The sequence below is a fragment of the Mauremys reevesii genome, linkage group 4 (genome assembly GCF_016161935.1).
Source record: "Mauremys reevesii isolate NIE-2019 linkage group 4, ASM1616193v1, whole genome shotgun sequence".
NCBI classification, from domain to species: Eukaryota; Metazoa; Chordata; order Testudines; family Geoemydidae; genus Mauremys; species Mauremys reevesii.
In genome coordinates, this window is record NC_052626.1 from 49,042,291 (window position 1) to 49,619,006 (window position 576,716).

The following is a 576,716-nucleotide window of genomic DNA, read 5'->3' on the forward strand; positions in this document are numbered from 1 at the left end:
AAGATATGGGAAGAAGAAGTGATTCCGGCAGACTGGAAAGAGGGATACCTCATCAAAATCCCTAAGAAAGGAGATCTTAGTAACTGTGCCAACTACAGAGGAATCACACTTCTGTCGGTGCCTGGGAAGGTCTTCAATCGAGTCCTCTTAGAGAGAATGAAGGATGTAGTCGATCCACAGCTACGAGATGAGCAGGCAGGCTTCCGGCAGAATAGATCATGCACGGACCAGATAGCAATGCTCCGCATCATAGTCGAGCAGTCTATGGAGTGGAACTCCTCATTGTATATCAACTTTGTTGACTATGAGAAAGCGTTCGATAGCGTGGATCGAGAGACACTCTGGAAGCTCCTTCGGCATTACGGCATCCCAGCAAAGGTGGTCAACTTGATTAAGAACTCATATGACGGCATATACTGTAGAGTGATCCATGGAGGGCAGCTCACAAACAGCTTCCAGGTACGAACCGGAGTCAGACAAGGATGTTTGTTGTCACCATTTCTCTTTCTCCTCGTCATTGATTGGATTATGAAGACATCCACTTACGAGCGTAGGAACGGAATTCAGTGGACGTTGTGGACCCAGCTTGATGACCTGGATTTTGCCGACGACCTTGCTCTCCTTTCACACAGCAAACAGCAGATGCAAGAGAAGATCAACGTAGTGGCAGCCACGTCATCACAGGTCGGCCTCAACATCCACAAGGACAAGACCAAGATCCTCAAGATTAACTCCATCAGCAATGACCCAGTCACACTGAATGGAAGCCCCCTGGAAGAAGTGCAGTCCTTTACCTACCTAGGCAGCATTATCGATCAGCAGGGTGGCACAGATGCAGACATCAAAGCAAGGATTGGTAAGGCAAGAGCAGCCTTCCTACAACTCATGAACATCTGGAGCTCCAGAGAGCTATCTTTGGCAATAAAGATTCGACTGTTCAGTTCCAATGTGAAACCAGTCCTACTGTATGGAGCTGAAACCTGGAGGACAACTAAAACAACCACTAGGAAGATCCAGACCTTCATTAATAGCTGCCTTAGAAGGATTCTTCAGATCCGCTGGCCAGACACCATCAGTAACATCCACCTCTTGGAGAGGACTCGTCAACCTCCAGCAGAGGAAGAAATTAGAAGAAGAAGGTGGGGCTGGATAGGACACACATTACGCAAGCAGCCAACCAACATCACCAGACAGGCATTGCGGTGGAACCCCCAAGGCAAGCAGAAAAGAGGCCTTCCAAGAAACACCTGGCGACGCAACCTTCAGGCTGATTGCACAAAAATGGGCTATACCTGGAACCAGTTAGAGCAAATGGCCCAGCATAGAGGACTCTGGAGATCTGTTGTTGGTGGCCCATATCCCGACTGGGGTGACGGGCATGAATGAATGAATGAATGTTAAGCGTTTTCCAGTCCTTTAATAATTCTTGTGCCTGTTCTCTGAATACTCTCCAATTTTTCAAAAAATATAAATAGCATAAACTAGTTTAGCCAACATATTATTAATAGTAAACATTTATATTGCAGTGATACCTAAAGGCCACCATCAGGTAATATATAATAAGCAGAACTAATTTAAAACTGGAATTTCCATGCCATGGAAAATTCCAATATTTTGATATTTGTTTTCATCCTGAGTCGGGAAAAAAAAGTTGAAATGATGTGATCCAGACCATAACAAAGAAAGGAGGAATGTGGTATTTGGAACCATTGATTCAACTATTAATGTCAAAATGAAATGTTTTGGTTTGGATTGCCAAACTAAAACAAAACCTTTCAATTCAGCATGTCTTAGTGTTTTGTCTTTCTCTGTGGCTGAGTTGCCATGGTGCATCATGGGAGACGTAGTCTCACCAAGATGCATAGTCTATAAGGGAGAATGGAGGCAGTAGGAACCTGGAACTACAACTCCCATGAGGGACAGTAGCAGGTCAGGTAGATACAAAGATTAGTATTAATGTAACCTGAAATGATGTTTCATGTCAAATAATTGACAGGAAATATTTTAATTTGAGTTGACCGCTAAACATTTTTGTGTTGATTTTTCCCAATGGAAAATAATGCCAAAATCTATCTTTTCCTTTGGACATTTTGCTTTCAATTACAGAAAATGTTTTGCTCAAAATGTTTTGACCTGCCCTAATAATAAATGACAGTCACTTCCCCCAAAGAGCTTACAGTCCTTCTTCCTCTTCCCACTTCTGAAGGACAAAAAATAAAAATGAAACAAAATACAACAACCCTGTCTGGGATGATTCGGAACTCATAAAACTAGACAGCTGACAATGTGTACTGAGAATTCTTACAGATTTCCTGGGACAGCTAACTCAAAGGAAGGATAATCCTGGGAAAAACTGGACAGGTGCCAACCCTACCTAAATGCCTGTTATAGAGAGGATATAGTTAAACTCTGTGCAACTTTTCTCTCTCTTGCTTCTGTATGGGGATGTCTACTAATAGGAAAGGGAGGGACATAGCACTTTCCTCTTTTTGAAACTTGCAGTAGTGAGATAAGCAACTCTATATATCTGAGAAGAATGAGAGTCCCAATAAGAAGTGTATCTTTACTGTTTAAAATTATACAATAGAAGAATGTAACTGGGGTAGGAGTGTTTTCTTTAAGGACCCAGCTCTTGGAGTCAGGTGAATGAGAATCTCAGCTTTCATTAAAAGAAAAACAAGTTTTTAGCTCTCAGGGCTGTGGAGAAAAGCTGAAGCCAGCGTAAGCTAAAGGCTCTGTAACCAGGAGGTGAATGAAGAAAGCCCAAATGGCATTCCTTTAAAAATATCTCATGAGTTTTAAGTCATCTCATGAATTTTGAAGGGTTGGTAAGAGCATGAAGGGAGAACGGAAGAGTTCAAAAAATAATTAGATATGTTCATGGAGGATAGGGCCAACAGTGGCCATTAGCCGAGATGGTCAGAGATGCAACCCCATACTCTGGGTGTCCCTAAGCCTCTGACTGCCAGAAGTTTGGAGTGGCCAATAGCGATGGCTCACTTGATAATTGCCGTTTTGTTCATTCCCTCTGAAGCACCTGGCACCAGCCACTGTTGGCAGACAGGATACTGGGCTAGAGGGCTCACAGGCTGTTCCTACAAGGGCGATGAGGGAGGGCAGGGATTAGGGGAAATGTGACGGGGAGAAGAGGACTCTGGTAGCCGGCGGGAGCCTGCCTGCCTGCCTGCCTGCCCGCCCGCGGTGGGGGGGGTCGGGGGCTGTATTGCTGCGGTGCGAACCAAACGGGCCAGCTCGGCTGGGGGTGGGCGGGCCAGCCGCCCTCTCAGGGCTTTGCCGCCGCAGCGCCCCCTGTGTGCGCGGCCTGCCCTGCTCTGGGGCGCAGCGTGACTCCGAGGCTGAGCGGCTCGGGCTCCTCCTCCTGTGTCTGTGGCGCGGGCGGTTTCCCCTCCCCCTCAGTCCCGTGCCGGGCGGATCACGATGGATGCCGCTCGCTGCCTCCCGCTCCCGGGCTCGGGTCGCCACCGCCTCGCTGCCTTCCTGCGGGACTAAGGTGGGAGGGGGCGGCTCCGGCGGGGCGCGTCCGGGGCGCTGGGGTAAGTGTTTGTGCGGGGAGCGGCGCTTCCTCTGCCAACCCCGAGGAGACGGAGCTCCGAGGGGCCTTTCCTGAGCCGCCAGGCCGGGTCACCCTGCGAGGCCTCCGGCTTCCTGGGAACTCGAGTGCCGCTGTCTGGCCTGGCGAGGTCGGTGCCGCCAGGGCCCGGGCAACCTAGCGAGGAGCTTCGCCCCGCGTCGGGACCGCGGGGAGGCGACGCGCTGCGTCAGGGAGCCCCGGAGAGTGCGGGGGCGGCAAGTCCCAGACAGACCGTCTCCTGGCCGGGGCGGAGGGAGCGGCAGGCCCCAAAGAGCCCCTCGCCGCCGGGATCGTGGCGGTGGTGGGGGGACGCGAGGCCGGTTGTCTTCAGACTAGAGATTTCCCTTCCCCCGAGAACGTGTGTGGGGCGCAGGGCCCCAGAGACCGCTAGGCGGTCGGGACATGAGTTTCGCTGTGACCTGGCCCCTTCCCTGTTCTGCGTCTGTGCTGGGGGAGCCTGTGTGTGTGTCGCTCTGCTGAATGTTTATTTTGGGGTGTTTAAAGCTGTCTGGGGCAAAGGAGTAGCAGGTGCCTCTATAGGGCACGTCCCAATGATGCCGAGTGTGACACTGGTATCTTACAGGATCCTCAGATTAGGGGTCAGCTCCCTCCTTTTCTGCTGATTCTGTTGCCTTTTTTCCCCTTTCCTTTTCCAGTTGGAGTTAATTATTTTGGTGTCTTACACCAGTAGTGTCCGCAACAGGACCCTACTTGTTCTGACTGGCATTACTTTATTTAGTCCTGGAAGAGAGGTTGCCAAATATATGATCCTTCCGGGGTCCACAAATATTGTTAATCTTTTTTCTTTACTTTTTAATAATGTTTTAATGACTTTCATTACAGAAGTATCCAGTCTAAAGAGACCGAGGTAATAAAAGTAAAACAAATTTCATGAGCAATCATTTTGATTATTTAACATTTGTTCTTTAATCAGAATCCTAAATTACAAAAAGACTGTTTTTGTCTCAAACCTTTGTTACATCTTTGGCTTTTAAGCCTGCAGGAAGTAGTATTGCTGATTCAGTGTACATCTGTCTCTGTGCTGGGAGACAGTATGTTCAGAGACCACTTTCTGAATTCCTTTTGTGAGTTCCCTCTTCCATGCCCTCGATGAGGTTATCGTTTAACCACTAACTGATGATGAGTAAACCAAGAAATCAGACCTTGTCCTATGGAAGTTAAAACCCTTATTTGTGACTCCCTTCCCCACCTCCCAGATTCTAGAGAATGTACAGGGGAATACTTTTTCAGCATTTCACCTTTGCCACCAAGTTTAATAATGTAATTTCATTTTTGCAAAATAGGGATTTTAATAGCTATGTTTTAGGTTTTATGGCAAGTTTCATATGGGTAGGTTCCTTCAAAGCCTTTGTTGCAGCTCAGGTATGCAAATTGTATTTGTGTTGATCTTCAAGGACAAAGTGTATAAAGTAGATGTGACTTCTTGTTGATCTAGTGCAAGGTGGTACATAAGCATATACTGTAGGTCAAAAACATCTCTTAAGATACTGATAAAGGAACCTTCTTGATCCTGAGCTTGCATGTGCTGTGTCTTACTAGACCAACAAATAATGCCATTTACCATAGATGTACATTAAAAAATTCAGACTTTCAGGTGTACATTTGTAAAGGTTGAATTATTCGCCTTAAAAAAAACTCCAAAACATTTAAAATGCATATGTTTTAGAAATATTATTTTCTCTTTTTCCCATTCTCTTCATTTACAATAGAATTCTACTTCTTATCCATTATGTAAGAAATTTTAATTCTCTATAATCAAATAGAACTTAAGGCCAGAAGGGATCACTAGGTCATCTAGTCCAGTGATTCTCAAGCAGGGGTATGCGTACCCTGGGGGATATGCAGAGGTTATCTAAGGGGTACATCAGCTCATCTAGATATTTGCCTACTTTTACAACAGGCTACATAAAAAGCACTAGCGAAGTCAGTACAAACTAAAATTTCATGCAGACAACTTGTGTATACTGCTGTAGATACTATACACTGAATGTAAGTACAATATTTATATACAAATTGATTTATTTTATAATAATATGGTGAACATGAGAAAGTAAGCAATTTTTCAGTAATAGTGTGCTGTGACATTTGTATTTTTATGTCTGATTTTGTAAGCAAGTAGTTTATCAGTGAGGTAAAATTTGGGGGTATGAAACACAAATCAGCCTCCTGAAAGGGATACAGTAGTTTGGAAAGGTTGAGAGTCACTGATATAGACTGACCTCCAGTATATCAGAGGCCACCAACACCATCCAACACTTGCCGACTAAACCCAATAACTGAAATAAGACCAAAATATAACTAGACTAGTTGTTCTCAAACTGTGGGTTGGTACCCCAGAGTGGGTTGCAACCCCATTTTAATAGGGTCACCAGGGCTGGCTTTGGCTTCTCTGCCTGGGATAGTGGGGCTCAGGCTTCGGTTCCCCCTTCTGGGGTTGTGTAGTAATTTTTGTTGTCGGAAGGTGGTCGCGGTGCAATGACGTTTGAGAACCCCTGGACTAGACTATTACATGCCACAGGCAGAGAGAATAGGAGAGACTCAGGTACACCAATGCTTGAGGTCCCTGCCATTAAGTGAGAGATTTCTAGATGATCCCCAGCAAATTATGTAAACCCCACACTGCAAGGGAAGGCAAAACCTCCACAAGGTTGCTGCCAGTCAGACCTGGGGGAAAGTTCCTTTCTGACCCCCACATATGGCGATGAGTTAGACCCTGAGCATGTGAGCAATAACCAACCTGCTTGTTTGGTGCTACCTCATAGCACCAGCCCACCCTGTCCAGTGTCCCATCTCCAGTTGTGGCCATCTCTGATGCTTCAGAGAAAGGAGACAACCGAATTAAAAAAAAAAAAAAAAAGCGCAGAATATGCTGTTGGGTGAGGAGTCCCTTCTTGACCCCTGCAGCATGAGGTTACAGGAACATAAGGCATAAAATGAAGGGACCCTCAGGACTGCTGACCTGGGCCCCCACTCCATCACAAGTAATCCCGCTGCACAACTGTATTCATAAATTTGTCCGGCTCTCTCTTAAAACCAGTTAAGTTGTTTGCCCCCAGAAATCCTATTTGGGAGGCTGTTCCAAAACCTCACTCCTCTGATGTTTAGAAATCTTCTAATCGCTAGCCTGAATTTTTTCATAGCTAGTTTATACTCATTTGTTCTTGTGTCTTCATTGTCCTTTAGCATAAATATCTCTCCACTCTCTGTAGTATTTACCCTCCTGAAGTATTTATAGAGAGCAATCATATTTCCTATCACCCTTCATTTTGGTAGGTCAAACAAGCCACACTCTTCCAGCCTTCTCTTATAAAATAGGCCCTCCATTCCCCTCATCTTCCTAATAGCTCTTCTCTGCACCTGTTTCAGTTTAAATTACTCTTTCTTGAACATGTTTGACCAAAATTGTACAAGGTATTTCAAATGTGGTTTTATCATTGTACAGTGGCAATAATACTTCTCTATCTGTACTGGAAATGCCTTGCCTGATGCGTCCTATGATCACATTTGCCTTTTTTGTAGTTGCATCACATTGATGGCTCACAGTTATCCTGTGATCAACCCGTAGTCCCGTCTCTTTTCTTTGTCACTTCCAACTGATGAGCCCCTCCCCCCCCATCTTATAGCAGGAATTCTCATTAGACCCTAAGTGCATGATCTTGCACATTGTACTATTGAATTTCATCCCAGTTCTGTTAGTCCAGTCTTCAAGGTCATCTAGATCTTCATATAATATTCCAGTCCTCCTGTGTATCACTCCCAACTTTATATCATCAGCAATTTTTAGTAGCACGCACATACTTTTTGTACCAAGGTCATTAATGAAAAATATTAAATAACATTGGTCCAAAACCAATCCTTGAGGAACTCCACTAGCAACCTCCCTCTGGTCTGATAGTTCACCTTTTAGCACAACCTTTTGCCTTCTCCCCTTTAGCCAGTTCTTTAACCACTTTACAATTCTTGTACTAATCCCCACCTTCCCTAATTTCAATAATAATTTCCCGTGCGGTACTGTGTTAAATGCTTTACTGAAGTCCAAGTTTATAAGATTTACTGCATTTTCCTTATCTAAAAAATAAGTTATTCCCTCAAAGAAGGAAATCAGGTCACATTGCATTACATCCCCCTTTCTGTTTACCTTCATGAATTTAATTATTCTTTCCTTCACAATGTGTTCTAAAGCAGGGGTCTCAAACATGCGGCGGCCTGCGGGGCTCTTGCTTGTGGCCCGCCAAGCTCCCCGTGGCCCCTGCTGCCCCTCTGCCTACCCGCGGGATTGCCCCCTGTGGCGTTGCAAGACCTGTGCTGCTGTCTGAAGCAGCTGGCAGCATGCCCCTTCAGGCCAGGGAGGGAGGGGAAAGGAGGCTCCTGCATTGCCTCTGTCCTGGCACCACCCCCCCCCCCCCCCCGCAGCTCCCGTTGGCCGGGAACAGGGAACCGTGGCCAATGGGAGCTTCGTGGGAGGTACCTAGAGGAGCGGCAAGAGCAACGCATGCACAGAACCCCGAGCCCCTCCCCCAGGGGCTGCAGGGATACGGTTCCAGCTGCTTCCTGGAATGGAGCAGCGCGGGGCCGGGTGCCAGGGTAGGCAGGCAGGCAGGGAGCCTGCCCTGGCCCCGGTGCGTGCCGCTGCCACCCCAGAGCCGCTCTAGGTAAGCGGCACCAGGCTGGAGCCTGCACCCCAACTCCCTGCCCTGAGCCCCCTGCCGCATCCCGCACCCCTCCTGCACTCCCTGCTCTGAGCCACCTGCTGCACCCCTCACCCTCTTGCACCCCACCCACCTACGACCTGCCCTGAGCCCCCTGTCGCACCCTGCACATCACCTGCACCCCTTGGGGGCAGTGTTGGGGTGGGGACTTCGGGGAAGGGGTTGGATTGGGGCAGGGAAGGGGTGGAAAGAGGTGGGGCAGGGGCGAGGCCTAATGGAAGAGGTGGAGTGGGGGTGGAGCCAGAGGCAGCGAGGGGGGGGTGTCAGTGATGCGGCCCTTGGTTCAATGCACTAGTCCTCATGTGGCCCTCGTGGTCATTTGAGTTTGAGACCCCTGTTCTAAAGCCTTGAATACTACTAAGGTCAGACTAATGGGTTTATAGTTATCTTGATCGCTTTTTTCCCCTTTCTTAAATATAGGTCAGATGTTAGCTATTCTCCAGTCGTACGGTACACCAAAGAATAGATAGTTTTTATTACGAATTGTTGATACTAGACTAGTAATCTCATGTGCTAGTTCTTTCAGTATTCTGGGATACATGTTATCTGGTCCCCCTGATCTGAGCATATTAAGTTCTTGAAGTTTTTCTTCCACCTCAGTTGTGGCGATTTCCATTTTAGTCCACCATCCTGCCTTCATGCTCACGTTCCAAATTATCATCCTTATTGAAAAGCGAGGCCAAGTATTCGTTTAGTTTTTGGGCCATTTCTAGATTATCATTAATCGTTTTCTCATCCACACTGCATAGTGGCCCAACCTCATCCTTCCTTATTCTCTCTCTCTATATATATATCTAAAAATACTTTTTAAAATTTCCTTGACAAGAGCAAATTCAGCTTGACTTTTAGCAATTCTACATGCATCCGACCAAGTGGGTATTCATCCATGAAAGCTCATGCTCCAATACGTCTGTTAGTCTATAAGGTGCCATAGCACTCTTTGCTGCTTTTACAGATCCAGACTAACACGGCTACCGCTCTGATACTCAGCAATTCTTGTGTTATTCCTACATTTTCTAACTTCCAAGATGTAGCTTTCTTTGCTGATCAGTCATTTTTCCATTCCCTATATGCTTTCTGTTTACTCTTGTAAATCTTCTCGAGGTGATTATTCATTCATTTGGTTCTGGAGCCTTTCTGTACAAGTTTTTCCCCAGTACTTGGGATGCAAATGGTAGACAGTTTTTGTATCCAGGCAGACAGCACACACTTCTGTTCTCTGGATCTGGCCTATCAATTCTTCTTTGTATGGAGGCCCCAGTTACATAGACCTGTCTCTTCCTGATGTTCATCTCACTTATGTTCTCTCCCTCAGCCTTCTGTACATTATCCTCATATTTTCCATGTGCTCTGATCCCTGGCTGTCTCCAGATTCATAAAAACTCTATAAAGGTTTCCTTCTGAGTCTTAAGTTGCAGATCTGTCTCAGTAAATTTCATTTTATGCCTGTCTGAATGGGTAGATACCTGTAAAATCTCTTGAAATTTCTAAAAAATATTTGAGCAAAGAGATGCTTTAGCATTGGGGAAGTTGTATTTGTGTTTTGAAAGGTGACTTCAGCTAAGCCATTCTTCAGAAAATATGCATCTGAAAAATAAGCTTATAAGAAAATGTATGTTAAGGTCTGAAAAATTGTTCCCCTCCAAGCTTTCAGCTGTGAGTTTTCACTAAAAATAGTAGTAGAATTTAAAGCTTGCTTAACTGTGCCTGGGAAAGAAGGCTCTTGTTTTAAGTTAAGTAGAGCAACCTAATTAGGTTACACTCAGGTAGGTTTTAAAAAAACCCAACACCTTGTCATAATCTGTTGTGAGATCTTAAATGATAAAGAAGTTAAAGATCCAATAGATGGCTGAAAACATGTTACAGAAGAAACAAATGGAAAAGGTTAATAAGACAGATCCTGATGAGTTGTTTCTTCTTTCCAGGTGAAGACTGCAAAAATCCACATCTGACTGGAGGGAAAGTTTCGTTGTACTCAGGCTATCCTGGCTTGAACACTTTAAGGATTTTTTGGTACTTTTTAATTCAAGCCAAGGCGGCTTTTTAAAACCATGGCAGATGTGGACCCAGACACGTTGCTTGAATGGCTACAGATGGGGCAGGGGGATGAAAGGGATATGCAACTAATAGCTTTGGAACAGTTATGCATGCTGCTTTTGATGTCAGACAATGTGGATCGTTGTTTTGAAACGTAAGTACATTTCTGTTCTTCATTTGCAGGGGCTTTCTGTCCTCCATTTTCAGGCTGTGGCAGTGTTTAACAACGTTTACTTACTAAGTAGGTATATGTAAAGTTTGACACGCAGAACTAGAAGCTTCCACAGTCTTGAAAAATGTTATTGCAGAAAAAAAATTATATTGCTTTGCCCATGCAATGCTCACTTCCAGAGTATTTTGAGTACCTACTAATTTTGCAATGAATCAAAAGTATGGCAACTGCACAGTTGACAGGAAATACTTATTTGTGCACAGTTTAATTTTTTTTAAAGCTTGTTTGGTGTTGAAAAACTATATTCTTGTTTGCCCCTAGTAGAGAGCATTACATTATCTGTTTTTTTAGATAGAAAACAGCCTTTTTACACTAAAATTTGAATTATTCTGTTTTATATTGAAACGCCCACTCTGAGATTGTTTTCCTCATGTGATATACAGTAGCTCTTATTTTGAACTCTGCAAGCTAAAAAAAATCATCATAACTAATGCTGGCACTTAATATTTGAGCGTTGATGATCCATAGTAATGTACATCAAATACATTAGTTTCTGTAATTGCTAAATAATAGGTCTAGACAGGGTGGATTTCGATACAAAAGCATGAATAAAATTTGATCCTTTAAAATGTATTAGTACCTAATGCAGTTCTTTCCATTCTCCTTTTTGTTGGAGCCCTCTTTGCAGTGTTTTGGTGGATAGTCCATCCTCTTGTCTGTCATTGCTTCTCGGGTTTCCTTGTCTCTCTGTCATGTATTAGTACAATTTCTGATTTTCTTTTCTGCTCTTCCACCTCTGCTCCCTCCCCCCTCCATTTTCTTCCTCCTCTTTTCCATCTAATCACTAGAAGAAGACTTTGGGGTTGCTAGAGGGTTCCCTAGTGCAGTGGTTCTCAACCAGGAGTCCGGGGCCCCCTGGGGGGCTGTGAGCAGGTTTTGGGGGTCCTCCAAGCAGGGCCAGTGTTAGACTTCCTGAGGTTCAGAGCAGACAGCCAGAGCCCCACTGCATGGGGCTAAAGCCTGGGGCCGTGAGCTCTGCCATCTGGGGCTAAAGAAAAAGCATGAGCAATTTAGTTTTGTGGGGGCCCCAGGCAACTACCTTGCTTGCTACCCCCTAATGCCAGTCCTAGCTTTTATAAGTAGAAAACCAGTTGTGGCACAGGTGGGCCATGGAGTTTTTATAGCAAAATGTGGGGATGGGGGGTAATGTGTCTCAGAAAGAAAAGAGTTGAGAACCTCTGCCCTAGTGGATCTCTTGGGTAGAAGTATATGCAGTTGTGTCTGAACTGAGTGCTGAGGGAACATTTTTGTATGCGTGGCAGGGACCTTCAGGATTTTGCAGCCGTATGTGTGAACAGCTGTAGTAGGAGCAGTCATGGAGGGTTGTATGGCTTTTAAAGAGCCTATATTCCATGGTGACTTGAAAATCAGAAATGGATATAAAAATGTATTCTTTACTGTGTTTTTACAGAATATTTTAGTGATTAAAAATGAGTCTGTGGCCTGAAGAGTTTACAATCTAGAGATATAATTAAGAATGGATATTTGTCACTGGGGCGTTCATTTACTGCTTCTTTCCTCTGACTGTGAATCTCTACTTGGGCATGGGTCCTGCCACCTCAGGCTGAGAAACACTAATTTACTGGCTTCTTAACTTGACTTCATTGACATAGCTTTGAGCACACAGTTGAAAAATAACTGTTCTAATGTATATTTTAGGTGGGTTGTCCACTTAAATTCATACTGCATTGAACAAAAGTTGAAATGTAATCTCAAGCTTTTATAGAAAGATCTTCATTTCTATGTTTATTCAAAAATAGGCCTGAAATATAAACTTGTGAAATGTAAAGCTTATGGGGTGTTACTTATTTTATTTATAGCAGATTTTTATCTTTAAATAATTCAACTTCTAATACAAAGCTTTTGGTACCTGTATATCTTGTGTTCCTCTTTGTAAAAGCATATCTGATGAACACTGTGCTGTTTATAATGTTGTGGGTTTTTTAAACCATTATGATTTATGGTTCCTAAAATGAGATACCTGAGTTTCAGGAGAGGGAATTAAACTACTTTAATTATTTTTTTAATAGACTAGATTTCAAGTTGATTTTGTTGATTTGTATGATCCTCTGTTTACAAAATGGATTGTGTCTTAAAATTGGTTGTAATTTATAGGTCAGTGCCGGCCAGGCTGTCCACATGTTGATAGCATAACTAATAGTTCTTGATAATATTTCTTGAGTTGCTTTTCAATAATATTTTAAAAGAAATGATGCCTTACCTAAATAGGGGATCATTGGGTGGCACATGTGTGTTACAAAACATAATTTTCAGTAATTAATCTTGAAAATAGTTTCAGGGCATGGCCCAATTTGTAATGTAGACAGCTCTCTGGCCTCCAGAAAAATGTCACTGCAAACTTAAAAGCATGGTTGTTTGTGGTATGGCAAATCTGTGAGATGCCAAAGCAGATGTTATGCTTTATGACCTTTGATCTGTGAAGAAATGTGATAGTTTATTTCAGGAACCAGTAAAGAGTGGATTTTATTGGAAAGGATTGCTTTGAAAAATTCTTCTTTCACTAAATTGAGAGTTGAATGAGATCAAATCTTGTATATTTTTGGAATACAAAGTGTGTACTAAAATTAGTGGGAGATTAACAATGTGAATTGCTGATGCTGAGCACGCCTGTGAACACGACAGTGAAATCAGTCTCTGAAGTTAGAGAAAATTATGACCAAGTCAGAAAGATGGGGAACAGGCATACAAAAATGCTTGCTCAATATCATGATATAGGTGGAAACTGAGCTTTATTGGGGCAGATTCCAGGGTGTAAGGCTAATGACAAATTGTGGTGCCAAGTAGTTAAAGTTTTAATGGCTGTGTAACCCAAGATATTGGCATTTTACAGATGATGAAATTTTCTTCAGTGGTTAATAACACTAATGTTAATGAGTCACTATTTTGTTCATCTTCTAGTGACAATGACTCCGAGAGAGACTGATTGTTAGTCACCCAGCAGCTAGAATGGCTAGAATTTCAATCAGGAACAAAAACATCTGTAGCTCAAGTTGCTAAAACTTGGTGCGATATGATTGAGTAGAAACATAGTTCAGTTTCAGACAGTTGAATTTGAGGAATATAATTGTTAAAGCTAGTCAAATACCTCTGTAGCCCAAGGGAACATTCCCTGAGCTGGGAAAGAGAAGACCAAGAGTTGAAATGTAACCTCCTGTAATTGTGGTTTATATTCCCATGCATCGCACCACCCTTATTATTGACAAAGGCGTCAAATCCCAATCCTACAAGGTAGTTAGGTATAGGTTGCCACTCCATTTTACAAATGATTTTTTTTTTTTTTTAAAGAATTTACAGAAAGGCACTGCAGGAATAGAAGCTGGATTTCTAACATGGCAGCTCCAGTCAGTTCTAGTTAGCTACATTGTCTTTCAGATTTATTATGTTTAGGCATGGGAAAATGTGATTTTTTTTTAAATAATGTCAGCATATAATCGTGATATTTATTGTAAATCTTTTGATGGTATTTTTTAAATACTCATTTGATGATAGTCTCAGGTCACTGTTAAGGTTTTATGCTAGCGTGCAAATTTGATTAAGTAGGGGTGGGTATAGGCATTGCCTTTTGATACCTGTTGTAGATGTAAGTGAAATCCTTATAGATTGTTGGATTGGGTTATCAGCAGTGTTGTAGGTAATGTTAGAATGGCAACAAATGCAGGACTTATATTTCCCTGCTTTTAAGGTTTTGAGTTGGATGTGTGTTGTGACCTTAACTGTCACTAAGCAAACCTTTCTGTGCTTTAACTACTAAGGGTGTGTCTAGACTTACAGTGCCACTGTAGGTGCATAGTGAAGATGCTACCTACACTGACAGGAGAGCTTCTCCTGTTGGTGTAAGTACTCCACCTCTCAGAGAATTGGTAAATATGTCAATTGGAGAAACCCTCAAACTTTACTATAAAAAACACTTAGAGAACACTGCTAATTAAATTGTGGATAACATAAAGATTGGTATAGTGGTAGATACTGATGAGGACAGGGCAGTCAAACAAAATACATTTTACTACAGCCAAATGCAAAGTTATATACTTAGGAACAAGAAATGCAGGTCATACCTAAAGGATGGAAAGACTTTACTTTGCAGAACAGTGATTTTGAAAAGCATTTAGGGCAGCGGTGGGCAACCTGCGGCCCACGGGCGTTTGGTCAACATCAACAAAATGTCTCGCAGCCCACAATCAGATTACCCTGATGGGCCACATGCCGCCCTCAGGTTGCCCACCACTGAATTAGGGTTCACAGTTGTCAAGCAACTGACCGTGAACTCCCAGTATGATGCTGTGGTATAACAGGCTGCTGTGATTGTTGGGATGTATGAACAGGAGAGTAGGACTAAGGAGGTGTTTTTAGCCTCTGTGTATGGCATTGCTAAAATAGATACTGGAATTCTGCATCCAGGTATGGTGTCCAAATTAAAAAAAAAGGATTTTGAAAAATTGGAGAATGTGCAGAAAAGAGCCACAGAATGATGTGGTGGTTGGAGAGAATGCCTTATCGTGAGAGGCTTAGAGAGTCCATTCAGTATCAAAAAGAAGATTGAGAGGCTACTGGATTACAGTGCATATGTACCTTTTGTGGGGAGAAAATTTCTGGTATTAAAAGGCATAACCATGACTGGAAGATAAAACCGACAAATTCAAAGTAGAAATTAGGCACAAATGTTTAACAGTGAGGATGATTAATTACTAGAACAAATTATTGAGGGAAATGGTGGCGTCTCCATCTCCTGATGTCTTCAGATCAATAATTGGTTGTCTTTATGGAAGACATGCTTGGTTAAACGCAAATGATCAGACTCGATACAGGAATAACTGAGTGCCATGTGGTGGTCTGTGATGTACAGGAGGTCAGATTTGGTGATTAAATGGTGTCTTCTGGCTTTAAACTCTACTGATCTATGAATATTACAGTTTCCAGAGCACTGTGCAAAGCTAATTAATGTGCATAACACTGAAGAAGATGAGAAATAATATCCCCATTTTATAGATTGGGAATTGGACAGAGAAGTTAAGTGACTTGTTAGTGTTTGTTTCTATGCTAATGAGTGATTGTGTTAGCAGCTGATGCATTGTGTTCACTTTAGTTTTAGCCTTAGGGCCTGTCTACACTGGCAATTTACTGCTCTGTAACTTTCTCACTCAGGGATGTGAAAAAACACACCCCTGAGCGTAGCAAGTTTCAGCACTGTAAAGTGCCAGTGTAGACAGTGCACCAGCGCTGGGAGCCATGCCCCTTGTGAAGGTGGGGTTTTTTTTAGAGTGCTGGGAGAGCACCTGCTGGAATAGCTACAGGGTGTGTTGTTTCCTGTATGGCTGCTGATTGGACAGAGTGCTGAGAACAGATGTAATTTGAGGCTCTTATTCAGTTATGATTCCAGCTGGTAGCTACAGGGTGAGATCTTCCTACCTGGGGTGGAACAGGATTTGTGAGGGCAGGTTTAAAGTTTCTGCTCCATGACAATGCAATGAATTTAAAACCCTGAAATAGAGTTATCTGTTACAGATTAATCATTTAATCTCAGAATTTGAAGATGTTGATTGATTGACTTTTCAGTTTGTTCATTGTCCAGAATATCCTAAAAGACTGAATTTTGTTGATTTATGTTGAGATACAATGTGGTACACCCACAATTAGCCTGATGCTGTTCCTTTGTTGTTTTGTTAGGTATTGTAACTCCTATCCCTTTCTTTGGACTACCACAAATGTATAATAATATGTTTTCTTTGCAATGTTGTTTGATTTTTTTTTAAAAAAGCCAGAATTATAGGACACCCATGCAGAATATGTAGATAATGATTAGAGGGCTGACTGTATCTGGGACTCTTTAAACTAGAAAGCTGTTTCGTCATTCCTACTTAAAAGTAGTATGTATCTGGATACAGAGTCAGATGTCATTACAGATTTTGGTAAAATTAATTTGATTATCCTTATATGTCAAAACAGCAAAGAAAACTGTCACAGAATGAGATTATCAGCAATATAAATGGTATATTGAACAGTGCACACTTCTTATAATGTATAGAGTCTCTGAATCCTTTATTTCAGTGATAGTTTTATCATCTTAATGAGCTGTTTATGTTAAATGTTATTTCCAAGAATTTATATTTCAAATTCTCTAAAGGTGCCATCTGTGCAGGATTTTCATTTCTGGGGTCTTAGCTCCTCAGAGAGCAGGATGACTCTCTGAGTCACAATGTCTTCAGAGCAAAATGCAAAACCCACTTCTTTGACATATCCTTCTGCACCACATCTAAAAGAAAAATTAAACATATAAAGAGCTTGCTGTTGAGAGGGATGATAATATATAATAGAAAAACAACGAGAAGTCCTTCTTGCAAACTTTGAGACTAACACATTTATTTGGGCATAAGCTTTCGTGGGATATAACCCGCTTCAGCAGAATCATGGAGTAGAAAATACATGAAGCAGGTATAAATGTACAGCACATGAAAAGATGGGAGTTGCCTTACCAAGTGGCGGGGGTCAGTCCTAACAAGGCCAATTGAATCAACGTGGATGTGGCCCATTCCCAGCAGTTGACAAGAAGGTGTGAGTATCAACAGAGGGGAAATCTTTTTTTTTTTTTTAAGTGACCCAGCCACTGTCAGTCTTTATTCAGGCCTAATTTCATAGAATCATAGAATCTCAGGGTTGGAAGGGACCTCAGGAGGTCATCTAGTCCAACCCCCTGCTCAAAGCAGAACCAACCCCCAACTAAATCATCTAGCCAGGGCTTCGTCAAACCTGACCGTAAAAACCTCTAAGGAAGGAGATCCCACCACCTCCCTAGGTAACCCATTCCAGTGCTTCACCACCCTCCTAGTGAAAAAGTTTTTCCTAATATCCAACCTAAACCTCCTCCAGTGCAACTTGAGACCATTACTCCTTGTTCTGTCATCTGCTACAGTCTAGATCCATCCTCTTTGGAAAAGCCACATACATGCAAAGGGGTAACAGGAATGTTTTAATGAAACAGAAACATCAATTTGATGGTGTCCAGTTTGCAAATTAATTCCAGTTCTGCAGTTTCTCATTGAAGTCTGTGTCTGAAGTTTTTTTTAATTGAAGAATGGTGACTTTTAAGTCTGTTATTGAGTGTCCAGGGAGATTGAAGTGCTCTCCTACTGGTTTTTGAATGTTACAATTCTTGATGTCTGATTTGTGTCCATTTATTCTTTTGCATAGAGATTGTCCAGTTTGGCCACTGTACATGGCAGAGGGGCATTGCTGGCACATGATGGCATATATCACATTGGTAAATGTGCAGGTGAACAAGCCTTTGATAGTGTGGCTGATGTGATTAGGTCCTGTGATGGTGTCCCTGGAATAGATATGTGGACAGAGTTGGCAACGGGCTTTGTTGCAAAGATAGGTTCCTGGGTTAGTGTTTCTGTTGTGTGGTGTGTAGTTGCTGGTGAGTATTTGCTTCAGGTTTGGGGGCTGTCTCCCAAGGTCTGAGAGAATGAGGGATAGGTTTTAGATCCTTGATGATGCGTGGGAGAGTTTTTAGTTGGGGGCTGTAGGTGATGGCTAGTGGCGTTCTGTTACTTTCTTTGTTGGGCCTATCCTGTAGTAGATGACTTCTGGGTACCCTTCTGGCTCTGTCAGTCTGTTTCTTCACTTCCCCAGGTAGGTATTGTAGTTTTAAGAACGCTTGATTGCTATCCTGTAGATTTTTGTCTCTGTCTGAGGGATTGGAGCAAATGTGGTTGTACCTTAGGGCTTGGCTGTAAATTAAGCCTGAATAAAGACTGGGAGTGGCTGGGTCACTACAAAAAATAATTTTCCCTCTGATACTCACACCTTCTTGTCAACTGTTGGGAATGGGCCACTTCCACCCTAACTGAATTGACCTCGTTAGTTCTGACCCCACACTTGGTAAGGCAGCTCCCATCTTTTCATGTGCTGTATATTTATACCTGCTTACTGTATTTTCCACTCCATGCATCTGATGAAGTGGGTTATATCCCACGAAAGCTTATGCCCAAATAAATTTGTACTAACAAGTTCTAGCAATTTACTGAAGTTTTATCATTTGAGTCCTAAGCCAGGGCACAGCAAAAAGTCAGTGACCTGGACACACAGGAAAGAGCCTTGCAATAGGCAAGGAGGCATCAAAGGATTGATGTGCTGTGACACCCTCCTGTTTTACAAATCAGGGCTTGTTGAAGAAGGGGGAAATTAACACAGGTTTAATTTTTAAAATGTATTAGAAATATTTATTCATTTTGTAACATTTTAAAAAACAATGCATCTATAGGTGGCTATCCTGTGCTGTGGGCACTTACTCCATAAATTAAAAATTACAACATAAATGTAGCCAAAGTTCTGTCCATAAATATATCCACCTCAATATTCAACCTTAACAAAGGCGTGGAGGAATAATTCTCTTTTCCCATCACCAGTTTTGTCATAGGTCCGTCCAGTGGAGGCATGCTGTTTTGCATGAGCCCATTCCTTATTTATTAATAATAATATTAAACAGTTTTATAAATTAAATAAAAATAGTTGAAATAATTCTCCATTTTAATAAGGTGTTTAGTTTAAAAGGATTTCAGGTACATAATTAAAACTGGACAAGCATCTTAAATTGTATTATACAGTTTTTAAAAACCAACATTTGCATTCTGAAATCAATGTAGAGCAGTACAACCGTACATTAAAAATCTACTTCCAGTGCTCTCTCCTATTAACAAGTACTGGTTTGAAAGACACTGACACCAAATTTAAATTTTAGTATTGTGGGTGGCTGTAGTTTATCAAATTGTCTTCTAATTCATTCTTTTTAAGTCACTTTAACTTTTTTTTAATATAAAAATTATTAAACAAATCATATGGTTGGTGTTGGGTATCTGAAATGTTTTGAAAATCTTGAGATACTTTAAACTTTATTTGATAACCTATTTTAAAGTGAAACAGAAATACCATAGAACTTTTCTTACAAAAGAGGCTGAATGCATATATCACACTTCCAGTTGTCCTTTGCAGTTGAGTGTTTTAAGTGTGTAACATGATTACTGTTAAGAAACTGAACTTTATTTCCACTTGTCATATGCCCTGGGCCAAGGCTCTGAAGCCAAATATTCCTGTTACATGACAAGTGTCTATATGTACTGAATCCAGTGGTTACTTTTACTTTGAGTAATATGGCTTCTTCATAGAAGTGATTGCTGTAAACCATTTTAGGAACACATTTTTTTTTTATAGCATTTAGCACAGTGGGGTCCCAGAGGATGCTACCAGATTGTAAATAATGGTGAAAATAATTACCAGTGAATTATTTTTTTACTACTTTAGTATCTTTTTACACTTGCATTACTCAGAAGTTATTGAGCTGATTTCATTTGGGACTAAGGGCTTGTCTACATGGGGAAAGATACCAGTTGGATTACACTGCTATAGTTGCGTTGGTGTAACTTACTGTCAATACTCTCAGATATTCCAGGAATAAGTATTCACATATGGAATTATACTGGGGTAAATATAGTAGTATAGTTATATTGGCAAATTTCCCTGTTTAGATAAGCCGTTAGAAGAAGTTCTCCCTGATGTGACATAATGTATACTGACAAATACATCAGGATGTTGGCAACTCAAGTCCCTCAAAGAACTAATATTTGTCTCAGATGTTCAAATTGCTAATTCAGGTTGCTAATTATACTTTTTATAGTGTTGCAGTTGTTTCTTTTCTTGGCATTTTACCAACATGTTTTTAATTTTCAGAAAATGTTTTTCAGGTTGCTTTAACTTCCCACAGAGAGAATTGATATTATATGGAGTTTGTGGGCAGTGATCTTTATTTTCTAATAAATCCATATTATTAATGAAGTAGTCTCAGACATAAATAATAGCAATATTAGCATACATTATAGATATTGTAATTAGACAGATTTTAAATCAATTTATCTAATATAGGGGACAGAGACTGCCCTACTAAATAGGGAGACAAGATTTCCCTATTAATACCAATTACAGATTAGAGTAGGCATTAAGGACAAATGTTGATTTAGAATAAATTTGATTTCAAAGACTCTTATAATGTATTAATCATAAACCAGTGCTCCAATAAGGCCTTTGGAATGTGATAACAGAAGAATCACAAGACAGTTTTCAGCAAAAGTGCTGAGCCCACTAGAGAAACAGTGAGTCATGTGTGGACACCCATAATGAAAGATGTACAGTAAATAGTCATAACTGCAGCACTAACCTATTGTCTACTCAACACCCTAAAGCTGACTCCTTGGGGTGTGTTTTTATTTTATTTTTTTTAAGGACTCTCTCAAGACCCTTTTAAGAATTGCCTGACCTCTGTACTTAAATTATTAAGTTATTCTAATAAATATTTTCAGGTATTAACTAAAATCCAGAAGGAAATATTTTGATTACATTTTTAAAGAACATTTTCTTGATGGTTTAAAAAAAAATCATTTTGAAGTGTAAATCATTGTTTGACCTGTATTTACCTGAACTTTAAGGACAGAATTAAAATAGCAAAGTTACTACAGTATACTGAAACAGAAACTTATTGTGCTATTTTAATTTCATTGTTCCTTTCATCTGAAATTCTGCAGTCTCTCTGGTTCCAGCTTTGAGTCCTCCCTCAACTCGAAGCATAGTATATTGTAACAAAACATGTACTTGTTCTGCAATCATATGTTCTCTCTGAAATTCCTGATTCCTTTCAGTAAACATTTGTCACAAACAAAAATATCGGGGTAAAACCAGTTCTGATGCTGGAATGATGATTATTTGTCAGAAACTAGAAAGAATGTAGTTTGCTTTTTCTTGGCATTGGCTAGGCCTGTGGTGATGCAAGGTTTTTGTCTTTCAAATGAAGTACGCTATTGTAGTAGTAGTAGAGGGAAGTACCATATATACTCGATCATAAGCTGGTTCATTTATAAGCTGTTCCCCCCCCCCCCCCCCAGATGCATAGGTAAAAATGGGAAATTTTTATAACCTGTTCATAAGCCGACCCTATAATTCAGGGGTCAGCAAACTTTGGCTCCCGGGCCATCAGGATATGCCGTTGGTGGGCCGAGATGGTTCGTTTACCTCGAGTGTCTGCAGGCACAGAGGTAAATCTAAGTAAACAAAGTGTCCCGGCGCGCCAGCTGCTTACCCTGATGGGCCAGGACAGCAACTGTTGGGGAAATATTTTGGCGGGGATAAGCTGGGAGTCAGGGGAGTAACCCCTGTGACCCCACTCCACATGACCCCACCCCTAGCCCAGGACCCCCACACTCTCCCCATCCCATCCCTTCCAACCTTATCTGGGGAGGGCCAGGGGAGGATGTCTCTGACCTGGCTGGAGATGCTTCGGCAGTCTGGGCAGCATGGCCGAAGCATGTTCCAGCAGGACTGGAGAGAGCTTGAAGGCAGGAGGAGCAGCAGAGGGAATTGCCTGCTATCTCTAAGCTGAAGCCAAGGGCCAGAATGGGCTGAGGGCAAGGGAACAGTGGAGGAGCTTTACCCACTAGTGTCTCCAGGGCCAGAAAGCAGGACCCAGAGGAACTGTGAGGGGTCCAAGAGGAGTGAAGGATGCTCCTTTGGCAAAGATGCTCCCTTGGCAAAGAGGCTGTGGGGTTCCCACTGGTCGGAGTTGGGTTGCATTCCATTTGGAAGAGCTGGAGTGGCTGTCCTGGTACAACGACAGGAGAGGATTGATAGAGTCTGGGTGTGGTCAAAGGCGCTATGTGTGGTATGTGGGGCAACAATGGACGAGATGTCTTGAGTTTTAATGACTGCACTGAACTGGGGTGAGAAATGGACTGTTTGGGACCTCTGTTATAGACTTTGGACTATGTTGTCGTAATAAAACAGCCGGAAGGATGGGTAGTACTGAGACCAGAAAGCCTGAAGTAAAATTATTGGCTCACTTTAAAGGAGAAACTCCTCTGGCCTGTAAAAGCTTCATCTTCACTAGGGGGCTTTGCCAGTATAGCATTGTTACAATTCAGGGCAACTGCATCTGTATTTCCCCTTGTCCAGCAAGGACACCCTTTCTAGGCTCCCGGCTTCTCAGCCATTCATCTTTCTTGAATGGAGATTTGTCTCTCTATCCGTCTTGACCAGGGTATTTTCAGACTGCACAGCACTCTGTCTACCCTGTGAATTCGCCCGGATAGTCAGACTGCCTAAGCAGGCCTGCTTCACTTGTCTCCTCTTAAGATGGTAAACAATGTAATTGCCATAGCTAAGTCACCACACAGTTCTTTCAAAGCAAGCACATTTATTCTTAAGGTAAAAGCATTAAGATAAACCTATTAAAACAATAAAAGAACCTACCAGTATGCTAAGAAGCTTACCAGAGATTACCTCAACTCCAGCATGGACTCTGGTTGGTGAACAGTCCTTCAAACCCCACCCAGGAGTTTTTCTGTAGTCACATATTCATAAAAGCTGTTAGCTCAGTACAAGCGCACTCATGAATGAGAGTCTCTCCTTTATCCAATTTAGGATTTGAGGAGATTGAATAGGTAATAAGCCAGGCAGTGGGTTTCTCATCAAGGCACAGCTTTGAAAGGATGGATCTAAAGGAGGGGAATTTGTATTCCCCTCCTTCCAAGTGTATCCTAGGAATCGCACTTAATGTTGTTTGTCTAGCATGCTGTTTCAAAGAGTCCTTTGATGCTCATAAAATATCCCAGGGTTTATATTAGCCACGTCTCCTCCGTCAAATTACACACTATTCCACAATAATACATAAACATTTGCAGTCTTAATACAAAGGAATCCTAAAGTACATACACTTAATTCAATAAGGGTTTAATTTAATTCAGTAAGGTTTGTCCAGGATATTGCAGAACCTTGTCATATCTGTCACAAACTCTGCTGGCAAAGCTTTTGTTTAAACTAGCCCTGAGCTACTAGTCATAGGGAAAGGGTTAGGAGGAGGAGGAGCCAACCCTGGGATAGTGTTCCTCTCCAGTATTCAGCCACTGTCACTGGACACTCACAGAAATTACCAAATCCGTTGTCTCCAAAGAGACAGTGTACACAGCAACCTGTTGGCTCAGCTGAGGATTCACGCTTTAAAATATTGCACTGGAAGAACTTATAGTGAAACCAAGAATAAGTTTATTATGATCAGAGATTTAAGTGATAAGCAAATGTAATAGAAACAGAAAATAGTTACAAATAAAACAAAAAATAGCATGCTTTTAAGAGAGTTAATGGAAGCTTAGCAGTCTCTGTGTCTTATATATACAAAATATGCTAAGTTTTAAGAAAACGTGTTTGTTAGCTTTAAAAGTTCATAGTTAATTGAAAACATTTTAATCTACTTATATCAACTCAGACTTAGTGATTTAGAACTTTAGGGGGATCTTTGAACCACTTTAACTATGAATTGGTCTTCTACTACCTTTGTCCAGGGGTGCTTCATGCTTAACAGAATTTAGTGAGTGTGTGTTCTCTATATATTCTGTATATGTTTATATAAAAATTGTAGACTAAATTTTGATGATCTCTCTTTTTAAAAGATAATGAAAAAATTAACTTCTAAAATTATGGGTACTGCATTAAAATATATAATGAATGCTGATGCTCAAAAATGAGTGGACTAGATATTTGTAGAATAGAGCAAATATGTACAATGAGTGGATAATCAATTTACAAATTGAAATGTACTAGAACAGGGAATGCATAGATTGTTCAGTACATTTCATGTTACAAGTATAAACATATTTTGTGCAGATTTGCAATCTAGGCTATACATTTCATTTACAGTAGGTACTTTATCTGCATGGGTGGAGTGGGGAGAGGAGTGATTTCTGAAGCTCTTTGCATTATGTTCCCTCTTCCTTAGTTTTTCTCTTCAGTTTGTACTGCTCTCTTTTTAATAGTTTGGAGTGTTTGAGGTGTTCAGTTGTTTGTTTAGCTTACGGTCTGATTCAGTTTGGTGAAACAATACTGGCAAAGACACAACTAATGAGTGTTAAACACAGGCAAGGAAGAGAAAGCAGAGAGAACTAAAAAATTGAGGCAGGTGGAGGAAATTGTGAAAAGGGCATTAGAGAACTTTCAAACAGGGTAGATTGATTTAAATCAAAGTGATTTAAAAATTGTTTGTAATCATATTTTGCATTTGTACTTTCTATTTATTTTCTAAAAGAGAGGTTAATTTTCGTCAGTTGGTAACCATTACCAATAGCCACTACACTAAAGTTAGTGTATCTTTTTGCTAACCTGGACAATACACTATATCTATACATATTTATTTAAGCAGTTCTATAGCTTAACTTACTTTTTTTCCCGAGTTTTTAATTTTTACATTTTTTTATTGTTAGAATATGGTGAATGTGATGCATTTCTTATTTACAAGATTATTTTTTACTTGTGATTTGTGTCAAGCTCTATTTGGATTGAAATTCAAATAGAATTAATCATCAAAATAGGATTCTAATATTTTTATGAAATTGCCTACCCGACTGCTTCATTGGTATTGGCATTGTCTTTCCTTTTGATGTCCATTCTTCTATCCTCTGTTGCTCCTTTCTCCATTGCTGTATCCTCTCTTTCATGATTTTCCTCCCATTCAGTGTTAGAATCAAGCACGGAGATTACATGTGTTTCCCAACCATCTTCTCTGAATTTCTAGTTTAAAGCTCTTTTAATCGGTTATGCTAACCTCCGTCCCAGGTGTCTATTTTCCTCCCTACTCAGGTGGAGTCCATCCCATGAGCACAGTCCTCTCTCTGTGAATGCCTTCCAATGGTCCAACATTCCAAAGCCCTCCTTATGGCACCACTGCCTGAGGCATCTGTTGATCATCATAATCTTGTCTCGCCTTCACTTCCCCTCCTCTAGGGACAGGTAGAATCCCACTGAAGATCACCTTAGCCTCCATTTCTTTAAGCATCTTTCCAAGCCTGGCATAGTCTCCCTTGATGCATTCCAGTAAGAATCTAGCTGTATCAATTTGTTCCCCTGTGAAGGACAATCAGTGGATTCTTTCCAGCTCCCATTAGGATCCTCTTCAGCCTCAGGTCCACATCCCATATCTTAGCTCCCAGCAGAACACCATTCTATTCTCTGGATCAGCTCTGGTGACAGGCATGTTCTTCTTAGTAGGGAATCCCCAGTCATGTAGACCTGCATCTTCCTGGTGTTGGTGCCATTCTCCAGGCATCCTCCTTCTGTTCTTTCTGACTGCAAGTCCTTTTGTCTTTCTCTCAATTGCAATCTTCTGAGCTCATCCTGTATACTCGTAGGGTTCCAGACTCTGGCTGTCTCCATTAACTTGTCTCTTCTGATAGGTCTAGCAGCTTTTCGCCTTGGCCCTCACATCTTTTTACTGCCTGCTGCTTTACTGGTTTCTGATAGCAAAATGGATGAGAATCCGCTGCAGAATTTTGGCATGTAATATTTAGAGTGGCAGGGGAAAAGAGTACCAAAAATATAACACTTTGCTTACCTTTTTCATTCTGCTTTAAAAAGGGAATGATAAAACATTAAAATAAATAAAAAGAGGTAATTGTGGCTAATTTTGTAAACTAAAAACTATGTCTGTAGTTATAGAATCATAGAAATGTAGGGCTGAAAGGGACCTCCAAGCAGACATCTAGCCCAGCCTACTGTGCTCAGTCAGTACCAGGTATATCTAGATCGTCCTTGACAGGTGCTTGTCCAATCTGTTCTTAAAAAAACTCGGATGATGATGATTCCATAACCTCCCTTGGAAGCCTGTTCCAGTACTTAACTACCCTTATAGTTAGAAAGTTTTTCCTAATATCTAACCTAAATATCCTTTGTTGCAGATTGAGTATTACTTCTGGTTCTACTTTCAGTGGCTATGGAGAACAATTGATCACAGTCCTCTTTATGACAGCCATTAATATATTTGAAGACTGTTATCAGATCCCCCCTCAGTCGTCTTTTCTCAAGACTAAACATGCCCAGTTTTTTAATATTTCTTAGATCAGGTTTTCTAAATGTTTTGTCATTTTTGTTGTTCTCCTCTGAACTCTCTCCAGTTTATCCACATCATTCCTAAAGTGTGGCGCCCAGAAGTGGGCACAGTACTTCAGCTGAGTAGAGTGGGTCATTTACTTCCTGTATCTTAATACAACACTCCTATTAATACACCCCAGAATGATATTCACCTTTTTTTGCAACTGCATCACATTGTTGACTCTCATTAGTGATCCTCTATAACCCCCAGGCCCTTTGGAGGGGTACTACTGCCTAGGCAGTTTTTCCCCATTTTGTAGCTACACATTTGGTTTTTCCTTCATAAGTGTAGTACTTTGCACTTGTCTTTGTTGAATTTTGTTCTTGTTGATTTCAGTCAGACCATTTCTCTAATTTGTCAGGGTCATTTTGAATTCTAATCCTGCCCTCCAAAGTGAAAATGAGGTAGGACCAGATTCTAAAATTGGGAAAGAACAAGTCAAAAATTACTTAGACAAGTTAGGTGTCTTCAAATCACCAGGGCTTGATGAAATACATCCTAGAATAATCCAAGAGCTGACTGAGGAGATATCTGAGCCACTAGCAATTATCTTTGAAAAGTCCTAGAAGATGGGAGACATTCCAGAAGACTGGAATAGGGCAAATATAGCGCCCATCTATAAAAAGGGAAATCAGGACAACCCGGGGAATTACAGACCAGTCATCTTAACTTTCGTACCTGGAAAGATAATGTCGCAAATAATTAATCAACCAATTTGCAAACACCTAGAAGATAATAAGGTGATAAATAACAGCATGGATTTGTCAAGAGCAAATCATGTCAAACCAACCTGATAGCTTTCTTTGACAGCATAACAAGCCTTGTAGATGGGGGGGGAAGCAGTAGATGTGGTATATCTTGATGTTAGTTAGCTTTTGATACTATCTTGCATGATCTTCTCATAAACAAACTAGGGAAATACAACCTAGATGGAGCTACTATAAGGTGGGTGCATAACTGGTTGGAAAATCATTCCCAGAGATTAGTTATCAGTGGTTCACAGTCATGCTGGAAGGACATAATGAGTGGGGTCCTGCAGGGATCGGTTCTGGGTCCAGTTCTGTTCAATATCTTCATCAGTGATTTAGATAATGGCAGAGAGAGTATGCTTATAAAGTTTGAGGATGATACCAAGCTGGGAGGGGTTGCAAGTGCTTTGGAGGATAGGATTAAAATGCAAAATAGTCTGGAGAAAGTGGAGAAATGGTCTGAGGTACATAGGATGAAATTCAATAAGGACAAATGCAAAGTACTCCACTTAGGAAGGAACAATCAGTTGCACACATACAAATGGGAAATGACTGCCTAGGAAGGAGTACTGTGGAAAGGGATCTGATGGTCACAAGCTAAATATGAGTCAACAGTGTAACGTTGTTGCAAAAAAACCCAAATATCATCTTGCCATGTATTAGCAGGACTATTGTAAGCAAGACATGAGAAGTAATTTTTCTGCTCTACTCCGTGCTGACTAGGCCTCAACTGGAGTATTATCTGCAGTTCTGGGTGCCATATTTCAGGAAAGATGTGGACAAATTGGAGAAAGTCCAGAGAAGAGCAACAAAAATGACTAAAGGTTTAGAAAACATGACCTATGAGGGAAGCGTGAAAAAATTGGGTTTGTTTAGTCTGGAGAAGAGAAAACTGAGATGGGACATAAGTTTTCAAGTACATAAAAGGTTGTTACAAGGAGGAGGGAGGAAAAATTGTTATTCTTAACCTCTGAGGATAGGACAAGAAGCAATGGGCTTAAATTGTAGCAAGGGCGGTTTAGGTTGGACATTTAGGAAAAACTTCCTAACTGTCAGTGGTTAAGCACTGGAATAAATTGCATAGGGAGGTTGTGGCATCTCCATCATTGGGGATTTTTAAGAGCAGGTTGGACAAACACCTGTCAGAGATGGTCTAGATAATACTTAGTCCTGCCTTGAGTGCAGGGAACTGGACTAGATGACCTCTCGAGGTCCCTTCCAGTTCTCTGGAAGCATTTTCATAGAATCAATCACCCTCCACTCCATTATCCAGGTCATTAATGAAAATATTGAATAATACTGGAACCAGTACAGACCCGCTTTGGAACTCCACTAAATACGTCCTCTCAGTTTGACAGCAAATCATTGGTAACGACTCTCTGAAAACAGTTACTCGGTTGTGGTCCCACCTTATAGTAATTTGATCTAGACCACATTTCCCTGGTTTGCTTATGAGAACGTCACATGGGAGTGGGGGAGGGATAGCTCAGTGTTTTGAGCATTGGCCTGCTAAATCCAGAGTTCAGTCCTTGAGGGGGCCATTTAGGGATCTGGGGCAAAAAAAAAGAAAAAAAAAAAGGATTTAGTTGGGGATTGGTCCTGCTTTGAGCAGGGGGTTGGACTAGATGACGACCTGAGGTCCCTTCTAACCCTGATATTCTGTGATTCTATGACCGTGTCAAAAGCCTTACTCAAATCAAGATATATCATGTCTACAGTCTCCCCCCTATCCACTAGGCTGGTAACCCTATCAAAAAAAGAAATCAGATTGGTTTGGCATGATTTGTTAATTCCATGTTCGCTATTACTTATAACCCTATTATTTTCTAGGTGTTGACAAATTGATTGTTTAATAATTTGTTCCAGTATCTTTCCAAGTGTTGAAGTTAGGCTGGCTGGTGGGTGGGTTCCTGGGTTCTCTTTGTTCCCTCTTTGAAAGATAGGTCATTTGTTTGCCTTTCTCCAGTCCTCTGGGACTTTACTGGCGCTCCAGGAATTGTCAGAGATAATAGTTAATGGTTCCAAGATTGCTTTAGCTAGTTCCTTATGTCCTGTAGGGTGAATTTCATCAGGCCCTGCTGACTTTAATAGATCTAACTTACCTAAATATTCTTTAACCTGTTCTTTCCCTGTTGTGGTTTGTGTTCCTTCTCCTTTGTTGTTAGTATGAATTATGTTGTGTCTGGTCACAATTTCATTTTTAGTGAAGATGAAGCAAAATAGGCATTGAACACCTCAGAGGCCTTAATGTCATCTAGTATTAGCTCTCCTTCCCCACTAAGTAGAGAACTTACCTTTTCCTTCATCTTTCTCTTGTCTTGCTCCTAATGTACTTATAGAACCTCGTTTTATTGCCTTTTATGTCCCTTGCTAAATGAGTGCCACAGGACTCATTTTGTGCCTTAGCCTTTCTGATTTTTGTCCCATCATGCTTATGCTATTCTTTTGTACTTTTCCTTGGCAATTTGTCCACGTTCCCACGTTTTGTAGGATTCCCTTTTGATTTTCAGGTAATTGAAGAGTTCCTGATGGAGCCATTGTACTCCATGTATATTATTAGTAGATGCCACTGCAATAAGCTTAGTTGGATAAGTGAGTTAGTTTTGTTAAAAAACTTATCTGGAAGAAATACCCGTGTGTGATGATGATAACCTGTTAATTTGAAACTGTATGAAATATCGTAACATTGAGGAATTTGTACAGTAATTGATACGTAATTACCTCTTCCTACAGGTGCCCTCCTCGTACTTTCTTACCAGCACTCTGCAAGATTTTCCTTGATGAAAGTGCGCCAGACAATGTGTTAGAGGTAACAGCTCGTGCCATAACTTATTACCTGGATGTATCAGCAGAATGCACCCGTAGGATTGTGGGAGTAGATGGAGCTATCAAAGCACTTTGTAATCGTTTAGTTGTTGTTGAACTTAACAACAGAACCAGCAGAGACTTGGCTGAGCAGTGTGTAAAGGTAAGTGTTCTTAATAGATTTCTGCTTTCATAGAAAGCAGAATATTTAAATATTTTTGAAAAATCTGTTTATAATATGAATTTAAAAACAGGAATAACTTATTGTATTCACTCTGATAAAATTGCTTGCTTGTACATTTATTGTCTTCACTGTCGATTTGTTATGCCAACATTCCTGAAATTATTGTTCAGAAAAAACTCAAAGAATATAAAATGTGAAATCAGGAGAAACTTCAGGAATTAATTGCATATTTTTTTTAATATAAATAGAAAGTTGATTTTTAATTTCATAGAACTGTAGAGCATTTTCAAAATTCCACAAAAAAAGGGGTTGGGGGAGTTGCCTCTGATCAGAATAAGACAAGAAAATTAAGCTTCCGTTTGAAACTTCTTGGTTTTATATTTTGTACATACACCTCTACCCTGATATAACGCTGTCCTCGGGAGCCAAAAAATCTTACCGCGTTATAGCTGAAACTGCCTTATATCGAATTTGCTTTGATCTGCTGGAGTGCGCAGCTCCCCCCCCCCCCGATAACTGCTTTACCGTGTTATATCCGAATTCGTGTTATATCGGGTCGCGTTATATGGGGGTAGAGCTGTAATTATGTGTGGATTTCTGCTGCTTGTCCAGTTACCCTAGGTATGATCTTAAAATGGCCTTGCAAAATGGTCAAGAAATTTGACCAATCCAAACAAATATATTAGACTATTCTTACCATATAACTACTGCCCCTATAACTGCACATGAAATCCCTACACCCCACCTATACACATCTTTTCCTTGGAGTTGCAAACTCACATGTTCGCCCAATGCCCCACTCCTCCCCAACAGTGGACTATCTCTTTCATGACCGGAAGAAGAGCTCTGTGTAGTTTAAAAGCTTGTCTTTTTTTCACCAACAGAAGTTGGTCTAGTAAAAGGGATCATCTCACCCATCTTCTGTCTAATATCCTTGGACCAACACAGCTACAGCACTGCAAACAGTGATCACTCCGGTTGTTCTCAAACCACTTTACCATTCACTCACTCTTGAACTGCCCCAAGTTGTCACTTGTTCATCTCCCCATCCACTTAATCACCATTCATCCCCTAACATACGTTCTCTCCCCTTCCCACTAGATCTATTCACTCTCAGCAGTTTCTCATCAGAGTCTGTTTGGGCCTGCAGCTGCCCCTGAGTTCGTCTAGAGCAGAGGTCGGCAACCTTTCAGAAGTGATGTGCCGAGTCTTCATTTATTCACTCTAAGGTTTCGCGTGCCAGTAATGCATGTTAACGTTTTTAGAAGGTCTCTTTCTATAAGTCTATAATATATAACTAAACTATTGTTAAAGCAGCAAAGAGTCCTGTGGCACCTTATAGACTAACAGACGTATTGGATTATGAGTATCCGATGAAGTGGGTATTCACCCACAAAAGCTCATGCTCCAATACATCTGTTAGTCTATAAGGTGCCACAGGACTCTTAGTCTGGATCTGTAAAAGCAGCAAACATGGCTACCCCTCTGATACTAAACTATTGTTGTATGTAAAGTAAATAAGGTTTTTAATATGTTTTTAAGAAGCTTCATTTAAAATCAAATTAAATGCAGAGCCCCCTGGCTCGGTGGCCAGGACCCAGGCAGTGTGAGTGGCACTGAAAATCAGCTCGCGTGCCGCAGGTTGCCTACCCCTGGTCTAGAGTCGTTTCCTAATGTGAGGCAACTCTTCTCCTGGCTGGTCCACATGGAGTGCCCCCCATATGGATTCTGCTGTATTTACTCCATTGCTTAGAGAGGGAGCACTGGAACTACTGGAAACTTTGGATGCTGTTGATGGAGGAACTGAATTTATTTTGGTTTGCCCCCTCAGTCAGCTGAGGAGATGAGGAGGGAACAGTTGGATAACTAGTAGTATGTACTTCATTACAATTCAATTTCATTATATTACAGGTGTTAGAACTAATCTGTACCCGTGAATCAGGAGCTGTGTTTGAGGCCGGTGGGTTGAACTGTGTGCTGACATTTATTCGTGATAGCGGGCACCTAGTTCATAAAGATACTTTACATTCTGCTATGGCAGTAGTATCCAGACTTTGTGGCAAAATGGAACCTCAGGATTCTTCATTAGAAATCTGTGTGGAATCCCTGTCTAGTTTATTAAAACATGAAGACCATCAGGTATGCAATTTTTAATGATTGTTTATGTAGCGCAAGAGTTGCATCATTATATTTTTAGTTTGCTATTAAAGTAAAGTACAGGTTAGATGTTGATTATATTTTGCAGTATTCTACTTCAGCTGCCACTATAGGCTAGTGAATGGATGAGATGTAGACATATGTTGTTGTTGGTAGGTTGAATTTGTTACAAATCAGCAATTTAATTATGCTTAACAAATCATCAGTTGGAATTTTTTGTACAGTTTTTCCATAAGGAAGGAAAAATTTGAGACTATGAATCATTGTGATAGTTCTAATTTTTTCAGTTGCAAGCAAGAGAACAAAAATATTGCTTGATGCTGTCTGGCTATATGTAGCCCTAAGCTTTTATGGAAACAAACCCTTACAAGATCTCAGAAAACTTTCATGACTCTCTTCAAAGAATTTTCTTAAATAACAATTGCTCTGAAATTTTTTCAGCTCAGTTGTTGTGACACTGTATGTTACGTTTTCTTGTCTAACCTGAAAGGAAAAAGACCCATCATAAATAATGGAAAATTATGTTAAATATTTTTTCTGTCAGTTTATGTAATCTAAATTGGTGCTGCCCAGTGAGAAATAAATGAACTTGTTGAATACAGTGTGTGTGGGCGGTGGGGACAGCGGCAGTTGGAGTTTTATTAACAGCTAATATGAAAGTTTGAGTAGTCCTTTTAAGGTAACTCTAGGAGATGGGAACGTATCATCTTCTAACAGTAGATGAAAGGACCTCTTGCTCTGCATCAGATTGGGTGGTCACCTAGCAAATACTTAGGCACTTAATGCAGCCAACCTTCTATAGAGTTTGAGCCTTCCTCTGTTCAAGCCTCCATCATCCCCAAACTGTTGAGTTTCAAGCACATCAAGACTGGGAAGCCTGGAATACCATGCACATGTGGTCTAAATTGTAAGGCTAATTTTTTTAAGTCCTTTTGTAAGAATTACCTTTCAGAAGCATCTCATACCCTAATGGCACACATAATAGTTTATTTCCCAACTACGAATCCATAAGTAAATCTGTGTCAATATCCTTGAGAATTGCAAGAGACCTGAGGAATCATAAAAATATCTGTGTATCTCCTAAATTTCCCTAGGGAAATTTATATCCTTATCCTTGTTGATACACTTCTGGTTCAAGTCACTTATATCATGGGAACAGTTGTTCTCTCACACATGTCAAGGCAGGAGTTAAGACCAGAATAATTTGGCTTTGGGGACAGTTCATTCTAAATCTGTTCTCTTAAATCACCAGCACTGTGCTGATGATGAGGTCTGATCATCCATGTTTCAGTTTCAAGTCACAGACAGGGAGCACAAACGGATCCCACTACCATACTCCTTATGCTTTCAACAATGACTCGGATCATGTTGTGCTAGAATCCCACTTGCAGTCTGTCTGTTGCTTTTTTTTTTTTTTGCATGTTTCTGAGCCCCAAACTGTTTTTTCTTCCAGTGATTCACATAGCACTCAAGCAGTCTGGATCAGTCTAAGAAGGCTAGATGAATGACTGAATAGTCTATGGGAGAGATGATACTCATCTAGATTAGATATATTCCTGGAAATATTCAGAACAACACATGCTCATAGCCGTACCTAATATGTGAAATAGGCTGTTCCAGCCAAGGGGATGTCCACAATGCAGAACTAATGTGTACTATTCCAGAGGTTGTCATTCTCAGAGTAGTGACCTGCTGAGGCTAGCCATGGTCCCTCAGAAGTAACACATTGCATTTCAGTATTCAAATGTGTAAAAGGTGGGAAACTATCAACATTTAAGGTAAAATTTAAGGAGAAACCTTTAGTTTCTTTGATAAACTACCAGTTTTTTTTTTACTAGTGCTGTACTCATACAGCTACTTCAAAAGTTTTTCTCTTTTTCATATATGTAAATGATGAACTGCGTTTTTGTTTTTCAGTAACTTTGTCAAACTACACTTTCTAGTGGGAGGTATAGGTAAAATCGCAGCTTTCAGTGTTTCAATATCTCCATTGTGGAGCTGTTAAAACAATTATAGGTACTATTAAAAACTGCTCTAAAATTTATTTTTATAATTTAGGATAGCTAAGATATTGTACTTATAATGCTGATGCTTTTCTTTAAAGCAGAAGTTCTCAGACTTCACTGCACTGCGATCCCCTTCTGACAACAAAAATTACTACATGCCCCAAGGAGTGGGGACCGAAGCCTGAGCTTCCCAGCCCGGGTTGGGGGGCCCAAAGCCCAAGCCCCACCACCCCAGGAGGGGTGGCCAAAGCCAAAACCCAAGGTCTTCAGCACTGGGTAGGGGGCATGTAACCTGAGCCCTGCTGCCCTGGGCTGAAGCCCATAGGCTTTGGCTTCATCCCCAGGCAGTGGGGCTCCAGCTTCAGCTCCCAGCAAGTCTAACACTAATCCTGGCGACCCCATTAAGACGGGGTCCCAACCCACTTTGAGTTTCCGACCCATAGTTTGAGAACCCCTGCTTTAAAGCACTGTTGCTTTATGTTTATACGGTGAGTCTCTATTCTCCTTAAGGGACAAATCTTGAGCATCTTATATACATCTTCCACAGGTTTCAGATGGAGCGCTTAGATGTTTTGCTTCATTAGCTGACAGATTTACACGTCGTGGAGTTGATCCAGCCCCATTAGCCAAACATGGACTAACTGAGGAGTTGTTATCACGCATGGCAGCAGCTGGTGGTATAGCATCAGGACCATCTTCAGCTTGCAAACCGGGTCGGAGCAGCACTGGAGCACCATCTACAGCTGCAGACTCTAAATTAAGTAATCAGGTGTCAACTATTGTGAGTCTGTTGTCAACCCTCTGTAGAGGCTCTCCAGTAGTAACACACGTAAGAATCATTTAAATGCTACAGTTCGTCACTTTTTCCAATATTTTTCTTTAAAATTTAAAAATTATTTCTTAATATACTTTAAAAACCTCTATTCATGATAAAATTTTTGTGTGTTTTTTTTGTAAAGGAAAAAAGAAACATTTCATATGGAAATAAAACCATGTATTTTCTAAAGTCCTATATATTTTTTTATTGTTCAGACTTTTAATTATTTCCAGGATCTCCTAAGATCTGAACTTCCAGATTCTATAGAAAGTGCATTACAGGGTGATGAAAGATGTGTACTGGATACCATGCGTTTAGTAGATCTTCTTTTGGTGCTACTGTTTGAAGGGCGAAAGGCCCTGCCAAAGTCTAATGCTGGATCTACAGGCAGAATCCCAGGGTTGCGTAGACTGGATAGTTCTGGGGAACGTTCTCATCGGCAGCTGATAGACTGCATCCGCAGTAAAGATACTGATGCACTAATAGATGCTATTGACACAGGAGGTAGGCAAAAATATTTTTTGAAGTTTGCATATTTAATTAATTCAAAGTCTAACTTTTAAAGTGAATTAAATAATGTCAGAGTAGTTAATATCTTAAAGCTCTTATCAACAGTGTGAATTAACTTACATTGCTTAATACAGGCTACTTCTTTCTGTTAACAATCCTTACTTTGGGCTAGATTCACAAAAGGACTTAAGTGCCTAACTGCTGCCTTGGGTGCTTAGATCTCAGAACCAGACCCCACTTGGATTCACAAAGCTGTCCCTGAATCCTGGGGGTGCCTAAACTTGTTCAGTACCGGAATATTTGCAGTAAAAGTTGCTGCCTCTGAGCATGCACACAACAGCCCCGTGCCAGGGGTTTGGATGTGTAAGCCACAGAGTAATTCACAAACTGGGTAAAGATAGATTTCAGACTGGTAGCCGTGTTAGTCTGTATCAGCAAAAAGAATGAGGAGTACTTGTGCATTCTTCCACCTACCTCGCTGGCGGGGCCTGATCAGTAAGCATAGTCAGAGCTTGCCTACCAAATTGGGCCCCTAGAGACGAACTTACACAAAATGGGAGGATAGAGGAGCAGCTTCTTGCAAAAATGGCATAAGCGCCTAGCACCAAGAAGGGGTTTGCAGCTGAGAAATCCAAGCAAAGGGAAGCATCTTCCTGGAGTCCAGACTTCAATTCTTGTCTTTGAGGCGGTGGCGTTTAGCATGTGCTCTGGGGCTTGACTCTTCCCATTGGTTTGCTGAGGTGAGCAGCCACCTACTGTGCTGGCTTTTGTGAAGTACCTATTTCTCCCCATTTATTTTATAGGGAGAGTAGCTGTGGAACTCAGTCTTTGTGAATCCTAGTGCTTTTCTAGACTCCTAAAAGTGTGGTGATGCTGAGAATCTAGCCACTTGTTCTTTATCCTTGATTCACAACTAAGACTTTCAGAATATTTTTAGGAATCTGAGAATGTTTAAAGTTTGTTTAAAGACCAAAGAATAGTATATTGTTACTTTTATTTATCAGAAATTAATTGTGTTGAATGTATTGTACTGTGACTTTAATTAGTTATCTTGTACCTAATACTTTCAGCTTTTGAAGTAAATTTTATGGATGATGTAGGACAAACTCTTTTAAACTGGGCATCAGCTTTTGGAACTCAGGAAATGGTAAGTTAAATGCATTCACTGAAATTAAGTAATACAAATTATTTAATTCTCTGTGCAAAGAGATGTATAAATAAGGAAACTAGCTTCTGTTTTTTTATATTTTACAGGTGGAATTTCTCTGTGAAAGGGGTGCTGATGTTAACAGAGGTCAGAGGTCGTCATCATTACATTATGCAGCATGTTTTGGAAGGCCGCAAGTGGCAAAGGTGTGAATTCAAACTTCTGTACTGTTTTTGAAGCAGAAATCATCTGTTGTGCATATACTTTTTAAAGTTTCCTACAAAAACACTGTTTGTACAATAGAACCTCCGAGTTAGGAGCACCAGAGTTACAAACTGACCAGTCAACCTCACACCTCATTTGGAACCAGAAGTACGCAATCAGGCAGCAACAGAGACACTCTTCTTCCCCCCCCCACTCCCCCCCCCCAAAAAGGGGGGGAAAAGTACAGTACGGTGTTAAACGTAAACTACTATTAAAGAAAGGAAAGCAGCATTTTTCTTCTGCATAGTAAAGTTTCAAAGCTGTATTAAGTCAATGTTCAGTTGTAAACTTTTGAAAGAACAACCATAATGTTTTGTTCAGAGTTATAAATGTTTCAGAGTTATGGACAACCTCCATTCCTGAGGTGTTCGTAACTCTGAGGTTCTACTGTATTGGAAAGCTAGCTTCTGGTGCTGCTAGGTTAGTGAAACAAGTACAGACAACGGTAAGTATCACATACACACAATGTGCTTCTATTGTAGATAGGTTCATGCGAAGCCCAGGAATGAGCAGGTTGATAATAGGGTTCGTTATTTAGAAAAGGAATTTTATTAGTTTTCTCTCAAAATTTGTTTGCCTGTAGACTCTCCTGAGACATGGTGCGAACCCTGATTTGAGAGATGAAGATGGGAAAACTCCTTTAGACAAAGCTCGTGAAAGGGGGCACAGTGAAGTGGTGGCTATTCTTCAGTCTCCAGGTTAGTGTGAATTATTATTTCCTGACTCTTCTCTTCCAGTGGTATTGCTTGCATTTTTCTTCCCTCTGTTTTCTCCTCGTAGAGGCATAGTGGAGTAAAATAGTAACTGTTTGGACATAAGCATCCAATATAGAACTCGTTCTGTGAGTTTTCCCATTGAAGTTTAGTAGTGCTTTCAGTATGTGGCCCTTAATTTGCCATTTCAGTTTTATTTGTTGGAAAAAGATTGTCAGTAAATGTTTGTTCCAAAAAAATTACATTTTGCAGGTGACTGGATGTGTCCAGTTAATAAAGGAGATGAAAAGAAAAAGAAAGATGCAAACAAAGATGAAGAAGAATGTAATGAACCCAAAGGGGATCCAGAGATGGCACCTATATACTTGAAAAGACTATTGCCTGTATTTGCACAAACATTTCAACAAACTATGCTACCTTCCATAAGGTAACAGTTATTCATACCAATCAGTATCCATACATTTATAGTATGTCAGTTATACAAACATTTGTGATTTAACTCAATAGAAAATGTCAGTAGGGTATTGTTTCTTCAATAATTAGCTAAATCATCTGAAAATTTGGTATTTGCAAGTGGCTAATCTTTTTTTAAAATGTGGAGACTTGGGGCAGGGAAAAGTGCTGCTGCACTCATCCTGGTACTTACTATTCTAAGGATAAAGCACATGTAACCTCAATAGTTTGATGTGAAATTTAATGAAAAGCAATGTGATTGAACAGAAATTTTGCATGTATGTTCCATGATTTTTGCTTGGGGCTTATAAATATTTTTTTTTCTCTGTAGAGAGAGGTAGGATTTACAGGTGTCTTGGAAGAAGTGTATTTTAGCAAGAGGCTTGGAGGAGAAAGGAGGGTGAGATGTGACAGGCTAAGGGAGAATGCTCTGGCTTTGGGATGCTGCATGGGAGAAGTCACAAAGAGTGTTATGTATCAGAGGGGTAGCCGTGTTAGTCTGCATCTGTAAAAGCAGCAAAGAGTCTTGTGGCACCTTATAGACTAACAGATGTTTGGAAGCATGAGCCAGACAAATTCAAATTAAAATAAAAAAGACAATTTAACACTGAGTGTGATTAACCATTGGAACAAATTACTGAGGGATGTGGCAGATTCTGTCTTTTGATGACTTCAAATCAAGCCTAAAAGGCTTTCTGGAAGATGCACATTAGTCAAACACACATTATGCTTTAGTTAAACACAGTTATTGGGTTCCATACATGGGTAACCAAGTGCAATTTAATGACCTATTATATACAGAAGATCAAACTAGATGATCTAATGGTCCCTTCTTGCCTTAAGCCTTTGTCTTTCTAATAGTAAATGGATGAGGAAAGAGGAGTTGAGTTTTCGATGTATTGAGGTTGTTGGGATTTGGCTATCCAGGAAGGAGACAGAGAAGCAAATCCAGTGTGGTTTCGCCAGGAGTAGAGAAAGACGTTAGACATCTCCAGAGAGGTAGTGGTTGAGTAAGGTTGCACGGAGATAAGGTGTGGAGGAAGAGGAGGACTTCAGATTTCTGCACTTCTTGATTCTATATACATATAGGTTAAAAGAATTAAAACTGAGCTAACAGTCCAATATTTCAGTCCCAGTTATCAGATATAAATTTTAGAGATAATATAATAAGTAGAATACAAAAACCTTTGGAGCTCGTTTTTTGAGACAGTTTTTATCACTTGTTGTATGATTGTTTAGCTTTGCAAGGAATAATTTTTTATTTTAATTTTTAAAGGAAAGCAAGTCTTGCCCTCATTAGAAAAATGATTCATTTTTGTTCTGAAGCATTGTTAAAAGAAGTTTGTGATTCTGATGCTGGTCACAACCTGCCCACAGTATTGGTTGAGATCACTGCTACTGTCCTTGATCAAGAGGTAAGCTTATTCTTTTTATTATTCATGATATAACACTGTAGTTGAGAAACAAAAAATTGCCCCCTTTTAACTTTTTTTGTACTGCTTTTACAATGTATTGAATCTGTATGTGAAATAAAGATCAGTTTTTTGTGATTACTTGATATTAGGCCATTATCTTGTCTTTGACCAGATGTTTTTTAATTTTGATAAATCAGCAGGCTGTGATGTGAACAGTTTAAGTTGTGGACTAACAATGCTTAATATTTGAAATGGCTTGCAGTAAACACCCCTCTCCTTTCTTCTTTCCCTCCTACGCCAATTTCTTGCAGGATGATGATGATGGCCACTTGCTAGCCTTGCAAATCATAAGGGATTTGGTAGATAAAGGTGGTGACCTTTTTCTAGACCAGCTTGCTAGGCTGGGTGTAATTAGTAAAGTGTCAACTTTGGCAGGACCATCTTCTGATGATGAGAATGAAGAGGAGTCCAAACCTGAGAAAGTAAGCACAGCGTTATCTAGCTTTGTCTGTTCTACAAAGCCGTCTTTTGTCTCTACATCTTTGCAACTTCATGAAAATGTGAAAAAATACATAAATAAAACCAATAATAGTACTCGAATATGTTCTGTTAAATTGACTCCATTGTTTTGTTCGGTAATGTAATATGCATCTGAACAGGAAATCAAGCTCTCTCCCAGTGTTCCCATCTGTAAAATGGAGATAATACCTCTTTGAATTGTTGTAGGGATTAATTAGCTGATATTCATCAAGTGCTTTGAAAAAATTACTGAAATATAACCGATAAGTAGGATTTATGAATCTATTTTCAACTGTAGTTTAAAAATAGTCGTATCTAAATAGCTAACATTTCTAAACCTTGCAATAATGGTCTTAAACATAACTAAGAAAATACTCCCTTAAAATACAGAAAATTTGAGAATGTGTATTTAATGTACAGTACTTAATGTATCAATTCCCAACTACCATGTAACTGACCACTCGCTATATCCATCACCCATTCAACTTTAACTTTTACTCATCAAATCACCTTTGGTGATTTTCCTCTAGGTGATGTAATGCTATACCACTGGAGAACAAGTTGCAAAAAATGCAATGTTGCCTAAACTGAAAGCTTTTTTTGTTTTTTTGCTTTGGTAGAAAAAGCACAATGGTAGATCTGTACGTACAGACCTCTGAAGGAAATGAACAACACATCTGGAATACTTAAATAGGTTTAACTACAAGAGAAACGTAGAAGTTCAAAAATTAAATAAGTTGAAATAGTAGACAATAAAACATTATCTTGTTAAAGCAGGATGGAAACTGTTTTGTAGTCTCTTATGTTAAGTTTCCTCCTTGTCAGTGCACCCACACAATACCATTGTTGTACCAAGATGGCTGCTCCACCAGGTAGGTGTTTTAGTGGGTAATTTGTGGAGAGAACTGCTGCTTATTCAGATTATCTCATTAAACATCCCTTAACGAAAACTTTTAAAAAGTATTTTACAGTTTATGTTTATATTTTTGAATGTTTAGTTTCTAATGTCTAACTTTTTGTATTTTTACAGCAAGTATATTTAAATTACCTCTTTCCTGAATTACTTTATTTTATCCAACTTTACAGGAAGATGAACCCCAAGAGGATGCTAAAGAACTGCAGCAGGGTAAACCATATCACTGGAGAGAGTGGTCCATCATTAGGGGAAGGGACTGCTTGTATATCTGGAGTGATGCAGCAGCCCTGGAACTGTCTAATGGTAGTAATGGATGGTTCAGATTTATCTTGGATGGAAAACTGGCAACAATGTATTCAAGTGGGAGTCCTGAAGGAGGATCAGATAGTTCAGGTATAATTTCTTCTCAATTTCACAATAAATGAAATCTTGGGTTATTTATATTGTTTAATTTGATCTATTCTGTTTTACAGAAATTGGCTTACTAAACAGTAAAGCTTTTAAACAGACAGAAGATGGTCAGTTAATTGTGATGCTTCTGTTAAATAGTATGTGACTATAAATTGACTTTCTTGGTGATTATGTTCAGAAAACATCTCGCCAGTAAATGTGTATTAACTTCATTTTGTTTTGATTTTTTTCATGCAAACATAATTTTATCATCCCAATCATTAAAGGCACGTTGTAGTGGCCATCCCAGGAAAACAGGTTGAAATGTTAATTTACTGTTTGCTTTTAGCTGGCAGAGTGAAATTGCCTGTGTTGGAAGACAAAGGAAAGTTTCTCATCAAGGTTGGGAAACATGTCACAGTGTCTCAACTGTTAAGGGGATTAGGTGACAGACCTGGAGCTATAAGTATTCTGCAACATATTTTTTATACTCTGTACAGAATGTGCAACTTCTATTAATTAAGCGTGTTGATTGCTGCTTTTATCCAGGAAGCAGAAGCAATCTTCTTTGTTTCATCTTTTCACTAGTGCAACAGTTCATACATTTGTAAATCATCAGCTGTATTGTGGTTTTACACAACTTAATTTGTGAAATTTAGTAACGGGGTGTTGTGGTTCAGGATTGAAACAGGGTGTAATGGCTTTATGAGCCTAGTAGTTTGAAACTTCAGAGAAGAGAAGGTTGGAGTTCCACTGTTGAAAGCTAATGGAAATTCCAAGAAAAAAAATCTGAACTTAAGTTAGTATCTATTGTTAAAAGGGAGAAACCCTTAAACTTTGTCATTTCTTCATATGTTAGTCTGGAATGTCAAAGTTAAGATTATATTTGAAAAATAAAAGTATAGAAAAATGTAATCACTGAAGCAAATTTAGCTCTGCTTTCTCCTCTCCAAAAGATGGTCCAAATTTTAGCTTTTATGAGACAGGCATGTTGATGAAGGACATCTAATAAAGATAGTGTCTGATTCCATTATCAAAACCATAATCATGTAACTTTTTAGACCAAGTTTCCCATGCCTTCCCATTTCCCTTTATGAAGAGAAAACTATACTGATGTGGGAGCAAAGGGAGAGACATGTAAAGTAGATTTGTTTGGGGAGTACTTTCTAGGTTTCTAGATGCACTTTCCATCCTTCAGTGTGCTTTCTTCCTCCTGCAGCCCATTATATCAATGTGACTAGGGTCATATGGAGTTTAATAAACCTGTTTCTAGGTTTAATAAACCTGTTTCTAGGTTATATGGAAACCACTTTTAGTAACTATTTTTGTTAAACCCATTTATAAAATATTGTAGTGAAATCCACCAATTCTTGCCAAGATGAAAAGATTAAAAGACATTTTTAACTTCTTAGCTCAACTGGTAATGGGTAGTTATGAAAATGCCCTAGAAGATAATTAACTTTCTGAAATCCTTATAGCTCCCAGATTCCAGGTCTGATTTGTTTCAAATGTGTCTGGGGAAAAAACGGGGGGATTAGCATAGCTACAGCATTGTAGCTGGGCTGCTGTAGTGCCCGTAGTGCAAATTTAGTGCTTCTCTATATGGGGACCCAGAAATATGATATTAAATCAGGGACATTTCTTGGTTTAAGATCATATCTGTGAAACTTCAGTGAGATTGTATTTGTTTTGGTGAAGTTGGGGTGAGGGCAGATAAAAATCAGGCTTGTAATATAAGGTTAATTTCAACCTTATCTAGTGAAGCATGTTAAAATAGGCCTAGTAATATTTGCAGTCAAATATTTTAGCCTGATCTACACTTAAAATGTAGGTTGACATAGCTATTGTTCTCAAGGGTGTGAAAAAATCCACACACCCTGTGCACCATAGCTATATCAACCTAAACCCCAGTGTGTTGCTCTAGCACCCTGTGGTGTAGACATGGCCTTAGTTGCAGATGTGGGGCTTCTCTGCATGGGGACCCTGAGGAATGTTAAGCTGAATTAACTAAAGATGTGACGTTAAAGCACACTAACCATTAAAAATTGCCATTTTACTGTTGTATAAATGTATATACATTTTACTGTGTAGTACAAAACAAATTTATATGCATAAAATGATTTAAGCATGCAGTCTTTAGAGGTGTAAAAATATTTTCGCTACTGCCTGGCATTATTGGAATCTTTTTTTGTCATTTTACCTGCATTCTTACAATTAAGTAAATTAATTAGTGAAACATTTCTAAATTTATCTAGTTAAATCATAATTAAACATTTACCATATAGTAAACCATATTGACAAGTGTTGTGATAATATGGAAGTAGACATATATAAGATTGCCCTGACTCGCTTTAAATTTCAAAATTCAAATTTAAATTATTGTGATTTTTGCACTGAAGTTTTGATTTGTCTCCTAAAAATTCAAACCAACCAAAATTAAACAAACGTGAAGGGGGTAAAGAAGGACTTTTCTAAGATGTCCACTGTATACTTATACACTCTATACAGAGTTTGTATCTTTGTGTTGTTCACACTACTCAGTTCTATTGCTCAACAGCAATCCTTTGTAATTCAACATCTTTTCACCCACTCACAAAAATAATAATAAAAATAATAAATTACATACGGTGCATCCTGGGGTTAATCGACATTGAATTAGAACTGCACATTGTGCATTGCAATTATGGATAGAGAATAGAAACCAAGGATGCTATTCTGCCACTCTTGATCACTTTGGAGAGGTATCTTACTAGATCAACCTCACAGAACCAAGTTAGGGCTTTTCTACACAGGAACATCCAGGAAAGTTAAGCCAAATTAACTAACGGTGTGAAGTTAAAGCATATTAAACCCCTGCATGAATGCTCTCATTCAGAAGTAAAGTGGCCTTGGTTCATTTTTCCTTAATCCAAGGACGTTTAATCCAAGAATGTTAATTCCTTAATCCAAGAATGTTTAGTTTGTGGTAAGCTAGGGTGTAAATCTACCCTACGTACCCTGCCAGGCACTAAATGTCCACGTGGATCCTGTTGGTGCACACTAACATTTCCTTTGTCTGCTTTAATCTATCTCGTGTGTAGATCCAAGCACACGAAGGAACTGTTCGTGTGGACCCTGCTGATACACACTAACACTTGTGTGTGGCAGGTTAGTGTGAAGTATGTTTATATCCAAGTTGCCTACAAACTAAATGTTCATGTAGACAATTCTTTAAGTGTGAACTAAGGCCATTCTACTTCTGAATGAGAGCATTCTTGCAGGGGTTTAATATTGCTTAACTTCACACCTTTATAGAAAAAAACATATAATGACAACTATATGAGATAATTGTTAGGCAGCCTAGGTTGAGACTACCTTAAACTCTTCTCAGATATACTGGATACTGTTCTGTTCCTCCTCTATTAAAATATTATCTCATATACATAATTGATTTTGTCAGTCCCTTGAATGATGCCATAAGACTGCTTTATTGTTTAAACTATTAATATTGGTCAAAATCAAATGATCATTTAGGAGATGAAAAACTTGTCTATAGTTTTTTAGTTTCCATATGTTGAGAAAAATATTATAAATAAAACGGTCAGAGTAAGATGTTCCCCTCTATATGGAGCAAAGGACCTGAAAAGTAGTCAGCAGATTGGGAGTAGTGGCATCTCCTTGGCATGGTCTCCTGAATCTGCAGCAGCCCACTTGTGTTAACTGTTGCTTCTTACTGCAGTCTCCTTCCCAACCCCCTTTTGAACTTCAACGTTGCAAATGCTGTTTCCATTTTAGTGTGTTTTTCTGTTGGAGGGTTGATTTGGGCTCCTATTTCTCTTGTTTGGGCTCCTAGAGAACTTCACAGTAACAGTAATGAGGTAAATTACTTACTAGATTTTTACAAGATTAAACTTTAATTTAACTTCACTTTGTGTTACACTTCCTAACAAACATTATATGTCTTTTCTGTCACCCAAGAAAAGTTATATTGTGCAGTTCTTGTGTAGTCATGTAATTAAATCCTATTATAATGTATAGATACAGAGGGCTGGAGTTCAAAATCTTTTTGAAAGAGCCTTAATCTAAAATTAAATTTTGCACTGAGTATACTTAAAGTCAAATTTTGTTCCTGAAAAAAACATGCTTGAAATATATTAAGTTTTAACGTCAAGCACTGGAAAATTGTCTGTGGGTGTGTTTTTGTTTTTTTTTAAATAGAAAGTAGAAGTGAATTCTTAGAGAAGTTACAAAGAGCTCGAAGCCAGGTAAAGCCATCCACCACAAGTCAGCCAATTTTATCAGCACCTGGGCCCACTAAACTTACTGTGGGAAATTGGTCACTCACCTGTTTGAAGGAAGGAGAAATTGCTATCCACAATTCAGATGGTCAGCAAGCTACAATATTAAAAGAAGATCTACCAGGCTTTGTTTTTGAGTCCAACAGAGGAACTAAACATTCATTTACTGCTGAAACCTCTTTGGGTAAGTATGTAGGTGTGTGTAATAAACAGATATGGGCAGGGAAGTGTGTGTGTGTGTGTGTGTGTGTGTGTTTTAAGTATTGTGAAATTTTTAAGAATTTTTAAAATTGGTTTACAGGATCAGAGTTTGTGACTGGCTGGACTGGCAAAAGAGGTAGAAAACTGAAATCCAAGTTAGAGAAAACAAAGCAAAAGGTTTGTGAATGTGTTTGATTTTTGTGCTTCTAATCAAATTTGTGGCTTGCTATAGTCTTAATTTTTCTTAGGTTATGAAGAGATGCATTGCTATAACTGAGGTTTTTAACAACCAAATTAGTATTAATTGAACTATGAGCAATTTTTTTTAAGATTTGAGAGAAATTGAGCCATGTTGGTTTAAAAAAAAATGTAATTTCTCTCAATCAACAGTAATTTTATGGCTCTCATCCACTGTTTCTGACAAGCCTGATCTTCTCACTGAGATAAATCTCATCCACTAAAATATTACTCCCTGTTTTGTGTACATTTATTAATTGCTATAGACGAAGATGTCACCTCTCCCTGTTCACACCTATGCAGAGTGACACAAACAGAGAAAGTTATAAGACCTGTGTACTTGTTTCCTACAAAAATTACTTTTCAAACCTGCCTGTTCCTGCTCCCATTTAAATAAATGAAAGTATTGTCATTGATTTGATTGGGAACAAATTCAGTCAGAGAATAACTAATTTTTCCCATCTCAGACTTCTCTGAAAATTGGCAAAATGCCAGTTTTAGGCAAGGTCAGCAAATTAAACAAACCCTGAATTGTTGGCGCTTTGTTTTACAGATATTATACCGTTAAAGGATTGTGCAAATGGCTGTATATTTGCATTTTATTCTTAATTGTGCTCTAGAAACTAAACTTTCTCCTTCTTAAAACAAGCCTCTAACTCAGATGGTTATGACTGAAACTTGCAGAACATGAATCAAATATGCTTGGTACCTATGGTGATGCAGTGTTATCTGCCTGAGTCTACAGATAGCATGCAACAATAGCCCAGTAGAAAAGTTTCTTCTACCTACACTTCAATTTGGTGGTAACTCAGGGCTAGATGAAGTGACAGTTATTGGGATGGGGTGCCCTAGGACAGTTATTGGGAAGGGTGGCAGTGGTGAGAACAAGAAATATAAATTAACTCAATTAAAATTCCTGCTCCAAAATGGCAAGTCACTTCTTTCCCTCCTCAAAATGAGGGGAGAAATAAGACATGCATCTCTTCCCAAGTACCAAAAACTTCATCTGGGCAGGAAAACCAAAACTGAAACCACATCCCAAAAGTCCAGTCTTCTTTCTGAACCTCAAAGCCTCCAGCTTTTCCACAACATTTTTTGTAATGCAGTCAAACATTGTAAATACAAAAATATGTATCACATGGAAAATGTAAATCTGGAGGAAATGTAAAATTGAATTTAATATAAAAATAAACATTAAATACTGTTCTATTGTTCCGGTTGGATGAGGAGCAGTGAAAAGAAGAGGTCTTGGAGTAGGAAGGGAGGAAGTGTTGCAGAAATCCAGAATCTGTACCAAGTAATTGCTGCACAGAACACAAGTCATTATTATGAGGGAAAAAATATTAGAAAAACTCAGAAAAGCAAAATACGTAATTTCCTGAATATTCACTAAATGAATGCCTTCTCCTACTGGCCTCAGGCTTTTTAGAAAAACTTCTTCCTTTGTGTAAGATCACACAGGAAAATTTTTTGGGGAGTTGGTTTAGTATTGGTGAAGTGGGATGGAGTGTTAGGAAAAAGTGGGTTTATGATAGAAAGTTAGTTTTGACCTTCACTATGAAGAGATTAACATGTCTAGAATATGAGTTTAGACATAGGCACAGATAAGGAATTCGTATAGGTTCTGTAACCTTTGTGTATGGTGCCTTCAGTTACAAATTTAGCTTGTTTGTAAGCATGGCACGTGTGCTTGAGATTTAGCAACACACACTAAGGTTTTCAACGTACAAATATGCAGTTTGCCAAGGCGCTGTGATTACCTTTACTCTAGTTTTCTGGTTGTGTGATCAGTTTATATTCCTTCCCACTCATCTAAATACTGTTGTCATGGACATCTTTAGCAAAGAAAACCCAGATGCTAGAATTTTGAAGAAACTAGAAACTTGAAGAAAGGTCTAGTAATCTCACATGTATATTCTGGTGTTTTGCTAAAGAAAATTTATAATACAGTTGTCACAGTTGCTCTCAAACCTGTTATCTCCTCCTCCTCCTGATGTGAATAAAGATGATGATAAAATATTAAAGTACAGTTGTTGTTATATTTGTACCATCTCTAAACATCAAGATAATCTATTCTATTGTGGATGTTGAACCATTATAATTTGCCAAGCTCAGAAAAATCTTGCCACGTGCTCTGTAGCTATTCTGTATGCTCCACTATCCATCACTCCTTTTTCTGTCTTCATCTCCTCATGGAGCGTCTCCTGACTGAAGTGGAGTACCTCAGTGGTGACAACAGCACCTTCTAGGAGGAGCATCTGTGGAACAGGCTATGGTGCCATGTGTAGAAGGGATTTTTTTGTCTAGCCTGCCACTATTCTCCCCCTTGCCATCAAGGTATCTTATGGGGAGAGTAGGGGCTCCTACCCCTCTCCTGGCATTATAAATTCACTTTCTACAAAGATTTTCATTCTGGCAGTGCCATCTGTTGTGGTGGTGTGTTTATTTGATTGTTATGCCAGAGTATCTCTAGGAATCTCATTTGTGTTGGAGAGTATGGAAGCTTTGATTGGGGAGAGAAAATGGACTATAGAGAGGGGGAGATTGTGCTAGATATGAATTGCTGAGCAACAGTTATGGAGAAGAGCTACTTAAACTGGAGATGAGCAGTAGCAATCCAGTTTCAATTTTTAGAAAGGAAGTTTAGGCAAGACCAAAATTACCATCCTATCTCAGTTTCGTATGCTGTTACTTATGAGACATCCATACACCTCAGGAGGCTAATTGTGCATACTAAAATATAAAAAGAATATTTTAATCCTGATCCTTAGAATAATTTTTGGCAGGTACGAACTATGGCAAGAGATTTATATGATGATCATTTTAAAGCTGTTGAAAGCATGCCTCGAGGAGTAGTTGTAACATTGAGGAACATAGCAACCCAGTTAGAATCTTCTTGGGAACTTCATACAAACAGACAGGTAAATACAGGCTTTTATATCTTAATGTATCTGTCATGAAACAAGGAAAAGTTGCAATAAGTTTAGACATGAAATATTCATGTTTACAATTTGTATATATATTGTCAAAAACTGCACATGTAGTAGTACTTGGAATAATTCTTTAGTTAAATTATACTAACTTGTCTTATGTTATGCTTCTCTTTGTCTCCAGTGCATTGAGGGAGAAAATACTTGGAGAGATTTAATGAAGACTGCTTTAGAAAACTTAATTGTGCTGTTGAAGGATGAAAACACTATCTCACCATATGAAATGTGCAGTAGTGGCTTAGTGCAGGCACTTCTTACTGTTTTAAATAATGTAAGTTTATTAAAAAGTTGGAGGTGTTGAAAAAAGAGTACAATTTACTTTAAAAATGGAACAATTTAAAATAAAGGGATAGATCCTCCTCTGGTGTAAATAAGCGTAGCTTCTCATTGACTTAAACAGAGCTATGCAGACTTAAACCGGCTGAAGAGTGAGAGTGTGCGTGTGTGTACACACACATACACTTCAGCCAGTTTAAGTCTGCATAGCTCCATATATATATTATATTTATATATATATATATATAAAACACAGAAGCAGAAGTTTGTGTGTTACCAAAAGATAAAATCAAGTTTTTTCAGATTTGCTTAATCTTTCTTTCTGTACTGATAGCGGTCAGTAAGTGTGAACAAGTTCATTTTTCCGTGTAAAGAAGCAATATATTTATTACTTTGCACTATTTTACATATTTTAATATTTTTCTTTTTTGTTAGAATGTGGATTTAGATGTGAAACAAGATTGTAGCCAACTAGTAGAGAGAATAAATGTGTTCAAAACAGCATTCAGTGAAAATGAAGATGATGAAAGGTAAAAACACAAAATAATTTGTATTTGTGAAGCAGTAACACAAAATAAGACCTCCATTTGCTATGGGGTTTTTCATTTTAGTTTTGGTCTTCCAGTGGTGAAATGGAAAACTAGTCTTAAGTGCCATTTAAAGTACTAATTGACTGACCAGTTTGCTCTATTTATGCTAATTCATAAGGGCATAAAGTAACTTCACATTAATCAGTCATATGTGGACATTTTCATTGTACAGTGGCATAGTAGACTGTTTAACAGTTGTGGAATTGGTGACTATAGACTGACATAAACATGTTGGAGTGTTGTTTTACTTAAATAGCCATTAGATAAATTAATTTCCAGAGGGTATTCACAAAATAAATACGTTGTCATTAATGTGTGGTGCCTTTTATACATAGTTATTTGAAAATATGTATATTCTTAATTTCTCATATTTATTTTCTTGATTTGTCATTTTTTGTGGCTCTGTGGTACAGTTTGATGGTATCTGGTTTCTCCCCACTGTTATATATCAGATCTGTTTTATAGCGCAGAGCTTCACTATTCTCCTGTCCCACTGTTTCCTGTATTCCTCTTTTTTTCCATGGCCTTTCCTTTTTAGTTACAGTATTTCATTATCTTAGTACCCTTTCACCTGGTGCTTAGTCTGGTTGGATGTTAATTGCCAAAATGCGTAAAGAGTACCTGACATGATTCAATTGATAACGTATCTTGCCTGCAGCCATCAGTTCATATTTGATTCTGATATGATTCCACAGTAAAAGTGAGAAACCCATAACTTAGAAAAATTGCATTTTTCATTTTTTCTGTGATGCTTGCATCAATTTCTAAGTCCCCTGGTGCAGAATGTCATCAGGAAGTTTTGTATTGAAGCAAGCCTCAACTTAAAGGTATGTCTACACAGCAAAGAAAAACTCATGGCTGGTCCATGCTAGCTGACTCGGGCTCAGACTGTGGGGCTGTTTTCTTGTTGTGTAGACTTCTGGGTTTGGGCTGGAGCCCTCCCATTCTACAGAGCTCCAGCCTGAGCTCTGAAATCTACACAGCAATGAATCAGCCAGCATGAACCAGCCATGGGTTTTTCTTTGCTGTGTAGCTATACCCTAAGGGAATTAAGTAGGCCTAACAATATTGAGTAGCTGAAGGAAGGAGGAAGTAGGGAGGACAGAGAAAAACAAGGGAGTTGGAAGACATGGGAAGAATGTTGAGTTGTAGGCTGAAAACAACTTCCACTGCTAAAGGGTCGCCAAACGTCCCTTGAGGTATAGAAGATAGGGTACCTAAAAAAGGAAGAAAGACCATTACACCTGTATCTTTAAATGTTTGTTAAAGATATTTTTAATTGAAATAATTAAACATTTTGGTAAATACAGGCATGCCATACGTTTGTCAAGTTATCTTCTTAAACTGTCTGATTTCACCTTTCTTCTAAACTTTAAAACAAAACATTGCTATCCCCTGAGATTTATTCAAAAACACTTTCTTGAATTTTCAATGTGAGGTAATTTTTGTAATGTCTAACTGCTTCCCTTCACAGTCGTCCAGCAGTTGCATTAATTCGGAAATTGATAGCAGTGTTAGAATCTATTGAACGCCTACCTCTCTACTTGTATGATACACCAGGATCTACATATAATTTGCAGGTAACACTGTATTGCTATAGTAATGTATAATGTTGAGTTTCATATTAATTTTAGGAAAAAATCTCAGTCAGTCTACATGAGGTGTATTCCTGTCAAGTTGTAAAGAATTGGAGAATTTGTTTTAACCTTAAAAAACCCTGACCTTCTTCTTTAATGTTCTGCTACTTGCTGTACTGCTCAGGTTTTTCTTACAGAAAGTGAGTGTACAGGTAAATTCTGACTGAAAAAAGAGGGGATTTGTCAACTGTTCCTTGTGTCCAGTGATATTCCTCATCCTGTATGGGAATAAGCTGTACCGGTACAACCATTTTACCTTGATATAACTGCATCCACTCTAGCAGGTTGTACTGTACATACTTTTGTATGTAGACAAGCCCTAAGAAAAGAACAGCATAGGGAAACATCCTAGTTTATGTACTGTGATTTTTTTCATTATTACTAGTTCTTGGTGCTGGGGGACTTTGTAATAAAGGACTACTACTTCAGCTGTTGGTCATCTGTACCATAGTTATTGACAATGTAAAATCTTCAGAGCTGGAGCTGTCTTACTGTATATACTCGATCATAAGCCAGTTCATTTATAAGCCGACCCCTCCCCCCCCAAGATGGATAAGTAAAAATAGAAAATTTTTATAACCAGTTCATAAGCTGACCCTATAATTCAGGGGTCAGCGAACTTTGGCTCCTGGGCCATCAGGATAAGCCGTTGGTGGGCCAAGATGGTTTGTTTACCTTGAAGCGTCCGCAGGCATGGAGGTAAACCTAAGTAAACAAAGTGTCCCGGTGCGCCAGCTGCTTACCCTGACAGGCTGGGACAGCAACTGCTGGGGAATTTTTTTTCTGGGAGGGAGAAGCTGGGGGTCAGGGGAGTAACCCCTGTAACCACCCCCCAAATGACCCCACCCCTAGCCCGGGACCCCCATACTCTCCCCATCCCATCCCTTCCCACCTTATCTGGAGAGGGCCAGGAGATGATGTCTCTGGCCTGGCTGGAGATGCTCCGGCAGTCTGGGCAGCACTGCTGCAGCCTGCTCCGGCGGGCCAGACTGGGTGGTGCGGCCACAGCATGTTCCAGCAGGCTGGGCCAGGCGGCGCGGCCACAGCCTGCTCTGGGGGGTGGGACGGGGCAGCGTGGCCACAGCCTGCCAGCCCCGGAGCTGCAGCTGCTTCGGAGGCTGGGGGAGAGCATCGTGGCCAGAAGCAGAGAGACTCTGGCCTTGCCTCTTTCCTTTTGTCTATGCTGGCTGTGCTGCCTCTGTTGGAGGGAGGGGCTGTGTCTCACCTCTCCCTCTCTATACCCGTTCATAAGCCGACTCCCTTCTCTGGTGCTTCCCTTTTTTACTAAAAAAAATTCGGCTTATGAATGAGTATATACGGTACTTTGCTTGCACTGAAACAACCAACCTGTGCAATAATGTACAATAAGGTCATTTGTAATATTTGTTATTATTTGTAATGGTGCTGGGGGCTGCATAAACATAGAGCAATAAGATAGTACCTGTCCCAAAGAGTTTATAATGTAAGACAAGAAACAACAGAAGAACACACATGGGGGAGTACGAGGAAACAGTGGAACAGTGTTGATCAGCATGATGGGCAGTGGTATCAACATACTGGTTGCCTAATTTTTGTCAAGTTTATTGTAGACGTCGTTCAAAGAGTTTGAAAGAGGATAATGGGGTCGTTTTGTAGATGTTTAAAGGGAGCTCTTTTCAAGAAGGGCAACGCGGGAGAAAGCACCAAGGTTCTTGTTTAAAAATTTAACAAGTGGGTGATAAAGTCGGACATTATTGGTTGATTGGAGACAGCTACTGTGAAGGGTTGCTGTGGTGGGAAAAAGAAACATAAATTAACTCAAATTAAACTCCTGCTTTTCCCCCTCAAAATATGGCTAGAAAGAGGAGATGCATCCCTTCTCCAGTACCAAAAGTTTCAACTGGGCATGACAATCAAAATTAAAACCATATTCCACAACTCCTTGGGGGTGCCAAAAGCCCAAACTTCCATCCTGTCTCAAAACCTCTAGCATTTCCCCAGCCATTTCTGTAATGCAGTCAATTTTGTCAGTACAGATATCTGTACCAGATGGAAAATTAAAATTCGGCTGAATAAGAGATGATGGATAGGCCAGGCAATGAAAATGATCCTTGCCAGCAGCATTCTGAATGAATATAAGCAGGGCAAGATTGCATGTGTCAAGGGCAGAGAAAAGGATGTTACAATAATTGAGATATGAGATTATAATAGCCTCAATGAGCCTTTTAGCTGTGTGGATTGATTGCAGAGACTGTATTTTTAGACATATTATTCAGAAATAAACTTTAAGATATAGATATGAGGACCTGGAGAGAGATCAGAATTGAAGATGATGCCCAGGTGATGTGGACATTAACTCTATTTTGCCTGTCACTCAGTCCCAACGATCAGTGTAGAAGGAAGAGCTGAGGGGAAGATTCAGAGCTCTGTTATAGCTATGTTGAGCTAGAGCTGATGGCTAGACATCTGTGAGGTGTCAGAGACTGGCTGAGATTTTAGTTTGGACAGAAGGAGATGGGTCTGGAGTAAAAGCCCAGAGTGCAACCCCCACAGAAAGTTGGAGGGGGGATGAGGAGAATCCTCCAAGAACATGCTTGAAGGTGCTAATAGAGAAGTAGGAGGAGAACCAGGAGAGGACAGTAATGAAAGCCAGAGGATGACAAGATTTCAAGAAGGGTATGATGGACTGTGTTGAATGAGGCTGAACTTCAACTAGGAAAGAGGTCATTAGAGACTTCGGTGAGAGCGATTTCAGTGGAGTGCAAGTGGCAAAAGCTAGCTTGGAGAGGATCTAGGATGGAACTGGAGGACCGGAGAGAAATTGTAGACAGCACATTTGTCAGTTTAGAGATGAAAAGGATGAGTTGTTGTTTGGAGAGGCAAGTGGCAACAAAGGTGGATTTTAAGTGATTTTTTTTCCCCCTCCTTACATATACTTTAAAATTGTTTTATTTCTCATATACCCAGTTTATTATCTCATCAGACCAATGTGGAGAAGCGTTGCCATTGCTTGTCCATAAGTTAAAAGTAACTGACATTGTTTAAGTTTGGCTTATTTTAAGCATCTGTAAAAAGGGGGAAAAAATTCAAAGTTTATTCCTCCTTAGTAAGGTAATGTTTGATGGATAAACTTTCTAAAGCCAGCATGCTGCACAGCAATTGTTCGATTTCTTGTACTGACTCTCCATCCTACTTTCCATAAATTTGATGCTGACAAATTAATTCCTGGTATTAATATAAGAATGCAAGAATTTTTAGGAATAGAAGGGGCTCTCTGTCTTGCAGTAACTTTTGAAAAGTAGGTATTTAATCCTGCGGTACTGCTTTTCAGCTTTACCAATAATTTTTCTCAACTGCAATTTCTGTTCCTGCCATCTTCTGTTTATTAAAAATATTCTCTAAACCTAGGTTCTCTTCAGCTTAATTTTGTGGTTAAGTCATCCTCCTATGATTATGAATCTAAACTCTTTCCATGAGAATATTTAGAATGTCACAAACTTAGCATTTGTAACCAGAGGAAAAAAGAGGAAAAAATTCAAGTACAATGATGACTTGCCTGAGAGAGCTTGCAGACTACAATGTCTTAAGCTACATAGAATCAGTTATAATATCGTGACTGTTTCAGATGGAATCAGTGTCCACTACATATATCTACAAAAAACTGATCCACTCTTTAACTAAAGAACCAGTAGAATGTGAAAGTTGTTAACCTTGGTTTCTTTTGTAATATTCTGTAGCTGTGGGATTGAGGAAAACTGTGAGGGGAAAGATGGTCTTGTGGCTAAACCCTGATCAGGGAGAGAGACCAGTGAAACATGACTTCTGTTTCTGACTTTGCTACAGACTTCCTATTATAACATCTGGGTGCTGCAATTTCCCCATCTGTTTACCCATTTCTGCCAAACAGGTGTTGAGTCTTAACTCATTCAGACTTGAAAGTAGTTATTAAGATCATGGAAGGCACTATGAAGTGCAAAGTATTATTGCTACTGTTAATTATAATACTATTTAAATTACCAAAAAGTAAATAGACATTACTGTAAATGATTTTGCTTGAATCAGTAAAACTTTTTATTATGATGAAATGTGTCAACTTTCATAAAACTGACAAAAAGTATGATCAGAAGAAGAGGCCTTGTTTAATGTTTTGGTACACTTGAGTTTAGATATTAACAAGAAGATTGAGGTTTCGTTTGGAACGTGCTTCTGGGGAGACTTCTTTGATAGATCGAACTGGCAGAATGTTGAAAATGGAGCCTTTGGCGACAGTTGAATCCTTAGAACAATACCTCCTGAAAATGGTGAGCAACATCCCACACAGATGAATTTGCAAAGTGTAGAGGCATTCTTTCTTGATATCATTTCAGTTTTCTTTTCATTCTTTAGGTAGCAAAGCAGTGGTATGACTTTGACAGGGCTTCATTTGTTTTTGTACGAAAACTACGTGAAGGCCAAACATTTGTATTCAGGCACCAGCATGACTTTGATGAAAACGGAATTATTTACTGGATTGGGACAAATGCAAAGTAAGATTCTTCAGAATTATTTAAATCAAATGTGATATGCCATAATCTCCAGGAGCAAAACTGAAGGAAGTATTGTAGTAAAATGGAATATACTATCATTTCAAAAAGAACAATATCTCCTTTTTAGTATTCCTGGATAGAATTAAATTTGTGTGTGTTGTACCTGAAGAATAAAAGAGCATTGTGAATCTTTGAAGTTGTCTTGGGAATTTTCTATTTCTATCTTTATCTAAGACAAATAGTTTTCATTTAGAATTCCTCATAATAATATGAAAGTTTTGGATTGTCTCTTAGTTATTTAATATCTCTGGGGTTCTGACTATTTTATAATTTAATCTTAATTAAAAATTATTCTCAGCAGTCTGTCAAACTTTACTGATCTGTTCTTTTAAAGTAAATGATAAATGAGTAATACAATTCTCTTTTCAATGTAGAACTGCATATGAGTGGGTAAATCCAGCAGCCTATGGGTTAGTAGTGGTTACATCTTCAGAAGGAAGAAATCTGCCTTATGGACGTTTGGAAGACATCTTAAGCCGTGAGAGTTCAGCTCTGAATTGTCATACTAACGATGATAAGAATGCTTGGTTTGCCATAGATCTTGGTCTTTGGGTAATACCATCGGCTTATACGCTACGCCATGCTCGTGGTTATGGAAGATCTGCACTCAGAAATTGGGTTTTCCAGGTATCCAAGGATGGACAGAACTGGACTACTTTGTATACCCATGTTGATGACTGTAGTCTCAACGAACCAGGGTATGTTGAAAATATTCTATCTGCCTTTACAAAGTTGAACTGTCAATTAAAAACATGCGTTGCTGTTTCCTAGCTTTTAGATGTAGGCTTTTGCATCTCTAATTTTAAACCCTTCTTTGGTTCTTTTAAGTGCATTTCTAGTCCACAAACTTAATTTTGCATTTTAATTTTCACTGATGCATTATGGACTTAAATGTTCATAAATATTGAAAATCTATACTGTTGCATTTTCCACAGGGTTGCTTGTTTGTTATGATCTTGTTAATGGATATGAATAATGAAGAGATGCACTGTTGCTAAAAAGTGTCTTCCCATTATCACTCTGCACTATGAAATGTAGAATGTAACAAATGTTTGATCTCAATATAGTAGTAAGAACAGATTGTTGCCTAATTGTTTCTAATGTTTGGCATAGGCAGTGGAAATATGTTAGAGCAAATTTTGTTTACTGTTCCATTTGAAGTCTAACACAGCATTCCTCTTATTCCGGAATAAGTTGGTCATATAAGCTTAACATGCATTGTAGCAACATAAGATGGTTTAGAGTAGTTTTCCCCAAATTGTGGGCCATTATCCACTGAGCACTTGCTGCTGGTTCGTAGCAAGTTGGCTGATCATTTGATGCTGGCCTTCCCCTTTGTTTCTGACTTGCCTTACATTATAGTAAATGCAGCTAAAACAAGCTACTAATTTACTCAATATTATTTTTTTCCTGTAAGCAATTGCTGTGGTAGCTACAGGAATATTATGTAATTGTGACTGGGAGGCTTAAATGCTTCGTGCAGTCAAGAGTGGGGCGGAGAAGTGTTCTATGAGACTCTTAATATGTGGTTCACGTGATGGAAAAATTGAACTCCAGGTTTAGAAGATGGCTTTGGTTTTCTTGTGGAGAAAGCAGGTAACACTTGTGAATTCACACCAGCGCTCATACAAATTTTGTAACCCATGAAGCTTCTTATTTTCATATTTTTCATGTTCTTGTCAGTTTTCGTGCATTAGTAAATTAGCATTAGTAAAAGTAACCCTCTCTTCTTTCCCCCCCAATTAATATGAAGTTCTACAGCAACCTGGCCTGTAGATCCACCAAAGGATGAGAAGCAAGGATGGAGACATATAAGAATAAAACAGATGGGAAAGAATGCCAGTGGGCAAACACACTACCTCTCCCTGTCTGGTTTTGAACTTTATGGTACTGTGAATGGAGTGTGTGAAGATCAATTAGGTAAGGAAAAGAATACATGTAGCCAATGTGCTTTCCCACAAAGTGATAGTGAATGCATGGCATGAAGATAAGTGAATATGGGGAAAGTGATAAATTGAACTTTGTCATGGACCTTTTTTAAAAAATAAGCTCAAAATAAGTTTGCATGCAATTTAGCTTTATCTTTTAAACATACTTTTACAATCTTGTCTAGGTTTTTCTTTAATCTACATTTCAATTACGGTGTGTAGGAAAAGCAGCTAAGGAGGCAGAAGCTAATCTGCGGAGGCAGAGGCGACTAGTTCGCTCTCAAGTTTTGAAGTACATGGTTCCTGGTGCTCGTGTAATCAGAGGAATTGACTGGAAGTGGCGAGATCAGGATGGCAGTCCACAGGGTGAAGGCACTGTTACGGGAGAATTGCACAATGGTGAGGAAGTGCTTATTGAATTTACAAAGGGTTTTAGATTAATAGTTTCATGTTCTATTGCATTGTGATTAGGAAATCATACTTTTGTTTTCTTTGCTACACTTCGAAAGGCTAATGCAAACCTAGAATGCATCAGGCAAAGTATTTCCAGTAGAGATAGGGAAGTGTTATTACTATTATACAAGGCACTGGTGAGATCTCATCTGGATACTGTGTGCCATGCTGGTCTCCCATTTTAAGAAAGGTGAATTCCAACTGGAACAGGTGTAGAGAAGGGCAACTAGGATGATCAGAGGAATGGAGAACCCCAGAGGCTTGGTTTGTTTAATCTAATCAAAGGAAGGCTATGGGGAGATAAGATTGCTCTCTGTTAATACATCAGTGAGATAAACACCAGGCAGGGAGAGGAGTTATTTAAGTTAAGGGCCAGTGTTGACATAACAAATTGATATAAATGATCATCAACAAGTTTAGGCTTGAAATTAGACAAAGGTTTTTGACCATCAGTGGAGTAAAGTTCTGTAACAGCCTCCTGAAGGGAGCAGTGAGAGCAAAAATCCTAACTGGTTTCAGGAATAAGCTTGAAAAGTTTGTTGGAGGGGACGGTATGATATTGCCTACAGTGGCATGTGACCCATCTGGGATTGCTAGTAGCAAATATTTCTCTAGTGTCTGAAGATGGAACACTAGATGGGGAGGCTTCTGAGTTACGACAGTGAATTCTTTCCCTGCGTATCTGGCTGGTGGGTCTGACCAACATACCCAGGATCTAACTGATCACCATAATTAGGGTTTGGAAGGAATTTTCTCCCGAGTTTCATTGGCAGACCCTTAGGGGCTTTTTGCTTTCCTTTGCAGCATGGGACACAGGTCACTTGCTGATTTAAGCTAGAGTAAATGGTGGATTCTCTGTAACGTGAAATCTTTAAACAATGATTTGAGCCAGAGGTTACAGATCTATTACAGGAGGGTGTGTGGGTGAGGTTCTGAGGCCTGCAATGTGCAGGAGGTTAGACTAAATGATCACAATGGTCCTTTCTGGCCTTAAAGTCTGAGAGTCTATGAGAAAATGTTAGGTTTGTAGGGCACAGATGATTAATACTTTAGAGGAGGTAGATTAAATGTTATGATTGTCTTTTCACTGTTGCAGTTCAGTTGTGAAATTCTACATTTTTCTTTTTAAAGCATGAAAATAGCTTGTTCCAGTACATGTAACAAGTACAGTAGAAATTGAGTTGGTTTGGAAATGGTGAATATGAAATGAATATATCTTTAGCATTTTGCTTCATCAAATACACCAATTGTTGTTGGAGTTATCTGTGTGATAAACACTTTATAGCATGTAAAATTGTCGATTAGTACAAGATGATGAACTATGCTTCATATCTGCATTATCTCAAGATACCTTTCTGCATCTCTTCTAGCTTAGCATTTGCAACATTTTTCTTGGCTTGCTTGCTTGCTTATTTATTTATTTAATATTCTATACCTTTCCTATCTTGCTAGCTTCACTGGGATCAGGTGACTGTTTGCTTAATATAAAAGCAATTAACTTAATGTTAAGGGGCTGATGTAAGCCTACAAAAGCCATGGAAGTCAGAGCTCAGGACGATATAGAGAGCAATCAAAGAGGCTCCAGAACAGTGATGATTATACTGTCGGCTTCCTTGCTGTTTTTCCCTTCAAGTATGCAATATCACCTAATTTCTGAGGCCTCCTGAATATATGATCACTCTTTCCTTAGCTCTTTATTTTTTCTGTGTGCAGTTGTTAGCCCTTTAATATTATTTAAAGACATAATATTGTTTGGATTTTTTTAAACTTCAGTGTAGCGTGTAGGGAACTTTTCCTTGGTCAGTACACTACTCTTAACAGATGCAGCCGCGTCCACAGCCATATTCTTATTTGCAATACCTTTCTAAGTATGATTGGTGAGTAGTATTTTTATCATGCAAATCTCCTGGTAAATAAATGGTTTATCTCCTTTTAAATAATGAAGTTTTAGCAAAATAAGTGAAACTACTGCTCAGCCTTCTCATGTGGTTATGTCAGATTACATAAAACATACCAGCAAATTCTTTATCCATACTATAGTCTTCCTATGCATTGTTGGAATATTGCAAGAAACATTCCAGTGACTTTAGTGGGACTACTCATTTCTGAATTTTAAGCAGATATTGAAGTGCTTTGTTGGACTGGGGCAAGATTCCTAATGCATAGAAAGTGACCTCATTTATATATATATATGAAAAAATTTCATGTGAGCTTTTAAAAGAAGATAATCTAAAAATAATAGTGTAGGAAAGGTACTACTAACTAGGGAAAGCATATTTGGTTGTGCTTTTCCAAAGCATTGTCTCCTGAACCCCATAAGGAAATTCATATTTGTTTACCATGATAAGGGACTCCCTATCTTTTGTGTAGAGTTTGGCAAGAAAAGCATTTGAAATCCTGAGGTTTTTGATGGAGGAAAAGGAAAAACTCAAATTTTGTGTCTCCTTTCGCATGGCAATTTTCAGTTTGAGATGGCTTGAAACAGTTCATATAAAATCTCTTAAATGTTTATCAGTGCATAGTAAAAACAAAAATACTTCATAAACTGTAACACTGCTAAAGGGGATACCTATTTTTCAATGTGAAGATTGTGGCCATTTAAAAACACTCCTTTTCTCCAAAATGCAAGAGTGTGTTGGCCTAGTTTGAGAATTGCCTGTGAAGTTGTATTTTGTTCTAAAAAATTATGCCTTTTGGGTAGAACTTTGCACACACCAAAAAAGCATCTGATGATGCCAAAAGTACATTTTAATGTTTAACTTAAAAATAGCTCATATCTGTTTTTTTTATTTGAGAAAATAAAATCTGCCTCTGGGCCTGACAGTTTTTAGGTCTCATTTCTTCCTGATGTCTCATAAAATGACATAAAAATTTGGGATTTTTTTTTTTTTTAGAATTTAATGGAAAGTGCTGATCAGTTGAAACTGTCCTACCAAGTTTCATTATAACAACATATAGTAAAGCTTAAATTAAAAAAAAACAAAAACAAATACCCTTTATGAAACATTAAGATTGCGATAAACATTTAGACAAGCAAGAAATTAAAACATGAGAGTAACATTTTACCCTTTATACATGATGTGAGCAGTAGTAACAATAGTCTGAATTAAGGGTTTAGATGTTAAATTTACCTTTTGAACTTTCTTGCATTACTCTTTTATCACAGTGGTGTTAGAAACATCTTCTAATAAAAGAATAGAAAACTTGCATCCCTTGTTAGAGCTATTTTCATCTCAAGTAATCAACTAGTCATTCTATTAAATTATTATTCTTTTGCAATTATAGAGTCCAAACCTCCCACCCTTACTCAAGCAAGTAGTCCTTACCTATATAATCGAGTGGAAGTCGGTGAGGCTATTCTGTGAGTAAGGAATGCAGGATTGGGCCCACATTTAATTACTGAACTGAAAAACTGAGTTTCAGTAAAACTTTGTATTTTGAATTAGAATACAAAAATGAAAAAAGTCCCAGTTTAATCAATTTCATTTTTAAAATATGCATTCTATAACTTAACACGTAATTTCAACTAAGCAACATATATAAAAGTGTTGTAATTATACAGTTTTGCAGAAATAAGTGAAGACATGAGAAATGTTAATACATAATTATGATTTTTGCTGACTTAACTTTCTTAATTTTTAAGGAATGAAATTCCTAAATTTAGGGGAAACTATTTGCATCCTTTGTTATAGTAAACATTTTATCTTACAAATACTTCAAGCCCACTTATATGAAACTCTCATCCATCTTTAATTAAACTAAAGATTTTTTTTTTTTAAAGAAGAAATGTCTGTTTAATAGGCATCTAGTATGCCAAATTCCAGCCTGGAGCAAACATTTTTTGGCTGGATTCTTAGACCCTGAAAATAGTGATTAATCAAGGCATGTGAATGCCAACTTAACTTAGTAAAACTATCAAATTATTTAAATTCCAAAACTTTTTTCATTTTAATTGGCACTGAAGGCTATTTACTAATTTTAGTAACTCTAAGATACAGCCCTGATGCAAAGCTGATCTCATATTGTGGAGCTACTGTCTTACACGCTCCTGTCTGCTTTCTGCTGGGTCTCATAAACTCCTGTCCCTTTCCAGGCTGGATTGATGTCACCTGGGATGCTGGTGGCTCTAACTCTTACCGTATGGGCACAGAAGGAAAGTTTGACCTCAAGCTTGCACCAGGGTACGACCCTGATTCAGCGGCATCACCCAAACCTGTTTCATCCACTGTTTCAGGCACAACGCAGTCATGGAGCAGCTTGGTGAAAAACAACTGTCCAGACAAGACGACTGCTGCTGCAGGCTCCTCAAGTAGAAAAGGAAGCAGCAGTTCTGTGTGTAGCGTGGCCAGTAGCAGCGACATCAGCTTGGGTTCGACCAAAATGGAGCGGAGATCAGAGAGTGTAATGGAACAGAATATAGTTTCAGGCACTGACGTCCACGAGCCAATTGTTGTTCTGTCTTCTGCTGATAACATGCCTCAAGCTGAAGTAGGGTCATCATCCAGTGCAAGCACCAGCACCTTAACAGCGGACATGGGAAATGAAAATGCAGAAAGGAAGTTAGGTCCTGACAATTCCATACGTACTCCTGGGGAGTCTAGTGCCATATCCATGGGAATTGTTAGTGTGAGCTCTCCTGATGTTAGTTCAGTATCTGAATTGACCAATAAAGAAGCAGCTTCCCAACGACCCCTTAGCTCTTCAGCAAGTAACAGACTTTCAGTGAGTTCTTTGTTGGCTGCTGGTGCTCCAATGAGCTCCAGTGCAAGTGTTCCTAATTTATCTTCACGTGAAACTTCTAGCTTGGAGTCCTTTGTACGAAGAGTGGCAAACATAGCACGTACCAATGCCACTAACAACATGAATTTAAGCCGAAGTAGCAGTGATAACAACACTAATACTTTGGGAAGGAATGTCATGAGCACTGCAAGTAAGTAAGATATATTTTTGTCAGAAAATGAGATCAAATGCTTCATGTAAGAGGGATGTGGAAGGATGTGTCTGCCCTTGGCTTCCTTTTGGACTTTAAATGTGGTCCATTCTGAAAGCTTGATATGGAATTTAACTACATCAGCCCCCATTTTCTGTGTTCTTGTATAACTCATGAAGAGTTCATTGTATTTGGGAAATGGCATATTGCTGTTTCTTCACTAATTTGTAACTGTTTTGATGTCAACTGTCCTTGCTCCCTCTGGAGCATTCCCCAAACAAGAAAAGAAGTTTATTCTTGTAACACATTTTTGAAAACTTCAACAAAGTTAGAGATGCTGGAAAACTAACAGCAGCTGATTTATGAGGCTGGCTCTTTAATCTGTTCCATATTGCATAAATTTACACACATGCAGAGGTCTGATCTGCCCTGAGGGAGAAAAGTATATATGTAATTACCAGTATTACTAGGGGATTTTCCTGCGCATTGTGAATTGATTCTGTAGACTTGAACGTAAAGAACACAATAAAGGAAAAAATTGTGTATAGTAGAAAAAGATTTTAAAATTTCCATGAATTTAATTTCCCACTTAATATTAAGGCCAACTGCAATCCACTTTACATAATTCATTATGATGTGTATAGTTTGTGTATAATTAAGGCTTTGATCCAACAAATCTTAGGCATATGCCTAACTTTAAGCATGTGTGTAGTTCCATTGTTTTCAATGGTACTGTATGTGTTTTAAGGCAAGATATGTGCTACAGTCCTTTGCTGGATTTAAGGTATAATAAGGGAAGTATATAAAATCCTGCTATTTGTTATGAGTTAGTTCATTCTTCTGAATTTTAGAATGGCCTTGTCTCTCACTTGGTGTATCACAGAACTTGTAGATGTTTGTTTTGTAAATTTGGCCAATTATAGTATTCAAATTAGGGGAAGGCATTGATTAGCAGCCTTTTATCAAATTGACCAAGTTCAGAGAAATGAAGTCATCCTAACCAGAAAGCAAGAATTCAGTTTCATATTAAAATTGCCATACCTTTTGTGTTCCTTTTCCTTGTATTCTTTTTCTCCAAATAGGTGAATGACCAGCCACAGTAAAAGGGATTGCTCCTTTTGTGTGTGTGCATGTGTGTTGATCTTTTTTCTTTGAATGATTATGTATAGAAAACTTTTCAGTTTGTTTTGCTATACATTCTTATGTTCATAAAGTGAGATCAGGAAAAATAATTTAACACTTTGGGGCAGGCATAAAGATAAAGGGGAATAGAGGGAGGAGTAGAGGAAGGAAGAGGTTACTGGCTTTTTGTTTCATAGAGCCAGGAGAACAGTGCCAGCAATGCCGAAGTTAATTTGTGTTGGAGGTGGGAGGGAAAGGCTTTGATCGAAGACAGTAGTATGTGTTTTAATAGCACACTTAATTAGCTTCCTAGAATTTGGAAGCAGGTTAAGACATTTTGCAAAGTGCAAATAAACCCAGTCCTTAACTTGCCAATTGCTTATTTCAAAATTAAATCTTTCAAAAAAAAAATTCTCTCCTTTTAGGAATTATTTTGAATTTTATAAAAGGAGCAAATTGCATCTCTACTAGATGCCTTAAAGAGGCACCAAGGACTAAATTCAGTAAGGGAACCGAACTTAGTGTGATGTATATGTAACACACACACCTCCTAGGTGTGGTGTTCTGTCCCATCTAGTGGCACCGAGACCACTTAGAGAGAGGTTAATGAGTCTGTTCTACAGCCTTAGCTAAGAGCTATATGGCTTTTAAGCTCAGGCTCATGCACTAAGCTCCAGAGGTCCCAGGTTCGATCCCGTCCGCCGCCGACCAGGGTCTGTCAGTGTTACAAGTGGGGGCTTGTTTGGGATATTTATCTGGGAAGACTCTGAAGCTCGGGACGCGCTAGGGTTACACATAGCTAAGTGGAAGGCCTGGAATTCAGATAAATTCTGCATATAGGCTTGTCCAGAAACCATCTGTCTGAAATTACAGATGATTGGGTCTGGGGATCTAGCTATAATGGTTGTAATTTAAAAATATCAGCATTTACCAGTAGTTACTATGCAGTGGTATCTGAGCTAACGAGTTTCTTTACGCTTATATGGTAACTGTGTAATAACAGCTGGCATGTGCTGACTTTGACTTCTACTGTACCTACTCCTTTAGCAATAGCAAGTTGCTACTAGAGTCTGTGGTTATGTATGAGAAGATATTCACACTATTATAATCCCCATTTTCAGGCTCTTAAAACTTGGGCCTGAAATTTCTCATGCTTGTCTTTAACCCAAAAGTTTATGGGTTGTTTTTTTGAACAGGTTTCTTTAGGAGGCAAAATTAGCTACTTAATGGAAACCTCAAAATTCAAATCTTGTTTGTGAAATTAGTTTCAGGTACTGCCTGGGCCCTACCAATTTTTGTGGTTTTCCTATTTGCATTTTCCTAGTCTTAATTTTTAGCCTGTTGTATAAGACTCGTATCAACAAAGGTAAAATGACTGACTACAGAATGAAACAGAAGCAGTAACATTTATTATACGCAGCTCTGTCAAATGCACTGAGTAAACAAACTGAATTTTTTTCTAAACTCTTTCTAATGTGATTAAATTGCTTGTCCCCCTTTTGGAAGCAATTTCCAAAATTGCTTTTTTAATAATTAAAAAGCTTATTTTTAAAACTTCAAACTTTGTATTTCACATGTTTTATAGAAATAATGTTTGAAAATGACATAGCATGCAACAAGCTATATTTTTATTATGGCCGGAGCGTGCGAACATGCACAATCTTTACTTCAGGCATGTGAGAAATCCCATTGAAGTCAACGGGACAATTCATGTGCTTAAAGTTAAACATGTGTGAAATATTTGCAGGATTGAGGCTTAAGTGTTTAATTTCTTACAGATATACTGTACAGCACTGCACATATAATCATGGTCACCATGTAAATATCCAGAATTCTGCACATTGAATTACAGTAAACATAGCTGCACATATGTCAGTTATCATTAAAGTCCTACTTCCTTCGTGATATTGTGGATCCTGCAATATTGGGCTACCACTACAATTTTTATTGTAATTAGCTTATTTTGCATAGTCCACAAATTTGCATAGATTTTGAGTATGCATTTAGTACTGCACTAACAGTAAAATGTAAAAGGCTAAAGTGAATGGACTTGATTTCTACAGCAGTTGCATTAAGACTTTATATAAATCTTCCGAAGTTTATATTGTACTGGTCACCTTTTTTTTGGGTAATGAGTGTACTATTGTTGCAGCATAATGTCTCATTATTATGTTAAAAAAAAAATGGCCAGGCACAACATAATACTTGAGTGTTTTAAAAAAAAATTGCTGGAAGGATATAAACAAATAGGGCTTCTCTAGCTTTTCCAAATTATCACTATTAATAAAGGTCCATTATTACTTTTCTGCGATTTTCCATGTCTTGGCTGCAACTCAGCCACAATTATTTGAAGATCATCCAGCGATTCAAGTAGGGCCTTAATTATCATACATTTAAAGTAAAACACAGTTCGTGTATTTTATGAGTATGCTGTCACAGTTCACTTTTTTCTTGTTTTTACTCTTTTTAAAAAGGTAAAGAAATATTACATTCAGAAATTGATTTTAAGATAAAATCATGGCTGAGATTTCTAACACAAGTATGGAAATTAAGTTACATTTTTAATAGCACCTGTGACTGAAGCACATTGCCCATATTAATGAATAAACACACTACATAGAAATAAACAAAGTACTACATATGTGAGAGAATGTCAGGTTAGGGTTTCTGTAGGATTTTTAAAATGCACAAAAATCAGAAGCTGCAAAATTATATCGTTCTAATGTTGCCAACTGTCTTTTTGCAGTTAGAATATTTTCTCTGTATATCTATTAAATTGTATTGACATTAGTTAGAGAAGCAATCAAATCAGATTAAACTGGGTTTTAAAAAAGATACTGAAGATTTCCAGGGAATTGTATACAGTGGGATGTATTTAATAAAATTTTGCTTAGTTTACATGGAGGTTGTCCAAACTGGATATGTGGTCTATTTAACACCCCAAACAGTTGCTTTACACCTCGGTGTTTAGGACCCCTCTTCTTATAGGCCTCATAGACAGGTTACCCATGGTGACTTTCAAGCCAAAAAAAACACGTTTTTTGTTTTTTTTTTTCAAACACAGGACTCATGCATGTAAATTGTGCTCTTCGAATCATTTATTTTATCTTACCATATCTTTATAGCTTCTCCTCTTATGGGTGCCCAAAGTTTTCCTAATCTGACTACAACTGGTACCACATCAACAGTGACCATGTCTACATCCAGTGTTACTAGCAGCAGCAATGTAGCTACAGCAACTACAGTTTTATCTGTTGGTCAGTCACTTAGTAACACTCTAACTACTAGCCTAACATCAACATCTAGTGAGAGCGATACAGGTCAGGAGGCAGAATATTCTTTATATGGTAAGTTTCATTTTTAAATGAACATAGCGGAACTCCCATTAATGATTTTCCTTTTCTTCCTTACCTTTTTAATCGTTTTTTGTTTAGTATTTTATTTACTGAACAGTGTTTGAGAGTTGAGCTGTTCACCTGTCATTAGTTATGCAAGGCTGTACTCATTCAAAAGAATTTTGATGTAATGGCAGTTTCTCTATACTTTTGTTTTTTTTTTATAGTCTAAATCTCTCTCCTGCACTCTTACTGATTTTTTTTATTTTTATTTTTATGTAGGCATTTAAATATTATATTTGATTTTTTTTTTTTTTTTTTTAAATTGGACCAATGAGTTTAATGCCTAAAACAGGGGTCGGCAACCTTTCAGAAGTGCTGTGCCGAGTCTTAATTTATTCATTCTAATTCAAGGTTTTGCGTGCTAGTAATACATTTTAACAGTTTTAGCAGGTCTCTTTCTATAAGTCTATAATATATAACTAAACTATTGTATATAAAGTAAAGAAGGTTTTTAAAATGTTTCAGAAACTTCATTTCAAATTAAATTAAAATGCAGAGCCCCCCGGACCGGTGGCCAGGACCCGGGCAGTGTGAGTGCCACTGAAAATCAGCTTGCGGGATGCCTATGGCACGCGTGCCATAGGTTGCCTACCCCTGGTCTAAAACATTCAGTAAATAGGTGTATTTTAAAATCAAACATTCTTCTTTGTGTGTTGTATAAGTATATTGCTCCAGATTTTTAAAGGTATTTAGACGTTGCTGTACTTAGCATTGCAGTTCCTAACTGATTTGAGACCCTAAATATCATTTTCAAAAGGGTCTGAATCCCTTTTGAAGATGAGATTTAGGATCCTAAACCAGTTAGCTGTTGCAATGCTGTGCTCGACAGTGCCTAAATACCTTTCAAAAATCCAGGCCATGGCCTTTTATCTCAAAGACAACACATTTTATTTTATGAAAGAGTAGTGTGTGTGGTTCCAGGAATCCCAATACCAGAAGAATGTCAACAAATTGAAGGGAATGATTAAGAGGATGGAATGATCTTATTTATGAGGAAAGATACAAAAGAACTTAAACGCACAATACACATTGGCTTAGCTAAATGATAACTATGGGATAGGATAAACAGTTAAAGGGTGTAAATACTAAAATGGAAAAGGGGGAATCTAAGGCCTGGTCTACACTGGCCGGGGGGGGGGTTTGAACTAAGGTACGCAACTTCAGCTACGCAAATAGCGTAGCTGAAGTCGAACTACCTTAGTTCGAGCTACTTACCCGTCCTCACGGTGCGGGATCGACGTCCGCGGCTCCCTCGTCGACTCCGCCACTGCCGTTCGCGGTGGTGGAGTTCCGGAGTCGATGGGAGCGCGTTCAGAGTTCGATATATCACGTCTAGATGAGACGCGATATATCGAACTCAGAGAAGTCGATTGCTACCCGCCGATCCGGGCGGGTAGTATGGACGTACCCTAAGGTGAATGATACATAGGAGTTAAAGGGATGAAATTGAGCCAAGGCTGGATATCAGGAAACACTTAGTAGCATAGAGATTTATTAAACTGGGGAATAGCCTCCTAAGGGAAGTCATGAGAGCTCCATTACATAAGTCATTTAAAACTAAAATGAACAAAGCACTTAAAGAATGTAGAGAAAAGTTCTGTCTTGGGCCCTCATCTAATGTCCATTCACTTCAACGGATTAGGCCCATTTGGAGGGGATTGGTCAAGATGTCTGAATATGCCTTTTCCATTTCTAATTTCTTTGATTCTGTGATACTAAATGGAACCAGTGTCACTCAAATATCTACATGTTGACAAAAACTTTTGTTCTGGCTTGGTGGCTGGGCTTAACGTACACCGTATTCAGGAGAGACTGATGTGGTAGTTGTCTTAGAATTCCTGCTGGAGTCTTGGGAATGGCGCAGAGATTGCTTGGATAGATTAACCTATTTGTTGTTCTCTGGTAGAACCTCCGTAGCAGAGGTGTGGAAGTATGAAGAAAGAATCAGAAAATATATATGCAGTAAAAAACCCTCGTTAGTAGACACTAGGGGAGTATGGGTGAGCTGTATGCCCATACCAAGGCTTTTGTTGCATAATTCTTAACACCATTTTTAAAGATAAAATGTATAATATCAAAAGTCTGTTATATTATGTCATTTGTAAGGCTCCGTGTCTTACACGGAGGTTGCGGAAGTCATGGATTCTGTGACTTCTGCAGCAGCTCCCAGCTAACATTTAGTCGGGTATTTATAGTACAAGTCATGGACAGGTCATGGGCCGTGGATTTTTTGTTTATTGCCTGTGATCTGTCTGTGACTTTTACTAAAAATACCCATGATTAAATTGTAGCCGTAGTCATGTATTATGGTTTGGAACACACACTTAATGTTAGTAAAAAGTACACCATCAATTTGAAATTAGTTCTAAAAATGAGTTAAAAGTAGTTGAAGGTCGTAACCACCCCCAAATACCACTATCCATCTTTCTAGTTTTACAGTCCACATATTTACACAAATATGAAAGACCCAAACAGAAGGGGAAACTGACTGTGTGTGTATAAAATGCTATGAAATACATAATGTAAACTGAAGAGGTAAAGGTTTTTTCCCCCATCGTTATCAGTTCTGTGATTTTTTAGGTGTTACTTCTAACAAGCACATATACTGTGTTACTTCTAACAAGCACATTAGAAGCACATATACTGCTAAACATTTTTACTGTATCCTTTGAACAGACTCCTGTTTCTTTGCCAAGTGTGCTATCTTAGGTGCTTTACCTTTTTTTTTTCTTTTCCACACACATTGCCAGAGTATCTTGGACTAGGTTTTAGCCCTGTCTTCCTTAATAGTTATTTTGTTTAAATTAGATCTGTTTTCATTCTTTCTCCTCTACTTTTAGTTTTCAAAATTATTTCAGTTTTTTTAAAAATGGGTTTGTGTCCCTTTTTATTTTATATATAGATTTTCTTGATAGCTGCCGGGCAAGTACTCTATTAGCAGAGTTAGAGGATGATGAGGATCTGCCTGAGCCAGATGAGGAAGATGATGAAAATGAAGATGACAATCAAGAAGATCAGGAATATGAAGAAGTTATGGTATAGTATATACCTACCATACAAAAATACTTTTCAGTTAAATAAAGTATGCATATTAAAGGATATATAAAAAACCCATAGATATGCTGGCAGTGTGGAGACCTAGAACTGGCTTTTCTATCCTTAGAGCTTATTTAGAGTTGTAATAAATACACAAGAGTACCCGTCCCATGTTTTGAGTCAACTTGACAAATTCTTAAAACAATTCATCATAAATAGATGTTGACAGTTACTCGTTACTAGAACTATGCCATCATTAACATAAATATACCAAATTAATAAATCTCACCAATTAAACCACTGTACTACCTCCACAATCTGACCCTTGTTCTGTTGGTCAGCAATTAAAAATAGGGCTTGCAGTGTGCCCTGAACGCTAATAAGCCTGGACTGTTACAGACCATGATCAGGGAATGAAAGTTAAAAGGTGCAGGGCCTAGATAGTGAGTGCCCTTCCACCAGCCCCTTCTTTTTTTGTACCAAAGGAGCTCAGGTGCTTCCATGGCAGTATCTCATAAGGAGAAAAAGAAATTTTTAACACTGGCAGATCGCCTTTTCAGACCTTTATAGGCTAAAACCAGCATCTTAGAATCAGACCAGAAACCAGTGAACAGCCAGTTCAGATCATAGACCACCAGTATAATGTGCTCATGAAATGACACACAACGTAACAAATAGTCTGCTAAATTCTGAGTACCCGCTGCAGTTTCTGGGTGGATTTAAGACACAGCCCCATGTAGAGAGCATTGTAGTAGTGTAATCTCCAGGTGACAAAGAAAAATGATGATAGTTGCATCCAAAGTTTACAGTTCACTGTCAACATCAAAAGCAGTGGGTACAACCTTCTGGCTGTGTGCAAGTAAAAAAAGCTGATCTGCCATAGCTGCTACCTTCTCTCCTGTTATCAGTTGGGAGTCTAATCAGACTCCCGGACAGAGAACCTGGTCCACAAATGATGGTAACACAACTTCAGTAACAAGAGCCAGTGTTATTCTGGCCAGGACTTCTACTTGCTTCCCCTAGGGGAAGCGATTCTCAACCAGGGATATGCGTACCCCTGGGGATATGCAGAAGTCTTCCAAAGGGTACATCAACTCCTCTAGATATTTGCCTGGTTTTACAACAAGGCACCAGTGAAGTCAGTACCAACTAAAATTTCATAGCGGCAATGACTTGTTTATACTGCTCTATATACTATACACTGAAATGTAACTACAGTATTTATATTTCAATTGATTTATAATTATATGGTAAAAATGAGAAAGTAAGCAGTTTTTCAATAATAGTGTGCTGTGTATTTTTGTCTGATTTTGTAAGCAAATAGTTGAGAGGTGAAACTTGAGGGTATCCAAGACAAATCAGACTCCTGAAAGGGGTACAGTCGTCTGGCAAGGTTGACCAGCATCACTTCAGACTTAAGATTTAATTTCAGTAGCTTTGTTAAAAAAAAAAAAAAATGCAATATATTTAAAAATCCTTTAAAAAAACACACACACAGGTCTTGCCTGACCCATTGTGATTGATTCCATGCTCTAGTTTGGTTCCTTGATAGCTGTGATGTCACAGTATGTATGTGCTTGGACCTCAGAAAAGGAGGTGGCCAGAATGGATGTTGCAGGAGCTAAAATGGGAAACATAAGACTTCTGGTGGTAATGGTTCTGAATTTCCTGTTAGTTTGCCTATGGAGTAATTCATCACATCTTCTCAGATGTGTTGAACCCCTAAAATCACCTTGACATCATTGGGATTCATGTGTGCTCACACTTTTGTAAATCTGGCCATTTAGATGCTAGATTTAGAAACCTAATTTTAGGAATCCAAGTTTGACAGCTTTGGCCTTACTATTTTATCTTTCAAGGTTTCCTTAAACATTTCAGATATTTCCATGGGAATTTGTGAACAACCTCTTGTGGCTAATTCAACGTGCAAATTGAAGTATTTTTAAATCCTAATTTTTGTTAGTGAATAAGAGATCCTGGTAAGGTTGTGCTTTCAGTGAAAATTTTGAAACTGTTTCTAAATATAGATCACTAAATGCTTTCCAGTTAATTATTTTTAAGGCTAAAATTTAGTCATGGGTATTTTTAGTAAAAGTCATGGGCAATAAACAAATATTCACCACCCATGAACTGTCCATGAGTTTTACTATAAATGCCCCTGACTTAATCTTAGCTGCTTCTTGGGCCCCAGGACACTGCTGCTGTTCTGAGGCCACCCACTGGGATATGGCTGGCCCTAGGGCTGCTGAAGGTGTGGAAGTCATGGAGGTCACGTATCCATGATTTGTGTGACTTCTGTGACAGAATCTCAGCCTTAATTATTTTCCCTGTTGTCTTGTATTGATGAATAAAATTGTTGGGAGTGGAAGGGAGTGCATTTGTAGCTACAGACAGAGTCAATTTATGAATAGTATCAGAGGGGTAGCTGTGTTAGTCTGGCTCTGTAAAAAGCGACAGAGTCCTGTGGCACCTTGTAGACTGACAGACGTATTGGAGCATAAGCTTTCGTGGGTGAATACCCACTTTGTCTGACATCTGATGAAGTGAGTATTCACCCACGAAAGCTTATGCTCCAATACGTTTGTTGGTCTATAAGGTGCCACAGGACTTTTTGTCAATTTGTGAATAGTATTCCCAATGTGTATTTAATAGTAGTATTTCCAAAATGTAGATCTCAAAGCACTTTACAAAAATGGGTAAGTATAGTTAACTCCCATTTTTCACTTGAAAAAAATGGAGGTTTTGACCTTGCTGAAGGTAACTTAAGAAGTTAGATCTTGGGAATAGACCCCCAGTACCTCCTTTCTAGTTTTCTTTTAGTTTTACCTTTTATATAACTCTGCCTTATTTTGTAACTAGTCCTTTTTGTTTAACTGTTGATCAAATGGTTTCTGTGTGGAATCTTGTTTCAACAGGAAGAAGAGGAGTATGAAACTAAAGGTGGACGCAGAAGAACGTGGGATGATGACTATGTATTGAAACGTCAGTTTTCTGCTTTGGTTCCCGCTTTTGACCCAAGACCTGGCCGTACTAATGTCCAACAGACAACTGATCTAGAAATCCCTCCACCAGGTATGTTGGAAGAACACTGAGGCTACATCTACACTGCAGTTAGACACCCACGGCTGGCCCATGCCAGCTGGCTCGGGCTGCAGGACTGTTGAATTGCAGTGTAGACTTCAGAGCTCTGGCAGCTGCCCACCTTGCAGGATCCCAGAGCCTGGGTCGCAGCCTGAGCCTGAAGTCTACTCTGCAATGAAATAGTCCCACAGTCCAAGCCTCGTGAGTCTCCATCAGCTGGCATGGGCCAGCCGCTGGTGTCAAATTTGCCCTGAGAGTGCTTGTTCACACTGTAAAAGCAAGTTACTGTAGGTTTTTTTCTTTCTATCTGTAGTGCCCAATAACTGGAAGAGAGTTGTGGCTTCAGCCTGCAAGGGGTGTACAATAAATAGCTATCCTTAGTACAAAAAAATTGAAAGGACCCAGTATAAAGGGATGATATTAAGGCTTGAAGGAGAAATTTAAGTGCATCTGGTAATTTAAAGGGAAGGATGTTGTCAGGTTCCTTGCAATCCTCTGCTACTATGGGAGAACCTGATAGTGAAATTGAATGAAAGAAATAAAGTAAACTATTCTGCTTTCATTGTCAAAGCTGATAAATTCAAAAAGTAAACAAACAAGTAAATCTAGATTTCAGGGATTCCTTTAGCTGTTAGATACATCATGCTGTTTTTAATATAATTTTATCCTGACACAGTTCGTTTCGGATATAGACATTTAATATTAAATCAGTAAATGTTCTTATAAGGGCATATTATTATTAATGTTAAGTAGTATGTGTGGAGAGTACTTATATTTCATGAATTTCTTGTTAATTGTTTCTTAAATGATTTTACAAATACAGGTACACCCCACTCAGAACTCCTGGAAGAAGTTGAATGTATGCCATCACCTCGTTTAGCTCTTACCTTGAAAGTTACAGGTCTTGGTACAACTCGGGAAGTAGAGTTACCCCTAACAAATTTCCGATCTACAATCTTTTACTATGTACAGAAATTACTGCAGCTTTCCTGTAATGGCAATGTGAAATCTGATAAACTTAGACGTATTTGGGAGCCAACATACACGTAAGAGATTATAAATATATCAGTGCATCTGCAGTGGTTTTATTTGAGGATGACTGACTAAGAAATTGCTGTAAAAATGCATGTTAAGATTTGTGACTGCTTTTTTTCTCAAAAGAAGCAAAGAAACTGATACCATATGCAACTAATAACTTGAGGGTGAGAAGAGGGATTTTGCAGCAATGTAGAGTGGATCTGAAGAGGGTTGCTTCTGCCTGCTGCTCTTCTAAAAATGCAGTGTTGAAGGAGGTGCTGGGAAATAATCAGCGCCCATAATAAAACAGGACTGTGATGGCCTCCTGGGGATGTGATTCACTCCCTGGCCATACCCTGCAATATAGACTTTATGTAAAAGATGTAAACCTTCCTTACATTCTGTTGCTTGTATTATAATTTTTTATCTAAGTTATTTTATTGCAGATTCATTGTGGTTTTTGTAGTGCTTTGTAGAGTTTGGCATGGCTGATTTTGTATCTCTAATCTCAGTAATGAAATTAGTGTTCATTACAGTAGGGAGGTTTTCCATTCCATGAACTGTGAAACATGATACACTATTAATGTATTTTGGTTTTCTTCTGAGTCCCTATCCCATTTATCTTTTCAGTAGTAGTGTATGTTTACTCATCCTTACCTTGTATCCAAGGAACTGACAGGTTTTTCTCTAAGAAGCCATTTTCAGTATTGTTCCCTGAGGATATGTCTGTGCTTCAATTAGGAGGTATGTTTGTAGCAGGTGTAGACGTACCTGAGCTACCTTTGATCTAGTTAGCCTGATCTACTTTAGAAACCTTCCGTCATGTGCTTCAGGGTATATCTACACTGAATTCAGGAAGTGTGATTGCAAAATAGGTAGACATATCCGAGCTACCTATTGATATAGCTAGATCAAAGCTAGCTCCAGTAACAATAGCAGTGAAACCGTGGCAACAGAAGAGGCTGCATGTACTAGCCCCATCACCCCGCAGGACTCTAGTACAGATGTGAGCAGCTGCCAGGGCTTCACTGCTATTGCTACTTGAGCTCATTTTGATCTAGCTACATCAAGATAGCTCAGATATGTCTACATATGTTTCAGTCACACCTCCCGATTGTAGTGTAGACATACCCTGAGCATGAGTTTAAGTGTTCTGCTGAGTTGGGACATCTCACACTTGCTACCTGGAAGAACTGCTGCTACTGCTCTTTCGCAACTTCCAACAAAACGATAAAGTATAACTGCAGAATGTAGAGGCTGTACTAAGGATTCTGAGTGAATCAATATAGCATTATTTAAATATCTTCTGCTATTCTGAAAAGCTATTTAAAAACATTAACACTAATGTTTTCATGTTTAGAATCATGTACAGAGAAATGAAGGATTCTGATAAAGAGAAAGAGAGTGGAAAAATGGTAAGACTCATTTTGGTACTTCTGCTAATCCCTACATTGTGTGGCTGTTTAAACTATAACAAAACAAATCATTGCAGTTTGTGAAACGCAACATTTTTTTTAAAAGCACTAACATAGTTCTTGAATATTTAGAAGATATGAGTGAAAATTTTTGTAAATGCATGTTCCTAAAGAAATTGTGTATAATGCATGTGAAATCTATAGGACTTTACAATCAGGAAAGACCAACATTTGGTGGTTCCTGTTGTAGGGTTGCTGGTCAATAGAGCATGTGGAACAGTACCTTGGCACTGATGAATTACCAAAGAATGACTTGATAACCTACCTGCAGAAGAATGCAGACTCAGCTTTCCTGCGCCACTGGAAATTAACCGGCACTAATAAAAGTATTAGGAAAAACAGAAATTGTTCTCAGCTCATAGCTGCATACAAGGTATATGTCCGCATCCAAACATTTTTTTTTGGTTGGGAATGGCTGTGTGCTTCGTTTTGCAGCTTTGAAGGTTCTTGAGGAGGAGGGGTGTGAGATGTGACTACAAAATTGCTGTATGGTTCATGTGCCAATATCAAGTTTAGTCTTTGCTGGCTCCATTTCTTTTATATGCCTTTTTGTCAAGAGCATTAATATTAAAAAGCGCTCAAATCATAGTCTGGACCATAGTACTGTTTGTACTTTTAAAAGTTTTAATACTCTAAAAGGCTAAACACAGTAAGCCATTCTTGTTTGTAAAGTGATTAATTTACTTTGATACACAGTTGTAAAAATACTAGTCTCTATATTTTCATTCTAATAACCCTTTTTACAGGATTTTTGTGAGCATGGATCCAAGTCTGGGTTGAGCCAAGGAGCCAATTCCACTCTTCAGAACTCTGACATTCTTAGTTTGGCAAGAGAACAACCTCAGGCCAAAGCTGGTAGTGGGCAGAATTCCTGTGGTGTGGAAGATGTGTTACAGTTACTCCGTATTCTGTATATAGTTGCAAGTGACCCTTACTCAACACGAACTTCTCAAGAAGGTTTGTAAGTAGCCTAACGTGGTTTACTCAGCACTTTACAAAAACAAAATAAACAAGTTCTGTTCATATTTTCAGAAGGAGATGAGCAGCTTCAGTTTAATTTTCCACCAGATGAATTCACAAGCAAAAAAATCACTACAAAAATTCTGCAACAGATTGAGGTAAACATAATATAAATGCTATAATTTTAAGACTGTTTATATTCTTGATTGCTTTGGTTGTATGAAATTTAATTGCTGATTTGATCATTTAGACTTCTGGATTCTTTTGGCCTTATTTGTCACATAGGTAAACTTATTTCCCTATTTTTTAAATAATTACTTTTTTTTTAAAGCAATACAGTCTAACCAATCCAGATATAAAATATGATGGAAAAAGAGGAATCTAATAATATTAAAGATTGCACAAATGTTGTGCCCTCCAGCCCATGAAAAATAAATCAGCTGAGCCTACTAAAATGGAAAAATCAGTCAATTTATTAAAAAAAAACAAACACCAAGTACTTGTGGCTCCCTAGAGACTAACAAATTTATTTGGGAATAAGCTTTTGTGGGCTAAAACCCACTTAATCAGATGCATGCAGTGGAAAATACAGCGCGCGCACGCACACACACACACACACACACACACAAAAATGGGGATTGCCATACCAACTCTAAGGACACTAATCAATTAAGGTGGGCTATTGTCAGCAGGAGAAAAAAAACTTTTGTAGTGATAATCAGGATGGCCCATTTCAAACAATTGACAAGAAGGTGTAAGTTACAGTAGGGGAAAAACTAGCATGTAGAAATAGATATTTGTGTGACATTTTGATGGAGTGCCATTGCATAGGTATAACTCCTTTGAGGACAATAGCATTGCATTGGTGTAACTGAGGAAAGGATCTGGCCTTCAGTATCTGTATTACTGATATTGAGAGCTAAAAAGAACTTGATATTTAGATCAGACTGAGCTTGCAAGACTGGCACTTAGAAAATCCATCTTTTTATATGTAAACTGATCAAATTTGATATGAAGTTGCTGATGCACAATAAAAATGAAACTTGAAGATATGCTATTTTTAAAAAAACAGGAGTACTTGTGGCACCTTAGAGACTAACAAATTTATTTCAGCATGAGCTTTCGTGAGCTAAAGCTCACTTCTTCGGATGCATAGAATGGAACACACAGACAGGAGATATTTATACATACAGAGAACATGAAAAGGTGGAAGTATGCATACCAACAGGCAGAGTCTAATCAATTGAGATGAGCTATCGTTAGCAGGAGGGAAAAAAACTTTTTGAAGTGATAATTAAGATGGCCCATAGAAGGTGTGAGGAGAACTTAACATAGGGAAATAGATTCAATTGGTGTAATGACCCAACCATTCCCAGTCTTTGTTTAAACCACAGTTAATTGTATCTAGTTTGCATATTAATTCAAGTTCAGCAGTCTCTCTTTGGAGTCTGTTTTTGAAGTTTTGTTGTTGCAAAATTGCCACCTTCAAGTCTGTCACTGAGTGGTTAGAAAGGTTGAAGTGTTCTCCCACTGGTTTTTGAATGTTATGATTCCTGATGTCAGATTTGTGTCCATTTATTCTTTTGCGTAGAGACTGTCCGGTTTGGCCAATGTACATGGCAGAGGGGCATTGCTGGCACATGATGGCATATATCACGTTGGTAGATGTGCAGGTGCTGATGGTGTGTCTGATATGATTAGGTCCTGTGATGGTGTCACTTGAATGGATATGAGGACAGAGATGGCATCGGGCTTTATTGCAAAGATAGGTTCATCGGTTAGTGATTATGTTGTATGTTGCTGGTGAGTATTTGCTTCAGGTTGGGAGGCTGTCTATGGACTGGCCTGTCTCCCAAGATCTGTGAGAGTGAGGGATCATCTTTAAGGATAGGTTGTAAATCTTTGATGCGCTGGAGAGGTTTTAGTTGGGGGCTGTAGGTGATGGCTAGTGGTGTTCTGTTATTTTCTTTTTTAGGCCTGTCCTGTAGTAGGTGGCTTCTGGGTACTCTTCTGGCTCTGTCAATCTGTTTTTTCACTTCAGCAGGTGGGTATTGTAGGTTTAAGAATGCTTGATAGAGATCTTGTAGGTGTTTATCTCTGTCCGAGGGATTGGAGCAAATACGGTTGTATCTTAGAGCTTGGCTGTAGACAATGGATCGTGTGGTGTGTCCGGGATGGAAGCTGGAGGCATGTAAGTAAGTATAGCGGTCAGTGGGTTTGGTATTTATGTGACCATCGTTTATTAGCACAGTAGTGTCTAGGAAATGGACCGCTTGTGTGGATTGGTCTAGGCTGAGGTTGATGGTGGGATGGAAATTGTTAAAATCTCGGTGGAATTCCTCGAGGGCTTCTTTTCCATGAGTCCAGATGATGAAGATGTCATCAATGTAGCGCAAGTAGAGTAGGGGTGTTATGTTCTAAGTCAGCCATAAAGATGTTGGCATACTGAGGGGTACCATAGCAGTGCCACTGACTTGAAGATATATATTGTCCCCAAATGTGAAATAGTTGTGGGTGAGGACAAAGTCACAAAGTTCAGCCACCAGGTTAGCCGTGATATTATCGGGGATACTGTTCCTGATGGCTTGTAGTCCATCTTCGTGTGGAATGTTAGTGTAGAGGGCTTCCACATCCATAGTGGCCAGAATGGTGTTTTCTGGAAGATCTCTGATGGATTGTAGTTTCCTCAGGAAGTCAGTGGTGTCTCGAAGATAGCTGGGAGTGCTGGTGGCATACGGCCTGAGGAGAGAGTCCACATAGCCAGACAATCCTGCTGTTAAAGTACCAATGCTTGAGATGATGGGGCGTCCAGGATTTCCAGGTTTATGGATCTTGGGTAGCAAATAGAATACACCTGGTCGGGGTTCCAGGCATGTGTCTGTATAGATCTGTTCCTGTGCTTTCTCAGGGAGTTTTTTGAGCAGATGGTGTAGTTTCTTTTGGTAATCATCAGTGGGATCAGAGGGTAATGGCTTGTAGAATGTGGAGTTAGAGAGTTGCCTGGCAGCCTCTTGTTCATATTCCGACCTATTCATGATGACGACAGCACCTCCTTTGTCAGCCTGTTTGATTATGATGTTAGAGTTGTTCTTGAGGCTGTTGATGGCATTGTGTTCAGCACGGCTTAGGTTATGGGGCAAGTGATGTTTAAAGTGGAACCACATTTTATATCTAATAATTCTGACATTCCTGATTCTTAAAAATTCTTCAGTTCCTTCACTCATTTTTTGTGTGCCTCCTTTAAGGTCAATCAAAATTGCTTCAATTTTTTTTCCAGATAGCTAGATAATGGCCTCAAGTTCTATAAATGAGTTGCCTGAAGTCTTCAGATTTTTCTTTCAATTTTTTCGTGGTCCTGTGTAGGACATCCAGGTGCTTACATTATCTTTGCTCTGCTTAATCATTCCTGCAGTATTAATGAGCAGATCAGGAGAGACTGTATTCTCAGGGGAAAAAAACGTTGGTCCTTGGTACTTCTCTCCCATCCCTTGTCCCAGTGGTTCATTATGTTTCTCAGTGGCTGGCTTGCCTTTAGGCACCTTACATCCCACTCAGACAGAGTCCTTGAAATTTCATCAGCCTTTTCATTCACTGATTTTAAAAAATGATTTTTACCCCAGCAGGTGTAAAAAGTCGGTTCAGAGTAAACCTTGTTCTCTGTGCATCTGTCGATCATGTTGTTTGGCAACCTGACCCGGTATTTTAAACAATTATTTCTATGTTAAATTACAGGAACCATTGGCACTAGCAAGTGGCGCTTTGCCAGATTGGTGTGAACAGTTAACTAGCAAGTGTCCATTCTTAATACCATTTGAAACTAGACAGCTGTATTTCACATGCACAGCATTTGGAGCATCAAGGTAAGAGACGTGATCATATCAGAATGAATGTATTCTGAGATGTCTTGATTGTTTGTTTAGGTTTTACAGTGAACTGTAAAACCTTTCTTTGACTTCCCTTAGCATGAAAAATTGTAGGAGTGTTTTTCTTTCCCTGCCCCCTATCCGCGCCACCTCCCCCCACCCCCCACACTTCTCTCCCCCTGATAGCCCCCCCGGGGACTCCTGCCCCATCCCTTGACTGCCCCCCCAGGAGCCCTGCCCCATCCAACCCACCCCTGACTGCCCCTGCTACCCCATCCAACCCCTCTTCTCATTCCTGACTGCCCCCAGAACCTGTGCCCCTGACTGCTCCCTGCTGCCCCATCCCCTCCCGTCTCCTTCCTGACTGCCCTCCTGGAACCCCTGCCCCATCCAACCGCCCCTTCTCCCTGACCACCCCCAGAACCCTTGCACTGACTGCCTTCTGCCGCCCCATCCAACCTCCCCTCCTTCCTGACACCCCCCCCAACCCCCGGACTCCTGTCCCCATTCAACCCCCCTGTTCCTCGGCCTCTGACCACCCCGATCCCTATCCACACCCCCGCCCCCTGACCAGCACCCCGAACTCCCATGCCCTCTATCAACCACCCCCTTACCGTGCTGCCTGGAGCACCGGTGGCTGGCAGCACTACAGCTGTGCCGCCCAGAGCACCAGGATAGGCAGCCGCGCCACCCAATTGGAGCCAGCCGCCTCACTGCGCAGCACAGAGCACCGGGTCAGGCCATGGCTCTGCAGCAGCGCTGCCTGGCAAGAGCTCGCAGCCCTGCCGCCCAGAGCATTGCGCTGGCGGCACTGTGAGCTGAGGCTGCGGGGGAGGGGGAACAGCAGGGGAGGGGCCAGGAGCTAGCCTCCAAGGCCAGAAGCTCAAAGGCTGGGCTGGAGGGTCCTGTGGGCAGATGTGGCCCCCGGGCCATAGTTTACCCACCTCTGGTATAGACATTTAAGACACACTTGTGAGTTTAGTTTTCTGTAATGAAAAGGAGAACGAAACAGAGACTCATTTTTAATACTGTAGAACTTTAATACTCCTAAAACATTGTTACATATGTGACACCTACAAACTACGTGATGGTGCAGCATAATATAAAGGTTTTATTGACATTAGTTTGGGATGATCTAGATAACTCAGCCAAAGTTGCATCAATGAAAATTGATACCCATATACCATGCCAGCATATTACCCTCTTCTCCTAGCATTTCCTGTACTGAGCACAAGAAAGAGGAGAAGGAGAATTTGGTCCCTTATATCAGTTTCTGTTTATATATAAACCAAATATTTTTGTTCTGTAACATGTTGACATTAATCGTTCAGAGAAGTAGAGGCTTGACATTTTCTCTGCATAATGAAAATAGTTCCTTTTTTTCTAGCTCCGCATTGCCATGAAATCTCAGAGTTTAAAATCTTGGCATTTTTATGGACTGGTATATAGCAGTGATATGCAAACTGAGGCTTGCAAGCCGCAAGTGGCTTTTTTAATGTGTCTCCTGCAGCTCTTTGCAGCACATGATATTTAAACACTGTGATTTAATATTAACCAGTCATGCTGTTTTTACTATATTATTAACCAACTGTAGTTGGTCAGTCATTTTGCTGTGAGAATAATGCCTATATTTATCTATAAAATATAAAAATAGTAAATGAAACAATGAATTCACACTACTGTGGCTCTTTTGGGTAATGCTGATCACTAATTTGGCTCATGAATCACTGAGGTCTGTATCACTGCTATATAGAAAAGCTGAATCATGAACATCCTAGGGCTTGGGCGGTATAATTAGAAGGGAGAAGGAGGAAACAGTTCTCTCTTCAGGTGATGTTTGAAGTTGCTCAGGGATTTGGAATATTGAAATAACTCCTTGTTAGATAGATAAGTAGGTTTGTGATAAATTGCACTGGTTTAAGAAACTTAAACTGCACAAGCATGTGAAACACATCACATGGCTGTTATCTCCGCATTTATGTGCATGTGTTTATAATGCATATAATACAAAATAAATGTTTTACAGTGTTCTTTACATATAAAAGGCATCCTCCAGAGCATATTCTTGCAATTTATTTTTAATACTTTGTATATCTTTCAACTTACAGAGGCTCTCAAAGCACTTAAAAAAAATTAAACCTCTCAGTAGCCCTGCGGGATATATAGATTTATATAAAAATATATTAAGTGACTTGCCTACAGTTGAAGTGCAGCCAAGTGTGTAGATTAGGGAGTAGTTTGTTGTTGATGATGATGACAGAGTATCAGAGAATTAAAAACAATGCCTTTGGCTAGGTGGTGGTGGTAATAATTGCAGGTGTTCTTGTTTAACTGGTAAGGGCTTAAAAAACTTGAGAGAGACCTTCCCTGTGAAATTCTAATAGTTCAAGGAAATTATGACTAAAATTACTTGTTTTTTTTTTTTGTATCCTTTACACTGTTATGTTTTTACTTTTTCTTCTGTTAACTACATGTGTGAATGACAGTGTTTCAACCTTACTTGTGCATTTTCTGGCTTGTCTGTTACAGAATTGGGTTATGTAACATAAAATACTCATCTTTATGACCAGTATAATGTATTCCTATTTCACAGACATAATGTGAGTTTTAATTTAATAAGTGTCTGCTTTGAGAACTTCAGATATAAAGCACTACTGTAAGTGCAAAGCATTATTTCCTTTTATTCACTCCCACTGCAGTTAGTAGAAGTTATGCACTCAGGTCAGTGTTGTGTTGTGTTTTGCTATATTGTTCATTTAACACCAGAAGTTGAGAGTGATGCATTATATTAATGCAAAATGAATTATTTGAATTTATAAAACAACAAGAAGTGTGTATCTAAACATTCTAGGTGCCTCTGAAAATGTTTAGAAATGCAACAAATCAATACAGCACATAGTGTTTAGGGCTTAACAGCATGTCTTGCACATCCGCTTATCTCAGGGTTCCCATGAAAGAAATATGTTATTTCTTAAAATTTTAAGTTACTACCTATATTTTTTTCGGTTACCAGAGCAATCGTATGGCTACAGAACAGACGTGAGGCCACTGTTGAACGGACAAGGACCACAAGTACAGTGCGACGGGATGATCCAGGAGAATTCAGAGTTGGACGCCTAAAACATGAGAGAGTGAAAGTTCCGCGAGGTGAATCTCTGATGGAATGGGCTGAAAATATCATGCAGATTCATGCAGACCGAAAGTCTGTTCTAGAGGTAAAACATGTCTCCCTAGCAGAGTAGTTTTAAAACACTTTTATGGAAGGCTGCTATGAGTGATATAGTTAGCTGACGAACATTGAGTCTTTTCTTTTTCTACTATTTCTTTTAATTCTTAACTTTCATTGTGTATTTCAGGTGGAGTTTTTAGGAGAAGAAGGAACAGGCCTGGGGCCTACATTGGAGTTCTATGCACTGGTGGCAGCAGAATTCCAGAGGACAGAACTGGGAACTTGGCTTTGTGATGACGATTTTCCAGATGATGAATCACGTCAGGTATGGATCATTTTTACTTGTGGTTGTTCAGAGAAAAACAAATATTATATGGTAATAAAAGTAGCTCGCTGGTACTCTCAACAATTGTTGAAAGTCTTGAATCCATGTATTTTAGGGAAGCCTGGTAGTACCACATATTATCAAGGCTGCCTGACACTTCACATGATGACATAGTACCACATATTATCAAGGCTGCCTGACACTTCACATGATGACAGTACTCTGGTTTTTTTTTTTTTTGGGGGGGGGGGGGGGTTGTTGCTAATAACTATGCCAAACTTTAACCATATAGGCTGAAATTTTCTATGCCAGGGGTCTACCTTGGATTGAATTTTTTTGGAAGATTTCAGCTAAAATGGCTCTGCTGTTTCAGAGAACAAGATTAAGGAAAAATACATTTGTTTTGTCCATGTTAAGAAATTCTCAGCATTGTTGATGAAAAGCTCTAGCCCTTCCATTCTGGCATTTTCTAACTATTGAATGCTTGACTTTCATACTTTATCTTTTAATGTAGGGTGTGTGTGTGTGTGTGTGTGTGTGTGTGTGTGTGAGATGATCTGAGCTGAGCGAACATAGGATTCAGGTTGCTCTTCTACTTTTACTACACCTCTACCCCGATATAACGCGACCCGATATAACATGAATTTGGATATAACGCAGTAAAGCAGCGCTCCAGGAGGGCAGGGCTGTGCACTCCGGCAGATCAAAGCAAGTTCGATATAACACGGTTTCACCTATAATGAAGTAAGATTATTTTTTTTTGGCTCCTGAGGACAGAGTTATATCGGGGTAGAGGTGTATGTTTGGATTACTGCATATTAACAAATACCACAACAACAATATTGAGTGTTTAAATCTACATTTGAACTAAAATGAAAACTGCAATTGTATTGGACTTGGAAGTGTTTTACATTTGAATAGACCACTTATACAATTTGTTAAACTGAAGGATGTTTATAAATGTTTTTCTTCTGAGAAGGTAAACAATAGACTAATATGAACACAGTGTCTATATTTAAACTCATCTTGCACAAAGCTACCATTTCCCCCTTTTTTCCTTAAATCCAGGTTGATATTGGAGGTGGATTAAAACCCCCTGGATACTATGTACAGAGATCATGTGGACTTTTCACAGCACCATTCCCACAGGATAGTGATGAACTTGAAAGAATAACCAAACTCTTTCATTTCCTTGGAATTTTCTTGGCTAAATGCATTCAGGACAACAGACTGGTGGATTTGCCTATTTCTAAACCTTTCTTTAAACTCATGTGTATGGGTGACATTAAAAGTAATATGAGTAAATTGATCTATGAGTCACGGGGTGATAGAGACTTGCACTGCACTGAAAGCCAGTCGGAGGCTTCTACAGAGGAGGGACATGATTCACTGTCAGTAGGAAGTTTTGAAGAAGACTCCAAGTCAGAATTTATCCTTGATCCACCGAAACCTAAACCCCCTGCTTGGTTTAACGGAATTTTAACATGGGAGGACTTTGAATTAGTAAATCCACATAGAGCCAGATTTTTAAAAGATATTAAAGACCTTGCAGTTAAAAGACGTCAAATTTTAAGTAACAAAGGTCTTTCAGAAGACGAAAAGAACACAAAACTACAGGAATTAATGCTGAAGAACCCATCAGGTTCCGGGCCTCCGCTTAGCATAGAGGATTTAGGGTAAGAGATTTCATTTTTATATTTATACATACATTTATTCATACAGTTCGGCTTAGTGGAAATACTAATATCCATATGTACATTCATAAAATAAAAATTTCAGTTTCATTTCTGAAGACTACAGTGATATATTTATTTAAAAGTAGTGGTGCTATCCCAAGTTTTCTGGCAAAACCCAGGTTGGTTAATTACGTTCTGTATCCTTAAAATTCTTGCATAGTGGCAGCTTGAAAATGTTTTTTCATTCCCATATTAAGTAATTGCTGGGCACCATGCATTGTTTGCCATGTGGACCCTCAGAGTAGTCTGCATTTCATTGTTGGATGAAATCATAACTTTGTTCTGATACAGTTTGTGAAGCCCTTTACTTAAAAAATAAAACAGTAAATATTCTATTTCATCTCAAGCATATTTATGATGTATTTTAGAAACATCCTTTACATGGCATTAACTGGTAATACCGTTGTTGTTTTGTTGTTGTTTAAAAACTTTAAACCCAGTATATGCTGTTTGTTTGTTTTTTTTCTTTTGGAACCCAGACTCCATTGGGTTTACACTGATTCTCTATGATTACAAATTAGTGTGGCATCTGTGTGTGTGAAAGCAGAGTCCACAACAGTGACAAACAAGAGTCTGGAGATCTGTAGAATTCGTCTGTATTATCAGTCCATTAAGGTTCCAGTCCTGCCACAGGCATGACACTGCACTGTCACATATTCCCATTGACTTCAGAGATGTTGCATGAGTACAAAGGGGTCCATCCATGCTGAGCCTGTTGCAGGATCAAGACCTAAATGTCTAGTAACTTCAGTGGCTTCATGCTACTGCTGATATTATCCCTGGAAATATTGAGAATGTTTGTTCCTGTTGGTATGACTTTAAACTAAAAGATGACCTACTAAAAATGGTTTCTAAATGTAATTATAAAGATACTTTATGTTTAACTATTTGAAACGTTAGACACTTGTCAAAGTGGACTATATGTGTAAATACACAAATCCATTGGAAAACAATCTATTTTTATTATGTAGTCTATTGCATTGCTTTCTAATATGGTGTCAGCATTCACATTCTTATATAAAATGATCCACAAGCTGTTTTCATGGTAGTAAGATGAGATGCTATCCTTTTTTAGATAACAAATCTAATATTTGCTGCAAAAGCAGTCACTGATTTGAATAATCTATTAAAACCTGTCCTTATTTTGCAGTCTGAATTTCCAGTTCTGCCCGTCATCCAGAGTATATGGTTTTACAGCGGTGGATCTCAAGCCAAATGGTGAAGATGAGGTTAGAAAACAAACCCCCTTACGGGATTTTAACAGTATGCCATCTCAGCAATCATGTTTAATGCAACATTGACTCTTTTTTTTATATCGTGTATATTTTCTTTATAGATGGTAACTATTGATAATGCAGAGGAGTATGTGGAGTTAATGTTTGACTTCTGCATGCAGACTGGCATACAGAAACAGATGGATGCATTTAGAGGTAACTCAACCATAGCAGATTATGTGCACATTTAGCTGGACACATTGGCACTCAGGATCTCCTGATTTAATGTAGTGATATAGAATGTCACACAAAACCACGGTTTTAAAAACAAACTGCATATGGTAGAAAAATAATTATGGTTCCTAACCACTACTAACATTAATATGTGTAGAAAATGGAAATACTGACACATTTTAAACTCACTGACATTTAGTATTGTGGTGCATGCTATTGCTAGCAAATAGTTATATACACACAAATCCTAATTCTAAACCAAGCACTAACTGGTTTAAAAGAATAGATGATTTACTCAATTTAACCCAAACACTCGTTTTTAAAAAAAATAAAAATGCGAGTTAAAGCATAGCAAACAGTTGATGCAGACAGGCTGACTATAGTGTTGACCAGTAAAGCTCCTGCCATTACTAACATTTGCTTTAAGTGTAGTAATCCTGTTTCTTCGTTTGACTTAGCTAAAGAACCATAGTTTAAAAATATTCTAGTTTAATGATTAAAATGTTTAAAAGCTGAAATTATTTTGGATGCATTCTTGTGACTATATTTTTTTACTTGTATCTTTATAAATTAAGATGGTTTCAATCGAGTCTTCCCAATGGAGAAGCTGAGTTCCTTCAGCTATGAGGAAGTTCAGATGATTCTTTGTGGAAATCAGTCACCATCTTGGGCAGCTGAGGATATCATCAACTACACAGAACCTAAACTTGGCTACACACGAGATAGGTGCCTATTAGTCTAACCTTGTTTTTAACATTACTTAAGAAATATATGTAATGATAACATCCATATATTCCTTACGTGAAGATTCTAAATTGGAGGGACTGCTGATAAGCATGAAGACCATGTGGAACAAATGCGTGGCAGTGGATGTAATCTTTGTATTTCTCCAATAGATAGTCTTAATTCTGGATGAGGAGTTTGAGGAGGGGGTGGTGGTACTGGTGAAAAAACAGAAAAATGAGATTGACAAACAAAGGACTAGGTTAATAGAACCCCGATGTTAACTTCTTGCCACAGAAACTTATAGAGATAACATTAATTTGGTTTTATTTTTACTTACATGGTGTTTAAATTGTAATTCATTTGGGGATTGTCCTGGAATCAATTTTTATTTCTATTAAGGAAGGCTGCTAGAAAGAACCCATACAGTTTTGTGAGCTCCCACAGCTGGTTTTGCAGCAGTAGGATACAAATTAATTTTTCTTAGGTGTATTGGTGTTATAGTAATGAAGATGCTGTGTAGCTGGGGTCTTCTGTGTATCCATTCTGTTAGCAAGTATGAGGACCTTGCTAGCATATGCTGGCTGATGCACCGCTAATGCATTGTCAGGATGCAGTTCATTAACTCTGTCTGTAGGGAAATCATGGAGGAGAAATTTTAGGCTGAGGCTTATGTTTTAATAGTTGTTTGAGTTACCAATTAAGTGAAAACACAGGAAGTGGGTATGTTTGAACACCGAAGGTTGAATTCTCAGTTACACAAATTCCCCTTAGCACCACTCTTGTGGCGTGAAATGATTTTAAAGGGCCCTTCGTGTAACTGAGACGAGGCACAGTATGTGTGGATTCTGTTAAGAGCAGGCTTGGAACTCTACCTAACTACCAGTTCACACACTAGGAATAAATGGAGATCTGTTAATTCCATCTCCAGTAGTAACATGGGGAATTGGTATGTCCCCCTGTAGGTTTTGCCATGTAACATCTGGCAAAGAAATTTTTTAAAATACCATTTTCATCTTTTTCTTTCTTATAAATGCTTTCTTCTTAATTCAGTACAGGTCTGTTGCATCTTACATGCATTTAACATGCGCGATTTCAGCTTTACGCGGTTGGCAAAAAAAAAAGGGAGAAAAATAACCATTTTAATACTGTACCTGTAGTGCGGGTGATTCCGCCTGCCATTCAGCTCAATGTAATTTTGACTATACGCGGTTTTTGCTTTACGCACTCACCGCGGAACGGAACCCTCGTGTAAGATGAGACTCGCCTGTAATGAACTGGCAAGAATATTTTAAACAAACAGTTGCCCTTTAAGTTTGTCTAAAGACATTGTTTTTAATGTCTCAAGTTACAAAATTCTCTTTCCTTCATCACAAACATTTTGTTGATGTTCATATATTTTTAATTTTTTTTTTTAGTCCTGGATTCCTTCGATTTGTGAGAGTTTTGTGTGGTATGTCTTCGGATGAAAGAAAAGCATTTCTCCAGTTCACTACTGGCTGTTCAACACTCCCACCAGGAGGACTGGCTAACCTACACCCCAGGCTCACTGTTGTGCGCAAGGTATAGGCTCTTCAGGGTATCTCTTAACTTAAGCTGTTTGCTTACAAAAAATCTACATCTGCCACATAAATAAATGTTAATCTTATATTTCCTCATCAACACTCACTATTTTCTGTTAGCCTTTCAGTGCCAAACTCCACTCCAGCTCTTCTGTGGCTTTGTACTCTCATATATATTCTCATAAAAAGGAACTCAGGAAAGGTGTATGTAAACTAAGTACACTTCAATCTCTCCTGGCCTTTTTCTGGTTGATACACCCACCCTCTGGCATCTCACTGTTTTATGTAGGAAGTAGAGCTGGGTGGGAAGCAGTTTTCCTGTCTTGTGAAAATTTTCAGAGATTTCAAAATTTTTCCCTCTTTACATTGGGGAAAAACTGAAACCTTTTGAAATTTTTCATCAGAATTGAGAGAGCGACTGAGCATGCGCACCATCCCAGAATATCCAGTAGCCCAGTGGGTGAGGAAATCACCCGATATGTGGGACACTCAGGTTCAAGTCGTTGCTCTTGCCGGATTTAAAGTAGGAACTTGAACCTGGATTTCCCACATCACAGATGTGTACTCTAATCACTGGGCTATTTGGTATTCTGGGGTGGGTTCCTCTCTCTCTCTGGGTTTGACTACACATTTCTGGACCAGGGAAACCTTTCTGAAGAGAAGTATCAGAGGGGTAGCCGTGTTAGTCTGGATCTGTAAAAGCAGCGAAGAGTCCTGTGGCACCTTATAGACTAACAGATGAAGTGGGTATTCACCCACAAAAGCTCATGCTCCAAAACGTCTGTTAGTCTATAAGGTGCCACAGGACTCTTTGCTGCTTTTTCTGAAGAGAGTTACGCTGAAACTGATACATTTCTGCAAAAAGTTTCCAAATTGCCACAATTGAATTTGCCAAAAAGAACAACAGAAATCTGAAAAAATTCCCAGCCAACTCTAGGATGAAGTAGATTGTAAATTCAACAGAGGAGAAAGGACCTGTGTATTTTTATCATATATGTATAATACAATAAACTATAGCAATACATAAATAATATTCATCCTTCCCTATTCTCAGGTTGATGCTACAGATGCAAGTTATCCATCTGTGAATACCTGTGTGCATTACCTTAAATTGCCTGAATATTCCTCTGAGGAGATTATGAGGGAGCGTCTGCTAGCTGCTACTATGGAAAAAGGCTTTCATCTCAATTGAATTGCTCTGTGCAACATGGGACATGAGAAACTGTTTATGATATTAGTGAAGCCTCTTGTGTTTGTGTGCAGAAAATATGATCTCCACGCTGTGCTCTGATGAGACTTACCTTTTTTCCACCTGTGAGGCTTTAGGAACACGTGGAAAAAGTTTGTTAGCTGCTAATGACAAAACAAATCCCTGTAACTACACAGCCAGCAAGTAAATGGCACAGAACACTGTGTGATGCTTCAAGGGCTTGCACGACTGGAAATTAAGGTGGTTCTCTTTGACTGTTCCAAAGAGCAGATCTTCAGATTTTCAGTGTTCACGGATATAAATTTCTAAGTGTATTTGTGTAAAGTTTGTCATTTAATACCTTGTACACTACAGTTGCCATCACTGATCCCTGTGTTGCTGGCTTTAAACTAACTGGTCAAAAACTTGCTTCCTTAAATCTTAGAGTTAATGGGCATCACAAGCTTTTTCTTTCTTTCTTTTTTAATGGTGCCTGCACTATTGGAATATTCTAGTGTTTTTTCTTTTTCTTTTGGGGGGGTGGGGGGGGCTTGTTTGTTTTTTGCATATAATCATGCACAATTTTTTTTTCCTTTCAACTGGGAATATATTTTGATTTCTTAAATACCCTGCTATAAAGATCAAATCCTTAAGTGTGTTTGTGCAGCTCAACAATAAAGCTATTAAGAAAAACAAAACACTGGTTTCTGGTGCAAGGCACACTTAAAGCAAGTTTTACTTTTGGTTGTACTTTCCTTGTATATTATAAACATTTATTTAACTTGTTGCAGTTTGAAATTTAAAAAAATTTCCAATGTGTATGCTCAACAATAATCATTAAAATGTTTGCAGCTTACAAAATTGTCTCTATTTCTCTCATACTCCTCAAATATGAGTACATAGACTAGATACCTTTATTTTGATTTGGTCAAATGTAAGTGTTCTGAAAGCTTTACTTTTGAAGAAATTTGGTTTATTTTTCTAAGTTTAAGAAAAATAGAAATTGGGGCATAAGAGCAAATAAGTGACCTGTTCATTAGCTTGTCTGTTGGCTAAGCCAGGGCGTTCAGAGTTTTGCAGTGTAGCTTTCTGAGAACTAGCTTGGCAGATAGCTGTAGTACTGCAGAGTGTCTTTGGTATTTTTCAGACATGATATGAATGATTCTAAGTTTGCATATTGCATCACAGTGAATGACTGTACCCCACAACATTTGATTAAAGCTTTTTGAGGGAGCAATGGCTGTCTTGATAGAACCATGTATTGTAATTTTTTGTGGTGGTCAGTGACTGCTTATAAAGATGAAGTAAATAAGATGTTACTACACTTTTACCAGAAGTGTCTTGAAACAATCAAAAGCTTATAAGAAAAATGCGTATTTCTCAGTCCCCTCCATGTAGCAGTCTTCAGCATGGGGTGTTTCCCATCTCCAGGTCAACTGCAGACAGACCAGATCTGTGCTCTGAGCCTGGGCTTGGGACTGCCTCTCAAAAAGAACTCCCCAGAATTCTAGGCTTCCAACCAGCACACATGCAGACACTAGGGCTCCCTTTTGGAAGAGCTTTCACAGGATTTTTAAGAGGGGTTGTTTTTTTTAACTGTTTCCTCTTTGGTTTAGAGGGCTTCTTCCTCAAAACTAAGGAGAAGTCCTTGTGGCACCATAGAGACTAACAAATGTATTACCAAGTGTGAGGTCACTCTAATGAGACATTCATTTAACAGCAGGCTACCAAGGGAGGAAAAATAACTTTTGAAGTGGTAATGAGAGTGGCCCATTTCAGAAGGTGTGAGTAACAGTAGGGGGAAATTAGTATTGGGGAAATTAGGTTTAGGTTTTGTAATGACCCAACCACTCCCAGTCTTTATTCAGGCCTAATGTGATGGTGTCCAGTTTGCAAATTAATTCCAGGTCTGTAGTCAGGTCCAGAAAGACAATTTTTTTAAGGTTTCAGAGTAGCAGCCGTGTTAGTCTGTATCCGCAAAAAGAACAGGAGTACTTGTGGCACCTTAGAGACTAACAAATTTATTTGAGCATAAGCTTTCGTGGGCTACAGCCCACTTCATCGGATGCATCCGAAGAAGTGGGCTGTAGCCCACGAAAGCTTATGCTCAAATAAATTTGTTAGTCTCTAAGGGCTAGTCTACACTTACCTGCGGGTCGACGCGGTGAGTTCGACTTCTCGGAGTTCGAACTATCGCATCTAATCTAGACGCGATAGTTCGAACTCCCCGCGCGCTTCGGTCGACTCCGGTACTCCACCACTGCAAACGGCGGTGGCGGAGTCGACCTTGGAGCCACGGACTTCGATCCCGCGGCGTCTGGACGGGTGAGTACTTCAAACTAGGGTACTTCGAATTCAGCTACGCTATTCACGTAGCTGAACTTGCGTACCCTAGTTCGACCCCCGCCCTTAGTGTAGACCTGCCCTAAGGTGCCACAAGTATTCCAGTTTTTTTAAGGAAGGTTTGAAGAACAACCCCTCTCCTTCCCCCGCCTTTCCTCTCAGAAATGGCAGACAGACAGCAGACCACAGGAACCCAGCTCCCAGTCGGCGTGTGGGCAAGTTCCATGCCAAGATGGTTGAGCAGGCCCCACTGGCGTATTGAGGCAGTTCAGCAGGCCTCCTGGAAGCTCCTTTCACCAAGTCCAGGGCAAAAATCAGTGGCATTGGAGACAGGAGTAAGTAAGGAGTAAGGGTCAGACTGCTTGACAGGGGAAGGGTGATAGAATGAAAATTCTATGCAGCTGATTGTACTTTTACCATAACCAAATGGATGTCTGGTGTAAGAACCAATGGGACCTATCTTAAATATGATAGTCTAAAAGGGAATGAAGATCGATAGTTTTAAATATGGAGGTTTTCACCTCTCAGTACCAGTCTGAACCTAGTTTATAGTAGCAGGTGATTAGAAAATGAAAATAATTACCAATTGACAGTTCTTTAGCGACTTTTGTGAAAGATGACAGACAGTTGTCCATGTCACAGTATTTCACTTAAAGACCAGTCATTGAGTTCTCTTCTACTGCTCCTAAAGATGTTTAGATTAGTTTGGGTACATTTGGTTGGTATTAGGAAACTTACAAATCTGAGGTACCTCTTCTGTAGATTTTACTCAAGACTTGGACAAGCAGTGAATATACTGTGAAAAACATCTAATGGTATGCTGAGGGTTGGGGGGTGAAAAGCTGTGGTGATTGTGATCCCATTATTAACAACTTTGTGGGCTCCCCCAGCCGGCAGTTGTGAAAGAATACTGATATTGCAAACAAGGAACTGATGGGTAAGTGGAAAAAATACCATAGTGAAAAGGAGAACCTTTATTTTCAAGTTTATAAGCAAAATACTAAAACATTACACTAAGAAAATTAAACTACTAAAGTAGCAACTTCCTTTTGAGTATGATAAAGAACAATTAACCTTTGATTTATCATTCTGATTCTTTTATTAACAGAATTAAGTGTCCAAATCGTTTAGTTACAACTTCTGTAGTATTCAGTAACCTTTATTACAGCCATCACTATAGTATTTGAGTGAACACAAACTTGATGCTCTGTTCTATACAAAATCATACAAGATAAACCTGTCCTTGTGAAGACTGGACCTAGCAGAAGATTGGTCATATCGGTACAGAAGTTAAAGAGCTTAAGATACATGCTTATGGAAACAACTTGGAATTATACTAATATTTTCTAACTCATCTTCTCCATCCCTATAGCCCCCCCCCCTTTTTTTTTTTTTTTTGGAATGAATGAGGTGAGGCCAGGTCCATACCTAAAATTTAAGTTGACCTAGCTACATCACTCAGGGCTGTGAAAAATATCATACCCTGTGCAATATAGTTAAGTCTAAACTCCACTGTAGACACAACTAGGACCTGCCTCTCAAGTAGGTGGATTTACTACTGCAGCTGAAAAACCCTTTCTTTTGCTGTAGTAAACATCTACAGTACAACAGCGTAGCTACAGCTGTGCTGCTGTAGCACTTGTAATATAATAGACACAGACATACAAGGCTTCATGAATATTTTTCCCCTAACAGAATTACAAATACTAAAACAAAATGGTTACTTTTTAGAAAGACAAGTGCTGTGTCAACTGATATTTGCCTCTTTGAAAAAGTTCCTGTTAGATCCTCCCCCTCCCAATTTTTACCTTTACGTTGGCATGGCATATTTTTTTCTAGAATTGGAGGAGAAAGGAAGAGGGAATATGCATTAGATTTCTTTGCTTCAATATGTTCCAGCCAGTTGAAAATACTGCAAGATTTCACCTTAGGAAGTCTCAGAAAATAGCTGTAGGGATGTTTTGGGGTTTTCAGAATGCTTTGTAAAATACATTCCTCAGTAGGCTTGTTTCTTTTTAGCTTTCTGCCATTTTGTCAAGAACAAATAGAGGTGCAAGAATTCTATTCTTGTTGGTTTCCACGATGCAGCCATTTAACACCATTTCATCCAAAATTATGTGCACTCTATCCAAGTTGAACATTATCTAGGAACATTTCAAGTTAAGTAATTTTTATTTACCAGTATTAAACTACTAAAGTAGCAACTTCCTTTTGAGTATGATAAAGAACATTCTGATTCTTTTATTAACAGAATTAAGTGTCCAAATCGTTTAGTTACAACTTCTGTAGTATTCAGTAACCTTTATTACAGCCATCACTATAGTATTTGAGTGAACACAAACTTGATGCTCTGTTCTATACAAAATCATACAAGATAAACCTGTCCTTGTGAAGACTGGACCTAGCAGAAGATTGGTCATATCGGTACAGAAGTTAAAGAGCTTAAGATACATGCTTATGGAAACAACTTGGAATTATACTAATATTTTCTAACTCATCTTCTCCATCCCTATAGCCCCCCCCCCTTTTTTTTTTTTTTTTGGAATGAATGAGGTGAGGCCTGGTCCATACCTAAAATTTAAGTTGACCTAGCTACATCACTCAGGGCTGTGAAAAATATCATACCCTGTGCAATATAGTTAAGTCTAAACTCCACTGTAGACACAACTAGGACCTGCCTCTCAAGTAGGTGGATTTACTACTGCAGCTGAAAAACCCTTTCTTTTGCTGTAGTAAACATCTACAGTACAACAGCGTAGCTACAGCTGTGCTGCTGTAGCACTTGTAATATAATGCATAGACACAGACATACAAGGCTTCATGAATATTTTTCCCCTAACAGAATTACAAATACTAAAACAAAATGGTTACTTTTTAGAAAGACAAGTGCTGTGTCAACTGATATTTGCCTCTTTGAAAAAGTTCCTGTTAGATCCTCCCCCTCCCAATTTTTACCTTTACGTTGGCATGGCATATTTTTTTCTAGAATTGGAGGAGAAAGGAAGAGGGAATATGCATTAGATTTCTTTGCTTCAATATGTTCCAGCCAGTTGAAAATACTGCAAGATTTCACCTTAGGAAGTCTCAGAAAATAGCTGTAGGGATGTTTTGGGGTTTTCAGAATGCTTTGTAAAATACATTCCTCAGTAGGCTTGTTTCTTTTTAGCTTTCTGCCATTTTGTCAAGAACAAATAGAGGTGCAAGAATTCTATTCTTGTTGGTTTCCACGATGCAGCCATTTAACACCATTTCATCCAAAATTATGTGCACTCTATCCAAGTTGAACATTATCTAGGAACATTTCAAGTTAAGTAATTTTTATTTACCAGTATTGAACAGTGTGAAGACTCATTCAGAAGGAAATCTTACCTGCCTTTGTCTTAAGCATTTCATGTTCTCTTCTCTGATTAAAACTTACAAGTGTGGGTATTTGTAAATTTGCACTTTGAGATTAGGTTAAATTTATTTTAGTAGCACTAATATCCATGTCAGACGTAATGTTTTTCACCTTTTTATTGTGTTGGTCACATATCAGAGCATCAGTGGGAACGGATAACTGCAGTTGGCTCTCTGTATTAGAGATGAGGCAATGACAGCATAACGTAATTTGAACAATTAATATCTGGACAAAGTTTTTAGTATAGGCTTGTCTGAGTTCACTGCCAGTTGATGGCTTTTATAGAAAGAATGGTTTCTGCTTACCACAGATATAAAATGCAATCAGTAAGATACCACAAGCTTGAATGTGACTATGAATAATGCTAAGGATATGTCTACATTGCACCTGGGAGAGTGCCTCCCAGCTAGTGTAGACAGACCCACTAGCTGTTCTTGAGTTAGCATAGAAGTTGCAGTGTGGATGTTGCAGTATGGGTGGCAGCCCCGGCTAGCCATCTGAATACATAACATCCATGTGGCTAGTTTGTGTGCTAGTAGAACTAGGGCAGGAGGGCTGCCCGGGCTGGGAGGCATGCTCTCAGGTGCAGTGGAGACAGACCCTAAAAGCACATCTATGTACACTGCATTTCTGTTAAACAAGATAATTCTTAGTCTGTTCATGGTTGACTGATACCAGCATTTTCAAGGCTGACCATTTTGTATTTTTTTCCCCTCTCCCTAACATCACTTATTTGGTGTAATGGAAAAATCAAGTTTCAAACTTGTCTAATTTTATAAGTTGATACGCTATTAGTCTATTGTAATTTACACAGAGGGATAGCTAAGAGTGATTTCATTAATATACACTCCTTTGTTAAGGAATAGAATTTAAGGTTTCATTTTTTAAATGATTTTAAAAATACTTTGTCTCTTCAAGATTTGCCTAGTGAAATAAGGCAGCTGAAAGGCAAAAATCTGAAGCTATAAAAATGTGTGTCCTTTTGTGCTATATGAAACTCCTCCATTAACGTATCTTAACTGCTTTGGTCTTGGCAAATAAATGACAAGTTTTATACCAGCAAAAATATGTTCTATATACACTAGTATTCATTGAACAAATGTGATGTGGGAAAAGTGGGGCTAAGTAAAACATGTCCTGCTTTTCCTATTTATCTCTAGTCTATTAAATAGAAATTGACATAAAAAATGACTAGGTATCATGGCTGTCTCCCTGATTCAGTACAATCTACAGGGGAAGAAGTTAAACCTCTCTTCTGCCTTGTCCCCACCTGTTGCTGCTCTTCAGTCTTTCCCTCTGCTCAACAGATCAATCATAGTTTCAGCTTCACTCCTTGTAGTTCTTGGCTGTAGGTTGGGGATTCTGTTTATTGCAGTGGAGCCAGAAAGAAACTTCACGTTCCAACATGAAAACACATCTTTCAACAGTTTGGGGATGGTGGGGTTTGTTTGTTTTGCACCTTCACTACTGCCTTCTGGAACTTGCTTGCCACGAATGTTATTTGATAGTGTGGCATGAGATCAGAAAGACAGATGGTCAGATTTGGTTCTATTACTCTGCATTCACACTAGTGGAACTCCACTGTCAGAGTACTCGTTCAGGCCCAAGTTTTCAAAGCTGTTTAGGGTATGTCTATACTAGAAATGCTACAGCAGTACAGCTGCAGTGCTTCAGCGTAGACACTCTACAGTGATTGGAGGAATCCTGCTGCCGCTGTAGTTAATTCACCTCCCCTAGAGGCAGTAGTGAGGGCGATGGAAGAGTTTTTCTGTCTACCTGGCACTGCTTCCACTGGGCATTAGATTGGCATAGTGATGTGTCTCAGGGGTGTGGATTTTTCACACCCGCACAGCGATGTGGCTATGCCTATGTCCAGTGTGGACCAGCAGGGCGTGGATCAGTACCAGTTCCAGGCCGGGGAAGCTAATGATCCAAGTAAACAAAATTTGGTGATGAATCCTGTTCATGTGCCACCTGAGGCACCTTGCACATACGCTATGCAATATAGACCAGCCCTAAGTAACTTAGGTCTTGCAGTGTGAGTGGAGCAATGCTTACACACCTTTGAAATCTGGGCCTCTGCATTTAATTTAGCCTATGCAGCTTGCAGGCTACAGGCGCTGTAGCTGGCTCTCCATATTATACTTTGCAAACACACCTCGCTATCTTGCAAGGAATATTTTAGTGTGGAAACAGTTACAACATGAGTACAATAATTTGAGAATTTATGGAAAATAGAATTAGCCATTAAGTTCCCATTAAGCATCACTACAGTGATGCAGTGCTGTACGTGCAGGAAGGAGGGCCTGTTAAATTCAGATATTAATCTACAGAGCTTCCATGAATAGTCCTAAAATGCCACTACAAGCTTTTTTAATTTTAGCTTTGTACCAAAGCCAGCTCATTGTCTGATAGAATTCTCATGGGAAAAGCCCATCCAATCTTTCTAAAATAGCAAGACACACACACACATCCTAAAATTTAACGGGGAAAAATATCCCAAGTGAAACCAGGTACAGGAAGGAGAACTCTCACTCTCTAGACCAGTTTCCCTGGATTACCCTCCCTGAAAAAAATACACAGAATGAGATCAGTGATTAATTTCTGAAAGTGTTTGTATATCACCTGAGAAAGATTACCCATCTGTTTCCCAAACCCCAGGTGCCTTGTAGGAGGTTCACTCACAGATAGCATTAAAGAATGATGCCACTTAAGTTTCAGGGGCATTTCAGCTTGTTTCAAAATTAATGGTATTGACTTTCCCTTTTAAGTTATCATTTTTAAAAGCCTAAAACATACTTAATGGCTAGAGGCACATTTTTGTTACAGGGAGTGAAGTGGTGTCACATCTTTCCACCTGTAACATGCTAGCCCCTCCCTGCGAGGCCACATTCCACAGCTACTCAGCCCTCATTCCAGCAGCAGCTATCTCACCTGTAGCCTGAATTTGGCTAGCAGTTACCATTCCAGAGAGATTGCACACCTTGATTCTGGTAAGTCTCCAAGCTTCCTTTGCAATTCTATTCCCACCTCCTTTTCCCATGCTGCTCTTGGCAAACATTCAGCTTTAGACAATGAGCAATCTTGGCTCATTTCTCCTTTCCTGCAACTCTCACGATGCCTGTCCTCTGCTGTTACATCCTTCTATACACACACAGACATTTCATTCTGATTGTACTCAGGCCACTGTGGGGACATCTGTCCATCATCTTCCTAGCTCTTCTACACCAGCAGCCCCACTCCTGCTTGGCAAGAAACCCACACCATGGGGTGTAAATCATCCAACCTGTGGATGAATCCTGTGTAGAGAGCAGAATGTAAATCTACCAGATCAACTAGTGGGGGGAAAGGCTGGGCAAGGTGTGTACTTTGACATCTAAATCCAGCTTAGGCTTTACTAAAGGGCCTAAGTGAGGTTCCTGCTCTCTTGCACATAAAGAAGGTCTGTGTAAAAGCCTTGTATTAGTAAGACTGAAGCTATGCATTCAAAGACTTAAAAACCTGGGGGGGGGGGAGGGGAAATTTTGTTAATTTGAACACACAAAGTGCTCTTATTTCAATGGAAGTTAGGAGCCTAAATACCTTTGGGGATCTGGGCCACAATGTGCTGATCTGAAACATTCATAATAAATGATAGGTTGGTATATATGCTGAGCTCCACGTACCTTAGCCTGCAGGGGTGGCGAGTTGTATGGGCCTGTGGTTCCTGGCCTCCAGCAAATTCAGGGCCCTGGGGGCCCGGCTCCACCAATGTTTGGGGCAGGGTCTCTCCCCCAGCCTCACCTGTCACCCCCGCACGTGTCCCCCAGCCCCACCTGCTGTTACTGCTCACCCTCCCCACACCCCGAGCATCCCTGCCTGCCCTGGGAAGCGGATGGCTGCCCCCTGCAGCTCCACGCTGCGCTCCCTCACTGGCCACTGCCAGGAACAAGGGAGTGTGCTGGGGGCAGGCTGAGGAAGCTGCTGTGCCTGTTGGGGGAGGAGGTGCATGGCAGCCCCCCCCTGCCTGCAGCAGGTGACTCTGAGGGGGGCGGGCCTGGCTGGACCTCACTTGGCTGGACCTGCTGAGCACCAGCTTGGGTGAGTGTCGTGCTGGGGAAGGCTCCCCCGGAGCTCACTGCTGCCAGCAGGGAGAGGGCTGGGGGGAGTTCTCCTCTCTGGCCCAGCCACTGTGCTAAAGGTGGTTTTTGATGGGGAGGGAGACTCCTGCTCCTCAGCTTTTCTTGACAAATGGCTGACCTGACCTAAGCATCTAACTCCAGGAGAGGGTTCCTGGATCTGAATTCCAAGTGGAGGGAGGTGCCTCCTCCCAGCCCATACTTCCGTACCTAGGCCCAGCTCCACGGGCTCCTAACTTACACTGATTTCAAAGGAAGTTAGGTACCGAATCACCTTTGTGAATCTGGCCTCTAATTCCTTTTGAGTGGCCCCACCACACCGCATTTCCTATTGGCTAGCTTAGGTATCTCCCTGCTCAATGTGTTGGCTTTTGTGGATCCCATTCTTAGGTGCCTAACTCCCCAGGCATTGTGCAAGGAGTCTGGTCACCTAACCCAGGATTGCAAATTCCACTAGGTGCCAAGGTACCTAAATGTTAGACATTGAAGTGCCCAAGTCGTCCTTGTGAAGCCCATCCCTACAATCCTCTAACATCTCACTACTTTATCATTACTAATTATCACTCTTATTAAGTAACTTCTGGACTATCTACTGGCATGGAAATTTCAGTCACTGAAAGCAACTTATGCTTCCTGAACATCTCCGCCTCAGGAGGCTATATTAAAATCTGCTATTAAGTAGGAGACTGACTGTACTTGTAAATTCCAGAACATTTGTCTCATCCTGATGTTGGAGCACTAATTGTTGGCTCCTCCTCTGATAATACATTCTGGATGGAGGGTTGAAAACTGACTGATCACAGTCAAGGTGAAAGTCTGCTGGGAGAGCCTTTAGCTCAGGGGTTGGCAACCTTTCAGAAGTGGTGTGCCGAGTCTTCATTTATTCACTCTAATTTAAGGTTTTGCGTTCCAGTAATAAATTTTAACATTTTTAGAAGGTCTCTTTCTATAAGTCTATAATATATAACCAAACTATTGTTGTACATAAAGTAAATAAGGTTTTTAAAATGTTTAAGAAGTTTCATTTAAAATGAAATTAAAGTGCAGAGCCCCCTGGACTGGTGGCCAGGACCCGAGCAGTGTGAGTGCCACTGAAAATCAGCTCACGTGCGGCCTTCGGCACGTGTGCCATAGGTTGTCTACCCCTGCTTTAGCTGGTTCAATACATCATGGTCCTGGAGAGGGCTTCTCTCTTACTGTGATAATTATTTGAAATTAATCCTATTAGGTTTCCATTTTATCCAATTCTTTTACAGTGTAAATTAAAGTATATACTTAAAAACATTGAGCCTAAACTATTCATTGAACCAACACTGTAACTTTATAATTTTCCTCCTGACTACTTAAAATTGCCCAAACTTAAAGTTTGAAACTGCTACTTTAGTGGACATTAGAGTGTCTGACGGATTCACTTGGGAAATTCCCTATATCAATGTTTTTCAGTTGTCCCAGAAATAAATAGTAGGCTAACCACAATGGGACTCGATGATTTTCTTAACTCAGGAAATTGGTCTCCAGACTCTTGGTTCTCTGGGGATCCAGAAAGAAACCTGAACATAAACACCTGTTTTTTTCATAGGCTTATATCTGGTTCAGAATAAACCTTGTTTTGTCAATTTAAACTGTAGAAACCCAACTTTTCTTAATTTTAACAACTCCTACACATAACGGCATCTAGTCTACATGAAACTGTTGTGACAACACTTTCAACTGTCACTTTCTTAATCCTTGTAGTGACTCATCACAGCCAGAAAGTGGCTCCTACACCATCTGAACTGCAGCTGTTTAAGAGCTTAATAAAATCCGACCCACTTAAGCTCTGGTTCTGTGCATAAAAAATCAGGGCTATTAACACACTAAACAGAAACATTTCATTATCAATGGTATTAACACTGTTGTCCATTTAAATGGTCCATCAGCACATCTGGTAGAAGTTGTTTTAAATCGTATTTATAATATAGTTCTGGAAATGTCATGATCTTTGCTTCATGTGGATTCTTACGTGCAGAACAACTAATCCCCAGACTAAAAGTAGAAACTTGTCTCAACCATTATCTAGCCTCTTTACATATAAAAGCTGCTCTCAAAACAAATGGCTACTCAGAACTGAATAAAATAAAGTGGTTGTCTAAAATATCACCCTTTAATTGACTAGAGCCATCAGTTTTCATTGTTGCTATGTGCAGTATGTTTAAAGCTGTGATCTTGCAACCACTTACTTACACAAAACTTTACACATAAGTAATCCCATGGAAATCAGTAATTGGGTTACTTGTGCTTAAAGTTAAGCAGGCACACACACAAATGTTTTCAGGAACGTGGCCTTGGGGAATATATTAAAACATTAATTTGATGAAAAGTGCAGGTAAAAATATGACTAAATATATGTTCATACAGCCTCTTACTTGTCTTATTTTAAATTTGGTAGGAAAAGCTTGGATCCAGCCCTTTGCTTTTAATGAAAGTTACACTGACTTTTCCTGTTAAATTTACATTATTACAAATGATAACACTTTTGGGGCAGTAAACAACTTAAATCTTAGCATTAACTTGGAAGGTGGTTCTTCTTTCACATAGTTTTTTTGGGCTAGGGTAAAGCATATATTGCTCCTTGTAGGAGAAACAGCAGAATTTTTCCATCCATTCCCGTACAGTAGTTGATTGGTTAACAGGCGGGAGGGTAGATTTGTGTGACACATACAGGCTTTTAATTGGGACCAGGAATTAAGTTTTCTCTTGCAATATATTATCTCTACAGAGACTTGAAAACTGGAGTTATTGCTTGTGTTCAGACTGGAGGATAGTGGTTTCCAGTGGATTGTTGCACATCTTGGTTTAGCTGGGATTGCTGGAACATCTTAGTTGGGTGCTCTGAACAGTATTAGTATTTAATTGTGGTTTTGCTAATTTATTGGGAATTTTTTTTCACTTAGTTGGGTTTTCTTGGCCCTTGACCCCTTTTTTCAAAGATTTAGAGTGCTTTGGGAGCAGTTGGGGCTAAAAAGCAGCAGGGTAAATGAGTATAGACAGGTTGTTGAATCTGACTGCGATACAAAATGCATGCTTCCATCAAGGTTGATTTCCCTGGATGAAGGTTACATCTAAGGAACTGTAACTTGCCTCATTTCAGATTGGGGTAGTCTTTTGTAGGTTGTGGGGCTTCTGCAATATTTAAGAATAATCACAAGTGCTAAATTGGATTACTTAATTCTTTGCCCCAAATTTAAGTTGTTAAAACTGCAGCAAGAGATGTACGATGCAAATAAAGTCCACATCTGTATGTTTCTTGGGGCCTGATGAGTGGCAGCAGCAGTCTTACCTTAGTGTGCTATTGTTCCTGTTATATAAAATGGGCAGGCTGACAGCGTTAACATTGCGGATGGAAACTTCACGTTGCTTTTCCTGATTTTTTTTTTAATTTGGTTTTAAATGTGTAACCTTAATGTACCTTTAATGTATGCTTTACATTTTAATATGATCATTTATCAGGATTTTCCAGCATTTACTAATAATGTGCTTTTGCAATATACGGTAATGGAGCTGGAGCAACTGGTGCCTTAAGGCAGCCCCTGGTGTTCTACACTGCAGATTGGTGCTGCCCTCATCTTTCATATGTAGCTATTATACCAATATATAGATTGCTTGGAGTTAGGGACTCAGTCGAACAATGTCATCAATGGAAGGTGCGGGTACTTAGCACCTCACAGAAGGGAGAGCTCGTGGTGAATTATATATTTGGAATATGTGGTAATCACCATTCTGATTATTTTTCTTTGCAATTTTAAAATATTTGTTGGATCATGTTATCTTCAGTTCTTATCACCTTGTTTTCAACATTAAGTAGACACGATCACTTTTAAAACCAAATTCATGTGGATTTGGATACACCAGTGTTGCCATTGCCACAGAGGCAGGAAATCATCACAGGCTCAAGCCAGATGCCCAGTGTACTAACACATGATATCTTGCATATGCGTTTGCTGCTACAGCCATCCACATTGTATTTCTTCATCAGGTATTCTGAATTAAACTGGAGTCACTCAGGCTATTTGGCAACAGAAATGATTGATTCCCAAGCCATGACTGTTATTTCACATGCTACAAATGGCATTTTGATGGAATAGTTTGCACAGCAATAATACCTAAGGCACTTGTAGTCCAAATGTTATACTGTTCTCTGTCTATTTATCTGCTATTCAAACTGCTATCAAAAATAAATGCAAATCTGAATGGTTCACATCATCACCACCACCAGTTATATAGGCACATGTTCACACTTCACTCAGCATACTGACGAATTGGCTTTTAGTTTTTTCTATACCTTCTAGCCCACAAGAGGTTCTTCCTTTTTTTCTAAATGAGACAGGAATTTTTTAGCTTGTAAGGAGAATGTTTGTTTTAAAATAAAACTGCTCTCCCTCCAAAAAGAGTGTACGGGTGTACTACAAAATTAAAGATAAGAGGCCTAATACATAAGTGGAGACACACCAGGCATGAATTTGGCCCAATAGTTGTACTAGCAAGATTTGAGAACCTTTTCTTAAGTCAATATTATCAAATTATATGCTCCATAAACCCCCATTCAAATTTCCAGGCAAATCTATTAGGGTGGTTTACAATTGGAAATTTGAACCATTGCTGAAAATGATTCTCTCATGGGATGTCTCTGACAAAGAGGTGAAATGGGTTTAAGAGCTAGCAGAGGCTCTCAGCACACTGAAACAGTATTGAAAATCATCTTCAGTCTACACCAGAGTTCCCCTAAAGTGTGTAACCACCTACCCTGTTGTCAAGTAATGCATGCAGCAGGTTGCCAGGTGTGCATCTCTCAGCTACTAACTGTGCCAACAGAGAGTGTGTGTGTGTGTAAATCTGATTAATCTTATCCATGCATTAGTTAGAATATTCCTCATAGTGTGAAAATCCTGACAAAAGGCAATTAGGATTCACAGGAATGTCACCACCCTAAATGATTTAAAGTTTAAATTTGGATAAATACATATACAAAATACAGCCATACTGGGGCATAAGTAGCCATTTGTATGTACAATTACCCAAATTGTATGTTTAGTCCCCAACTCAGCAAAGCATTTACGCACATAATTAAGTCCATCCCTCTTCAACAAAGCACTTAAATAAAAAGCACAGTTTAAGTACATACAAAAATGTAAGTGCACAATTGTCCGTGGATCTCAAGACTCCCATTATGAAAACAGGACCCCATAAGGCAGATATTCCATCCACCACTCTTTGGTTTCAATTTGGGGGAACTCTCCTGGTGTTAATTTATGTTTCATGAATACACCACAGACAGTGTACTTTTTCTTTTTTTTTTTTAACACTACTAGATGGACCAGAGAGTTCCAGTGAAGTCTGTTCCCTAGCTTATGTGTAGATGTACATGCTTTTAAAAAGTTATGGGAAAAAACTATATATGATGCCTTTTGCTGCTTCAGTAAAGAAGTGTAAGAACAAATAGATGAAAAATAACAAAAATGTTTCTATGTTTTAGCTATATATTACTCCTTGAATAAGGCATCGAAGTAACATGATTCTGAGTATTTGAGTGTAGGGTGGTTAAGTGTGTACAAAGACAATGTCATTTCAATCATTGCTGCTGTCATGATGATACCCAAGATTCCCCATCAAGGGCATATTCTTGTTCCCATTGATGGCAACAGCAAAACTTCCACTGACTTCCACAGAAGCAGGATCATAGTCCATGTTTAATCCTGTAATAGTGGGAACCTTTTTCTACTGTGGCTGAAGGCACTACTGTGATGTTAACTTTCTTTGTTATTGGCAAGGTATTTAAATTTACAAAAAATAGCAAAACAAAAAAGCAAACCAAAAAATAACCCATCTCACTTCTCAGTATCCAAACATGATTATACAGTTGTTCTTTGGAACTAAGCCCTCCATCTCATTTAACAAGTTACCTTCAGAAAAAAATTGCTCCACGCCAGCATTGTCTTTCTATTGGTACTGAGATTTTAAATAGAAGGTTCTTCATTAGCAGCTGCTGCTGCCAGACCCCAGGAGTGTGCTACTTACTCTAGCTGCAATATTCATTTGTTAAATCATAACATGGCACTGCTTTATCTTGAATGTCTGCCAAGTAGTACTATAAGGCAGTAAGAACAGGAATACAGAAAATGACAAATGGATTGGCGGTCATACTGGAAAGGATACATCTAATTCACTCTGGAAGAAAAAAAGATAGGTGAGTATTAGTTTTAGTCAGATGATAATGTGAATTGTTTCACCTCATGGTCATTAAGCATTACATACCACTTCTCCTTTGGAGGAAAGAGGAAAGGCCTGTCAGAGCACAGATATAAACTTCCAGGACAGCTTGATTTTCTCTGGTGGTTTGTGCAGGTCCATGCTCAGTTATATCATGCTCATTAATGCAGGATCTGAGTGCTTGTGATGTGTTAGCCTCCATGATAAGTTAAGATTCTTCAGAATTTATTTTTTATTGAAAAATTAAACTTCAAAGAATTATGGTTGCCAAGCAATAAAACTTTCTGAACATATGACACTATGCAGTGCTGTCTTACTGAGTCTTAAGAGAGACAGCGTGAGACAATAACTGAGCATAGGGATGTGGATGCAGCTGTGCTCCTGAGTCCCAGCAAAATGCTCTGTTCCAAACAGTGGAGCTCTACTGTGTCATCTGTTCCCTCCTTGTTTTCTCAGTGATTAAAATTCTACCATAGAAGGGTGGAACTTCCCAGAAGGGAGATGAAGTTGCCACTGGGCTTCCTTATCCCCGATTCAGGGTCCAATATTCTACCCTTTATTTTTATGCAAAAGTCTACTGACATAGTGAAAGGGTTGCTGTGGATTGAGGATATCATATGGCAGAAACTCATAGCTCTGGTTTATGGACCCTAAAGAAAACCATAATTCAGTCCTCTCCACTGAACGAGTTCAGCATCCCCATTAAAAAAGTTTTTGTATATCACAAAAATCAAACTTCGGGTGACTGATCAATTCAGTTTTATACTTAGGATTTTTTTTTTAAAAAAAGGTCACGGTGCACCAAGAGGCACAGATTCCAAACAGTGTGCCTGGTTATATTTGTGTAGCTACCATCAAAATCAAGGGGAGTCCCCGAGTCAAATCCCATAGGTAGCTTTGAAAACCTGCTCCTGATTCTGTGAATGTTTTCTCTGGTACAGCAGCATAAGGTCTGATAGCTAAATTTAAGAATGGAAATTCCATGAGATAAAAATAGCACATGCAAGAATGTTTAAAACTTGCAAACCTAAAAATATAAAGATGACAAACTGTCTTGCTCTAGAGGGACATATGTTCTTTTCTTTCTCTCTGCTTTTTTTTGCATTGTTTTTCTCTTTGTGTTGTCATCATCACAACTTAGTGCTGCTAGAATTATGTAAACAACGAGGAGTCTGGTGGCACCTTAAAGACTAACAAATTTATTTGGGCATAAGCTTTCGTGGGTAAAAAATCCACTTCTTCAGATCTAGAATTGGGTTTTTTACCCATGAAAGCTTATGGAAGAAGTGGGTTTTTTACCCATAAAAGCTTATGCCCAAATAAATCTGTTAGTCTTTAAGGTGCTACCGGACTCCTCGTTGATTTTATGGATACAGACTAACACGGCCACCCTTCTGATACTGGAATTATGTAAATACTCAACATTAATTTAATACAGTACAAATTTATTCCCTTGGCTCTGTGGTCTCCACCAGAACCTCTATCTGGAATTACAGGCCTCTTATTCAGTGGCATGCTATTTATTCTATGTGTTATATGCTATTAAAAATAGAACTGTGGTATGTGATTTCTCTAACCCACCCCTCTTTTTAGTTCTCCAAGTTTTAAAGCCCAACTGCTTTGAGTAATGCAGGTTCTGTAGCATGATGCAATCAGTAAATTGCTAATAATTGTCAGCTTTTAGCCTATATACACGTACAAGAAATGGATGTGCAGCATCTGTTAAAGTTGGTAGATTCACAAGGTACTAGAATATATTTGTGCTAAGGCAGACAGACTTTTACTATGTTAATACTGCCTCTACTTTCATTCACAGCTGAAAACATTAAAACTTAGGAAAAGGCTGGCAGCAGACTTCGATCAATTAAACAAAGAAAATGCTAGTAAATTCTGCTACACATGAGAAATCAAATTCCATTCCTGATATGAGTGCTAATGTTGTGACTGCAATTGTAGCAATGAGTTTCCAACCTCAATGCATTACAGAACTGGGGCACACTGTAGTGGCCAATCTTCTGTTAGCCTGAGCATGGTTAGTTGGATGGGAATTTTACTCCTAACACCATTTGACCCGTACTGTAAAGGTGATAACCTTGCCTGAATCTATCTTCTGTGTCAACAAATTCACACATGGAGTAGCTTTAAGATCAGCTCTGCTGGCCTAGGTCTGCTGTAGAAAATGTTAGCATTATTATTTGGAAATCAAAGTTATAAACCTGATCTTTAGTATGTACAGTTATCGATGGCACACCATGGAGTTGATGGACTCAAGGAGGATCTGCACCCACCCTCTTTTGCCAGAGGAAGGATACCCTAAAAGTTATGTCTACAATAAAAAAAAATAAAAATAAAAAAATAACCTGTGTTAGCTAACAGGTTAAAATAGCAGTGAAGACATGCCAACTCAGCTTTTAACTCTATTTAGCAGCTCAAGTTCAAATCTATATGGCAGCCTGAGGCTGAACGTGAGCTTCAAAGCTGAGTTTCCATGTCTTTACTACCCTAAACTAATCCACGTTAAGAACATTTTTTCCAGTGTAGCCACACCCTTACACAGAGCCTTTGAGCCACTCATGCTGGGGAAAGGGTAGGATATCCAACCAAATTAAAAAACCATGCTGAAACTGTTAGAAACAAATTTAGATAAAGATATATTTTAACATGATTTGTCCATCCTGTTTGGACAGGACCAAATAGTGTCAGAACCATGTAAAACAACATGTGTTTTAGTCTATGATCACACTGGGTGGCCAGACTGGAACCACATCAGAACTTGATTCCCAAACTCTGAGGTATCTATACAATACCTTTTCTCTTAAAAATTCCCACTGCTGCCTTGTTACTAATGGTAGCAATAGTGGGAGTGCCAGTATAGATTGGCAGTTGGTGTTTCAATCAGTGCTTTGTCCAACCCTGCTCTGACTGGGACGGTACATTAGTGCTTTCTCCACTTCTAGCCACTATTGGAGCTTATCTGCGGGTGGCAATGGTGGGAAATTTTAAGAAAAATAAATCTAATATAGAAAAGACCAGTTTAAAAGCTAGTGTAGATGAGGCTATTCAGAGTGGGATACATGTAGGTTCCTGAAGGACCATTTGGTGGATAAACATACAAAAAGACTGTTTCCTAGCACAAATATTTTTGCATTCAATGTCTAATAGTTGATAAGCCATATATACTTATATTATTGTATGTTACAAAGTAAAGAACTTTGAAAAACTTCCTGATACTCTCTTGTTACAGTTGTCACAGTCACACCAAAACTCTCCACATTTTACATGTTTATAAACAAAGATTCCCAACCCGTCTTTCATTTATGTTGTCTCTGAACAATCTGTTCACAAAGGCTTTCAAAGAAAGGAAATGTTTTGCAATGGATTCTATGTCTCACTCACCACTCTGCTGAAATATCTGTCCAAAACCTCCACAAAATTATGAATTAGTTCATATACAGCCATCTCATTCTGAAATATAAATTTAAAGCAAGTGAAACATTAAATCAATGGATAGAAGATACGCTACTCGTTCATATTTTATTTCAACGTGAGATGCATGCTTCTTTGAAATCAATTAGAAAATTAGTGAGTAGCACAAATAAGTATGCAAGCTTAGGCTCTCTTAGTATTACCTGTAGAAATGTACATAGACTATTATTATGTACTATATCAAAGCCGAACAACTCTACGGCTGACCTAGAAAGCGGCATTACAACAATGAGCAGCCACTATCCTCCTTGGCACGTGGCCATGACTATATTACAACCTTTTGTATTCATTTTAAAGACCTAGTGCTGCTGAAACAGTATGAACACTAACATACAGTGGGCTCAGGCATTGTCAGCATAACGTCATGAAATACCAAAGTGTAGACTCTGACATAAAAAACAATGCTAAATGCTCAAATTTGGTGTATATTAGCAATGACACCATTGCTAACACTGGTGGAACTGGAAAATGGATACTAAACTTAGCAGTGTAGACAAGACTTCCCAGCAAAAGATCTAAGCAAGCTCTTTCTCCTTGCTATTCCACTTAACAGTAAAGTATAAGTATTTCCGTTACTTCCACTGTGCACAATCATATTGGTCTTCTCTGCACTGGGAAACTTTTCCTAAAGTTTACTATTGTTGTTCACACTGATTCAGCTCAACCAGTGGGAGGCCCGTTTACAAAAAAGAACCATGAGCTGCTGGTGTTTTAAGCGCTAGGACATATTGGCCTGCACTGAGCCGGGTTAGGTGACATATCACCGGGAGTTCTGTCTATACTAATGCTACCTTGGGGGAAAATTTTAGAAAAATAATCCTTGTGTAGACACACTCATTGTGAGAGTTTACAGGCCTGGCTACCAGAACTTCCTTGAGACCAGATTCCAGGTCTTGAATTGTCCAAAATGGCTCACAGGTGGCAAATGACCCCTGCCTCCAAAAAACAAACAAAAAACAAAAAAAACCAACCCCACAAACCTCCCCATCAAAAAACCCTATTGTGGCCAATGCAGTTTTTACTCAAGGAGCCAAATCCTGAAATTTTGCTGAGTTTTTTTTTTCCTTGTGTAAGAATTTAGTACAAAATTGAGTAGGTACTTTCAGATCTGGCTATAATCTTATAACTTGTTTTTTTTTTTGTTTAAGATGAATTGAAAGAAAAATACCAAGTTACAGGAATTAGGGCCAGATTGGGAAGTATCCTCCTTGGTTTTACTGACTGTGGTTCCAGTTTGGGAAATCAAAGTTATTCAGGCCAGCACTTAAACATGTGCTTAAGTCTCACTGAAAATTAAAGGTAAGCATGTGCTTAAGTGTTGCCCTCAACACAAATGGACTTAAGCACATGCTTTAATTGTTTTCCTGAATCAGAGCCTAAAATAATAGTCAATTTCAATCACAGCACTTCTTTTTCTCACCAAGAACACTACATCTGCCTAGCCTATCAGAATGGCAGCTGATTGCTTCTCTGGACCCAGTTGTCATGGCCAGTGACATCTAGTACAATAAGCAGTTGGGACAGCACCTTAGACCAGGCATTGGGCTTGGCTGTAATGATGCTGATATCTGTTGAAAAACCCCAACTCCATCCATCAAGTATCAGTTTGCAAGATATTAGTATCACACTCATTAGGAAACTCCATGTGACAGCAGTTCAGACTGCTGTAGTAGTAAGAAGTCCAAAGAGATTATTTCTTTCTTTTCCTCCACACCACTTTATATTTGATAGAAATAAGGGTGCTTTCAGAATGACACCTTGAAATTCTGTAATAGAAATTGTGAAACTGCTTGGGGAAAGAAGATGGAAAAGGAGGCTGTAGTGAGGAGGTGTGGCCTCCTCAGAGGAGGATGCGGAGGGAATGTCACAAGCTGCCTGGTAGGTGGAGCCAGGAGGACCATGCCTCGCACATTGGAAGCGGAGAGGAGGGACAGGAAGAGGAAGTATAAAAGGCCAGCCCAGCAGCTCAACTGGGGAGGAGCTGCTGAGGGAAACAGATGTCTTCTCTGCTGTGGGAGCTGGGATGCTGAGGAGAATCAGAGCTTCCCCGACGGTCTGCATGAGCTTCCCGAGACCCCTGCCATTGAGGAGCTGCTACCACTACCCATGGTGGTATATCCCAGGGAAATGGAGGACGACCCCTGGATGTATGTACACCTGAGGGGGAGAGTAGGAAGCAGCCCAGGGAAACTAGACGACAGTCTGGTTAAGAGATGGCCTGATACAAGGTCATTGTGTTGCAGGTGGATCCCCGCTGACCCAATGGTGGACCACTCTGCCACTATTAGAGCCTTGGGCTGGGATGTGGTGGAGTTGGGTGGGCCTGTATCCCCTCTGCCACCTCCTTAAGCCAGGAGGCCTGTGCTCCTTGGACACCCTTGCTGGAGCCTCTTACATGGTGGTTGGGGCTCCCGCTCTGCCTGACTGCAGGCCAGAGCCCTGACTGTTTACTGTCCCGCCCTGCTTGAAGGCTGGGCGTATGAACAACTACAGCTCTGCCTGACTCCAGGCCAGAGCCCTTACTGTTTACTGCCCCACCCTACTTGAGGGCTAGCTTATAACTTAGTACTGTTCCAGCCTGACCGCTGGCCAGAGCCCAGACTGTTTGTAGACCCTTCCCGCTTGAAGGCCAGGGCCCACTAAGTACCGCTAATTCCCTCTAGCAGACCAGACTGCAAGGAGGCATGGCCTCCCTCAGAGGCAGACGCGGCGGGACAGCCATAACCACCTACAGAGGCATATTCAAAGATTAATTTAAATCCACATTTCTTACATTTTTCACAGATTAAATGTAATCTCTTACCTCTGTTTCATTGATTCCAACCACTATGAAAAGGGCTGCATATTGTCGGTACACCAGCTTAAAATCCTTATATTCAATGAAAGAGCACTGGATAAAAATGCAAATGGTTAAACATTAACTGCCACATTAGATATAATTTGTTACAATACACAATTTTCTTATTAAATATTCTGTGGTGTACACACATAGGGCCCCATCTCTCATTTACAGAAGTTTCATGAGTGTAACTGGTTCACTTTAATGAAGTCACTCCTGACTTACAGTGGAGTAAAGGAGAGAATCATAGAATATCAGGGTTGGAAGGGACCTCAGGAGGTCATCTAGTCCAACCCCCTGCTCAAAGCAGGACCAATTCCCAACTAAATCATACCAGCCAGGGCTTTGTCAAGCCTGACCTTAAAAACCTCTAAGGAAGGAGATTCCACCACCTCCCTAGGTAACCCATTCCCGTGCTTCACCACCCTCCTAGTGAAAAAGTTTTTCCTAATATCCAACCTAAACCTCCCCCACTGCAACTTGAGACCATTACTCCTTGTTCTGTCATCAGTTACCACTGAGAACAGTCTAGATCCATCCTCTTTGGAATCCCCTTTCAGGTAGTTGAAAGCAGCTATCAAATCCCCCCTCATTCTTCTCTTCTGCAGACTAAACAATCCCAGTTCCCTCAGCCTCTCCTCATAAGTCATGTGCTCCAGCCCCCTAATCATTTTTGTTGCCCTCCACTGGATTCTTTCCAATTTTCCAAGAAGAATCAAGTCCACAAAGTATGAAGGGTTTCTCAGTCTTCACCCCACAATCTCCCTCCAAAGGTAAAGGAAATTAATAAAATATTAAGTTATTAGATAGGGCTTTAGACATCTGTGGATCTCAAAGCACTTTATATCAAGGAGAGTTTTATTCACACTTTACAGATGAAAAACCTGAGGCACACAGAGGTAAAATGATTTGCTCAAGATTACACAGCGGATCAGTTGGGCATCCCTCTTCTCTTCCCTTATCTCTCCAAACAAACATTTTAGAAGACAACAGGGAGAAAAACTTTGAAAGGTAGAAAATTATATCTGTGATATTGATAGATAGAGGATATTAGGGCAATGGGTTTCTATTTCTTGCTTTCTATCTTTAGACTTGTGGGGGAAAATAGAAAACAAACATCTATTTCAGAATCTATATTGTTATGGCATGAGTCACCAGATGGTGCTGTTACACAGTGTCACAAGATCCTTTTTCTTCAAATGTGAGCACTGTTAAATCTTTAAAAAAATGCTGTATTGTTGTTAGTTTTCTGAATATTTTTGAGGAGCTGTTGCAAACAGCAGCAGAGTTTTCTCTCAACCTTAATCTCTCTAATTAGAGTATATTATTGAGGCAAAATTCCTTCCTGGGAACTGGGCAATGGTGTCTTTCCTGAGATTCTGGAAAGGGGGGATTGACTGTATACTGTCTGGTCACTTCTGTTCTAGGGCTTGTGTGCAGAGTGTAAAATAAACAAGTTGCAGTAAAAATATACCCACATTCCATGTAATTGATTTATCCCCCAATGAGAAACTGACCTGCAAGAACCTGACATTTGTGCAGTATTGTCAAATCTTGCCATTTTATTGAGTATTGAAATATTCGGTGTTTTTCTTAAAGCCCCAACTCCTGGAGCCATGTAATTACATGAGTATCCCAGCTTTCATTAAAAAAATTAAAATATATGTTTATAATCCTTGTGGCTGCAGACGGAAGTCTGAAAATGTGAAACTCAAATGCTCAAAAACCAGAAGGGAAATAAGTCCCAAAGTCTGTCTTCAAAATCATGAGATTTTAAAAAACAATCTTACCATTTTAAAGGGTCTGACTCATGATTTTTGAATCTTTAGGGCTGGCATTACTGCATCCACTACTGCTTGGCAGAGCTGTGATAATTTCTTTCTATTATATAAAGGTCAATGTGCTAGGTCTGGTGAAAATATCTAGGCAAGGGAGAAAAATATATTCCTCTTCTCCTTTGCCCTGGAATTTTCAGCCTCCCTAGGAAGAGGTGGAATCCTCTGTAAGAAAACCAGGTTTCTAACCTGAAAAACACTTGTCTATGCAGTATACAATAACCACTTACTTTTAGTCTCAGCATAGATACAAATAGAATAATGACATACAATGGATATGTATGGCTCTTCTGTTGTTAATTATTTACACAACTTTTTTTTTGTCAGAAGTTAGACAACTCCTAACACAGGAGAAATAAATAACTCTCTTTTACTGTCTTAGAACTAATACACATGCCATCTTGTTCACTTTGGCACCAGCTGGTTGTCCCTTATTTTCAATATTGTATATTATACCTAAAAACATGTGAGATGTTGCTTCTGGGCAATAGAACATCAGTGGGAAAGGAAAATTCACAAACCCCAAATAGCCATATTCTGTCATCTTATGCACATTGAATAGTACTGTTCTATGCAATTAGTCCCATTAAAATCAACAATAACATTCTCCCAGACCATCAGGCATAATAACTTTGCTCCTTCAACTCACCTTCTCTTATAAGTTGAGGAAAGAGAAGAGCACCCTAAAGTCAACAAGATCAAATAGGGAAGTGAATTCCAGAGCTGAGTTCCAGTCTCTGGAAAGGTACTGCCTGCAGCCCATTCCCAGTTTAACTAGGGGTGCTAGTAGGTCAAAGAACTTCAGCTGGTCTCATTTACAGCAATATCATATGATGAGAGACATGGACTGTGAGGTAACCAGGACTAAATGAGTGAAATCTGAGCTCTGTTGAAGTCAATGGCAAAACTCCCATTGCTTTAATAGGGCCAGGATTCCATCCAGGCTATTTAGTGCTTTACACATCAGAACCAACACCTTGACTTGCACCCAAAAACAATAGAGAGCCCGTGCAGGCTGCAGAGAACATGTGCAAGGATCTCCTTGAGAGAAGCACCACTGAGCTGAGCAGGCAGACAGATTCTACATTAGTTGAAGTCTCTGAATGTTCTTCACATGCAGTAGAATATAAAATGTATAGGAATAATCCAATACAGAGCTAACAAAGGTACAAGTACCTGTGTCATTATCATGTATTAGTAATATTGGCTCAACATGAGTTGATGAGCCCTCTAAACTTCATTTCAAGTATCATATCTTTGTACAGCATGTCTAGAATTTGCCAATATGTTTGTAAAAAGAGGGACTTTTGTATCTGGTAAAATGGAAGATATTAAAAAAAAAATCCTCAAAACTCATTCAAGTTCTATAAGAAAACAATTGTATTTTTACTCATCAACTCTGGAGTTGGATAACTTGGAAACCATATACCAAATCAGGACAGAATTCCTTAATAGTAATTCATCTAGAATATGGCACAAAGCCACACCATTATTTTAGCCATCTGACCTTGAGGAAGGCTGCATGGACAAAATATCGGCAATTTCAGGAATACAGAGCAATGTTAGCATTAAAGAGAAGTGCAAGTTTTGTTTCTATTAGTTAGAAACAGCACACATATATCAATTTCTATAGCATGTTTGGGGAAAAAAATGGGTTTTCTTGAAAGAAGCTGATTCTTACACTACATTTAGAATAAACCAACTATAGAGAAAAAGAAAATAGATTTACATATGAACTTTCATGTCAAGAAGTACCCTGGCAGCAAAACCCAACACAAAACATTCTAATATTTCTTGAATGTAGTTCACTGTGTAATATTCTTTTCTTGGTTCTATTTCAAATAAAATGGCTAGATCAGAAGAAAAAAAAACATACTTGCTCTCTTGAACGGGAAAGGCAATTTTTGATTACTTCAGCTTCCAGCATTGTCCGCTTATGAATTTCCACATGTTCATAATACCTGGAGAGTCTCGTTTGACCTTGTTTGTTCACCATGAGAAAAAACTTTATCATTTTTCTGTTCGGCTCAGAAATAGTCTCTTTGTTACTGGAAGCAGGTAAGCGGGAACTGTATTTCTGAAGAAAACAACAACAAAAAAAGATACATGGAAGTTATGAAGCACTTTTGAAGAAGCATGTAGTTGGTGTTGAATTTTGTGTTCACTGGGTCTGATGTCAGTGTACAACTGATGTAAGCAAGAAGAAAATCAAGCCCGTTGTCTTTCCTAATACTGTTGGTGTTTTTAATTTGAACTCACTCTTGTATGAAAGTGCTGACCAAGTAGAAGCCCAACCAAGATTCTTCTAATGTGCAATAACACCAAAGATAGCAATCTAGATATTTTCAGATTCTTGCTGTAAGGGCAAGTATCATTTTACTAGTAAAGAAGAGACTTCTAATGGGATAACATAACTTAGGCCTAGTCTACACTAAGTGGGGGGGTGTCGAACTAAGGTACGCGACTTCAGCTACGCGAATAGCGTAGCTGAAGTCGAAGTACCTTAGTTCGGGCTACTCACCAGTCCAGACGCCACGGGAACGAAGGTTGACTCCACCACTGCTGTTCGCGGTGGTGGAGTTCCGGAGTTGACCGGAGCGCGTGGGAAGTTCGAACTATCACGTCTTGATTAGACGCGATAGTTCGAAATCCAAGAAGTCGAACTCTCCGCGTCGACCCGTGTGAGAGTTAGTATGTTAATATCTGTATTAAACCTGTGAGCATTGTGTAGAATTAGTCTGGTGTAGAATTAGTCTGAGTTTAGTATTCATGCAGTTAACCGATATGCTGTGCCTTCTCTCCAACCAAATTTCCTTGTAAACGCTTAGTAAACATTACTTACTTCAGGGTATTCTCTCTTAAAAGCATTAACCATATACATAGGTGCTATCCTTTTTGTTCACAACACACTGGCAGAAAGCCGCATATGAATGTTAAAGGATTTTAATTCCACTAGAAACTGTAAATGTAGGGCAGCATTTTCCTCCCCAGTGTTTATAATGGGTTTCAAGGGTCGAATTCTGGCTAGTAATTGTGCCTATGTGTTTGCAGGAACAACCTTGGGTCACAGGAAAGGACAGAACAGATTGTTCTCCTGATCCTGGACTTCTCTAAACGTACAAAAATGTTACTCTATGATTGTAGATATCGAGTAGGGGGGCCTAGGTGACAGGGGTGTAGCCATCTTTCACCTCATTGGCCTTGTCATCTGGTAGTGCAGTGCAGTGCAATGTTTGCAGTGCTTCCCAAACGTTTTACCAGAACAACCTACCAACTGCATTTTCTCTGTTTTTATGATTTGCCATTACATATATGCACCAGTCTGCCCCAACTATCACAACCCTAATCCTGCCCTGGCCCTGGTGGGGGTGGTTGGAGAGCAAGTCTGCCCTGCACTTACCCCACAGTGAGGGCTCCTGTCCTGCATGGCTGGGCCCCGCTCCCTGCTCTAAGCATTGTGACCTGGTGCATGGGGTTGAAGTCCCATTCAGGTCAGGTCTGGCCACCCCTCCATCATGACAGAGGGGCAGCTGAACCAAACCTAAGTAAGTGGCATCGAGACATGGTGCTGAGCCCCTGTGCGCCAGTTCACAATGCTGGAACGGGGAGCTGGGCCCAGACCTGTGGGACAGCAGCCACCACTGCAGGGTGACCTTGCTTTAACAACCCTACTCCATCCTCTTTGCCCTCCCCTGCAAGGGCCTCAACTCTGCAGTGGGCCAGGAGGAGTGTATGTTTGCAAAGGCCAGGGCCCAGAGATGGATTAATCTGGTCCTGGCCATTGCAATCCATCTAGAACCTTCCTGTTACCCGCTGCTGGGTTGGAACCCACGCTACCATAGTGGTTCCCAAATGGTATCTTTTAAAGTGTGCACACATGAAGATTACTCTTGTGGATTAATCCGCAGGGATGTTTGTGCAGTTGGCCAGAACACGTTCACATATTTACCTTACTTTTTAGTTTCAATATACATCTGTTTAAGTGGAAGTTTAGTGCTAGAAATTGGCCCCATATACACAGTGCAAATGTCTAAAGCATATTCTGCTCTCATTCCCCCAGCACAACTTCAGTTTTTTCATGCAAATGTGAGTGCAAAATATACAACAGAGACCCATTTTAGCAATAATAGTTAATTTCACATTAGGAGTTCTGTGAACTGCAGTGGACAATTTTCCCTTGGAAACATGGCTACTTGCACATTTTTCTGCTAGCATCCTAACCAATATGGGTACTTTGAATCAGCAATTCACACAGTCAGTATCCTACCAATATATAAGATTAATGCAGTGTATGCTAGCTCAGAGACACAAAGTAGGCCTGCTCACTCTTTCTTAACTTGGTGACCTAATATCTAGCAGTTTCAGTGGAACTATTGTTAATGAGGGGTGACCAAAGCACAGAATATGATAACGTGATATATGACTGTGCGTTCTTTAATACAGTGTCAGCTTCCTGGGACTAGGGGTCCTAGTACACAATTGTCTATCTTGATCTGAGCATTAGGACCTACTAAGACCCGTATTTTCCAGTCTGTATCAATGTACTAAAGATAAAGGCAGTATCTTTAGATAATATAAAGTGACTCCTAGGGTACGTTTACAGTGGAGCTGGAAGTTGCCTCCCAGCCTAGGTACACAGACTTGCACTAGCTCCACTTGAGCTAGCATGCTAAAAATAGCAGGGCTAGCCACTAGAGTCCAAGTCTGTCCGACCCCCTGGGTCTGAGCTCGGGTGATTAGCCCGAGCCACTTCTCTTTCAGCAACATCCATGCTATTTTTAGCATGCTAGCTCTACTCGAGCTAGCATGAGTCTGTCTTCATGGGCTGGGAGGCACACTCCCAGCTGTAGTATAGATATACCGTTAGGCTCCTGATGAGATGTCTGTGGATCTTAGACGGCCAAAGTTTGGGTTAACAAACTTGGGTTAAATAAATGTTAACACAAAATGCCACTGAAATGCAGTTTGGAGCATAGTATATATTCTACACACAATACCTAATGAAAAATTCTATTAAAAGAGGGTTGAATATATATGCAAAAGCTGCCTTTTAAACGGCCATCTTATATATTTCAAAGAAAATACAAAAAGCTTTTCCAAGTTGCAGACTAATAGCCTGCAAAATATAATTTTTAAAAATGAACGGGTTTTAAGTTAGAACTTTTTTTTTTAAATACCAGAAACCAGCCGCAGTAATGTTTTCCATCTGTCTTTCTCTAGCTGTTTGGACTTACTGGCCTGTATGCTCCTGTGGTTTGTGTGTTAAAAGTGTAGCAACTTGCTGCAAAAGCAGTCTCGAAATTCTAACCAACAAGTCATGCTGCCTACCTGGTGCTTTACTAAGCTGTAACATCAAAAAATGGTTCCATAAGAACTGCAAATTTCAGCAAGCAGGTGTGGCCTAAGGAAATGTGAGAGAAGCCAGGGCAAAACCCCAATACAATATATACTATCCTGGAAAAACAATGTACATTAATACAGAAAGTTGAAAGGGAAGCAATTCAGAAAATAGAATAAATCAGAACAACATGCTGTCAGCAAACATTCACACAATACAACCTTTTCAACAGATACCGTATATACTCGTTCGTTAGCCCGTTCGTTTACAAGCTGACCCCCCCCAATATGGATAGGTAAAAATAGCAAAAACTGTATGACCCTTTCATAAGCTGACCCTATATTTCAGGGGTTGGCAAACTTTAGCTCCCGGTCTGTCAGAGTAAGCCGCTAGTGGGCCTGGACATTTTGTTTACCTGAAGCGTTAGCAGGCACAGAGCCCCTCAGCTTGCAGTTGCTGCAGTTTGCCATTCCCAGCCAATAAGCGCTGCAGGATGCAGCGCGGCCTGAGGGACGTGCTGGCCACTCCTTTCCACAGTTCCCATTAGCTGGGAACGGCGAACCGTGGCCACTGGGAGCTCAGGGGCTCCCTGCCTGCGAACACTCCAGGTAAACAAAACGACAATGTATTAGATATTCAATTCAATAATTCCATAGAGTTTAAAATCATCAAATTTTGGTGTAGACCCATTGATAAGCTGACCCCCGCTCTTTGATGCTTCACTTTTTTTACCAAAAATTTTTGGCTTATGAACGTTTATATACAGTATTTCAGCATACTTTGACCATTTGCAAATGCTGAAGATGAGCGGGTGCTATCTCAGACTGCAAAGAACTTAGGAACAATTAGCTGAATACTTCCATTCATTTTAGCCACTCCTGCAGATGCTGCCATATGTGTAATAGTGCAGGGCTCTCCATTTTCTTGAATATTTCATCCCCATTTTCTGCATCTCTTCAGTAGATGTTTCTGGCAATAAACATTTTTTTTCTTCATGACTAGGTAGCATTTTATGTATTAACCTATACAGCTATTTTTGTAGTATATTTTTGTGAATCTCAGCCCTTTCTGAACCTTTTTACTACAGAGGGGAGCATAAAGCCCACAGAAATTAAACATGGAACTAGGTTCTTAGATTGAGTTCTCTAGCGCAAAGACCGTCTATGTTGCTTGCACAATGGGACTTTGATTGGGTTCTTTAGGTGCTCCGCTAGAAATAATAATAATCTTGTTCATGCTGCTACCAATGCAAGATTGTTCCCAATAATATACAGTTTTTCTTTTTGTCCAGTCCTGTTTTAAGTTTTAAGTGCCAGTACTCACAGCCTTACTTACATTTGAACACTATTCCACAGTCTAATAGAACTAATAATACACACAGTATATCCAATATAATTAAGTTGATTGTTACTACCAGCTTTTTGATCACATATTTTAAAAACGGGCTTCTTGATTAAACATTTGCTTGTCAAATTCGAGCCAAGAGGGGAGTATCAACACATATAGGTTCCAGGCCTCTGAAAGAGATAGGCTGAGATTCTGTGCTATGCCTCCCACTCCTGATGTCAGGAATTGCAAGGGGCCTACAGAGGACCATGTAGTGAGGCGGAGTGGCCTCCCGCTGAGCTGGAGTGGGGAGGAGTCACTCTGTGATCCCTGGTGGGTGAAGCCAGGCCAGACTTGCCCCTCCCGCCAGAAGCCAATGGGTGGGACAGGAAGTATAAAAGGCAGAGTCTCTAACCTCTAACCCAGTTCAGTCTGAGCCAGGGAAAGGAGCAGATGTCTCCAGGCTGCTGCAGCTGAACCCGTGCCACACCACGCCCTGCCCCTGGAGGAGACTGACCCAAGTGAAGAGCTGCCAAGTCTACTGCTTGCCACATATCCCAAGTAGATGGAGGATGCCTGTAGAGTGCAGGTACCCAGCAAGGGGATTGTAGGAAGTAGCCCAGGGAAACTATGTCAGCATGTTTTGGTTGGCTCCCTGCTGACCCACTGCTGGAACACTCTGCCGCTGTTAGGACCCTTGGTGTAGCAGCCTCCCCACCTTAGGCCAACAAGCCTGTGTCTCTTGGCCGCCCTGCGTGAGGGCCTGAGCTTTAAAACTGTTTGTTGGTCCTGCCCTGCCTAAGAGCCCAATCCCTGATGGTGGTGGCGCTCCAGAGGGTAATGAGGCAGAGTGGTCTCCCACTGAGCTGGAGGGGGAGGGACCATCACTAACTCACTACAGGCCACTTACATCTGACCTCCATGTTGCCTGCACCAGGAGGGAGAAACTCTACCCTAGATGGCTAAGGGGTTTTACAAGTCCTGTTTGCCATTGCAGAGACATGCTCTGTAGCCAGACAATATCTTCCACAGTGTATAACTGAAATGATGATTGAGCCACACCTACAACACTGTTGCCGTGTGTCTATTATTTTTCAGATTACACCAGAAATTCCCTGGAATACAGTATTTGAAGTTACCCACAGAAACATCAGTTATTCTGATGAGGCCTCAGCAGGAACCTCTGTCAGTCTTGGAGACAATACTGACTACAAGTTTAGGTACTGGTTCTGCAACCATTACTCACTCTGGGTAGTGCTCACTCGTGAATAATCCCATTTACATCTATGACTACATGCGTAGTGCTACTCATTGTGAGTAATGATTGCAAAACTGGGTCATGATTTCAGTATTTTGATATTATCTGAGACCATGTGACAATCACCATCCTTATCCTTGTTAATCCAAAATAAAAATGGAAAATGGCTATAGTTCACAGAAAAGGACAATGTTATTGGTACTGTGAATCTACCAATATATATATAGTACTTTATATAGTTCCCATCATCATAGTATCTAGCTACCCCTCAAACATTAATTAGTTCATCACATCCCTGTGTAAAGTATTAACTCCTTTTTATAGACCAGGAGCTGAATCCAGACAGATTAAGTAATTTGCCCAAAATCACAGGATTCTGTAGTAAAGTTTGGAATTGAAGCCTGCTTCCCAGCTCACTGCCTTGACCACAAGGCTGTGTGTGGACATTTAAATATAATGCAAGCAATATTCTGCATGTGAAATAATGACAGGCCGAAAAGGGAGATTGGAATTTTTTATGATGATTAAATTGTTCTCAGTGAAGGAATAGGTGGTTTTGGCACTGATGGATGGGTGTATCTTTATGTCCTTGGTCTTCTCACTCACTGTTAGGAAAGAAAGTCTCTATCTAGGCAGTTCAGCACAGTTTAGCACATAAAGAGATTAGTCACAATAATAGCTAAAACATATTAAATGAATTTAAAGCAAACAGTATTAAACATGTGTACACCACATATGCAATAACTCTGAGGATACAGACTTTACCTATGATGATATATGTAACCTAATTATTTCTTGACAGCAAAGCCACTTATAAGTATTAAGGTCACCTATATCTCAGGAAGGTAATTTCATTATCCTCAGTGTAGTCTGAGTAATTGCTTAGACATTGCAGTTTAGGTTTTGATATGAAATTTATCTTCACTAGTTAGTTTGGGGGATGACGTCATAAAATCTGGAGTGAGAAGTCATCCCCTAAGAAGTGAAGATTAATGACCTATTTACAGCTAAGTAAATATATATGCAATATTTATAACCTCAGAAGTATGCATTTGCCAATCACAAGGTTGATATACAAAGTAATGAAATAAATAGTTGAAGGAGTTGAAAGGATTTAAAAATATTTATTTCAATGTTGCCCATCATCAGACAAAACATTTTAATTATTATAAGATGCACTAAGGGCATTTCTAATCTTTAAAATAGCACCATGTGACCTAAATAATTTTTTTAATAGATACTGGAAAAATCATGTAACAAAAACCACAGAAGTCAGGAAATCAGACTTGTGCACATGCACAAATGCAATGTACATTCAACAAATCAACTGGTCAACACAGCACAAATGACCTATTTCAGAAAAGTATCAGGGCAGAGTTACATCACTCCAAAAAAACAAAAGACAACAACAAATGTTTAATGACTAAATTCTTGAGCAAGAGCTGTATAAATATTGTCCTTGGATAAAAATATCACCTTAATTGAGAAATAATACCTGAGACCACAGGCTTCACAATCTCACTACCTTTAATATTCCCTGAGCAATACATAGCCATAGCTTCCCAAATCAGATAAGTTTTCACTGGAGTACGGGGGAGAAGGGGAATATACAGGAGCATGTCATTTCACTCCACCCCAATTGACAAGGCTGTGAGTTCCACCACTTAAACTTGTGGATGTCCCCCAGATATTGCAAATTTCAAGGGATTCATGTGGTGGCCTCCTGCCTTGCACTAAAGAGTCTTGTTGCACCTTATAGACTAACAGACGTTTTGGAGCATGAGCTTTCGTGGGTGAATACCCATGCATCCGATGAAGTGGGTATTCACCCACGAAAGCTCATGCTCCAAAACGTCTGTTAGTCTATAAGGTGCCACAAGACTCTTTGCTGCTTTCACAGATCCAGACTAACACGACTACCCCTCTGATACCTGCCTTGCACTGTCTCCCACATTTCCTTATCTCTCCTGGACAGCATGGCTCTTACAGTAGCTATGCTGCAAAGCTCTCCCCTAATTGGCAGTGGAATACCCTGAATGAAAAAGAAGTCAACAGTGTAGAGGAAGCAGTGTAAATTACTGCAGGATTTCATTGGTGGTGATGACAAACTGGTGAAAAACTGCCAATCTTTCCATCTCTTCTAAACACTGCAGAGCCTGTTTATGTTGGGGTGTTTATGTTGTTGACCCACCCTGTTAGAATCCTAAATAAAGAAGCTGAAGTTCAGTGCTAAATGACTGTGACAGATACAGCTTTTCAACTGCACCTGGCCTTGTAGGAATGATCATTTTGGGCAAAAGGAATTAGTACAGAGGAAGGCCTAGATGGATACTCTAGGGACATTCAAGCCAGGGGAGGAAGCTTAGGTTAAAGTTTGTTTTTTGTTTTCTGAGTTACCAACAAAGCAATATAAAACACGCATGTGCAGATATAGATATATAAAGTATGGATCCTATTGCAGGCAGACCTTAGTCTTAAAGGTGCCTTCATTAATCTGACCTCTTATATAGATAATCCTTGTGTCAAGAGGCAGATCTTAAAGATACTGTATCTTTATATGGATAAAAAAATTTTTATGTCTTGGATTATTTTACACGTGAAATGTTTTGGATCATATATTTTTTACTTCTTACCAATTTTCTAATGTAGAATCATACTGATAGAATAAAAGTTAATCATAGCTTTAGTAAAAATACAACCTTAGAAGAATTTGAACCTATTCTTTTTAAATTCTGAAGCAGACTATCCACTTCACTACATGGTAATTGACTAACATCTGTAGGAATGTACAAGTACACCTCTATCCCTATATAACGCTGTCCTTGGGAGCCAAAAAATCTTACCGCATTATAGGTGAAACTGTGTTATATTGAACTTGTTTGATTTGCTGGAGTGCGCAGCTCTGGCCCCCGAGTGCTGCTTTACCGCGTTATATCCGAATTTGTGTTATATCGGGTCGCGTTATATCGGGGTAGAGGTGTATTATTTTGGTTACCAAAGAACTCACTTTTTCTATCAGCCTCGAAGCTGGTATCCAAAATGATGCCCACAAGTTTTGCACATGTAGATAATGTGCACATACAGATACTTCTGCACAGACAAACTAGAGTTAACACTCTACCTGATTTACTTGTACAAATGCAGGGCTTTGTAGAGAAAACATACAAGCATACTTTAGGAATCTGGTTTTAAAAATTATGCCAAAGTTGAGTATCGATACCAAGTAGTTTAATTTAAAAATGCTTCTTTAAACAAAACTGACAAGTTCCCTCATGAAAACTAAAAACCACATGCATGCAAAATTTTGGGAAAAAATCAAATTTTAATTCACTGTTTTGCTTCTATGAAACACAAATTAGAAAAAGATTATTTCTTTTTAGCTACAAATATATATGCAGTATCTGGTTAAATGAGTTGTGCATCTATACGATGTTACAGTGATCTGTGAAATGGTGTACGTAAAAAAATAAACAAAAAAAATTCCATCTCTGTATTTTTGGGGCAAAATCCCCAATTCTCTCTCCCATCCTGGACCTATCCCCAAGCTACTCATGTAGGCGACTGCATTTCTTACCATGTGATTCTTATCTATTCATTTATATATATATATATAGATAGATAGATAGATAGATATGTTCTTTGTATGCATTCTTATTATGACTAATGCTGTTTTTATTACTTGGCTTAAGTTAATTCTATGACTCAGTAATAAGATAATTTTATATATGGGGAATTAGCTCAAGAGATGAGTAGTGATATGCAGAGCTTTCCATTTCTACATCACTAGTTCAAATCTAGCTCATTTCAATAATAAAGAAGATATAACCACCTGAGATCTGTTCGATGGCCAGAAGTGAGTTGGCAGTCTCAGTTCAGTTTCCACTGGACAACTGTTTACATCACGAAGACCACCACTGCAACTGGTACTTTAATTCATATATTACAGACTTATAGAAAGAGACCTTCTAAAACATTGAAATGTATTACTGGCACGCGAAACCTTAAATTAGAGTGAATAAATGAAGACTTGGCACTCCACTTCTGAAAGGTTGCTGAGCCCTAGTCTAGATCAGTGGTTCTCAAAGCCGGTCCGCCGCTTGTTCAGGGAAAGCCCCAGCCGGCTGATTTGTTTACCTGCCACGTCCGCAGGTTCGGCCGATCGTGGCTCCCACTGGCCACGGTTTGATGCTCCAGGCCAATGGGAAGGGCGGACAGTACATCCCTTGGCCCGCACCGCTTCCCACAGCCCCCTACTAATCTAGGGAAATCAGGGAAGAAGCAAGGAGCAAAAAGTTTATCCTAGCTTCTTAACTACCAAGGAGCATTGCATGTCTATTGAAACAACACTGAAACCACACGATCTCAAAATTATGTACTGACATTGCCACAGAGTTAATCTTATTTTTAAGAGCAATAATCTTTCCCAGTCTTCCCTAGATACTGATAACGAGATCTCACTGTCTTCCACTCGTTTCAGTTTTAAACATGGAGATTAATTCTTTAAAATTACCTTGTTAATATATATATATATTTTTATATTAGGCCCTTCACATGTAGTACCACAGAATACTTTATGATGAGATGCAGAAAGATATCACAGATAGCACAGTTTGATACAGGGATTTGAAAGGGGAAAACATCACATAAAGATGAAGTTGAGTAAGAAAAAAAGGCTGACTTGGCTAAATATGTGTTCTTGCAGATTAATAACTACAGTCAGTGGAGAATTGAAGAATCTGCTAATATGGAAAGGGGAGCTGGGTTTAGCACAGGCTAAAGCAACCATTAAGGTTTTAAGGTGAAGCTTTAAGAGGAATCAGATTTCAGAGTAGCAGCCGTGTTAGTCTGTATCCGCAAAAAAACCAGGAGTACTTGTGGCACCTTAAAGACTAACAAATTTATTTAAGCATGAGCTTTCGTGAGCTACAGCTCACTTCTTCGGATGCATAGAATGGAACACACAGACAGGGGATATTTATATACACAGAGAACATGAAAAACTGTGTGTATAAATATCCCCTGTCTGTGTGTTCCATTCTATGCATCCGAAGAAGTGAGCTGTAGCTCACGAAAGCTCATGCTTAAATAAATTTGTTAGTCTTTAAGGTGCCACAAGTACTCCTGTTTTCTTTAAGAGGAAGTGACTCAATGGCTGAGGAGGGCATTCCAGAAAGGAATTAGCAAAACAACTGAAACTTTAACATCTAACTAGGAAGAGTCAACAAGGGTGAGACAGAGGAGGTCAATACTGGAGGACCAGAGGAGGCAGGCAGGAAAGCAGACAGATTTGAGCAACTGATCCAATTCCAGATCATCTACTGATGGAAAATGTTAAAGAAAGTAGTGTTTACGTAGAGAGGGTGGGAGGAACACCCTGCCTTGCTTAATTATGGGTGACACTCAATGAGTTGTCAAGTAGGATGGGATAGTTAAAATCCCTTTAGGTTTATGTAATCAACATAATTGTTGAATTTCAGCGCAATAAGGCTGTGACAGTTTGGCCTTATAAAGCTCTGAATGTTGCTATTTTACTGGTGAAACTGAACTAGTTGTAGCAAATAGGTACATTTTTCAAGATTTCCTTACTGTGAAGAGGAGTTCTGAATGAACTAGATCATAAATCAAAAATAACTGCCTCATTGAATCACATTGCAGACATGCTTCATCATTAAGTTAGTTTAAAAAGTTACCTTAAAACTAATTCAAAATCAGTTTGTCCCTTCATGAATGATATGTGGCAGGTGTGTAAAATTTTCATATTAGTTTCATTGTCAGTTTAAAAAGCACAGTCAAAAGAAATAATCTCCTTCCTTACAAGACAAATAGCAGATTATATTGTTAAAAGAGAAATAATTGCAAAATTATTGAAAAGTAAATCAGTTTTTTTAATTTCTGCTAAGAACGAAATACAATACACACTTTCACTTCTGTCACTAGTCAGTTTCAAGTACACTTCAGTTTGAGTTCTCATATACTAGCAGAATGCTGCAATGTGTGTTTCAAATTTAGCAGGGTATGTTTTTGTTTACCTCGCTGTCCCGTCTCCCCAACCACCCGTTTCCATTGCTATTAAAATCACATTTCTAGTGCCCTTTTGTTTTGTAAAAGTTCATTTCCAGACAGCCTATATTTTGGGCCATGTTTGCATTTGTATTATTCCTTATAAGAAAGAGGGCCAATAAAGCTATGTAGCTGCTCTTTGCTACAGCTGTGTCTGGTCCAGTTTTATGTGGTGTTGTTGTAAGCCCTGGTGGTCCCTGGGATATTAGAGAGACAAATAATATCTTTTATTGGACCCACTTCTGTTGGTGAAAGAGACAAGCTTGAATGGTCCCTTGAAATATGTGTTAATTACTTATGCTAAACAATAGGTTCCATCCTGTATTTAACCGTGACTAGGGTGATCAGAAAGCAAGTGTGAAAAATTGGGGGGGGGGCCAATAGGTGCCTCTATAGCACAAAGTTCTGAATATCGAGACTGTCTCTAAAATCAGGACCTTTGGTCACCCTAGCTATGTCACTGAGTAAGTGTCCCAGAGCTGAAGAAGAGCTCTGTGTAAGCCGGAAAACCTGTCTCCCTCACCAACAGATGTTGGTCCAATAAAAGATATTACCTCACCCACTTTGTCTCTCTAACCCTCCCGTTTTAACTAGTCCAAGTGGAGGAGCTCCCACTGTTTCCCTTGGCTACAGGGGGACTCCGGTACTGTCACAAACTTCTTCCCTGCACTCGCACTACATTTCACCCGCCTCCGTTTCGTTCTTTTGCTCTCCGTTTCAGTGTGACACGAGCCTGACTTCTCGTGTTCCTTCGCCCCCGCTGGGTGACAGGACAGGAAGGTGAGGCGGAACGGCAAAGCCAGAGCCTCCCCTACCCCCAGGGAAACGGGCCCGCCTGGAGGCCCCACCACAGGCTGTCAGCATCGGAAGAACGCGACAGCAATGTGAGGAATCTGCGGCTGGCGGAGCCTGCGAGCCGAGAGACCGTTTTAACCCCACACACCGCAGGGGCGCCCCGTGCCCACGTGGGCGGCAGGAAGACCCCAGCCCCCGCCCCGCCAGAGGCTGCTGGCACGTCTTTTAAACAAACCCCACCCCGGCCACGCCTGGGCAGAGCGGCTCGCGGCCTCCCCCACGGGCTGGTGGGAGCAGGGGACCCCTGACGCTGAACCAGGCCGGACGAAGCAGCACCACCAGCTACTGTCCTAGCCCGACTGGGCACCAGCAGCCCCTGTTATTACTATGTCACTTACTCAGTGCCAGGAGCGGCGCTGCCCCGGCCCCCTGCTCTCGGGGTGGGTCCGGGGGAACAGACAGACACCCCCAGCTGCAGCCCCGCCCCGCTCCCCCCCCATCTCCGGTGCGCATGCGCGCGTCAGCGGGCTCGGCTGGGAGGAAGGTTGTTTCCCGGCGCGCCCCGCGCGGCTCCCTGCTCCTCCCCCCCTTCGCAGTGGGTGGGTGTGAGATGGATCGGAGGCTGTAATGGCGGCCGGCGGGGGCTCGGCGCTGCTCTGACACCCGGACACTGCTCGGCGCAGCCTCCCCCTCCTCCCCGGGCCCGTCCCGCCCCCTCCTCCTCCCCCCAGCCAGCGCCGCTCCCCCACGCCCCTGCCCCAGGCCCGCAGCGGGACGACGAGGAGGAGGAGGGCTCCCCGCAGACAATGGACGAGCACCCCGGAGTCGGAGGCGGGATGGCGGCCGCTCCGAGACCGCAGCAGCAGCCGCCGCCGCCGCTGCAGCCAGGGGGGAATATGAACGTGCAGCCTGGCCCGGGCTGCGTGGGGGCCGGAGGCGGGCAGCAGCCTCAGGTCTCGGCGGCCGCGGCGGGTCAGGACGCGGGGGACCGCGCGGAGCTGTCCCGGCCCCAGCACTACACCATCCCGGGGATCCTGCACTACATCCAGCACGAGTGGGCCCGCTTCGAGATGGAGAGGGCGCACTGGGAGGTGGAGCGCGCCGAGCTCCAGGTAGGCTCCACAGGGGGACCGGCTCCAGCTGCGCGGGGGGCTGGGCTGCAGGGGCGGGGAGCGAGTGGGCCGAGCTCTAGGTGCGGGAGAGGTGGGGGCTGGCCCATGGAGCTCGCCAGTCCCCGAGGCCGCCTGCGCGGGATGGTACCTGTCCGAGGTGTGCCCGGCGAGGCGACGTCCCTTGTCGGTGAGGCGGGTGGAGGCGCAGCCCCTCACGGCCCGAGCTGAGCTCCCTTCCCCGGGGCAGCCATTTTAGTTTCTAGTATGGCGCCCGCCAGGGCTCCTGGTTCCGGAGCCAACCGTGCTCTACAGGCCTCCTCCCGCCCTCAGCTTGCCGGTCCCGGTGGAGACCGGGCGCTGCCTCCCCGCAGGCACACTGGCGCTCCCGGGGAGAGGAAGACGCGCTCTGACAGCTGCAATAACCTTCCCAACACAGTGCCTCGGGGGCTGCCAGGGCCTGCCCCTCGGGCCGGCTGTCTCCACAGCTCTGGCTGCGGGTCACCGGGAGTGAGAGCCCCCAGGCCTGCAAGAGCTCAGCCCTCCCCCAAACCCCTGGGCGTAAGGTGCTGCGGATCCTACCTCCCCGGAAAGGGGAAGACTCGGGCCAGGGCCTAAGTAAGGGAGCTTCCCAGTGACTGAGGCATGGGATAAGTCTGGTCTCCCCAGCCCTTGGAGACGCTATCAACCAAACAGCTGAGGTCAGTCCGCACTATCCCCGCCTTAAAAGGTGTAGTTGTAGATGTGTGTTTATCATGAGTAAAAGAAGATTGAACAAATCTTTCAAAGTGGTTTCCTGTGTGGTGTTTGATTGTCATTCCAGTAGAGTTTGTTGTAAATCTTTCCTGTTTTGAGTAACTTAAGTAATAGGTACAGTTTTATTCCTCCATACAGATGTAACTAAGTACCTATGTTATCAAATATTCAGAATGAGGTTGTGCGCTATAATTGGGACACATATATAAATGAATACATGTATAGCTGAATAATCAGTCATTTTATATAAGAAAATTTTGAGGGGGTTAGCAAGCATACAGACCCAGGGGATCCAGTGGATAGAGTGTACTTAGATTTTCAGAAAGCCGTTGACAAGGTCCCTCACCAAAGGCTCTTATGCAGAGTAAGCTGCCACAGGATAAGAGGGAAGGTGCTCTTGTGGATTGGTAACTGGTTAAAAGATAGGAAGTAAAGGGTAGGTATAAATGGTCAGTTCTCAGAATGGAGAGAGGTAAATAGTGGTGTCCTCCAGGGGTCTGTTCTGGGACCAGTCCTATTCAACATATTCGTAACCCCTTTTTCCAGATCATTTAACAGTAAGGTGGCAAAATTTGCAGATGATACAAAATTACTAAAGATGGTTAAGGCCCAGGCAGACTGCAAAGAGCTACAAAAGGATCTCTCAAAACTGGGTGACTGGGCAACAAAATGGCAGATGAAGTTTAATGTTGATAAATCCAAAGTAATGCCCATTGGAAAGCATAATCCCAACTATACATATAAAATTATGGTCAAAATTAGCCATTACCATTCAAGAAAGATCTTGGGGTCATTGTGGATAGTTCTCTGAAACATCCACTCAATGTGCAGTGGCAGTCAAGAAAGCTAACAGAATGCTGGGAATAATTAAGAGAGAGAGAGATAATAGGACAGAAAATATCATGTTGCCTCTCTATAAATCCTTGGTATGCCCACATCTTGAATACTGTGTGCAGATGTGGTCGCCCCATCTCAAAAAAGATATATTGGAATTGGAAAAGGTTCAGAAAAGGGCAACAAAAATTATTAGGGGTATGGAGCGGCTTCCTTATGAGGAGAGATTAATAAGGATGGGACTTTACAGCTTGGAAAAGAGATGGCTAAGGGGAGAGATGATTGAGGTCTGTAAAATCATGAATGGTGTAGAGAAAGTAGATGAGGAAGTGTTGTTTTTTTACTACTCATAACACAAAAACTAGGGGGTCACCAACTGAAATTAATAGGCAGCAGGTTTAAAACAAATAAAAGGAAGTATTTCTTCACACAGTGCACAGCCAACCTATGGAACTCTTTGCCAGAGATGTTGTGAAGGCCAAGACGATAACAGGGTTCAAAAAAGAACTAGATAAATTCATGGAGGATAGGTCCATCAATGGCTATTAGCCAGGATGGGCAGGAATAGTGTCCCTAGCCTCTGTTTGCCAGAAGCTAGGAATGAGTGACAGGGGATGGATCACTTGATGATTGCCTGTTCTGTTCATTCCCTCTGGGGCACCTGGCACTGGCCACTGTCGGAAGAAAGGATACTTTCTATGGTCTGACTGAGTAGGTCTGTTTTTATAATACAGAGAATGGTGTGGCAAACTTTTATAGGCCCACAAAAATATATCTTACAAATCTAATTATATGCTGTAACAATAGTGTGAGTGCATTCACTGTTTTGGAACACTGTGCCATAAAGTATTACCATAAAAAACCCTTCACAATACTATAAATCACAACAGAAATTTCCTACTTTTGGTTATATAAAGTGTTTAATCATCAAAAGAGACCAGGATATCTGAGCTTGGGCAGTTTGTCATATCACCAGACTTCTCAGTACTGATGTAAAGAGAACACCATATATTTTGTACTGTTTTGGTTGTACTACTGTCCAATTGAAAATGTTCCACTATTTATATCACTTACTGTCATCTTACTGTATTCAGCTTTTGTGATCTAGTTGCTTCTAAAATCAGTTAGGAAGCACTGACTTTCATTTCCTGAGATAAGAATATCTAGGGTCAGTTGCATGGCATTTTCAGTAGAAGGCACTTGCCTATACATCTGGTTTCCTCTGGTGTTTTATCACTGCTCATATTTTAATAGAATAGTTGTTTGCAGTACTTAAGCAACTAAAATTGTTTCAAAACATTTGACATCTGTAAAGGTATATTGTGTTACTATAGCTTGACATCACACCATACTGTAAATATAAAACCCGTCTAAATTCTTTAAAGCTATATCAGACTGAAAATACAGTTTTGATGTTGACTTGTGTTTGGTCTCTAGATGTCATGTTGATGAGCACTACAGGAATCTTTGTATATCCTCGGTTTCAGGCTAATTTTGTAACTCAAGTTGTGAAGCCATAAGCAGTGAGAACAGCCCTCATTTAGCAACCCTAACACTGCAAACGCTCATGCATGTAAGTGGTCATGTAGAAGCCAATGAGAGTACTCCACATACATAAAACTCAGTAACTCTTTAGAGAATTGAGGTCTGATTATGTAGATGTTGAACACTTATTTCAATAACATGAAATACATGTATATAACTGTAATATGAAACTATAGCATAAGAATTGGATTTCTTAGATGCAAGTCACTTTTGTGTGTGATTTTTTTCTTTGCAACATTACAGTACATTTTAAAATGTTTTTTGGTTTAGTGGTTCTTTCCCACTTCAATTAACTTTAGTGATACTTTGTAAATGGCACTTTATAAAAGTAAATGAAAACCAAATGACTTCATAAGATTGGCACATACTACCTGTGTAGCTGGTTGAATTTACTGTAATTTTGTGTCTTTTTGGGGAATCCAGGAACTTTCTCACCAGCAAAATGAAATTAACGTGCTTTTTGTTTCATGTTCTGTTGTATAAATAGAGGCAAAGGGATGATCTTTCCCATCTGCTGAGGGTGCTCTGCAAGTGACAGATAACTGGGACACACAGAGAGGAGACTAACAGTATTACCCCACTCTTTTTTGTTAATCTAATATGAAGATATAAAACTTCTGGCTCACTTGGTCTGCATGGATATTGGATAAGTGTTCTCTAGAATAAAAGTTTTCATTTAAAAAATTGTTTTCCTTTCTTATATTTCATACAATAACTGACTGGTGTTTGGTCACAACTCTTTGGAGGTGAAGCAATGTTGTACTGTCTTAGGCCATGCCTAAACTACAAAATTAAGTCAAACTTGCGTCAGCATACAGCTGCTGCAGTAATTACATTGCTTGTGTGTGGCTGTGCTTTGCTCCTTGTGTTGGCAGTGTGTGATCTGACCAGGAGCACTTGTACTGATTATGCTGTCAGCGTGAGGCATTGTGGAATGGCTTCTGAAAGCTAGAAACAGTTGATCATAAGCAATACAGTGTCTTCACTGAGACTGCATCGATCTAACTACATCAATGTTGACTGCGCCTCTCGTGGAGGTGGAGTTAAGTCGGGCAGTTGTGTTGGTGGGAGCGAAACTTTAATGTAGACCCTTCCATAATTAGGTCAATGTAAGCTGCCTTGCGTCAACCTAACTCTAATGTAGATCAGGCTTTAGCGTCAAACAGCACTGAGGGGACTGAGCCACCTCATTAATTTCAATGAAGAAATAATGCTGGAGCTTACTAATGGATAATGTTTTAAATGCTGTAATTTCAGATAATTTAGGTGTGCATTTATACATCTAATTTGTGCATGGAAGTACTGCAATTGTTGGATGCTTGCCTGCATAAATGTTAAAGTAAATGGAAAAAATGGAGTTCATCCTAAAAGTATCCTGAATACCTCAGTAGCTTCATTAACTATGTTAGTAGTTGCTATATAAGGGCCATATTCTATTTTCAATCCATGTGCAAATGTCCCAGTGTTATCAATTGTATACTCCCCTCAACCCACAGCAGGTGTCCAACTCCAGCTGTAACTATAGACCGTAATTAAAAATGTAATTCTACCCTTTCCAGAGAATGAATTCAATATCGATGGATATTAGGTTGGGACAAAGTTCAGTCTCTTGCACTATACTCAGTCCCCTTTGGCTAACTAGTGTTGATGAACTACAGATGGCGTTACATCCAGCCCTTGACCAGAGGATGTAAGATGTCTAAGATGAGAAATCTGTGCTTCTGGGAATATGTCTGTCCCCCCCCTTTCACTTAAAGAAACAATGGTTCTTATTTATTTTTTTAACTGTGGTAGATATTGGAGAGAGAGAAAAGATGAAGATACAATTAAAGAAGTGAGGGTCAGGGAGGGAAGAGAGACAAAGCTGTGTCATAGGGAAGAGGGATGAAAAAAAAAGTACAATCCAAGGCTGCAGTCATGCAATCTGATCCACATGGGCACCTGTTGAAATCAGTGGGGCTCCATATGAACACAAGAGTTTGCAAGCTGATCTGCTTACATAGAATTGGGGGTCTAATGGTTAGTCAATTTGACTTTAGAAAGAAAAAAAGCAATAAAACTAAAAATTCCTCTTGGGCTTTTAATTTTCAAATAAGATCTTTTCAATTACATAAGAAAAAATACAACTAATTATAGCCTGTACTTATGATAGTTTTATAAAGCATAAGGAATGAATGAGAAATATTTTATACACTGCTCTTATTTATCAGAATGTATACAGTTCAGTGCTCCAGAATGATAACCATTGTTCTGGTTAATGTGTTTTATTTTTCTGACATGACTTTTGCAGTACCAAGTTCAGTTGATACGTTAGTTGCAAAATGTCCATTTACAAATCCAGATACATTATAACAAAATGTTTTCAGAAATAACCTTTATTATTTTTCAACTGTGTAGCATGCAAGTTTGGTTGCTAAGTTGTTTAAAAGGAAAACTGAATTTTGCTTGTATATAATCAGTTATAGGTGCACCTTTTTTAACAAAAAAGCATCCATTACTGAAAGGGTTATAAAATTATGACTGCTGAGAACTTAATAAAGAGTGCATTGTGAAATTTTAATGTGCTAACAATGGGATGTATATATTTTTAAAACTGACAGGACACATCTTTCAAACCAAGCTAAAAGAGATTAACATTTTAAATAATTGCTAATTTGTGTGTGTGTATTTTTTATATATATAAATAAAATAAAATAAAATCTCTGTGGGTAATCTATTCTGGATGTATGTGTGTAAAATTTTATGAAGAATTGGATGACTTAGTTTCAGAGTGCAGATACCCAATATTGCAACAGCATGTTTCAACACTTGCAAAGTGTGGCAATAATTACTTGCTGTAATATGTTGTTGCACACACCTGTCTCTGGTCTGTTACAAAGTTGAACAAGGAGATATCAGAAAAGCTGGTACCTTTTATGGGCAGAGAAAAATCTTGTAGGGAAGACATCTTCACTTACTGTGTTTAATATCTGTTTTATACCTTTTGGCAAGTGAATAACTTCACTGTTTTGAGACAACATGGGAAGTAGTGAGGAATGTAGAAGGTGCAGTATCACTGACTGTAGGGGTTCAGCTGGGGCTCCCATCCCCTGAGGGGCAGCTGGGAACCAGGCCGCCTCACTACTTAGGTCCAGTGAATTGGGGGAATTAGCCTGGCTGGGCGGCAAACAGTCACCAGCTCAGGCCCTCAGGTAGGGGCTGGCGAACAGTTTAATATTAGCAAGGCCCCAGCCCTGGATCAGGGTGGGGCAGCAAACAGTCAGTGTTTCAGGCCCTTAGGCAGGGGCTGAGCAAACAGTTCAATAATAGGCCCAGGTCCTAACTCCGAAGGACCAGGGAGAGGGGGAGACTGCCACCCTCACTTTGGGTGGTAGTGGGGACGCAAGCCCTCCCACTCCATTGCATCCCAGCCCGGGGCCCTAGCAGTGGTAGATGACCCGCTGCTGTGTCAGTGGGGATCCTGACCGCAACACACAGACATTGGCTCTGGGTGTGCTGCAGCCTGACTAGGGTCTGCTGCCCCTGGGCTACCTCCCCCTCCATAGGTACCTGCATCTGGATGGAGTCTTCCAATGAGTCAAGCACCATGGGTTCCTCTGGGTATCCAGTGAGCGGTAAGCTTGGCAGCTCCTCTGGGTAGCTTGCCAGTGACAGCTTCTCCAGGGTCTGGTCGGCGTCGGGCCAGTCCTCCGGTCAGCCGCAAGCTGCAGGAGTCTCCCAACCGGGAGCTAGGCCACAGGCATCTGGCTTCTCCGAGGGCCACACCTCTAGTGAGCTCTGGGGTTGGGCTTTTGTACTTCCTGTCCTGTGCCCTGACCTCTGGGGGGGGGGGGTGCAAGCTCAACTGGCTCCGCCCACTTTGGCATCTGGAGGGGCTCAGCCCCCTCCGAGGTGGCTGGGTTCCAGGCTGCCTCACTACACTGACCAATAAAATAACACTTAAATGCTTTAAGCTTTTAAAATACAATTAAATGTAGCTACTGTTTCTGTTTATACAGCAGAACTAAACTGTCTGTTTTGTGTACTGTGGGATTTATTTTAACTTCTTTTATGGGGTGAATTCTCACACAGTACTTGTAATAATTGTAAGTAGTAACACAATTATGAGATGCACACAGTATATTAAAGCTAAGCTTTGTATATTTGATGTATTTTATAGGATTGCTGTTTGAGATGGTATATAGCTGACATTGCTTATGTTGCTAACTAATTTACTTGATTGTGTAGCTAGCATTAATGTCTCTTAACACTTAACGGGGGGAGGGATAGCTCAGTGGTTTGAGCATTGGCCTGCTAAACCCAGGGTTGTGAGTTCTCCTTGAGGAGGCCACTTAGGGATCTGGGGCAAAAATTGGTCCTGCTAGTGAAGGCAGGGGGCTGGACTTGATGACCTTTCAAGGTCCCTTCCAGTTCTAGGAGATTGGTATATCTCTTCTAAAATCTGGAACATAACATTTATAATATTTAATTCTGTGATTAGAAAAGGAGAGAGAGAAAATTTAAACAGCAGCAAACCTAGGCTGAAGCAAGTTTGCATAAAGATCATGTATTTTTGTCATTGTTTGAAAATACTGCGTTCCCCGGCATTTGGGAGTAATACAGTCATTCTCAATGCTTAACTTATCCACACTAACCATTACATATTACATTATAGTTGAAATGCCAAAGCACAACCCATATGTAGTAATGTTTTACCAAATTTGAAATTCCAGGTAAAAAGGCATTGTTCTTAAAAAGATTGAAATCTCCTTAAGGAATCATTATTTTCTATATAACTAGTACTACACATAGCCACTACTATGTTTTTGGTATAAGAGTTACAGGAAAAGACAAGCTTTTATTTAATATTAGTATTAGTTTTCCCCAAATCTATGGGGGAGACGAGTGCAAGTTATGCGGGCATGCACAGTTTGGAATACCCAATTGAGAGTTTGTTTATTTTTGGGTAGTCGTAGTCAGTGAAGCCCCTGTCATCATGGATTTTGAAGAAGTTCTGTTATCAGCAAAGCAAGAGGTCAGTGGCTTCTGTCAGAAAAAACTTTGGGAACACTGGTGACATAGTATTTACCAGAGGAGGTTTTTAACCATGTAAAATTATGGAAAAACTAGTTAATCCCTTTTTACAGCATTTTCTGTTTTAAAAAAACCTGTTTCATTAATGCGTACCATATTACACTTAGTTATAGTTACATATTCAAGTTGTGGTTACATAAAGCAGTAGATTATTTTAGGGTTGTACAAACAGAAACTTAAATCTGTGGTGGGGGTCATACTAATATGTAATTATAATACTGAACATGGGAATGTGTATATTTTGGTTCAGTATTTTCTCAAGGAAGTTATACATATGACTCATTTCAGTTTTCAATATTATATAACAAACTTTTTTTTTGTTTTTTTTTTTTTAAAACACAAATCATTCAATTATATGAAAATGATAGTAATGCAGAATTGTAGGCTACTAGGCCAGGTCCATTTGGCCATGCAGCATTCTGGCAGAAGACCAGCTTTGATGTAGTGGATAGACTGAGCCTATACCTCAGTTTTGAATGGATGTATCCAAAGTTTGAAAAGAATCCTTCTATGCTTGTTGAACTTGCTGGACACCGATGCAGTTATTTCCCCCAGTTTCCTGGTTTGAACCAGTTTTAAGCCAGTATTTACCACCACCCTGTCCTAATCTAGTTCTGTCAGGGAAATTGCCAACCCTCTCTGGGAACCTGCTTGATAAGGACTAGAATGACTCATTTCCTGTGTGTGTCTGGGCAAATCCTGTCTCACTAATGGCAGCATTATCAGGACACTCAGGTGAAATTCATGGAGTTTCCACCACTACTTGTAGGAGTAACCTGTGTGAAGAATTTAGCCATCAGTGAGGAGTCATTAATTGTAGATCTTTCACAGGAATTTGTCATTAGAGACAAGTACAAAAATGTGAAGTGTGAAACTTGAGACATTTGAAGATAATTACAATAAGCAGGCTTTAGATGGTGTTTCTGCAGCTTACATAAATGTACTATTAATATTCTGTGATTGATTCTTTTGTTACTAAGTATAGTTTTTTAGAATGGCAATAAGGTTTTGACATTGTGGAGCCCTGCCCTTAACCTTCTTTCTTCACTGCTTTACCAGCTTATTTAGTTCTTTGAATTATTTTTAGTAGTTCTTTAACAATGATCACTTTAAAAACATGAATTTCTTACCATGTATAGTCTGAGGTATGGACTCATTTAATGGTAATTGGATAACTAAGAACTTGTCTACACAAGGAAATTGACAGGCATAGCTATTCTAGTGTAGCTCCCTTGTGAATATTGTTCCAGAATAAAGTTAAAGTGGTGTAATTATTCTAGAATAAAATCATTTATTACAGAATAGTGTCCACATGGGGAATTATTCTAGAATAGCTAAATTATACTTGAACAGTTATATCAGAATAGCTGTGCCAGTCAGTCCCCCTGTATATAAAAAAAGGCCTAAGAAAGAATGTGTGTGTTAGGCAAAGATTTGGGTGTGTCCCTTCCTGTGCAAATTTCTCTGGTTGCTAAGAAAATCATGTACAGTAGTAATACATACCTCTCTCTCACCCTTTGCTTCCACCATGTATCCACCCGCCCCTCAGTCTCGCTATGCCAGTACTCAGTCACTTCACAATTATGCTTTCCTTGTCATGTATTTGAGGGTATGTCTATACTGCAGTGTAAACCCAGGGTTGATGGGACTCAAGTCAACTGACCCATGTTAGGGAACCTTTGGCTTGACTCTTTACAGAGTTAAAAATGTAGATACTTTTCTAACCTGTGCTCGAACCTAGGGCTCTGGCATCGATGTTGCAGTGCACAGACCCAAAACAAAGTAACCATATCCCAGAATCCCTAGTGCTTTCCTTCAAAAGCTGACCGCTCTAGCTCTAAGACTATGTTGCACTATGGGAAAACTTTATTGCCCACCCTTCCCATTACCAAGAAGCAGATCAGAAGAGAATGGGTTAACCCTGACCTGAGCTGCTGCTGTTTGCAAAATGGGGGTGGCTTCCATTTTCAGTATAGTGGATTGGAGATTGTTGGGGTAGAGAGAACTAAAGAAATTATCCCATGGAATTGTGGGATACTTCTGGCTGACTCCTGGGACCTGAGTCAAGCATGGCTGCATCTACATTGCAAAGCAATAGGGCATGGATCCTGGATTAACTCTAGCTTGGACCTTCCAGCCCTGCAGGGTACTGGGACTCTGGGTCCAAGCCCTGCATTAACACAATTAACATTAACAAGTGGGGTTAGGCTTGAGCCCAGCTTCAAGAATGGGCTTACATTGCAGTGTAGACTTACTCTTTGAGTCCTGCTTAGGCTTCGGATTCCTCTCACTGGGCATCTTGAGAGAATTCTTTCACCCTCTCCTTGTAGACTATAGTGGAGATAAAAAACAGATTGCATCTTCTTCTCTGTGTGAGTGGGGAGTTCTTCATCTTCTTTGTCTCTTCGCAGGCTGTGGGAGATGGGTTATTCTCTGTTATTCTTTCCCAAACCAAGGAAGAGCGAGGTAAGGAAATACTGCAGGCTTCAAGTATGCAGCACTCAGGCCAACACCATCATTTTTCTCTTTGTGGGTCCTTCCATTGGAAGTATTAAATGCACAGGTTGAAAGCAGTACCTGTGCTGGAAGAGTGTTGTTTTAGTGTCTTTGGCTGCTTGTCCTATAGTGCAGGCAGGGGCTTAAACTGTTCAAGAGCTTTTGTTCCAAATGTGTTACTGACTTATGCCCTAGCATAATGTTCCCACCTTGCCTTCACCTATGTACCTTTATTGATGCTACGAAAGATGTATACCAGACATTATTATTATTATTATTAAGGCCTCATCTTGAAAGATGTTAATCTATTTTCAGGATTAGTTCAAATGTTGCCAGTGTGGATTCTAGTAGACTACAGTAGAGCAGTGAAAAGTACTCACCCGTAGCAAGTCATGAGGCCCTGGGAAGAGAAAACCGAGAAAATTCTGCTGCTGCCTTGAAGCATATAGGGAGAATATCTTATATTGATGGGTAGGTTTATCACCATCTGTGTCATCTTCCCAACTTCTGCACAGTTAGGAGTGGGGGTAGCGGGTGGGCTGGCAAAAGTAGGGCTTGATTAGTTTTCTTGCACTCTAATGATCCCCGAGTACCTCTGATAACTGAAATGACTTAGAGCAACATTGAGACTGTTCTCTTATGCCGGGGGAATGGGCCAAGATTGGGAAGTGCAAAGACGATCTTTCCACCCCAGTTTGCTTTATGAACTCCTCTGTTAAAACATTGTGTACAGTATAGCCTCTCTTTAACTGGTTTGCTGTTTTTTTAATTAGCTTTATTTCTGTAAAGGACTTGATTCTACTGCCATTAGTGATTGGCAGTGTTACCATTGACTTGAATGGGATCTTAATGCTATACATTAAATATGTATTCTTATTTTAGCATATGTATACATATGTTTAGCTTTAATTCACATTCAAGTTGGCCTTATTTCCTTGTAACAGCTATTCCTTGGGAGTAATATGATATGTTTGTGTGTATACTGAACTGCTTTCTGTGAACATGGTCTAGAGTCCTGATGCAAGATTCTATCACCCTCTTGTTAAACTTTCAAACAAGCTTCTTTATGCCCTCTCCTAAGCTTCTTCTCACATTTAGGAAGAGTTCCCCTTAAATATCCACAAAAGTACTTGATTATCTTCACTTTCTTTTTCTGTAATTGCTCACAAAAAACTCTTAGGCCACTGGTGGTATGATATCACAGCCTATCAGATTGACTAATATTGTCTCATTGTTTCCTTATACTCTTGTGTCTGTCTGCTGTCTATCTGTTGTTTCATTTTGTACTTGGATTGTAAGCTCTTTGGGGCAAGGACTGTCTTTTTGTTCTGTTCTGTATTTGAACAGTGCCTAGCACATTAGGGTTCTGGTCCATAACTAGGGCTCCTATGTGCTATGGTAATACCAGTATAATGATAGAAGCATAGGACTGGAAGGGACCTCGAGAGGTCGTTTAGTACAGTCCTCTGCACTCAGGGCACTACTAGACCATTCCTGACAGGTGTTTGTCTAACCCAGCGGTTCTCAAACTGTAGGTGGGACCCCAAAGTCAGGGCCAGTGTTAGACTTGCTGGAGTCTGGGACTGAAGCCTGAGCCCTGCCACCTGGAGCTGAAGTTGAAGCCTTAGGGCTTCAGCCTGGGGTGGCAGGGGCACAGTCTCAGGATTGGGCTCCGACCTCCCCACACCTTTGTCCTGCCCCCTGCCTAGGGTCATGTAGTGATTTTTTGTTGTCAAAAGGGGTTGTGGTACATTGAAGTTTGAGAACCGCTGGTCTAACCTATTAAAAACCTCCAGTGACAGAGATTCCACACCCTCCCTAGCCAATTTGTTGCAGTGCTTAACCACCCTGACAGGTTAGGAAGTTTTTCTAATGTCCAACCTAAACCTCCCTTGCTGCAATTTAAGCCCACTGCTTCTTGTCCTATCCTCAGAAGTTATCGAGAACAATTTTTTCTGCCCCACTCCCTTCTAACAATGTTTTATGTACTTGAAAACTGTCAAGTGTCGCCTCAGTCTTCTCTTCTCCAAACTAAACAAATGCAATTTTTCAGTCTTTCCTCATAGGCCATGTTTTCTAGACGTTTAATCATTTTTGTTGCTTTCCTCTGAACTTTCTCCAGTTTGTCCACGTCTTTCCTGAAATGTGGCGCCCAGAACTGGACACATACTCCAGTTGAGGCCTAATCAGCGCGGAGTAGAGTGGAAGAATTACTTCTCATGTCTTGTTTATAACACTCCTGCTAATACATCCCAGAATATATATTTTTTAAACAGTGTTACACCATTGGCTCATATTTACCTTGTGATCCACTGTACCCCTCAGATCCCTTTCTGTAATATGCCTTCCTAGGCAGCTATTTCCCATTTTGTATATGCACAATTGATTGATCCTTCATGAGTGCAGTACTTTGCATTTGTCCTTATAGAATTTCATCCTGTTTACTTCAGACCATTTCTCCAGTTTGTCCAGATCATTTTGAATTTTAATCTTATCCTCCAAGGCACCTGCAACCCCTCCCAGCTTGGTATTGTCCACAAATCTTATAAGTATATTCTCTCTGCCATTATCTAAATCATTGATGAAGATTTTGAACAGAACCGGATCCAGGACCGATACCTGCAGGACCCCACTCAGTATGCCCTGCCAGCTTGACTGTGAACCACTGATAACTATTCTCTGGGAATGGTTTTCCAACCAGTTATACACCCACCTTGTAGTAGCTCCATCTAGATTGTATTTCTCTAGTTTGTTTAGAGACGGTTATGTGAGGCAGTATCAAAAACCTTACTAAAGTCAAGTTATACAACATCTACTGCTTCCCTCACATCTGCAATGCTTGTTACCCTGTTAAAAAAAGCTATTGGGTTGGTTTGTCATGCTGACTGTTAGTTATCACCCTATTATCTTCTCGGTCAGCAGTTCTCAAACTGTGGGTTGGAACCCCAAAGTGAGTTGCAACCCTATTTTAATGGGGTCTCCAGGGCTGGCATTAGACTTGCTGGGGCCCAGGGCTAAAGCTGAAACCCGAGGGCTTCAGCCCTGGGTGGCAGGGCTCAGGCTTTGGTATCAGCCCTGGATGGTGGGGCTCAGGTTACAGGCCTCCCACGCGGGGCTGAAGCCCTGGAGCTTTGGCTTTCTCTGTGCCTGGGCTATACCTGGAACCAGCTAGAGCGAATGGCCCAGGATAGAAGACTATGGAGATCTGTGGTTGGCGGCCCATACCCCGGTTGGGGTGACGGGCATGAATGATGAATGATGATGTGCCCCCCTGGGACGGCAGGGCTCAGGCTTCGGTCCCCCCCCTTCTGTGGCCATGTAGTAATTTTTATTGTCAAGAGGGGGTTGCAGTGCAGTGAAGTTTGAGAACCCCTGTTCTAGGTTGGCAAATTGATGGCTTGATTATTTGCTCTATTATCTTTCCACGTACTGAAATTAAGATGACTGGTTTGTAATTCTTTGGATTGTCCTTATTCCCCTTTTTATAGATCAGCACTATATTTTCCCTCTTCAAATCCTATGGAATCTCTCCAGTCTTGCATGAGTTTTCGAAGATAATTGCTAATGGTTCAGATATCTCCTCATTACACCCTAGAATACTCAAGGAGCTATTTCATCAAGCCCTGGTGACTTGAAGACCATCTCATTTTGTCTAAGTAAATTTTTAACTTTTCCCCTCAGATCCTACCTTGTGTTCACTGTATTCACTATGTTAGACATCCAATCTCTTCTAACCTTTTTGGTGAAAACTGAAACAAAAGAGTCAATGTAGCACTTCTGCCATTTCCACCTTTTCTGTTACTGTTTCCCCCCCCCCCTCATTTAGTAACAGGCCTACCCTGTCCTTCTTGCTTCTAATGTATTTGTTGAATGTTTTATTGTTACCCTTTATGTTTCTAGCTAGTTTAATCTTGTTTTGTACCTTGGCCTTTCTAATTTTGTCCCTCTATGCTTGTGGTGTTTGTTTATATTCATCCTTTTTAAGTTGATCTAGTTTCCACTTTTTGTAGGACACTTTTGAGTTTCAGATCATTGCTTTTGTGCCTTTAACAATGTGTGTCTACAAAAACTGCTAACTCTCGAACTGTTTTTCTCCTTAATCTTGCTTCCCAGTGGATCTTACCTACAACCTACCTGAGTTTGCTAAAGTCTGCCGTCTTAAATTCCATTATCTTTATTCTGCTGTGTTCCCTCCTGTTATTCCTTACAATCATGAACTCTACCATATCATGGTCACTTTCATCCAAGCTGCCTTTCACTTTCAAATGCTCAACCAGTTCCTCCCTATTTGTCAAATCAAATCTAGAACAGCCTCTACCTCTTCACCTTCTGAAATAAAAAAATATCTCCAGTGCATTCCAAGAACTTGTTGGATAATCTGTGTCCTGCCATATTATTTTCCCAACAGATGTCTGGGTACTTGAAGTACTCCATCACTATCAAGTCCTATGCTTTGGATGATTTTGTTAGTTTAAAACAAGCCTTATCCACCTCTTCTTCCTGGTTGCATGCCCTATAGTAGACGCTTAACATGACACCACCAGTAGTGTAGCTGGTGGGATTCAGTGGGCCGGCAGGCCTGAGTGGAAGCCACGCCTGCCGGCCCGCGCTGCCCGCCATATGGCCGGAGGAGCCGCGGGGCGGCAGGCCGGCGCGGAAGCGCAGGAGGGAAGGTGAGCGGGGAGGGGTCCGGTCTGGGGGCATGGCCAGAGGGGGGGAGCCAAGGGGGCGTGGCCAGAGGGGGGCACCTTTTTTCATGTTTTGTGCTCCCCCTAAGCCAAAAACCTGGCTACGCCACTGGACACCACCCTTGTTTTTTCCCCTTTTTTTCTTACCAAGAGACTTTAAACAAGGCCATCTCTTATACATCTTTGATAAACAAGGCAACATCTCTTCCCTTTTTTCCCTGCCTGCCCTTTCTGAACAAGCTGTCCTCTTCTATACTAATATTCCAGTCATGTATATGTAATGTATATGTATAATGTATAATGGAAAAGTCATGTATAGTGTAATGTAATATAATGTATTCCCAGCTTTTGTACTGACAGGATTTACGACTTTGGACAAGTCACTTCACCTCTCTGAGCCTCTGTTTCCCCTTTCATGCTTTATCTGTCTTGTGTCTTTAAACTGTACCCTTTTTATGTCAGGGATTGTCTCTCTTATTATGTGTGTTTATAGTATTTCCCACACTGTGGCTTTGATCTCAGTTGTAACCTCTCAGTGCTACTGTAAAACAAATAATAAAATGATAGCTAGTTAGTGTCAGAATTAATTAAAAATCAAATGTGTCCTATCATATTTTACTTGTAGAACATATTTATTGAAGTTCTAACCTATGTATCTTGAATTTTTAATTTTATTGTACCTTGTGCCTGAGGTATTGTAGTGCCACTGGCACTACAAATATTTGTAATCTCATCAAAAGCAGTTGTTTCTGGTACTAGGTCAGTATGTAATTAACCTTATGATATGTGCTTGAGAGATTTTTGGGAAACTGTTATAACTTTTTATGTACAAAATTAACTCTGTTCTATAAACCTTTGGAAGATTTGAGTAGCCAATTGTAGAAATTTTCAGTTAAAATTTTGAATGATTTTGGTATTACCTTTTGTAGTATAAATAAAAATAGACATGAACAGCTTTAAAAACTGAATAAATAGCTTTCACTAATACAGCAAAGTGCATGGTCGTATATCTAGGAACAAAAAGTGCTGCAAGCCACAGAATGGAGAACTGTATTCTGGAAAGCATTGTCTCTGAAAAGGATTTAGAAGTCATAGTGGATAAGCAAGTCAACATGAGCTCCCAGTGCAGTGCTGTGGCAAAAAAGGACTATTGTAATCCTTTGGATCTACAAAAGGGCAGTAGTAAGTGGGAATAAAGAGATGATTTTTATCTCTGTATATGGCATTGGTGAGTCAGTACTGGAATACTGCAACCAGTTCTTGTTGGAGTCTGTTTTTGAAGGGACTCTTACAGACCTTGGGAGACAGGCCAGTCCTCGCTTATGGACAATCCCCTAACCTGAAGCAAATACTCACCAGCAACCACACAACAAAAACAATAACCCAGGAGAACCTATCCTTGCAACAAACTCTGTTGCCAACTCTGTCCATATATCTATTTAAGGGACACCATCATAGGACCTAATCACATCAGCCACACCATCAGGGGCTCATTCAGCTGCACACCTACCAATGTGATATATGTCATCATGTGCCAGCAATGCCCCTCTGCCATGTACATTGGCCAAACCGGACAATCTCTATGCAAGAGAATAAATGGACACAAATCAGACATCAAGAATTATAACATTCAAAAACCAGTCGGAGAACACTTAAACCTCCTTGGACACTCAATTACAGACCTAATAGTGGCAATTCTTCAACAAAAATCTTCAAAAACAGACTCCAACAAGAAACTGCAGAACTGGAATTAATTTGCAAACTGGACACCATCAAATTAGGCCTAAATAAAGACTGGGAGTGGGTGGGTCATTACACAAACTAAAAATTGTTTCCCCATGCTAATTTTCCCCGCTGCTGTTGCACCTTCTTGTCAACTGTTTGAAATGGGCTAACCTGATTACCACTACAAACGTTTTTTTCCCCTCCTGCTGATAATAGTTCTCTTTAATTGATTTGTCTTGTTAGAGTTGGTATAGTAACCCCCATCTTTTCATGGTGTGTGTGTGTGTATATATATATATATATCTATCTTCCTACTGTATTTTCCACTGCATGCATCTGATGAAGTGGGTTTTAGCCCACGAAAGCTTATGCTCAATAAATTTGTTAGTCTCTAAGGTGCCACAAGTACTCCTCGTTCTTTTTGCTGATACAGACTAACATGGCTACCACTCTGAAATAAATGCATCAGTTTCTCAACTATGATTATTTAGCTCCCATAATGCTTTTTATTTGTAGATCTCAAGATGCTTAACAAAAGAGTGTAAAGGATTAGTGTCCTCATTTTACAGATGGAGACAGAGAGGCCAGTTATTTGTTTCAAGTCACACAGCAGGTCTATGTCAGAGCTGGGAATAGAATCTGTCTCCTAACTCCAGTCCTATGCCCTAGTCTGAGGGAGCTATGGCCTTTTTTGAGGAAGGATGCTTGGCTCTGAAACACATCTTATATTTAAAGAGAACTGAGCCTGTACAGACAATATGCAATTGTTAACAGAACATTTGTATATCTATGATAAGTCTTATCAGAAGCAAGGTTTGCCTACATTGTAGTGCCGGTCAGTGGCCTATATTCATGGCAGAACTGTAATATCAAGATCATAGAAGATTAGGGTTGGAAGAGACCTCAGGAGGTCATCTAGTCCAACCCACTGCTCAAACCAGGACCAACCCCAACTAAATCATCCCAGTCAGGGCTTTGTCAAGCTGGGCCTTAAAAACCTCTAAGGATGGTGATTCCACCACCTCCCTAGGTAACTCATTCCAGTGCTTCACCACCCTCCTAGTGAAACAGTTTTTCTTAATATCCAACGTAGCCCTCCCCCACTGCAACTTGAGACCATTGTTCCTTGTTCTGTCATCTGCCACCACTGAGAACAGCCTATCTCCATCCTCTTTGGAACCCCCCTTAAGGTAGACTAAATAAGCCCAGTTCCTCAGCCTCTCCTCATAAGTCATGTGCCCCAGCCCTCTAATCATTTTTGTTGCCCTCCGCTGGAATCTCTGCAATTTGTCCAAATCCTTTCTGTAGTGCGGGGCCCAAAACTGGACACAATACTCCAGATGTGGCCTCACCAGTGCCGAATAGAGGGTAGCTCTTACTAATGCAGCTCAGTATGCCGTTAGCCTTCTTGTCAACAAGGGCACACTGTGGACTCATATCCAGCTTCTCATCCACTGTAATCCCCAGGTCCTTTTCTGCAGAACTGCTGCTTAGCCAGTCGGTCCCCAGCCTGTAGTGTTGCATGGGATTCTTCCATCCTAAGTGGACTCTGCACTTGTCATCTCATCAGATTTCTTTTGGCCCAATCCTCCAATTTGTCTAGGACACTCTGGATCCTATCCCTCCAGTGTATCTAACTTCCCCCCCCCCACCTTATTGTCATCCGCGAACTTGCTGAGGGTGCAACCCATCCCATCATCCAGATAATTAATAAAGGTGTTGAACAGAACAGGCCCCAGAACCGACCCTTGGGGCACTCCGCTTGATACCGGCTGCCAACTAGAAATCGAGCCGTTGATCTAGCTCAGTGATCTAGCCAGCTTTCTATCCGCCTTTGTAGTCCATTCATCCAATCCATACTACTTTAATTTGCTGGCAAGAATACTGTGGGAGACCATATCAAAGCTTTGCTAAAGTCAAGGTATATCACATCCACCACTTTCCACATATCCACAGAGCCAGTTATTTCATCATAGAAAGCAATCAGGTTGGTCAGGTATGACTTGTCCTTGGTGAATCTATGTTGACTGTTCCTGATTACCTTCCTCTTCTCCAAGTGCTTCAAAATGGATTCCTTGAGGACCTGCTCCATGATTTTTTCTAGGGACTGAGGTGAGGGTGACGGGTCTGTAGTTCCCTGGATTCTCCTTCCCTTTTTTTAAAGATGGGCACTATATTTGCCCTTTTCCAATCGTCTGGGACCTTCCCCAGTCACCACGAGTTTTCAAAGATAATGGTCAATAGCTCTGCAATTGGATCAGCCAACTCCCTCAGCACCCTCAGATGCATTAGATCCGGCCCCCATGGACTTGTGCATGTCCAGCTTTTCTAAAAGGTCCTTAATCTGTTCTTTCACCACTGAGAGCTGCTCACCTCCTCCCCATGCTTGCTGTCCAGTGCAGCAGTCTGGGAACTGACGTCGTCTGTTAAGGCTGAGGTTAAAAAAAAAATTGAGTACTTCAGCTTTTTCCACATCATCTGTCACTAGGTTGCCTCCCCCATTCAATAAGGGTCCCACACTTTCCCTGACCACCTTGTTGCTAACTTACATGTAGAAACCGTTCTCGTTACTCTTCATATCCCTTGCTAGCTGCAACTCCAATTGTGCTTTGGCCTTCCTGATTACACCGCTGCATGGTCGAGCAATATTTTTATACTTCTCCCTACTCATCCGTCCAAGTTTCCACTTCCTGTAAGCTTCCTTTTTGTTTTTAAGCTCACTGAAGATTTCTCTGTTAAGCAAAGCTGGTCACCAGCCATATTTACTATCATTTATAAACATAATTTAACAGTGAGTGAGAGAGTAATAAGATGTCTGGAGTTACTTTTTAAGTAAGACCTTTAATTGGCCAAGCAAAGCCATGTCTTCCGCTGAACTCAGTGCCATCTGTTTGTCATCCAATATATTTTGGATCCCAAATCTGACCAATTCCAAAATGTCAAGGAATGTTCTCTGCATTAGTAGGCAGTACCCTATTGCTTTTGGTGAGAATCAGAAAACTGGAAGATGGAAATAACACACACAGTTTCTTGCTGCTGGTTAGCAGACCCAACAGCTTCAGCCACCTCTGTAATTGGCCACCGATCACAGAACTGGTTAATGGCAGTCATATTATCATACAAGTACACCCCTCTCAGATCTGCCCATCTTCCAAATACAATTTAAAACAGACCGGATTGATTTTTAAATCAAATCAATTTAAATCACCAGTTCTAATCATGATTTAAATCAGCAAGAAGGAAATCTAAATTCAAATAATAGATTTTAATTGTTTTACATTTGTCCTTTTTAGGTATTTTCCTAAAGAAAGGTTGTTTCTTATTGGTTGGTAACCTTTAAACCATGTTGATTAGCAACTAAATATAACCTTTAGGCTAAATTTGGGATTTTTTTGCTAACAGGAGTGCACACTATATTTATTCACATTTATTTAAGCAATTGATTTTCTAGTACTCTTTGTCCTTCAAGATTTAAGAACTAGTAGATCTCATTAACTCACATCTAGTTTCTAATAATAGATTCACCGGTTCATAGGTTTAACTTTCCTTTAAAATGTGAGCAGTAAACATGTAAGTGCTGCTTATTGTTTATATTTAATGTATATGATTTTAATAATTATAAGTTTAGTCCTTAACATAGGTTATCAACTTTAAATTTAATTTTAAATACATGGTTTTAAAAAAATACTTAATTTAAATAAAATCTAAAGGTTTTTTTAAATTTTACGTAAAATCATTGACTTTTATCTACTGTTTAGAATTTTGACACCCCAAATGACTTATTTTCTCAGCCAGATATAAAATAAATAAGGAGGATGAGGGTCTTGAGAATGAGGGCATGTGGTGGGGGGAATTTTGGGCATATGGAGACCTGCTATGGTGATGGGGGGAATGTGACAGTGGAAGGGATCATGGGGGAGATACAGAGCCCCTGGCATGTGGCAGAGGAGGAAATAGGGAGTGGACACAGAGCATCATGCATGGGGGGAAGAATGGGGCCCACAGAGCCGTTATGAGGAAGGGGGATGGGGGGCACTGCAGGGAGTCCTTAAAATAGAAAGGGATAGGAGAGTGCTTATGTTGGGCAATGAAGGAATGCAAGGAACCATGGTATGTGCAGTGAGCTTGGTCTACTGAAGTAATGAAGTGCGCAGCCCTCTAGCATAACTTAATTGTATTTCTTTAGAAAGATTTTGGTGGTCCTCCTGACTCGCCCTAACTTGAACCATAACTTGAAAAAACTTACCTGACACATTTGCGTGAAAGATTGATATAAAAATGGGAGGAGATACCTGGGTGGGTAGGGTCCAAGAGCAGCACCTTAATGAAAGATCCAGTGTGCCCCCTCCCTGGCTAGTTAGGGAAATGGATGGGGTGAGAGTGCACTGGGCAATTCCTATCAAAGTGCAATTTCTGGACCCTGCATCCTTCATAGTGTCCATTCTTCCCTTAACTTCACCTCCACTCCTCCAAACTACACTTCGGTTGCTATAAATTATGATCTTCTTGTCTCCTTCTGCATTCAATCTCTTTTCCCTTTCTCCTCCTTTCCTCCAAACAGCCTGGTTGCTTGAAAAGAATGATCTAGTCAGTTTCATTTCAGTACAGTCCTGACAATGACTGGTTAGGACAGGGGTAGGCAACCTATGGCACACGGGCCAAAGGCGGCACGCAAACTGATTTTCAGTGGCACTCACACTGCCCAGGTCCTGGCCACCAGTCTGAGGGGCTCTGCATTTTAATTTAATTTTAAATGAAGCTTCTTAAACATTTTAAAAACCTTATTTACTTTACATACAACAACAGTTTAGTTATATATTATAGACTTAGAAAGAGCCCGTCTAAAAACATTAAAATGTATTACTGGCACGCAAAACTTTAAATTAGAGTGAATAAATGAAGACTCAGCACACCACTTCTGAAAGGTTGCCGACCCCTGGGTTAGGAGCTAGTGTGAAAGTCTGGGAGATTTAATCCTTCACTACTGGAGAGTGGAGAGAGTCGGGTAAATGAGTCTCTTCCCGTGCCCCAGTAGTTGAACATGAAGTCTCTGTCTTTGCTGCTGCCTTCTGAGTAACTAATTGAAACCTAAAATCTTTATCCCAAGACAAAAGCTGCATTAAAATGGAGGTAAGCCAGAGAGTACTTTTCAGAATTTAAGGTAAAATACATTGAGGCTGTTGTAATTATCCAAAAATGGAGGATTATAAACCCAAGAAATTCAGAGCTGAGGCTAAATGTAAAAAATCCAGACATCTGAGAGAGAAGAAATTATAGGTGAGATATGAATGTTTGTAGTCACAAATTAAACTGTTTTTTTTTTTTGAGAGAGAGAGAGGAGATTTTTCTTGCCATGTTGCCTCATGGCAGAGATTGGGTGATTTATCTGAATTTCCATATGTTACCTTGTTTTTCTGTTAAATTTAATCTCAACTCTGAGTTTCTGGAGTTATGTTGATTTCAGTGTGTCTCATTTGAGAATTTCCTTGGTTTAAACAAGAAAATTAGAGAATGTTGCCATATGGCATTCCTAATCACTTTAAGATATAAAGTATTAACTTTGTTGTTTTTTTTATTTGATTTTTTTATGGCCAGCTTCTCCTGTAGCCCCTGGCTACTTTGGAGTGGCTCAAGTCAGCCAGAACATACTGGCCAATTAATCTGATTTTTACAGCAGCTTTGTTTCATGAGATTTGCATAAAGCAACTGGAGTATACTCCAGTTGTTACTCTTTCCTGAGCCCTGTACATTTCCCTGCACATACACACATCCAATCCTTTCTCCTTTCCTTCTCCCCTCTCTGAGAAATTGTGGTGCAATGAGTAGTTTTTGAAAAGAAATGTTTAGGATTAATGGTCATTTTTGGCCATTATTTTTCATAACTAAAAATACCCGGGACTAATACGTAGCCTTATTTATAAACAATACAGCAATACTGAAGAAGGACAGCCATGGAGTGAATGGTGATAGCCAACTATCGCACTGTACAACAGTGGAGAGAGTGAAATTTTGGAGAAGAAAGTTGGGCAAGACCTCATTTGCAAAATGTCCCTGAATCTTTAATATCCATCCAGAGTAGTCAAAATCCTGTTTCTGAATTTGCATCTGAAAATTTCCCCATAGTAAACTGCATGGAATTTAATTTATTTACCTTTAGAAAGGTGAAGGATTTAATCAACCCTGCAAACATTTGAAGTCCACTATTGTGCTTGGTGCTGTACATGCAGACATTTTCTGCCGCAAGAAGCTTATGCTCTAAATTAGATATATATGTCAACCTGTGGTTGTAGAAGGTTGAAGCTGAGGCATCAGTCACCAAGCTATTCTTTAATGGGTTTTAAATTCCTGTATTCTTTCTTTGGGAATAGGAAGAAGAAGAATAATGTTTTTACACTGGTAAAGTATACTTGCAATAAATACCTCTTGTAAGTGTTAAATACTGCAGTAAAATGGGGGAGGAAGGTATTCAATAATATTCAAAAGCACTTTTTTGCTTCATGTTCAGGCATCACAGATGTATTTTAATTCTGAATATAAGACAAATTCTAGAGCAGATTGTGCTGCTAATGTTGCAATACAATGTTGTGGATAAAGAATCAATATTTACCACCATTTTGCTATCTGAGGGCATGCTACAAATTCCCTTTTGGGGTAAAGAGACACACATTCATGTATGCTCTTTAAGATGGAGCTTTTGTAATACAGCTGCTTGACTACATTCCATCTCTTCCCAAAACATTATAAGCCTTCTCTTCCACCAGAAGTCCGGAGTAGATTTAAAAACAAAACATACCAACAAACCCCACCATCACCACTGTGCTGCTTGTATCCTGGTGAGGTATAGGTGTATTTGGATTTCTAGAATATGTAACTGGTATTTGAGTTTTAATTGTTTCAGTTGTATTCACTTTTAAGCCTTTAAAAATTCAATTAATCATGTTGGTTATGATTTTTATTTTTGTTACAATCCAGTATACTCTAATGAAGCAGAAAACTTTTGGGGGTGTACAGGAAACAGGTACTCCAACATCATGAAGTGTATTGTTAAAGAATTTGTTTGCCGTTGTCTGCCTTCCAGGTTTCGCTGCTTAATTCAGTTTTCACACTAAACTTTTCCTTAATATTTCTAGCTGGACTTGGAATTTTTGGCAAACTGATTCAAACATTATGCACAAATTACACTGTAAGACCATTGTTAGGGTCTCACTGTCAAGACTCAAAAGTTAGGAAATGCCTGAAGTAAGGTTGCCTATGCAACTTTAACTTGGTCCTTTTGTGCATGTGCATATGTACTGTATTATGATAGTCTTTACATGATCACTCACTAAGTATATATTTCTGCATAGGATCCCTGTCTTTCAGTGCACAGATAGGATTTGCTCTGGGCATGAATCAAGGTTTTGTAGCGAAAGAGTCTTGTTTGTAGGACTCCTGATTAATTTGTTGTATAAGGTGGCACGTGTGGTGAATGAGGCATGTGTTTATAGGAAGAGAAAGGACAGTCTCATGGCTAAGGCATTTAAATGCTGTTCTGAGGAACTGGATTCTGTCCCTCTCTGTGCCACAGAGTCCCTGTGTGATGCTAGATAAGATGCTTAAACCAAATTTTTCACAGGTAGTCACTAACTTGTGTGTTCCTTTATTATTTGGGTACCCAATTTGCAAAGATGCTGAACACACTTTTCTTCAGCTGAAGTCAGTAGGAGCTTGCTTAAAACATATAAACTACTATATAATGCTAATTACTCTGAAAAATGAAGTCTTAGGTGTGTCAAACTGAGTATGCAAAACAGATGGATATTTTTTACCTAATCTCTCTTAGTTCCCCATCTGTAAATGTGGGGTTCTGATATCCCCATATCTCACAGGGGCATTGTGAAGATAAATAAATTAATGTTTCTGACACACTCATACTATAGTGATGGGTACCATAGAAAAGCCCATGCACAAGCAAACTCAGTTCTGCCATTTCCTAACTTTTGAGTACTTGACATTTATAATCTTAATAATGTTGTTTTAATATACTTTTGCCCCATGCCTTCAAATCTCCAGTTCCAGTCCTATCTCTTCCCCACCCGTGGCTCCTTGCCCCAGTCCCACTTGCTGCTCCTGAGGCTTCTCATTCCAATTTCTTTGCCCAGCTGGTTCCAATCTCCCCACAGGGTTTTAGTCCGAGTCTCCTTGCCCAACCAGTCTCATACTTGTCCCCATTTCCCCCTTACACCCCCCCGCCGCCCAATCAGTCTCCCTTCAGTCCCAGTGTCACCAGGCTCCTTGTTCCAATCTGCTCCTTCCCACTCCAGTTCAGTTCTCATCTTCTCTGTGGGGGGTCATTGGGAGCACAAGAGAGACGGGCTCCCTGTGCTCATTTGATTGCCTGGCCCAGAGCAGCAGGTAGCAGTAATTACAGGGAAACTCCAAGTGAGCTCCTGTAGGCTAGTCCTCCTCTGGAGCATGCTCAGTTGCTGTGTGGGGATGGCATATGCACAGTCTCATCAAATACAGGAGCTGTGAGGGAATGACATATGCATAGTCTCATCAGTGTTAGTAGCTGAGAGTATGTTCCTGCCCCTCAGTGTGGACTGAATCTTTGGAGATTTTAGCTGCAAAAGTCTGAGTATGTGTGAACTAAGGTTTTTCAAAATCTTGTAATTTAACCAAATTTGGATAAATTTTCACAGAAAAGGCACGTCTCTGACACAAAGACCACCCTCTCCCAAATTTGAAGTCCTTGTTCCAAAGCCTGGGGGCAATGGAACTTAGCAATGGAAAGGTGATAAGATTATTTTTATATATATATAACCTTGCAAAACAATGTATTTTTCTGTAGCCTTGTTCTCCGAAATGGATGGACTTTTTTTTTTTTAAATCAGCCTGAGGCAAATACCTGACATGTAAAATTTGCCAAATTTAAACTGTTTGGACTGAAAGCGAGAAGCAGTTGAAAAAAGGATCTTACAATGAGAAGTGTCAGGCAGCCTCAGTAATAAGTGCTGCTAACAGTCTTGCTTGTAACTCCTCCCCCCGCCCCCCCTTTCAAGATTAAGGAAAATTTGCTTCTCAAGGTCTTTTTTTTTTTTTTCCTTTCAAAGTGAATCTTATCAGGACTAGTTGCAACAATTCAGTTCTAATATTTGAAGTTTTCATTGTACATGGTGCTGTATGAAACTTAAAGCAATACTTCTCAAAAGACTTGAACATTTGCTACAGTTCTTGCTTAAGCAACCAAAATGTCTCATTCTTTGTCCAGAAAACTTTTCTGATTGAGTTATGTTCTTGTGCATAAAAACTTTGTGAATCTTTGGAATCTTTGTGAATATTCTAAGTTTGTACAGAAGTTCTTTTGTAAATTTTATGTCCATGTAATGCTGCTAAATTCCTACAGTAACTGCTCTGATGAAAGTGTAACAAAAGAACTGTGTAGGGGGAACTTTAAATTTAGTCTATTTAATTGCAATGACAGATCTCTACAGTTTAACAAAAGCCATATGATTTAGATTCTGGATCTTGAAAATAATGTAACAAATGCCACTCATAACATATCTCTTAAAGCATGGTAATAAACAGTAATGGAATTATACTTTGCAGGCACACTTTATAGTGATCTGTTTATAGTTATTTGCAGATCCAAAGTATCTGGGGATTATAAACTATTCAAAAATATTTGGGCATCAATTATATATTTGGTTTCAGTGCTTCTTAACTGAATTAATATTTAGTGTCCATACTAAAAAAAAAACTAGTAAACAGACATAATAAATTTCCTCATGTAAGCTGTGACATGATATGAAGTAGCTCAATTATAAGCACTCAAAATGCTTTGGTTATTGGTTAATAATTCTAGGATGTCATTGCACCAATGACTGTCATGATTCATTGATGGACTGTGTTATTTTGGGTAAGTTAGTCAAGTCTCTACACACCATCTGATACATTAGGAAAACAGGTGAAAGCAAGGGACAGAAATAGAAAGCTTGTTGACTAGAATAGTTGGCAAATTAGCTCTTGTGCTGAGTAATACTGTATGGGTGTGAGAGTACGTGGGTGACTTCAATCCAGCTTTGTAAAGTAATCCTAAAAGGCAAATAATTTAATTACTGGGTGAAATTCTATGGCCTCTTATGCAGAAGATCAGACTAGATTATCATAAATAGTCCTTTCTAACCTTAAAATCTATTCTAACAAAAAAACAAAAACCCCACCCACACTCTCCACCTGTGTTAAAACATTAAGGTTGCAAAATCCAGCATTTAAAAGTAAGGAAATGCCGGAATTAAGGTTGCCCATACAACCTTAACTTGGTCCCCTTGTGTGTATGCTTTAGATGGTAAGTGATCATGAAATTAGGGACTATTTTTTCCAGAGGATCCCTGCCTCTTTTTGCGAATTAAGTTATTCAGTATTTCCTCTTTATCCTCCATATTCAGTGTACGATACCAGACCCTACTTAATGCACACTATCCATACCTTGCACTGAATGCAAAATTATTAATTTCCTCATGAGCATTTCTGTGGTTTTCTCACCACAGTGTCTGAATGGTTCACAAATATTTTAATGAATTTATCTTCACAAATCACCTGTAAAATTATATAATGGTGGTATTCCCATTTTACAGAGAGGGATCTGCTTGTGAGCAGATGTAACACACAATGTCTTTGTTCTTTCTTCACACACATTAGTAAGAATATAAATATTTAAAAAATCAAACCCAAAATTCTGTCTCAGGCTAACAGGCCCATATACTAACAGGCAGATTCCATGCCATGAGCAGTCTGATAAAGCAAGTCACTCACTAACCCCAAACAGTCCAGATCTTTCTGTACTTAAGTAACATGCACCAAGCTCCATCTCCATTGTCTGCAACCCTGGATCAAGTCAGTATATATGCCAGAGAGTCACAGCATAGTGACAATCTCCAACAGTGTCAGGGCTTCACTCACATGGTGGATAAACATGTATGTGTTTTGAGTCCCTTTTTCTAATTCCCACACCTGACATGATGATGATTACAGATGCATCTATTATAGGCTTGGAAGCCCACATGAGCATCCACCCAGCACAAGGTATGTGGACACCTTGGGAGTCAGGGCACATATTAGTCTCCTGGAACTAAGACTAGTCAGACAGGTCTGCAATGCATTCTTCCCACTCACGTGATCCCATCACGGCCAGATAATGCCAGACAACACAATGACTGTCTTCTATCTAAACAAACAATGAGGGGGCAAAATTCCTCCCACTGTACAGATAGGTAGTCAATTTATGGAACTGGTGAATCTAAAACCTCATCAATTTCTGCAGGGTACATCCCAGGCACTCAGAACATGCTGGTGGACAGCCTCAGTCCACCTGGGAAAACATCTTTATGGACAGATGGGTTTTAGATATTACTCATTTTTTATTTGTCATACAATTTCAGGCTATCCACCCTTACCATTCCTCTTCCCTCTCCTTTTTCAGGGACCCCTTTCACTAATTGCTTCTACAAGAGGAATTTCAATTCTTGTTAGAACTTGGAGCTATAGAAGAGGTTTCCTTTCAATTAAAAAGAAAAGGTTTCTATTCTCGTGTTTTCCTTCTACCACAAAATGGAGACGGTCCGGTCATTCTAGATTTGGGACAATTCAAGACTTCAGAATGGTGACTCTTGTTGCTATACTTTTGAAAACTCTGCTGGATTGGTTTGCAACTGTGGATCTGCTTAATCCATATTTTCATATCTCCATCCATCCTGCTCCAAAAAAATTTCTAAGATTTGTGGTAGAAATGGACCATTACCAGTACATAATATTCAGCTCCAGGTGTCTGGCTATAGTGAGTTGGTATCAAAACTGGACAATCGTTCATCTGGACTTAGCATCCCTGTATCTGATAGCCTGGATGTTAGCTGCTTGAATGCGGCTGAGAAAATATGTTCTCAAGAAGTTCAGGACATTTTAATAAATAGTAGAAAACTTTCCATGGGAACTACTTACAACTCTAATTGGAAAAGATTTGATGCTTTTGATCGGATTATTTCCCTTTTCTAGGCTGATTTTTCCTTTCATTTTAGATTACCTTCTGTCTTTAAAATCCTCTGGATTATCAGTTAGTTCTATTAAAGTGAATCTAGCTTCAGTATCTGCCTGTCATCCTAAGATTAATGGTTTTAATATATTTTTCTTATTCTATTTAAAAAATTTCTTAAGGGTCTATTTCAAGCATTTCCCCTATAAAGGATCCATCTGCTCTATGGTATCTGAATATTGTGTTGTCAAGTTTAATGAAAACCCTGTTTGAGCCATTTGCTACCTGTCTGTTAAGTCTTGTATCCATGAAAACAATGTTTTGAGTAATGATTATTTCTGCTCATGGAATGGGTGGAATTAATGCTTTGATACCAGGTCCTCCCTGTAAGATTTTTTCATGGGGGATAAGGTTTCATTAAGATCTCATCTGAGTTTCCTGCCTAAATTGTGTCTGAGTTTCATGTTAATCTTACCTTAGACGTTAGTTCCTCCTATGTTGCTGACACATCAGGCAGTCCAGTTCCAGTGGTGTTTGCTTTTCCTAATCTTGTATGAATATCTTTATCACAGCCACCTTCAAATATCATCACCCTCCCCACATAGCAGAACTCTTCTACCCGTTAGATTTCTTTTCCATCCATGTACATCTTTGTATCTGTTGTTCAGTTTCCTATCTTCATAATCTTGGTTTTCTCTGCATTTACTTCCAGTCCATTTTTTACAGCTCCCCGTTCCTACCTCTAATGTAAGGGCAGTCATTCCATTTGATGTCATACTTAGTAAAGCAGTGTCATTGGCAAAGTCAAGATCATGTATCTCATCTCTGCTAATCCATTTTACACCATTCATGATGCCTTTTGTTTCCCGCTTCATCACCAAATCTATTGCTAATGCAAAGAGAATTGATGATAATTTACACCCTAATCTAACTCCTGTCACACACTTGAGCCACTTAGCCAGGCCTGTATCCTATCTTACTGCGCATCCACTTCTTCACATAAACTCCTTACTATGTTGATCAGCTTGTCTGGCACCCCATAGCTTCTAGCAATATTCCACAGGGTCTTTCAGTAGGCAGTATTGAAGGCTGCAGAGTCAGAAGAAGCAGCACAGAAGGGTGGCATCAAGCAGCTCTAAAGAATAGTGAAAGACTTCTCAGGAAGAACCAGACCATCACAGGTGATGCTGATCAGGGACATTCATGGACAGATGTTGAAAATGCATGAAGAACAAGTCAGATGATGGAAAGAACATTTCCATTCCGTATTAAACTGTCCAGAGCCAACGATCATTCACAGGTTTGAGAGAAATGCCAGTGCTAAATTAGAAATAGAAGAGGGACCAAGAACACCCGATGAAATTAAAGCAGCCATCAGAAAGCCTGACACTGGAGACAGCTCCTAATGTTTGACAGAATTCAAACTGGTATGAAAGGTGAAATTCTGAATGAGCAGCTAACAAAACTCTGTAATGAAATATAGGTGAAGGAACAACTGCCCAAGACTGGAAATGATCGTGGGATTGCAAAAAATAAAAATAAAAATAAAAGGGTGATCTTAATGAACAAACTGGAGAGATATTGTACTGCTATCAGTCTCAGACAAAGTATTGGCTACTGTTATGCTGAGTAGAATGAAGAAAGCAGTGAATGAAATATTACAAGAACAGGCTGGGTTCCATCCAGATAGATCATGTGGCGACGAGATAGTCACTCTTTGACAGATCATCAAAAACTATTGCTTGGCAAAAATGCCTCTTAATTATGTTAATGAGCCGATTAATTAACCAATATTTTGTTCAAAATCTTATGCTAATATAGAGGACTCTACGCTCTTTATATGTAGACAGAGCATTAGTTTTCTATCTGAAGAGGACTAAATATTTTAGGATTTCTTCCAAATCATTTTGTGACACATGCTGACAGAGTTAAAGGTTAAACCAATTTCTTCTCACACACTTTTGAACCGGATTTTATGATGTACTATTGTGCTGTCACTTTTCTGGTCGGGATCCTTTGTTAGTAGTTAAGGCACATTGTACAAGAGCACAAGCTGCTTCTGTAGCTGCTTTTAATAATATCTCCTCTTCTGAAATTTGTAAGGCAGCCACATGATCTTCTATTCATACTTTAAGGAAACATTATGCAGTTGGCCAGGTATTTGTAGGAGATGCAGCCTTTGGTAGAGCAGTACTTGAACTCTTACATGAATACAGATCTAACACCCACCTCCATCTGTTAACTGTTTTCTGTCTCCAAGAGTGGAAGACATATTATGACATTCTATACCTTGGGGGAGTGTACTGTAACCCCCATATTCCTCATTTTCATATACTTGTGATCTTACCTTACAAGGCATGCTTTATATGTATCAGGGGAAAGGTTATGATCTGCTGGAAGTCTTTTCTCTATACATATATGTGTATCATTAATGCACATGAAGTTGAGAATTGTGTTGTATGGTGGTCACAAAAGCATGTTGTAAGTGGGGGAATCAGCCAGATATTAGCTCCCCAGAGGCAACAGCAAGGAAAGTAGCCAGTGCCCAGGTGGGGTGTCAAACAACCCATCAACAGCCATTGTCCAGCAAGGGAGCTACAATGCAATCACTCACTTGCATGAGGCCACACCAGGGGAATTGCTCAACCTTGCTTGGAGAGACTCAGCAGTGCTCTCCAGACATGCCTGGACTTGTGCTCCCCAAGCGCATGGACTGAGAGTATAAAACAGACAGAATGGACACATACTGGGCCCTTCCCCTGCCCCACCTATGCTGCAAGCAACCAAGACACTGAGAAGAAAAGACTCCAACACAGGAGATTATATACAGGTTTGTTCCTTAAACCTGGGCCAAAGGACTGCAATATCCAGTGGGGTGAGAAAAATGGCTTAATCTAGTTGCCCAGTCTAATAGGGTTGAGAGTTTAGACTGCCTTCTTATATTTTCTTTTCTGGTAACCACTCTGACTTGTTACGCATTGACTTATAATCACTTAACATCTATCTTCATAGTTAATAAATCTGTCTATTTTACCTGAAGTAGTGCATTTGCTTTGAAGCGTGTCAGAGACGCCCCTTGGGATAACAAGCCTGGTACATACAGGGGCGGCTCTAGGGATTTTGCCGCCCCAGACACGGCTGGCAGGCTGCCTCCATTTGGCTGCTGAAGCCGCGGGACCAGCGGACCCTCCGCAGACAAGCCACTGGAGGCAGCCTGCCTGCCGCCCTCGCAGCGCCGGCAGAGCGCCTCCCGTGGCTTGCCGCCCCAAGCACGCGCTTGGCGCGCTGGGGCCTGGAGCCGCCCCTGGGTACATTCCATTTCTTTGTTAAATTGACAAACTCATATAAGCTTGCAGCGTCCAGCGGGCATAACTGGACACTGCAAGACGGAGGTTCCTAGGGTTGTGTCTGTGACCGGATATATTGGCTAGTGTCATTTGCTTGCAAGTAGCTGGGAGCAGCTTACATGCCAGAGGCTGTGTGTGAACAGCCCAGGAGTGGAGGTTCTCACAGCAAAGTAGGGTAAGGCTGGCTCCCAGAGTCGAGGATTGGAGTGGCCTAGCAGATCACCGGTCTAGATAGCACCAGAGGGGAACAGTCACACATATAAACAGTTCAAATGAAGAAAAAGTGGTTACTTGTTCTTTGAGATGTGCTGTCTGTGTATTCAACAACCTGGCCTGTTTCCCCTCTATTTGAAGTCCTTAGAAGATTTCAACTGGGGAAGGAACTAAGTGTTTGGTCTGCCTTGCCCCTGTATGCCTTTGGTTGGGTAGCATTAAAACATTCAGTGAAGCAAATATTTGTCACTAATGCTTTCAGCTACAAGAATTGAAACTAAATATTACCAAAACAAACTCTTGTCATTCAGTGAACTAGATTGTGTTTATCTGTACTGCAGGTGACTGAAACAAAACAAATCTACTCTTTTTGTGTTTTCAGGCTCGGATAGCTTTTCTACAAGGAGAAAGAAAAGGTCAGGAAAACTTGAAGAAAGATTTAGTAAGAAGAATAAAAATGTTAGAATATGCATTAAAACAAGAAAGGTATGTATGCATGTTCATTCAACATTTATCTGTGCTGAAAGATACTTTACAAAATAGAGGGTAATTTCTTTACATTTAAACACTTGGTCCAAGGTACGGGAACACTTCAGAGAACTTGAGTAAATTAAAGGAACTCTTCGTTTTTTTGCTATCAGTTTGGTCTAATCTGACATTTAGTCTGAGAGAGATTCTGCAATTCATAAATATCCTACTGAAAAAATCCCTAAAACTAAAGGCCAGTTTTTTCTTAAACTGGCTGTTTCTCTGGCTTACAGAAATAGAATTTTGTACTTCTGCTGCTGCCACAATAGCAGTCAAATAAGTTTTCAAAGTTGAATATTATGATGTATGAAGAAATGTTGGTATAATATCCTGTGTAAGTAGATATTAAACACAAAGAGCATCGTCCATTTCACCTTTCATAACTCAGAAAATAATTGCATGACAGAAAAAACCAAAACTGGAATCCACCACTGTTTTTCGGACTTCTAAAGACAGAATTAACTAAAAATTAACTGTGCTTCTCCTGCTCCGTTATACAGACGAGACTCAAATCATAAAGAAAAGTAGTATTTTCTTTTTTAATCATTTTTAATTCTATATTTGTTTCACAATGTGAAATGTGCATGTTACATTTCAAAAAGCAGCATTCCTTAAGCATTAATGTTGCACTCTGAGGTGTTGTTGCCAAATGAGGCATATGAAGGTTACATAGAGAATACCTAACATAACATCAGAGGGGTAGCCGTGTTAGTCTGGATCTGTAAAAGCAGCAAAGAGTCTTGTGGCACCTTATAGACTAACAGACATTTTGGAGCACGAGCTTTCGTGGGTGAATACCCACTTTGTCGGATGCATGTAGTGGAAATTTCCAGGGGCAGGTATATATAAGCAAGCAAGAAGCAGGCTGGAGATAACGAGGTTAGTTCAGTCAGGGAAGATGAGGCCCTCTTCTAGCAGCTGAGGTGTGAAAACCAAGAGAGGAGAAACTGGTTTTGTAGTTGGCAAGCCATTCACAGTCTTTGTTTAATCCTGAGCTGATGGTGTCAAATTTTCAGATGAACTGAATCAGCTCAGCAGTTTCTCTCTGAAGTCTGGTCCTGCAGTTTTTTTGCTGGAGGATGGCCACCTTAAGATCTGCTATTGTGTGGCCAGGGGGGTTGAAGTGTTCTCCTACAGGTTTTTGTATATTGCCATTCCTAATATCTGATTTGTCCATTTATCCTTTTCTGTAGAGACTGTCTAGTTTGGCCGATGTACATAGCAGAGGGGCATTGCTGGCATATGATGGCATATATTACATTGGTGGATGTGCAGGTGAATGAACCGGTGATGGTGTGGCTGATCTGGTTAGGTCCTGTGATGGTGCAGTGTGCAGTTACTGGTGAGAATATGCGTAGTTTGTAACGCTACATTGATGACATCTTCATCATCTGGACCCATGAGAAGGAGACTCTGGAAAAATTCCACCATGATTTCAACAGCTTCCACCCCACCTGCTATGTACATCGGCCAAACTGGAAAAGGATAAATGATCACAAATCAGATATTAGGAATGGCAATATACAAAAACCTGTAGGAGAACACTTCAACCTCCCTGGCCACACAATAGCAGATCTTAAGGTGGCCATCCTCCAGCAAAAAAACTGCAGGACCAGACTTCAGAGAGAAACTGCTGAGCTGATTCAGTTCATCTGAAAATTTGACACCATCAGCTCAGGATTAAACAAAGACTGTGAATGGCTTGCCAACTACAAAACCAGTTTCTCCTCTCTTGGTTTTCAAACCTGAGCTGCTAGAAGAGGGCCTCATCCTTCCTGACTGAACTAACCTGGTTATCTCCAGCCTGCTTCTTGCTTGCTTATATATACCAGCCCCTGGAAATTTTCACTACATGCATCCGACAAAGTGGGTATTCACCCACGAAAGCTCATGCTCCAAAACGTCTGTTAGTCTATAAGGTGCCACAAGACTCTTTGCTGCTTCTAACATAACATGTTTCTCACCTATTAAACTAGTACTGACACCTTAAGAATGTCACATAAAGATGGTTTTGCATTTAGTGAATGTACATTATTGCTGCCCTTTCAAACCTAAACAATTTTCTATTGTATATTTTGGTTGAATGCAAAATATAGTACCTGTTTCAAAGATATTTAGGAATTTAGGTGGTGATATGACAATATTTTTAATGGTAGAGTCAAATTTAGTCCTCAGTTTGCATCTCTTACAAAGTAGGGAAGTTCCACTCAGTGTTACTTTAAGTATGCATTGAAGTATGCCACCTCCTTCCCCCAACTTAAAAATAAATACATAAATAAATACTCCAACCTATTGTGTAGATCTTCAGTAACCCCAAACTATATTTGGCAACTGCAGTCTACTCGGATATATTTATCCACGCACGTCCTTGACATCTTTAGGCTAGTCGCCCAAGAATAATTCTGTCTGCATATCCTCTTCTTTCTTCACTATAGTGACTTGTATTCTAGATGAGTATTGATATGGTGAAGCAATTAAAAAAAACTATTTTAAACTCTCCTTCAGTAGTCCCTTTCTATTAAAAATTGTTTTTGGTAGCATGGTCTGTTGGTCACTATAAAAGGGTATAACTTAATTAAAAAGTAGTTGAAAGCTGTTATTGAGACTATTAGTAGAATTTTCAAAAGCACCTAGATCCCATTTTCAAAAGTGACATAAGCCCCTTTGTCACATAAGTGCTTTTGAAAATTCTTTTCAAACCCCTAAAAGAATTATTCTTCACAGGGAAAGTCTGCAGATCCATTACAATGGGTCTTACATCTGCTTGCAGCTCCTTGGAGGTGTAAACCAGATCTGTCAGTCAAAACATGCTGGGAATGGCCACACCCCTGAAGGGCTGAGCCAGTCAGTTTAAACTGCCTCCTGCAGCTGCAGGAAGGCTTTATCAGACCTTCTGCTCAGAAGAAGAAAAAATAAAGCAACAAAAAAGGAATAATTTTTGTTGTTCTTAGTGGGTTTATTGCCTTCTAAGCATTACTGGGCTTCTGTTTTTCTGACCATACCCCAAGGCTAGACGCTGGCAATACCTTTCTGTACTGAGATAGCTGGCTACAGCAGCTTCCAGTGCATTGTCTGGGCCAGCCTCTCTAGCACAAATAGCGCACAGGCAACTAGAGGAATAGAGAAGTCAACAGAAAAGGGCACAAAAATGCCACGACTAACTGAACCTACAAGTGCATTTTGTTACAAGGGAATGTCCTGTAACAGCAGTATTCCTGCTCAGTTTTTCTAATCTCCCACTATTTCCAACCTATGCTTTAGTGGACAATGCTTCTTGTCCATTCTGAGCAGATAGAGCTGTTGTTTCAGGCTGTCTGCAGACTGAAGAAGACATCATTGCATCAGTGTACGTTTCACTTATGTGTGGAACATTAGCTTTGCAGCCATGAGTTTCCAGATTTTTATTTATTTATTTATTTATTTTTAAATGAAGGCCAAGGCGTTGCAGAATCTTAATATGCAAGGCAGGCCACATAAATGTATTAGGCAGATTGAGTGTTTAACGACTGTGATCTAAACTACATTTTAGAGTTGTTTTATTGGCTTCTGATGAGAGAATATTGGTTTAATTTCTTGACTGCATATTCAAAATCAGTTTGCATATTAAAAACAAATCTTATCTAACACAAAGGACAGACTAATCACATCTTACAGTGTTTTCATTAAAATATAATTTAAGTGATTACTTTCTCTGATCATTGTCCACTGAAATATCTTATGTGTAGGTAGTAGATAAAATTGTATCTGTGTTATACGTTGAAAGTATAGCTCTAAGATCAAAATTATAAATTCTTTCTTAAAATATTTATTCTTTCAAACTTGTTACATGACATTTGCTTTTGTTTTTATAAATTTATTGGAATGCAGTTAAGCCAAAATACTTGCTGTACTTTCAGAAATTATTCAGTAAAATACACAATATTTTAATAGTGTGCTTTCTTTATGAAATGTGAAATAATTTACAAGAAATCTAAAATCTTATCACTTCATTTTATTTGAAAAAGTAAGTCCAGAGCTTAAATACATTTTTAAAATTCTAAAGGTGCAACATGTGTTATTTCTGAAGTCTAGGCTTAATTTTTCATGTTAGAGTCCAGTGTAAAAAAAACTTTCAAAACATACTGAGCAGGGGTGGCTCCAGGCACCAGTGCAGCAAGCGTGTGCCTGGGGCGGCAAGCCGCAAGAGGGGCGGCATGCCAGTTATTGTGAGGATGGCCGTCAGGCTGCCTTTGGCGGCATGGCTGCGGGAGGTCCGCCAGTCCTGTGGTTTCGGCAGTAATTCGGCGGCAGGTATGCTGAAGGCACAGGACTGGCGGACCTTCTGCAGGGATGCCGCTGAATCCATGTTATCAGTGGACCTCCCGCAGGGATGCCGCCGAAAGCTGCCTGACTGCCGTATTTGGGGCGGCAAAATACATAGAGACCCTTATACTGAGTCACTTTAATAAACAACTTTAAAATAGCTGAAATTCCAGCTAATTCATTTTTTTTAATATTTCAGAAGTTTCTACAAATACTTTTTAAAGATAAACTGAAAGGCTTTGTTACTTTTAGGATTTAAGTTGAGGTGCTTAGGGTTCTGTGTTTTACTGCAGATAAATGTAGGCAGAGCCGGTAGTGCTACTTATAACTAAGGTTGCCTGACACTTTCCCTTACAAGATCCAGTTTTCAATTGCATATAACTTTGCCTAACTTTAACCATTTGGGCTGAAATTTTCCACACCCGGTGTCTGACTTTATTGGAAAGTTTCAACTAAAATGGTTCTTCAGTTTCAGAAAATCAAGTTGGGGGAAATACTGTTTTGCTTATGTTAAAAAAAATTCTTACAACTGCTTCATTGAAAACCTCTAGTATCTCTATGTTTTGGAGAATGGACTTGAAATTTGGCATGGGGTAAAGGGCAGTTGCACTGGTGTCAGGAGTGGGCCTTTGCCATCCCTGTGACAACTTGGTCAATTTAGACAAATTATAAGCCTCTGCAGGGCTTGTCTACTACACAGGGAGGTTATCAGATTAAGGTAGGATGTGAATTTAAAGCAGAATAGCTATTCTGGAATAACTCCATGTATAGACAAACCCTGAAAAATTACAATTGACACGTGCTCGGTAGAGACTTTGTCAGCTAAGTTACCAAAAATGGTGTCTGCACTGGGCATGCTCAAGCCCAGGGCAGCAGTGTCTGAGCAGGATTTTCCCTGAGACTTTAGTGAGAGCTTTTTTCAGTGAAGTGCATGAGGCAGAAGCCAGATTGGAAAGGCTATAGAATGGAATTGGAGGGAAGGAACTTCCAGGCAGGATTGAAGGTGGCACATCTAATGTTTAGGAGATGATGGAGAGTTGGAGATGAGATTGGAGAGTAATGCATGCTTGTATTTGTTGGGATTTTGTGGTTCCCAAATTAGTCAGATGCCAGGCAGAATCAAGGGTCTTCGATTCAGTTCAATTCAGTTCAACAAGGCTTTATTCAGTGTGCACAGAGGGAGAGCCCTTGGTAAAAAAATCAGCCAGAGTCCCTCCAGCAAGGAGCCTCTCCCATTGTTATTTTATAGCACATGGCAGTTACTTAAGTTACATAATACAAACCTCTAACCAGTCATATTTAACCTTTCCATATGTGGATTTGTTCATCACATGCTTATACTTCTCCACTCCATATTGTTGAGCTCACCTCCCCACCCCCTGGCCTTCTCTAGAATGTTCCTAGGGTGGTGAGCCACAGCATGCTTCTTTATGCATAAGTACCTTGTAAATCATATTTCATGTAAAATGAACACAAGCATACTCTTCATATTGCAATGGGAAGTTTAGAGAGTAAAAAGTTAAGGAGAAAGGTAAAAAGAAGGGATAATAATGGAGCCAAGAAAGATTAGATGTGTTGAGGTCACTTGGCCATGTGAAGAGATTAGAGTTGGAGAACAGGTGTGAAACTTCATGTGTCAGTGTTGGGAGGAAAGGAGGAGAGAATGATAGGAAGGGGAAGGAGATGGTCATGTCAGATCTTGTAGATTTTTCTATTTGAAGATCTCGGCAGGATACTATGAAGAGAGGGAAGTAGAGGTGGGGAACCGGGAATGGGGGTGGTTGAGGAGTGTCAAAGTTTGGTGGAGACCACATGTGTGAAATTCATTCAGGGTAGTAAGAACAGGAGTACTTGTGGCAACTTAGAGACTAACAAATGTATTTGAGCATAAGCTTTAGTGGGCTGAGTCTCTAAGGTGCCACAAGTACTCCTGTTCTTTTTGCGGATACAGACTAACACGGCTGCTACTCTGAAACCATTCAGGGTACAATTCTTTAGCTAGGAGAATGACTGACAGAATTAAAGGAGCAAATGATCTTTTTTCATATAATTGGACACAGAGTGGATTGATTTAAATATAAAGCGATTTAAATTATTTATTTAAATAATCAATTTTAAATTAATCTTGTTTTGCATATGTACCTTTTAATAATTTTCCTAAAGAAAACTTGATTTTTATTGGGTGCTAACAATTAAAACATGTTGATTTGCAGCAAAATATAGACTTCACACTAAATTTGGTGGTACTTTTTGGTAAACAGGAAGATACTATATGCTATACTATATACATATTTAGTTATATAGCTTAACTTATATTTATTCAGATTCTAATGTTTTACTTTTTTATTGTATTAGAAAATGATGATTGCACTACTTGTTTGTTAATGATTAATATTTTTATTTGTCAAGCTCTATTTTAATGAAAATTGCAATTCAATTAAAATGCCCAAAAACATTTTAAATGGTTTTTTATTAGTTAAATAAATATGCCATAAATGTGCTGACTGCATAAGAAGAAAGCTTACCAAAACATGTTTTGGATTTTAAACAACTGATTTGTGAAACAAAGGAAATATTATATGTGATTAGTGGATTGAACTGATTGTTCTGGTCACCATGTCCTTTAAGATTTTAGCACTAGTAGATTTCAGTCACACATAGTTTTTATTCAAAGATTGGAAGAGGAGAACAAGCTGTCTTGCTTTTTCAATTCTTAATCTAGTTCATTCAAAGTTAAGAAATTGTCATTGAACTGAACTAATTGAATAAACTGAAGTGAAGATAATACTCTTTCTGTAACTTTAGAAGAGGCTACTGCTCTTGAAACCTGGTTTAGCACATCAACAAGCTCTGGTTCCAGATGCTTAGGCCTGGTCTACACTAGGCGTTTAAACCGGTTTTAGGAGCGTAAAACCGATTTAACGCCACACCCGTCCACACTGAGAGGCCCTTTATATCGGTATAAAGGGCTCTTTAAACCGGTTTCTGTACTCCTCCCTAACGAGAGGAGTAGCGCTAGTATCAGAATTACCATATCGGATTAGGGTTAGTGTGGCCGCAGATCGACGGTATTGGCCTCCGGGCAGTATCCCACAGTGCACCACTGACCGCTCTGGACAGCAATCTGAACTCGGATGCAGTGGCCAGGTAGACAGGAAAAGCCCCGCGAACTTTTGAATATTTCCTGTTTGCCTAGCGTGGAGCTCAGATCAGCACGTGTGGCGATGCAGTTAAAAATCAAAATAAAGAAAGAGCTCCCGCATGGACCATGCGGATGTGATCGCTGTAAAGGCAGGCAAATCTGTTCTATCAGCGCTCCGTTACTGAAGACGAAATTCAAAATCATTTTTAAAAAATCTCCAGACAGACGCCATAGCAGGGGCTCAGCGCACTACTGCATGACAAACATAACGGAAAGCCAAAGAATCAAATGGACGCTCATGGACTGGAGGACTCAAGCTATCCCACAGTTCCTGCAGTCTCCGAAAAGTATTTGCATTCTTGGCTGAGCTCCAAATGCTTCTAGGGTCAAACACAGTGTCCACGGTGGGTCAGGGCATAGCTCGGCAATTTATGCACCCCCCCCCCACCCCCAGAAGTGAAAGGGAAAACAATCCTCTCTTGACTCTTTAACATGTCACCCTATCTTTATTGAATGCTGCAGATAGACCCGATGCTGCAGCACTCAACACCAACATCCTTGCTCCCCCCCGCCATGGGTGGCTGATGGTGCAATATGACTGGTATCCGTCCTCGTCATCAGCCTATTGGTACATGGGGCAGTGCAAACGGACGGGGAACCATGCAGACTAGCATCTGTGATGTCTATCAATGGTGCCTGGCCCTAATTTGTCCTGGTAGATGGTGCATTATGGCTGATCACCAGCGTCGTCCTCGCAACAGGGGGCTGAGCTCGGTCAGCCCCACCCTTCATGTGTAAAAAAAGATTAAATTGCCCCTGGACTAGCAGAGGGATGCTGGGCTCCTCTCCTCCACACTCCTTACTGTCCTGTCTGGACTATCATAGCAGCTGGAGGCTGCCCTCCACTCATTTCTCACTAACAAGTCAGTGTGTCTTATTCCTGCATTCTTTATTACTTCATCACACAAGTGGGGGACAATGCTACAGTAGCCCAGGAAGGCTGGGGGAAGAACGGAATCAACAGGTGGGGTTGTTGCAGGAGCACCCCCTGTGAATAGCATACAGCTCATAATTTCTGCAGGATCTGACACAGAGCAGCTGTGCTCTCTGATACAGTGGTTCTCTAGTACACTTGCCCATATTCTAGGCAGGACTGATTCTATTTTTAGATACCAAAAAGGAGGGATTGACTCTGGGAATCATTCCCAATTTTGGCTTTTGCGCCCCTGGCTAAGAGCAGCCGGGGTACTTATGACAGCAGCAAATGGTGCAGTGCAAAAGGACTGGTAGCCATGATCATCTTTTTACCAATTTATGGATTGGTAGATGGTGCAGTATGGCTGGTAACCATCTCTGCTGTCATGCAAAAGCAAAAGCATGCTTCTGTGTAGCGCTGCTGAATCGCCTCTGTGAGCGGCATCTAGTACACATACAGTGACAGTCACAAAAGGCAAAACAGGCTCCATGATTGCCATGCTATGGCATCTGCCAGGGCAATCCAGGGAAAAAAGGCGCGAAATGCTTGTCTGCCATTGCTTTCCAAGAGGAAGGAGTGACTGACGACATTTACCCAGAACCACCCGCGACAATGATTTTTGCCCCATCAGGCACTGGGATCTCAATCCGGAAATTCCAAGGGGCGGGGGAGGCTGCGGGAACTATGGGATAGCTACGGAATAGCTATCCACAGTGCAACGCTCCAGAAGTCGATGCTAGCCTCGGACCGTGGATGCACACCACCGATTTAATGTGTTTAGTGTGGCCGCGCGCACTCGATTTTATACAATCTGTTTTACAAAACCGGTTTATGCAAATTCGGAATAGTCCCGTAGTGTAGACGTACCCTTAGTCAGTGACATCCACCAGTTCAGTGGTTTGACTTTCTTTAATGCTTAGTCAGGAAATGTTCTATTTTATATTATGATTTTTGTTTAATTTAAATTATTTTAATAGATTATAGTAAATTCTGGCCCTAATATGCGTTTTCATCATTTAAAATTTAATTTTAAATAGGTTATTTTTAAAAAGAAAAATGTATTAAATTTAAATTTTTAAAGTTTCAATTTTTTAAAATAAATCCTTGTCTTTATCCATCCTGACTAGATTGAACAGCCTGAAAAGCTTTTTACCTACTGACATAAAATAAAATCCTTCAAAAATAACACACAAGTTCCCAAGTTCAATTTCTTTACTAATAAAAATTTGGGGTATATGTGTTTATGAGAAATGAGCACACTTTCATGTTTTTTAAAATGTTTGACTCAATGGTTCAATGACTTTTCAGTAATTATCCAAATTAAAGTATTGAAATATACATTCTGTATCTTAACATGTTTGTTTCATTGTAATAAGAGGTGTTTGAATTTAAGAAATTTCTTTTTTATATACCAATTATGCTTAATTTTCAGGGCAAAATATCATAAATTAAAATATGGCACAGAACTGAACCAAGGTGACTTGAAAATGCCAACTTTTGAATCAGGTAAGTTTTTTGTAAATTTCACGCTTTTCATTCTTTTGCTATCTGCTTTTTTTTAGATTTGCTATTTATGCAACTCTTAATAGTCTCCATAATGTGCGCAGTCATTAATAACGAAAGTTCTTCTTCGATTGCTTGCTCATGAGGATTCCATTCTAGGTATGCGCTGCTCACATGCGCAGTCATCGGAGATTTTTGCCTTAGCGATATCCGTAGGGGTGGCAGTGGTGCCCCCTTGAGTGCAGCGCTCCTGCATCGATATATCAAGTGCCACCAACCCTACGCCGTCTCAGTTTGTTCTTACCACCTGTGGTGGTTACTTGACGTGCCTTCCCTTGCATTGCAAGGGCTAGCGGTTTTTGTCTATTGTCTTCGAGACTTAGGGCCTTGTAAATAGTTCTGTTCATAATAGTTAACCGTTAAGGTCCTAGCAAGGACTTCGCCACAGGCAGGGCATGCCCCAGTCTGCCTGTAAGTGACCCCTATAGCAGCTGCCTCAGGTGCTTAGGGAAGTCACACGTTAGAGACAAGTGCTGAATTTGTAAGAACTTCCGGCCCCGCACACAAAAAGAGTGGGATATTTGGCTTCAGGCTCTCCTCATGGAGTTCCCCCTGCACCTGGCAGTATTCCCCGTTGCCAGTGCCCAAAAAGAAGTCTAAAACCCTGGCACTGAGCAAAAAGGGCCATGGGCCATTGGGCAGAGGACTTGCTTCAGGATGTCTGGCCACTCCAGAACCATGCACTTGCACCCCTCCAACTGGGGCTCTTAGTCCTGTGGAAGGTCCACCGCTTACTGCACAGACACATTTGCAGGCTCCTCCGACGCCAAGAGAACATTGGCCTCCACCCGCACCGCTGATGCAGCATGTGCCGTAGGAACCGGCAATGGCTCCCCACATTCGCAAGTCAGATGCGAAGACCCCTCAGGGGGCAGTTGAGTGCCGCCAATTCCCCAAGATGAAGCAGTGCTTTCCACTTCCACACTGCAAGTTTCCAGAGCCTGGACGCCCTGGGGCACATCCTTGGTCACTGGTGCCACATTCCCGGTTGCCTAGAGCAAGATGCCAGTCGCCGTACTACCTACGTTGCTCACCCTCCTACAGATAGTCTTCTAGGCGCAGGTCCCGGTCGCCTGCATCATGAGAGTGCTCCCCGTCGCATCTCTGGTCCCCTTGATACCAGCACTGATCACCTTGCTCCAGCACCAGTCCCTAACAGCAGTGGCCAGCAATCAGACCCAGGCATTGACGGCCCCACCATGGTCACCGGAAGGGGATTTCTCAGGCACGGAAGCGCAGTTCAGCCCCTCATCAAGTATGCACCACCGTGAATGAGCACCCAAGGCTGCGTCAATGTTGCTGAACCTGTGACTGGCGCAGTGGGCTTATTGGGGTGCATGCGGAATGACAGTTCTGGCAATGTCTCCTACTCACCTCTCATCGTCCGCCACCTTGGAGCAGCAGCTGGTGGCACCAACGGCACCGGGCTCAGTGCACAAGGCATGCCCGATCAGAGTAGAGGAAAGGCAGGGGAAGATGGCCTGGAACCTCCCCACAATGGTGCAATAATCATCCTCGTCCCCATTCTGGATCTGTGATGCCTCAACAAGTCTCTCAAAAAGTTGAAATTTCGTATGGTCTCCCTGGATCCAGGAGACTAGTAAGCTGCCTCGACTTGAAGGATTCCTATTTCCACATCTCCATATTCCAAAGTTACAGCTAGGTAACCATTTTTTAATTCTTTGAGAACAGATGTTTGGTTCCAGGGAGCTGTGTTACTGAATATACTGGTGTTTGGCAAGTGGTTTATTTGAGCCTTTATTACTTTGGTTCTCTTTCAGAAAGATTCAAATGTTGAGAGAGGTTTTAGTAGATGAATAAAGAGGCAGTGGTTTAACTTTATTTTTGTTGTTGTTGTTGTCTTTTATCTTATTTCTACCGTCAGCCCTTGAGGGATCTTAGTGTCTATTGGGGTATTACACTCTCTTACTTACTTGGCTCAAATAAGTTTATTTTGCCAACTAGGGAGAAAATTGAACAATGGAATAAACATTATATATGTAGAAAATTCTACGTTTTTGTTCCCTGTGACTGTATAATAAAAAGTTGTGTTTACTTTATCCTGGAAAAGTTATAATTTTTTTACATATTTTTAAAAAATGGACAGAGGTTTTGTCAGATCAAGAGGAAATGCCCTGATGCAAATCTATGTGCCCATATTGGCATATGGAGTGAAGTAGACTTCACAATGTAGGCAATATGTTGCTTATAACTAATATTTCCACAAATTCTGTCTCTTATAGATCTGAAACTAGAGGAAGATTTTCCCCTTGATTAAATTTCACTGTTTAAGAAGTAAGGATGACCTTTATTGCATGGCTGGCCCCTCCTTGAAATTCAATTCTTTGGGACGCTATGTTATAAATAAAGTTTGGCCTTCCTCTTTGCTACTAACTGGAAATGCAGTTATACCCCCAAGTCATCTAGGCAATGAATCTCTGTCAGGTTAGACAGTATCTCTCTCTCTTCCACTCCCCCCCCCCTTTTTTTTTTTTTTGTATGGGTACATCTTCAGGCACTTCTTCCTTGCTTGAAAGTATAAAATATTGTTCAGGTTGGTGTTCGTTTTTTAACATTTCTCTAAAAGACATACAAGTCTGACTTCTGAATTCTGTCTAGATCAGTATTCCTCCTAGTTCTTTACTCCACGATTTATAGGCTGATATAATAGAACACCTGTTAAAGTGGAATGGGCTCAAGGTGTCAGTTGCTGCTAGAGAGTAAAAGTGGTGGAATTCCTTAATATTGTATTCTTGACATATTAGTTTAGGTTTCCCCACATACAAGTTAATGGAACTTTATTTAAACAGTATTAGTAAAAAATAGTGATTTCTTATTTTTTATTAAAGTTAAAAAAAATTTACAACTATCTTCCTTTAAGAAAAATCAAGTTTCTGCTAACCAGTTTTGTTATACTAAATTAATGGGCATTAAATATATTTGAATAGAGAATCAGAATGAATCTTTTTCTTAAGTGCTCTGCGTAGAGCTATTTAGAATCCCCTACGGAATAAGGGAGTTAATTAGCCAGAGCAGGTCAGCTGCTGTAATGTAAACAAAAAATGAAATAGTTGGCATTACTTTGAATAGCCTTTAAGGGATGCTATCTGAATAATGGCAATTCGTCAACTTTGTACCAGAAAGTTTGTTGTAAGCTAAGTGGTATGTACAAAGTCCTAATATGTGCAACAATGTGAGACTTTTTGATATTGGTTAAATCAAGTTCAGCACTTCCAAGAACTTTTATAACTGGTGAATGTTGATCTGCTGATCATCACTGAGGTTGTGGAATGTGGATTTGTAAAGGACACCATCTGAATCTAGCATTAGGCTGATTAAGGAGATGACCACACCACCAGTCTCTGAAAAATTGTGTGGGGTCTAAAAATGTTTAAGTGAAATCTTCACTTCCCTCTGTGGTCTTTAAAATTGGCAGAGTAAAATGAGCAACACTAATGCGTATCTCCTTGCATTTCAGAAGAAACCAAAGACACAGAGGTTCCTCCAGTACCTCAAAATAGTCAACTGACCTGGAAGCAAGGCAGGCAGTTATTAAGACAGTAAGTAATATAGTTAAGTATCTGTATTTGTAATCAGTTTTTCTTCTGGAGTTTTAGAAATTATTTACATGTTTGCACTTTGCCTTGGAAATTCATGTAGTCAAGATGGATAAATATTGGTTCTGTATGCAAGACTATATAGACTGCATTTTTCTTTGAAGCAGTACTAGCAGAGAGAATCTTTGGCTGTGTCATTGCTTTAAACCCTGGGAAATGAAATGAGAAGTAAACCACAGGTAGAATACATGGATTTTGGGTGGAGGGGGTCCTTTCAGTAAATTATATGGTAAACTCAGTTAGCTTCCCATCTCCTCTTTAGTATTATCAATTTAATTTTTTTATTTTATTTTTCAGCAACAAACCCTAGATCCTTTCTCTTTCTCATAAATGTCTTTTTCTCTTCTTTCTCTTTTCACAACCAACCTAGGTATCTTCAGGAAGTAGGTTACACGGACACAATATTGGATGTACGGTCCCAGAGGGTAAGGTCTTTACTTGGGCTCTCCAGTTCAGAACCAAATGGCTCAGTGGAGACGAAGAACTTAGAACAGATCCTTAATGGAGGTGAATCTCCTTCATCTAAGCAAAAGGGACAGGAAATCAAAAGGTAGGCAAAGAGATGTAAAATTGTGATATGCTTGATAGTTGGCTAACATACCCTACTTATATTATTAATATGCTATTTCACTTATTAGATTCAGACAGCTGTGTTATGCAAGCACTGAGAAACCAGTTAGGCTCATATAAGCTTCAGATCCTACATCTTTGTTTTTTTGTTTGTTTTTTTTCTGGTCAGTGGTATATTAGTCAGTTATATCATCCAAATATTGCAGCTATGTGAGTGCACAAGAGCCTGAAAGTAAACTGATTAACATAAAAGGAGTCTATAAGCATAAATGACTATTACTAATCATATTTTTCAGATATATCAGCTTGTACTGTGAAAATAAATAGTGCATTATGTGAAAATTAGATTTTTGTTTCCGCTTTAATAATTTAAGTTGGTGTTATTAACATAAATAATTGTTTTTAAATTCTGCCATACATCTTGAGTGGTGCTTTTCAATTTTGAGTCATCCCATAGATTTAGATGGACAAAGTTTTCCTGGAATTTTTTTATTGACTTTTTAAAAACTTTTAAAAGTTAGATGATAGAATTATATTTGACTTAATCCCCTAAATCCCTTCACTGTAAGTCAGCTAGTAAATTTGACCACTGTAGGCTTTTTGTTTTGTTTTTTGTTTTTTTTTTGTAGGAACTCTGGTGATGTTCTTGAAACATTTAATTTCTTAGAAAATGCAGATGATAGTGATGAAGAAGAAGAGAATGACATGATAGAAGATATTGCAGAAGGAAAAGAAAAGCATCGGATAAATAAAAAACACAAAGTAAAGAGCTTTTACTGTTGCCTTTTGGTCATGTACCTCTAACATATTGAAAGCAGTGCTTTTAAAATATAGCCTGGTGGAAGCCCATGTTTCAAATAGACATGAATAAATTACCCTGCTTTATCTGTATGATATGTAAGTGAACATGTGGTATCAGCACGTTTTGGTGTAGCTCCTTATAATACACCTCTACCCCGATATAACGCAACCCGATATAACACGAATTTGAATATAACGCGGTAATGCAGTGCTCGGGGGGGGGGTAAGGGGGGTCGGGGCTGCGCACTCCGGCGGATCAAAGCAAGTTCGATATAACACAGTTTCACCTATAACGCAGTAAGATTTTTTGGCTCCCAAAGACAGTGTTATATCGGGGTAGAGGTGTAGTGTTTGTTCATCTTCAAAATGTTTTAAACATGAGGTAATTAGTGCTCATAACATCCTTGTGAGTAGGTGTGAGTACAATAACTAAGATTGCTACCAAAGTCTTATTCTGTTTTTGGTTTGCTGACAGCACTTAGAGATGGAATAATTTTGTATTTCATTCCTCCTCGCATACCTAGCTTTTTAGAGCTTTCTCTCTTTTTGCCATTTTTAAAATTTTATGTTAATAACTGGCTTGGCGACCTTGTAGTGGTGGTCTCTGTGTAGATCCAAGTATATTTCCTATTCTCAGTCTCACTATCTCAGCCAACTAGGAGTAATGCAAAGGCAGTATACTCTGTCCTGTTAGGGATGGTTATTTAATTTAGCAAGAACTCTCATCTGATCATGGAGCTGCAGTGATGAGCTCCCTAGAATCTCATCTGCTTCTCAGTTTGGTGGTGATTTGTTTGTTTTGTGGGGCCTGTATAATGGAGGGTGCTGTGTAAGAAAGGGTGTATCCTGAAGAAGTTCTGGAAAAGCAGGGATTATTTGCAAGGAGAAGAAACTAAATGCTTTAAGGTGGGCTGGGGAGAACATTCCATCGGAGATACAGGTTTTATGCCAGCCTCGCAGATAGAGGGTTTTTTTTTCTCCCATCCCTAATGTTCTTGTGAAGTTGCTCCTCCTGTATAGGACTTTGCTGTTTCTTCCTGAAACTTCCACTAGTCATTTAGTTAGTGTTGGATTAGTTTACGTGATTGTATGGTCATTGTGATGGAGAGCTTGATGTTCTTGTTTTGGTCACTGAAGCACTTTTCATCACGATGGCCCTCTGGCTGCATTGTATCTTGCTTTTTCTTTAATAGCTGGAGATCAGAGCTTTGACTTGAGGTGAGCCTCCTACCCTGCCTTGTCAGGAGCTTGGTTTTTCTTTAAATTCTGGAGGAGCTGAAATAACACTATGACTAGTTGTACACACTTTGCTTTCTGCACTTCATACTTCAAAATGTTCTTTCCTTGCAAACAAAAAAAAAAGTCCTCTTTAAAATGACCTGTGCCATTCTTAACTCATATTGTAGATGAGTTTCTTCTTACTGGCAGAAAACGTGTCTGCTTGTGTGATAGATGTAATCTTCTTAAAACACAGAATATATATTTTGTTATCCACTTGCAGATTGGTAATGAAGGTTTAGCTGCAGACCTTACAGATGACCCTGATACTGAAGAAGCTCTGAAAGAATTTGATTTTTTAGTAACAGCAGAAGATGGAGAAGGAGCTGGAGAAGCAAGAAGTTCAGGGGATGGGACAGAATGGGGTAAGAAGCTAATACTAACAGATGGTTAGCACTATTTGAACACTTGTTCATAACAATAGACTTACGAGCTATAATATGTGCTGTTTAAGACAGAATGGATGTGTGGATGCTTGTGGTGATTAGATGCTGGCAAAGTAGGAGATAACTAAGAAGTTGGGTATTACAAATTTTATCCTCACACACTGTAGTGCTAACAATTAGACGGTGGTTAATTTATTTCAAATTCACCTTTGTTTTGCTGTTGAGGAGAGGGTTTTTTTTCCCCATCTTCCATATTTTTTGCTGCTCCTGGTCTATATTCCTGACCACCCATAAATCCTTCTTTTGGATTTTGGGATCAACTTTTTGCCAAATCTAGATTTTAGATTTGGTTATGGTCTGGAGCTTTAATTTGTGTTGAGGCCTGTGTTAAATTAATTTCTGTTATATGGACTAGAAGAATTATTACATAATTGCTTGCTCAGATTTTCAGAAGCTGACTGCTAATATATTCTTTATGAATAAAATCAGAAAATTGGTCATCTTTATACTGCTAGTTCAGATTTTCTTTAGATAATGAAGTAAGATTGCTAAACAGTTCCATGTGATATAAAAAGCACTAAATGGCTCTCTAATGATGTTTGAAACTTGTGTGTGCATTTTTTTTTTTAAAGAAATGGGGAGTAAGGAAGAGGGGGGTTAATCGGGGCTCCAAATATCCATCAGTTATTGCCTAATTGAATGCGCTATCTGTAGTTTTTAGTTGGTAAAAACTACCTCACACTTGAACACAATTGACAATCTTTGCTCAGGTAAGGTCCAGGACTAAAGTAACAGTGTTAGAGGTAGGGTTTGCAGAATTATCGTATATAATATAGGGACTGTTTGGGAAAGTTTACACAATACTTGTCTAATGTACCATTTTTTTAGTATGTTCTTTTCTTTTCATGAACGCTAAAATTCACTGCATTTTTAAAAGAACAAAACGCAACAATTAACTTACCAGATTTATTTCCTTAACTTCCTTAGTGTTAGATTTAGAATTTTATTTAATCTAGTTGGTCTAAGTGCTTTACTTGGTGGGCATTCTGAATTGTTGCTGCTTGAGGAGACAAGCTATCTAAACACTTCATTATTTTAAGTAGGAAAAAATAAAATGTCTTTATATGAAGTAATCTTAAAACTGTTGAATTTCTGTAGTCAGTCTAGGTATTGAACTGATATTCCAGTTTAATGATCTGAGGTTTTACATCAATACATAATTATACATGAATACACAATACATTTAAGAAAAAAACATGGAGCAAGTTGTACATTTGAATTATTTTATACCAAGATAAAACAAATCCTTTATTGCAGCACAAAGCTAAAGACCAAACATCAAGTGCACATTGTCGGTATTCTGTGTAATTCCTTGGAATGTAGCTTTTTAACTTTCTGACGTGATATACCTTAGTCTCAAATTATTGGATTATGTTGTACATTATGGAACTTTTGCTACGCCTTTGTACTACAGCTTTTTTATCCAAGATATTTTATTAGTGTTGTGACTGGTGCACTGTTTCTGTCGTTAACTGGTGCTGTATTTTAAAGATATTCTAATTTGGTACTCCATTTTTGTAGTGTTTTTGCCCATAACATTATATAAGGATTACAACTTTAGTCTTCCCTTTAATCCAAAAACATGTATCTGCTGTCCCCTCAAACTGATGTAGGCAAATTATTGCTACCTCAGACAATTTTCTCTTTAATATGTATCTTTTGAATTGTGAATGCAAACTTTCTCCTTTGCTGGATTTGATTCCAATTGCACATTACACCAGTTTTATACCAATATAACTCCATTGACTTAAATGCAGTTCCTTTTTATTTAATTGAGGATTGATTAAATCCTGAGCTTTTGGGATTGAATAAACATACATTTTCTTTTATAGTCTTAAAATATTCAAGATTGCAACTTAGTTTTATTTTGCACAAAGGTTAAAGGTCATAAAGGTTAAATTCCTCATGGTGTATCAGAATTGGATACAATATTCCAAATGTGGTCCCACTTTAGTACGGTCTATGACTATAAACTATCATGAACAGTCTTATAAATACCTTGCATAACCTTATTAGACTTTTTTTTAAGCTAATAGTCCCTGAAGTCTCCCCAATCTCCAGAGTGATTCTGCTGGGAGTCCATAGTGATTGAGGAATTCCAAGGGTCTTTTTTTCCTCCCAAATATTAGCATTATGTAAAACAATGCCATCTCTTCCTTTACTTGTCTTGTCTATTTCTTCTAAAACAGTCTACTTCAGCACCAATCTGAGGCAGATTTCAGTTTTGCCTGTTTAAATCATTCTTTTCCTTTGCACAAATGCTTCTGCCTATTTTTCCTTTAAGCGTCTTACATTTGCATATAGAATAGGCTAATTTATACATTATGTTTATAGGTTATATTCTGCATATGGGTCAAATTATGAAGTTTAACTTGACTTTTACAGAAGCTCAGTTCCATTTGTTTCTCTTGTATCCCTCTTCATCCTAGTTTTTATGCAACCTTAATATTTTTGCTGTTTATTTTACTTTTATCCTCATTCTCCTTGCTGCTTTAATTTGTTATCCTCATAGCTTCCTTTATTCTTTTTGTTTCATTAGTTGGACATGTACAAATCCAGTTGTTTGTATGCCCTATGTATGTAAATTAATTTCTAGTGAATAAAACTTATTTCTTTATCAGATTTTTAACTTGTTTCCTGTCTTCAGACCTACGACCGGGTCATGCTTTGCTGTCACTCCAGTTTGGAGTGGACATCTTAACTAACTTTCTTAGTTACTTTTAATTATTATTATAATTCTCAGTATAGATTAACTCCAAAGATCCATAACTTTTAACATGTGATCAACAAGTTGGCAGCTATATTCAAGTTAAATCTTTCTCAAAGGAGACTACTGAAAACCAACCACTGGCTTCATCTCCCTGTAGCAGTTTTTCATGAACATACTTGTATATTTGCAAACATTGTTTCTTTGTATTTATGTGTTTAGTGTTATAGTTATCGCATATTGGGGTTTGCAGCCACCTTTCGTGCAACACATTTTGCTAACAGCTGACCTTCAAAACCATGAAAGATGAGAAAATTCAAACTATATTAAACAAAGAAGAAAGGGATGGAGAATGTCAGATTAAAATATTTCCACAGATTTCCTGTAAGGAAAATAAGATTATAATAAAAATCTACCAAATATTTGTTTTGTCCAGTCAGAGAGAAATGGAGAAAGTAGATGTGCAAAACACATGTATAAGATTCTTAAGCGGCATATCACTGTAATATTGAAATACCACTGGTATATGCATGAATATATCCCATCCCTGCGAGTTAAGGAGCTATTCTCTGTTTATAGAAGGTAAACTCAGGCTCAGAGATTAAATTTGCCACATGAGGAAATCTGGACAGAGGCACGAACAGAACCCACATTTTATGAGTCCAAGTTTGGTATCTTAACCAAGAGACTACCCTTTCTGGTCAAATCAGGACTGACTAATGAACTAGTTACTTTAACTGTCAATATTTTCTGCACTATTTCAGTGCTAGCCTGTAATATTTTGCTTACAAAAAACAGTGCAGGGAATTGGTTGTATTTAGAATGATTTCCAATTTACTGGCCTTCTGTTTTAAAAATTATTTTGTAAAATCCTAAATGTCAAGTTCCCAAATGTCGTCCCTGAATTGTATGTAACTTGAAGACTTTAATGTTGAAGAAACCTTTAAAATTTGTGACGTAAGTTATTTATTAAAGATACTTTTTTTAAGCAAGTACTCTGCCCTACCTCTACTGTGTACTGGGTTTCTACTAATTGTAATTTAAGATCAGAATGAGTATGTCAAACTGTCTTCACTTTTGTGAATGTTCTTTATTAACCTTCATATAAAATGTTGTATGTGAAAATGTGTCTCTCTTTCTGGTAACATTTATGCATCATGCCCTTTAATTGGTAAAGCCCTATCTTCTGCATGTAGGATTAGCGTGTGAGAGGATGCATGTTGAGTTTTTTTCATGAACAAAATGACACTGATATACTCAGCTTGCACTTTCATGAGTTGTACAGCATGAAATATATTTATTTGCTTATTTAAAGCTGGCTGAATAATTCCTAACACTGGCTTTCTAAAGATGCAGTAATCTTAAGTACAGCTCTACCCCAATATAATGCAACCCGACATAACACGAATTTGGATATAACGCAGTAAAGCAGTGCTCCAAGGGGGCAGGGCTGCGTGCTCCGGCGGATCAAAGCAAGTTTCGTATAATGCTGTTTCACCTATAACGTAAGATTTTTTTGGCTCCCAAGGACAGCATTCTATCGGGGTAGAGGTTTACGTTAGATACCTTTTTGTTTATTTAGTAGCATCTATCCATTATTCAACACAAACAGCTATTTAAAGTAAAAACTCAAATTGTTTTCTCATTGGTAACAAAAATTAGCATAAAATAATATTCAGACATAATTATAGTAAATAGTTTAGTGAAAACTGTATAGAATGGGATCAATACTTTGTAAACTGTAACTGATAAAACTGAGACTGCACCTTTAAAATATTTTCAAGTATAACCTAAGAACTTTTTATTGATGATTATGTTGAGCTATAACAGTCAATCACCAACAGCTTGCATTGCCAACTGCTGATTTTTTTTCTTTTAATAATATGCTGCATGTAGACAAAGATGACCTGTCCCCAACTGCTGAGGTTTGGGATGTAGACCAGGGACTAATAAGTAAACTGAAGGAACAGTACAAGAAGGAACGAAAGGGGAAGAAAGGGGTAAAGAGTAAGTGCAGATTCTGAATCTTGAAATGCAATTCTTTTTCTCCATTTGGAAGACTTTTTTTTTTTCTTCTTCTGCAAATTCTGTTTTTGTTTTTGCATTAAGTATTGTTTTCCTTGATGGGGGCAACCAACTTTAACTTTCTATCTGCTAAATCTGATCATACAAGAAATATCTTGTGCCACTTGTGAGAACAGAAATGTGAAAACACTTATAAACAAAAATCTAGGGTTAAATAGGAAAAGAGAAATAACTACCTTGAAATCTAAGTACAGGGATAGATTTTGAACAGTATTGGTTCTGGGAATGCTGTCTCTCCTTTTCCTGAACTTTAACAAAGTAGGCTAAATTTCTCCATTTGTAAAAGAAAAAGATTCTTGAACTGACTTCTTTCTTGAACCTTGCTTTGAATCACAATTCAGTTACATTGTTGGGCCTATATTTGTGTCTGTCTGCTAGAAGGCAGAATGAGAATGAAAAATATGCCTTTCATGTAAGGGAAAGCAAACATTTTTGTGGATTACTCTACAATATATTTTTGCCTTGATGTTGACATTCATTCTGCCATGCAGTTAACATCCTCTGACATTCTAAGGAAAAATACTGCCATTAGGAAGGAAGAAAGGTTTACATTCTGTCAGATTAAATGACTGCTGAATAAGGCTTCCACTTAAAAATATGTAAAGTATTTAGAACTCCAGATTTTAATATTATGAATTATAAAATGAGATACATAATGCTACAGTATATAGAATTCAATTTGTTATGTAAAGCTTATATAGACAAAGAGCAACATCAGTATTTGAGTTGCATTGGTATAATTTTGGAGTAACTCCATTGAGTGCAATGTTTTTACACTATTTTAATTCAGAGCTATATTTGGTCCAAAGTAATTTTACATGCGAGTTCAAAATCTTTTGTGAAACACTGTAAGCTCTGTGTAAGTGCTAAATATATACTTAAATTAGACTGTACATTATTTTTTAACATATGTTCATAATCTATAGATTACAAAGCCAGAGGGACCAATGTCTGGTGTGCTGTATAACACAGATCATAGAACTCCCCCCCCCCCCCCAAATAATTCCTAGAGCGTATCTTTTAGACAAACATCCAATCTTGATTTAAAACACGTCAGTGATGGAGAATCCACCATGACCTCTGGTAAATTGTTCCAATGGCTGATTACTCTCACTATTAAAAATGTATGCCTTATTTCCAGTCTGAATTTATCTAGCTTCAACTTCTTGCCATTGGATTGTATTGTAACTTTCTCTGGTAATTTGAAGAGCCCATTATTAAATATTTGTTCCCCATTTGGGTACTTAGACTGTAATCAAGTCACCTTCTCTTTGTTAAGATAAATAGTTTGAGCTAATAGATTTTAAATATAAAGGAAGGATTTTTTTATTTAAATGTTAAATTACTTTAAATTTTCAAATACTTAATGCTATTCTGCTTTGTGTGTGAGCTCTAATGTCACTTAATTATAATTTAGTTTGTGCATGTTTGTTTTTAAAGTTTTGCATGACTTGTTTATGTAATAAGGTGTAATTTAGTTAAGGTCAGAGGTTACTTAACTTTTTTTTTATAGTTAAGTATACCTAACTGCGGCCAAACTAAAAGTACAAAACAGATGTGCACAAATGTGCACCTGCATTTAGCATGTAAACAACTAGTTAGACAATTACCAGCCTTGCATGAACTATTTTGGAAATAGGTTTACAAATTTATTTTTGAGTGTTAGTGGAGGTATACCTTTGAAAATTTGTCCCTACTAATTTGGTTTCCTATTTAACTTTCAGAACTCTTTTCCCCCCCCCCCCTTCAGGCTGTGTACAACCCATAGTGACAATAAAATTCATAAACACACTGGTATCTTTCGGTTTCTGAAAAGAATGAACTGATGTGATGTAGTTACCTTTTCTTAAATTTGGATTATATATAAAATGATTGAATGGTAGGCTTTGAATGCTGTTGAATTTGTACTTGGATTAAAGTTTTGCTTTAAATGCACGAGCGTACCCTCCACCCCCACCCCAATCAGATTCTGCTTTCTCATGCTCATGAAGTGAGTTGCTCAGAGAAACAGTGAGAATAGAGGATTACACATTTTGCTGTGGGGATATATTAACTGTTATGGAACATGGCAGGGGCTGCAGCTTTTCAAAGCCCCAAGACGGTCTGCTGGGAAGACACGGGGTCCACCTAACCATGAAGGGGAAGAGCAGTGTATTGAGGAGGACTTTAAATTAGTTTCAAAGGGGACAGGTTACAAAAGCCCACAGGTAAGTATGAAAAAGAAGTGACCTTACCCGAGGTCACTTACCCGAGGACTGTTGGGGTGTGACATGGAAAATTACAACAGCGTCATGGGAGCAACAAGAGGGGAAACTGCTCAACACCTTAGCTGTCTATACACAAATTCAAGGAGTCTGGAGAATGAACAGAAAGAATGGGAAGTATTAGTACTTAAACTAAATTATTACTTTACTGGCATCACAGAGACTAGGTGGGATAAGTCTCATTACTGGAATATTAGTACGGAGGGAGAAGAATAGCTTGTTCAGGAAGGGCAGGCAGAGTTAAAAGGGATGAGGTGTTGTCTTATACATCAAGAATATGTACACTTGTTTTGAGGTCCAGAAGGAGGTGGGAGGAAGACCAGCTGAGAGTCTGTGGGTAAAGATAAAAGGGTTAAAAATGGGGATGATGACATGGTAGAGGTCTATTCTAGTTCACCAAACCAGGAAGAGGAGGTGGATGAGGCATTTCTAGAACAAATAGCAGAAATATCCAAAACATGCGACCTGGTAGTAATGGTGGACTTTAACTATCTAGACATCTCTTGGAAAAATAACATAGCAAAATACAAAATTTCGAGTAAATTCTAAGACTTTACTGGGGATAACTTTGTTCCAGAAAAGTGGAGAAAGTAACCAGGGGGACAGCCATTTTAGACTTGATTCTGACCAATCGGGAGGAATTGTGTAGCAAATCTGAAAGTGGGAGGCAATTTTGGTGAACGTGATCGTGAAATGATAGATTTCATGATTCTAAGGAAAGGAAGGAGTGAAAGCAGCAGATAATGGACTTCAAAAAAGCATATTTAAACAAACACTGCTCACTATCAGCACCTGAACTGATCCATATGATTCAGCTCAGGATCAGCACCTTGTTTAATATCAGAACACTTAAATATCTTTATACTGAAAAACAAGGGTTGGTTTTTTAAAAATTCAAGATTTAAGTGATAGAGAGTAAGGATATTGGAAACAAAAGGTTACATACACCTCTATCCCAATATAACACAAATTCGGATATAATGCGGTAAAGCAGTGCTCCGGGGGGAGGGGGGGTGCTGCGCACTCTGGTGCATCAAAGCAAGTTTGATATAACGCGGTTTCACCTATAACGTGGTAAGATTTTTTGGCTCCCAAGGACAGCGTTATATCGAGGTAGAGGTGTATTAAACAAAATCATGCCTCCTAGAGACTAAGGTTAACCTCCTGTCCAAAGAATTTACTTACCCAGAGTCCTTTTCAGTATTTCCAACCAAGGTTAGCTGAGATCCCATTTTCATGAGTGTAAACACACTGTCCGTTTACTTCCTAGATACAGGATGTTGGAGTGTCATCTTTGCCTTCTACTTATATTTCCCAAAGTTCATTGTCATTGTCAGAGACAGGATATTCACCTGTGACTCATTTTTTCCTGTGTGCTGTTTTCCTGTTAACTAGAAGAGTAGGAGAAGCCTTTTCTTGTAAGTTATTACCTCCATAGGGGTTGGAGACAGATTTCAAGTTATATGAAAGCTGGGGGGGGGGTTAAATTGTCACATATCCTGTGCCCTTGACCGGAGGTATTTACTAATGATAACTTCTACATCTCAGCTGAAAAGTAGATAAAGGGCCATATTCTTCTCACTGAATCTGTGCTTTTCATCTTTTTTTTGTTCACTTTTTTTTGGGGAGGGGGGGAGTGGTGGAAGGTGACGAGACCTTAGTTTAGTTTGGAGTAAATTGGTGGATGCTCATTCCCTTATTTTAAAACCACCCAAATCAGAAATCCTGCTTTTCATACATTTAAAGGAAGGTACTAAATTCCTGGTAACAATTCCTTTCACAAAGCAAGTTAATGAGTTGTAGGCTTTGGTTACCTATTACCATTTTCCTAAAATTCAGGTGATCTTATTTTCGTATTAATCATTCATTGCCTTAATAAGCTGTTTTATTTTTTTCATTGTCACCTTTTTCAAGGTGAAGCAGTATTTTTTTTAAAGGTTGAACATATTTAGATATGACACTTTCAACTCTTAGTTTGTAGTTTTATTGAGTGAAGGTGTATCAAATTATTTCACACTCTTCATTAGTTTGAGACTATACTGTCCAGTCTTGTTTGCATGTGAACCTTGTGCATGTGAGTACTGGACTGATCTTAACCAATGTTTGCTTGCTTACATTCAGAGAAGCCTGACCAAGTCACTTCCATTCTTAAACAACCTTTGTGTGTCAGGTTTCATAGGCTTGTTGGAGTACAATTTAGAACAACCTACAAATGTTCTTGTGCTTTTATGTACCACCTTCCATCTGGGCAGCTCCAAGTGCTTTGCAAATATTAAACAATTTAGAGTCCCAACACCCCTCTGAGTTGGGTAATTTCTACTGTCACAGTTTTGAGGTTAACTGCACCTCTGCCCCTTCAATTGTCTCATCCAAGGTCCCCCATTAGGCGTAAGGCCTCCAACCATCACCTCTCTGAGTGTGGACCTGTGACCAGACATTTAGGCTTGCAGTGCCCCTGAAATTCACTGTGTTTATTCCAGGAGGTCTGACTTGAGTCCCGCTCCTGCAATTCTCTGTATCAAGGGAAAAAGACAGCATGTACCAGTAACCAGTGAGCTTTCACAAAGCACAGTATGCTTATTTTAGGACAATAGTATTATAGAAAATCCTAAAACAATAAAAAATCTGCATGCATGCTAAGCTTACAAGGTTCTGTCTTCCACGTGGAGACATTGGCAGGTTCCAGTCCTTCAGATTTTCTAATAGGGCTTTGCCCTCTGTAACACTATCATGTCTTAGATCAAAATGAGGGTCTGAGTTAGTTCACACTGCCTCTTTATGCCAAAAACCCTTACTTTGTCTTCTGGGCCTGTTGATCCCAGTCTGAACCAGTATATGAAATCTCCCCGGTGGGGGGGGGGGGTAGTTATCTGGAGTTTTTTACTTGTCCTGGGATTTGCAGTAATTACCCCCTATTTTAATTCCTGGAATAAGTTTGGTAACCCTTCCCATGAAGCTGAATACAATCCTAACTTACAAAAATATATAACATTTATACAAACAAACATTTGTGAATAATCCCCATGCCTATGGCATCTGGTTTGCCTTGATATAGTAGTCTTTTGAAGTTTCCACACTTCCAATGTCTCACATTTGTCTCAATTACTTTCACTTACAAATGAGGAAAAAGTTAAAGGGATTTACCATTCTATTGTCCAAGACAAGATAGAGCACTGGGTCAGGTAAGGCTGTTTTTCTGTTGTCTTAACTAAGAATATCTTGTCCATCACCATAAGCATTACTGCATGCAAGTCAATAAGAACATGAAATTGTGCAAATGAGTTAAGGAAGAAGAACATTTAAGCTAGTTTGTGAGTAGCATTGTGTTAGGCGGGTAACACTGGCACAAAGTTCCCCTTTTCCTGTTTGTTTTTAGGTTGTCGTCTTGAACAGAATTACTTGAAACTGAAGGGGGCACAAGCAGTACCATACTTAAGTTTTGAAACGTGTCAATGCTTGTGCCCCATCTACAATCTGCTGAGGAAAGGATTGCTCCTAGGTTTGTACACGTGAAAGTGCAGTAGATAAAAAATAAATAAAATTAAAAAAAAATTGGCATTGTCTGGGCTATTAACTGAAGCAGCTCTGTTTACTTATAACTAACCTAGCTTTCCTGTTACCCCTTTTGCTGTCATTAACTACGTCTTTCAGGTTATAGAAAAATACTGTATTTCATTGTTAAATCGGTTACCTTGTCTCCAGCAGAATTAAACCTAACTTAATTTAACAGTGGGTATTCTGTTTTTGTCTAATTGATTTTTTTTTCTATCAAAGTAAAAGCCTAAAATGTGAGGGTATAGATAAAGTGCTATTGGAAGCACTGGTTTTGGCAAATTTCGTCTTTACCTGCATGTACTACTGAAAGCAGGAGAGTGTTTATCATCTGTGACCACACCAAGATATAATTTTTGGTTCTATAGAAAATTAAGGCTATGTCTACACTATAAAGTTACGTCGACAATTGTCCACCACTGTAATTAAACCTCTTTTGTTCATCCACACACTGCCCTTTGTTACTGTGCAGTGCATCCATGGTTGGTGCTCTTGCATCGATAGAGAGAGCAGTGCACCATGGTTAGCTATCCCACTGTGCAACTTGCCACTATCTGCTGCTTGGTGATCTGGGAAGAGATCACAGTGTATTTCTAAATAGTGTTACAGTGATATGTGAGTGCCAGACTTCACATCCAGTTGAGAATATGCATCTATGCAGGGAGAAATAAATAATATCTTTTGATAAGAGACAAACGCTTCTGAATATGTTGACTAGTTTTAAGCCTAGACAACTTTTTATCTGAAATGTTCTGCTTGTAGAACCTTTAAAGTTACTAGTTTTCTTTTTGTCTGACATTTTATGGTAGAGGTCCATTTTTCCTTATATCATTGTATCTCTTTTCAAATAGGCGAACATAAAATGAAACTTGAAAAATTGTGCTTTTGCAAATTATTTTCTGCCTTTTTTCTTTACTTGTATATTTGATGTGAATGTAGCAGGTTGGGCTTTTTTGTTTGTTTGTTTGTTGTTGTTTTTAAACCATCCTTAATGCAGAACTGTACTATGTAAGGTCATACATATTTATCAGCACTATATCTTCTACAGATTGAAATGCCAGTGACAATTTCAAATCAGACTTTTTAAAATTAGAAACTTAATTGTAGACATATGTAAGTCTATTTTGAATGTGGCCCTGACTAATCATGATTGGGCTTATTAAAAATTTTGCACAAAGCATCATTTAAAATGATATTTTAAAAATGAACAAACAGGGAAAGTTAATTGTTTGTTGCACCCCCGTTACAAGTCATCTTTACTTCTTCTTTCCTTTGTAAGGTAACTTTCTGTTTATACTTGAGATTTTCTGTGTTAATTCATGTAGTGTAGTTAAAACTGTTTAATACTGCAAACATTTAGTTCATATGTATTTTGTTTAAAGGTTACTTTCTATAACTGTTACATATTTGGTTTTTCATAGGGACTTGAGGTGCTGGGTTCTTTCTTTTCCACAGCAGAATATAAAGCTGTACTACAAATGAACAAGACAGTTCTAAGCAATTTTTTTTGACTTGGTGGATAAAAACCACTTACATATAATTTTCAGATTCAGTGTTTAACTGGTTTTCAAAATTTCCAAAAGAACACAATATAACAGTTAAAGCATCATAACCAAAAATAATAACCAATGTCTTTATTCTTTAAGGAGGTTCCATTAGTAATCTTTCTTGTTTAATTAGGAAACTGGATTTATTGACTGCTGTCAAGTCAAGCGGTAGCAATCAAATGAACCTTTGCTGCTGACATTAATTTACAGGGGTCAACAGGACAAAACTTCACGACATGATAGCTGATCTGGGCGATGATGAGCTACCCCACATCCCTTCAGGAATCATTAATCAATCTAGGTCACCCTCTTCTAGAATGACTGATGAAGGTTCAAGAGCAGAGGAAGGTACAAAAAAATTCAGCTACTTATTGTATTTTAGAAGGTTTTAATTTAAACACACGGTATCACTTATCCCTCAAACACTTAATGCAGTTACAGTTGTCAATAGTAGGACATCAACACTGCTTACAAGTCTGTTCACACAAGTTTGGTTTTTTTTGCATGGCTACCACTTGAAGCTTTTGTGTCTCAGAGAAATCAAAATCAGAACTTTACATGTCAAGTGTGTTTTTTATTCAATTTTATGTGAAACTGCCTTGGTTCTGACTTTGTCAACTCTTAAGTCCCTTCTTGCAGAATCCCTTTTTAAAGTAATCTTATCTGGATGTTACATTATAAAACTTAGTTTAAAAAGTTTTGTATTGAAAGGTGAAATAAAAATAGTTACTGAAAAGTAGTGATGTAATTACAAAGGATGAATTTGGCTCTCTACCTTCAAATTATTATTAATGCTTATATAGGTAGAGTACATTTTTAATTAGCTACTTTTGATCTATCCTATCCTTAACCAGCCATTAGCTCCAGATGCAGTTGAACTATCACTTTCATCCCACCTCCGGCAAGAAAGGCAGCTTCTAGCTCTAGTGTTGTCATAACTGCCTCAAAAGTGGTGAGGGATAGCTCAGTGGTTTGAGCATTGGCCTGCTAAAAACCCAGGGTTGTGAGTTCAATCCTTGAGGGGGCCACTTAGGGATCTGGGGCAAAAATTGGTCCTGCTAGTGAAGGCAGGGGGCTGGACTCGATGACCTTTCAAGGTCCCTTCCAGTTCTAGGAGATTGGTATATCTCCAATTATTACCTTTATTACCTTTTTATCAGTCTGTCACTTTGTGTCAGTCAAGCACAGCTTCCAGTGTGTCTATATTTTTCAGTGTCATTAAGAAATTTTTATTTCACAGTAATCTGTTAAAAATAAAATTGGACATAGTTTTAGGTCTTGTCTACACACACAAGTTACACTAGTGCAAGACTTACGTGTATAGCGCACCGGAAAAACTGTTTTGGTGGGTTGCAGTCACACTGTGCCTATGCATATTGCAACAGTTGTGGCCACATCGCAGCACGCTGTATTGCTAAAAGCGTGGAGTGCTCTGGCAGGGGATTCCTGTCTCTATATCGCCTGCAGCCTCACTCCCTTATGAGAGATTTTTGCTATGTATACCTGTAGGGATTTCTGAACTCCCGCAATTCCCTCAAATCTGCCTGTAGGTCACCTCTCCTGCAGTGTAGTCATACTACATGTTCCAAACCTAGATGAGGCACAGAGGAATGCAGCACTCCTCTCTGTCAAATTGAGGCGTTCATAGCTGTAGCAAGATGAATTACAAAACTCAGAGTAATGTTTGGCAAGAAAGAGCAAATCAGAATTTATGAGGAAGGAGATTTCTTTGGGGCCATAGTTCCCATTGTTTGGGGTGCCATCTATTGCATCTTTATCCAGAAACTCCACAGTATTCTAGAGAGAGGATTACATATGCCTAATCTCAACTCTGAACCCTGGAATCATCATCATAAAGCAAGGCATGTTTCTTGCTTGGATTTTTATTCTTGTGTTTTAGGAGTCATTGATTCATTCTAAAATACAGGACTGTAATCTGGTTAAAATATTGGACCATAAAAACCAATACATCCATTTCCATGCCTTTTCAAAATATTTTGTTGCATAGTTCACATGAATCTGAGTGGACGGGTGGAGGTGGGTGAGTGGTCTTCTCAGGGAAACGTTATACCACCACATGCTTTGGATGATTAAAAATTGTCTGAACTCAGTATGTACACAAATCATTCTGAAAGAAGGTGTCTCTAGAACTTTGCCATTTCACACTATTTGCCATTTTGTTATGTGAGCATATTTTCCAGCCCGTCAATTTGTTTTGCTGTTCTTCATATACTTCTGTCGGTGAGAGCTGTAGTGTGAACATAACAGTAATCCCATGTGTCTTATTTTTTTCCTTACCTTCCTGTGACTTTTTTTTAAAACAGAGTTTTAAAATTTAAACTGTCTCTCAACTAGTTGTTTATTAGTGGTCCTTTGACAATATTGAACAAATATTTCATAATCCATGTCTACACCAGATGGTATGAAGTCAGTAGTAGTAGATAGGTTAGTCATCTCGTTTGTAGAAGCTCCAGAACAAAATGCAAATCTTCATTGCACTCCTTCTGTCCATGTTCTTCTGCTTTAATAAATTGAATGAGAATGGCATATTTCATTATCATGAATAAAAAAGAAATGAGCCATAAATGTTCAATTGTATCTGAACAGCATAATACTGCCCAGTGATTTTATTTCATCTAACTTTTTCAAGTAGTTTTGATTTAGGACGTCCACTATAATCCTCCTTACCAGGCCATAGTAGCTCAACTGTTGAGTTGCAGTAAGCCATAATATGTCTCTGGTTACACAAATGGCCTGTGTAATCTGCTGCAGTACAATGTAATGTCACATTGGAAACCAGAATTCTGAAAGAAAGGGAGTGATTGGTACTTTCATTTGCAAGCCATGCCAATAACCAGAACGCTATTCAGGCTCACAGAAGTTTCATGGTACTTTTGGTGTGTGAGCTCTGACACAGAGGCTTGGACGTAATTGTGCACAGGTGGGTTTTTTCACCGTGCTTCACAAGATGAAATATAAACAATTATCCTGTTTTAAAATATTTCCAACCACATTTCAACTATTTTAATATTTTTATTTCAAAACAGCTAGTTACATTGATGCAAACTGAAACTTGTCATAGACTAATACACTTGGAAAAACCATAAAATGTAACACATACATTTGTCAGTCTTCCACTAAAAACCACACTGAACCAGCTACATCTTCTAATAATCCTGCACTTAAATTTCTGAAAACAGGTTAGTCCATTGGTATAGTCCTGCGGTTCTCCATTGTGGTCTTACTCAAAGCATGATTGCTATCTAAGCCTTCTCTTAGGGTACATGAGTAGCTGTGCGGATTTTTTTTTTTTTACGGTTGCTTTTTTAGGTAAATAGTAACACTGTAACATTGGCAGATAATGCTTATTTGTATACAGTACATAATGTTGGTTGCTACTGTGATAATTCTAAATAACTTCTGGATGATAAATGTTTGATTAAAGAATAGACTAAGGAGGAAGTTTTTTTGTGATTGGACTAGTCAGTTATAAGCACATCTGATTATGTATTTATAGTGCAATATTTAATCTGTAGGGTATTGTCTGGATTTTATTTGTTTATGCATAATGTTAACAAGTTTGAGTGCAAGGATGGCTGGTGCATCCTTTTACTCAGTCTCTGCCATAATAAATATTATACTAGATCATAACTTGTAATTGGTATGAATACGATAGACAATGACTTCACCAGAACACAATTGTATTTAAATTGGAGGATAATAATAACTATACAGTTCTATACTGCATGAGCAAATAACTCTGGTAACCTTAATTCCTAAAAATCCTTAATCTTTAAACAGTAGTTCATCAATTTTACTCATATATTTTTTTCTTTGGAATATTTCAGGTAGGTCCATTGCAATGAAAAAAAAGTTTTTGCTATTCAAAGTTTGTTCACCTGTTTTGATGATAGTTGTAAATACATGTGTGTTTCATTTTTATTACTTCATTGCCATTTATTTTTATTGAAACTTTTGACTGTATTTTAAAAAACACTTTTCATAATTATTAAGAATGTTACTTAAATAAAAAAGCCCCAAATTTAAAATGATAAATTTAGAACAGAGTTTCAGGTTAGAACTAAAATTTTGCTTTTGGAAAATTAGTTTCCAACTTCTAAACGTTCACCTTTTTTGAAGTTTCAAATACAGATGAGTCTGAGTATAGTTGCTGTAGATTCAGGGGTGGGAGTTCTGAATTTCTCTTGATAGTGAGAGGTACACTGTCCCAAAGATTGCTCTGAGATGCATTGTACATTTGGGAAGCAGGATATCTCCTACAATTCCCAGGTGCGGAGAGGATATGTTCCTCTTACTACAACCTCTTATGGGGTGCAGCTTACTACTTGAATTGTAACTGAACAGTTCTATTCATGATGCCATGACTTTGCCCCAAGAGGAATAGTAATGGAGCAGACACTAGACTCTGAGGGACTGGAATTTTTGAATTCTTCTTATGCAGGCTCAGCAATGGGAGAAAGGCTCTTCAGGGCTTTTACTTGCCCTTTTCCTTTCCCCTCCTATATTCCTTGCCCCTTTGTAGGGGGCAGGCAGAACATGGACTTCAGTGAACAATCCTAATTCTTTAAATTTCTTTTAGTGAAGATTTTGCGGGTTTTGTTTCTCCGTAGAACTTTTGTCATGTCATTTTAATGCACATTTCATGGATCTCTTCCTTCTGTTCTTTACTGCTCTATCCTAGTACTTCTGGAACATCAATATTGGGAAATTCAGAGTTGATATAATTAGGGTGGGTGACTAAACTAAGAATAAAGTTTAATCTTGTAAGGAAACTCATACATCCATACACACTGAAAATAATGTAGGACATTTTACTTATCGGAAGTATGACTCTTTGGGAAAATAAATCTGATTGTGTTAGGATGCAATTACTTGACCCTTTGCGTATGTGAGGTTTCTACTAAAATATTGGCAAAAATGAATACTACTAAGGGACATTGTCAGTAGTTTTGGCGCAAAATTAACAGAAGAAATGGCTTGCTCTCGCGCACACATACAATTTTATCTGAGAAGTTTAAATCAGGAATATATTTTCCCTTATCAGGTATCCTATTTTTGTTCTTTGGAAAGTAATACCAAAAAATAAAACAACCCCCCACCCACACCTCTTTCAGTAAAGCAGATTTTTTTCTAGAAGCTGTGTGTGTAAATCCTTATTCAAATACCTTGCAAACAAATTGATTTTTTGGTGGGGGTGCAGCAGGGAGTCATAGATGATACCGAATAGTAAAGAATGTGAATGAATGCTGGAGAAGATGATTCAAGCCTGAATTGAAAATTAACATTTGTTCAAAAGCTGCATTGTTTAGTACTAATTGATAATCAACAAGAAAAATGTGTAAAGCTTCAAATGTTTTAAGGAACATGCAGCTAGCTAACATGAATATCAGTTGTCTATTTTTAAACTTTATCCAAACGTTGTTGATGCAGTCAAATGCAGAACTCAGTAATTACAAATGTTGTAGGTTCTTGTGTTTTAAAACCCTGTCTGTATATGTGTGGTGGAGGGTATGTCCTTCATGGGGACTTATGAGTGCTAAAAATACTTGCTCATGGAGGTAAATGTTTATTGCCTTAGCTTCAAATTTAGAGAATTATTTTCATATGTATGTATATGCTCATGTTTTCTTTTCCACTAGGAGGAAGAGGTTTTACCATGATTTATATCTAGTTGTTAACAGTTCAGCTCTTATACACTGCAGTGCCTTTAAGTGATGACTGATGCAGTTTTTTCATATTGTAAATTTGAGGTTTTTTCTCAAAACTTAAACTGTTTTGTTCTTTGTAGCGGAGCCAATAACGTTTTCATCTGGAGGAGGCAAGTCATTTATTATGGGTTCTGATGATGTTTTGTTAAGTGTACTGGGCCTTGGAGACCTTGCAGACTTGACAGTAACAAATGATGCAGATTATAGTTATGATGTAAGTGAAATTTTATTTTAAAATTCCTTATACAGTTGAATATAATCAATGATAGTCAATTTTTCAGAATATTTCAAACTTATAGAACAGCTTATTTTAGAGGCAAAAGCTACATTTTTGTAGAAAAACCTCATAAACTAGCAAAACAGCTTGTGAAATCAAAATAAAATATGATTATTTTTTAATGAATCTGTAATTCATATTTTAATTTTTTTACTTAACATATTTTCCAAACAAGTTTTTAGGTGAATTATTTTAAACAAAAATTGGAATTGCCCCAGAAACTGAACACTAAAAAGTTAGAGCTAAAACCATATATCGTTAGTAACTTAAATTTCTAGATGTTTGCTATTTTTATGTATAAAATGTGTGTATATATAATAGTATGTAATAGCTTTTTTTGTAGTGTGAATTTTAGATTTACATGTGTGGAATATTCTTTCATTTTATCGTACTGCAGAGTGTCCTACATTTTTTTTCCACTGTGCACAAAATTACTGCCCATGGTAACATTTTTAATATGGAGTTTGTATTGGCTAGTAATGTTGATGTTGGGTTGGGGTGGGGGATTGTTTGTGTGCGTCCATCTGTCCAGGCAAGTCTTTACATGTTGAGGTATATTTTAAATAGTGTTTCATTGTGTTTTAGACAAATAAGACATTTTCATGCTTTAGTTATTTCTATAACTTTTTCTGGATTCTAGAGTCTGTTTGCATTTTTGAATGTTAAGATGTATGTAAATATTTCTCTTGGGAAAATACTGTCATTGGTTTTCTTAAACACATTTCATTTTATGCACATTTATGAAATGAAAACTGTGTTTATAATATACCCTAGGGTCTTACAGTTCCATAAGTGTTAGAAGCGTACATCTGTTTAAAAAAAAAATAGTTTTTCTACAGTATTACTCAAAATGGTATGAACCTGAATTCTATCAAATATTTCAATATATTCTACCACATTTCAGGATTTAGTGATGGATATCTTCCTAAAATGACAAACATTAATTGCTCACACTTCTAATATTGGACTATAAAAGACTAATTATAGTATCCTGTTCTACAAAAAATAAAAAGGTATTAAGTAGTTTTGGAAAAAATGGTTTTTACAAACACATTACAGGAGTTTCTTGGCTTTAGCGGTTACTACATTAGATAATATACAATTTTTGTTACCTTTAAAGACCTGACTTATTTATGAAATAGTTTTAATTCAGCATTAACACTGAGAAATCAGGCACTAAAAAGTTAGAAAAAACAAGTTTTAAATGGAGAGATGAAGTTGAAATCCGAGATATAAATTTTATGCTTAGGCCTTAATATATTATGTTTTTGTATTACTGTAAATTTATCAAATGCAGTATAATACAGATAATATGAAGCAACCTGGAGTTTTTATGTAGTAGCTTACAGTAAGCTACAACACACTCAATTGTCACATTTGGTTTTAATTTTGTAATGTTTCAGTGAAATCTATAAAACAAGTTTTGAGGAAAAGTAGTTCAGTAACTTTAAAGCTTTGAACATTCTGAAGTTTCAGGCCCAGAGATTGAGAAAAAACAATAATCTTAACCTACTAGATTTGATTACTTAAAATTGAATGGAAAAGTTACAATTTACTGACTTTAGTTTTTCATTACTTTTAAACTTATTCGTCATAGTTCTTCAAACTTTGTTTATCCTTAGCTATGGGAAGATTTTAGCACTGAACTATGTTAATAAAAATGAGTGCTTTCATCCCAAGGTCCCATTTTAGGATCTCAGTGTTTTGATTAAGCCTCAGCTCAGACTTTAGGGTGTTTTACATATTACTCCCATTTACAGATGGGAAATTGGAGGCATAGAAAGATTAAGTAATGTACCTAAATTCACACAGTTCTTGTTGTGATCCCAAATTCTTCTTGGAGGAGACATCCATATGCATGCTCTTCTAGGTGGTATTCGCCCCATGTGTCCAAGCTCGGAATTGTTTGAATTGCCTTATCCTTTGGGCCATAAATGTGTGTTGCTTGTCCTTGGTCTCTCATCAGAGGATATAACAGCAAAGTAGCCACAACAGTCTCCTCTTCTTTGAGTAGTGTCCCTGTGAGTGCTCCATTGCAGTTACTTCAGGAGCACATGCACCTTTGATTGGAGATTTTCAGTGGCAGCACCTGTTCAGCCCATACTTTTGCTTCAGCCATTCTCAGGCCTCGAACGAGGATTTATGAAGCTGTGCAGGCGAACTGCTCTCAGTTCCTTCTCAACCACCATATGGTTTGAGACGGTACATCTAGCACAGTAGTTCTCAAACTTTTGTACTGGTGACCCCTTTCACATAGCAAACCTCTGAGTGTGACACATCTCCTCCCTTGTAAATTAACACTTTTTTATATATTTAACACCATTATAAATGTTGGATGCAAAGTGGGGTTTGGGTGGAGGCTGACAGCTCGTCTCACACACCCCCGTAATAACCTCATGACCCTCTGAGGGGTACTGACCCCCAGTTTGAGAACCCCTGGTCTAGTAGGTGTTCACTTCAAGCTTCACCGTTAGCTTAGCTTTACAGTTTTAGTATTAGTTTCATTTACTTAGTTCTAAAACTATTTACTTTCCCTCCCCATTTAACACTCTTCCCCTCCCCATTTGAGGCATTCTGCTCAGGGGTCTTTGTTGCCATGGTATGTCAGGATCCACGGGGTTCAACTACTGCTTCTCTTGCTTGGAATCTTCCCTGGTTAGCTATGGACATTCTCAGAGCCCCTGCTGTTTGGGAGACACCCACATACCCACCAAGTGTAAGAGCTGGTCATCTTTTAAAAGCAGATCTAGAAAAAACAGGGCGATAAAATGTAGGCTCCTCGTGGTGGAACAAGCCCTGATACTAGCTTCCGATCCAGGCTCAGAACCACTTCCCCCCCTCCTCCAGTACACTGGTTTTTAAGTATGACCAGAGCCGTTGTCCTCCATACCCCACTCACCAGCATCTTCACAGGATGAAAGCACGGAAGGTACTAACAAGGCTGCAAAGATAAGTTCTACATCTCCTAATAGAGACCCGCCTGTCAATTCAGAGATTGATAGGTTTGGACAACATCCAGAGCTTGCCTCCTAGTTGACAGGTTTATGACTCTAACAAGCCTCATATCCAGAGTTAAAATAAGCCCTTGCACAGGAAAGTTGTCCTGCAACACTGAATTGGTGGTTAGACCCCAGAAAAGTTCAAAGAGGGCAGTGCTGTTTAACTTTCTTCTGATGGAGATATTTCTCATGGGTTCATGAGGCACATGTTGGGGAGCCCACCTGAGCCACCTCCAGATACAAAGGACTTGACTCTTCAGCTAAATGTATTGGAAGTAAGAGGAATCAGGCCAGCTTGTATAGTATTCTACAAAATCCACCATGGAGATGTTAATCACCTTTCAAGATACCCTCTTTACTATGCAGGATCAGGCCATGATTGTCCAGCTCTTTTCTTTCTTTGGATTCTGTTTTTCTTTGAGGGACTGATAGATTTTTTACATACTCTACATATTATCTAAAAGAATTGAACAAAATTATAATTCATTATATTGTACAACTGCAGTGTATAAAATGGATTTGAAGTTTTGAAATGGAAAAATATCTCGTATTCTTTTGAACTTTTCTCCTTTTAATTTTATTTCCCTAAAAGTAGTTTGGTTTTTATTAAAATTCTATTTATTGTAGTATTTTCTGACCGAAATTACAGCTACATTTTCTCATAGAATAGATCTTAAGATCAGAAGGGATGGTTATGATAATCTAATCTGATCTCCTGCATAACATAGGCAATAGATCATCCAGTCTGACAACAATTATATACAGCAAATGTCAGCGATATTTAAAGCTTTCTTGGAGTAGGAGAATCTCACTGAAGAGGAAAAGAGAAAACTAAGAAAATAAATCATTTTTCAGATTTTAAAATGAAGACTCTAGTAACAGTAGATTTGAGTAGTATTTTAAAAGTGTATTTCCCACAGGACATCAAAAATGCTGTGTTAGACTTAAAAAAAAAAAAATCAATCTAACCGAGTCCTTTTCAGGATTTTTAGAAAAGATGCTTTTACCGCTTGCTACTGTTGTCATAGTCAATAAGTATTCTTGTCTCTTAACTGGTATGGCTTTTTGCAAGATACAAAACTGATGCATAAATTACTAAACTCAATATTAAACAGTAATAATTTTTGAATTTTAGTCTGTGTGGGCCTAGAAAGATTGGGAATAATATTAATCCTGTATTCGTTATATAGACTTTTTTCTATTTAGAGCTGATGCAAAAGCTACAATTACAACAGAAGAAAAACTTGCTTTTGCAGGTTTAGATGGTACTGAGATTTGATTTGGTATCCTGAATACCTTTCTGGAAAGCTGGATCATAAAAGCTAAAAAGGAGATATTAAATAATTTCCCCCCAGATATTATATGAAATACCAATATATTTACGTTGGTTAGTTTCTACACAAATATTGTTTGTCTCTTTAGTTCTGTAGCCTATAAACATGAAGAATTGTGATGGATACTGGTTCACTGGAAAACTTTCCAGTGGCATTTTATATTTTGTTTCTCACTTGTTAGTAAATTTTAAAAAAACATGCCAGAAATTAGAAACCATTTGGCAAATAGGCTTTCTTTACTAAATTTCTGTGCCTTTTTTGCAGACTCCTTGGTTTTGTCTCAGTGTTATTGATATAGCTCTCAAAATTCTGTTTGGTGTTGCAGAGCTAGCAATGGATGCTTAATTTTTTGTATCTCCAGCAAAATGGTACTTACTTAAATCCATGTCCTAAACACTTCAGTCTTCAAACACTAACATACAGTATATAATTTTATATACAAGATCAGTAAAGTTACTACATGGATTTTTTTGTATGTTTTTGTTTTTAGCTGCCAGCCAATAAAGATGCCTTTCGGAAGACATGGAATCCTAAGTATACGCTACGCAGCCATTTTGATGGAGTGCGAACATTAGCTTTTCATCCTGTAGAGCCTGTGCTGGTTACAGCCTCTGAGGACCATACTTTAAAACTTTGGAACTTACAGAAAACAGTTCCTGCCAAAAAGCAAGTATATGGTGGTTTTCTTTTTTTTAAGCTTGTTGTATATGTTGTTGTCTGAGTTGTCTCTCTAAAATCTTTTTTTCATTATATTCAGTTTCATAACATTTTAACAGATAGTTTAGTATAATCACCTTTCTGTTTTTGTTTTTTTTCAGGAGTGCCTCTTTAGATGTAGAACCTATCTACACGTTTAGGGCCCACATGTAAGTGTTTGCCAGTTAATACTTCAGAAGCAGCCATTGCCACTCATTACGGATTCAGTAAAATGTTTAGACTGAAAGATCACAATTTTATTAACATTATTTATACATGGTGCCAAAAATGCGCATAATTGTTTATAAATCGAGTAAAAACTGTCTCTGTCCTGAGGAATGCACTGTCAAGATAAAAGAATGACGACGACAACAGGAGATAACAAATGTAGAAGGCTTAAGGGGAAGGGACAGAGGATGTGGAAGAAGACACTGAAATTGTGCTGTAATGAAGACTGCTGGGTTTTTTTATACAATATGTAAAGTCTGCTTTAAGTGGATTTTGAGAAGAAGCATAGGAGGTGAGGGTGGAGGTTTAGTAGATGGATTTAGGAAGGAAGCTTCACATATAGGGAGTTGCATGAAAAAGGTTACAGAGGGCAGGCATGGGTTGAGTGAAGAGAGTGGATGGGAAGAAGAACAAAATGAGATCAAGCGTAGATGTTGGAAGGATCTAAATTGCGCAGGTCCTTGAAAGTGAGAATGACAAATCCAAATTCAGTGCAAAAGGCAACAATGGGTTTACAAAAGGGATCTCAGGTGAGTTAGTTTGGACATAGGTATCAGTTGTTTTCACGACAGAGTTTTGAATAAGATAGCTGTTGGGAGTGAAGCAAATGTCCAGTTGGGGGAGAGTTGAATTAATAAAGATGGATTATGATCAAAGCCTGATCAAGACTTCAGCCAGAAGATCTGCGATGCCAAACCAGACCTTCTTTCCCATGCGTCTTGAGTTTACCTATTTTTGTGTTTGGATGGGTGTCTCATCTGAGATGCATCATGAAACCTATTCCCACTTCCCATATCGCAATCGAAGTTTTGGGAAGAGGGGCTAGTGCAAACTGGTTTACCCCAAAAGGGACTCTTGTCCATCAAGTTGTGACAGTAAACTCACTAGAACAAAATAAGCCAGTGCAAGCTGTCAGCTGCTTTGTAAAGCAGCTGATCCAGCATTTATAAAAAACATGCTGTCAGATCACTGAATTGTTGCACAGCTACTTGAGACCCAGTCAACTAACCCTGGCTTCTGACTCAGCAGAATAAACTAGAGGAAGGCAAAACAAAATAACTCAGCATGGTGTTGATGCACTGAGGGGAAATTCCTTTCTCTTGGGTATGGCAGTCAAGAATAACCAGTCCTACATCCAGCAACTACAAGCTTCAAAGTAATGCTCTGAGGGGAAGATGTGGAAAACTTTCTGCTTCTGAAAATGGCATATGCTTCTTTCCCATCCAGAAATACTTATGGATTGTCCTTCCCTCTGACAGAATAATTTAGGTGGTAAAATAAATCTCCAGTCCCATGCTAGCCCACAAAGGAGGCAAGCCTGTGGCCCCAGGACCTGCCCCTGTGCTAGGTCAGACAAGTACAGTTGTTCTTGTGAGAATTGCAAGGGTCAGAACTGCTTAGGCACATTCTAATCTTGGGGGAAACTCTGTGCCAAAAAATAAAATTTTTTGCATATTATATTTGTCAAAATAATGCAATATAAACATGCCGGTTTCAATTATTTTGGTAATTTATTTAAACTACAATACACTGGATGGAGAATTGGAGCATTGGAGAAAATCCCCAAACCCCCTTTGTCTAAAGTAGCTAGCTAGGTTTGACCCTTGATTTCTAGTTATTAGTCAACAAATATATGCAGCCATATGCTCAGTGTTACATCATAGGCAACTGAAGAGTAAATGAGGGTTGGGGAATCAAAATCACAATTTATATTGGCTACTGACCATCTCCAGAAAGGTCAGTAGTAAACATGGAGCACGTTTTGATAGGAACATTTTTCAGTCCAAAAATTTAGCCCAGTTCTAATCACTGAAGCTTCATAAGCATTTATAAAACCATACTGTCATTTACAGTAAGGCTCCTTTATACAACTTTGGCAATGTAAAGGACCCTTAAAATTTTTACACCTGTTCTATGCTCCACAATCTCCTTTGGAATTCACTAAGAATGGGAACAGTATGTTAACAACAAAGAGAACAACTAAGCAGGCAGGCTGCTACATTATGCTCTACCTGAGTGGACAGAGCCTGCCTCATTCCTACCTCCAAACATCCTGAAGCCCCAGCCCTCCATGATGTGCATGCTGCAATAGCAAGCCAAAGGGACAATCTCTCTCATTCACTCACTTCCATGCCTGCTCAGCCCGCCCATGTCCTCCAGTGATGATTGACATCTCCTCTGGCTATAATGGCTGGCAGGGAGGAGCAAGTGACTGCTCTTTCAGCTTCCCTTTGCTTCCCCGTAGAAGTCATTCTTCTGCGGGGAAACAAAGAAATCTGCAGATGACATGAATTCTGCTCCTGCACAGAGGCACAGAATTGCCCCAGGAGGAACATTCTGAGGAACTCAGCAGATGAGATCTTGCGAATCTCTATAATATATCTCAGCAGTTCTCAAACTGTAGGTCGGGACCCCAAAGCAGGTCGCAATCCCATTTTAATGGGGTTGCCAGGGCTGGCGTTAGACTTGCTGGGGTCCAGAGCCAAAGCCCCACGGCTTCGGCTCAGGCTTCGGTCCCCCCATCTGGGGTCGCGTAGTAATTTTTGTTGTAAGAAGGGGCTCGTGGTTTAGTGAAGTTTGGGAACCCCTGAATATCTGTACAGAAAGGTAGATGGCATACTGTTATGGATAGTTGTCATTGTTTCCAGTGTATTACCTGTTCTGTGTTTTTTGTTTTGGTTTGGTTTTTTAAAGGAGAAAAAAATTGGGGGTATTTCTAGATAGCTTGTGGATTTTTTGATTTTTATTATTTTATGACAGTCAGTTACTCTTCAAAAGTGGTGTAATGGATGTAGACTTCTTTCTTTTTCAATGTTGTTTATCCCCAGTCTCTCCTATCTCAAAACAGTAAATGCAGTAAACCTATTGCACTATTATAAAGGTTATTGCCTAAACTGATGGACAAGATAATCCAAAATTAAAAGTGAAACTACATTTGTGTCTGGGTCCTGCAGCATTTCTGTGTCTGAAATAATCTAGAGACTTTGTGTAGGGCTTCAGATTTGTTATAGCATTTTTTTTTTAATCAAAAGTCACAGAAAAGTCATGATGTATGATTTTTTTGTAGTAGAAATCATGGGTTTAGGAGGAAATGGTGTGTGAAATCATGGACACACTTTTTGAAAATGGGGGGGGACCATGTAGGAGGGTCGCATTCTGTCCCCGGGGGGAGGGAGCATGTTACAGAGCAAGTCCACCTCGCACTCATCCCACAGTGGTGGCTCCTGTCCTGTGGGGCTGGCCCAGCTCCCTGCTCCTGTCTTCATTTCTTGCCACAGTGTGCAGGCAGGGCCCTGCCGCCTTTCCCCCCTTTCCTGGCCCTGGAAGGATTGTAATAGATGAAGTTGATTCTTCCCCCAATATTATGGGAGACAGGTGGGGACTGTGCCAAGAAATGAAGTGAAGCTTCCCAGTGTCCCTGGTCTGTGTGGTGATGGCAGCCAACATTTTCCCTCATAGGATCACAGAATTGAAGGGCTGGAAGGCACCTGTGAAAGTAATATAGTCCAGCCCCCTGAGCTGAGGCAGCACCAAGTAAACCTAGATCATCCTTGATAGGTGTTTGTCCAGCCTGTTCTTGAAAACCTCCAATGATGGGGATTCCAATCTCCTTTAGAAGCCTATTCCAGAACTTAACTACCTTTATTATTTGAAAGTGTTTTCTAATATCTAACCTAAATCTCCTTTGCTGCAGATTACATCCATTACTAGTTGTCCTGCCTTCAATGGATATGGAGCACAATTTATCACCATCTTCTTTATAACAGACTTTAACATATTTGAAGACTGTTATCAAGTCCCTCCTCAGTCTTCTTTTCTCACGACTTAAACATGCCCAGTTTTTTTTTAACTTTTTCTCATCGGTCAGGTTTTCTAAACCTTTTATCATTTGTTACTCTCCCCTGGACTCTCACCAGTTTGTCCACATCTTTCCTAAAGTGTAGTTCCCAAAACTGGACACAGTATGCCAGCCGAGGGCTCACCACTGCCAAGTAGAGGGGGGGAACAGTTATCTCCTGTGTCTCATGAATGACGCACCTGTTAAAGCACCCCAAAATAATATTAGCCTTTTTTTGCAACTGCATCACATTGTTGTTGACAGTTTGTGATTCTCTGTAACCCCCAGATTATTTTCAGAAGTACTACCAACTAGCCAGTTATTCCCTGTTTTGTAGTATGCATTTCAACCAGTTGTGCCACCTACCTTATAGTAATTTAATCTAGACCACATTTCCTTAGTTTGCTTATTAGAATGTCATTTGGAATGGTGTCGAAAGTCTCACTTAAATTAAGATCTGTCACATCTACTGTTCCCCTTTCTGCCAGGGCAGTAACCCTGTCAGAGAAGGAAATTAGGTTGGTTTAGCATGGTTTATTCTTGACAAATCCATCCTGGCTATTTCTTATAAGCTCCTTTGAGAGCTTGCAAATTGATTGTTTAATTTGTTCCAGTATTTTACCAGGTATTGAAGTTAGGCTGACTGGTCAGTAATTCCCTGGGTCCTCTTTGTTTCTCTTTTTAAAAGATTGGTATTATGCTTGCCCTTCTGCAATCCTCTGGGAGCTCACCTACCTTCCACAAGTTCTTGAAGATAATTGCTAACAATTCCAAGATTGCATTAGCCTAGTTCCTTAAGTACCAGAGGATGAATTTCATCTGACCCTGTCGACTTGTATACATCTAACTTATCTAAATAATCTTTAACCTGTTTCCCTCTTTCGGCTTTCATTCCTTCCCCTTTGTTGTTGTTAATTGAGTATCTGGTCACCCTTAACCTTTTTAATGAAGGCTGAAGCAAAATAGACATTAACATTGCAGCTTTCTTGATGTCATCAGTTATTAGCTCTCTTCACCAGCTTCAACCACTCTATTTCCCTAGAATTTTATGTAATACATTAAATCTTAATAGAAATATTTGTAGGTAAGATTATTTCTGTGGAGTGTGAGGTTTTTATGCCATTGGTTTCAAGCACCATTAATAAAGTTGCAAAGGAAACATCTTAATAGAATCATTTTACTATTTCATTAGAAATTAAACTTTGCAGATGAATGCAATGGTTTTCAGTTGTCTTGTGTTTTATAAACACATGCTTTTACAATTTTCATTTCTGCTCTGTACTTTAGCCAGTAGTAAAAATTTTTTTTTCTTTTAACAGTGGACCTGTATTGTCATTGGCAATTAGTTCTAACGGAGAACAGTGTTTTAGTGGTGGCATTGATGCAACCATCCAGTGGTGGAATATGCCTAGCCCTAATGTGGATCCTTATGATACATATGGTAAGTGTCTTCTGGGAATGAAAGATTGTCAGCATATAGACTTTGATGAGACTTTTAATACTATTATTGTTTGATTCTAAAGTGGTTCTGAAAGCTCATGAAGAGCTTTTATTAAAAAACAAGTCACAGGTTATCTGAATTACTACAAACAAATCTTTATTAATGTGCTTTTGGGTATGTCTGTATTGCAGTCACAGGGTGTGATTGCAGCTCAAGTAAACATAGCTAGATTACAACTGGCTCAGGTATCTTGGGTACTGGAGCAGGGAAGCTGTAGTGGCTCACACTTCTGTGTGGGCTAGCCTGACAAGTAATTCCCCTGGGTTCTGAGTGGGCTTGTGTAGCCTGTGCTGACGCGCACACTGCTGTAGCTTCACTGTTCTGGTACCCAAGTTAAGTAGATTAAAGCTAGCTCAGGTATGTCTACTTGAGCTGCACTTGTACTGTGATTACAGTATAGATATATCATTTGTGTTGTGTATTCTGAAGGTGGGATATGTGCATGTTGTACATCAAATGTATAAGTATGACAAAGTATTTTATCTCATTCTCTGATAACTTTTAGTTCCCCAGATAAAGAGGCTTATACCCTTTCTTCCAGTACAGATATTGTAGCTTATTTTTGTTCTAAAGCTATTGATGGGCTTTCTGAGGCCTTGGCTACACTGGAGAGTTGCAGCGCTGGTAGTGGCTTTACAGCGCTGCAACTTACTCCCCGTCCACACTGGCAAGGCACATACAGCGCTGTATCTCCCTGGCTACAGCGCTGGCTGTACTCCACTTCGGCCTGGGGAATAACGACTGCCGTGCTGGTGCTGCAGTGCTGGAGTGCCAGTGTAAACAGTGATTACGCTGTAACTGACCTCTGGAATTTTCCCATAATGCTTTTAACTAAAGAACTCTCTTTGTTTTGTTGTGATGCCTCTTTGTTATGTTGTGAACTCGGGGCTCCCGGAGCTGCTTATCTAAAAAACAAACACAGCTACTGTTAGCTGTGAATGAGGCAGGCAGGGGGATGAATGTCCACAGCTAGTGTTTGTTTGAGGAGAGAAACAGCATGGTGGGGGGTGAGGGGGGGGGAAGGGAGTCCGTCGGAGCAGCTGCTTATCTGGTCTGAAGGCTATTTGCATTCAAGAGTGAATGAGCGGTGGGGGAAGTGGTCGGAATTTGCAAGGCAGGGAGCTGACACAGTGTCGGCTCCAAAAATCCACTCTCTCCCTCCCCCCCACGCTCCCTGTCACACTCCACCCCACCCCCCTCTTTTGAAAAGCACGTTGCAGTCACTTGAACGCTGGGATAGCTGCCCATAATGCACCACTCCCAACACGGCTGCAAATGTGGCCACACTGCAGCGCTGGTAGCTGTCAGTGTGGCCACACTGCAGCGCTTTCCCTACACTGCTGTACAAAGACAGCTTTAACTCCCAGCGCTGTACAGCTGCAAGTGTAGCCAAACCCTTTGTGAGACAAGTGCTTAATATATGTGCCTTAGTTTTCCACCTGTAAAATCAGGGTAATTCTTGCTCACTTTTTGTGTAGTGATTTGAGATCCTTGGATAGAAAGTGGTATAGAAACACAGAACTTTTAAAACTGTTTTCTAAGTTCTACTGAACTGTCATGAAAATTATCAAGTGTACATAAAGATATATTTACCTTTCTTTCTTCCTTCCAGTCACAGGAAATGTGCCTTTAATTTTTTTGGTTTTGTTTCTTTTGTGGTGGTGGTGTTAAAAGCTTTTTATCATCTTACACATGATCTGTGTAGATTTTACACACTGAAAACAGTACCACTATCTTGAACTAATTAATATCTTCAATATCTGATATTTAAAATCACTCCTATTCCAAAGTCACTCTTAAGATAATTTTAAATGCTTGTTCATCAAAATGGTATGTATTTTAATGTCCAACTTAATATCTTTATGAACACTGGATAATTTTAATGACAGTTCAGTAGAACTTAGAAAACAGTTTTAAAAGTTCTGTGTTTCTATAGCACTTTCTATCCAAGGATCTCAGCAGGGGGGATGCCTCATTCTCTGATAACTATCTCTGCTGGTGCCTGGTCAGGGAGACCCGCAGGCAGCTGTGGGGAGCCCAGCAGAGTCGTGGACCCTCCACCTACCCTCGGCCAGGCAGGTAGCTTTGGGGGTGGGGACAAGGCTGGGGCTGCTCTAACCCCCCCCCCCCCCCCGCACCGCGGGCAGATGGAAGGTCCACCGCGGCTCCCCAGCTGCGCTCCATGCTGGCCTGAGTGGAGGTAGACCTGTGGACCTGCCCGGGGACTGCTCCAAATCCCTGCTCAGAGCTGTCTGCCCATCTCTTACCATGGCCGGGCTGCAGCTCCAAGCCGGGTCAGGGGGAGACGCGCTGGGAGCTGTGGGGAGCCGCAGCGGACCCTCCACCTACCCTGGGTGGAGGGCCTGAGCAGCCCCTGCCCAGGGCAGGTGAAGGGATCCAAGTTCTACAGCTACAAGATCAATACCAATTTCTTCAGCTTCCTCATCCATGGTACCATCAGATGTATTGGAATCACCTCTACAGGCGCATGCTGACATTCCATTGTTGGTACTGTGTATGCGTGAATCATTGGTATCTATTGAACATCTGACTGCAAGATCTGGCACTCCCTTAATGAAGACTCCTCAAGCCTAACTGGCGTAGGGTCAGAAAAAAACTGGGTCCATCTGTGAGCAGCCCCATATTTAGGATGGAAGCATTGTTTTGGGAACCCTGAGTGAATTTTTCTTAAGGCTTGTCAGAAGAATGCCAGCTGGAGAGGCAGGTTTTGTTAGATATTTCTAGCTTCTTTCTGAATTACATTTTTCATTAAAAGAACGAGGAGTCCTTGTGGTACCACCAAGGGAGGAAAAATAACTTCCCCCCACTGTTACTCATACCTTCTTGTCAACTGTCTGAAATGGGCTACTCTCATTACCACTTCAAAAGTTATTTTTCTTCCCTTGGTATCTTGCTGTTAATTGAATTGTCTTGTTAGACTGACCTCACACTTGGTAAGACAACCCCCATCCTTTCATGTATTTATACCTGCTCCTGTATTTTCCACTCCATGCATCTGATGAAGTGGGTTCTAGCCTATGAAAGCTTATGTCCAAATAAATTTGTTAGTCTATAAAGTGCCACAAGGACTACTTGTTTTTGCTGATACAGACTAACACAGCTACCACTCTGGAACCTTTCATTAAAAGATTACTGTATCCATGCCACTCACTTTGTTCCTTCCCTCCCTGTCCTTTTCTGCTCCCTCATAAATAAATAATGCCATAGGGCAGGTCATGCCCAAATCTGATATGAAGGAAGTTTAAAAGTATATTGGAGAAGGAGGGGAAGAGGAAGAAAGGATATATTTTCCTGGAGCCACTCACCCCAAAGCAGAAAGGAAGCCTCCAAGAGCTCTTTCATGTCATTTTTTTGGTGAGGAGGTTGGCACTGGGGATAAATACCCTTCTACACGAGAAGCCTAGAGCTGTCAGGTTTGTGAAAAGGGAGAGCCTGGTAAAAGAAGCTGCTAGAGCTCGGGTCTTTTCTTCTCCCTCTCTCCCAGCTACAAACAAGGCCCATTTCAGCTTCTCTGCTCCCTATAACTGGACATCCCTTTGAAACATCACAGGAGCAGAGAAGAGCATCAGGCTGTGTCTGGCCAGCCCCTTCTGTTGTCTTAAAGAAAAATTGCCTTACTTATATCCATTTAATTCCATTTTACTCATTTGTCATGGCGAACAGCTGAGGTGCCTTCAGCCATGGAAATTAATTTATATTATACTATTGATTAAAGATGGAAGTGCCTGCAATCCAGATCAATGAGTAACTGCTACCTAACTTATCATCTGGTTGGCTCTATGGAACTATTATTAAAATAGTATGGTAACTATGGAACTATTATTAAAATAGTAATTCTTTCTGTACATCAGAGTTACATAAGAACATAAGAATGGCCGTACTGGGTCAGACCAAAGGTCCATCTAGCCCAGTATCTGTCTACCGTCAGTGGCCAATGCCAGGTGCCCCAGAGGGAGTGAACCTAACAGGCAATGATCAAATGATCTCTCTCCTGCCATCCATCTCCATCCTCTGATGAACAGAGGCTAGGGACACCATTCTTACCCATCCTAGCTAATAGCCATTTATGGACTTAGCCACCATGAATTTATCCAGTCCCCTTTTAAACATTGTTATAGTCCTAGCCTTCACAACCTCCTCAGGTAAGGAGTTCCACAAGTTGACTGTGCGCTGCGTGAAGAAGAACTTCCTTTTATTTGTTTTAAACCTGCTGCCTATTAATTTCATTTGGTGACCCCTAGTTCTTGTATTATGGGAATAAGTAAATAACTTTTCCTTATCCACTTTCTCAACATCACTCATGATTTTATATACCTCTATCATATCCCCCCTTAGTCTTCTCTTTTCCAAGCTGAAGAGTCCTAGCCTCTTTAATCTTTCCTCGTATGGGACCCTCTCCAAACCCCTAATCATTTTAGTTGCCCTTTTCTGAACCTTTTCTAGTGCTAGAATATCTTTTTTGAGGTGAGGAGACCACATCTGTACACAGTATTCGAGATGTGGGCGTACCATGGATTTATATAAGGGCAATAATATATTCTCAGTCTTATTTTCTATCCCCTTTTTAACGATTCCTAACATCCTGTTTGCTTTTTTGACCGCCTCTGCACACTGCGTGGACATCTTCAGAGAACTATCCACGATGACGCCAAGATCTTTTTCCTGACTCATTGTAGCTAAATTAGCCCCCATCATGTTGTATGTATAGTTGAGGTTATTTTTTCCAATGTGCATTACTTTACATTTATCCACATTAAATTTCATTTGCCATTTTGTTGCCCAATCACTTAGTTTTGTGAGATCTTTTTGAAGTTCTTCACAATCTGCTTTGGTCTTAACTATCTTGAGTAGTTTAGTATCATCTGCAAACTTTGCCACCTCACTGTTTACCCCTTTCTCCAGATCATTTATGAATAAATTGAATAGGATTGGTCCTAGGACTGACCCTTGGGGAACACCACTAGTTACACCTCTCCATTCTGAGAATTTGCCATTAATTCCTACCCTTTGTTCCCTGTCCTTTAACCAGTTCTCAATCCATGAAAGGACCTTCCCCTTTATCCCATGACAACTTAATTTACGTAAGAGCCTTTGGTGAGGGACCTTGTCAAAGGCTTTCTGGAAATCTAAGTACACTGTCCACCGGATCCCCCTTGTCCACATGTTTGTTGACCCCTTCAAAGAACTCTAATAGATTAGTAAGACATGATTTCCCTTTACAGAAACCATGTTGACTGTTGCTCAACAGTTTATGTTTTTCTATGTGTCTGACAATTTTAACTATTGTTTCAACTAATTTGCCCGGTACCGACATTATACTTACCGGTCTGTAATTGCCGGGATCACCCCTAGAGCCCTTTTTAAATATTGGCGTTACATTAGCTAACTTCCAGTCATTGGGTACCGAAGCCGATTTAAAGGACAGGTTACAAACCTTAGTTAATAGTTCCGCAACTTTACATTTGAGTTCTTTCAGAACTCTTGGGTGAATGCCATTTGGTCCCGGTGACTTGTTAATGTTGAGTTTATCAATTAATTCCAAAACCTCCTCTAGTGACACTTCAATCTGTGACAGTTCCTCAGATTTGTCACCTTCAAAAGCCAGCTCAAGTTTGGGAATCTCCCTAACATCCTCAGCCGTGACGACTGAAGCAAAGAATCCATTTAGTTTGTCCGCAATGACTTTATCGTCTTTAAGCGCTCCTTTTGTATTTTGATCGTCAAGGGGCCCCACTGGTTGTTTAGCAGGCTTCCTGCTTCTGATGTACTTAAAAAACATTTTGTTATTACCTTTAGAGTTTTTGGCTAGCCGTTCTTCAAACTCCTCTTTGGCTTTTCTTATTACACTCTTGCACTTAAGTTGGCAGTGTTTGTGCTCCTTTCTATTTGCCTCACTAGGATTTGACTTTCACCTTTTAAAGGAAGTCTTTTTATCTCACTGCTTCTTTTACATGGTTAAGCCACGGTGGCTCTTTTTTAGTTCTTTTACTGTGTTTCTTAATTTGGGGTATACATTGAAGTTGGGCCTCTATTATGGTGTCTTTAAAAAGGGCCCATGCAACTTGCAGGGATTTCACTTTAGTCACTGTACCTTTTAACTTTTGTCTAACTAACCCCCTCATTTTTGTATAGTTCCCCCTTTTGAAATTAAATGCCACAGTGTTGGGCAGTTGAGGTGTTCTTCCCACCACAGGGATGTTGAATGCTATTGTATTATGGCCACTATTTCCAAGCGGTCTTGCTATAGTTACCTCTTGGACCAGAACCTGCGCTCCACTCAGGATTAAATCTAGAGTTGCCTCTCCCCTTGTGGGTTCCCGTACTAGCTGCTCCATGAAGCAGTCATTTAAAGTATTGAGAAATTTTATCTCTGCATTTCGTCCTGAAGTGAAATGTTCCCTGTCAATATGGGGATAATTGAAATCCCCCACTATTATTGGGTTCTTAATTTTGATAGCCTCTCTAATTTCCCTTAGCATTTCATCATCACAATTACTGTCCTGGTTAGGTGGTCGATAATAGATCCCTAATGTTATATTTTTACTAGAGCATGAAATTTCTATCCATAGAGATTCTATGGAACATGTGGATTCGCTTAAGATTTTTACTTCATTTGAATCTACACTTTCTTTCACATATAGTGCCATTCCTTCCCCTGCACGACCTGTTCTGTCCTTCCGATATATTTTGTACCCCGGAATGATTGTGTCCCATTGATTGCTCTCAGTCCACCAGGTTTCTGTGGTGCCTATTATATCGATATCCTCCTTTATCACAAGGCACTCTAGTTCACCCATCTTATTATTTAGACTTCTGGCATTTCAGAAGGTGAATCATATATTATTATTATAGGTGTTATGAAAATGATGATTATTAATTTGCTTCCAGTAAAGCATATTATTGCGTGAAAACATTTACATTGATTTATCTAAAATATTCTTTGTACTAGCCCATTTTATTTTATAGAACATAGAGATTGAAATTAGGTTTCCAACCTCATCTACTGACTGACAACTAAATTAACACACACAATGTGTAAAATTACAAGTGTCTGCTTTGGAGACACTTTGTGGTTTTTGAGTTTACCTTAGGAATTATTTTGTACCTAGGTAAAAAGTTTTTTAGTATTTCTCATCTTCAGTAAAAAGCTTTAACTTATAACTTTGGAATTTTTTTTCCTTTCCAGAGCCAAACGTTCTAGCTGGCACATTAATTGCTCATACAGATGCAGTCTGGGGTCTTGCTTATAGTGGTATAAAGAATCATTTACTATCTTGCTCAGCAGATGGCACTATTAGATTATGGAATCCACCAGAAAAATTGCCCTGCATTTGCACTTACAATGGAGAAAAGGGTGAGTATGATGTTTGCGTTTTTTTAAAAAGGCATTTTTGTTTAAAAATTTGTGTGATGGGAAGGAGATAAGTTTGTTTCCTCAGTTTGCCCAAACCAAGTATCAACTTGCAGTATTTCTAGGACTAAAGGAAAACTTCCGGAGCTCCAAGGAAATGCAGCTGTGATGAACCTCTTAAGTGAAGCCTTCACTCCTTTCTACAGCCATTCATCCTTCCTCTTCAGATGCTAGCTCTTTAAGTGGAATGAGTTCTGCACAAATCTTAGCTGGTTTTGGCAATCTTACTTTTTAAAATTGCTGATTATTATTATTGCTGATAATTAAGGTAGCTGCTTTATGTCTTTTTACAGCATTTTGTAAAAACTCTAAAAGGAGTTTCTTTGGTAATTACTGTGAAAGAAAAATAGGAAAGATCATTTAAACCTTTTTAAGCCTATAAGATATCTTAAGGGTTTTATTTCTCCATCTAATCTTTTTTTTTCTTTTCTCCTTAGAACACGGAATACCTACATCGGTTGATTTTATAGGTTGTGATCCTGCTCATATGGTCACATCTTTTAGCACTGGCAGCACAGTCATTTATGATTTAGAAACATCCCAATCACTGGTAATACTCTCATCACAGATAGACTCTGGTAAGTTAATATGAATTAATTTTGTGTCTCATGCAGCTTAGATGTGTGCTCTTTCAAAAGCTTCAGTGTATGGTGAGCTACAAGAGCTTTATTCCTCTTTTTCTGTATTGCACAAATTCACATTTTAATTCTATTCTGACTTTTTCTTATTCTTTGATTGTCATGTGGAGATGTCAAATCATAGAAATAGGGGAGTAAATGAGGAAAAGTAACTTCCTTGGCAAAGGGAAATGTTTTCATCTTTGTGTTTTAAAAAAAAAAAGTTTGAGAGAATCTGGAATGATCTGAAGGATAAGGATGACGATAATTCAGAAAGGGTTACAGAGATGCTGAAAGTGACAGAACCTTGCCAAAAACCAAAAAATTTAACTAGTTTTTCAAGAACCATTTCCCTGAACTAAATATGAAGGAACAGAATTCTAACTACATAGGCATATGCATGAATATGTTAAGTGCAGGCATTATGGTTCTAACGCAAAAGAGAAAGTGTAGAATCAGTATGTCTTAATTGCTGACTCTCTCTGTCTTCTGGACCGGGAGGTTGAACACCAGGATCAGATCCAGTGCTGAGTGCAGTATAACATCAGTGTTGCCCTGTTGTAGGTGCCGGCATTTAAACCCCTTCTCAGTAAAATAAAGTTGAAAATCTAGTATTGTAGGAGGGCAACGTACTGCTTCATATGTAACAGCTCAGTTTGTCTAGTCTTTACCCCGATAGTATTTAATGGCTAGTATTAAGCACCCTGAGACAGCTAGATTATGAAAGAAACTATAGAGAATCATAGTCTATGTTATATTGGCCTTGATACTAAGATAGACGCCCATGTAAAGGGAGGAACATATCTCTTTGGTTAAGGATAAAAACTTAAATAGCTAAACATCGAAAGGGAAACCCAAAACTCCAGCGAAGTATCCTTTCACAAGGCAAATGATACACCAAGATATAGGAGAGACTATTTTAAAGACATTGTATGTATCATTAAGTAATTTAAGTAGAAATAAGACATTTGTGTAGTGCATAGGAAAAGAGAATCTAGTTAGTAGGTGAGGAGTCAGCTTATCTTTTTTGTGACACCCCTCCCCGCCTCCCATTACTACTACCATGAAATACAAACCTAATCTGTTCACCCTCTCTCTAAAGTATCTTTCATACATATAGCCCAATCACACAATTTTTATCTTCATAACACACTGATTAGAGTACATGTGGATTAGTCCCTGCCCTGTAAAGCCAGAGCACGTCACATGTATTTCTCTTCCATTACATATTTTATTCTAAAATGTCTCAATTTTCCTGACACTTGAAGTTCCATCCAATACGCTATTAATTCACTGGTTATTTTAAAATATGGTGTTTTCTTGGGCAATATTATTACTTGCTGACTGCATTTTTACTATTTATCCATCAAATATTTTACCTATAACTTTCTATCTTTTCAGGATTGCAGTCAAATAATCATATTAACAGGGTAGTAAGTCATCCTACACTTCCTGTAACAATTACAGCTCATGAAGATAGACACATCAAGTTTTTTGACAATAAAACGGGTAAGGATACTAAAAACCTAGTGCATTAAGCTGAGTAATGTTTAAAATAAATCTGGGTGGATATGGGAGGATCCTGCCACACAACTTGTTGCAGATCATAGCATAAATTTGTTGTTCCACTGTTACATGTTAGTATAAAAGAGACATTCCCCTTACAGTAGGAAAATATATAACTTTTCCAATATTATCTTCATAACCTTAATCAGATAACCCTGCCTATACTTACTTTGATATAAGTGAAATATCACATTTTGCATTTTAGTCATATCTTGTTGTAAATCCATAACTGACTGAAAATCATCTGAGGCCTTGTTAAAGGATTAGTTCTCAATTCAAAATATCTGGATAATCATCCATAAGGCTAAGATTTAGTCATGGGTATTTTTAATAAAAGTCATGGACAGGTCTCGGGCAATAAATAAAAAAATTCACGGCCCGTGACCTGTCCATGACTTATACTATAAATACCCCTGACTAGATAATAGGTGCTCTAAGGGGCCCCAGGGCATTGCTGCTGCTCAGGTGGTGGAGGTTGGGGAAGGCTCTGGGGCGGAGCATGGCCCAGAGCGCCACGGCTGCTCGGGAATGGAGGGAAGCCTGGGGTCTTTTTTTTCCATACACAAGCCAGTTAGCTTCCAGATTAGCCACTCCTGTGTCCTGGTCAGTCCCCTTACATTTCTCTCTTGGGGCTTCTGACCTTGCTTCAGCTTACAACAGAGCGAGGCAGCTCTCCTTGCAGATAGGCCTGAACAACATGACCCAAGATTCCCATGGGCTTGTCAGCAATTCTGTAATTGTGTGAAAGAACAGTTAGTCTCTCTCAGTTATTTACATGGGACCTATCATTTTATCCAGTGACTGCCTGTACTAAGTCATCAGGGGAAGGCTGTTTTTTCTTTGTTCTGGGGGGATATGATGAATTCCCTTTCTGTACTAGCTTCCCAGTTAGTGCTCTATTTTCTTTCACTGAATCTTGGCAGCTGCTTCTAAAAGCCAGTCTTTCTTGGCCAAAAATTTCCCTTGTTAAATATTATCACAAATCCAAATGTCAATAAAGTAACTTCTCCTTTCATAAACCAGTAGATATCAGCCTAGATCTACCCAAACTCTTTACAAGTATGGCTGAAATGCAGTAGAGAGCCCAGGATCGTGTTAGGAAGCTACATCTGAGGTAGTGAGAGAATATTTTCCCTTTGACCCTGATAGGCTTTGAGTACCATGGATAATAGGTCCTCTCCATCATTGCTAAGTACTACCGTATCGAGTGCTTCCTCATTCCCCTGGCCTTATTCTTTCCCGGACCCTGCCTCTTCCCAAAAATTAAACATGTCCTCTGTTTCTCTCCTGTTAAAGATCAAGGTCATTACCTACAGACCTGTTGGAACAAGAAGTAATTTATTGTGGCCAAGGAGTTGTGATTGGGGCTGCTAGAGGCCCATTTTAGACTTAAAATGGCGTATCTGTTTTACAAGCTGTAAGCTCTAGAAAAGGGGATGAGATGAGAGAATGGATAGAAAAATGTAGACACAGCAACTGTGCTAGGGTATGTCACAAGTTGTTCCTATACTACAACAAAAAGATTGAAAATCACTGTCTCCCCCACATGCTCAGTGTCTAACTGTTCGCCATATTTGGGGTCAGGAAGGAGTTGTTCCCTGGGTCAGATTGGTAGAGACTGTGGGGTTTTTTTTGCCTTTCTCTCCAGTTTGGGGCATGGGTCACTTACTTGTTTGAACTAGACTAAATGGTGGATACTCTAACTTAAAATCTCCTCATCAAGATTTGAGAACTTTAGTAACTCAGCCAGAGGTTACAGGCCTATCGTAGGAGTGAGTGGGTGAAGTTCTGTGGCCTGTGATGTACAGGAGGTCAGACTACTAGATGATCATGATGGTCTCTTCTGACATTAGTCTAATGAGTCTGAGTTTATTAGAGTACTAGCTTTCTGTTCTTTAGAGCAGGGGTCCCCAACCCCCGGGCCGCGGACCGGTACCGGTCCGCGGCCTGTTAGGAACCGGGCCGCGAACCGACCCCTAGCACATCAAGCGGCATGTCTCCGGCGGGGCCCCTGAGCCCCGCCTCCTCAGAGCCGTGTGGTGAGGGGGTGGGGCTGCGAGCTCCGGGCTGAGCTCAGCTGCCTCCGCTCGGCGTGGAGCTCCCAGCCCCGCCCCCTCACCACGCGGCTCTGAGCGGGATGGACCTCAGGCCCCGGCGGAGACACGCTTCAGCTGTCGGGCGAGGTGCTGAGGCTCCAGGTGAGGAGGGAGCCGGGGGTAAGAGGCTGGGATCAGGGGGGTTGGCTAAGGGGCAGGGAGTCCTGGGGACAGTCAGGGCACAGAGAGGGGGCAGAGGTTGGGGGGGCGGTCAGGGGCAGGGAATGGGGTTGGATTGTGGGTGTTTGGGGGTCTGTCAGGACTCAGCGGGTGGGGTATAGGGGTTGGGGCAGTCAGGGGACAGGGAGTGGTGGTGGGGGTCTCTGGGGTATGGTGAGGGGACAAGGAGCAGGATGGGTCGGGGATTCTGAGGGGGGCGGGCAGTCAGGGGGGCAGGAAGTGGGGGGGAGTCAGATAGGGGGCAGGTCCGCGGAAATTTTTTTTCTACGAAACCAGTCCCTGGTGCCAAAAAGGTTGGGGACCGCTGCTTTAGAGCATCTGTCTGCTCTTCCACATCGTACACTGCATATTTACAATACTTAATGTATATGTAAGGATGTATTTATTTGGGTTTAAATAAACATATTCCAAATGGCTATACCAAACTTTGATATCTTTACCATCATTTTAAAAACAGAAGAGTGGTGCATTGCCTTCCTCTTATTCCCATTTCCCAAACATATGTATATATAACCACCAAAAAAAAATTATAAACCAAATCAAAACATTCCCAAAAGAAAACCAGCCCCTTATGCCTTCGAAATTCCCAGAGCTGGTTCCCCAGAGCTTGCCTTCAATTGGAAGCTAGAAACCTAGAATAATGCCCCTCGGTTTTCCTTGTGTTTTTACTAGAATGTTCTCATTTGTGAAAAATTTGAACCACCTCTAATTACATCTTGTGCATTTGTTTTGCAGCAGTTGCAGTCACAACGAAAGTTATTTAATTCTAGCGCACATGCATATATACAAGTCGTGGTCATGAAAGGTCACGGTGATGACATTGAAACTGAAATTCCTCAATATTCCTTATCCTGCCCTTCAATGGGCCTCAGTGATGACTTGTGGACATTGGGCAATACACGGGTAACAGTTGTCACCATAGCCACTTAGTCTTTGGTGGTCTTGTTATGATTGCCAGCGAAGGTGCTAAACATATGGTGTCTGTACTGTGAATATGCCTACCTGAAAGTCACCTCAGACCACCACCGTGCTCTATATAGGCCATGAAGCATCTTTCATGTAGTTAAAAATTAATAGAGTTTAAAGCTATATAAATGAATGTCAATTCCAGTATGATTCCAACATTTAATTTAAATCTATATTGTTGTGTGCTACCTCATATTAAATTGATTCCTTAATATAATTCTGTCAAAAAATATTACGACACTTCCCGGGAATTGATGCTTTATTTTGGTTTTAGGTAAAATGATCCATTCTATGGTTGCTCACTTGGATGCTGTCACAAGTCTAGCAGTAGATCCCAATGGAATCTATCTGATGTCTGGAAGTAAGTTTTAATTGTATGTATTGTCCACAATTTTGCTTTAATAAAATTTAAAGGATATGAAAACCTAACTTTTTGTATCTTTCTTTTTAACACAGGCCATGACTGTTCCATTAGATTATGGAATTTAGACAGCAAGACTTGTGTACAAGAAATAACAGCCCATAGGAAAAAGTTGGATGAGTCAATTTATGACGTAGCTTTTCATCCATCAAAAGCATACATTGCCAGTGCAGGAGCTGATGCCCTTGCCAAAGTATTTGTGTGACACAACAAAACAAACCTGCACCATAATAGCAGGTCTGCTTGGACAAAAAAAGAGGGAATGCATCACTGCCATCAATGAAACGGCTACCAATAGGACACTACATCTGATCTACCTGGGCGAAGGCTGTATGTGGGGCAGGTTTAAGTTGGTGAAAAGTCACCGCATCTTGAATAATGTCATCTTGCTAATTTAACTGTAATTTACTGTATTTTTTTGAAAAAAAAAAAAGAAGAAAACCAGTATTTGTAGCCTGGACTGAATATGAACTGAGCATATGTCTGTTCTTTAGGTGTCTTTAAGCAAACGTGGAGTCTGATCTTACAAAAGACTTTTATTTTGGACTCTGTGTGCTGCCTTAGGGTTAGGAATGTGGTGCTCTTGTGGGGGGAAGTGAGCTCCAAGAGTAGCTTTCTTTTCATCTCTTAGTGATCTTCTGTTTATCAGTTGAATGCCACAGATCCCCTTTTAAACTTTTATTTTGCTTTAAAGAAAAGGAAATTTAACTTAAAATATTTTAGCATTAGTTGCACAAAATGTTTGAATAAAATTCTAGTTTTTATAAGTCTTTTTATATATTTAGCCTGTCACAACAGTGCTCAAGATTGTATTGATGATGATTTTTCTGCATTATAGAACCCTAAAACACAGAGATCTCACTGACCCGCTGCCGTGTAACCACAATCTTCCCTTCTTTTGCCTAACACAGCTCAGCTAAGTCCTTTCATTAAGGATGCTAATTCATCATCATCGCATAACTGTCTTCATAAATATAAAGGACTGTAAAGAAGTATGTTTAAATGAAACACAGAGGGGTTGTAATACCCTCCCAGTGAACTCTTAAAAAAATTAATCTTGGCATCCTATCACTATGTGATATTTTGTACATCTTACTGTATTTACAAGTTTATTTATCAAGGATTACCCATCTTGCTAATGGCCTATTGTTATTTATTTCACTTTTTGTTGGTCTTTATATCCTTTTATGTAGTGTATTAAAGGGCCCTGTATATCTATTATGGCACTCTTTGAACAGTCTAAAATAGACTAAAAATGGGACATTTCATAGTTTTTAAAGTTACAAACCAAGGTTTTTTTTCTGGTTAAGTATCTGGAGTGAAGTTGATTCCAGAAAAAACAATCTTGTTTCAGAACTTTTGGAGTGAAAAATGTTTATTTGCGTTTCAAATAGAGTACAGTAGTTGAATCAAGATTCATAAATCTGCTGTGTTTGGACTAGTTATTCCCTGCTTTTATTTTTTTCAAATGTGCTTCAGTTTATGGTGTAACTAAAGATTTTGTTTGTGTAATGCATGATTAAGACAAAGTATTTTTTCTAGTCTTCCACAAAACTTTTCTGATCAGTTTGCGGGTTTTGATGAGTTTTGTAAGGTTTCTGTTTTACAAACTATGAATCAGCAAATTTTTAAGATTGTACCACGTAGCAAAAGTACAACAGTTGAAAAATAATGTATATAAAATGCATATAATAAATATTAAATGGTGTACCTGTATGTTACTATTGGCTACATTATTTTGTGTTGCACAGTTTAAAGGTGACATTTTATTCTGAAGGTTACTAAATTAAGAAATGTCTAAATTTTAGTGAAATTACGTCTTTTTGTGCTGTTTAAATAAACTGCATTGTTTTTGAAAACTGGTAGTATTTGTTGGGATATAAACAATTTTTTTTAGTTACCAGCTGCAACACTGCATATAAGAACATGTTTCCAAAGAGTGAAACTCGTACTGCATTTTTAATTGATAGCTTTTCTGTCTGAGAATAAGTTGAAAATGACTCAGTCATTTTTAGAGCATTTTTGGAATTGTAATCATCATGCTTTTCAGTTATTTCAAGAGATGAAATGGTATGAACATGGGATTGGGGTTGAATAGATACCCAGGTTTTATTTCCAACTCTGTCAACTGACTCATGATGAATAAGCTAAATTTTTGTGCCACTGTTTCATTTCACTGTCTGTAGAATGAGGTCTATTCACCTTTATAAAGTTCTTTGGGATCCTCCAGTGAGGGAGGATGCACTGCAAGTGAAGAGTCTGCTTCTGTTAAAAGCAGACTAAAGCTGGCATTGAGCCAATTTGCATGTTGACTCGGTTTGCTGAAAACGTGTTAGCTGAGTGGAAATTAAAAATGAATATTGCATTGTGGTCTGTAACTTTCTTTGTAATAATTATCCTTTGCCCAGATATAAATATGCTTTGAGGCCTTGGAAAACGTTCTTATAAGTGGTGATATCTGTAGTTGCATGTGATCCATCCAATTTAGCAATGAGAAGGTAAATCTCTGCATCTCAAGTCAAGCAAATTGGATGAAAAACAAAAGAGAACTGATGTGCCCATGGGAGGCATAAAACAGTAATCATTCTGAAATTAATTTTGTTTTTAGAAGCAATATGGTGCAGTAAGTTATATTGTGTAGAAATTGGAGAACTTTTGCCCATTACCATCAAGGTGAGCCTTTCAGTAACTTCTTGTTAGGACACTACGTTTCTTTTTTTTTTTATATATTAGCTAATTTGCACTTTTTTTGTTCATTTCAGTCAAGTGTTCAACTAATCAACAGACGAGAGTGTGGTTTGAATTTTATTGGAAGTAATTTCATGATCACCTTTTCTGAAGCTGAGCGTTGTTTCTGGCAGCTTTTCTAGACTGCTGCATTTTAATGCTTAAATGAAATGTGATTGTTTATTAAACATTGCCATTCATAAACATTTACCTCATTTTCTTTAATTGTATTAAAATTGAAATGGTAAAAAAAAACTGTTTTTTCTTAAGTTGAATCCTGTTGTTATGGTGTTTTTAGTGTCTTAATGTTATGTTGGACCAAGTGATGCATCTTGGCTCCACTGAATACTGACCTTACCTCTAGTATAGACTGTGTTATTTAATTCATTGCAGTGCCTAACATTAAAAATGCTGTCAGTTTATTTAAATTACAGAACAGTTTATGGCATTGTCGATGGAACAAGTTGACACTGTGTGCTGCAGTAGACACTAATTAAAAACAAAATCTAAAATAAATCTCTCCGGTTTGAAATGGGTGTACTATAAGGACTGACTTGCTGGCATTTCTGAAATCAGATGTCTTTCTGCTCTTGTTTCATCTATTGTCATTCTCTCAGCATACCTGTGTGTTGCAGGATCACTCCCCACCTTGCTACTCATTATAGGAACCCTCTTAAATGAGGTGTGGGGATTGACTGCCCTTTTAATTTTTTCCTCATTGGCGAACATGTAGTGTTCTTACAAAATACCTGTTTTTGGATCTTTTGAAGCTTATCTTTTTTAATATTTTTATTTATTTTCCTCAGTAATACTTTGTGGCACATGCAATTCCATAGGCTAATGATATGCTGTGTAGAAAGTACTCCTTTATTCACTGTAGATCTGTTTACTTCAAAATTCATAGTGCTGTCTTGGCCTACCCATTTGTTTTAAGTACTTCTCTAACAGCAGTTGGTTCCTAAACTGAAGTCCATGGAGAGCTGTCTGGTCACATAATGTTGGTTGCCTTCCTTATTTTCAGCTGCTGCATCACATAAAAGGCAGCTAAAAATAAATACTTCCCATATAAACAATCTATGTAGTTTAATAGGAATGTTAAGTGTTTCCAATTTGGAAGGGAGATAGTCCATTTGATAGTGAACTGGAGATGAAGTTCATTGGACAATCTTTCTCTAGTAATATGTGATACATCCTGTGAAAATATGAACTACTCTATCATATTGTCTTACTCGTCTTTTCTTTTCACAATAAATATTCAATTTTTTACTCTCATCAAAGACCCCTATCTATCATAGCTGCACATAGCAAATTGGATAGCAGAAACAGAGACAAGGAAGAGCTGAGACAAGGTGATTACAATTAACCCTGCCTTCAAGATGGGGATGAATGGAGGTATATTTTCCATATTCTGTATCCTCTACTATTGATGCACAGAGTGTACTTCCCTGAGATGAAACTATCTATTCTTGAAGTTACAGCTAACTCAGACCACACAGATGATAATGTATGTGAATAGTTCCGATTATTTTTTAAACATAATCAGGTTGGTATTTGCTTCACTGGCCACAGTGTGGCCCAAAGTAGTCATTTGGCCCAATCTAAGTAATTGTCATCTGCAAATGTTCATATTGCTGATTTTTAAATCAGTAATAGCTCTTTACCCTTTCATCCTTGTTTACCGGGATTCTGTAAAGGCCCTAAGGGGGACTTCACCCAAACCCCTTCAGATACAATTTGCACTCAATTATTTTATTTCTGTTTTTGATAAGGAGGTTAGGGAATTAGGTAACTATATAATAAGTTTGGCTAATATAAAAATATGGGAAATAGTATTGTCTAGTCATGGCCAGGGCAGAAGGCTATGCCTGACACTGACAGTTAATCTGTTATCTTGGAGAAGTCATTTAACCTCCCTGTCGGTGCTTAACCTTAACCTCAGCACTTTAGAATCTGCTGAAAGGAGGTAAGTGAAGTGTACACTATTAATGTTCACTCTTACAGCAGCAGTAGTAGTGGTTTGCCACAATTACAATTTTCCTTATTTTTCTATAACTAATTTTAACTAGTTTCCTTTGTATTGATAAATAAAGGTCAATGATAAATAATTCCTGGAAGAGAAACATTGTATAGTTGCATTGTTGGTGATAACACTGGGTGACTCTGAAATGAAACAATGGCTAATGATATGTGCTGAAGACCATTATAGTATGGGGTCAAGACTCTTTCATATGAACTTACTTTGCTGACTAGGAGCCCACACTATTTAAAGTGAATTGGAAGGATTGTTTGAGAAAATGGCCTGTTAACATTTTGGCGTTCTTTGGTTGCAAACTGGGTTAGTCATCAGAAAGATAATGAGAAAAACCAACTGACTCTGCCTTGCCATCTAGCTGGTAGAATTATTCCTTAGGAAGAAAAATTGGATTAGCTATTTGCCTCTGTTTGTTTTGGGCCTTCAGAGTTACCTAAACAATGCCTAAATCTGCTTACTATTGCTGATAACTTCATGCTTGTGCAATAATAAACCCTACAACATTTTATTATGAACAATCCAGTATGTCTTCAATCTTGAAGTTTTTATGCCAGCAAAACTCACATTAGTTTCTGGGGTTTTTGTTTGTTTATTTGTTTGATTTCAGGATTGGACCCTTTATGAACACACACACACACACCATCTTATCTCGGCAGAGGTGAAAGTAAGCCGGTAGGGAGGACCGGTAAGAAAAGGTGCAATAGCTACCAGCAAGAAAATGGAACATTCTCTCCCTCTCAGACTCCACCTCCTGGCTCCAGCAAAATTGAGGGTCTGGGAGCCCAGCTCCAGGAATGTTTGGGGCCGGGTCTCCCCCCTGGCCCCACCTGCTGCCTCCCACACCTCCCCTGAGTGTGCCCCTGCTCCCATGCACCTCCCTGGATCCCGGAGCAGAGCATTTGTCTCTCCCTGTCCCCTGCAGTTCCATACTGCCTGCCTGCATTAACTGCTGCCACAGGGTCCTAGTGCCCCACTCTATTACTGTCAGGGCAGGCTACCCTTCCCCCTTGAACCCTTTCATTTTCCAGTGGGACCCTCCACCAGTACAGCCGCCCCTCTGCCCGCAGTCACTGCTCTTGCCCCACGCAGGGCAAGGGGCAGCTCTAGTGAGGGGCAGCAGCAGGGGAGGAGGCGCACATGTGATGGCAGCCGCCCAGCATGGCACCCACCGCAGGGGAGGCAAGGGGGATTCCTTGACATGAGAGGGGCCCTAGGAGCACGTGCAATGACAGTGGGGTAGTGAGTGTGCTGCTGGGGGGAAGAAGGGGGTCCCTACCCCAGAGCTTGCTGCTGCCAGCAGGGAGAGGGCTGGAGGGAGTTCTCCTCTCTGGCTCCAGTCCCAAGGCAGCCTGCCTGCACCCCAAACTCATCCCCAGCCTTGACCCACCCCAGAACCCACACCTCCAGCCAAAGCCCTCATCCCCCTGCACTCCAACCCTCTGCCTTAGCCCTGAGTCCCCTCCCACACCCCAAACCCCTCATCCCCAGCCACATCCCAAATCCACCCCCAGCCTCACCCCACAGCCCTCACCCCTGCTCTCCCTCCCTCCACACCCCCTCTTATCCCCAAACTTCCTCCCAGAACTTGCATCCCCTCCTTCCACACACCCTCCCATCCCAAACTCCCTCCCAGAGCCTGCACCCCTCCTGCACCTTAGTCCCCTGCCCCAGCCCAGGGCTTGCACCCCAGACCTCCTCCCCCACCCAAACTGCCTCCCAGAGTGGAGTTTGGGGGGGCAGAGTTTGGGCAGGTTCTGGGCACCACCAAAATTTCTACAAACTTGCCACCCCTGCTGGCAAGAGCTGGTGCGCCATACCGGGGTGGACCGGCTTCCTGAGGCAGCAATTTAAAGGGCTGGAGCCCAGGGCCCTTTAAATTGCTGCCAGAGCCATGAGGTAGCGGCTGTGGGGCTCAGTTGGTGATTTAAAGGGCCCAGGGCTCCTGCTGCCGCTACTGCCCCGGGCCCTTTAAATCACCGCTGGAGCCCCACTGCCACTACCCCAGGGCTCCGAGGATAATTTAAAGGGCCCAGGCCCTTTAAATAGCCCCCGGAGCCTGCTGGAGCCCTGGGGTAGTGATAGCAGGGCTCTGGTGGCTATTGAAAGGGTTCGGGGCTCCTGCTGCTTCTACCACCCTGGGCCCTTTAAATAGCCACTGGAGCCCTGCCGCCGCTACCCCAGGGCTCCAGCAGCAGGGCTCCAGAGACGATTTAAAGGGCCCTGGAGGGTAGTGGCTGCAGGAGTCCTGGAGCTCCATCAGCAATTTAAAGGGCCCGGGACTCTGCTGCGGTAGCAGCAGCTAGAGCCCCAGGCCCTTTAAATCACCCCATTTAAATTGCCCCCGAACCCGAGGGCTCCCAGCCATCTCTGCAGCTGGGAGCTCGGGGTGATTTAAAGGGCTTGGGGCTCCCAGGTGCTGCTACCACAGCCCTAGCCCCGGGCCCGGGGATTTAAAGGCTCCACCTCTTTCAGTGGAGGCCACATCCCTCCTTCCGATTCCGGAGTACTGGCAAGTCCTTTAAGTTACTTTCACCCTGGCAGAGGGGCAGTTTGGTTGGACTAGGAGTATGTCAACCCCCAGGCTCCTGAGAAAAGAGAGGAGTGCCATTTCAGAGCCATATAACTCCTCCCACATTCAGAGTCCACAATCAGATTGTGCCTGGGTGTAAAGAGAAAAGGTGTCTTTGTCCCTTGACCACAGTGGGGAGTTGATTGGCAGTCGTGACTTACCATGCACCATACACTCCTCCTTCTTAGCATATGAGCAATGTGCCTCAGGTGGTATGTGACCAGGATTCATCACTGAATTTGGTTTACTGGTTCTTTTTGAATGTAAGCAGCTGGTCTGGGTTCAGAACTATCTTGTTACTGTTGTTCTGCTGCCCTCTCTATCCTACCATATAAGTATTTTTTTAAACTGTGCATTCAGTGGAAGCAGGTCCAAAAAGAATACACTTTTTCTTCCGCGCCTCCCCCCCACCCCCCCAAAAAAAAAAAAAGGAAACTGGCTACCCTCACTTGCTTCAGGAGTTAAAACAGTTCAGGCTTGCCTTGTTTTTACTCATGTAAACAGGAATTTCCTTTGTCTAGATGGAGACACTGAAAAGAAATAAGTATATTTCCAGTTGAAAGAGTGGTGTATGAGCGTGCCAACTTTGGAATGACAGCCTCATGAGTGCTACAATTTACAGAATAAAGCCACAAATAGAAGAGGTATCAAAAATGAAAGTTAGACTTGTGTAAATTCTTGGAATGTAGCCATGCCCAAATTTATACTAGAAGTTTGAAAAGTTGGTCGTGTTCGGTTATTAAAATCAAAGGACCCATTTCTAAAATTTAACTTTAACTCAATGAATTTGCTTCTGAATTCTTAACAAAAATAATTCCATATTCTGAGAAGAGGTTCTGTGTTCAAAAAAAATAAATAGAGGAGTAAATGAAGGGGTCTCTGCCACTGGGGTCCTCCTTATGGCTGCATCTGGGGAATATCTCTATCTGTCTATAGCCCGTTTTGTCCATTTCTTGTGCTGCAACCCTTCAGGAGTTACAGGGCTTCCTCTGGGAATCAGGATGCTCCTTCTTCCTGGGTTTGTCCTCCAGCCAGATTACTTATAATTCTTCGAGTGATTGCTCATATCTATTCCAATTAGGTGTGCACATGCCACATGCACAACCTTTGGGAAGTTTTTCCCCTAACAGCACCCGTCGGGTCAGCTGTGGAGCCCCCTGGAGTGGCGCCTTTATGGCGCTCAATATATGACTCTGATGACCCAGCACCGCCTCAGTTCCTTCTTACTGACTGTGACCATCGTTGGAACTGTAGGGTCTTGCTTAGCAAGTTTTCCACATTTCCCTAGCTTGTTTTATAGTAGTTATAATTTTTCTTTAGTTTTCATTTTATTTTTGTTGTAGTTAGTAGCAGTTGGGCTGAGGGGTTTACCCTCTGTCCTAACTGCTTTTTCTTGAGAGGGCTTTCATGCCCAAGTCCCAAGGATTCAAACCCTGCAAGTCCAGCTCCAAGCACATGCCAACAGGCAACCCCCATGACTCTTGTCTGAAGCGTCTGGGGGAGGTTCACCAACCATATAGGTGCAGGATTTTCAAGGGGTTTCATCCTAGGACCAAAAAGGAGCATGACTTTCACCTTAAGCAGCTCCTTATGGAGGTGGTACTTAGACTTCAGTCTCCTTCGGCACTGCAGGACCTGGCACCAAGTTCAATGTGCAGCGCCCCAGCGGCAGTGGTGAAAGCGGCACCGTGGATGGACTCTGGTAGACACCCGCGGCACTGCCGCTCCCCGGCACCAAAACTGGTGGCATAGACCCAGCACTGCTCCCACTCTCCAGTGCAGAAGTGGCACCAGAAGCAAGGGAGGAGTGGCTCTCCATCCCAGAGACTCACCCCCCTGAAGCCAGCCAATGGTGCATGTCCCAGAGAGGAGCATCCAGGACTAAAGCCTGTGAAAGTGGCACCGTAGACTTTGGCCCCACAAAGGGGACCATCAAGTCCAGTGCCATTGGACTCCCCAACCCACAGCATTGAGGAAGTAGAGTTGCCATCCACCCCGGACCTTTGTGGCCGCAAGGGACCTCATCGCCATGACAGCACTGAAGTCGCCTACGATCCGCGCCAAGCCTCCAGTACCACAGTGTCTGGCACTGTCTTGAGGCAAACCAGCAATGGTCCAGCCATCGGCACTTCTCCCCATCGTGGTGCTGGTCGTAATCACGGCACCGGTCATATTCGTGGCGCTGGTCCAATTTGCGCCAGCACTCCCGGTCATGATGCCAATCCACTTGCTGGTTGCCTTCGAGGAGCAGGTTCCAGACCCAGCACTGGTCCTGGCACCACTCACCCTCCCTGCGTACTCACCCTCCCTGCGTAGCTCCAGGTTGCGGTACCACTCCATGTTGCGGCATCGCTCCCCAGCCTCACGGCACCGCTCGCTGGTTCAGCTCTGCTCGGCCCCACCCTTGCCCTCACTGTCCTGATCCTGTTCCTTGGGCTAAGAGATTGGGTCTAGGTACTCAGAGCGGGACCGGCACTGGTCAGGCCATGAACGCCCTGAAGTGGGGGCAGAGCCATGGCCAGCGCAATGGCAGGGACCAGCTCAGTGGCCATTCTGGACCCCATGGGCCTATCACCAGGCCCAGGGTGCACATTCTAAAGACTTCCGGTCAGCCGTCTCTGAACTGAGAGTGCCAGAGGCCTCAGCTAGTTGTCCCACCCCTGGCGGTACTGAGGAGGCGCCGTGCCTCCTCGGAACCAAATCCAACCCCAGTTCCTGAGCCAGAGGTGAACAGGAGGGTCGGGAGGACCCTATTCCCCCCTTGGCCTTTTCATCCTCCTCCCCAGACGAGGCCGTTTCAGGCACTTCCATATCCAGGCCACCTCCCATAGACACCAGGACCTTCTGCACAGGGTGGTGCGCAACATGGTCCTGCAGGCTTAGGAGGTGGTGGAGTCAGAGGACCTGGTGGTAGGTTGCCCTGCTCCTCATCAAAACTATTCTGGCCAATGCCAAGACTATCTGGCAGACTCGGGCCTCCATCCCCCCTACAGTCAAGGGTGTGGAGAGAAAGTACTTCATGCTCTTGAAGGGGTACGAATATCTCTTCATGCACCCACAGCCCAGCTCTCTGATGGTTGCAGCTGTGAACAAGAAAGGGAGGCTGGGGCAGCAGGCCCCAGCGCTCAAATCCAAAGAGGCCAAGCGACTGGACTTATTTGGCCGCAAGGTGTATTCCACGGGAGGGGGGCTCCAGCTCAGGATTGCCAACCAGCAGGCAATCCTGAGTCGATATAACTGGAACTAGATGCTCAAGTTCAAGGAGCTTGTGTCACCTGAGTCCAGGGAGGATTTTGGGGCTATAGTAGAGGAGGGCAAGGCAGTGGCACGGACCTCTTTACAGGCCTTACCTGATGCTGTGGACTCGGCGGCATGCACCTTGTCCTCAGGAATTGCCATAAGGCACACCTCTGGGTTATAAGCCTTGGGCCTACCATTTGAGGTTCAACAGACAATGCAGAACCTGCCCTTTGACAGGGTGGGCTTGTTTGGGGAACAGATAGACTCTAGGCTGCATAGCCTAAAGGACTCGAGGGCAACCATGAAGTCCCTGGGTATGCAAACCCCAGCAACCCAAAGGAAGCACTTCAAGCCCCAGCAGTCGCAACAGCGCTCCTACCCTCCTTGGCCAAAGCAGGACTTTTACAGGCGGAGGGGAAGGAACTGCAGAAGGAAGCCTTTCAACCCCCCATCGGGACAAGGCCGGGACCCGACCAAACCTTCGTCTGGTTCCAAGTGGGCCTTTTGAAGGGACGCCCGAGAACGGCGTACCACACTTAATCCCGGATCCTCCCCCATACTTCTTGAATCATTTGTCCCACTTCTACTGTACATGGTCCCAAATAACCTCGGACCGCTGGGTCCTCTGCACAGTGGAAGCAGGATAGTCTCTCCAGTTCTGCTCCTACCTACCCTCCTTCCCCATCCCTCTTCAGGGACCCCTCTCACGAGAAACTTCTCATACAGGAGGTGCAGACACTCCTTGCCATGGGAGTGGTGGAGGAGGTTCCGCAGGAGCTAAGGGGCAAGACTCCAGTTACCTCAAACAAACATATATCACACTTACAAATACAGCAATGAAATTTGACTATGACAGACATAAAACCACTGTTCAGACTGACAGACAATTGATCTGCTTGAGAATTACCAATAACAGCTCAAGAAAAGAGAGTTAATACCTTTACAGCAGATGCAGTCATATATTGTAGAAACAGTTAAAGGTACCAGATAAATCTGAGATTTATTTGAAATATCTTTTGAATTCCAGAGACACTGGTTTATACAGGAGAAATTCAAGGGGTGAAAGCTTAATTACACAAGGATCAGATGGGGATAAGGGAGTATTTGTACTGATACAAGCAGGCTCAGACCCAAAGTTGCCAAGTCCAACCAGCCCTTGCTGAAGCTAAAACCATCAAAACCTAGAGTGAGTTATGCTAGCAGTTGTGTCCTGAGAAACAAAAACAAGATACAGACAGGACTGAATAAATTATTATACTAATTAAGTGACGTTTGAAAAGCATTGTAAATGCTTTAATCAATTACATATGTTACTTCAATTCTTCTGACATTTAACTTAGAAGTAGCCAAAACAAAGAGAGAAAAAGAAAGCAAGCCAGCCAGCTAGTTATAAAGATCAGTACCATGTATGGAAGTGTCTGCATTGTTAGCTAGTATTATAATTTCATTGTTTTAAAGATCCAAACTTGATGTGTTTGTGTTCAAAGGCTGTATGTGTGAAAAGCTCTGTGGTTGTCCCTTCAACAACAATAAACAGAAAAAAATTGTGCACTTGTGAATTCACTGAGTGTGTTTGTATTCAGTTGTTTGCGTTTACCATCATATTTAGCATGGAATATTGTTATTTTGGTATTAGTAGACTCAACAGTCATGAACAGATGTATAACTAGTATCCTTTCATTTGGGGGGGGGGGTTAATTCAATAATTAAAAACAATACTGATACTTGCATTCTTTGATTGCTTTATTGATGTATTCAGAATGTATTACAGGGGTTCAACATAGAATGGTTTTTGCATTACTGAATATTAAAATAGCTAGCTGCAATCTCAGTCTAAAAGTTTATTTGCAGTATGTGTATTTTCATATCAAAAGAGAAAACTAAAATGTTTATAGGCTGCACAGAGTTGATATTTTACTTTGAATATCTGGATGATTCATACAGGAATACCTGAATACTGTATATCTATAAACATATACAAAATTAAGAATAACAATTAATAGAAAAATACAAGGCATCCTTGCCATTCATGTTTACTGTAATATATAGCCAGTCATAAGTTATTAAAAATATACACTACAAAAAGCCTGATAAACAACCGACAGCACAAAATGAGAAAAATGAAAAACCCCAGACCGATAGCTGAACAGGAAAGTGCTGTGGTTTGGTAACAAAAGCTTACTACCTATAAAACAGGTTATCAAAAAGTATTTGGGTCAAAATGTCCACTTCAGATGCCTGATAAATGCCTTACAATGAATTATTATGTAATTTTAACCACATACATATATGGGTGCAAATATGGACAAAATCAAATGGAAGAGAGATTTTTCAAAAGCTATTTTTCATATTTTAAAAACAATATGAGGGTTTAAATCTGTTTTAAGTGGCTTCATAAAGAAATGTTCCAAAAGTAATCACCTGCTGGCTATGGTATCATCTATCTCTTTCTTTCTTTTCTTTTTACCTCCCATCCACCTGGTTGAGTAACTCACTATAGACAAGTTCAGATTGGTGATCTGAGCTCATTTTGGATGTCAGTCTGTATGCTCTCAATTCCAACTGAAGGCTCTAATCTAGTCTCTATGGCCCTGCCTGGAACTTTGTCTAGTCATTTACACTTGTAAAAAGTCAATGTAAAACACTACTGAATAAGTGTGGTAGCATTTTACTCCCACATGTAAATGACTACCCAGTGTGCAAGGCAGTGGAGAAAATCAGACCCATTGAATTTACTGGGAATTTTGCCATTGACTTTAATAGGAGTAGGAAGACAGTTAAGCCCAAGGCCCAGATGGTCAAAGCTATTTAGGCATCTATCTCCCACCAAAACTGATGAGAATTAGGAGTCTAAATACCTTTTGAGGATCTAGAACTTAAACTGTATATTTTGAATACAAGGTGTTTAGATATCTAAAAGTCTATTAATTTTCATTTGTAAGGCGACATTCAGCAAAAGACAGCCCACAAATGGCAGAGCTAAGTTACCTTGTAGTTTCTCTGTATACATACAGCTGATATCTGGTACCTTAAGTGTAACGTATGCTTAACTTTAAGGGAGGGATGTTAATACACATTTAAAATAGCTTTTGGCAAAATCCTGCAGTCCCTAATCAAGCAAAACTTGCAATGATGTCACTGGAAGCGTTTATCTGAGTTTAGAAAGCAGAGTGCGATTCTTTGTATCTTATCCCAAGACTTTGACTGTGTATTAAAAGACTGGGATATTTGCACTGTAGAGAGACCTTCTCAGCTTTCTTGATTTAGTTTCAACAAAGTGACCACAGCCTTTCCTTTACTGTTTAGAGTTCAAGAAATCTCTACAAATGCCTCTAATAACATCAGGAACAATCTGCTCCAATCCTGTGAACTCTCTTGTGAAGAAATTATGCGACTCTCTCGGTTCAGAGGCCATGTCTTTCAGATCATCCAGTGGTGCCCAGGCAACACCAATAGAGAAGACTGTAATACCTATAGTGTTATAATAAAAAAAGACCACATGTAAGCCCAAGAAGTTTGTAGATACAAGGAAAATAGCTCTCCAGATTTACATTTGCTGGATTAATTTGGACCAAAAAAAAAAAAGTGTGTGTGTGTGTGTCACCCACCACTGGATGATATATATATGCAGCTGGCCAAAGACAATGGGACTCTTACCACTAGACTTCTGCAGGAGCAACATTGGGTCCTAAATATTTGGAACCAGAGGAGGTTTGCTGCTTTCACTTAAACAAGTTTACAGCAAGAAGCATGGGGCAACGTATAAGGCTAGCATTTTAGATATTTTATAATACTGCCTATGACAGTAGTAGTGATGTCATTAAACTTTGATAGGACACATGGAATGGAAGTCTGATCTATTGCATACTTGACACTAATTTAATAATTGAAAGGTTTTCTGAACAATAGGACTGATTCATAATTGTGCTCGGTCAGTTCTCTCAAATGACAGTAGTTCAGGGAGGCTCTTTAGACAAACCACCTTCCCCCCCGAGTAGATGATGATGGTAGAAGTCAAGTTTAATACCATACAGCCTATGCCTTAAGCTTGAGCTGATTTTTTTTCTTTCAGATTTTGAATTTGTAATTGTCATAAACAGATAGTTAAGGGTTAATGCCTCTTTTACCTGTGAAGGGTTAAAAAGTTCACCTAGTCTAGCTGACACCTGACAAGAGGAACCAATGGGGGAACAAGATGTTTCAAAGGGAAGGAGGGAAGTTTCCTTTGTTTAGAGTCAGTTTCAGTTTTGGCCGGAGTGGAAAAGATCAAGGAATCAGCCTCTTATCAGAGGAGTGAGTATTAAGGAAGGAAATAAATAGGTTTCTGTTTATTTTCTTTTTGTAACTTGTATTGGCATTAGGGGGTTAATCAAATTGGGTATTCTTGTGTATACTAAGGTTTTTGCCCAGGGGAACATCTTGTGTTTTGAATCTGTTGTCTGTGAGATCAGCTTGTATGCTCTCTCCCAGAGGTTTTTTTCCTTTTGCCTTTCTGTTCTTTAATTAAAAACCTTTTTAAGAACCTGATTCATTTCTCCTTGTTTTTAGATCCAAGGGGATTGGATCTGGACTCACCAGGGATTGGTGGGGGAAAAAAAAGGGGAGGGGGAGAATGAGTAATTCTTCCTTGTTTTAAGATCCAAGGGGTTTGGATCGGTGTTCACCAGGGAATTGGTGGAGGAGTCTCTCAAGGCTACCCAGGGAGGGGAAGGTTTTGAGGGGGAAGACAGTTTTCCAAATGACTCAAATATCTGGTAATTAAACTTAGAGCTTCTCATGCAGGTCCCCACATCTGTACCCTAAAGTTCAGAGTGGGGGTGGAACCTATGAGAGTTATAACCTGCTTTTACTTACATATGTAAATTTACAACATTTATACTGTACATAATGAGATAGCTAAAGAGCAATGACTAGAAAAAGACCAACACATTGCATCTGTAGTTTTGGTGAGTAGAGTGCAAGAAATTTTCCAGTCTGAAAACAGGATATTTTCCAGTCTGAAAACAGGATATACTGTAATGTCAACTGATTCAGATAATTTTCTTTAAAAGTGTCATATACAATTCTTTAAAATGAGTGGGGTTGTTTGGTGTTTAGAGCAGAGGACAGGGAAAGGGGAAATCTAGTTTCTATTTCTAGCTCTGTGACCTGTAGGAAACCATTTAACCTCAGCTAGCATCTTTGTAAAATGGAGCTAATACGTTATGCTGAAAAGTGCTAGTAATGGCTGCCATCAGGGAGCTCTTGGATCCAAAGACAGCCAGTGGGTGTGTCATGCATTCTTTCAGGTTCTACAGAAGAAGCAATCAAGTTCTTTCATGTATTGAAAACAGCTGCAGACAGTGGAGGTGATGGCCCAAGGTAATAGCTTGTGTGGCAGCCAGAGCTAATGCAGATAGCTTAACAGGAGTTTATCTGGTTATAAGCACAGTGGTAGGATATTGGTCGTAGGCTGTGGGTGCTGGAAGCAGAAAGCCCGGAAAGGAGGTGAGTGTATGACCCAGAGAGGAAGTGGAGGGACAGAGCTTCTTGGGCACAGAACTTGCTGGAGTGGCAGAGTTGCAGATTTCTGAGTAAGGAAGTTGCCTGCTGCTGTTTGTTGCTACTATGATCAGGGAAACAAGCCTTTGTCTGCCTATTTTATAAACAAACAAGATTGCACAAGAATGTACCCAACTCAAATCACTGATTTCTCACCCTAGCAACCAACCTTGTAAGGTCCTGAATAGTGGCTAACTGTTTGGGCCAAAGGGGCAAACTTCTTTGTCTACAAACTTCAAGTCCTCCTCCCCCTCCCACCAGTGAAAGACACTATAGGAGTGTGAAATATTGGCCTCCAATTTCTTTTGTTGTCTCTCAATCATTTACCTGCTTTGTGTGCCGCAGCAGCAGGACCTCTAACATCATCGTAAGACTGACCATCAGTCAAAACAACAAGGAAATTTTTGTTGGGTCCATCTCTCACAGGTCCAAACACGTTTCTGGTTGTGAAAGAAATGGCATCACCAGTAGCGGTACCACCACTCATGTAACGAATGCCCCGCACAGCAGAGAGAACCTTCTCCTTTGTGGTATAGTCGGTGAAGCTGAACTCTATGCGCTGATCATAGGTGAACTGCACAGCTGCAATTTTGGAACCAATATCGGAGATCTCAAAGGCTTTGGCAACATTACTGATGAATTCAAGCACGAGGCGGAAGTTGCTGTCTCCAACACTGCTAGAGCCATCTATCAGAAAAGCTATATTGACAGAGTTGTAGCAAGTTTTGCTACACAGCATCTGCTCATGAGAACACAGTTTTTGGACAAGAGGTTTTACATATTTGGTAGTACCAAACCAGGTGGGTATATGGTAAGAGAAGAAGCCATTGTTTTGACAAACAGCCTGTTTAAAAACAAAACATGCATACAAATATTTCTGTTGATGTACTATTAAAGATGTATATAAATCATTTAATTCAATAGTTTGATAGGAATCTAGGATCTGATGTCCCCCAAACCGCCCCCCCCACCCGGAATGCTGACCACTCCAATTGAAATTAATGGGAGCTGTAGATGCTGATCCTCTCTAAGAATTAGCAGTACTCTTAAAAAGATGAAGGATAAAAGCTGGAAGTTCTAATTATACATTTTAAATGTTGAACAAAAGAGACAATGGGAAAACAAATATATAAAGAAAGGAGGGTTCTAGATTTTGCTTCAAAGTATAATTACCTAATTTTCTGTGATGGCTCCTAATTTTGCAAGTACAATTTTGTATGTACGGTTAATTGTAGATACAAACATATGTAGTCAGATATCTCCATGAAATCACATATCAGGTAAGTATCTAGTTACTATTATTTATGCTAGCGAGCAAGGATGGGCACAAAATTGTGGGAGGCAAAATGGTGCCCACTAAAATGAGTAGAAAATCTGGCTCTAAATAACTTCATTTTTAAATGGCCTTTTCAACATATAATTTAATGGTTTAAAACCAAGAGGGCTATACAAAAATTACAGCAAAAACCTTTAGAATTTAATGGTGACATTATTCCTACAGAGTGCTTAAACCACCCTTTAGAATTTTATATCTGGGATATAATTCACTTATTGTACAAGATGGTTAACGAACTCTTTTTAAAACTCTGTTACATATGTATGACTTTTTCATTTGCAGTTCAGGCTGGAGGAAACTTAGTCATTTGAAATGTATAATACCCATGAGTGAAGAGTAAATTACATTGAGGACATTCTCTCATACCTTGTCAACAAAACCAACATCTTGAACCATTCCCTGTTCCTCAGTTGTAGGTCTTGCTACAGACACAATGAATACATTAATGCCAAATTCTCTGGCTACTATTCCAGCTTCTTCTATATCATCTGAGGGCCAGCCATCTATGAAAACTACGATGATCTTAGGAATCCCTCTGCGTACTCCATTTTCCAGAGAGAAGAATCTCTGAGCTGTGTGTTTCAAGGCTTTTCCTAGTTTTGAACAGGAAAAGGAGAATCTGAGGAAGCTGTTTCACAACTGGGAAATTGGGTTTCTGTACCAGTTGAGTAGTACTGGATGTAACCCTTTCTATAGCCGGTAAAGACTGTTCATACTGAGGGGAACACCAGAGATGGGGAATGCCACCTTTCTACAGAGAAATTTTAAAAGATCTGGTGGAAAGATTTAATAGATCTGTAGGATGCATAATTTTAGTTAATCAGACAGAACTTTCCTGGTTATACTGCCAGGATTATAAATGAAAGGATTTTAAAAACATTTTGAAGTATGAGTAACACACAAACATGACTTTCAAAACAATAAACCAACCTAGAAACATCCCTGTTCTAGCTCCAGCATAATTTCCATTACACGGGTTGGAGCTAGGGTTGCCAACTTTGTAATATTTAAAAAACGGACACTCGAGAGGGATTGCTGAAACCTCCCCTTCCCCCTGAGGACCTACCCCTGCCTTTACCCCCTAGTCCTCACTGCTGCCCCAAACTCTTCCCCGACAGCCCTTCTCCTGCCCTGCCCCTTACCCCCGTTAGTTCCTCTTTCCCCCTCTGTCTGTCACTCACTGCTTTTCCCCTTTCCCCAGCTCCCTGTGTGGGTCAGGAGGGACTCGCCTGCAGAACTAGGGCTGGGAGCTGCAGTTGCCTGATGCTGGTAGGAGGTGGCCCTGGTTGAGTAGGGGCTGACATGGGTGATGACTTGGTGCCTCTCCCACCTGCAATAACTGGACTTTGGGTGTCCAGTCAGTAGATCTGATTGGACACCATCAGGTCTCCTTTTTTACTTGACTTTCTGGTTGTAAACTGGACATTTGGCCACCCTAGTTGGAGGACTTAGATCTTCCTAAAATATAGAATTTTCAACAGGGTCGCCAAGAGGATTCAGGGGGCCTGGGGTCTTCGGCGGCAGGAGGCCCCTGCTTTGGCGGTAATTCGGTGGTGGGCGGTCCTTCCACTCCGGGACCCCGGAGACCCGGAGCGAAGAAGCTCCAGGGGCCTGGGCCTTGCGAGAGTTTTCCAGGGCCCCCGGAGCGAGTGAAGGACCCCACTCCAGGGGCCCCAAAAAACTCTTGTGGGGGCCCCTGCGAGGCTCAGGGTCTATTGCCCACTTGCCCCCGCCCCACTTCTGGGCGGCCCTGGTTTTCAAAAGGACCTTGGAAGACTGAGAGACACATTCCTCTTAGTTGGTACAGTGTAAATCTGGAGTTACTCCACTGACATATATGACATTACTGTGGATTTATCTCAGTGTAATAGCAAATTTTTCTCCTGGGAACTCCAGATAACACAGAAGTTTGAGTGGCCTGTAAGTCACAAATCAATAGAAAGTACAGTAATTTCCAACTGACCAAAAGTAAGTGGAGCTTTACACGTAAGTCTAGTCAGTCCTATGGAAATAAATACTCCAAGGAAGCTCACTTGAAGTGGACTGGTGAAACTGAGGCAGTGGTGGAAGTAGTTTAACTCTTACTGGTACAGTTCTGACCCCTCTCACCTCCTCCCCCCAAAAAAGTTCCATGTCTAGAGCCCTGCACAGACATACATTTATACCCGCAGATGTGGATATCTGCGGATAGAAATCGATATCTGCTGAACCACAGGGCTCTCCCCGGAACTTCAGTGGTGAAACGAGCAGAACGTGTGGCTGCCACTCCCGAGAGCCCACACTGGCAGCTCCTCCGGCATGGCCATACTGCCCCCAGCCCTGTACTCTGGCAGGGCTGTTCAGACCCCAGACAGGAGATGCAGCTGCATAGAAGGGCTGGGGGCAGTACAACCAGGCCAGAGGAGCTGCCAGTGAGGGGCACTGGCTCCTGGGAGCAGCGGCTCCATGTTCTGCTCCTTTTGCCACTGTGGTTCCCAGGATACAAAACAAAGTGACAACAGTAACTTTCTTTGGTACAATTAGTTCTTATCCTGTCTCTGATCAGATTTGTACTCACCCGTATTGGAGTTGCCGCCTCTGAAGCCAATTTCCTTTATGGCAAACAAAACATCTTTTGCTGCAGTAAAGTTTTTCAGATAAAATTCAGTTTTTGGATGCTCACTATGTGAAAAATAAAGCAACCGGTTAAAAAGCAGACATACATGACCAATCTTAAAATAGAAATGAAATGCCTTTTACCCTGCTTAAGGGCAGAATCCAGGGTTCTGAGTTTTGTCAGGAATAGTTGATGATGATATTAATTCTTAAAACAGAGTAGGGACCCTTATCCTTTGCAGTGTCTGTGATTTTCTCAAACAGAGCGGAAGGAATCAAATTCAGAACAGAGGTCTTGGCAGGTAAGGAGAGAATGATTTTCATTAATTGTAAAATTTATTCATTTGCTGTTTTTGTATCCTGTTATGGGGACAAATTTGCTCTCAATTATACCTCTGTAAATAGACCTACTTTTGAGTCACATTGGAGTAAGTCAGAAATGAATCTGGCCAATTTTTCTATTGTTGAATTTGGATCTTAAACATTTGCTAAATATATTTATTTTTTTAAAATACTTTTAAATGAAAATAGTTTCAGATGTAATTTGTATGGATTTTAGATGTGCTAGCTAATTACTCTTTGTTTAAAAAAAGGAAAATTTTAGCTGCAATGAATTTCACCCTCTGACTCCTAATTTAGGGCAAACAAAACACTAAATTAAAAACTAGTTGTGTCATGTGAACTGTAAGAAGTACATTTGGTCTCACTTGCAGTTGAAAAGGACAATTGTTATGAAGTCAAGGTCCTGAGGCAGCATCAGATGGACTCCTCTGCCTATGCAGAGTCGGATCTGCACAAGTGGATCCCAGTGCAGGACGAGGACTGAACACTGCTTTTATTGTTTCTTTTTTTGTTTTAAGATAGGGTCATTAGAGGGCAATTGCCTTGATCCATTCCAATTAATAGCTTGATTCTTCAGGGTACTCAACTCCAGCTGACTAGCCCCCAAGACAGCCATATTTGCCCATTAGATAAGTACTCCACTTTTGGGGACTGATTCTCCTCTCATCCTATCTTGCAGTGATGTAACTCCGTTGAGTCCAGGAGGGTTCCTGTTTTAAGTGAGAAGGCCTCAGGCCCTCTGTCTTAATCTCTCTTCAGCATTCCATCCACTCATTACATAAGACTTTATCCAAGCCTTTCAGTTCAAACAGTTGTTTTGGCCATTTATACATTTCTTGACAAATCCCATGGCTTGGAAGGTTAATTTTTACAAATAAATGAAGCCAAACAATAATAATTCTCCAGGAAGCAAAGTCTTCTTTGCTAATGTGGCCAGCAAGTAATGTTGCAACAATTTTCTTTTCAACTGAACTGGAAAAGCTGACATGGTAGTTGATGATCATCTTGATAAAATTAAATTCATTTTTCCCCCCAGAAAATTTTTGGATCTTTTTGTTCAGTATCTATTTTAATAACGTTTAGTATTTTTTTTGCACAACATTCACACAATATCTGTGATTGTTTCTTGTTGACTGTATTGGTACCTGTAATTTAATACAGGCTTCTTGATGAAAGATGTGGGAGAGACCTCACTTGTTAATCCACCAGATATTTCCGTTTTTTGAAGAAACTTCCTTTAGACCAGAAGCAATTGCCAGAGTGGTTGGGCTTTGGAAAACAGTCACCTCACAAAACCAGCTGCCCAGGACTTAAATCAAGATAATCCACAAACAAAGGTGTGTATGTGTGGGGGGGCGTGTTTTTAAAGGAAAAGAAAAAGCGTTAGGCTATTGGGCTGGCCGTTCCAGTGCCTGACAGTTTTATGCTATAAGTCATAATACAACCCAATGTTGTCTTTCCTCCCCCACCCCTTTTTTTCATTAACACGTTTGGAAGTATCAGTTGCTATAAGCTGATCAAGGATACTCCATTTTTGTGTGGTATTAAAAATTACACATAATATCAAAAATAGCCAAGTTTTAGAACCCCCACTCTGCTGAGATCGTCCTCATCTATATAGATTTTTTTTATTTATGTATTTTATTTTTTTTGTAAGATGAGATACATGCCTGTGAATGGTGCTGGCAGCCCTGGAGGCCCTAAGTCCTCTCCCCACAGATCAAGGACAGGGCAGGCAGCAAGACAACCTTCTCTCATCCTTCCACATCAACTCGCCTCAAAACTAACATAAAGGAACGCTTGCTGGAGATGAGAGGATAGTTTGTTTTCTATGCCCAGTCACTCATGGTGGTTGTCAATTAGTCCCAGTTGTGTTTTTGTGCACTGGACACCAGTCCAATCAGAACTGGACTGAAACCACAAACACACTTCATATAGATGAAACAACTACCATGAAGTAGTTCATACTGTCATTCACTGTGTACCATTATTGGAGTTGGGTATGAACTAGAGACTTAGAAAAGAGAGGCTCTGTGTCCCACTACTATTGTCCTAGCCCAAGTAGTACCCAACCTGAGGTCTGTGGACCAAGAACCGTCCAGAGAGAACTTGCTGGTAGTATGCATAGACCTGTCTGGTAGCATGGTGCTGGGTCTACTCGTTTTCCGCTGCTAACTAATATTAAAAAAAAGCTTAATATTTTCTTAATATTGCTCCTGTTTTCATGGGGATACTACTGGATCATCAGTGGAGGTGTCTGTTATTTCTTAACAATGTAGTTCACGTTAGAAAAATCTTTAGAAACCCCTGTCCTAAACAATCCAGTCCCCCGTAATACATTGATTTTAGTTGGATGTCTCAACTACAACAGTTCCTAAGCAGAATGTTATGACCTATACTACTCAAGCAGTGGTCTGTTGAATAGGATATTTTTATGTTTCAGCCTTCTCATTTTAATAACTCAGTTTCTAGAGTTTTCTTATAATGTTGTAGATACCTGGCTTGCACAACTCCCACATGTGGTCCTTCAGTTCCAATTCTCAGCATCACAGCTATTTTCCCAACAAAGTTCTTCTGCAAATTAAATCTACGCTGCCCAATATTGTAGCTTCCATCAATCAGAAAAGCAATATCCGCTTTACAGTCTGTGAACACCCAAAATAATTAGATTAATTGAAAGTCAAATAAACAGGAATTTGCTTTGCAAGAGTTAGCTATGTGGATTCCTACCTTTGTTCCCAACCTTTTTCTCAAGAAGTTTTTTAAGTCGTTTACCTAAAATGTAGGAAACAGCAGAATTATGTAGGGAACAACAGGCTGAATAGCAATAGCATAAACTGAAGCTAGAAGAGGTCAAGACATTAAAGGCTAGGTTCTAACCTTACCATCTGTCCTGTGTAAGATGTGGCACATATGTGGGCCTTCCTTGGGCATTCAGAAAACTGTGATTCCAGCCCTGCTTTCCCCCTCATCCTTTTATCATGGTGTATCTAAACTCCCCTTTATGCACCTGGCCAGCTATTTGGCTAGGGGTTGAGGTGGGCAGGGGGAAGGAAAATCAGGGCTACTCCCAGTGGAGAGTAGCAAGTGAATAACCCACTCTCCTCCCCACAACCAGACTCATAGTCTCTCTTGCACAACTAAATACTGTGACAATCTAGCTCTGAAGGAGTTTAGGAGAAAGGTCTTAACACAGAGTAATATGTAGGACAGATTCTGCCAGAGGAAACAACTGCAACTGTGAAGATATTTTTAAAAAGTGCTAAGCTCTCAGAAGAAACTTGTAGGGCATGAATGTTGGACAGGTTGGTGGATCACAGTGGCATTCCATCCATCAAATGTTAATATGGGGCCAATTGTAGCTTTGCAATTGCCCCATATATGGGACAGTATGCACCTGTACTGCCCCAGGAGCAAAACAGGACTCAAACTCAGTCATGTGCTTCCTAGTTTTCCCTGCCTTCAGGAAAGATATACCTTGCATATACCTCTCCCCAGGGGGAGAGATAGCTCAGTGGTTTGAGCATTGGCCTGCTAAAACCAGCGTTGTGAGTTCAATCCTTGAGGAGGCCACTTAGGGATCTGGGGCAAAAATTGGTCCTGCTAGTGAAGGCAGGGGGCTGGACTTGATGACCTTTCAAGGTCCCTTCCAGTTCTAGGAGATTGGTATATCTCCAATTATTTCCTTTCCTATACCAGGTGCAACACACTTTCTCCAGCATGCTGGTGCAATTACACTAGTTAGTATGTCTGGGGGTGTGGGGAAGAGGAGCCAAAACTCTGTCCCATTCACCTATCCCTTCTTGATGATGGGTGCAGGAGGGGCATAGTGCCCCTGTGGCAGCTGCTGCTCCTTTTGTACTTCCACCCACAGCACAGGTAGCTGGAGCATCGGAGTAAGGTGTACCTTATACTGTCTTACCCACCTGTATGGTCCTGAAGGACCAGCTACAATCTGGCCCTATGTTATTAACATGTCACTCAGTGACAGAGAAAAATATTGTTACTGCTTCATCTCTGCAAAAAACAATTTAAAGCAAGCTCCTTTGTTTTTGCCACTCTGTGAATATAAGACTCAAGTTATGATAACATGAACTAACAATGTTTAGGTGCAGCACAACAGAAAATTGATACTGCTGCTTCCATGAAGTTAGAAGTGAAGAGAAAGGAGTTGCTGTAGGAGCCAAGAGGGATTCATGGTTGCTAGAAACTCAGTTTCATAAAGAGTTTACTTTGTTTTGATCTGAGATGGATTTTCATCAAACCCTTTATGTATGTGTGCGTCTAACAATTATCGTGACGGGCATGATGGACTTGGGATTAGATGTCTTCAAAGCAAGGATTGATTCTTTAACCAGTGAAAATCCTGACAAGGAATTACACCCTTTAGCTACACCCAAGAGTGCATTCACACACGACTGCCCATCTTTTTTCTGGCTTTGTCCATTACCAATGTATCAACTCCAACTCCAATATTGTGCCAGAATTTTTCCTTACTTTCCTGACTTTGACCAAAATCATGGCTGCTGCTGTTAATTCTTTAAAGTGCAGTAGCTGAACTACAAACACATGGCTGAGTGTAAAATTTGGTGGTGAAAAAGCAGGCACTTAATTTTTGTTATTCATCTTTGTTTTTTCAGAAATACACAGGCTCAAATACTGGTAAAGTTATGGCAGCCTTAAACCTGTGGTAATGAGCATCAGTGGTTCCTCCTGACAGGCAAACCTGGGAGAATGAAAACCATTTCCATAGCTTTGTCTACTGTCATATGAGCAGTTATGGGATCATATTGACTTTGAATACAATGTGTAATAAGAATGACTTGGTATTGACTTATTTCCTTTTCAATGTTTCTACATCTGATCTGATCAAGACTGACTACAACTGCATGAATGACAAAATTCTCCAGTCTATCCTTGACAGTGCACCCATCACCATGGTCTGAGGATCTAAACTTCACCAATACGCTGAGTCAGACAGACAACTCTCTCAAATTCCCTCTCTAAAAAGGAATGCATTCGCCTCATTTTCATCTCCATCACTTGATGGAAATGAAAAAGTCCCTGAGCACACAATAGGTTTCCTTCTTCAATTATCTTTGTGACTCCACTGTGTTCACTCAAGTTTCTGCCAGTTTACATCAGCATAATGGAGATTGGAATCAGCCCCATAGATTACAAATACTACCTGATATTGTGTGTTAAGTATATTGGGTAAAAAGTGCTGACATGTGTAACTTTATTCAAAAGATGAGTCGGTCCTATGAGTCTTGCCCTGTCAGGCAGCCATTCACACATGAGGGTACATTTTGCATATAGTGTGGAAGGCTTCCCTTGGGAAGATCATCTATTAGAAATGTTTCAAACCTGTGGAGGGGCGTGCTGTTGATAGTGGTCGTCCAGCTGCTTCAAGTGCTCCACTCTTGGTCCCTGTATAGTATTGAAAAGATGAATTCATTGCATCTCACTGCAGTCAAATTCTATTGCAGGTGTTTAAAAAGTAATCAAATTTGAAAAATGTACAGTAGATAAATAATTAGAGCACATCTAGTTTATAATGGGCCTGTGAGCTAAGGCCAAGTACATTTTATAATTTGTAATAAGCAAACTCAGACTGCTATGGCTCCCACTGAAGCCATCTGGATTTGATGTCACTCAGCACCACTCAGAATCAAGGCCTTAATTTGTAGTGGCCACCGTATGGGAATTACTAGTGTCTCATAGACTTGGCAGGTAGAATTTATGTAAACAGTTTAGAAGCACTACAGACATTTTTAATTCTCCTGTAAAATAATAGTCCAGAAACTACAGAAGCTTTCTTCTGTCGACGTATACTTCTGAAACCAAAGCCGCAATGGACGTCCACAGTTTTGCTAAGGGGCATCCTCAGATATAGTCCATCTGACCCAGTGATACCTCTGACCCTGCTTGCCAAAAATCTCTTTTATAATATTCCTTGTCCCAATGCTCTTTAGAGAATGAAAGCCCTAACCAGGCATGATACAGATAGACACATAGAGGAGTCTCTCCTTGCAGGTAGTTTTACTGTATATACTGAAATCATGACAAGGAACAAGTTTCACAGAAGACCAGGTTTTATCTGTCTGCGTGATGGGAGGTAAAGGAGGAAAAAACTTGACTGGCCAGTCTTTAAGATTAAGGTAGATTGCCAAATGCCAGTTAACTGATTGTACAGACAAAATTCTCTTTAAGGATATGTGAACCTAGTGTAGAGCAGGGGTCGGCAACCTTTCAGACGTGGTGTGCCGAGTCTTCATTTATTCACTCTGATTTAAGGTTTTGCGTGCCAGTAATACATTTTAACGTTTTTAGAAGGTCTCTTTCTCTAAGGGTACATCCATACTACCCGCCCGGGTCGGCGGGTAGCAATCGACTTCTCGGAGTTCGATATATCGCGTCTCATCTAGACGCGATATATCGAACTCCGAACGTGCTCCTGTTGACTCCAGAACTCCTCCACCACGAACGGCGGTGGCGGAGTCGACGGGGGAGCCGCGGACTTTGATCCCGCGCCGTGAGGACGGGTAAGTACTTTGAACTAAGGTACTTCGAATTCAGCTACACTATTCGCATAGCTAAACTTGAGTACCTTAGTTCGAACCCGCCCCCTAGTGTAGACCAGGCCTAAGTCTATAATATATAACTAAACTATTGTTGTATGTAAAGTAAATAAGGTTTTTTAAATGTTTAAGAAGCTTCATTTAAAATTAAATTAAAATGAGAGTCCCCCGGACCAGTGGCCAGGACCCAGGCAGTGTGAGTGCCACTGAAAATCAGCTCGCGTGCCGCCTTCGGCACCCGTGCCATAGGTTGCCTACCCCTGGTGTAGAGGTTCAAAGGAGACACTTAAGCACATTATACTTAACTAAGGTCCTGATCCTGTGAGGTACTGAACTCCTATGAGAGTTGAGCACAGGACAAGACAGGGCCCTAAATGAAAAAACATACAATGTGGTATTACTGACCTACATGATGCCCTATCTTTATTTATTTTCTCACAAAATGAGGATAGGAATTTTCCTGGAGGCCTTTGGCAAGGTTGCTTTTTGCACCATTTCTCTAGGATGAAGGCTATAGCATTCAGTACACTCAGAACAGTAACAGACTGGTCAATGGGTACTGGTGCCCAGTTCCTCAATGGGAGTTGAATTCAGTGGGAGTTAGGTGCCTACATACCTGCTTTATGTATCAGAGTCAGTGGCAATCATTGACTGAATAGTCCAAATTGGAATAGTATGGTAAGGGGATTATAAGAAAATGGAGGATAAAACAATGAGAAAAGGAGAAAGTCGGTCATTGTTTCTACAGCATGCTGTATAGCCACAGGCCACTGAAAGGCCTGGATAAATTTCTGTTAACATTGCAAATATATGTTACTAAATAATAAATACTTGATCCACCTACCAGCCACTGAGAAAGATGAAGCCCATCTAGTGAGCACCTGAGACTGAATCCCATTAGCATAGACGGCAGAGTAGTTCTCTTGTCCTGGCAGGGTCTGTACCCGTACAGTTCCTCCCGCACTGGTGATCACCCCTCTGGGATAAAAGAGGATGGTCTTACCACAATGCCAACTAAATACTTTACAAGTATACAGTAACATTTTTAAAGAGGCATTAAGGAAACCCTGGAAAGGACAAGGTCCTTACTTTAAAAATTATTTTACTATTACCAACTACCACTATTATAACCAACTAAGCTAAGGAAAACGGGGAAAAAAACAACAGCTGAGGTAAGCAAGGATGGACACTGCTGAGACTCCATCTCAGGCGGAGGTGTTTGAGAAGGAACCGAGGATGGTTCACCCATGCAGCTCTATATAGCCATGGTGCAAAGCACAAGGCAGAGTAGAGCACGTGCAGGCCGACTGGACACTGCTACCTAAAAATCTCAGATGTGCATGTGCCCCAGGCACCTTCAAACTAAAATGGAACGCCCATAGGGACACAACTCAAAGAAGAACCAACGGCTCTGGTCAAAAGAGGTAAATTAGAAAACTATAAGGGGATGGGGTGAAGGTGAGCTCCCAGAATTTCTACTGAACCTGTTCCAGCACAGTGCTGTATGCTTAAATTGGGAACCGTGGAACGGTTTAAGAGACTTCTGGTTAGGAATCATGAGTTGTTCTCCCGGGCCCACAAAGGTATAGGTTGTACTGCACTGCTCTAGCTCTAGATTGATACTAGGAGAAACCAACCAATTAAACAGCAACCTCACTGGTTGCCAGTAGAAAAAAGGAAAGCGGCACTACAGGACATTGAGGAAATATATCAGGAAGACATATTGAGCTTTGGGCTATGGGTTCACCCATAGTTCTGGTTAAGAAAAAGGAAGGCAGCACCAGATTCTGGATGGACTACAGAAAATTAAATGAAGTCACTTTAAAGGATTCTTATCCATTACCATGAATAGATAGTACCTTGCATGCTATAGTAGGTTCAGTCTGGTTTTCCACACTGGATCTTAAAAGTGAATATGGTGAGTGGAAGTGGATCCAAAAGACGGAGAAAAAATTGCTTTCATAGCAGGACAAGCCTCATGGCAATTTAAAGTGATAGCTTTTGGCTTGTGCAGTGCACCAGCCATATTTGAAATGCTAATGGAGAGGGTAGCACATGGCATGTCCCTCACAGCCTGTCTGTTATGCCTACATGATATCCTGGTGCATGGAAAAAACCCTTTAAACAGGAACCAAACCATCTACAAAATGTCTGTGAGATGCTGAAGGCAGCCAGTTTGAAACTGAAGCTGAAGAAATGTGAGATGTTCCAAAAAAGAGACCGACATTAGCACACGATTACTAGGGAGAGAATTTTCACTGACAAAAGAGAATTGAGGTGGTACACAGCTGGCCAACTCCGAGACACTTATAGATGTACTGAGTTTTGCAGGGCTCTGCTATTACAGACGGTTAATTTGAGTATTTAAAAAATGATGACATAAGTTGGGTGGGAAAGGGAAACAACTTCAGTGGTCAGTAGAGTATGATATAAGTGTGTGTTTTCAGAGTTGGAAAAGGCTCCACTGACTGCTCCTGTCTCGGCCTACTTATGTTTCAAATTCGTTGGATGGAAAGGCTGGTGCTTATGGTTTGGTAGAAGTATTGACACAAGAACTCCAAGGACTTGAGAGGGTGGTAGCTTATCATAGCAAAAGTCTATATTCTCTTGAGAGAAATTATTGCCCCACCTGAAAAGGAACTCTTAGCAGTGGTTAAATCTATAGAATGTTTTTATCACTATTTGTATGGGAGGACGTTTATGGTCAGGACAGATCAAGCTTCTCTGCAATGTCTCTTTAGATTCAGAAATCCCGAGGGACAGCTTGCCAGATGGTTGGAGAAACTGCAGTGCTAAGATTTCGCAATAGCACACAGCCCTGGCCATATGCATGTTAATGATGATGCCTTGTCCAAGCAGCCTTGCTGCAAACCCTGTCCTAAGAAGGAGAGCAAGGAATTAGTTGCTCAAAGGAATGGGAGTGCTTCCCTTCCTCTAATTCACAAAAGTGCCCATGTTTCTAATTCATCCACTTAACCCTGGGGTGGGGTTGCAGGAATGGACCCAGATCAACTCAAAACTTCCTTAAGAGAGAATCCTGATAGTAGGGTAGCATGTGACCGGAGAATCACTTTGCAAATGCAGCCACCTTGGAATGTAGTAAACACCACAGTTAAAGCTTTCTAGTCACAATGGGAAAGCCTGGAATTTAATGATTAAATATTGTATAGGAGCAGAGTGAAACCAGGGAGTGATGGATCCAGATACTGGTTGGTTGTGCCAGATACATTGGAAAAGGAGTTTCTGAGGTTATGTCATGATTCAAAACTCCTGGACATTTTGGGGTTACAAAATGCTACGGGAGAATTTCTATTAGGTAACACGCAAGCAGGATGTAGAAAGTTGGTGCAGGAAATCTGATCCTTGTGTTACAAAGAAGGGTTCCTCTAAAACTGGGAGTACCCTCTTGCCGCAATATCTTGTGGGAACATCAGTGTAATGCATTGTCATTGACATTCTTGAGCCCTTGCCCTGTGACAAAGGCTGGCGAGTGATATTTGCTGGTAGCTATGGGACTACTTTACAAAGTTGCCTGAGGCTTACCCAATAAGAAATCAAAAGGTTATGACAGTAGCAGAGGTCCTTGTGAATGATTTCTTCACTAGATTTGGGATTCTGAGTGAGTTACACAGAGATTGGGGTGAAACTTTAAAACCAGGGCTTTGGAGCTGTGCTCCAGCTCCGGCAAAAACCTGCAGCTCCACTGCTCCGGAACTGCTCTCTGCTCCAGCTTCGGGCTCTGCTCCAAAGCCCTGTTTAAAACCAAAGAGTTTCAACAGGATTGTGAGATTCTAGGGGTCCAAAAAACTTGCACCACCCTGGCACATCTGCAGTCTGATGATGATCGAAAGGTTCAACAGGACTTTGGGGGTTCAGCTAGCTACTGTTGTAGAACAGCACCAAGGGGACTAGGACTAGCATATCCCATTCCTTTTGATGGCTTATAGAACAGCAGTCAATGAGAGTACAAAGTGTACTACAGAACGCCTCATGTTTGGGCATGTGCTAAGGCCCACTCCCAGCAAACATTTTGTATGGAGTTTCTGAAGAGGAACAAAAGGGTTTCAACGATTTGGATGATGCAGGACCCTTGTAATCCAAAACTGAAAAAGTTCACAGTTTTGCTAGGAAAAATTTGAGAACAGCTGCTGATAAAATGAAAAAAGACTCTGTGACCTGAGGTCAGATGGGGAAACTTTTAAAAGAGGAGATGCTGGTCTGGTTCCACAGTCCTAGGAGAAAAAAGGGTAGGAGCCCTCAATTGGATAAAACTTGGACAGAACCCTACACAGTAGTAACTCAAATAAACAAAGGGGTGTGTAGGATACAGTTTGGTCCCAGGACTAAACCCAAAGTTATCCATAAGGACCACATAAAGCAGTATCAAGGAGTGTAGCGTTTCAAACAGAATGGGCAGGAATTGTCACAGCCAGCAAGTTCCACAGAAACAATAGACATGTCTCAAGAGCACACGGAAACGAAATCCAGGGAGTGAAAAGCCCCAAAGAGATTTGGGAGGGAATAAAATTATTTTATGTTGGGGATGTGAAACTGTCCTAACAGACACCATGCATATGTAAATAGTTCGTTTGTAATTTGTTAAATTAGTTCTTTTTTTTGTTTGGGATGTGTTATTGGGTGTCACCATTTTGGGCCTCATTGAGACTATTGACAAAGCTGAGGTTGATGTTAGGTAGGCGGAATGCACACTTGATATTAGCTGAAATGAAATAACTATTTCTGGTCTCTGTTTCTGTTCCTTTGTTAATGAATTTGGAAAGTTCATTTTCATGATAGCTCAAGATTTCCGTTAAAGGTGAAATTCACCTTATACAGAAGGTCCATGTGGGAGCTAAGCAGTGCAGAAGTGCTTGTGAATTTCCGCCTAAATGAAAAACAAACAAACAATTTTTGCTATCAAAACCTGATCTATATTTTTACAGAACCACTGTCTTTTACTCTGGTGCCAATGCCTTGCGTGCCAAGGCTGTTTTGGTTATACTAGAACTTTATACATTTTCCAGGAATGCTTTTAATTCTATTGGTTAACTAATGGTTACCACATTTTTTTCCTGTTGTCCTATCATTGCCTGACAGTGACAATCCACAGAACTGGGCAGCCCTTTCTCTTGATGAGCTGCACTGTAATAACCATGGTTTACATTGAGACAGTTCTTTTCATTCCAAAGCACACACAAACAAAACAGAGGTACATGTAAACCACTGAAATGCAAACACACAGAGGGGACCATCCAATATTTCATTGCGCAATACTGCACGGGAGGGAGAATTTTTGCCCAGGACATCAAAACAAACTAAACAAACTTCACTATTATGAAAGGTATAACTCTAATCCAAAGCCCCCTGAAGTCTATCAACAAGTTCAATTATCTTTAGACCAGGCCCTGGGTAAGCAGACAGGACTCCAGTTTTTAAAGTCTCATCTTCCCCTTCAGAGGCATGGAACAAAATGTACCTATAGTATTGCAGAAGCTGATGAAGGGCCATCTTGACCTTCTCAAATTTTTGGCATGTCTCTTTCCAGAAGGTCTTGATGTATCAAACCTAATTTTTAGACTATTAAGCTATTCCTCCAGATAGTAGAGGTGGCCTTTAAACATGTATCTGACAAACGCCTTTTTGTCAGATACATGTATAAATCAAATCAAACTATTAACACCTGCTGGAGCAGCCAGTGGTAAGCAAAAACAGTTCTACAGTTCAGAGAAAAGGGAAATCACAGATTTTTGCTTCATAGAAATTGTTTTCCTCTGGATAAATGTTCAGTCAATTTGGAATTCATGATGGTCCTGCCAGGTTTTTCATGTGAAGAGGGGCCCAGCGGCTCCACACAGCTCTCCTCAGTAGCGCATAAGCTACTTAGTTTAAAAAAAAATGTTATTTGAGATGATGCCAAGTGCCTGTTCTCTTGACTGGGCTCAGAGTAACGTAACGTTCAGATCAATGCAATTGTCTAGGGAAGGACAAGACCGATGCCAAAACACAGTCCATTCAAGTGGATAGAGATGATGTTATCATGCAAGGACAGGAAAAAACACGTCAAAATGAAAGGAAATTGATATTCTCTTTTACCTATGGAGTCAATGTTCCAGTGGAAAAACATAAACATCAAGGAGCCCAGAGCTGAGGCTGTGCCCTTAACAAAAGTGTGTACTCATTTGACTCAGTCCAGAAATCTAAAGGCAAACTTCTCCTAGCATATTTCGATGCTAATAGTTTTGCTCCCCAGTTGATGTTTATGGGAAATCTACATGTGCTATACAGGGACAGAGCAGAATACAGAAGTCAGGATCTGATAGGGGATACAGAGATATATCTCTGAGAAGGCAATTTTGCCCTGGAAGTTTCCATGATAAGAAGCACTTTTCACCATGACTACACTCATGTTTTTAAGTAGTTAATTACAGATGTCATTTCTGATGGAACCAAAGGATGAAAACAGAACCCCAAGTGATGACAGCTGAATTAACTTGGCTCCCATCTTTTTCTCCCTACTCCCTGACTTCTAAATGCAACTCCTTCCATCTCCTTCCTTCCCTGTGGCCACAAGAAGCGGCATCCTTCCCAACTGCAGCTTGCTGCTGCTAGCCTGCCTGTATTCCCCATCTTTGACCCAGAGCTGTTCTGGGTTCAGTGCCAGCTTCTTCCTACAACACAGGTTCTGTTGTCTCTGCTTCCACTGCACTTCATGTTTCTGGCATGACTTAGGAACAAGATCCAGCAGGAGCAGGCAGTGGGCCAAAGTTTCCCAACAGACCTAACTGCCCAGAAGTGCATTCCTCTGGCCAAACAAACTCTCTGCCAATTTTCTCCTAGTGACCACCACAACTCAGGAAATTCTCATACCCCTTGGGATTAGCCTGTGTCCTAAAGACTAATATAGCTAACTTGGTAAAAGTGTGACATTTCTTGTGACACTGGCAGTATGGGAGTCCAGTGTCAGACTTGAGGCATGCTCCACCTCTGACTAGGCTTTAAAAGTTATCCAAAAATTAACATATTGGGCCAGATCCTTAGCTGGTGTAATTTGGAATCTAGGCCACTATTACCCCAGCTGAGGATCTGGTCCTCAATTTTGCCTTCTGATTATTAATCCAACTAATGTTTCAAGGGTAGCTTTAGCTCAGTTCCTCATGCCTAGGCATAATCATCATCAGTAGGTTCCCTTCCACTTCCCATGACAGAGCTATACCTTTTATTGTCTAGTCAGGAAAAGGCTGGTGATGTTCCATATCTTGACAGTAATTAGGCATATTAAAAGGAAAGGAAGGATTTAATACAATAACCGAAATGGGCACAAAACCTCACATCAGTTACAGTATAGGGAATTATTTGGGGCCATATTCTACAGTCATTACACTTGTCAAATAGTATTACTCTAGCAAGTAGTCCATTGAGTAAAGGGGACTACTCATGTGAGGAAGGATTGGAGAATCCAGCCCTGAATTAGTGATGGGTTAGTTCCAAATCCTGAATCCAGATTTGCATCTAAACTGTCACATGGGCCTACTTTTTATTCAAATACAGTTTTACTGTGAAGAATTCTTTCATTTTTGGTTGTGAAGTCAGTTCTTTAATAACTTGCATTAAAAGTTTTTACAGCACATTCTTGTGCTGTTAACTTTTTTAAATCTAAAGTACTGTACTGTATTGTATTTGTACTCACTAAAAAGCATAAAAACTAGTTGCATAGCTTTCAGGAAACATACACAATACTATTGTACAGCAAGTAAATGCCTCTACAAACTGGGATTTCAAGAAGAGTTCAGTACATGTGTAGAGGGTAGTATATTGCCCATTGCCTAACCCTGGCTGGGAGTGTGGTGGGAGTTTAAATTTCCCCAGCACAACCTCCCCATGCTCATGCTTTAAATAGGTGAAGTGGTTTTTCACCCTAAAAGAATAAGCAAAAACACCAGAGAAGAAATAATTTCTTAAAAGAATAATAATTAGAGTTTAGGTGTTGGGGTTTTTTTTCTTCTTTTTAAAGCAGAGGTGAAAACTAGATTATTCTCCTGAAACTGGGCCAGTACCATTAGTATGTAATGTGAGATGCAGTGAGGAGGTTTTTTTTGTTTGTTTTAAAGTTTTACATGAAATTTATAGATTGAGATATGCAGCATTACAGAAGGGAACTGTGCAGCAAAACCAAGCATGAACAAGTTTGGTTGTGCCTATTCCTGCTCCTTTATGATGCATAGAGAGAGCCTCAAATTTTTATCAAGTTTTCTGCTTGTGTAATTGACACTACTGCTGCCAGCAGTGGGATTTGAACTTGAGACCTCTAAGGCTAATAGTGTGAGCCAGCTAAAAACTTTATTGCTTAGCTGGAAAAGTGGCAGATGTATTAACATATTCTATAGACCAGCTACTAGGGAGGGACAAAGATCCACATGTTCATAATTCATTCTTAGGGAAGAAAGAGAGTATACAGATAAAAACAAATGAAGTATATTAAGCTGTGAAAAAAAAAAGTCCTATGCCCACACAATATTTTTGGGCTGTGAGAACTGCTGCTCTCAAGAATCATATTACTGGAAATAGGCAAAAGAACTTTACCGTTACTGTAACTTGCCTAATCATTGCAGTATGTGAGTGCATAATTGGAGTCAAATACAAATAGTCAGATACTATTCAAATACTGCTTGTTCTTCTGAAGTGTGTAGGAGGCTGGTTTGCCTATAAACTTAACAAAATAAGTTCTTTTTATGTACTTGCAGAATCTTTGACTGAAATCTATGCTACAAGCATTGTTAATCATAGAATAGAATATTCTATTCATAGGTTGGAAGAGACCTCAGGAGGTCATCTAGTCCAATCCCCTACTCAAAGCAGGACCAACACCAACTAAATCATCCCAGCCAGGGCTTTGTAAAGCCAGGCCTTAAAAACCTTTAAGGATGGAGATTCCACCCTTCCACCCCCCAGTAACCCATTTCAGTGCTTCACCACCCTCCTAGTGAAATAGCGTTTCCTAGTATCCAACCTAGACATCCCCCACTGAAACTTGTGACCATTGCTTCTTGTTCTGTCATCTGTCACCACTGAGAAAAGCTGAGCTTCATCCTCTTTGGAACCCCCCTTCAAGTAGCTGAAGGCTGCTATCAAATCCCCCCTCACTCTTCTCTTCTGTAGACTAAATAACCCCCGTTCCCTCAGCCTCATCTTGTAAGTCATGTGCCCCAGCCAAATCACATGCAGTGGGACAAATCCTTCCTTAGAACATAGATGTTCCCCCAAATTTTACCCCCAAGAGCTACATAGTACACAAAAACTACACTATAATTTGAGTAATTTTGTTTTAAGGTCATAACATTCTACATTGCCTAACTTCCATAATTAATTACCCTTAAAAGGAAACAAATTCTTTCTTTTAAAAATTATATTTAATACTGAAACATTTCTAACCCACACTAAATGCCTGATGGCCCGTATAGTGACAGTAATTAAAAATATATTCAAAATCCTTTTCTTGCTATCCAAATACCGAGATTCATGTGCAAAATTTTGCAGCGACATAAGTGGTGGTGTAAATTACACATTGTGTAAACTGTAGTCATGAAAACAAATATAATTGGTAAATTAATGTAATATTGATTGATTAATACTGAGCTTGTATGCTGCATGCAGTAAATTCATCCTGATCATTGTTGTGTCAGCTTAAACTGGGTCTGAAATTGACTTGAGCAGTGTTGAGAATGGTGTGGCATAAGAAAGGAGGAGAGTGGAAGCGTACTTTATCTTACACCTTCCAACTAGTAACTTTTCAGGCTATAGTCTGCTCACTTCCACCTCCCATATCTATAAATTATACTCATTGCGCACCAGTTGCCAGGCTAGTGCAAGTTATTCTACTTTGCCATTTACACCAGTTTTAAGAGCATCTTTGTACAACTGAATTTGTCCCAGAGACTTTATGAAAGTTACAGCCACTTACTCTGAGCTGTATTTGACTTGAAGTCTTTTAATGACATTTTGTTGGTGTGTTTTGAGAATTGTCAGGAATATCCATAATTCGGGTGGCAGCCAAAGGTTACAACTGAAAAATATAGTTAATTTCTAAAATATGTTTCCTTGTCATCTTGATTAGTAGTCTTCTAGCTTACCTGTGAATGGCAGCTCCACAGATGCTGGAAAGGGAGGCATAAACTACATTCCCAAAGACATAGAACTGCCATAGCGGGCAGTCTGCTGGACAGAGGACATCTGCTCTCTCCTTTCTGAGATCAACTCCCCTTGTAAGGCATGTGATGGTAGTGGGGGCTAAAGAGGAAAAGAAAAAATTGAGCTCTGAGGCTTGAACAGCCTATTATAATGAATCTGGAGGATCATTTCCAATCTACCCACCGTATCTCAGTTTAAAGCACACATTTTAATTTGAAATTAAGCTACAGCCTTGTCTTGTACTGCAGCCTGGCTTTAAGGATTTGGTCACAGCATATATCATGGGCAATGACAAGGAAGATTACACACTCTTGTTTCACAATCATGTTGGAAAAAGCAAGAACCAACAAGAAATGATTGAAAGCACTGAACTACATTCAGCAGAGGAGAACACAGATGATGGTGGAAAGCTGGAGGGCATTGGAGGAGAAAGGCACCAGCAGTTCAAAGCAGCAGCAGCAGCAGCTTTCTCTGTTACTAGGGCATACGGGCATGAGGAAGGCTGCTCAGAGCCAATGAACCCCCAAAAGTGGGCAGCACTGTCCATGAAAGGAACGAGGGTCAGGGATGTGTTGACTCAGACCGTCCCCTGGACAGCCTCCACCAACAGAGCTCCTAAGAAGCTCTCAGCAGAAGCTGAAGCCACCATCCAAGATGGAATTCATAAGAGAAGGTGACAATGGTACCACCTTCACTTCACTTCAGTCCCATTAAGACTATCAGAAAAATTTAGGCCAGTGCAGTGAGGTTAGATATTCATCTGTCTGCCCCAGCAAGAGTGAATTAGGTCTATTATTGCAATGCTACCTATTTCTAGAACATGTAAACCACTGCCATGGAGAGTATAGGCGAGACAAGGTGGGTGAAGTAATATCTTTTAATTGGACCAACTTCTGTTGGTGGAAGGTACAAGCTTTTGAGCTTCACAGAGCTTGTTTTCATAGACAGTATAGAAAGCTTAGTGCAAATAACTGAAGCTGCTTTTAGTCAGTCGCTTAAAACAAATGTCATCCTTAAGTGACAAAGGACACAGTGAAAACAAGTCAACCACGTGATCAATAGACATAGATAAAATATAACTTGGCAAAGTGAAAACTTCATGTTTGTCTTTGGCTGGGATTTTGAAAAGCACCTCAGTGAGTCAGGTGCTTTTGTCCCATGGGAAGTTGCTGTCTCTTACTTCTGTTTTTTCTATTGTTAGCTCAGGCATATTATTTTCTCTTTTTAGCAACAATAACTATTTAACATACAGTACATTACATTTTGTATAGTAGTTAAAATACACCATAAACATTCAATCATTAAGATTAGCATTTATAAGAAAATTTACTTAAATATTTAAATAATAAATAAAGTTGAAAAGAAATTACAACATCCAATATACTACTTCAGTTACTGTAGACAGTTCCCTGCATCAAATATATTCCCACTTTCTGAGATTCCTAAATACAGCTGTGCACATCACAAGTACCTAAAGCTATTTTCCAAAGAGTCTTTCCATTATGTAAGTATACAAAGGGAAAGCCAAGTTATTTTACAAGATATTTCTATGTAATGGAAATGGATGGTCAAATGACTTAACTGGATGTAGGGGTCTGGTTGAGACAGTATGCCATATTAGCGCTTCTCTTTTATCTCCATCAATGTCTGCAAAATTTATTTTTTATTAAAACCCAAAAATATTACTTGGTAAATTTTTGAACTGGTGAAGACATTTTTCAAATATGAACCTATGTCATAATTCATCTTCAGAGAAACAATAGTTCTAAAATGTGTGAATTGCTCCATTTCTCTCACTATGCTGTATGATGTTAATTCTGAAGTATAATGATGGTTACATAAGGGGCAAGTTTTCAAAACTGAAAATCTGAAAGCCTTGCACCTACATTGTGTGAACAATTACTGTGACTGTATGTGGGAATTTGGCAGTTAGTCATGCAATGATTTTAGATGACTTACCATATGCAAATATACGTATGGTAACGGCACACAAATGTAGGGTCACTCCTGTGCACACATTTTTTGCATGAGGATCAAGCCTAGTTCTTTTGAGAACTTGGTATTTAATGTGCACATCATTAACTATTCTATCCCCAGTCAACGTAGCACATCCATCGAGTGTGGGAGTGTGGCAAACTTGGGATTTTTTCAGGAGTAACATCACTTCTGCCTCACAATCTGATCCCTGACTGGATACCGATATTGACTTTCTAAGAACAAATCTTGCCCCTGACGTCTTTGCAACAGATTTTTTTCCTCTCCATTAACTACTGTATCATCAGCTATTCAGTCTATAGGCCTAAAATGTAGAAATTCTACCAGCAAAAAACATCTTAAATGGATCTGAATAGATTCCAAGGCCAGAAAGGACCATTGTGATCATCTAGTCTGACCTCCTGTAGGCCATTGAACTTCCCCAGTAACTTCCTAGAGCATACAAAATAGTTCTTTACCAGCTTCACCAGTACATACCCTGGGCTGCAGAGGTTTTTAGGGGGGTCTGGGACTAACTCTGTAAGTGAGGCACCCTCATCATGAGAGGAGGCCCAGATGGGGAATTGGGGGGTCCACCTTGCAGCAGCAGCTTGATTCGTGTCATGAGGGACTGAGCCCGGCTCCCCACTCTGGGCATTGTGACCTGGACATCATGACAGAGGGGCTGCTGGGCCAAATTTCAGTGAGTGTTGCTGTGACCTGGTGCACCAGGTTGCAGCACTACTCGCTTTGGGGGCCCTCTCAAATAGGAAGTCCTGGGGCAAACTCCCCTTTCTCCCCCTCTGGGACAGCCCTACCCATATCACTCATACTTGCAGCAAAGATCACATGTGATACTATTACTAAAAGTGCTTTACCTTGGCATCACAGCAAACAATTCTGTTTTTTATTAGCATATTGAACATACTGCATGCCAGTGAGACCACCCAAAAAGTCACATTTTTATCTCATTTACTATTTTATAAATGTGTTAGTTTAGATTTTTATCAATGCATTTGCCAGTAAGGGCCTTATTTTCAAAATAGAAGAAGTGCTAGGAACAGAAATGCAGGAGGAGCTGTGAGATAACTTTCTGGATATTTCTGTGTGCAAATACCATATTACACATTTAATCACAGTAATTGTGTGTACCAGATACGCATATAATTGTGCATGAAGTTTTGCAGATGAGCCTTGGCATCTGATATTTTGAAAGTTAAACCTATAATATGAGAGACTTAAAATGGGGAAGGGGAAGGAGTGAAATGAGGACCTCTAAGCTTTGTCAAATCATTTAAAATACTTTTTTTTTGGATATTTATGAAATGTTTTTGTTTTACTTAAAAAAAGTTAACATCTTTCTGTGCCTCTAGGGTCCATCTTGTCCTATTTAGATTGTAGGATCTTCAGGGCAGGGACAGGGACTTTTAAAATTTGAGTCTTATACAGAACTAAGCATATTGTTAGTGCTTCTAATTCTCAGGAAGTGACAGCCACAGCACTTAAATTCTGCATTACCCTCTGGGTACTACTTGCTTTCAGATATAATACTTACATTGGGTCAGAGCCTAAGCCACAAGGTATTATTATTCAGAAAGCTCATGCCACTTGCCTCAGAAATATTTCCAGTATATAAGGCAATTGTACTTGAACAAACAGGTTAAGTTTCATCCAGACTGGGGTTGTTGTTTTTTAATGTAAAGGAAACAATTTTATCTCTGTAAATAGTTTCATATGATTTTCAGATTTAAAAGTAGCAGGTCCAAAAATTTGACTAAATATTTCCAGGAAAGCAATTGGCTAAAATAAAATCAAGAGCATACTGGCAATGAGGGTATAACTCCTCTTCTATAAATTATGTAAGGAAGAGATTCCCTTCTCTTCAGGCTAAGAGATTCTCCATTTTTTGTTACAGTCATGACAATACTCCTATCCAATTCCATTAGTATCAATGGGAACCGTGTACACTTCCAAGAGCAGATGAGGCAGGTGGCCTGGTATAATTGTTTAAGTACAAGTCTGGAAGTCCAAAGCTCTATTCCCATTTCCTTTGCTGACTGGATAACACATCATGGGATTACCTGGTTGTCAGAGGTGCTGAGCAGTACATCCCCAGCTCCCACTGATATCAAGTACCTTTGAAATTCTGGTCATTAACTTCTCATTCTCAGTTTCTGCAGCTATAAAATGGGCACAAATATTTACCAGCCTCAAAGGAGTGTTGTGGGGATTAAGTAGTTAGAGTCTGTAAGGAACTTTGAACCCACAAAGTGCTTACAAAAATCCTCTGTATTATAATTAATTAGAGTTCCCACAGTCTCCCTTCCCCAATGATCTCAGTTATTTAAAGATACCACTGTACCCATCACTACAAGTGAGCAACCTAAAGGTCTTTTCCTCTGGCTCACTGACACTATTATATAGTCTACTCTCTGCTTCATGCCAGCCCATTGTGTGCAAGGTTGTAGAGCTAGTCTGTCCCTGTGATAAGAGAAACAGATTTTCCTTTTGATTCTAATTTGTTATTTTAAGTTCCTCTCAGGGAATTAGTTACATCTTTTTTGGTTTAATCTTCATAAATTCATGGCTATGTAATGGTGCCTGTTGCCATGATGCTGATGTGTCCTGATAGTCCCTTGCCTGGCTTTCCTCTTTCATTTGTCATGTGTCTTGGTAATCTATGGAAAATTCAGCACGCTGTTTGATTTTAATTGACTTTCTGAAATTCACATTACTCATATTTGCAAGCAATTAAACTGGCTCCTGGTGAAATGGCTAATTTAGGGACAAATGCAGGAATCTAGCATTCAACCCAAATAGTGAGATGTACACTGGTTATCTCTAAGAGATACCTCTCCACAGACTGCTGTGCAGCCACAGAGCCACTGCACAGGGTATCTCAGCTCTGGTGGCTGAGATAACATGTCGTACCCCACACATGCATCACAGTCATGATTTTGGGAACAGAAGAAGGGCCAAAGGGTCAAGAGCCTCTGGTCCTCCCACAATCCCTCTCTCAGCTGCACAGTGATATGCATTTCTTGCATAGCCCTTCCCCCAAACAATCCAACTCCTTTCCTAGTTCAGAAGAACTACATCAATTCTGCTGCCAGGAAGAACTCTGTAGCCACAGACATGGGAGCTGGATTTGATTGATAGTCTCACCCTTTCCATACTTGTATGGTCTAATAAGTTTTCCTCTACTTTTAAATGTTCATTTGTAGACCTCCACCAGTCTCCCCATGTTACAGTTAATATTACTGTTATGTTTGTATTGTTCTTCTCCAGTACAGCAATTTGGTATGCGCATAATTAATAATAATTTAGAAATTAAATCATTTTGGTCTGATGCCAAACTTTTTACCTTCTTAAGTACACATCCAAATTCAACACTGAGGATAAAGCCTGTTCAATGCATTAAAACATTTGAAACATAGAGAGGTCCTTTTAAATATTCAGTGGTTTGACTATCTGTGCCTACCTTAATTGCAAATAACAATTGTAGTAGATAAATGCTAATGAAAATAGTTACCCATAAGTTACACCCCTAAGTATTTTTCACTCGATCCCCGTTCTATTTCTGAATGAATTTGATAGAACTTTCCCTTAATTTCATGAAAATGTTTTGTGATGGGAATTTGAAAACCTAGACCCTAAATCTAATTACGTTGCAGGAGAAAAGCTTATCTTGCAATTTATCATCACAGATCCATTCATGTCCACTATAGACTCCCAGTGGCGTTTGGAGTGCACAGTGAATGAAGGATTGGGTTTTAAAAACTCCAAGAAAATGACCAAACTTCCACTCTATCATGGCTTGCACATACACTCTATACTTCACAGAAACACAACACCTCAGAATATTGTGTGGAAACACACTTTCTTCCTGATTAAAACATGATTTAATGGAGGAAGTTCCATGTAGAAAGATAAGGATGGATGTCTTGCTTCAGTGCTGGACCTACAAAAGACAAGGGAGAACCTATTACAAAGGTGTTTAAGTCTGTCTTCTCTCCTATGACATCCATCAAATAACCATACTATAGGTTTAAACATTTTGTGACCCAAGAACCTCTTAATGCCACCTGGCAAGGGAGTGCAGAAGGGTTACAGGAATCTCCTGATTCTCATGTGTGCATTCTGGTTCACCAAAGAATGCCATCTGAGGTCTCAAATGAAAGCAAGTGTCACACCAGACAGCAATATCACTGTGAAATGTATGTACAGATGCTATGTAAAGAATTATGTATATATTAGGGCTTTCACACGATTAAAAAATATTCATTGCAAGATTAATCATGCAATTAATCGTACTGTTAATAATAGAATATTATTTAAATATTTTTGGATATTTTCTACATTTTCATATTGATTTCAGTTACAACACAGAACACAAAGTTTACAGTGCTCATTTTATATTTATTTTTATTACAACTATTTGTGCTATAAAAACAAAAGAAATAGTATTTTTCAACTCATCTCAGACAACTACTATAATACAATCTCTTTATCATGAAAGTTGAACTTACAAATGTAGAACTATGTACAAAAAATAACTGCATTCAAAAATAAAACAAAGTAAAACTTTAGAGCCTACAAGTCCACTCAGTCCTACTTCTTGTTCAGTCAGTCACTCAGACAAACAAGTTTGTTTACATTTGCAGAAGATAATGCTGCCCACTTCTTATTTACAATATCACCTGAAAGTGAGAACAGGTGTTCACATGGCACTGTTGTAGCCGGTGTCTTAAGATATATTAAATATATGCCAGATGTATTAAAGATTCGTATGTCCCTTCATGCTTCAACCACCATTCTAGAGGATATGTTTGCAGGATTCTGCTCGATAACAACCCAAAGCAGTGCAGACCGATGTATGTTCACTTTCAACATCTGAGTCAGATGCCACCAGCAAAAGGTTGATTTTCGTTTTTGGTTGTTCGGGTTCTGTAGTTTCCACATCAGCAGGGCCGGCTCCAGTGTTTTTGCCACCCGAAGCGGCGAAGAAAAAAAAAAAGCCATGATCGGCAGCACTTCGGTGGCGGTAGACCGTTCTTTGGCTGCAATTTGGCGGCAGGTCCTTCCCTCTGAGAGGGACTGAGGGACCTGCCGCAAAAGAGCCAGATGTGCGGCCCCTTTCCGTTGGCCACCCCAAGCACCTGCTTGCTGCACTGGTGCCTAAAGCCAGCTCTGCACATCAGAGTGTTACTCTTTTAAGACTTCTGAAAGCATGCTCCAAACCTCATCCTTCTCAGATTTTGGAAGGCACTTCAGATTCTTAAACCTTGGGTCAAGAACCAGGAGCCATTTTAATTGCTTGCAAATATGAGTAATATGAATTTTAGAAATCTCACATTGGTACCTTCTTTGTGTTTTGTCAAATCTGCAGCGAAAGTGTTCTTAAAACGAACATGTGCTGGGTCATCATCCGAGAGTGCTATAACATGAAATATATGGCAGAATTCCAGTAAAACAGACCAGGAGATATACAACTCTTCCCCCAAGGAGTTCAGTCACAAATTTAATTAACACTTTTTTTTATTTTTAACAAGCATCATCAGCATGCAAGCATGTCCTCTGGAATGGTGGCTGAAGCATGAAGGGGCATACAAATGTTTAGCATATCTGGCATGTAAATACCTTGCATTGCTGGCTACAAAAGTGCCATGTGAACACATGTTCTCACTTTCAGGTGACATTGTAAATAAGAAACCAGCTGCATTATCGCCCGTAAATGTAAACAAACTTGTCTGTTTTAGTGATTGGCTGAACAAGAAGTAGGACTGAGTGGACTTGTAGGCTCTAAAGTTTTATATTGTTTTGTTTTTGAGTGCAGTTATGTAACAAAAAAAATCTACATTTGTAAGTTGCACTTTCACAATAAAGAGTTTGCACTACAGTATGACGTGAATTGAAAAATATTATTTTGTTTATCATTTTTACAGTGGAAATATTTGTAATAAAATAATATAAAGTGCACATTGTACGCTTTGTATCCTGTGTTGTAATTGAAATCAATACATTTGAAAATGTAGAAAAACGTAAAAAAATATTTAATAAATTTTAATGGGCAGTCCATGTTAAAAAGTGAGATTAAAACTGCTATTAACTCAAAAAAATTAATCGTGTTAAAAAAATTAATCACGATTAATCACGTGAGTTAACTGTGATTAATTGACAGTCCTAATATATATATTATATATTAGGACTGTCAATTAATCACAGTTACCTCATAAATTTTAATGGGCAGTCCATGTTAAAAAGTGAGATTAAAACTGCTATTAACTCAAAAAAATTAATATATAAAAATTATTATATATTAGGACTGTCAATTAATCACAGTTAACTCACGTAATTAATCGTGATTATTTTTTTTTTAATTTTTTAATTTTTTTTGTTTAATATTTTTTTTTTAACATGGACTGCCCATTAAAATTTATTAAATATTTTTTGACGTTTTTCTACATTTTCAAATGTATTGATTTCAATTACAACACACAGGATACAAAGTGTACAGAGTGTATATATGTATATACAAGATATATATATATATAGATAGATATATTCTTAAAGTTTGTATCAACGTGTTAGTCACCAGAAAAGGTGAAAAACAGGTTATCTGTCAGACAAGAGATATCGATTCATCTATCTGTTTACATGTGAACTGAGTATTGTTTCATTCAGAATGGGTCCCCTTATCACCAGTCTGAACTGAATGCAAATGAAGGATTGTAAAAAAGAACTGCCAGGAAGGGAAACACACTTTAGATGTGGAGATAGAGAACTTTATCTTGAGGTGCATATAGGAGATTTGCTTGAGTATATTGGGTGGGGCAAAGAGCCTGAACAGACATCCTTCACCGAGGAAGAAAAAGGACAGCACTTTTGTTTCATAAATGAAGGGTCTAGGCCAGGCTTGGTTGAAAATGCTAGAGAATTTAGGGTGAGTTAAGTTTCTTTAGACAAAAGTGTAACTTGCTAGTTTAGTCTCTAGAAAGCGAGTTATGATTTTGTTTTTTATGCACCCATTTGTCTCCAAAGTTCTTATTCATTATTATTTGAATCTCTAATCTTTGATAATAAATGTATTACTGTTTTCACTATAAATATATCTAAGTGTTGTGGTGTTAAACAAAGTGCTGTCCTGAGTTACAAGATGGTGTACACTGTTCCTTGGGAACAGCAGACCTGATAATTCTGTGAGTGTTCAGTGGATAAGGGCTGGACATTGCAGGGAACACTGAGTATTCGGGCATGGGTCTGTGCTTGAACAGAAGGAGTGAGGCCTACAGGGGTCTGGAAGGCAGCGCTTGTGCTGCTAGAGGCCACTAGTTTCAGAGAACTGACCCACAGCAGGCACAGACATAGCTGCTTCGTGCTAAGGGGCAGGCAGTGGTGAGGTGCTTCACAACCCTGGATACCCCTAGGATGCATCACACATTCTATAGCTTGTCAATCCAGTACTTTCCTAAATTACCATCTTTGCACTATACAGTTCTGCTACTTATTGCTGCAAAAAAATGAACAACTTTCACACAACTGTCAAACAAGAGTCACTAAACATTTAAAGGGAGTCTTATCAAGGTAAAATCCACAACTAAATGTTGGGCTATGTTGCCCTGTGTTGCTTGGGTATAGGAGAGAGCAGAATCTGTCCCAATATATTTAAAGAACAGTTTCATTGTAAACTATCATAAAGCCAGGGATTATGAAGAGTGAAATAGCTTTCAGTCATGTCACTGCTTATGCTGTTTTTTTCCTTTTGCCGTTTTTGTACTGCTTGGACAGTGAAACTGAAGTATTCACTTTCCTTTTCTGCCTCAAGCCTTCAAACAAGCATGTGTTTAAATTACACAGAGAAATAGTCCCACACGTCTTGTCTATACTGGGAAAATGCATCATGTTGGAAAACATGTTAACTAACAGGTTTATACTAACACAATTTTGCCCTGAGCATAGACAAGGATAACTGGGTTTAAAAATGTGTTAACCGGTCATGGCTATGTTGGCTGGGTTTTTGTTTTTGTTTGTTTGTTTTTGACATTTCATTTATACTGTTTTGTTTCCTTTTGAACAGCCTAGGGTTAACTAAGACCAGCTAACAAATTACCAACATACACAGGTGTTTCCAGGATTGGGCAGATATGGTCAGTTTCATTTGTGGCATCTAGAGGCTAATCCAGCTCCCACTGAAGTGAGCTGAAATATTCCTATGGATTTCAATGGGATCAGTAGGCTCAAGAGTAAAAATTTTGAAAGCACCTAAGTGATTTGGGAGCCTAAATCCCTTTGACTTTCAGTGAGACTTAGGTTCTTAAGTCACTTTTGAAAATGGGATGTAGGTGGTTTTGAAAATGTTGCCCCAAACCTCTGATGCGCTAATGTCATGTTGTTGAGTGAGTGTGGGTGGGGAAATATTTTTTAAAGTTTTCATTTTTTTAAATGCATACAAATTTCTGTTAATATTACCTTATGGAAAACCATTTAAAGCAAACCTAAGCAAGGGCATAAATTAAATTGCCAGTGTCCCTTTAATATCTCTTTAGTTGCTTTGACAGAGACCTTTAATTTACAGGACTTTATCCCAGTTAGGAAGGATCCTAAAGAGTTCTTCTATTGTTCCCTGCCAGTGTCGCAAGCTATTCCCTCTCTTTATATTGACCTGCAAAAGAAACGGGCAAAATTGATCCTGGTTTAGGTTCTGCATTACAGCCTAGTTAGGAGGTCCTCAGTAATGATTTGTATCTAGCAATTGGACACCAGGCCATCATACTAACATTAAAGAGTTTGCCAAAAGTTAAAACAAATAAACAAACAAAAATAGCAAAAGAAATTCTTATATGATACATATGAATTTGAAGTCACTCACCATTTGGGGTCAGGATGATGCTCTGCTTCCAGGAATTCATTGCTGGACAGGAGCGATTCTGGATCTTTTCTTTTGCCCTTGCTTCTCTCCCATTGATGGAGGGAATAGACAGAGTTTCATTTGGGAACATGGTCCCCAAGCCAAAGTGGTTGCACTCCTTAGTTGCTCGACTGATTTGCCTTCTTTAGTTTTTCTACTGCCATGTGTCCACTTGGGTGTGATTCCGACTCCATGGAGTCACCGTTCTCCCAACAGCAGAGTTTCACTCATCCGTGACACTTGTCAATATGCCACCCATAGTCTGTTGGGCACTTTCTATACGTCTCTTCCCTTCCAGGGTAAAATCATGGCAGAACAGGCTTATAATGTTTGCATTGAGTCTTATAGTCATATGTTTGTAGGTTGTCTGATGACAAATCCTTTTTAAGCTTTGTGAGTATGTCTCACTCTCTCATATACATACACTACTACATTTACCGTTCAGTTTGTTACACTATAGAGAAGTTAGATACCTTTGCCTCCTGGAAATACCAACCCGCTCCATTCTCCATCTCCTTCTATGCTTCTCACTTTTAAAAGACAAGTCTTGTGATATAGCTACAAACCTATGTTCTCCCCTCAAAGAATTATGTCAAATAATATGGAACCAACAAAACAAAACAAACATTCTATACAACATTGCTCAATCATTTTACTTTTTGACGTATGCTATCTCCCATGTTTGATCTGTTTAGTTTATTAGCTTTTTGGAGCAGGTATCTTGTTTGTGAAACACCTAGCACATTATTGGTACTAAAGAATAAAATAATAAAAATACAATAAAAATATTTTTCTTGTGTATCATTGTATCTGGATAATCCCATTTGCAAGCTGTGTTTTGTTTACTTTTTTGGCTGGAGAGAGGGAGGATAATATAAGTTCAGAAGGAAGTATTAGTTAACAGTTACCCCATCTCGAAATTCTCTTTCACAACCAGATAGTATGCAGGGAAGGAAAGGCTGGTGTTACATCCCATCCCATCCCATATAGAAACAGCATTGTTTTTTCCCTTCAATATAGACGTGGATTTCAGAGCACTTTGAAAATCCAGTTTTGAATGGAAATGGTGCTGCAGTCTTAACTCTGGAGTAGTTAGCAGTGGCTCAGTAACCCAATGACGGCATGATAGGGTAAAGAGACGCAGTTAGCATCTAGATTCAACAAATAAATAGTTCTAGGAGCTCTGAGATGTGATCCCATCAATGTGGTTTTAGTCTGAATATTTGCGTGTTTTACAGAATCTGCTAATACTATGCGAAAAGCAAGGTCACGCTGGTGCTAGACTTTATATAAAAGAAAAAGGCTACTGTGTGTTCAGTCATTTCTTACCTTATAGCATAAACAAATTCCCAGTAGCCCATACACAAAGAATTATTATTTTCCTATCACCGTTAAAGTAAGAAATTTTCAGGTGAGATAGAAAAGGATTCTACAATCACAAGCCAGGCTGCTTTTGTACGTGGTTTAACTTGCACTTGGTGTGTGACTATTAAAGCCGTGAATAGTTACCGAGATGCTTGAACGCCCCACAATTAGACATTTTAAACTGATCTAAATAATGAAAAAAAGTTCGCTTGGAAAAACCAAGCGCAAATTTGTATTTAGCAATTGCGGAATTCCCTTAAGTCAAGCCCTACGCTGGAAATGTATGTCCGGGGTTGTAGCGGGAGATGATCGCTAGTGTGTCGAACTGGCTCAGCCCTGCAGAGAACCACTTTAGAGGCACCATCAGTTGGAGACCCATGAAGGGTCCTATGTAAAAACCGGAGTCTCTGAGACATAACGGAGACGATCAACTCACCCGAGCCGTCGCTTGCCCGCCCCGGGCTGGCCAGCAGGAAGCCACCTGTAATCAGAGACGCAGAGGGGTTCAGTAGCGGCCCCACAGCCGAGCAGCGTAGCTGGGCGCGGGGCGCGCCGGGCCGCGGGGTTCGGAGCGGAGCCGCTCCCCACCTACCTACCTAGCAGCATCAGCACGGGAGACATGGCGGCCGCGCAGGCGGGCACCTGGGGAGAGGGAAGAGACCTTCAGCGCGGCGCTCGGCAGCGGCAGGGTGAGCTGGCGCCGCCCGCCGCCCGCCGCCCCCCGCCCCGGGGTGCGCTTAACTGGAGTTAGGGGCGCCGGTGGCCAAGCCCCGGGGTGTCTCCGGCCCCGGGCTGGCAGGGGGAGTGTGCGCACCTGCGCGGGCAGGGCGGGCTCTGCTGCGCCCAGGCTCCGCGCGGACCCCGGCCGGGGACCTGCCCCAGGAGCTCCTGGCGGGGGAGCCGGGGGGAGAGAGACAACCCACCCCGGGAGCTGCCGCACACGGCCTGGCTGGCGGCGCGGCTGCTGCGGCTGGTGCCTGTGACAGCGCCGCGAGCCCCGCGCGCGCTTTAAACCCTGCCGCGAGCGCATGAGCACTGGGCAGGCCCGCGCTGCCTGGGTGGCCTGGGCGGGCGACCCGGCGGGGAGGGAGCGAGCGCCAGGCTGGCGGCCTCACTGGTAAATTGCCTGAGGGCAGCAGCAGGCAGATGCGCGGGGCGCCGGCAGGGCCTCTTCTCCCGGCCCTGCAAGCCGATCGGAACGGATTCTCAGGCAACCGTGTAAACCTGGCCGCCTGTGGAGTGACTCCGGAGTCACACCTGGACAAGTGAGGCCGAGGAGCTCTACTCTGCCCCCAGAGGGTCGATGGACACACAGGCAAACAGCCCCGCCGCCCATCCGGGCCAAACCTTGGGCGATCGTGTACAAGCTCATAGACAGTCCCTTACCATCTGGTGGGATAGCAGTGTGAGCTGCATCTTGTGCAAGGACAGCTCATTGCTGGGCAGGAGGGAGCTCGGCTCCTTTCTCTCGCCTCCCCTTCTCTCCCGTTGGTGGAAGGGATGGACATTTTCCTTTGGGAACAGGAGTCTCCAAGACAAAGCCGTTGGGTTCCTCAGCCGATTCCCATCCTGTAGTTTTTCTATTGCCATGTGTCCACTTGGGTGTGACTCTGGCTCTGTGGAGTCACCGTTCTCCCATCAGCAGCGTTCCACTCACACCTGACACTTAGCAATATGCAGCCCACCGCCTGTTGGGCATTTTCTGTACGTCTCTTCCCTTCCTGGGCAAAATCGTGGCAGAACAGGCTTAAAGTGTTTGAACTGATTCTTGTGGTCAGACCAGCTTCGGAGCTCTGCAGATGTCAAATTCTTTAATGTCTGTGAGTGAGTTTGAATCACACACACACACACGAGTCTACTGACCCCTTTCAGTTTGTTACACTGTAGAGATACCTTTGCCCTCTGCAACAGCCTCTCAAGCTTCTGCCTGTAAGATTTGTAAAGGTTCAGGGGAGCTATTGTTCCCTTTCTTTACACATTATGTTATCTGCAAAAACAAGGAGGAGTCCTTGTGGCATTTTAGAGACTAACAAATGTATTTGGGCATAAACTTTCGTGGGCTTAAACCCGCTTCGTCCACAAAAGCTTATGCTCAAATAAATTTGTTAGTCTCAAAGGTGCCACAAGGACTCCTAGCTGTTTTTGCTGATACAGACTAACACAGCTACCACTTTGAAACTTGTCATGATCTTATCTGGTGGTTATGATGTTCCAGGTGCATCTTTTGTAACATAACGTTTTAAGCAAATGTCAGTCAGCTGGGCTGTCGGTTACCTCGTCACAACATTTTGTTCTGAATAGGAGCTATTGTACGTGGATAAAAAGAAATGAGGGGGGCTCTTTGTCTTTCCCTAGGAAAATGGCACGTTTTATCCTAGCTCTTTGTACAATCATTGGCCCAAACTGCAAACCCTGTATATAATGGAAATCATTTCAAGCCAGGGAGTGCAGCAGCACCCCTTGTTCCAGCACCTATGTGTACAATCGCAGCGTGCAGGGTGTAGCCTGGAGGGAAATGAACTGCTGTAGCTGGTCTCCTTAAATCCACAAGGCAAAAGTCCCTCCAGGTCTGCGATGGAGTGACACCAGCCCGGTTATAAATGGCTTATTTGCGTGTTTAATAGAATCTGGCACGTCTACTCATGCCAACAAATCCCGTATACCAATTAATTTGAACCTAATTAGAACTAAGTGGTCTCTAAAATTGCTGTTTGCGTTTAGATTTGTTGAAAATCTAATCCGATTTTGGTTTAAATCATTGGTATACAGCTAGTTACTTCATCCCCACCGATGAACAGCTATGGTGAATCCAAGCACACATGAACCATGCGTTTTGAGTGGATAGTCGTTTTCCCCCAACCCCTCTTGAAAATGTTTACAAAAACGTAGCTTTTCCTTATAATCTGTTTTGCATTTGTTCTGAACTGAGTGTTCTGTGTGAAATGCTGATGATGCAGGACGGTTGGGCACCACAGATACTATCGCTGTTTGGGACGATCATATTACTTATATATGGAGGAGTGAATACTAGCCTGTAAGCATATTTTCAGGGGTATTTGTAGGTCTTTTTTTTTTAAATTACTTCAGCCACGTTCCTGCTCCTTTAGCGGTTGCTGTCTATAAACACACATGTGGTTGACTGTTATTAGCGCAATTGTTCCTGGAAAGGGACATTTAAAATTGCACGAGTACTCACGGAAATTAAAATAGTAATTGGCTTTCCATGAGCGTTTGTAGCAGCAAATTGATTGTAAGTGATATTACACTTATCCAGTCAGTGAACAGAAATGGCAGCATGGTTCCTTTGTGATAAATCTAATCAACACATATCGAATTTTGGAGTCTGAATAATAAATTACAAAATAATTGAGTTTTGTGAAATACATCAAATAATTCTGAATAACAAATACATCTGAGAAAATGACAATCTGTTCACTGACATTTTGCAAATAGGAAAAAAAAGGAAAATGTTATCAGATAAATGATTTTCTGCAAGGCATCAGATAAATGATTCATCATTAATTATTTGTTCAACTCTGCTGTCAGTTGTTAAATTGGAATTGTGTGTATTGACTGCCAAAACATGGGGCTGTCTCTGCCATCTGCTCTGATCACTACAGAAACATATTTCTGTGTTTCCAAGATTGCAGTCCGGAATCAGATGGGGGTGGGAGAAAGAGGCGGTACTCTACAAAGTTCCACCCACAAAATAAGCTCCTCCTATGTGAGTCACCAAAATTAGATACTGCTGACTAGGCTGTGTAGATGTTCAAAATGTGATCATGTGTTCACTCTGAGGTCTACTGGGATCCTTGATCTTGGCTTTCCTAGATGGGGCTTCACTATGTCTATAGGCTCTGCTAGGCTCCTTCAGCCTGGGTTTTTCTTAATAGGGAGGAGGGAATGGGTGGTATCTCCCAAATTTGTCCACTGAGATGGCCCTCTCAGTAAATTCTGCAGATCTGTGATCCTCCCTCTCTGTTCCCACATAAGAAATGAAATATTTAACAATGTTGACATTTACACTGTGGTCATCACTGGCCTCTGAGTTAAGTCCTGATTGAGATGATTTAGTCAGTTCACATCTCTCTGAGCGATTATTCTAGACTTTCTGCAGATTCAGATAGACACCTGTTCCTTGGTTTCACTCATGTAAGTAGGTCAACATACAGCCACTGCAGTAATTAAAGCATGTTCACCCTATGCTCCTTCTGTTGTGCATCCTCACCAGGAGCGCTTCCACCAACTTAACTGTCTGGGGCATTGTGAGGCACTGACAGATGGAACTCCCCCTCACTCTGGGGCTGACAAATGGAGCCCCTCATCCCACCCCAGGGCTGGCAGCATCTGCTTGTAAAATATATCCAATTCACTGTCACTTGGTGCATTTGTTGGTGGATATATTTGGATTATTGTACACTTGACGCATCTTGTTTGCAGCCTGGCTGATGTTATTCTGTTGTTTATTGGCTCCCAAGCCAGTAGGGTCTTGCTATATATAAGGTTACCCAAAATAATTCCTAAATCTCTTTCATGTGTTCCTCCTCCTGAATAGCAGATTATAGCACCATCAGACACCATCTTGCCATACCTTGACCATATTGTCTCACTGATGCCAAGTATGTTCAGATGGTATTTTTTCATTTCTTGTGAATCTGTGCCAGTTTTTCCATACTATACAAAGTATATACGTTCCATGTGCCTACTCTTGTACAGATCCGAATACCGGTATGTTGTCTTCAGATCTCAGCTTCCTTTTGGCTTTCACCGGGCTCTGTCATACTTGGGTTTTGAGCTCCATCTGCCCCTCCTGTCCTCCAGTTTTGGTTTAACAACTGTTTCTATTGCATTAAGGGTTTTACCTGAGTGGGGCGCAAACCCAACTGCAGAAGCATCCGCTTTTATCTGGGCTTTATCTATAAGGCCTTTATTAATTAAACTTTAATTTTTATTCCATTCAGTTTCTTTCACTCAGAAAATAAGGTGTCCCACCTCTATTCATGCACTTTGCTGCTTTTCTTTCCCATTCTCCTTTCTCTATTTTTCTCCCTCTTCCCTGACTTTGTGTCTTTCCTCTTCTCTCTGCATTTCTTTCCCTGCAGCAACTCCCAATCTTGCCTCTTGGAGCTTCATTCCCACCCGCTCCCTACCTATTCCATCCACTAAAATGATCAGCAATGAAATGGTTATCACGGACTCACAGATCGTGCCCACTCATGGCCCCATGCGGTCCGTGGGGGGTGCCCCTTTCAGTGAGACAGCCCTGCTCGGGGTCCGCTCTCTCTTGGGGTCAGGCGCCTCCACCTCCTGGAGTCGCACCTCTCTAAGCCTTAGCATGTCTGTCTCTCGCCCTGGGTCCCCTCAAGGAGTCCACACTCTGGACCCCCCGGGCCTCCTCACCCTCGAAGGGGTTGATGCAACCCTGTTCTCGAGACCAGAGTGACTATCAGCCAGCATAAAACAGGAGGGTTTATTGAGAGTTGAACACAGCACAGGAAACTCTCAGGGCCTCAGGCCTGGCCTCCCTCAGCACAGCATATCCCAGTCCCCCTGCATCCAGGTGGGCTCTGCCTGCTCCCCCTTTCCAGCCCAGAGCCCCCCTGCTTCCCAGCTGGGCCTCCGATATCCCCGGCCCCAAGCCCCGCCTCTGTCCATTGTCTTCTCTCCAGGTAAACAGGGTTGTAAACAGGAAGGCCTGGCTCTCCTCTCCTCTCAGCCCTCCTCTGGCCCCCTCTGGCTGGAACTGGCTGGTCAGGTCACCGGGGTCCTCTCTTCGCAGCCCATTGTCCTCCCACGGGCCAGAACCGGCTGTGACTCCTGAGCTGGGTCTCTGGGTCACTGATCGCTGGGGTCTCCATCCTCCAGGCCATCAGCTGGGGTCCCAAGTTCCCTCTCCAGTCCTCTGTAACAACAAACTCCCTCTCCCCTCACCTCACCTCATTAAACCAGTAATACCCGGGGACACTGAGTCCCCCTCCCTCTGCATGCAACCCACTGGAAAACACAGAAAACCCAAGAAAACCCCCCACTTCATCACAATGGTCAGTGCTGACCTTTAAATGTCATCTTTAGTCTTTAGCTTTAACACATGTTTCGTGGAGTCCAGACCTTTCAGATCCAGGAGGCTGGAAGGCTTCAGCAGCTGCATGGGTTGTGTTCATACCTGTGGGATGGGGCCAAAATGACTGAGCAGCAGCAAGAACAGTGCTATGCCATCACCCCACGTTGGATCCCCAAAGAGAGGCACCTAAAGAGAGGCTATATGGACTCCCAGTGGGGCCATGACTCCCCAGCAGGGGTAAGTCATTTGATGGGTCCTCTGAGTGCACTGACAACCTGCAATGGAGCCCTAGTGCGAGAAACCACTGAATTTAGCAAAGCAAGGACTGACTGCGCCTTTGTCTGTGTGTTTAATACAATCACAGCCTTTCTTTCTCATAAAGCATGTCTCTTCCTGTCCTTTCTGAAACGGTGGCACCAATGTGAGCCTGTCTTTAGAAACTCTCTTCTAATGTTACCTAAGCAGAACTTGGAAGCTCCTGACTGCTTATTGGTTGTCCATGAAGATTGTACTGACTCATTCACTTGTGTGTTCTCTCACAATATTTAGAATAAGATGATGCACACAATTTGTCACCAGGCAGCCTAATTTGCTAATTCATATGGTTGTGCTGGTTGCTTTAATGTCTTGTTTGCAAAGCATTCATGCTGTTTTGTGCTTGAATTATTTTGGCATGTTAGGAAAATTCTAAACATAAACATGGCTACCCAGAGAAAAATGAAAATATTGATTCAGAAAATATCTTGCACAGTACAACTGTTTGTAAAAACATTACTGCATATTGTCACATGATCCAATCTTCTGTGTATTCTTCAGCATTTTAATTTTATTAACCAAAGCTGACCATCAAATGCTTACAATTCATTCTGGGTTTTATATCAATAAGAAAGTATTTTGTAGTATGTTGCAAGAGCCATCTGAGTATCAGCTATTAATTAGCAAAACTAGCAGCAGGATGATACTAATACAAATATATGTATCCTTCTATTAAAGAGAATTATAGGAGACACTGGGTATGTCTATGCCCACCCTGCAGGTCCCAGAGCCCAGAGTCCAGCCAGAGCCTGACTTCTACAATGCAATTAAACAGCCTCTTAGCCCAAATCCTGTAAACCCAAGTCAGGTGACACAGGCCAGCCACAGGTTTTTAACTGTAGTGTAGACATACTCACTACAACCCAGCGAACAGGGCAGTGGTGTGGGAATGAAGAAAGCTGGGTTTTAGTCCAATCTCTGCCTCTGCTGACTCAGTGGCTTTGGGAAGTTATTTAACCTTGCTGAGTCTCAGTTTCCCCAAATAGTGCTATTTATTTTCCTTTAAGAGCTGCAGATGGAAAGAGCTAAATATTATTATTGTATTAAGACACAATCATGTATTTTGCTGTAATAACAAGGACAAATATGCTGAGAAAGGACAGATTCATAGAAAATAGACTAATCTCATTCATGTAAGTGATTTTACAAGGATAAAATGAAAAATATAAAGATTTTCAAAAGTGAGTCTCATTTTTTAGATGCCCAGCTGGAAAAACCTTAAAGGGTCCTGATTTACAGAGAATTAGTGCTTAGCACTTTTTGAAAATCAATCCCTTTAAGGCATTTGCAGGTGATCCCCCAAAAACCTGAGGCACACCAAATCCCTGGTCACTTTTGACCACCTTAGTCATTGTTTATAATGAGCAACATTGTATTTTTTAGAAAATATATAGATTTTATAATAAAAAACAACACTGTAGTTTTGCAACCATTTGAAAGCATTTTTCATGCAAATGTAGAGGTCTGGTAAATAATTAGAAAAGACAAGGCCAGCACAATTCCTGCTGCAGCACACTCGCTTCTCTGTTTCATTTTGGATAGGACTTGTGCTGTAAGAAAGGGTGAACTGCCAAACTGTGGAAGTTATTCTTTATTCATTGGTGCTGGGAGGCCAGTATTTTGGAGCACAGTTGTGCTTTGTGAAATAAATCATGTTTTCCAACCATTTAAAATTCTTTTCCGGCAGCTGCCACTGATAGTCTCAGGGTCCATCTCTTCAATCAATTTTCAAGTAGTGCCTCTTGTTTTAAGGGCTTGGCAAAATCTTAGGTAAGTGTGTAGCTTCAGGTGAGTAATATACAATATTCCCCATTCCTATAAACATTGCAGTAGGCTGTTTTGAATAGAAAATGTCCTGGCAGAGCCTGCCTCCAGTCTTATTGATGTTCTTGAACATACAGCGTCTGCTATTTCTGGCTCTGCTACTGATGAACATGTTGTTCCTTCCACTTCCTCTGCTAATGGTCATCCGCACATTCTGAGGATAATGCAGGGGACCACCCACCCACGCACGCATATTCTGGCACAAGTTATAAAAGGACAGATAGAATGATGGACATTTACTTAGTTTAACCTTCAGTTACAGAGTGAGATTGTGGAAGGGAAATCCCGTATAGCAGGCACCAGATTAGAATTTGGATAGCTATCTTTTCTCTTTGCTCCTGAAAAAGAGAGATATGGGGCAACCAGAGCAAGTGAAGATAACTAAGAAACAAGATGAAAAGATGGGTGACATGCTAAGATCCATAATGGCGCTTCAAGAAAGTAAATGGTAGTTAACACAATAATTGCTCAGGCCATCTGAGGCAAGGACAAAGGTTTGGGATTACTACAGGCCTATGTTTTCAAAAATGACTATTGACTTTGGGTGTCTCAATTTTTTTGATGCTTAACTTGAGACATCATGGGAGCTGCTGGAAGCGGAGTGGGACGAGGGACGTATTGGCTTCTGCTTCCAGCAGCTCCCATTGGCCTGGAGCAGCGAACCGTGGCCACTGGGAGCCGCGATTGGCTGAACCTGCGGATGCGGCAGGTACACAAACCGGCCCGGCCTGCCAGGGGCTTTCCCTGCACAAGTGGCGGAACAAGTTTGGGAACCACTGGTGTAGAGTGATGTAAGGCTACTATTGCCAGTCTGTCTTTAGGAGACTCTGGGCTTACAGGAGAGGGGAGGTAATGGATTGGCTGCTATGTATATAAGTTTCTGACTGCTAGCTCTATTCCTGTATCTTTGGGCGGGTTATGGCTCTGAATTAATAACCCTGCCCCCTTTTACACTACAGCTACAACCCACTAAGGGAAACTGATTACAATGTGGTTTCAGTGCAGTTGGGTCCTAGCTGGGTCTCCATAACCAGCTCAAGTCTTGGGCCACACATTTATGAAGCCATTGCTAGGTCCATCTACGCTACAACATTTGTTTTCTGTAGGTCAGAGACAACTGTAAGTGTGCCCTCCTATTCACTTCTCTTAATAATTTCAAAGCCACCCTCAGCTGTTGACTCTGCCATGTGTGTTTTTGATTAATAGTGTCAATAGAATTAACCTTTTCTATGTTAACTGCAATTTTTTTTGTTACTACTAGGTTTGGAAACCTTTGCTTCCTTATTTGAGTTCTTGGGGAAGGGGGGCAGGAAAGGGGGGGGGGAGTTTTTCCACAGAGAAATCCTTATGCTCCCCCCATCATTTGTTGCATCTTGTCTTATACTGCCCTTGTAAGTTCTTTGGGGAAGGGACTGTCTTTTTTCTGTATTTGTACAGTGCCTAGCACACATCATGGGGTCATGGTAAATGTCTGGGTATCCTATATGCTACTGCAATCCATATAATAATTAATAACAATAAATGGCTATCTTGGCTCTTGGATACCACAGTGATCAACAACTTTAAACTTGGATGGGTAGATGTCTTAGTGTATTATTATGCTTCTGAATGCTATATGAAGTCACTGGGTCTGACTCTCAGTTATAGTAAGGACAGCTCTGGCAGCATAAAGAGGTCTTAATATAACTGAGAATTAGGTCCATAATGAAGAGACTACTCCAATTCCTGAGCAGGTGTAGTGGGGATGCTTCTACATATGGGAATTAGGCATCTAAAAGGAATAAAAGTAACAAACCTATACACAAGTTTCAGAGGCCGGCTATCTAAAGGGTGATGATTCATTATACATATATGCTGAGTGTTTAGGGTGAAAAATTAATCACTTAAAAATTGGGTGGGTGATATAAGGTTAATACATATATCCACCAGGTCCAGGTCTTCAATAACAATTCTTTTTAAAAAAAATTAGAGATAAAAATGTTCCCTTCATTTCTAAAATAGAGGGTATTTCCACCCTTTCAGCCCCAGTTATCAATAGTGACACCTGACCTTGCACACTGATCAGTTAAAGTGTGTTAGTCCTCTGATGGGCAGCCCATTAAGAGATTTCTAGGATTCTTACACACTGGCCCACACACTGGAAATTTGGACACATTTGAAAATATGGGCATCAGTATAGAAGAAAATTGCATTGGTCAAATGTGAGTGGAAAATATTGTTGTCTCCAAGTATGGCTGAAGTACGATAAAGTGTCTGCCTAAAGGCCCAATCCAAAGTCCACTGAAGTCCATGGAAAGACTTCCACTGAGATCAATGGGCATTGGATTAGGCTCTAAGTAGTGATTACTAAATATGGCAAATCGTTGCACACAGAGACAACATGTGTCGGGGGGCATGCAAGGTCATGTGCCGTCCACCTAATTGCTTCTAGGCTTGTACTGAGCATGCTCACACTGACTGAGCATGCTCATTAACATCTGCTGAAGCCGTTGCCCTCACACTTCTCTCCCCCTTCCCCCACTATCTTCAGGTATGGGTCATCTCTGGTTGCACAGAAAAATGTTGTACCATGGGTTTTGTATACATAGTTTGACTCTGATCAAGACAGATACGTTTTTCTGTCAGCATCCACTTGCTATTGTGAAAGTTAAACAGTGCTTTTTGGGGGAAGGAAAAAAGGTGCTTACCTTTCTTCAACCAGGTGGTTGGCAAGAGCAGATGCTGCTATGGCTTTTTACCACAGATATGCAGAAATTAAAGACGTTTTAATCAAATGTAGCCAAGATGAGTCACTGATTTCTGCAAGATTAGGAACTTACTGGTTAGCTCAAAAGCTGAGCTATTGGAAAAATGTGCTGATAGTAACATGAGTTATGACAGTTTATGAGTTAGGCCTAATGGTGGATGGGAGTTCTAATATTGATTGCCATGGGAGTAAGAGACAGCCCCATGTGAGGAAGGGTTTGTAGGATTGGGCCCTAAGATTGTCTGATTTCCCTTGCCAAACAATTTAGGCCAACTTTTGCCTTACTTAAAATTCTTATAATTAGTATTGGTGGAACATGGAGTCTAAATTTTATTTTCTAAAATATGAAAAATGTTCACTATTCCTAGCTTACTCATCTTTTCTATATTTCATGGTATTAGTTATTTTGGTGGGTTGGTTTTTTTTAAAATAGTAACTACACAAGATTGTGGTTTTGTGCAATCTCTACTGATTCTGAAGTCATATCTGAATAAGAAGTACGTTGATTGACATCACAGGTGATTCTGATGCACACAGCCATATTAATTTTCTTCATTAATTTTGAGCTATATCAGTCACATGGGTGAAATAATGTTTGTCAAATAGAAAGACCAAAACCAGAAATTATATTTTAAAACCACTAGAAAAGTGTTTAAAAATGGAAAACAACAACAAAATCTTTTCAGAAATGCAGTTACAATCATAAGTAGCCAGTAGTTAAAAAGTATAAAGGGAGAAAGAGTAAAGGATACTGATAATGGAAGCTTGGACAAAGTTTGAAATAAATAAAGGTTAAGCAGCAAATGGAAAGGGTCCAATACTGAGGGGGTGCTAAGTGCCTGATATAAGAATACAAGCACCAAATACAGGTCCTCCTCCAAAGAATTGGACCCCTGCTGATAAGATTTCATGATACTACAAAGATAGCTAGCAAAATTCTGCTCACACCTGGATTAATTCCACTCACTTGAATTAAGTGATTATTCCTGAGTGACACCAGTATGACAGAGAACAGAATGTAGCTTAGAATGAAGTGATTTTTAAAATATTTGGTGTGTTCATATAACAATATTATCTAATACTTTGTTTACACTATATAAAATCAGTGCAATGAGAAAATAAACAGAAAACCATACACACCCAACAAAAATAACGTAAATCCATCTGCAATAGTCACTAACTCCATTTTCAGCATCAAACTAGCAACCATTTAGGAGATACTGGACAACTTAAGGAATAGCTATTCTGTATTTCACTTGTTCATATTGCTCAAAAAGACTGAAGTGTCAGAGTACATTTCTAAAAATCCTGCAATTTTAGCTTCTAGCACCATTATGATACACTTGTGTAGATAGGAAAATAAAATTGATTTTTATAAATTACCAACTAAAAGAAAATTAATCAAAGCTAAAATGAAAGCAAATTGCTTTTAACTCAAGGTATACATGAATCCTCTAGATTTTGCATCTCCAAATCTCTGCCTGTAATTCATTCATTTGACATCCTTTGTGCTTTCACCAATAATTGTTGTGGCTAGCTGTTCATCCTAGAGCTGAGCTGGTATCCCTTGCTAGAGTATTTTATGTGAAAGAGAATCACTGCTTCTATTCTCCTGACTTTGGCAGTTACTATAGCGTCTTCTAAGAGACATTTTTTTTTTGCTTGGTGTCCTGGAAAGAAAGTGCTTGTTGGTCATTTTAGTTTTGTAAAGAAAAGAAATATTTCATTCTATTTTCATTCTTGACTTGTATATTGGTTACGTGAAAATGATTGTGCTGCCAGCATTACATTCTTCATTACTCAGAGAGATCCCAGTCCTGGCATCAATGAGAGTTTTGAGTAGGGACTATAGGATGGGTCCCAACCTTTTTCTGAGCAGGCAATAAGACTGAAACTGTTTAATATACATGGATTCATCTACATTTAATATCAGTAGGGCCCAATTTTCCTCTTTTTCAGCAACCAGTGGCAGGTTCAGAAATCTTTCATTTTTCCTCATGGATTTGGATCTCTAACAGCATCAGCCTTTATTAACAGTTGATCTCATTGTAATGATGTGACCCCAGCTACAGCTTTCTCAAATTTCTTCCCGGAAGCAATAATTCATGTTCAAATTTGCTGTTTATGTCACACAGTACTCCCGCAAAATTTGTGTGACCCACTCTTGATTTATTGCAGGTCCCTCCTGCCAGGAAAACATTTCTTTCTGACCTTTATAAATAAAGCAATTTTTAAGCGAGGGATGTAAAATATGAACAAAAAGAGGAGAGGCAATTCTTGATTTAGTCTTAAGTGTAGCGCAGGATCTGGTCCAAGAGATGAATATAGCTGGACCACTTAGTAATAGTGACCATAATACAATTGAATTTAATGTCCCGGTGGCAGGGAAAACATTCCAGCAGCCCAACACTGTAGCATTTAATTTCAGAAAGGGAAACTACACAAAAATTAGGAAGTTAGTTAAACAGAAATTAAAAGGTATAGTGCCAAAAGTGAAATCCCTGCAAGCTGCATGGAAATTTTTTTAAAGACCCCATAATAGAGGCTCAACTTAAATGTATACCCCAAATTAAAAACATAGTAAGAGAACCAAAAAAGTGCCTCTGTGGCTAAACAACAATGTAAAAGAAGCAGTGAGAGACAAAAAGGCATCCTTTACAAAATGGAAGTAAATCCTAGTGAGGAAAATAGAAAGGAGCATAAACTCTTGCAAATGAAGTGTAAAAATATTAGGATGGCCAAAGAAGAATTTGAAGTGCAGTTAGCCAAAGATTCAAAAAGTAATAGCAATTTTTTTAAAATTACATCAGAAGCAGGAAGCCTGCTAAACAACCAGTGTGGCCGCTGGATGATCGAGATGCTAAAGGAACACTCAAGCACGATAAGGCCATTGCAGAGAAACTAAATGAATTCTTTGCATTTGTCTTCATGGCTGAGGATGTGAGGGAGATTCCCAAACCTGAGCCATTCTTTTTAGGTGACAAATCTAAGGAACTGTCTCAGATTGAGGTGTCATTACAGGAGATTTTGGAACATTTAACAGTAATAACTCATTAGGACCATATGGTATTCACCCAAGAGTTCGGAAGGAACTCAAATGTGAAATTCCAGAACTACTAACTTTAGTTTGTAACCTATCATTTAAATCAGCTTCTGTACCAAATGACTGGAGGATAGCTAATGTGACACCAACTTTTAAAAAGGGCTTCAGAGGTGCTCTTGACAATTACAGGCCAGTAAGCCTGATTTCAGTACTGGGCAAACTGGTCGAAACTATAGTAAAGAACAAAATTGTCAGACACATAGATGAACATAATTTGTTGGGGAAGAGTCAACATGGTTTTTGTAAAGGGAAATCATGCCTCAACCTACTAGAATTTTTTAGGGGGTCAACAAGCACGTGGACAAGGGGAATCCAGTGGCTATAGTGTGCTTAGATTTTTAAAAAGCGTTTGACAAGGTCCCTCACCAAAGGCTCTTAAGCAAAGTAAGCTGTCATGGGATAAGAGGGAGCATCCTCTCATGGATTGGTAACTGGTTTAAAAGATAGAAAACAAAGGGTAGGAATAAATGGTCAATTCTCTGAATGGAGAGCAGTAAATAGTGGTGTCCCCCAGGGGTCTGTACTGGGACCAGCCCTATTCAACATTTTCATAAATGATCTGGAAATCGGGGTGAACAGTGAGGTGGCAAAATTTGCAGATGATACAAAACTACTCAAAATAGTTAAGGCCCAAGCAGACAGTGAAAAGCTACAAAAGGATCTCACAACTGGGTGAGAGGGCAACAAAATGGCAGATGAAATTCAATGTTGATAAATGCAAAGTAATTCACATTGGAAAACATATTCTCAACTATACATATAAAATGATGGGACCTAAATTAGCTGTTACCACTCAAGAAAGAGCTGTTGGAGTCATTCTGGATAGTTCTCTGAAAAAATCCACTCAATGTGCAGCATCAGTCAAAAAAGTGAACAGAATGTTGGGAATCATTAAGAAAGGGATAGATACTAAAACAGAAAATATCATATTGCCTCTATATATCCATGGTATGCCCACATGTGTAAAGATGTGGTCGCTCCATCTCAAAAAACATTTATTATAATTGAAAAAGGTTCAGAAAAGGGCAACAAAAATGATTAGGGGTATGGAACAGCTTCAATATGAGGAACAATTAATAAGACTGGGACTTTTCAGCTTGGAAAAGCAACGAATAAGGGTGGATCTGATAGAGATCTATAAAATCGTGAGTGGTGTGGAGAAAGTAAATAAGGAAGTGTTTACTCCTCCTAACACAAGAACTGGGATCACTAAATGAAATTAATAGGCAGCATGTTTAAAACAAAAGGACGTATGTTTTTCACACAATGCACAGTCAACCTGTGGAACTCCTTGCCAGAGGATGTTGTGAAGGCCAAGACTATAACAGGGTTCAAAAAAAGAACTAGATAAGTTCATGGAGGATAGGTCCATCAACAGCTATTAGCCAGGATGGGCAAGGATGGTGTACCTACTCTCTGTTTGCCAGAAGCTGGGAATGGGCGACAGGGGATGGATCACTTGATTACCTGCTCTGTTCATTCCCTCTGGGGCACCTGGCATTGGCCACTGTTGGAAGACCATATCCTGGGCTAGATGGATCTTTGGTCTGACTCAGTATGGCTGTTCTTATGTTCTCATACTGTGGATTAATTGTAATCTTGAGAAGATGAATGTCGACTATAACAAGGTTATTCCTCTCTAGTAATGGCTGGAGCAAGTTCTTCTGACATCTATCCCAAATCTAATTCCAGACTTTCTCACAGAAGTGAGACTGGGGAATGAGTGAGTGGCAGCCTGACATGAGAGGTGACTTACTCTATTGAAAATAGACTGGTAGTGTGGAGAGCTCCTATGCTTCAGGGAAAGACCAGAAGTTTGTGGGTGTGATGGTGTGGAAAATTATAAGTAAATTTCAGTGTCTCCTCAGGCTGATTGTGAGGGGAGGAAGAGCATGACCATGCATAAATTTGTGCATAGCATGTGGACAGGGAATGTTGCAGGAAAATGTTTAAAGGAGGGTGAAGGAAGTTATCCCGGGGTGCGTGCATGTTTATGTGAGTGTCTCAAAACTTAGAGCATATGTGTGTAATAATTTCTGAAGTGTGGTGGCATGGGGACTACACTGATGAAAATGCATGTAATGGGAAGGCAGAAGGGAGTTGCAGAGTGTGAAGGGTGTCAGGAAAAATACTGTGCCGTGAATGTGTATATGCCTGGTGGGGAGAAAAGATCAGTTGGAGTTGGGAGCACCAGAAAGGAGTGGCTTGGGGGCAATCAGGGAGGGACAGAAGGAGAAAAGAATAGATGGAAGAAGGAGGCAGAGTGTGAGGGAGCCAAGAAAGATGGCAGAGAGAGCAGGACAGAATGAGGGAATAGTGTTTGGGTTTAAGACTGCTGCTAAATCCTATGCCAAATAAGATTTCATCCTTTGAGGCCCCTGCCTTACTCTTCTCAAAAATGTTATGAGATGCAGCGCTGTTCAGCCAGAAGTTACCAGCAGAGGTGGGCAGACAGAACTTCAGTTTCATTACTTAACTGATCAGGACTGGGCATAATCCCAAATCCTAGTGCAGACTAATGGTCAATAATATTTAAATCCAACATGCCACATTTGAAGAGTATAAAGTGTTGCAAAATCCAGTAGCTAACATTGATACTTTTCCTGCGTATGGAAGTTCCCACAGTAAAATCCTTGCTCTTTCAGCAGACAGGCTGTCTGCATGGGTTGTTCGGCCAACAGCTGAAAAAAAAAGAAAAGAAAATATGTAGAACAGATCTCTTGCCTTTCAGCATTATTGTCACTCAGCACATTCCTTCAGCGCAACCTCTTTTGGGTGTATATATGTTTTCTTTTATCTCAAATGTACTGACATGTCCTCTCTATAATTCAGACTCTGCTGTTGAGTGATACCATCCCTGGATACTTGGGCACTTGCACTGGCAGTCACTACATTATTGATATTGGAACCAAGTACTTTTGGTGTCATTATCTGGCATGTAAAGATTGGAAGAAATTGCTCCAATGAATGTCATCACTATCCAGTTGTCTTTGTGTTCAGAGTCTGCTGACTGCAGTCAGAAAAACATGGTGTAAACTGCTTTTTAATCATGTTAGTACTGCAGAGCCAACATAGGTATGGGAGAATAAGCTGTATTCTCTCTTTTTTATAGATCTTAAATAGAATAGTTAACTATTAAACTTTAACACAAGGAAGGGTGTTAGAATATAGATATTCAGGCTTGCCTGTAAAGGCCTATACTTTAAGAACGTAGGTGTATTTTTATCACTTAGTTAATTATAGAGGTATAAAACAAATAATCAAAATCACAGTCCACCTGTGTATGGGCCTTCTCTCACTATGATAGTCTGAGGCCTTGTTCTTAGGCTAAGGCCTTTCGCTAAGTAACGGGGCAGCCATAAGCTGGGAAGTCTATGGTCACATCCTCACATCCCAAACCAGTCACATTGAAATAAAGTGGTATTGTGTTGTTAGGAAGATGATCTTCTCCTGACAGTGCCCATCACCACCAGATAAAGAAACAGATCTTAAGATAGCATCCTGTTTGGCAAGAAATCACTTATCAATGGTTGTGAAACCCTCATTTCTGTATGTTTTATCATTATGGCCTCCACTTTTCTATTGTTAATCTGTCTGGTTCTCTAATTGTTTTTATATGCTGTATAATTAATTTTGCTAGGTGTAAATTAATGAGGGTAGTGGGGATGTAATTGGTTAAAGAATTATGTTACAATATGTTAGGATTGGTTAGTTAAATTTCAATAAAATGATTAAGGTATAGCTGAGAACATTACTATATAAACTGGGGTCAAACAGGAAGGGGGAAAGGGAAATTGGAATCATGATTGCTGTGGGGGGGAATGGGAACAGGGACACAGGCAAGGCTCTGCAGCATTAGAGCTGGGAAGGGGGACACGGGGTAAACCCTCTGCGGTGTCAGAGCTGGGAAGGGGGACATGGGATGAATGCTCTGTGGCATCAGAGCTGCGAACGGAACGCTGGGGAACAGACTCTATCGGCATATAGAGATAAGACCGACCGGTGTGAAGGACTTCAGAATATGCTTGCTTGGAAACTAACCCAAATAAACATTGCATTGTCTGCACTTCGGACTTCTGGTCTTTTGCTTCTTGATGTCTGCGTGACAAGAACCAGGGAGGTGGGAGAGTTGAGGGAAAGCCCTCTAACAGAGGAGTGCTACCCACCTATCATCCATACTCTCCTATACCAGGAATGTAATTGGTTCTAGTATGGGGATTACAGAACTCCTTACCATATAACCCATAATGCGGGGAAGGCTGTCCTCAGCATATGTCCCAAGACTTAGCTCTCTCTAAATCCTAGCATCATCCCTGTCATGAGGGGGACAGAGGGTGCAGCAGGTTGGGAACCATGGTGTGTGAGGATCACAAGGTCTGACAGCCCATTAAGTCCACAAAGTCTCACCCTAGCACATGAGCCCAAGGTCCATCACCAAAATCCAAGGTCTCTTTACCTTCATTTTATTCTCTTAGCCACACTGGAAACTGGCCACAGGGGGTGCCAGCGACTAGCTTAGTCCCTCCTCAGCCAGAATCACACCACCTGCTCAATCCATGGCTGCACATGCCATAGCTGTATGCCAGCACCTCTGTCTGACATGTACACCATCATCCCTGAAAACTTCCAGCCAACTGCAACCGATGTCCCTGTGCTGTATCACTGAACTCCTTTTCTCCAGGAATATCTTGGTGACCCCCTTATTTAGTTTCTTTCTAGCATTGTTCACATGGCCTGGGTCTGCTCGTATCCCTTGCCTGTCGGTGAGTCAAAAGTGGCATGAGTTGGTCTACTGCATGTTTCTTCTGGTTACGAACAGCTTCAACCCTGAAGTCCAGCTGAGATCTGGCTGCTCTCTTATGGGCCCAATGCACTATAGAGTCCCTGCAAATCCAAATGTTGCATGTGCTCTGGGTCGCTTCTGAAACAAAGAAGCACGTTGGATTAGTTATGTTTTGCCCTTTCTTGCCATCTTTTCCTTGGTGCAGACCTAAGTCCTGTAGCACCTTGATTTCCAGTGGCCTATTGCCTGCACCCGCTGCAGGCCAAAACCCTCTGCAACTGCTGATGTTGCTGCCTCAATCCTGAAAGAATGAGTACCAAATTTACTTGGGTTAAGACTGCAGTAGTGTAAGGTTTTTCTCAGCACCATGCTGAATTGGTACTTTGTCAGGAAGCTGCTATCACCGTGTATGAGCAACGGAACTGACTACAGGCCCCAGACTTTTAGTGAGGTTCTTATCACCTTTATGGGGCATGAGTGCTTATCTGCACATGTCCCAAAGACAACATCAGGGCTCCCCCCCACTTTCCTTCTGGTCTGTGTTTGGGTCTCTTGCGTGCAGGCAGACTGCTCCTGCAGACAGTTGCATGTCTGTTATGTTTAATGCATTCTGGGACCTGTCTGAAGCTGCCATCAGTGCCAGCTCACTCACTCTCAAAGCACAAAGAAAGCAACAACAAATGCCACCTTAAATAACATGGCATCCCTCCCAGAGCTACAGCCCAGGCAGAGCCTTTAACACCCTCTGTTAGGGTTTCAGTGTTATGGGTAATCTGTTGTCCCTCTGGTGCCCAACCCTCCTGGACCACCCTAAGAATTTCTTACTATATAGTGCCCACATGGGTCTGGGATACCTGATAAACTACTGCAGGAGGACAGGCCCACTAGCCGGCCAGAGATAGTGGATGGAGCTCACCCGCAGTTGGTCAAAGGCACCACATATTGTGTTGGCCATATATTGGTATGGGCCACACACAATGAAGCCCTTCCAGTGCCCTAAATTCATGAACTCTGAATGGCTGGCCTGCAGATCCCTGCTGGCCAGTGGGGTGAATTCCTGACATCTTATGTCCTGAAACTGAGAGAACATCAGCAATGCCGTTATCTATTCCCAGGGCATGCACTGTATGAAAAAGGATGTTAAACTGCAGACAGTGTAAAAATGAAGCCTGTCATCAGCCTCATTACCTGAGCAGTCTTAGCCAATTGTCTAATTACAATAAGGACCACAGATGAGTTGCCACATCAGAAACAGACTGAAAGTTGTCCCCAACTAATAACTGCCACCAGTACAGGAGGAAAAAAAAACTTGAGGAAGGTAATGTCCTGGTGATACCCTGAGCCACAAGCTTTCTAGCAACCTCTGTGCATACTACTTACTTTGAAAAAAACCCAACAGCTATACCTTCCAAGGCATCAGATTGTACCTGCAGCTCATTCTTGAGCAACCAGTCTGAATGCCATGTCCAAGGGGTGCCAGAGACTCCTGGGGGGACATGGGTGCGGGAAGTAGGGGTGCAGTGGATGCTGCAGCACCCTCAGGTTTTATGTGGGGCTGCTGGTCCCATGCCCAGGGCTCCACTCCCCAGCTTGGGTCCTGGGGGCTGGCCCTGCGCCCTGCTCCCCAGGGCTGGCTCTGTGCTCAGGGCCCTGCTTCCAGCCCTCCACCCAGGACAATGCTCCCTGGCCCTACACCTGGGGCTCAGGTCCTGGCCATGGTCCCTGCTTTCCAGCCACTGGCCCTGTGCCCCCTACCCCATGCCCAGGACCCCACTCCCAGCCCCACGCCCGGGGCTCTGCTCCTGGGGCCCTGGCCACTGGCTTACTGGCCACTGGCCCTGCGCCCAGCCTCACCCCTTGCTCCCAGGACTTTGCTCCTGGGGTTCCATGCTTGGCCCCCTGCTCCCAGGGCTCCACTCCCAGGACCTCACACCCAGCCCCATGGCCAGGGCTCTGTGCCTGGCCGCGAATGTGGAGTCCCAGCTGCCGTCTCCTGGCCTCACGCCCACCCCCTGCTATAGCCATGGCCTTACCACTGTCCAAGTCCCCGCTCCTGGAGACACAGCCCTGCTCCCAGCCTCAGCTGGTGAGGGGGCGGGCCGCAGACAGGGGTAAGGGGGCTGGCTTTCAGCACCCCCATGACTAAAAATGTTCCAGTGCCACTGAGGGGGCTAGCTATTGTCCCTTGGTGAGTGTTTCCCTCCCTTGCTACTGGCACTGTCCACCTTTCTCTGCTGGCACTTTGAAGTTCTCCTATCCATTGATGTGATACATTGCAAATGCCACCCATCCCCAAGTCCCTTTATTATCAAATCCACTGAGCCAGTTGTACCCAACTTTTCAGTGAGGCAGGCGCTGGACGACCAGCCACCGAAATGCCACCGAGAGGCGGCATCATCGAGAAGCGTTGCCACCAAAATGCCGCCGAGAAGCAGTAGGCGGGTGCACATAAATGGCCGGGTGGGTGCCATGCATTGGGGACCATGACTAAGCAGATAAACAATCCCACAAATATTGAAATACCATAGTACAAAATGTTTAGCTCTGTGACTAAACAGCGTGTCTAGCCACATCTCCTGTTGGTGAACCCTTGAGTGTCAGTTGTCGTCATCAACATCACCACCAACTGTGTTTGTCAGCCTGGTGTCGCCCCAGGCATACAGATAGGTAGACAGCTTTTATAATGTGTTACACTGACTCCCACTGGGGCTCATACATATTTATGAAGGTTTCAGCCCCTTTAACTTATGTATACTTCCACACCTCACTGAATTTGGGAGGTCCCCATTTTTCATGGGCTAACTTATTAGTTCCCCTTATACTCACTAACATTTGTCACTCAATCACCATAATAAACTGTGGTCAGCACATCGCTGACACCTTACATCTGCAAAAATCCCTCAAATACTGTAATCCACTTTAACTGGTACATTGCAATATATATTCCCTAAATATCAGCAGTTTAGCTACATTTACTTAATGCAGCATTCTGACTTATGACCTCGTTTGATGTAGAGTCATCGCTGTCTTGTGACAACTTATGCTCTAGGCTCACTTACTGGTTAGTTCTGTATGTCACGTCTATCTTTAGGCCTCAGGCTTTGCTTGGCTAAGCTAAATATCTTACAGGCCTGTAGGCCCTGTGTTACAATGCTAATTAATACTTAAATTTCACTTCTATTTCCTATGTATACCTTATATCTTTGGCTACAGTCCTTGATTACGAGAATGGGATAAAATCAAATGAGGACTAAGGAGGCTCTGTGATAGTGAGGAAAAGACTGGGGAAGTACAATTGGACAAAATATTACAACAAAGGAGCAAGATCTCGTTCACAGTTAGTAAACAAAGACATGGTGAGAATTTGGCAAGATTGGGACTGGCTCATCAAAGCTACAGCAATTAGAAAGGACTCCCCTCACTCAAACTCAGTGATCTCAAAATCTTAAGAAGGAATAATAAGCATCTGCCAAGATACCTGACAACTTGGCTCAGAAAAGTGAATTGAGAGGAGACGTACAAGTTGAAAACAATTCACAAAACTAACCCTGTTATTGACCATGAGACTGAACAGTTTGTTACAGATAAGGCTTTGCCAAAAGAAGTTTGCGATACAGCAAGTTGGGAAGATTACTGCAATGCCTAAGAGACTGATCGAGACATGTTAATGTTGTTCTATAGTAACCTGAAGGGTTGTTAAATCAGTTAGTGTATTTGTAATATTTTGTTAGGTTCACTTAATAGTGTTTTCATTCAGTAATTTAGAAAGGGATCTAAAAAAGGGTAGCTATTCCATAGAGCAGTTGTTCTCAGTCAGGAGGCTGCCCCCCCCCCCCCAAGGGGCCACAAGCAGGTTTCAGGGGGCTGCCAAGCAGGGCCAACGTTAGACTCACTGGGGCCCAGGGCAGAAAGCTGAAGCCCCGCTGCATGGGGTTGAAGCCAGTGGTCCTGAGCTCTGCCACCTGGGGCTGAAGCCTGAGCACTATAACTTTGCAGGGCCCCTGTGGTGAGGGGCCCCAGGCAATTTCCCTGCTTGCTACCCCATAATGCCTAGCCCTGGATTTTATACACAGATAACCAGTTATTGTGGCACAGATGGTAGTGGAGTTTTTATAGCATGTTGGGGAGGCTTCAGAAAGAAAAAGCTTGAGAACCCTACTATAGAGTAAGTCCTCCAGGAAGCGTAGGGCTTCCTGTGCACTCTAGAGACAATCTTTCATTTCCCACAATATATTTCCTGCTGGGACATCAAAGAGAAGCCTAGGATAGGATAGTCACAGGCTGCAGATACACAGAGCAGTAGAGTTTGTTACTTTATTCTGTCCGTAGGGCTTGTTCCTAATAAAGGTTTATCTTAACACCAGTCTGCTCATCATAAAGATACTGCATTCTCCTCCCCTGTGAAATCCTACTGCGCAGGTCTGGATTAACCTAGGTGCATTTACACAGGGCCTCCAATCTCAGAGGGTCCCTGTCACAACTCAGTGTCCCCCTCCCTCAGGGGGGTCCCCTGGGAAGGTAGATCAGTATTGTATGTTGCTAATGCTGTTGCAAGCATCGCAAGGCATTTTGGGAAGGTTTAAGGAGTTAAAGGTATGAGTGTGAAGTGGAAGATTCCTTTGCAGGTTGCAAGAGGCTGAAGGAGGAGGAAGGGAGAAGAGAACAGGTTAACGCAACGCCTCAGCTCTCAGCTCAGCGCGAAGATAAGATGCGGGCTCCAGTCTCGGGTCACAGTGCTCAAACAGACACTATGCAGCCAAGAAACCTGCAGCCATGTCTGCATCTCACCCAACCCCAGCCAACAGTGGGAAAAGGTGTGGGGAGGGTGTCAGCTAGGCAGGGGATTGCAAAACTGGCAAGAGGGTGAAGGCCAGCCAGGAGAAAAACAACTGTCTCACAACCCTGAAGCTGGTGTGTTTTGGGAATGCTGAGGCGGCCACAGAAAGCTGGTTTGGACTTTCTGTGCACTCTAGAGAGTGGGACAAAGAGCACGGGGGATAGAGGTCCCTGAACGAAACACCCGCAAAAAACCCCAGGACTTAAAACCCTCTTGAGAGCTGAAGCAAATCAGAGATCAACAGCGGACCCTGGACGACCTTCCTTGTACGTTACACCCAGGCTTGGCCAGCCCCAGGTAGTGCGTGTGTGAGTATTAAAGTGGGTTAGGGCTTGGGGCACTAATGCTTTCTTCCTTCCTCTGAGTGATGTGGGGAACCCCCAGCACTCTCCACTGTTATTGTACTTTATTTTATTAATAAATCTTTAAAATGTAGACCCTTGGTGTGCTCCTTCATCTCCTCCCCTAATGATCCTGTGGCCTCAGCCTGATCACCTGATGCCTCAGGCAGATTGGTAACATAAATCTGTCGCAGCCCGCCACCTCAACCAGTTTTGACTTGACCACCCTTCCCTCTGTCATGATGGGGGAGGCAGGACCCAATTTGAGTGGAATGAGGGGGCACACTGAAGTTTTTCTCCATCTTCATGCTGTGGGGAGAGTGAACGGAACATTGAGGTAGGTCAGCCCCACAAGACAGGAACTTTTGAAGGGTGAGCGTGGGGCAGGCTGACTCTTCAACACCACCACCAAGAGCCTTCCAATCCTTGGGAATAAGACCCAACACCCCTCCAGGCACATCCCCTTCCCCAGGGGCTGGAGAAGCCCCCAGAGTCCTCCCCCTAGCACCTCCCACTGCAGAAGTGGGGGGCCCCAATTTCCATAGTGTACGAGGCCCCAAAATTCTTTCATCTGGCCCTGTCTCTGAAGTCAGAGGAGCTGTCCAGGACTGCCTTGATGCAGGGATCATGGATCAGATTGTAACATCAGGGCCATATTCATACCTATATTGATACAGATACCTATATACAGAGTTCAATAATAAGAGTTTTATTTTTTTTCCCTGAATCACAAAGTTAACATAGCACAAGGGAAATTCTCTGTGAAGAGCTCTGTTCACTTAGATACAGTGTTTTATTTGTTGTTTTTTTTAAATTAACAAACTCAAACTGAACCTGCTTTGAAATAAGTCTGCTCTTATGTTAGAAATCTCTGGTGTCTCTCATCTCACTGAAGTATCACAAGACCGAGCATTTTTATAATATTAAAATTGGAAATCCTACTGCAATGTTTTCTCTCATGATATATCACAGATATGCAGTTTGGGAACAGAAAGCTTGCAAGGGTATGTGAGGACATGAAACCCTAATGCACTCAGCTTACAGGGACACACAAAATAACAAAACAACGCCCACCCCCAACCCTGGCTGTCTCAGAACAAAAGTGCAGCCAGAGAGATTTAGAAACTGAAGTATGAATACAGACTGTTAGACAAAAACACAATCCAGAAGCATAACCATCTTATTTAAATGCACATATTAAACAAAGCCAGACTGCAATCTGTGTCCTCCTCAACTGACTCATTTAACCTGAAGTATTCAGGCAGACTAAATTATCATAAACAGAATACCGATTGCAAACATCTGTTACAAACATCTGTTATAAATGAAAAACTGTAATAACTAACAACCGGGATTAAAAATTAGATTTGGTGCATAGTCCTAGTGCTGGCCTACGCCGGGGGAATTTCACACCTTCTGAGCTCCTGTAGCTTCCACCATTGCAAGGTGGGTACTCAGAATGTAGCTGAGAACAGTACAATTTAACGGAGTAGCTACATGTCTAACTACTCAATTTACACGTGCAAATGATTGAGCACAAAACCCTGCACAGCAAAGGCTGTTTTTGAAAATGTGACCCTTACTGTGAAAACCTTAAGCATGCAGAATTCACGAGGGCTTAATGTGGGTGTCAAGACCACTTCAACAAAGTTTCCATTGTAATTCAGCAGTTATTAATCAGATCATTATTTTTAGTGCTATCAAATAAATAAATACTAACATTTCCACACTTTTAGTAAAGCTCTTATTTTATTTTTATGTATCCCAAATAAACTCTGTGTCTGATTCTCAGCTTGTATAAATTGGGGTAGCTCCATTGCCTTCAATGGCATTATGCTGATCTACGCTAGCTGAAGATCTGACCTTGTGTGTTTATGGTTTGGGCTATATTCTGCTCACATCCATGCACAATGGGGTTGAAATCAATGGAACTACACCAGTGTAAATAAGGACAGAATTTGGATTCTATCTCTAGTAAATATAGATTTCACAGGATATATTATAATCATAACCTGAGTTTGCTTCCTCTGTGCAAAGCAATATCCAGATCCAGGGCTGAATAAACTTGGAGGCTGAAGGATGAGATAGATGCTTGTAATAAAGTGTGATTTGTAAAAGACTGCTTTTTATTTCCTGGTCAGTCATATGACAAGGGTTACAAAAGGTTATAGTCCTGCCACTTGGCTACTGTTACAGTATATATTGTAAGAAAATTTCAAGGCTGATGGTGAATGCTTTTAGTCACACATAATATGGTTATTTTTGAATCAACAGGAAGTATCCTCAAGTTATTTTTATTTTACTGACATTTTTAGTATTGAAATTCAGCTGAATAAAGTGAGAAACTGAGGTGGCATCCTTGTCAAGCAGTGTCACAATTCTGAGTTGAGACCCAATCAGAACAGAGAAATTACAATAACCAGAGCGGATACAGGCATTTGCACATTCACTATATAGTTATTAAGAAGCAACTGAACAGTTATGCAAATACTTTTATTGGCCAGTCAAAATACCTGGAGTCTACAGAACCAGACTAACACGGCTACCCCTCTGATACTGTATACAGTTACTGAGAATAATTATAGAAAGCTGATGCAAATCACAACCCACAACTAGAGTGCAGGTAACTGAATAACTGATGTGTGTGTGAAACTGTATAGTCATTCATTGGTGGCTGTATAATACACCTGCACTATGAAGCCTTGTCTACTCTGCTCATTTTCTGAAAAACTTCCACAGTCACTTGGGTACAGCTCCACAAGTGCTACCTATGGAGTGAGTTCTAGCATAGATCATCTGCTGATGTTTTATTACAGGTCACTTAGACCTGCTCTAAGCAGTGTTAGCTGACTCTGTGGTAAAAATGACGCTGACAGGTCTACTGTAGCACTATTGTTATGTTCATGGCATACATACAGAGAAGTTAGATAAATACATAAATACTCTTGCTGGAAGATTGCAGTGTAACAATACTTTATTTTTTAGGCTTCAGAATGATAACATATAAGAATCCCAAAACAGAGAGAGAGAAATCAGGCTGCTCCATAAAAACAGAAAGGTCCAATGCACCCTACCTTTCTCTAGGCTGGCTCAGATGACTCAGATCACACGGCTTTCTCGTAGCCACCTGCAAGCAGAACCAGGAAATCCTTGTCATTTTTAATACCATTTCCAATACACCACAGCACAACTACAGATGCTAGAGCAACAGTGGGGAATTTTTCTAATTTTTTTCAAGGCAAATGCAAACTAACTGCTGAAATGGAATTGTTTTTACCCAGACTTTTAGTTAGAAAAATAATAGAAAGGTTTCAAATAATGTCTGAACAGAGCAAAAGCCAGTGAAAAGAGGTGAGTTAAGAGACTTACCAGCTTGGTCAAAAAGGAATAGTTCTTATGATATTGCCATTGTTATGACACAGTTGCAATGCAAATTATCGCTGCAAAAATAATCTGTCAACACACATACAAAAAATGAATAGCCAGCAACCACAGTTATAAAACACTGCAGCTTAAAAAAAGATATATTTAATAGCGTATTTTTCTGTTCAAACCAGCACCAGACACTGAGTCCAACTAAAACAGTCAGATTTCAAACTTGCTAATAACTTCAGAGAAACTCTGACCTTCATAAAACCTTCCATAAAGAGCAAGTTTAATAACAGTATTTATTGTAAAAAGGGATCTCTATTATGTGGTATGGGAATAGCTTTTTTGCTACACTTAATTAGATCCCGTTTTTCTTCTTTTTAAAATTTTTTTTGTCATAGATACATTTTAATTTGGGCCTTTATATGCCTTTATTTTCAATATGATTTTAAAAATATGGGATTAAAGTGTCCTTTTTTTAAAATACATCATAAAACAGACGGGCAGCTAAAGCAGCATGTATATATAAATATATGTATGGGAGCATAAAAGCACTATTCTTAGGGGTAATATGAGTTCCCCTTTGGCAGAACATTTTCTACCATATAAACAAAATCTCTCTTGTTTGCAGTTCACTGGGATTGAAAGGTTATGGTTACATCCCAGGGGTGGTGATATAGGCAACTTGCAGTACTCAAAAAGAAAGAAGGGTTTGGATTATTTTTAGACACCTAAAAGCCAGCCCCTAGAATACTAGAAGGCCATTAATACCATGACAATTAAACATATACAGTATACCGATGCTGTTCTCGCTGCAGGGGACCTGATGACCACTCCCTCCATCCCCTCTCTCAGACACATGCTTTTCTGTTCAGCCCTGCTTTTCCCCATTTCAGTATAGTTAATCTAGAAATTTACTTATATAAAATCCACACACACATACACACACATATAATACCAAAAATATATAATGCCACAGCATACCTTCGCAGAAGTCAATGGATATTTTGCCCTACAATTTTTTCTATCGTTTGTTGCAGAAGAGAGCTTGTTATTTGAACTGCATTTTTCTTGTCCCTCCTCTGAGGACTTCTGTACTGGAATGAAGATAGCACATTTGGGCTCAGTAGTCAATCTGCTGTTGAAAGAACAAGTCTCTACGGTAGCATTTTCTTTTGTTAAGGCTACATGTAGATTTCTTTGTATACCCTCCCATGGCTTCACATATACTTATAGCTATCTCAAAACATTCTTTTTTTTATTTGAAACTTTCTATATTTGAATGCTGGAAATCTGGAAGGATATTTTTTTAAATGAATGAATGAAATTCATGAGAATGTTTTAAAGTTATCCATGTGTGAGCTTAATATGGCTTTAAAAGCAGCTGAAGGTGCTCCCCCTCCCCATTTGTACATGGATAGCTTAAACTATGAACTTTAAAAGATGGAAATATCTGCTGGTTCTCAATGAGGGAGGATCTCTTGCCTATATGGAAAAAAATTGTCACTAAGAGTTATTTTTTAGTTAAAAGATACTATTTTGCATGTGCAGTATGGAATTAAGTTTAGCTATAAAACACAATAGGATTGGCTATAAACATATAACATGCCCTGCTCAGGTTTCAGAGAGGTAGCACTGTTAGTCTGTATCAGCAGAAACAACGAGGAGCCCTTGTGCCACCTTAGAGACTAACACATTTATTTGGGCATAAGCTTTTGTGGACTATAACCCACTTCATCAGATGCATGGAGTGAAAAAAAGTAGGCAGGTATAAATATACAGCTCATGAAAAGATGAGAGTTGCCTTACCAAGTGGGGGCGGGGGGTCAGTGCTAACAAGGCCAATTCAATTAGCGTGGATATGGCCCATTCCCAACAGTTGACAAGAAGGTGTCAGTATCAACAAAGGGAAAATTATCCCTGGACACTCAATCTCCCTGGACACTCAATAACTGACTTAAAAGTGGCCATTCTGCAACAAAAAAACTTCAAAAACAGACTTCAATGAGAAACTGCAGAACTGGAATTAATTTGCAAACTTGACACCATCAAATTAGGCCTGAATAAAGACTGAGAGTGGCTGGGTCACTAAAAAAAAATAATTTCCCCTCTGTTGGCCCTCCACACTTTTGGGGGCTTCTGCCAATCCTGGAGTATACAAGGGCCAGTGAGGAGGTCTGTAGATTTTTTACAGCAGCTCCCCAGGTCATTCCTGTGAGTTTCTGAATGAGATTTATGTGCATCTTTATTCTGTCATGGGTATTTTTCAGGTGATGGTGCTATGTGATGTAATGTCACACCAAGATATTCCAGGGTGGGATCGTGTCTTAACTGCTGACCACAGAAATTCATATGCAGTTACTCCTACTATGCTGACTTTACAGGTGCTTAATTTCAACTTTAACTCCAGTTACTGAAAGTTTTTTGTGTTGGGTATATCTTTAAGTTTTGTAAGAATGCATCTCACACTTCAGTGTATCCATAAGTTTCAAGAGACATATGTATTGGTCTAGATATCCTTTCAGTATTGATGTGGTATTATCCCACTAATAAAAGTCAGTTAATACTGAAGCTTGGGGACATGGATTTAAACGTACTGAGCTTTACTATGAAAGTTTGCTGCTAGCTGATGCTGACATCTGAAGGCACCCAAGCCACACTGGCCTTGGCAGGGGTCTTAAAAGGTTCATCTACAACATAAGGTTCACATTGCGTAGCAGCACCAATGTGGGCCTTTGGAAGTCTGCAATGGCCCTAAGACATGTATGACGTGGCTGCTGAGATGCAGGCTTTAAGAAGCCAATAAACTGGCAGTGTAGATGTCTTATCGTGCATCTGGCATGGCTGCTCTTGTGCAGGCCTTAGGTTGTTACTTTGGCTTATTGAGACCTCTGAAGTGCTGTCAGAGAACAGAGAGGTATTGTAATGCCTGCATCATACCATGCAGGTATGATAATGTCATCATGGGACCAGACAGGTTTCCTGCAATGTCTTATCTAGAATCTCAACTCCCTCCATCCCCCACAAAACTCTAACCTTCAGCTTTCAAAAACCACCAAATGCACTAGTTCTTTCCAAGGCCATCAGCCTAAAACAAATATGGGGTTGCTTGGCCAAGCCTTTTTTGAGCTATTACAAGCCAAAAATATTAGGAAACTTTTCAAGAAATTCAAATACCTCCTTTTTAAAAAAAGCACTCCTGTCTCCAAAATGCCTAGTCCAATTTGCTTCAAACTCTTCATAAAAATTCTATCCTGTTATAGGATCATACAGGTGAAAGGTAAGGCAGCTTGATTTAATTTTGGCTTATAATGGAAAGCTAGTTTCAGGTGCAACAACCAATGGACGCATTAAATAATCCATCTTCATGATGTTTTAAAAGTTTTTCCTTACCGTTTTGAATAATTCTACTCATTAGATGACACTCAGCATGTTTCTCATGTGTGTAATGTAAATATTACTGAAATATGGTTGATGAAGTGCGTTTGGATCCTCCAGACTCAAAGGTGTTATAGAAATATAAAATATTAGTGGTACTCACGTTCTAGAAAATATTGTAATGAAAGTTTTCTGGTATCCTCTATAACATTATAATTGCTTTCTTATTTTAAAAAATGTGTTTTTTTTTATTGGCTGCATCCACATGCATGTAGTTATGCCACAAATAATTAGCACACTCAGGCCAAAATCTACAGTACATTTGAAGGTGTGCGCATAAATAGCTATGAGCCAGATGCCCATACATTTATGCTTGATATGTGGTACCTTAACTTCACAAGTGACCCCCCATTGATTTCTAGTGATGTAAGGTACTATTCATCCTGAGCAAGGGTATAACAAAAAATCTGTTCCTATATATAAACCAACCCTCTGCTAACTTGAACCCAGAAAGGTTCTGGGCACTGAATAGGAAAGATTTCAGACTAAATATGTGAACGAATAGCACATTCACATATTATCATTGTTTTGTATTGGCCACAAAACTAAATTTCATAGATGAATCTTCTGAATAGCAGCATTCCTTCCTGTAGAAGCTTCCTTGAAATGACAGGCTATCATGCCTTTCTTTCATCAATGTGTCCTTTGTACTCATCCATTAGCCTGCTCACTGTTATTGCCATTATTGTACACAAAACACAGTATAAGATGGGTGGCACCTGAAGACACAACAGTGACAGTGCAGCTGCTTGTTATTTTATGAATGAGCATAAAACAAAACCTTCAGTACCATTAGAATCTCCATTTCTCATGTTAGTATTTAACTCCAGTGAAAATTAGATTCAAGTCACTCATTTTTGCTGTCAGTCATGACTGTAGCGAGGGACTTGAAGGAGAGGGATCATTTGCAAACAAGGAAAGGGAGACTTTCAAATGTAAAGGGCAGCATGAAGGTACAACACCAAGAGTGGAAGAAAGAGATGGGGTAAAAGGATTGGGAGGAATTCAGAGACTGGGAGAGAGAGAAAGCTGAGATGTGGGAGGTGGAATATTATGTAGGGCTTTGGAGGTAATGTTGAAGAGCTTGAACACCACACAGTAAATAGGAAGCCAGTAAGAGGTTTAAGAGCAAAGAATGAAGAAAATGGTGTTAGTGTCAGTGTTTCAGATACACTGGCAGATGGAGAAGAAAAGGTGAGAGATGACCAAGAGAGTTAGCAGTGAAGATGGTGAGTAAAGGACAGATTCTGGCGATTTTAGAGAGGAAAAAGGGACTCTCAAATACCCATGTCTTGCTTAAGATGTTACCAGAATGTGATAAGATCTACCCCAAGAAGGAGTCCTTGTGACCAGGAATGGTTACAAGCCAGGGACATGTTTTGAACTCAGTTGGAGTCTACTATAAAGTTGCATTCAAAACACATGGAAATCTTGGTTCCTGTGAGCAGCTTAGAAGAAAGCTACACTTTAATGTAGGAATAGCTCAGCTGAGGGGTAGGGTTTCTGGTCACACAAGACAAACTTGTTGAAATGCAGTTCAAATATAAACTAGTTGGTGGTTTGTTTTAAATGCTAATATGCAGCTTCTGAAAAGATTCTGCCTGTTTGTTGAAATAAGGTTATGCATAATTAACTAGGAAGAGGAAGAGCAGCTGGAAAGTGTTTACAGTTGGGCTGAGCTCTTCTTCTCCCAGCCTTTAAATGGAATAATTTTGTCTTTAAACAAGACTTTTTGTCTGATGAAAGAGTTCTTGTTCTCTTTAAAGAGATCTTACCTAATCCCATTATATAATGTATTGATTTATATAGCATTAGTCACATGTATTAAATACACTTTATAGTAATGTTGTTGGGTGCCCAAGAACACAACTTTAAATTGTTTAAGCAGCTTTATGAATTCCTCATAGAGTTTTTCAAAACAATATAGGGCAGAGACCTGAAGTTTACAGTCTCATTCACTCTACGATCTATGTTTGGTTTTACTATTAAAAGATCCCTGCTGGACTTTATACAACAGAAAATACCATCTCCATTGGCCTCCAAGAAGAAGAATGTGTAAGACCATTAACGCCACCAGTGCCAGCTGTTACTATCAGATTCCAGGAGGCACACTGATAAATGTGCTGTGGAAATACTCCATACATAAAGGATTTTGGGAAATGTTTTTTAGGATTGCCTTCATTTTCCAAGTGTCTCATTGATATGGGCAATTAGAAGACTTGGCCAGGGGAGGGATAGCTCAGTGGTTTGAGCATTGGCCTGGTAAACCTAGGGTTGTGAGCTCAATTCTTGAGGATGCCATTCAAAATCTATCTGGGGCTTGGTCCTGCTTTGAGCAAGGGGTTGGACTAGATGTTTTCCTGAGGTCCCTTCCATCCCTGATATTCTATGATTCAATATCCCTGCCTATAGTGTACTGGATTTGTGATTTGGCTTCCTTGGAAAGGAGTGCATACTAAACATTTAACTGATTCTATTTGAAAGCAGATTTTCTTTATTCCTCAATATGGATGTTAATGATTCATTATATAGTAAACCCCAGCATCACACTTCAACCTTATGTGTGCTTCAGTCACTAAATCCTGTGATCCACCTTTCTTCTTTGCATCTTCCTTTCTTACCCCCTTCAGTTCATTTTTTGGAGGAGCTGCATATGTGCTTCATGTGCTTGCTTGTATAAAATCCAATAAAAACTTTTAACCTAAAATAAAAAATTACTTCAGTTTCTCAACTTGTTTGAAGATTTTTGCATCCTGTTTTCAATTAAAAAAATATCCATGAGCACTCCTCTGAGTCTTGATAAATGGAGACAGATTCATACACAGTTGCCCTCTCGTTATTAATCCGACCTTTGTTTGCCAAAATGCCAGCGCTTCACCCAAGAGCTAGAGGGAAAAACTTGGCAGAGCAATGCTACATTTAAGTGAAATTCTCCCATCATGTTGCCTGGGGCCTGGAAAGAAATAATGCTTGAAAGTTTGTAGTATGCTACTAAGAAGCTGTTCAACCGCAGTATAGACATACTCTACTACAAAAATTAGACACAATTTGGAAAACATATCATGCTACATCAGCTGCCACATATGTGGTGTCTTGGTGATAGATACGAAGCTAAACTACACAACTGAGGCTCAGGATATCAAGGTTCTGTTTTCAGCTATGAAATTATACAAGAGATGAGCTGCAGTTGTTGAGGGTCTGCAGAGGAGCTTCTCTAGATTGCTTAGCAAGGACAGGGCAGATCCTCAGCTGCTGTAAATTGACTTCAGCAGCATGCAGAGTATCTCAACCTTTTGTTAATGTAGTGAATCCCAACACAAAGGGTTAATGTAGCTTTTTGCATGGAATATTCATGTATACAAAACCTAATTTCTAGCAGTAGTTTAGAGCTCCGTGTGACCATTAGCTGGAAGCAGCAGCTGGGGAATGTATCATTCTCCCTGAAAGAAAAAAAGGCTGCATAATTTAGCCCAGGTTTCTCAGCAAGAACAAGTCCAAGGAATGGTGAAATGAAGCTGAATAGAGATCATTGTTGGAAAGAGAGAGACACTGAAAATGGGCTCCTTCCACTTGTGGACAGAAACCGTAGAAGGATCCAAGAAACAATCCTATGTTATTTTGAAGATTAAAGGATTTTTATTAACTGGGACAATTCTGGAAAATCTACCTAGCACACAATCTGTGCCTTCCTTGTTAAGTTTCCCGGCCAGCAGAATTTACCCAAAGTTAGTGAAGAATTTCAATTGCATTTGGGGGGACGTGAGGGGGGAATTTAAGACAACAGTAAATAAATTAGAGCTAGATTATAGCGCCCTCTAACCAGCTGTGCAGTGGAGCAGGGGCAGGGGAAAAGGAGGGAGCAAGGGCCATCACACCCTTTTTGTGTGGCTCATATATTTGTGATCCAGAATTGCGGTGCCAGCTCTCCAGAGCGCACAAAACCTACTACTCACAAGAAAGGGAGTAGGGAGAAGGCAGAGCCATGGCTACACCTCCATGCACTTTAACGAGTATGTTGCATCTTTTAAAGGGATGCCATAGATTACTCTCCCCCTTCCCACTGCTCCAGGGAGATGTGGAGGGCATTCCATCTCTCTGGAATATGCTGCCTCCCGATACAGCAGTAGAGCTCTGCACTACACCCAACACAGGTTCTGTGACTTAGAGGACCAATCTAGCCCTTCTTAGTTATAAAACGAGTACTACAACTAGCCAAATTTTCTCAAACTGCCCATAGCAAATGCTACTCATTATAGACAAGAGTTAGTCATTTTGCATGATTCCTACTACCATGCCATTTAAAAATAAAAAGAACAATTCATTTGCCATGGAATAAATTCAGTTTACATCCGTTCACAATGAAAAAATAGCTGCAGAGATTTCACTGAGCCTTTCCAAAAATATTAACCTCTGAATAGAGAGAAAGTGTAGGAAATTTCAGCCCCATTGGTGAACTTTTCAGAAAGTTGGCTGTTTGAAACAGAAGGTGATAATAGAAGCTGATTTGCAGCCTATTGGCAACCATTACAATAACTAGCCAAGCACACCAAGAAGTACAGTTACTGTACTGTACTGATAGGGCAAAAGCCCGTAGATGGATTTTGTAGCTAAGAGGACTGTGTCATCAAGGAGAGATTTGATGTATTGGGAATTTATTGTTGCTGGAGGGAACTGATAGGGATATTAATAACTTGAAAAATGCCAGCTAGCATCACTGTCTGTACAGATGAAGCTGGTCACCTGTTTTATTGTACGCAATGTATTAAGCATGTGATGAAGTACAGCTTGTTGCTAAAACTGTCTTGGTTAGCAGGATCTGAGTACATGTGGGAGAGTGTATTGGAGGTGGTTGGTTTTTTATAAAGAGATTTGGAATAGGGGAAAATACTGGAAAGTGCAGATGATAATGGTATAGGATACAGCTCCTTGGAAACCCTCTAGGTTTGACCTGAAGTTTTCTGGGAGTTGTTATGTAGTTCCAAGGTCTCTGCTTTCTCCTTTGAAAAAAACCTCTTAGTAAAACCTCTTTCTGCCTGTACTGAAACACTATTAAGGTGTGCGTCTCTATTAGTGAGTGACATCTCAGACTGCTGTATACTCTTATGAGCTGCCAAGAAAAGCAATAAAGAATTCAATATGTGTTAAGATTTAGGAGCTGCTGGTTGGCTGAGCCTATTCAGAATCAGCATGTACATATTTCAGCCAGGCCCCTCTGCTCATTCTTCTTTTTCCAGCTTCACTGTCTGCACAGGGTTACTCTAAAATAACTTTTTAAATTATTTTTAGTCATTTTCATCTCCTTTATTGTTATTGTCCTGATTACTGTTTATGAAGTTAAATCAATCTGGAAAAGCCAGACTGAAGCAGCTACCAGGAACCAGGGGGAAGAGGACAGTGCTTTAATCGGTGATGTTGAAAGACAGTAGTAGCACAGTCTATTTGGAAAAAAAATGGGGAAATTCTGGATTAGATTCTGTCCTCATTTATGCCCATGAAGCCACCTTGAAAGCAATGAAATTGCACTGGTCTAAAGCTGGACAGAATTTGGCCCTTAAAATTAACAACCTCACAAATAGGAAATGAAAAAAAGTTAGGTGAGATTTAAAAAACAAAACAACTTGTTCAAAGAAAGTTATACTTTCAGACCAAGAACCTACAAACACTTATGCATTAAGTAGTTCCATTGACGTCTGTAGTGCTGCTCTAGCATGCAAAGTTAAGCATACAGGTAAGTGTTTGCTGGATCAGAAAAAAGGTTACCTAGCTGTAACCGTTGTTCTTCGAGATGTGAGTGTAGATGTGTAGTCTACTTAGGTGTGTACATGCACGCAGTGCACTGGAGCCAGAGAACTTTACCTAGCAGTACCCAAGGGGTGGCGCTCACACCTTGGAGCCCTAGCCCTCCTCCTGCCCATATAAGGGCAGCATCACACTGAGCCCCTCACAGCAAAAATCAGAAATACAGACCTCACTGCAAAGGGGATGGAAGGTGGGTCACGGAATACACGTCTGCGTCACATCTCAAAGAACAACAGTTAGAGGTAGGTAACCATTTTTTCTTCTTCAAGTAGATGCAGCCGTGTATTCTACTGAGAGGATTCATAGGCACTGACTTCTGCTGGCGCCGGTGGGTGCTCGACCCCCCTCTGCCCCTGGCCCTGCCCTGCCCTCTCCTGCCCCTGCACCACCCCCATTCCAACCCCTTGCCCAAAGTCTCTGCCCCAACTCCGCCCCCTCCCTGTCCCTATTCCAACCCCTTCCCCAAATCCCTGCCTCGGCTCTGCCTCTTCCCCACCTCCTCCCTGAGTGTGCCGCATTCCTGCTCCTCCCCACTCCCTCCCGGAACTTGTTACACCATGAAACAGCAGTTTTGTGGTGGTAAGTGCTGGGAGGTAAGCGGAGAAGTGGGGACACAGTGCGCTCGGGGAGGAGGCAGAGGCGGAGGTGAGGCGGGGGGGTGGGGCGGGGAGCTTGGCTGCTGTTGGGTTCAGAGCACCCACCAATTTTTCACCGTGGGTGCTCCAGCCCCAGAGCACCCATGGAGTTGGCACCTATGAGAAGACTCACAGGCGGTATTCAGAGAAGGTGGGGTTAGAAGTCCATTTAAACAAAGACTGCAGGATTGCCTTCCCAAAGTTTTCATCTGACCTGGATACAGCAGTAATGGCACAGTGGTTTGTAAATGTATGTGCAGAGGACCAAGTGGCAGTCCTGCAAATGTCCAGTATGGGACTGTTACTTAGAAATGCCATCAACATCACCAAGGGTCTCATGGAATTAGCTTGCACCCTTTGAGGAGGTGTAGCTAGGGCTACTTTATATGCTGTCATGATACAGGATGTTATCCATCTGGAGACAGTTTGTGAAGAGACTGCTTGACCCTTCATTTGGTCTGCATATCAAAGCCTGCAACTTATCCACTCTCCTTGCAGACATTATCACCCCAGGAAGGAAGTCTTCTGTCACAAAAGTGAAAAAGAAGAAGTTGACAGAGGCCCTATAAGAGCCACTAAGACACTATTAAGGTCCCCACAAAGGAATTAGCTCTTTAACTTGTGGGTGGACACAAGTGACTTCTTTCAAGAACCTCAGTGCTTCAGAGTTTGAAAACACTGGATGGGCAGTTGAAATATCAAAATCGCTGCCAAGTGGTCTCTCAGTGTACTAAGTGCAAGACCAGAAGACTGAAGGTGTAACAGGTACTCCAAGATGTCTTGAATGAAAGCTAGTTTTGGTTGGACTTCCCAGGCTAATGACCATATTGCGAACTACTTCCGCTTGGCTGTGAAAGACAGCATGGAGTCCAATGCAGTAAAAATCTTAAATGAATCAAACTACCATAGAATCTCTATGGATAAAAATTCCATGCTTGAATAATAAGAGTATAACAATAGGAATATACTACCGACCAGGATTGTGATGGTGGTTGTGAAATGCTCAAGGAGATTAGAGAGGCTACAAAAATAGAAAACTCAATAATAATGGTGGATTTCAGCTATTCCCATATTGACTGGGTACATGTCACCTCAGGACGAGATGCAGAGATAAAATTTATTGACACCATTAATGACTGCTTGTTGGAATGGCTAGTCCTGGAACCCAAAAGGAGAGAGGCAATTCTTGATTTAGTCCTAAGTGGCACGCAGAATCTGGTTCAAGAGGTGAATATAGCTGAACCACTCTGTAATAATGACCATAATGTAATTAAACTTAACATCCTTGTGCAGGGCTGGGGTACGGGGAAAAAATCAAAGAAGCCCATCGCAATAGCATTTAACTTCAAAAAGGGGAACGACACAAAAATGAGGAAGCTAGTTAAATGGAAATTAAAAGGAACAGTCACAGGAATGAAATGCCTGCAAGCTGCATAGAAGCTTTTAAAATACACCATAGAAGAAGCTCAAATTAAATGTATACCCCAAATAAAAAAATAGTAAGAGGACCAAAAAAAAAAAAAGCCACCCTGACTAAACAACAGAATAAAAGAGGTGGTTAGAGGCAAAAAGGTATCATTTAAAATTTCATCTCAAATCCTACCAAGAAAAATAGAAAAGAACAAACTCTGGCAAATCAAGTGTAAAAGAATAATTAGGCAGGTCAAAAAAGAACTTGAAGAACAATTAGCAAAAGACACAAAAACTAACAGCAACATTTTTTTAAAGAGCATCAGAAGCCAAGCAATCAGTGGGGCCACTGGATGATCAAGATGCTAAAGGAGCACTCAAGTAAGACAAGCCATTGTGTTGAAACTAAATGAATTCTTTGCATCAGTCTTTACTGCAGAGGACGTGAGGGAGATTCCCACACCGGAGCTATTCTGTTTAGGTAACAATTCTGAGGAATTGTCTCAGCTTGACAATTGGGTCTGTAGAGGAGGTTTTGGAACAAATCAATAAAATTAAACAGTAATATGTCACCAGGACCAGCTGGTAATCACCCAAGAGTTCTGAAGGAACTCAGATATGAAATTGCAGAACTAATAATTGTGGCATGTAACCTATCACTTAAATTAGTCTCTGTACCAGATGACTGGGTGATACCTAATATAATGCCGATTTAAAAAAAGGCTCCAGAGGCAATCCTGGCGGGTAAGCCTAATTTCAGTACTAGCAAACAGGTGCCGGGCTGACACCTGGAGCACCGCTGCCCCAGGGCTGACAGTTCTGGCTGTCATCTCTGGGGCGGCAGGGTCTGTCTGTCATCTCCGGGGTGGCGGGCTCTGGCTGTCAGTGCACCACAATGCCCCACTTAAATCAGGTCAAGTGCTCCTGGTGAGAACGTGCACCACCGACGGAAAGAGCATAGTGTTGACACAAAGAGCAGATTTAATTATTGTGGTGGCCGTAGATCGACCTAACTTAAGTTGTAGCCTGATTTGGGGTGGGTTAGTAGTGTTGATGTAATTTATCCATTTAATTTAATTTTATTTGATTAATTAATATTAATAATAATGATTGGATATTAATTAGTATGGGTTTGGCTCGCCAATATGTTTGATCAGAAGATAAAGTTCATCCTGAATCAGGCTTCACAGAGTTTATAAAAGGAACTTCGGGGTATATGACAGGAGCTTACACTGAGACAGATATAGTCATAAAGACCTTTTATTAAAATCAATGAAATGGTAAGCAAATGGTAAAACAGTTCAAGATTACAAAGTTACAAAATATCACAGTTCTTTAAGAAATATATTTATGATTTATGCAAACTTGAACACTCACACTCTTGGTGCAGCAGCACTTTGGGCATTTTTCACACCTTTGGCAGAGGAAGTTACTTCAAGATTGTTTGCGTTCTAATTTAACTCTATATATGCTATATGCTTTAACTAAAATGAAATATAAGGGAGATTAAATCCCTTTTCACTTACAGTTTTGAAAAGAAATAATACTACGGCCTGTTAATAGTTAATAGCCGTCGTAGAAGGGTGACTATGTAGATGAGGGTGGAGGCGATGAAGAGTATACAGGAGCAGATAGATGGGTGTATCGCCTGTTTAATGGTGAATTGTCTCACCTTTTTATAGAGCATTAGTCGGAAATCCTTCCTCCTATGGCCAAATTTCATCTTTCCCTCATGGAAATATTAGGGTACGTTTGCCCCATAGGCTAACATGTATGTGCGTATGAATGACAGGTATGTACGCATTTGTGGTGTACTTGTTAGCTTTGTGGGCAAAAATCTCCTTTTTCCACCCTTGACTGTTATTGGTTCAGTTAAAGGTCTCCAGACATCTGCGTAGGTATTTTGTCTTATTATCACTTTTCTGAGTAAGGGTCCCAAAATGTGCTAAAGTTGCCTTAGTGTCATACAGGATGTTTGACCTGTAGGTATCTTGCATTTCAGCCAGACTTATTCTTAATATAAATCTATAAGCCTATTACATCAAATACTTAAATTCATGATAAAGATATTTATAAAGTCCAGCAGATTAAGCCTCAGGGCTTCAAAGTCGACTTAATTTTATAGTGTAGACGTTGCCTCAATAAATTCAAAGCAAAGTCTCTCTTATCTCATGTTTCAGCAGTCTTACTGACTGAATTCCTTTTAGTCAGGATCCCTTTCCCAGTCCAATACTTCCTTTGTTCTTCAGGCGTTGCAGATGCTGTAGGAAAGGGAGGGACCATTTGGGGTGTCTGCTTACCCTTCTTTCTCTTCTTCAAGAAGCATCTCCAACTGAGGTTCAGGAGACAGAAAATCTGTGAGGATGGGAACCTCAAGCTGTTTCTTTGTCAAGAAGTAGATTTTTTGCCAACACTCTCTTTCCCGCCAAAGACTTTACATACAATTTGCCACACATATTTTACCATGACGGTAATGATCAGCAAATTATGAGTTTTCAAATGATAGCTTACAAGGCATACTTTATAGAAAATTTATCATAATCCCGTGAAAGTGGTGAATGCAGGGGTACAGGCAATCACAAGGGATCAACAAATATGGACAAGGATGATCCAGTGAGCAAAGTGTATTTAGACTTTGAGAAAGCCTTTGATAACATCCCTCACCATAGGCTCTTAAGCAACACAGTCATGGGATAGGAGGGAAGGTCCTCTCATGGATCAACAACTGATTAAAATACAGAAAACAAAGGGTGGGAATAAATGGTCAGTTTTCAGAATGGAGAGAGGTGAGTAGTGGTGTCCCCAGGTATCTGTACTGGGACTAGTCCTGTTCAACATATTCATAAATGATCTGGGAAACAGGGTAAACAGTGATGTGGCAAAGTTTGCAGACAATAAACAATTGCTCAAGATATTTAAGTCCAAAGTAGACTGCAAAGAGTCACAAAGGTATCTCACAAAACTGGATGACTGGGCAACAAAATGGCAGATGAAATTCATAATTCATTTTTATAAATGCAAGTTCATGCACAGTGGAAAACATAATCCCAACTATACATACAAAATGATGGGATTTACATTAGCTGTTGCCACTCCAGAAAAAGATCTTGGAGTCCTTGTTGATAGCTCTCTGAAAACATTTGTTCAATGTGCAGCAGCAGTCAAAAAGCTAACAGAATGTTAGGAATCATTAGGAAAGGGATAGTAACAAGACAGTAAGCATCATAATGCCATTATGCTAGATGCTTCAGAGAGAATGAACAGAACAGAACAATTAGCATCAATCCATAGTATGCCCACACCTTGACGACTGCATGCAGTTTTGGTCACCCCATCTCAAAAAAGATATATTAGAATTGGAAAAGGTACAGAGAAGAGAAAAAAAAAAAGATTAGGGGTATGGAACAGCTTCCATATGAGAAGAGATTAAAAAGATTGGGTCTGTTCAGCTTGGGAAAGAGATGACTAAGGGGTTATGATAGCAGTCTATATCATCATGAATGGTGTTGAGAAAGTGAATAAGTGTTACCCCTTCACATAACACAAGAACCAGGGGCCATCCAATGAAATGAATAGGCAGCAGATTTAAAACAAACAAAAGAAACTACTTCTTCACATAATGCACAGTCAACCCTTGGAACTAATTGCGAGGAGATACTGTGAAGACCAAAATAATAACTTGGTTCTAAAAAGAATTAGATAAGTTCATCGATGATAGGTCCATCAATGGCTATTAGCCAAGATGGTCAGGGATGCAACCCCATGCTCTGGATGTCCCTAAGCCTCTGACTGCCAGATGCTGGGACTGGATGACAGAATATGGATCACTTAGTAATTGTTCTGTTCTGTTCATTCTCTCTGAAGCATCTAGCATCAGCCACTGTCAGAAGACAGGATATGGGGCTAAACGGGCCATTGATCTGATCCTGTATGGCCATTTCTATGAGTAGGCCACTCTGGTGGAGGGCTTCCTACTGTTAAGCAAGATTTGCCTGAGTGCATCCAAACATCACTTCTCTTCCTCCTTTAACCATGCAACATCCATGCGGTGAGATGCAAAGAACTGAATGCTGAATGAAAAACCTGACCATGATGCTGAGTGAGGAGGTCAGGATGAAGAGGAAGGGATATGGGAGGCCAAACAGACAATGTGAGGAGGTTGGAGAGCCAACATTGTCTTGGCCATGCTGGAGCAATGAGAATGAGCTTGGCATGGTTCTATTTCAGCTTGAGAATGACCCATGGGATGATTAGACTTAGGGAAAAAGCATACAGGAGTGCGGATTCCCAGGTCAGTTGAAAATCATTGGTCAATGAGCCCAGTCTAAGATCCCAGCTGGCATTTCTTGTTATCTCTCATGGTGAACAGGTCAATCATCAGAATGCCTCAAACTGCAAAAATGGACTACAGGATGCTGGGTTTCACAGACCATTTGTGATTAAGGGAGAAGTTTCTTCTGGGGTGATCCACCATGTGATTGTGGATCCCAGGTAAGTGATCGGCCACAGGGGTAATCTTTTCCCCAATACAAAACTGCCAGAGCCTGAATGCTCCTGACACAGCACGTTGGAATGTGCTTTCCCTCTCAGTTCATATAGTACATCTCAATGGTATTGTCAGTGAGTATGAGAACCACTGAGTCCCTGATGTGGTCTTCAAAGGTCTGACTGTTACGTGGGGTTCTTTCAACCCAAAGCTCTTGGTAGCTTTTACTCTGTACGAGGAGGTCTGAGGAAATAAATCAGGGGAGACACGTCCGTCCGACCGATGGATGGCTGGCACAAACAGGACAACACAAGAGTGCTTTCACTTAAAGCTAAACTTTACTAATCTCAAGCACTTACACACGTCTACAACAAGATTAGTAAAACACCTCCAACCCTTGATAATTACCAAAGCTGAGTGTGGCTTTCGAGTGACACAGTGGCAGACGGGCTGCCACTGGGGAACACAAGATACATCCAGAGGGAGAGATCAGTCCTGAAGAGTCCCCAAACGAGTCCCTCTATCTCAAGCTTTTTCCCCTTATTTATACATTAGTAATAGAATGACATGTCCCTTAAAGAAACTTTGTTAAGTGAGCATTTCAATCATCAAGCAAGAAGTTCCTTCTGATTATTGATTAACCAGGTGTGGGTTTTTCCAGAGTCTGCAACCTTGAGACCCCAATAGACATTCCTGGGGCATATCAGCAACTTCAACACAATTCTTATCAGGAAGGATGCGGGGTCAAGCTGCCCTTTCTGTGGCACCCAAAACCCCCTCCCCTCCTGCCTTGGTCAAGCTGAGATTGCTGAATGGCCAATTTACAGCTTGCATCCAGAATTAGTGAGGGGAGTTGGCCAACCTGTCCGAAGGATGATGAATTGGACAATAGATTAACTTCAGCCACCTCTGAAGAAGATACAGGAGCAGCCTGACATTCTGGACTACCTGTATGCATGCAGCCCTTCACTAATTCTGGACGCATTCTGGTGGTGGACAATTCAAGGCAATGTGTGCCAGGGCAATGTGTGCCAGGGCACTCAATCCCCACCAATCAGGATTATAGTCACTGATGGGTTTGGGGAGTGCATCTGGGATCAATGAAAGCTCAAGGCCTGTGATCAGAACAGCAAGTTTCAATATCAATGTATTGGCGCTTCCTGCCATCTACAATGCCTGTCATGTACGGGGAGACTTTGGCAAACCAGTAAAGTGCTTGAAACCACTATGGCTTACTGTTAAAGGCAGCCTAGTCAGCAAGCTGTAAATTTAAACTAACATTAATTTCTACTTAATTAGAACCTTAATCTTCAATCTAATTACTGTTTTATGCAAACTAATGTCTCGATGATGTCACCACTCTTTTTATGTCCAATTAAGAAATTGTAATTTTACGATATTTAAACCCCTTCCAAGGTTTTTCTGCAGACTTCAGTAAGGATGCTGCTGGGTATCCTAGAATGTTCAGTGTAAAAATCTCTCACTACAAGGATGGAGTAGAAGAGGTCATCACTGGATCACTTCTCTGGACATAAGTCAGAATGGGAACTTGCTGGCTATCAGGGGAGAGGTAGGCTTGTGAGCGCGCGTGTGTGTAAGGAGCCAGATGGTTAAAACCAGAACGAAAGGACCTTCTCCTGTGGTCCTGCCTGGAGCAGTTCTGCTGCTTTACAGAAAAGGAGGGGGGGCTATCTGAAGAAACACTGCAAGCAGTATTGCTGCTGTTGCTGCTGACCACAGTGTGGCATCTTTTCATGGCTGGAGTGCATAGTCACTAAGAACGGAAAGTAGCTTGGGAGTCTGAAATGAGTGCAGAGTATTTTTCTGAAAACAAAACCCATCAAAATTTAAGTCCTCACTGATCTGTTGCTCCTCAGGTACAATGGCCATAGTCTGCAGTCTCCTGGTCACAGCTAATGCCATAATTCCGGCTGTGGCATCCACCACAAACAGAGCAGAGTGCAACAAGGTCTTGGCCGCCATACAGTCTTCTACAATGAATGCCTCAAACTTTTTCTTGGCGGTTTCTGGCAACTTGTCCACAAACTTAGACATCGCTGCCCAATTACCAGTCATATTAAGAGATGGTGCCTACTGGTTCGCAATGCACATCTGTAGGAAGCGGAGGTATAAATGTTTCTCTCCCTCAAGTCCAATATCTTGGACTATTTGTCCTTAGGTGTGGATTTATACTTTTCCTGCTATCCTCTGACATTTGCTGCATTTACCACCAGAGAGTTATGGGCTGGGTGGGAGTAAAAACCCTACATGGGAATGAAGTACCACTTCTCCGAATGCTTTGCAGTGGGAAACAATGAAGCTGGAGTTTTCCAGAGGGCCTGTACAGGCTCCAAGACAGCGTAATTTATTCAGAGGACTACTCGCCTTGGAGCTGGTGATTGGAGAGTATCCATCAGCTTATGCATCTTCTCCTGCAGGAATTCTGCCTGGATGCCCCAGGTAGTGGCCACATGCCTCAGGATGTCCTGATATGTCTTAAACTCCTAGGGCATTGAGGGAGAGGAAGATTCCAGCATGAAAGAGTCATCCAGAGAGAATGATGGTGGTTTGCTGTGCCAGTGCTGGGTCCTGTATTGCACCACAGGATCTGGTCAGAATAACCCCGTAGGTCCCGAGGAAACAGGCTCAATGGGTAGTGATCAATGGTTCCATGTCTAGTTGGCAGCCGGTATCAAGTGGGGTGCCCCAAGGCTTGGTGCTGGGGCCGGTTTTATTCAATATCTTCATTAACGATCTGAGGATGGTGTGAACTGCACCCTTATCAAGTTTGCAGATGACACTAAACTGGGAGGAGTGGTTGATATGCTGGAGGGTAGGGATAGGATACAGAGAGACCTAGACAAATTAGAGGATTGGGCCAAAAGAAATATGATGAGGTTCAACAAGGACAAGTGCAGAGTCCTGCACTTAGGACGGAAGAATCCCATGCACTGCTACAGACTAGGGACCGAATGGCTGGGCAGCAGTTCTGCAGAAAAGGACCTAGGGGTTACGGTGGACGAAAAGCTGAATATGAGTCAGCAGTGTGCCCTTGTTGCCAAGAAGGCTAATGGCATTTTGGGTTGTATAAGTAGGGGCATTTCCAGCAGATCGAGGGATGTGATCATTCCCCTCTATTCAGCACTGGTGAGGCCTCATCTGGAGTACTGTGTCCGGTTTTGGGCCCCACACTATAAGAAGGATGTGGATAAATTGGAGAGAGTCCAGCGGAGGGCAACAAAAATGATTAGGGGGCTGGAACAAATGACTTATGAGGAGAGGCTGAGGGAACTGGGATTGTTTAGCCTGCAGAAGAGAAGAATGAGGGGGGATTTGATAGCTGCTTTCAACTACCTGAAAGGGGGTTCCAAAGAGGATGGATCTAGACTGTTCTCAGTGGTAGAAGATGACAGAACAAGGAGTAATGGTCTCAAGTTGCAGAGGGGGAGGTTTAGGTTGGATATTAGGAAAAACTTTTTCACTAGTAGGGTGGTGAAGAACTGGAATGGGTTACCTAGGGAGGTGGTGGAATCTCCTTCCTTAGAGGTTTTTAAGGTCAGGCTTGAGAAAGCCCTGGCTGGGATGATTTAGTTGGGTTTGGTCCTGCTTTGAGCAGGGGGTTGGACTAGATGACCTCCTGAGGTCCCTTCCAACCCTGAGATTCTATGATTCTATGATCACTTGCAGCTGAGGTGCTTTGGGAGCTGGCACCATCGTTGGGACCAGTGATCTTGCTCTGGAGCAGGTGAAAGAGCAGGACCTTAGGGACTGAGGAGTGTCCCAAAGATTCCAAGGAAGCCACCGGGCATATGGGAAAGGCATTGCTGGCCTGTAGGCACTTGGCCGAGAGCCCGTGTCCTGGCTGCACAACACATGCCAATGGTGATCCAAGGGCAATTTCTGGTGCCTATCAGGCTATGATGAGGGGGAGGAAGACCCCAACCTGGAGCTGGAGGGATCCTTCCAGAGACTCTGAAGCTATTGTTGGTGCCTTAGGGTAGGTCCCCTAGAGGCTCAGTCTGGCATTCCAGGAGGTGATAAACTCGAAAAGGGGTTACCAGACAAGCTAATCAACATAATAAGACGTTTATATAATGGAAGTTGAAGTTGAAGCACAAATTACATGACCTTGACATTGTCGAAGTATGATGAATGTTGTACAACAATATTTTAGCATGCTACTTTTAAAATATGCTTTACTTTTTCTCCTCACTTGCTATGGTGAGATAGATGCTCATCCATCCAGAATTACAGGTGATTTTCACCCTTTATAGCTAACAAAACTAAAATATTTCACCTGATACTTCATCTTCTGTCAGGGTAGGCTTATTCTGGAAAATAGGAGTCAAATTAAAAAAAAACTCCTTTGGGAGAATTTAGGACTCCAGAAAAAATGATATAATCTCACTGCTTGAACATTTCCTAACTTTTTTGGCTCACCATAACTCCAAAACAGCCCTGCATAGATGCTCCAAATGGATACATTGATTTACTCTGTTGGTCTTGGCAAGTACTGGTGACTTTGACTGGGCAATAGTTAAGCAGTTGTTCGTGGAATTATTGAGTTGCTAAAAGCAGTTTCCATGTACTTATGGGCTCAAAGAGCTCATAAACAAGGCCAGAATATCCATCAGTCATACAGTGATGGCTCCCCAAATAAACCCACTTCAATTGCCCCATCCCACATAGCACTCTCTTTGTGATGAGAAGAGTGGGAGGCAAGGAGCCAGGTGAAGATCAGAGGGTCCACTTTGGGGATCAGGAAGGAGGTTGCTATCTGGGGCAATGGGGAGTGATATGATGAGCAGTCGAATGTATCCTTGAGCAGCCCAATTCTAGTTACACTACACTACCAACTGTACACTTGCCCACATGTGGTCTTTTACCATCCCCCCCCATAGTGCATACTGAACCCCCCCCCCCCCGAAGCATGTGTCTCAAGGTGAATAGCGGGCAAGCAGCTAGCATACCTGTGTGGGTAAGCACATATGGCAGCTGTGACACAGCCCTGTATCCATGCCAGGTGTGCAGCATGGACGGGGCAATGGGTGAGTACCAGGTCTCGCGTTTCAATAATCCTCTACTCACAGTCCCTCAATGCACTGAACCCTTATCTTCCAGACCCTTACACAATCTATAAAGGTCTCCCTTCTGGCTGTTTCCACTGGTAGTAGCATGCTGCACTGACCACAGCAGAACAACTTTCAGTGGCACACTACAGATCAGTACAGGTGACAAGTGCCGAGAGCAGATGCTCAGCCTGCTGAGTACACCTGGGTGCTGATCATGACTGGGTGGCATACACCAGCCTCCACAATTTCAGCTGAAACAGCAGGAACCTTCACCAGGAAATTTCCGGGATGCTGAAGCAGGTGGGCATTCAGGGGACCCCAGCCCAATACCACGTGAGGTCCCTGTACCGGAAGGCCAAAAACTCAAACAGTTGGGCCAGGAGGGCGCATCGTATATGACCCTTCTATGAGGCACTTGATGGAGTGTTGTCAAGGGCCCCTAGTACTAACCCTGTAGTGGCTCACAATCTCCTTGTAAACCCATCAGGTCTCATGGTCTGACAGGACCCTGAGGCAGGCGAGAGAAAGGAGACAGCAGGGATTACAGAGGACCTCCCAGAAGATCCAGAGGACAAGTAGGAGGTTCTTCTGCACTTCTAGCTAGAGAGCCAGGTTTCAGAACCCCCTGAGGAGGACCCTGTGCAGCAACAGGAACCAGACTCCCAAGCTGATAAGTTACAATGCTCCACTCCTCCCCACCAGTATCCCCTCTTGTGGTGCAAAATTCCTGATTTTAAGATGGAGGGCATTTGCAGTAATGTGCCCTTATTTGTCCTCCCTAGATAATCTGCCATGCATTGCTCAATGTGCGTGTGTGAAGTGCAGTTCTGGAGCCGCACCATTATCACACACTGTCCCCTTACCAAACTCCCCCAACTGCCCCTCCTCCAGCCAACCCCTGCTCTGCTGCTCCACCCCAAAAAGGTCAAGGGAGACAGAGGTAAAAGTCAATTGTTTTATTGATTTCTGGTGAACCACAATTACATGGTCTGTGGGTTGGCTTCCAAAGCTTATTTTTAAACACTTGTTTGAAAGTAAAAATCTGCATGCCCCTGTGTGTGCATTTCCTGGCCCCCTGTCAGGTAGCAAAGGTCCCAGGGCCATGTGGCTGGGGGTGTTTGTGAAAAGGTCCCGTGTGAGGAAGGGAGCTAAGCTTTAGGAAACTTACAGTTGGTTGTCTCAGGGAAGTTACTTACAGACCTGTTTTGTCCCTTAGCAGTTTACAAACATTGGCCATGTCTATACGTACAGTGCTGCAATGGCGCAACTGTACCGATAGAGTTGCTCCCCTGCAGCATGTCTAGTGAAGATGTTCTATGCTGATGGGACAGCACAATAAAACTGCCTCCTCAAGTGACAGAAGCTATGTCGGGTGTGTGTGATGGTCTCCCACGACCTAGCGTGGTGCACACAAGCGCTTATATGGGTGTAATGTATGTCGCTCGGGGGGGTGGTTTAGTCACACCCCTGAGTGACATAAGTTATGCTGATATAGTCCGAAGTGTAAACATAGCCTAACAGTGTCTGTCCATGGTCTCTGCCCTCTCCCTGCAGAGAGCCATGAGGAATAAGCCGGAGGAGTGGGGAGAGCAGGAGGAAAAACTGTGCAGTGTCCCTCTCCAGTTGTGTTTAGCAAAGGCTTTTAGCGCTTGGCTTGGTCCCTGCGAACTTTCCAAAATTAGTGGCTGTCCCTGCCCTCTGGACTATCCCCACAGAGAAACATGCTGCTAAAGTTGGGAGGTGAGGGGGGGGGTCCAGTGCCAGTTGTAGAAAACGCAGTGCTGTGTCCCCTTCCAGTTGTCTGAGGCAAAGACTTGTTCTGAGCTGGACTTTCAGGACACCTAAGAAAGCTGTGGTGTTTCGCTCCTTCCCTGTCCATTTCTCTATCATTAGGCAGGCAGAGGGGCAGGATTTTCTTGTGGAGGTAAGAGGGGGAAGTCATGGGTCAGATCTCTTTTTGCATGAAGTCTCCCCACCCTAATTCAGAATTTAGTCTATTTCCATTTGCATTTCCTTTCAATCCTGCAAGCATATTTCAACAAATTTGTGTTGCAGTAGGAACTCCATGTGGTTTTTGAGGTTCACCAGCGGTGCAAATCTGATTGGACTAGCTTCATAGCTGACCAAATGCCATCATTCAGCAATGTGTAGAGGTGTGACCATTAGCAGAAATATCTTGCTGGCATAGACTGCCAGATCCCCTCTCCAGGACTGGAAAGTCACATTTTTTCCCCACTGTGGTACTTTGATAACTGTTACTTTCTACAAAAGTTAACCAGTCTTAGAGAAAGAAATTGTAAACTGGTAACATAGCCCCGGGAAGGAATTTCCCCACTTTCTTGAGACAGTATCAACATTTTAAATTGTTAGCACCACTACTAAATTTTTCTATTATGTGCCTCTGCTTCTTCCTCATGGGCTGCAGCATGTTTCAGAGAACCAAGGATGTTGAGCCAATTGCTTTTGAACATTCCAGGAATGTATCAAAATTATGGCCTTCTATGCTAAGTTGTATCAGTGTGGGGGTTTCTCAGCTTATTCCAAAGGCACAAAATATAATGCTCTTTTGTTTTGAACCTTTCACTCCCAAGAGCAAAACCATGCTTCTAAGAAGGCAGGAGTAGCACCCCCCACAGGGAAGGGGTAGATTGAGAAGGGTCCTAGAGGAATTGCTTATAGAGATGGACAGGAAAAATCAGGAGCAATTGAGTTCCTTAGTGCAAGGGAGGAGTGGTCTCGTCAGGAGGAGGAAAGACTTTTGGACTGGTTCTTGGAAGTGGTGGAACAGCATAAGGAGACCATTCCATAATGGAAAGGCTTATTGGACTAGTGGCTGACAGTGCAACATCTGCCTGCTGAGGAGGCCCCAGAACTACCCCATCAGCTGCCAGAGTTTCCATTTCCTCTGACTGCAGCCCTCAGTGCTGTTACTTCATCCAAGAACCCACACTGACCAACCAGGAGGACAAAGATGAGAACTCCAGCATGTACATGCCCCTAAACCTCTTGAAGGAGATGTCCCTGTGTTTCACCAAGAGCCATTTCCTCCCCATCATCCACCCCCTTCTGAGTGGAGGGGAAGGAGATTGGTGCAAAAACATTCAACTGTGGACAGGGTTCTGTGTTGATCACTTAATTTTTATTCTGTATTTAGAAATATTTCCTTAAAACATATTCTAAGGACAATTTCACTTTGGACATTTTTTATGGTTTATTGTTTGCATCTCTTACCTTAATTGTTCTTGTAACATTTTTCCAGAAAGTAGACTTTCTACCTCCTCATCTTAGTAAATTTTATAATTTGTTTAACTGTGTGTCTCCTCCTTCTTCAGTATGGTGACCTGAAGGTGTTTTTAGTTTAAAAATGGGGCCCAAGCTTCCCACCTCATGTAATCGAATGGTGGTGTAAGATGTTGTTGCCATGACAGTGGAAATCTTTTTGAGTCTCCCTGAAGATTCACAAATATTTGACGTCCTAGAGATAAACAGGAGGGATGGGGAAAGTGGAGTGAATGTTTTCTGTGCTGTAAAAACCACTACTAATTTTCAACTGAACAGCTGTCTTACACACAGGCAGTAAGGGGTGGATCAATGTCTTTTTTAATGCCTTTATTGTATATGTTGAAATTAAAACAAACAAAAAAGCCAATCACACAGTGTCTACCTGTACCAACTCTCTCCCCACCCCCAACCTTAAACACTGTCAAGCAGACAAGGGATTAGGGGTTTCTCACAGCTGTGAATAGCACTTGGCACTGACAACAATTGCTGCATTCTAACAGGACCCTCCCAGAAGTCCATCAAAAACATGTTAAAAACGTTGAAGTACTCCCTATAACAGAGGTTTCAAAGGAGGTGTGAATTATGTCAGGCACTTACGGCACCAAAAAAGTTATGCAGGATCACAACGACAGCATGTGTTTTCCATCACCTGGGAAAACAGTTCTCGAAATTTTGAAATTAGGGGTTCCATTGAGCAGTGAATTGTGTTATTCAGTTACATACTTTGAAACCTATTTTTTCACAAAAGAAGTGCAAATGGGGCCTTTGTCCATTCAAAGCAAAATCAGAAACCATTATGTGAAGTGGGGGTTCCCATACAGTTATAAATGGGGTTATGTAGATGTAAAATTTAAAAATAGTCATACATAACAATGCCTGAAAGAATTGCCATCATCAGTCCAGCGCCATTACTTTTAAAAAGTCAATTGTGATGGATTGGCTTACTTTCAGGAGTGAATAGTGAGAAAGACAGAGACATTGAACCATGAGTGCATAACAACACAGCTCCACAGCAGAAACCCAACTGCAAGTTGCTAACACAATGTACATCCTCTGTAACAACTGGTGTTAATGTACACAGTGTGACATGCAGCAACAGATAACAAACTTAAGCTGCTGCACATCAAATGGGAACAAATCCCCAATAAAGCCATGCAGGTCCATAAGTAGGAGGGTATGTTCCCTCATGTACATTTAAAATAGAATGAACAGATGTCCTGATATTAGGGGTTTTGTCTTATATAGGCAACTATTAACACACCCCATCCTGATTTTTCAAACTCGCTATCTGGTCACCCTAAATTAAGGCAGCTTCAAAGAAAGGATATGTAGGTGCCCCTCCTCACAAGCACAAGGCAGATGCCATCCTCTGATGCCAGGCAGTGCCAGGATGTGTGCATATATGGCATCCTTCATTTCCCTGGGCTATTGGGACCTGTATTCATGTGTGTGGGATCTGACTGGCTATACAGCATTTCCAAACCAGATGTGTCCTGAGCCCCCTTAGGATGGAAATACTTTTTTTTTCACCCCCACAAATGTTGTGCAGTGCACAGCAGGTGACAATCATATGAACTGCAGTTGGCACATTAGCATCCAGATGGATGTGTATGTAGCACCAATGAGCCTTCAACCTATCAAACACACATGCCTCAACCATTCTGCAGATACTTAGTTTTAAATTGAATGCCCTTTTCCCAGGACCATTGATGTTGGGGATGGTTTTATAAGCCAAAGCAGGAGTGAGAATGCAGGGGTCCCTAAAACAACAATTGGCACAGATACATCATACCGAGCAATATTGTTTCGAAGGAATAAGTCCCTTCTTCTTCCCCTTAAAGTACAATTCTGATCTCCTCAGTATCCTAGCATCATGAATCTTTTCAGTGTTCCCCACATTAGTATACCTGAATCTGCCTCTGTGGTTCAGTAAGCCTTGCAGAATGATGGAATGGTAATCTTGTCTGTTCACATACTCACTTGGCCCTTGTGGTGGGCAAACCATTGGGACATGAGTGCCAACAACAGCTCCTGCACAGTTCAGAAATCCCAGTCTCTGAAAACCGATGATTATTTCTGGAACTTTTCATATGCTAACCGTTACCACCCATGAGTAAATCACAGTGTTGATTGCCTCAAACACCTGCAGTGGCACAGCCCTAAAGTGGTTTGTCATGAACCTACAGCTTCCACAGGGCATAAGAACATAAGAACATAAGAAAGGCCGTACCGGGTCAGACCAAAGGTCCATCTAGCCCAGTATCTGTCTACCGACAGTGGCCAATGCCAGGTGCCCCTGAGGGAGTGAACCTAACAGGCAATGATCAAATGATCTCTCTCCTGCCATCCATCTCCATCCTCTGACGAACAGAGGCTAGGGACACCATTCTTACCCATCCTGGCTAATAGCCATTTATGGACTTAGCCACCATGAATTTATCCAGTCCCCTTTTAAACATTGTTATAGTCCTAGCCTTCACAACCTCCTCAGGTAAGGAGTTCCACAAGTTGACTGTGCGCTGCGTGAAGAAGAACTTCCTTTTATTTGTTTTAAACCTGCTGCCTATTAATTTCATTTGGTGACCCCTAGTTCTTGTATTATGTGAATAAGTAAATAACTTTTCCTTATCCACTTTCTCAACATCACTCATGATTTTATATACCTCTATCATGTCCCCCCTTAGTCTTCTCTTTTCCAAACTGAAGAGTCCTAGCCTCTTTAATCTTTCCTCATATGGGACCTTCTCTAAACCCCTAATCATTTTAGTTGCTCTTTTCTGAACCTTTTCTAGTGCTAGAATATCTTTTGAGGTGAGGAGACCACATCTGTACACAGTATTCGAGATGCGGGCGTACCATGGATTTATATAAGGGCAATAATATATTCTCAGTCTTATTCTCTATCCCCTTTTAATGATTCCTAACATCCTGTTTGCTTTTTTGACCACCTCTGCACACTGCATGGACATCTTCAGAGAACTATCCACGATAACTCCAAGATCTTTTCCTGACTCGTTGTAGCTAAATTAGCCCCCATCATGTTGTATGTATAGTTGGGGTTATTTTTTCCAATGTGCATTACTTTACATTTATCCACATTAAATTTCATTTGCCATTTTGTTGCCCAATCACTTAGTTTTGTGAGATCTTGTTGAAGTTCTTCACAATCTGCTTTGGTCTTAACTATCTTGAGTAGTTTAGTATCATCTGCAAACTTTGCCACCTCACTGTTTACCCCTTTCTCCAGATCATTTATGAATAAATTGAATAGGATTGGTCCTAGGACTGACCCTTGGGGAACACCACTAGTTACCCCTCTCCATTCTGAGAATTTACCATTAATTCCTACCCTTTGTTCCCTGTCCTTTAACCAGTTCTCAATCCATGAAAGGACCTTTCCTTTTATCCCATGACAGCTTAATTTACGTAAGAGCCTTTGGTGAGGACCTTGTCAAAGGCTTTCTGGAAATCTAAGTACACTATGTCCACTGGATCCCCTTGTCCACATGTTTGTTGACCCCTTCAAAGAACTCTAATAGATTAGTAAGACACGATTTCCCTTTACAGAAACCATGTTGACTATTGCTCAAGAGTTTATGTTTTTCTATGTGTCTGACAATTTTATTCTTTACTATTGTTTCAACTAATTTGCCCGGTACCGACGTTAGACTTACCGGTCTGTAATTGCCGGGATCACCCCTAGAGCCCTTTTTAAATATTGGCGTTACATTAGCTAACTTCCAGTCATTGGGTACCCCAGATTTAAAGGACAGGTTACAAACCTTAGTTAATAGTTCCGCACTTCACATTTGAGTTCTTTCAGAACTCTTGGGTGAATGCCATCTGGTCCCGTGACTTGTTAATGTTGAGTTTATCAATTAATTCCAAAACCTCCTCTACTGACACTTCAATCTGTGACAGTTCCTCAGATTTGTCACCTACAAAAGCCAGCTCAGGTTTGGGAATCTCCCTAACATCCTCAGCCGTGAAGACTGAGGCAAAGAATCCATTTAGTTTCTCTGCAATGACTTTATCATCTTTAAGCGCTCCTTTTGTATTTTCATCGTCAAGGGGCCCCACTGGTTGTTTAGCAGGCTTCCTGCTTCTGATGTACTTAAAAAACATTTTGTTATTACCTTTGGAGTTTTTGGCTAGCCGTTCTTCAAACTCCTCTTTGGCTTTTCTTATTACACTCTTGCACTTAAGTTGGCAGCGTTTGTGCTCCTTTCTATTTGCCTCACTAGGATTTGACTTCCACTTTTTAAAGGAAGTCTTTATCTCTCACTGCTTCTTTTACATGGTGGTTAAGCCACGGTGGCTCTTTTTTAGTTCTTTTACAGTTTTTCTTAATTTGGGGTATACATTGAAGTTGGGCCTCTATTATGGTGTCTTTAAAAAGCGCCCACGCAACTTGCAGGGATTTCACTTTAGTCAATGTACCTTTTAACTTTTGTCTAACTAACCCCCTCATTTTTGTATAGTTCCCCCTTTTGAAATTAAAGGCCACAGTGTTGGGCAGTTGGGATGTTCTTCCCACCACAGGGATGTTGAATGCTATTGTATTATGGTCACTATTTCCAAGCGGTCCTGCTATAGTTACCTCTTGGACCAGCTCCTGCACTCCACTCAGGATTAAATCTAGAGTCGCCGCCCTTGTGGGTTCCTGCACCAGCTGCTCCATGAAGCAGTCATTTAAAGTATCGAGAAATTTTATCTCTGCATTTCGTCCTGAAGTGAAATGTTCCCAGTCAATATGGGGATAATTGAAATCCCCCACTATTATTGGGTTCTTAATTTTGATAGCCTCTCTAATTTCCCTTAGCATTTCATCATCACTATTACTGTCCTGGTCAGGTGGTCGATAATAGATCCCTAATGTTATATTTTTACTAGAGCATGAAATTTCTATCCATAGAGACTCTATGGAACCTGTGGATTCGCTTAAGATTTTTACTTCATTTGAATCTACACTTTCTTTAACATATAGTGCCACTCCTCCCCCTGCACGGCCTGTTCTGTCCTTCCGATATATTTTGTACCCCGGAATGATTGTGTCCCATTGATTGCTCTCAGTCCACCAGGTTTCTGTGATGCCTATTATATCAATATCCTCCTTTATCACAAGGCACTCTAGTTCACCCATCTTATTATTTAGACTTCTGGCATTTGTGTACAAGCACTTTAAAAACTTGTCCCTGTTTATTAGCCTGCCTTTTCTGATGTGCCAGATTCTTTTTATGTGACGGTTCAGCATCTGACCCGGCCCTCACATTATCTTACTCAGTCCGCGGCTCCTGACTCGAACCTGGAGATTCTCTATCATCAGACTCTCCCTAAGAGAAGTCTGTGTCCGATCCACACGCTTCTCTGCAGCAGTCGGCTTTCCCCCATCACCTAGTTTAAAAACTGCTCTACAACCTTTTTAATGTTTAGCGCCAGCAGTCTGGTTCCACTTTGGTTTAGGTGGAGCCCATCTCTCCTGTATAGGCTCCTCCCATCCCAGAAGTTTCCCCAGTTCCTAATGAACGTGAACCCTCCTCTCTACACCATCGTCTCATCCACGCATTGAGACTCTGAAGCTCTGCCTGCCTACCTGGCCCTGCGCGTGGAACTGGGAGCATTTCTGAAAATGCCACCATAGAGGTCCTGGATTTCAGTCTCTTCCCTAGCAGCCTAAATTTGGCTTCCAGGACATCTCTCCTACCCTTCCCTATGTCATTGGTACCTACATGTACCACGACCACCGGCTCCTCCCCAGCACTACACATAAGTCTATCTAGATGCCTCGAGAGATCCACAACCTTCGCACCAGGCAGGCAAGTCACCATACGGTTCTCCCGGTCATCACAGACCCAGCTATCTACATTTCTAATAATCGAATCTCCCATTACTAACACCTGCCTTTTCCTAGAAACTGGAGTTCCCTCCCCCGGAGAGGCAACCTCAGTGCGAGAGGCAACCCCAGCACCATCTGGAAGGAGGGTCCCAACTACGGGAAGGTTTCCCTCTGCTCCCATTGACTGCTCTACTTCCCTGGGCCCTTCTTCCTCCTCAACAGCACAGGTGCTGTCTAAGCGGAGGTGGGACAATTCTACAGTGCAATAACAACCTGCTTCTGAATCAGTATGGTTTTCGTGACTCAAGTGTCCTGCCACTGGAGGGTTGGAGCAAGCGCCTCACATAGCTTCTTGAAAGTCTGTTTCCTCATGCCAAAGTTATGAACCTACTGTTGGTCAACCCAGGTTTCCAAGCCAATGTGATCCCTCCACACTGTGCTGGTTCTCCTGCAACAGAAGTGATAGTCAACTAAAGGGCATACCATGTCGTGATCAGGAGTAAATTAGTAAATGCATAGTAGCCAGGTAACAGTATCAACACCACACAACAACATGGTTCCTAGAGCACCTCCCTTCCCCCCTTTATATGTTCTAAGGAGTTTGACAACATGGCTGGCTGGTTGATTATAAATCCCAACTAAAGAATTTTACTAGTCAATCAAATCTATAATATGAATGGGTAAGTATCTTAATACTGAAATCAAAATTATTATTTAATGTCTGGAGCACAACCTCAGAACCAAGTATAAAGCTTCCTTCTTAGATTTTAATTCTTATGTGATAGCTTTCTCCCCTTTTCCCCTCAACAGAGACATTACAATGCAGACTTTAGACGACCACTCTTGATAAGATGAAATTTGACAACTCTTATTTATCAGGAATTGTAGATGACCATCTTAAATCTCTCAGGACTTTTAGACACAGAACACATCTAATAAATATATTTATGAAACAATATTTAGGGCTGTTTAAACCTCAGGAACATTTCTTTCTGGCACCTTCCACATGGACATGGACACACCACACGCTGGCACTCAGTAAAAAGGCTGAGTTATCTCTCAGTTAATAAAAAGCCTAAGACAAGAGAAGGTGAAAAGGAATAGCAAGGCTTTGGTTACATTACAGAGATTACAGTGGTACGGCTGAACTGGTGCAACTGCACCTCTGTAGCGCTGTTAGTGCAGATGCCCTAAGATGGCGGGAGAGAGGTCTCCCAGCAACTTAATTACTCCAGCCCCCATGAGCGGCAGGTAGCTGTGTCTGCAACAACACTTATAGACAATAATAGTCTATGTTTTGCGTATCAGAGCTCATTGATCAGTGTAATTTACGTCACTCGGGAGTGGCTTATTCACACCGCTGAGCAACATACATTTAGTCCGCCATAAGCTGTGGTGTGTACATAGTCTAAGATACTTAGGAAAATAAGGGGTTTGCAACTCTTCAGCTCTCAGTCTTCTGGATGCCTGTGATGTAGGAGCTGGAAGTGCAGTCAAGGAATCACAAAGTGATGTTCTGCTGGCACTGTGCTTCTTGTCAGTGGGCCTCCTTCAGGTGCAGGGAGAGACTGGTCAAAGGCTGGGGTGTCCCAGTTGTTGTTGGTGTGACTTCCTGGCCCCAAGTTGATCAGTTTTGGAGCTTCTGGAACGTCAGTCTTCCCTCAGGTGCCTTGTTGACAAGAAAGGTAAGGAACTGGCCTTACCCTTTGTTCTTATGGTTTATGAATTTCTCTTGCTCTGCATTTCAGCACCTCCCTTCAAAGTCTTGGGATAAATCAGGTGCTGCTAATTTGGAGCAATGCAGCTTGGTCCAATCAGATTTGAATTAGATTATCATTAAAGCCAGTCATATTTAAGCCAGGAATTTAAATAATAGTCTATGTTTTGCGTATCAGAGCTCATTGATCTGTGAACCCCCCCCCCCGCCCCAATATCTAAATTCCACACACCACTTTGAGGATGATGACATGGTGTTATCTGGGTGAAAGGTTTTAAGATGATATTATGTCACCAATTTATGGAACATTTGATATAAAATCCCTATAGTAATAGCTCCTAGGAAACACCATAGCACAACAAAACAAGTTGCTCAACATTCATTCATTAACAAAAGTTGAATAAATCCAGACTTAAGATAAATTTGGTCACCTCCAGTCACATATTCTTATTCTTACTGCAAACAGGAATTTCAGTAACGGAACTGGACTACAGGTCACACAGCTTAACTTCTGAATGCTAAATCTTGTGCAGTCTGCAATGGAGAAAATGTCAGAAAGACAACCACCCTGTGTCTGGAGGTGGGGTTGGGAGAGAATTACATGTGGAGGAGGCTGGTCAGGGAGGCAATAATGTGAAAAGTCAGCAAGGGAGTGAGCAGTTTGTGTGATCTGAACTGTTCACTTGCCTGCGCTCTAGTGTAACATTAACTTTTAATTTTATGGCATTCTAATATTTGTGGGTTTTGAGAAAAGTGAAAAGCTCTTAGATATTCTCCCCTTAACACCAGCTTCATTGTTGTTTTTTTTTGGCCCGTGAATCTATTTATTTATTTTCCTACAAAAGTTGTGGTTAAACCTCCCACCCCCAATATTGGTAACAAAACAGTTTGCTCTCCTAGCACTTCATCCTGGAGATGTATGATTCAGGTGGTGGCCCCACCTGATCTAAATACAGTGGAGCCTATTTATATGTACAATACCAAGCGTGCATAAGCTCACCCAATGAAATGTGCAGCCAATTCCTCTAATGTGGAGCAGAGACTCTTGGCTCCACAACAAATAAGACGATTTGCTTTCCCAAACATTAAAAAACCCAAAATAAACAAAAGGGATACTATGATGTCTCAGACCAGTATAAAAACCCTTTTTTGTGTATGTTTACAACATGTATTCAAAGGGATAGAGCTGATTTTAAAAGGCCGTTGCCCCAACTGATAGTTTCTGTTAGTAAATTTCTTCAAGATTCTCCTGATGGATCAAGTCAAAATATTCTGTGGCATGGCTGTTGATTCTAGTGCACTCTACTCCCTGAATCAGGAGAACTCCTCCTAGGATACCTGTGATTATGGCAGAGCGGTGACTCATAAGATAACAAATGTATATTATTTTTTAAATAGACATTGCATTAGGTTTTTAGGATTATTATTTTCTTCTGCTTCTGCTTTTGTACTGTGATTTGAAGGATTTCCTCCTTGTTTTAAACTGTGGAGGATACATTTTTGATGAGTGCCAACTGAAGATTTGTAAATGAGAAATTAAATCTGTGAGAAAAAAAAAGGTTAACTAGAGAACAAGCTGAGAGGGAAGGAATTAGGGCAGAAAATGAGAATGTGATGAGGTGACCTGCCTACAGCAAATTCATAAGCAAAGGGTGGACACCCTCAGTACTGACAAAGGCTTTGTTTTAACCTGTTTTTTTTTAATTTAATTTCCTAGAAGTCAGAAAATAAAGGTAACCAAATTAGGTGCAAAAGCTACTGCAGCAGATTATGAGTAATAAGTGTATACATGGGGTAATGGTGTTTTGTTTTTTTAATTTTTAACACACTAGATTCTCTCTGGGATTTAATTAGCTTCCTTTCCACCACTGTGGTCTTCTACATATGCCCAATATGACCTGAAGGCTAACAGCAGCCATCCTGTTACCATGGACTGGGATTTTTAAAGAGGCCTAAAAGAGTTAGGCTTTCAACTTCTTTAGGCTCCTTTGAAAATCTTGCCTCAAAGGCATTATCTCTGCACAGAAGTTGCCCCTGATTAACTAAATTGATTTCTAAACTGATATAGTTAACCAGTGTAAACCCTTCATGTGGACACTCAAATTGGTATGAGAGTGACTTATACTTTGCCTGTGGGCCAGATGATGGATAATGGGATTTTGGGACTCTTTATGCTATTTCTTTTATCCAGCACAAAGGGGTGAGAGTGAGGGTCAACGTCTGACCCTGTGCACAGCTGGGCCACCCACATTACATGAAGTGGGATTTTCAAAGGTACTTCGTATTGGCTTATGGGCTTGTCTACAATGACAGTTACAGCACAGCAAGCCAAGATGTGAATCGACAGCGCACCAGCTTGCTGTGCACTAACATCCTGTGTGAACACTGCTACAGCTCACGGAGACTTACTGGGTACAGCTTAGCATACTACGCTTTCAAGTACAGGACGCTAAGATGCACTCTGGGACTTTCACTGAGTTGTAGCAGCGTCCACATGGGATGTTACTGCGGGGCAAGCTGGTGGACTATAGATTCACACTCCAGTTTGCTGCTTAGTAACCCACTGTATAACTATGGACCAACTCTGCTCCCACTGAGCTAAATTGTAAAACTCCACAATTAGCAACTGAAAAATAATTGGACATTCTTCTACAGAACAAGAATATCCAGCGCAGCAAATGCTTAAAAAAAAAAAGAAAAAAGGAATTGTTATAGGGAGGGTTATAAAACCTTTGTGCTTCAAGAATTAATCCAGTTGCTAACTATTATAGGTTAGCAGGAATCTTGTTTTAGGGGCAGGTTATCCCTGCTGCGGAATTTCTTATGCCTTCCTCCAAAGCATCATGTACTGGCTACGGGAGCCAGGCTACTGGACTAGATGAATCACTGATCTGATTGAATATGGCAGTTCCTATTTCCTATGTTTCATTAACTTCAATGGGAGCAGAGGTGAGCCAATGTAGAGCATTTTTGAAAATTCCACTCATAATAGCCAATGTATGCATAGATACACACATTATGTTTTATTAAAACAACCAAGCCATCTGCAAATCCTTAGCTTTGAGTTTTCTTTGAAAACCTTTAGAACACTATGAAATGCAAAACAGACATGAGATTTACACTGTTTTAAAGATGTTACATTATTAAGGTTAGTAGGCCAAAAATATAACCTGTTTTGACTGCAGAACCATCTGTAAAATCATCACTGTAGGTGTCAGTCTTTGACTTGTTTTCATAATTATTCCCAATAGTATGAATATATATTATAAGGCTCAAGATTTTTAAAAATTGGTGCACTTGTTAATATACTTTATATGTTGCTAAAATTTGTGATTAGACTTGGAATGAAATGACTTCCTGAAAGCGAGGGATCAGCTTATGTTGTATTTTATATTGATACACATGGTAAATATTATCAAAGTCAGTATATATGCTGAAATTTTTATTTTCAGGATTTTTTGGCTAAATCTATTTGTCTAATTCATAATTTTCAGAACCTTTAAGTTTAGATTTTGCTACACTTGAATTCAAGGAATAGTGTTCCTGTAGTCAGTAAGAAACCTACAGTATTGTTTTTAGGATTTCACACAAGATGCTACATGTCTTCAAAAACACCCCTGTAATTCTAGGATTTCAGCAAGGTTCGGTATTTGGACATGTTTATCACTGTGACACAAATGGGTCCTTTCACTCTCACACTGAAGAACTAGATAAACTGGGCCAACAGCAGAATAAGGTTGAAAGGGCTCTTTTACCGGGGACACCCCCCGGCACCTCTAGTCTTAAGCAATTTTTAGTAACTAGATACCTGCATTTTAAATATTATACAGAGTATACATTTGAATATTTATAAACCAACTGCTGCTTAGCCTGCGTTGAGATGCCAAATAAGTTGTTTGGTTTCACCCTGCAAAAACACTAGTTGTGTAGAAGCACTAGGGAATAAAAATCCTCTTCCTCTCCCTTCATTTCGAGCCGTGATGAGTCACAAATCAGTGGAAACATTTCAGCTCTGCTGCATGGAGAGCAGGACAGGATGTGGAGAAACCGCACATGAGGTCTTGGCAGTGCTGCACTTTGAAAGGCCTTGGGTCTCTGAACTGCATGGTGCTACTGCCCACGTGAAAGGTGTGGGGGAAGGAGGAAGAAGCTGCAGATCCATCTACAGACTATGGATTGTAGTAATTGCCACAAATTGGCCATACAAGTAACCTGTGGCCTGGGCCAGATTGAGCAGACCCCATCTGTATTTCCCCCAGGCAAAGCCGATTTGTTCAGGCTTCATGTGGGAATTAAGTTAATCCAATGGCTTCATTTAACATACACAGATAAAGTAGATTTTTGCATCATGGACCATGCCACTGTGTCAGTACAGGCCCGTTTAAAAGGAATTCTATCGAGAGGTCACCTACAGTTTACAACATCATCATTCATCTCATGAAAGCACATCCTACAGGAAGCCCATTCAGACACCTGATTGTTGCGAAAATATTTTCGTAAAGCAAAAGCTTTTATTCTGTGTCCTAGCAATGTTGGTTTTGAATTTAAGTGAAATACATTAGTTCACTAAGGCTGCAGACCAACGTATGAAAAAGAGATAAGGCTAGCACTCTTGGTTCAGTCTGTTGAAATGAAGCATGTTTTGCTTTCGGAGGTTACCTTGTTTTTCCTTAAACAAAAAAGTCTTCAGCTACATAGTTTAAGATCTTAAGTATATTTAAAAAATGATCATTTAACCAGTGTAACCAAAATAGCTCCGTTCTGAAACAATTCACAGCATGACCTTTAAAGGAGAACACCCAGCTACCAAGCTGTTCAATGTCATCTCAAAACATCTGCTGAAAAACAACTGTATAGTAGATGCATTGTTCTAGGATGGGGGTATGGGGTTTTTTCTTCTTTTTTAGAAGTTAAATAGCCTGTGTTTAATTCCAGGAAAATAGGGTCTTTTTCTCATACCATAGGAGAAAGGTTCCCCTGTGAAGGATATTGTAATTTTAGTGACACATGAGTCATTTACCTGCTGTTTGTGGCAACAATGGGAAACTCTACTGTGGCTACACAACTAGATTATCTGCACGCAAAATGCTAGGGGAAAAAGCTCACCACAACAGAAATTCAAACTAACTAATATGGGAATACATTTCCTCATCCAGTATTTTTATTTCCTTCGGCATCTGAAAACTCTAATAACCTCTATCCCAATTCTCACCCCTTCATTTCTGCCTGTGTCTAATATTGTCTCTTCTCCATGAAAAAAAGCATCTCCTTTCCTTTCTACAACCTGTTCTCTGGCGTCCATTCTCTTGCAGTTCCCCACGGTACACACTGTCTGCACTTGTTTCCTCCCCCCTCCACTACTACCACTTCTCTCTCTTCCCTTTGGCTCCCCTGTAGCCTATGGTCCCCCACAACCCTTGCCCATCTCTCTCACTAAGTAATGAAATAAGTGGTGCATTCCAAGCCACATTGCCTCTCATACTAATGTGCTGCCCCTCCCCCCCCCACCAGAGGGGCACAAATTGGCTGTTTAGCAGCTGAGAAGGTAGCTCAATTAGTTAGTCTGTGAAACCTCTTTCATGTTCTCCTCCAATAATAATCAATCATCATCATCATCAGATTGATCATGGCCCTTGCGCATGTACCATGGACCTCAAAGGCCAAGGCAGGGATGCCTGCAAAAGATGGAGGTTTTAGGAAAACTTTCAACCCAAGCAGTTGGTTTACACTTTCAATATAAATTACTGTATCTTTGCAATGATAGAGCTAAAAGCTTCCTTATCCAAAAATGGAAACCGAGATTAGCTTTGACATTTATAGAGTTCTCACAAGGAGAGGGGTCCTCTTCAGAGGGGGTAAGCTAATGCTGAAGAAGTCTCATATGACTCTGACAATAGTATATTGACTGTAAATGAGCCAGGTATACAGCCTGGTTACAACAGTATCTGCTGCAGGCCAAATCTGGAGACAGGGCAGTGTGTGCAAACTGGAAATTAGACATTGCTGCTGCTGCCAGATGCTCACTGGACTGTTTTATTCCGATCATACTTGGGAAATTAAAAATAAAAAAAGTGAGTTATGCAAAAGGCTTTCTTCAATTAACCAACTAATAGAAATTACATTTTGCTTTAAGTACATATCGTAATATCCAACTACCAATCAAGGTTACCAGAAATAACAAGTAAATGATTATACACCAAATGTTTCTAGTTTCATTGTTGTTGTTATATATATTTTATAAGTGTTCCTGCATTTAACCAGCAACTAAAAATAATTGACATGTGGACTTTTACATTTAGACTTGTTCAATCCTTCAAGACATCAGGTGTGCAAACAATAAGTGAAACAGCTGTGTGTTCCATTCTATGCATCCGAAGAAGTGAGCTGCAGCTCACGAAAGCTCATGCTAAAATAAATTTGTTAGTCTTTAAGGTGCCACAAGTACTCCTGTTTTTTTTGCGGATACAGACTAACACGACTGCTACTCTGAAACCAGCTTTTAGAAAGATGTCTCGCCAGTGAGAAAAATGACCACACATGAAATATCTACATCTCTAAAAACCAAGTCCAGCTACAGAGACTCTGTGATGGGGATGTATGAAGCATTCACTATCCCCCTGCTGGAAACCCCACTGCTTTGGTGCATGCCATCCCATGCAACATCCCTTTGAGAAGGGCAGTGAGGTTTGAACATCTGGGGTTGCCTAGAAAAGTCTTTTTGGGTGAATTGATGATGGAACCAGTGAGATTTGGTTCTCCAGTAGCTAGAAGGGCTGAAGGAAGGCCTAATAAAAAGGTCTGGCTGCTTTTAGCAAATAGCAGTTTCTGGGTGAAGCCAGGGAAGGGAGGAATATTCCTCCCTCTACCATAACCCAAAAAGCCAGGCCTAGCCCGGACCTGTTGCTGACAACAGTTGTGTTTAGGTCATGGAGAGATAGGCATAGGCTAGATTATTGGCATAGGCGGCAGGTTTGTATAATTTTTGGTGGGGCCCAAAATGGTGGTGCCCACCCCGCTCCCGCCCTGTAAGCCGATATAAAATGAAGCTACAACGCGTCAGTGCCACAAGATTACAAGGGTCAATTAAAAGTAGAAAGTCAGAAGCAGCACTTGCCTACTTCAATATACAGTATTATATTTTGTTGCACCTGTTGTGATGAATTGGGAATGTTCTTAATATTTTCTCTGAATACTGTGTGGGTGCCTCAGTTTCCCCTGCAAGATGCCAACTGAAGGTGTTGGGGACAAAGAGATCAGGTGGCCTCCCTGTCCGGAAGAGACACAGAGGCCAGAGGAGGGAGTGTCAGTTTGGAGCTGGCTGGGGAAATGGGGAGAGACCCAGAACTTGGTTCTGGGCTCCCCACCCCCCACGATGAACCTGACAGAGGGGTTCTGTTTTCTGTACCAACAAGCTCTGTTTAAACTGTGTTCCCGTCATCTAATAAACCTTCTGTTTTAATGTCTGGCTGAGAGTCACATCTGACTGCGGAGTTGGGGTGCAGGGACCTCTGGTTGCCCCAGGACCAGCCTGGGCAGACTCGCTGTGGAAAGTGCATCATGTGGAAGGGCATGCTGAATGCTCCGAGGTCAGACCCAGGAAGGTGTAAGCTTCTTGCCCTGGAGACAGTATGCTCCAAGAGAGGAGGCTCCCCCAGAGTCCTGACTGGCTTTGTATGGAGTTGTTCCAAAGCATCACAGCATCCCCTTCCACACCATGCACTTCCCAGAAGTCCGCACAGACACTGACACTCCCTCCTCCGGCCTTTGTCTCTTTTCCAGGCATTAGGATGCCACCCGATCTCTCTGTTCTCCAACACCTTCAGTTGGCACCTTGCAGGGGAAACTGATTTGGGAGAAATGAAGTAAAAGCTGCCCAAACCGAGCTTGAGCACTCCTGAATTTTGAGGTGTTCAAATCTGGAAGGCAGGTGCTGGGGGTGGGAGAGTGCTATGGGCTCCATGGGGGAGCATGGCAGCAACTGTCTGGAGCTACACGGAGCCAGACACGCTGGTCTGAGTGGCACAGTAAGCGGTTTGGGGGTTGGAGAAGAGGTAGGGAGTTCCGGGCGGCAGTCAAGGGACAAGGAGCAGGGGGGGTTGGATGGGACAGAGGTTCAGAGGGGCAGTCAGGGGACAGGCAGCAATTGGATAGGCATGGGAGTCCAGGAGGTTTATCAGGGGACAGGTAGGAGGGTCCTGGGGGGAAGTTGGGTGGGGTCTCAGGAGGGGGCAGTTGGGGACAAGGAGAAGGGAGGCTTAGATAGGGGCTGAGGTCCCAAGGGGGCGTTCGGGGCGGGGGGCTCGGGGGGGGGTAATTGGGGGACAAGGAACAGTGGTGCTTAGATAGGGGGTGGAGGTCCTGGGGGGCAGTTGGGGCAGGGGTCTGGGGAGGGGGCAATCTGCAGCCAGGGGCTGGGATTTAAAGGGCTCTGGGCTCCCCGCCGCAGCGGGCAGCGCAGAGCCCTCTGATTCCCGGCTGCGGCTGGGATTTAAAGGGCTCTGGGCTCCCCACCGCAGCGGGCAGCCCAGAGCCCTCTGATTCCCGGCCACGGCTGGGATTTAAAAGGCTCTGGGCTCCTGTCGCAGCGGGCAGTGCAGAGCCCTCTGATTCCCAGCCGCGGCTGGGATTTAAAAGACTCTGGGCTCCCGGCGGCTGCCGGCAGACCAGAGCAGGGGAGAAACCTAGCTCCAAATATTGCTGGAGCAGAGCCCCTGACTGTGAATATTCCTGGGGCTAAAGCCCCAGGAGCCCATATAAGTTGGCGCCCATGATTATTGGAATAGGTGAGCTCACTTTGTGAGAGCCCAGCTCAGGCATGACAGAGCCCTGATCCAGGATTTTCAGTATGCAGCTGACTTTGTCCCATTTGTTTTGTTTTGGTATTTTTGTTAATAAAATGTTTATAGTATAGCAGCCAAGGTTAAAAGTATAGCGTTTCTGGGTTGTAAAAGTTTAGGGACCACAGAAAAGAGCAAAAGGAGGACTCACAAAAGCACAAAAGGAGGTGTTACAAAAGCACAACATTAAATGTGTGGATGATAATATGTCTATGATTTTTAGGCTTTCATTATTAGGACCCTGATCCTGATTGTGAATCCCATTCTCCACCTGAGGGGAGAAATCTGACTATACAGATCTCATTGCAGGGTCATAGTCTAAAATGGCATTCTGTCTTTGCCTTTCCTGCTAGAAATTATTGACTGCGTCTATTTCTGCAGCACAAGAGAATTTGTTTGTTTGTTGGGTTTTTTTGTTGTTGTTTTTCCCCCCCCAATTTCTATATCTAGACTTGGGTAAGGTCTTTTTTTTTAAATGAAGTTATCACATTTCATTTTTCCAGTGGATGGTGTCTTCCAGATATCACTGCAAGAAGCCTGCATGCTTCCTACTAGACCAGATAAAGGCTGCTATGACTATGGAAATGAAAAAAACAATCAATCAATTCCCCTCTCCCACCCCAGACTGGGAAAATGTCCTAGTCTTGAATGCTTGTGGTCTGCTCCACTACAGTGCTTGTAGGCATGGGAAGACAGGAGCTATTGGACCTAAAAATCAAGGGGTGATTCTGGTCTTCACTCTCACCCCTATAAACTGCTCTGGTGCATATATGGGCTGTAAATGAGATGGAAGGGGTTGGGGTGGCATTCCCCTGGTTTAGGAACAACATAAGGCCAGCACAAACAACTCTACACTGTCTACCCTCACAACCCCAGCATACTGGGTGTGTCAGGGCTGACCCAGGCAAGGAAGTAGCTGTAGCACCTGCTACAGACATTCTGGGCTGCTCTGCAGCCCATAGGGAGCTGTGGTGAGGCTTTTGTAACTTAAGTCTACTTCAGCTTTGTTCTGGGGGCCATTACAGACCCTATAGCAGCCTGAAATCCAAATGGCACAAACAGCAGAAAGCCTAGAACATAAGAACGGTCATAGTGGATCAGACCAATGGTCCATCTAGCCCAGGATCCTGTCTTCCAACAGTGGCCAATGCCAGATGCTTCAAAGGGAATGAACAGAACAGGGCAATTATCAAGTAATCTATCCCCTGTTGTCCAGTCCCAGCATCTGGCAATCAGAGGTTATGGGACATCCAGAGCAAGGTTTGCATCCCTGACCATCTTGGCTAATAGCCATCGATGGACCTATCCTCTGTGAATTTACTTAATTCTTTTTTGAATCCAGTGGCCTTTACAACATCCCCTTGAAAAGTGTTCCACAGGTTGACTGTGCGTTGCGTGAAGAAATACTCCCTTTTGTTTATTTTCAACAAAATGCCTATTAATTTCATTGGGTGACCCTTGGTTCTTTTGTCATGTGAAGGGGTAAATAACACTTACACTGCCTCGTTTATCTTCTTTCCCTAGGCTGCATTTTCTATCTTGTGATCTTCAGGAGCTGCAGCACAGAAATGTGCAGCCCCAGGTCTTACTGAATACCATCTTGCTTTCTTCCACTTTCCCCTCACTTCAAAGACAACATGATTTGGGCAGCCATGATCTGCTAGAGAGTTAAGCATTAACATTTAGACACTCCAAAAACTGAGCCTGAGGCTTTGCTGCTATTAGGAAGTGATTTCTGATACACCAAAGGCTACAAAATAATCATATTTAAAATAGCAAGTAGGGGTGCAATGGGGGGGCAGAGGGCCCCCTCTTGGCCCCTGACTGGAGCTGGAAATTTGGCCCAGCTGCCCCTCCATCATGACGCTAAGTGGCATTACAACCCTGTGTTCCTGCTTGGCCCCCTCCCTTTGCAATACTTCTGTCAGCCATGGGAACCAGACACCCCCATTTCTGGGGAGAAGCAGAGCAGGGGCAGGAACTGTAGTCCGCAGGAGGGTGGGAGGATAGGATAGGATCCAGGCTTTTGATACTTCCTGGGAAAGTGGAAATGCAAGAAGAGGTGGGGGTCTGGGGCTTGCAGAACTACTTGACTCATGGTAGGGTGGTGCTCTTCAGCCTGTCTGCCTCTCTGGGTAATAGCTCAGGGCTGGGTGAAGGGCAGAGAGCACAGGTCTGTGTGTAGAGGTGATGGAGGGAGGCGTATGTGGGGTTGGGTGCAGGGCCATAGAGGGACAGCTCTAGGCCCCCTCTTTAGGAAAATTCTTGTTGCTCACAAGGTCACAAAATACCTAAGATGGAATGTGCTTGACCTGCAAGGCTAGTAAAATATGCTTTAGTCCACTGAAAATTTACCTATTGTGGAGTGGTACAAAGCATGCATAGAGCCGTGGCATTTTGGGAGATACTGGAACTGCCACTGGTCACTAGCATAGCTGGGATTCTTTAGCACTAGTCTTAGGCCTTGTCTACACTATAGGGGGAGATTGATATAAGTTATGCAACTTCAGCTACGTGAATAACATAGCTGCAGTCGATGTACTTAGATCTACTCACCACGGGGTCCACACTACGCAATGCTTACTGGAGACACTCTTGTGCTTCTCATTCAGGTGGAGTACAGGAGTCAACGGGAGAGCGATCTGCCGTTGGTTTAGCGGGTCTTCACTAGATCCTTCAATAAGATCCTGGATTTTGGACCAGTATGTAATCAAGCCACATGAGGGAATAGAGTAAAAAATAGAAATAGAGTGGGGGTTCATGTACAGGACGCATATATTGATCTGCACAATTTGTCAGGAATAAACAAATACCTTCATTTTAGTAATGTGCTAATTTAATTTAAAAAAGGGAAAATAGGCAAAAACTAATCTCTATGAACCAATTCTCAGTTTTGCTATGCTTTTTTTAGTCACTGGGAAATTGTACATGAGAACAGTTGTAAACGTCTGTGAAATATTAGCAGACTGATGAGGACAAGAGACAAAGGTCATTTGCTGTGGAAATCTAATCTTCAGGGGAAATAAAAAGGCCTTATTTCACCTTTTCCAGATCAAAGTCAGCCAGATCCACTTTGTTTCCTTTGAATTGTTTTTACTCCAAAAGTGGTAAGTTGATTGGAAACAGGAGAACACTGTTCCATGTCTAAGCCTGGCATTTCAGCCTCAGGAACTTTGGACACAAACTCTCTCTGTGGTTTCAGGAGGACAGCTGCCTCATTTCTTTGATTGAACATCTGTACTGGCATTTGCAGGGCTGAATCCTTGTCTTGGTTGAGACACTGGAAAAGGTTTCTGATGTCCTTACGGAATTTAGAGCTCATTCCCATGTAGATAAGTGGGTTGTAAAAACTGGCAGATTTGGCAAAAAGGCTGGCTAGGACATTGGTGAGCGCTGGCACTTGAAATCCACATGCTGACCACATAGAGATTACTGCATAAGGAGACCATGCCAGGAAAAAGGCAAAACAAATTACAAATGACACCTGAGAAGGAAAAATAACATGGGAGCATCAAAACTGTAAACACCACATTTGTAATGTCACGATTCTAGAACTACTTCAGCTTTTAGAAGCACTTCTACATTTTGTAACTATTAAAAGACCTACTCACCCAAAAGGCGCTTTCACAAAGCTCTAGCCATTATCTATCAAATTTAAAGGAAAATTCTTTCTCGGTTTCTCGCAGCTAAATAGAATCAATCAAGAAGCTATGGGAGAGTATCTGGGTCTCCTTCAAACACACTTGGACTATAATTTTGGTCATTTATTCACATTCTGATGGCTAGAAAATGGGTTTGGAAAAAGGAGGACAATTTAAGTGTTAACTCCAATGAATAAGAAAAGGCTTCCATCAGAATAATTTGCACTGTCTGCATCAGTTAGATAGAACACCATTGACACTCTTATTAAGTACATTGATTTCATAGACCTATGTGAGTACTCAAATGTACAAGCTATTTCGTTTATACCTACTATATTTCATAATCAAAATGATTTATCGTACAGGAGTGGAAATAATGAAACAAAATTTTACAGTGGAGACCTTATGTTGTTGCCAGAAATGTTGTATGGCCAGCAAATTGTGCTGTCATTTAAGGAACATTTCAGGAGGTACATGAACATGCAATATGGTGGTGATACAAGGAGAGCAAATCTTTAATCAAGTACAAAAAACATTGAAAAGTCTAATTGAAACCAGAAATACACGGATTTTCAGAGGCAGGTTGGGAAGGCTAGAAATGTCCATTCGTAAAAACAGTTCTTTGCATCAAAGAACCTAAATTTAATTTAAAATGTACACAGCATCTGGTTGAGTTATAGATTTTTTAGTGTGGTCAGCATCATAGTATCTAGGACATGGCCCAGATGGAGGCTTTCCTTATTCTAACAGTCACACCATTATCAGAGGGCCAGAATTTTTTTCCTACCCTTGCTCCTTGTCTTCACTGATACCTAGTTTCATGATTATTATTATTGTTATTTTGGGAGGAATGGTGAGGATAGGTGGGTTTAGTTAGGAGGGAATAAGCTAAATAGAAAGAAAAGTGAAGAGTTAGGGGTATTTGAGAGAAGGAAGATGGGACAGGGCAGGGGAGAAGAAGGTAGGAAGGGGCAGCTGTGGAGTGACGTTGACATGAAGAGACTGGGAGGGAGGGGGATAGTTGGAGCAACAGCCAATCAAGACAGGACACCAAAAGGCCACTTAAAACTATAGATGGTTCTCTGAATGACCAGAAGTCCCTGCCTTGGCTGCTGCTTCTCCTATCCATTGGAGTCCCCGGCTGGTTCCTCTGCACTTTTTGCTCAAGGTCACATAGAGGTACCAGCTTCATCCTGGTGCCCACAGAGCGTGTGAGAGATCTCCCTTGAACAGTTCCGGGTCCAAGGTGGTGCTGAGAGAAGGGAGGACCCTAAGGAACCCCATTTTAACCCCTCCAATCAGTGCAGCTATCCCTGCTTTGTCTGCTTCTGTAGCTGCACCTACCCGCTTGACTATCTAGCTGGTTCCTATTTCCTATTGGAAACACTCTGCGTAGGATCTTAAGAAAAGAATAGATCATAGTTAAGGCTACATTTTAGTCACAGGTATTTTTAGTAAAAGTCATGGACAGATCACGGGCAGTAAACAAAAATTAATGTGATCTGTCCACGACTTGTACTATACACCTAGCTAAATTGGGAGTGCTTGTGGGGACTGGGGGTGGGTGGGATGGGACTGTGCATGCTCAGGGGATGGCCTGGGGGGTGTCACGAGTGCTGGGGGTGTGTGGGGCCTCAGGGGGTGCCACGGGTGCGTGAGGTTGCAGGCACTGGGAGGGGGGGGGCACAGCCAATGTTCAAGTGGGTGGTCTGGGGGGCACTGCAGGTGAGAGCAGCCCAGGATCCCCACTGGTGCTGGTGGGTGGGGGGTTGGCAGGGCTGGCAGGCTCCCTACCCAGCTTCTTGGAAGCAGCGATATGTCCCTCCCTAAGCTGCCAGCTCTGCAACTCCCATTGGCCATTGTTCCCGGCCAATGGGAGCTGTAGAGGCAGTGCCTGTGGGAGGAGGCAGCATGTGGAACTAGGAGCTGAGGGAAGGACATGTTGCCACTTCTGGGGAGCCCCCTCAAGGTAAGTGCTGTCTCTCCTATGCCCCAATCTTCATCCCCCTACCCAAACTCCTCCTGTTGCAGTGGCCTGAGACTGCTCCAGCAGTGGCTGGTGCACCTGGCCAGGGGCTGCCTGAACTGCTCAGGTAGCCCCAGAGCCATCCACACCTGCCATGACTTCCATGACCTCTGTGACAAACTCACAGCCTTAATCACAGTATAGATTAAAAGAAGAGATAATGGCTGTGCTTCATATGTGGAATCAGAGATTAGAGACATATTAAGCAATCCAGTCAACTAGCCCATGTAGTTATCCATGCTGTAATGGCTTCATTGTTCCTGTCATTTGAGCAAGCTGGATCAAAGCCAGCTTGGGTACTATACCCTTAATGTGCTTACCGTAGTTCGGTTAAAATTATGATTCAGGGTAGAGGAGGGAGAGGAATATAATCATTTAAAAGTATTAGAAGAACATTAAAACCATGATAGATCACAGTTCAAGGGCTTTACTAAGGATAAGGTTGTTGAAAGGTTCTAACAATAGGAATAATGGTATGACACTTAGTGAAGGAAAATTTAGGCTGAATACAAGGAAACAGTGATGTCTATTAAACTGTGATACAGATCCAAGAGAAACTGGGGCTTCTGTCACTTAAAGCCGGACTGGATAAAACATTGGAAAACATAAGGAGGCAAAATCCTGCATTGGCATATGAAACTAGATGACCTAATAAGTTTGTTCCACATTCTCGATTTGACATAGCAACCTGCAAAGAACCAGGGCCGGCTCCAGACACCAGCCCAGCTAGCAGCTGCTTGGGGTGGCCAATAGTGAGGGGTGGCACGTCTGGGTCTTCGGCGGCAAGTCCCTCACTCCGTCTTGGAGCAAAAGACCAGCCACCGAATTGCCACCGAAGATTGAAGTGGTGGCAGCGGCAGAGCTGATTGCGATCGCAGCTTTTTTTCTTTTTTTTCTTTTTGCTGCTTGGGGTGGCAAAAACCCTGGAGCCGGCCCTGCATAGAACTCAGAGGGAGGTGTATATGTTGCAAGAAGGAAGAGTTTGGAGGAGGCACCAGGAAGTCAGTCTATGTGCACATGGGTAGAATGCTAGCTGCAGATGCAGCATCTCTGTAAACAGTTATCTTAATAAAAAAGAGCCAGTTCAGAATTATTTGTGCAAGCGTGTAATTGCTTGGTGTTAAATGGTTACGTGTTTACTAAAGATTCGTTTTTAAAATACCAAAATTAATGTTGTCGTGTGTTTGTACCTCCTCCCATCTTGAAGGTGCATTTGGGTTGGTCTTGGCTGCAAGAATGAGGAGGCATCTGAAACATTTGATATGAACCACTGCCATTCTATGCTACAGTTCTAGTTTCACTGCTTCCACTGATCAAATGGCAGGTCCCCAAACTATGTGCTTCTTCCTACTTTTTTCTTGTTTCTCTCTGTCTTTTCTTTCCCTGCTCCTGAACCTCCTAAGGCTGGCTGATTCCTTCAACACTCTCTTTGTTGCTAGTTTGTGTAGCTATTACTGCTTCTGCCTGCAATGGATCCAACAATGATTCCTGTTCCCAACCACAAACTTGTTTCTATCGAGAGAGGTTCCAGTTTAACAGGCCATACTTCTCCTGCAGATCAGAAAAATTGTGTCACCTTGACACCTCTTGAGCTTTCAGATAATAAGAGTAAGGACAAAAAGCCTCAATATTCTCTGTAATAGGATCAAGATATCTCTCCAAGAAGCATACACTAGTTTTGAAGAGAATGCTTCTACAGGAATACGTTTACTCCACCTGATACATATCTTTATGGCCAGAGAAGTGCTGTGGGATCTCATGATGAAATTTGTGGGCTAGTCATCTAAGCCTCCATACAGACTCTACAAAGTAAGTGTCTTTGTATCTTCTGATATTACTTATTTCTGGTTGAGGGGTTCTGTGAACCACTGTCTTATCAACTGCACCCACAACCCTTCATTGGTACTGTTTACTACATCACAAAGGTAGCCTCCAGACTGGTGGTGATACAGGCCCAGAAAAATGAGGAATGTATCTGGTCTTGTATACCTCCCAATCCAGAGGTTCCATGCTTTTGTAAAAAACATGCATATCTTTCTCATAGTCCAGTGTTATCATAATTTCTGCTTTTGAAGAACTCATTGGAGCATGGTGGCAAGTGACTGACAGTGAATAGAATGTTTAGAATGGAGAAGCCAAATGTACAGATAGAATCATAGGCCTGGAAGGGACCTTGAGAGGTCATTTAGTCCAGTCCCCTGTATTCACGGCAGGACTATTATCGAGACCATCCCTGACTGTTGTATGTCTAACTTGCCCTTAAAAATCTACAATGATGGAGATTCCACAACCTCCCTGGGCAATTTATTCCAGTGTTTACCCTGACAGTTGGGAAGTTTTTCCTAATGTCCAACCAAATCACCTTTGCTGCAATTTAAGCCAATAGGCTTAAGCATCTTGTTCTATCCACAGAGGTTAACGAGAACAATTTTTCTCCGTCCTACTTGTAACCACCTTTTATGTACTTGAAAACTTATGTCCCCTCTCAGTCTCCTCTTCTCCAGACTAAACAGACTCAGTTTTCTGAATCTTCCCTCATAGGTATCGTTTCCTAAACCTTTAATAATTTTTGTTGCTCTTTTCTGGACTTTCTCCAATTTGTCCACATCTTTCCTGAAATGGGCACCCAGAACTAGACACAATACTCCAGTTGAGACTTAATCAGTGTGCAGTAGAGTAAAAGAATTACTTCTCATGTCTTGCTTACAACACTCCTGTTAATATGGCCCAGAATGATGTTTGCTTTTTTTGCTTGTGATCCATTATGACCCCTAGAACTCCTTCCTAGGCAGTCATTTCCCATTTTGTATGTGTACCACTGATTGTTCCTTCCTAAGTGGAGTACTTTGCATTTGTCCTTATTGAATTTCATCCTATTTACTTCAGACCATTTCATCAGTTTCTCCAGATCATTTTAATCCTGTCCTCCAAGGCACTTGCAACCCCTCCCAGCTTAGTATCGTCCACAAACTTTATAAGTATACTCTCTATGCTATTATCTAAATCACTGAAGAAGGTACTGAACAGAGCTGGACCTACGACCGATCTCTGTGGGACCCCACTGGCTATGCCCTTCCAGCTTGACTGGGAACCACTGATGACCGTGGGAATGGTTTCCCATCCGTTATGCAGCCACCTTATTGTACCTCCTTCTAGGCTGTATTTCCATAGTTTGTTTATGAGAAGGTTATGTGAGAGAGTATCAAAAGCCTTAGTAAAGTCAAGATATACCACATCTACTGCTTCCCTCATCCACAAGGCTTATTATGCTGTCAAAGAAAGCTATTAGGTTGGTCTGAATGATTTGTTCTTGACAAATCCAAGTTGGTACTTATATTATCATCTTCTAGGTGTTTGCAAATTGATTGCTTAATTATTTACTCCATTATGTTTCCAGGTACAGAAGTTAAGCTGACTGGTCTGTAATTCCCCAGGTTGTCCTTATTTCCCTTTTTATAGATTGGCACTATATTTTCCCTTTTCCAGTTTTCTGGAATGTCTCCCGACTTCCATGCTAATGGCTCAGATATCTTCTCAATCAGCTCCTTGAGTATTCTAAGATGTATTTAATCAGGCCATAGTGACTTTAAGACATCTATATTGTCTAAGTAATTTTTAACTTGTTCTTTCCCAAGTTTTAGCCTCTGATCTTACCCCATTTTCATTGGCATTCCCTATGGTAAATGTCCAATTGCTGCTAACATTTTTGGTGAAAAAAAGAAGTCATTTTGCACTTCTGCCATTTCCATATTTTCTGTTGTCTTCCCCCCTTCATTTAGTAACGGGCCTACCTTGGTCTTCCTCTTGCTTCTAATGTATATGTAGAATGTTTCCTTGCTACCCTTTATGGCTCTAGCTAGTTTAATCTCATTTTGGGCTTTGGCCTTTCTAATTTTGACCCTACATACTTGTGTTATTTGTTTATATTAATCCTTTGTAATTTGACCTAGTTTCCATCTTTTGTAGGACACTTTCTGAGTTTCAGATAATTGAAGATTTCCTGATTAAGCCAGAGTGGTTTCTTGCCATACTTCCTATCTTTCCTATGCAGTGGGATCGTCTACTCTTTTGCCCTTAATGTCTTTGAAAAACTGCAAACTCGTTTGAACTTTTCCCCCCTTTAACTTGCTTCTGATGGGATCTTACCAACCAGCTTACTGAGTTTGCTTAAATCAACCTTTGAAATCCATTATCTATATTCTGCTGTTTTCCCTCCTGCCATTCCATGATCACTTTCACCTAAGTTGCTTTGCACTTTTAAATTCTCAACCAGTTCCTCCCTATTTGTTAAAATCAAATCTAAAACAGTCTTTGCCCTACTAGCTTTCGCCATCTTTTGAAAATAAAATTGTCTCCAACACAATCCAAGTACATGTTGAATAATCTGTGCCCTGCTATATTATTTCCCCAACAGATGTCTGGGTAGTTGAAATCCCCCATCACCACCACGTCCTGTGTTTGGAATGATTTTGTTAGCTGTTTTAAAAAAAGCGTCATCTACCTCTTCCTCCTGGTGAGGTGGTCTGTAGTAGACTCCTACCATGACATCACGTGTGTTTTTTACCCCTTTTATCCTTGCCCAGAGCTTTTCAACAAATCTGTCTTCTATTTCCATCTCAAACTCAGTCCAAGTGTATATATTGTTTAAATATATAAGATAAGGAAGACCCTATTTCATTTGGGTCATTTACAAACATTACAAATGTAAGGGATTGCTCAATAGTCTACATGAAATGGGATGGTGGGTTTCAATTCAGGTCTCAGCCAGGACTCCACATCACAACTGGTACACAATAATATCCTTGTTGGCAGACTCAGGAGGATGGCTGAAAATTGAATGAGCAATGAGACCAAACTGTCCTCTCATCTCTAAAATGATTAGGGTATGTTGGTAGGGAAACATGGGGGAAATTTTGCAATGTGAGTGGTGTGCCTGTTCCAGGGATAACTAAAAGGATTTTCATTTTCTTTTCTGTCAAATCTAGCATTTGTTCTAAGAATTAAATAACATCAAATATGTAACACGCTATATTGGAGGCAAAGAATTGTCCATTACCTGTGTAATATTTCGTTCCATGAGCCGCTGCCTTTGGCTAATTTTTTTACCTCTTGTGGTCTTGTGACTTGATTTAACAGTCTTTATTATGGACACGTAACAGAAAACCATGATGGAGACAGGAATAAAGAAGCCAGATATAAAGACTCCAATCACGTAGGACTTATAGACAACAGAAAATGTTGCCTTGATCCAGTCTATTTCACATGTACCATATTTGTGGTCTGGAAAAATTGAACATATTAAGTATGAACAAATCCCTTTATCTGAAACAATTATGGATTGTATTAACTGATGTGCACTTTACAAAGTCTTTAGAGAGGCTTATACAAGAAAAAGCTGTGTGTCATCACTTCTATAGTTAGCACCTATTTAAAACAAAATTGATTCCCCATTTAAGATGTACAGAAAATGTTATTTTCGACTATTGACAAATTGTTTGCAAAACATAATTCTCATTTACATGAAGGCTGTATTTACTCCACTCTAACAGTGTAACGAGGCCTTAAAGTGGGCATAAATTAAGTTTAAACTACCAGAGTGTTCTAGTGGGGACTTCTTGCAAATGAGATTCAGACACTTCTGTCTTTATGTATAGACTATTATGTACAGAAATGTATATTAATTCCTTGTTTTTCCATTCATCAATCGCATTACCCAACTATCAAAGGAATGTGGCATGGAGGAAATAAAGTAACTGTTGGTTTCAGTATTATCTAGGTTACTCACTTTCACACTGTCCATTAATATTCTGCAGAGTTGCACAATGATTACTACTGTTTTTAATGGATACATATGCTGGATAAGATTTTTCTCCATATAGGTAATTCTGTAGAAATGAACACTCACCTGTATAGCTACCCCACCCTAGAAGTGGTGCACTGGCCCAGAAAAGAGCGGTTGCCCATATCACAATCATGGTTAATGCAATATTTTTTCTATCAATTTTGTGAGCTGTAGGTAAAAGATAGATAACAAATTTGATCTCCAAAATAGATTAACAAGAAAGATTGTTTGCCACTACACCTGAATTTTAGAAGAGAAAATGTTAAAAAAAAATTAATGTTGTAAGAAAATAGGTACATTAAATTGTGCAATCTAACAAAAGTTAAGAGCTGAAGGAAACATTTCTTCACTTAATAGATTATATGAAAAAGAGCAGTTCCATTAATGAAATAGTATTACCTCCTTTTTTTGTAAATACAGTAGTCCAGATCAATGTTCCCTCTAATTTTTTACATCCATGTGTGGAATGAATTTTGTTATGTGCACCAATATGGAGGCGATGTGTGGCGGGGGTGGGACTGAGGGGTTTGGAGTGTGGGAGGGGGCTCAGGGTTGGGGGACAGGTTTGCGATGTGTGTGGTGGGGGAAGAGCTCTGGCTGGGGGTGCAGGCTCTGGGGTGGGGCCGGGGATGAGGGATTTGGGGTGCAGGCTGCAGCAGGGAGAGAGGCTGCGGCAGTTCTGGCGGAGCCAGGGGAGAGGCGCCTCTCCCCAGCACAGCAGTTCCGGCAAGGGCTGGGGCAGAGGCACTTCTCTCTGCTGTGTGCCTGCACGGCCCTTAATAGCCTGCTGCACGGCCATACGGCTGCTCAGTTTAGAGGGAACTTAGGTCCAGATTCCCACTTATACTGAAGCCCCTCTACATTGCTTTGATGGTATAAAGAGGGCTTAATGTGGGGGTAAATTTACAATACAAATATTTGTAAATGTTTGTTTCTTTTGCTTTACAAATAAATAAGTAAAAAGGAATTTTCTTACTGAACTTGCAAAGATTTACTTCTAAGTACTGTTGCCTGATCAGTAGTTTATGTATTAATTATATTGATTACTTAAGAATCCCCAGCTGTCACTTTGAGGGTTGCCAGGTTCTTCCCCCAATATCAGGGCCAGTATTATTCAAATTATTATATAGTTGGGAACCTTGATGTGCACAGTTGCAACACTCACACTATAGGAACCCTTTTATATTTACAAATATAGTTTATTAATACATTTAGCACAAACACCCCATGTCAGGAAGGTAGAGAGAGATACTACAGAATGTACATCTACACACCCATATACTCACACCATCTCTTGTAGAACAGCCTGAAATGTTCATCATCATCTTCCTCATCACCATCACCTTCCCCATCATCACCAATGGCCATCATTCTGGCACCTCCCAAGGCCTACATCTCTCTCTCCTACCGGCCCTGGGCTGGGATGACGCTTTTATAATATGTTACACCAATGCTGCTACGTTTGACGCATATTCAATAGGGGATTTCCCCCCTTTTCCTTATTTGTATTTCCTCACCTTACTAATGTTGGAGTGTGTTTTTCCTATAGGTTAATATATCAATGATCTCAACTCATTATCATATACATCAATTCATTACCATGGCCCTTTTGTGATTAGGTATCACATTTGTTATTTTTGTCCTTTCCAAGTTCCAAGTTGCGGTGTACCTGTTAAGTTTAAAAGGGTATGAACTCAGGAAAGCCCGTATGCCAACCTGCTTTAACACTCCTCTGTGTTAAAGGTCGCAGCCATACATGGACCTTATGCTTTAGCTCATTACCATCTATCTAGGGGAAAGGGCCCAAACATATGTATGCTAACTTTGCCTTAGCTCAACATACAGGATGTGGCCTGCAGGTCCCTTGTGTTACAGCCAAAATATACTCTAATATAAACCTATACATCTATTATAATAAAACAAATAATCAAACCCATAAGAAAATAAGAAAGTTATAAGAAAAGATATATAGGCAAGTAAACAGGCTACCCTTAGCTGTTTCTCATGTACCTGTGGTCAAAACTTCCCCTTAAACTCTATTTTTGGCTCCCCAAATATCTGGGGTTTTCTGTTCAGCCGTTTATCTGTGCAAAGTTTATCTGTTCAAAGTTCATAGGCCTCAAGCCTTATGTTAATTTGCTGAAATTAATGTTTTATAGGATTCAGGCCTGTAGGTTTCTTGCATTACTGCTGAATATAATGCAAAGCAGCATATAATGCAAAGCAGTAAATATAATAAAGGCAAGCTTGCCCACTGGCTACAGTAGCAGTGACTATGACAAAGGCGAATTAGGCCACTGGGCAACAGTACCTTTTGATATATTTAAACCTGGTGTACTTGTTAGGTGGTAAGGTTGGCTGGTAGCAACCAGAGAATTTTAACTCATACCAGCATAGCATTTAGGAGAAATTTTCTAGGAACTTGCTTGACAAAAGAGTGAGTTGGCTTCATTTCCAGGTTTTATCAGTATCATCAACCACTCGAGGATCCTTTTCCTTTGCCTTTGAAAATGAAGGACACACTGTCTTTGTCATATATGGAATAGGAACCTTCTTGTGGTGGTGATGAGGAGGAACTCAGATTCCTAACCCTGGCAGGAAAGTATCAGAAAACTGCTTGACTATAATTGAAAGAATGAGTCTTCTTCTTCATTACCTCCTTTGGTAATGGATGATCGTGTAATGTTCCTCCCTCACATCTTTCCCTAAAAACTTTACATCTTTCTCCTAGTTTTATGTCTCCACCTGTTCTCTTGTGCACTTTCCATGGTTTCCTTGGTAACCTTGTGTGACAGACACACCTTGGCAATGCATCCTCTGTTCTTTGTGAACAGGTCTCACCTTAGACCCGACAAACACATTACACCAAACAGAAATCTTACAGGGTATTTATATGAGGTGTCTACAGAAAGCTTATTATTTGTCAAGACTCAAATCTTTTCAAGATGTGTGTATAGCTAAGATCAAAGGAATAATGGGTTTATATTGAAAGTATGCTTTATGGACTTGCAGTAGGAATTCATGACCAGGAGTTGGTGTATGTATGGAAGGGGTGGGCAAACTACAGCCCGTGGGCTGGATCCATCCCGCCAACCATTTAAGTCTGGCCCTTGAGCTCCTGCTGGGGAGCAGGGTCTGGGGCTTGCTCTGTTCCAGCGCTCCATCTGGAATATTTAGATTTTCGTAAAAGAACAAAAGCTTAGTATTGTATTCACAAGTGCACCCCTAATTATACTGGAAACGTTTGAGTATTAGCAAGGTAAAAAAGACAATTGTTAATATATTTTCAATCTAATTCTTAGGCTTGATTTTAAAGATGTCAAGTATATAATATTGTCAACACGTTTAATAAAATATACCTTGGAGGTAGTGATTTGATGTTTGGCAAAGAAAGCTGACATACCTTGGTGAGGCTGGCATCCTTTAATGTATCTGATGACACTGATGGCTGTCAGAGTATTAATACTGATTAGACCAAAAAAGAGTATTATAAATCCGTCCACCTGACAAGGAAGGGGTAGAGAGAAGGAGAAAAAAAATCCAAACTCTTGGTATAAAGGGCATATCTCAAAGGTAGAGAACACAAAAAGAACGTGACATTTATTAATATTGAGTATGTTTCTACTAAGTATTTTGAAAGAGTTCTTTTTAATATTTATTCACACATTCGATTCTAGACTAACTGCGTTTGATCTTGCATGCACAGGAACAGCTTACTTAAGGGCAGCAATTGAAAACGATTACTTTTTTTTTTTTTTGCAGGGGAAAAATCCAGGAGCAAGACTAAAACAAACCCAATTACTAAATAAAATACCAATGTCACAGGAATCTTTACATTCTCCCGTTATTAAGTTGGGTTCTAAGTATTCAGAAAAAGATTAAGAATCTAGAAATGTAAATAATGCACTTACCTTGCATGTCCATACGGAAGTGATTAGAAAGCCATCATCTCTAAGAACATTAAACAGCTCTAGAATGCCCCTTGAATAGCCAAAGAGGGAAATGCCTGCATCTGAGACAGCAAGATTGAAGGTGAGATAGTCCTGAGGGTCCAGGGAATGTCGTTGGTTGTACATGATGAAGATCACCCCTCCGTTGCCAAGCCAAGAAAGCCAACCTATGCAATTAAAAGTCAGTGCTGTAGGACAACTGGAGAACAATTTGAAAGAAAAATATTAATTGGTATTTTGCACTTTCGTTTTTTCCTGCAAAAGAGGGTCATGTCATTGGCTTGTCCCTTTCCTTAAGTTGTGGCATTGACTGACACTGACTTGGAGTCCCATCAATTTTGAGCTACAGATGATGGCTGTGACAGAAGAGGTTAGATCAGGATTTCTCAAACAGGGGTCGCTGCTTCCATAGGGAAAGCCCCTGGCGGGCCAGGCCGGTGTGTTTATCTGCCCCGTCCGCAGGTCCAGCCGATCGAGGCTCCCACTGGCCGCGAATTGCTGCTCTGGGCCAATGGGAGATGCTGGAAGCAGCAGCCCATAAGTCCCTCGGCCCATGCCGCTTCCAGCAGCTCCCATTGGCCCGGAGCAGCAATCCGTGGCCAATGAGAGCCGCGATCGGCCGGACCTGTGGACGGGGCAAGTAAACACACCGGTCCGGTCTGCCAGGGATTCCCCTACAGAAGCGGCGACCCCTGTTTGAGAAATCCTGGGGTAGACAAATATATTGAGCAATAATGGGAGGAATTCCTAGAAGTCTGACAAGAGCAGGGAGAGCCTCAGGTGGTTGCAATTAGTAAAATTAAACTTTCATTGGAAATCTCCTAATTAATTCACAATTTGTGAAGAGAATTCAAGAGACAAGTTTACTGAATATGGAGAGACTGGAATAATTCCTAAAACCCTCTTTCCTGGCAGGCATTTCCAATAGTGCACACATCTCACCAGTAATATTGTACATAACATACTTGCATAAGAGTATTTTTGAATAAAGCTGGAACAGATCTAAATAGTTTATATTACATTGGCCATCTCACAAAACAGCCTGTTTTTCAGGTTCACAAACAAAATAGCAGTTGATCAGACCTTGCCCAGGAATTAAGGAACAGAAAAATATCAGAAAACATTTCTGCTGTTTTGGGGCAGAGAATTTACTGCTGCTAAAACAGCTCTTTTGTAACAATGAAACATTCAGAGAGGAGTTTCTGGTACTTAATGGGCTTTCCATAACCTGGAACTACCTGGAGACTGAGCAATGCAAAATACCCCAAATGGGCTTTCCACATATCTAACCTCAATGAAAGAATCGAAGCCACTTTGAATAGCTTATGAGGAATCCAGAAATAGCACAAGAAGCCTTTCCATCAGGCTGAAACATCTAGAATAGACAGTCACTCTCCCAAAATTCTAAAAGTTTGACCAAAATGAATTGGGCATTTGAATACACAAAACAGGTTTTTAAACTCCAACCCCCACCCAGAATTGCTATTGCACAACACCTGGAAGGGAATTCCATTAGAATCTCAAAATATATTGCAATTTTGGGAGGTTGTTGTTTATCTGAGAAAAGGGGGTCAACTTTTCAGCTCTTTGCAGTCCAGAAATAATGGGTAACCCCACATGATTTCTGGTGGCCCATATACCATATACTAGCCTGGTCTGAAACTGTTGGGGTTTTAGGAAGGGTATATTTTTAGTCTTGCCTCATTATCAGTTAAAGCCAAATCTAGGCATGTATTATATATTTTTTCAGAAGATATTGGCTTCCATAAACCAGAAATTGTTTGCTGTTGCTTGCAAACTTTGTTAAAGAGTAATGGCCAAAGTGTGATTTTTCCAAACCTGATCAAGTGACTGTCAAAACTGTTCCAGTTTTGGACTTCAAAAATTAACTAACTTCTTTAGAGATCATGTCCCCAGCATGACTCTGTTTGAGGAAGACAGTGAAGCCAAATTAATAGCCTCAACAAACCTTGGCCATGAAAACAGACTACAGTTAAAAAGTAAACATGGCTAGGCTAGGTAGAAGCAGCTTTAGGGAAACATATATTATATGCAGAGAGAGTCCAGAATCAAAACAGGGACAGTCAAAGTGAATTAAGATTCTAAAAGGCCTTCTCAAGGTTATTAGGAGTCCAGCTCAGTCATATTTGGCCCGGGGGCGGGGCATGATGGAAAACATGGCTTCACACATATTCCAGATGTGAAAATATTTCTCGAGAGTTAGAAAATAATCCTACAATTCCAATTCACTATTATAGACCATGTGAAGTTAAAAAATAAAAGTAAACTAATTTAATAAAAATATATTTCTAAAGACTATGAATAGATTTCTTCATTCAGTCTACACAGCAAGTAGACAGGGAGTCGTCTTGTGTATTATTCAGAGTCTCAAAATCCTGATAAATTTGCTGTGATTTTCACTCACGCCATGAATTAAAGTAGGCTTGTGTTTGCTATTTTATGAAACTATTCCTGCATGTAGCTATAATTTATTATGTATAACTGAAACAATGTAAAAACTACTTAGTTCCGTTTTAGTAGTAGGGCTTTCAGTATCAAAAATGTTTGATTCATAGTTATAACAATAACAAATATCTTTCCTACTAACAGCATTGTAGGTTTGCGGTTTGTATTTTGGACAAAACAGAGCAGATGTTTTTGATAATCTATTCAGATTGTTACAGATACAAATAATGTGGAACAATCCCAGGAGTTTTTGACAACTTCTAATTCTAAGGGAAGGAAAGAAATTTTGATTTTATCGTTGTGAATTCCTTAGGATGGTGTAGTACTATGCTATGAAGGGCAAGTATGTAGAGAACTGGTCTTCACTTTTGATTTCCCGCCCTACCCCAATTCCAGTTTCCATTTTACACTACTCAATTCATGTTTTAAAGCTAGACTCTTTCTGAAAGCTACCAATTTCTCATTTATTTTTAGCTGGATTTTTATAGTGATAAATTAACCTGAAATATCTTCAACAAAGTATAACAGCAGCAGCAGCAACAAAAAGTAGATAAGCTGTGAATTAGTCTTTGGATAACAAATATACAAGTATTATGGTAAGTAAAGTCCACTTCCTTTGTTTTTAAATAACTGCAATTTCTAAAACATACATAAGATTCAACTTTACCCTTGAGAAGGCACAGGTATACCGATTTTCCACAAACTCACGATAAGCTGACTGCACATCTCTCTTCAGAGCAAAGAACAGAAGATAAAATTTGAAACACAGCCTGAATTTGCTTTTTACTTACCCAGTGTGAGCAAGTAAACCCCAATGATGGTTTCCCAATCCTCTGAGACAGCAAACCCAGACTTGTTACTGTGCAATAAGCTGGAGCTGTCCATCAGCACCACTCCCTCACTTTCTGGAAAGCTCGGATTCAGAAAACACAGTAGTAGGTGCAACTATTTCTCTCTCTTTTAAATAAGTATCTTACAGAACTTCTTTGACTCTTCTTTAGCAAGAGTAAGATACTTCTTTAGTAAGATAGCAGCAGCAACTATGTGGGAAGTGCTAAAAAGGAAGCTGAGCAAGGAGGTAAGACAGTGATCTACCATCTACTGAGCCTCAGCTGCCACTCAGCATCAATATAATTAGCAGCATCAGAAGTGCTGAGCTACTTGGTTTAAAGCCTCAGGATCTGATCCACACATGGCCCAAATCTGTCTTTCACAGAAAGAGCTTTCTCTTAACCTCAATAGCCCTTAGAATGATGGAGCCGACAGTCCTGCTAAAGGTTTCCCTGCATGAACCCTTGCATTCCTTTTCTACCACTGAGCCACTTAGCAGGAACATGTAATATCCCGATGATGGTAGAAAGGATCAGTAAATGCTGTAGAAATTTTCCCAAAGAGATGCCCCGTGAAATACAGTAGAATCTCAGTATTACGAACACGTGTTACGAACTGACCGGACCCGTGGAACTGGAATTACACAATCAGGCAGCAGCAGACACAAAAACAAACAAACAAACAAACAAAAAGCAAATACAGTACAGTACCATGTTAAACGTAAACTACTAAAAATAAGGGAAAGTTAAAAAAAGATTTGACAAGGTAAGGAAACTATGTCTGTGCTTGTTTCATTTAAATTAAGATTGTTAGAAGCTGCATTTTTTGTCTGCATAGTAAAGATTGAAAGCTGTATTAAGTCAATGTTCAGTTGTAAACTTTTGAAAGAACCATAATGTTTTGTTCAGAGTTGTGAACATTTCAGAGTAATGAACACCCTCCATTCCCGACATGTTTGCAATTCTGAGACTCTGCTCTACTTCGTTTTGATGCTGACACAAAATAGAAGGTGTGGAATGTATCAAACATGAAAACCAAACTGTGTGTGTTGTGGAGGAACTATACATTTATTTAGAAATATATTAAAGCTTTATTTAATAATAAAACATGTGCACTGCTCAAGTAGCAAATGATGAAGTACATACAGCAAAGCTTTAAGGTGCCTCTGGATTCTTGGAAGATAGCAAATGAAATTTACTGAGTATTTGACAATGTGTCCCGTGTCTAAATATTTAAACATTCTCCCTTTTTTAACCTTTTTTATTTTTTTTTATTATTATTATTTTTACGAGGGAGAGAAACAAGTTAAGAAGAGAAGAAATGAGAACAATAAGATCTCCTATATGGGTGATTTCTATTACTCCCAGAGAGCAAGCAAAGAGAAATCAGAATTTGTAAGGTTGCATAGAGATGAAAAGGTATTAGAACAGTGGATGTAACAAGTGGAACCACAACTATAATGCTTTACACAGTACTAGTCACTGTACTGTGGGCAGGACTTCGCTAAAATTGAAGAGGTGTATCAGAGGGTAATCAGACTCAATTCGGCCTGCAAAAAGGAGTAGTAATTATAAGGAATGGTAAATTTGGTTGAGAAAACTTGGTTCTACATAATTTAGAAAAAAATGTGAATCATAATTCCAGAACATGTGAAATGGAACTAAATCTGCCTAAACTGTGGTTTAAATATTGAACAAACTTTGAAATCAGTAAGAAAAGCCACCTGGCATATATTAAAATTGAAAACAGTCCTAAACAGATAAAAGCCCATACATTTGAAGCTGAACCCAAGCAAAAAGCAGAGTTTCTGTTGCTTGACAATGGAAGGCATTCTGCAGAGTTTGCAGCCATACTGCAGTGTCCTTTGGTTGAAGATACACACCCATAACTGGTCAGTTCAGTCCATAGTTTAGGAGTGCTCCTGGATTCCTTGCTGATGCTAAGTGCTCACATAGCAGCATCCATGAATAATGCTCTTTGCCAACCACAGATGGCAAGGAGGCTCTGTCCCAGTCTGGCAGACCACCCAGGCTCAATTATACATGCCTTTGTCACTTCCTGGTTGAACACAACCACATCTACTTCTGCATGAAGCTCTCAGCCATCAGGACCCTCCAATTACTGTAGAATGCAGCAGCACATATCCTCAGCAATCTGGGCTACAGGGAGCACAAGTTATCTTCTGCACATTACACTGTTTTCCTATAGAATAATGTGTTAAATTCAAGATGTTGGTCCTTTTCCCCCCCAAGGGGCTCAATGACTTGGGCCCAGGATATCTAAGAAATTGTTAAAAGAGTTGGGCTGAAGTGTGTGGTCAACAACATTGCTTCTCAAGCACTCAGAAGCACGACAAAGGCAAAGTTCACCTGTGCAGGAAATGGAGCTTTCTTCTCATAGGCTGGCCCAAGATTCTGGAACAAACTCCCATAGGAATGAAGAACCACCTCAGCACTCACTCCCTTCCATTCCAAGTGCCAGATGTACTACTTTGACCTCATTTTCACTAATATAAACACAGAGTATAATTTATTAAAAACAAACAAAAACCTGTGCATGCAATTTCCTCACTGGGTAGAGAATAAGAGCAAGGATGAGATACACGTAACAGATGTTAGTCATGTTGCTTTATACACTACTGGTGCTCAGATACTATAGGGATGAGGTTAGTATAAGAACTGGACTGAAATAGGATTTTTTTGAAGATGGGGAGTGCCAGTAGTTACAAGTACTAGACAAACTGCTGAGCTGAGATAATGAAAGAGTGCATATGTTCAATGGCTATTAGCCAGGATGGGCAGTAATGGTGTCCCTAGCCTCTGTTTGCCAGAAGTTGGGAATGAGCAACAGGGGATGGATCACTTGATAACCTGTTCTGTTCTTTCCCTCTGGGGCACTTGGCACTGGTCACTGTTGGAAGACAGGATACTGGGCTAGATGGACCTTTGGTCTGACCCAGTAGGGCCATTCTTATGTTGTGTTCTTATGATGATTTTTATTTCCAATATTTCCTATGGATAAAATGGCACTAAAATGCATTTGTTTTCTTGTATGACTTTGTACTCATGTTTTAAGGAGTAGATGAAATGCAATACTTGTGTGGGGATGTCTAAGAATTCACTGGTATCAGAAAAGGATTTCCCTTTGAACAAAATTAATGTTACAAAAGAAGGTAGTTGAAAAATTCAAAGGTTGTGGGAAGAAGCATCCTGAAAAATTTCAACCATTAAAGCAACAAATCACATAATCTCACAGTTCTTAAATAAAATTATTAAAATATGTATGTGCACACACACACAGCACACATGTGAAATAGTTGCCTCCCTTCCCCAAAGAATTCCACCATTTCAGGAAGTAGAACCTCTCTTTTGGTATGTTGTGTAATTATTTAATTTGAAGAAATTTCCTCCTCTCAAACTGTACTGATTTGGTAGGGCAGGCTGAGAGTCACCTCCTGTAGAGAGATACTATTTTGGGGAAGTGACAATATTAATCCAGCCATTACAGGGCTGCTCTAATTAAGAAACTCCCCTGTGTATTCTGTGGCTAAGTCTACCTGAGAAATTTGCATTAAAAAAAAATCCCCTGAACCAGCATCCACCATAAAGTGCTATAGTTATAATGTATTTCAATTTTAGACTTACAAAGCAGTAAGAGCTGTATTGTGATTTTGTTTTAGTGCTCATGAAGAAATTACATTTTAAACAGTTTCTGTTACAATACCCAATTAAAACAGTTACACATTTAATGATCATGCAAAAAAGATAAATGTGAGTTAAGAGGACCACAGATTCCGCCAGTTTCATGCTGAAATTTTGACTGGGCAGGCAGATGAATGAGCAGGTTAACAGCCATAAAATTTTTCAGAACCTTAAACAGCCAAATGAACTGCAATGAAGGATTCTGAAAAACTGATTCAGGTTCTGTAGTTTCCACATCGGAGTGTTGCTCCTTTAAGATTTCTGAAAGCATGCGCCACATCTCATCCTTCTCATATTTTGAAAGGCACTTCAGATTCTTATACCTTGGGTCAAGTGCTGTAGCTATCTTTAGATATCTCACATTGGTACCTTTGCATTTTGTCAAATCTGCAGTGAAGGTGTTCTTAAAATGAACAACATATTCTGGGTCATCATCTGAGACTGCAGTAACATGAAATATATGGCAGACTGTGGGTAAAACAGAGCGAAACAATTCTCCCCCACAAAGTTCAGTTACAAATTTAAAACACACTTTTTTTTTTTGAATGAGTGTCATCAGCATGAAAGCATGTCCTCTGGAATGGTGGCAAAGACATGAAGGGAAATACGAATGTTTAGCACATCTGGCACGTAAATACCTTGCAATGCCGGCTACAAAATTGCCACACGAATGCCTGTTTTCATTTTCAGGTGACATTGTAAATTTGAAGTGGGCAGCATTATGTCCTGTAAATGTAAACAAACTTGTTTGTCTTAGTGAATGGCTGAATAAGTAGTAGGACTGAGTCGACTTGTAGGCTCTAAAGTTTTACATTGTTTTGTTTTGGAGTGCAGTTATGTAACAAAAAAAAATCTTAATTTGTAAATTGCATATTCACAAAAAAGAATGCACTACAGTACTTGTGTGAGGTGAACTGAAAAATACTATTTCTTTTATCATTTTTGCAGTGCAAATATTTGTAATCAAATATAATATAATATAAAACGAGCCCTGTACACTTGGTATTCTGTTATAATTGAAATCAATATATTTGAAAATGTAGAAAATTATTCACAAATATTTAATAAATTTTAATTGGTACTCTATTGTTTAACAGTGCAATTAAAACTGATTTTTTTTTAAACCGTGATTAATTTTTTTGAGTTAATCGCGTGACTTAACTGCAATTAATCGACAGTCCTATTTTTTATAGAAGGCACAATTAGCCAGCAGAACCCTTTGGTACAAAATATTAAGTCTAAAATAAAAAAAAGAACTGGGTATTTATGTGGATGACAAGAATATCTGAAGTTATAAGAAGAAATATTACAGTCAAGCTGATCTCTACCAAGGTTAGGAACACAAACTTTCCCTGAGGTTCATACCTCATAACCACTTTCTGAAGAGTTTGTTGCACCTTCTTCTGAAATATCTGGTTCAGGCCACTGTAGGAGAGGGGATGGTAGTCGAGATGGACAACAAGGGCCGTCTCTACAGTTTTCGCCGCTCCAAGCAGCGCATCGAATTGCCGCCACAGATGGCGGGGGCCATCCGTGTGTCCTTAGGGTGGCAGGCGCGGACAGCTAAACATAGAAGCTGCTGCTGAACTGCCGCCACCGCAGAAACGCGCGAGCCGCCCTAAGGGCGCACAGACTCCCCCCGCTGTCCACGGCAGCAATTCGGCGCGCTGCTTGGGGGCAAAACAACAGGGACTGTCGCCCCGTGCAGAATGCCACCCCAAACACCAGCTTGGAATGCTGGTTGCTGGAGCCGGCCCTGTGGACAACTGATCTGACTCACTATGGCAATTCTTATGTTATTATAAAATGCTTAAAACATTGATCATTTATAGCTGGTTCTGAAAAATTAGTTTGGGTTCTACAAAACATATCTATGAAGTTCTTCTTATTTTTGCTATTTCCCAGTCATAGAATCATAGATTATTAAGGTTGGAAGGGACCTCAAGAGATCATCTAGTCCAACCCCCTGCTCAAAGCAGGATCAATCCCCAAATGGCCCCCTTGAGGATTGAACTCATAACACTGGGTTTAGCAGGCCAATGCTCAAACCACTGAGCTATCCCTCTTGTGACACTGTTACTGGAATTTCCCCCTGATAAACATACAGGCCTAAAAATGCAGTTTTGTCTTCTTCCATTTTCTAACATAAATTTAGATGGTCTGGCTTTCAATAGGAGAACATATTTCTTCAAGTTAAGCAATTTTCTCTTAATTTTTGTTTAAAACAATTGTGTCAGTTACTGTAACAAGAACTAAAGGATACATATGGTACCTGATAAATGCTATTATCTGCATGTAGGCCTTGCATATACTACACTTTCTATTGCACTCAAGTCCCAGACATACCACAATTACACACATTTGCAATCTAAAAATGTAAAATGCACCAACCACAGAAATGTTACAGCAGACAGAATATAGATTAAGTTTTATTTTCTGAAATGTTATTCTGTTATTCATATACACTATGTTAAGTACCGGTCTTCCTTCAAAATTATCAGATTAATGGAACGGTTTAAGTTTTAATGTTATAACAAGGTTATAGATATGAAGGTGTCATCTGAGTGTTGTCATGATCTTTTTCTTCACACTTCCAAACTGCCAGGTAGTTTCAAATAATGGTGTTTTTCGGTCCTATTTCTGCCCAAGTTGGGACAGCTAAATACAAAGAGAAGAGAAAAAAAATCACATTGTCAATATTATTTTTTAGCCCAATAATTCAGTTTAAAGAGCAAACTTTCTGTTTTTTACAATATTTGGTTGCTGTTTACAAATAAAAGAATGCTAGTTAAGAGAAAAATGTAAGGTATAAAAAGCACTGGTTTATTTTGTCCTGAAAGTACAATAAAAATGAACAGCTCTGGAATGTCTACTAAACAAAGCCAATCTTTCATAAAAAGAAAAATCTGTAGTCACACAGTTGAGTACAGAGCTGTCGGCTTAATAGTGTACACTAAGGACTCTCATCCCTATGAAGTAAGAATGTGCTTAGTTCTGTCAGATGTATTTAAATACCAATTGATTTGCTTTATGTACCATGAAATGACTAACAAAGGAAGAAATATAGGTGATGGGAGGCACTGCAGTGCTAAGAAATGCTCAACAGCGTCAACTAGGCTGAGCAGCTGTATATCGTTGGAAAGGAGTGTGGAGAAATTGATATTACTGTTAATTAAATCTCACTGTCTTTTAAGGGCTTATTCCAAAAGGTGTTGGGGACCTGCAACTCCCACTGCAGTTCACGGGTGTAGCACTCTCAAGGTCAGGCACTTAGGCCATGTCTACAGTTACTGGGGATCGATGCTGCTGCGATTGATGCAGTGGGGGTCAATTTAACAGGTCTAGTAAAGACCCGCTAAATCGACTGCAGATCAATCTTTGGTCAACTCCGGTATTCCACCGGAACAAGAAGAGTAAAGTAAGTTGATGGGAGAGCATCTCCTGTCAACGCAGCACAGTGTAGACACCGCGGTAAATCGACCTAGGCTATGTTGACTCCAGTTACGTTATTCACGTAGCAGGAGTAGTGCAACTTGGGTTGACTTACCCTGGTAGTATAGACAGAGCCTAAATGTGAAAAGCTTAAGCCAAAGCTTTCAAAACAATGTCAGATGGAGGTGTTTACCCTGCTGGGGTATTTCAACAGCTAATATGGATTGACATGTGAATTTGGAGGAGTTCTGTGAAATCAATCCATCTTCTCCATAATAGTTTATGTTACTTGGAGACATTTAATTAAAGCATACTTGATTACAAACCATATTAATCTGTTACATGTGCACTTGCTAAATACCATTTACAACTCAGGTTTCTTAAATTTTATTAGCAGCAAAGAGTTCTGTGGCACCTTATAGACTAACAGAGGTATTGGAGCATGAGCTTTCGTGGATGAATACCCACTTTGTCGGATGCATGACAAGGTGCCACAGAACTCTTTGCTGCTTTTACAGATCCAGACTAACACTAACATTTTATTAGAATCTTTTTTTTAACTTTTACCAGTTGATCTTTATTTCAATTTGCATTCAATTGTTTAAAATAGTTCAATTTCTACAACTGAATCCAATAAAGTCAGCTATGGAATATTAAGGCAATTAACTCAAAGTATTGAAAGTTTAAAATATTAGTGGTAACTTACCTGTTTTATAAACTGTGCAGCATTGAAAAGCTCACTGCAGCCATATAAGACATGTTTGCCTTGTTTGCCCTGTGCAAAGAAAAGATAAGGAGAGATCAGTTTGAATAAAACAACAATGTGGGTGATTAACTAGTTGTGTACAAAACAATAACTTTAGCAGTCAGAGATCATGTGAGGAACTTGTTCTTCTAGTATAAAACCTAGGTTGCTGATCAAGGTAGGAAAAGTAAATGCCTCACAAGAAAATAAAACAATGTTGATTAAGTGGAAGAAATGGGGAAATGATGGGACAAAGTCAGAAAGCAGTGAAAAATGAGGCATTCTTCACACACGAAAATCAATTAAATAGAGGGCTTGTCTACTGGTAAATTAATTTGGGTTAAGGTAGGGTGTGAATTTAAAGCAGAAGAGATATTTTGCAATAACTTCCTGTCTAGATCTTATTCTGGAATAAGAGGGCCTTATTCTGAATTAGGTTTTATCTACATAGGTCTTAAAAGGTGTAAATTTAAGAATTAAAGTAATCCAAATTAAGGCCATTTTAATTCTGAATAAGAGCACAGTCATGGGGGTTAATGCAATTTAACTTTAAAAGTTAATTTTATTAATTTTCCTTAGTGTTCCCATGTAGACAAGCCCTAAAATGAATCCACTTCCAAAATGGACTACGCAAAATTGGTATAAAGCCTTCTTATTCTGGAATAAGAACATCCACACAGGGAATTAATCAGGACCAGTTAATCAGGACCAGCTTTCCATATAGACGAGCTCAGAATCTAATTGTCAGTCCTTTGTTACAACTTTTAAAAGGATATAAAATCTCCATCTGAAGGGCTTCCTCCTGAGCTCCCACAGAAAAGCCATACATCCTTGTTTTATAATATAAGGCATTGTTATAAGAATGGTAGCAATGCATTATTATTCGTATTACAGTAAAGCCTAACCCCCCCAATCTATAGCCCATTGCATGACAGGGAAAAGTCTAATACAACAGTACATTGACGATAAAATCCCTTACCCAAAAACAGAGGTATCACATTCATGCCAATCTACTATACTACTACTTGCTCATTTAAACACAGTAACTTTGGATAAAACATTCAGTTTGCAGTGACTATAAATTGTTTTTGTTCCAGCAATATCTTCCTAATAGTTTCTAAGTCTGAAAAATCATCCTGATTCTTTCATCTCCAAAATGTGAATATAAGATGTATACGAAATATAGAAACAATGAGAAAATATTTCCAGTATTAAACTGTTAACCAAATGCCTTCAAAAAGTAGACCCACAAGTGCAGATTTGAGATCCTCCAGTACTTTCAAATAACTGTGTTGATGTTATTTTGCTTTTTCTCACTTTAAACCTGTTTACAGTGACGAGGAGGAGGGGTTTACCTCATCATGTTGTCTCCCACCTATGAAAACACTGGCTGTTGGAAGAAAGAGTGGCCTGCCAAACCTTAGAGAGGAGGCAGCCTGGCACCTTGCTAAAACATTTTATCTTTTTTTTAAAGACAGGGAGATAAACTACGTCTTCCAAAGAAAGTTAATTAGTTAAAGACACTGGGCATTCAATGTGTATTTGCATGTCTGCAAACAGAAATCTTTTCCCTTGGGGCACTGCAAGTCTTAGTAACGAAGATAATGGAATGAAGAACTTTTTAAACTCTTGTAATTAGCTGAAATATAGTTCACTACTGTGATCACTGATATTGTCATCAAATATATTGCTATTTGAAAGCTGTTTGGTGGCTTTTTTGAGATGAGTTTGGGTTTCAATCCAGTTCCTTACAGACATATGCCCACATCATAAACATTTCCAAAAAGGGCATTCTTACCAAAGATTAATAGCTCTGGAGAACTGATTACTCCAGATAGTCTCTAAGAAGGAAGAGTTGTGGATCATTGGTGAAGCACTGCAAGGAAATTTGCACGGCTTCTACCCTGTGTTGTTTCCGTTCCATAGAGAACTACAAGACCTGTGAGTTTAGTGCTATTGATTTAACTTTCAAAAAGAAACGGCTACTTGTAACCACCAGTCTTTTGCCTAGCAGTACCCGTAGAAGGGTGGCGCTCGTGCCCGTAGCACCTTCCCTGGCTATATGAGGCAGAGCCACCCTGATACCCCACCCCCCTCAGTTCCTTTGCACCGAATATCCAGAGTCTACCTAAGCAAGGATTGTAGGACTGCTCTTCTGACGTTAGCGTCTGTTCTGGAAGAAGCAGTGATTGCATAATGGTCCATTAATGTGTGTACAGACAACCAAGTGGCCGCACTACAAATGTCCAATATGGAAATGCCATTAAGGAAGGCCACTGATGTTGCTTCTGCTCTCATCAAATGCATCCGTATCTGCTGAGGAGGCACAGCCAACGCCATCTCACATGTACACCTGATGCAAAACGTTGTCTATCTAGTGATGGTCTGCGCAGAGACCACTTGTCCCTTCATGCAGTCTGAATACGATATGAATAGACGACGCAAAACACAAAACTTTTCAGTCCTGTTCAGACAGCATCTAACATCTAGTGTATGGAGGTGTTGCTCCTCCCGGGAGGAATGCGGCTTGGGGAAAAATACAGGTAAATACATGGCTTGGTTCAGGTGAAACTGAGACACCACCTTGGATACAAACTTTGGTGTGGCCGAAGCATCACCTTGTCCCTGGAGAACTGCCCAGCCATCAGGACCTACAACTCTTATACCCTCCTGGCACCGGTAATAGCTATCAAGAATGCAGTCTTCTGAAACAAGAGGGGCAGCAGGCAGGAAGCAAGAGGCTCAAATGGAGGCCCCATTATAGCCGCTAAAACCATGTTCAAGTCCTACAAAGGGGCCACCTCTCTGACTGGAGTACGCAGGCGGAGGAGACTTCTCAAGAATTTTGTTTTGAGAAAACAGATTTCCCTTGGATAGGGGGATGAAATGCCGATACTTGGCCTGATTCCTGAAGGTGCTACAGGAAGCCTCTATCAGATGGGACTGATGGGCCAAGGACCATGCAGAAAACCTCTTCCACTTTGCCCTGTAGGTCATTCTAATGGAAGGTCTCCTGCTGTTAAGTAGGACCTGTTGGACAGCCTCCAAAAAACATCCTTCTTCCTCTCTAAGCCATGCAGCGGCCACGCCGCAAGGTGCAGAGAGCTGATCACTGCAGCTGGGTGCAGCCATGATCCTGTGTGAGGAGGTCGGGCTATAAATGTGTGAGGTTGTAGCAACAGCCACACAGAGCTCTGACTATATCTGACAGGCAGTAAAAAGGAACTGAGGGGGGTTGGGGCAATGCTGCCAGGCTACAGGCATGAGGTGTGAGTATCTCCCTTGTTCGGGTCCTGCTGGACAAAAGGCTCCAGCGTGCAAACATCTACTTGGAATACATGTCTGCATTTAGCCGAAGAAGAACATCAAAGCACACTTGTTTAAAATTAGGGTTGTCATGCTGCCAGTGGTGCCTCAGTCCTGGGTTTGGAACATCAACATTTCTTCCGTGCTGATGAGTTCTGATTCTATAAATATTAGACTGAAGTATCAATGAATGAATCAGACAGAAGATTAGAAGAAGAAAGTCTTAGAGAACAATACTTCCATTTACGTACACAATTTGGAATGACTGGAAAGAAATAAATGGTTTTTATACAGGATTTGAATAGGATTCTAACAAAATATTAGGGTCAAAATCTTCAAAACTGTGACGGCAAGTGTGACTATTTGCGGTCTAATTTGCATAGACACTAAACTGCTTGCGTAACTTCATTTGTTTTGCATTCAGAGCACCTTAAATAAGACATGTACACACATGGGTAATTGTGCAAGAGCAATATGGAAAAATTACTCCTAATTTTGTTCAAATATTGCTTGAGTCTGGCTGCAGTTCTTTAAACACACAAAATGTATTTAGCAATGCAGTATCTGTCTGAATGAACATACAGTAAAGCTAATCAGAACATTTTCAGTAAAATAAAGTTTTGTCATACTGTATGCTGACCTATCAAAGCTGTGATTTTTCACACAGACATCAGTTTTGATGAAGTTTTTGTTGTAAAGGTAGAGGCAGAGAGAGAGAGAGAGACTCTATCATTCTATAGCCTCAGGTTTAGGGTACTAGCCTGGGATATGGGAGTCCCTGATTCAAAGTCCCTGCTATGTCTGATTAATCTAGGATGAAAAACCCTGAATCAGGGAGGTGCAGGGACTTAAACCTGTGACTCCCACATCCCAGGCCAGTGCACTACATCCACACCGTACCAAACAGCTCAGATTTTTGACTGGGAAATGGACATTTTGACAATTTTGCTTTTTCAAAAACAAACATAAGGCTTTGTTTTCATTCCAATGCAGAATGAAACATTTCAAAACCTCCAAAGCTGTCATGAAACAGAACTGTCATCCTTCAGCTCTCCAACATACAAATTTTTAAAAAATATATCATTTTAAATAAAACATTAAGCTTATTTTTAAAAAGTTAACCAGAGTGGTTTAATAATCAAATATAAGATCAAAGTACTTAATTTAAAATCCAGTACTTGGTTGAGACATTCAAATCAAGATTTTATAGCCAAACAATTATTAGAGATGTATTTCAAGCTGTATAAAATAATTTAACTGATTTTCAGATTAAATTCCAAGCTCATTATGGGAATCAAACAAAATCTAAATGTAAAGTCATATGGAAAACTACACTGGATCTAAAGCTCCTGTGATACAGCATACTACTTGACAGAGGTAAGGATTTAGACTTAATGCCATTCAGTCTTGTAAACAGGGATATAGTACCTTAAAATGGCTTATGAGTAAGAATTTTATTACTAATACCCAACACACAAAATTTTGTCTTTTAAATAGATCAAGACTAGTGATCTGCAGAACCTATGACCAGAAAGTTTTACAACAGAAAACACAAGTTTTTTTATGATGTTGAAAAAGATGCTAGGAAAAAAGCTGTGTTTATGCCAATTAACCTTATGCAACCTTTTCTTCCATTTCCATATATGCATCAGATTACTGTGATTCTCCTTAATCCCCGAGGGTTGATTTTAACCTCCTTTTGAAGCTTAGTTAATGCTGCTATAGGCAAATCAGAAGATGAGTGAGGCAAAACTATCCTTTCCTCAGAGATGAACAATCCTTGTCTGGCTATGCTGGAAGGAGGACAGGAGACATGGATGTGGTTTAATTCAGTGGCTCTCAATCTTTCCAGACTACCGTACCCCTTCAGGAGTCTGATTTGTCTTGCATACAAATGTTTGAGAACCACTGGTTTGATTAGTCCGCAACTTTATTCCTACATGTCTGGGAGTACTCGACAGATACATGTGTACAGTGCAGGTAATTCCAAAATAATTTACATATACTAAGGAAGAGGGAACTGCTGTCAGCCCTCCCTTTTTACTCATCCTGGTGCCCAGCTAACCTGCTGCTGGGACTTTGCCAGTCCTCCCCCCCAAATAAGGATTAAGGGAGGCTGTAAATGGGGGTGGGTTGGCTCCCTGCTGTACCAGTCATGGGAGGCCCGAACCCCATTTCCACTCCTTTAAAGAATACCTCCCTAAATCCTTTATTAATTCATTTTATCTGATCACTTATCCCTTCCCTACAGAATAACTGCACTAGGGTGTACAGGATCTGTGGATTGATATACCAGCTGTGTATCTCTAAGAATCTACTCTACCTTTCAAGATTGCTGATTGCTCTTTAACACGTTTTCATTTGATAACCATACAGAATAGTGTCTCGAACTATCTGTGGCGATCTTCACTTGGTGGGTTCCCATTTACTGCTTTAAACGGAAGTGTCTAAAACGAAGTTTCTGCCAGCAGCCCAATCCTCTCACCAAACTGACTTAAGCATGGTTTGAAAGAAGCAATCTCTCAGGGAAGCAACTGCTCCCAAATCCCTCCAATGATTGGCAGTAGTAGTTTGCCTGGCAGTTTTGGTATTAGCTGGGCTTCAGCAATCAGCTAAGAGGAAAATATACATAGTTTATTTTCTTTAAAAGCCATCAGAGCAAAACCCCTAGTTGTAGCGCCTCCTCCCCTTGATTTGAGGTAAGTAGAAATGTATAGGAGAATCTCAGCTTTTATTTGAAAACTAGTTTCTAGCTTCTTTTTGAGAAGACAGCCTTGAACACAATGTATTGGTAAACTAATCACTATGGTGCTCTAGTTCTGCAGAAAGTGACTGGGCTGAGTCCTAAAGATCTGCTTATGCAAAATGAGTCAGTTAAGTTTACATTATACCACAAAGAACCACCTTGCTAACTTCCTGAAGGAGTCCAGGCTCTTCACTGCAAAGATGAAGTTATCCTCAAACAGCTTCATTTGCCATTTATTATAATTGTTGTTTACAGTATCCTGACATTCTTGTTAGTGTCTTCAAAATATTTCCTTTATTCACCTTATGTCTGTTTACCACCAACTAGTTCACCAAAGATTAGTTGTTCTGGTGTTTGTTTCTCAACAACTTGTGGGGCATGACTTGTCCAGTTGAGATGCACATTCAACAGCATTGCCTGTATTCCAGCAGTCAAACATGAACCAGTACTGTTACTTTTTAAAAAAAAAATTCTCTTTTCCAACCTCAAGCAACCAAAAGCTAGTCCATGTCTTTGCAGCATATAGTACAGATGGAAAGCACTACTGTACTATACAGTTTGTTCTTTGGCAAAGCCAAATGTCATATTGCTTGCACACAATCAATCATACAAACAATCCAATAAAGCTTTCTAGGTAAATGACTTCAATATGTTTTTTAGTGAAGATTCTTCCAAGGTGGGTAAATGTCACCACGCTTACTGCTATACTGTTAATTCTGATGTGTGTTTCAACAGCCTGTTTGGTGTTTGCAATATATTCAGCATTTGAAACATTAACTGTCACACCAAAATGAGGCTGTTGTAAAACAAGATGCCATTATCTGCCAGCCTTGCTCTGAGTAGACTACAAGTGCAGAGTCATGCACAAAGAGCAGTTTGCTAATAAGAGCTTTTGATGCATGCAGATTAAAGTTACTAAAGAATATTCCTGAGTAGCATCTAATCTTTAATCACAGGTGGTGACAACTGCTTTATCTAACTACTACCAATCAAAATTAATCAAACAAGGTTGTGAAATAGTATCAAATGTGATGGGGATTGGAGTACTCCAACCATATTATATGATTTCATATAATTCAGGGTCTTTTACCTCAATCTTCATATTTCATAGTGATTAGCAAAGCTGATAGTATCAAAGCTATTTGACAGGGCAGTACAGTTATGTATAAAGATCTCTGTTCCCTGGATGTTTCTGACAATTACTAGGCAGCAAATATTATTTTAGTAGTGATGTGTTGTAAATGAAAACTACACTGTGACTCAAAGCACCCATGATGATGTTCAACAGTCAGTTGAGAAGAACTCTTGACATTGCCTGCAGTGTATATTTGAGTAATTCCTCTACAATTACAGTTACTTTTTGAGCCTTTTCATCTGTAAAGAGTGATGTCAACATTTTATCTAGAAAATACTTTTTCCTTGCTCCTGAACAGCAAAGAGAAATGAGGTTAATGGTCAATTCATCACATCTAAATTTACAGATTTCAATTTCTCTATTATGTAAAACATTATTCTAAGGTGAAACAATTTGGAATGTCGTATAGTAGTCTAACTCTCAGCTATACTGTAAGTTTTGTGGTAACAAAACTGCAGGCAGAGCTAATATGCATTCACCATTTCAAGACCAAAACCCAAATTTGCTATTGATTTTTTTTTCTACATAATTATTTCCAGGTTGTATAGAAACATAAGCATTTCAGCTGAACTTAATATAACAAGCTCCTACGAGATTGTAAAGATAAGTTACATAGGCTACAATTAGTTATAATCAGTTAATTATAGGATATAATTGGCAAAATGTACTTAACCTTAATGTAGTCAACAAGATTTTGATATTCAATGTAGTTGCCTCCTCCAACTACAAAAACAATTGCCTAAAATACAAACACATAGAAGAGGAGATAATTAGAATATGCAATCAAATTCCTATAGTATATGGAGTTTAATTAAAAAATGAGATGAAAACCAGTTTTATTAAACAGCAACTTTTTTTTTTTTTTAACATGGAGTTTTCAAAAGCAACCAAATAATGAAGCAACAAATAATTTGGGCCGCCTGTTAATCTTACAAACCTAATTCTACTTAAAGGATCTATTTCTAAGGATAATACTTGAATTACCAATACTGCAATTACAATCATTTAGGGGACAGAAAACCACAGGCTTCAAACAAAACAGGGCTGTAAAATTTTCCTTATCTAATTTAGCTTTTCAGAAGCTTTTGATGTTTCAAATATTTCTTGATAGAAGAAAATGGAATACTCTGAGTCTATGAGTTACTAATTTTTACTGACATAACCATTAGTGGAAGTATTTTTAATCATTGTTTTGGCACTGGTGGAAGGTTGAGAATTAATTTCATAAAGATGCTCTATTTTCTAACACTGCTGTTACTATTAAGATTATTTTAACCATTTTTTAGTTTCTTTTAGATTCTCATTTAATATTAGAAGGTTTAATAATCTAACGACCACCTAAGAATAGCAACATTTTCTGGGGTATGTTCAAGAAAACTGTAAAGGGGATGAACTATTAGCTTTTTCCCCCCTATTCATGAACTATCCACAAACTGCTGGATTTTTACTAATTTGTTTAATGTTCAAAATTATTTGAATACTTTATGTGAACATATTTCAGCCTATAAGTTATTTGCAACATATTCACTGACTATTTGCTATTTATGATGTATGGTTACTCAAGTAACATGGTATTGTTTTTGGTCTCCAAGTGAATACAAACCAAAAGAGAAGGGAAACCAAAGACATTTCAAGATGGTTGTGCAAGCATTTTCACCTCAAACCTTAGCATGAATGTGTTAAAATAAATACTCATGAGATTTTTGTTTTTAGCCAACATCACTGTGAAAATAAAAAACCCATCACTTTCCACAAATGTTTGTGGAAAATGAATTAAAAAGGCAGCAAATGATTAAATACAATTTGAGTTGTTATTGGAACTATTGCTTACAAATACTGTTTTGCAGTATCCAGCTATGTGTAAAGACTTATGGATGACTAAATTTAGAGAGACATTGTGTTCTAAAAGGACTAAGTATAGGACTGGGAGTTTAAAATTGCTGCATTCTAATTATGGCTCTAACATTAAATCACTAATAATTACCTTGCAGGGATATTGTAAGGAGTAGTTAATGCTTGTACAACCCTTTGAAGGTGAAAGGAGCTCTCCAGCATAACTGCTAAGTATAATTAATAATGAATATAATTAGACTAGTGATTTTGCAAACAGAATCTCCCATTTTCTGAATTCACAACCATGAAATGACTGGAAATTTAAAAAAATACTGATACTATAATACCTAGACCCTGATTTGGAAAAAGTATGATTTCTACATGACTTACCTCTTGGAATGGATTTTTGTTTCTTGGAACTGAGCTGTAATAAAAATGAACTGCATTATAAATGGAACAGTTAGGGTATTTTGTTTTTTTACGGAGAGTTATAAAAAGACACTTTAAAGGTCATATTTCTCAAAAAAGATTTGATATAGAAATTTCATTCATTCATTCATTTAGCTCAAATATATAATTTTTTTTATTTCTTCAGTTTTGGAAGACGTGAATTTTCGCCTTGTTTTTCACTAACGTGTGAACAGGTGAGAGCTCCATAGATTTTGTAAGCGGTGATGCAGCTGGTGGAACTAATGAATTCTGTGAGATAAATCACTAGTGTTCATGGAAATCAGTCAAATCTGTGACCCTTTCTCTCAGACAAATTGGGTTTCTTATTCACATTAGAAGGGTTAACGGGTTTTCCAGTCCATCAAAGGAAGATTTATGGGACAAATTAGGTTGTCTCACACCAGAATAATGGAAGGTATTTCTGAATATTGAGAATAAGATACAATGTAACGTCTGGATCACTGTGGGCTGCTGGAAACCTGGATCACTGAGCCTCTGGAAATAAAGTCTAGATGTTGGTATCTCTGAAATGGGCAGGAGAACTGAGGAATAGAGTGTGGTTGAGTTAGTAGATCACACTTTTTGGGTAGTGGATTATGAAGATTTATATATTGAAAATATACTCGGGCAGAGGCTGGGTGAATGTAAGCAGACTGATCAGTGCACAAAGGAGAATATAACAGATAAAGGGATGGATTTTAAAATAGAAGGTTGCAACTTTATGGTGTGTGAGTGTGTGTGTGTCAGACAGAGAGAGAACCCCTTAGGCTTTACTTCAGTCCCAGTGCGTATATTAAATGGCCTCCATGCCAAATAACCAATATTCATGGCTGGTCCCCTTCCGCCTAATTCCTAGGATTCAGCTCACCTCAAACTTCTTACCCTCTCTTCAGAAAAGGGGAGGGGGGTAAACATGAAGGGTACCTCATTCTGCAAAAATTTATGGTCTTCCCTTCTTCCTGCAGGCTAATAGGTCCTACAAGTTATTCCCTGAGTCTCTTGCTCAAGTTGATTTCTGGGAGTTGTCTCTTTAAGCCTCTTATCCACACTGGACACCAGCTTCACAAACTTATAAACTCCACTTATAAACTTACAACTTTTAAATTCCTGTCCTTACTCTTTGTTAACCTGAAACCAGGCCTCCAGAGTGCTGCAAGGAAGGCAAAAACAACTGCTAGGCATCTTGTGACTCTTGCCCTGGGGGAAAAAAATTCACTCCTGATTCCTAAATCTGGTGATGTGGTCAGACTCTCAGCATGTTGGAAACTATATTTCCATTACAGGACAGGGAAAGTGGGGCTGTTGCATGTCCAGAGGGCTTCAGGGACAGGGAAAGGTGGGGAAAGCACACAAGATAATCAATCAACTCCCCCAATTGCCTACCCAATAGGCAGCTGGGAAAGTGAAGAAATCTCTTCCTTCTCTGAACCCCCTTCCCTGTACACTGCAAGGGAAGGTGGAGGGAGGAAAGAGATGGTTCTGGAGTAGCAGAGTCTACCCTACCTTTCCTCACTGTTATGTCCCCAGGGTTTAATCAAACATCCCCCTTGCTGGCCCATAGTTAGGTTGTGATACAGGGGCACAGTTTATGGAATGTTGACCATACATTCAATAACTATAGATTTCTAATAATGTTTTGTATAAATGTCCTTTATTACAACTGTACAGTAACCCTCTGTCTTTTGGTCTGGAAATACGCGAACACCACAGAAAGAAACAAGAGCCCTAACCAAAAACAATGAAGTCACAAACATGCAGATAATGTAGTTTTCAGAATCCACAGTTTACAAGTTATGATTCCAAGAGAAGTTTGAGGAAAGAAATATAAGACAAAGCAAGAACAAATTAGGATAAAAGAAGAAAAGAATGAATTGATTTCTCACTGTCTTTTTTCAGGAATTCTTCCAAAATCCCTCAAAATTGGTAGATAACAGTTCGATCAATATTGCCATTCCTCAGAAGAAGCTCATTCTCCTATACACTGGAATCAATCCTTTACTACAGGTGGACTGACATTCTGGCATGAATGCAGTAGCCTTTTCATTTACATTACTGCTAATATAGTTCTCCCTTATTTAAATATGATCTATAAATTCATATATATTCAACTTCATCCTTTTGGACAAGTCTCACACAAATACTGACAGAGGTGTAATGTGGGAAGAAAAATTTAGCTGTGCTGTGGCTGGATTAGGTTAACATAATTCCTGTATACTTTTAAAAGTAATAAGTAGAAACTCCAATAGTCCACACAGCAAAAGGGTATGTTGGAATGAAATTAGTTTTGTGCTAAGGAATACCTCAAAGACAAATTAATAATGGCCTTTCAGTAATCATAATACTGAACATCAACATTTAAAGTTGACAGGTTTCAGAGTAGCAGCCGTGTTAGTCTGTATCCGCAAAAAAAACAGGAGTACTTGTGGCACCTTAAAGACTAACAAATTTATTTAAGCATGAGCTTTCGTGAGCTACAGCTCACCATTCTATGCATCCGAAGAAGTGAGCTGTAGCTCATGAAAGCTCATGCTTAAATAAATTTGTTAGTCTTTAAGGTGCCACAAGTACTCCTGTTTTTTTTATTTAAAGTTGAGTTTTTGGCAACTAGCTGGACTAGTTTCTTGGATCATTTTCAGCTGTTGAAAGAATATTGTTTGATCTGTGTGGTACTGTTCAGAAGATAAGGATGGCTACAAACAAAAGCCTATGCAGCTATATTTATTCTGCTGTCTCCTTCATCAGACTTGGTTTAAAATGAATTGGAACCTTTATTCGCTTAAGAGTAAAATTTGTAGCCCTCTCTAGTCAGACACATAACATGCTTAAGATTGTCCTACATGCCTTATGGAAGGAAGAAAGACAAGAAGTGGTCTCCAAGAACTAATTTTTCTGAATTATGTGGACACAACCTTGCATCTGCACTGCATGTTCCAGTATGATGATGCATGAGTATGATGATGCATGAAAGCACATAAGTTCACAAACAAATTGTAATATGAACACACAAACTGTGATACCTGTGGGTGCAAATTAGGTACTAAAATCAATGAATATTTTTGTAAGAGCAAAAAAAAAAATCAAGTTTGGCTTGATTTTAGTAAGTTAAACTATTTTTTTAATAGTTTCACAGACAAAACTGCACTCAAACCAGATGTTTCACAATAGCAAAATAAAACGGGCTGAAAGATGCTGCTATATTTAAAGAAGGAAAATATACAGCACTGCCAATTTTAACTTTGACAGCTTTCAGCACTCGTTTTTAATCCATAAAGCTACTTTTGAAAGTGCATGTGCAATGTATAAAACAGATACTTATACTCTGAAAATCATTTTTCATTATTGTAAATGTGCTTGTCAGGAGTGAAAAATACTGGAAAGGGGACAGCTGAAATTCTTATTGCATGCAAATGGCCAAGGACAGTGTTGCCCTGCCTTCCCCAATGAGAAAGCCCACAAATCAAATGATCTTGCTGTTCTCCCAGAACTGAGTTGGATTTTTTTAAGTACATTAAAACCAAAGATCTTCTCTATTTCTAGAGAGTGCTATTGCTGAGATTATCAGCTACAGATATCATTCATAAAAGTAGCCGTTCATGAAACAGTTTATGACATTTTTGCTATAAGCACTACTATTTCTTCCTTTTTCTTTTCACAAACTGTCTAGATAATTCTCCATTTCACACTAAACAAACAAGAAATCTATGTTACTACCAACGCAGTTTATACAAGTACTGTACAATTACATCAAAATTTCAGGTTAAAAACGGATGAAAATATTTACGTCTTTAATAATAGGTAGGGAAGTTTAAGTTAATTGTTAATGATCTATGACTTTAAGAAGTTAGATTATGAAAAATTCTGAGATCAAACAGTATTTTTGTAAATGGTTCTAACACTTCAGAGTAAAAAAGTATCATGAGAAATTCTGCTGCTAAACATTAGGACCCATTCCTTTATCTGTGCAAACTATTTGTAAGATATTAGCAGCATTCTCAGTCAGTGGAATGAGTGTTCCAAATGCAGTATTACAGAAATCCAAGGTGGATAAAAATCAATGATTTATTAAAAAAAAAAAAAAAAGATTTTTTTCATTTAAATTGGATTTTTCTTGATAAAATGCTTTTTGAGGAAAAACCTATCTAAAATAGTTTTAATTAAGACACATTATAGCTCACAGATACCCCTCACAGAATAGGCATTATAAATTCTAATTCTATAGTATAAAACAATATATTACTGTAGTGTTTATGAAAAATTTTGTAAATGAGTTACAACAGCTCATGGATTAGGGACCCAATTTTATGAGGTTCTGGAGGATTCTGTATACATTATTTAGGTTAATCTTTCTATTTACCCAATGGGACTCAGTGCTTGGTCTAGAGGATACCATAAGAGATGCTTAGTTTTGCAGTTCTCAAACTGTGGATTTGTGTCTCCAGAGATAACATGCTTGTTAACAGCAAAAATGTTTTAAAATAAATAAATAAATATATAGAGGTGAGAAATAACAGACCTCAACCCTATTGTCCGTCCCTCTGCAAATTTGTATACACTGAGTCAATCCCTTACCTCTCTCTAAAAGTGTAAAGTTTCAAAAAGTTCAATAAATTGAAAAGTTCAATGAATTGTTGGGGGCGGAATAGATGTGGACAAGGAGATGAAGTCTGGAGATAAAGTCTGGAGATAAATGTGAGAAGGAAGGGATAGGCAGTAGAAACAAAAGTAAAACTGTTTGAGCAGCATATTCCAGAAGTCCTGAGGTCTTTCTGAGTGCAGCCTTCATTGATTTGAGATCTACCATACCATTCTCTCACTAGAATGAAAAACCTATAATGGCAGCAGGCCATAAAATAGACCCAGTTTGGGAATATTTTAATGAAGTTCCTCTACCTGTGGGTAAGACAGGCATGCATGTAAAACGCAAACAGTGCAACAAAGAAATGCAAGGCCTGCTTGCCTGAATGAAACAACATGACGAGAAGTGTTCCTTCTCAGGAGGAAGCTGCGTTGAAGATGATGAAAAGAACATGTCTGAACATGCAGGATCTTCAGGTTGGTAAACTTTTTTATTTCATTCTTCTTTCTTAATGACTGCCTGTCTTCCTTCTGGACTATTCTTGATTTCTCATGTTTGAGGAAAAATATAGCTGTTTCTCATGTTTGAGGAAAAAAATAGCTGTTACTCTATGGTACTATCATTTTAGATGCAGTTGTGATAAAAAAATAAATAGCAGAAATAGGCAGATCTTCCTTTTACAATTTCACCTTTAAAGTAGTACTGAGTGTCAGTGAATGCCGTGAGTAATACTAAATGAGAAGTATGGTAATAATACTTAAATAACTGCATTGACTTATTTTGTTTAGGAGAATCCATCCTCAACATACAGGATTCTGAAGACTATCCACCTTCAAGATCACCATCATTTTCTATAGTTTCAGAATTATCTGCCAATGATAGTGTCAGTTACATCATGTCTGTCACATAGCCACATTATATCACCTGTAGCAAAAAGAAAAAAAAAATCTCCATCATCCAGAAACAACCATAGATAAGTTTTTGATAAGAACCAGCAGATTACAAAAAGAGGTAATTGATGAAAAAATTGCCTGGTTTGTTTATGCAACAAATTCTTCTTTCTGTATGATTGAGAACCCACGCTTCATTAACATGGTTCAGTCATTAAGACCAGGATACAGTCCACCCAACAGAGCAGATGTTGCAGGCAAATTGCTGGATAAAGTGTATGAAAGAGAAATTGAGCAGTGTGCAAAAGGTCTAGAGGGTAAAATTGTTAACCTGAGTCTTGATGGGTGGAGCAATGTCCACAATGATCCTGTTGTATGTGCTTGTGCGATAACAGAAGAAGGGAATGTCTTCCTTCCAGAAACAATTGATACATCAGGAAATGCACACACAACAGAATACTTACAATAGCAGCAGTAAAAGCTATAACAAACTGTGAAAAAAAATTTAAAATGTCTAGTACACAGCTTGGTCACAGACAATGCTGCAAATGTATCCAAGATGAGAAGAAATTATTTAGAAGGGAGTCCCAAGCTAATAACATATTGTTGCAGTGCTCATTTGATGCACCACCTAGCCAAAGACTTCATTGTTCCAGAAATAAAGGCTAATGTTGTTGAAATTGCAAAATACTTCTGTAACAATCACTTTGCAGCAGCTGCTCTGAAAAAAAAATGGGAGGAACCAAGCTAACTCTCCCACAAGACACGCGATGGAACTCAGTAGTGGACTGTTTCAGGCACTATATCAAGAACTGGCCTAATCTAATGAAAGTTTGTGAACAAAATCGGGGAAAAATAGATGGCACTGTCACAGCCAAAGTTCTCAAAATTGGGCTTAAGAGAAATGTTGAACACATGCTGAGTACCCTGAGAAACCCATTTCTGTAGCCTTGAACAAAATGCAGGTAAATAGCTGTTTTATTGCTGATGCTGTTGAAATTTGCAAGGAACTGAGTGAGATCTTAAAAACAGAATTATGCAATGACAGAGTTAAATTACAAGCATTTAAAAAAAAACTAATGGGACAAGCACTATCTCCAGCTCATTTTCTTGCAAATATTTTCAGTACTTGGTACCAGGGTCAAACCTTAACTGCTGAAGAAGAGGAGCTGGCTATGACATAGACATCCAGCAATCATCCCTCCATAACGCCAACTATAATAAACTTCAGAGCTAAGGGTGAACCGTTCAAGAAATATGTTTGCTGATGATGTTTTAAAGAAAGTTACACCAGTGAACTGGTGGAAGTCACTTAAGCACTTGGATTCAGAGACTGTGGAAGTGATAATCTCACTTTTAACAGCAGTAGCTTCTTCTGCCAGTGTAGAAAGAATATTTTCTTCCTTTGGACTAATTCATTCCAAATTGAGAAATCGTTTGAGACCTGAAAAAGCAGGAAAGCTTGTTTTTCTTTTCCAGATTATGAACAAACAGGAAAATGAAGGTGGAGACGACTCAGTTAGCTGCAGAAACCAACATTTTAAGTTTCTCATGTTGACCTGGCTGACATAGTTGATTTAATTTTTGTTTTTATGCAAAAAATATTTCATGAGACTATTTTAAAAACTAAACAAACCTGATTTTAACAAAAATAAACCTGATTTTAAAAAATTTGAATGTTTAACTAAATTAAAAAAATTCATATGCTTGTTTTGTTAAAATATTATATGTTTGCTGTTGAAGAAAAAAATCCAGAACACACAACGTCATCCTTTTAGTTAAATAAAACAATTTAAATGTCTGTCTGGTGATATTCTCCTGCTAATACAGCATGGCAAGAAAATCTTCCAAATATTAATGATTAACCTGTTGAATTGGAGATAGTTCACTGTCCAATGACTTCATAAATACCTGCTTCAATTACCTTTGGTAAATGAAATAACCAAACAATCATTCATTTTCTGATATAGCTGGAAAACGAATCTGAAAAGTTTTCAAAGTAAATCACTTTAAAAAATCTATAGTGTGTACCTTCTAAAAATGAAATCTACATTTATCTCTGAGTTGTGAAGAATATTTATTAAGTTATAAGAACCAACAAGAATGCACTTTTATGTAGAAATCCATGATTAAATCAAGTCTTCCTGACTATTGATTTAAATCATGATTTAAATCAAATACACCCTGCAGAAATCTCTCTGGTGAGTCCAGACTCCAGGGAATTGCTTTTGGCTGCAAATTCCTCTAACATCAGCTGCCTGATTTAGAGGTTGTGACTATCATTTCAAGCAATCAATAAGTAGGGAAAAGTTGAATTTAAAAGACAAAAAAAGGGGTGCCAAACAGTAAAACTTATGGTGAGCAAAACACCCCAAAATATTTTTAAAATACATGCCTTCCTTCTAAAAACAGTATACTTGTGATTTAAAGAATTATGTAAGTGCACAAAAATACAGAAAGTAGCTGCAAAAGATTCTGCAGAAAGTACTCTTGTAAGAGAATACTTTCTATAAATTAATGGGAATAATGCAGTTATGATATGATCCAAATTAAGTCCAAAATTTTTACATTAGCTGTTCCAATATATAGAAGGTAAAAAGAAAAAAAAATCATGGTAAACTCACCTGTCACTGCCTCGCAACATCTTGGGGTCAAAATACCTGTAGTCATCTGTCTCCTATTAAAAAGAAGGATTGTTCAAATCAGCACATTTTTATCTTAAACACCGTAACTGTGTGATTTTTTCGGGTAAAATTTTTCATTAAGCCATTTTCAAATCAATGTACTGTTACATTTAGAAACTACATTATATAAAGTAATAATTATGAGACCCATGTACATTTTCAATGTTTGTATTTCATTGAAAAAATCACTGTATAAATACTCATTCTCCCACAGCAATAAAGATGCTATGAAGGGTGCTATTGAGCTCAGTCTTTGTTTTTGGCTCATTTGAAATTCATTGCAACCAAACTATCCAAAATACACTGGTTGCATAATATGTCCCCACAGCAAAAGTAATATGTGAAAAGAAAAATAAAGGTGTCACTAGCTTTAGAGGCACATAATGTAGTTTGTTCCAGAAGTTAAAAATTTTCCAGGCCACAATAAGACCTACTATCTATTTATAACAACCAAAAATCCTTGTGGGACTGAATACCACAACAAAGCACAGATCAAATCATCAAGTTTCCATTATGAAACTTATACTTGTATAATTTCATGTCATGATTTATGGCTACTATTAAAACAAAAAGTTTGGGTACAAATGAGAGGAATTATACAAGGGCTTGAAAAGTTTTGACTGGCTGAAGTTATTATAGGAAAGGATTTTTTCTTCATTCAAAGCATTTCCAAGACATATCCAATATTTTCATTGGCAGTGAGCAAGACTTTTGTTAAATACCACAGAGAAAAAAGGAAAAAAACCCTCCAAAATTCTACTTAACTGTTTCTGACAATTAATTGGCTTTCAACAATTTCCACACTAACTTTCATCCTTATATTGCAAGGTGTAATGTGTGGATGGATAACTGTGCCCAGGCAGGACCCCATTAAACTTCACTGAGACTACATGCTGATATAGCAGTCTACTCATGTGGTGGTATACATTGCAGGATTGGGGTCTGTGTATCTTGTTGATTTACTTTAGTATAACAGATCTTTACCCCCAATGATAACACAATATTTTATATACATATGCACATAAGATTTTAAAAAATTGATTATTTTCTTTAAGGATCACAGAATAATTACTTGAGCTTAAAAAAAGGTATTTTACCCTAAAAATTAGGGGTCTCAAAACTCAATTTAGAGCTAGTGTCACACAGTCTCTGTATAGAGGTTTAATATATTCGACTGGGAATTTCAGCAGCACTTGCGGGGTCTGGCAGGATTCATGATTTTGGCAGGCTCATATATGCAGGCGGTATACCAACTTCAAAGTAACAACATAGAAATTAACAGACATTCCTAGACTAAGTCTAAAACTGAGAAGAATGAAAGACACTTTAATCTTGACAAAGAATTTCAGATTTCTTGCTAATTGGAACTAATTACAGATTAATGCTAGGTCAAAAAGCATACTTAAAAATCAATACTATAAACATTACCAATGAGAATATCATTGTTGTATGTTCAGTGTAGCGTTCAAAGAGAAAATAGCTGATGAAAAGTCAAACATAAAAAGCAAATCAGAGGACTAGAAAACTGGCTGGCTAAAACAGTTTAAATATTTACTTGAATGCTGCGGAAATCAGATCTTAGCCTGAGAAAAAGAGGTTACTCACCCTGTACAGTAACTGAGGTTACAGTAACTATAGGTGCAGTAGTGCCTCCTGTACCTAGGATTGGAGATCTTTGGTAGCCGTGCCCATTGGGCCGCACATGTGCTCCTCCCCTTCTCGTGCTCTGAGGTCCAACTGACTTCAGTTCCTTTTCCACCGCAGAGTCTGTGTTTGAACTCCAAAGCAGAGGGGAGGAGGGCAGGTAATGGAGCATCTCGAAGAGCCTTAGTTACTGCACAGGGTGAGTAACCTTCTCTTCTTCTTCGAGTAGTGTACCTGTAGGTGACTGTTCGGCAGTGCCCCTAGAGGGAAGGCTGGGGCTTCCAAGGACGATAGGACAGTGTGTCCTACTAGAGCACGATGCCTCATCATGGGTAATGGCATAGTGTCGGCTAAAAGTGTCTGTGGATGCCTGGGTGGCCGCTTTGCAAATATCAGTAATTGACATGTTGTTTAGAAAGGCAATTGAAGTGAAGAGCGAGTGAGTGGAATGCGTTCGAGTTCCAGGTGGGGGGTTACAATTTGTGTAATTTATCAGAGGGGTAGCCGTGTTAGTCTGGATCTGTAAAAAGCGACAAGAGAGTCCTGTGGCACCTTATAGACTAACAGAAGTATTGGAGCATAAGCTTTCATGGGTGAATACTCACTTCGTCAGACGCATTCACCCACTAAAGCTTATGCTCCAATACCTCTGTTAGTCTATAAGGTGCCACAGGACTCTTTGTTGCAATTTGTGTCATTGGTAGCAAAGGGGGATGCACTCTGAGATCCATTTGGAAGGGTGTTGTTTGGCTATGGCTGCTCACTTTGATCTTTCAGAAATAGAGGAATAAGCGTGGTGAATACCTGAAAGATTTAGTTCTGTCAAGGTAAAAGGCTAATGGTCGTCTGATATCCAAGATGTGTAACGTGTTGGTTGCTTTGGGAAGAAGGAGGGAAGGTGGACAGGTTGGTTTTGAAGGAAAGAGGACGGCATCTTAGGTAAGAATTTCGGGTTTGGTCATAACATGACCTTGATTTTGTGAAAGATTGTGTATGGCAGGTATGCCAGGAGAGCACCCATTTCTCCTACTCGTCGGGCAGATGCGATGGCGATGAGAAATGCTGTTTTCATGGATAGGTATATGTAGGAGCACATTGCCATGCTCAAACAGGGGGCCAGTGAGACAGTGCAAAATTAGCTTGGGATCCCAAGGTAGGGTGAGGTCTCGTATTTGAGGATACAGGTTTTGAAGGCCCTTAAGGAATCTTTCTGTTAGTGTGTGGATAAATATGGAATAACGTATCCTGGGGTGGAATGCAGTGATGGCGGCCAGGTGTCTGAACGGAGCTTGTGGAAAGTCCTGATCTTTTAAGTTCTAGAGTGTAGTCTAGAATGAGAGACAAAGGAGCACTCATTGCAGGGATATGTTTGGTGTCGCACCAAGTTCAGAATCTTTTCCATTTATAGAGGTAAGTTATATCACATTTGCTATTTAAAAGAATCTCTTTCACCTCTTCTGAACAGGTCATTGCCGAATCCTGGAACCATAGAGGAGTCATGCCTTCAGATGTAGGAGTTCTAGATTGGGATAGAGGATTTGGCCTGTGTCCTGCGAGAGGAGGTGTGGAGTCAATTGTAGGGTGATTGGTGCACAGACTGCCATGTGCATGAGGTAAGGATATCAAATCTGTGGTGGCCATGTTGGGACCACGAGAATGACTGTGGCTTGTTCCATCTTGTGAAGCCCTTTGAACAATAGGGGAAATGGTGGAAAGCCACAGAGTAGGGGTGCAACCCATGTAATAAGCAAGCACAACTGTGGACATTTGGCAACTTTGGGTGTGCTGAAGAGATCTATGCTCGGGAATCCCCAGCAGTTGAATATGTCCTGCAGGGCTCGTGTCTAACTCCCAGTCATGATCTTGTGAGAATCTCCTGCTCAGTGAGTCTGCCATGACGTTCTGGTGTCCAAGTACGTACGAGACCGAGATGCTGATGATGTATTAGATACACCAGTTCCAAAATTTTAGTGCTTCTGATCACAGGGACCTCGCTCCCCCATGTCTTTTGATATAAAACATGCAGGCGATGTTGTCCGTCATTACTCTTATTTATGGCCCTTTGTCTGATTAATGGTAGAAAGTGTCGGCATGCATTGTGTATTGCATGTAATTCTAGGAGACTGATATGCAACACTGATTCTGAGGGGGACCACCTGCCCTGTACCATGGAGGTCTGTAGATGTGTTTCCTACCCGTGTCGGTTGTTTGTATCAAGGACAGTGTTGGGTGAAGGAAGGGCATCCCCAACATTTTGGGGTTGTGTACACTAGTCCAATGAGTCCTTGATCTTGACTGGTATCAATAGCAGGTTTGTTTAGGCTGTGTCTGTGGGGTACATACACTGTTTGTAGTCATCCCTGAAGATGGCACATGTGTAATCTGGTATGTTTCACAACAAACGTGGCCGCTGCCATATGACTGAGCAGTTGTAGAGAAGTCCTGGCAGATATCTGTGGGCTGGTAGCTCACAGTGGAGATGATACTGACTATTACCAAAAATCTGTGACTTAGGAGGAAGGCTCTTGCTTTGGCAGCCTCCAGCTGGTTCCCAATAAATTCCAGAGCTGTACTGGTGTCAGTACCAACTTTTGTATGTTTATCTGGAGGCCGAGGTTGGAGAAAAGGTCCATCATTTTTCTTATGGCTTTGACAGCGTAGACTCTGGAGGGAGCTTTGAGGAGGCAGTCATCTAGATATAGGAATATTACAACCCGTTGTTTGTGTAGGTGCACTGCCACCACTGCGAGGACTTTGGAAAATACCGATGAAGCTGTAGAAAGCCAAAGGGTATCTTGTTTTAGTAATGGTCGGACCCCAGGATGAAGCTGAGCAATCACCTATGGGAAGGGTGTATGGTGATATGGAAGTACATGTCTTGCAGGTCAAAGGCCGGGAACTAGTCCCCCTGTTCCAGTGCTGGGATAATTGTTGATAGTGTGACCATCTTGAAGCATTGTAGTTTGATGAACTTTTTGAGATTCCTCAAATCTAGGATAAGTATCTACTCATCTAATTTCTTTTGGATCAGAAAATAGTGGGAATAAAAATCTTTCCCTCTGTGCTAGAATGGGACCAGTTCTATGGCTCCCAGCTGCAGAAGGTGGTTTATTTCTTCTTGTAGAAAGTGTTTGTGAAAAGGGTCCCTGAAGAGGGACGGGGAGGTGGAGTGGCTGGGTGGAAGAAAGGGGAACGGAATGAAGTACCCTCTGTTGATGATTTCCAAGACCCACTTGTCCGAGGTGCCTTGTTGCCGTAAGAGGTAGGTGGCCAAGCAGCTGCCAAACTAATGGTCTATTGAAGATGGTTGCAGCAACTGGACCAGAGGGAGGCATCTTAGGGCCTCGACCAAAGCTTCAATATTGTTGTTTGGAGGTCAATGTGTGAGATATAGCCCCTTGAGTTCTGCCTGAGTTTGGGAGGAGCCTCTGTTGCCTACATTGTGTGTCATACTGTTGCTGACGGGTGAAATGTATAGGTTGAAACCTTGGGATAGCTTGGTTTCTACCTTATCTTCTCTTAGGTGTTGGTGTATATATGCTGAGTGAACGGAGTATTGCTCTAGAGTCCTTTAAAGAATGGAGGGACTCATCCATGTGCTCGGCGAAGAGTTTAGGCCCTTCAAAGAGAAGATCTTTGACAGTGGCCTGCACCTCTCTGGGGAATACAAATAGGTGAAGCCATGATGCTTGTCACATCACCACCGATGTTGCAATGGAGCAAGGAGCCATGTCCACAGAGTCCAAAGAGCCTTGCAGTGCTATATGGGCCAGTGCCTGGAACTGCTCTTTTTTGTCGTCTGGGAAGAGTTGACAGAATTCTTGAAATTTTGACTAGTTCGTATGATTAAATGTGGGTAGGAGTGCCTCACAGTTAGCAATGTAGAACTGGACTGTAGATGAAGAGTATGCTTTATGACTGAAGAGGTCTAGCCTCTTCTAGTCCCTGTCACACGGGGTTGTCCTAGAGTGGTGGTGTTGCCTCTTCTCTTATAGTGCATTGACCATGAGAGAACTTAGGAGTAGGGTGGGAGAACAGAAATTCAATTTCTTTAGTGAAGACAAGGTATTTCTTATCCGCTTGCTTGCAAGTTGGTAGTATTGAGGCTGGGGTCTGCCACATCACCTTGGCGGGGTCCAACAAGGTCTCTTGGTGCGTGGTGAATGAGGGCTGGTTGATGACTGTGCCAATGGTGACTGCTGTGTTGGAGAGGTACTGGAGCCAGGGTCTGAGACTGGATGCAGAGAGCTCTCCACTCGTAAGAGTTTTACCCTCAGTTCATGGTCCTTTCTGGACCGGACCTTCAACTTGAGGCAGTGGGTACACTTCTGAGAGACATGTCCCTCACCAAGACAGCATATGCATTGTGAATGACCGTTGCTTACGGGTATGGCCTCATGACACGAGAGGCACCTCTTGAAACCAGGGGATCTCCCAGGAAGGGAGAGCTTCCCAATAGGGAAGGGCGTAGCAAAGGAAACCTGCGCTAAGCTAAAGCATAATGGGGAGGAAAGAGCAATGGAATTAATTTTTTAAGTGGGAAGAAAAAGGAAACAGCTAATATCTATGAAATTATAATGGAAACACTACTATTACTAACGGATATGGATGTCTGAAGGGCTCTGCTCAAGATTCCGTCCCAGATCAAAGATGGTTGAGAAGAAATTGAGGCGGTTGAACCACACAATGCTATACAGATGCCGCTCACAGTGTGAGATGGGGAGGAGCGCATGTGTGGCCCAACAGGCATGGCTACCGATGATCTCTGATCTCAGGTGCAGGGGATGTTACTGCACCCACAGTGGAGCACCCACAGGGACACTATTCAAAGAAGAACTGATACTTTGTTTGCAAACTTCCAGTAAAGTCAATTTTGTGCTCGTTTCCTTATATGTATTTGCATTCAGTCATTATATGACTTTGGTTTAGACACCTCTCTCTCTAAAAGGAAGGTAGAATCATTACAATTGTATTAAGATTCTACTTTGGAAAGGAAAGAAAGGCCAGAGGAAAAGACCTGCCCCTCCTCACATCTGTGATTAATAAGTGGTCCTTTGTACTTTGTCTATTCCCTACAAATCTTCCAGCAATCCAAGATATCTATTTATATATGGGGACCTGAGAACTATTAAACATTGTTGGTACAGTGAGTACATTACTTTTTTTAGCTCCTTTGGTAGCTGACTAAGTAAAGGAAGGAAATGGATAAGAAGGAATTAATGTTCATCCTCCTTGAACATGGGATGCATGATTCAGACTTTAGCTGTCTAATCAAAGGGATAAGATATGAACGATTCACTATAAGATTTCTGCAAGACAAGAAAACTTGATTTAGATTTAAAGTCTGAACAGGCTTCTCTACAGAGATTCAAAAACACAGCTTTTAAAACTTGCTGTTAAAAAGTGCCAGAAAAGCTAATTAAACACTCCTCCTCCTGCCTCCCCGACCCCATTACAATATAACTCTAGAGGAGAGGTCCCACAAGTCATAAATACTCATAGACTCATAGACTTTAAGGTCAGAAGGGACCATTATGATCATCTAGTGTGACCTCCTGCACAATGCAGGCCACAGAATCCCACCCATCCACTTCTATAACAAACCCGTAGCCTATGTCTGAGTTATCGAAGTCCCCAAATTGCGGTTTGAAGACCTCAAGCTGCAGAGAATCCTCCAGAAAGTGACCCGTGCCCCATGCTGCAGAGGAAGGCGAAAAACCTCCAGGGCCTCTGCCAATATGCCCTGGAGGAAAATTCCTTCCCAACCCCAAATATGGAGATCAGTTAAACCCTGAGCATGTGGGCAAGACTCACCAGCCAGCATCCAGGAAAGAATTCTCTGTAGTAACTCAGATCCCAACCCATCTAACATCCCATCACAGACCACTGGGCATACTTACCTGCTGATAATACTGAATGAGTGCAGTTGCCTACTAAAAGTAGACTTGAATTCAACTTTGAGCAATTCAAAATACAAATTAAGATTTAAAATTAAGATTACAACACCCCGATTTTCAAGATATAAAAGTTTTAGTTTAACAGCACACATATTCTTCCATTCCAGATTTAAAAGATTTTTCTAGACAAGCGATTGTAAAAGCTAACATTACTCATTTGATAAAAATAAGCTGTTTTAAAAAATAGTTATTTTAATATACATAAGAAAGATATGTATCTCTCATAGAAGATGCATAATAAACCGAAAAGATATTAAATTCATTGCAAGGGATAATATTTCTTGAAAGTCCTACTCTTGAATACATGCCATTCAGGTATATCACTACTTTAAAAAGCCTTTATTTTAACTATGTGGGTAATCAGAAATGCAAATAAATACAGGTTGAACCTCTCTAGTCCAGCACTCTCTGGTCTGGCAACATCTGTGGTCTGGCATGATTTCAGTTAGCCAGATATCCGCTTATCATGGGTGAGGCCAAGTTTCCCATGGTCTGGCAAAGTCCCGCCAGTCCTGGCTCTCAGCATTCTGTGCTGTTATTTAGCTCTAATTTACCCCTCAATATGTCTTCTAAGAGACCAGCGAGCAGTGGAAATGTTGGTAATTCTGCTAAGCATAAGCATATGTCAATATCCATACGGCAAAAGGTGGAATTGCTGCAGAAACTGGAAAAGGGCACACGAGGCACGTACCAATGTGAGTTTTACAGTGTATGGTCATCTACAGTGTATGATGTGAAGAAGCAAAAGAATCAAATCCTTAATTTTTTTTTGCCAAAAGTGACAGTAAAAAAAAGCATGCATGTTCGTAAGACATTGAAGGAGGAGAAAAGCAGCGATTTAGATAGTGTGCTTATACATTGTTTCAAGCTTCGTAGGAATGAAGATGTTAGCATTTCAGGCAAGATGATGATGGCACAAGCAAAAATATTCCACAAAGAACTTAACCTGCAACATGAGTGTGACTATTCACAAGGATGGCTACAGAAATTTAAAAACAGGCATGGCATTAGTCTACATCGTATGTGCAGTGAAAAAGAAGTACAGATATGGAAGCTTACACTAAGTAAATTGACAAATTTGCAGTTAGGTTTGTCTACATTACCTGCTGGATTGACGGGCAGTGATCGATCCAGCGGGGGTTGATTTAATCACGTTTAGTCTAGACACGGTAAGTTGACCGCCGAGCGCTCTCCTGTCAACTCTGGTACTCCACCAGGGCGAGAGGCGCAGGAGGAGACGACAGGAGAGCATCAGCTGTCGACTTACTGAAGTGAAGACAGTGTGGTAAGTAGATGCAAGTATGTCGAGTTCAGCTACGTTATTCACGTAGCTGAAGTTGCGTAACTTAGATCGATCTCCCCCCAGTGTAGACCAGGCCTTAGCTGCAAATTAGAAATTATCCCCAGAGCAGGTATACAATGCCAATGAAACTGCTCTCTATTGGTGTCGTATGCCTAAAAAAATGTTAGTTACTGATGCAGAGGGGCCACCATCTAGTACGAAGGAGTAGGAGGACAGGGTAACTGTCCTTGGTTGTAGCAATGCAGCAGGCACGTACAAATGCAAACTCATGGTTATTGGGAAAAGTGTGAACTCAATGCATTCAAAGGGGTGAAAATATTCCCAGTGATCTATCGTGACAACAAAAAGGGATGGATAACGACTAATCTAGGTCTCAGGTGGTTTGAGAAATATTTTGTACCGGAGGCAAGAGCCCTCCGTAGGTCTGGATCCAAAGTGCCAAACTGTGCTGATTTTCGACAATTGCTCTGTCCACCCTAAAGAACATAATAAGAACATAAAGCAGAGCTGCTTGTCAAAGATAATGTGGTGGGACTGTATTTATCCCCAAACTGTACCGCACTGATTCAGGACATTCCTGACGTCAATGACGAGTCCAAGTTCGCTGGATTTCAAGTGTCTGAAAACCAAAAAATTGTTAGCGAGTTAATGGAGTATGCCAGCGGTATGTCTCACCCTGTAGTGCTTGAGCTGGCCAAGCATTTGGGAGAGGAAAATTTACTAGACTGGATGGAAGTCGACAAAGATGCACCAATCGCTAGTCATATAATGGATGAAGAAATCGTGCAAATGGTACAGCAGGGAAAAAACGAAAATAACGAAGACGCCAGTGATGGTGATGAAGATGATGAGTATGTCACAGAAAAAAATTCTATAGATAAATGCATTCGTTGGCAACAAATGTAATAGACGGTCTGGAGCAAAGACATTTCATTTCTGAGCATTAAATCATGCCTCTCTACATGATACGAGAAAAACTCATTAAAGAAAAACCAAAATACATGAGACAAGCCAAGCTGGAAGATTGGTTAAAGGTAGTGAAGAGGAGTGGTGAGCAGCACTTTACAGTAAAAAATCCTGCTGCCTCCACTTCATCTACCCCGGATATACCTACAGCAGAGACCCCGGATATAACTCAAATGTAATTTGAGTTAGCATTTCTTGTCACATCACTTTGGAAGCAGAATTCAGGCATCATTTTAGGTAAGTAAATTATAGATTTACCTGTATCATCATCTATTTCTTTTTCATATTATTTTATGTTTTTTATGCTTTATATACTTATTTCCTTGTTATACAATTTTACTGTATTGGCACAACACTAACACTTTGTTATGAAGAGAGACGGTAAGCCTTGGCTAGGCGGCATTGCAAGCGCAGTTTTGTTTATTTGCCTCGGCAAGATAAAAAATAAAGAGAGACTCGCTTGCTAGACTACTGACCTCCCGTGGTTCAGCAAATTCTCTGGTTCGGCACCGGTCAGTTCCCGAGGGTGCCGGACTAGAGAGGTTCAACCTGTATTGTCTCTTGAGGGAAAAATACATTTTCTGATTACTTTGTCCTAAAGTTATACATCCATGGATTACTTATGAGACACAAGAGGACAACTTACATGCAGTACCACTTGTCAAATCTCAAGTCATTTCCTAAAGGGTTTATAATACCCTTTGTATTACTAGAATAGAGAGGGCAGGGTTAATGGCTGAAAACTTTCTTTTCTTTGACAGTATAACATGTTATAACCATATTATCTTTTCTTAAGATGAATATTTTAACAAACTTTATAACACTGATTTAACTTGCAAACATTTAAGCAAGTTATCCCTAAACTACTCCGCACTAAGATTTATGGGTTAATTATCAAGAATTCTCTTAAAAAACAAAATCCTGAAGTTGTGACTCTTTATTTAGACCAATATCTAGGACAGTGGCTTTCAAACTGCGGGTCACGACCCAGTACTGGGTCACGGAACGTAAGGAACTGGGTCGCAGCGCCTCTGGTCAGTATCACTGACTGGGCCATTAAAAGTCCCGCCGATGGTGCTGCCTGGCTAAGGCAGGCTAGTCCCTACCTGTTCTGACACCATGCTGTGCCCTGGAAGCGGCCAGCAGCACATCCAGCTCCTAGGTGGGGGGCGGGGGGAGGCATGGGACTCCACGCGCTGCCCCCTCCCCGAGCACTGGCCCGGCCAATGGGAGCTGTGGGGTGGTGGTGCTGCCTGCGGGCAAGAGCTGCACGGAGCCGCTGGCATGCCTCTGCCTAGGAGTCGGACCTGCTACTGGCAGTTTCCGGGGCACAGCGTGGTCTGCGGTGCCAGGACAGGCAGGAAGCCTGCCTTAGCACCCCTGCTGTACCGCCAACCAGGAGTCGCCTGAGGTAAGCCTGCACCCCAACCCCATACCCAATCCTCTGCCCCAGCCCTGAGTCCCCCCTAAACCCAGAACCCCTTCCTGCACCCCAAGCTCCTCAACCCTGGCCCCACTCCAGAGCCTGCACCCCCAGCCCAGAGCCCTGACACCCTCCCACACCCCAAGCCTCTGCCCCAGTGCAGAGCCCCCTCCCACACTCAACTCCTCATTCTTGGCCTCATCTGGCAGCCCTCACCCCCGCACCCCAGCTCTCTTCGCTAGCCCTAAGCCCCTCCCACACACCAAACCCCTCTGCCCCAGCTCCGTTGGGTCATGGGCATCAATTTCCTTCAACTGGGTTGCCAGAAAAAAGTTTGAAAACCACTGATCTAGGAAATATATGACACTTCTGAAAAGAAAGGAAATGTATTTTAAACCCTATTTTGATCAAACAAATGTTAAGACCCAAGACAATAGAACAGATCACTCTAAGGTCATCAACAAATGAAGTTACTGAACTAATGTGTTAAAATATTCTAAGAAAAAAATTCCATTATAGTCAACCTACCCAGGCATAAGTTAAAAACATTAGAGGGTAGTGTTACTGCCCCTAAGAACTGTTCTTCAGTTCCTGTTTCTGTTGAAAGGATCAGAAACCATAGGTATGGGGCTCATTTCTCCTTCCTGGTAGCTGTCCCTTTGGGAGAGGACAAGCAGCAGGGATGAGAGTATTTGAGAAACACACAATAACATATTGTGGCAGATTTAAGAGAACTTTATATCTATTTTGCTCGGCAGAGTTCTGAAAGTCCACATGGCAAAAAAAAACACGGCACTATGAAATGTATTCCAGAATAATTTTAAATTACAATTGATAAAGTAACATTTGTGGCCACTGGTAGTAGAAAAGCTTTTACATTTCACATTACTTTAGTGTAGCATTTTATATTTAGCATGTGATTTGAATGTAGGTATATAATTTGCAATGATTAATATATCATTTCTAAGTCGATAGTATTTTATCTAGTTTCTATGCACGACAGACATTTATACCTATGTGCGTTTCACATATCTACTACGGGACTTAGCAGGTAAGAGTCCAATCCATTAAATGGAGATTTCCTCAAGTTCTGTAGAAAAAAAATCAGCTTTTTAGCTTTCTTTTCTGTATCTTATCTTTTGCCAGCAGGACAAGTGGCTATTTTTGCCTGTTTTGGGGATGGAAGGACCCTATACATTAGAACATGAACAAAGGCCACACTAGTGTAATTCCATGCGTCATTCATTTTTCCTTACAGATCCAGTTTTAGTTTTCTACAATTGCTGCTCCTATTGCAAGCCCATGTTTTAATATGACCTAGTGAGACAGTCAACTATACCCTGAAATTATCTAAGTGATCTTGGCTATTCTCCATGGAAGTACAATGTGAGAATACCAAGCCAGCAAAAATAAAGTATATGAAATGTGACCTTTTCCAGACCAGTTCTTAAACTTGTAGACTGAGGAAGCTGAATATTTATTCAAAACTTTCAATTTTCACTCACTTGTCTGTGAGCCTTCTCTCTTAATTTAGGTTCTCCACTTTAATGCTCTGAGTGACACCTACTGGTAGATTATAGAACTATTATATGCAGCATCTTGCCTTTAGAAGTTACTACAAGGTCACCTATACTTTTCCTGAGAAAGAACCTCCTTTCTTGGCTTCATTCATTGACTCTGTTAGCCAGAGAATTTGTTTTTATTGTTTGTGATTTAGCAGTCAATTACATTTACTACAGGCTTGTTTGTATGTTCAATTATTTCTTGGCACTTGTTTTAGTTATTTCCCTGCACATCTCCACATAACTGATATTTAGGTGTGGGGAAGGTCTGCAGAAAAGCAAAATGATGTTGTTTTCCTGGGTTTGCCCAGCTCACCCCTCTGTGCAAGAGGTGGAGATGGAATGGTGGTAGGGTGGCCAGATAGCAAGTGTAAAAAATCGGGACAGGGTGGGAGGTAACAGGTGCCTATATAAGAAAAAGCCCCCCAAATCAGGACTGTCCCTATAAAATTGGAACATTTGGTCACCCTAAATGGTGGGTGCAAGTGGCCCAGTTCTGAGCATGCCAAAAGCATCAACTAACTAGTAGAGGGGGATAAAGTTCCTGCAAAGGGCGTAGCAATATTCTTCATTGTATTTTTTTAAAACACATGGTTGTTTGGGGAATCTGGTGCATTCAATTTACAAAAATTTGCTCAGATGATCCTTAGATAGGATGATTTAGTAACATCCAGAGGAGATGAAGTCTATCACAGGCAAGGAAATCCCCCTCATCTCCTCATCAGCTTGAACAACAGTTTTGTGAGATACACCACTACCTTGATATAATGCTGTCCTCGGGAGCCAAAAAAATCTTACCGCGTTATAGGTGAAACCACGTTATATTGAACTTGCTTTGATCCACAGGAGTGCACAGCCCCGCCCCCCTGGAGCACTGCTTTACTGCGTTATATCCAAATTTGTGTTATATCGAGTGGCGTTATATCGAAGTAGAGGTGTATTACATTTGTATATCTGTATATTTCTGTTCCTGTACAAAATCCCACCTGGATTATAGGCAGAGAAAAAGTAGAAGAAATACAAATAATTTTTGAAAACACTGACATTTCCTTAAGTAGTTGCCTGTAAAAACATGTGGTATATATAGAATACAGTAGAATGGTGTGGTACAGAAGTTCAATTAGCATTTGTGAGTAATATGGGGCTCTGTCAAACTCGGTGACAAAACCTAGAAGTTGAATCACACAACACTATCACAAGTTATTTACATATAATAATGGCAGATTCCAGATAATGGGATTTTTTTAAGCAAATACTTCCTCCAGTGAGAGTCATTCTAGTTAGATATCAGAGGGGTAGCCATGTTAGTCTGGATCTGTAAAAGCAACAAAGAATCCTGTGGCACCTTATAGACTAACAGACGTTTTGCAGCATGAGCTTTCGTGGGTGAATACCCACTTCTTCTTTCATCCGATTCTTTGTTGCTATTCTAGTTAGAGCAAGGCAAAGAAGCAAATCTTGCATTGCCCTTTGAACATTGTCCTATAAGGGTTTGTTCAATTTTTTTTCCAGTAAAGAATGTGTTCGATGTTTTTCTTCTTCCTTTTCTTCCTTTCATTTTTGTTTGATTTTCAGCCTTGGTTTCTTTACTTCAGTGTCTCTCAGCATCTTTCTCTGCTTCTCTCTAACCACTCCATCTTTACTTCTACTTTTCCCCTCCTTCCTTCTATTGACCTTCCCCTCCAGTCTATTGCATCATCATGCCTTCTTTTCCCTAAACTCTCCAATTATCCCCACTGCCAATCAAGAAAGGGGTTGCTGGTGACAGGAAGCTGTGGTGGCCTGGACTGGATTCCAACAGGAAAGAGGCAGTCCTAACCTGCAAACTGTTCTTAGACTTGGAAAGATCAAGAATTCCAATCCCCATCAGAGGAAAGGAATGAAATAGAACCACAGGAATATACTCTCTCTTTCAAGGATGAAGGGAGTTAGGTGGTGAACCATCTGGCTCTTTGGCTTTCCTCGTACACCTTGTTAAAATGTTATCTCTCCCCTCCCCCCGCCCAGCTGGCCCCTGCATCTTCCTTTTCCCTGTAACAGTGTGTGTATTTGGGGACGCTTTAGCCCCAGCATCCAGACACCTGTGCTACCAACGCAACATAGAAATCTGGAGTTGCCAAATTTGAAGATATGGTTACAGTTAGATCTATGAATGGAAAAAGTTTGTTATACTATTACATGCAAAAAACTATGTTAAAGAACATTAAGGTTGCAAAAATCAAGCACTCAAAAGTTAGCAAATGACAGCATTAAAGTTACCTGTGAAACCTTAATTTGGCTCCCTTGTGAAGACGCATTGTAACATAAGCTTTACATACATCACAAACTAGTAATCTGATCAAATTATTTTTGACTCCGGACTCCTATCTAAACAAAACAATAACTGTGAAAATTGTTATAATTTAAATCAAAATACAGGGAGACCAGAATTATTTGCTGCTACATTAACAACACGATGTGGCAGCAATATTATGTGTATCAGAATTGAAAAGATCTGGTTTTCCATCTCTCTCTGCCTAAAATGAATATAATTCTACTCACTGGATTTGACTTCATCTCCATAAGGTTGTCTAGGATACGTGTGACTGGTAGATTCTGTGGAAGAGAATTTGAAACCAGTGAGTTGCAAAAATGTTTACTAAGAAATATGCAGAAGCTGTTCTGCAGCCCAACTATATTATATAGAATGTTGAATTTTGTAATTTACAGCACACTCAAATCTCTTACTCTGAACTGCTTTACTGTAATGTTCTGTAGGGAAAATAACTGTTCTAGGTTATTTTATGTACAGAATAGTTAATAGGTCCAGAAATTTTAAAGTAACTCAAATAAAAACCAATGATTTTTTAAAAGGGGTAGGTAAAATTGCTTTTTAAAGAGTAACCATATACTTGCAGCATAAATGACTTATTTTAGATTAAAATGAAATGAAATAATGAAGAACTAGAGTAAAATCTCCATAGAACAGTGCATCTCCTAGAGCAGACTACATTTGAGAAACATGCTCCTTCCCTTTCTTTTGCTACTCTTTCTTGATCAAATAAGCAGCTGCCTCCAGAAAACAACAGATTTAAATTTAAATGTATTTCACAATCCCCACCACTCAAATAATAAGACTTATACAAGTTCATGTACCACATTCTTTAAATTGTTTGCCATACCATAGGCCTAGTGAGCTTGGTCTTATTTAGCAGTTTTTAAGCAGGCAAGGACATGCTTTAAAAACTTGATTTGTTTAAAAAATCCACAGTCTGCTTCTCTAGATATACAGGAATTCTTTTTTTCAAAGATTGTGGCTGAATCCTTAGCTGCACTCAGTAAGCTGAGGCAGGAGCCATTTGCAACTTCTGGATCCTAGGGCCTGTTCTATCCACTGCACAGTTTAGGGCAGTCTTAGATTATTTTGGCTTGTAACAGTCCCTAAAGACTGATACGAGGGTTGAGGATGGCAACAACCACCCTCCAATCTGGTGCAACCAGAATTTTCCTGAGGAGGGGGCCCAGAGCTCTCCCTCTACTGCACCTGCATCCAGCCCTGAGCTCTCCCCCACCACTTCCCCATACCGAGGCCTGAACTCTCATGCTGCCTCTGCAACCAGAACTGTGCTCTCCCCACTGCACCCAGCTCCACACACACTCCCCTCCTGCTGACTCTCACTCTTCCCCACACATTACCCAGTACCCAGATAGGTGGTCAGGTTGAAGAGCACCATACCCACTAGGGGCCAGGCAGTTCAGCTCCAGATCTACATCTCTGTTGCCCCAGGAAGCACCAAAAGCCTGCATCCTGTCCTCCCACCCTCCTGGTGCCCCCTGGTCTGCTTCTCCCTGGGGGTGCCCAATGTCCATGGGTGCCAAAAGGAGTACAAGAGTGGGGAATAGGATAGCTGTGGGACAAGGAAAAGGCCAACATCTTCTGTTAGGAATTACAAAAGTTAACAAAATATACTATCAAGTTTATGAAAGACATTTATTTGTTAATATCCGGTTCTTTCATCATTCATGCCCCAGATGTTCTCCCTATAAAGAACAAACAGAAGTTCCATGTAAATTTGCCACACTGACAGAAGATATAACTACCAAGTGAAGACAATGCTGATACAATAAATGGTTAACACTTTTATGTAACGTCTGCTGCTGTTGAGCTTCTCCTGTAGGCCAAACTAGTTGAATTTCAGGAAATGTGTTCAGCCAGCTGAAGGATCTGATATCCAAGTGTATTAACAAAGTTATTTTCTAATGGCCAACACAAATATAAGCCTGGAGTAGAAACTCAACTGGGTAGCTTTAATTCTACTTGCCTGGGATTAGCTAAAAAAGGACTTAAATCTCATCCTGCAAAATAAGATCCTCCAGATTCTCTTGATATCTTTGGTCCTAATTCTATTTCAATATCAGTGCAATATATAATGAGCTGCGTGTGTTTATTAAAATATTAATCTTTTTTTATCTAGCTCATTTGTAAAAAAGCAACCTACTGAATGTTTTACCATTACTCTATATTGCTTCATTGTCTTTACTGTATCAAGTGTAAAGCTCTCAGTGAAAGACGGAGGGATTTTTTTAAATTATTATTATTACCGTACAATATACCCAAATTAAAAGCCAATTTAACAATATAGGATGGGATTCTCAGTGAAATCTATGATCTTTATCCATTCAATATTAAACATGCCTTATAATTCAAGTTTTAGCTGTACTTACTTTCTGTATTGCTAAATTTGCCATAAACACACCACATACAGGTGGCAATTTACACGTGCCATATAAAATGTACCACGTGGTTCTGCACTTTATCATACAATTTTGATTGCCTCATCTGCAGTCTGCTCACTAATCCATAAAACTGAGGCATAACAAATAAAATAGAGGAGGCAATGAGAAGGCCAGGAGCAAGTGACAAGGAAATAGAAACACAGGACAAAAGATTTTTTCTTTAAACTAAATAGAATGCAGTTTGAGAGCATTCACCACTACAATGTTATAGCATCAGGAAAACAGTGAGTCTCAAGGTTAAAAGATAGCAACGAAGTCCTTTCCAGATTGTTTTAAGCCATTTTTGTTCATGAACTTCAAACTTTGGAGAACCATCGATCTGAAGGCATGAAAAAGATGTGAACAAAGTGGTAAGATTTTAAGTAGGAGATGGGAAATCTGGAGATGCTAGATGTGTGCTCTATAATTGAACAATAACAAAAAAGCCAAACTAAGATTAAAACATGGTAATCTAAGGCTAGGAATATGGTAAAACAAGCACAAAAATTGTAGCTTTGTACCCTCAAAGGGTGAAAAACCAAACTAAATGCATCCAAAGATATTGTGCTGGAAGAGAGGTAATAATTCACTTTGGAGATCTGCTGAGAGAAGGAAGATCAGAGAGGAAGGACAGTCCAGTGGTTAGGGCACTAGCCTAGGACTTTAAAAACCTGGATTCAATTCCCTGCTCCACTACAGACTCCTGTGTATCACTTAGCTTCTCTGTGCCTCACTTCTTCATCCAGAAAATGGGGATAATAGCACTTCCCTGTCTCACAGGGAAGTTGTGAGGATAAATATATTAGGTGCGTAACGACTTCTTTCTTTCTGTTTTCACCAAGAAGGTTTGTGGTGATTGGATGCGTAACATAGTAAATACCAGTGAAAATGAGGTAGGATCAGAGGTTAAAATAGGGAAAGAATGAGTTAAAAATTACTTAGAGAAATTAGATTTTTCAAGTCACCAGTGCCTGATGAAATGCATCCTAGAATACTCAAGGAGCTAACCGAGGAGATATCTGAGCCATTAGCTATTATTTTTTAAATGTTTCAGAGTAGCAGCCGTTAGTCTGCATCAGCAAAAAGAACAGGAGTACTTGTGGCACCTTAGAGACTAAAATTTATTTCAGCATAAGCTTTCGTGGGCTACAGCTCACTTCATCAGATGCATAGAATGGAACATACAGTAAGAAGATATTTATACATACAAAGAACATGAAAAGGTGGAAGTACCCATACCAACTGTAAGAGGCTAATTAAGAGAAGCTATTGCTCAAATAAATTTGTTAGTCTCTAAGGGGCCAAAAGTACTCCTGTTATTTTTGAAATGTCATGGAAGACAGGAGAGATTCCAGAAGACTAGAAAAGGGCAAATATGGTGCCAATCTATAAAAAGGGAAATAAGGACAACTCGGGGAATTACAGACCAGTCAGCTTAACTTCTGTACCTGGAAAGATAATGGAGAAAATAATTAAGCAATCAATTTGCAAACATCTAGAAGATAATAAGGTGATAAGTAACCGTCAGCATGGATTTGTCAAGAATAAATCATGTTAAGCCAACCCAATAGCTTTCTTTGACAGGGTAACAAGCCTTGTGGATAAGAGGGAATCTTGGCTTTAGTAAAGCTCTGATACTGTCTCACATGACCTTCTCATAAACAAACTAGGGAAATGCAACCTAGATGGAGCTACTATAGGGTGGGTGCATAATTGATTGGAAAACCATTCCTAGAGAGTAGTTATTAGTGGTTCAAGAGCATAATGAGTAGGGTCCCGCAGGGATCAGTTCTGGGTCCAGTTCTGTTCAAAATCTTCATCAATGATTTAGATAATGGCATAGAAAGTACATTTATAAAGTCTGAGGACGATATCGAGCTGGGAGTTGTGGCAAGTGCTTTGGAGGATAGGATTATAATTCAAAATGATCTGGAGAAATGGTCTGAAGTAAATAGGATGAAATTCAATAAGGACAAATGCAAAGTACTCCATTTAGGAAGGAACAATCAGTTGCACACATACAAAATGGGAAATAACTGCCTAGGAAGGAGTACTGTGGAAAGGGATCTGAGGTTCATAGTTGACAATATGCTAAATGAGAGTCAAGAGTGTAATACTGTTGAAAAAAAAAACCCAAACATCATTCCGGGATGTATTAGCAAGACTGTTGTAAGCAAGACACGAGAAGTAATTCTTCTGCTCTACTCCGCGCTAATTAGGCCTCAACTGGAGTATTGTGTCCAGTTCTGGGCACCACATTTCAGGAAAGATGTGGACAAATTGGAGCAAGTCCAGAGAAGAGCAACAAAAATTATTAAAGGTCAAGAAAACATGACCTATGAGGGATGATTGAAAAAATTGGGTTTGTTTAGTCTGGAAAAGAGAAAGTTGAGAGGAAACATAACAGTTTTCAAGTACATAAAAAGTTGTTACAAAGAGGAGGGAGAAAAATTGGCAAAAAGCAAGGGCTTAAACTGCAGCAAGGGAGGTTTAAGTTGGATATTAGGAAAAACTTCCTGTCAGGGTGGTTAAGCACTGGAATAAATTGCCTAGAGAGATTGTGGAATCTCCATCATTGGAGATTTTTAAGAACAGGTTAGATAAACACCTGTCAGGGATGGTCTAGATAATACTTAGTACTGCCATAAGTGCAAGGGACTGGACTAGAGGACCTCTCCAGTCCTATGAGTCTATAATTAAAACTATGAGGAGGCCATATAAATAGCTGGATAGCTTCCCCACTAGAATGAGGAAGAAACGGTAGAAAAATGTTTGCGGGAGAAAGAAAAAGAGCAAACAGAGTTAGAATGGATTGATAACGATACTGATATAAAACAAACATAAGGAGGCAAAAGACTTAAATTGAGGTTTAGGGTGTAGTCTCTCTGTGAGGAGATATATTCTGCATAACTCACATGAAAATGTTTGATTTTGATGCAACTTAAATAAGAGTGTTTGACAACACTCAAGTTCCTCAAACTCTGAGGGAAATGTTTGGGATCACAGGTGCTGGAACTAGGTTTCAAGTGGTTTCCATCATATACAGAGTTTACAGTTTTGTTCAATAGCTATCAGTACCCCCCACTATAAAAATTGTTCCAGCACCTATTTTTGGGAAAAAAGAAATCTAAAGTGGTTAGAACAGGGGTCTTGATACCTGGAACTCTGCCACTGATTTTCTGTGGGGTTTTTTTTGTTTTCATTTTGCTTTTAGCACCTTACCAAATCTTTCTGTTCTTCTCTAACTATTTGTATAACCTTTCCTCATTTTTTTAATTTTAATCCTGGTTTGTTTTTATTATAAATGCATCATTATGAGAGTCAGATAAAAATACTGAAGTTAAATTTGAGATAAATATAAAACTAGTACCAAAAATGTTAAATTGACTACTAATCAGCAAGTTGAAATGTATATGGAAAAAATTCCAAATTCCTTAAAGGGGCAAAGATATACAATATCACCATGAAATAGAAATCTACTGGTTATCATTTACAAAGGTATTATTGTTTTCTAGCTCTTCAGACACTTTGGTTTGAACAAGTATTAAAATTAAAAAGAAAAAAATGGTTAAACCAATAGAAAATAACCTAACTATGCTTATATAACTTCAGTAAAAGTGACTTCTTTTTAAAAGAATAGATATGAATGATGACAGGAACAAGCAAAATGTTAAATTAACTATTACGATATAATTTGATTTATGTTTTAAAAGCACACATCTAGAAAAGTGAAATGATTGGTAACATTTGTATGTCTTATTCAGTTATGACAGGACTAGATATTATTTCTTTATATTATTTTCTATAATTCTTTGTTTTACATGAATTAGAAAACACAACAGAAGTATTAATTTGTATAGTACCCACTATAAAAAGTCTGAGAACAAAAGACTTCTTATTCACTTTCCTTACATTAACCTTACTAATACTAAGCAGCTTACGTGAATTTGTTATTTTAGCTGAATGTTAACTGGCACTAAAGATGTTAACACAAAGTTGTAATTAAATTCCTGCTTATGACACTAGCCAGCCTGCAAAGTTAACTGTAACTGTTAAGTGAGGTAATTTTACTAACTCATGTTTACATTTGATTACATTTACATTTGTTGTGCTTAAATTGTTTGTGATTAAGCTAATTTTTCACCACTGGATAGTACTGATTTCTGGTATTTTACTTTTTAGCAGGTTTACAGAGCCCATAATCTTATCTCGAACACCATAAGTAGACGTGGGCTTCTTGTTATTATTTAATATTTATAATCCAATAGCATCCAGAAGCTGTGGTCAAACTCAAGTGCCAGGCACAGTGCAAATGAAGATAGACATGACAGCCTGCTCTGAAGAATTTGCAATCTAAGAAGGTAAGTAGCATATTAATCTTGGGAGAATGTGCATATTTGCCTGCCTATCTATGGCTACAGCAGCTAGAGATTAAAAACCCACACATTTGTTATTTTACTTTTTTTTTGTTTTAGAATTATTTAAATACAACTTTCACCAACTACCCCTGGTCCTAGTCATTCCAAGTGGCAGATTTCTTGTATGTGTTGTGGCAGAAATAGGGCTTGAGGGAACTGAGGGAAGAAAGGACAGTAGCCTTACAGGTTAGTTCAAGGGTGATGGTGATAATTATTAGTAAACATTTATATTATGGTAATGTCCAATCCCCACTGCACTGGAAACACTCTGGACACAAATAAGAGATCATGCCTCCCCTGGTGGGCCTTCAGTATAGTACACCCAAAACATACGTGTATGTTGATGAATTGGCATAGCTTCATTCATTATGTTTTGTTGTTTTTATTTTACTTTTCAATTTTTTAAATTGGAAGTGGAGGTGGAGTGAATGGCAAGAATGGGGAAGTTAGTAGGAGTAAGGGAGCAGGAAAAGGAAGGAAAGGGAAGAGGGACAGTCACAGTTTATCACCTGCCCAGCTATAACTGGACATCACAGCAGAAATGAGGGATTTGAAAGAGTATATGGTAAGCAGCTGTATAGATTATATCATGGAGCTTCCCAGGCAAAAGGGGCATATGGATGTTTGTGGGAGGTGCAGACAGAGCTCGCATCACTGATGGAGCGGGAAGTTTGGGTATGAGAAGGAAGCATAATACAAAAACAGGAATGGAAAAGTATGGGGCAGAATTGAAGGGTGTGCAGATACAATTGTGACGAGCAGGATACAAGTACCTAAACAGAATAGAATGACTTGAAGGTTAGGACAAGAAGCATGAATTTGATTTGGTGGAAGAATGAAAGCCAGTTGTGGAATTCTAAAAGGGAAGCAATGTTGTCCAAGTGATAGGCAAGGAAGATGATCTTAGCAACCTTGTTTGGGTAGACTGGGGGGGTAGTGATGTGGTTGTAAGGGAGAAGTGGTTGCAGTAATCAGGATGAGGGCCTGAACAAGACTTACAATAAACTCAGGGAGAATTTAGACAATGACTTTATTGACAATGTCTTGCTGAAAGAATATATATCAGAAAAGGAAATTCAAAGGTAAAAGTTAGATATAAATTAAATTGAAAAAGAGGTTGAGCAAAAAAGAGTATAAATCCCTGAGTGCTGCCCAAGGGGGAAAAAAAGGCTAAGATTAAAACAAATGCCTCCCACAACCCCCTCCCTGCAGCATGCTTAAATATCATGCAAAAAGGCATCTTATTTGGCTATCCCAAGGAGTCTTAACATATACACTATTGGGCACAAGAGTTAAAAGCCAGCTCAGAAACCTTATAAACCTGCATTTTACAGCTTTTCAATCAGTCAGTAAATCTCCAAAACAAAAAAGTGAGACAGTAAGTTCTGTTTCAACTTGTTGTCAACAAAGCTATTAGGTTTTAAAGCTAGGTATGTGTAGAAGCTTATGTAATTTCCCTCAACAAGTCAGTCACTGTGGGTTTCACATAAAATATCACTATTAGACATTGTTGCAAGAAATAAATGTTTTAAAGAGGTCTTTGGCAAACAATGTAAAAGCAGCACTTCTAAATTTTCTTAATTATAAATATTTCATTATGTCTTACAGATCTTAACTGTATAATCTAATGCATAACCTATTCACAATACATTTCTGCAGAATAAGCCTCACAAAGTGCCTTATAAAAGCTATGGAAACCAGTTAAAAAGTTTTTTGTGACAGTTGATATTTTTGATGCACAAAAGGTATTCTGATCATAAGGCAACAGTATGAAAAAATACTCAAGATCAGAATAAAAATCAAATTGATTTTTTTTTGCTGTTGCACAGCTACTAGATTAGCCTTTACCAAGACCTTCGATTTGGAAAAAAAAAAGTTTTAATTTTATTTAGTTTTTAGGTTGCAGAACCAAAGCTATTTAAATCAAAAATAAATTAGAAATTCAGTGTATTAAAATCTGTTTATTCCATTCATTCTTCTATGGCCCATCATTTTAATGGTATCACTGCAACATTTGCATCATACAATGTTCAGAATGTTCAAATGAATGTTTCCCATAACAATTTAGCCCAGGAGTTGACTTTTAACTTGTGATAACCATAACTTGAGTTTAAGATTTCAGCCACAAGAGTGAATTTACATATAAACTGTATGAAGGAGTTATGATATTTTTGAGACAACTCATGATTGGCAGAGTCACAAGTGAGTTGTACCATAAAATATTTTTCTTAAGTGACGCTAAAATGCTATAAGAAGGCAGTGTGGCCTAGTCGATAGCACACTAGACTGGCACTGAGGCGACCTGACTTCTATTTCCAGTTCTGCTGCTGGTCTGTTGGGTGACCTTGGACAAATCACTTCATCTCTGAGTGACTTAAGTTTCTCCATCTGTAAAATGTGGATAATGATATTTGACCTCCTTTATAAAGTGCTCCGAGATCTACTGTTGAAAATTACTATATAAGACCTAGGTATTATTATTAGACTTGTTACTCTTTTCCATGCTACAGTTCATAGAATCATAGAACTTAAGATCAGAAGGGACCATTATGATCATCTAGTCTGACCTCCCGCAAGATGCAGGCCACAAAAGCTTTGACCCACCCACTCCTGAAATAATTCTCTCCCTTGACTCAGCTGTTGAAGTCCCCAAATCCTGATTTAAAGACTTCAAGTAGCAGATAATCCTCCAGTAAGCGACCCCTGCCCCATGCTGCGGAGGAAGGCGAAAAACCTGCCAATCTACCCTGGAGGAAAATTCCTTCCCGACCCCAAATATGGCAATCAGCTGAACCCCGAGCATGCGGGCAAGACTCTCCAGCCAGACACTCAGGAAAAAGACTTTCAATATCCCAACATTGACCCTCGGTACTAAATACCAGTGGTCGCACGTTATTGACCTATTGACTAAATCACGTTCTCCTATCAAACCATTCCCTCCATAAACTTATCAAGCTTAATCTTAAAGCCAGAGAGGTCCTTCACCCCCACTGTTTCCCTCGGTAGGCTGTTCCAGAATTTCACTCCCCTGATGGTTAGAAACCTTCGTCTAATTTCAAGCCTAAACTTCCCGACTGCCAATTTATATCCATTTGTTCTCGTGTCCACATTAGTACTGAGCTGAAATAATTCCTCTCCCTCCCTGGTATTTATCCCTCTGATATATTTAAAGAGAGCGATCATATCTCCTCTCAACCTTCTTTTGGTTAAGGAAAACAAACCGAGCTCCTCAAGTCTCCTTTCATATGACAGGCTTTCCATTCCTCTGATCATTCTAGTGGCCCTTCTTTGTACCCGTTCCAGTTTGAATTCATCCTTCTTAAACATGGGAGACCAAAACTGCACACAGTACTCCAAATGAGGTCTCACCAACGCCTTGTATAACGGGACTAGCACCTCCTTATCTCTACTAGAAATACCTCGCCTAATGCATCCCAAGACCGCATTAGCTTTTTTAACGGCCATATCACATTGCCGACTCATAGTCATCCTGCGATCAACCAGGACTCCGAGGTCCTTCTCCTCTTCCGTTACTTCCAACTGGTGCGTCCCCAGCTTATAACTAAAATTCCTGTTAGTCATCCCTAAATGCATAACCTTACACTTCTCACTATTGAATTTCATCCTATTACTAATACTCCAGTTTACAAGGTCATCCAAATCTCCCTGGAGGATATCCCGATCCTTCTCCGAATTGGCAATACCTCCCAACTTCGTGTCATCCGCAAACTTTATCAGCCCACTCCTACTTTTGGTTCCAAGGTCAGTGATAAATAGATTGAATAAGATCGGACCCAAAACTGAACCTTGAGGAACTCCACTGGTAACCTCCCTCCAACCTGACAGATCACCTTTCAATATGACCCTCTGCAGTCTCCCCTTTAACCAGTTCCTTATCCACCTCTGGATTTTCATTTCGATCCCCATCTTTTCCAATTTAACCAGTAATTCTTCATGCGGTACCATATCAAACGCCTTACTGAAATCAAGATATATTAGATCCACCGCATTTCCCTTGTCTAAAAAATCTGTTACTTTCTCAAAGAAGGAGATCAGGTTGGTTTGGCACGATCTACCTTTCGTAAAACCATGTTGTAATTTGTCCCAATTACCATTGACCTCAAGGTCCGTAGCTACTCTCTCCTTTAATATTTTTTCCATGACTTTACATACTACAGATGTTAAACTAACAGGCCTGTAGTTACCCGGGTCACTTTTTTTCCCCTTCTTGAAAATAGGAACTATATTAGCTAATCTCCAGTCAAACGGTACAACCCCCGAGTTTAGACATTCGTTAAAAATTATCGCTAACGGGCTTGCAATTTCACTTGCCAATTCCTTTAATATTCTAGGATGAAGAGTATCCGGGCCGCCTGATTTACCACCGTTAAGCTGTTCAAGTTTAGCTTCTACCTCGGATACTGTAATTTCCAACCCTGCACCTTCATTCCCATCAGTCACTCTGCCACTATTCCTAAGCCCTTCATTAGCCTCATTAAAGACCGAGGCAAAATATTCATTTAGATATTGTGCCATGCCTAGCTTATCCTTAATCTCCACTCCGTTTACAGTTTTAAGCGGTCCCACTTCTTCTTTCTTGGTTTTCTTCCTATTTATATGGCTAAAAAACCTTTTACTATTGGTTTTAATTCCCTTCGCAAGGTCCATCTCTACCCGGCTTTTGGCCTTTCTCACTGCATCCCTACACCCTCTGACCTCAATAAGGTAGGTTTCTTTGCTGATCCCTCCCATCTTCCACTCCTTGTACGCTTTCTGTTTTTTCTTTATCACCCCTCTGAGACGCTTGCTCATCCAGCTCGGTCTAAAACTGCTACCTAAGGACCGTTTTCCCTTTCTCGGGATACAGGTCTCTGACAGCTCCTGCAACTTCAACCTGAAATAATCCCAGGCGTCTTCCGCCTTTAGATCCCTAAATATGTTAGTCCAATCCACTTCCCTAATTAGTCGCCTTAATTTAGTAAAGTTAGCCCTTTTGAAATCGTAATCCTTAGTCTCAGATGCAATTTTGTTTATCCTTACATTTATTTTGAACCGAATTAGCTCATGATCACTCAAGCCAAGGTTGTCCCCTACAACCATTTCCTCAACAAGGTCCTCACTACTCACCAAAACCAAATCTAAAATGGCATCCCCCCTCGTCGGTTCAGCTACTACTTGATGAAGGAATTCATCAGCTATCACGTCTAGAAAAAGCTGAGCCCTATTATTATTACTAGCATTTCTTCCCCAATCTATATCCGGGAAGTTAAAGTCTCCCATGATCATACAGTTCTTCAAGGCTGAGGTTGTTTTATATTTTAGATGTGCTAAATTAGAAGTGCCTGATATGTGATTGAACAGAAGGATCAAAATAGTATTAGACTTTCAATAATTTTGGAATGGTTACTGTCAATGGCAAAATATGAGATAATCTAAGGAAAAACAGCACATGTCCACATATTCTGTGTTTATGCAGGTTATGGGTATTTATTAAAAAATACCTAAAGATGCATATTTACTCCTTTCACGGTGTTGAAATTAGTTTGCAGAGGGTGGACCTAAGATATTTATTACACTTTTTGGGAGCAAATGCCCCTTGAACATAGGGCCTCACGGGGATAATTTAGGATATTATTCATGGACAATAAGCTTCTCAACAGTGAAAAATAATTTGTTTACAAATTAAAAGCTACAATCCAAATATAAAAAACAAATAATGTATTTATACTATATGTATACGGAATCTTAGAGAAGGTAAGTTCTCTAAGGTCTGTTATGCTTAATTTTATTGCATCCTTAGAACCATTCATTTTAATAAAATGTATTACATGGATAAACTATGGCGAAATGTTTGTCTGAAATGTGCCATCAAACAAGTTTAAAAATATCATTTGTTGTTTTCCATTCTTAAACTCACTTGTTGTTTCAATACCAAATTCTTCACTCCTTCCATCACAAACTGTGAGCCTGTATTCATAACACGTGAAAACAGACTGAAAAACAAAAACACAGACAACACAATGTATGCATTTGAGCATCTTTGCTTTCAGAGTTGTCACTGTTACAAGTCTGCAGAAGTTTTAGAATTTTAACCTACTGTCCATTAAACAAAATGGTATGCTCTAGTAAAACTGTGCCCTCAACCTTATATTAACTTTTGTTGTTGGCAGACTGAACAAAAACAGTAGTTTTTAATATTAACTTTGCGTTTTCTCAGATGCTACTCCATATCCACATCCCCAAAGTCACCTCTTTGTCCTCCTTTAAATCCCTTCTTACAGCTCTCTGCTGCAAGCACTCTACAAAAAAACTTGATAATAGTTAGACAGCCAGTATGCTGTGACCACTGCTTTTCATGCTGTTTGGTTTGGTCTCATTGTTACCTTTTGCTCCCCCTGTCTATTGTAACTTGTCTTAGACTGTAAGCTCTTCAGAGCAGGGATCTTCTTTTTTATGTCATGTCTGTGAGCAGCATCTGGCACAAAGAGACCCTGATCCATGACTGGGTCCCAGGGTACCATAATAATAATAATCAGCTGATATGACTCAATGACAAGGATAAGTTTGAGGTAGGTTACAGATTGTTGTAATAAGCCATAAATCCAGTGTCTCGGTTCACCCTGTGGGCGAACACTTTTTACAAAGTGATCTTTCTGTATCTGAGCTATTAGTCGTTATCCTTAAAGGAAATCTGCACAAACACTTTCAAAAAATGATCCTGGGAGCTTAAATTCACAAGCTTGCTAGACACTAAAAATCATGGACTGGCCATAAATCCAGTGTCTCCATTCAGTCCATGATTTTTAGTGTCTAGATGGTAGACCTGAGTGAAGGACTGCTGCCCTAAAGGAAAAATCAGCAGAGGAGTCCTGCACCAAGGCATAATGTCTTGTAAACATGTGAACAAAGCTCCAAATGACTGCTTTACAGATATCAAGGAGAGGCACCTCCTGAAGTGATGCCATAGATGTTGCTTGTGCTCTTGTGAAATGAGCTCTTACCCCCTGGGACAGCTGATAGAGTAGAATGCAGCCAGAGATCCATTTGGAGATTCTCTGAGTGGCGATGGCATGCCCCATGATTCTTTCTATTATAGTGATGAATAGTCTCAGGGACTTCCTGATTGGTTTTGTTCTTTGCAGATAAAAGGCCAAGGCCCACCAAATATTGAGGGAATGGAGTCTTCATTCCTCTGAGGAAGCATGCAGTTTGGGGAAGAACACAGGTAAGTGAATCGATTGGTTAAGGTGAATTCTAAAGCTACTTTGGGGATGAATTTGGGGCACAGATGCAAAGAATCCTTATCCTTATGGAATATAGCGTAAAGAGGATCTGCCATCAGTGATTGAAGCTCGCCAACCCTTCTAGCTGAAGGAATGGCTACAGGGAAAGTGACCTTCATGGAAAGGAAACACATGAAGCAAGAAGCTAAAGATTCAAAGGGGGCCTTATAAGTACTGAGAGAATAAGGTTCAGGTTCCGGTGGGGAGCAGGCTTCTAAACAGGTGGGAAGGTTCTGGTTAGGCATTTCCAGAATCTGGTGGTCACTAGATGTATGAAGATTGAGTAGCCCTGAGAAGGTGGATGGTATGCACTGACCGCCTCCAAGTGGACTTGCAAGGAGCTAATGGACAGGCCTGATATCTTCCGAGGATAGATGAGAGGAATATCTGCAGTTTCTAGGAGAATGCTATTTTGATGTTCCAAGAAGAAAAGCGCTTCCATTTAGCAAGGTAACAACTTCTAGTAGAGTCCTTCCTACTATCAGAAAGGATGCCTCGCACAGCTGTGAAGCATGAACGTTCTAAGGATGACACCCATCCAAATATCAAGCCCTGAGTGGTGGAGCGAATGCGGACCGGGGTGCTTGATTCTGCTGTTTCACTGGGTCAGGAACTTGAGAAACATTGGGAGAATGACTGGTAGTCAGGATGCCATGCATAGGAGATTGGGACACCAAAACTGTCTGGGCCAGTAGGGGCAATCAGGATGACCCAGGCCCTGTGCTGCCAGATTTGTGTAGATGTCATGGCAGGAGCTGTAGCGGAGGGAAGGCATAGTTAAACTAGTCCGACCAGGAAAGAAGCAGAGCATCAACCTGGGAGTGGTGACCTTGGCCTTTTCTGGATCTACATTTTATGCATTTTCTCTTCGTCTGAGAGGCGAACAGATCACTGGTTGGGGTTCCCCTTGGAACAAAAATATTGTGCAGTACCGAGTCCTGGCGCTCTCACTCCTGGCTGACTGCAAAATGTCTGTGATGGAGCCTGCTAGCACATTTTGCTTCACCGGCATGTAGGCTGCTGATAAGTGATTCAATTGCTCACATACCAGCTCCACAAGCTGACCGCTTCCGTACACAGGGAGATGGATCTCAGTCCTCTTTGCTTGTTGATGTAGAAGACAGTCATAACGTCTGACATAAGACACTGTGAGCATGGATGAATGGAAGAAAGGCTTTGATATTGATGTCCAAATGTGAAAATGTGCTGTGGAGTGGCAACAGATTCAGATCTCCCTGGTGTGAAAGGGATTCTACTTTCAAGCCATTGGAGATGGAGTAGATGGTGTAGCTACCAAGGCAGAAAATGCTGTGGATAGGTGAAACTCATGATGATTGGTCTTTGTTGGTGCTGGCAGATCCCAGGGTTTGGGAGGTGCTGACAATGATGTCACCAACGGATCACGGTCTATAACTGATGTAGCCCAATGCTTATGGGCTTTCTTGTCATGCCTCTGGGACTTAATACATCCTCAGTCTTCAGGGGCTGAGCAGATGGGCTTGCTTGGAGCCGAATCCGACTTCTTTAAAGTGGATTTAGAGGAAGAATTAGTCTCATGCTTATGAGAGTGTTTCCTGGATTCCTAACAAGATCCCACTAGGGAACTGTGGGGGCAGGTTCTCCCGCACCAGGGTCAGACTTCACAGCAGGAGGCACACTCCTTGCTGAATCAGGCTGATGTATAGGGGGGAGAGCTGTCCCTGGCCTGGGTATAATTGAGGCCTCATGACCTTCTCCATGAGGTATTCCTGGAGACAAAGTTCCTGCTCTTCTTGGATATGGCTGGGGAACAATTGGCAGATACTCCATCTTGCTCCGACATGGGCTTTCCCAAGGGAGGACAGGCAGCACTGGTGGTCATCACTGACTGAGGAGGATTGTGGGCAGGAAGCACGGTTTGAAGCACGGAGTCCTGGGCATAGGCTGGTACAGTAAGGAAGAGGGGTGTCCCCCGAAAAGACTAAATCTAAACTTTAAGAGATCTACAAAATATTAAATTGTAATCTGTAAAAAAACTGTACAAGATGTTAAAGCTATTTACAAAACCAAATGTAAATCTCATTTTGTAAGCCAAAGCCAAAGCTATGGACAACTGGAAGTTCCGACCCAACCCATGCAGCTGTGAGAAGGAACTGGAGAGAGTCATTTCGTCTACCTCTTTATCCCCTCAGAGAGACGTACAAGATAAGCGAGGGCATATGTGCAGACCAACAGTAAACCCACACTGAAATACAATAGGAACCATCATTCAAAGGAGAACTAAAAGATTCAGCTGGTTTTTTTTTAAACTACACATAGCTAAATTCATTTCAACTGTAGTTTCAGCTTTATTACATGGAATCTGATAAAAACAGTCACTTTAAAGGTTATTTATTACTGAATGCTCTCAGTGATTATAAAATTAAAATTTATTAAATTAATAAATAAAAGATTTACTAGGAATTTTGGTAGATGAATTAAAAAACTTACCCCAATGGTTTAGCTGTAGCGTTTCCATAGCTGGTAGGAGCTGAAGCCATCTTGGCAAAAGCCCTATGAAAGAAATGTTATAATCAAGTGCTTAATTTGTTTCACCGTTACACTACTACGTCTTCTCTTCCTATAAGACCATTGTGGAAGACCTTCTGGCCATCTGAGAACAGAAATGGCTCTACCTCTAAAATCGGTCATCGGGTAATTGGGCAAATTACAAACATCTTTCTCCTTTTATTAAAAACTGAATGCATCTTTTTCATAATATCCTAGCTTTTGCTAATCTAAAGCCTATAGCTATAATGAGATATAGCTAGACGCTCAAAGAAATTAGAGTATAGTACTTGGAATTTGGGATGAGGATAGATGAAAGATAGATTTCTCCTTTTATAAGATCTAATATTTCATAGATAGATAAGCAGGATGGCCCACAAGACTTAATCAAGGATCAGAAAGCCAGGAAATCTGAATTTAAACTAGGCTCTATGGAGTCACTCAGTTGCCTTCAATACATTACTTATTTGTGTCAAGAAAAACATCAAGTTTAATACCATTCTCACATATGTTAGAGTTCGGTTTAGAAGTGTTCACATGTATTGTCAAATCAGTGACAGCAAAATTATGTAAGAACCACAATTAAACATTAAAAGTAATACAAAATTTCCACAAATCCTGGCTGCAGTAGTTTATGTATCTGTTTTCAACTTCCCTCCAATTACCTGCAGTTTTATGAAGAAGAAAAATTAACTTACTTCCATTGTTTTATGTAGTTCAAGGGAGTAAGATTACATCCTGCATCTGTCAATGCTTTTTTGTATTGCTCCAAATCAGCCTGAAATCATAAATGGGAGAATTGAAACTGCTTTCCACTATTCTAAATCAAATTGTCCTTGCATATACAGATGACAAAATATGTAGATATTTTTCTCCTCTAAACACGTTAATAAGTAGTATAAATACAACTTATTTTGCTATTGAAAAGACAATTTAAAAAATTCAAACTAACTTTAGGAGCTGGCAAACAAAAACTATGTTTAGAGTCAGTTAAGACTGTGGCAGGACACAGCCTTCAGGTTTTCACCTCCATCTCCAACGGATACCGAAAAGCAATATGTACTCAACTTCATCAAGTTTGCAACTTGCAAGCTTGAAATGCAAATCCTTCACAGTGACTGACCTCATATGTTTTTCTATCAGTTATATCAAGACGCATCTGACCAACACATTCTATGCATTTGTGATGTTATTTGCTATCAGCTAACTATTATGGTTTTGTACCAGAGTGTAAGTTTGATGGGAATCTCATGCAACTACTGTACCATTTCCCCACATAGACCAGCAGTAGTGTTTGAACCTCCTAATCTTCAAATCCCTAGCATAAGCCCTTACTATTTGAACAAACAGGAGTAATTGTTAGCTATTTTGTTGACCAGCCAGTGGAGGAAGATTAGCCACAGGCTTTCCCAGTGGGTTACACAACCGTTTACATGTCAGGAATAGAATACTGGCAATCAGGAATCCTGGATTCTATCCCTGGATTGTGGAGAGGAGTGTAGTTTATAGAGGTTACAGATAGGATAACCGCAAGTAATTTAGTGACTGACAGGCAGTGTGGCCCACTGGATAAAATAAGGATTGGTAATGTTCGGGACCTGAGTTCTGCACCTGCAGTGACCTTGCAAAAACTCTGTTAACTTATTTAAAAGATGGTGAGGTGAGAGGGTTCAGCAGCTCTTCTATAACTGTCACTTAGATTAGGATTCATGGCTGTGGTTAATAATAAGTGCAGTGAATTGTATGTGAAATTAAAAACGCTTAGAGGTAAAATTTGAACTCCTGGTCTCTGATTTCCCCCAGACTTCAGAGAAAAGTGAAGACCAGTGCAACTTTCACAGATTTTAAGGCCAGAAGAGTGACCACTGATCATCTAGTCTGACGTTCTGTATAGCAACAGGGCATAGAACTTCTCCAAAATAATTCCTAGAGCATATCTTTTAGATCATCATCCAATTGTGACTTGAAAACTGTCAGTAATGGAGAATCCACCATGACCCTTGGTACATTGTTACAATGGTTAATAACTCCCACCCTTAAAAATGTATGCTTTATTTCCAGTCTGAATTTGTCTAGCTTCAACTTTTAGCCATTGGATCATGTTATAGTTTTCTCTGCCAGACTGAAGAACCATTAAATATTTGTTCCTCATGTAGATACTTGTAGACTGTAATCAAGTCCCCCCTTAACCTGCTCTTTGTCAAGCTAAATAGACTGAGCTCCTTGAGTATCACTAAGGCAGGTTTTCTAATACTTTAATCATTCTTGGGGCTCTTATCTAATTTATCAACATCCTTGACACAGTATTCCAGCAGCAGCTGCACTAGTGACAAATACAAAGGTAAAATAATGTCTCTTCCCCTACTCGAGATTCTTGTTTATTCATCTCAGGATTGCATTAGCTATTTTGGCCACTGCATCAAATTGGGAGCTCATATTCAGCTGATTATCACCCCGACCCCTAAATCTATTTCTAAGTCACTGCTTCCCAGGACAGACTCTCCCATCGGCAATATGGAGCACGTTCTTTGTTCCCAGATGTAGACATTTAGATGTAATTCAGCCCTCTTGGGCAAATATACGATGGCCTTTAATTACATGATCACATACTAATTGGTCCACAGGACCCCTGCCTCATTCAAAGCCACAGAAAAGACAGTGCTCACTTAATGAGCACTATTCAATATTTTGTTTTTTTCCTCATTATTCCAATTGTGACCTATGCCTTTTTTACTGCACACTATTCAAAACCTGCTCTGAAGACAGAATTATTAATTTCCTCATGGGCTTTTCTAAGGTGCTCATCACTATAGCATCTAAGTGCTTTATAAACATTTTTACAACAACTCTGAGATGAGGTAGTATTATCACCCCCATTTTGCAGATGAGGAACTAATGCACTGAGAAGATTTGCCAACCCCACCTGTAAAAACTGCCTCCAACTACTGTCTGTCTATTCACCCATTCTCTATAGCTAGAGTGGATTAATTCACCACTAGCCCATAGACTTCCTAATCCCAAATGCTACTTTCTTCTACATCTCTACCTTGATTTAACGCTGTCCTCGGGAGCCAAAAAATCTTATCGCGTTATACCATCACCCAATATAACACGAATTCGGATATATCGGGGTAGAGGTGTACCACAAATCCTGAGGTTCAGGGGTAAAAATTGCAGGTAATTACACACTAACTATCCTGGGCCTTGCTTCGTACATTCTTACCACACCTCCCACACAGCTAGGGTATTAAAATTGCACTTGGGGCTTTGTGTATTGGGTAGGTGGCAGTTTCCCAATCACTGATCTCAGGAGTAAAGGGAGTTTGCTGCCACAAAAAAAAAAATCTTAGACCTATCAGACCCCTAACATAGTGTAAATGAACTTATGAATATTTGAGAGCAAATGAAGTTAACAGACTATTTTTGGTGAAACCTGTCACAATCCGTTGCACAGTTATGGCTATGTATGGCCACTTGTCGGTCCACGGCCATCTTGAACCTGTTCAAAGGACAAGACAGCCTCCATGTTGGACCAAGTTCTTGTTAAAGGGCAGAGATGCTATCCTGCCCAGCAACACTGGTTGTGTATGCATTTCTTTTTTTTACTGGGTCATCTAAGGGTCGGGCTAGTGCCGTGTGCAGAGACCTGATCCTGCCCAGCAACTTGTGATGTCGTGTGCAACATTTTGGTGCTGTGTGCATTTTTCCCGCTCTTTTTGGGCCCGGTTATCTAAGGGTCAAACTTGTTTACTCAACTACCCCAGTGTGCCATGTGCAAATCCTGCTGGCGTGGGGTGGCAACAGCTCGTAACCTGGAGGGAGGGGGAACCAGGGAGCCAATCAGAGACCGACACAAGGGGATGAGACCTTTCAATAAAACTAGGTTTCCCCCCAGAAAATCTTGTCTTGACCATCGTCTTTTTTGGTGGAGTATCCGCGCGTTAGCTGAGGGTCTGATCAACCTTTCAGCCAGGGTCTCTTCCCGGTATAGAGCTCTCGTGTCGTGTCGTTTAACTTCATCTTGTGGATTTATCTTTTGGATCTATTTTTTGGTTTTTGGATTTTCGCTTTGGACTTGGTCCCGGTCAGCTCATCATGCTCCTGGTGTCTGTTCTGCTGGTCAGCTGCTCCTGGAGTGCGGTATTTGTCTTTTAATTTCTGGCAGTTAGTCTAGTTAGCCTCTCATTTTTCCCTTTCCCAAATTGGTACCAGCCCCAAACAATTGCACATTCGCACACTTGTACATTTGCACATTTGCCTAGCTAGCTTGTTTAATCGTTATAATTGTTATTAAATTGTTAATTGCAAACTGTTTATGTGAATTAATCACTGCTCTGTGTCCAGTAAGTGTGTTTAAACTCGGGAGCTGTCTCTACTTAGAGAGTAGCTGACCCAGGGGGTCCAGTCCCCGCGGTCTGAGTGAGTGGAATTTGCCCAGCTGCAGCCGCACCACACTCTGGATTTATCCTTTGTGTGAATGCAAGGGTGGCTGAGGCAGTGGCCCGTGGGTCTCTTTTCTGTGTTGCACCGGGCACCGCCCTGACGAACCCGATTCCTACCTTGAGAGATTGGTGTGCCTGTCTATTTGGTGGTGTGGTGAGCAGTATACAGTACATTGTTATTGGTTTGAATTTGCTTGCATTGTTTATCTGAGTCCCAGTTGGGAAGTGCCTCCTCCCCCGGTCCAAAGTGTAAAGAAATCCCTAAATAAACGCAGCCACTTGGCTTTTCAGTGTTACCCTGGTCCTGCCTGTCTTTTCCTCACTCAATACCAAGCTTGAACGAACCCCCAGCTAATTCAGACAAAACCTAAATCTAAATCCTCAGTCTCTTGCACATCTGTCCAAAAAAAAAAAAAGCCATCTTCACACAATTACTCATGATCAGAACAGCTGGTAACAAAAGTAGCATATTTTATTGTGTTCAAACTAAAACCAAAGCACATTCAGAAAATCAAAATCATATTATTTTTCCTTTGTGCAGAATAAACTGATTCTTATGTAAAAAAGAGCAACCAGACTTAAGACACTGGCAGAGAGTAGTTTCAATCAAGAATATAATTTATAGGATTACATTCTAAAACTCACTGTATAACATCCAAGTGATGTTACTGAATATAAATTACTTCATACTGTTAATTTCCTAGATTTTACTATTTCAAAGACACTGATAAAAAATCTGGGTGTACTTCGTATTAGGACTGTGCCTTCAGGTTCCAAAGGAAACCAAATAAGATGAAATGAGTAAACCTATACATATGCCCTTTAGTGCAAGAACAGAAAGAGAAAGGCAGCTCTTGCCCGACCCAAGACAGGATTTAAAAGAGAGGTCAGCAATGCAGCATGAAAATACCACAAGACGACCACGTCTTATAGTATTTTCATCCCTGTAAAACAACCTGCACCACACAGCAGTGGCCATTCACAGCCTGTATGCTACTTTGTCTCTAGTGGCAGAGTATTAACCACTGGATCTACAACATAGTCACAGACATTCTTCTTTCTCTAAAAATACCCGTGTTGCTGGAGAGCGTCTTCCTTCCCCTCACCCTCTGCATGCAAAAGGTTATGCACCAGCAAGATGTGGAATTGTGGGGTGGGAGGGAGACTTTCATACTAGGTAAATATCTAGTGCACAACAGCCTATTTGTCACTTGCAGGATTGTTGATAGGAGAAAAGAGAGGACACTCACCTTGTGCAGTAACTGGAGTTCTTCAAGATGCGTATCCCTATGGGTGCTCCATTTCAGGTGTGCATGCGCTCATCTGCCTTTGATCAAAGATTTTCAGTAGCAGTTCCCATTTGGCCCACGCACAAGCTCCAAACATACTCATGGCTTACACAGAGGATATACGTAGCTGCGTGGGTGAACCACCCTCCCTACCATGAAGTCCCACAAGATGAAATGCTGACACACAAGGGAACGGGGGTGCGTAATTGAACACCCATCAGGACACACATCTTGAAGAACTCCAGTAATTGCATGAAGTGAGTAACCTCTCCTTCTTCGAGTAGTGTCCCAATGGGTACTCCACTTCAGGTGACTTCTGAGGATTATCCACTAAAGGAAGAGGAGGCTTTGGAACTGGATCCAATACTAAAGAAAGGACTGCATACCAACAGCAGTGTCTGATCTACATTTGTGTACCAGGGTGTAGTGTTTGGATAAAAGTGTGCAGTGATGCCCAGGTTGCTGTTTTGCAAATTTCAGCAACTGAAACATTTTGTAATAGTGCCATGGAGGCTGCTTAAGATCTTGCAGAATTGGCTATTATTCTGGAGATGTGGGGGTGTGAGGAAGAAGGGAGCACTGAACATTAGCAGCCTAGTAACAAATAAGAATACAACTAGAAACCCACTTTGAACGTCTTTGGGTGGAGATTGTGGATCTTTTGGATCTATTTGCAATTGGTATAAACAGTCTAGGAGACTTTCTAAATGGTTTGGTTCTAATGCCTTTCTAAAGTCCAAAATAAGGAGAGCATCTTCCTGGTGTGGCTTTGGGAAAAAACACAGGAAGGCAGATAACTTGGTCAATGTGGAAACAGAGGAGGTTACTGTAACTGGAGGTTCTTCAAGATGTGTGGTCCCTATTTGTATTACAAACAAGGGGGCATAGACACACTATGCGCCGGAAGATTTCTGTAGCAGTATCCATTGACCCACACGTATGTCATACCTAGCTTTGTGTTCCAGGAGAAATGAGACTGTGCAGGATGGAGGGTGGGTATTGGAATACAAATAGGGACCACACATCTCAAAGAATCTCCAGTTACAGGTAAGTAACCTCCTCTTCTTCGAGTGATGGTCCCTATATGTATTCCAAATGCGGGTGAGTATTACGCAGTGATCTGTGTGGGAGGGTGAGGGGGGTGGTGAGGATGCAAGAGGTATCACAGTCTGTGGGACAGCATGGTTCATATCTGCAAATTCTGCTGCCCTATGGGTGATGGAGTAATGGGCGGTCAAGGTATGCACAGAATGCCACGTCGCTGCTTGGCAGATGTTATGTCAGGATGTGTCTGCCAGGGAGGCAGATGTGACCACCTACGCCCGTGTTGAATGTGCCATAATCTATCAGGCAGTGGAGTGTTAGCTATGCATAGCACACTTGGATGCATGCAGAGACCCACTTCGAGATGCATTGAGAATATAGGGCTTAGCCCCGGGGCCTGTCCACAATGGCCATGAACAGGCATGAAAGGCATGGGTTCTGTCGAGGCAAAAAGCAAGCACACGGCAGACGTCATAAGAACATATGAACGGCCACACTGGGTCAGACCAATGGTCCATCTAGCCCAATATCCTCTCTTCTGACAGTGGCCAAAGCCAGATGACCCAGAGGGAATGAAGAGAACAGGTAATCATCAAGTGATCCATCCCGTTGCCAATTCCCAGCTTCTGGAAAACAGAGGCTAGGGACACCATCCCTGCCCATTCTGGCTAATAGCCAGGCTATGGACCTATCCTCCATGAACTTATCTAGTTCTTTTTGGAACTCTGTTATAGTCTTGGCCTTCACAACATCTTCTGGCAAAGAGTTCCACAGGTTGACTGTGTGTTGTGTGAAGAAATACTTCCTTTTGTTTGTTTTAAACCTTCTGCCTATTAATTTCATTTCGTGACCCCTAGTTCTTATGTATGAGAAGGAATAAATAACACTTCCTTATTTACTTTCTCCACATCAGTCATGATTTTATAGACCTCTATCATATTCCCCTCTTAGTCGTCTCTTTTCCAAGCTGAAAAATCCCGGTCTTAATCTCTCCTCATATGGAAGTTGTTCCATACCCCTAATCATTTCTGGTGCCCTTTTCTGTACCTTTTCCAATTCCAATACATCTTTTTTTGAGATGGGGCAACCAGATCTGCATGAAGTATTCAAGATGTAGACGTACCATGGATTTGTATAGAGGCAATATGATATTTTCTGTCTCATCTAACCCTTTTTTAATGATTCCCAATATTGTTAGCTTTTTTGACAGCCGCTGCACATTGAGTGGACGTTTTCAGAGCACTATCCACAATGACCCCAAGATCTCTTTTCTGAGTGGTAACCGCAAATTTAGACCCCATCATTTTATATGTATAGCTTGGATTATGTTTTCCAATGTGCATTACTTTGCATTTATCAACGTTGAATTTCATCTGCCATTTTGTTGCCCGGTCACCCAGTTTTTTGAGGTCCCTTTGTAGCTCTTCACAGTCTGCTTTGGACTTTACTATCTGAGTAGTTATGTATCATCTGCAAATTTTGCCACCTCACTCTACTTCTTTTCCAGATCATTTATGAATATGTTGAAAAGTACTGGTCCCAATACAGACTCCTGGGGAACACCACTATCTACCTCTCTCCATTCTGAAAACTGACCATTTATTTCTCGAATGCAGGGACTTGTCCACAAGATGCGGCTTAAGATGGAAGACTGGGAAGTGAATTGATTAGTTGAGGGTGGTCTCTGAGTTCCACCTCAGGAGGAATTTGGGGTGAAGGGTGTAAGGAAACCTTGTCTTTATGAAAAACCACATATGCAGGGGGTGGGGTGGGGTGAATTGACCATCATAGCTGCCAATTCACTGACCCGCCTAGCAGAAGTGATAGCCAGGAGGAAGATGACCTTCCTGAAGAAGTGGGAGAGGGAGCATGTGGCCAGAGGCTCAAAGGGGGGGCCTGGTGAGGACAGAGACCACAAGGTTGAGGTTTACGGGGGGTGGGGGGGGGGCAAGGCGGGAAGCTGTTCAGTAACCCTTTCAAGAAGTGGGTGGTGGTGGGATGAGTAAATAACAGGCTCCAGTCCATAAGTGGACCCAGACAGGCCTGAGAGTAAGGCCTGATGTCTTAAGTTCCCGGAGGTAGTCCAGGACAGTAGGGATCGAGACGGTGTTAAGGGGGAGGTGAGGGCACTGAGCCAGGAAGTGAAACATTTCCAGTTCGCCAAGTGGAGACATTTTTCATCTTCTGGTTCTAATGGTGATATTGTCAGAGCTGATGGGAGAGTGTAAAGCATCGGTGCGGAGGGTGAGGGAACCCATATTGGAAGCAGTCTCTTGATGGAGATATAATCACTGTAGAAGTGGATGGGCTTGATGGAGGGGGTGATTCCGAATATGGAAAGGCCCGGGTCCAGCTACGGTTCCGGATCTCCCTGGTGTGAGTGATATTCTTACTATTTGAATCATATCCACATTATCCTGATCCAAGTGTTTAGCTATATTTCATAACTGGGCAGTGATATCTCTGGTAGTAATAAATACTTCTGTAAAACTTTGACTGTAGATTCAATCCTACAAGACTGTACTATATTTTTCTTGAGAAGAAAAAGCAGGTGTTTGGCACAGGCATTCATTTAATTCCTTATGAAATACCAATTTAGCACAAATTTTGCAAACAATTAATTTTGTTTTATTAAGATCCAAAGAACATACCTCTGACGGTGCCTGCACTGAGTTTATGTAATAGATAAGAAACAATCGCATCTTGTCTTCTGGAGTTCCCGCTGTGGAGGAAAAACAAGGGTTTCTTTTTTCAAATCAAGTTATAAACTATACTACTAGGTAGTGTACTATTCTGTATTACATATATTGAGCCCTTGGATCATAACAATAATTGTAATGAGTTTAGAAAAGGTTATACAACAAACAATGTTTATGTTGTCTATGAAGTGATAAATACCCATTCAACAACTTCACTGAAAATCTGCTTTAGAATAGCTCAAAACCTCTGAAGAGTAGTTATATATAATAACTGTTTTGGCTTGGAGTAGTTCTGCTGGGGTAATCCATGAAGTATCAAACTTCTGTAGTAGTAGAAGACAGAGCATATCATAATTACTTTTACTTTATGAGTTATTCAGTTTTGCTACAAAGACCTAAATGAAATGAAATCTTTACTCTCATAAGCTCAGAAATTTACATGAGGCTTCAGCCAAAAAAAAAAATCTTAATATCTCCCACACATTTATAGGTTTTTTTTCATTTTGTTGCCCATGGGAATGTCATACCATCTGGATCCCAACAATATCTAGGATTTCATAATTTCCTCTGTCCTACTCATTTACTCTGTTCTTCACCTCTCTTATCCAGGAGTCAAAATATAAGTTCTCTGTCACTCCCATAAGTGTCTGTATACACATGAGTGCACAGGACTTAATATAAATGCATGAAACTTGGAAATGGAAATGCAACCAAAACAGAAGTGATCAGCAAAAACGAGGATGGCACACAAAGTTGCAAAAGTCTTTCCTCAAATTGAAATGTGTGTTTTGGGATGGAGGAAAGGAGGTGGCAGATACAAGTTCTGATTTCTCTAGAAAAAATAATACAAATTTCACGTAGAATGGAAATGGTACCTGAAATATGACAGTAAGTCCTGCGGGTATCTGATACAAATAAACAATGCAAACATCTGGCATATAGAAAACGATTGTCAATTCTTTAAAAAATAATGTATTGATGTTGTTGCAAAAATAGAGTAAACATAAGTAAAGTATCAGTGGCACAAGAGAGAAAGTACAAAGTTAACACTTTAAACACTTGTTTCCAGATATGTTTAGAAAAGCCCAACTACATATTTTATTGGACTAGAGCAGGGGTAGGCAACCTATGGCATGCATGCCAAAGGCGGTACGCAAGCTGATTTTCAGTGGCACTCACACTGCCCGGGTCCTGGCTTCCAGTCTGGGGGGCTCTGCATTTTAATTTAATTTTAAATGAAGCTTCTTAAGCATTTACTTTACATACAATAGTTTAGTTATATATTATAGACTTATAGAAAGAGACCTTCTAAAAACATTAAAATGTATTACTGGAACGCGAAACCTTAAATTAGAGTGAATAAGTGAAGATTTGGCACACCACTTCTGAAAGGTTGCCGACCCCTGGACTAGAGTAATGCTTTACTTTTCAGTTGAAATAAGACTACTGAACAAGAGACATTTGGTATTGCTGATCACTGTCTATTTGGAAATTTACTGAAGCAGGGTATCCTTGGCTAGACATTATTCAAGCCTCCCTACTTATGCCAAGCAAACACTATAAATATAGCCATTTTGCCATTTTTACTTACACACACACACACACACACACACACACACACACACACACACACACACACACACACACACAGTCTCCAGCTCCTTTACTGCATATGTGGATATGCTAACAAAATAGATATTCTGTTAAATTAAAAAAAAATTGTAGAATCAGATGAAGTTGCTCAGACTTCTTTCCAAATGCCATAATAGCTTCAATAAGCAAAGTCAACGTAATGAGCAACACAATATGCTTGTAAAATAGGAAGTATGCTTAATGTCATTTTTATGCACATTTGCATGAAGCTCAGATTATGGCACATTTTTAGAAGTAAAACAATTTTTAAAAATATAACAAATTTGTTGGTACGTTAGCTACCAATTATGTATAAGTATGTGCCAATTCTGAAGACCACTGCCGTTTTCTCTGAGGAAAATTATACAGCATTTAGACTATGAAAGTTGACAATACAACATTGTCTAGATAAAACTTTTATGGATAGGTTGTTACCTACTACACTCAAATGCAAGTCTTTGAGAGGGAAAATAAATTATATACGGTACAAACTCCTTCCTACTACCTTGTTAGTCATCTGCATTTCATTTCAAGCTACCTGTAAGTTGGATACACATTGGATTCAAGTCTTAGCATCAGCATCACCACTACATTCTTGTGCATCTATTCTCATTTAGAATCACACCCCTAGCATTTATTAGCATAAGTTATTTATGTGCAAAAATGTGATTATTTGTGTTGTGGTACTGCCTAGGAGTCCGCATCACTGACCATGACCCCAACAAAAGACAGTCCCTGCTGATGTCACAAGATTGTCTGGGGCCAAAATTGGGATATGTGTGCTATCACTCTGCCGCAGTTAGGGAATCCCATTGCTGCAAAGCCATCCACTATTTTACGCACATTACCAAGAGTCACAGTCCTTCGTAGCAGGATGCGATTAATGGCTCTGCACACTTGCGTTAAGCGCAGCCCCAGTGGTGGACTTCCCAACTGCAAACTTATTTGTGACTGACTGGGTAGCAGTCTGGAGTTGCTAGCTTCCGCATAGTGATTTCCATGTGCTTCTCCACCAAGAGGGCAGCTCTCATCTGGTGTCCTTGCACTGCAGTTCTGGGGCGAGCTCCACACACAGTTCCTGGAAGGCGACTTTCCATATCCAAAAGTTCTGCAGCCACCGCTCATCATCCCAGTCCTGCATAACTATGAATCATGGGACGTTGAGCCCGCACCCATGATGCACTGCAATCCACTCCACCTTCCCACAACTCCTAGTTACATAAGGTGGCAAGTAGCAGAATTGAATAGCTACCCACAGTGCACTGCTCTCACTGTTGATGCTAGAGCACCAACTGTGGATGTGCTCTGCCAACATGCACAAGCGATATAATTATAGAGGTTTTTGATCATTGGTGTAACTTGCATTGACAAAACTGTAATGCAGACAAGACCTCAGTCTCACTATCTTTCCCTGACCCAATGACTATTCATTGTCATTCATCCTGGTAATTCATAATCATTCATGATGACACTAAATAAGCCAATGGGCCAGGACAGAGTGTGAGAATGCTTCTTTAGCCTGGTGTCTAGAGAATACACCTTGGATTTGGGACATCCAGGTTCAAGTCCCTGCTTCAATGACTATTTATACAAAAACAGCTCCAACAGGACAGATAGAGAAAGACTCACATCAGAATATCCCATTGCCTAGGGCACAATCACAATGCGAGACACCACCTCCTCCTAACTGCTGTTTTCTGAACCTAGTTTCATTTACATTTGTTAAAATGACTAAAATCTACAGAAAAAATGCAAGGTTTAACTAAACATTTCATTCAACCTGCTTCAAAATGTTTTCTGACTTTTCAATTCACCAAAAATTTCTGAAAAAAATTTGTTTTCCATTAGACCCAAAACAAAAATATTTCAATTTTTCAGAGTTGCCAGAGAAAAATCCATTATTTGCAGTTTTACTTTACACCCCTTCTGCTCTGCCACTGTTATAGTCCATCTCACTTTCACTGTTGCTCCTTGCCCTCCTCAACAATCAATACTGTACACAAGTGTCATATCCCATAACTTTCACTTGCTTGCTATCACTGAAACTTTACTGTCTATCTCTCACTGTTTCAGAAGCTGCACCATGGAGGTTCTACCCTCTCATTCTCCCATACTGTAAGCTGCAGTGGCCTTGTTTGGCTTTTCTTCTCATCTGCCATTTTCAGTACATCCCACTTCCTCCCTTCCCTGGAGGTCTATTCTAACAAAACTCTTCTCTCACCTCTGTCCTTGTCAACATAATTAACAACTTTCTCCTGCTCTTGATTTCAATGTCAGGTTTAGCTCCTCCTCTGTATCACTATACCGTCTGCAACTTAATTATGGCTCCACCTCTCACTTATTCTTAATCAAGGACTGGATCTTCTATCTACTGAGGTGGAACTCAACTGACCAGGCAGTTCATGGTGAAGACATCCTCTACCATTTCCCCTCAGCTCAGAGTTTCCTTCTCTCCAATCACCACCTTATTGACCCATATTTTTCTTTTTTCCAGTCATTTCCACCTTCTGGGACCACTAATTTTCTGATTTTCTCAGCTCTCATTAGTCTTCCTTCTTTCCCCTCTTAACCCATCATCTGGGTTAGATCATCATACAAACATCTGCCATTTTTGTCTGTTTGAGGTGGCACTAAGGTCCACCTGCTTACCATCTTTGATGCAATCCATTCATTGCTTCCTCGGTGTTCCTCAGGGTCTCCTTCCTACCACCCTCTCTCCTGCTATGCTATCTTCCCCAAGTTCTCTTTATTCATCTGCTCTATGTGCCTGAAGCAGTGAAGTCATACTTCCTGGATTTTGCCAGCCACATAATGAACTTTGATTTCCATCCTAATGCTTTCATTTCACAATCTGTCCCTTCGTGTATCTCTCTTCAAACACATATAGGCACTGAACCTGCCATTTCTTTACGGCCCAGGCTTGTGTACTATACAGTATAGAGAGGTACAATTGTTTTATATAATTGGGCTTTCAGTTTCAGTGGCATATGCTTGTCATACGCAACATCTGAGATGTTATTCCTCACTCTTCCAGCATTTGCCAGTCTAGACTGTATCTCACATTCAAGCTCACTGGTTATCTGTTATCCAGCTGCTCAGGTGCTTGAACTGCTCAGTCTAGCTTAGTCATACTCCATTAATCTCTATATCCAGTTTCCCCGTGCACCTTTCCTGACCCAAATGACCTCACTCTTAGTTGTACTCATTTTTATTCCATACCTACTTAGCCGTTCACACCACTGGTTTACTATTTTCTTTATATCTTCTTTTGAGGATGCCCTCATTACTTTGTCATCTCCATGTAGCAGCAGCTTCTCACCTTTTCTCACTGGAACTGCTGATAAAGTCCATCAATATGAAAAAAAGCAGCAGGTTTAGGGCCAACTCCTGGTGCAATCTGAATTTCACTTCAAAGGAGCTTGTTGTTTCAAAACATTTTTGCATCATTATATAGAGCATTCACTATAGTTATTAAATCCTCAGACACAACCTATTTTCTCATAACAGTGTGAGCATTCTTCTGTCCACTTTAATGTATGGCTTTTCTAGATCTGTAAAAGCCCAGAAGCTATCCTGCTAGTTTCCGCTTTCATGGATGCTTCCCTTCTTATGTATTAGAACCAAAATAGGCTTGTAATTGATCTTCGGGAATTCTTTTGTCTCTCCATACAGCTTTAACCACTATGCTCATCCATTTTATTCCTCTCTTACCCAGGACTTTCACCAGACCCACTGTCAGTTCATCTCATTGTTAAAATACTCCTTCAAGGCCTCCCTCAGCTGAATAGCTCCCCCGTTGAGCTCCTCTTATAGCCTTGTGTTCATAAGGCACAGTACAATACTGAAGAGCAATTGAGGATCCATGCTTTCTGACAGAGATTGGCTTGCAGGTTACCAGTTGAAAGGCATCTGGAAACCTAGTAGGGTGCCCATGGAATGATGAGCTTGAGAAATCTGCATCATGTGACACTGAACCTGCCCTTATGAGACATTGCAAGCCCTTCCCAAAACATTCTCCTAACTGCTCTCTACCCAAGCTTCTCTCTTAACCTCTCCATCCTTCACCAACTCCCAATATAGTGCCTTCTTTCATGCCCTAGATATGCTTTGAACAAACTCCAAATTAAAGTACTACAAGCACAGTTTTATTCACTTCAAGAACTGTTTAAACACTTATTTTGCAAAACATGTTCTGTTGTACTGCTTTTTAGCAAGGTAAGCTCTTTAGTGATTTTGTAGCACACTTAGTTATTTCCAGTGCCATATATACTGAGAAGATAATGTAATAAATATTAATTGTGCGTAAAATTCAATGTCTAAATATTTACTTGACCCAATAAGCTTTGACCCGCAGTAACTGTCTTTATGAGACTATTTTACAGATAATATATAGATACTTATGTTCACAGCTATCAATAGTGATATATTCATGTTCAGTCATGAATAAATTGTTACTATTTCCAGTCTTTACCCAGCATAACTTTCTGTAAAGCTTTTGCACAGACCTCTACCAGTCAGCTACTGACTTATTTTTCTTGCATGGCTTTCTGCCTTTTCTCTTCATTTAGTACATAACAGATTAGAACTGTGTGAGAAAAAAAACAAACTATTCCACTATGCAGCCCCATATTAAGAGAAATGACTGAAGCACAAGATGGTTAAAATATGTACCTTAGTACTGTCACTTGACAAGCTCTTTTGGTTTTAGAGCCACAAAAGGTTTTGTAGAAGAGGCAAAATTCCAGTCATGATTTTGGATTTATTTAATCTAAAGAGTGAATTCCCTAGCTGTTTTAAAAACCTCTTCTCATTACAAGTGTACTGTATATTCACTCCACTAATCTGACTGATCATCAAGTGAGATGGAAAATTACAGAGTCAATGGGCCCCTACTTGATTCTCCATCAAAAACAGATAAACTTGGTTTATACCAAGTTCAGATTTTCAGTACTTACCATCAGGGTCAGAAATCATGTCCAAGAGAGATTTATCGAGAGTGGACTTGCTCATTATTTTTTCCTCATACTCAAAATACACATCCAGTTTCCGTGCCTGTTCAAGAATAAATGTTAAAATTAAAATGATTACATTGTGAAAATATACCTCCCTAGTTTAAGATGTAGAGAGATTAGTTGATCACTGCTACTTTCAAATTATTCACTTTTCCTATTTAGTGAAGGAAAAAAAATTAAATCACTCAGCATGAGAATCACTCAGTTTTTCATTATGATCTAAACACAAAAATACTTCCGGGCCACCTTAGTGTAGAAAGTGAATCAATCCTCCCAATAATTTTGTTCAATATCAGTATTGTTCCTTTGAATCAATATATTAGGGTGCAGAACAAAAAAATCTTAAAACTAAACAAATGACCAAAAAATAATGGTTTGGGCAAAAGCCAGACAGAAACTGTGTTTTGAGCTGGACAATAGGCAACAATGTATCGTTACTTATGGTGCTGTATCACAATCGCCAAAGCAGACATATCAGAATGTTGCAATGTATTGTTGTGAAAGATTAGGTTAAATCTTCAGCATATTTTAAGTAAGTGTCAACAAAGTAATTAACTAATGTGCTATCCAGATAAACATAGCAGGTCCCCAAACATAGGAAGACATGATTCCAGAGAAAAAGTCTGCAGTCTTCCATAAAAATGATGAAGGCTAGCGTTAAGATCACTACGTCATCTGACAATATAGCAGGAATTCATTAATATTAAGGCAGAAGACTTTGGAATAAGGTCATTTGGTTGGAAAAGATGTCTCCCTATTTCAACACCAAGTTTTTACATAATCATTAGGCCAAATTCTATAATTCCTTTCTTAGGAGAAACTAGGCATCCATCACTTGTACTGAGCAAGGCTGGTGTCCTGTGGATAAAATGGTATGTTATGAGATCATGTAATTAAAGACAGTATCATAATGCCTATGCACAAGAGGGACAAGTTAAAGATGAATAGGCAACCCATACAACCAGCATTTTCTATCTTTCAAGTGCTTGATTTTGTAACCTAAGTAATGTAATCAGGAATCCCAAATCCAGCAGTAGTGGCTGGGTATCTCTGACTACCTAAGTAGGGTTAGAGCTGATCCCTACTTGGATAGGAAACCTATCCCTCTACTGCAAGATGTAAGAAGTCAGAAGCAAGATGGGTAGATGAGCTTTTTTTTTTTGGGCCAGAAGCTGGGAAGGGCAACAAGGGATGGATCAGTTGATGATTACCTGTTCTGTTCATTCCCCCTGGGGCACCTGGCATTGGCCATTGGAAGACAGGATGCTGGGCTAGATGGACATTTGGGTTGACCCAGTATGGCCGCTTTTATACTTTAAATGTAATTTTCGAATTATTTTATGAAAGAAAAACAAAAAATTCTATTATGTGCAACTGAAACCCTTATCATGTGTCATTAAGGTTTACAACCTTTAGCTCTGCAACAGACTGCTACCACTTGAGTTACAAGACTAAATACATTGGCTGGCAACAGGAAAAAGCTGTTATTCCAGAGAAGGGATGGATTGCTGAGTCCAGGTGCTGGGTTCTAGGGGTGGCTGGTGTTGGGGGAGCCCAGCCAGGTAGATGCAGGATGTGTGTGCGCACACACGAGAAAAACTTTATCATTCTCCTCACCCTCCTGCCTTGGGAGTTGGGGGAGCTCCTATCCCATAGATACCCACATGGGACTGCAGAGCACTTATTGGGAAGGTTTTTTCTTCAGGGGGTATGGGTCACTGGAATCATGTGCTGGCACCTTCCAGGCACTCCAAGTACAGTAACTAATGCTTTGATGGTGGCAGCATGAACCCAACCTTAGGAAGTCAGTGATGACTTTTTTTGGCATACTGCCAAAACTTTCATGAAGACTGCAAGTGAGAGAAAGGAAAAGGTGACTTCTTGTAGTTTGTATCTCAGTGAAGCTGAACTAAACTTCATAGGACAAAAAGGCACTTCTCTAGTCCAAGGGCATTTCCCTTGCTGAATATCAAATATTTGCTGCAAACAACAGGTATGAGAACTACCCAAAAGAAAAGGCTGCAAGAATCCTTTATAATGGAAAGTGTTAGGCAACCTAAATACAGGGATTGTTATCAGCTCCCCATATAATATACAATAACTAGCAATGATCCCCACTAGCTTCCACCAAGCCTTCATTTATTTGGGGGAAAACAACTATTTCAAGAACAGCAAGCCCAATTAAAGTCCCTGTGCAGGTGAGTTTCCAGTTATTGGAAATATCCATTTCCGTAAAAATCAGTCTCTGACCATGGTTATGTCCAACTATATCCACTTGTTCTCAAGGCTCTAAGCTGTGGCCCTCAAAGGCAACTGTTCTAAGAAAATGGGTATCTGACTACAAATTGAAAATGTATCTTCTGAGCCATCACTACAGAGAGGAGGTAGGCTGCACCCAGGGCCGGCTCTAGACCCCAGCGCGGCAAGCACGCGCGTGGGGCGGCCCTTTCCCGGGGGGGCGGCAGGCTGGGCCGGCAGACCTGCTGCAGTCATGCCTGCGGGAGGTCCACCGGAGCCCCGGGACGACCAGACCTGCCGCAGGCACGACTGCGGAGGGGGCACTCGTCCCGCGGCTCCAGTGGACCTCCCGCAGGCATGACTGCGGACAGTTCGCTGGTCCTGCGGCTCGGCTGGCCTCCCGCCGGACCTGCGAACCGTCCGCAGCTGCGGGAGGTCCAGCCGAGCCGCGCGACCAGCGGACCCTCCGCAGTCATGCTCCCGGGGTTCCGGGGCGCCTCCTGGGCATGACTGCTTGGGGCGGCCAAAAAGGTAGAGCCGCCCCTGGCTGCACCATCTTCTGCCACTTTTCTCTGCAGCCCAAGGAGCAGTTCTGGTATGAACTGGGAGTTTTCTGAAGAGCAGCTGTGTCTTCCCTGATGAAGCTGCTCAGCAGCTCCCCTTCTGGCTGCCTGCTCCACTGCAAGGCAGGGAGGAGAAAGCAGCTCTGGTTTCTCCTTTGCCTGCTTTCCTGCGGGGGCGGTAGGAACCTGAGGAAGAGTAGGACAGGTGCTCAGCTTTGCCTCCGCCTATGGAAGCATTACCTAACAAAGGATGTTTCCCTTCCCTCCCACAGTCTCATACAGCAACCCAGAAGAAGAGGAAAAAAGAAGCTGAGAACCTAACAACCAGTTAAAGCTCCCAGACTCTCTGCCCTGGCCCAGGTTAGGGGCTGCTCGAATTTGCACCAGATAGCAATGGTTTCCTAAGGAACTATACGACAACTAGGGCTAGCTAGAGTGCAGCATGCTCAACCCACTCTCCCCCTCTCTGCATCCAGAGCAAAAAGCACACAGAAGGAAAATTTCTGTAAATTCATACATATAAATCCTGATGCAATTTTTGCCCTTAGTTATATCACTGCAAATCTGAGATAATTCCAGTGAAGTTATTGTCAATTACTCAGGATTAACTAGTTTAACAACAGAATTTGACTGCTGGCTTTTAACCTCTTGATCCTTATTGCAGTTTCAACCTAATATCCTAAATGAAAAATGTGTTGAGTTAAAACACACAAATATAATTTAAGAAATCATAGAAATACAATTCTACATCATCCCATCATACTCCTTGATAGTCTCCCATGAAATCCTCCAATTTATGTGGAGACATGAAACAAACAATTATCTTAAACATTGCAGCTTTTCTAGTCTACTCTATATGTTCATTTTGTCGCCTTATGTTTGACTACATTTACATTTCTCTCTGCGGCATCTAAATTCCACATAACTTTAAAAATGCAACTTCCCCCCACCAACAAAAGGTGTCTAGCAAGCAAAATTGTCAATAAGATGTAAAACCTGTCTGTAATTAAAAAAATGCTTTAGTGTTGAATTTGGCATCAAGAATAAATGTTAGTTGGCATCCCAGCTGAGGCTAATTTGTATTATTGTAGCATGTCAAAAATGAAAAGAATAATCCATTAAGAGCATTTGGTTGATGCTCAACTTTATTTTTTTTTAATAAAATGATATTCATAGTTTCAAGGATCAGATGGCATATACAGGCACACTTATCAATCATAAAAATATGGTCACAGTTCTCAACTCATTTTAAACACACACTGAACACAAGTTCTTCTTTCAATCCATGAGTAGTTTTAAACTGTTTGGTAAGGTGACTGATCAAAATAGGTTACTACAACAAAGCAAACCCACTAGTCAGTGACTTAAATATACCTTTTAGACTTCACAAATGTAACATCAACAGCAATGGTACAGGGACATATACTCCCTTCAAAAGCTTCAGACAAGGACTTTAAAAATGTGAATTTGATGCTAATGAAAGAAGCCAGATTGAAACCCTGGTGAAGGAAGTTCTTGATTGATGCACACAACAGGTCTATAGCCTGAGTAGCAGCAGTGCAAACTTCCCTACACTGTGCCAGCTTCCGGCCAATATGTCTTAAGTGTGAACCCAGAAGGGGGTCAAAACTCTAGGGATGAGAGAGAATAGTTAAATCTCCATGCATACTCAACAGTTGGCCTGTCAAGACTGCCATTACAAGGGTGTAAAGTAGTGTACGTGTTTTTTGTGATGCTGATGCTTGTTCACTTGGAACTGGAATGAAACCAAATTAAATTTTATAAGCTTCTGGATAACTATACATGCTACTAACCACCCTGTGACATATGTTGTAGATATGCTATATCAATCGCTCAAGACATCCACTTCCCCATGCACTGACAGTTCTCAAAAGTGCTGATATAAAGCAGATAGTGCTTACTTTATTTAAGCATAACAGCTGCTCTTTCGTTTGGATGCATGCAGACACTCTAGAGGGCATGACTAATCTTCTGGACTCTGACAACAGGCAAGAGAGAAAGGAGAGATCCTAATGTGCAGTGGGACTGACAGTCAGGATGAGGCAAGAAATGACTGGCCAGGGCCATCTGATAACTTAAAATTATGGACTTTAGCTTTCTGATGTATTTAATTACTGTAATTTATATGCTATCATTGATACAATTTTAAATTTTGTGTTCCTTTTGTCTTCCTGGGAGAGGCCTGGAACCTGGTTCCATGTTAGTATGGCAGAAGCCATGCTACTTGGATATCACTCTGAGTTGCCATTTACACAGTGGTCTTAAATTATGACTCCAGGGAACAACCAAAGTTGTTTGAGTAGTGTTGCGCCACCATTTGGTAAAACAAGCCATTTTTCGCTTTACATTTATTGTCTTTGCATACAGCACCGTCTATATTTTTAGTGGAAACTTTCCCAGTGTATACTTAAGCTATTTTTTTTATGTCCAATAGAAGGAATTTAGATGTTATTCCAACAGCAAGCTGTGGAATAATAAGTTTCACTTTTGTAACTTATTCTTTAGGGTATATTTATAAATGGCATTTGTGTTTTCAGTTCATTATTTTTCCAGGTTCTTGTATAATCAACAATAAAACACACCAGCAAGTCCTGACACATATCACAGAGCAAGAGACTAGTTATATAGGAGAAGCACTGAAATAATGATATAAGTAAAAAAAGTGGTTTGTATATATTCTGTATGAATTCTGTATTGTTAAGGGGTTGCCATGCAGTTAAATACATCTATGTAGTTTATTTCTGATGCTTATAATTTTCCTTAACTAAGTTCTCAAATTATTTATTGCTGGAGATACTTGTAGAAATTTTTCCATTATGAATTACAATTCTTGCTGTGAGAAATACTCAGTGATAAAGGCGGCCATAATACGGTACACAGTACATTGCATCAGAGACCAATAAAACCAGTACCGGTGCAAGGTTATGTTGAAAATAAGAAAGCCGTGATGAGCAATTTGATTTCCAATAACGTTTATGTGGATAGTTCCAACAAAGTAATCAACATCTCCACTTCCACCACATCATTACCAATAAAGGTTAGAATCAGGTATACACAATATTTAGATTCAAAACAATGTGTGTGACCCAAGAATGCCCCTTAATGCCAGCTGGCAATGGGGTTACAGGAATATCCTGATTCTGGTATGTACATTTTGGTTCACTAAAGATTGTCATGTGAGGTCTTAATTGAAAGCCAGAGTCGTATTGGTCATTAACATCACTATGAAATATGTATACATATACTATGTATGGAGTATTTATATACAATGAACTTAAGTTCTTAAGGGTATGTCTACACTAGAAAAGTAAGTCAATCTATATTAGGTTGACTTACAGCCACTGCAGTAATTACTGCAGTGGTGCATGGCCACACTACCCTCCCCAGGTCAGTGTCGAGAGATGAGAGCCTCGTCTCTCAGCTCTGCTGGCAGCTCCCTGCTGGGAGCCTGGCTGCTCCACAAGCTCCCGGGCTGCCTCCGCCCTCTGCTCCATGTTACCTGCTGGGAGTGTGGGAAAGCTGTTTAGGGTGTCTTGCGTCCCCGTTTCCTGCTGGGAGCAGGGGGGAAGTCACCTGGGGCTTCTCACCTGCCCGTTCCCTGTCAGGAGCAGGGGGAAAGCCACCCAGGGCTTCTCGCCCCCCGAGGTATAGGGTCTATCTTCTCCAGCTGCTCCCTCCCACGCCCTCTACTCTTTTGAGTAGAGATAATGATAATGGAGTGTAAAATAGGAAGTGCACTCTTTGGCGCTTGAGTAAATTTCTCCAAAGCATCCAAAGAGAAATTAACCCCCTCTAAAAAGAGGAGCATAAAGAGAGCAACTGAAATCTGTTTAGGGAAAGTCTTCCAGAAAGCTTAAACCTCTACCTCTAGAAGTGCGGGGAAAAGTTGGACAAGATGCCTATATAAACATTACTCATTTCAGGATTCTGGAGTCCAGACAATGTTTACAAGTAAACCATTTAAACCATTCAGAAACATGCACAGAGCCAGTTGGGAGTGAGTTGTGGGGCATATTAATTGAAGAAAGCAATTTTTAAAATTTTTCATTAATTCCTTCCTCATATCAGAGAACAACTAAAACTATTAGTTACTTTTGTGGTGAAAGTTGTTGGATGGGATTGTTCACATGGATTTTGTACATGAAGAAAACTTTAGCTTTTATAAATTTCATTCATTATAAGAGAAATCTTTCTTCATAGATTTACATGTGAACAAGTAGGTTACAATAAGGCATAGCAGACTTGATAGCTTAGTAGTTTCTCACAGATGCTTCCATTTTCTAGCAAGAGAAATCCTGAAACAGGAGAGTTCTTTTCTCTCTTTGGAGGCGGATTACCACCCCCCCCCCCCCCGCCAGAAAGCAGAGGCACTTCAATAGGATTGGCTTGGGTCTTCTCCCAGTTAGGACTCTCTCACCCCTTTTCCATTATCAGAGCAGAGGAGAAGCTAAGGTTTCTTTAATATAACAAAATATATTTCATCTCTTATTTACCTGTATGTATATCCAATAATATGCACACTGGAACAGTGGTAAAAATTCTCAAGATAATCAATTCTGTTTTGCAGTAACTTTTTTCTCTTGATTCTCTCTCATGCAATAAAGTATTGATGCACTGTAGAAGCAGCTTCTGGTTGTCAATTCAGATATGGGCTTTGTACTGAAATTATATCTGCACACTTTACATTACTGTGCTTTTTTATATATTTAAAAATCTTGGAAATTTTAACAAATCATCTTTAAGAGTAGGCTGCCATGAGCTGGAACTACTTCTCTGTGACTGATATTGGGGGAAACTTTTGGCGTTCATGCAACCTATCCCACACACTGCACTCCCAAACACCTGCAAAATTCCCTCAAGTGTGGAAACTGGTGCAGGAACCATTTGATTTTGCCAATGGGGCCATTCAGTTAATTAAAAGGCTTGGAGAAAGGGCCCACTGAGGGAGAGAAGGAGAAAATTTTCAACGAGAAAAGAAAACTAACAGGAAACAAATTTCCCAGGGGAAAGAATTCCTTGCTAAAGACTAACAGAAAAGCAATAGGAAATAGCAGCTCCCTTCATGAAGTCAAAGATACTGAAGAGTGGGTGGTCAGTTCTGAAAACATGCCAGCAGAAGGAATTTTTCTTGATAGAGGAGTGAGATAGACAAAAGATTCTGCCTCCGTTCTCCTGAATCGTATAGAAAGATCCATGAATAATGATATATGCTAAGTGCAGTGGATTAATGCCAAGAAAAGCTGTGACTTTAAGGAAGTAAATCAGTTGGCATTGGTCAATATCTTCTATATAGATATAGCCAGTTATGATTACTAATAATTTTAAGGGGTTTTAGTGATTGTACTTTTTTGGCTGGTGAGGTAAAAAAATTTTTAACTTGTCTTAGAATAGTGAAAAAGCTTTATTGTGTACAGTGGAGTAAGAAAGGAGTGAGAATAGTTTTACAGGCTAAGGGCCACATTCTACTATCAATCCATAGACAAACTCCCCCATTGAAGTTAACATGTAGAAAGTGATTCTAAGATATGTCCTCACATTAACACATTAGTAAAGCATCATGGGTGGCTACATTTTGTTTTCAAGTAGCAATTTAATATGTTCTAGTACAGTGGTTCTCAAACTAGGGCCGCCGCTTGTTCAGGGAAAGCTCCTGGTGGGCCGGGCTGGTTTGTTTACCTGCTGCATCCACAGGTTCGGCCGATCGCAGCTCCCAGTGGCCGCGGTTCACCGCTCCAGGCCAATGGGAGCTGCAGGAAGCAGCGCGGGACATACTGGTTGCTGCTTCCCGCAGCCCTCATTGGCCTGGAGCAGTGAACCATGGTCACTGGGAGCTCCGATTGGCCAAACCTGCAGATGCAGCAGGTAAACAAACCGGCCTGGCCCACCAGGGGCATTCCCTGAACTAGCGGTGGCCCTAGTTTGAGAATCCCTGTTCTAGTATTCAGAATAAAAATACATTAATATTGTCACACATAGGTATAAAATACAGCTTTACATAAAATTCCCAGAATACTAAGTAAGAGCAAATCCATAATTTTATTCTTAACACTATTAGCTTCGGGCTACATTCCTTAAGTCACCAGCCTCCTAAAAGCAAAAACAATCAATGTAAAACAAGTCTTCATTTGTTCAAACCTTCAGCGATAAATATTTTCTAGTCTACTTTGTGAAGAACTGGTGCATTCTTTCCAACTATATTATAAACAGATATGCCAGAAAACTGCCAGGACACCAGAGCAGGTGATTAATTTCTGGTTTCCTCTTGGTGTGTCATAGAAAATGATCCAAGGCAATGGAGAAAGCAGCTGTAACTGGACGACAAAATCATGAACACTAAATATAAAAATTAAACTCCTGAAGTATACTAGCAAACAAAATGTACTGTCAGAAATCTGTAGCTCACAATAGTTACTCAGGAATTTTCACACTGATTTTCATAAGAAATAAAAACATTTAAATAAATATTTACAGTAGATTGAAGCTGAAAAACTAATGGACAAAATGGACAAATGTATCTATTATTAAAATGTAAATATTGTTCTAGCTCATTTTAGAAGTGAATTTGTAGAACAAATTGAGTAGAGCACAGATGTATGCGCTGAATTGCCTCACTAACCTGGCTACAGGGTACATTCACCAGAGAAACAATTCTCTACTTCCTGCCCTGTTCTGAAATCTTTGGTACTTCCTGGTTTATTATTTCATTTATTATAATTTATACAGAGCCCACCACCAAGGTATCTAGGTGCACTGAGAATTTTATTAAAGACGAAACATTTCCCAGAGGGCTAATACCCTAACACTCCCACCTTTATGTACCATAACTTTAAAAGGACAGAAACTAAAAAGGCATTGTTCATAGAAAAGTGATTGGGAAAAAGAGAACTCACAGTTATAGAAATACCATCTATCACTCTATGTCACCAGACTTAGATTTAGGTGAATTCCAGAGACCAACCTCTATCACCTGCATCTTATTTTGATTTGGTTTAGGATAGTCAAACTTAACCCAGGCCTTTCTCTCTGCCAATTATTTGGAGAGCAAGGAAATGGCTCCTTCTGGATCTAACAAAAAGGACACACAGAAAGAAGTGTCATCAGCAGATTGATATTGTATGTCTTTTGTTTCATGATTTTCTCCAGCAGCTGCGCATACACAATAAGGCAGAAAGAAGACTGAGCTTCTTGAAGACTGAGCTTCTTGAACCTTTTAGATGGTTCACATCTGAGAACCATCTAAAAGGAAAATAAGTCATCCATCATCATTCTCTGGGAACTTTCCAACAGGAAGAGAGAGGGGGACCACCCTAAGGTAATTCCCGACTCCTGATAAGTCACCAGCACCTAATGGAGAATTAGCAAGAACATGTGACTTCTGTCCAATACCATGAGGGGAGAGTCAACAGAGACTAATGTTATTTCCATTCTACATCCCTGTCTGAAAGCTGGTTGATGTCTAAAGAAGTAGAAGATGTAAAATGCTGCTAGAGCTGGCTTGCCACCACCTTCTCAATTATCTTTCCAAGAAAAAGGAGGTTACTGACAAGACTATCATATAAAAAGTCGACACTGCCAACTGTCATTTTCTATGGAACTACTGTACTGCCTTTCAATTACCGAGTATGAAAGCTGGCATGCCAGACTCCATGCCAACTATTGCAAGAAAACATACTACAGGTCACCTGGTAGCTGAACCAAATTCAAGGAAACATTAAGATTCAAAACAAAAATCAACCTAGTGATAACTGTAACTCATTCATAGACATGATGTTTAATATAACTTGAATATCATCTTGCACTGAAGAGCTCAAAACACTTGACAAATGTTAGTGGAATAAAGCCTCAAAACATCCTACCCCTTGTGAGGCAGCTAAGTAGTATGGGGTAAAATTTTCTGAAGTGTCTAAGAAACTGCTGCCCCCTCATGGAACCTTACTGACTTCACTCAGACTCCATGCAGGCACAAGGGTCTGTCCAGTCAGTTGTCATTAGGGTGACCAGATGTCCCGATTTTACAGGGACAGTCCCGATTTTTGGGTCTTTTTGTTATATAGGCTCCTATTACCCCCCCATCCCCCGTCTCAATTTTTCCACATTTGCTGTCTGGTCACCCTAGATGTCATAGGATCAGGAACCAAGTGATTCAGCCAGCAAGTCTACGGCAGAAACAGGAATACAACCAGTTTCCTGATGCCCTGGTCTATACCTTAACCACAAAAGACCATCCTTCCTTACCACCTCCCCATGGGTCAGTTTACCATACAGTCATAAACTTTTTTCATATCAGCACTTTCAGATTACTAATACAAGTCCATGATATACATTTTTTTGAGAAAAATATTTAAACCATTAACTAATGACCTAATCTTAGCCTAACTAAAGCATAGCAAATATATGCTTTAAAATATCATTTTAATGGGCTTCTGTGACAGGTTGGATCACAGAAACCCCCTTGGGACTGCCAACTGATGTGCTGAGACTACTTGTGAGCCCATTTTCCCTGTCAGCTTGGGACTTCAGAGCCCTGCCTTGTTTGAGACAGAGACCTGGGCACTGTCCATGGCACAGGCAGTATACCTACAATTCTTCTTTGGGCTCCCCTCTGGGGCAGACACTCCTGTGTCCACCCAAAAGGAAGGAGATCCTGATCCAGCTGTGGGCTCACAGCTACCAGCTATGACAGACCCTTCACTGGCCAGCAAAATCCCGCTCCCCCCATTTCACTCAGGTTGGGCTTGCTTCCATCTACAGTCTCCATGGAGTCTGTTCCCACCACAGCAGTCACCAGGACTCCAACTTCCAGCTTCAGGATACATGTCTCTGGGAACCTCTTCCACTCCATTACAGCCAGTTTGTGCTTCTGGGTCTTAATTTGCTTTGTCTTTTAAGTTCACAGTTTGCTAGTGGGCAGCCTTTTCTTTTTCCAGGGCAGCCTTTTCCCGGGGCAAACCGCACATCAATTTCCACTTGTCTTCCCTTGAGACTGTCACTCGATGAGCTGGGATACCACAGAGAATCCCCTCCTGCCAGGACAGGCACCCCTCCACTACTGTCTTGCTAAGTTAGACACTCCAGTCAGCTTCAGCACAGACACAGAGGTTGGGCCACATCTGTCTGCAGTTCACAAACAGATGCACTCAGTTCAGGGGCTTCTTAGTTAACAGACTTTCCCAGTGCCCAGTGTTCAGCCTTTCTGGGCAATTTGCAACTTGTGCTTCTTCCGATTTTCCCTTACTTATTTTGCTTCCTTTTCTGTCCCTATTTCCCTTACCCGAAATAAGCAAACAGAAAATAAACCAGTAACCACTTTGTCTGTTCTCCAGCCACCAAACTTAAAACTCACTTAAAATCACTACCAGTATCTTAAAGCAATCAGCTGTGCAAACATCCTGCTCCACTACGCCACTGTGACAGGTTGGATCACAGAAACCCCCTTGGGGACTGCCAACTGATGTGCTGGGACTACCTCTAAGCCTGTTTTCCCTGCAGGCTTGGGACTCCAGAACCTCGCCTGTTTGAGCCAGACACACTAGCCTGCTACAAACCCAGACCCAGGTCTGAACCATGTCCCCCAAAAGCTGCAGGCTTAACCGAAAACAGCTTAAGAAGTGTTCCTGTCTCAAACGCTCAGATGCCCAACTCCCAATGGGGTTCAAATCCCAAATAAATCCGTTTTACCCTGTATAAAGCTTATACAGGGTAAATTCATAAATTGTTCGCCCTCTATAACACTGATAGAGAGATATGCACAGCTGTTTGCTCCCCCCCAAGGTATTAATACATACTCTGGGTTAATTAATAAGTAAAAAGTGATTTTATTAAATACAAAAAGTAGGATTTAAGTGGTTCCAAGTAATAACAGACAGAACAAAGTGAATTACCAAGCAAAATTAAACATGCAAGTCTAAACCTAATACAATAAGAAAGCTGAATACAGATAAAATCTCATCCTCAGAGAGGTTTCAATAAGCTTTTATCACAGACTAGATGCCTTCCTAGTCTGGACACAATCCTTTCCCCTGGTACAGCCCTTGTACCAGCTTGGGTGGAAGCTAGGGGATTTCTCATGATTGCAGCCTCCTTTGTTCTGTTCCACTCCCTTATATATCTTTTGCATAAGGCGGGAATTCTTTATCCCTCTCTGGGTTCCCACCCCTTCTTCTAAATGGAAAAGCACCAGGTTAAAGATGGATTTAAGTTCAGGTGACATGATCACATGTCACTGTAAGACTTCAAGCCCTCATGCCTCCCAGCCTGACATATAGGAAGGCCTGCAAGCAAACAGAGCCATCCACAGTCAATTGTTCTGGTTGATGGGAGCCATCAAGATTCCAAACCACCATTAATGGCCCACACTTTGCATAACTACAGTAGGACCTCAGAATTATATTTCATATTTCTAGTTTCAGATACAAGAGTGATACATTTATACAAATAGGATGACCACACTCAGTAGATTATAAGCTTTGTAATGATACCTTACAAGAGACCTTTTGCATGAAGCATATTCCAGTTACATTATATTCACTCATTAGCATATTTTTGCAAAATCATATAGATTTTCATAAAATCAACGTCACAGCTTCATCCCACATTAAAATTTTAACACTCGAACTTAGCCATCACATATAAATGAACTAAATCTGTGAGCAATTTTGACCCAAGGTTGCCATAATACATTTATTTCACCCTGTTGTGCATACACACTGAAATTAAAGTTCCTCCCACTGTTATATCTTGCTAGACCAAATGATATCATATGATGTGCAGCTCTTTCCAAGGTATTATTTTTGAAAAGACATGCCATTCTGATCTATTTCTCCAGTTTTAAGTAATGTCAAGCGCATTGTGGTTTGACAGAGATAAGCTGACTTATAAAGGAGTTCTATATTTTTTGTAACAGACAGCGGAGATACCTTTATATGCTCCAGGACAGCAGTTGCAACATTTGTATGAAGATCGATGAGCCTTTTCTTTTCAAGTAGTTCTGGAAGAGAGCTGAAAAAATTAAATATAAAGTAAAACGTTAGGTTGCACATTCTAGTGGAATTGTGCATTCACTATAATAAATGCATCAATTATGAGAAGCAAAGATGAAGATTACAAACTGAAAAACAAAGGAGTCAGGAAATACAAGAGTTAAGGTTCTCATACATTTACAGTATATTCAATGTGGGTAATTTAAATAGCTGTAGTTTAGTGATAGAAGACAATGTATACACAGTATGGGCAACGTAATACAGCTAAACGTAAATGTATACATCCAGGAACAAAGAACGCAGGCCATACTAACAAGATGGGGGGGGGACACTAGTCCGAGAAGCAGTTACTCTGAAAAGGATTTTGGGGGGCAGGATAATCAGCTGAACATGAGATTCCAGTGTGATGCTATGGACTAAAGGGATCCTTGGATGCATAACTAGGGGTATCTCAAGTAGGCGTAGAGAGATAATATTACCTCTGTATTTGGCACTGGTGCAACCACTGCTAGAGTACTGTGTCTAGTTCTGGGTTATGCAATTCGAGGAGGATTGATCAGACACACTGTACTTGTGACTCACAGCCCCATTGGAGGTGTTCGTCACTGTGGCATCTGAATAATCACCTATTAGTGATTATCCTTGATCACAGGGATAGCTCGCAGAGGTCAGCATCCAATTATCAATAGGACGTGGGAAGTGTGTGTAGCCTAGCCACAGGCATAAATTTAGAGGCCTCCTGCAAGAGCCCCTTCTTAAGCTGAGAGCCCATGAGAAAGCACAGCAATTGAGTGAGCTACCAACATAAGGAAAGTTTGGCTGCAAAAAGAGAAGGCCAAAGGATAACAATTAGAAAGGCACCACATCCCCAAGAAAAGTAACTGACAGAAGAAACAGAAAAAAACCCAATACACCTAACAAACATACCCCAAATGTAGGCTACATAAAAAAAAAGCCACAAGAGTAAAAAAAAAAACAAAAAAAAAACAAAAAAACCCAACACCATCAGTAGAAGATCGGCAGCAGAGTGGGGGCTACCCCATTTATCGCACCGAGTGCAACATGTATGACTACCTGCCTTGGGAGCAGGTGGTGTATGAACACATGCAGTGCGAGCAATTCACGGCCCTCAGAGACAGAGTACAGGCTCTTGAGGCCAGAGTGGCTGAACTGGAGGACAATGAGAGACAGTGGGGTACAGAGAAGAGACTTTTAGAGACAAAGTAGAGCGGTCCCACCTCCTGTCCAACAGCCCCTGTGCTGTTAAGAAGGATGAAAGTCTTGGGGCAGGAGAGCATCAAGCTGGAGTCGAAGGAAACAATCCCTAATTGGGACCCACCTTCCGGATGATGTCATGATATCCTCTTGCACGGAGGATATCCCTCCGGGGAGCAGGGACTTACTAGGAAAAGACAGGCAATAGCAGTGGGGATTTGATTGCTAGAAACATAGATGGTTGGGTTTATGATAACCAGGAGAACCACATGGTAAACTTCCAGCTGGATGTAAAGATAGCAGATCTCACGAGATATTAAGACAGACCTATAGGTAGCACTGGGGAGGAACTGGTGGTTATGCTACAAATAAGTATCAATGACTTGGGAAAGAGGTATTGGAGACCAAATTTAGGCTGCTAGGTAACAGATCAAAGTCCAGGACCACTACGGTGGCATTTTCTGAATTGCTTCCATTTCCACATGCAGGGCCATTAAGACAGGCAGGACTGAAAGGTCTCAATGCATGAATGAGATGATGGCGCAAGGAGGAGGGATTTAGGTTTATTAAGAACTGGGGAACATTTTGGGGAAGGAGTATCCTATAGAGGAGAGATTGGCTCCACATAAACCAAAATGGAACCAGACATGCTGGCATGTAAAATTAAAAAGGCTGTAGTGGATTTTTTAAACCAAGGGCTGGGGGAAAGCTGACAAGTGCAGAATAGCACACTGTTCAGGCAGCCAGTGGAGTGGAGGAAGATCTAACTCTGGAAGGAGAGAGCAGTAAAGGAAGATTTCCTAGATGAGAGCCCAAAATGGCCAAGATTGCATGCTGTAATACTACAGGGCTGCAGGACATGGGGGTAGAAACCAAAAAGAATGTTTCCCACAGGTGCTTGGAAAGATGATCCCTGGGCTCCCTATCAGATCAGTACAACTCCCATGAGAACAAAGTATATGGGTGGCAGATATCTCCCTACTATGTTTTGAAGAGATGGAAGAAAATGAACACTCAAATAATGAAGTTGCACTATTCAGGTGTCTTAGGGCCCTCCCAAAACCCAGTCAGTGTTTCAATTTCAGAACTCATCAGTCCAGAGACAGAAGCACTTAAAATGGCAGATGAGGATAGCAGGGTGACTTTAGCTGTGTCATCACTATAAGATGACTCAGTACAGGAAACATCTTCAGTACTGAGAAAGTCTGCACCAGACACATCTGCACCATGAAGGTCGATGGCCGAGTCATGGGCTCAGAGAGGATTGCTGTCATGTGTTACAGTATTGACATTGGTACTGAGGCATTGTTACTGGGGAAAATATGGACCATAGGTACTCTGTGACCAGTTAATACATCAGAGGGATCCAATCAGAGCCGTAAACTGCTTTTCCATTGAGGGGCATGAGCCAACACAGAGACATGGCTCTTCTTACTAGGCACCAGGGAGGGTGACCTTTGCCTATGCTTACCCTGGGAACTCTGCTCCTTCCTACCCCTGGGCGTAGACTCAGTGGCCAAGAGGTTCAATGTCTTTGATGAAGAATAACATAGGACCTTTGAGTACAGCTGCATCTCACCAGAACACTAGCCAAGAGCAAATGAGCCAGCTTGACAGGATTTTTAGCTTCAGGCTCTGAAGAGGCCCTTTTTGATAGCGCCAGAAGAAAGCTTGAGAAGGGCTATCAGGCATTTCTGCATTCTTTTGGAAAAGGAGAGACAGATTAAACATTTGTCAGTGACGTGTCCCTCACTGAGACAAAACAGACACCTAGAGTATTCATCACTGGTGGAAGTATGGATCGCTGTTTCAGGTGGTACCTGTGGGTACTTGGTGACCAGCCAATGCACCAGAGGGACACAATATGAGCCATAAGGCCATATACCAGCCTTGCAAGAGGGATACGTTTAAAATGTCAGGGTTTTGGCTCAGCCATACTGAGTCTAGCCCACTATCCTGTCTTCCGACAGTGGCCAATGCCAGAAGTTTCAGCGGGAATGAACAGAACAGGGCAATCACCAAGTGATCCATCCCTTGTCGTCCACTCCCATCATTTGACAGTCAGAGGCTTAAGGACACCCAGAGCATGGGGTTGTATCTGTGACCATCCTGGCTAATAATCATTGATGGACCTATCATCCATGACCTTAACTAATTGTTTTATGAAACCAGTTATAGTTTGACCTTTACAACATCCCATTGCAATGAGTTCCATAGGTTAGCTGTGCATTGTGTGGAAAAAATACTTCCTCGTATTTGTATTAAACCTGCTGCCTATTAATTTCACTGGGTGACCCCCGGTTCTTGCGTTACATGAAGGAGTAAATGATCCCTTACTCACTTTCTTCATGCTACTCATGATTGCATAGACCTCTGTCATATCCCCTCCTTAGTCATCTCTTTTCCAAACTGAATAGTGCTAGTTTTTTTAATCTCTCCTCAGATGGAAGCTGTTCCCATACCCTTAATCATTTTTGCTGCACGTCTTGGTACCTTTTCCATTTCTAAATATATATTTTTGGAGATGAGGTGACCTGAATTGCATGCAGTATTCAAGGTGTGGATGTACCATGGATTTCTATAGTGGCATAATATTTACTGTCTTCTCATCTACCTCAGGGTTTCTCAAAAACAGGGATCGCCGCTTCTGTAGGGAAAGCCCCTGGCGGGCCAGGCCGGTGTGTTTACCTGCCCCGTCCGTAGGTCCGGCCGATCTCAGCTCCCAATGGCTGTGGATCGCTGCTCCGGGCCAATGGGAGATGCTGAGCACCGCGGATTTCTGCTTCGGACCAATGGGAGATGCTGTTCACATGCTCGGCATCTCCCATTGGCCCGGAGCAGCGATCCACAGCCAGTGGGAGCCGAGATCGGCCAGACCTGCTGATGGGGCAGGTAAACACACCGGCCTGGCCCGCCAGGGGCTTTCCCTATGGAAGCGGTGACCCCTGTTTGAGAAACCCTGATCTACCCCTTTCCTAACAGCTCCTAAAATTGTTAGCTTTTTGACTGCTGCTGCACATTGAGCAGATGTTTTCAGAAAACTATCCACAACGACTCCAATATCTCTTTCTTGAGTGGTAACAGATAATTTAGATCCCATAATTTTGTACGCATAGTTGGGATTATATTTACTTTGCATTTGTCAACATTAAATTTTATCTGCCATTTTGTTGCCCATTCAAGCAATTTTGTGAGATCCCTTTGTATCTCTTTGCCTCAGCTTTGGATTTAAGTATCTTGTGTACTTCTGTATTGTCTGCAAACTTTGCCACCTCACTGTTTACCCCTTTTTCCAGATCATTTATGAATATGTTGAACAGCAACGGTCCCAGTACAGATCTGTGGGGGACAAAGCTATTTACCTCTCTCCATTCTGAAAACTGGCCATTTATTCCTACCCTGTCAGTTTCCTGTCTTTTAACCAGTTACTGATCCATGACAGGAGCTTCCCTCTTATCCCATGACTGCTTACTTTGCTTAAGAGCCTTTGGTGAGGGACCTTGTCAAAGTTAGTATTTTTGCAATTTCATATTTGAGTTCCTTCAAAACTCTTGGGTGAATACCATCTGGTTCTGGTGACTTATTACTGTTTAATATACCAATTTGTTCCCAAACCTCCTCTACAGACACCTCAATCTGGAATAACATCTCAGATCAGTCACCTAAAAGGAATGTTTCAAGTGTGGGAAACTCCCTCACATCCCCTGCAGTGAAGACTGATGCAAAGAATTCATTTAACTTCTTTACAATGGCCTTGTCTTCCTTGAGTGCTCCTTAAGCACCTTGATTACCCATTTGCCCTACTGATTGTTTGGCAGGCTTACTGTTTCTGATGTACTTAAAACATTCTTTGCTGTTAGTTTTTGAGTCTTTTGCTAGTTGCTCTTCAAATTCTTTTTTGGTCTGCCTAATTATACTTTTACACTTGACTTACCAGAGTTTATTCTTCTTTCCATTTTCCTCAGTAGGATTTGACTTCCAATTTTTATATGCCTTTTTGCCTCTAACTGCTTCTTTTACTCTGTTGTTTAGCCATGATGGCATTTTTGGGGTCCTCTTACTATTCTTTCTAATTTGGGGTATACATTTAGTTTGAGACTTTGGCCTGGTCTACACTACGCGTTTAAACCGGTTTTAGGAACGTTAAACCGATTTAACGCCACACCCGTCCACACTAAGAGGCCCTTTATATCGATATAAAGGGCTCTTTAAATCGATTTCTGTACTCCTCCCTAACGAGAGGAGTAGCGCTAATATCGGTATTACCATATCAGATTAGGGTTAGTGTGGCTGCAAATCGACGGTATTGGCCTCCGGGCGGTATCCCACAGTGCACCACTGACCGCTCTGGACAGGAATCTGAACTTGGATGCAGTGGCCAGGTAGACAGGAAAAGCCGCGCGAACTTTTGAATATCATTTCCTATCTGCCCAGCATGGAGCTCCGATCAGCATGGGTGGCGATGCAGTCCGAAATCAAAATCCAAAAAGAGCTCCAGCATGGACCGTACGGATGTGATCGCTGTATGGGCAGGCAAATCTGTTCTATCAGAGCTCTGTTACAGAAGACGAAAGTCCAAAGCATTTTAAAAAAAATCTCCAGACAGACACCATAGCAGGGACTCAGCACGCTGCTGCATGACAAGCGTAACGGAAAGCCAAAGAATCAAATAGACACTCATGGAGGGAGGGGGGACTGAGGACTCAAGGTATCCCACAGTTCCTGCAGTCTCCGAAAAGCATTTGCATTCTTGGCTGAGCTCCCAATGCCTGTAGGGTCAAACACATTGTCCGCGGTGGTTCAGGGCATAGCTCGTCAATGTACCCCCCCCCCCCGGAAGGAAAAGGGAAAAAAAATAATCTCTTGACTCTTTTAAATGTCACCCTATGTGTACTGAATGCTGCTGGTAGACGCGATGCTGCGGCACTGAACTGTAGCATCCTCGCCCCCCCTCCTTGGTGGGTGATGGTACACTATGGCAGATATCTGTCGTCATCATCAGCCTTGTGGCAGATGGTGTAGTGCAATACGACTGGTATCAATCCTCGTCATCATCCCATAAGTACTCCTGACTGGCCTCCCGGTCATTCCCAGTAGACAGTACAGAATGGCTGGTAACCGTCTTCATCATAGCAACTGGGGGCTGAGCTCCATCAGCGCCCGCCCTTCATGTGTAAAGAAAAGATTCTGTACTGCCTGGACTATCATAGCAGCTGGAGGCTGCCTTCCCCTCATTTTATTTCACTAACAAGTCACTGTTTCTTATTCCTGCATTCTTTATTACTTCAGCAAACAAACGGGGGGACACTGCAACGGTAGCCCAGGAAGGCTGGGGGAGGAGGGAAGCAACAGGTGGGGTTGTTGCAGGAGCACCCCCTGTGAATGGCATGCAGCTCATCATTCCTGCGGGATCTGACACGGAGCGGGTGTGCTCTCTGGTTCTCTGATACACTGGATCTCTAGTACACTTGCCCCATATTATAGGCAGGACTGATTCTATTTTTAGATACCCTAAAGGAGGGATTGACTCGGGGAGTCATTCCCATTTTTGTCTTTTGCGCCCCCAGCTGATCTCAGCCAGGGGCACCTATGACAGCAGCAGAAGGTATAGTGCAATACGACTGGTAACCATCACCTCATTGCCAATTTACAATTTACAATGGCATGGTAGATGGTACAGAATGGCTGCTAACCATCTCTGCTGTCATGCAAAAGCAAATGAACGCTGCTGTGTAGCGCTGCTGAATCGCCTCTGTCAGCGGCATCTAGTACACATACGGTGACAGTGACAAAAGGCAAAACAGGCTGCATGGTTGCCACGCTATGGTGTCTGCCAGGGAAATCCAGGGAAAAAGGGCGCGAAATGATCGTCTGCCATTGCTTTCCCGGAGGAAGGAATGACTGACGACATTTACCCAGAACCACCCGCGACAATGATTTTTGCCCCATCAGGCACTGGGCTCTCAACCCAGAATTCCAAGGGGCGGGGGAGACTGCGGGAACTATGGGATAGCTATGGAATAGCTACCCACAGTGCAACGCTCCAGAAATCGACGCTAGCCTCGGACCGTGGACGCACACCACCGAATTAATGTGCTTAGTGTGGCCGCGTGCACTCGATTTTATACAATCTGTTTTGCTAAACCGGTTTATGTAAATTCGGAATAATCCCGTAGTGTAGACGTACCCTTTGTTATGGCAGTTTTTAAAAAGTTTCTATGCAGCTTGCAGGCATTTCACTCGTGACTGTTCCTTTTAAATCCTGTTTAACTATCTTCCTCATTTTTGTGTAGTTCTCCTTTCTGAAGTTAAATGCTGAAGTTAAAAAGACGGTGATAGGCTTTTTGGTTTTCTCCCCCACCCACAAGGATGTTAAAATTAATTATATTATGGTAGCTATTACCAAGAAGTTCAGCTATATTCACCTCCTGGACCAGATCCTGTGCACCATTTAGGATTAAATAAAAAATTGTCTCTCCCCTTGGGGGTTCCAGGACTAGCTGTACCAACAAGCAGTCAATGATATCTAGAATCCTTATTTCTGCATCCCTTCCAGAGATGACATGTACCCAGTTGATATGGGGTAGTTGAAATCCATTATTACTGAGTCCTCTATTTTTATAGCCTCCCTAGACGTTCAGGGAGACTAAGTACCCGTTATTGGGGATAACTCTATATCTAAAACGAATTCCTAGTGATTAATCTTATTTTGCCAATGGGTGTTAAACTACAACTGTTAATTATGCTATTTATGCTAATTAACTATTCAAGTATAATAAACTAGCCTAACAACTAGTCTCACAGTGTGCAGAGTAAAGTACATGGTTCGGTGTCACCCCCCATAGGTGTTAAAAAGGAAGTTAAGGAACTGTTGGGCCCACTCCACACCTTTTGTCTTTGGATGGAGGTGTGGCATGTGAGGACATCTAGTCCCAATTCTGCTGGCCAGTAGAATCCAATCTCACACTAATGGACTGCATGTGCACCAGAAGCAGAATCCATGTAGACAATCACTGAAAGAAGAACAATTTCCTCCAAAGTCTTTTTTTGAGATTTTGCCATACTGGGCAACGAACATCTAAATTCTTGCTTAACATTCCGATTGATATTTTTGAAAGTTGGTAAAATCATCAGGAGATATTAAAATCAGAATAGCAGAAAATATAACTAATGGAAAGCTATTTTACCTACACTACTAGTACTTTATTAATTACTTACCTAACAGCTGAAGTTAGCTTAGCTGTATTATCAGAAAGCATACTTATTGCTCCTTCATCCTCTCCTTCAATTCCCTGTGGAAAGAGTTTCATTAAGGTACAACCATGTATGCTGTAGACACAAAACCATATTTGTAAATATGGTTAATTTATTTCTTCTCTATTTTACACTGACAGCATCAGGAGAATACTACTTCTACTGGGCACATCCATAAAGAACTTATTTGTCAGATTATAATTTATAATTATAAATGAAAAAGTCTAGGAGTTAGAAAAAACACTTTGTAACAAAAAGGCATTTGAAACAAAAAGGCAAGTGGGCTTCCCAAAGGCCATAATCCATTTTAGATAATAATTCAAAGAATTTCACAGCTCATGGAGAAGTCCCTCACTGCGTTGCATATGGCGGTACAGAAAGAACGTTAGCAAGGTGTTCGGCCTTGATCCAAAGTCTGTCACCACCTTACAAGGAATTTAGGAGGGTCTATTTTCAACATGTTTGTCTTCAAACCAGACCCAGACAGATTAAAACTACTGTGCATTTCTGGAGTGGCTGTTAACATATGAACCTGTTTACCTCACACTACAATTTTCAAATACTTGATTATTTAAGTCTCTTATACATATTAAGAGATCAGTGTTGTTAAACTGATTATTTACAGCAGCAGTCCTGTAACTCTGAGTGACTGCATACTTTTATGAACACATCCTTCTAAGTCTCATTTGGAAATGCTGCAATATTATCACAATAAATTCAGGCAAATAATCATGTTTATGTATTTACAATAGTGAATTCACTTCAGAGGATGAAGTGATATTTCGCAACGACATGCATTATCTTTTCTTATTAATTTAAATTTTCTAAAAACCTGGTTTTAAAGTATACCTTATCTGGCTGTATGTTAAAATGTTTATTTTCCCCTAACTTCATAGCACCCTTTTTGCCCTATCATCATTTTACATCCTAAGTGCTTCCCTTCCCAGAATGTGTCAGTCAAGATAGTGAGAACTGGCATGAGCTAAAGGAGAGGAGGTTACTTACTATAATTGGAAGTTCTTTGGGATGTGTGGTCCCTATGTGGATTCCAAGCGTGGGGGTGCACATGAGCCATGCACTGAAGCCGGAATTGTTAGTGTCCATTGACCTGCACATGCATAGTATGTCACCGTATGGTGTATCCAAGGCTTTAGGAGGCTGCGCAGGTCGACGCCTCCTACCAAGTAGCAGAGGAGCCCGGAGCAGAGGGGAAGGAGGGCAGGACTGGAATCCAGATAGGGATCACACATCTCAAAGAACCTCCAGTTACAGTAAGTAACCTCTTAGCGAGAGAGAGTTGGTCCCTATGTGGTTCCAAGCATCGGAGAGTAGGGAGCAGTGCTCAGGTAGGAGGCGGGCACAAGGGCTCAGAAGAAGTGCAGAGAACAGTATGGCCCACTGCCACATCCATAGCATAATGGGTGGAAAAGGTGTGGCCCATGTGGTTTCTCTGCAGATGTCATGGCATGGGACATCTGCCAGGAAGGTGGATGTAGCAGCATGAGACTACATGGAGTACAGTAGAGTGTGTAGCAGTCAGTGATGCAATAAGAAATTCATCTGGAGAGGCGCTGTGACAAAAGGGCGCGGTCACGGCAACACTCCGCAATGGCGGTAAAGAGCCTGGGATAGGCTCGGAAGTCATGGGTGTGCTGGAGGTAAAAGTTGCATATGGTGAGGGGCAATAACGCCTAGCAGGCAAAATGGACGACCTGCCGTTCTAAAATGCTGATATGCATCTGTGCCTGCCTGGGTGACCAGAGGCCCTGAGCCACGCGGATGGCCAGATGAGTGCCCCATCTGACAAGCAAGGCATCAGTCATGAGGGTAAGATGGGGTGTGGGAGGTGTAAAGGGAACACTGGCTAAGACTGTGGATGGGTTGCGCCACCAGGTGAGAGGTGAGAACTGGTGGGGGAATGAGGACCCATTTGTTGAAGTGGTTGGACTGTGGGTTGTAGACCGAGCAGAGCCACAGTTGGAGGCAGCGCAGATCGAGATGGTAGTACAGGGTGAAAGAGGTACAGGCGGCCATATGGCCCAGAAGGGAGAGGCAGTGATGGATGCACCTGTGAAGGCAGGGGCAGAACTGCGCAATGAGGGTAGGGAGATCAGCGAAGCAATCCGAGAGAAGGAAGGGGCAGGCCACGACAGAGTCCAGGTGAGTGCCTACAAAGGTGAGATACCAGGTAGGGGTGAGGATCAACTTCTCCTCATTGATGCAAATTCCTAGGGTGTGGAGGAGGGCACACAGGATACAAATAGTGGTAAGAAGATGGGATAGGATGATGCTGCAAGGAGCCAATCGTCTAGGTACAGAAACACCAAGTGACATAGGTGGCGCATGTAAGCTGCCATGATGGCAAAGACCTTTGTGAAAACACGGGGGGCAGTAGTGATTCCAAAGGGTAGGACCCGGAACTGGTAGTGAGAACAGTTGACTGTGAAGCGGAGGAACTGGTGATGAGCAGGATGGATGTCAATATGGAATCCTTTGTATCAAGAGAGGTGACCCAGGCTCCATGGGAAAGGGAGGGAATAACGAGAGGGAGAGTGACCATCCAGAAATGGAACTTGCAAATAATCTGTTCAGAGGTCCAAGATAGGGCGGAAGCCACCTCCTTTCTTTGACACAAGGAAAGAGGAGGAATAGAAGCCCTAGCCATGGTAGCACTGTTGAATGAGTTCTATAGTGGCCATCCGGAGGAGGGTATCTGTTTCCTCTCAGAGGAAGTGAGTGTGAGATAACGTGGCAGGGCCCTCCTCAGGTGAGCAGCGAGGCAGGAAGGAGAGAAATTAGATGAGGTATCCCTGGTAGACAATATTCCAGCACCCAGTGTTCGGTGGTAATCTTGCCCCAGTTGTTAGTGAGGAGGCCAAGGCGACCCCCGAAAACCACCTGTGGAGTAGCGGGAGGAGAGGCGGGGAGATTCGCGGGTCTTGGGGAAGGAGTCAAAAGGGCTGCTTGGAGGAACCTCAAGGCAGGGTGGAAGTAGGAGTAGCAGCAGAGTAGCGAGTTCATTGCGAGCGCAGACAATGCTGAGAAGAATAGGATGGGCGCGGGGGGTAAGGTTGGTGGTAAGGCTGGTACGTGGCATAAGCTGGCATGACAGTCCTTGAGGGAATGGAAGGACTCATCTGTTTCGTTTCTGAACTTGTGGTTGTTGAAGGGGAGGTCCTCAAGAGTGGTCTGGACTTCTTTTGGGAAGCTGGGAGTCCTGGCAAAGTATGAGGCAGCACTGACCGTGTCCTGGACAGTGACCTTGGCCACTAAATTGCCTTCACCCAGTTGACGTTGGAAGTCCTGCTGCCTCTCCGGGGTCAGAGGGGGAAGGAAGTCCTGGAAGTCCATAAGTTTGGAAAATGAAAGGAAATCATACTTGGCCAGGATGGCCTGGTAGCTGACAATGAGGAATTGGAGGCCAGCAGAAGAGTAGACCTGGTATCCCAGGAGGTCCAACTTCTTGGTGGCCTGATCAGGAGCCGTGGACCATAGGTGTTGTTGGCGGGTGCGCTCGGTCACAGCTTGGACCACCAGGAAGTTGGGGGGCATGTGGGTGAAAGGAATGTCCATGCCCGTAGAGGGCACGAAGTACTGGCATTCCGCCTGTTTTGGTGTTGGGGCACAAGAGGCTGTGGTGTGCTAGATGGTCTGGGCCGGTTGTAGAAGGGCGTTGTGAACAGGGAGTGCGGTACACGGGGGTCCAGAAGATTGTAAAATGTCTAGGAATTGATCTCATAGGTCCTGAATGTCTTCAACAGGCAGCCTGAGGGATGTGGCCATTCCCCGAAGTCCTGGTATGGCACAAGGTTGGCAAGAGGTGAGAGAGTGAGGGGAATGATAGCATTGTCCAGAGACGAGGAGACCCCAATATGGACTAGGGTTGGCAAAGGCGCCTGCTGGTGCTGCCAGAGCGGAGACAGCCGAAGGGTCCTCGAAGAAGGGAGGGGCTGTGTGCGCCAGGGACAACTGGTGCCATGAGTGAGATGGCATTCCATGCTCATAATTGGGCATCCAGGAAGTCCAGTAGGGCCAGGCATAGGAGTCACCAGTCAGTGGTGGTGCCAAGGGGTAGGGGTACCATGGGTCGGCTGGCAGGGCGTATACCGGAGGGTACAGTTGGTGCCAAGGATCCAGACTGAAGGACCGTGCAGGCGAGAAGGTGTGGTCTGGGTAGGAGAACCACTCAGACTTGGAAGATGGGTCCGGTAGGGGCGGAGCCAGTGGGACTGTCATTGCAGGAGGATGGTCCAGGAGCAATAGAGGCACCTCTGGCCCAGCAGAGAAGGATGGAGCAGGAGCAACTCATCCACAAGGGATGGCAGGCGAAGCGTGGCAGGGGAGCATAAGCTCAACCATCAGTGTGGGGAGGGACACATGTCCTGGCATGCCTGGCACCAGGCAGGCAAGTCTGGACAGACCTGGTGGAGTGAACGGAACTGGGGGCACCGGTGGCGAGCCAGTCACCGTGGCTGGTGCCAACACAGCTTGGACTTGTGCTCGGAGCAGGACTTCTTCGGAGCAGGAGTGTCCAAGTCGGCACGCGAATTCTCACCCAACTTGGCATGGCTTGAGGAGGCAACACTGTGCTTCGGGGTGGTCCCCGGAGAGCCACCCTTATGCCCATGGGTGTGCTTTATGTGCACACGGTGGGCTTTTGGTGGGTGCACCAGTGCTGGGTGGGAAGACCCCAGACAGGTGCTCACTGCCTGTGTCAAATGCCATTCCAGTGGATCCATGGATCCCAGATCTGGGAGCGCACTTGGACGCATTGCCTCTTCCATGAGGTGTTTGCGGAGGTGGAGTTCTCTAGCCTCCCAGGTGTGTGGTGGGAATGATCGGCAGATGGAGCAATGTGAGCCTTGCCAAGGCAATAAAGACAAAATTGATGCACATCACTCACAGAGAAGGAGCGTGGGCATGAAGCGCAATATTTAAACCCAGCTTGCCAGAGTACAGTCCCCGAGCCAGGGGGAGTCCCCAGAGGGAATAAGTCCAACTGAAAGTAACCAGCCAACTAATAAATGAGGACCAGACAACTAGTAAAGAAAAACTATGTACAACGGACAGAAGCAGTTCTTTTAAGCTAAGAGCACCGAGGAAGAGAGATGCCAACTCTGGCCATGCAGTGGTAAAAGGGAACTGGAGCAGCCCTGACCTGCACTGCCTCTTAAAGCTTCGGAAATGCCACATGGCTGACGCACATGCGGGTCAACGGATACTACTAGAAATAGCTCCGGTTCTGGCACGTGGCGTGCACGCACACCCATGCTTGGAATCCACACAGGGACCATCACTCGAAGAACAACATTTGTTGATGCGGATGTTTTCAAAGCATGAGAATACTTGTATAGGGCTTTGTTCAATATTTTATATAAAAATGAAATATGTTAAACAAAAAATATATATCTTAAACAAACCTTACCATAATACTTTTAAGCCTTTTGACCTCATCTTCTTGGGCTCTGTAGGATTCCAGCTCTTGCTGAACAGACTCTGCTACCTCTGGGAAAGGACTAAAGCAATATTATATATCAGGTTCTGTTAAACAGTCAAATTTAAACAGTAGAACCATATGGTTTATATGATCAAAATAACTGTTGAAATGCCTTTCAGAAATTTTTATGAAATACCAACTCGCTACTATAATAATGAAGCATTAAAAATACAGAAAATAATTAATATACGAGAGTAATCAAACATATGCTACTATAATAATGAAGCATTAAAAATACAGAAAATAATTAATATACGAGAGTAATCAAACATATGCTTAAGCTTTCAGTACAAATATCCATTACTTTTTATACGCTTTATTAAATTCACTTATAAAAATTAATACACCTCTACCCAGATATAATGCTGTCCTTGGGAGCCAAAAAATCTTGCTGGGTTATAGGTGAAACCGTGTTATGTTGAACCTGCTTTGATCCAACAAAGCGCGCAGCCCCGCTCCCCTGGAACCCTGCTTTACCGCGTTATATCCAAATTTGTGTTATATCGGTTCGTGTTATATTGGGGTAGAGGTGTACATAGTGATGGCACCATAGATGCATACTCTCTACATAACAAAATAATCCCCCCAAAGCAGATGAATACAAAGAGATAAAATGACTGTCCCAGAAGATCCACTAACGTCGGTGTTTCAAATTGCTGTAGATATTAAATACATTTCCACAAAACCCTAAAAGTAAAGCTACCGCAATATGTAAGGATTAGTATAAAGCAATTCCTCAACTATTTTACCTGAAGGAACTAAATCTAGTCATGAGGTCTCCATCCTAAGTAATTTCATTTTCATAAACAATCAAAACAGTAAAGTATTGGGATATCCAAATGGATCAGATGACATCTTTCTTTAAATCTAATAATGTGACCAGACCACACTATACAGCAGAGTTTGTTCCTCCAGTGCTGGTTTTCAGTTTTCATTCTTTTATAGCTTTGCTCACAAAGAACTCTTTCTTAGCACATCCAGGGCACTCTACTACCTTGTTTGTGAATCATAAGGATTAAGAGATAATGTTTAATCTAGCATTTCCCATATTACCAAAGAACTCCACTTCTCTCTATAAATCCAGTCTGATTTTTCCCCTGAATTGGGAACATATTTCAAAGCTTTTTCACAAATGAAATCTTACTCCACAGATACATGGGAAACTAGGCTAATAGTGCCTTTAGAATTAAATAAAAAGCACCTACTCAATTTGCAAACAGATTTGTCTCTTGTATGCTTTATTCAAAGGAACATTAAAACATTCCTAAACTAAGTAAAACTGCTAGTGAATCCCTTAAAATGAGATTAATTCCTCTACACTATTTACATAGATTGAACTATACCAAACATACCTATTTTATGAAATTACACAGAGTTCTTTGGGTAGAGTAATGTGGCTTATGACTCCCTTTGCACAGATGCTCTGTCACAATTCCTCAAATACATGGAAAAAATATTAGTATGTTAAGGCTAATTCTTCATTAGAAGTTGACTAATTTAAATATAAAATCTGGAATTGTTCAGCTCACCTGCCTTTATGCTTTTGCCAAAATTTATCAGCTGGAGTTAAGTCGTATGATTTTTTATTCTTTTTCTTTGGCCTAGCCCCTGCTGGAGAATTTTCCATTCCTGAAGATTCCTCTAGATTAACTCTGTTCAAATGGAAATCCTAGAAAAGGATAATCTTAATTAAACATCCACAATTTCAATCCAAAATAGAGAATAAAAATATTCTTACCATGAGCCAAAATAACTAGGCCTCTATACATTGTTTATTTTGATGAAATCCTATGATAGATCTTCCAAATGAAACGAACATTTCAAATCCTCTCTAAAAATCTCTAGGCTGTATGTATAATCTTTCTTCCTTGATGCTTTAAAATAGAATATTTTGCTACCAGTCTTTTCCATTGAGCAAATGTTTTATTTTGCTATTTATTCTAGTATAACCAAAAGCATCTATTTTTGTTAAATATCTGTACACCAGCCAGAAGAAGTTTACTAACCAACCTAAGATAACATAAGCAGAGTTAGGAGTCTGGTGTAGTTTCTTCAAAGTTATTTAAAGCTATAATAGAAACAGAATTTCAAGTGAGTGCATGCATGTTTGTCCTGTCCTAACTCATATTCAAGAGCACACACACAAATTTCTTAAGTAGACATGATAACCTACTTTGCTTTCTGTATGTAAACTGGATTATTTACCAGAAACTGGAGTTGTCTGACTTAGAATGATTCTATAAATTCACTCGAGAAGGTGCACAGGTTTTCATATGGGATTTGTAGAGGAAATTCAGTAATTTAGAACATATTTGTACAGGGCTGCCATAGGTTCTCTCAGTGTTGTAGAGAAATGTTGTAGTCTAACAATGATAACCCAGTTACATCAAAATTGTGGATGCAGTACCGTGAGACTGAGTTTTTCCCTGCTGCAAAAAACCCCACAAGATGGACCTGTTGGGGATCACTGGGAGGAAAATTCTACGGTTATAGTCAGTATTTTCAACAGATGATTCTGTTTGAAGCATCTGTCTGGAAACAGGCAAGATTCTGACCCCAGAAACTACAGATCTCATTCAGAGGACATGGCTGGTTGGCTGTTTCCAAAAAGCCTCTTGCAACTTTTCCCGCATACCCTTGCCAGTATGGCATCTCTGCATTGACTATAATGGTTGAATGGATTCCCCCTGGTTTACGAGGTGGAAGTAAAAAATGTGGGTAAGAAAACGAGTCCCACTCACTCCCTACAAATAAATCTCCAACCCTGAACAATGCCCATCTGGAGATAGGGCCGCAGTGGTGGCACTTCCACACTCCACTCACCATGTATGGGGAATCCCTTCCTTACAGAGATTTGAGATTAATTAATTTATGCTGAAGGATTAATTTGTTCCTCCTAATTATCCCCCCGCCCCCAATTTTGAATGACTGTGGAGGGGAAATAATTCTCTTTTAGACAAGATTTTAAATTCTACAGATGTCCTCTGCGCTCAGCCGTCACAATTTTAGGGTAAAATGGATCACCTTTGGACTTCAAAAGATTAAGCAAACACCTTCTTTAAAAATATGAAAAGGGCTTGTAGGGTTGCCAGGTGTCCGGTTTTCGATCGGAACGCCCGGTTGAAAAGGGACCCTCACAGCTCTGGTCAGCACCACTGACTGGGCTGTTAAAAGTTCAGTCCGCTGTGCAGCGGGGCTAAGGCAGGCTCCCTGCCTGCCGTGGCTCCACACGGCTCCCGGAAGCAGCAGCAGCATTTCCCCCCGCACCCTCTTCACCTAGGGCAGCCAGGGGGCTCTGCGTGCCAATGGGAGCTGTGGGGGTGGTGTCTGCAGACGGGGGCAGTGTGCAGAGCTGCCTGGCCGCGCCTTCATGTAGGAGCAGGAGGGGGGCCATGCTGCTGCTTCTGGGAGTTGCTTGAGGTAAGTGCTGCTTGGAGCCTGCACACCTGCCCCCCTCCCGCACCCCAACCCTCTGCCCCAGCCCTGATCTCCCTCCCGCACTCTGAACCCCTCGGCCCCAGCCTGGAGCACTCACCTACACCCCAAATCCCTCACCTCCAACCCCACACCAATGCCCTCTCCCCAGCTGGAGCCCTCACACTTCCCTGCACCCCAGCCCCCTGCCCCAGCCCTGATCTCTCTCCCACACCCTAACCCCTCGGCCCCAGGCCAGAGCCCCCTCCCGCACTCTGAGCCCCTCAGCCCCAGCCCAGAGCTCCCTTCCACACTCCAAACCCCTCGTTTTTGGCTCTACCCCAGAACCTGTGCCCCCAGCTCAGAGCCCATACCCCCTCCCACACCCTAACCCCTCAGCCCCAGCCCAGAGCCCCCTCCCACACTCTGAACCCCTCGGTCCCAGCCCAGAACCCCCTTCTGCACTCTGAACCCCTGATTTCTGCCCCACCCCAGAACCCATGCCCCCCAGCTCAGAGCCCATATCCCCTCCCACACCCCAACCCAGTGAAAATGAGTGAATGAGTGAAAGTGGGGAGAGTGAGCAACAGAGGGAGGGGTGGGATGGAGTGCACAGGGGCAGGGTCTCGAAGAAGGGGCAGGGCACAGGCAGGGCCTTGGAGAAGAGCAGGGCACAGGTGTTTGGTTTTGTGCGAGTAGGAAGTTGGCAACCCTAGGGGCTTGTAGAATTTGAACAGCATTTTTTGTCTTAAAAATAAGATTATTGAAGTTAGATGTTTAAAAGATAAACAGGAAAAAATGCTCAAGGCGTTCACATTTTGAGAGGGTTCCGATATGCTACGTGACTTTCCACAGGTACAAAAAAAATCCAAACTTGCATTTCTAATACACTCATTACCATGGAACCTAGGCACTAAAGAATGACCACATCATCCATTCCCTCAAATAACTCAACTGATTCTCTAGTTATTTTAGGATTCACTTCAACATTACACCCACTTTTCCCCTAAAACTCTCCATCAACATATTTCAGTCTGCCTTATTGGTGCTGGGATCTATTCCTCTCTCCTTGATCATCTATCACTGATGACCTCTGACTCTGGGATAAACTGAAAATAGAAGTTAAACGATTTTTGAGAAATTGCCACAAACTTCAAAGAGTAGAATTTTAAAAAGCTGTTTAAAATATTTCTGTTGTATAAGTAGGCATGAGGAAAAAAACACTAAAGAGAAGTTGAGGGAGATTATCAGTGTTAGAACTAAAAAATTAGTCTATATAAAATTTTTGGAATGTCATTTGGGATTCTAGTGGCTAGTCATATTTTATAAAAACACATACCACTTCACTGTAAAGAAAATCTAAATTAAATTTAGAAAATTAGGATTTAGGCTTTCAAAAGTTCACACATACTTGTGTGGGCTGTGACAAAGCACAATATGCACATGCCTACAGGCCCGAGAGCATGTACACTGGTGTTAGCATGTGCAAGACAAATAGGAATACTTTGAAAATGTAGCCCTAAATGGCCTTAAAATACTTTTCAGAGCTGTTCTGACATAATTGATTATGCTGGTGCACAAATGAGGCTTTGGTATGCCAAGCCACTTCAAGCTGCCCGTACGTTCATGTCATATTAAAAAACTAAACAGTCATATTAATTAAAGTTAATTCTAAAACAACCACCAATGTTTACCAAACTGAAAAGAACAAAATAGGAAAAACATTTTAAAGCATCTAACAGGATATAACAAACAATGAAGAGTAAAAAATAAATTTAGTATCCTTCAAACAGAGCAAGAGAGGAATAATACTGAATACCCCAAAATAATGCAGTGATAGGACTATTTTATAAGCATCACTTATAACCTAAAGGCTGAGTAGAGAAACTAAGATCAAAATAAAGGACCAGATTTTAGCAACTCTCTCTGTGAGAGCCCTATTAATTTCAATGGCATTACCTTAAATAAGATACTAAATCTCCGTAAATCTGGCCCTAGGTTTGTTTGTTTTTTTAAAACTTTTTCAAAAGGCATGATGATTCTGGAACAGTGCAGGAACTGCAAACATCACCCAGAAAGTGCTAGAAATGGTTTTAATACCAGTCATATCTCTAAATCCTTTCATATTGGGACTTGGATTTTTCCTGGCTTAAAGGTGACTGCAGGCAATAGTGCCCCTAAGCCACAGGCCCCATGGAGTTGAAGTTGGCAAGACATCAGATGTAAACAAATTACATGCAAAACTGCTACAAGAAATGGGAAATGATGAAGACGCTTTCACATACATCTTCCATTCAAGAAGGATATAAAGAGATTATCTTAATGACATCATGTACAAGATATTTGGAAACTAAATACTAGAAAATCTGATGACTTTTGCTGGAGAACATTCAGAAGCTACAATGAAAGATCACACAGGGCCAGGAGGGATGGACAGATCTACCCCCTGAAAAAACGCAGTGTAGCTAAGGATAACCAGCCTCATGAAAAAAACGGTCATGCCTGATTATAATTTTGGATATATTTGTAGATACTATTGCCAGAACAGACAAGTGGTAATGTAATTTAATTAACATAATATGAATAATTTAATTAGGTTTTCAAAAGTAACTGACAAAGTTTCATATTAGAAGTGAACAGCCAAAGTGTGAAGAGTCATGAACCAGGAAAACAGTTGACAGAAAATTAAGGGAGAATGGAAGTTTCTTAGAAGATGGAAAGAAAGATAGTGAGGAGTCACAATGATCAGTTTTTGTAATCAAGTTTATGTTATTTAATAACAAATTATGTTATATGCAAGCTTACTATACTCACTATACTCCAAGCTTAAAAATGGACTAACCCGGGATGTACAACAATGAGAAACTTACTAGATGCAGGCCTTAGGTGGTAAACTGAAATTCACTATAGAACTAATAGCCTTTGAACTTATAACCAAAATAAGAATGAGTAGTTCTCGATATGGAAGACCTGAATTCATATTATGGAGCCACAATTTTCATAAGCACGTTTGTGTCTCATTCTAGAGAAAGCCAAGTTTTCCACTTCTCTTCCTTCCCTAAACAAACATACTTTTCACAAAAAAACAAGAAACTTTCTGTCTCCAATTTCTCAGTATGGTCTTCTATTTTTTTTATTGTTTAAAAGAAGTTTGAGATACTAGTGTTAACTTTTAGAAGTTAAATACCTTTGTATAGGTATTTTAGCTTTGTTTTGCCCCCAATGAGAACTAATGCCTTTGAATACTCTGCGGAAAGTTAGGTGATTAATTTTGGAGTAATTCACTATAAATATCTGAAGCCCTGAAAATACAGCTGGGCGAGCAATTTTCAAATTTGCTGGCAATTCTGAAAAAAATAAATTAGTTCACTGTGACAGTTCTTGGGGTACCCAGGTCTGTAAGTCACCTTGTTATCCCCTGCTTCCAGTAAGGAGGAGTCTCTCTTGTGGTAGCTGCGTGTCAGCTCTTTAATGCAACAAGCCTTTTAGTCACTCCAGCACTCCCCTCTAGGCTATGCCAGTTCTAACTTCGCCTTGCATATTAACAACAGGTGCATTCCAATCCCTGAGTCCCTTTGAATCATTCCTCTGTGATATCCAGCCCCTGACACTGGCTACTCTAAGGGTATGTCTACACTACCTGCCAGATCAGCAGGTAGTCATCGACGCGATACATTGATCCCGAACGCGCTCCTCGTCAACCCCGCGCCGCAAGGACGTGAAGTCAGTCAATCTAAGTCGATCTAAGATACGTCGACTTCAGCTACACTATTCTTGTAGCTGAAGTTGCACATCTTAGATCGATCCTCCCCACGCCCCCATTGTGGACTAGGCCTAAGAAATCCCAGATTCACTGCTCTCAATCACAGATCCATTGCATTGTGTCCCAGTTTATCAGTTTTACTTTAAAATAAATCACCAGTCCTGTAAACCACACAGTGCTTGTGAGCACTTATGATAAAACAAAAGGAGATTTAAGAATAAAGATTTAACTAGAAATGAGACAGTGTCAGAAACATGTTGTTACAATACAAAATCATAAAACAAACTTGGATCTACATTTATCAATAATTATCTTTCCTTTCTAATATTGTATATTTCCCACCCAAAAGGAAAGTTTATTGAAGAGCTGGCTGGTTTCTTAGTAACCAGCATCCGAAACTTCCATGAAAGCACCCTTACTCCCCAAGGGAATGAATGGATCTAGAGTGTCTTTCCCTACACTCTGTTATACTAAAACAGGCTTTTGCTTCTATTCACAGTCATGGTGAACAGCTCTCTCTTTTGCAATGTTCCTACTTCAATTCTAACGTGTTTCAACCGTTTGATGGTTTCTCTGATGGTTTTTCATTGATAATTTTGGGAGAGGGCAAGGCTGGTCAATTGAGCCTTGCACTACCTGAAAGGCTGATTAGGGAGGAGTGACAACTTGCTCTTGCTTGCATGGTCCATTCCCGAGGCCCATTACTTCTTGGTGATTAACTCTAAAGTTTGTACTGTAAGGCCTGGTCTACACTACGATTTTAGGTCGAATTTAGTAGCGTTACCTCGATTCAAGTCTGGACCCATCCACATGACAGCCTTTTTTTTCGACTAAAGGGCTCTTAAAATCGATTTATTTACTCCACCTCCGATGAGGGAATTAGCGCTGAAATCGGCCTTGCTGGGACGAATTTGGGGTAGTGTGGACAGTATTGACCTCTGGGAGCTATCCCAGAGTGCTCCATTGCGACCGCTCTGGACAGCGCTCTCAACTCAGATGCACTGGCCAGGTAGACAGGAAAAGTCCCGTGAACTTTTGAATTTCATTTCCTGTTTGGCTAGCGTGGCAAGCTGATCAGCACAGGTGACCATGAAGAGCTCATCAGCAGAGGTGACCATGGAATCCCAGAATCGCAAAAGAACTCCAGCATGGATTGAACGGGAGGTACAGGATCTGATCACTGTATGGGGTGAAGAATCCGTGCTAGCTGAACTCCGTTCCAGTAAACGAAATGCCAAAACGTTTGAAAAAGTCTCCAAGGGCATGAAGGACAGAGGCTAGAACAGGGACTTTCAGCAGTGCTGCGTGAAAATTAAGGAGCTCAGGCAAACCTACCAAAAAAACAGAGAGGCCAACGGATGCTCCGGGTCACAGCCCCAAACATGCCGCTTCTATGATGAGCTGCATGCCATTCTAGGGAGTGCAGCCACCAGTACCCCAACCCTGTGCTTTGACTCCGTCAATGGAGCAGGACGCAACCCGGAAGCGGGTTTTGGGGATGAGGAAGATGATGAGGAGGAGGTGGAAGATAGCTCACAGCAAGGAAGTGGAGAAACCGGTTTCCCCAACAGCCAGGATCTGTTTCTTACCCTGGACCTGGAGCCAGTAACCCTCGAACCCACCCAAGGCTGCCTCCCGGACCCGCCAGGTGGAGAAGGGACCTCTGGTGAGTGTACCTTTGTAAATATTAGACATGGTTTAAAAGCAAGTGTGTTTAATGATTAATTTGCCCTGGCATTCGTGGCCAGTACAGCTACTGGAAAAGTCTGTTAACATGTCTGGGGATGGAGCGGAAATCCTCCAGGGACATCTTCATAAAGCTCTCCTGGATGTACTCCCAAAGCTTTTGCAAAAGGTTTCTGGGGAGGGCAGCCTTATTCTGTCCTCCATGGTAGGACACTTTACCATGCCAGGCCAGCAGCATGTAGTCGGGAATCATTGCAGCATATGGTCCCGATGTTTGCTGGCATTCAAACAAGATCCATTCTTTATCTCTCTGTGTTATCCTCAGGGGGTGATATCATTCATGGTCACCTGGTTGAAATAGGGTGGTTTTATTAAGCGGACATTCAGAGGTGCCCATTCCTGCTGGGCTGTTTGCCTGAAGATCCGAACGTCATGTACCTTTCCTGGCCATCCCACGCTGATGTTGGTGAAACGTCCCTTGTGATCCACCAGTGCTTGCAGCACCATTGAAAAAGTACCCCTTGCGGTTTATGTACTCACTGGCTTGGTGCTCAGGTGCCAAGATAGGGATATGGGTTCCGTCTATCGCCCCACCACAGTTAGGGAATCCTATTGCAGCAAAGCCATCCACTATGGCCTGCACATTTCCCAGAGTCACTACCTTTGATAGCAGCAGCTCTTTGATTGCATTGGCTACTTGGATCACAGCAGCCCCCACAGTAGATTTGCCCACTCCAAATTGATGCCCGACTGACTGGTAGCTGTCTGGCATTGCAAGCTTCCACAGGGCTATCGCCACTCGCTTCTCAACTGTGAGGGCTGCTCTCATCTTGGTATTCTGGCACTTCAGAGCAGGGGAAAGTCAGTCACAAAGTTCCATGAAAGTGCCCTTACACATGCGAAAGTTTCACAGCCACTGGGAGTTGTCCCAGACCTGCAAAACTATGCGGTCCCATCAGTCTGTGCTTGTTTCCCGGGCCCAGAATCGGTTTTACATGGCATGAACTGACCTATTAACACCATGATGTTCACATTGCCGGGGCCCGTACTTTGTGAGAAGTCTATGTCCATGTCTATGTTCTCACCACTCTCGTCACCGCGCTGCCATCGCCTCCTCGCCTGGTTTCGCTTTGGCAGGTTCTGGTTCTGCACATACCGCAGGATAATGTGTGTGGTGTTTACAGTGTTCGTAATTGCCGCGGTGATCTGAGCGGGCTCCATGTTCCCAGTGCTATGGCGTCTGTGCTGAAAGAAGGCGCAAGACGATTGTCTGCCGTTGCTCTGGCAGAGGGAGGGGCGACTGACGTGGCTTACCGGGAATTAAAATCAACAAAAGGGGTGGCTTTGCATCAAGGAGAAACACAAACAACTGTCACACAGAATGGCCCTCTCAAGGATTGAACTCAAAACCCTGGGTTTAGCAGGCCGTTGATTTCACGGAGGGAGGGGGAGCAAATGAATACAAAACAAATCTGGTCTATTTCCCGTTGAAGTTATTCCACTGTATCTAAATAATTAAATAGTCATTACAGCAGGGCCATGAACTTGAGCCTTTCACCTCCCACCTGCTTTGATGACTAGGCTATAAGGCAGTCTGGGTTGGGTGTCAGTCTTTCATGGTGAAGCTGTTCTACTTAGTATAAAATACTTGAATAGACATTGGGCCACTGAGAATGACTCTGTAGCCTGGACTGTTAAGAGTAGACTAGTGACCTTTTGGCAGAGTAGCATTAATTATACTGAAAAAGGTAACTCTCACGAACAGGGAGAGTTAATCTTTGTGTTCTGGCATTTTATTTTGTATGGGAAAAAAATCAGCATTTGAAGAGCAATGCTGCTTTTTCTCTATCTTTCTCTCTCCCTTCCTGCTTCATCTTCTCAGCCTCTGCATTACCTTCCCACTCCATTTTTTTAATGCCACATTTGCTTCCTCTTTGAGTCCCTTATTTTTTTCAAATCTTTCTCCTGTCACTTATTTCTGTGCCGTTTTCTGGAACTCCACTTTTCCTGGTGGTCCTTCTGGAACAGACCAATCTATTTTATTAGCAAATTTCCCTACTTATGACTTTCTAGGTGACATTTACAAAGATAAATATATCCTCTGGGTTGTTCAAGAACAATCAAATCCTTGCTTTAAGCCAAAAACAAAAACAAAACAAAATCACCAGTCTCTTATCCAGATACTTTCCAAGAAATGAGTTAAAAAATTATTAAACAAGAACTGAAATAATTGAAACTTGGCATTAATCATTCACTAGCCTATATTCTCTATTAAACACACATTACTGGAACAAACGAATTTTTTTTCCTGGGTTACCATCTTATTTTACTTTTGTTTTATGTAAATAGTAATTTTTATACTTGTTTCTTCAACATACAATGTTATAAATAGACTGCAGTCTACATGGAAGATGTTATTTCTAATTTTCTCTTAAGAATACCTTATGTGTTTTTTTTAATAGACATTTTCCATTGTTATAGGGACCAGACTGATTGAACTAAAACATCTTCATATTTTTTGTATATTTTTTATATGTGACATTATACATTTACTGAAATTATAATATATAACTAGATATTCCTTTAGAAATTAATGTAAAATTAAGGAAATCTGTGAAAAATTAATTTATGAGAACAATGTATCCTGGGTTTACTGATCAGATTTTGTAACTAGTTACCAGATATATTTTCCTCAGTTCTATAGTAAGATGGAAATACAAATAAAGGCAGAAGTATACAGTAAATATAATAAAGGAGTTTTTAAGTAGTTGTAAATAGTTTTTCAGGGTGGTTTCATCTAATTTCACCTCATCTGGCCTCAGTATCCATAATCCTTTGAAAAGTTTCCTTCCAATTTTTTTTTAATATACAATTCATTCTCAGAGGGCATATTTATGGCTCATTTTCTTATCTTTTTATTCAGTATAGTCCCATTTCTGCAACAAATGCCATCTGAATAGACCCCTATGCATACATACCATATCTGTCTGCATGATTGGGATAATAGTGAGTAGAAAGTTAAGAAAGCAGTCATTAAAATGGACTTGTCAAGTTTGATTCTTCTATTCCATATTTTTTGACACACTGCATTTTATGTGGAAGACCAAGATATATCTGTGTCCCAGTACTGTTCCTTTAAAAACAAACATGCATCAAGGGTGCGAACGGAAGCGCTCAAGTCAAGAAATGACAATATCAAAGTTCTGGAAGAGGGAAAAATGGTCCTGTTAAAGCACAGAACTGGGACGCAGTAGATCTGAGTTTTATTCCTGCCTGGACTTTGTCTGACTTGGCAAAATCAAAATCTCCGTCTCACAATTCTTCCTCTGTAAAATGGACGTAATACTTCCCCTGCTTCACAGCAGGATGCGATGAGAACAAGTTTATTAATGTTTGTGAGGTGCTCCAAAACTACAGTGATGGGAGTCCTATAAGTACCCACATCGAAAGAAGACTGAACAAGTAACCTTTACTTCAACCTATCCTGACTTGAGCACTTAACTTTGTAACTCTAATGTTTTTAATGGAGGTTTTTGTATATATTGTATGTACAGTACATGGCATAAGACGATATCTTTAACCTTCCACAACAACATAACTAAGATATTAAGATTTAACCTGAACATGCATCAAGATAACTGAGTCACTTAAACACAGCTAGAATTCCAGACTGGCATCACCACAGTATAAATACACTTGAAGGAAAAAGACTTTAAAAAAATATCTACTACCAACACAATCAGAGCAGAGTAATTGCTGGCCTATCACATTGGTTTTGTCATTCCTATATATTCTCATTGTCTTCCTCATACATCCATATCTACCTACTAATACTGAACCTAGTGGTAATATAAACAAAAACAACTCTACTATGGTTGTAGCTGCTTCATCATTTCACACTGACTCAGACACAGTCTAGGCTTCAGAGTGATGTTTGGGTTTATCGTGTGTGCTTGTTGTGTGTGGATTTGTGAGCATGGCTAATGAAGTGTGTGGGCTGTAGTGAGGTGCTTTGTCTTTGGGCTTATTGTTCTCCCTCAACAGAGCAGCAGGGTTCAGAGGCAGCATGAGGCAGCTTAGCTGTTCCACGTTCCCTTTACTTACTGGATTTTGTGATTGTGAGAAAGACAAGATCAAACACTCTTCCAAATACCTGCATCAATGGGAAGACAAGAGAGATAACATAGGCCTCCAGAAACTCTTCTGTCAGGAAAGAAAGAACCTCCCCCAAATATAAGTGGGCAAGGTGATCAGAGAACCTCTCCCCTTAAACACCTGTTAATTTTTGGGGAGTGGAGAAGGACAGCAGTTGGTGGGCACAACACAGAAAAAGATACAGCTGCCCAGAAGGGGTGGGAGTGGTCTGGGAGAATTTTAGCCAAACTCTGATCCCTCTGGCTGCAGGTATGGTTACCCATGCCTCTCCAGCATTTTCAAAAGAAGAGGCTATATATGCCCTCTCCCTCGCTCTATCAAAGGTGTGTTAGGTTGCTCCTTCTTGCTGCCATTAACGATGTATTTTAGATGCTACAACACTGCGTGAGGCTTGTTCCTGTTTTAGGAATAAGGCACTCTAAAGCTCCCCAAACCTCCAATAAAAATATTTTTTTAGTTACACTCATATTTGGGAATTACTTGCCTTCACTAGTTTTTCTGAAGAACTGAGGGTACAAAAATCTTTCTTATCCACAGTTCATGTATTTTATTTGGCTGTTATTACATCAGAGAACAGCAGCATGTGTTGAAGTCCCAGACTGCTAGCACTAAGCACAAGCATTATGGTGCTCAGAACAGATAAACATTGTTTGGCCACAAGCATGACAGCCATTTCATTTTGGCACCTCCTCTGCAGCAATTTGCAGGCTGCCCATCTAAACCAAACTTTGATAAGCACCTGTACTCTATTGTGTTGGTTCTCAAGCTGCAGTCTGTCCCCCAATCTCTTGGAGATGTTTTTTTAGTAATAGGAAGCATGAAAATTTAGAATCAGAGGCTGGGAGTGGAGAAGCTTTGTGAGAGGATCTGTTTCTTATAAAGTGTCTACAAATGTGAGAACCACAGCTCCAGTTAACATGTCATATCAACCTGTGAGTGGGCACAAAGGTCCTAACATATGGACATGAATGTAAACTGTCAAGCCCATTCTCGTGTATCAGCTTCGGTTGGGAAGGACAATATTAATGGTCAATAATATTGACAAAAGTAGTCCATGAAGTAACATTCCACTCCTGTGGGTAATGGGAAATGCTATAGATTGTTCAGATCAAAATTTAAAAAAATCAAATAGCTTGCACACCAAAGAAAGCATATTAATCCAGTGGCTCTTCACCTTCTTAAAAGCCCTTTACTTATGGTTTCCACAAAAACCAGATAATTTTGGTGGACACTTCATATGAGTGAATAAATTAAAGGAAAAAAGGGGGAGAGAAAGATTACTTCATTAGCAGAAAATTCACATACCATTTCTGTTCAATGGGTATCTCTCTCAGATTACTTTAGCAGCTTGGCACTTATTATAAAGCTTCCCACTCAGTTTAACATGACACCTAGGTTGTTCTCTCAATCAGAACCTTGTTCCTACAGACAAGTCAGCCTGATATTATATATTTTAAACACACATTAATTCCTCCCCTCCCCCATTGGAACAGATTTTGATCAGAATAGGACTCTTCAGATGAGTCTGTTTATTTGTAGCAACAGTATCATTATTGCCTAAACAGGCAAAGCAGAGAAATTTGTGGTTACGCTGGCCTTTAGATCGCCATCCCATTCCCTAGGCTCCTGTAGTTGAGAGCCAAATGAAAACTGATTTACGTGAAAGTACAATTTATGTAATCATCACCTTGGTAACTATTTTCCTGTTACAATTTAGAGCTCTGTCAACAAAGTCATTCAAGCCATTTCATAAAATGTTGTGCTCATTCTGTGAAGAGCCTGGCATGATTTTTTTTTTTTTCAACTGGACAGTGAGCCTGGTTTTGAAATTAAACTTTTCCCCTGGATACAAAACTAGAGATCACTCGTGTTTCCAAGGGGTGTAGGCTCGTGATACAAACTTTGCTAACAGGTTGAACTAGACATTTTAAGAACAAAACACGCACATTCAAAAAAATGTTGACGTTTATAAACAATCCTTCAGTCTCAAAAAGGCAGTGACTTTCCATCAGCTGAAAAGTGTAAGTGCAACATACATATCACATGCACAATTTGCCGTGCACAGTAGAATTCTATAAAAACCCACAAGATTTTCAGAGACTAAAAAAATTTCACCTCAGTGACGCAACAATTTTCAGACAACTCTATGTGCCAGTACATAACTCATAGTAACCAGGCACATAGGCATGTATATTGCAATTTTAGCATGAACTACAGCAGGGGTAGGCAACCTATGGCACGGGTGCCGAAGGCGGCACGCGAGCTGATTTTCAGTGACACTCACACTGCCCAGGTCTTGGCCACTGGTCTGGCGGGTTCTGCATTTTAATTTAATTTTAAATGAAGCTTCTTAAACATTTTAAAAGCCTTATTTACTTTACATACAACAATAGTTTATTTATATATTATAGACTTATAGAAAGAGACCTAAAAATGTTAAAATGTATTACTGGCACATGAAACCTTAAATTAGAGTGAATAAACGAAGATTTGGCATACCACTTCTGAAAGGTTGCCGACCCCTGAACTACAGACTGTGGATGTATATCACAACCTCAGCAACAAATACAAAACACTAACTCAGAGAAGTTATATTAAAATGAATTTCACGTGACCTATTAATGTATGTTAAAGTGAACTAATATCCCTCCTGCTTTTTACTTTGCAATTAAATAAAAATTTATTAGCATATTTTTTATATTAGGTTTTTGTAGGGTTTTTTTTTATATACATACACACACACACTCATTTATAAATTTATTTATACATACGTATAAATACATTTCTCAGTTAAGTAATAAGATTTCCTTCCATTCAAATAAATTTCCAATATAACATGCAGCTGAATTAGGAATTAGGTTGTATATCATTTTCTCCATTAACAATGGCGCTCTAAGACCTATTAGGTCAGCCAGAAGTTTATAGAACTCCGTATAAAAAAATAAAAATAATTTTAAAAGCCTTTAATTGCAAGTTGTTTTATAAAATCAGCTCTGGAAAATGTAAATGTTCTAAGCTCCATGCGACTTCCAAAACAAAATAAATATTTATGAAAGTTCTCTCAGCAAGTTCATTTACCAGCTGGTATTTCTCTATATAGAACATTTACACCATCTTGTGGAGAAGAATGGCAAAGTAAATCTCTAAAAACTCAAACTGATACCAAGAGCTGTTTTAAAGCTTATTAAAACAATACAAAATATTTACATTTCAGGATAAAATTCAACCATTATAATCTGTACATTTCATAAAACATCCAAAAATCAAGCTAACAGCAACCTCCTCTCATGACAATTTAGTGTCATAAGCATTTGTCTTTGTAGATGGGGAATGAAAGAACACAAGATTTGTATAGGATAGCTGCAGAACAAATCTCAAGCCTTATCTTACAAAATGACAAAAATGAAAATTAGTGACAAAACTTAGATCTAATTTAAGACAAATTTTTGCATTATGAGAAATAAAATTTACAGAAAAAGTATAGGTTACAAACTTCTGAAAAACAGCCCTGCATAACTGAATTACCAGTATCTTAATAACTACAGCAACATTTTAAATAGTAAACGTTTTAAAAAGGTACTGCAATGTCAAAACTCCCAACCCTTCACAATAAACCTTCTAGATTTGTTTTAGATGAAATAGCTTCCAAATAAACTCAATATATAAAATAAGGTTTTGATTAAGGAGTGACACTGTTACTAAATTTAAGAGTAAACTGAGAATGCAACTGTACTCTCAATAGTAAAAATGAAGTTTATTCTCTTACCAGTACATCATGCACTAATGCCTGGTATGTCCAAGTATGGTGTAGAGGAGTTGCTAAATCTATGTTTCTGTCAACAAGGACTAACAAAGGCCTTTGGAAACTGTAAATAAAAAGACATTTTGTCAGTAACTCTTTATACATATTTGGAAGAGTCTCTCAGTCTCTTCAGAAATATCATATATTCTTTGGCGTTTTTCTGTACTGCCAATTTCTTTAAAATCAATGATACTCAGACCTCAGTGGTTCAGGAGGCAAATTAGCAACCAACATTACCCAAAAGAGCAACAGAATTGTGAATTCATTGTTTCATTTACTATGGTACTATATATTCATATTTAAACAACAGTAAAAGCATCCTGATTGGTTAATAATTTAGACTGGTTAATAATGAAATCATACAGTGTTTTAATATCACGTGCTGCAAAGAGCCGCAGGAAACACATTAAAGAGCCACTTACGACTCGGGAGCCTAAGTATCATTGCTTTAAATATTATCCTGCAAATTGTATGTACTACCATGCTGAATTTACAACTTTAGGGAGTTAGGCTTAGGACATAATTAACTGAGAAAATTCACAAAGATAAGATTGAGACCAAGAAATCAACAATATAAAAAAAAAAAGACTGAAAGTTACATTAATATTCAGAATGATTATATTAGATTTGTCAACAGCTTTTGAAACTATTGACTCGTCCACGGAAAGTGGCGAGGTGGATGGATGAAATAGCTTGAGAGGGTTTGGTTCGTCTGAAAAAGATTCTAGTAGTAGTACTAGATCACTGCTTGTGTCCCACACCCCAAAAGGAACCTCACATCTGCAGTCACTCTCTAGGGCGGTCCATCATGCCACCTCTCCTGTCTGATTTGTATGTGACGCCACAAAGAGCTTATGGCTTGCATTGTCATCAACATGCTGATACTCAGCTCCTCTGTGAGTAAAATTTTCAAAAGGGCCTAAGTAGATTATGAGCCTAAATCTTATTGAAAATCAGTGAGATTTAAACTCCTAAAAGGGCATTTCTTCCTATTGCTGAAAAGGGGACTTCAGCACTTTTTGAAAGTTTTATCCTGTCTCCTTTTCACTGAACCCAAATGCTATTGTTTCATTACTCTCCAAGTGTCTGAAGACTAAGCTACAAACTCTGCCATGTCACTGTTTACCCTTTTCCCATCTCATTTATGAATATTTCCCCCATGTTAAAATGAACGGCCAGATCCTGCACAAATGCGTGTGCTGTATAAGCCAGAGTATAGTGGATTTGCAAACCACATACAAGTGAACAGGCTTCTGCAAGGGTATAACCTATATCACAATGCACTCCAGCTTATCCCCAACATATATCATATCATTGTTTCTCAGCACATAAAAAGCTACAGTGTGTGTACTGTGACTAGATTAATATATCAGTAACTCACAATCCTTGTCAACAATGTAAGTGGTGTGACAACCATAATTAAACAAAAGCAGTTAATACAACTGCTTTATTAGGGACCAGAGAATGAGGAGCCAGGGCCGACAGGTTGAAATAGACCAGTGGACCCAGAGCAGTGTGCCACTACAAGCAATAAGAGTACCTAACTGAAAGTTTTAGCCCACAAAAACTTATACCCAAATACATTTGTTAGTCTCTACGGTGCCACAAGGACTCCTCGTTGTTTTTGCTGATACAGACTAACAGCTACCACTCTTAAAACTGAAAGACAGTTATTGTTCTGTTAGTAAGAGGTGTCTTATGTCTGTGAAAGGCAATGCAAGATACTGTGTGTCACCAGGCCAATGATACATACAGTATGAAGGCACCAAACAGAAGCAGCCTCACCACACAGTCCCAGGGCATAAAGATAAACAGACATGGAAAGTGGTCATCCTCACAGTCCCACAGGGGTAGATCAAGAGTAGTGGAAGAGAACAGTAGCTGCTAAATCCCCTCCTTCCCACCTCCAAAGAACGTAAATTCAAGTTGTTGGTAATGATCTTTAAAGCCTTTAATAATCCTGGACTGGGATATTAGAGAGACCATTTCGCTCCATACCTGCCTTGTGGCAATTAGGATCAGCTGGGAAGGACTTGCTGTTGGTCTGTGAGGCTGAAATAACCAAGACCAATGGCAGGACTCTCTGGGAGACTTAGTCTGCCTTTTTTATTACTGACTAAATAAAAGTAAGGTTATGAATATTTCTGAAAGCAACACGCCACTCATTCTCATTCTGTAAGTTGATATACAGTAACTCCTCACTTAACATTGTAGTTATGTTCCTGAAATATGCGACTTTAAGTGAAACAATGTAAAGCAAATCCAATTTCCCCATAAGAATGAATGTAAATGGGGGAGGGGAGTCAGATTCCGGGGAAATTTTTTTTTGCCATACAATACAGTACTACAGTTGGGAGGTGCCCCCGCCTGACCCCACACAGGCACAGCCCACTGGCACTGGAGACAATGAGGGAGGCAAGGAGGCTGAAGGTGTTGTAGGCTAGAAGAAGCACGTTGCGCAGCAGCAGTGGCAGCTTCCCCTACTCTGCAAGCACCAGGGGTGGGGAGGCTCAATCCTTGGCCCACCCCCTCCCTTAACCTGCCTCTTCTCTCCCCTCCCCTTTACTCCACATGCCGCATCCTCGCTCCTTCTCCCTTCCCATAGCAATCAGCTGGCTTGCAGCATTCAGGAGGCAGGAGGGAGAGGGGAGAAGAGAGGACTCAGCACGCAGGCTCCCCCCTCCCTCCTGCCTGCGGCAATCAGCTGGTTAGCAGCATTCAGGAGGCAGGGGAGGGAGGGGGAGCAAGCTTGCGCGCTGAGTTCTCATTCCTTCCCCCTCTTCCCTGAATGCCATAAGCCAACTGATTGCTGCAGGCAGGCAGGAGGGGGAGAAGGCGCTGATCCACGGGGTCTGCCGGCAGGCTCTGTGTGTGTGTGGGGGGGTGCGCATAGGGGAGATGATGGGGGGCTGCCAGCTGTGGACAAATCAGGCAGCCAAATGATGTTACAGCGAAGCATTGCACCACTTTAAATGGAGCAAGTTCTGTAACTGAGCAGGGACGTAAGATTGAAACAATGTTAAGCAAGAGGATGTTAAGTTGGGAGTTACTGTAGTAGATATTTTTGCAGTAGATCTTCCTGGGTCTACAGCTGAATAAATGTTTGTCTTCTTTAATTACATGAAAATTTTTAGCTCAGGATCTGAGGGCTACATTCTGTCTATCCATAGTGTTTAATCTGATGGGGTTTTTGTTCTATTAATATGAACTAACATTTATGAAGACTTCATAAAAGCAAGTTACTCTCAGGCATGAACCATGTCTTTGCATGTATCTGTACAATGTCTAGCTCAAGAGTCCCAAGCCAAATGTGGCCTTTTAGTGTTACTACAATAAATATATAAAGATAATGCAAAATAACTGTAGCACACTACCTGAATTGTCCAGCCCCAAGCGTGTCACCTGTGAAAAGACTGTTTCTGGCATCTCTTAGGTTCTCTCGGAGTTTCTTATCTAGTTTCTAAAAAATGTAAAGCATCTTTTTACACACCGGTGAGGTTAGCAATTCTCTCAACCAGTTTGTACAATGGACAAAGTTTAAGACAGATGAACTTTTGCTGATGTCAAGACAACAATTTTCCAAATTTTAGTTTTTCTAATACTTATGCTACTGCTTAAGTCACACCAACTTACTTTGGACACAGTTTCTCTTACTTGCCATATTGCTACCATGACAGTTCTGGGCAAATTCCTGATTTTCCAGACAATCTAAGTCCATCTTTAGTGGAGTCTCTCTCTAAGCACATATTAGTTAGATTAAAAAAAAGTGAAGAGAGTCATGCAGGTTTCAAAGTCAGGCACTTGAAAGATAGACAATGCTGGATTTATGGTTACTCATGCAAACTGAATTCTGCCTCCTTTACGTCCAACTTGTGCACTGAATAAGGCAAAGGTCCTGTGGAAAAAATTTGATTATGTAATTAAAGACTACCATAATGTATATGCACAAGGGGAAGAATTAAGTTTGCACGGATAACTGTAAATATGGCATTTCCCAGCTTTCAAATGGCAGGTGTTCCCACTACACTCTGCTATTTTGTTTACATTGTTATTGTTTTGGCATTCTGCCAAAAATTTTCCTAAGGCTTGGAAGTGAGAAGGGAAATGATGATCTTAAAGTTTCTCTCTCAGCAACAGCTGAATGGAACACATAGGACAAAGAAGAGGCACTTCTCTAGTCTGAGAGTTGTTTCCCCTTGCCAAATATCAAAGGTCTGCTGCTGTAAATAACAGAGGTGCAAGACCTTTTCTTTGATAAGATCACAAGAATATTTTATAATGGAAAATGTTAAGCAGACTGAATATAAGGATCTACTATCACCCTCTCTAGGATCTTGCAAACAAAACAAGTTCAATTTCCATGTAATTTTATATTCTATAAAAAAAAAATCGCATCTCTAATCTGATGTCATTAAAGAGGTAAAAAATTGCAGCTGTAGTCTTGTGAAACATTTCAGATGTGCTATCGACTAAGTAACTAAAAACAACAGTGTTCTGTTTTGTTTTAAAGTCTTTCCGGCAGTCTCCAAGCTGGAGTCAGAAGTTCTACAACACTCCCTTTGTCATTTTGAGAGTTATTTAGATCTCTCCCTTTCTCCCTCCCTACCTCCGTTGATTTTTTTGTTTGTTTTTAAAGGAGGAGACAGATATAAAACAGCCAAGTAACCTAGGTTCCCATTTGTAGACCTGAGGGGAAGACTGCCGCAGTGAGGCATCAAATACCTGGGGCCAGCTCCAGGAGCAGGCTTGCAGAGGTAGCTTCAGCTGTCAAGGAAGTAATGAGGGAAAAGGTCTGGCCAAAGGAAAAGAGAGTCTAAAAGATCCATTCATTTTCTGTATACGTGCAGGGTATGGGAAGCCAAAAGAATTCAGCATAGGTCACTGCAGCTGCTTCATCACTCACTGTTGTCAAACTAAGGAAGAGTGAATCCTATAGGTCTGACAGCATACCACAACAGCTCTCACTATGCCAGCATTTGCTGCGTTGGCACATTTGGGTCAGTCATATTTTAAGGTTGAAGTTGCTATTATTTCCATTCACATGGGAAAGATTCCTATTGCCCTGTCTTAGCTGGATTTTGAAAGGCTGTTTTAGTCATTTATTCTCCATAGACTTTTCATAAGCCAAATGCAGATAAAATATTTTACCTACAGAATTTTAACATTATTTATAATAATGTGTCTAATTAGGTCATAAAAGGCATATTTAGATAAGGATAATTATAGCTGAAATTAAAGTTATATCAGCTTAAAGGAACAAATCTTTTCCATTACTAAGCAATATTGCAGTAGGTGAAGTATGCTTTCTCTAACCATTTATTAACAAAGCAATCAGCTACTGTACTCATTCTCCAATTACCTTTGCTTACTATTAGCTCATTCCCAATTTACATACACCAAAATACTTCACCCTATGATCACTGCACAAATTCTGATGGGATCCGGAGATCCAAACAAGCACATAAAAAACTATAACCATTAATTAAAAAGTATGACTTCAGTTATTTACACAAACATTTTACACAAGTCTAACTACCATCTGACACTGCAGGCAGGAATATGTTCCTAGGGTGCTATGTCTAGTGGAAAAGGAGAAGATGAGGGACCTTTTGGGCTGGAGAGAAATGTGCTCCTCCACCCATCAGAGCCTGCTTTCAAAAGATTCTGTGTTTGTGTGACTAGTCACACAACTTCTACAATGTGGCTCTGTAGAAGCAATGTCAGGAACGAGAACTTGGACATTTTCTTTCAGTTTTCCTCTTTGATGTTAAATGTTCAGGATTGTAAAAAATAAAAATAAAATGCTATTAGGAGATTTATTTGAAACACAATTTATTGTTTAAAACTCTTACCACTGCCACCATTTCTGCTGCAGTTCCTCTTGAGCATCTGATTATAGGAATAGCTCCTATTAAAAGATACATTATAATTTTCAGGTCATAAATAATTATACTGCAAAGCTGTGGTTTTTATTTTTAAAGCAACTGATTTGGGGTGCCAAATTTTCAAAACACGCTGTCTAAGCTGTATATAAAGTATGGCTCTAGCAGTCATTTTCTACGAGATCACAAAAAATGGTTTATATCAAGTGTCAGCAACCTTAATTTAAGGTTTTGCATGCCAGTAATATATTTTAACGTTTTTAGAAGGTGTCTTTCTATAAGTCTATAATATATAACTAAACTATTTGTTGTATGTAAAGAAAATAAGGTTTTTAAAATGTTTAAGAAGTTTCATTTAAAATTAAATTAAAATGCAGAGCCCCTTCGACTGGTGGCCAGGACCTGGACAGTGTGAGTGCCACTGAAAATCAGCTCGTGTACCGTCTTCGGCACATGTGCCATAGGTTGCCTACCCCTGGTTTATATCAATACATTTAAACAAAGTATTATAAAAACACAGTAAGAATGATAAATACTTAAAATCATGTTATAAATATATATTAGCAGTACATTGAGAGTTACAGGGATTTCCAGTTAAAATATTTAAAAAAACCAGTTCTCTTACCTATTCCACATGTGGGTACTAAAAGTAGGGCTGTCAAGCGATTAAAAAAATTAATCTCGTGATTAATCGCACTGTTAAAGAATAATAGAATACCATTTATATAAATGTTTTTGGATGTTTTATACATTTTCAAATATATTGATTTCAATTACTACACAGAATACAAAGTGTACAGTGTTCACTTTATATTATTTTTTATTACAAATTTTTGCACAGTAAAAAACAAAAGAAATGGTATTTTTCAATTCATCTAATACAAATAATGTAGTGCAATCTCTAACATAAAAGTTGAATTTACAAATGTAGAATTATGTACAAATATAACTGCACTCAAAAATAAAACATTGTATAACTTTAGAGCCTACAAGTCTACTCAGTCCTACTTCTTGTTCAGCCAATCGCTCAGACAAACAAGTTTGTTTACATTTGCAGGAGATAATGCTGCCCACTTCTTGTTTACAATGTCATCTGAAAGTGACAATAAGTGTTTGCATGGCACTGTTGTAGTCAGCGTTGCAAGATATTTACATGCCAGATGCATTAAAGATTCATATGCCCCTTCATGCTTCAACCACCTTTCCAGAGGACATGCGTCCATGCCGATGATGGGTTCTGCTCAACAGTGATCCAAAGCAGTGCAGACCGATACATATTCATTTTCATCATCTGAGTCAGATGCCACCAACAGAAGGTTGATTTTCTTTTTTGGTGGTTCAGTTCTGTAGTTTCCGCACTGGAGTGTTGCTCTTTTAAGACTTCTGAAAACATGCTCCACACCTCATCCCTCTCAGATTCTTAAACCTTGGGTCGAGTGCTGCAGCTATCTTTAGAAATCTCACATTGGTACCTTCTTTGAGTTTTGTCAAATCTGCAGTGAAAGTGTTCTTAAAACGAACAACATATGCTGGGTTACCATCCGAGATTGCTATAACATGAAATATATGGCAGAATGTGGGTAAAACAGAGCAGGAGACATACAATTCTCCCCCAAGGAGTTCAGTCACAAATTTAATTAACACATTTTTTTAACAAGCGTCATCAGCATAGGAGCATGTCTTCTGGAATGGTGGCCGAAGCACGGAGGAGCATACGAATGTTTAGCATATCTGGCACTTAAATACCTTGCAATGGCGGCTACAAAAGTGCCATATGAATGGCTGTTCTCACTTTCAGGTGAGATTGTAAATAAGAAGCCAGACGCATTATCTCCTGTAAATGTAAACAAACTTGTCTGTTTTAGTGATTGGCTGAACAAGTAGGATTGAGTGGACTTGTAGGCTCGGAAGTTTTACATTGCACTCAAAAAACAAAAGTTACATAACAAAACAAAATCTACATTTTTAAGTTGCACTTTCATGATAAAGAGACTGCACTACATTACTTGTATGAGGTGAATTGATAAATACTGTATCTTTATCATTTTACAGTGTAAATATTTGTAATAAAAATAATAATAGAAAGTGAGCACTATACACTTCGTATTCTATGTTGTAATTGAAATCAACATATTTGAAAATGTAGAAAAACATCCAAAAATATAATAAACTTCTATTGGTATTCTATTGTGTAACAGTGCAATTAATTGCAATTAATGTTTTTGAGTTAATTGTGTAGATTAAATAGATTAAATTTGCTTAGTTATTTTTGCTTTTGATAGTCAGGGTCTCTTCCATTACCACAATACCGCAAGATCTGGGGTGCAACTCACTGCAGGGGAATATTTATTTATTAAAAAAAAATTTCCATTGGAATTTCAGGCTTCACCTATCATATAGTGAAGTTTTAAATGCATGTAAGTTGAAATGCTGAAGATTCAAGGGGCTTTGTAGATACACTTTACTTCTTGCCACAGAAACTAAGGCATTCAACAGGTTCAAAAAATCCTTCAAATTTCTGAGCGCCCTGGGGGATGCTAAACTCTCCTCCCCAAGAAGTTACAATTTTAGGCAGTGAAAAGGGAAGTAAATTTGAAAGCTGTCAATTTAGCACTTCAATGTTTATAATTTTAAGCATGTTAAATTTTACTCACTGAGTTGCTATTAAAATGGACATGTACACCTTTCAATAATTTCTTTGACAGTTATCCAGCCATTAATGACAAATATTGATAATATCTTGTATGCTATTTAACAAAACTTCTGTTAATCAGAAAAAACCCTGCCAATCTCTCAAAATCTCAGAATAAGAGATTTTATTTTGTTAGTTGTCATCAAGATTGGTTGTTTGTCATGGCAAAAAATGACAGTAATTTTATCATATGAAAAGGAGACGTCATGGAACAACATATCCTTTATTTTACAATATGAATTATTTAAAATATTTAACTAATATTTTCATCAAATTAAAAACACTCCATGACCAAGCTACTTATGGTGCTACTGACCATGAACTTTTATGAAAAATATTAAGGGTGGGAATTTCAAAATTGTTCAGCATTCGCCCAGTTCTGTTCCTAATTAAGCAGTTTCCAGCACGAAGCACTGAAGCAGGGGCATTTTTACCGATGACTTAAACAGGAGCAGATTTATGCCAACAATAAGCACTTTTGAAAAGCCCACCTTTGTGTCACAGATGTCATGACTATGACAAACAGAGGTTTAGAAATAGTTTTAAAAAATCTACAGTAGACTAGGAAAGCCTCTTCTATAACCTTCACAATTGCAAACACTGTGTAGGAAATGGCTAAAATAATAAGGTAAAGGTTGTTGTGAATTATGAAATTGAGTTCAAAGAATATCCAGTTTCAGTGAAAAATATTAAACTGGCACCTTGCATTTCCTTTCCTATAGCACCTTTCATCCAAGAATCTCAAAACAAAATTTTTCAGACACTAAGGGCAGGTCTACACTAAGGGCGGGGGTTGAACTAGGGTACGCAAGTTCAGCTACGTGAATAGCGTAGCTGAATTCGAAGTACCCTAGTTCGAACTACTCACCCGTCCAGACGCCGCGGAATCGAAGTCCGCGGCTCCAAGGTCGACTCTGCCACCGCCTTTTGCAGTGGTGGAGTACCGGAGTCGACCGCAGCGCTTCCGGAGATCGAACTATCGCGTCCAGATTAGACGCGATAGTTCGAACTCCGAGAAGTCGAACTCACCGTGTCGACCCGGCTGGTAAGTGTAGACTAGCCCTAAGACTCCGCTCTTATATGAGGTGGGAATTACTGCGTGTTCAACAGTGTTTTCAGAGCAACACACAGGTTGAGTGATTGGCCAAAGCTTTCATATCAAACAGAATCCAGGAGTCTTGCATTGACCCTACTTCCTCTCTCAGGCTGCATATGTGGAAGTTTAGAGACTTACAATATCTAATTGAAAATGCAGATCTCTTAGAAGGAACAGCGCACTGAGAAATATACTGGAACTTGTAAACTTACCAAGTGTAACAAAAAAGCAGAAGAGACTGTCAACCACAGTGTCCATAATGGCCTCCATTTCAGTGTCCGTTATATCTGGTCTGTTAATGGCTAAAACATTGTAAAATAAAGAAAAAAAAAAGTGGAGTTACAGTCTAAAGCAATCTCTACAATACACAACACCCTCAGTGAGGAAATCTCCTACAGGAGCTGAACAGAGACTCTTAGTCATCAACACTGAAGAAGTGACCAAGTAAGAAAGCTGTGATGAAGGCCCCACTTAATGCTCCTGGTCCCAATTAATTTTTTAAAGACACGAATAATGGAAAAACGAAGAAATTCATTTTACTGATTAGATCAAAACCAATGTTGTGCAATCTTCCTCCTCTTCTCTTACAATACATGTCAACCCTGACTTGACCCTATTACTACATAGCTATGGGCGGAGACAGAGAATCAAGACAATGTGTGTGGTGATTTTGGACTAACGTCCACTTGGAAACCAGTTTCTCAAGGTGGGAGACACTGTGCTATCTACAGAATACAAATTCTGTATCTGTACAAATATTACAATATGTTATTTTATATATTAAGAAAGTTCCAGACTCAATTGTCTCTAACATATATAATAATTGCTCCACTAATGGTTTAAAAAACATTTTGCTATCAATGACAATCTGCATGCCAATTTTCTAATCCAGGGGTAATTCCAAAGTATTTTATAATATAGATAGGGAGATACACACACACAAACCTTCCCTATAGCTGCTCTACTGTAGCAGTAATACATTTTATCTTTAACTAATATTTCTGCTTCTAATATAAACAGTCTATTAGACAAGCCTGGCTACCAACTTCTGTTTATTTAGGACACTGTGGTAACAATCATCATTTGGCACAACAAACCTAAGCTGGTTATGTGTACATTTTCTTTTCCCTTTTTTGGTGGGGCAGGAAAAGATTGTGAAGTTAGTTTACTCTATTTCAGGAGTTCCCAAACTTGGTTCGTGGCTTGTTAAGGGAAAGCCCCTGGTGTGCCGTGAGACGCTTTGTTTACCTGAGTGTCTGCAGGTATGGCTGCTTGCAGCTCCCAGTGGCCGCGATTCGCTGTTCCCGGCCAATGGGAGCTGCGGGATGTGGTGGCCTGGCCCATGCCGCTTCCTGCAGCTCCCATTGGCCGGAAATGGCAAACCACAGCCACTGGGAGCTGCGAGCGGCCAGACCTGCGGATGCTCAGGTAACAAAAGAGTCTCGAAGTCCGCCAGGGGCTTAACCTGAACAAGCCACGAACCAAGTTTGGGAACCTCTGCTCTGTGTTCATAATATCTTAATAGAAATCTACAGAATATTACAGCATTTGAATCTGAAAAATGTATTTGTTTAGAAATTAAGCAAAAGATTGGGTGGACCCATTCTAACAAGTTGATAAGGGAAAAGTATGTAATGACTGGTCATTGCTTAGACGACCCAAAGGACTCCTGTCATAATTAGAAAACTATCCTCTCTCTGATCTTCCAGACACCTTAGCAGATCGCTTAGCAGATGTGCATGTGTAAATAAGCCCTGTGAGAGTATGTACAAACCTATACAGAAAACCTCCGTAGTAGATTTTTCTATTTGGAGTATTAATTTAAATTTTTTTTTTATTTTTATTTTTTAGAAATGTTAAATATTCTTAAAAAATGTCTAAATTTAAGACAGTAATCTTCTGCCGCTAAAAAAACATATATAGTAACTCCTCACTTAAAGTCGTCCCAATTAACATTGTTTCGTTGCTGATCAATTAGAGAACGTGCTTATTTAAAGTTGTGCAATGCTCCCTTATAACGTTGTTTGGCAGCCACCTGGCTTTGTCCACTGCTTGCAGGAAGAGCAGCCTGTTGGAGGCTTGGAACCAGGGGGATGGACAACCCCTCTATCAGCTCCCCTAAAGTTCCCTGCACGGCAGCTGCCCAGCAGGCTATCAGTTGCCAGGCAGTTCAGCTGTCCCTCCCTCTCCTGCCCTCTGCCTTGGAGCTGCTCCCTCCTCACCCCGGTCCTTTACCCCATTTCCACAGAGCGGCAGGAGTGGAAATAGAGGGGAGAAAGGACACGACAGGGCTCAGCACAGAAGGAGCTTGCTGGATTTAACATCCTATTAACATGTATCTGAATAGTTTTGAATCCCACTTCTAGTTAATTCTTGTGAAGTCAGATTAACTGATCATAGAGATCTCTTTTGGCCTTATATCAGATAAAGATTTTAGATTTATTTATCTGCTAAACTAGAAATCCTCAGTTACAGGACAGAACTCATTTAAGATTATTAGGGCTAGTCTACACTTACCAGCCGGGTCGACGCGGTGAGTTCAACTTCTCGGAGTTCAAACTATCGCGTCTAATGTGGACGCGATAGTTCCAACTCCGAAAGCGCCGCGGTCCACTCCGGTACTCCACCACTGCAAACGGCGGTGGCGGAGTTGACCTTGGAGCCGTGGACTTCGATTCCGCGGCGTCTGGACGGGTGAGTAGTTCGAACTAGGGTACTTCGAATTCAGCTACGCTATTCACGTAGCTGAATTTGCGTACCCTAGTTCGACCCCGCTTCTTAGTGTGGACCAGCCCTTAGATATTTTTTTGATTTCAGAGTAAGCTTAAATTTAGCTATTCAATGGTAACAAATGTTATACAAATGAAATTTTACCTACCACGATAAGAGATGAGCTCCTTATTTTGATTACACAATACAAACATATCATCTTCCAAAGTAATGAAATTGAGATACTGATCAAAGACCTACAAATGAAGGGACAAAAAAGAATTAGATAGCTTCATGGAGTTTAGTTCCACCAATGGCTATTAGCCAAGATGGTCAGGGATGCAACCCAATGCTTGGGATGACCCTAAATCTTTGACAAGCAAGGAGGGGAAGACAGAGGTGGAGCACTCCAACTGCTCTGTTCTGTACACTCCTCTGAAGTTCAGATACCGGTGACTATCGGAGACCAGATACTGGGCTAGATGGACCATTGGTCTGACCCAGAATGGCAGTTCTTATGACTAAGGCTGCAATTTAGTCATGGAATCCACGGAATCCATGACTTCCAAAGACCTCCATGATTTGAGCCAATGCCGGATGGGAGCTGCAGGATCCCCTGCCACTGACCCCCCCGCCACTCCCAGCCACCCTGGGCGGCTGAGGGGGGTCCCAGAGCTCCTGGCTGCTGCTGGCAGCAGGGGGAACCCCCACAGCTGTGGGCCACTGCAGCTCAAAGCCCCCAGCAGAGGGGGACCCTGGAGCTCCGAGCCCCCACAGGTGGTGGGGGCCCTTGAAGCTCCCAGCCACGCGCAGCTGCCCAGGCTCCCCATTTTGTTACAGATATTTTTAGTAAAAGTCAGGGACAGGTCACAGGCTTCTGTGAATTTTTCATTATTGCCCGTGATCTGTCCCTGACTTTTACTAAAAATATCCATGAAAAAATCTTAGCCTTAATTATGACAATTACAAGATGCTAATAATAAAGTGTGAAGCTGTCTTGTCTTAAACGTACATTCATGACTTGTTACAGCTTTAATCTGAAACTGAACAATACCAGATTTCTATCTATAACAACTACAGCATAATTTATAAGGCCGGACATTCAAATAAAGAAACTGAATAAGATACAACTACAGCTGAAATATCTTAGAGGGTGCTGTTCAGAACTATTAAGAATAAACAAATATTAAAATGTTTCTAGGGCACTAATCTACTAATAAAAGCTATAAAATTTGGCTTTTCCTTTTGTTGAGGTGCTTAGCACTCAATCTGGCTGCACTGAAAGATGTTCATCTTCAGAAAATGATGAAATAATTTCATAAATAAATAACCCTAAACTTATCATGAGTTTGCTGTATAACACTTTGTTTATTCCTATGTTCAGAAAAATACAAATATCTAGGTAATGCATAAAAGGGAGGAAACAGATGTTTGAGCACTGAAGCCAATGTAGATATACCAATTTACACAAACTGAGGATGTGGCTATTGAAGTTTAACTAGTAGTTCTTATTTGAGTTGAATTAAAAATTTGGTAACTGCTCCTCTCTCCCCAATTGTAAGCTATAAAAATAAGGAGAAAAAGTGAATAATGTGATCTGAAATATGAAGAGTTATTCAGAAATATACAACTTTGATATGTCTGCTGCACATCAATCTTTACTCTAAGTTTCCTCCTTTTTTATAATTTAGCAGATTATATTTAAAATTATTTGTGCATGGATTGTCTGTCCATTCCAGTTGTACATTCTCTATTTCCAACAAAGATTGCAATCACAAGTTATGTATGTCACTTTGGGAGCAGAAAAATGAAGCTAAAAGGATATATGGCATTAGGTCAGCCCAAATGAAAGGAACATTTATATTTCATTACTATTTTAATCCTAAATGCTTTGTGAAACATTAAAAAATGCATTTTTAAAAATTGAAGGTCCTTTAACATCATAGCCTTCAGAAATTTCTTACCTTCGCTACTTGTGTTACTGCACTAGCCCCTAAGGCAGCATTTGCAATATCTTCCAGTTTACTTCTTGAAATGGCAGAAATAAAATTTAAATAATAAGATTCATAAAGCTGATTTCGAAGATCCTGAAAGCAAAAATGAATAGCTTTTAGTCTCAATAGGTACTAAAGAGCATCTAGCTAAAAATGAAGCTACTTCTTAAAAATCTGAGAATTTTTATTACCTAGTGTTCTAGTTATTGAAATTAAATTATTCTGGTGTGCTTAGAGGAGTGTTGATACATAAAAACATTGTATTGCATATTAACTGAGGTTGCAAGATGCAGGGATAGTTAGGAAACTAAAGAAGAAAATAATATATTTGCTGGTATGTAAGAAAAGGCCCTAATCATTAAATAAAGGAAGATGGTCAGAATAAGAAGTTATAAGACAAGAATGTAATGTGTGAAGAATGCATGGTTCAAAACGTAATTAATAAAACAAAAGGCTGCAGTAACAAGACAAAGAAAAACTGTCATAAAAGAAACAAGCACATTCCCATTGTTCTGCAGGTAAGCAAGGAAGGGGAGTAGGTAAGAAAGGAAGGCTTTGGAGGAAGGACAGCATCAATGATAAACTGCTTCAAACTGGTTTTTGCTCAAGCTAGCAAGTTAGCTGAAGTGTATAAAGAGCCATGAATCTGAAGGTTCTTTATCAGAACCACTCCAATCATGCTAGGACAAATCAGGATGAAAGGACTATTCTCTGGTCTGGTCCATCTGTGAGTATAATTGATCAAATCCTTACAGATGTATGTTACTGTATTGGATGTAGTACACTGCTTATTATTTAGGGTTTTTTTTAGTCACATCTAAAGCAATCACACAACTATCATCTGGCCTTTGGACTTAAAGGAATTTATGTGGTAATGTCTGGTGGTGTCCTGTATTAATATTCATACATAATAATTCCAACACTGGACACATAACATACCTAACACAAAACATCAAAAGCAAGGAAATGAAACTTAAGCTATTCAACAATGCACGTCTCTACTATTCTACCCAAATACAGACTGCACCACAGAGCATAACCAGCAGGGATGCCTATGTTCAAATCACCCTCTTCCCACAATTACATTCCCCCTCCCAACTATTGCTCTTTCTTAAAGTTCTGGGAAACATCAGCTTCACAAATTACAGTTTGGATACAGAAATATTTTTATAAGAGAATTCCTTTTTGTGGCAAATATAGATTAATACATGCAGTATGTTAAAATTTGGGAAAAGGTGCATTCATAAACTCACATGAATTAGATATGAACTACTATTTCAAACATTAAGTGTGCAAAGTAGTTACCTGGCACATTCTATCAATATTTTCTTCTGTTGGCATTACAAAATATACTGCCGGAACATCTGGAATAGGATCTCGATCAGAATGCAAAAGCCTAAGGGAAAATCAAAACTGAGTTGACTTTCCAGTTACTGTTGCTTCTCTTCCTATTCACTCAACACTATGAACATCAGAAAATAAAATGTTTAGTATGACCTCCTGCACATCCAATTTTCTAGAATTCTGCTATGTCTTATGAAGCTTGATTTCATCAATGTCACCATGCACACACAATGGTCAATTATTTCAAAAATAAAAAAAATTACTTGCTAGATGAACACTAACCCTAAATTAACAGTTGAGAGCTCCAGGGTAGCAAGCGGATATTGCTAAGTTCTGTCTCTCTGAAGGATAAGGAGGAACTGAGAGGTAATTGGGCCCACTTTACATAGGATACACATACATCCTCAACATGCCCTTGACAAAAAAATCCTCTCTCATGAACATGCAAACCCACAGTGGGATCGAGGTGGATAAATACTTGAAGAAGAATACTGGGTTATTTTAATTTATTTATTTGAGAGGGAGTCCCTCCATCTTCCACTGAGTAGGAAATTCTTCTGACTAGTTTGATAACTTTACCCATCCTTTAGCCACAATACTCCTACTGGATTTTGGGCAGGGGTAAGAACAGAATCTTCAATTAAATTTTTAAAAGCGCCTTTGTATTTTGTGTACTGATTCAAAAGACTGTGTATGTGATTTTTCAGAATATAAACAACTGGAGTTGTTGATACATGGTTTGAAGTATAAGTAAACAGATATAACTAACAAATGTATGCACAAAGTACTCACAGATGCAAGGTGATGCCCATGTCTCTCAGCTCTTTCACTGACAGCAAAGGAGAGATGATATCTTGGCCAAATCTGTCATAAATGAGAACCTATAAAACATAGGATGAAAACGTTAAAATATTTCTTAATATGAAAATTTTATTAAATGTTGTAAGTTCTTCCATTCCTATCATTACTGTTTACTAAGAGACAATAAAGAAGAATAAGAACAAATGAGCAGCAAAAAAGAAAGATGGAGAAATCTTGCCAGAATCAGTGCTTCATGTCAGTCAAACAGGAAGCTCTACCCCGAGAAAAGTAATTATTGTGAAGTGCAAAAGTATCACAAAAAGGTCAAGTCCTCTGACCTGAAAAAAAGAGAACGGATGGTACAGGCCTGAGTGGAAGAAGAGAAGGAAAGTATCATTTGGGGGGGAATTAAAATTATTCCAGAATGCCATATTGAAAAAATAGCAATGAAGGAATCTTGGGCTCCGCTTGCCCTAGATTTACTACTTCAAAAATTCAGTTTCTTCCTCTGAATTCCTCTTTCCTATTTCTACCTATTTAATTATGAATTTTTGCCAGTGCTTGCCCTCATGTTACAAGTGAGTCTTTGTCACTGGACCCCAATAGGTCCTAAGTTTCTTCCACTTAGTTTCTTCTCAGGTTCTCACTTAAAATATATAATAGGTTTTCCTAGAACTTCAGTTAGGCATTGCTTCCTAAAGATGCTGTACTTTTAAACATGTATCTTTTCCATCAACCAGAATATGCAATTCTCGATATGAATAATACATAGGATAAAAACCCTTAAAGAGTAAAAGAATTTAAGTACAAGAACAGCACACACACTATTGACAACACAAAGGAGAAAAGGCTAGGCATTGTTTAAAGAGAATTACACAGTCTGCTACGGTTGTTCAGTTTTTCCTATGCACAATGGCCAAATATATCACATCATAATTAGGTTGTATGTATGTCACTGGAAACTTGGCCTGAAAAAGGTGACTTTTTCATGACAAATTTTCAGAAGATAATTGGTGAAAGTAATCAAACTATGTGCAACCAAGTGTCTAAATTAAAATTAAAACTTTTTTAAAGGAAACATATACACTTCCTATGATTTGTTACTACCTCACCCCCAATTCTACTCTTTTGCACCAATACTATAGTTTGTTTTCAAATGTAAAGAAATTAAACTATTTTAATAATTAAAAAAGCATAAGCCCAATTGAAAGATTAACATTTTATAGGCACTTTATTTTCTCAAAGCCCGACAAATTGTCAGAAATAGCAGGTTACTACTATAATATACCATAAACACTTGGTCTGATGTTTACCTAACAGTTGCCAGATTTTTACCTCCAATTAGTTAAAATCTGATAATCTAAATTTTGGACATGCTATAAGGATGTCTTTTAGAATAAGTCAAGTAGTTTCTCTTACCTTCCATACAGGTTCTCCTGTGCTGTTTTTAATAGGGGGAAGATTAAAATTCAACATACGCTTCAAGGCCACTGAAAAATAGTGCAATAAAAACATCCTATTACTACTATTGTTAGTTTTACTTTTTTCATTGATAACCTTTGAGACCAAATATGTTTCCAAGGACAAAAGATTCTTTTGTAATTTAGTTCAGTACTGGTTTTTGCCAAAGGTCCAAAGCAAGACAACACAATTTTTATTCCTTTTTTCCATAAACTTTAAGGTCAGAAGGGACCATCATGATCATCTAGTATGATCTCCTGCACATTACAGGCCATAGAACCTCACCCACCCACTCCTGGCTGAGTTACTGAAGTCCTCAAATCATGATTTAAAGACTCCCACTTACAAAGAACCCACCATTTACACTAATTTAAACCTGGAAGTGACCCGTCCCCCGTGCTGCATAAGAAGGCAAAAAAAAACCACCCCAAAACCCAGGGTGGGTTTCTGCCAATTTGACCTGGGGGAAATTTCCTTCCCGACCCCAAACATAGCAATCAGTTAGAACCTGAGCATGTGGGCAAGACCGACCAGCCAGACACCTGGAAAAGAATTCTCTGTAGTAACTCAGAGACTATCCCATCACTAGCCATATAATCTTTGAGTTAAATTCATGTTGAGATCTATTGTTCTTGACTTATGCAGTTCAACTAACTATTGCTGACAGAATGAAAAAAGTTTTTAAACCTGAAGACAGAATCTCTTCTTCCTATCAGTCGGACAAATTGCAGCCTCATGAGAATGTTGTTAATTAGAACAGCTGCCAGAATACAACTCAGCTCTGTCCATTAGATCTATGGCTTCCCCCATCTCTTAGCAAGTTTCCATCTTTTAACAAGGAAAGTTACCTTTCTAGTATTTCATATAGCAGGAAGAACCCCAAACATAAGGGCCAAAAAGTTTCTTAAGATAATCAAGGCAGACTACAGTAATTCACAGATGGTGGGCACTGCCATATTGAAAAGTGGGAGCACACTGGAATGTGTGCGCCTTTAAAGAAAAAGTAGTAATAGCAGGTAAATTTAGAACTAAGAAAAAGGAAATATTTCACACAGCATGCTGTCTGGAATTCACTCTACAGGTGGTGAGCAAATTAAATACTGTGAGTGGATTTTAGAAGATGGAAGATTGGATAGCCAAAGGAAAGAAGATATTCATAAATTACTGAAGTTTAGAATTAAAATACATTTATGTATTGAAAAATGGTTAATTTCTGACTCAAGCAACAAATCAAATTTTAATATACCAACAAGGGTATACTAAAATAAATCTAACAATACCAAAAGAATGCTGAAGATTATGTGGGCAGAGGCACTCTTACCACCATTTCTGGTGGAGCCCCATAAAAATGTGGGCAGAAAAATAAAAATTAAATAAAATATTACTACCTCAGCTTCCTGCAGCCACAGGAGGTTGCCGGATGAGGGTCTAGTCTCCCCTGTACTGCTAGGAGCGCCCTGAAGCCGGGGGAGGTACTCAGAGGTGGGTCTGATCTCCCCCCCGTGAGTGGCCATGCAGGGGAAGAATAAGTCCTGTCCCTCCCCAGCCTGGCCAGGGCCATCAGCTAGGAGCCCCCAGCTAAGGTGCTCCCAGCAGCACAGGGGCGATAAGACCCACCTCCAGGAACCTCCTGTGGCTGAAGAAAGTTCAGGGAGTGCTGCCTTCAGATCCCAGCTCTGAAAGCAGCGCAGAAGTGAGTGGCAACCCTGTGACTCTCCCTACAACAGCTCTGCAATGTCCCTTCCCCCCTTCCCCCTTTTGGGGCAGAACCTGCACACAACACCAAGAAGTTTCAGATGTAAACATCTGAAAACATGAAACTGACTAATTTTCAAATCCTATAGCTGTGATATTGACCAGAATGGACCTGAATTTAGTAGGGCCCTATAAATAAGTTACAGGTAACTTCTCTGAGGAGTCTAAAATCTAAATTAAGACTAACCACATTGAGAAACAGTAGGCGAGGATACTGGGAGATGAAGATTACATCAGTCAAAGTTCATAAAGTGTACTCTGTACTCTGCTGTATTTTTTTAGTTGCTCTGGATTTTTACAATAAATTAAATTAATGAGGATTCATGGATTGTGTCCAGAGCAGAAGAAAACGTGGAATTTAGTGACACCGACTGAAATGAGTAATGAGGAGAAATGCAGCAGGAGGAGGAGGAGGTTGTACAGCAGAAAGGATCAAAGATGACAACTAAATAAAGCAACATCGAAGGATGGAATTGCTTGTAGTTTAAGGAAATAAAAGAATATCAGACTGCACTAGAGTAGGTACTGGTTGAAGGGATAAAACAGGAGAAGAGATTAAGGCACAGAAAGGGAATAACAAGTACTGAAGGAGATCTTGAATTCCTGTATAGGCTACAGTAAGTAGTTTGAGATGGTTAGCATAGAAAATGAGGAAGATGATTTTAGAAACAATGTGTTGAATAAACTCGCAGGGCACCAAGGATACCTGAAAAGCAATTGTCAAGATGAGAGATGACCAAAAGATGAACCAAGGTTTTGGTGAAATCACTAGCAAGGAAAAGAAACAAACAGGATTATGATGAAACATGCTTCCCGTTCTAACAGTACATTCCAACAGATGGCTCAAGGCTCTACAAAGATGGATTACTCATTCGATTTTCCCTCATTTATATATATGGTTAAATGACAACAGATAATTGAAACTTCAGTGTTATTACTGCTGCTCAGTTTTGAGAAGTTACAGAATGAAAATTGACTAAAAAGTCTTGTTGATGAATTAAAACCAGAAAAAAAGGAAAATGCACAAGTGTAGAAGCAGCACATCGCAGAGACATTAATGTCTAAGAAAAGGTTGATTAATTAGCCTTATTATCAATAGCAGTTCCCTCTAATGTTCATCCTAGTTTTAAGACTCATGTTTTCTACCACCTTGACTCTCCAGGACTCATATGCCTCCTATGTCTTTTGTTTAATCCTAACAGCAAATTCATGTAAGAAAGATGTGTTCTTTTGATGTCAAACCATATTTTATGTCTGCTCCGGTCACATATAGTCACAAAGAGAAACTGTTTCCAGAAGACAGCAAACGTAACCTACCAACCACCTTCTTTCCCATAATTTATGCCATCTCATCCATTCACTAGTCTACTTAGTCTGCAACAGCAACGCCAAAGCCTGGCGATTTTGGTGCTCTTGGCTCTCTACAATTGCGATTTTATTTACATTTCAGAAAAGTCTCTGCAGTATAGTCTTCCTCTGTCGCATTAACGGTCCAGGAAAACCCATTCTTAACCACTTCCAGCCACCGGACTCGCTGGGAGCTAACAGTACCAGCTAGGTGAGCTCCAATCCGCGGCAGAGTCGGGGCCACTCTTGGGACAGCGGATCAGGGGCGGGCCGAGCTCCGTGGTGCGTTGGGGTAACAGGAACAGAGGAGGCGGCGGACAGCAGAGGGGCGGTGGCTGGGGTCCCTGGGCGAGGTCCCCCCCAAGCCAGCGTTACACGGGGGGCCGCCAGGCTTCACAGCCCCACTACAAACAATGAATGCCCGGACCTGGGGACGGGCCCCGCGCTGCCCCCCTTTGCCCGCGGGAGGGGTGTGTGAATCCCCCGCTCCCCCAGCCACGGCCACAGCTGCCGGCCGCTGCACGCCCCCCCTTACAGCCACAGCTGCCGCCCGGCCGGGGGCCGCAAGTCCCCTGCTCGCGCCGCCGGACGGGAAAGGCTACAGCCAGGGGCCGAGCCCCCGGCAGGGGCTAGAAGGGAGAGCGCCTCACCTGTCTGCTTCTCCCGGATACCGGCCGCCATCTTCACGGCCAGCCCCGCCCACCTCCGCGTACGCACCAGCCGGGCGACGTGGCGCGTCGCCGCACTCAGTGCCCTCCGCCTGGCCCCGCCCTCACCGCCTGGCCCCGCCCCTGAGCCCTGGTCAGAAAGGCCGGGTGGAGGCGGGGAGCTGAGCCGGGCAAGGAGCTTGGCGGTGCCGAACCCCCACCGCTGGCGTGCGCGGCTCTGTTCATTTCATTACAGGGGATTTGTTTATTTCACCCCCTTAAGCGGAGACCTGCCCCGCTGTAAGCCGCCCTGGCTCTTACCCTGGAGCCCGCTTTTCTAAAGAGAAATCGCACCTGCCCTTAGCATAGAGCGGAGAGCCTGCGCCTGTTGAATAAAGACGGATTGTGTAGGTAGGAACCAGTGTGAAAGCCATGAACAGAATGAAATTACCACTTCCAGGCTCCAATACTCCATCCTGGTTGGGGAGGGGCACTAAAATTAGTGTTAATAATAGCGTGTATAGGGAAAAATAGCCTATGATCGTGTACGAAGAGGATAAAACACACCCTGGATGAAAGGAAAGCGGTTATGTGACCACATCTTAAATACCACCACTTCCTATCTTTGATTCTGCAACCAGAATGCTCTTTTAACAATTTATATTTCACCCATAGCTACTATGAAATTAGTTGTTGGCATAGCTGTATTAGGAAAGCAGTCTGCAAAACTCCTTTAGCTGCCCTCTTTTGCAAGTCATCCCAGTATCTCCAACTGCACAAAGTACAATTCTGCTTCATATTTATTAGAACATCACCTTGGTTAAGCAATGGCTTGTCAGCCCATTGGACAGTTGCTTAAGTCTATGTCTAATTAGACTGACATACTTTATGAGCAGTTATAAAAACGCTATTAGCAGTGGACACAATTGACACCCAACAAAGAAAGCTTCAAACACTCAAATACTTAGTTCTGTCAAACCTATTTTTATGCAAATTAAGTCAGATGATCAAGGATACCTCCAAGGTAGTGCATTTCTTGAATGGTTTGTCACCTTTGCTTTTGCTCTACTAATCAAACAGTAGTTAATTTTTAATTAGAGTGTATTCATGAAATTAAATGTATTCAATAGCTATTAGCCAGGATGGGCAGAGATGGTGTCACTTGATGATTACCACTTCTATTCATTCCCTCTGGGGCACCTGGCATTGACCACTGTCAGAAGACAGTATAACATGCTAGATGGACCTTTGGTCTGACCCAGTATGGCCGTTCTTATGTTCACTGAATATTTAAAATCTGTGGCATGCAGGATGCAATGGGGAGAAAGCGATTCTGAATGGCACAGGGATAGCCTGGTCAGGCCAGGGAATGTGGGTGGATATTAAAAAGCCTACGGGACTTAAGGACTGCAAGTTAATAGGACTTGTGCTCAATGGGAGTTAGGTGCCTAAATACCTTTGAACATCTAGGCCTTAGGCACTTTCAGAAATTCCACCCTGTGCCTATCATTATGTGATATATTATGTGATGGATGCTACATAAATCCCACAACCAAGACATTTTCAAAATGAAAAAATGAAGTTCAACTGCTTTTGAAGAAAATACACATTTAATACAACTGCTTACTACTAACTGAATCATTAGTTACTTTATTGCACTTCAAACATTTTATACACATGACAGTTGTCTCCCAAAATTAATGTATTTACTTCATGGAGTAACACTGACATATAGCTGTTAAGTATGTTACTTGAAGCTGCAACAGATTTCAGGCATTGTACCCCACAGCTATGGCAAAAACCAAAGCCAAAAATATTTACAAAATTGCAAGTTCCATAATGCATATTATTATACATAACGGATGTTAGTTTTTCTAAACATTCGCTTTGTGTTACATAAAATGCTAAATGCTGCACTTTTTACCAGAGAACATTAATATTTCCACAATTCAGATATTCTATTTTCTTTTAGCAAACCAAAATATATAACATGCTACTTTTCATAAACTAGTCTTTGATTCCCATTTTGCTTTTATGGAATTGGCAACTCCCTTATGTTAAACCAATAACATAATACCACAACTTTAAATCCTTTACTACATAGCTGATAGAGTGAAACAAAGCTACTCTAAAATACAATATATTTTGCAGCTTCAGGAGTTTATTTAATTTATCGCTTCCCTATTTGAGGAAAAATACTAGTTTATATCAATTGGCACTTTAAAAAAAGTATAAACCACAGAATTGGAGGAGTTGGATTAATGACAATTTTCCATTTTCTGCTGTGCATATTTTAAACACTCCTCTTTAAATACTAAACTCTGTGTATGTATACCCTAGTGCAAGGAAGCTATTTAATGAAGAACTGTAAACCTAGATTGTTAAAGATTTGCATTACATTTAATGCTGTAGAGCCTGAAGTAGAACATAAGGTTGGTTACTTCTCGCTCTGAATATATTTAGCTAACAACACTTAATAACATAAAAAAAAAGACACCAGACAGATTTTTTTGGCAAGACTCCCTCTCAGCCATCTTATTTGACTTTGACTATTCCTAGTTTTAAAAATGTAGATCCACAAACTTCAAGACTACAATATTTTAAACATCCAATACACCTCTACTTCGATACAACGCGAACCGATATAACACAAATTTGGATATAACGCGGAAAAGCAGTGCTCCGGGCGGGGCAGGGCTGCGCACTCCGGTGGATCAAAGCAAGTTTGATTTAACGCGGTTTCACCTATAATGCGGTAAGATTTTTTGGCTCCCGAGGACAGCGTTATATCGAGGTAGAGGTGTATTAATCTAAGATTATTTGTAATAAAGTTCCCAAGAAAAACAAATAATAAATTGTTTATAAAATTTGGCAGCCCTCAAACAGAAGTTATGAGCTTGACACAGAAGTTACTGGGTGAGGTTCTATGGCTTGTGAATGAAGGTGAGACTAGATGACCATGATGGTCCCTCTTCTGACCTTAATCACAAATCTTATCAAAGATAAGCTTATTATACAAATTGTGTAGTAAGAAGCCATTATATTGTATGTTTAACAGATAACACTCTTGTTAATACTGGAGATTACAATAAGCAGCTTTCCTAACTCCTAGTTTTGCTTCAATTGTATATTTATTTTTTGTAAAATGGAAAAATTACCTGAGCATATTCAATTTTAATGATGTGTTATATAAATTAAAAATTTAATTCTAGCAGTTGATTGACATAGTAACATAAGTTGCTCACTATTTCAACACCTCAACTTTCTAATGAAAGAGAGTTTTGTGCTTCAGCAAGATAACTTATTTCTAAATATAGTAAAGCTACTTATATTTTGAGAATATGAGGAGGAATGACATTGAAAATGACAAACAATGTAAGAATGTTATGTCCATGATAGATGCTGAGAAATAAGCAGAAAGGGCCAAATTAAATCTCTGTTTTAGTTCTCAGGAAGATACTGGAGTTGCAGCAAGGATTAATTTAGTTTAGAATGCCTAACTGAAGCAAAACACACACTACAAGAATGGGGATATTGTTTACCAACTTTGCAAAGTCATAGTCCAGGAATGAGAACACAAGCCACTATGAGACTTTCAAAACTAAAGAAGTTCAGATCTTTCAAAGCTATATTCAAGGCCCTGATTATTCTAAAGTTGTAGAATTCTCTAAAGATTCCACCTTTTGCCACACAATCGTGCAGCAGAATCTAAATTTAAACCACAATGAAAATGTCTTGTTTTTTTAGTTGTCAAGATAGTCTTCTAAATGTTACCCAGAAATAACCAAAGTAACTGTTGTCTTAAATCAGCAGAAAACTTGAAACAATAGCACCCAAAAAGATCAGATGTGTACTGTTTCCATTCATCTCAATTTGAGGTCAACTCCAAAATCTAACATTTAAATGTCAACATTGATTTTACACTTCCTGTGCCTTCTGAAGTGCCTAAAGCCCAACAATTGTTATTTTGCCAAAACCACCAGCTCTCCCAGGCATTACATCCACAAGTTACATGCTTCTAGTCAAAAAAATACGTAGCACATCACAAAATAAGTGGAACCTCAAATTAAGCAACAATTAACAAGGAATGTTGCACTAGCTGCTGCATTAATTTTCTTATTTAGTTCAATGTAAGTATATGAGTCTGCTGCAGAATTCTGAGAGGTGGAGCACCACAAAACCCAGAAACCTTTGCTATGGAAGTTAGGTACGCCTTGCCAGAGCACATAGGCCTTCATTATAATGGTAGTAGACATTTCTGAAGTCAAGCAATAGTATAAAAAGTATCTCCAGAGCTGAGATCCTCAGAATAATGGACAGAAAGAACACATGGAACAGTTTCTTGAGAAAACACGAGAATTAAAATCAAGAACGTTATATGTATAATAGCAGAACAAATAGAATAACATTTTCTAATAACTAGTCAGTGGAACTCGGAGATACAATCAGTTTTGTTTAAAAAATAGAGCCTACCAGACTTTTGGCCCACAACCAGAGTAAGATCCTGACCTACTTCAGTCTGCTTTTTAAATGTTGAAGAAAGGGAGACTACTTTCAAAGTAGTTAAAGAAATAATGGCGTGGAAAAATACAAATTAAAAAAAACCAGACATTTTCAGAGATTCTAAGATGTAAAATTAAAAACTACACACTCTCCAGACATTTCCTGACCAATATAGTTTGTAGTTTGAACATCAGAAAAAGACAATTCAGGGAGAAATGTAGTAGTTGCAAGAATCTGGAGAAAAGTTTTTTATGGCTTAACAGATAAATTGTACTAGTCATTAAAATATTGTTCAGCTATCTTAAATGTTTAAATAAGCCAATCTGAGCCTGAATCTGAGAATTCTCAAAGTTTTTCATAATGTGTCAAATTTTAACAGAGTGTCTCATGGACCACCTCAAATTCCATTCATACTTGCAGAACATTCCAGTGGCAGCTACAATACTGTACAGGAACTAAAGAGAGTTACAAAGTATTATACATTTTTATACATCTGAATGCAGTTTAGTAGCTGAAAATAGAGAAAGCATGCAACTAATCAGCTCCCATTAAAAAAAAATAACACACAAACAAAAACCTTCAGACAGTCAGTTTGAAAAAACTGCTTTAGCTGAGATTTCTTTAAAAATCTATCCATCTATTGCATCACTAACAGGATTTTCTTTCCCACAAAGAGTTCCTTTGGACTATATGGGTATTTGTGCAGGATTTTTTTTTTGGAGAGGGGGAATGTAGGGGGATTGGGTTTTATTTTGTTTGTTTTTAAACACAAAGTGGTGAATCTTGCCTGTAATCTATTAGTAAACTTGCTTCTAAGTGGCTAATAATATTTTATTTTTTAATCTTTGAAGGAATCTGAATAGTTTAGAGTCCATGTGGAATTATAAATAAGATGGCCTTTTTTTGAGACATAGAATAGATAGCTGTGATTTTTTCCTATTAATCTGATTAAGTAATAAAGAGCAACCGAATAAGAATAAGATCAATCTAACAAAACAGCTTTTAAGAGAAATATCAAAAGTGTAAAAAAATCAGCTAACAAAGTATACAATCTTATTTCTCTCCAACACGAGATTTCTGTATAGATACATCATCAAGTAACTCATCTCCATCCCCCTCTTAATTAAAAAAAATCTTTAAAATTAATATCAAAATGTTTCCTGTACTACCTTAATTATGAATGAGCTACAGTTCATCTCACTAAAAACTAAACATTAATTGATCCAGATATCCATGGCCACTGCGGTATCTTTGAGAAGCAAATGGTACCATAATTACTGTAGAATTGCAAATATTAAGTTTGTTACATGTACCTACTGTAGCTGATGCTGTTCAAAAGGCAGTAACAATTGAGAAAGATATGGCATTTCGCATAAGGGCATAAAAAGGAAGTGCTGGACCTTGATTGCAATGGAATTTTGGGACAAAGATCAGGATAAATGATAATAAGAAATTATGGTGCAAGCTATTATCAAAATTACTCTGAATCCAGTAAAATGTGAACATCTTCTTCTAACTAGCATAGGGGGAATAAACCGCAGAAATAGCTGTAAGGCTAATAATTTCATGTTTAGTTTTTAAAACACTTATTAGAGTCACACTTTCAGATCTTTTACTTCTGAATTTTATTTATTCCTTTGACTCTGTATAACAATTTATAGCGTAACACTGATATATAAAAATCCATGTGCAAAAGACGAAGATTTAATTTAAACCCCAAAGAATCAAGAAATTTAGAGTAAAAGCAAATTTAGTTCTCAAACTTCATTATTTTCCTTGGTCTTCCCTGAACTGTGGTTGATTTTTCCAAGGACACAATGTAACAGCTTTAAACTCCACATTTTCTCTCTTCTGTAGATTTAATACATCATTAATATTTGAAAAGGAAAAAAATATTTACTGAATGTCAAACTGAAAAAACACCCGTAGAAGAACTGATGCAGTGTCCCATCACCGCTATTTCAAAGACATTATAAAAATCTAGAGTTGATCACCCTTAAAAATGTGCCTGCTTTGACTTTGATAAATCACGTTACTTCAGTGTGTAGAGCATTACCTATACTTACTGATAGGGAACAGCGTGCTGAAAATACTTATAACCTTGCATATTTATCTATAGCAAAATTGGCAGTTTTTAAGTGTTATGCTGTCAGTTCCCCTTGAAGTCAAGGGCAAAACTCTGACTTCAACAAGAACATGATTCAATAGATATTAGAAATATTACATCCCCAATTTTAGTCTGAAAATGTCTTTATATCAATTTTAATTTCTATATCTTGTAGTATAATCTTCAAAAGTTCAGCACACAAGTACACTAACTACTGACTTTCCAAATTTAAATGTAGTTTTAGCCTACTGCTCTAGTGACGTGTCCAATTATTTTTTTCCACTTGAAAAAACTCCAAACAAGTTTGATTTGTGAGCATATGCATTAAACCAATACAACTTTTAAAAACAGTTTTGTAACTTAAAATGACCAATTACAAAAATCTTATTTGGGCTTAGACTATCTGGTAAGTTCCAAACTAGAGCAATAAATTGGACAAACAACAAAAGCAATTTTTGTAAACCAGTGGGGGAAAACTGAGATGGAAAAAGGGTATCAATGCTCAGAAATGTAATAGCAGCTCACAAGAAGGAAGATCCCACAAACAGAAAAACTGAATTCATGACATCGACTTTAGTAACAAAAAAAATTTATTCTACTTCTAGTCTTAGTGCGCTGCTGATGGCAAAGTCCATTTTGTTTTTAAACTGCTCATACGTCTTTGTTATTGGAAGTTCTAAGCAGTTAAGTTGTCTGTTTCCAACAGGGTATTTTATAGGCAGAAATTTAACTGAGGGGTCAGGCTCAAAACCAATGGGTGGGATAGAACTGGTACCAGTTGCAAAGACCAGAATGTGTTCCAGTGTTGCTGCAGACTCACCACCTAAAAGAAAAAAGTTTAATGTTATACAGTCATTCTCAGTTACTCATAAGTTATTCCAACATAGGCATTTTGGGGAAGAACACTGATTAACAAGGAATAAGCCTTTTGCATATCAATAACCCGGAGTATACTTGCAATTAGAAGCAAAACTAAATTAGAAAAAGTTTTCACTAAGATGTAAAGAAAAAACTTTGTGTTAATTGAGAGAAATCTAAGGTGGTGATGGAGAGGAGGGATTGAATCAAAAAACCCACTCCTTTGGCTAACTGAACTAAGTAATGAGGAAAAAGAGAGTTCACTTACCTTCCACATCTTGTAAATAACCCATCCAGAAATCAACACCTTTGACTTTGTTTACACCTGATAAACAGTGGATTGTAAAGAGATCACCAAGAATTCTTGCTGAAAGTCTCTCGGGTTTGTGACACAATATGCTAGAGAACGCATCAGGATGCATCTGTAATTTTTCCAATACACCAAGAGTTTTCAAACCTTGCCTAAAGCTGGAATCATAAAAAGAGGTGGCATTAGAAAGTCACCAAAGAACTAATTTTGCCATAAAATGTTTCACAATACCTTTTGTTTTACGAAGGCTGGTACATATAAGTTTTCTATAATTATGAGATTCCTGCCTATGAGAAGTATTTCCCTAATTTTCATTTACAGTGTTCATTTAAATTTTTATTTTTTTTACCTATGTTACCAACACCAGTTTAGATTGTTAAAAATGTAACAGTTTTGAGAATCCAGTTACAAGTAGATGGTTTTTTTGCATCTCTCTTGGCTTGCACTATAAAAAACACAATGAAATCTGCCATTATCAGGTTCCTTGACTGCCTGGGAATGTTTGTTTTTAAAAAAATTATTTTATTTTTTTTTTTTCAAAAATTGAGGAGACATCTGTTAATCTTAAATCTTATAAAAAATGGTTTTAGAAAATTTATAATTTGGGAGATGTGTCTTTTTAGGACTAAAGTATAAAATTCTTAAATATTGAACTTCCTTGATTTCCTCCATAGCGGTTTCTCTTGGCTTCTTTGTAGATACTAACAGGAATTAGAAGTTTATAATGACTGGCAGGTTTACAGATCTGAATTCTCTACTATATGCTCACAGGTTATATGTTTCAAACTTTAGTTTTAACTAAATGTGAAAGTTACATTAAAATCTAAAGTAAACTTAAAGGGAGGGGAGACGGGTGGAAAGGAATCCAACATAATTTTAACTGTATTTGGCTATTCAAAACAACTTCAGAAAAATGTATAATGCAGTACAAGACCTGATTTTTAGAATTCGTGTGCATGATTCCATGCCCAAAAATGTACATGCAACTGTGTACAAAATTTACATGCACAATTACTATAGCCTCTCCCACATTGAGTAGTACCTTATTCCACAACTAGTCGTAAGCAATTTCAATGCTTCTCAATAGTTTAATAAGTAAAAATGAATACTTTAAAACTTTCACAACCAAACCAACCTTTCAAAAGGTGAATGAACTCGCTTAATTACATGATAGATCAGTATGTCGTTCACCAACATATCCTTATCACATAGAGTTGTCATAGGTCTTAAACATCCAGCAATAGTAAGATATTCATAGCAGTCACTTATTGTAGATTTTAAGCTGGCCAGAGTTCTTGATGATTTTATCTACAGTAGGAAATAAAACATTTACTAGGTATTTGTTTGCTTCATATCTGTTCCATCAATAAATATAAAATTTAGAAGTCTGGAATCAGTAATCTCTTCCTAGCAAGTACTAAGATGATGGGGGTCATGGAAGTATCTGAACACCTTTGGCTGAGGCATACGTGTTGTCAACAGGATGCAGATTATGTCAAAAGGACAATAGTCATACACTGAATTTGATCAATCATATACTATTCCTCAATACTTGCCAGAAACATACCTATCCCAAAGTCTAATCTCAAATCTAGCATCTCAAGGCTCCAAAGCAAGAGAACACCACTGGGTGGGGCACTTTACCATTTTTATTGTCTGTGCTACATCAAAATCTGCAACATCTTCCACTGTTGGTTTCACATTCTCTGGTCCATAAACAAGACAGTTAAACAGAGTTTTGGAAAAGAAACTGGGAGGTACACCACCATGAACCAAAGAAACTGCAATCATTTTGCCAGCTTCATAGTATAAATTCTCTTTTATAGCTGTAAATAAAGAAAGTATATTTGAATTAATAATAAACTATGATCTGCAACAGTTATCACTACCCTCTCATATTAATACGCATATAAGACAAACTCTTAAGGCTGAGACAATAACACTGACAAAAATTCATGGATATGACCAAGTGAAGGAGCAACTTGCTCCCTGCCCCCTCCTTCCGCCCCTCAAGCCAAGCCAAGCCCGATCACAGTGGAGCTCTCCCGCTCTCTACCTTACACAGCGCTCAGTTCTGAGGCATGAAAATAGCACTTCAAGCAGCTCTGGAGAAGTAATAAATACAGTGGAGTGGAGGGGAGAGATAACAAGAAATAGAGGGAAGGGAAAGTGAAAAGAAGAAAAGGTACCCTTTCTGAGAAAAGGTAAACTGAGTGTTTCCTGTTTCAATTTCTTGAGGTCCAGAGATCAAGAGTTCCAAATCTGATTGCAAGTCTACATCCATATAGTATTATTACTATCAAGTATTCCAATCACACCAAATTAGCAGTAAAAAACGTAGACAACTTATTCATTGCCCAATTCTTACCCCAAAACTCACATTTTAAAAATAATAAAAGGAAAAATTAGTTTGGCACACATCTACTTCTATTTTGTGGGGCTCATGGTCATTTTATCTTGTTATCAGAATTAACTTTTTTTTTTTCAGATGTTTATTATACTGAAAATTACTTTTGACAGAACTATGTTTTATCATAAAATTTATGCTGTATTTACCTTGAGAATCAAGAGATAAGTTCTTTGAGGAAGAGCCCTCAAATAGTGATGAGTTCTGAAGATGAAGCATTAATAATCGGAAAAACTCATGTTTTGATCCATGAAAAGCATCTGTCTCTACTCTACCCTTGCAATTTGTGAACTTCACTTCCATAGTGTTTGCAGGATTGAAGTTTCGCCCTCTGAATCCTTTTAAGGCACTACTCCAGATATTGTCTCTGTTGATGTTCAGTCTTGTAGTTTTTGTATTATTAACCTGTAACTTTAACTGCCTCAATATATTAGAAGCTTCTCTTTTTTGTATTCTTAGTTGCCTACAAGACACAAACGAGCACATTTTTAATGAAACACAGGATATATGGTTATTGACAATTACAGTACAAGAAATCATAGATCAGCCTTTCTGAATCAGAAAGTCTATCCTTCTGGCACCCATCTCTGGATACTGACATTTTACCAAGTTCCTATCAGTTACTGCAAGCCAATGGACAGACTCACCAGCTGGACTAGTCAAAATAAAGCCCGAGCTTTCAAGCTGAGTGCCATGTCCCTTTTCTCAGGGCTGGTTTTATTAATTAACACAAGATACAAGAGTCTCAAAATAACACAAGACACTGGGTAATGGAGGCTTGTTACACTTATCACCAAAAGAGTAATGAGAGGATATATCCTTCCCTCTTGGTAGTCTTTCCTGGCAATCCCCTAGGACTTCTCTCAGGGCATTTCCGTAACACTTGTTCTCCTGAAAATAAGCCAATAACTTTCCTTTATATACTCTCCAGCAAGTAGTCACATGATGCTTGACTGACTGACCCCTTGCCATCACGTGCCCTGCCTGGAGGCTACCACTCCTTAATCTTAAAAGCTAGTGTTGCCCACTCTGCGGTACAAAAAGAAAAAAAAGGGGGGGGGGACATCTGGGATGATCCTGAGCCCATAAAACTTGACAGCTGGCCAGGTGTACTGAGCACCCTTAGAAATTACTCAAGATAGCTATCTCAAAAAAGGGATGATCCTGGGGAAAACCTGGACAAGTGGCATCCCTATAAAGGGCCACAGACTGTAACAAGTACATGGGAACATACTGCCCTGATGGAGTTACATGAACATTCTGGAAGCTAATAAAGATAAACACTTAAAAACCATATACTTAGTCTGATGTAAAATCTCTAACTTAAAAAAGGAACTCAAATTCAAAGATTTCTGAGATATACGAATACATGATTTCACAGGTAACACTATTGGAACCAGGTATTTTAAAGTAATAAAAAATTAGTTACAAAGTTACAATCAAGGTCTATTAGAATTGATAAACTGCCTTAGTTTCACTGTATTTATTACTTCTTGCCGTAAAATTCTCACCTGAGCCAAATTATCACTATATTGCAGGGGTTGGCAACCTACCGCACGCGAGCCGATTTTGAGTGGCACGCAGCTGCCTGCTGTGATCCCAACCCCCAGCCCCACCGCCCACCCCTGCAGGGGCAGGAGGCAGAAGCTCGGTCCTGTGGCAGCCAAGCTTCCTCCCTCCCCCGCTTCTTCCCCCAGTATAGTGCTTTCCTGCCCCACCCCCTCTCCTTCCCTGCGCTGATCAGCTGATGACCCTTGCGACGGGGAGGGGGAAGAGCGGGAGCGTGCACCCAGCTTCGTAGAGGACGCAGAAAGAGGTAGGGACGAAGCCTTGGGGAAGGGGGTGGAACAGGGCATATCCCTTCCAGCCCCCTGCCCTGAGCCGCTCAGGGCAGGGGGTGGGAGTACCCCTAAGAGCCGAGCACCCCAGCCCTCTGCCCTGACCCCCCACCAGACACCCAGCCTTCTGCCCTGCATCCCCCCCGCCCTCCAGCCCTCTGCCCTGAACCCCACCCCAACACACACCCAGCCTTCTGCCTTGCACCCCACCCTCTGCCCTGAACCCCACACCCAGCCCTCTGCCCTGACCCCCCCTCACACACTCAGCCTTCTGCCCTGCACCCACATACCCCCAGCTCTCTGCCCTGATCCTTGAACCGCCCCCCACACCCAGCCTTCTGCCCTGCACCCCCTCCCACACCCTGTGGCACCCCATGACTGGTGCCATGACCATGAACGGTCTCGTGTTGGAGGGGACCGACGTGAAGGAGATTTGTGAGACGATCTCTGACAGGAGGATTGTCGGTACTGAGACTACGGAGATCAGTGTTGTGACTCTGGATTTCTGCGTCCCACAGGTGGTGACCATGGCGTCGGAGATCTGGGCCTCCCGGCCGGAAACCAGGGTTGCAGTACCGGGGTCCTTGGCTGTGGCGAAGGGGAACGACGCCTGCATTCCGGAGAACATTCCACTGCCTTTAGGGGTGGTTCCATCACCAGCTTGGTCACCTGAGATGGTCTCCTGGCAGCATCTGCCATGTGGCCAAACATCTGTGGTGCTGGTCGGCCTAACTGTTCTTTGGGCGCTGGGCCCACCTGGGGTGCAGATGGCCCTGCAATGGGCCAGGACCCCCTACCGCTCCTTTGAGTAGGAAGCAGGTCCCTGGCTGGGCTAGGGGGGTCTGACCACAGCGATACCCCCGAGATCCTCTGTTGCAGGCAGGAGGCCTAACTCAGGTCCTCTTCCCGATGTTCCCTTGCGTGGTGCCTGAAGACCAGACAACTTAGACCACTTCTTTGATACTGGAAAGGGGGAAATGGTGCCGGGCGGAAGCTGGTGCTAGTAGTGCACTGCGTGCCAATGCCGAAGTACCAGGTCTGGAGTCTGAGTGCGAGGGCTCCGATGCCAGGTGCAGAGCAGCCTCCATGACAAGGGCCCTTAATTGAATGTCCCACTCTTTTTGAGTTCAGGGATGAAAGATTTTGCAGATCTGGTACTTGTCTTTTCTAAGGGACTCCCCCAGGCACTTCAGACAACTCTCGTGCAGGTTGCTGATGGGCATTGGCTGGCTGCACTCAGAACACGTCTTGAAGCCTGGAGAGCAGGGTATGCCCCACTCCAGGACAAAATCCCAGCCTGGGCTCTAACTACTAGACTACTACTAAAACACTTAACAGCTAACTAATCACTGACTAAATAACAAAGGAGAACAACCTGAACAGTGAAGAACTGCTAATGCTCTTGCTAAACAAGACCAGGCGCTCCAACCGACCGTCACGGGCGGTAAGAAGGAACTGAGAGGGCGTAGGGCCAGCGGCACTTGATATATCGCAGCATAAAAGTGTGGCACTTCAGAGGGCGCAACAACCAGCCCTATGGATACTGCTAAGGCAAAAGTCTCCAACAATTGTGCATGTGGGCACGCACACACTTACAATGGAATCAACATGAGCAAGCACTCGAAGAAGAATTTCATAAATCAGGATTTTCAGCAAGTTCTTAGGTTAAGCATTCTATTTTGCACTTTCAATGTATATATCCTGGAGGAAATACATTTCATTTTATACAATCTAGAGGAGACCTGGACCGCCAGATGCTTTTGAATAGAACAAGAACACTTTTTATTTACTTATTATGATTGTTATTGCAGGGTGAAACAAGTTTCTCTGGAGTATGGACCTGGACAAAGAAATTTGGGCCTTGATAAAAAAAATAATTGACTCCCCCTGATCTAGAGAGCCTTGTTCAATATGAAAGAAATATTAACTTACATTCTTCTCACTGATAGATTCCTTGATGAAGAATTGATCAGTGGGGATATGGACATAACCATCTTATTAGATGCTGGAAGGTCTAATAATGTGCCTGAACAGCTTGACTCCTTGTACAACATCTTTGGTGACCTGGAAAGGGAAAAGCTATTACAAAATTAATTTCTCATTCTGAACTTTATGTAAACATTCATTTGAAAGTAATAGTAGATCTGTTTACCTCAAGTGTGATTTAAAGAACCCTACGTTGCTATAAAGCCATGGAATCAATTTGTTTCTATACCATAATATAAATGATTGTCCCGACTAGAAGACACTGAAGTAAATTTTGTCATCAATAATTTACCTTGCATTCCTCAGACCCACCTCTCTTTTACATAATCAAATAGTTGCTGAACCCTAGAAATGCGGACATTACCACCACCATTCAGCACTAGAAAATGGAATAATTCTGTCTCTGGAAATATTGTAACCTCAATTTTTTCAGTGCATAGTGGTGCTATGGTTTTCTACAGTGTTATATCCCACATAGGACAAACTGAAATTTGATAATCCTTGAGAACCATTACGTACTGATGTTATGTTATGTTACTCCCATAGGTAGACTGCATTGTATTGGTATTGGTATTGTGTTGGTATTAGTTGGCACCAGTTCAATACACACAACTGAAGTAACGTGCTGCAATTTTTCATCTCGCCTTTTAATTACTAAGTAATGTTGTAAGTTCCAGTTAAGTCTTCTAGAGTTACTCATATTCTGATTTTGTTTAGCTCCAAAGATGGCAAAATTCCTATATTAACATGCAAAAAAAAATTAAAGCAATGTTAAGGTTGCAAAATTAAGCACTCAATTAAGGAAAGAAACTAGGAAAGAAACAATTTCTGTGCACAACAGTCATCGGTTATTTGATCTCTTATATGCCCCAGAGGGACAGTTAAACTTGCATGTACCCTCAAAATAAAAATAAAATAAAATAAAAAAGTAAAGTTTCCTGGCCTTTGAGACCCTTAGCACTGAAACTTCAACTTTCCAGAGTCTGCAGCTCATAGGTGATAAATTGCACTGCCATCTCCTGCCACGTACATGTGTGTTCTTATACTGCGAAACCAAGGGAAGAATGCCAGCTGACTAGTACATATGGAATGAGGGCAGCAGTCCAATGGCAGCCTTCAAAAATGTAACTTAACCTTAACTACAGTAGGTGTGTTACTACACCCATGATAAATAACAGTTACTTATCTTACAGTAACTCAGGTTCTTTGAGATATCAGTGTGGGTCCCACTGTAGATGCACCACATGTGTGCCGTAGAAGATTCTTTAAAATAGTGGTGTTTCTTTGGGCAGCGCACACACCCTGTGCCTTATCATGCTCCTGGACTTGTTAGGGCAAAAAGGGCAGAGCAACTGTAATCCTCCCTCAGTTCCCTCACGATTCAAAGCCCACATTAGGTGTGGCTCATAAACTGGGGACAGAGTGCAGGTTGTGAGAGCCCACACTGATGACAATATCTAAAAAAACCCACATAATTACTGTAGGGTAAGTAACCATTCTCCCTTCTTTGTGTATATGTCAGTGTGGATCCCATGGTAGGTATCTGGCAAAAAGAAACCCTCTGGATAGTGGGATGAGAAGTATCAGCTGCATCAGTCAAACAAATTGTAGTACTAATCTAATAAACATGGCATCTGCCCTGACAGCTAAGTCCAGTGCACTCTGCTTCACGAAACGTAATGGGTGCCTTGTGGATCTCAAAAACTGGCTCATTTCTGAAGCTGGCAGAGAATGACGCTTGAGTTCTGGTGCAGTGAACATTCTTGTTCAGTGGAAGAGGTACATTCACCCAACAAGTGGGTAACACAGCAAGATACAATGTGTTATCCACTTAGATACTTTTTGTGATGAGATGGCCTGGCCTTTGGAATGGCTGGGTACAGCCAGAAACTACCAGGGAGATGGCCTAAACAGTTTGGTTCTGTCAATGAGTAAAGTTAAGCTCTGGACATATCCCGCATAGGTAAATTCCCTCTAATGTAGCGTTGGGCTTTGAGAATAGGTTGGTACAGATGGAAATCTGAAACCACCATGGGATGCACTTGGGGTAAGGTTTCACCACCACTTTGTCCTATGAAATGTTATGAAGGGAAGGAAGGTCAGCCATAAATACTTGGAGATCACGCATTTTCATACTAGTAAGAGCAACTAAAAAACAGTCTTCGGAGTGAGATGAAGTATGAAGCATTCTCAAAGGTGCTCAAAGGGAGGCCCTGAGTCTCAAGAGGACAATGCTGAGATCCCAGGCAGGAGCAGTTTCTCTGATTGGTGAGTAAGTATGTAACAGACCATTGAGAAACTCTGATACCATTAGGTGAGGGATGTTGGAGCATAATAGGACAGGAGGATGGCACACTAAGATCACTGTAAGGTGGACCTTAATGGAGCTGAATGAAAGGTCAGAATGTTTCAGGTGCAGCAAGTAGTCAAGGGTATTTGGTACCGAAGCCTGTGTAGGGTCCAGGTTATGTTGGGCCACCCATATGGAGATACACTTCCATTTTAATGAGTAAGTCTGTCTGGTGGATATCTTCCAGTTCTGTATCAGTCCTTGTCCATGGCACTCAACCAGCTAACATCTAGACTGCAAGATGCAGGGATGTTGCGTATGGATAGGATATCTGACTGTGGTGCTGTGGAAATCAGGTCTGAGCAGTTTGGAGTTGAACAAGCAGCTGAATGGACATCTGCAGCAAATCCATCAGTCTAAACTGCCTCAGCCAGCAGAAACTATGAGGATGACATGCTGTGTCTCATCTGACTTTGGGAACCACCCTGGGGATCAGGGGAATAAGCAGGAAAGCATACAGGAGGCCATTTTGCAGTGGAATTAAGAAGGCATCTGGTAGCGATCTCAAGCTCATGCCCCCTCTGGAACAGAAGTCCTGATACTTGGCACTGTCTTTGGTGGAAAAAAGATCTATCACACCGACACCCTTGCCCATCGATGAAATATCAGCTCTATGATGGACCTCTGCAGTGACTACTCGTGACTGGTCTTGGATTGTCTGCTCAAGTAGTCTGCCAGGTTGCTGCTGATTCTAGGGAGATGAAGTGCCAAAGTTACCTGAACTGGTGATACCTATTCTAGAGTTTAATGGCCTCCCTGCTTGGTTACTGAGTGCACCATGGACATGTCTGTCAAAAACTGGACTGCGGTTTTTCAGAGGACAGGTAGGGATTTCATACAGGCTAGCCTGATGGCTCTGAGTTCCAGGACATTTATGTGAAGTAACATATTCTGGGTCCCTTGCATTTGTAGGTGATCCAGGTGGGCTTCCTACATGTAGGATTGATTTAAATCAAAGCAATTTAAATCACCATTTTAAATCGTGATTTAAATCAGCAAGCAGGAAATCTTAATTTAAATTATTCATTTTAATTGCGTTTTACATTTGTACTTTTCAGTTATTTTCCCAAAGAAAGCTTGGGACAATTAAAATATGTTATTTTCAACTAAATATAATCTTTGCACTAAATATGGTACTTCTTTCTGAAACCAGGAGGATACAATGTATCTATATTTAAGTATCTAGTTTAATTTAACTTTATTTGGATTCTTATATTTTTACATTTTTTATTTATTAAGGTTCTTAATTTTTACATTTTTATTATGTTAGAAAGTGGTGAACAATGCATTTCTTATGTAATAAATTATTAATTTACTTGTAATTTGTGTCAAATTCTATTTGGATGGAAATTCAAATGTAATTAAATACACAAAAAATAAAATTGCCTTAAATGTGCTGGATACAGAAGAAAAAAGTTTATCAAAACATGTTTTGCATTTAAAACTAACTCATTTATTAAACAAAGGAAATATTTAAGTATCTTTAAGCAAGATACAGACAAACTGGAGAGACTCCAGAGGGGAACAACAAAAAATGCTAAAAGATTTAGAAGACCTGACTTATCAGGAAAGGTTAAAAAAACAAGGTATGCTTAGCCTTGCAAAAAGAAGACTGAGGGAGGACAGGATAACAGTCTTCAGATCTGTCAACTGTTTTCCATGCCCACTGAAGGAAAGACAAGAAGTAATGGACTTAAGCGGCAGGAAGGGAGATTTAGGTTAGATATTAGGAAAAAATTTCTAACTATAAGGATAGTTCAGCACTGGAATAGGCTTCCAAGGGATGCTATGGCATCCTTGTCATTGGAGAGTTTTAAGACAAGGTTAGACAAACACCTGTTAGGGATGGTCTAGGTCAGGGCTTCTCAAACTTAATGGCACCACAACCCCCTTCTGACAAAAAAGTTACTACATGACCCAGTCAGTGTTCCCTCTAATTTTTCCCATCCATGTGCAGAATGAATTTTGTTATGTGCACATAACAAAATTCATGTGGCGAGGAAGGGCCGAGGAATTTGGAGTGTGGGAGGGGGCTCAGGGCTGGGGAAGAGGGTTGGAGTACGGGGTGATGGCTCCAGCTGGGGGTGCGGGCTCTGGGCTAGGGATGAGGGGCCCTGGGCTAGGGATGAGGGGCCCTGGGCTGGAGCAGATGGTTGGGGTACGGGGGATGTGGGTGGGGCTGGGGATGAGGGGTTTGGAGTGCAGTGGGGCTTCCCAGGGCTACAGTGGGGAGAGAGGACTCCTCCACCCTCCGCCCCCCAGCACTGTCTCCCTGCAACAGCACCTGGGGTGGGGGTGGGAGAGCCGCCTCTCCCAACTGCGGCAGGTCCAGGCCAGGCTGGGTTTGGGATGGGGGAGAGGTGCCTGTCCCCCAGCGGCAGCAGGTCTGGTGCTGGGCCAGGTCGGGGGAGAGGCGCCAGTCCCCTGGCCGTGGCAGGTTTGGCGCTGAGCTGGATCAGGGCCGCAGCAAGTCTGTGGCTGGGCAGGGTTGGGTCCGGCTTCGGACGAGGCATCTCTCCCCGTCACAGCCCTGAGCGCCTTCACAGCGCTTAATAGACAGCTGCACAGCTTAAAGGGAAGTTAGGACATGGGGGGGAGAGGGGGCTGCAGCCCGAGGCCTGTCACCCCGGGGTGGGGGTGGAGCTCAGGCTTCAGCCCCAGGCCCCAACAAGTCTAATGCTCGCCCTGGCCGTGACCCACTGTGGGGTCCCAACCCATAGTTTGAGAATCACTGGTCTAGGTATATTTACCTACTGCCCTGATTTTCAGATGGCATAAGTATTTGTTCAGTCTCTTCAGGTCTAAGATAGGATAAAGATACCCCCCTTCTCCCTTTCTTCTTTGGGATAAAAAAATATTGGGAGCAGACATCTCTCCTCTGTCCTCTTGAGGAATCTCCTCTATGCCTCCTAGACAAAACAACAAGACCACTCCTTTTTGTAATGGGCTCTCAGGAGAAGGGTCCCTGAAGAGGAATGGGGAAGTAGTTTGGGTGTGGAAAAGAACAAAGCAACTGTGGGCGATGATACTCATCACCCACTTGTCTGTTGTGATAGTAACCACGCCTGGTGGAAAGGGGCAAAATGATCCAAAAAGAGAGACAGGCTTTTCACCAGTTCTGATGTGGCTCTTGACACTCCCATCAAACATACTGACTCTGTAATGGTACTAGATGAACAATGGCAGATGACAATGATGGGACTCTCTAGAGTATTGAGGTCTTTTCCTCAGCAGATGCTCTGGGTGTAAAACAGCATCCTCTGCCATCAGTTGTGCAGCTTTTGGCAAGGAGCTGGTGTACATATCCAAACGGATCATAGTGTGGCCTGTGAGTCTTTCAGTTAATGGAGTGTTTCATCTATTGCTAAAAAGCTCCATCATGTCAAAGGGTCCTCTATGGTGGCATGCAATGCTTGTGGGAAGCCTAATGCTAACAGCCACAAAGACCTCTTCATGACAATGGTCATGGCCACTGCCCTTGTGGCCATGTCAGATGACTGCTTGTAGAGCTGTTCTGGCCGCCCTTTGGCCCTGTTATGATCTCCTTCTGTTCTTCCCTATTTTCCTGTGGAATTTTGGAGAGGAAGAGGTGACTCTCTCACAGGTAAGGAAGTTATACTTTGCAAACATGGCCGAGTAATTAATTCAGAGCTATAATAAGTGAGAGGAATATACCTTAAGTTAAGACCAACAAGATCCTGATTTTCTGGGTCCTTTTCTTTTGGGGTGACCATGAGGTGGGGCAGATGATGCTGTACAAGGGACTTGACAACATTTTTTAAAAACAAAACAAAAAAAGACTCCAGTTCAAAAACGTGAAGACAAAGTTTTTCAGCAATTTTTGTAAAACACACAGGTTTTGAAGCTCTCAAGAAAGCAGTGGGTTGGACACTTCCTAGGTTCCGTCTCATTATCACGGGTGGTAAGAGGAAACTGGGGGAGAGTTATGACCGCTATGCCCTTTATACCCTGGAATGAGAGCAGGAGGCAGCACAGGACACATAGGTGACCCTGACGGACACTGCTGTTCAAAAGAATCTGATCTTGCACACAAGGCACATATGCACCGACAATGAGATCCACACGGACACATACTCAAAGAAAAATAATTAGTCCTTCAGCTCGTCTTTCTGATATTTATAAATGCTTTCATTAACTGTTCAGATGACAAGCAGACAAAGTATCACAAGATACTGCAGGCAAGAAATTCTAGGAATTGCCTCAAAAGTAAATGAAAGCACTTTAAAAATACAAGAGTCATGCAGACAGACTCATATTTTTGAACTGCAAGCCCTTACAAATTAATATTTCAATTGCTATGAGAACCTTATCAGTTGCATTTATTTTAATTTCACAACTGAACTACAACATATTCAAATTTCAATTAATATATACTTTATTACTAGAGAAAATAAATTCATTTTAAGAGCTAATTTTCCACTGCATTATTTAAATTAATGTGAAATGCTGATAAGCTAAAAATGTCCTAACTTTAAATATTCAAGTTTCTTTTAATATTGCTTTTGTAAGGGGACATAATTTAGTGCTCAACTGAAGGATTATTAATTCGATAGACTGGTTTGCATAGCCATCTCTGGTTAGTGAGTTAATACTAGAAATGTATGGCCAACTCATGAATCATGTACCACAAGTGACTACTTCACTCATAGATATGGATGCCTGGATGCCTAGTTCTGCAATTCAATAAAGGAAGTATTTGCTGCAGGATGAAAATAAACGTGTGTCCTCATATTCTAAATATTTTCTTCCATTTCATATCATAATTCCTTCTGTATTTTTTCAAGCAGTTGTTTCCTCCCCATGCAAAATTACACACCTGAGAAGAAAGCTGTGCTGGGATCCTGGTGACTGTCTGGGGCACTTCGGAGAGGGCTCTTCCAACAAACGACCAGTAACGTCTATTTTTTCTGAGGTAGCCAACGAGCGTTTTTTCTGATTTTGATAATTCCCTGTATAATTAAATCCTTATTATTCTTCTGAAAAATATACTGGTGTCAAGTTAACCCAAAACAAATATAAAAAAAAACCTAGGGCTGTTGATTAATAGCAGTTAACTAACGCAATTAACTTAAAAAAAATTAACTGTGATTAATCGCCTGTTAAACAACAGAATACCAATTGAAATTTATTAAATATTTTTGGATGTTTTTCTATATTTTCAAATATATTGATTTCTATTACAACACAGAAAATATGAAGTGTACAGTGCTCACTTTATATAATATTTTTATTACAAATATTTGCACAGTAAAAATGATAAACAAAAGAAATAGTATTTTTCAATTCACCTCATACAAGTACTGTAGTGAAATATCTATCATGAAAGTGTACTTTATAAATGAGGTTTTTTTTTTTCATAATTGCACTCAAAAACAAAATAATGTAAAATTTTAGAGCCTACAAGTCCATTCAGTCCTACTTCTTGTTCAGCCAATTGCTAAGACAAAGAAGTTTGTCTACATTTACAGGAGATACTGCTGACTGCTTCTTATTTACAATGTCACCTGAAAGTGAGAACAGCCGTTCACATGGGACTTTTGTAGCTGGTGTTGCAAGGTATTTACATGCCAGATATGCTAAACATTCATATGCCCCTTCTTGCTTTGGCCACCATTCCAGAGGACATGCTTCCATGCTGATAATGCTTGTTAAAAAAATAATGCATTAATTAAATTTGTGACGGAACTCCTTGGGGGAGAATTTGCATGTCTCCTGTTCTGTTTTACCCACATTATGCCATATATTTCATGTTATAGCAGTCTCAGATGATGGCCCAGCACAGGTTCTTTTAAGAACACTTTTGCAGCAGATTTGACAAAAGGCAAAGAAGGTACCAGTGTGAGATTTCTAAGGATAGATACAGCACTCGACCCAAGGTTTAAGAATCTGAAGTGCCTTCCAAAATCTGAGAGGGGTAAGATGTGGAGCATGCTTTCAGATGTCTTAAAAGAGCAACACTCCGATGTGGGAACTACAGAAACCGAACCACCAAAAAAGAAAATCAACCTTCTGCTGGTGGCATCGGACTCAGATGATGAAAATGAACATTGTCGGTCCGCTCTGCTTTGGATTGTGGTTGAAGCATGAAGGGGCATATGAATGTTTAGCATATCTGGTATGTGAATACCTTGTGACACCGGCTACAACAGTGCCATACGAACACCTGTTCTTACTTTCAGGTGACGTTGTAAACAAGACGTGGGCAGCATTATCCCCTGCAAATTGTAACCAAACTTGTTTGTCTGAGCGATTGGCTGAAGTAGGACTGAGTGGACTTGTAGGTTCTAAAGTTTTACATTGTTTTATTTTTGAATGCAGTTATTTTTTGTACATAATTCTACATTTGTAAGTTCAACTTTCATGACAAAGAGACTGCACTACAGTACTTGTATTAGATGAATTGAAATATACTATTTCTTTTGTTTTTACAGTGCAAATATTTGTAATAAAAAACATAAAGTGAGCACTGTACAGTTTGTATTCTGTGTTGTAACTGAAATCAATATATTTTAAAATGTAAAAAAAATCCACAAATATTTAAATAAATGGTATTCTATTATTGTTTAACAGTGCGATTAATCACGATTAAATTTTTTAAATTGCTTGACAGCCCTAGAAAAACCAAATGTCAAACTATGTCCCAGCATTTCATAATATTACCTGACTTAGCGAAGATACTTCTGCATTCTATACATTCCCAGTTTTCCTCCCATGACTCTATTGGGGAACAGGCCAAATGCGTCCCACGGGAACCACAACATTGACAGCATTTGATTTCCCATTTACTAAAAGAAAAAACACACTATACTTAGAATTAAACAGAGGAACGACAGAAGAAAAAAAAAAAAAAGGCTGTTAGGCAGTAAATCCAATCCACCTACCTAGCCACAAATCCCTTATTATTTACCAAACTCTACTTAAATGATATATAGTTAGCCCCTTGGGATGTACAGTATCCTCTTTCAAAGAAAGGACACTCCCAATTCACAACAAGGGTATGTCTACATTAAAAATTCAAGTTAACCTATATTAGGTCATCTTACAGCCATAACAGGAGCACTTCCACTGACCTAAGAGAGGGAGTGTGGGGAGCTGTGAGCCCAGTCTCTCAGCTCCGCTGGCAGCTCCCTGCCAGGAGCCCAGCTGCCCCACAGAATCCCGGTGGGCTGCGGCTCCCCCTCCGACTCCTCGTTAGCTGCTGGGAAGGGGGAAGCTGCGCAGGGCTTCTTGTCTCCGCATTCCCCACTGGGAAGCGGGGGGACAGAACCACCCAGGGCTTCTTGCTCCTGGGAAGCGAGGTCCAGCTGCCCTGGTTTCTTGGCCCCCACCCCACGCCAGGAAGCCTTGTAAATTGACAAGATAGTCAACATTCCCAGGTGGGGAGTTGGGAGGGAGCCTCCCAGGGCTTCTTGCTTCCTAATTCCCTGCGAGGAGCGGGGTCCAGCTGCTCAGGCTTCTTACTCCGGCTCCCAGCTGTGGGGTGGGATCCAGTTGTCTACAGCTCTCTGGGAAGTGGGGGGCACTCGGGCTCTAGCTGCCTGGCTTTCTTGTCAATTTCACAGCTAACATAAGCAACACAGCCGGTGCAAGTAACACAGTATCTACACAGACGTGTCGCCCTAACTACACTGACATAAGCCCTATCCCTCTCGTGGAGGTGGAGTTATTTTATCAGAGTAGTAGGAAACTTACATTGGCGTGACAAGGCTGTAGTGCAGACACTGACATAATTAGGTTGACGTAAGGAAGCTTACCTCGACCTAACTGTGTAGCGCAGACCAGGCCTAAGTCTGAATGCAGTGATTAGAACGCTAGTCAGCTTTGCAGAATATCCAGTTTTAAAGAGGCCATGGAGCTGTTAGTGTACCCTTTTTAAGCCAACCAATTTGCACAGCCAGTTACTTTCCCCTTCAATACTTTGTGGGATCCACAGCCCAGCTTTTTCAAAGTCCCCTGGCTGTTTTTTCCAATTTGTATTTTGTCTGATACAGTATCTGATTACCTCACCACTTTCCAAAAGCTGCGACTGTTCTGTAAGAGACATTTAAACATTTTTAAAAGTATTTGCCTAGATCTTTATATTATATATTTGTTTGCAGTAGTGCCAACAATGTGCTAGATGCTTTCCAGACAGAAAGCAAAAAGGCATGATCCCTGCTCAATGGAGCTCACCAACTAAGACAATTATTAGGCAGTGTACACATAATTAGAATTGGCCATCATGGTGTTTGGCCACAACTTTATAATCTTGTCAATTTAAGCCAGCTAGATTTCCGATAGGCAGTATAACAGAAATGGTTTTCAAGAGGGACTTAAATGTGGGGAGGGTAGGGGCCTTGTTGATGAGCTCAGAAAGTTCCATACTGATGGGAACCGTGGAAGAGAATACTGAGACGTTTATGAAAAAAGCCAACAAGGAGACAAAAAAAGGCAAAGCAGAAGGGATGTGGTTGGTGATGAAAACCAGTGCAAGAATTTGAAGGTGATGACAAGAAGCTTGGATATTGTTGACAGTGATGAAGACGAGGTGAATTGGAGAGGACTTGGGAGGGAAAATATGGAGTTCAATTTTAGGGATGTTAAGTTAGAACTGAAGATGAGACACCAAAGAGAAAATAAAAGTGTAAAGGAAAAGTGTAAAGCGAAGAGAATAAAGAAGAGGACAGATTCCTGGGGATATCCAGGGGGAAAGGAGAAGGAAAACCCATTGAAATAGATATTGAAAAAACAGTCAGAGGTAGAAAGAGAACTAGGAGAGGAGAGTATTTTGCAAACCCAGTAGAGGAAAAGATGTCAAGAAGGAAGATGATGATCGACAAAGCTGAAAACAGTAGGCAGGTCAAGAAGGATGGACAAAATGAAGGGCCTGAGATCTGAGCTGGAACAGGTCATTAGAGATCTTACTGTGATTGGTTTCAGTAGACTGGAGAGGATTGAAGCTTGTTTGGAAATTGGAGGAGGACTCATAACAGCCATTGTAAATGGCTATTCAATGAGTTTAGAGGTGAAGGGGAGGAAAGAAATGAGATCAAAGTAAGGTTTTGGGAAAGTTTAGAGCATACTTATAAAGTGAGAGGAAGGAGTCAAAGGACAGTAAGAAGCATAGGTTCCCCCTATTTAATAAAAATCCCAACAGCTGTTGTTTCTCATAAACTTTCTAATGAGGCAGATGGATCAACTGGAACTGGTCAATTTTGAGACATGTCCAATACTTTAGCCAGGTACTTTCAAAAATACCTATTTAGATATTCTAATACACTTGATATTCTAGCAGCTAAGCATTAATATAAAATAATTTGTCTTTGTCGTTTTCTACGTCTCTTTGACTTTTAAAGGATGCTGATGATGGCATTACCTCTTTTGCTGCTTTATTTGTGTTGGAGAAGGGGTAGAATATGGAAGATAAATCCTGTTGTCTAACTTTCTTGGCTTTTATATTCTGGGTACACTAAGCCTTCCTGGTCAATCACTTTTGAAAATAAGATGCATGTTGTAAAGTATTGATAGGATAAATATGTCCAGCTTACAATAAGTTATTTGAAAATGTCTTAGCTTTCATTATTTACTTTTTTAAAAGACTCTTCAACATTCTATCTGTGACAGATTCCTATAACATACCATACCCATCACATTATGTTCAACATATCTGTCTTCAAAAATCTGTGTGTGTATATTAATACCTATCAGGTTTATAATAGTCTCTCCCCTTCCTGCACAGACATCTTCTAGCATCACAGTGTTGGTAACGCTGCAGAAGATCTTGATATGCATTCTCCTCAAGTTCCCAAGATGCATCTCTGTAAATATTGCAAACATGGATTAAAAAACATTTTAGTGCTATAATTTTAGCTTTATGTACTGAAATAACTTTATTTTCCTTTGCCACCCATTAAAATTGGAGCTCCCAAAGCATGTAAATATGATTGATAGTAATGACATAATTTGAGATAATGCAACCATTTAGCAGTGTAATAACAATAAGATGACAGGAAAGAAAGGACCTATTTGGATAAACAGTCCATCTTTATTCAAGATTGCCCTCTGAACTAAAACCGTAAGTGTTTTATATAGTTTGACAACTCTAGAGAAAATATCTGGGAATGTTTTCTTGACAGATTACTCCAATATCTTATCAACCTTGAAGTTAGAACCTTTTGTTCCCAATGTCTATATTTTCCTTTCTGGGTTTATGTGGAAGGAATTCAGATACTACAACAATGAGCAGCAGTACAAAATCATAAAAGAAAATCATCCTTAAGCATTACAAATACTTTCTCTCAATTCTGGAAGTAGAACTGACAATGTTTGTAGTAGTACTCTTAAGGGTTGAATTAAGGGAAGAAGGGGGTGGGGGTAGGGGGAAGATGAAGAGAGAAGTCCTCAGCAGGTCCTAGAGAGAGAAATGAAGACAGCTAGGCCTTGACTACAGTAGAAGCTCAGAGTTATGAGCAATTCAGGAATGGAGGTTGTTCATAACTCTGAAGTGTTTGTAACTCTGAACAAAATGTTATAATTGTTTTTTCAAAAGTTTACAACTGAATATTGACTTAAAACAGCCTTGAAACTTTACTATGCAGAAGAAAATGCTGATTTTAACCATCTTAATTTAAAAGAAACAATCACAGAAATGGTTTCCTTACCTAGTCAAATAATTTTTTTTAAACTTCCCCCCCTTTTTTTTAGTAGTTCATGTTTAACACAGTACTGTACTGTATTTGGTTTGGTTTGGGTTTTTTTTTTAATCTCGGCTGCTGCCTGATTGTGTACTTCCAGTTCCAAATGTGGTGTATGGTTGACTGGTCAGTTCGTACTCTGGTGTTCAGACCTCTGAGGTTCCACTGTATACAGGGGGTGATAGCACAGGTTGGCCAGACCAAGAAAGTGAAGAAAATACAGTGCGGAGAGGATGAGAGAGCAGTCGCTGGGAAATGCACCTGCTTTCCCATATTAAATTGAACTGCCCATATTTAAAAAATTACTCTGCCCATACTTAAAAATACTAGAATTTTTAAAAATTCTAAACAACAACTTGCATTTATCTATATTGAATATTATCTCTAAAATTTTGGTTAGTAGTAATACACCTCTACCCCGCTATAATGCGACCTGATTATATAGCGTGGTAGCAGTGGGGCTCCGGCAGGGCTTTAAAGCTGCTGCGGGGAGCCGAGGGCCCTTTAAATCACTGCTGGAGCTCTGCCGCTACTACCCTGAGGCTGCGGCAGCAGGGCTCGCTGGCAATTTAAAGGGCCCAGGGCTCTGGCTGTTGTGTGGAGCCCCGGGCCCTTTAAATCACCACTGGAGCCCTGCTGCCGTTACCCCAATATAACGGCATTTCACCTATAACGCGGTAGGGATTTTTGGCTCCCCAAGACCGTGTTATATCAAGGTAGAGGTGTATATCTCTATCCTATACTACATTTGCAGCCTCTCTTAATTTAGTACTCTGCAAATCTGAGAAGTGATCTGAAAAGAAGCAAATTGCACCTAAGACAAAAATAAACTGCTCTCATTGCCAGTAGAAACCCAGGAAATCCCAATGATTATTCAAATTTTAATTATACTGCATAAACAAGTACATGGTTTTGGCTTTGTTATCCTACTTAGTTAGAGTTGTATATACAATGTGGATTATTTGTGAAATTATTGTTAGTTACTTACTTTTCTGGAATGTGTATTCCCATTCTCAACATTTCCTTCTGAAATTTGTCTTTATTATTGCACACTGTGCACCTAAAGAAAAATACCCCAGCACTCAGAGCTTGATACTGCGTCAGAAAACAGAAAAGAAAATTAATTGAACTTTTCACATTTACTGTTTCCATCCTTTTGTACTCAATAAGGTCATGGTACCCTGAAGATTGGGCATTACATTTATGGATTCTGTTCTGGCACTGACTTCTTCAGTGCAAGGATCATCTTAAATTTATCCCACTTTGAAGCTAAAGGTGGCCTATTCTATCTTTTCACAAGGGAAATGGCTGATCCAGGGGCTGAGCTTGTAAGATCATCTCCAAGAGGAAAGCATGAGCTTTCCTTTCAATGACCTCCCCTCTCTCCTCCCCCCTACCATTCACTCTGCATCTGAAGAGATTCCTTCACCCATGTCTAGCCATGAAAATGAAGGAACAGAGGTAACTAAGGCCACATCATCCTTTTATGATATGGGCTATAAACGTGCGGGGCTGAAAGATGGCATTCATGAAGTCCCAACACACTTTCTTTCTATAGAAGCTTCCTGAAGACAAGCTGAAGTGTGAAGATCTCAAAGAACATCTTTTAAAAGGAATCTTCCCAATCTTGCAGTCCCTAAGAGTGTATTTTAAAGTTGCTGTTCTATTTTAGTTGTCTGATAACATGGACAAACTAGTTAGATTACAGGCCTTGGAAAAAACAACAGACTCCCTAGATGAAGAAATTATAGCCGTATATTTTTGATGTTGCCTTATTACATTTATTGAATATTAAAATAAGCATGTAAACATTAATTTGTTCTATTATTCTAAGTACAAAACAAAATGCTGTGAGCATCACAGAATAAAAGGTTTTCTTACCTGAAGGCAGTCTCTATGAAACCAAGCATTTTTACAGCAAGGACTTTTTAGTATATTGTACATTGGAAAGTGCTCCACAAATTCCAAGCATATTGTACACTGTGAAGAGCCTCTAGATTCATCAGATGGAAGTTTCTGAACTGGCCGGTGCTCCCAACAATATGACCTTAAATAGAAAATTAAAGCTCTGCTTAATGACATTAAACTTCAAAAACAATCAAGGTATTGTTATTAATACTAGAGAGAGTAATACCATATCCTGTATCATAACAGCAGACTTCAATAATTTTAATTTTTCATACATGTAGTTTAGAAATAAATCATTTTAGAACAGGTTAAAAACCATATATTCAATATGCAAAAATATTCACAAACAAATTACTATAAAATAGTAAAAAAAAATATGGATTCTCTGATTCCCAATCAGTTGTTAAAAAAGATTACTAAAAACGCCAAAGGTTTTGTATTGGTCCAGCAAAGCATTTCTGGTCCTTAAAACAAAAGTGTCGCCTAATTAAAATAACAATACATTACTTTATCATCAGATTTTAATTTTTAAAATCTCTAAATAATTCCACAAAGCCCACCCAACAGCCAAAGAAACTAAGATTTAATTGAGCGTTTGAAAAAGCATGTGTTAGACTGAGAAAATATCAGTAATGTAAAGTGAGGTTCTACTCTAAAAATAAACTTTGGGTTTATATTTATTGTATCTCATTGGTTCCATATAAAATGTGTTCAGTTTACAAGTTAAATTATTCTCCATCCCCCATTTGCCAGCCCTGCAAACTCAACCTGGGATATGAAGAATCAACTGTGTTCTTTTTATGCTCACACACTATCAGCAGGAGCCTGGATACAACTGAACAGTAGATGTAGTTCCGGTGCAACCAAAGGGTGGGAACTTTTTGTTGGTTTGTTGTTGTTGTTTTTTTGTGTGTGTGATGATGATGCACTGAAGGATAATTCAGCACGACTTTCAGGTCCAAGGCTGAATTTGAAGGACTGGCAGTTAAAAAAGAATATTTTTCATTTGTAAATTGAGAAAATTTGATCTGGAGTCAAACAACAAAAATGGAATCATAATAATTACTTTTCAGAGTTTAAAACTGATACTTAAGCTGACGTCCAACTTCACGATTTTATGTAGAACATTAAAATGTGTGCTAACATTAAGAGTTAACATTTTGTTGCATCCTAAAAATACTGAAAAACTATTTCACAATTATCATATGTATGCCGTAGAAATGGCATAACTATCAGATGATCCATTCCCTGTTTCTTGGTTCAGACAGGAGCATTTCATCCCCTCTGGCCCAAGTGGAAAAAGTGAGGAAAATTTAACCAGAAGACGATATACCTCAAAATATGATTCTCTAAATTGTAAGAAAAATAGTAGGTTTCTTTCTTCTCTTAAATAGATAATTAGGAGGCCATTTATAATGCCCACACCCTCTTCTTGTAGGAAAAATAAGAGCAAGTGTATTTAAAAAAAGAGCACCTCTCATTCTGTAAGGAGTATAATTATACGTGACAATAAAACACTTACCCAAATTGTTCCATGAATTGGAAAATGCATTCCCTTTGAACCCCACAAGGGAAATGATAACTTCGTTTGCATTTGGGTGCTACACATCCAATCGAAGCACCTTTTTTCTTACAGATATTACATTTCTAAGAGAAAGTTTTAGAAATGAAAGCCTATTAAAACTTAAGTCCAATTAAAATCGCTGGAATTATAACATTAACAAAAGAAATCTGATATAAGGAGTATAGAAAAGGAAATGGTGCTATACTGAACTGTTCCAGAGGATATTCTAGCTAGAATTGTAGCATTACTAATTTACTTCTGTTGTGTACTTTTCAAAGACTTAAACTCTCACAAATCAGTTGGCATTCCGTATTTTAATCATGGTATCCAAGGTTGGTGTATCCATTGTTAAAATATGTATATTCTATCAACAAAAATATACAAACAGTTTGGGGCTCAACAGATGCCAAAGAGGCAATCTGGATATTTTAGACAACCTGCTCTCTTAACTGGTTCCTGCTCAGCTATTTGAGTTAGACTTATCAAAAACGTTAATGTTTTTGTTTCATCCTGAAAATGTAAGGGTCTACCCACACCATCTGTTTTATCAGTCCTTTGTGTTTTGTCCCAAAGACTCTGATTAAGTTGACACCCAATCTGTTGGAGAGGTGAAAATGAAATTTTCCTCACTGGGTCTCAATCACTTCTCTTCTCTCTTCTGTAACAAATATCAGCCAAGTTCCATTGTCAATATTTACAATATATATATATATACACACACACACACACACACACACACATATACATACATACATAATGGCCAATATTCACAATAATTTAAATATAAGAATTCAAACACTTGAAAGTAGGATATACTTGCCCATAAAATGAATCAAATATGACACATAGCACAGTAAGTACTGAAAAATGCAATGGTCAATATTTTCCATTTGTAAAGAAAAATCATTCTTTAACTAAAAAAAAATATATCAAAAGATTCATTACAAACCAGATTTGTTATTGAGTTTAAAGTGCAAAAATGATGAAACAAATATGAACAGTGACAATACTAGAGCTTGATTCTTACCAGTTTTGCAGCTCTGTTTACTTCTTTCCTAATGTCCTTGATTAAAAACCCATAAACTCCTTCATCTTCTTCACCCCTCTGCCAAATTCCACTTGACATCAACTATAAATACAGTTAAAATTAGTAAGAAATTCCAAGACACTAAACTATTGTTTTAATCAACTTTAATGTCTAGGACTGGACTATAAGCAGCTGTTGGTATCAATATAGACAACCCTAGTAGATTGATTTAACAAAATGTTTAAGACAGTGATATTCTTCCATTGCAGAGGCATAATAGTCTTTCCCTTCCTCCCAGCATACTGCTGCTAAGGAACTGCAGGAATCTATTTGACTAATTCCTAGGACCAAACTAAATATATTCTAGGGGCCAGGAGACAGTGGCTGAGGACCATGCAGGACAAGCAACACTAATGTAGGAAAGTTTTAGAACACATGGAGGCGCCCAGAATGAAAAAAGCAATCTTATCCTAGTCAATTAAAAAAACAAAAACAAAAAACCAAAAGATCTTTAGCAATTGACTAGTCTAACTTCCACCTAAACAAAAAGAGCATTTTCACACACCGACTCACCAAGCTAACAAGGAAGGCTTTAAACTAGGTTCAAAGGATACAAGTGACTAAAGCCCACAGGTAGGTAGATTAAAAAGGTGACCTTAATAGAGAGCTACATATTGGGGGCTGGGGTTGTGGGGAGAAGAGGGGCAGGGAATGGAAAATTATAGTAGGGTCATGGGAACCTTTGAGAGTCTTTGGGCTTGGCTTACTTACAAACATGCAGGGCAGCAGGGTGTGTGAAAAACACACTCTGCAGCCTGCAAATTGCGGGCGGCGCCAGCCCCAGTGTGTGTCAGCCCGCGCCCAGCGCTGCGCGGCTGTCCTCCCCAGTCCCTTCCCCCCAGTTGGGGCTGGAGTGGGATTTGCTTCTCCTTCTCTTTCCTGACTCGCTGGCTTGCCCTGCTTGCGCTGCGGGCGCAGCAGGCAGCGCGCTGCGCGATAGGCAAGCCTTAGTTTAGGTATGGATGAGCACAATTGAAAGGAATAGTCTAGGTGATTTTCTGAAGGGTTTGGTCCTTTCTAGATAGTAGGCTCCTAACGTCTAGTGTGTGGAACATTGTGTCCCTTTTATTCCTGTGTGGTTTGGGGAAGAACAATGGAAGATGAATAGGCTGATTCAAGTGGAAGGATGAAGGTATTTTAGGTACAAACTTTGGGTGTGGTCTCAAAGTAACTTTATCTTGGAAGAAAACTGTAATGTGGGGAGCTATGCCACGAGAGCTCCTATTTCCACCACAATTTGGGCGGATGTGATGGCCATGAGAAAGGCAGTCTTCATAAAGAGATGTATGAGTGAGCAGGTCACCATGGGCTCAAGTGGGGGACCAGTGAGGCATCTTAGAACTAAATTAAGGTCCCAAGGTGGTGTAGCATCTCGAAATTGATGGGTAGAGGTTCCGAATACCTCTAAGAAAACTTTTTGTGGCGTGATGCGTGAACACCTGTTGATCTTATCGTATAAGGCCAAAATTGCCATGAGATGTTCCCTTAGTGAATTTGATGATAGCCTTGATATTTTTAGTCCTAGGATATAGTCCAGTACCAACGGCAAGGGACAGAATATAGCTGTGATGTGTATATTGTCACACCAGATTCAGAATCTCTTTCATTTTCTGAAGGTAAGTATAACATATGGTGGGTTTTCTGCTATTTAACAGTATCTATTTCACAGCTTCAGAACAAATAATTCACCATCTTGGGACCATCAAGGAGGCATGCTTTCACATAGAGAATTTCTAAATGTGGGTGGCAAATCTGGCCTGCATCCTGACACAGGAAGTGTGGAATGGGATGAAGAGTGATTCATAAAAGGTAAGGGAACCATGTCTGTCTGGGCCCAAGTTGGGGCTATCAAAATGATCATGGCCTTTTCTTCTTTTATTTTGTGTATTACTTTCGGTATTAATGGGAAAGAGGAAAGGCATATAGAAGGAAGAAAGGCATCCCCCAGAAACTGACGATCCAATCCTGCTCTTGAGCAGAATTGTGGGCACTTGCTGTTCCTGGCCGTGGCGGAAAGATCTATGCTTGTGCAGGACTATGGTATCTAGCTCCCACTCATGTTCCTGGGAGAATTTCCTGCTGAGCGTGTCCAGCTGTCATGTTTTAAAGTCCTGGTAGGTAAGTAGCTCATGTTGATCCTGTAGTGAATATGCCAATTCCATAATTTCACCACCTCTGCACACAGGTAAGATGAGCTTGCCCCTCCTTAGCAGTTTATGTAAAACACACAAGCGATGTTGTCTGTCATTATCTTTATGTTCTTGTTTCTGATTAGTGGCAAAAAGTGTGAGCATGCATTCCTGACAGCTATGAGCTCCAACAGATTGTTGTGTAATGTTGACTCTGAGCGGGGTCCATTTGCCCTGTACTGTGTAGTTGTGCAAGTGAGCTCCCCATCAAAACAGAGGTGCAGGCATTGTCAGTATCAGTGATGATGGTGGTTGGGTGAAAGGAACTCCAGCACACTAATTGTGGGATTTTGTCCACCAGTCGAGTGAGCTGTGAAGGGCATTGAGTGATTCTTGTTCAAGTTGTGTCTCTGTGGAACGTATACTGTTCTGAGCCATCCCTGAAGGCAACACATATGTAGTTTGGCATGTTTTACAACAAAGGTGGCTGTTGCCATATGCCCCAGGAGTTGAAGGCAGGTTTGGCCGATAACTGCAGATCGGTTTGAACTGTGGAAATCAAGCTGACTAAGTTGGTGAAGCTGTGTGTTGGGAGGCAGGCTTCGGCCTCCACTCCATCAAGTGAATTTTAGGTGCTGTATGGATGTTGATGTTGATTTCCAAGTGTTTACTTGTAGACCTAGCCTTAAGAAAAGGTCCATAGTCTCTCACGTAGCTCAGTACACATTATCTCAAGAAGGGCTTTGAGTAGGTAATCATCCAAGTATGGGAATATCATAATTCTTTGTTTTCAGAGGTGTGCTGCTCCCACCGCAAGGACTTTGGAAAATACCCTTGGTGCCGTAAAGAGCCAAACCAGAAATAGCTTGTGGTAGAAGTGATTCTGTCCCATGAGAGTCTGAGGAATCTCTTGTAGGATCGGTGAATGATAATAGGAAAATAAGTACCTTGAAGGTTGAGGGCTGAGAACTAGTCCCCATAGTCCTGTGCTGGGATTATTGTTGCTTATGTAACCATCTTGGAATCATTTTACTTTCACAAACTTGTTGAGTGGTCTTGGTCTAAAATGGGTCTCCAACCACCATTCTTTTTCTGCATTAGGAAATAGTTGGAATAAAAGCCCTTCCCTCTCTGTTGAATCAGAACTGGTTCTATAGCACCTAATTGTAGAAGGTAATTAGTTTTCTCCCGTAAAAGGTGTTTCTGCGAAAGGTCTCTGAAGAGGGACAGGGAGAGAGGATGGGTAGGAGGGAGGGAGGTAAAATGAATTAAGTATCCATTGCTGATAATCTCTAACACCCATTTGTCCGTGGTGATAGTCTGCCACATTGGGAAGAAAGGGGTAAGGCAGTTGCCAAAATGATGGAAACTTTCTGGCTGTTGGGTCTGGGGAGGCATCTCGGGGCCTTGACCAAATTCTCAAAATGGTTTCTTTGATGTGGATGACTGAGATGTTGATGATTGTGATGGGGGCTGTCTACATTTACCAGGTGTGTGTCTTTTCCTTTGTGGGTCATAATGTTTTTGAGGTGGGACAAATGAAAGAGGTTGAGATCTTTCTATAGCGTGGTAGCTACCGGGTCGTCTCTTTTGTATCGGTGCATAAATACCTAATGATCTTAATGTTGCTCTTGAATCTTTTAGGGATTCGTCGGCAAATAATTCGTACTGTTCAAATGAGAGATCCTCCACTGTGGCCTGCAGTCGCTATCAAAAGAACAGCTGTGTCAGCCGCATCTTAGGAAGCTTGTAATGCAGTCTGCACCAGTAGCTGACCCTCCACCATGATTCTTTTTGTCTTCCAGAATATACTCAATAAATTCACTCCATTTGGAGTAATTTGTGTGATTATATTTTGACATAATCACTTCATAGTTGGTAATTCTAAATTGCAGAGTTGTTAATAGCACCTCATTGATAGGAAGAGCAATTTTTGCTGACGTTGAAGTTTGCAGGATATCAATGTTGTGATTCTCTCACTTCCTCTGATGGAACTTTAAGAGAATCTGCTATCCTCCTGAACAGTTCCTGGAATTGCCTGAAATCATCTGCTGTCATTGGTGGAGGAGGCATGACTGCTTTGTCACATGAAGACGAACAGATATTGCTTGCAGGCATGGTTTCCTTATCCAGTCTCTCTTCCTGTTTCTTTAAAGACTCTCCTTCAGGCTCATGTGGCCTAGCTATTGAGGATGATGGGGAGTGTCTCATCCTCTCTCTGAAGGGTCTGGAAAATTGTTGCCGGTATACAGCCCCTGGATCCCAATAAGGACATTGTGGTGGGGAAAAGGCATGGGTGGGAGAATCCATGGGTGTCAATACCAAGCTTTTGGGTCACCTCTGGCTTCATGGTATCTTGCCTGAGCATAACAGTTGATTTATGTAGCTCCCTAATGTGATGAGGGGCTATATGGTGCAAGAGAATAAATGTCCTCCTCCTCATCATCACTAGAGAAGGGAGGTGTGGTCCTGGATGGTGACAGAGAGATATGGTATGCATCTCCGGGGATAAGGTGCATACTGTGGTGTATTGGTACACAAAAGTATAGATTTAGGTGTATCAAAAACCAATGGGGTCTTTTGGAAGTCTAAAAATTCTTGCAGTACTGGCACCACCATCATCAGTACTGTGGAAGGTATTTGCATCAGTGTCGCTGCAGTGGAAGAGGTTGTCAGTATTGAGGTTGTTCTGTTCTCCACTGAGTGTCCAGAATGTGGCGCCTAAGTCTTATCAGTGCCAATGTGCTTGATACCGCGAATCTAAGTGGTTCAGTAGGTACCATCTTTGAGGATCTGGATTTTTCCTTGCCACTATCACTTCACAGTGCCCTTTTGTCTAATCCTGCCATATTGGGGTCCTTGCACTTACCAGCAGCAATGGTACCACAGGACCTAGGATCCTGGCATATCCTTATGCCAGTTGGTGACGAAGCCACCAATCTCACGAGAGATCTTTGTCTTTTAGCTGGCTCTTTAATAGGCGAAGTTGTGAGGAATCTGTTGATTTCCTCTTCATAGCCAGTGGGGAGTGGGGAGAAGCTGATGTTGATGCTGATAAAAACCACTGTCTGGGGGAGGAGGTCCTGGGACCAGGGTCTGAAGCTAGCCTAGTGAGCTCTCCATCATAAGGAGTTTTAGCTTTAGCTCACTGCCATTCCGAGTTTAAGGCACTTTTGGGGTACATATGCCTCTCCCAGACAACGGATGCAATCGGAGTGACCATAAATAACAGGGATGGCCTCCCAGCAGCAGAGGCAACATTTGAACCCAGTGGAGCCAGGCATACCTCCCTTTATAGGGATCAATTCCCTGAGGGAAGAAATAGGGGAGAAACTACTATGCTAATCAAAGGGTCAAACAACAAAAAGAAAAAACATAACAATAAATAAAGAAAAACAAGGAATTACTACTACTAAAAGTCTAACTGAAACACTATTATTATGAAATTCAGAACAAAAAGCACTAAGAAACTCACAACAAAAAGGCTCTGCTAGGGACTCCGTCTCAGGCCAAGGGTGGTTGAGAAGGAACTGAGGGCGGTTTGGCCACACAGCGCTTTATAGCCCCCGAACGTGGAGCAAGACAAGGAGAGCACATGTGCGGCCCAAACAGGCACTGCTACCAAGAATCTCTGATCCTAGGCACAGGGATGCAGCCACACTTAAGTGGAGCACACATAGGGACACTACTCAAAGAAGTAGTATAGGTTCATACTTAGCAGGGAAGGAGAGCTAAAGATGACATCAAGAAGGCGGAGGTGTTTAATGCCCATTTTGCATCAGTTCACTAAAAAGGTTAATGGTGACCAGATACTTAACCGAATTAATATTAAAATGAGGAGGAAGGAACACAAGCCAGAATAGGAAAAGAAAAGGTTAAAGACTATTTAGAGAAGTTAGATGTAGCCAAGTCGACTGGCCATGATTAAATGCACCCTAGGTACTTAAGGAACTATCTGAAACAATCTTGGAACCATTAGCAATTATCTTGGAGAACTCATGGAGGATGGGTGAGGTCCCAGAGGACTTGAGAAAAGCAATCATAGTACTGATCTTTAAAAATGTGAACAAGAGAACCTGGGGAATTCTAGACCAATCACAGCCTAACTTCAATACCTGGAAAGATATTGGAACAAATTATTAAACAATCAATAGGTAAGCACATAGAGGATAATAGGGTTAAAATGAATAGCCAGCATGGATTTGTCAAGAACAGATCATGCCAAACAAACCTAATTTCCTTCTTTGAGAGAGTGTTATTGGCCTAGTGGATAGGGGGAAGCAGTAGATGTGATATATATATGATTTTATTAAAGTTTTTTAAACAGTGTCACATGACAAATAAACAAATTGGGGAAATGTGGTCTGGATTGAACTTTTGTTAGGTGAATGCACAACTGACTGAAAGACCATACTCAAAGGGTAGTTATCAGTGATTCGCTGTCAAACTGGGAAGGTATATCTAATGGCATCCCACAGGGGTCTGCTCTGGATCTGTTACTATTCAATATTTTAATTAATTACTTGGAATAATGGAGTGGAGAGAAAGCTTATAAATTCTGTGAATGACACCAAGCTGGAAGCAGCTGCTAGCACTTGAGGAGAGGTTTAGAATTCAAAATGACCTTGACCAATTGAAAAATTGGTCTGAAATCAACAAGATGAAATTCAACAGAGAGAAGTGCAAAATACTACCTTTAGAAATTAAAAAAAAAAATCAAATGCACAGCTACAAAATGGGGAATAACTGGATAGATGGTAATACTGCTGAAAAGGATTCAGGGGTCACAGTGGATCACAAAATGAATGAGTCAATAGTGACGCGGTTGTGAAAAAGGCTAATATTCTGAAGTGTATTAACAAGAGAGTTATATGTAAGACACAGGAGGATATTGTTCTGCTCTATTTGGCACTGGCGAGACCTCAGCTGGAATACTGTGCCCAGTTTTGGGTGCCACACTTTAAGAAAGATGTGGACAAATTGGAGAAAGTCCAGAAGAGAGCAACAAAAATTGGTCAGGTTTTCCAAACCTTTTATCATCAGGAAAGATTAAACAAACTTGACAAGTTTAGTCTTGAGAGAAGATTTGGGGGAACCTGATATCAGTCTTTAAATATGTTAAGGGCTATTATAAAGAGGACAGTGATCAATTGTTCTCCATGTCTTCTGAAGATAGGACAAGCAATGGGCTTAATCTGCAGCAAGAGAGATTTAGGTTAGATAGTAGGAAAAACTTTCTAACTATAAAGATAATTAAGTACTGAAATACAAAGGGAGTTTGTGGACTCCCCACCATGGGAGCTTTTTAAGAACAAGTTGGACAAGTGCCTGTCTGGGATGGTGGTCTAGGTTTACTTCGTCCTACTTCAGTGTAGGGGAGTGGACTAGATGACCTCTCAAGGTCTCTTCCAGGACTACATTTCTGTGAGTTCTTAATAAAAACACAGACTATAATTTATTTGAAAGCACAAGGAATAGGTGAATCTACTGAGTAACGCCAACAAGGATTTTAGAAACAGATCATGCCAAAATAATCTGATGTCCCTTTGATACTGCTACATATTGAATGGACAAGCTAAGTATTCAAGATATTTTATTTGTGTAAAAAGCCTTGCTGAAATACATTACCAGACTGGAAGCTCATTAAAGAAATTAGAAGAGTATTGTCTGCATAATAAAAGAAACAGCAAAAACCATCAGAATAACTTGGAACTCTTGTTTGACAAGTGGGAAATGAGAACACACTAGTGTACAATGATATATGTTGAGAAAAAAACAACAGGAACACAAATGTGATAGTTACCTGTAAGAATCATAAAGATAGATTTTTATGAAATATCTGAAACTGTCATAATAGAAAAAAAATATCAAGGAAATAATTGCACCTTGTGTCCTTTTTGTTTCTTAAGGAGCCTATAGCTCTTACTGCATCCACAGGACTTAAGTAAAAACCATAATTGGTTTAAAGACACTAACACAGTGGTGGGCAACCTGCTTCTGGGCTGCGAGACATGTTGCTGATGTTGACCGTCTGCAGTCATGGCCCCCCTGCAGCTCCCAGCGGCCACAGTTCGCCATTCCTGGCCAATGGGAGCTGCCGGAAGCAGTGGCCAGCACATCCCTGCGAATCACGGCCACTGGGAGCTGCAGGGGGCTGTGCCTGCGGTCAATGTCAGCAAAACGTCTCGCGGCTTGCAATCAGATTACCCTGATGGACCCCATGTGGCCCTCAGGTTACCCACTACTACACTAACACAACTCGTGGATAATTCACTATGCAGCAATGATAGGCTTTGTTTTATGTTGTTTCTTCAGAGGCACACAGAACTGAAGGTGCTCCCCAGAGCAAGAAGGTGAATGGCCAATGGCCCCTGCAGTAAAGAAGCTCTAACTTACAATAGCCTTATCCAACTTGCTTTGCAGCCCAGAACCTCTGAAGCACAGTGATACAAGCATGCCCCTTCCCACTCTCCACACAGGGATCTGCGAAGGAGGACTGCATAGGGCCTCTTACATCAGCCCTATGCTGATTCTGCATCAGGAAATTCTCCCATAGCCTACTGCGGCCTCCTTATATGGCCAAAGCAGTGTACAGGGGCTTCGGTGAGAGCCAGAATCTATTCCAATACCTTAAAAGTAATCTACAAAGAAAAACTATGGGCTTGCACCTTTTTCCACTTTCATAAGATGAAATAGCAGCTTGCAACCATGTGCACACATACAAGTGTGTGTACATTTAGTAGTTTATTCCCCCCCAGATTTTTACGTTGGATCTTCAGGTCTTGTCTGCCCAGGAAAGCTGATGACAACTAAAGAACTAGTAAAACAATAATACCATAAAAAAGAGCAAAAGGAATTTTAGTGGGACTGTTTAAAATTTTGGTTTTTGTTTAACATCACTTAACTTCAATGACTATTATATTTATTTTAGAAACAGGATATCTTAGTTAAAGGTTCAAAACCCAACCCCTTCTATCAATGCAATTAACGGAGACACCAATGAGTTCCTTCAGCAAGAACAGGGAACACTAGACTTGATATTCCTGATACTTTTACATTAAAAAACAAACAGAAAAACAAATATAAGACTTTCATGCTTTATTTATACATAGAGAACAAACAGGATACCTCACCAACTTTTAAAAAACATTTTCCGATCATCTTTAAGCCTCAAGTTAAACAATTATGATGGTCCCTTCTGACCTTAAAGTCTGTGAATCTAATAAAGTATCAATTGTAGCTGATGTTATTGTCACAGCCAAAAACATTAAACATCTAGTTAGCTTGTATCCATTGCTGTTCTCAGTTTAAGTTTTATTATTAAAATGGCTGAGTTACTGGAGCTATGACCTAATGATAAGACTCACACTTATTAAGCTGAAACAAGGACTGTTTTTCTAGTGCAGAGGTTCTTAAACTTCATTGCACCGCAACCCCTTCTGACAACAAAAATTACTACATGACCCCAGGACCAAAGCCTGAGCCCACCCAAGCCCCTTTGTCCCGGGCCAGGGTAGGCAAAGCCAAAGCCCCAGCACCCAGGGCTGAAGCCCTCGGGCTTCGGCCCGGGGTGGAGGGGCTCAGGCTTCAAGCCAGCTGTAATGTGGTATCTGGACTTGATATTCCTAATATTTCTACATTAAAAAACAAAAAGAAAAATAAATAAGACTTTCAGGCTTTATTTATATATAGAGAACAAATAGGGTACCCCACCAGCTAATGCCAGCCCTGGCGACTCCATTACAATGGGGTCCCGACCCACAGTTTGAAAACCGCTGCTAGCGCTATAATGAATCCAGATAATGCAGAGTGAGGAACACCACATAGCAAACTAAGAATTACATGTATGCTGCTAAAAACAGTATTATACCGAAAGAGGTAAAATTATTAAACTAAACCTTCATTTAAATGAAGAGTCAGATGAGAACATGGATACATTACCACCAATTTTTAAAAACGCTATCAAGTTTTTATGATTTGGGAATGTGCTAAATGCTTATGTGACTATTCAACAGTAAGTAACAACCTATTATGGTGTGTTTTCTTTCTGCTGCTGTATCTTTAAAATAACTGAAAAGGCTCAATAAATCTCCCCAAAAGCAAACAATTTGGAAATTAGAAGAGAGATCTTGGAATTTTGCAGGCAAAGAGTTGCAGGTTCACTGCTGTTTAGTTTACCAATTTTTCTGATGAAAATTGGTAAGTTCCTAGAATTCGGTTCAGGATCAGCATGAAATACTTACCAAGCAGTAGTAATGAACAGTGAGATTGTATTCCTTGTAAGTTCTCTTTTCTCCATATTTTTCGGGACAGTCATCAGTTCGTTGACAGAGGACACAGGCTAAAATATTGAAACACTGTTTAGAAACACTTAATGGAAATGGTCTATTAAAAGAAAATGCTGTTCTAACCCTTAAATAAATTAAGTATGACCTAGGCTACTGGGTAAGTTTAGTAAAGCCAGTACCACCCATCTGGTATTCACCAGATGGAATTCAATGTTGTGTTTGTTTACCACACTCCACTTAAAGTGGCTGTTGTTTCTCTCCACTTTTTGTAGGTGCTCTCCTAGCCTTCCTTCTTTTTTCATGGGTAGGCTTAGAAGTGCAGAGCAGAAAGAGCAAGAGAAGAGAGATTGCAAGTTGCTCCTTCCCTGGCTCCTGCTGGATCCTAGTGAACAAGGGATTTTGCTCACCCAGCAGGCGCCTCTCAGAACCTACCAGCAAGCCACACGCCACCAGTTGAAATGCCCTGTTTTAAAGGCCAGTTAAGGTGGTATCTTTAATATTGTGTCAGTTGACTGCCTAAACACTATGGTGAGTTGTACATTATAAATGTGTAGAGTAATTGATATAGGAATATAAACACATTGTACCCAACTATTTTTGTAGAACTATAATGGATATATTGATGATCTCAATAACATAATAAGATCAATGAAAAGAATCATTACTTACCTGTTAGTAATTGTGGTTCTTGGAGATGTTCTGCACATGTAGATCCCATTTATGGTGCCCATTTGCCCCAGCAAAGGAGTTCAGAACATTTTCATTAGCAGTGTCCAATAGGGGGTCACACATGCCCTGAGGGCATAGAGGGCACAGCAACCCCAACTGCCTCTCAGTTCCTTCATCTCCCAGAATCCTCATTTGTAAGACTTTGAGCTGCCAGTATGGAGGGCAGGTCATGGGATCTACATGTGAAGAACATCTCAAAGAACTCCAGTTATTAGATAAGTAACTGGTCTTTAAGGAGTTGGAAGCTAGAAGTTATCTGTAAAGAGACTGCAAAATAGCTCTTCCAAAATGTGCATCAGATCTTGAAACTGTGACTTAATGTTTTGTAAGCATATGAGCTGAAGGCCAGGTAATTGTTCTACATATGTCTGATACTGGAACCCAACTTCAGCATGCTACTGAGGCTGTTTGCACTCTGGTGGAGTGAGTTTGCATGTTTGGTGGAGGACTCTTATTAATATCATAAGCAGTTCTAATACAATCCATACCCATTCTAGCCATCCCTTTTGATTTATCATCATAAACAAAGAAAAAAGTCTTGGCATTTTACCAAAAGATCTAGTGCTACCTAGGTAATATAATGGTGACCTCACATCTAATGTATGCAATTTTGCAGGTGCAGAAGGTAGTTTTGGCAAAAAGGTGGAAAATGACTGCATCGATTGATATGAAAATTTGAGTACTTTAGGAATAAAAGATGGATGTGGTCTCATAGTTACTCTATCCATGTAAAAAAAAAATGTATGGAGGATTTATCATTAGGGATTGTAATTTGCTTATTCTACATGCTGATGTAATTGCCACCAGAAATGCTACCTTCACTGTCTGTAGATGAATTGGACAATTTGATAGAGGTTCAAGGAGAACAAGTGCAAGTGGGCCACAAGTGAAGAAAGTATTAAATTTGAAGTTCCATGCTGGAGCAATCTTTCTCACAGGAGGAAAAATGTTGGGGAAAATTTTCATAAATCTATTCATTGATTGATAAAGTTGCACCTCCCTCTTCTGGAAGATGAAATGCGGATATCACTGCCAAATAGACTTTGATTGAAGAGATATATTTAAAGCACCTAGGACTATCTAAGAGGTAACTCTGACATGGAGCCCAGAGATCTTCTGCCAGATCCAATATTCCTTCATTAATAGGTAACGCAACCCTGCTCTGGGATGCTGGCTGTAGAATATCAAAGGGTTTATATATACTTTTTCTGAACTGTCTCCAAAGGAACTTCTAGTGTTTTTGCCATATGCGTCAATAATTCCTGAAAAGTTTTAAAATCATCAGCTGAAAGACGTGTAGCCTGTGACATAGTTCCATCAGGTAAGGAAGAAGAACCATGTATAGCAGATGGATTGTCCTGATGGGCTGGTATTTCACCATCACTTAAAATTTGTTATTCCTCTGTATCTTGAACTCAATGAAGAGAGTGATCAGACTTATAAGAGTTTGCATCAGGTGACCCATGATTAGATCCTGTCTATTGTGGGAATATTGTTCCTGAAATGGACAATGTCGAGAACCAATATGGCCATCTGGGAAAGGGACATTGTGGCCCTTTCGGAGGGAACCAAGGGGCATAGTGAGAATTAGCATCTCATAGAATGATAGACTTCAAGGTCAGAAGGAAACATCATGGTAACCTAGTCAGACCTCCTGTACATTGCTGGCCACAAAATCTTACCCACCCACTCCTGTAATAGGCCCACTACGTCTGGCTGAATTACTCAAGTCCTCAAATCATGATTTAAAGACTTCAAGTTACAAGTTTAAACCTGCAAGTGACCTGTGCCCCATGCTGCAGAGGAAGGCAAACCCTGCTGCCCCCCAAGGTCTCTGGCAATCTGACCTGGGGGAAAATTCCTTCCTGACCCCAAATATAGTGATCAGTTGGACCCTGAGCATATGGTCAAGACCCACCAGCCAAACACCTGGGAAAGAATTCTCTGTAGTAACTCAGCCCTCCCCATCTACTGTCCCATCAACAGCCATTGGAGATATTTGCTGCTAGTAGCTGCAGAATGGCTACATGCTTGTAGGGAGTCCCATCATACCATCCTTTCCATAAACTTATCAAGCTCAGTCTTGAAGGCAGTTAGGTTTTTTGCCCACTCTGCTCCCCTTGGAAGGCAGTTCTTGAACTCTACTCCTCTAATGGTTAGAAACCTTCACCTAATTTCAAGCCTAAAATTGTTGATGGTCAGTTTATATCATTTGTCCTTGTGTCCACATTGGTGCTTAACTTAAATAACTCCTCTCCCTCCCTGGTATTTATCCCTCTGATATATTTATAGAGAGCAGTCATATCTCCTGTCAGCCTTCTTTTGGTTACGCTAAACAAAACGAGATCTTTGAGTCTCCTCTCATAAGGTAGGTTTTTCCATTCCTCAGATCATCTTAGTAGCCCTTCTCTGCACCTGTTCCAGTCTGAATTCATCTTTCTTAAACATGGGACAACAGAATTGCACACAGTATTCCATATGAGGTCTCGCCCAGTGCCTTATATAACGGTACTAACACTTCCCTGTCTTTGCTGGAAATAGCTCGTCTGATGCATCCTAGGACTGCATTAGCTTTTCTCACAGCTGCATCATACTAGTGGCTCATAGTCATCCTATGATCAACCAAAACACCCAGGTATTTCTCCTCCTCTGTCACTTCCAACTGTAAGTCCCTAGCTTGTAGCAAAAAATCTTGTTGTTAGGCCTGAAGCGTGTTACCTTGCACTTTGCACTATTAAATTCATCCCACTTCTATTTCTCAGTTTTCAAGGACCTCCAGATCTTGCATGATATTCCTGTCCTCCTCTGTATTAGCAATACCTCCCAACTTTGTGTCATCCACAAATTTTATTAGCACACTCCCACTTTCTGTGCCACAGTCATTATTAAAAATGTTAAATAAGATAGGAATGGTCTTGGGGCCAGAGAAACTCCACTAGTAACATCCCTCCAGCCTGACAGTTCACCTCTCAGTATGACCCATTGTAGTCTCCCCTTTAACAAGTTTCTTATCCACCTTTCAGTTCTCATATTAATCCCCATCTTTTACAATTTAACTAATAATTTCCCATGTGGAACTGTATCAATAGCCTTACTGAAATCCAGGTAGATTAGATGTACTGTGTTTCCTTTGTCTTTAACAAAAAACAGTTATCTTCTCAAAGATCTGGCACAATCTATCTTTTGTAAAACCAGGTTGTATTTTATTCCAATTATCGTTTGCCTCTATATCCTTAACTATTTTCTCTTTCAAAATTTGTTCCAAGACCTTGCATACAATTGAGGTCAAACTAACAGGCATCTTTAGGTCTATTAGGAGGCTCTTGTTCATATGCCTCCCTAAACTTTTCTTTCTGTCCGTCTGATTTCCTCTTTGGTCATTCAATGACAGACCTGCGGGTGGTAATTTTGCAACAGAAAAGCTTCAAAAACAGACTCCAACAAGAAACTGCTGAGCTGGAATTGATATGCAAACTAGATACAATCAACTTAGGTTTGAATAGGGACTGGGAATGGCTGAGGTATTACAATCATTGAATCTATCTCCCCTTGTAAATATTCTCACACTTCTTATCAAACTGTCTGTACTGGGCTATCTTGATTATCACTTCAAAAGTTTTTTTCTTACTTAATTGGCCTCTCAGAGTTGGTAAGACAACTCCCACCTTTTCATGCTCTCCGTATGTGTATATATATCTCCTTAATATACGTTCTATTCCCTGCCTCCGAAGAAGTGGGCTGTAGCCCACAAAAGCTTATGCTCAAATAAATTTGTTAGTCTCTAAGGTGCCACAAGTACTCATGTTCTTTCTTTGGTGGAGGACTCCCACTAGAGTCTATAGAGGAATCAGAAGCCATGACAGGAGACTGAAGGATTTGAGTGGGTGTTAAATCCTTGACTGTATTAACATGCTGGTTAAAAGATATTTTCATTAGCTGCACCCTAGTTTTCTTTTTGAGGAAGGGCTCTGTCTGGTATTGAGATCAGGGAAACCACCAGAATTGGTGACTCAGGTGCTGGAGTGACCCTAAGGTCTAGTGAAAACACATAAGAAGCTTTTGGAGCTGCAAATTTAGTTGTAAAAGGTCCCTGCAAAAAACCACTGGTGCACAGCAGACTTTGATCAAAGCTGCCAGTGCTGACAAGGAAAGCATTGCAGAAGACTGTCCTGGGTACTCTGATGCTGAGAGCGACGGTGCTGCTGAAGCCAGTGCTTATGAGAAGGAAATCACATGACTCTGAGCTCTTCTTTCCTTGAGATCTTTTAACTGAAGTAGTAGAGGAAGGTTTCTGTATCAGCTCTGTGCAGAGGTGCATCATGGCAGCACTCTTAGCACAGATCCTTTAAAGAACTCTGCACTCCCGGCAGCAAAGAGAGGGCTTCGTGCCAGGAAACAGAGTCAGAGTCTCTCAGTCCTTGGACAGCAAGGGTCTCTGACTGCTCCGATGGATCTGAATCTTTTTAAATTGCTCCTGAATTAGGTGTCACGTTTCTGGTGACAGAAGCCTTGGAGAGATGAGCTGAGAAAACAGAAGCCTCTGTATCTGTGCTGAGTCAGACATAACTCTCATGGACCTTTCCTTTTAAGATAAAGCTTCAGTTTGGACTACCACTCCTTGTGTGCGCACTTCTTGAAGGAGTTGCAAACTGCACACTTAGCCATGACAGATTCCTCACCCAGACAGTAAAGGCATCTGTTGCGATCTCCCACAGGAGGACATGGCTTGGCGCCTTGGCTCTGCCACAAGCAATTTTTTTTTTTTTGGTGACCTACTGAGAACATGCTACTTGAAACAGTAACAAGTAAATTAGCTACTAAGTATAAACAAATTATTAAGTAACAAGATTGCTACAAAGGGATACTATGTTGTTCTGACTTTGCCTCATGGTAAGAATGAACTTTGTGGTGGTTGCTGTACCCTTTAAGCCCTGGGGTAGGGGACACAAGGCCACAAAGAGCATATACGTGACCCCTATTGGCAATGGTAGAATATAAAACATTTTCACCTGTGATGGGGCACATGGACACCAGAAATGGGATCCACATGTGCAGTAACTTGAAGACCCGTGTTACTACTTTTTAGTCCATTGCTTTTTCACATGTATGTGTGGCAATCATTCAGCAATACACGATTCCGTGTAAGAGGTTTCATTGACTGCATTAAGTCACATATTAGAAATGCTCATACAATGTACAATAGTGTTTTGAAACAGATCCATTAGCAAATTCAAGAACACCTCGGATTTAACAAATATAAAAACACAAAAACAAACTATTAAGGTTACCAAGAAATTCAGAAAACAAAAACTAACAAAACTAAAAACAGACAAATTAATTTCAAATATCTTAATTCTGACCTGCAGTAGAAATAAATTAAAGTTTTTCTTAAATTTACTGATACTTCCATTAATCTAAAGGAACCATATTCATTTAATGCTAATGGTAAACAGTCACAACAGAGAAAGAAAACAGTGCTATTTTAAACTCTTCTATTTTCTGAAAAGTGAAGTCTCAACTTATTAGATATGTCTCACACACAGCTAAGTTTAACCCAGCAGTTGTACTTCCAAAGTGATTTTTTAAAAGCATTTATTTGCAAAACGATCAAAATATGTTTTAAACATAAACATAATTACGGGAAGCCTTTATCAAAATTAGGGAAATAAGTCATCAAGAATATCATGCCACCCTGAGCTCACTCTGAAGGGAATCATGTTTCAACACACAATTTTACTACTGAAATTTCACCCATTCTTTTAAACCATTGCATTACCAAGCCACATGCTGGAGTCACACTGTTGAATTTAAATTGAAATCCTACATTAAAATAATTGCCTTTTTATTGCAGCTAGGGTGACCAGATTTTATAGGGACAGTCCTGATTTTGGGGGCTTTTTCTTATATAGGCACCTATTACACCCCCCCCTCCCGATTTTTTACACTTGCTATCTGGTCACCCTAACTGCAGCATCTACAAGTTCTGTAAATGTTTAAATACAGTAAGTTAGCTAAATCAGTGGTTCTCAACCTGGAATATGCATACCTCTGGGGGGGTATGCAGAGGTCTTCCATGGGATACATCAACTCATCTAGATGTTTGCCTAGTTTTGCAATAGGCTACATAAAAAGCACTAGCAAAGTCAGTACAAACCAAAATTTCATACAGACAATGACTTGTTTAGACTGCTCTCTATATACTATACACTGAAATGTAAGTACAATATTTCTATTCCAATTGATTTATTTTATAATTACATGGTAAAAATGAGAAAGTAAGAATTTTTTCAGTAATAGTGTGCTGTGACACTTTTGTATTTTGATGTTTGATTTTGTAAGCAAGTAGTTTTTAAGTAAGGTGAAACTTGGGGGTAAGCAAGCCAAATCAGACCACTGAAATGGTTTCAGTAGTCTGGAAAGGCTGAGAGCCACTGTGCTAAATCATTTAAATAGCCTTACTTACCTGGGCTTTGGAAGTGGCAGAGGGTATTTTCATTCATTCTAGTACCTTTCTTCTAGCTTTTTACTATGGAAATTAAAAACAATATGTCAAAAGTATTCAGTTTGTTGAGGATGGTACACTGCATTTTACTGTATTTAATCAAATTTTCTTTTAAACTCAAGAAGTTGAGAGACTAAATCACCTACTTCTAAATGTCTCCTTTTACAATGCTTCCAAGATGGCCTCAAAGTCCTAAAAAATTAAAATTCATCTTTCACTCTGAAAGGTAAACATTGAAAAGGATAAAGGCTGAAAAGGTGAAATCTGATCTCCCCTTTGATATCTGATCTTTTGTGTTTTACGCTATACTATACAGCATTTCTCAAACTGGGGATCCCGACCCAAAAGGGAGTCGCGAGGTTATTGTAGGGGGGTTGTGGTATTGCCAACCTTACTTCTGTGCTGCCTTCAGAGCTGGGCAGCCAGAGAGCGGCGGCTGCTGGCCAGGCACCCAGCTCTGAAGACAGCACAGCCAGCAGCAGCACAGAAGTAAGGGTGACATGGTATGGTATTGCAACCCTTACTTCTGTGCTGCTGATGGCAGCGGCACTGCCTTCAGAGCTGGGTGGCCAGAGAGTGGTGGCTGCTGGCTGAGCACCCAGCTCTGACGCCAGTGCCAGCGGGGGAGTTGCCACTCTTCTGGGAGAAGCAGGGGGTTCATCATGAGCTTTACAAGTTTATATTTTGCCATTTTCAAATACATGTTCATGCTTTGTTACAACACCATGAAATTCAAGATTTTTAAAATGCTATGACCAGGAAATTTATGAAAATGGACTGTGAATTTGGTAGGGTTCTAACAATAACATTAAGGCAATTTGCTTCTGACTTCCCCAGCATTTGGGAACCGAACCATGAACAAGTTTTATTTCCTCTTCCAAAAGATACTTTTGCAAACACACTGGCAAAGACCTTGCAGTTTGCCTATCAAATTAGTGAACTATGCATTTAAATGCAAATTTGTTCTCAATTAAAATTAACTGACAAGATTTCAGTTTTTGCAAAAAACACCACACAACACACTGGGCTATGCTCTTCTCTGATGTAATTCACTGGACTTTAGTGGAGTTACACCAGGAAGAAATCTGATCCATTTTGTTAATATTTACTACAGCATTTCCCAAAATGTGGGATGCAAAGTAGCAGCTGTGGAGGATGGGAGGGTATGGATAGGCCTTAATTGTTCTCCAGAACTTTTAGCTATTATGCTTAAGAAGAAAACTTGATCCAAGTACAACTGATGCAGTGATGTCTCCCTGAAGTTGCAGACAGTGTGGATTAGATTTAAGGTATGAACTATCCCAATCATTTAAATGATCAAAACACACAACAAAGTTGAGGAATATCACATTATGAAGATCTACAGAGAGTGACCGATTATTTTGGATAGACCAGTTCACATTTTACACCACTGTAGGGCTAAAGGCAGTTAACTTCATTTTCCTTACTAAGGGCTCAGCTTCCAAATATCTGGGAAACGCTGGTTGACTGAACAAGAAACATGCAACTAAGCTTAAAACTATAGCCACTCTTCAAGGAGCTGCTGGCAATGCACATGGGAAGAAAACTGTGTAACATTTCTAGGAATCAGAAGTAAGACATAGAAGAGGCCTACTGGGTCATGTAATCCATCTGCTGGTGCAGGAATATCTATAGAAGTGAAGGCTTGTGCTTGGAATAATCTGAAATCACTAGTTATGCAATTTAATGTGTCAACCTTTTTATTCAATCTCATTTTATTTTAATACTTTTGGACAATTTTAACTTCAAGTTATATACTTACATACTGTATATCACATTTATTATGCCCTTACACTGCCAAACAAATCAACTAATCAAGATTGGCAGAAATGGCATCAAGTGACAATTTAACTGAATCTGATAATCTACAAAGAAGTTATTTTCCCCACTCTTCTTTGGTGAGGGAGTCAAGAACAGAGTTTAAAACAGTATCTTACCTCTTTGGAACTTCTCTTGAAAGATGTTTTTTCTCACTCAGCAATGGCCACTGGCACCCTCAAGGTCTTCAATCTTCTAGGGCACTCGAACTGAGGGACCATCTGTACAGGTAAAGAGGATCCCAGATGTCAGTACCCTGTGGCTTAATGACAAGGTGAAAAATCCTGATAGATAGAGGGAGCTTAGGTTTGGTTGGCAATGAGAAGCACAACTGCCAGAACCTAACATTTCATTCTCTCTTTGGGGTTGGGGAGGAAAAGAAAGAGGAGGAAATGCTACTAAAAGCAGTGGGTTGCTCTCTTATCTCAGTGCAGCGTGCCTGGAGTTTTTAATTCACAAATTAAGGATCTTTGAGATCAAAACCTTGCCTGTGCACAAAGCCCCCAACTCCAGTGAGGGTTCCATACAGATGCAAAGGTTTTCCTGCATGGATCTAGTTGCAGAATTGGAGCCTAAATCATTGCCCACTGGGTACAAAAGTGAGACAGTAGCCAACTATTTTGCCTGAATTATTGTTTCCTCAAGTCTGCCACTAATTTTGAAATCAAATACTTCCCACATTTAATCAACAGCTGAAGTCTATAAAAAATGGGAACGTACAGGCAATGGGTAAGATGGCTCCTAAGGACTGTAGTACCTTTAATACAGAAACAAAAGTTGTTTTAAAAAATGAAATTGGTTTATAATACCTTGCAATTGGAGTCTACTTCCTAGAGGACTATGTTTACTTGGGGAAAAAACAACTAAACCTAAGGAAATGCTAGACAAGTTAGTACATAATAAGTGATTTAACTTGTTTTTGTGCTACTGGCCTTCCAATATTTTAGTGTCATGCCTACTTACAATTACGATATACCAAACCTCACAAACAGCCCATACTTATGGCACCTCTCTAACGCTAGCTACTACATTGTTCTCCAGAATCTAAGCTATCAGTTTCAAAATAAAGGGCAAGTCCACATTACAAAATTAAGTTGACAGAAGTTGCATCAACGTACATCTGTCTCAGTTAAGTCGCTTTTGCATGGCCACACTACACTTGTGTCAGTAGTGTGTGTCCTCACTAGCAGCGCTTGCACTGATGCAGAGAGCAATCCATTGTGGGTAGTTATCACATCGTGCAACTTGCCATCATCTAATGCAGGATGTTTTGGGAAAGGTTTCCAATGCCTCATGGTAGCAAACAAGTTGAACAGGGGTGACTGGGAACATGGTTTCAACATCCCATGATGCTGTTTTCTCCATCTCATAATTTTATCTGCATCCCATAATGTTTTGGCCTCTTTTCAAAAGCAAACCCACGTGTCAGCCATCTCTGTGAAAAGCATGGATCCTGAACAGCTCTGCACTACTGAGTGTACAACGCGCCTGATCCCACAAACGGAGCCACAGGCAACATGACAATTCCTTGGAGGCTAGCTTGCTGTGAGTCACAGGAACAATTCAAGGTTATTGTAGGCATTCACAGAGCAGCTGCAGATGGAGGAGCATCAGTTCTGGGCCCAAGAAACAAGCACTGACTGGTGGGATAGAATTGTTATGTAGGCATGGGATGATGAGCAGCAGCTGCAGAACTTTTGGATGCGCAATGCCACATTCCTGAAGTGTGTGCAGAGCTCACCCCAGCCTTCTGGCACAGCGACACCAAAATGAGAGCAGCCTGACAGTGGAGAATTGTGTGGGAGCTTGCAACATCAGATTGCTATCAGTCAGTCAGGAATCAATTCTGAGTTGGGAAATCTACCATGAAGGCTGCTATGTTGCAAGTGTGCAAGGCCATTAATTGCATCCTGCTACGAAGGACTAGGAATCTGGGCAATGTGCAGGACAAAGTGGATAGTTTTGCAGCAGTGGGGTTCCTGAACTGCGGTGGGGCAACAGATGGCACACATATCCCTATTTTGGCACTAGACCATCTTGCCAGAGTACATCAACAAAAAGGGCTACTTTTCTATAGTATTGCAAGCTCTGGTGGATCACCGAGGGCATTTTATCAGTATCAGTGTGGGATGGTCAGGGATGGTGCACGATGCACACATCCTTAAGAACACAGGTCTCTACAGAAGGCTGCAAGCAGGAACTTTTCAGAGCAGAGGATTACCACTGACGACGTCGAAATGCCAATACTGACCCTGGGAGACCCAGTCTACCCCATTACAATCATGGCTCATGAAGCCATACACCAGCCACCTCAACAGCAGCAAGGAGCGTTTCAACTACAGGCTCCACAGCTGCAGAAAGCATTTTAATGTGCCTTTGGCCATCTGAAAGGCTGGTGGTGCTGTCTACTTATGAGATTAGACCTCAGTAAAAAAATTGATATATCTATATCTATCTATATATATATATCCCAATTGTTATAGCTGCCTGCTGTATGCTTCATAATATCTGTGAAGCTAAGGGGAAAAGTTTCTGCCGGGGTGGAGGTGGAAAAGCTGTCTGCTGATTCTGAGCAGCCAGATATTAAGGCTATAAGAAGAGCTCAACATGAAGCTATATGGCCCAAGGAGGCTTTGAAAGGCCATTTTAATAGTGCAGAATATGCATTGCTGTAGTGTGCTCTGTCTGGCTTTGGTTTTTGCACCCCAGTACGAGCCTTGTAATGAGTGCTGTGTATGTAGTAATATCAACAGAGGTATTTGCAATGTTGTATTATTTGTGAATGTCAGCCCCAGCCAGCATATGTTGTGAATAAAGATGAATTAAATTTCCACAAATAGACTTTTATTCCAAACCCATACAAACATATAACTGAATGAAACTTTATAAACACAGGGAAAAGAACCTTTAAAGGGGAAAGAACAGCCATTTTCATTTCACAAACACGTACACCAATCGTGTCTCTCACACGTCAGCATATGCACGGCTGTGATTGTCTGTACTCTCCCCAAGGGTGGAGCGGTAGAGCTCCTGCAGCAGCCTCGGACTCCACGTGGAATTTGGGGAGGGTGGGGTGTAGGGAGATGTGAGAATGCAGTTGTCCATGGGCTGCAGAGAGAGGCGAGCACAGGTCTGTTGAACCTGAAGGTGAACAAGAGTCACCAGCATGTCTGTTTACTGCATGAGAAGGGCTAGCTTCTCCTGCTGCATGTCTCTCTCCTTTTCCTGTGCTTTTCTCCTCTCCATTTTAGCCTCGTTCAGTCTGTCTGCGAGAGTGATCCTTTAAGCCCTGTCCTTGATAGGCAAAGCAACAGAGGCTTGCAGGATCTCTTGAAACATGTCATCACGTGTCCTCTTCCTTCTTCTTATCTGACTGAGCTGCTCTGCGGGTGTGGATGGAGAACACTTCAAGGCCACATTTCAAGCTGCAAAAGATAGAATAGTACTTCTATGCATTGACTGTATTCACAAGATAAATGGAAACTTGGTATACTGAACTTACTCCCCTTGATCCACACAAGTTACAAGCACTACATTCTTACTTCTCCTTGGGATTCATAGAGCATGACAGCAGTCCCAGCCATGGTGAGTACAGCTTGGGGACGAGTTGGGACAATGGGAGTAGGCTATGAGTATATGCAGATTGGGCAACTGAACATTAGCACGATTTTCCACAGGCAGTGAGCAATTTAGCTGATATCTCATTCCTGAGGGTACCAGAGGCTGAAAAGGAATAGTTCCTGCATGGACACATGCATAATATGGAATAGTTTCTGCATGTGTCCAGCTGCAGACCAGGGTCCCTATGCTTCTAGCTTGTGTACTGCAATGGTGCCTGCTGAATTAATTCCTGAGAAGTGTTGGAAAGTGTCCTGCCGCAGTGGAAGAAATAAGGCAGCCCTCCCTAGAAACCTTTAGCAGGGGATTGCAGACTATCTTCAAGCAAGTTTCCTTGAGATCTCTACGTAGGATTCACGGGACATCCCAGTGCACATAAACAAACTGTTCTGCCTAACTGTACAGCGAAATGAGAAGCAGATAGTGAAATAACCAATAGAGGTGGAGTTGCTATCTCTTATAGCATGATTAAAAAAGAGTAAATGAATAGATGTGTTCCTGCAATATCAAAGTGAACTGCATACTTACCAGAGGTTCCTTCCCCTGCATCAGGCTTGCCTATGCTGGACTGTAGGGACCGGCTCAACTGCGTCACTGGATCCCCCGATGGCCTGTTCCTCATACTCTTCCTCCTCACTCCAACTCCCTTGAAGTATCCCCCGGGCCCTTGGGGTGGTGGTAGGGTTTCCGCCGAGGATGGCATGCAGCTCTCTGTAAAAGTGGCTCTGCACCAGTGCAACTGTTAGACTCCCTTGCCTTCTGGTATGCCTGTCATAGTTCCTTGGCTTTCTCACAGCATCGCTGAGGGACCCTCTTGTAGCCCATGTCCTGAGCAATCTGCTCATAGATATCGAGGTTCTTCAGCTGGAATGGAGTTGTGCCTGCACAGCCTCTTCTCCCCACAGACCCAGGAGAATCCACCACATCCTGTGTACTCCAGGCAGGAGCATGTTTGCAGCATGGAGCTGGTTGCTAAGCAAGTTCTCCAGGCAGAGGGAACAAGAAATGGAATTTCAAAAATTCACAGGGCTTTAAAAATGGAGGGACGTGTACATGTGTACTTGGCCGCCAGGCAGCTGAGTTCAAAATTGTGACCAGAGCAGCCACAGTGGGGCATTGTGGGATGCCTCCTGGAGGCCACTAAATTTGACAAAAGTACTGTGTCAACCTAACTACGTCAACCTAAGCATTATACCTCTTGCACAGGTGGAGTTAAATCAGCATAGCGGGTGACTTACATCGGCGGGAGCAAAATTTTAGTGTAGATGCTTAGAGTTAGGTCGACATAAGCTGCCTTGCATCAACCTAATTCTGTAGTGTAGATCAGCGGTTCTCAACAGGGGGTCCAAGAACTCTCTCAGGGGGGCTGCGGGGCCCCACGGCTAAAAGCCAGAGCCTGATCCCCGGAGCTGAAGCCAGGAGCCCCAGTGCTCCCCATGGGGCAGAAGTCCTGAGCCCATGGGAAGAGATGAGGGGGACACAGGGGTGTTGCATCCCCCTCCCCCGAAACTACAGTGCAGGAGCAAGGCAGTCCCAGGGCAGCTCCACCCCCCCACACCTCCTTCTCTCCCCCCTCCCCGGCCATGTCAGAGGCAAGAAGTCAGAACCAGGCAGTGCGGGACAGCTGCGGCTCTGGCTGGTGCCATGGAGCAGGCAGCCACAGCGTTCCCTTGTTTCCTGCTGCTGCAAGGGTTTGAAGCTGCTCCTCAGCTCCCTGCCCCATTTGCTCACGCAGCAGGTAAGAGCCGCCTGGGTGAGGGACCCAGCTTCATGGCTGGCGGAGCACTCGGGGAACAGGGACCACAGGGGAGCCCTCTGGGCACACAGCTGTGACCCTGAGCTACACCCCTGCCCACACATACTCCTAACTACCCTCTCCCTGCACCCTTAGCTACCCCTCCCCTGCACCCTGAGTTACTCCCCTGCCTGCACACAGCCCTTAGCTACCCCTCTCCCTGAGCAGTTTTTAAACTTTTTGAGCTGAGCCCTCCCCCTTTTGAGTTATCATTTTGGTTGCCCCTCCTCCCCCCCCAAGCCCCAACCCAGACGGACTGGGTGGCCTGCTGAGATGAGTCAGGGAGTGGAGGTGGCGCTCCCTCCTCAGACCCCACCGTGCAGAGCTGGCTCAAGCCTCGCTGGCCCCTGCCCACCCAAAATAGAAGTCAAACCACATCTATGCCCAAGGGACCTCCCCCCAGCCCAGAGCCCCTCCTCCCTCCTCCCCACTGGGCCCTGGAGTTTTTATAGCATTATTGTGGGGGGTCTCAGAAAGAAAAAGGTTGAGAACACCTGGTGTAGACCTGTCAGGAGAGCCAACAAACAATAAGTACACTGCACGACTTTTAGCGGTACAGCTGTAGCAACACAGCCATGCCGCTAAAAGCTGTGTAGTGTAGACGTAGCCTGAATCAAGAAGGAGCCAAGCCCAGGGAGCCTAGTTTAGCCCACTGGCACATTCAAGCACCTTATTTTGAATATTTGCACAGCCTATTGCGAGTGGCATCTCATGTTGGCAATTTAAATGGGTAGACCTTAGTTTCTGAGACAAGACTGGAAGAGTACTGCCACTTTATGCCCCACAAGCCGCTCCCCTCTGCATCTGACCCCTGCTATTCACACAGCAGTATTACTGAAGTGACATCACATTTGCATTAAAAGCAGCTTCTGCTCAAGACAGCTACTGCAAATTATCATACTCTTGGAGAAAAACACATTCAAAATAAGGCTAAATTGATTTTTGCAAATTGACAAAGTTTGTTCTTTAATTTAAGTCTTTATGATTTTAAAATAAAAGAGATGTCAATAAATGAACAAAGGGAAGATGCTTTCAGGTGCATGCTTTCCATGCTGTTCAAACAACAAAGTGCTATTTAGGGCTTTCACAGATGCTATTTCAATTAACACTGTGCCCCCTTAATTTAAATATGAAAGGGTCTTAGGTTCACATTGTAGTGCGTGACAACATAATAGTAGGCCCTGAAAGAAAGCCACTGGGCTATTTGTTCAGCAAATGATACTCAGACTTCAGGAGAAATCTCCATGGGGCATTTTGAAGCTTAACAACAGCTCCCCTAACATCATTCAGTCCAATCTAACAGACCTAAAGAGCATCTTTTAAAAGTTTAACATGAAATACAGCCTTTACTCCATATAGCACCTTCCATGAAAGATTCAATCCTCTCAGAGATGCTTCAGTTAGCTTACATAGGGAAAAGGGGGAATTACGTCCACAGGGGATGCATTATGCGTTTACAATCTCTCTGAGGGGCTTTGCTCTGCCTCTGGGGAGGAGGATGTTGGACTTCTCCCTTCTGGGGATGGGGATTTTGTTGTCTCTTCTGACCCGTGTTCCCTCCCTGTGGAGACAGGAGAGGGGGCTGGGGTCTTACTCTGCCTGTTAAACCCTCTTCCCAGCCCGTGGGACGAGGGAGATCGTGATCTGTGTCAGTGGACGGGCGGCAAGTGCCATAGATCAGAGGACACGAAGTCAATGGGGCAACACCCCCCCCAGGAATAGGGTCGGAAAAGGGGGGAGGGGAGGTATCGGGGGCAAGGCCGCCCCCCCCGATAAAATCGGAGGAGGGGGGGTCCCGGAAGGAGAGCGCCCCCCCGGGGCAGAGTCGGAAAAAGGGGCCCCAGAGGGAGGCCCCCCCCCGGGGACAGGGTCAGAGGAGAAGGGGCCGGAGGGAGCGCGCCCCCCCCCGGGGATAGTCGGAAGGCGGGGGGGCCCTGGCATGAAGTGGGGGGTCGGGCCCGGCGGGAACGGAAAGGGACCGTTACTCACACGGCAGCTCCGCAAGCAGCATCCCCAGCTCCGAGCCTCACGCCGAAGGCTCAGCAGTGTCATAACCGCCACCCGATTCAAACCCCAACATCCGCTAGCGTCCCGGAAGCGAGGCGCCAAAGCCCGCCCCGAACCTGGCAGGCTGTCTCAGCCGTCAGCTGCTTGCGCTTGGCTGTTGATCGATGTGATCGGCGCTCGGCGGCTGCCGCCTAGCAGCTGATCACTGTGTTGCGCGCTCCTCCTAGGTAGCTTCCGAGGAGCCTGGCGAGGGGCGCGTCCTGCTGCGTCCCCGGGGGCAGAGCCGGCGCTGGGTGGCGAGGGGTGAAGGGAGCTGCGGAGCGTCCTGTACCACAGCTCCTCCTGGGATAAGTGCACAGCCCCAACTGGTACTGATGGGACTGCACTTGTGCAAACTGCAGTGCTCACAATCATCATCACTAGGGCTAAGATTTTGTCACGCATATTTTGAGCAAAAGTCACAGGTCACAGGCAATAAAGAAAAATTCACAGAAGCCCGTGACCTACCCGTCACTTTTACTAAAAATATGCATGACACCCAAGGGGCCTGGCTAAGAGCTGCAGAATCCCCCCACCACCCATGGCGGCTCCAAGCTCCAGGGCACCCCAGACACCTATGGCGGCTCCCTGCTCTGGGGCACTCCTGCCAACCGCGGCTCCGTGTTCTGGGCCGTCCTTAGGCATACGCAGCTGTGTAGGGCACCATGAAATTTGGGGCAAATTTTAATCATTTGACCAGTTAACTTTTAAAATTATATTTACATCCCTAATTTCATGGTGTCCTAGGCAGCTGCATACGCAGCAGTACCAGCCCTAGCAACCAGCCCTATCCTTCGGCTGGCGCCCCCTGCAAGGGGCAGGGCCGTCCCTAAGGGGGTATAGGGTATAGACAACTTCCTCCACCCTGCCTCTTACCCTTCCCCCCTGCTCCGCCCCCAGCCCGCCCCCATTCCACCTCTTCCCCCAGTGACCCTGCACTCACTGGCAGTGGCGGGAAGTGGAGCAACCTGGCTCCAGCCTGCTCTACTCCGCCAGCTCCCAGCCACGGTGCTCCACTTCCCACCGCCGGTGAGTGCAGGGAAAGGATTGCTCCCCGCACTCACCGGTGGAGAGAGACATCCCCAGCCTGCTCCGGTTCCCTTGCCCCGGCCCCAGCCATGTCGCTCGTGTTGGGGAAAGGACCGCACATGGCTCTCACTGGCAGCAGGAAGCAGAGCACCGCAGCTGGGAGCTGGCGGAATAGAGTGGGCTGGGGCCGTGCTGCTTCACTTCCCGCCACTGCCAGTGAGTGCAGGATCCCTTCCCCCAAGCCCTCTCCCCCAAGTGACACGGCTGGGGCCGGGACGAGGGAAGCTGAGCGGGCTGCTCCCAGCCCCCCGCTAATCTCCTGGGCCACTCTGGGCCTGTGGCACCCCCCAAAGTGGCCCCCCCAGAGCTCCTGTCTCCCAGACTTCGGGGGGGGGAGGCCTGGGGCACCACACAGCCCCTCTGCGGGGGGGCTGTGTAGGGCACCCAAATGGCTAGGGACGGCCCTGTGGGGCTCCTGCGGCAGCTAGGAGCTGCAGAGCACCGCCGCAGTGACCGGGAGCTCACGAGGGCCCTGCCACACAGTGGCCAGGAGCTCGGAGTCTCCCCACTGCCTGCAGTGGCCAGGAGCTCGGGGTCTCCCTGCTGCCAAAGAGCTCCAGAGAACCCCTAGCCCCCGCCCCAGCTGGGAGCTGCTGGGCACCCCTGCTGCCCTTTGCAGCTGGGAGCTCAGCCCCGCAGTTCCCAGTCGTCAGGGGTGACAGGGGACCCCTACAGCTCCCAGGTGTTGGAGGCTGAAGTCACGGAGCTCTCCATCACACTTGTGCCCCTGCACAGCAGTTGTAGTCAAAACAGTCTGTACATTGGTATACCAGTAGCACAGTGCTTTGGACTGTGCAAAATGTCCATCTTTGCATCCGACAAAGTGGGTATTCACCCACGAAAGCTCATGCTCCAAAACGTCTATTAGTCTATAAGGTGCCACAGGACTCTTTGTTGTTTGTCCATCTTATGTGATGTACATATCTATCAGTTGTATGCAGTGTACTTGTAGCTGTGTCAGTCCCAGGATATTAGCAAGACATAATAGGTGAGGTAATATCTCTCTACAGATGAGGTATCTGTTCACATTCTTGTTTTGTTTCAGTGAGTGGTTTTGTCCTTCTCAAGTATCTGTATGTATTGGGCAAAGGATGTGCCCTCTTACATACCCTGACGCTGTCGATCAGGTAAAGAATCATCAGCCTCATCCTGAGTTGTTACCAGCTATACTGGGTTTGGAGATGCTATTGTGCCAAGAATTTTAGCATGAGTTTGAGGAGGAAAGGATATTGAGTCTGTTTCCATTCATTTATTAAATATTTTTAAATTTCAGTTTTAATTTTCTGTTGATTTTTGCTTTGTTTTGTAGCTGAAACTCTATATGTTTCTTAAATAAAAATAGAATATGCAAAATGTATTTTGTAGCTTTGGAAATTCTTAGTAAGGCTGTGCCTCACTTGTCTAGGCTGATGAGCCACCCCTGATAATACCACTTCCTTCCTCAGCTATTCCCTGTTTTTATCTATCTATTTATATGAGTCATATTAGTTTTTCTTAACCACAGCATCACACTAGGAGCTGATTTCGTTACCCATTGTGAATCCTAAATTCTTGTCAAGAGTCACTGTTTTCCTGGAGACAGTGCCCCACCCTGTAAATATACATTCTTTCTTCCTAGACTTATAACTTTAATTTGGCTGTGTTAAAATGCATGTTGTTTGACCGCAATCAGTTTACCAAGTGATCCAGATCACTCTGTATAACTGACCTGTCCTTATCATTATTTAGTACTTCACCAAACTTTGTGTCATATTCAAACTTTACTAGCAATTATTTTGTATTTTCTTCAAGATCATGATTAGTATTGGACCAAGAATGAATTCCTTGTTGGACTCCATTAGAAAGAATCACATTTGAGGAGGATTCTTCCTAAATAATTAAATTTTGAGATCTATCAGTTAACCTGTTTAAAATCCATTTAAGGCTAAAACAAAGCTCTTATGGCTAGATTTTTAAAGGTATTTAGGGACCTAGCTCCCATTAGGTCTCTGCCCCCCTTGCTACCTCCTTTCTTTATCACTGTGGACACTACCACCACCCTACCAGTCACTCGGCTCTGTTACCTGTGCATTAACTTTGACTCAGCCCTCATACTCATATCCAGGTTACGTCTAAATCTTCCAGACTCTTTCTGCATAATATACCTACAATTCTGTGTGATAGGGTGCTCAGAGGACTGAGCAGCCTAGTGGTTGGTGCACACAACTTTCATCCTCTTGTCTCTCTGTCAGGGTGGTAAAGGTGCCTATTATTGATCCTCAGCTGTGAATCTTCTGCTCTCCACTCACATCTGGGCCTCAGCCCATAAGAGGGTGCGTAGAGGGACTCAGGCCCACCCTCTCCACTGCTCCCAGACCAGGGCCCTGTGGGAAGCAGAACCAGCAGGATCCTCCCTGCAGCAAGTCTAAGTCCTTTGCCCTGGGCTACTTCCTACCTATCTGTCCCTTTAATTTGGGGCATGGCCCCTATAGTTCAAACAGTCACTCATTTAACACAAAGAGTCCAAAGGGCGAAGAGCCCTGAAAGACCTGCTGGTTCTCAAAGGGGAGGTTGGTAGCAGAAGGCACTGTCTGAGGGCCTTATCCACCCTGTGGTCCCCCCTCAAGCTCAGCCCTTCATCTGACTTCCTGGAGATAAATTCCTCTCTCCTGCAGCCTGTCCAACCCTCTTTGCCTGGGCTTCTGAGCTCTTTCTAACCCACTTCTGCAGTTGGAGCATGCTTGGCAGCTCTGGAGGGATGGGGTTATCTGGGCCCAGTATTGTCTTTTAACCCCTTTGGGCTCCATGTGGGGTTTGTATACCCCATCACCTTAGCATTTCTCAGACCTGTATCCAAACAGCTTAACATAATTAGTTCACTGAGCGGTCAAAACTGCCCTTGAAAGGGCAAGAGTATCACGGGATTGCAGCGTAAGGAGTAATTGTTCTGTTGCCTCTGCTGTTCTAGTGCTGGCTGTGTACAGTGGCACTGCTACAATGCAGGTTGACACAGTGGAGAACGACAAGTTAGTTAGGCTTGTTCAGAGCCAGTGCATTCCCAAAGGTGGTGTGGAGGCCTATACACCATTAGCAGAGACTGTTTGTTTGTAGATGTGCTAGGGGATTGCAGCAGCATTTGCAATATCAATTCTATTGAGGTGGTCCATTTCTACTACAAAATGTCAAACCTGTGCAGCTAGAATGGTCATAGTTAATTCTGAGGAAGAAGGTGGTGCTACCTTTGGGTGCTACTAAATAGGCCCCAGAGGGAAATAAAAGCCCCGATAAGACAGGTTAGGATCCCAACCTAAGGCTTAATAGACATTTCAATGAGCCCCATGAAGAGTTGTCAGAGGCTGAAATTGGAACTTTCAGTACCAAAAGCACAGGTATCTACTACTTGAACTAAAAGAGAAGGGGTCAAATTCTCTGCTTCTGTAAATTGAAGTCTGTGGAACTACATCAGTTTACAGTAGCAGAGAATTTTACCCTGACTCTTCACTGGTAGCATTGGTATGATCTTATCCTCTATATAAACTGGCTACTACCGGGGAACATGACACAGTGTGTTCCACTTATTTAAAGCACAGCCTTTGTAGCTTTGTGAGATAAATTCAGACAATTTCACCTTTGGTTATATTTATATTAAAAATTGTGACTAATAATAATCTCCTCTATACACACTATGCACAGCTTGCTGCAAAAAACTCCAAACTCTATACCATACTGCTTTACATTGGCTCAAACTAGGTTTTTCTGGATTAATAATAGTAGTGTATTACATCACTTTGCACTGATATAAATGACTACAGGGCAGGGCAATAGTGAATCAGGCCTGTAGTCTTGATTTAACCTTTAAGAGGAAAGGTAGAAAGTTAGGATGGAAGGGTGAGCTGACCTCTTTACCACTAACTTTCACAGTTCCTAGCTTTCTACGCAACCCCTTGAAAAGTATCTGCTTGCTGTTTATCACAATACATAACTTTTTCTAATTCTCTTCCATTATCTCCTACATCTTTGTTTGAATTTTTTTATCTAAAATTTCTCCTGACCGTGCTGGGTGACTTCTAAATTCAAACACACCACCTTCTTGGCAGTGAGAATTTCCTCACAAAATAGCAATTTCAGGTCTCGTTGCAGAGTTGTTCAGATAATAAGTAGATACGTGAGCAGCAGTGCTTGGGACTGATATTTCTCCTACTGTGTGACCATGTGGTTTCACCAAGGAGAGCTCAGATGTTGTCTGAACGTTTGCGTTACTATGTTCTCATGTGGATCACAAGTATAATGTGTTTATATGAATGCAGCACCACTCTGCCACATTCCTAGGTCTTTCAAACAGGGCACAGGCTAAATTGCTTTTCATTTCTTCCTCCTTTGTTCCTAGATTTTAATGGTGCTTCTTTACTGGTACATTTGAACATCATGAATTTTCAGATTGATCAGTAGCGCCGTTAAATGCAAGCCAGTTGGTTCCAGTAGATACTTGTGTAACCCTTCTGCCCCGCTAAGTTGGCAGCAACAAGGGCCAGGTTCAATATCCAGGGGTTCCGTTTCAATAAAGCAATGTAAAACCGGCTCGAGCCCCCACCCAGTGACCTGGGACAATTACCTACCACCCCCCCGGGCGCCTCTAGGAGGCAATACTTCCCCACTCACAAGCACGAAGTCTGAGTGTAGCAAAATCCTTTTAATAAAGGAGGGAAACAATGCGGCATCACGTTGGAGAGACACCACAAACAGGACTATACACAAACCATGAGCAAAACCCACCTCCAAGTACATTTGGCACTGTCCTTAGGGTCTTAAGTCCAATCACCCCAAAGTCCAACAACCCAAAAGTCTCAGTCTCTGGTCAGTGCCACCCCAGAGTTCAAAAGTTTATCTGCAGAGTTTTACCCCCCCAGCCTGGGTGGAAATGGGAGGGGGTGTCACGCACACAGGGTGCTAAGGGACACCTTACGTGGGCCAGGGCCGACTGCCCCGCTTCTCCGTGGAGTTCTGCTGCAGCCTTCACCACGACTGGCTCCACTCCACCAGCTGTGCTGCTCCTTCAGCAGACCCGTGAACCACGTCAGCCGTCCCCGCAAACCGCTCCACACTGCTCACTGTTCCATGGGCTGCTCCAACGTGCTGCAGACTGCTCCGCTCTGCCAGCTGCTTGGTGATAGATCTTCAGGCTCTCCCACTACTTAACACAGCACTCAGTGATCTCAGCTCAGTAAGCTTAGCTCTTTTAGTGATTTCAGCTCTTAGTGATTTCAACTTGTAGTAGGAGAGCCCCAGTGCCACATGGCCCAACGTGAATTCAGGTCAGCAACCTCTAGATGGACTCCTAAAGGATTCAAAATTAGCTCTGCTCTTTAACAGTGGAGAGAGGAGGACGTGCAATTGGTGTTCCAGGCCCTCAAAAGGGGCCCATACCATCAGGTACACACACTAATCCCCAACCTCTCTCCCTTCACTGGGTTTTGGAACCCATGTCCCTTGTCTAGCAAGTACTATTTAATGTAGGTTGAGTCATTTCTGTCATAAAGCAGTCTCATAGTTCCTCATTCACATAATTAAGGTAACAGCCCTTTTTTTTCCTTCCTGCCCCAATAACAAAGAAATTGGGGATTCCACAGCTGTGAAAATAACCATCCCATGCTGCTGTGTGTTATGCTAAGTGGAGTGGGTTTACCAATGCAAATGTGCATTCCTGAAATTCCTTTGCCCACTCCTCATAATTTACCACCAGATCTCAGGGTAGGGCTCATCCTGACTCTGCTTACACTTGTATGCATTTGGAACTGTGGGAAATAAATCACAATATCTATGCAAAAGTGGTTAGCAATATAATAACCTGAAATTATAAAAAGGATATCATAGAATGCCTTTTGCCTTTACTGAATTTTAGGAGATATCTACAGTTACTTACACATGATACATGGAGAATACTTGCTCACATTTATTTTCCTGGTTGCTTATTTTATTAATTAAAATATTCAGTCTAATTAAAGGATATTCCTAGGAAATCTCTGCTTTCTTCCAGTAAATGACAGGCCATGAAAAGCTTCAAGAGAAATACTAAGTTATAAATCTGTGCTTATCACTTCCAAGTCTGATTGTGCAGACTCTGGAATGCCCCTGTATAATTTCTATTTTGTTTTAATAGTCTCTAGAATTTATTTTGTGTTACATTGGAAAGATATTTAAAGGTTAGTTTTTATTTTGCATATAGTGTTTGGTAGGAGTCTTAACTACAAACTGTAGGTGAAGCTACTGAAATCTTGTGAACTGTTGGTTAAGGAAAGTGAAGATATTTGTAAGAGTTTGGACTCACCCCTGTGGCATCTCCTGCTGGTCTCTCAGGGAATTAGCTTGATTTCTAGCCTGAAGCACCCCCTGCAGGCCTGGGATCCACCAAAGCTTGGCTCCCGTGTCCCTCCTAGGCTCCAGTGCCCATTTTCTCTGGGGTGCTGCCCCCTGACAATACCCCAACAATCTCTGTGGGTCTCCCTTCCCCAGGGAGCCTCCACCCACTACACCCTCACCTCAGTCTGGGCTACTGCCAGTCCTTACCTAGCCCCCAGTCACTGGGGAAGACTGCAGTATAAAAGCCACTCATCACACGCAAGGGGGTTTGACCGGCTGTCTTCTTCTACCACCCGGTACCTCTATGGGCCTGGAACCAGGCCCTGCAGCCTGGGGAGTTGCCAGACTAGAGCTCCCCTGCTCCTCTGGCTCTTTCCCAGCCCTGCTTCATTCCCAGGTACCCTCTTACTCCCCTGCAGCCAGGCCAGTCTCCCTCCACAGCTAGAGGAAAGACTCTTCTCTGTTTCTGGCTGCCCTGGCCTTCTTATAAGGCCCAGCTGCCCGGATTGGGCATGGCTCAGGTGTAGCTCCTTCCCCAATCAGCTTAGGCTTTTTCTCCTAGCCCTCTCCCAGGGCTGGCTTCTACCCTGTCAGGGCTGGAGCAGGTAACCACCCTGCTACAATATTCTTCTATGATCTCAAAGAGAAACCAGGTACTACACATCAGTTATCAATTTCACAAAAGCTAAGTCAACAGCCTCTCACCACTCCTCCCCTTTCTTTCACAAAACAGTAAAACCTTAGTTTTAAATCTACGTAAAGAATTCTGCAAGTTTTCTTATTAAAATTATAAGTACTCTAATGTCTTAATTCATTCAACTTCAAGGAAAACACAAAAAATGGGGAATAGTTTTGGTACTTGTGGCCCCATCTTTCCCCTTAAAGGTGAAAACCTTTGTTTCTTCCTTAAACTCTTAACATGGTTCTTTTGTGATATTAATTTGCAAATGTTTTGTATCTACATACAAACATCTAATATAATAATTTTGTGATACCATTATTATGTGAGAAATAAGATGTTTTATCAAGCAATATGGAATCAAATTACCTTGGATAACTGGTTGATAATATAAAAAGCCATTGGAGTTTAAAAATATTTATATTAATTTGGGAAGTATTTAGTTATCTGGCAATGCTTAAGCAACTCCCTTACCAAACTCAGAAAAAACAAGACCCACCTCTCCAAGGGTTGTTAGGAAGAGAAGACAAGAAAAGAGAATTTCAGCTTCAATTAAACCTTAGAATTAAAGGAATATCTCAAAAAATGAACTGGATAAAAGAATTAAAACTCTAAAAATGTTCTGAGAATTTCTTGCTACAAAGAGCAAATAACCTTAACATTGAAGATTTATAACCCTGCGGCATATGCATTAGCAGATTGCATGTTCTGCCAAGATCATCAGATAAAGGTGTTCAGCCAATGAAAAGAGGACATTGTCTGATATTTGGATCCTGCCACACTCCTGAAAGAGGTGTGTCTTCTACCTACAGTGAGTCTATGGAAAGAGAAGAGTATAAATATCTCCGAATTGAGATAGCTACTCTCATAACTCAGCTCATCCCATTCATCTCATCTCATCCAAGCAAGCAAAGAAGACAGCAAAGAAGCCACAATGCCTCATCAAGAAGAAGCAACTTTCCAATTCAGACATACTTCAGCAACATGATGTTATTACCAAGATTTATAACATCATTTGTGAGATCATGTTTGTAAAAGTACTGCTAAGGGATTATATTAAAATTATTTTTGCAATAATTTTAATGGGATATGGAAATGCTACTATAATTTAAGGTATTAACAGTTTCTCCTGTTAAACACCAGATTATTTAGATTCTATACTCCTGGAGACAAAACATAAAATAATCATGGTCAGAGAGAAATATGGGATTTAATTTGAATTTAAGATTCTCAATATTAATTTGCCTGTCTTAACACTGTTTCTTAAAGTGAGTTGGTGAGTTTAAAAGAAACTCTCTCATTTCAGTTGAGTAACTCTTCGATAGCTTCTTTTACGAAACTGACAACCAGACCTTGACTGGTCTAAGAACCCTTTTTAGCACCTTTTTGTGGGATGAGGAGTGCATGAACGCCTCAAGGAGGAAGCAGGGGAGGAAGATGATCTATGTTTCTCACTCAAAACCAGCTTCAGAGCCATGCCACAGAGGGATACTCCCTGTGGAGGAACCTTGACCACTCTCTAATGGTCAAGGTCAGGCTCTGGAGAAGTAGACCTTGTGTTTTTGAGAGGATGAACTTTGGTTCATCATCCTGACGGGAAACAAGGTATAGATAGGATAGGGATGTCCCTTCCCTAAGAAAATTAGGCAACTTTTGTGCCTATCGGTGATAGGGATAACAGCTCTGCATGTGGCACATTGTTTAAATCCAAGGGATTGCTGCATGGCAACCCCCTCCCACTCCATCAACCCCCCTCCCCCAGCTATTAACTAATTATACTAAAGTGAACAATAACTATGTAGAAAGGAGAAAATCTGTTTCTAATATAGCAAACTGAAGCTGAAGAGCATTGGGGAGCTCCAGCTCTCACCATGGATGGCAAGAAGGAACAGTGAGAGGTGGTAGTCAAGCCTCTTTTATGCCCTCGGCTCCACACACAAGGATAATAGGGACCTAGTGGTATTGCTTGCAAAACTCTGACTTGAGTGCATTGGGTGTATATACATCTACAGTGGAATGTATATGTTCACACTCACTTGACGGAGAACGTCTTTGTGACATACCGGGGTACAGTTCAGACCAGTGGGGGGCTGTCATCCTGACTATGCAACCAGGGATCCCACCTGCGCCACTCACAAACAGCTTTTCAGCATTCAAGCTACACCCTGAGTGTTTGTGTAACTGCCGCTTGCCATTTATACCATGTCTTTCTCCAGCCTTGCTTATACTGCAGGGTGACCACAACACACTCCCAGTCCCAGATTTTTCCCAGAAATGTATATCCTGTACTACCCAGCCCTCTCCTGGGTAATACAAATATTTTACATCTGTTATTCCTTTAAGGAAATAATATGTCATGTTATTATCTTAACTAGAGTTACCCAGACACTTCAACTTGGATTAGATAGAACAATGAAACCAGTTGATTAATTACAAAGAGAGAAATTTTGAGTATAAGAGATGAGGCATAAAAGTTAGAAATGGTTACAAGAAAAATAAAGATAAAACTGTTACTAGTGACTAACTTAACAAATAATATTAGATTCAAACAAAATTCCTCACCACCTGCTTCTAGCAAGGTTACTGACCAAACTTTCAGGTCAGGACTCCTCCCCCAGAGTCTTACAGCTGTTTCCTGTTATCTTCTCAGGTGTGGCGAATGAAGTGTGTGGGGGTGGGGGGTCCTTTATGGTGTTTGTCCCTCTTTTTTATAGCTCGGTCCCCCTCTTGAAAAACATTTTCAGCTGAGAACCAGGAGACAGAGTTAAAGTGGAAGGATATTCCCTGCTGGGTTTTGTCACCTGTTCGAACTTTCTTTGTTTTCCCTTCAGGCTTTATGAATTACTACTTAAATGCAAATTAAGACAAACACACATTTTGGACAGATCTATTTTCTGATGTCTGCTTTGGCAGAGGTGTGGGGTTTGGAACATGTGTTAATAACATCATACAGTGCACTCTTCTAATTTCTCATACAATATTGCCACACATTTTATCTGGACAATACTGACCAGCAAAGTATGAGTTTTCAAAGCTACCTTACAAGACATAACTTATACAAAGATTATTACAATAGTGCGTAGGGAGTGAATGCAGGGGTGTAGTCTGTCACATGCTTGAAATTAAACATAGAACATGTGAAGAATTTAGTAGGATTATGGTTCAGTAAGAAGTATGTAAAATCTATTAGTGTACTATCAATGGTCTTCTCTATGTTTCAGATGCAGCAGAACTCTCTTTCTCTTTCTCTCTCTCTCAAAAACAATCATCAAATTCTCTGTCTTCTCCAGTTATAAAATTAATGTTACTAAATCCTGATTATCCCAATTAGTAATAAGCCTTGTATAGAAGGTAATAGATTGATTAATGCCTTCCCTGGTCTCCTTCACTGGCAATCTCTTTTTTTACAAGACTTGAAAGAATTTCAAAGATAAATGAGTATGATTCTAAATTTTCTTTATATGCTACTGATGATCCCTTTTGTATCTACAGAGAAAGAAATGTTGGTCTTCATTACAATTTTTTGCTGGAAATGTAAAGAGCCAGATCTTAACATAAAATACTTATTGCTTCTGAAGCAGCAACGTGGGGTTAAATTTCCATCTCTCAAATGCCTAGACTGCAGCTTAAATCTTAAATGTATTAATGACTATATTATATTGTAAGCATAAGCTTAGCTGTTAATGTAACGCCAATGACCTAGGCAGGATCGAACCTGGGAACTTCTGAAGCTAAATGCATGAGTTTCTACTGCATGAGCTAAAAGCCCATTGGCGTGCATGCGCGCTCTCCCTCTCGCTCTCTCTCTGCCACTAGATGGGATAGAAAACCACACCCAGGAGGTGTGTGGGTTACTTAAACGTTAAAGCAAGTATTTCACTGTCTAATTTTCCATTCCTTCTTTCATTATAATGGGGGCATGAAATAGACATGAGTAAATAGGATGGCTGAGATGTAATAACATTAAATGTTTGAGACAAATGATATAATTGCAAAGATTTAGATCAGAAGCTCACAAACCCAATTCATAGTCACCCACATCTCCTGCACATTACAAATTACCTAACCACCAAAAATTGGATAGACAAGGATTAAAAATAGCAGGAGATTTTTATTTTGGTTCTCAAAATACATTCTTTTGGATCACTGATGAGGGAATGTAGCATTCATCCTTGTCAAACATTCAAATACTTACGAATAAAGCACTTTGTATTTTAAGATATAGGCCATGTCTACACTAGAGACCTTACAGCAGCATAGCTGTACCAATGCAGATGCACCACTGAAAGATCTCCCGCAAAGCTGGTCTATACCAACTGGCGAGAGCACTCCTGTCAACATAATTAAACCACCCCCAATCAGGGCCAGCTCCAGGCACCAGACAAGAAAGCACGTGCCTGGAGTGGGATATTGTAAGGGGTAGCATTCCAGCCAATCTTGGGGCAGCACATTCCAGCCGCCCTGCCTTGTTCTTTTGCTTTGGCAGCCTGGTCTGCAGCTCCAGAGCCTCCGGCCAGCTCCCCGTACTCCACCAGTCCCAGCCCAGCTAGGGCATGGACCCTGGCTGGGGGGCAGGAACTAGCGATCCCCGCCGCTCACCATGCCGCCAGGCTCCCTGGGATGCCCCACTCCCCGCCGCCTGCACTGGCCTCCACCTCCCGCACCGCTCTGAGCTCGGCCCGGCTGAGCCGCCTTTAAAGGAGCGGCTGAGCCAGCACCTCCTGCAGTCCCCGGGAGCTCCACCTGCCCGGAAGGGAGAAGCATCCCCAGACCGGAAGGGGGAGTGCTTCTCGCCTGGCTGCGAGGGGGCTGCAGTGCTGCCCTTCACCCCCCTGCAAGCCGCCTGGACCGCCCTCCACACACTTCCTGCAGCTGCCTTTTTTTCCTTCGGCAGTCCGGCAGGCAGTAGGAGGATTTTTGTTTTGTTTTGTTTTTTCATTTGGGGCGGCAAAAAAGCTAGAGCCAGCCCTGCCCCCGATGAGCTATGTAACAATCCACAGCAGTGCTTCTGTCAGTGTAACTTATGTTGCTCAGAGGGGTGTTTTCACACCCCTGAGCAACATAAATTATACCGACAAAAGTGCTAATGTAGACAAAGGCTTATTTTATAACAAGTCTCAAAAATGCTACATATCAAAATGGCTCTTATATAGTTTAGGCATTTTCCCCAAAGTTTTTCATTCTATGATCTCTGTGATATGAGTGGAACTGGAGAATGAGGAGCAGATTTCAGGAGGGGTATATGTTATTGTGAGATTATAGGATCAGGAATACCTAAGGGCTTGCTATTGGTAGTGGCTTGAAGACAAACAGCAAAGCTTCAGTCTGTAATGTTGGCCTTTTTAGTGTGCTGAATAAAACACTGTTTCTTACAACACTATCAGCATCACTTGTTGCAATGAAACAATCTCTCCTGTCTTAGGTTCTGAATTTCATAGGTCTATAATAATGCACGTTAAAATAAATGGTAAGCTGACCTACATATTAGTGATGACAGTGGTCAGAGAAGATGTATAGCTGAAGTACTTTCTCCTCTCAAAATGAAGAATATGTAGATTACAATACAAGTGGGTTTCTAGACTGGATATGTAACTTTACATATCTGTAATAATTAATCCTATTTTAGAATACAGGACTTTTCTCACTGTTTCTGTGGTCCTCCTTCCAGAATACATTGAGGGCATTCAGGGGCAGCTCTATGTTTTTTGCCACCCCAAGCACACCAGTGCCTGCAGGCGGTCTGCTGGTGACACGGATTCGGCAGAGTTTCTGCGGGTGATCTGACGGTCCTGCGCCTTCGGCACCCTCCGCCGAATTACCACCATAGCTGCAGGAGCAGCGGATCTCCAGCAGAAACACCACCAAAGACCGCCTGACTCCCACCCTCATGGCGACCGGTATGCTGCCCCCCGCGGCTTGCCACCCCAGGCACGCACTTGCTGAGCTGGTGCCTGGAGCCGCCCCTGAGGGCATTTCCTACTCAACTATTAAGTTACACTTTCAGGGGTCTAGTGGAACATTTAACAAGCTAGGATCCATCCACAGCCATTGATAATAGTGGCACTTAGATGCCTCCTCCCTCACATTGTTCTCACAGACCACCCTGGAAGAGATGACCTTAACAAATAAAGTAGTATGGGAGGAAGACAGCATGCTAGTGGCAGAAGAATTTCTTCTAGTCCAGTAATTTTATACCAGTGAATTTATACATTCTTCACTGTGGTAAAAGCAAGGACAGTTTTGTTCATCTAGGCTAATAGATCTGCAAAGTTTATGAGATAGTTGTGTCCTTCACAGCTGATTAAAACCAGGATAGAGAAAATGAGCTCCTCGGTGATATGGACTGTCAACATCTTCCTCCAGATTGGCAAGCTTCCTGCCACACAAACAGGCTGTAGGTTGGTCCTTGCTCAAAACACATCTCTGGATCGTAACAATCTGTACAATTACCAGCCTGTGTCAAACCTCCAGTTTTTAGGTTAGGGAACAGAAGATTGAGAGTTCTTTGAGACAGAGACTTTTTGTTCAGCATCTAACACAATGGAGCTGGGGCTCTTTGGTGCTAAAACAATACATACAATAAATAATAAAGTGGTGATGAGCCAAATCAAGCTGGGCTTGGATCCCACAGATGTTTTGATCCCTATCAGCCCGATTTCAGCTAGTGATATTGATGACTCATCTCCTTCTAGCTATGGACCAAGGTAAGGTGTTCATGCCAACTCTATTATAACTAAGAGCAGCTTTTCATACTGCTGATCATAGGGCATTACTGACATGACTCTAGGGTCTTGTAGAGGTGTATCGACTAGTGCTTCAGAGAGTTTGCTCCTTCCTCTCAGAGGTCAAGAAAGAGAGTATTAGGTACTTTTTGTGTCATCCCCAAGTTACTCTCCTCTCCATCTTCTCATCTTTCCTGTTCACTAGTTATAGGAAATCACTAACAAAAATGGGCTATCAGACCATTGAAAGTTATTAAAAACATTGTTAAAACCCCCCAAACTCCACATTATTAAAAACACTTCTGGTCTTTATTTTGCCTCATTCCTATCATCTTGATTTCTCTCCCTTGTTTTCTTCCTTCCTTGGGAAAACCTGCCCATTCATCTTTCAGTACTTGTACAGCACCCCTGCATAGACAATTGACTGAGACAATTCCATGTCAGTATAATACTTCATGAACAGGAGGCATCCTCAAGTTATCATGTCCGCAGAAACCTGGATATAGCTCAAAATAGTTGTATGGGGATTTAATGCTTGAGAAAGGTGAGAGACTTGAGTTCCCAGGGCTACAAATTCTCTCTTTTCTACAAGATAGTTGGGGCCTGGGCAGTTGGAGTGCAAGCATCTCACTACTGCTCTGCCACTTTGACTCAATCCTATCCTAGAAATAAGGGGATAGGTAGTTCACGTTCTCTGGTCCACTCAGTGGTTGTGTTATCTTTTGAGACTGTCAACTACTGTTGGTATTTGTGATAGTTGTGAGAGTGGTTTTTGTGATGTAAACTTGGCTCTAGTTCATTTACTAGTAGCTACAATTTCATTTCACACATTATGTTAAGGCGTTTCAGTTATACCATATTAGTATGGATTTGAACCAATGACCCTGGCCCGAGGAGAGAGCCTCCATCTCCTTATTACGAGCTCTCTGATAATTCAGTTATTTGATATGTGTTCTATAGCAAATTAAAATTTAACAGTTAAAATTCACCATATTTTTCATGCTATCAACAGGTATAAAACAGCTGTTCATATATCACTCCAGTTAATTGCTGTTATCCATTGTTTCCTCAAATGTAACAAATTAGAACCAAAGCCTTGAATAGAGCTTTGGAAGTAAGTGAAAATTATACATAGTTACCACTAGATGGAGCTAATGATTTTCTAAATTATTCTAGGTAGATACATTTATACAGAATTGCAAAATGATTATGATCACTGTTGCAGTCGTTAAGTGGAATGTGATAATTTAAATCACCTGTTGCTTGTATGATCCCATCATCTATTCTTTTAATTTTTTTTACAATTTTATTAAATTTTCCCTCATGAAAATTACACAATTTAATACAATAATGCCTGAGAACCAACCAGGAGTGGGTCCCCATTGTGCTAGTCACTGTACAAAACACAGAGTAGCTGACAATCTCTGCTCCAAAGAGCTTACAGCCTAAATATACAAGACAAATCCCAGAGTGGGGGAAGGAATATATTACACAAGCAGAGTGAACAATATGGTGGAAGCAAAGGGCATGTTATTTCCATTGTGGGGGTGGGAGGGAAGCGGGTAGTTAGAAGGGGATAAGCTAAATGGAAAGAAAATTGAAGGGAGAAAGGACACTGAAGGACAGGAAGGTGAGGAGGACAGGGCAGGGCAGATTTAGGTAAGAGGGGCAGGCAGGTGTGGATTGAAGATGAGGTAGAGAGACTGTGAGAGATGGGTGGATGGAGGGTTAGAGAAAACACCCAATCAGTACAGGGCAGATGAAGTTCATCATTTCTACAGAATTTGTAAACACACCTATTAAATTCTATATCTGGGATATAAGCCTCCATTCACTTCTATAATGAATAGACATTTTATCTAAATTCATTATTTTTAAAAATAGGAAGTCATTTTTAGAAGAGTAATTTCTGTAGAATCCTATTGCTTTAACCTTATTAAATTCTGAAGGATTTTTCCATGAGGGCATTATAATGTGAAACATGAAAATAAATATAGCCACAATCATACATTTTAAAGTGGTGTTATACACAGGTCTGAAAAGCAAATTGTAATTATGGGGCTCCATGATTGCCAATAACTGAAATAGAATGGTCAGTATAGAAGTAAAAAGATGCTGTCAAGTCCCACAAACTTCATCTGAGATCTTAAAGTCAGGCTGCATTATTTTCAGCTAGGGCATCATGATTAATAGAAGATTTTGCACCTGAAACTTAGTTTTGTTGACGATGCGCTAACCAGAAAAGAAGCCAGCTTGTTTTCCTAGGGCATTGTCTGAAGTAATAATGGGTATAAAAAATACAAAAAAGCTTATTGCTGTCAAAAACCATCACCCAATGTGATGCATATCCTGACCTGTGTCCGATTCATGGGCAGTGTTCCCTGGCCCTCTGCTATCAGACCCAGCTCAGCAGCATGTATCTGGGATGTAGCTGCTGAACCCTTGTCACAGTGGTTGGAGTCTGAGACTCTATGCTGCAGATATATTATGGTTTCTTTTTGTGCATGAGCAGTAGAGGAGAGGAAGGAGCTCCCTTTACACACTCCCCCCTATTAGCTCAGACTTAGTTTGGGTTAGAGTTTGCAGGAGAAAACCACTTCAGTTCTGGCAAAATGAGTGAAACTGCATCATTTGAAAACGGAAGTCTTTCACCATGTTGCACCACTAGTGGACAAAGCTATTAACAACACTGAATTTCTTAATTAGCTCTTCATCATGCTGTTATTTCATCTTCTCTTTAATAATAAAATCCAGTAATTCTTAATGTTTCTCTTTCCAGGTCAACTGCTTAATGCTTTTAGAACTTTATTTCATACTCCAGTTTTAACTATTCATTTATTTTAATACAGCAGAACTTAACATTACTCTTGCTGTAAATTAAATAAAATGTAATTTTGGGATTTGTCTTATTTAACATTTTTTAAAAAAAGCACTCTTTGGAGCAATTAATTGCTTAAATAGTACCAGGAAAATAAGATAAAACTGAGGAAAATACAGCTCGAAAGTCTATTAGTGAACATGACAGAAATGTGTTTTTGTATTGCTATTTGAACAAATACAATACCATAACATTAATCTTTAATTATCCCTAGTAAAGAACTGAAAATACTGAATATAACACTTTTCCTTTATTTAAATCTCATTCTTTTTGCTTCCCTTCATCTTTTATATCTGCTGAAAGAAATTTAACCAAAAAAAAAAACAGCAAATAAAAGCAGAATAGAAAAGCAGATTTTTCTTGAGTCAAAGAGCCTACACTTTATTACATAGTCTAAAATCCTGGGTATATTATTCTTGCAAAATATTCTCATACATTCCAAATGTTCATTTCAAACCTATTTATACCCAGTGAAGTGTATGATTTTTCTATTCAGGTTGCTGAAAGCCACATTGAGAATTTATCTAAATTCAGCTAATTATGTTTGGTCAAGTATTGTCCTAGGCACAATTATTCTGCAGACTCTAAATTCATGTTCTTTTAATTAACTATTGCTGCAGGGCCTTAGGTTTAAAAATACACAGTCTAATTACTTTAATACACACTGATGTAGCTAAGACCATAATAGTTTGTGGTGTCTCTTCACATCTAAATAAATAGATGGGTTTATGCAACAATTCTATCCTAAAGAG

General features: G+C 40.7%; 7 protein-coding genes and 1 long non-coding RNA gene across 35 annotated transcripts in view; 2 read left to right on the forward strand and 6 right to left on the reverse strand.

Annotated features, from left to right (window-relative positions):
• Window positions 1-3,401: 3,401 nt before the first annotated feature.
• HECTD1 (HECT domain E3 ubiquitin protein ligase 1) lies at window positions 3,402-92,656 on the forward strand. Of its 8 annotated transcripts, none has more exons than XM_039534879.1 (42): window positions 3,402-3,511; window positions 10,248-10,513; window positions 30,050-30,284; window positions 32,217-32,444; window positions 35,016-35,297; window positions 35,501-35,789; window positions 36,866-36,942; window positions 37,050-37,148; window positions 37,790-37,904; window positions 38,172-38,346; window positions 39,649-39,787; window positions 40,099-40,269; window positions 41,393-41,615; window positions 45,810-46,073; window positions 46,191-46,267; window positions 49,114-49,248; window positions 49,442-49,588; window positions 50,029-50,123; window positions 51,658-51,763; window positions 55,966-56,100; window positions 56,186-56,325; window positions 56,760-57,083; window positions 58,139-58,305; window positions 58,536-58,712; window positions 62,860-63,696; window positions 67,944-68,165; window positions 71,119-71,252; window positions 74,168-74,324; window positions 75,157-75,379; window positions 76,711-76,765; window positions 77,016-77,198; window positions 77,572-77,782; window positions 77,858-77,943; window positions 81,518-81,645; window positions 84,662-84,863; window positions 85,005-85,142; window positions 86,211-86,818; window positions 88,029-88,107; window positions 88,215-88,308; window positions 88,902-89,052; window positions 90,468-90,612; window positions 91,666-92,656. In XM_039534879.1, exons 2-42 carry the CDS (start codon window positions 10,374-10,376, stop codon window positions 91,801-91,803), a joined length of 7,731 nt encoding a protein of 2,576 aa, XP_039390813.1. In that variant the 5' UTR covers window positions 3,402-3,511; window positions 10,248-10,373; the 3' UTR covers window positions 91,804-92,656. The 8 variants fall into 8 exon arrangements, with proteins under 8 accessions (XP_039390813.1, XP_039390812.1, XP_039390816.1 ...); XM_039534878.1 differs by having other exon boundaries at window positions 3,408-3,554; XM_039534881.1 differs by having other exon boundaries at window positions 3,409-3,554; window positions 63,001-63,696.
• A 3,723-nt stretch (window positions 92,657-96,379) lies between these two features.
• AP4S1 (adaptor related protein complex 4 subunit sigma 1) lies at window positions 96,380-138,837 on the reverse strand. 4 transcript variants are annotated; one of them, XM_039534096.1, is made up of 6 exons: window positions 138,635-138,837; window positions 117,941-118,141; window positions 114,194-114,280; window positions 111,301-111,369; window positions 107,851-107,862; window positions 96,380-97,434 (listed from the first exon to the last, which is right to left on the reverse strand). In XM_039534096.1, the coding sequence occupies exons 1-6, from the start codon at window positions 138,671-138,673 to the stop codon at window positions 97,306-97,308; spliced, it is 537 nt and encodes a 178-aa protein (XP_039390030.1). In that variant the 5' UTR covers window positions 138,674-138,837; the 3' UTR covers window positions 96,380-97,305. The 4 variants fall into 4 exon arrangements, with proteins under 4 accessions (XP_039390030.1, XP_039390032.1, XP_039390031.1 ...); XM_039534098.1 differs by lacking the exon at window positions 138,635-138,837 and adding an exon at window positions 132,102-132,513; XM_039534097.1 differs by lacking the exon at window positions 138,635-138,837 and adding an exon at window positions 131,240-131,381.
• On the forward strand, window positions 131,456-225,608 carry STRN3 (striatin 3). Of its 3 annotated transcripts, XM_039534093.1 has the most exons (18): window positions 131,456-131,953; window positions 165,017-165,120; window positions 175,015-175,088; window positions 178,624-178,705; window positions 179,133-179,312; window positions 179,962-180,094; window positions 181,635-181,776; window positions 186,461-186,571; window positions 194,223-194,360; window positions 199,822-199,955; window positions 204,842-205,017; window positions 205,170-205,217; window positions 210,433-210,554; window positions 217,822-217,989; window positions 218,484-218,624; window positions 220,065-220,172; window positions 223,746-223,832; window positions 223,928-225,608. In XM_039534093.1, the coding sequence occupies exons 1-18, from the start codon at window positions 131,648-131,650 to the stop codon at window positions 224,095-224,097; spliced, it is 2,424 nt and encodes an 807-aa protein (XP_039390027.1). In that variant the 5' UTR covers window positions 131,456-131,647; the 3' UTR covers window positions 224,098-225,608. The 3 variants fall into 3 exon arrangements, with proteins under 3 accessions (XP_039390027.1, XP_039390028.1, XP_039390029.1); XM_039534094.1 differs by lacking the exon at window positions 186,461-186,571; XM_039534095.1 differs by lacking the exons at window positions 186,461-186,571; window positions 194,223-194,360.
• A 10,577-nt stretch (window positions 225,609-236,185) lies between these two features.
• Window positions 236,186-274,892, reverse strand: COCH (cochlin). 3 transcript variants are annotated; one of them, XM_039533163.1, is made up of 12 exons: window positions 274,674-274,892; window positions 273,884-273,929; window positions 273,724-273,768; window positions 260,983-261,139; window positions 251,700-251,833; window positions 249,642-249,704; window positions 247,005-247,049; window positions 246,772-246,919; window positions 243,895-243,998; window positions 241,704-241,930; window positions 240,329-240,845; window positions 236,186-237,931 (listed from the first exon to the last, which is right to left on the reverse strand). In XM_039533163.1, exons 1-12 carry the CDS (start codon window positions 274,875-274,877, stop codon window positions 237,756-237,758), a joined length of 1,866 nt encoding a protein of 621 aa, XP_039389097.1. In that variant the 5' UTR covers window positions 274,878-274,892; the 3' UTR covers window positions 236,186-237,755. The 3 variants fall into 3 exon arrangements, with proteins under 3 accessions (XP_039389097.1, XP_039389099.1, XP_039389098.1); XM_039533165.1 differs by lacking the exon at window positions 274,674-274,892 and adding an exon at window positions 274,414-274,432; XM_039533164.1 differs by lacking the exon at window positions 274,674-274,892 and adding an exon at window positions 274,211-274,294.
• Window positions 274,893-344,098: 69,206 nt separating this feature from the next.
• On the reverse strand, window positions 344,099-359,988 carry LOC120405215 (opsin-5-like). The gene is made up of 6 exons (XM_039538625.1): window positions 359,895-359,988; window positions 356,599-356,804; window positions 356,091-356,190; window positions 352,751-352,855; window positions 351,902-352,125; window positions 344,099-344,662 (listed from the first exon to the last, which is right to left on the reverse strand). The coding sequence occupies exons 1-6, from the start codon at window positions 359,986-359,988 to the stop codon at window positions 344,237-344,239; spliced, it is 1,155 nt and encodes a 384-aa protein (XP_039394559.1). The 3' UTR covers window positions 344,099-344,236.
• Window positions 359,989-366,048: 6,060 nt separating this feature from the next.
• On the reverse strand, window positions 366,049-499,804 carry SCFD1 (sec1 family domain containing 1). 5 transcript variants are annotated; one of them, XM_039536361.1, is made up of 25 exons: window positions 499,706-499,729; window positions 495,912-495,982; window positions 494,484-494,572; window positions 493,653-493,743; window positions 492,318-492,440; window positions 490,523-490,610; window positions 487,857-487,946; window positions 483,827-483,882; window positions 481,349-481,434; window positions 477,939-478,038; window positions 462,684-462,823; window positions 461,083-461,173; window positions 455,622-455,695; window positions 447,126-447,207; window positions 433,331-433,427; window positions 426,696-426,766; window positions 417,968-418,047; window positions 417,213-417,275; window positions 413,378-413,453; window positions 400,829-400,882; window positions 385,373-385,425; window positions 377,223-377,256; window positions 375,673-375,738; window positions 367,774-367,842; window positions 366,049-366,293 (listed from the first exon to the last, which is right to left on the reverse strand). In XM_039536361.1, exons 2-25 carry the CDS (start codon window positions 495,966-495,968, stop codon window positions 366,270-366,272), a joined length of 1,854 nt encoding a protein of 617 aa, XP_039392295.1. In that variant the 5' UTR covers window positions 495,969-495,982; window positions 499,706-499,729; the 3' UTR covers window positions 366,049-366,269. The 5 variants fall into 5 exon arrangements, 4 of the variants coding, with proteins under 4 accessions (XP_039392295.1, XP_039392297.1, XP_039392296.1 ...); XM_039536363.1 differs by lacking the exon at window positions 499,706-499,729 and adding an exon at window positions 499,152-499,499 and having other exon boundaries at window positions 366,270-366,293; XM_039536362.1 differs by lacking the exon at window positions 499,706-499,729 and adding an exon at window positions 499,026-499,144 and having other exon boundaries at window positions 366,270-366,293.
• A 7,080-nt stretch (window positions 499,805-506,884) lies between these two features.
• G2E3 (G2/M-phase specific E3 ubiquitin protein ligase) lies at window positions 506,885-558,399 on the reverse strand. Of its 7 annotated transcripts, none has more exons than XM_039538060.1 (18): window positions 558,204-558,399; window positions 550,921-551,022; window positions 549,109-549,154; window positions 548,924-548,986; window positions 541,687-541,784; window positions 531,255-531,356; window positions 530,186-530,310; window positions 528,637-528,802; window positions 527,744-527,850; window positions 525,763-525,879; window positions 522,743-522,867; window positions 520,899-521,031; window positions 513,658-513,804; window positions 510,037-510,350; window positions 509,125-509,306; window positions 508,616-508,788; window positions 507,439-507,638; window positions 506,885-507,135 (listed from the first exon to the last, which is right to left on the reverse strand). In XM_039538060.1, exons 4-18 carry the CDS (start codon window positions 548,958-548,960, stop codon window positions 506,903-506,905), a joined length of 2,259 nt encoding a protein of 752 aa, XP_039393994.1. In that variant the 5' UTR covers window positions 548,961-548,986; window positions 549,109-549,154; window positions 550,921-551,022; window positions 558,204-558,399; the 3' UTR covers window positions 506,885-506,902. The 7 variants fall into 7 exon arrangements, with proteins under 7 accessions (XP_039393994.1, XP_039393990.1, XP_039393995.1 ...); XM_039538056.1 differs by lacking the exon at window positions 549,109-549,154 and adding an exon at window positions 557,673-557,775; XM_039538061.1 differs by lacking the exon at window positions 558,204-558,399 and adding an exon at window positions 557,624-557,641.
• Window positions 558,400-574,352: 15,953 nt separating this feature from the next.
• The window catches only part of LOC120404971, an 11,416-nt gene continuing 9,052 nt past the window's right edge, over window positions 574,353-576,716 (reverse strand). For all 4 annotated transcript variants that reach the window (XR_005598293.1, XR_005598294.1, XR_005598292.1 and 1 more), the window contains exon 4: window positions 574,353-576,716. This exon is cut by the window's right edge and continues 385 nt beyond it. This is a non-coding gene — a long non-coding RNA (uncharacterized LOC120404971).

Bases quoted from the DNA above. Each gene is read 5' to 3' on its own strand.
- HECTD1 (XM_039534879.1), top strand. From the start codon at position 10,374: ATGGCAGATGTGGACCCAGACACGTTGCTTGAATGGCTACAGATGGGG. The intron at 77,199-77,571 runs GTATATGTCCGC...CCCTTTTTACAG, and splicing joins AGCTCATAGCTGCATACAAG to GATTTTTGTGAGCATGGATC. The intron at 86,819-88,028 runs GTAAGAGATTTC...CTTATTTTGCAG, and splicing joins CTTAGCATAGAGGATTTAGG to TCTGAATTTCCAGTTCTGCC.
- AP4S1 (XM_039534096.1), bottom strand. From the start codon at position 138,673: ATGGTGCTTGACTCATTGGAAGACTCCATCCAGATGCAG. The intron at 118,142-138,634 runs GTACCTATGGAG...TGTTTTCTTCAG, and splicing joins AAGACTCCATCCAGATGCAG to AAATACAGTTCCCGCTTACC. The intron at 114,281-117,940 runs GTATGTTTTTTT...ATTTTTATCCAG, and splicing joins TTTCCCGTTCAAGAGAGCAA to TGCTCTTTCATTGAATATAA.
- SCFD1 (XM_039536362.1), bottom strand. The intron at 455,696-461,082 runs GTAAGGTTTGTT...CTCTTTCCACAG, and splicing joins AAAGGCTTAAAAGTATTATG to GGAATTGAAGGAGAGGATGA. The intron at 417,276-417,967 runs GTAAGTTAATTT...TTTCTTTCATAG, and splicing joins AACTACATAAAACAATGGAA to GGCTTTTGCCAAGATGGCTT.
- COCH (XM_039533163.1), bottom strand. From the start codon at position 274,877: ATGGCAATAGAAAAACTACAGGATGGGAATCGGCTGAGGAACCCAACG. The intron at 261,140-273,723 runs GTGAGTTGATCG...TTTCCTCTTTAG, and splicing joins GCGGGCAAGCGACGGCTCGG to CCCCCACTACCATCACATGC. The intron at 249,705-251,699 runs GTAGGTGGATCA...AATACTATACAG, and splicing joins TTCATCTTTCTCAGTGGCTG to GGACCAAGAGTGGAGCACTT.
- STRN3 (XM_039534093.1), top strand. From the start codon at position 131,648: ATGGACGAGCACCCCGGAGTCGGAGGCGGGATGGCGGCCGCTCCGAGA. The intron at 199,956-204,841 runs GTAAGTGAAATT...TTTTGTTTTTAG, and splicing joins ATGCAGATTATAGTTATGAT to CTGCCAGCCAATAAAGATGC. The intron at 210,555-217,821 runs GTAAGTGTCTTC...TTTCCTTTCCAG, and splicing joins GGATCCTTATGATACATATG to AGCCAAACGTTCTAGCTGGC.
- LOC120405215 (XM_039538625.1), bottom strand. From the start codon at position 359,988: ATGGACAGCTCCAGCTTATTGCACAGTAACAAGTCTGGGTTTGCTGTC. The intron at 356,805-359,894 runs GTAAGTAAAAAG...TTAATTGCATAG, and splicing joins GGTTTACTTGCTCACACTGG to GTTGGCTTTCTTGGCTTGGC. The intron at 352,856-356,090 runs GTATGTCAGCTT...TTTTACCTACAG, and splicing joins AGGATGCCAGCCTCACCAAG to CTCACAAAATTGATAGAAAA.
- G2E3 (XM_039538055.1), bottom strand. From the start codon at position 548,960: ATGAATGAAAATACCCTCTGCCACTTCCAAAGCCCAG. The intron at 522,868-525,762 runs GTATTAATATAC...TTTTTCTTTTAG, and splicing joins GACTATTATAAACCTGATAG to TAAATGGGAAATCAAATGCT. The intron at 507,639-508,615 runs GTTGGTTTGGTT...TTATGATTCCAG, and splicing joins GTTCATTCACCTTTTGAAAG to CTTTAGGCAAGGTTTGAAAA.